Source organism: Cetorhinus maximus, chromosome 9, assembly GCF_964194155.1.
Source record: "Cetorhinus maximus chromosome 9, sCetMax3.hap1.1, whole genome shotgun sequence".
NCBI classification, from domain to species: domain Eukaryota; kingdom Metazoa; phylum Chordata; class Chondrichthyes; order Lamniformes; family Cetorhinidae; genus Cetorhinus; species Cetorhinus maximus.
In genome coordinates this window covers 35,644,856-36,221,571 of record NC_135887.1, presented here as the reverse complement: position 1 = coordinate 36,221,571, position 576,716 = coordinate 35,644,856, and the positions used below count along the sequence as shown (strand labels likewise).

General features: G+C 44.3%; 2 protein-coding genes and 1 long non-coding RNA gene across 32 annotated transcripts; 2 read left to right on the top strand and 1 right to left on the bottom strand.

Annotated features, from left to right (window-relative positions):
* Positions 1-126,421: 126,421 nt before the first annotated feature.
* Positions 126,422-128,033, bottom strand: LOC144684563 (uncharacterized). The gene is made up of 3 exons (XR_013577528.1): positions 127,923-128,033; positions 126,899-126,934; positions 126,422-126,489 (listed from the first exon to the last, which is right to left on the bottom strand). It is a non-coding gene; the product is annotated as an uncharacterized LOC144684563 (long non-coding RNA).
* LOC144684561 (uncharacterized) lies at positions 127,365-463,512 on the top strand. 26 transcript variants are annotated; one of them, XM_078548484.1, is made up of 44 exons: positions 127,367-127,612; positions 168,374-168,448; positions 199,477-199,554; positions 223,809-223,874; positions 226,802-226,843; positions 228,423-228,491; positions 233,369-233,398; positions 237,600-237,662; positions 238,435-238,461; positions 245,000-245,035; positions 262,870-262,917; positions 263,761-263,796; positions 273,136-273,219; positions 273,942-273,977; positions 275,503-275,586; positions 276,315-276,350; positions 277,878-277,961; positions 278,684-278,719; positions 297,888-297,947; positions 304,029-304,064; positions 307,633-307,704; positions 320,619-320,654; positions 324,344-324,376; positions 340,282-340,326; positions 343,251-343,286; positions 351,421-351,441; positions 366,212-366,247; positions 371,182-371,238; positions 372,032-372,067; positions 372,743-372,826; positions 380,027-380,062; positions 380,750-380,929; positions 383,385-383,420; positions 384,677-384,760; positions 393,420-393,455; positions 394,633-394,716; positions 410,264-410,299; positions 411,611-411,718; positions 418,600-418,635; positions 419,164-419,247; positions 437,447-437,488; positions 443,394-443,441; positions 445,298-445,354; positions 461,664-463,512. In XM_078548484.1, the coding sequence occupies exons 1-44, from the start codon at positions 127,549-127,551 to the stop codon at positions 461,708-461,710; spliced, it is 2,460 nt and encodes an 819-aa protein (XP_078404610.1). In that variant the 5' UTR covers positions 127,367-127,548; the 3' UTR covers positions 461,711-463,512. The 26 variants fall into 26 exon arrangements, with proteins under 26 accessions (XP_078404628.1, XP_078404616.1, XP_078404635.1 ...); XM_078548486.1 differs by having other exon boundaries at positions 127,369-127,612; positions 380,750-380,857; positions 384,677-384,784; XM_078548485.1 differs by having other exon boundaries at positions 127,369-127,612; positions 384,677-384,784; positions 394,633-394,668.
* Positions 463,513-506,409: 42,897 nt separating this feature from the next.
* Positions 506,410-574,900, top strand: LOC144684559 (LIM domain kinase 1-like). Of its 5 annotated transcripts, none has more exons than XM_078548478.1 (16): positions 506,410-506,557; positions 506,992-507,088; positions 530,171-530,309; positions 531,357-531,466; positions 532,355-532,561; positions 536,919-537,024; positions 539,027-539,205; positions 542,233-542,407; positions 555,888-555,974; positions 557,521-557,652; positions 558,654-558,713; positions 559,700-559,765; positions 560,086-560,257; positions 564,496-564,551; positions 567,253-567,410; positions 568,911-574,900. In XM_078548478.1, exons 1-16 carry the CDS (start codon positions 506,500-506,502, stop codon positions 569,059-569,061), a joined length of 1,953 nt encoding a protein of 650 aa, XP_078404604.1. In that variant the 5' UTR covers positions 506,410-506,499; the 3' UTR covers positions 569,062-574,900. The 5 variants fall into 5 exon arrangements, with proteins under 5 accessions (XP_078404604.1, XP_078404605.1, XP_078404606.1 ...); XM_078548482.1 differs by having other exon boundaries at positions 506,535-506,557; positions 506,992-507,039; XM_078548479.1 differs by lacking the exon at positions 506,992-507,088.
* Positions 574,901-576,716: the final 1,816 nt, after the last annotated feature.

Below are 576,716 nucleotides of genomic sequence, written 5' to 3'. Positions count from 1 at the left end.
ATTGGTCCTTTAATCCCATGGGCTTCAATTTTGCTAATAAGTATTTTATGTGCTACTGGGAACATAGGAATAAGAGTAGGCCATTTAGCTCCTTGAGCTTGTTTCGCCATTCAATAAGATTACGGCTGAGCTGTGAGCTAATACTAGCCTTAACCCATAATCCTGAATACCTGCGGTTATTAAAAATCTATCTATTTCAGCTATAAAATGAAAAATTAATCTAGCATCAATTTCATTTGTGAGAGTTCCAAACTTCTGCCACCACTTTTGTTTAGAAGTATTTCCTATTTTCATTCCTGAAAAGTTTGACTTCACAAGCAGTGGGAACAGTTTCTTTCTCTCTATTCTATCTGTTTCCCTTTAAATCTTAAAAACTTTGATTAAATCAACCCTTAAACTTCCAAATTCCAGGGAATATAACTCTAGTTTATGTAATCGCTCCTCGTAATTTAACTTTTTTTTTGCAAAAATATACTTTATTCATAAAATATCTTCAACCACATTCCAAACCATTTCAAAATCACCATTACAAAAGTACAATCAGGTTCAACTTTTACAACATGTATCACAAGGTGCATCAGTATAAACAATGAATATTACAATCATTTGCAGACATTCATTTTGAGCTGTACAGCCCGAGGGGCTCTACACCGTTCCCAGTCCCTCGGTGCACTGTGGCAGAAAGGTCTTAGGCAGCGATCCTTCCCCATTGCGCCTTTGCGGCAGCTGCCCCAAGCTTTAGTGCGTCCCTCAGCACGTAGTCCTGGACTTTGGAATGTGCCAGTCTGCAACACTCGGTCGGGGACAACTCTTTGCGCTGGAAGACCAATAAGTTTCGGGCAGACCAAAGAGCGACTTTCACCGAGTTGATGATCCTCCAGCTGCAGTTGATGTTTGTCTCAGTGTCTGTCCCTGGGAACAGCCCGTAGAGCACAGAGTCCTGTGTCACAGAACTGCTCGGGATGAACCTCGACAGAAACCGCTGCATCTCTCTCCAGACCTTCTTTGCAAAGGCACAATCTACAAAGAGGTGAACAACGGTAATGCATGAATTGACTGAAAGGGATTCACATACAGGCACGAGCACATTATAGTCACCAGACCAGCTGTTGGAGACTAAGATAGTGCAGGCCTCTGGCAATCGGAGGGGTGTTGGAGGTGACTTAGATGCTGAGCCCTGGGTTGATGACGAACCTCTGGAGCCATCAATCAGGCAGCAGGTGCTTGATGTACTGTGCGAGGTAGGTGGAGATGTGGCAGAGATTACAGAGGATTTGCATATGCTACGAGAGGGGAACGAGGCGCCAGGAGTTGTAGTCAGGTCCTGGTTCCTCTCAGGAAAGCAGAGAGGGCCAAATGGACCTCATGGTGGATGAGCAGGTGCTGTTGCCATTGGGGTGACATCTCTTAGGGGGCTTCTGCTGGGGACAGGCTCTCCTCTCCACCTCTGTCATTGACACAAATGTCTCAGAGTGCCGGAATAAATTATATATGGCATAGATCAATTAACTTTACAAAACTCAGCAGATAATAGGTACAGACAATATCTGTGGTAAGACATCACCCAAACAGGGCAGTGAGCAGAAAATAACCTCTATAACATTCATTCTGTCTTAATGCACAATTACCACATGCAAAAAACTGGAGCTAGGGCCATTTCTGGCTCAAGATTTGATTGTGCTATTTTCCAAGCATGCAATATCTCAGATAATAAAAACAGTAATTGCTGGAAATACCCAGCAAGTCTGGCAGTATCTGTGGAGGGAGAAAAACAGAATTAACATTTCAAGTTGAATATGGCTCTTCTTCAGGGCTGTTCTTAGGAAGAGTCATATTTGACTCAAAACGTTAACTCTGTTTCTCTCTCCACAAATGCAGCCAGGCCTGCTGATTATTTTCTGTGCTTCTGTATTTACTTCAGCTTTCCAGAATCCATAGTATTTTGGCTTTATTATGCATAATTAATTTAGGCCTGCAGAATGGGGGAATAAATTTGAGGAAACCTGATCTTGGGATTATTCCTGAAGTAAGCATTTTACAATTAATTACCTTACTGGTCCATATGTGGTATAGGAAGGAAGTAGCTGACAACAGGATAGACATTTAAACAGTTTTCAAAGAAGAAGAATTTTGCAGTTGCTTACTGCCTGGGTAATGCATAGAGAAGAATTTGCTTAATCTTGAGACTACAAAAGAAATGCATTGAAAAATGATTAAACATCCAGAAAAACAATTGCACAAATATCTGTTCACACTTCCAGACCTGACAGTATCATTACAGTCAGCAAGCTAATATAAACTATGTTTAATCAACAATGATAGACTGTGTAACATACTTACATTGGTATCGTACAAATGGAACTAAGTACAGCACTGCCCACACAGTCATGTGAGAAGGCACATGACCCAGACCTATGGTCAATGTGGTGTTGGCCAGAGGCATGTTAAAACTTAAACATGGAGATAGCTCCTTGCCTGTACACTTTACTGTATATATTTATATTACAAGTAGTTAATAAGACTTGCTGTTATCATACAGAAGACTATGAAGACTTCCTTAACAGACACGATCTGTAATCAATGCCATTACAACACAGTGTCAGCTAGGGATCAAAAAATCCTCAACTTCACAAGAATGTTGAAACTAAGAAGAAGAAAGTCTTCAACAGATTCTGACCAGAAAGAAGTTCCCACTGAAGCTAAAGACGCTGAGAAAATTTGCCAGAAAATGCTCCAAAGAAAAGAGCCTGGAAGCTAAAGACAGAAGTTTTACTGCAGCAGAAGACTCCACAGAACCTGTCTTGGAAGTCCAGCTTCAGCACACAGAATTCAGAGCCTGCATGGGTGAGCTAATTTTAACTTTCAGGCTGAAGCCAGTCCTGAGAAGCCCCTTTTACTAATTCTGTCAGAATCGCTGTTTGAACTAAACCTATCATTAATCCCAATCCCTGACTCTGAGACTCAGCATGTGGCCTTCAAGTTGAAAAGAAAAAGAAAATGAAGAAATGAATAATTAACTTACTCAACTCTTGGGAACCTCTTGACCATCCAAATCCTTAAACAGCAAGCCTGCAGTTAATTTAAACGCCTCACTACTCACAATAGTAAATCACTGAATGAAAAACTTCAACAGACTGCTGACCCACGCAGCTATTGTTAAAGAATTTCCAGCCAGAAGCGCGTCGCCGCCATTTTGCGGAGCCCGCCAAAACCGGCAAGCGCAGGAACTCCTCTTTGTCTCAAAAGCAACCAGTGATGCCATCTTAAAATCTGGAGAATTGAAACAAGCACAATAAAAAAAATGTTTTAAAAAAACAGAAGGCAGAGCAAAAATCACCTTGAAATCAATCTCCAAAGCTCAGAGAAGCAAATTGTTGGCAGACACTTTTAGTTTAACAGTTTTCTTTTGCAAAGTTAAACAGTTGATAAGTATTTTTTTTAAAAAAGGCCCATAATCACAGGAGGCACAGGCTGAACCCAACAAAGCGTGGGAAGATCGGAAGAAAAAAACGGCAGATGTGGAGCCATTTTGAAGAGAGAAAAAAGGTTCCTGCACAACCATTCTTAAATGGGCAAGCTGTAACTTCTGAAAAGCAAGGGGGGAAAAGGTTACTGTGGAGCCATTCTTAAAAGGGAAACAACATTTCAAACTGTGACTGCAGAAAAAAAAATCAAGATTACTATCAATCAAAAATGCAATTTACCAGATCAGATTAGACTCATCCCAGGGCTAAACCTAATAAAAAATTGGGTGTTCTGGAGAACGGAATTTTTAAACTACTGGAGACCAACAGGTCTCAGTAATAAATCAGAAGAAGTCCAAATTAATACCTTTTTATCCTCGTGTGGTGAACTTGCTGATGACATAATCCTAATGTAATGCGTTGATGAGTCCTCAACCAACTTTGATAAAATGTTAACAGCCTTTTACAAATGTTTTAATCATCATGTGGAGGAGCGTGCAGAGTTTAAAAATGACATCGAAAATGACAAAAAGGCAAAAGAAAACACCCAAACAAACCACACAAGGGCACTAGAGAGGCAGAGAACTTTCTGGAAGTCCCAATAATATATCTTTATGGGAAGCCTGAGACAGAAGACTCAAATGATTTCCTTTTTGAAGACATGAACACATTTCCAGAACTGTATCAGCAGCTGGTAGCGAACGACAAGGGAAAAGCCCTATGGCAGGTGGATCAAGAAAAAGCAGAAGTGCTTTTAGAGAATGTTTGTCTCCAAGCTGAGTTAGACAAACTCAACCTGACATACAGCCAGGCACACCAGCAGACAAAAAAGGCACTCAGAAAAGTTATTGCCTTAAGAGACTTTTTAAAGAACAAATACATGCCCCGAGGAAAACACATAGAGTTGGATAAGATATTGAATGCAACTTCAGGAAAAGCTGTGTCAAAGCTATCAGTAATGACAAAGTCATATACTGATATGCAGAGTGAGAAGAACAGAGCTGAACAAGTTAAAAAACAGTTGAAAGAACAGCTTATTGTCCTTCAGGAACAGATTCAGAAATAGTCCAATACATTTTGGTAACATGATGGAATAAAGAATAGCCTGAGCAGCAGAACAAACTCATTGAAACTGTGGTACATTACAAGAAGATACAGGACAAAGTACTTGAGCTTCACAATAAAAAGGAAAAAGAAGGACCTTCACATGCTGCAAGGATCCCTCAGGCACGAGTTTGTTCCTCAGGAACATTACGAAGTGAAATAAAATGAATTTAAAGCCACTCTGAAAGAACTGACGAACCAGTTTTTAGAGAACAATCAGGAATGTTCACTATTCCGGGAGGAAGCCAAGAGATACAAGGAAGAGACTGCAACACCGAAGCAAACAGTTGCACATTTTGAAGAAACCTTGGTAAAATGTTACATCCCCAAAAAGGTATACAAAGAGATGAAAAAAAAGAGCATTGGCCGAGCGGCAGCCCAACCAAAATTCCATTGACTTTCGGCGGACAGGATGATCCCAGTGGTGGGCGGGGCCAGAAAATCCCACCTATATAATGGCAAGCGAAGATAGAAGTTCTCACTAAAGAGCATGAAGTCTTTCAAAAACAATTGGAAGAAGTACAATAACAGAATGTAAGCTCAAAAGGTACCACAGACAAACTATACTCTTCCAAGGCAAAACCAATGAGTGGAGAGAATACAACATGGGGCAGAAAACAGATGTTTGTGCTGATATATGTCATCCATAACCAACCTTTCTCTCTCATGAGCAGGGAAGCTTGCGTCACCCTGGATCACCTCCAGATGGCGGAGGATGTCAAGACTGCCACTGTCGTTCATCAGCCAGAACGGCACGGTCCTGAGTATTCAAACATTAAAAGAGTATTCAGGCTCGGATTTAACTTTTTGATCTCTCTTCTCTCATTGTGGAGCAGGTTTGTCCATTATCGTTGCAGGTTCCGGAAAGCCGCCAATAGTTAGACCAACCTACCACCCACGAAATTACCATTGCACCTTCAGTGCAAGCAGTACAGAGATTGATCTATAGTCTGAGAAGACTCTACCTCCAACTATGACAATGGTACAGATGGTCAACACATCAACACACACTGCAACCTCCAGACAGCAGGCCAAAACCACAAGGGGTGCTGGAACCTGGTGCCAGCCTCTCACCATCAACACCAAAACGCAGAGGTAAGCATACCACTAAACCTTCTCGCCACAGGAATGCTCTTTCTCAGAAGGCTTTGAAATTGTCCATACAGAGAAAGAAGAAGAAAAAGCAGTGCCAGGGAGAGGAATACTGTGTTTGTCTATGCCACAAGAAATGATCGAGAGTAACTGCAACCATAGATCAACGCAACAGCCAAATCGACCAGGCATGGGTCAACATTAAGCAAAGTAAAAAAAAGAATGAAAACATTCCAAAATGTCAGTCAAACCTCCAAGCCAACGTCAAAAACCAGAATCAACAGAGCCTGCCACTCTTTTGACAGAATGGTGAAGGAGATGTGGAAGGGTTACAGGGCCTCTAGACCACCTGAACCTCTAACTTCAAGGACTTGAAGAAGGCAGATGGGGGAGTGAGAATGCTGTTAGTGCTAATGCTGTAATAGCAATAATGTTGGAATAGTATTAAGGTTGTAACAATAAGGTAAATGCATGAGACTTGTAGTAATGTATGACTTGAACTAAACTAATGTAGCTCTATATCCATTGGATAAAGGCTTGAGTGAGGTTCTGTATAAGGGTTGGTATATACAGAATTAATGTGGGACTGAGTACAGACCTGCACCACACAATGATGTAAGAAGGCACATGACCAAGACCTGGGGTCAGTGTAGTATTGACAGGAGACGTGTTAAGACATAAATATGGAGATAGCTCCTTGCCTGTATCCTTTACTGGATATATGCATATAGTTAAAAGTGGTTAATAAAGACTTGCTGTTAACATATGTTAGACTACAAAGAGTTCCTCAACAGAAATCTACTGCAACCAACACTATTACAACAGGATCAGTGGGATTGCCACCTCATTTGCATGGAGATTCTGGGTGTATCTTAGGCCCAATTAGTTCTTTAATTCCAGAATATCGGATGCAAGGTTGTCATCAGGTCATCATCTGCTCTTCCCCTGAAATAAATAATTTTTTTGCCTTCTTCACTTAGGCCTGAATTTTCCGGTTGGCGAGGGGGGCGGAGCAGGAACGGACGTGGACCCACACAAGTTCCACGGGCCAAACTTTCTATATCAGCTTGGTTTCACTTGCTTTGCTATCCTGACATCTGTTATATGCATCCTTTTTCTGCTTCATCTTACTCTCTATCTCTTTCATCATACAGGGAGCTCTGGATTTGTTTGATCCAAGGAAAGTTTATAGTGGTGTTTCCCAGGGATTGATGTTAAAGCCCCAGCTTTTGTTGATGTATTAATGACCTAGAATTGGATGTACAATTTCAAAATATGTGGATGACACAAAACTTTGAGGTATTGTGAAATGCGAGGAGATGGTGTTAAATTTCAAAAGGACATAGACAGGCTGGTGAAATGGGTGGACAACTGACAGATGAAATTTTCTGCAGAGAAATGTGAAGTGATTCATTTTGGTAGAAAGAATGAGGGGAGGCAATATAAAATAAAGGGTACAATTCAAAAGGGAATGCAAGAACAGAGGGGGCTGGAGGTAGATGTGCACTAATCATTGAAAGTGAGATAGGTCATGTTGAGAAAGCGGTTAATAAGGGATTCTTGGCTTTATAAGTACAGGTATAAAGTAAAAAGCAAGGAAAGGCAATATAAAACATTGGTTCGACTTCAACTTGGGTATTGTGTTCTGGGAACTATAATTTAGCAAGAATGTGAAGGTATTAAAGAGGGTGTAAAAAAAAATCATGCAAAAGGTTCCAGGGATGAGGAACTTTAGTTACATGGATAGATTGGAGAAGCTGGAGTTGTTCTCCTTGAAGAAGAGAAGATTAAGAGGAGATTTTATGGAGGTGTTCAAAACCATTAAGGGGCTAGACAGAGTAGATAGAGAGAAACTGTTTCTATTGGCATAAAGATCAAGAACTGGAGGACACCAATTTAAGGTGATTGGGAAAAGAAGCAATGGTGACATGAGGAAAAGCTTTTTTAAGCAGTGAGTGGTTGGGATCTGAAATGCACTGTCTGAGTATGTGGTGGAGATGGGTTCAACTGAAGCCTTCAAAAGAAAATTGGATTGTTATTTGCAGAAAAAGAATTTGCAAGGCTACAGGGAATGGGACTAGGTGAGTTGCTCTTGAAGAGAGTGGAAAATATCCCAGTGGCCTCACAAGAAGGAAGGAAGGAAGGAAAGGGAAGGGAAGGAAGGAAAGAAAGAAAGAACTTGCATTGATAAAGTGCTTTTCATGACCTCAGATAAGCCAGTGTGATCTTCAGCTAATGAGGCACCGTTTGAAGTATAGCCACCTTTCTAATATAGAAAGGTTGTCAAAGGCAAGGCCAGCTCTCTACAAGTAACAAACAAAAAGGAAAACTCCAAAATCTGTCTTGTAAGCATAGTGATTATACTTAAATATTCCAAGCTTTTGGCTCATTTTCCACCTGTAACAGTTAATGATGACAACAGGTGTGCTTCTTTTATTTTGGCCCAAGTTTTCATTGGTGCATTGGCAGCACATACTGCAGGACATCTGATACCTGATTGGCAACAACAGCAGCTTTATGGGGCAGAAACTTGGCATAATGGTTTCCACTGAATTTGCAGGCATCAAAATTCTAGCACTAATGATATGCAGAAAAAGACATTAAAAAAATATATTCATTTACGGGATGTGGGCATTGCTAGCATTTATTGCCCATCCCTAATTGCCCTTGAGAAGGTGGTGGTGAGTTCCTTCTTGAACCGCCGCAGTCCCTGGGTGTAGGTACACCCACAGTGCTGTTAGGGAGGGAGTTCCAGGAACTTCCAGGTGGTGGTATTCCCATGTATTTGCTGCCCTCATTCTTCTAGATGGTAGCAGTCGTGGGTTCGGAAGGTGCTGCCTAAGGAGCCTTGGTGAGTTTCTGCAGTGCTTCTTGTAGATGATACATACAGTTGTCATTGGTCATCGGTGGTGGAGGGAGTGAATGTTTGTGGAAGGGGTATCAACCAGTGGGTTGCTTTGTCCTGGATGGTGTCAAGCTTTTTGAGTGTTGTTGGAGCTACACTCATTCAGACATGTAAAATTGGAGCCATTGTTGAATATTAAATGATGAAAGTTGAAACAATTCTCTCCTTTTCACTTGCCTTGCAATCTGTCTCTTGCCATACAACTGATACGGCTTCCTGCTCTCCCCTGCATTCTGCTCTCTCTCCCTTTGTCACACATTCTGCCCCGTCTCCTTGTTATCTATTTTCCCTTGATCACTCCTACTTGTGTCCAATGGCTAATGAACTGAACATACTCTTCCCCTCTTTGCATGCTTCTTTCACTATTGGCCTGGATTTCTGGCTCTGTATACTAGATGCAATAACTCTCTGTACATGAGTTCCAAGCTCCAATATACAAAAGTGGCAGTCTGGACAAGGAATTTTGAAAGCACGCTACAGGAGAAAACAGGATGGGGCAAGGAGTTCACTTAATCGTGGATCTTAAGCGTGGATGAAATGAACACAAACCTCAAAAACCATATAAAATCTATATGAAAAGTGAACAGTTGTCATGTTTAGGACAGGGTGATGGGGTCTAGTTGAGAGTACTCTCTGGGAATTAGACCATAAGACCATAAGACATAGGAGCAGAAATTAGGCCATTCAGCCCATCGAGTCTGCTCCACCATTCAATCATGGCTGATAAGTTTCTCAACCCCATTCTCCCGCCTTCTCCCCGTAACCTTTGATCCCATTACCAATTGGCAATGATGCAATGAGCCATGTGGTTCCTGTGCTGTAGAATTCAGAATAGCACTTTCTAATGCAAGCAGTACAAATCATTTCAATTCCTACATCAGCCCCCATTATCACATTATCAACAACTTAGTTAGATTGTCAATTTATTGCTAATTGATGTGGTGTCTAATTAAGGGCAAATCTGTGGTACGGACAACATTGTTGTACAGGCTAAACTTTTTTAGTTGGATTCTTGCAACACATTTTTATTCCATAAAGTTAAGCTGGTCACAAGAATTAAAGGTGATTGTTCTATAGCAGCACTTCATGGTTTTCAAACAAATGTCCAATAAATCAAATCCATTTAACAGTGATCTGATCAATGTTGTGCGCTGCAAGCTCAAATTGGCACCTGTACAGATCCTTTCTAAGGTAACCTGGTGAAGGTTTCTCTAACATAAGAATAAGCATCAAATTCCCCTCATAATGCTCTAAATTGTCAGATCTTCTGAGGGTGTGGAAACCTTTCTGTGCCCAGTTTAACATGGTGAGGATGATTACAGTGGCAGAAACTTGAGCAAAACTCAGATTTCATAACAAAACAGATCAAAACCGGGTGGAAAATTTGTTGACATCTCCACCTTTTGCCAACACCATCATCTACAAACATGGATCAGCTTCTACATGTCACCAGTGACACCACATTCTACATTTCTTCCACCACTACCAACAACTTGCAATGATATCAAGCATTTAAAATAAGGTATGTCCCAAACAACTTCACAAAACTCTGAGAAAATTGGCACCGAAGCAAAAAGGGATGATTAGAAGTGATGCCCAAAGCCTTGGTAAAAGAGATGGAATTTGAAAATGTTTTAAATGAGCAAATGGAAATGAGAAAGTCAGAGAGGTTTAAAGAGGGAAATACAGAGGCTGCAATTTTCAACTCTGTGGTGCTACTGGAGTCGATGCTACAGAAACTGGAAGCACTCAAAATGGCAGATGCTATACTTCTGGCCACTTTTTCTGTAGCCTGCTCATCAGCGCCACACGTTGGTAAGGGCGCTATAGCCCAGGTGTGAATGAGTAGCCTGGAAGCTTTGACGGTGGGCAGGTTGTGATTTCAAACAGCCTCTCATACTGATTTGACACATGTTCTGCACACTTGTACCATGCAGGACCAGTGAACACTATGTCCTAATCAGGAGGAATTCTATTCTAGCACTATTTAACAGGCCAGCCATCCAAACTCCCAGGTGAGATGCTTTGCTCTTAAGAAGTTATGGGAGCACTGTGGTGCGTTCTTGGAGGAGTTTTAATAACTTGCTGGTTTTGGAAGGAAATGTTGCTACATATTAACAGAGAGGTCAGAGAAGCGTTGTAACACAGGAAGGCTGCTAGTAATGGGGGCTGTAGTTGCAGTCCCTCTTGGTCTGCAACATGACAGGGACATGGATTGGAAACTGCAGAGAAAGAAAGCTGAGCACAGAGGGAGGAGGACTTTCAAGGGTAATTAGGCCTTGCCAGCAACGCCCATATCCCATGAAAGATTTTTTTAAAAGGCCCTACCTAACAAGAGTCCTCAGGGAATACTTCTCCTTCCTACACCTCAGTGAGTTTGTCATCCATCTCTGATTTGAGAAGTGAGAGACCCTGTATATCAGACGAAGAGACTTCATCATTCTCTCTCTAACCAGAGAGAAACAGGAGGAACGTGGCTTGCCAGGGTGGCGGGATTCCCAATGGCATAGGGAGCCATCAACTGTAAGTATGTGGCTCTACGAAATGCAAATGTTGGGAGGTACAGCAACTGAAAAGGGTTCCACTGCATTAATGTGCAGTTGGTGTGCAACCATGCCCAGAACATCAACCCAGTGAATGCCTGCTATCCTGGCAGCGGCCGCAAAACCTTCATCATGAGGAAATCTGTTATCCCTGCCCTCTTTGGGCCATGATAAATAACCAGAGGTTTGATGCTTGGAGACAGGGAAAGACTCTACACATTGCTCTTGACTCCCCTTTGCAACCTGACCACAGGACAATGTGACGACAGTGGGAGCCATGCTGCCACCAGGAATGTTGTGGAGCATAACATTTGCGCCTTCAAGCAACAGTTCCACAGCATATTTAAAGAAAAACATCACTGCTTTCCTGAAGGTGTCAGCTTATCTGTTCAACGGAGCAAGTAATAGTAATAATCTCTTCTGTGAAACCTTATTGAATGTATTTTGGAAGCCGACATGGATAACATTTGTAGCCACTCATTTATTCACTTTTTAATGATTTCCTCAAGATACTCATCTAGATTAGTCAGACACAACTTGCTGTTAACAAAGCTAAGTTGAATCCCTTTGATTGGCTTATATTTGTTCAAGTGCTCAGACACTCTATCCTTAATGGCGGATTCTGGTAGCTTCCGCACAATTGACATTAAACTGTAAATTATCTGGCTTCTGTTTACCATCCTTCTTAAATAAGTGACATTAACAAATTCTTATTTAATAGTACATGACTTTATTCAATTGTGAAAATTAATTGAGCCAAAACATTGCGTAGGAACAGGTGAGTGTTCATTTGGTTCTGTTATTTTGATCAATAATTCCCAATACGTACTAGATATTATGGTAGCAGGGTCATTTGAAACATCAGGAGTGGTCGTCCCTGCACTTTTCCGAGTTTCCCCAGGCCCAGGTAACATTCTATTCTCAGGTTTATGATTTATGGCCAACAGCAGAGCCGGAGAATGTTTGGCAGTGATGACAGAAGAGCTAGAACCTCGAGGGATAATGCTTACAGACAGTGGCTCCTTTGGGAGGAGGACTTTTCTTTTAAGCACAGATGAAGAGGGCAATGGGAAACCACCTCATGTACTCTCATTGTTCATTGAAATCGAAAACGGGAGGTTCCTACCAGCAACTGGAGGAAAGTTCAAGCCTATGAAGCATGGAGAGTGAAGCATTGAGCAGAGGATCTGTCCTTAGGAAATCACTACTGCTAACAGACATTAAGCCTTGCACTCTCCTTTGATAGCATGCCAAACATTAGTTTGGATCGCAGCAGAAACAATGGGAAAATCTGACAGCAAAGCCCATTGCTCCCTCTCTACCCCAATCTTAATTTCTCTCCTGCCACAACCACCACTGGCTTCCCCTTCCTCATTTGTTGTATGCAAATGCTAGCCAGGAGACAGGCCCTGAATTCCTGATCTATTTCTTTCTTATCTATCCCTTGTAATGCATCTTCCAGCGACCATCTGGAGAAGCCTGCCAGTAAGCTTCAAGATCCCAAGTTGAAGAAAGAAGTCTCAGTAGTGGCGTCCCTTTTCCTGATACCTGCAGAAATTTTAGCTCAATTTGTTTTAGTGCTCTTCTGTCCCTTTAGATAGCCTTCTGCTTCTTTGAGTACTGTAGCACTGGTTTGTATTTCAGCACCATCAGGATTTTCTTCACTTGCAGAGGCAGTATCCTTCAGTGTGATGGGAATCTAGAAACTGGAGCCTGCCCTTTATGTTAAGGAACACCCAACCCAGATAAATAGCTCAGGGTTACAACAAGACGGCCACCCCAGCCTTGTGGGTATAATTAAGGGAATCCAATCTAAGTAATGTCAGCCATCCTAACCCAAGGATAGGCTGACATGAGGGCACTCCTAACAAAGTCCTCGGACTTTGCTTAAATGATTTGAAAAAAAAAAGCACCCTAGAATTTCTTTTCCTGGACAAGCTGCATGAAATTCTGCTTCAAAGCACTGGCTGTAAATTTGTTTGGTTTTGTTTCAAAAAAGATTCTAATTATTTTCTGATAAATTTCTGCCAAGTACATTTAATATTTTAATTGAGTTATTATGTGTGTGTGCTTGGAAAATCAGTAACAAAATTTTCACTTTTGAAATTGAAAACAGGAATTATGTAACTATCATCTGAAATATTCACAACTTGAGAAATGAAACGGAACCAGATACAAGTCCAGATCTAGTTGTTTAGATTAAATGTTAAAGCATTAAAATGTAAGAAAATGTCATGAATGTGAAAAGGGATTAAGCAGAGAGTGTGGATGATGCTGTTTACATCTGCATAGTTATGTGGAGCACGCAACCAACTGCCCAACCTCACACAGTGCAAGAAAGGGTGACTTTTCCGATTCTGGTAGGTCCACATTGATTATACATGCATATCCCAAGTTTAAATGGTGCAAGAATAGTCAGCAGTAACAGAATTCTACTGTTTTAAAGAAGAGGCAATATAGTAATTTTCTCCCTAACCTTCTCTTTTAGCCTCTCAAAACCAGCTTAGTTCCTGACATGCTTATGGCCTCAAGTATGAATATCCAGTGTTGTTTCTGGATTTAGTACTATAGCCTACCCTCATGCTACAATAGGGTACCAACAAATGCGTAATTCTGTAACTTTGACTAATGACTCTGATTCCTGGTTTTGAAAGGCTTTGTTTAGATGGTCTCAAGAACCACAGAGAATTCACAGACATTTCAACAGACCTAACTGTGATCCTTTTGGCATATGGGTTGCACTTTGGCTTCAAGATTTCTTTCAGCATTAGTTGTTTCTTTCATTGTCTTCAAAATTTAATAAGTGCTGTCATTGACAGAGTTTACGGGCTGTATAATACGGGATGGGGGCAGATGGCACCCTCCCTCCACCCCCGTATGGAAACCGCATCGGCATGAAGCCCCCACGCTCCACGCCAACTCACCCTGGAGACATAAAGTACTCCAGGGTGGACTAATTTGGGCAGAAGTCCCGCCCTCTGGAGCTGCCGACCAATTCTATTGGCCAGTAGCTCCATCAGCCCTGGCAGCGAGAGAGTGTGAGAGAAACAGTGGGTCCATTTACAATGAGAGAGTGTGAGAGGAACAGTGTGGTCATTTACAGCGAAAGAGTGTGAGAGAAACAGCGGAGCCATTTGCAGGGAGCGAGTGCAAACGAAACAGCGGGGCCATTTAAAGTTGAGAGTGTGATAGAAACAGAGGGCCAATTACAGCAAGAGAGTGTGAGAGAAACAGCGTGCTCATTTACAGTGAGAGAGTGTGAGAGAAACAGCGTGCTCATTTACAGTGAGAGAGTGTGAGAGAAACAGCGGGGCCATTTACAGCAAGAAAGTGTGAGAGTGAGAGAAACAGCATGATCATTTACAGGGAGCGAGTGCAAGAGGAGCAGGGCCTTTAACAGTGAGAGTGTGAAAGAAGAGTGTGAGGCCATTAAAGAGTGCAAGAGGGAAAAGAGCGCGGTGAGCAGCTGATTGGCGAGTAGGATTGATGAGTATTTCTAGTCTTTAAAATAAAGCAAGTTAGTTTGTTTTTAGACCTCTAGTCTTTTTTTTCTCTTTTTCATAAAGATAGCTTGTCAAGTATAAGATCGATACTGGTGTGTATAAAAATAATTATAATAAATCTAAGGAGTGGGGCTACTAGAGTAATTAATAAATTGAATAAAATATGATAGCGATGGCAGGACGGGTGATGTGTTGCTGCTGCAGCATGTGGGTACTACTGGACACCAAGTTGATTCAGGGCAAACACACCCGTACCAAGTGTTTGCAGCTCGAGGAACTTCGGATCCCAGCCAAGGAGCTAGAGTCCAAGCTGCAGACATTGTGCCACATCAGGGAGGGGAAAAGTTACCTGGACACTTTGCTCCATGAGGCGGTCACACCCCTCAGATTAAGTAATTCAAATTTGGCCTGTGATCAGGGACAAGAGGGTGTGACTGCAGATGAAGCAGTTTTGGGGACCCAGAGGGTAGCGTTCGAGGAGCCTCAGTCCCTGCAACTGTCCAACAGTTACAAGGTTCTTGCAAGCTGTGTGGATGAGAACAGGGGCTACAGGGAGGATGAGCAAACTGGTAGCTTCCTGATTCATGTGGAACGTCACAGCTCCATGACTTCAGATTCTTTTTCAGGAACCACATTCTCTGGAACTGCATGAACATCAGGAACCTCAGTGGGTACTTGCAGTTCAGTGTCTTCCACTCTGATAGAGACATCAGACATGTCAGTCCTTGGTTGAGCATCTTCAACAGGAAATGCCGATTCAGTAATGGTTACAGGTGGAAACATATCTTGTTGTATCTCTCTTTTTCTTAAAAGGTCCACATGCTTACAGGCGATCTGGCCTTCCACTTCCACATGGTATGATAATGGTCCAGTTACTTTACCCAGTAACTACTTCAGTCCACCACCAAAATTCTTTACATATACTGCTTCTCCAACAGTAAATTATCTCTCATGACTATGCAAGTCATACGCAGCTTGTTGGTTTCCTTGACTCTTCGCCACCTTCCCGTCAAAATTTGGAAATATTAGACTCAGTCTTGTCCTAAGATGGTGTCTCATCAACAATTCTGCAGGTGTTGCTCCTGTCATGTGGGAGGTCGTTCTGTAGTGAAAAAGAAAGTGTGTAAGCTTGGTCTCCAACAAATCCCAAGTTAACTTCTTCATGCCCGCCTTAAAAGTTTGAACTGCCCTTTCCGCCAGTCCATTTGATGACGGATGTAACGGTGCAGTCTTCACATGGGCAATACTGCTGAGGCTGACAAATTGTTGGAACTCAGCTTTCATGAATGCAGTGCCGTTATCGAATACAACTACTTCTGGTAGTCCGTGGATGGTGAATCTCTGGCATAGTTTCTCTATTGTAGTGCCCGACGTTGGTGACTTCACCTCATAAACATATAACCACTTGGAATGGGCATCTATAATCAATAGAAATATGGTTCCAAGGAAGGGTCCGGCGTAGTTGATGTGTAACGGCACCCAGGGTCTACCAGGCCACTCCCATGGGTGCAATGGAGCTGCCACTGGCAACTTTTGCAGCTGCTGACATTGCACACAGTGCTTTACCACATTTTCAATATCGCCATCCATCCCCAGCCACCATAAAGAGGTATCTGCGCACTATGTCTTCATTTGGGAAATCCCTGGATGGGCACTGTATATTTCGATTAAAAGTGGCTCCCTTCCCTTTGGAGGAACTATTATGTATGCACCCCACAATAGAATGCCATCTTGACTGTTCGTTTTATGTCTTCAGTTGAAGAACGGTTTCATTGCATCGGAGAGTGGCTTCTGAGACCAACCTTGCGACACTTGGTCTTGCACTCGAGATAGGACTGGGTCCCGACTTGTCCAGTCTCGAATCTGTCTGGCACATACTGGCAAGGAATCTAGAAAATTTAACACTAAAATGAGTTCCTGTGGAACTGGGACATGTTCGTCATTCTCCTGTAAGGGCAGGCAGCTCAGGGCATTTGCGATGTGAATGCCAGGCCTGTGTACAAAGGTGTATTCATAAGCCACCAAAATTGGGGCCCATCATTGTATTTTTACTGAGGCTATGGGTAGTATAGCCTTTTCCTCACTAAACAAACTGAATAGTGTTTTGCAGCCTGATACAATCGAGAAATGCCAGCCATGCACATATTGGTGAAAATTTTTTATGTGAAAAATGATCGAGAGACCTTCCTTTTCAATCTGAGAATATCCTTTTTCAGCTGTGGAAATGTCCCGGATACATAACTTATTGGCTGCTCTGTGCCGTCATCCATTCTATGAGATAGTACCGCTCCCACACATCAGCGAGACACATTGCATGCTAGCACCAAGTTCTTCGTCTGGTCATAATGCACTAATAGATTGAATGAGTGTAACAGCTGTTTCACTTTCATGAAAGCTTCTTTTTGGGGTGCCTCCCAAGACCAACATCTCCCGCTGAGGGAGGCTGGTCAAACTTTGGTGCACCTTTGCACAAAGCCACTGATTTTCCCTCTTCAGAACCTGCAGCAATACCTATATGCCTCCTAGATGGTGTGCACTGGTGACATATTTCTTTTGCCATATGCACAAACTCTATCGACAGGCCATGCAGATGGCAGAAGAAATATGTCACCAGTTTATAAACCGGGGGTGCCTCCGTGCCTTCTTGCAGGACCTGCCTGTCTTTTACCAAAGGCCAGTGGAATAAATATGCCAAATATATCAAAGGAAGGATTTTTAATTAAAAGGACTGAGAATGGCTCAAATGATCATGGATTCCTGGCGCTACAGCAATCATAGGAATGAAAAGGAGACCTGGAAATGTTGTGTCCCTGGATCTCTCATGCTTACCTGGAGGTCCTATTGTGGGATCTGAGGGACTGTAGTGTGTTGATGTTTCTTAATGATGGGAGAAAGAGTCTCTTAAACCATGCTGGAGTACATGGAAGAAGCCGAGGAATTCAGCAGCCTAAATGTGGTCCCTCCAACCTGGAGTCACATCCCCATCTAAAGAGCCAATGCTCACACTCATTCTCATTGTATTGCCCTCTCACCCATGCTTCACTGTCATCCTCTACAAATGTTGTTCTTCCCTCTTCTCTACACAAACCATTTCAAGCACTCATAACCCTGTTCTGCTTTCTCTCCTTGCAGGAGAAGACAACATGCAACTTCAGTGAGAGGAAGAGACCCAGGGTGTTGTACAGAGGGGATGTGAGTGGCCCTCCAGTGACAACCACCTTGATGCCCACTGGCAAACCTTGCCCACCTCATCTACTAAGAAGGAGGTTTGTTCCAGGAGGCTGTAGATCCAAGCACCAACTGCTGTAAAAACTTGAACACCCTGAAGAGCTGGTGCTTGGACATGTCAAGAGAGTTGATCTTCTGCTTGAAGACCTTATGTTGGGTTTCTTGTCCTTGGAACTGGATCCCAATACCCATCCCCTTTGTCCTATGGCATGATATGTGACTGAGAAGGCAACAGGAGCAGTTGGTGCTGGTGCTGTTCCTGCTGCTGCCACTGATGTTCATGTTGATGTTGCTGCTCCTCTTGTTCCTCATTGGAGGTAGACTGGTAGAGCAAAAGCTGTTCCCATGTCAGGGTGAAAGCTGACAGCAAGGCAGTGTAGCTCAAGCTGAGTGAAGTACAAGACAGGTGCCAATCACCTGTCAAGCACTGAAAGCTCAAAAGAAGAGCTCTGAGCACTAACTCCTCACCTGGTCATAGCTGGAGCTCTTCAGTTTCAATGTTCACAACATTCCTGGCTTGTGAGTTTCACTAAAGAAGCGCTCCCCACTTTGTGCTTGTTTGGTTGACCCTGGCAAGTTCTTGACAGCTGAGGAAATAGGTGTGCTGGTTATTTAAGCCAGATGGTTAGTTAAAACAGCAGTTAATGACCTATTTGCATATGACAATTCCTTACCCGACAGCTCCAAGGGAGTTCCCAGCTATCCTTCAAACCCAACATTGAAACCTGGAAGTGGTGAGATGATCCCAATGCGATGTCACTTTTAGGGGATTTAACTCCATACATGCACCTGTACCCCACTTCCCTCGCCCATTAAAATTTACTCCCTTGTCTTTATCACAGAGAAACTCGTATATCCCTACTGTTACAACCAGGGTGGGAGGAGTGCACAGTTGATCTTGCCACTACTCCACAGGTCACAACATTAGTTAAAATGTTCAATTCACTCACCAAAATGGCTATTTATTTACCTTCACTAATGTTACACTCACACACATGCACACACGCACGCACGCGCGCACACACACACACACGCACAATAAAAATAGAAATGGAGGAATTTGGCCAAAGGTTAAAAGCCAAGAGGTGGAATTTTCTGTGCCCACTGGCGTCGGGCATGTTCGGCGGTGTGAGCAGACAGTATGGCAAGAAAGTCAAAAATTGGCTTCACAACATCGTGAAACCAGTTTGCAATTGTCCGCTCTACCCTTCAATGGTGGGCCGCATTTCCCGCCGTCGGACATTGGGAATCTCATTGTAATACATCTGCATATCATTATAAGCCCAGCCCGCCCTATGCTGGATCATCCAAGCAAGTCGGCATGATTGGACGTCAATGTGTTTCACAACAGCATATATAAGGTGTCCACTTGGCAGGCTGCACTTCGCTCGGGACTTCAGGGTTTGTTTGCCTACCTTGCTTCGGACATCACTCACAGTCATCAGTGGCAGGCTTTGCAGACAGCACCACATCACTTTTAGAGGGCACACAGGCAGCTCTACCTACCAGGCCAGCCTTAAGCTGTAGGTAGCTTTTCAATGGCTGCAGGGCTAGGGCTTGCTTCAGGAAGGGGTAGAAGTGACCTCAGGCAAGGGAAGAGGCTGCAGGGCAAGGGCTGTACTGGGGAAGGAGAGGATCTCAGGATGTGTGTGGGAGCACATGTTGATCTGTGCAAGTGGCCTCAAGATGGTGGGGGCTGAGGAGGCAGTCACTAGAGGAGATGAGGTCAGATGGATATGTAAGAGAATGTGTGAGAGAATTGGTGGTGATGTCCCTTGAGCTGGCAGTGAGTGAGACACCAGTGAATGTGTGATGGGCTTGAGTGTGTGAGTTTAGAGTGATAAGATGGTTCCCTTAACCTGGCGGCATGGCTGAGATCATTCATCCTCTATCTGCATTGGCTGGCCAACCACTTATGTGTAGCATTGACACTGATCACCACTGCCATTGCCTGCCAAGCCAGAGTGGTAATGTTGCTGCCCCTCCTGCAGCCAAAGCGGGTGTAGAGGACATCACAGCAGGCCTCCACGGTATCCAAAAAGCACTCAAGGGAAGCGTCACTAAACCTGCTGTACTTTAAATGTGGCGCCCGGCATGAAGACGTGGTGAGGTGACGTTGTGGCAAGCGAATTGGTGCCCGCCTGCCATTGAAACGGTGTGTTTCCCAGGAAAGCACAATTGATGTGGCAGGATTGGGACGATATGGCACGAGAAGCCACCATTCCAGCCAGTGGGCAAAACATCGTTTTTCTCACCCATTTCTGCACTTCGTGCAAATCTGGGATGATTCTGTACAATAGTTTAAAGGCAAAGGGTAGATGGTCGAGTTCTTGAAAGGGCATCTGGGTTATATGCTTGGTCTCTCAGTACTGATCCAATAAACAAACAATGACTCTGGCACTGTCCTCCAGGCAGGCTCGAGGAACACGTGCAGGTACTCTATCCAAGCAAGTAGCAACTTAGGAGCAGCTTGCATTCACTTCTGGCTGTGGACTGGCTCTGGACAGCAAAAATGCTGCTGTCTTCCTTCTCAAGCAGTTGGTCCTTCTCTTCTCAAAGCAATACCAAAACCCACTTTTTTAAAACACAGTTCTAGGCATGTTTATTTTCAGAGCCAGTAATCCCCTTTGTACACAGTTCATCAGGATCAAGAGGTTTACAGTTTTTTTTTCAACTGCTTAAGTACCCATTCTTGTAAAAGGATGCTTTTTTCCAGGAATAGCAATCAGAATCCTGCATTAACCCTTTAAGGGACAGTGCCTTTTAAAACACAAATTCTTCCAGAAAGTCCTTAGTCCTTGAAGATGAACCATTTTCTTCAATTAAAGTGCTCATGACACTACTTTATTTTTACAGTCCACTTCCGCCGGTTTTGCGAGTGAACTATAAAATAACATTAAAAAGTATTATATCAAAATAAGGTCAAAATGTACAACTTTAAGATTGGGACTGAGTTATGCATATATGACCTGGCTAAAAAGCCTCTGCTCTAAAACCCCATATTATCTAATCCTACAGTTAGCCTTGAATTCCCATGTGCTGTTTCGTGAGAGATTGACTATTATTTATTAATGGTATCTCTTCAGAGGAGTAATATTTGCTGTCCCTATCTGCACTGTGGCATCACTATTCATTTAGCACTGTTCTATCTTTTCTAGATTCAGAAGAATTCTACAAAGCTTTATAATGTGTCAATGATGGATATGCTGTGTAAATGAAGATAGAGATGGATGGACTTGCGAGCACTCCTCTTGGTAGGTGTGTTTGCGCTGCCAGTCTGTTTGTTCTATATATTAATGATTTGGACTTATATGTGGGTGGCATGATTTGGAAATTTGCAGATGGCACAAAAATTGGCTGTGTAATTGATAGTGAAAAGGATAGCTGTTGTCTCCAGGATATTAATGGTTTGGTTGAGTGGGTGGAAAAGTGGCAGATGGAATTCAATTGAGAAAAGTGTGAGGTAATGCATTTTGGAAGGGCAAACAAAGCTCGGAATACACAATAAATGGGAGGGTATTGGGAGGGGTAGAGGAAGTGAGAGACCTTGGTGTGCCTGTCCACAGGTCCCTGAAGGTGGCAGAAGAGGTGGATAAGGTGGTAAAGAAAGCATATGGAATGCTTTCCTTTTTTGGATGAGGTATAGAATACAAAAGTAGGGATGTAATGATGGAACTGTACAAAACGCTGGTTAGTCCACAGCTGGAATTTTGTATACAGTTCTGGTCGCCACATTATAGGAAGGACATAATTGTTCTGGAGAGAGTACAGAGGAGATTTACATGAGTGTTGCCAGACTTTGAAAATTGCAGCTATGAAGAAAGATTGGATAGGCTAGGGTTATTTTCCTTGGAACTGAGGAGGCTGAGGGATGACCTGATTGAGGTGTACAAGGTTATGAGGGGCCTCGATAGAGGAGACAGGGATGCCCTGCTTCCCCTAGTAGAGAGGTCAATTACCAGGGGGCACAGATTTAAGGTGATTGGTAGAAGGATTAGAGGGGACATGAGGAAAAACTCCTTCACCCAGAGGATGGTGGGTGTTTGGAATTCACTGCCTGGTTTGGTGGTGGAGGCAGAAACTCTCAACTCATTTAAAAGGCACCTAGTTCTGCACCTAAAGTGCTGTAACCGGCAAGGCAATGGATCAGGTGCTGGAAGGTGGGATTAAAATGGGCAACTAGTTTTTTTTCTTTTATCTTTTTTGGCCGCGCGGACACGATAGGTTGAATGACCTCTTTCAGTGCTGTAGCTTTTCTATGATTCTATGCTCTTCCATGTCAAGCCCCAAGCTACACAGGAGCCTCACATATAGCATCCACGGAGCTGGTTCTTCTCACTTTCCATTTTAGGGCCAGTTGCTTCATTCCTGACTTTAAGCACATTTGTCCTGATCTGAGTAACTATTCAGCTTAAGGTTGATGTCTTGAGGAGAAACCATCATTAACATGGAGCCAAGCTGGACAATGCATCCATTTTTTTGCCAATAATAGCTCCACCTCTACTTCCCAATCCATAAAATGTGTTTTGATTGCCTTGTATTTCAGGAATCTTGGCATGATCTCTTTAGAGTTGGCATTAAACAGTCAATGCTGGGTATTCTGCTGAAGAATTGGGAAAATTATGCTATCATCCATATCTGTTTATGTAAGGCTTAAATCTGGATACAATCAAACTGCAGCTGAATGGTTTTATCAATTCTGAAAGATTAACATAACATTCTACATGAAAATGTAAAATGTCAGCCTGAGAGACAGAGGGCAGCTAATCCTCCACCTGGGGAAAAAACTTGGAGCCTTTGAAGTAAAGTCTGACAGTCAGTGATACAACCATCATGAATATGTAAACTCACAATGTTGCTTTATTTTCAGGGTATATCTACAAGTCACGAAAAACACAAAAGAATATAAAACAAAATTAATAAATTCTCAATGTAACTTCTGACACGGCCTTTAGTGGTATAATTTTCTCTGGAACTGCACAATTTAACATTCTATAAAATAGCTTTTGGATGTTATTTCATCATAGCTTAGCCTTTTACTTTAAATGGCTTTAATAAGTGCATTAAAATGTATATGATATAATTTTACAAAAATCAAACTAAACAATTGAGAATGGGAGTACTGGAGGAGATTGACTCATGAAAGACAGGCTTTTAAATATGCCTGATGTTCTCACTGTAAGATATTCATTGTGAGTTCCCCCTGTTTTTGAAGTTTTAATTGTTTCCAGGCTGGACTGTCAGAAGCACCAGAGATAGTGGTGACACTCCTCACTGAGAGATGGGATAAAGTTCCTGCAGAGCTGAGACATAAAGGTACTTCCACCGATTAGAAATTTAAGCCCCTAACATGTAAAATATACCAGACAATGCTAAATGGTTGAGCAACTGGAATTATATCTTTATGATGGATTTGGAGAAGCTGTCCTAAGCGCATACAAGGCTTAAAGGTTAAAGGTACCCAATCAGTGGGGATCTAAAACAAGTTTTAAGGCACGGAGGTGAACTGTGCCTGAAGAGAAATATTACAACTGAGCTGTTCTCTATGGCCCAAAAGGACTGGCAGGGGCAGTTAACTATTCCCATCACGTCAAGCAGTGTTTATACAACAAGCTTTCTGGGCACCCAAAGTGGGCATTGCTAGAGTCAGCTTTGTATCCCAAGAATTTTACATTTTTATTTCGGATCTCCAGCAGTTACAGTTTTTTATTTAGATATTGATATTCTTTCACACATGTATCCTCTGCAATTAGAAGTCAGTCCATGTTCACTAAATAAGTTATTATGACTGTCCATACCAGTCCTCATGAGAATTTGAGGGCATTGTCACACTGAAGTGATTTTCTAACTTAAACTCAAGCTATATTGAAACACAACTGTGTACTCCAAACTGGATTTGCAGATTTTAGGAGTTTTATGTCAGATAAGTTGCTTGAAAAGTGTTACAGGATTATGACTTTACATGGCATATAACTGGGTGCTGCTTGCTCATTGTTGTTAGCAGGATTTTTTATACCAAGAATCACTAAGCTGAATGAGTGGGCAAATGCATGGCAGATGCAGTGTAATGTGGATAAATGTGAGGTTATCCACTTTGGTAACTAAAACAGGAAGGCAGATTATTATCTGAATGGCTATAAGTTGAGAGAGGGGAATGTAAATGAGACCTGGACGTCCTCGTACACCAGTCGCTGAAGGTAAGCATGCAGGTGCAGCAGGTGGTAGAGAAGGCAAATGGTATGTTGGCCTTCATAGCGAGAGGATTCGAGTACAGGAGCAGGGATGTCTTGCTGCAATTATACAGGGCCTTGGTAAGACCACATCTGGAATATCGTGTGCAGTTTTGATCTCCTTATCTGAGGAAGGATGTTCTTGCTATAGAGGGAGTACAGCGAAGGTTTGCCCAATTGATTCCTGGGATGGCGGGACTGACATATGAGGAGAGATTGAGTCAGTTAGGATTATATTCGCTGGAGTTCAAAAGAATGAGGGGGGTCCCATAGACACCTATAAAATTCTAACAGGACTAGACAGGGTAGATGCAGGAAGGATGTTCCCGATGGTGGAGGAGTCCAGAACCAGGGGTCACAGTCTGAGGATACAGGGTAGACCATTTAGGACAGAGATGAGGAGAAATTTCTTCACCCAGAGAGTGGTGAGCCTGTGGAATTTGCTACCACAGAAAGTAGTTGAAACCAAAACATTGTATGTTTTCAAGAAGGAGTTAGATATAGCTCTCGGGGTGAAAGGGATCAAACGATATGGGGAGAAAGTGGGAGCAGGCTATTGAGTTAGATGATCAGCCATGATCATAATGAATGGTGGAGCAGGCTCGAAGGACCGAATGGCATACTCCTGCTCTTATTTTCTATGTTTCTAAGTGTCTAATAATTCTGTGTACTCACAGCCATAAATAGTTGATTGTTCAACAGGCCAGAATTGGAGAAGAGATATCCCTGGGAGTTTTGTGCTGGATGAGATTACAGAGCTGGGACATGATGAGGTCATGAAGGAATTTGAAAACAAGATGAGACATTTAAAATTGAAGTGTTGTTTAACTAGGAACAGGTGTAGGTCAGTAGGCACGGAGATGATGGATGAATTGGATTTAGTGTGAGTAAGGACAAGGGGCACCAGAGTTTTGGATGGCATCAAGTTTGCAGAGGGTAGAACATGGGAGGCTGGCTAGGAGTTTGTTGGAATTGTCAGGAGGTAGCAAAGGCACGGATGAGGGTTTCAGCAGCAGATAAGCTAAGGCAGGAGCAAAGTTGGGTGATGATACGGAGGTGGAAATATGCGGTCTTAGTTGTGGTGTGGATATGTGGTCAGAAGTTCCTCTTGGAAAGTTCCCTCTGTTTTTCAAGTTTTAATTGTTTCCAGGATGGACTTTCAGAAGCACCAGAGATAGTGGTTGATACTCCTCACTGAGAGATGGGATAAAGTTCCTGCAGAGCTGAGACATTAAGGTACTTCCACCGATTAGAAAGTTAAGTCCCTAACGTGTAAAATATACCAGACAACATTGAATGGTTGAGCAACTGGAATTATATCTTAATGGTGGATTTGGAGAAGCTGTCCTAAGCACATACAAGGCTTAAAGGTTAAAGGTACTCCAGTCAGTGGGGATCTATAACAAGTTTTAAGGCATGGAGGTGAAACTGGGCCTGAAGATAAATGTTACACCTGGGCTGTCCCATTTGGTCCAAAAGGACTGGCAGGGGCAGTCAACTATTCTCATCATGTCAAACAGTATTTATGCAACAAGCTTTCTGGGCACCCAAAGTGGGCACTGCTAGAGTCAGCTTTGTGTCCCAAGCATTTTACATTTTCACTTCAGATCTCGGAGGGATGGAATTAATGATTCAGTAGATTTTGTGGTGGTCATCAAAGACAGTGCTTTTGGTCTTCCCAATATTTAGTTGCAAGAAATCTTTCTTCATCCAGTACTAGATATCGGACAAGCAGTGTGACAATTTAGAGAGAGTGGAGAGGCCAAGGGAGATGGTGGTGAGGAGAGCTGGATGTCATCAGTGTATATGTAGAAACTGATACTGTGCTTTTAGATGATTTTGTCACAGGGGAGCAAACAGATGAGAACTAGGAGGGAACCAAGGTTATTGCAGGCAATTCTCAGGCTACTGTTGGATAGGTAAGAATGGAACCAGGTGAATGCAGCCCTACCCAGCTGGACGATGGTGACTAGGGTAGACAAGGCCTCTGTTTAATGCCTCATTTAAAAGATGGAACACAGAGTAAGGCAGCACTCTCTCAATACTGCATTAAAGTGCCAGCCTAGATTATGTGCTTAAATTCTGGAGTGGAGCTCAAACCACAACCTTCAAGTTCAGAGGCAAAAAGCACTAACACTAAGCCAAGGTTGAAACCTAACAATGAAGAGGCACAAACTATTGGGAGAATTCATTCAAAATAGATACTGGGGGTAAAATTGGATAGCCCACAGGAATCACAATTTGTGAGAAAGTCGTGCCTGTTCGTTCTAATGCAGGCAGAATGCGAACTTCATGCTACCTGCTCATTTATGCAATTGCAGCATGCAGCCATCACTACCAGAAAAGTTTGACATCATTTTGCGTTCAACAGCATTCAACATACATCATATGCACTCATTTGTGATCATCTGTGCTCAAAAGTGATTATTTAGCCATCATCTGACAAACAAGTAATCAAATAGTGATCAACTGACATCATTAGTCATCAATTAACATCAAATGAAATCACACAGCGCTCAAACATCATTTGCGATCATTTAGCATCATTTGGTTTGTTTCAACATGCTCAGAAGCATTCAACTGACATTAAAAGCAATCAGAGCTTGTTCATGAGGACACATTCCAAGTTTTAATGATCACACCAAAATTTGACTAAGTTTCAGATATCAATTAACATCAACAATATCCTGCCATGGATTTTTCTAAATCCCAGCTGATGCAGTATGTTATGCATACCTTGTGTAAGTTGTTTAACATAGGGTCAGTGCAAAAATCACCAGTGGAGGTGCAAACCCACCTCCCTTTTCCCCCCACACCTGTGACTTTAAGAAAATCCTTTGCTTTTCAATGATGAAAGTTTTGTTCCATCTCATCCATGCCAATCAGACCCATCCACACCTGCTAAGATGCCTTGACCAATCATGTCCCCAAAGCAGTAGCCCACAGGATCTTGGCAAAGCCATTTCACATCCCTCCTTTTCAGAATCCCATAGGTTCCATTTGATCTACACGCATGTAAACATAAACTTTATAGGCATAATTAATGGCCAGTAACTTACGCTCTTCCCGGCGTCGGATTTGGGGTGTACCCCAGAGATGCACTGGGGAATCCCTCTGGGAAGTTCCCAGGTAAGGGTTTGCATGGCAATTGCTTAGAAATGCACAATTCCCCTGGACAATTGCGCTGCACCAGGAACCATCTGAAAATGCGATTTAAATCACAAACTTTGGATGGTTCCGCCAGAGTTATATCAATAGTTACCCAGAATAGGTTAGAAGAATTAAAACCTCTTCTAACTTCTGACTAACTATTGCAAAGACTTAGACTGACCCTACCAGATGTCCCCCAACCCCAACCCCCACCATGGGACTCCCGCAACTGCCCCCCAACCCCCAAAACCCCCACCCCCCAACATCATCCACACAACCCTCCGCCGACCTCCGACACCCCCAACGCCCCCGACCTCCAACACCACCAGAACTCCAACTCCCACCCCACCCCCTCTGGACCTCAGCTGCCCCACGAACCCCAGACCTCGGACCTCTGCATAACCCCCAAACCACCCCCCACCAACCTTGGACTCTCCCCAAACCCACCCTGGACCTTGGACCCCCCTTGACCTCAGACAACCCCAACACCACCCCCGACTTCAGACATCCCCGGACCTTGGATCACCCCCCGCAAACTCGGAGCCCCTCAACTGCCCCCGACATCGGACCCACCCCCCAAACCTTCCCGACCTCCGATGCCCCAACTCTCTCTGACCACAGAACCCCCCTATACCCACCCCCCAACTTCGAACACCCCTGACCTTGGACCCCCCATTCCCCCTCCTCCTCCCCCAATCCCAACACCCACCCCCCGGACTTCCGACCCCCCACCACCTCCCTTCTGGTCCTCCAGCTGACACCAACCCCGTCCATTCCCCCCGGATATCCGCAACCCCCAAATCCTATGCACTTACCTTAGACACTTACCTTCTCCCTGGCCTCTCAATTTCACTGGCCCTTTAAACTTACCTGCTTTACGGCAGCAAGTGCCATAAAAAGGGGGCATGGCATCTTTGATCCACTGGAGCTGCACTTCGCTGGTATCTGTGAGGAGTCTTTCGCTGCTAGCCCCAAGCAGTTCCAGCGATTGGAATGGTCAGCGTAATTTTCAAAACCAGGTAAGTAGGTATTTATTCCTTGTAATTTCTGGGGGCCAGCACTTTCCGACATTAGTCGGAGGTTACAGCCCAACATGTTGTGGAGGGGACGCATATCAACATTGGTATTTTTTTCAAAATTATCATGATGGGGTGGATATCAAGCCAGTTAATACCTCCACTGTTAAGAAGTAAAAATATGGTATGTTGTGTAAAGTCGTTTTTCCAATTCCTGTGTGTGTGACCATACATGTACACGTAGTTTATAATACCTCATTCCAGTCCTCACAGAGAAAAATGCACTGGAAATAAAATAGTTATGCACTTGGAGTTAATTCATAAGTACATGTTCCATGTTTTTAGTCTTTTGTTACAAGCAGATTGGTTCAGCATTCAGAAAAGCCACCAAAGATTCCTGGAAAATTCAGCCAAGGAGAGAACAATCAACCCCCACCCCTCCAAGTGCAAGTGACAGACTTGTGAGGAACTGCTCCTCCAACCACAGACTGTTTCTCTCCCGTGCTTGCTGTTACTAGGCTCATGGTATCAAATGCAGAGAGAAGGGCAGCCTGTGATTGGAGGAGCAGTGGGTATGTGAGTGGTGGTGGTAAGCGAGGCCCAAGGACTGGAGCAGCGGTGGTGAGTGTGGCCTGAGGACTGGAGCAGTGGCGGTGAGCGAGGCCCGAGGACTGGAGCAGTGGCGGTGAGTAAGGCCTGAGGACTGGAGCAGTGGCAGTGAGCGAGGCCTAATAACTGGAATGGTGGCGGCGAGCGAGGTGCAAGGACCAGAGTCGCAGTGGCGAGCAAGCCCGAGAACCAGAGCGGCGATGATGAATGAGGCCCGAGGGTGACCAACTGTCCCGGATATCCCGGAATTTTCCCTGCTGTCCTGCGTCCTGTGCATGGATCTCCTGGGACTCCATTTGTCCTGCATTTTCCTGGGCAATGACTGGGGAGCACTGTACAGTGTCTCCGCTGGCTGCTACCCGAGCATCTTTGGTGTCTGCGCATGCGCAGGCCAGAGTAGTCAGCCACCATAGGGAGCAGCTAGGGCAGAAGAACAAAGCAGATAGATATGTGGAACGGGGTGGGTCTATGCTGCAGGCCCAAGTCTGTGACAGAGGGAAGGTCCAGCCAGGGTCCCTGGCTCAAATCGGTGGCCGGGGGAGTGGGGTAAGGTCTAGGCAGGGTCCTGATTCCGGCGGCAGTTGGTAGGCCCAAGTTGGCAGTGGTGTGGGGGTGGCAGGTTGGTGGGGAAGGTCCAGCCAGGGTCCCGGGTCCGGCAACAGGCATTAGGCCCAAGTCAGGACTGGGGGTGGCATGAGGGATGGGAGTTCTCCTACATTTGGACAAGGTCATGATATATAGGTAGCAGGATGGGTGGAGAAAGAGGAGGAGATGAGTGAGTGAGCTGAGATTAAGTGGTGATGGGAGGGCATCAGTGTGTAAGTAGGGAATGGGAGGGAGGGCATGAGTAGGTGGGGCTGAGTGGTGGGGTGGGGATGAATGTGCAAGTGTGGGTGTGAGGGCCTAAGTGAGTGAGTGGGAGGAAGGACATGAGTGATTGGGGACTGAGTAGGGATGGGAAGGAGAGCACGATGAATGTGGGGGGGGGGCCTAATTTTCACTTTTGAATCACATTTAATGCCTGATAATAATTTTGATGACTGATGATTGCTTCTGATGCCTGATGATTACTTCTGATGACTTTTGAGTGCTTTTGATGGCAACCGATGTCTGAATAATGTGGAAAGATGGTAACTGAGTTTTGATGTCTGATGAAAAACTTGTTCCAAATTACACTTTTAGATGTCAAATGATTACTGATCATTTTTGAATGCATTTGAACACAAATGATGTCAACATTTTCTGGTAGGACTAAACATGCTGTTGAGTGACTGCATTCCTGAGCATCACTACTTCCACTACTTAAAGCCAGCCAGAACCTCTTAAAGGGAAGGTACATTTTAACTGGACCAAGCACATGAAGTGATTCTAAGATGTGCTTAGCATCCATGAGCTGATATCGCTAACAGTGATTTTTAGGTTTAAATATTTTAAATGTTTCGTGATGCAATTTGAACAAAAATGTAAAAAGTGATTAGATGTGGAAGAATTTAAAATGAGGCCCAAAAGCAAAGATGTAGCTTGATCAAAATATGCAGATTGTAGGCTGCAAATGTGTGAAGCCATTAACCATTGATAGAAATACTTCTTTATGTTCCACTATTACTTACTGTAATAAAGACAGCAATTAGGTGTAACATGGAGAGAAATTATTTTTTTGTCATATCAGCAGGAAGGGAATCAGATAAAGAAAGTAAGTGGGTTGGGCTATTATTGTGTTTAATATACTTGGCAGCTGTACTGGATGCCTTGAGAAAGGAAGGGTGGAACATTAGCATCTTTAACCTCTTTATTTGGGTGGACACTTTTCCTTTGCAAAGCACATTCAAGCTGGAATAAAAGAACTGTCATTGAAAATCATTGTTTTCCGTCAGTCTTGGAGTGGATATTACCTCGGCAGTAAACTGGATAATTAAGATGGAATTGCACTTCCAGAGGAACAGAAACCAAAAGATTTGTAATAATTTTGTCTGTTAGAATATGGCAATATATGGAGATTCCAAATCCATTAAACAAACCACAAGTAGACACACCTCAGCCAGTAGTAATGAACGGGATTCTATTTGCTGTGATGTAACCTTTTCATCTAAGATAGAGCACCTGGTACATCTGTTGCCTGAACGTTTGAGGAACAGGATCCACCATATATAAAATGTATAATGTCTTGTTAAGTAGAACTGTGCTCTAGGGAAATGTATTCATTACTGGACCTACTCCAGCAAATCAGAGACCTGGGCCAGTAAAACCTTGGCTCAAGGACTACCATTGTTTCAAGAAGTAATTTTTTTATAATGCCATTTTCATTAATAATATATTTTGGCTTCAGATTCTTTAAATTATTAACTGCATGTTTAACTTAAAGCAGTATCACACAACAGCATTTCATTTTACTTATCTCCCTTTGTCTGGCAGAGAATGGATAAAATGTGCTCGACCCAAATGCATTAATCTGCCAATTCTTCTGGGTTCAGGTAAATTATATTTAGCGGCTGTGCACCAAACACATATATGACATGAGAACCATTGCATTCCGAATGGGAGAAATGCACTGCAAACTTACTGAAACCCTCATTAGTCCCTGGCATCCCAATTTTCTTCTTATTCCTCCTCCTCCGCCACATGTTTATTCTCTTCCTCCAACCAGAATGTGTGGAATGGGATTCTAACTGATGAAACATTGGCCAGAATATTGCCGTTGGCATGCGGGGGCAGGCCTGGCATGCCAACGCGCAAAATGACGCATGATGATGTCAGGCGTGTGTCCCGACATCATCAGGCGTCATTTAGATATTTCGTTCGGCGGGTGCGCACCGGAGGCAACTGCGCCCCTGCCGAAATGTCAAAAGCCTATTAAGGCCATAAGGAAAGTAATTTAGCTAATTAACAGCACTGCCCGTCCAACCTTAAGGTTGGCGGGTAGGCAAAGAGCCCAAGCAGCCTTTGCATTTTTCAAGAAACCTCATCCACGGGCGGGATGAGGTTTCCTGAAAGTTTAATAAAATAATTAAATAAAATTTGCTTAATTCACAAACATGTCCCAGCTCATGTGACACTGTCACATGAGGTGACATGTTTTAATAATTTTTAACTTTATTTATAACAAAATTGTTTTAGCAACTTAATCTCCCTGAGGCAGCTCCATGCCTCAGGGAGATTGCTGCGCTCTTATGCACGTATGCGCTAAAGAGCGCAGGGCCCAACTCTCCCTCCTCCCCCTGCTCACAGAGGTAGTGCTGAGCGCTACCGGCTGCACATTACGCTGGGCAGGTCTTAATTGGCCCACCCACATAAAATGGCAGCGTGCAGCCGATCGCGGATGGCGATTGGCTCCACGCCCGCGCCTGCCTGCTCCCGCCCAGCCTGCCTGAAATAGGTAAGATGCTGCCCATTGTGCTAAGGGAGATGTTGTGAGAACAGAATTCCCAGTTATCCTTTAAAGCTTCTGACCATAGTACAGTGCTATACTTTTTAATTTTTCTCAGCTCACTGCCAATAAGTTATTTGATACATAATACCCAAGATGGTACTTCCTTCATTAAAGTACTGAGAATTTAAACGTAATGTCGCAAATCAGAATGGCCAGTTTATAGGGGTGTCCCTACATGCCATTGTAATGTAAAGGTGCTCGGCAGGGCAAGGGTTAATGTGGGACTGGAGAATAGCACCCCCCACAGTATGATGTATGGAGTCACATGGTAGTAGACTGAGAGAACAGTCTAGAGAGAACACTCTGGAAGCAGCCTGCATGCACTATGCATGACAGTAACCTGAGATCTATAAATAAAAGTTAACAAACGGTTCATGTTTAAATATACAAATCTCAAGACCTCATTATTGAGGTATCTAAAAAACCCATATTACAACATGGTTTGCAGCAGTGGGATATCAGTGCTATCAGCATAGTACAACATGATTGACAGTGGTGGTTGCTGTGGTTGATATTACATCAGAGCTAGTACTATAATCTGACATGGTAACCCATGGTGATATGAAAGGTGGCAGCTAAATGCATGAACCCAGAACAGTATCCCAAGGTGTGAGAAACTAAAAACAGCTGAAGCCAAATTAGAGCGAAGTGCATCTAAGGAGAAAAATTGAAGAAACAATTGAAGAATCTTTGTTACAGACATCGAAATAAGGAATCTACCAGAGTGAGTGGAAGTCCTTTACATAAAACTGCAAGAACCTGAGTGACACAGTTCACAAGGAGGTGAGCAAAGATACAAGAAAAGCTGTACTTACCTTATAGAATAGGAGGTGGTCCTGGGGCTCAGCAGATTGCAGCAGTGGTGAACATGCAGCACTGAAGTTTAAAAAAAAAATCAGCTGGCAGAGTCAAGAAAGAAACCTGCAGGGCACAGAAAAAAAGAAAACCTGCAGAGTTTAAAAGAAGAAAACCTGCAGGAATTAAAAGAGGAAATCGCTGAAGAATTGACAGCTCACAACTTTTTTAAAAAGTGTGCTCTGCCCAAAACTCTTGGTGTGCAGGACACTTGAAGTGCAAAGGAAAAAGCCTGCAGAGTTTAAAAGGCAGGGAACCCTTTCAGTCGGGTCCCTGGCTTCAGTTTTAAAAGTTCCTGCAGAGCTTAAAAAAAGCAGAAGAGAAACTGCAGAGTGGAGACAAGTTTGCAGACTCCAAGGGCAGGTATCGTTGCAGTGGTTTTTTTAAAAAAAATGAAAGGGCAGAGTTCTGAAAGTTTAAAAGCTTTAAAGAAAACAAAATGGCTGATTGCCGGAGAACCCGGCAAAAGCACAAAAGTGCAGGAAACTCGCAACAAAGTAATAAAGTAAGCCGACAGCTGCCAACAACCCAAGTGTAAAAAAAAATGGTCACTGCACTCATAGTCTTAATGAAGTAATGCAATTTAAACCTGTAACTTCAAGAGACGAACACAACCATGGACAGAAAATTGGAAGATACCCCAGAGAGAGGGCAACACCACTGAGGACAACAAGAGACCGCAGAGAGAAGGCAACTCCCATAAGTACCAAGGGCAACAAAAGACCCCAAAGCGAGGGCAACAAAAGCCCTCAGAGAAAAGGCAACAAAAAGCCCCAGAGAGAGGGCAACAAAATACCTCAGAGAGAAGACAACAAAAGACCCCAGTGCAGGGGCAACAAAAGACTCCAGAGCGAGGGACACAGATGGCAGTGCAGAATGAGCAGATGGCTATGCATGAAGGAATGCTATCTGAGGTAACTCAAAAGAAGCAAAATATGCAAAAAGTCAATGAAACAGTTCTACAGGAAAATGTTCACATTGGAGCTAAATTGGAAGATTTGAAGTGCAAGATTCAAGATTCTGAAAATGGATGATAAAACGAAGTCTTCAATGAACCAAACTGTTCAAGATTTGAAGAAACAAATTTCAGAGTTGACACAAAATGCCAGGTGGAGATAATGACCTTCAATTCCACAGTTGGCAAATCAAAGTAGGAGTTAGAAAATCTTAACCAGATGTACAGCCAGAAAAACCAGCAGGCAGAAAAGGCACACAAAAAGTTGCAAGCCTGAAAGACTCCTTGAAGAATCAATATCTAGCCATGGAAAGACATGAGGAACTACAGAGGACATTGGATATTACTTCAGAAAAAATCCAGAGTGAGTTGACAAGAGATCAACAAGAAAATAAACAGTTGAAAGAACAACTGATTGCCATTCAAGATTAAATGCAAAAGAGTGTGTAACATTCAGCAACATGAAGAAATGAAAACTGTCCTAAACAGCAGGATGGGAACACGGCAGAAGAAACTTGAAGAGATTCTGTTGAATTACAGGAAAGCTCAAGATAAAACCAGTGACGTTTGCAAAGAAAAGGAAAACCTGTTGAAAGACCTTCTACCTGCTCAGTCAGCGTGGAGGTAGAGATAGAGTTGAAAGCACGTGTGTAGTTGCTGCTGGCTGTATTATAAATAAACCTAATGTTTCCACTTAGAAAGTTGTCTACAGATCAACTCTAATGCAAACAGGTGACTCAGCGACAAATAGGCGACACTACAAGAAATTGGCAATGAGGAGGAATCAGGATAAATCAAGATAAATCGGAATCGGTACTGTACCTCACCCAGCAATTGTGAGTATCAATGTTCATTTTAAATAACAGAAGATATACTGGCCCAAAATGCTACAATTTGGTAGAATTGATCCCTTTCAGCCAGCCACAGATGATTGGCCTCAGTATATAGAATGCCTCGCATTTTTCTTTCAAGCGAATGAAATCACGGGGGAAGGGAAGAGGCGAGTGATCCTCTTGAGTACTTGTGGGTGAAAAACCTACAATTTGATTCAAAGTTTGATGGCACCCAGTGCCCCAGATTTGAAGAAGTGCAGAGAATTGGTGAACCTCGTGAAGGGACATTTTCAACTCAAGCCGTCAGTCACAATGCAGAGGTTCCGATTCAAAAGGTGAATTTGAAGCAACGGAACATTGTGAGCTCGGTGAGACTCTGAATTACATGCTCAGAGGTCGTTTAGTGTGTGGTGTGAAAAAAGACACTATTCAGAGAAGATTGCTGGCTGAAGTGAATCTGACTGGCAATGGAAAGTGCTGTGAGAGATTCACAAGCAACACAAGGGGTGCAAAATGGCGCCGTACTGCAAATCAGGCGGGAACAATCAGCTGAAAGTGGCACAATAAAGCCAGACTCTGCTGCAAAGTGGGAAACAGCACTTGCTAACCAAAAAATAAGAAGAAATAATTTAGCAGCTAAATCGAAGAACAACTTTAATTGATGTGGAAACAATCAGTTTTTTAGCGATTGGCAGTTTATAGAAGTAGAATGTTACTTTTTTCACAGAAGTGGACATATAATGAGACAGTGCAAAGAGATTTAAACAGGCTTGCAAATAACAGAAGAAACCCAATGAAATCTACAGTGTAGAAGAACGGAACAACAAATTCTGACATTTATTTATTGGTCCAAAATCTTCCAGTTGAGAGCAAGTGGGCTACCAGGGCTGAAAAAGTGTGCCACTGTCTTCAAGGACAAACTGGGAAAAATCCAAGGCCTGCAGGCCAAGATTTATATGGATTCAGAAGCAACCCCTCACTTCATGAAAGCAAGAATGGTGTCAAAATCCCAGAGAGAGAAGGTTGATGCCGAGCTGAACCGGCTAGAGAAGGTTGGATGTCATAAAAGCGGTTAAATTCTCAGAATGGCAGCACCCATAGTTCCAGTCCTTAAACCAGACAAAGCATCCAAATTTGCGGGGACTATAAACTAATGGTCAACAGAGCAGCCAAACTGGACAGGTACCCCATTCCAGAAATTGAAGGCCTATATGCCAAGCTAGCAGGAGGGACAACTTATACAAAACTTGAATCATGGCATATCAGCAATTAAAGTTGGATGATGCCTCCCAGGAATTCATCACAATTAATACCCATAAAGGGTTGTACCAATATACATGTTTGCCTTTCGGTGTTTCCTCAGCCTGTGCCATTTTCAGAGAATAATGGAAAGCTTACTGCAGGGACTACCCCAGGTTGTTATTTACTTAGACAATGTGCTGATAACCAGATTCACTTAAAAGGAACATTTGGCTAACCTAGAGGAAGTCCTAAAATGCTTTTTACATCCAGGAGTGCGACTGAAAAAGGAAAAATGCACTTTTCAAGCAAAAGAAGTAATCTATTTGGGCCACCGGGTAGACTCTTAGGGGTTACTCCTTGTTGAAGAAAAGGTTAGATCAATAAGAGAGATGCCTGCACCTAAGAACGCCTCTGAACCTAAATCATTTTTAGGAATGATAAATTATTATGGGCGATTTTTACCTAATTTATCTACCGTTCTGGCCACTGGAAACTGCGGTATGAGTTTTTTTGGCAGAATTAGAAGTTGGGCGTGGAGTTCCCTACTCATCAGGAGTTCAGATGGAGACAGGCCACATTGCAATGGAGTAGACCTGCATGAGAGCAGTGCTGCAGGGAAGCCCTTGCTCTTTTTTAGGAGAGCTTTTATTGTAAGGACCCCTCTTTCAGCATCCCCATTTGACTGTGGATACCTGTGGGAGCTGGTGTGGTGGTGCAATCCAGACATGGTGGCGAAGTGTGCAAAGTACTCATTTGAAAATTATGGCCCGATATCAGACACAATCTTCTCCAGGATGCCGGAATATCTCTTCTAGTGCCTTGATTACTGCCTCTGTGGCAGTCGCATATAAACAACCCAGCTGGAGAAGTAGTCTGCATTATAAGGAGTGATTTGCTGTTGGAGACGAACAGGTCAACACTTAGTCTCTCCCATGTCCCTGGTAAGGAATTGAGTGGGATGAGGGGTTAGGGTTAGGGTTAGGCAATGCACACATCTGGCAATTTGCAATGGTTTCTTCAATTGCCTTGGAAAAGCCTGGCCACTAGACAGTGGATTGGGTCCATGCTCTGCACTTGGCGGTGCCCAGGTGGCCCTCGTGTAATTTTTGAAGGATCTGTGGCCGCAAAGAGACTGGGATGACCAGCCGCTCAGCGTAGATCAGAAGGTCATCTATAATCGCAATGTTTTTGCTGTTGAACCAAGTTTTCATGGTCCCTCCGTTTGGTCTCTGCTGAGGCCATCCTTGCTGGCAGTATCTGCGGATGTGGGCACACTCCTCATCGCGCATTTGTTCCTGGCGGATCTATTGGAGTTTACTTGTGCACATTGGCAGGTTTTTCCTTGTCAATTGGGAGGATGCTTCCAGTCATTCAATGAGATTGACATCCTGTTTTGACTGTGAGGCCCACTGTGGCCCTTAAAAGGTATCTGCTGTTGCCTGGTCTTTACTTTGTACATATACCGTCTCGTACACAAACCTCATGAGGCACAGACGAAACTCTTGGATTCTGGGAGGCATCTTTGCTAGTTTCTTCTCATCCAATAAAAAGATTATGGCTTGTGGTCCATTTCAATTGTAAGCGATGATATTGTCTGAAAACTTCTCGCGTGCCCACCTGACTGCGAGGACCTCCTTTTATATGATGGCATGCTTCATCTCCATGTCCAACAGCCCTCTGGACATGTAGTGCACAGAGCAGCAACTTCCACCCAGCTGTTCCTGGAGCTGGACTGCTCTCAGGCCCGCGGTCGAAGCATCCGCTATGTTGGTGGGCAGGGCTGGTTGTAGTGGACTAGAATGTCTGGAGAACAGCATTGCCTTGATCTGAGTGAAAGCTTGCTATTGATCTGAGTCCAAGCATGATGCCTGGTCTTTCTTAAGTAGATGCCTCAAGGGCTCTATGATCTGTGCCAAATTTGGTAAAACTTTTGCCAGCTGATTCATCATCCCCAAGAATTGCTGGAGGTCTGGAATTGAAGATGGGGTTGCTGATGATGTGGCCCAGTAATCAGTTGATGTTTTGGAAAACTCGCATTTGTCATTCAGTGGCAGTGCTGCCTCCTGCAGGTGCCCTAATACTGCTGTGAGCCTCTTGTCATGTTCATCCATCATTTCACCATGAACCAATACATTGTCCATGTGGCGAATAAATCCCTGAAGGCCCTGCAAAATGGCCGACATTGTTTGTTAGAATACTTCTGGCACAGACATGATTCAAAAGAGCAGGCAGTTAAAGCAGAATCTGCAGAATAAATATTGTCAGCAGCCCAGACTCTTCATCAAGATGCAGTTGCCAAAAGCCGCTGTTTGATCCAGTTTTGAAAATACCGTGCTCTTCGAGAGTTTAGTCAGGCCTTCATCCACGGAGGACATGGGATGTACTTCTCTGGCTATGGCTTTATTGAGCTGTGTCAGGTGGACGCAGGTATGAATGGGCATGTTTGGTTTTGGGACTGGGTCCATCCCAGAATGCCATGCAGTTGGTTGTGTGACTGGGGAGATGACTCCCATGTTTGTTATCTTGTCCAGCTGCAGCTGCACCTGCTTCATGGGTAGGTGGGGATATTACATGGTGTGAATAGGCACAGGGGTTTAGCATCCTCTCTCAGTGTGATCCTGTATGTGTTTTTCAGTCACCCCAGTCCTGTGAAGAATTTTGGGAATTCACATTTGTGCTTGGAGCAAAGCGTGTGCTCTCTGATCTCATCAATCTTCTGTAACAGGTAAGTTCAACACAGGTTTTGCAGCTTAGTAATGAACAGTTCCAATTGTAGATCAGAAATAGAGTCTCACTGAGTGTTTTATTCTTGTATCTCAGTGTCGCTTGCAGGGCGCCTTTCACCAAGAGCTTTCTCTCCTACCCCTTATAGGGCTGTCATGGGCAGTGGTAGTGGCTGGGTCACCTGCCATGATTCTTTGTCTGATAGGACTGTTATGCTGGCTCCTGTGTCTAACTTAAACTTTGTTAAATGGCCATTGATTGAAATGTCCGCATTCCAAAATGGGAAACCAAGGTCTTTGACCTCACCTAAGAAGCATGGCTGTGTGTCTTCCAGACTTGCAATCTCAAAATTGTGGATGATCTTTGGACCTTCTGTGCATTTCAAAGCTTCTGACCTGCACAGTTTTTCATCGTGTCCAATCCTGTTGTACTGAAAGCATTGGGCTGAAATTGCAGGACATTGATCTCGCCTGTGGTGGCACATTGCTCCATAGCATTGGCATGGTCGCTCTGCTGGCCTTTTCGGGTATTGATTTCCCTGGTCTGGAGTGTCCATGTGTCTTTGTTGCTTAACTAACTGAACTGTGGGTTGGCCTCTGCACCGTGATTTACTTTCTCCCCTTAAAATGGTTCTGTGGTGCTCTCAGAGTTCTGACTATCTAACTACTTGGATTGCCTTTTCCAGGGTTAGATCAGATGTCAGAGAATGTGGCGTCTGCTACTTCCACACTACTCTGTCTCTGATGAGTTCAGATTTTAGGTCTCCATATTGGCAACCTTCTCCCATCCTGAACAGATCACTGATGAATGAATCGACAGGTTCTCCTGGCTGCTGGACTTGCTTGTTAAATTTAGCTCTTTTGAGTATTTCATTGCATCTTAGATTGAAATAAATGTTGAATGATTTTAGTACTTCTTCAAATTTAGCAGATGGTTCATTGATTCCCTGCCTTGCAATAATGCCATCTACAATTGGGTCTACCGAATAAAACAGTGTATTAACCAGCTCTGCTCCTGACTTTTGTCCAAGTCTGAGGCAATGCTGTATCTTAGGAATCTTTTCTCCCAAAGTCCCCAATTATGCAATTGATCTGGGCCTTGGATTAGTCTAAATTGGTTTGGAAATGTTGAATTCTGATGCCTGGTGAAATTTTTAAAAGTGTAGGTTCTGCTTTAAGAGCTTTCCGAATTTCAAGATGGCGTTGCCGTTCACTTGTAGACAGAGAGATTTCCCGTGTTTCCCTGTTTTACAATAGCTATTGTGCTCAGCTTGAAAAAAAATTCCACAATGGCTGCCTGATTGCCTGCCTGCAGAGTTCGCTTGCTCTGCATTTTACTTTAAAGTCATGAATTAGTCTAATCCTGGCTTTTGCTTTCTCTAAACTGAGTTTAGAAGTTGCGATTCTCCTGGATTATTTAATTAATTATTTTCTTAATATCTGAGTGAGCTTGGACGCCATGTGTTCAGGTGCCAGCTCAGGGGTTGGGTTTTAACAACAGGTTTTTCAAACTGCGCTTCTGATGCTGAATCATTTAAAGATTTCTCAGGGCTGTCTGTCGCCTGGAGTTTTAAAAGATTTAGCTCACCCCTGCAAGCTCTCTGCCATTTGAAGCTGGACTTCCAAAGGAGATTCAATGGAGTATTTTGCTGCAGTAAAGAATTTTAAATTTCTACCTTCAGCTTCCAAGCTTCTCTTTGGAGCTTTTTCTAGGTGTTTTTTCCTCTGCACCTCTCCTTCTGGAGCTTCTTTTCAGGTCAGACTGCTTTGCTGTATTTTTTCTCAGTCTTCCATCATTTTAGAATTTCTCTGCAGTTTCTGCGAGGTCTTGGGTTTTTCCACAAGTTGCCACCATGTTGTAGGGTGTTGGTTACAGTTCAGTCAGTATGAAGAAGTCTTCGTAGTCATGCATAGGTTAACAGGGTTATCCCACTGCCACAAGGAGTCGCCCACCCCACGGGAGGGTGTGACAGATATATTTGTCCAACTGTGACTCCCGGGGTTTGGCCAGGCCCCCTGGCTGAGGTGGTGAGGAGTGGTTGTTTAGAATCCACCCATTTCAGCCTAGTCACTGGGAAGCTGAGATGGGCATGAGCTGACAATAGGTCTTCATTGACTCTCAGAACTATTTACAAATATACAGTAAAAGATACAAGCCAGGAGCTGTCTCCATGCTTGCTGGTACACATGGCTCTGTCCAACACTAGACTTACCCTGGGTGCGAGTCATGTGCCTCTTACATCACTGTGTAGGCGGTACTGTACTCAGTTCCACATTAACACTATATGTGCCAGACCTTATACTTCACTTGCTACACCAGGGAGCTCCAAAGCTCCATCCCTAGTACCAATGGGCCTGGTGCTATGTTAGGGATGGAGGAAAGTGTGCCTTCCCCTCCCCCACCAACACCCAGTGACTCAGCTTGCATGGCCATTATCAAGCAGGTTCTGAGGGGTATTAGCCGGTGGCCAGGTGAGTTCAACCTCATGAACATGCCCATCTCAGCTTCCCAGTGACTAGGCTGAACTGGGTGGATTCTAAACCACCACTCCTCACCACCTCAGCCAAGGGGCCTGGCCAAACCCCGGGAGTCACAATTGGACAAACATATCTGTCACACCCTCCCATGGGGTGGGCGACTCCTTGTGGCAGTGGGATGGGTTGCAGGATCCCCAAGGGGCATTGATTCCTCCACCAGCAGGAAGGTCCCACCCACTGTGAGCCTCCTCTCAAGGGCCAGGTGCACCATCTGCTCTGCCCTAAGGAAACATATAGCGTTCCCACGCATTTTCAAGGCAGCAACAATGGCTGATGGGCTGACAACCCCAGCCATAGCTTTAACGCACACCTCAATGCTCCTTGGAGATTAGAGTGAAAGGTAACAGGGTTGCAGGAGCAGGGGGAGAAGAAGAGGCAGCCTCTCCCACATAGGTCTTTGCAGACCCTGCCACTGGCGAAGATGGAGTTGCCATTAAAGCTTTGCGAGCTACATTCACCCCAAGTACCAGACGTGCTGACAGCATTTTCCACACAGAAAAGGAAACAGTACCTCTCCCTCAGATTGGGGTGGGAAAGTAGCCTCTTCCCTTCCATGCAGTTCTTAAGATACAATAATAATCTGTGAGGAGCCAAAGGATCTAAGGAGGTTGCCTATCAAAGGGAGTCAATATAAGGATGGAAAGAGGAAGGTTATAGGATGGGTGGGTACTACAGGGATGCACTTCCTGGTGGCTATCAATGTCTATGTTAGTGGCCTTCCTAATAGCAGGAGGAAATATTTTCACCTGGGACAGATGGAACTGCCCAGGCACAGTCTTCCACAGGTCTTATGATGAGATGGAACAAAAGAAAACTCAGACCATTCCAGCTGTCCCCAGCTAGGCAATGCAAGCTCAAAGAATAGTGCCTCATATTTTGATTAGGCAGTTTACAACTTTCTGGCCTCAGCATTGAATCCAGCAACCTTATATCATAACCATAGCTCTCATTTTCTTGAACAGTAGGCACTGCTAATGGTTCTGCCATTAACATTTACACCTCCTCTTCATCCATTTTTAAATTTATCCCATTATCATCCACTTTTGCCTTACACTATCATCCTTTTTTCCACAATCATTCTTATCCTCCACCATATCGCAAACCTTCACCTATATTATTTCCTGATCCTCCAACCACCCTAACCCCCTGTTGTAGAGTGTTGGATACCTTTTGGTAGGTCTTAATGAAGTCTTCGTAGCCTTAAGTAGGTTAACTGTATGTATTTATTAACTACAAGAACAATGTACATATACACAGTAAAGGGTTCAAGCTAGGAGCTATCTCCACACAGCTCTGTCCAACATTAGAGTGACCCCAAGGTATGGGTTATGTGTTCTCTCACATCACCGTGTGGACAGTACTACACTCAGTCCCTTGTTAATCCTATACGCGCCAGGCACTTATAGTACACCTCCCCCAAAAGTCTTTATCCAATGTCTTTCAAGTTATTCATCGTTATTACTACCCTGTCTTCCCCCTTCAAGTCTCTGAGTTCATAGGTTCAGGTCTGAGGCCCTTATAACCCTTCCCTATCTTGTTCGCACTACTGATGGAAGAGTGGTAGGCTCTGTTGTTGCAGATAAACTCTGTTGATTTAGGGGTTGTTCTGGCATCTGGGTATTGTTTTATTCTCTTTTTCCATTCCTTGGTATTGTGATGAAACTCAAATACTTACCTTAACCTGAAGTCAGAGGTTGGGAACTCCAGTTCCTAATGAGCCTCAGGCCTTTTGTGCATGCGCAGGCCAGGGATTGGCTGCACATGCATTGTTCATTTATTTTACCTTCTTCAGGCCAGAAACTGGTCCTGCATGCCTGCGCAGATGCAAGGAAGGGTAAAAGGTGCGAAAAGCAGGTCAGATAACCTGAACTGGAGCGCCATTACCAAGTAGGTGTTCCAGGGAGCGGGACATGGGAGGAGGGCAGGGAGATAGTCCCAAACCAGGGAGGGGCATAAAAAGAGGTCCCAGAAGGAAGTCCCTGGTAAGGGACAAAGACAGGGATCAGGAATAAGTCACATCTAGTTAAGCTAAAAGAAAGGGGCAGAAAAATAGGCTCCGAGCTAAAGAAAAAAGAGCTGCAGTTAGCAGCATTGAAGTGAAGCTTAAGTGAAGGGAAAGGAATTTCGGAAAGCAAGATTGGAATCCTGCGAGGTGTGCCATTGTTGAAACTGCCTGAGTGGGAATGACTTTTGGAAAGAATTCCAAGGCGAGATCTTCAAATGTGGAGATTAGAAACTCTCGTGAGAAAGACAGAGCTTCAGTAAGATTGGCTGGCTCACAATGTGACAAACGTCTGGGTGGGTTATTGAGAAATCCATGGAATCTGCTTTGGTTGCACCTGTCATTGAGTGTTCAGCGTTTGTCAGAGAGAGAAGACATGGATTTTAAGCTCTCTAAGGAAAGAAAAACTGCAAGGCTATTGAGGCAGTAGCTAACTGAATAGTTAGTTATAAGACTCAGTAATCAGTTTAACAGAGGTGCTACCAGAAGACTGAGTTTAAGGAACTCATTTATTTGCTCTGCAGTTGAAGAAACAGTGAGCTTAGAGTGCGGATTTTGGGTGTCTGGGGAAGAGATATGAGTTGCGTGAGAAGCATCAAGCGAATGTTCAAGAATTCACCGGAAGAAAACCATTTGCAAATGTGCCAGTCTCAAGTGAGAAGCCTTTATGTCAAGCTAGTGGTAACTCTTCACTGGTTTATGTGTATGTAAAGATATTGCTGAGGTAAAGGAACAGTGGGAATTTGAATTGCCGTCTTGTGTTTGTATAGAGATCTTTACAACCTTTTTCTCTGGTGCAATAAAGCTCACTTCTCTTGTTTTAATAAATATTTTGTTATTTGTATTAAATGTTGATCAGCAGACTCCTGTGAATTTATTCAATAACTTGCGACGATGGTTTCTAAAAAATAGTTAGGGTCTATCAAGCCAGGTTTCACTCTGGGATCTGACTTGTCCAGTGTTAACATCAGCTGGGATCTTAACAGTATTGAACCACTCTTTGTCGGTTCACCAGTGGTGGTGAAAGGTGGTTGTTCCATCTCATTTCTTGCCGTGTGGACGAACATTGTGCTTGTCTCCATGTTGCTTTTTTCCCTCTTTTCCCTTTGTCATGTAGATCATTGTGATGTCCTCTGTGTCGGAAGATGGCCTTTCCTGTTATGAGGATGTGTTTTTTCAGTAAGCTCACCTTTGCATTTGGTTGTGTGGTGTGCTGTTGGCAATGGGCGACTGTTACTTGGTTCCAGCATCATCTATAACACTGTCATGCTGCCCGGGAGTTGTAACATTTGCTCTGTGGTCAAAGTATTGACCTCATCAACAGTAATCGGAGCCAGATGTTAAGGCTCTTTTGGTTGTTAGTTACTCTTTTTTCTAACTTCCACTGGAAGTGTTGTGGTAACCATTTGAATGGTTGGCTGGTCTGACAAATGAGGGCTTTCCAGCACCTGAAACGAAAATGGACAAACCCGCTCAGCAAAGAGAGAAGACAGTTCAGAGCTGAAATCCCAGTCAAGATACTCTTTCTTGTTTGAATTCTCAGGAACTTACAATTCTGTATAATTTACAACAGTGGTTGTCTTGACATCTGCCCTTTTGAGGAGATTTAGGGCTACACACACATCTCTACTCAAGAGAGAAAAAGACAGGTTATGGATGATGTACATCAGCTTGAAGATTTATTTGCCACCATACCTTAATAGTTCCAGAATCATACCTATGACATAAGTCGGATTCCTCTGGGCCCGTAGAGTGGTATGTCTGTTGTCCTAAGCCAGAGGTCTCTCAGTCATGGTTCTTTGTCCGATAGGACCATAACACTGTCTCCTGTGTCCAACTTAAAGCTTGTAAGATGGCCTTTGACCGAAATGCCCACATTCCAATACAAAAATCCTGGATCTTTGACCTCACCCGAGAAGCATGGCAGCTTGTCCTCTTGGTGTGCAGTTTGAACTTCATGAATCATCTTTGGATCTTCTGTGCATTTAGATGTTTTGGCCTTGCACAGCACAGTTTGCGGATGTGTCCAATTTTCTTACATTGAAAGCATTGGGCAGAACTTGCAGGACATTGATCTCGCCTGTGGGGGTGCTTTGCTCCACAGTGCTGGCATGGTCGCTCTACTGGTCGGTTAGGGTATTGCTTCCCTTGGCCTGGAGTGTCCCTGTGTCTTTGCTGTTTAACTAACTCTGCTGCGGGGTTTTCTCTTTACCATGGTTTACTTTCTTCTCTTAAACTGGACCTGCGCTGCACACAGAGTTCAGACTGCCTAACAATCTGGGATGCTTTCTCGAGGGTTAGATCTCCCTTCCCTTGAAGCATATCTAAGAGCACGTCGTCCACTACTCCAACAAGTATTTTATCGCTGATAAGTTCAGATTTTAGGTCTCCATATTTGCAGCCTTCAGCCATCCTGTACAGGTCATTAATGAATGAGTCCACAGGTTCTCCTGGCTGCAGGACAATTTAGCACTTTTGAAGGTTTATTTGCTTCTTAGGTTAAAATAAACATCAAGTGATTTTAGTACGTCTTCAAATTTAGCAGGTGATTTGTTGATTCTTTGTCTAGCAATAATGTTGCCTGCTATCGGGTCTACTGAGTAAAGCAGGTTTTGAACTTGTTGAGTTTCTGTATTTTTATCCAGACCTTAAGCAATCATGTATCTCAGCAATATTTTACTCCAAAGTCTCCAATTATGTGAATGATCTGGGCCTTGGATGAGTCCAAATTGGTATGGAAGAGTGGATTTCTGATCCATGGTTAAAAAATGTTGAAGCGTAGGTTCAGCTTTAATAAGTTGCTGAAATTCAAGATGGCGCCGCCGTTTGTTTGAAGACGAAGGATTTACCAGTGTTTACTCATTTTGGCAGGCTCATGCTGCAATAGCGCTCGCACTCAGCTTTGAAAAATTTTAACAATGGCTGCTTGGATCCACAAGCTGCAGACTTCTCCACTTCAGTGCTATGCTTTAGGGTTGTGAAAGCGTTGAATCCTGGCCTTGGCTAGTCTTTAAAGCTGATCTTTAGTCTTTGTGATTCTTGCAAATTAATTAATTAACCTTTTTCTCTTCTTGGAGTGAGCTTGGTCACATGTTCAGGCACCAACTCAGGAATCTGGTTTTTCCGGTGGAGTTTTTAAATGGCGATTTCTGACCACTGAATTACTTAAAAGTTTCTCAGGACTTGCTGTATCCTGGAATTTAAAAGTTTTGACTCACCCCTGCTAGGTCTTCTGACTCTGTCTCCTGGACTTTCAAGAGGCCCTACGGAGTCTTCTGTTGCAGTGAAGCATGTTTAATTACTGCCTTCAGCTTCCAAGCCTTTCCCTGGTGATTTTCCTCTGCACATCTGCTTCTCAAGCTTTTCCTCAGGTCAGAATGCTTCTTCAAATTTTTCTTTAGTTTCTTTTAGTTTCTCCTCTGCATATTTTGTGAGGTTTTAACATTTTTTATTCATTTACAGGATGTGGGCATCGCTGGCTAAGCCAGCATTTATTGCCCATCCCTAATTGAAGGTGGTGGTGAGCTGCCCTCTTGAATTTGTTCCTAGGTCGATGCTGGGTGGTACGTTTGGTTTCATTTTTTTTTAGTGGTTTGATACAGCTGGGTGGCTTGCTAGGCCATTTAAAAGTTAACCACATTACCGCAGGTCTGGAGTCAGATGAGGACAGCAGATTTCCTTCCCCAAAGGACATTAGTGACCCAAATGGGTTTTTACAACAATGGTCAATAGTTTCATAATCATCATTTGAATTTTAATTCCAGAATTTCATTGAATTCAAATTCCACTATCTACCGTGGTGGGATTCTAACCAGGGTCCCCAGAGCATTACCCTGGGTCTCTGGATTACTAGTCCAATGACAATACCATTACACCACCACCTCCCCCATGTTGTTGGGTGTTGCATACAGCGTGGTAGGTCTTGATGAAGTCTTCGTAACCTTAAGGAGGATAACTATTTATTTATTAACTACAAGAACTGTGTACATATATACAGTAAAGGGTTCAAGCTTGGAGCTGTCTCCATGCTTGCTTGTGCACATGGCTCTGTCCAACTCTAGACTGACCCCTAGGTGCGGGTCATGTGTTCTCTTACATCACTGTGTGTGGCGGTATTGTACCCTGTCCCACATTAACCTTATATGTGCCAGGCCTTTATACTACACTGTCCATCCCCTCAAAGTTCTATCCTTCCTTATAGGCTTCTGGTTCTAATGAAAGATTATCAAGCTGAAATGTTAACTCTGTTCCTGTCTCCTCAGTTGCTGACTGATCTGCTGAATGATTCCAACATTTTCTGTTTTTATCTCTATCTCTACTGGTTGGCACCCTGGTGCTTTCCCATCCCCTTCTTATGAGTTGTTGTATGCTGTGCTCATTCTAGTAATTCTTCTTAGAGCAATTCGACTGGCCAGAGACTGGTAGGTGGTGATTAGATATTTGTCCAAGTGAAGCAGATGGATTGAAATGTTTCTTTTTTTTGAGCACAGTCCCCTAGTGAACTAGTCTCTGGCTATGGAAAGGATAGTCTATTCCCAAATGATGTTCAGTTTTCTGAAAAATTATTGTTGGTGAGGAGAACTGTGGAGCATTTGGAGAGTATTAGCAACATTCTTTGACAGCACCACTCAGCTCATGCTCCACGCATCTATCGAATCACTTGTAACACGTAAGGTGATTCAGCCACTCAGCCTGTGCTGGCTCTCTGCAAGAGACATTTAGCTGGTTCTATTCCTCTTTCCCCAGAGTCTGCATTTTTTTCTGTTCAGGTGCTTATCCAATTCCCTTTTCAAATCCACGATTGAATATGCCTCCACTGCACTCTCAGGCAGTGCATTGCAGATGATGATCACTTGCTGTGTAAAACTGCTTTTCTTCGTGTTGCCTTTGATTCTTTTCACAATCACTTTAAATCTGTGTCCTCTGGTTGCTGACCTTTCAGCCAATGAAAACAGTTTCCCTCTATCTGCTCTGTCTAGACCCTTCTTGATTCCAAACAGCTCTATCAAATCTCCTCTCAACCTTCTCTTCTCTAAGTAGAACAATTCCATCTTCTCCAACCTATGTATGTAGCTGAAGTCCCTCATCCCTGGAATCATTCTCGTAAATCTTTTCTGCACTCTCTAGAAAGCCTTCACATCCTAGATTAGGCACAATACTCCCATTGAGGTTGTACCAGTATTTTTAAAAATGCATTATAATCTCATTGAATTTGTATTCTATGCTCTATTTACGAAGTCCAAGATCCTGTTTTAATTTAATCCTGCCTTTTTAACTATTTTCAAATCAGCCCTGCCACCTTCAATGATTTGTGTTCGTTCTGATCATGCACTCCCTTTAGAAATGTATCCTTTAGTTCAAATTGTCCTTCTTCAATCTTCTTACCAAAATGTATCACTTTGCACTTCTCTATGTTAAATTTCATCTGCCATTTGACCAGCTTGTTTTTGTCCTCTTGAAGTGTATCATTGTCCTCCTTGCTGTTCACTATATTTCCAAGTTTTGTATCATCTGAAAGTTTTGAAATTGTACTTCCTCTTTAGATATAACTTGGCAGCATCTTCTTCCTTGGTAAGACAGATGCAAAGTACTTACTTGGTGCCTCAGGCAGGCCTTCTGCTTCCATTCGTTGCCTCCTTTTGGTTCATTATTGGCCCCACCCCTCCTCTCCTTACTATCCTTTTGCTATGTATATGTCTATGGAAGACTATAGGATTCCCCTTCATGTTAGCTGCCAGTCTCTTTTTATACTCTCTCTTTGCCCCTCTTATTTCCTTTTTTCACTTCCCCTCTGAATTTTCCATATTCAGCTTGGTTTTCACTTGTATTATTAAGCTGATATCTATCATATGTACCCTTTTTCTGTTTCAACTCATTCTCTACTTCTTTCGTCATCCCAGGAGCTCTGGCAATAGTTGCCATACCTCTTAGTCTCATGGGAATGTTGTCAGGAAGATATAATAGTTTTCATAATGTTATTGCAATTTATTGTAGAGTAATAGTGGGGTCTGTGTCTCTGTGTGTGAGTTGGGGGGGTACATAATTCAATTAAAGGCAGCTGACCTGAAAGCTTTGATGTATCAGAAGATAAACTAGGTTTGAAATGTCGTGGTTCAAGAAAGCAGCTCACTACCACCCTCTCTTGGGCAACTAGGGATGGGCAATAAATGTTGGCCCAGACTGCGAAGCCCATATCCCGTGAATTAATTTTTAAAATGCAGGTAAACATAGAGGAAGTTTGAGAATGTAAGGGGTAAAGGGGACATTTACATTTTTTAATAAACCAGGCCAGCTTGATTTCAAAAGGGGAGGTGAAATGTTACCCCCAACCTGGAGAAGTTAAGAAACAATGGGCAGAATATTGAGCTCATTGGGCAGGCATGCACCCAACCCGAAAAAACGTAAAATGAGGTGCAATGACATCAAGCGAGCATTCCAAAGACATCACACACTCGTGCAATATTTCAGTCAGCAGGCGCGCGCAGGAGTCCGCCGACAAATAACCAGCCTATTAAGGCTCTTAATGAGCTAATTGATCTAAATTTTTCGCTACCGTCCAACTGTTTGGTTGGCGGGCGGGTGAAAAGGCCAAGTGGCCTTTGCATTTTTGGCGAAACCTCATCCACAGGCGGGATGAGGTTTCGACCAGTGATTAAAAACAAAACTTTTTGCATTCATCTCTAACATGCCCCTGCTCATGTGACAGAATCAGATTTTTAAATTCTTTGTTTACTGCTTGCACCCATGCACATGCGTCAAGTTCCGCGCTTGCCCTCCTACCCCCACCACGCAGGCAGTGCTGAGCGCTGCAGTGCATGTTTCATTAATTGGTTAATTGACCAGCCAACATCAAATCGCAGTCCAGGCCCGACCCGGGGCAGTGGTGTGTTTCGTGGCCGCTCCCGCTCATCCCCACCAAGCCCACCCATCGACCAGAAAATCCTGCCCAGTGTGTTTATTTTTCCCAAAGGTTATTGATATAATTGCTACCAAGATAGATTTTTATTATTAGAGGTAAAATTCAAAGACATAGTGAAACAATGGAAATTTGCATTCAAAGGGGAAAATATGTATAAAGGAGCGAAGGTTGTGTGTAAGGGTAGGCATTCTAAAATCTAACACAAGTGTGAAAAGCTTCCAGCATCTAAGCCTCAAGCTCCTGACTACGAGGAACTGAAGCTGAGAAAAACTCCCTTCGAATTTGGCTGTTCAGGGTATTGTGTGTTACTTGCCTGGGTCTTTTAAAATCTATGTGTCTCACTGTTGCCTTAACAAAGGTATAACTGGGGTTTAGATTAATTAGGGGATTTAGAAGCTATCATAGTAGTAATTTGTAGGTCTATGTATGTGCTTAAAATCATTTCTTCTATTAATAAAGGTTTAATTTAGTTTTGTAAGAAACCTATAAGTCTTGATGGCCAACTTTTTACTGGATTCAAAGCCTGCATCTTGAAATAAGTACAAATTGAAAATAGTTGTGGCAGCTGCTTCAAGTTTCCCTCTGGGATTTGGGCAGCTTGGCATTTACAATCTGCCTGCCATAACAATGTACTGGAACCATCTCTTCTTTAACGTTATGATTACAGTTTTGCCTGCGAATAATCTTTGATTCCAATTACCCAGGACAGATCCATTCTCAACCTATTGAAATTGGCCCTCCTCCAATTAAGGACTTTTAATGCAGATTGCTCTTTGTCCTTTTCCATAGCTAATCTGAACCTTATGATACTATGATCACTGTTCCCTAAATGTTCCTATACTGATACTTGATCCACTTGGCCCACTTCATTCCCCAGAACCAGATCTAGCAATGCCTCCATCCAAATTGGGAAATGAACTGATGAAGAAAATTCTCCTGAACACACTTCAGAAATTCTTCCCCCTCTCTGCCCTTTGCGCCATTATTATTCTAATCTATATTAGTGTAATTGAAGTCCCCCATTATTATTACTCTATGGTTTTTATACCTCTCTGTAATTTCCCTACAAATTTGCTCCTCCATGTCTTTCCCACTAGTTGGTGGCCTACAGAATATACCCAGTAGTGTAAAGGCACCTCTATTGTTTCTTAACCCTAACAAAATCAATTCTGCCCTTGACCTCTCCAAGACACCTTTCCTCTCCAAAACTATAATATTCTCCTGAAGCAATCACTCATCCATTCATCCTCCGTTCTTTCTTTCCTTACCTTTCCTGAACATCTTATATCCAGGAATATTTACACCTGATCCTGTCCTTTTTTGAGCCAGGTCTCCCTTATAGCCAAAACATCATGGGCAGCAATTTCTGGTCAGCGAGCAGGGGCGGGGCCCACTCGCTGACGTGTAAAATGACGTGAGGTGACGTCGGGCGGGCATCCTGACGTCACCCCGCGTCATTTAGATTCTCAGTTCGGCGGGCACACAGCCAACTCGGCTGCGCACCTGCCGAATGGTCAGCGGCCACTTAAGGCCTTTAAAAAAGTAATTTACCTAATTAATGTATCTGCCCATCCAACCTTATGGTTGGCGGGCAGGCGAAGAGCCCAGGTGGCCTTCCGGAAAAGCATGAAACCTCATCCACGAACAGGACGAGGTTTCATGAGGGATTTAAAATGTTCGGAAAATTTTTAAATAAAAGTAATGGACATGTCCCAGCTCATGTGGCAGTGTCAAGAATATTTTTTTCTGCCTTTAATAACGTTTTCACACTTGAGCTGATCTCCCTGAGGCAGCATTTTGCCTCAGGGAGATCTGTGCGCTCTTTCGCAGGCATGCGCGAAAGAGCGCACTCCTGGTTCAGGGAATCCCCCCCACCGCCTGCACAGGGAGTGCACAGCATTTCTGGATGGATGTCACGCTGGGTGGGCCTTAATTGACCTGCCCACATAAAATGGCAGCATGCCCCCAACCGGGGGCGCCGATCGGGAACCCACCCGCCCGCACCCGCACAGCCTCCCGATGGGGGGAAAATGCTGCCCCATATTCCCATGTGGTTAATTGCACCTGAGTCTCATCAACCTTATTTACCATGCTTCAAGTGTTTATATAAATGCAATATAAACCTAATTTTGATCTTCTTATATTCCCTCTCGATCTGATTCCACAAATACATTCTCTTTCCTGTTCTAGTGCTATCTGGCCCTCCCAATCCTTCATGTACCTTGTTTCCTCTTTCTAATGCTAGATCCTGGTTCCCACCCTCTGCCAAATCAGTTTAAAATCTCTCTAACAGCATTAGCAAACCGCCCAGTGAGGACATTAGTCCTGGTTCTGTTGAGGTGCAACCCATCCAGTGGTGTACAGGTCCAGCTCCCTCAGAACTGGTTCCAATGTTCCAAGAAACTAAAGCCCTCCCTCCTGCACCATCTTTCAAGCCCACATTCATTTGCGCTATCCGCCTATTAATATACTCATGAATGAGTGGCATCAGGAACAAACCAGAGTTTACTACCTTTGAGACCTTGCTTACTAATCTCTTTCCTAGGTCCCTCAAATCTGCCTGTAAGACCTCATCCTTCTTTCTACCTATGTCATATGGACCACAGTAACTGATTGTTCCCCATTCCCCATCAGAATGTTCTGCAGCTGCTTTGAACCCTTCTGGATCCTCACACTGGGGATGCAACGTACTATCCTGGAATCAAGTCTGCGGCTGTAGAAAAGCTTGACTGTTCCTTAACTACAGAATCCACTTTCCCGATCTTTCTCTTCCTCTTCTGTACAGGTGAACCAATTGTGGTGCCAGGTACTTAGCACTAGCTGCCTGCCCCAAAGGCATTATCAGGACTGAATACCACTTAGAGAGTGAGATGCACTCAGGGACTCCTACATTACCTGTCTTGTCTTTGTTAATTACCTGCCAGCTACCCATTCACCCCTGCCTGCATACTTAAAAGCTGCGAGGTGACCACCTCCAGAAACATGCTATTCAAGTAGCTCTAAGACTCATGGATGCAACACAATGATGTCGCTATTGCTGAAGCTCCTTCGGCTGATGAGACTTCCTGCATATGTGGGTATTCTGGACACGAAAAGTATTCTGGACACGAAAAGTGTTCTGAAGTTCCCATATGGAACATAATGTGCATTCCATGGGACTGAGGTGCCCTGCCAAGCCTCTATTTGTTAGACCATTGACTAACTGAACAGAAATAAACTCAAGACATAAAAAGAAAAACGCTAGCCACTGAAAAAAATAGAATCAAAAACAGCACCTCCTTCCCCCTCTGCACTGAATTCCCACTGACACCAACTATCCAAATTTGGATCTATTAACAGTGCACTCAGTCCTATGATTGCTCTGTGCTCCCCAGTGTCATTGTTTCCAGTGCTCAGTAGCAATGCTGACCCTATTTTAGCATTTGGACAAGCTTGTGTGCTGCATTATCCGATGAAGAAGTCAGCTGACTATTGTGAGGAGCTCTGTCGCAGATGACTCTCGAGTTACCATACATTCCAAGGCTGACCATATATTTCCTATTCTATGCTTAAGCATCCTCTACATTGGTTGTGGGGTCCTCTACATTCGCCTGTGTTGAAAGCTCCTGGGAACTTCACCTTTGATCCAATAACATCTTACCCTTGGAAAGTATTCTCCTTAATGGAAATCTGGATCTCTGAGCTAAAGATACCTGCCCTCATCTGTTGTGGAGGAAGGCAATTTCAATCTCTTGCAAGGGCCCTTCTGCTCCCCTTCTGTTAACTCTGCCTGGTCTTTACTTGTTCTCTGCGCATTATGTGTATGCTGTCCTTGAGCATAGTTTGTACGATTCAATGCTGGGGCTTGCCTAGCATGATGTGGTGCTAGGTGAGATGCTGGGTGATCATTTCTGTTTGGTATATTTCAGCTTCTCATTCTATGCCTGTAAAGACAAACAGAGGAAACTGCAATGAGATTAGGTTAATAATAAGCTTTCTTGGAGGCAGTAGCATGATGTTTCCAACATATTTCAGTAGGTGTACCAGTGCTTGTGGGAGGATATAGAATGAAGAGTGAAGACAAATTCCTTGTTATACTGACCATATACAGGTTCCTCGCATCCTGCTTTACCATCTCCAACCGCCTCCTGCAACTCTGCCAAATTTGCAGGGACCTCTCCAAAAATTATGTAACATCTTATTTTGAGCTTTGGCCTCTTTCAGTTGCAAATAGCTTCTTTCTGCTGTGTAATGACTTCTCTTAAAAATTATGAATCAGGGGTAAAGAAATTTATAATGTATGCATGAAACCTGTTACGATCATCAGGGAAGGTAGACTCAATTAGGATAATAAAGACAGAGTTGTAAAGTATATGTGTTTGCTGAAACAGAGCACTGGACAATGGTAAGGGGTTAAGAAATGCACCATAAAAAATCTGGGCAACTATGGTAAGGGGGATTGTGAAAGCAAGCATGGGAAAGTGATCAAAGTTGAAGATACTTGATGGAGAACATGGAGAAGAGATACATATGTATTGGCCTGTCTTGCCCTTACTGGTGAGATAATTATTTTGCTTTAATTGTGCTGCAACCAAGCACTCTGCCCTGCTGCTAGCAATGATTCTCTCAGCAACCTCCTACTACATTGTTCAGGTCATGGCTTTGCCCATGTTGCGGAAATAGGACTGCTCTCCTTGGATTTCTTACAGCAATTTTATGTTAGTGTCTTCAAAGCAGTATGCCCTGCTTCTTCCTGAAGTGCTGCCGTAATAAGCATTAAAGATTTCTCCAACAAGAAGACAAGTTAACAGTACAAAAAACTAATCTCAATGCAACCACAAGTCAACACATGCAGCTAGAGCACACAGCAACATAAAACCCAATGCAGCAAGACACAAATGATGAAGGCATAGGTGAGACAAATGTTGAACCGATACCCACAATATTACTGCCCTTTAAAATTCTATAGATATTTAAAGCTTATAACAATTCTCGAATTCCATCCCATGGTGGTGCACGTCTGGTGAAGACCCATTCCATGAACAAGCCCTCTGACTAAAAGTGTAGGGAATGTCTGAATGGAGCATACTCCTGGTGTGCTCTGTTTTCTGTGTGCTTGGGCACCTGAGAGGAAAATTCACCCAACTATGTCTTACAGTCTGTGTGAAATGAACAGTAAAGAGCACTGTGTAAAATATGAGTTTAAAATTTTAGTCAGCTTACCATACACATTAAATATCCATGATGCATTCTCTTACCTATACAATTGTGGGCTTTGTTCTGTGAAAGAAGCCTAAGTAGAATATTTTATGAAAGGTTTATAGTAGACTGAAGCAACATATATCAAAAATGAGCCAAACTAAACAGTGAGTATACAAAATGGAAATTGTACAGCATTTGAGTGAGAGCAAAAAGATTGTAAAGCCATGAAATACCAAGGAAATAGAGTCATTGCTGGAAAGAACTTTATCTGATCATAAAAACATTTCAACAAAATCTTAGACAAGCCAAGCTGAACTACAAGCTAAGACATTCTATTCAGAACAAATTCTGTCAGCTTTAATCAAATCACATTAAGTACGAGGCTCAGATGTATCACAGCAACAGCCAGACATGGATACAAATGGCAAATTCAACTGTGTAATTGTTAGGATCATATCCAATATAATAACAACCAGGTATATTTGCTTGGAACTTCTGCTGCAGAGTGTTGTAACTGGATCTGTAACTATTCATGTAATTTTATTGCATCCATAAAGCTAGAGGTATTCAGTGCATCCATATATCCATATAATAGAGTATATGTTTGCTGATGTGCACTATCTGAAACCATATCCAGGTTTGTGTATTTAATAGACAAATCCTAACGTTCACTGGATTCATCACTACAGATGTCCATTTGTCAATGTTCACATACTAGATCCTGCTCTCCTGCTCGATAATCACAATTTCCTGACATTTCTTTACCCATTCTGATCAGAAAATGAGAGAATGCAGGAAGTGAAGCAACCCAGCATTCACATTAGAAATGATGGCATCTGCCTGTCCCTGGAGATTTTGGACTGCGCCCAGGGTGTATGTCACTTCTGGATTGAGCATCATCTGTTGTGGTTGTAGAGGCTGATTCATAAGTGGCAATCCCTTCCGCAGCTGGCACAGATGAATAGCTTTGGACTGAGATCGATTGATGATACTTCCTTCCTCCTTTCCACCAACTGGTCATTGCTTTTGTGCTCTGCTTTATCCTCGCCCTTCCTGACTGCTTGTCTCTAGACATTCAGGTCAGCACTCCAAATTCCCACCCGATCCCGGACACATTGAGGTCTCACTTGTATATCCTTGTATCACAGACATGGGCGGCATTTTTGGTCACATGCCAATAGCGAGCTCACCATACAGCATGTCTTTGGGGATGTAGCCCTCATCCATTCGGCTCATATGACCCAGCTAACAGAGTTGCTGCTGACTCAAGAGGGCAAACATGCTGGGGATCCCTGTATGCTGGTTTACATCCATAATTGGCACTTTCTCTTGCCAGCAATATTTGTCTGAGGCAGCAGACATTGAAGCTGTTCAGCTGCTCTTCTTAGCTTGCATAACTTGCCCATACTTCGCTACTGTAAATGAGGGTGGTGAGAACACAAGCCTGCTACACATGAAGCTATTTTCAGTTAGTTTTCTGTTGGTCCATACTCAACTTCTCAACTTTGGCATGATAGCTGTGGCCTTGGCAATCCTGGTGCTGATTTCAGCATCGAGGTTAATTGTTGATCCAAGGTATGTGAAGCTATCAATGACGTTCAGGGTGAGGTTGTCGATGTTGATGGAAAGTGGAGCCTCTACACCCCATCCCATAACTTTGGTCTTCTTGGCACTAATTGTCAGTACAAACACATTGGAGGCCCAGGAGGATCAATTTACAAAATGTTGTAAGTGAACTTCAGTATAGGATGACAGCATGGTGCTGCCAGCAAACAGCAACTCATGGACTAGGACATTTTACACTTTGGTCTTGGCGCAGTCTTGCCAAGTTGAAAAGCTTTCTGTTAGTTCTGGCATGCAGGTAGGCACCCTCATTTGAGTCCCCGAAAGCATACAATAGTAACATGGAGAAAAATATGCCAAGGAGAGCTGACGCAAGGAAGCAGACCTGCTTTACCACACCGCTGATCTTGCTGTATGATGTTGCTCCACTGTAACTGACAAAACTGTGTATGTTCTCATGGAAATAACAAAACGATGTCCAAGAGTCCAGCCTATTTTTTGCAGCAGTTTAAAGAGTCTGTCTCTGCTGACAAGATGGAAGGCCTTGATGAAGCTTATGAAGGCAATGTAGAGTGGTCTGCGCTGTTCACAGCACTTCCCCTGAAACTGCTGAAGTGAGAAAACCATGTCAACTCTTGATCTGCTGGCTCTGAATGTTCAGTAAGACCCAGGGTAGATAGGTGATGTCAGGGTCTGGAAAATGGTCAGAGCAACATAAGCAAAGTCCTTCTCCATGACACTTAGCAGGGAGATGCCTTGGTAATTGTTAAACTGCAGTGTCTTTTGTTTTTGTATAAGGTGCCAATTTTTGCATCGTGCATGTCTTGCGGCACAACTCTTTCTTTTCAGCAGAGGCACAAATGTTCATGTTGCAGTTGAGATGTCTCTGGTTGATACAATACATCAAATGTGTTAGTATAGGTGTGTATAGTACTTAGTATATTTGTCACCTCTTGCTTTCAGTTCTCATCGCTGGCAAGCAGTACAACCACTGCAGAAAGACAGCCGACTGTGTAAGCCTCTCCCGCCACTACATAGCCATTCATCAGCAAGTCCTATGTAGTGCCTCCCTGTAGCGACATACATAAATTGGGCACCTCGCGGACCAGGCTAAACTGTAGGGGACTTGGAGGAGACCTGGCCCCCAGATGTGTGGTGCACAGGCCCATCGGCATGTGGTCACACCCCGGTGTCCATGAACCAGAACCCCAGCTATGGGTAAATAGCCCCACTGCCTTGTGGGTGTCTCGTGAGAGAAGAAGGCTTGGGAGTAAACCCTGACAGAAATCCCAAAAGCCGTAATCTGTCATCTATCAGGCAATTTTCTGGCAATTCCTGCAGCAGAGCCGGTCCAAACAGTACTAGTTTCACCTTTTCCTTTGGACAATACTAGCAATGCTGAGAGGGATCCTGATCCTTGGGCAACTCGTTGTCTCCATATCATTTGCACAGGCCTGCGCCCTGGAGAGGTTACTCCAGCTTCATAGTTTATGTTGGCAAAACACAGGAAAAAACAGTTACTGGTTATAAGCTCTCACTTGATTGGCATAGAGCATGAGCACCAGGTGTTGCTTCCGATGATGAGAGAGATCATCGTGTCTAATTGGGTAGCTACTGCCTGCCTAAAACCGAGCAGGCCTCAGTCAGTTAGGTGCTGCCCTGCTATGGCCTGCTTTCTTCAATGGGCACTTAAAGCTTAGAGAGTCATCTCTCGATAGCTGGGTTGCTAATCTATGAAACAGGCAAGACAAGCTCAACAAAGAAAACACCAGTCTTTCGCATTGCAAGCTGAAACGTAAGGACCATGCATCTTGGCCTTACCAATGACCTTCTGCAGGTTGGTGACACATGCAAGGCAGCTGTGATCGACAAGGATCTTACAATGTTCAATGTGTACATTGCTACGCTGCAAGAAACTAGGCTCACTCAAATTCGATCCCTTTAAAGAGAAGCACTATATGATCTTCTGGCAGGAGAAAACCCAAGAGACAACATGTGAGCTTGGAGTGGGTTTTGCAATTAAAAAACGTTCTACTTGTGATGATTGAACTCTCCCACAGGAGGCTCAGAGAGCCTTCTTACTCTTCGCTTGTCAACAAGTGTGGGCCCAGTTAACTTCATGCGCATCTATGCCCCTACCCTCAGCTCCACCCCAGATGTCAAGGATCAATTCCATGAGGCACTTGACGCCACCAGCACCATCAGCAGAATTCCCAGCACTGAAGGACTGTACCTTCTAAGAAACTTCAATGCAGGGGTGGGTACCGATTACAGTTTGACAAACGTGCATAGGGCACTAGGAAATCGGCAAAATGAACAAAAATGGACAGAGGTTGCTGGAACTATGCTGTTACCATGGGATCTGTGTGATGAAAAGCTACTTCCAAACCAAACCATGCCACAAGGTGTCCTGGAGACTTCTGAGATTCAGCTACTGGAACCAGTTAGATCACATCATCACCAGACATGCCACCCTCAATAGTTTCCTTATCCCACATCGTTATCTCAGCGCTGACTATGACACTGACTACTTCCTGTTGTGTAGCAAGGTCAGGCTTCAGCCAAACTATACACTCCAAGAAGAAAGGTCAATCTTGGATTAACACTTATCGTACCACTGACCCAGAAAGGACCCAGGAGCTCCTCAACATCCTCGATCATGCTCTTTCGGACAACAACGTCCAAGGCCAGGTGTCATAAAGTGGGTCCATATATGCAACACCATTTAAAACTTTGCATTCACTGAGTACGGCGAAAGAGATCAGAGGATTGCTGACTGGCTTGAGGCTTATTGGACTGAAATGGAGCCAGTTACTGCAACTAAGAGGAGAACCCTCATGAACTACAAGCAAGTCACCAGCAAACAAAATCTAGATGCTCTCAGAGCTGCCAGAATCTAGCCTCGGCAGACTTGACTATTGCTGAAAAAAACAGATATTGTTGTTCCCTTTACTGTTGGTTTATCTTGTGAGCTGTCCTAATAAGTGCAAGATGAAAAGCTTCAATAGCATGTCTCTTTTTAAGTAATACTCAAGTTCTGTACTACCAAATAACTCACTCAGCAGACTGTTTGGCACTGCACCAACCAACACTGGTTTAAACCTTCCAACAGCGTACAATCTGCTGCTGAATCTGGGGATGCTAGAGGGATATATGAAAGAATCAAGAAAGCAGCAGGCCTAGCGGCAACTGAATCAGCCCCCTTGTGGCCAAAGACAGGGATGATCATCACTGAACCGAATAAGGAGATGGAAAAGTGGGTGAAGAATTACATCGAACTCTATGCATGGCGAACATTGTCATTAAGAAGCTCTCAGCACCGTTTCAGAATTTCCTGTCATGGAGGAACTGGACTGTGAGCCCACCATAGCTCAGACCGAGAAGACCATTGACCATCTTACCAGTGATAAAGCCAGGAAATGGTAGCGTTCCACATGAAATCATCAAAAGTGGAAAACCAGCACAGATGCAGCAGCTCCATGAGAAATGAAAAGCTGTTAAATTACAGGAACTGTAGTTTTAACCAAAGACATTTTCTCATACTGGGAATGCTGGTAAAACACTTCCTGGAAATTTCTTCAGGGGTTCTTCCGGTCAGCCACTTTGGCAGAGCATCATCAGGAACCCCTGGCTGACATGTGAATGAGATTTCCACTGACAGTAATAGCGACCGATTAGCAGGAGTCTCAAGGAAATCCCCAATGCCTGTCTTTATAGCTGTCTCTTGCTCTCCAGCAAACAAAAGCAAGAAAGAACACATGCAAATATTGAAGACAGATGGGTTGTGAGGTTTAAAAGAAATTTGGAGAGAGACAAAGAGATTAAGAAAGATGGGAACAGAATTGTTAGTACGGTCCCTTGGCCATCCTCTGTGATTCATTTAATCAGATGCAGTTTGGTATTTTTTGCCATGGTGATGCATTTTGTTAGTGCCTCAGGGATAATCTTTTGAGTGTATACTTCTGGTACAGAGCCCCAACTGCCAGGAACACATATTGGAAGTTTTGGCTTTATGGCTAGTTGGTCAGTGTCAGTGTGGGAGATGGATTGGGCACCCAGTAGCCCAGCTAGGTGCCCAGCCATCAATGGTGAGCAGGGAGGTCCAATGTGATCTCACCATGGCGCACAAGCTGCCTGTCGTCTCTGCGGACCCTTCTCGGGGCACTCCTGATGACTGCAGCAGCTCCTCCACCCTTCTGCCAATGAGCGTGGCATCTGATGAGGCTGCGGCGACTGGGGAGATGCTAACCATGGAACTGGCCACTCCATCCCAGGTGAGGCCTTCACAGGCTCCACGGGCCAGAGGACGACCACCAAGGTCATCAAGGCCAACAAGCCGGCAGAGTCAGCAGGCTGTCTCCAATGCCGGTGGCAGCGAGGTGGGAGCACCTAGACACAGCACCCGCAAACGTAAATGTAAAGCACCTTAAGCACAAAGCGGACTTATCGCAGGTGATATTTTGTTCCCCCATTTTGCTTTAAGTTTTTTCATGGTGTGATTAAAAACACCGGTTAATGTTCATTTCAGCTATGTTTCACATTCACAATTAACTGAGATGTTATTTTGTGCTATTGGCCTTTGTATACTTCATTTGTTCTGTTGTTGCAAAGAAGGCCGTTATGTAATGATGGACGTGTGTCTCCTGAAGCTTTATTGCAAAGGCACAGAGTGTATGTTGTTGGCCAAGGAAATGGTCCTGTCAGGGATCGAGTATGGAGCCTGCAGCCCTGGCATGTGGTGGTGGTTCTTATTTGGTAGGCTAGCTGAAGGAATGTTGGATCAAAGCATCCCGGGTGTCCCTGCCCCTCTGGAGGTTACCCAGGTCAGTGTCCATGTCCTCAGCGTTGTCCTCACCGTGCTCATCCTTGGACTCACTACTGGACTCATCATCTGTTGCATGTGCCGTTGTGTCAAGATCTTCTTCCTCACTGGGACCCCCTTGCCAGTGCCAGATTGTGCAGAGCGCAGCATGCAACCATTATCAGTGACACGCACTCTGGCAGGTATTGCAGTGCGCCCCCTGAATGGTCCAGGCTTGGAAGCACATCTTGAGAAGACCTAAGGATCTCTCTACCACTGCCCTTGTGGAGGAATGGCTGTGCCACTGCTTGGCCTCTGTTCTTGGGTGTCGGAGAGGCGTCATGAGCAACCTTTTGAAGGAATAGCCTTTGTCACTCAGCAGCCATCCATCCATTCGAGCAGGAGCACGGAAGAGCCTCGGCACCTGGGAGTATCTCAGGATGTAAGCGTCATGGGAGCTGCCAGGGTACCTTGCACACACTTGCAGAATCTGCATCTTGTGATCACTCACTATCTGCACGTTCATGGAGTGGAATCCCTCCCTGTTGGCAAAGGGGCCCGGCTCACCCACTGGCGCCTTGATGGCCACATGTGTGTAGTCGATTGCACCCTGGACGCGGCGGAACCCAGCAATCACTGCGAAGCCTCTGGCACTCTCTGTCTGGCTGGCCTCGTTTATACGGTAATGAATGAAAGTCAATGCATGTCTGAACAGAACTTCTGTCACCAACTTGACGAAACTGTGGAAACTGATTGTGAAACTCCACAAAAATCCACACTGAGCACTGGAAAGAGCTGGAGGCATAGAAGTTGAGGGCCACTGTGACCTTCAGCACCACTGGCATAGGGTGTCCACCCACACAGTCGGAACTGATCTCAGGCCCAACCCTCTGACAGATGGAGGTCACTGTCTCCCTTGAGAGGCAGATCCTCCTTCGGCATTGCACCTCGGACATATTGAGGTAGCTGCATCGCCACCTGTAAACTCTGGCAGCAGAATAGCGACACCTCCTGCGGCCCCTTCCGTCTTGGACTTCCTGTTGGCCATGCCTCCCCTTGTGCCAGCACCCCTCCTCCCACAGGCCGCTCCCCTGAAAGCTGCATTGGGGCATTTGGCCTCCTCTCCCTTCTGCTTCTCTCTTCCTCCTCCAGAGGAGGTGCCTCCAGCGGAGATCACAATCCCCATTCCCAGGCTTATGGAAGACTGTCTGATATCTGGAAGGGCCAACACGGCCTGAATCTTCCAGGAGCCTGAAAGACAACAATGAGTCCTGAAGTGAAGCCTAGAAATGCTCAGAATGCAGCTCTGAAGCGAGATGAAGCTGTCCTGTTCCCAGAAGCAAGCAGCAGCAAGTTTGATCAAAAACCCCTCAATACTCGCATTGACAATGCCACTGATCTTTCTTATCCCGTCCATAGATGAGCTTATGCTGATTGTGACCTGCCTGTTTTGCCTGTGCGACGGCCAAAAAATCGCACAGGCTACATAAAGTAGGTAACAATTGGTGTGTCAAGGGCCTTAACTGGCTTCTTAATTATGGCGGGCACGCCTCCATCTCCATTGCTTGCCCACCTAGCGAAATATTGCAAGATATTGCATATTGATTTTGGCACGCTTGGCCGACGTCATTGCACGTTATTTCACGCTTGAGCAAGTCGAGCGCGCGCACCTACTGAGCGAAAAGTTCTGCGCTATGGGTGTTTGTGCTCAAAGAGGAAGATATGTATAAAGAAGAGAAGACTGTTTGTATGGGAAGGCATTTTTAGGATCTTACAAGTGTGTGAAAAGCCTTCAGCATTTATGTCTCAAGCTGCTGTACTCAAAGGACTGAAGTTAAGGAAACTCACTTTGAATTCGGCTTGTTCAGGGTATCATCATTCTTTGCATGGGTCTTTTAAACTGTTTTTGTCTTACTGTTGTCTTAACGAAAGTGTAACTAGGAGTTAGATTAAGTGGGGGTTTTAGAAGTTATCATTGTAATAATTTGTAGATCTATGGACATATTTAAAATCATTTCGCTTATTAATAACTGTTTAATCTAGTTTTATAAAAATCTGGAAGATTTGGTGGCCTTATTACTACTGAATTCAAGGCACACATCTCGAGATGTATACAAATTGAAAATTAGTTGTGGCAGTTGTGTCATTTCCCTCTGGGATTTGAACAACTCAGCACTTACCATCGGCTGTGTCATAACGTAGGTGGGGGCTTGTCTGGGACATATTTGAAATTCCTTGGTTGGTTTGGAGTTGGTGAATCTTAATGTTATGAGTACGAGAAGCACTTTGAATTCAGGAGATGGTGTGACATTTTTATGAGGGGTGAGACTGCAATATGGCTTTGGCAGTTGCTCAGACTTGTCTGCGAGTTGAAGAAAACTGATATAATTGAAGGTATAGCACAGCATTTAAAGTTGGAAGTGATACCTGACACTACTGAGTCACAGCTGGAGGTAATGAGATTTCAATTAGAAATGAAGAGGCTTGAATTTGAACAAGCAAAGGAACTGAGAAAACTTGAATTGGAGGCAAGCAAAAAGGAAAAAGAACTGGAAATGAAAAAAACTAGAACTAGGGGCAGCAGAAAAAGAAAGGGAAAAAGAGAGATTATTTCAAAAAGAAATGGAAATGCAAAAACTTGATCTCCAGAGGGAAAAATTAGCAATGGAAGAGGGAATTAAAGAAAGAGACAGAGAATATCGGCTTTGGAAGCTGGAAGTTAAAAAAGAAATCTCAGATTCTGAGGAAAGTTCTGATGATGAAAAAACCTTTAACTTAAGACCCAGTAGGGAGATGTTTAAATTTGTATAAGCTCTTCCAAAGTTAAATGAAAGGGATGTTGAAGCATTCTTTATTTCATTTGAGAAGAAATCTCAACAGATGAAATGGTCACAGGAAAACTGGACATTGATGTTACAATCCAGGTTGGTGGGTAGAGCACATGAGGTTTGTGCTTCACTGTCAGAAGAAACGTTGGTGAATCATGATGTGGTAAAAAAGACTATTTTGAATGCATATGAGTTGGTTACTGAGGCATACAGGCAGAACTTTAGGAATATGAGAAAAGAGCCTTGGCAATCTTATATTGAGTTTGAAAGAGTGAAACAAGGTAATTTTGACCGATGGATACAGGCATTAAAATTAGAGACAACATATGCAGCTCTTAGAGAAGTAATTCTTTTGGAAGAATTTAAAGATTCAACTCCTTCGGTAGTGAGAACTCATGTGGAGGAACAGAGGGCTCAAAGGGTAAGGCAAGCAGCAGAGATAGCTGATGATTATGAGTTAGTTCATAGAGCCAAACCATTTTTCCGTCACCATTTCAAATCAGAAAAGGATAGAAAGTGGGAAGGTGAAAGGAAGGTGGGTGATCAGGGAAGCAAAGGAGAAGGTAGAAATTCCCAGGAAGTTTTTTTCTCAGAATAAAAAGGAAGGTGCTGAGGGTAGAAGTGACATTTGAAAATTGAGGTGTTTTCATTGTAATAAAGTTGGACACACAAAGTCAGTGTTCTGGAAATTGCAGGGAAAATTTGTTGGAATTATAGGGGTGCAGAAAAGTTCTGGAAGTAAGAGTACTGTGGGTTCTGAGGTTCAGGCACAGGAAAAACCAATGGTTTGTGTACAGGAAGAGTCGGTGAGGGTAAAGAAGTGGGAATGTGTTCACAAATTACCCAAGGGAATTCGGAGCAGCAGGTTGCAGAAATGTTTAGAGATTTTGCATCCGAAAGGAAAGGCTTTCCATGTACAGGGTGGAGCAGGTAAAGATGTTAAAATTTTGAGAGACACAGTTTTATCCCCAAACTGTTCATTACTTCTTTAAACAGCTCTGACATGAAATTTGAACACTGAACAAAAAATAAAAAATACCTGGAAAAACTCAGCAGGTCTGGCAGCATCGGCGGAGAAGAGTACAGTTGACGTTTCGAGTCCTCATGACCCTTGAACCTGTTCTGTTGAAGGGTCATGAGGACTCGAAACGTCAACTGTACTCTTCTCCGCCGTTGCTGCCAGACCTGCTGAGTTTTTCCAGGGATTTTTTATTTTTTGTTTTGGATTTCCAGCATCCGCAGTTTTTTGTTTTTAAATTTGAACCCTGATCTGATTGTATTTCCTTAGGTAAACCATATTTTGTAAAAAAAAAATAGTTAATTCTTCCACAATCTTCTTTGTTGTAATTTTTCTCAAAGGTCTTACTTTAGGAAATCTGGTAGATACATCCATCATTGTCAGTAAATATTGATTCCACTTTTAATCTTAGGGAGGGGTCCTACACAATCAATCAGGGACCTAGTAAAAGGTTCTTTAAATGCTGGATTTGAATTAAAGGTGCTGGCTTAATCACTGCTTGTGGTTTCCCTATTGCTTGACATATGTGACTTGTTCTGCAGAATTTGACTACATTTCTATGCAATCCAGGCCAATAAAAATGTTTTTGAATCTTCGCCTGTGTCTCTATTTCCTAAATGTCCCCCCATTGGAATTTCATGAGCTATCCTCAGAATCTTATTTCTATACCCAAATGGGATAACAATCTGATGTAACTCTTTCCAGCTTTCACCTGCTAAAACATGATAAGGCCTCCATTTTCTCATTAAAATACTACCCTTAAGGTAATAACATTTTGGAATACATTTTTCCCCTGTTTCTTCATAAGTTGTCTGATATAAATGTTGTATTTGCAAATCTTTTTTCTGTAACTCCATTAACTGTCTTGAGTTAAACACTTCAGCTGAATTGTCCTTAGTCTTTACTCCTGAACAATGTTATCAAACATAGTGTCAGCTAATAGGATTTCAATACTTTCTTCCTACCTTTGAACTGCCGGTCCTTCTTGTTTTCCTTGTTTCAACTTATGAGCCTGTGACCTCATTATCACACAATCTGGAAAACAATCCAGGATTGTCTCTCTGTAATAGTTCTGTTGAAGACACCTCTACAGGCTGCTCAACTACCATAGGCATCACCCACATTTGTGATCCAGCTATGTCATTAACCAGAATAAATTGAGCCCCTGCAATGGGCAATTTTTCCACCGCTCCAACAATCACATCACCTGTTTTCCACTTACTCTTTAAATTTACCTTTCACAACGGTCATGAGGTAAGGGGATCACTGAAATTGATTTATGAGAAATTGGTGGGTCAAAATTCAGAAACTACTCTCCTGGATTATGTATCAAACCTCAGAGGGAGATTAGACAGAGCATGTGAGTTGGCTAGGGAACATTTAAAGATATCACAGCAAGTAATGAAAGTGAAAGCAGACAGGATAGCCACAGCTCAGAATTTTGTTGCTGGAGAGAAAGTGCTGGTTCTGTTACTAGTACTGATTGACTCATTAAAGGCAAGGTTTAGTGGGCCTTACAGGATTGAAAAGAAACTGAGTAAAGTAAATTATTTAATAAATACTCCAGATAGAAGAAAGAAGCAGAGGGTGTGTCATGTAAATACATTTAAAAGTACTTTGACAGGGAAGAGGACCAAAAGGAGGTGTCAGTGGTAGCAGATAAAGAGAAAGAAGTAGAAATGCAGGATTCTGAAAATGATTTTCCTCTAATAAAATTGGATAATGAGGGGGTACTAGAAAATTAAGATTCAAGACAAGTGCCAAAGTGATTTGGAAAAGCTATTGCAGCCACACAAAACCAATTGTGGAAATAACTTGGGGAGGATAGATTTAGCTATATATGATGACCCTGTAGAAGTGGCATCTTTGGTAAGACAACATCCTTGTAGATTAAATCCGGCAAAGTTATCACAAGTACAGAAAGAAATTAAATTCATGCTTCAAAATGATATCCTTGTGTCTAGTTGCAGTAACTGGAGTTCGCCTATTGTACTGGTACCAAAACCAGATGGAACACAAAGACTGTGTGTGGACTATTGAAAGGTGAATTGTTGTGAGGGATTTATGTGTACAGCTTGGAGGTGTTGACGTAGAGCGGAATTTTCTGAGCCCGCTGGCAGTGGGCATGATAGGTGATGTGCACGGAACATATGGCGTGACCTGCTTCACGATAGTGTGAAGGCAGGTTGTAATTGTCCGATCAGCCTGCCAACGGCGAGCCGCATTTCGTGCCATCGGTCTGCGGTGAGCTAATTGTAATACATTAGCATATAATTAAAAGGCCACCCCACCAGGCTCTTGGAACCCCGCCATATCGCCCGTCCACGTCAGCGGGAAAACACGCCGATGTGTTTCACAACAGCACACCGGCGACGTGCACTGGGCGGCCTTCACTTTGGGGGGAACTGAGGTGAGTGAGCAGCAGCGTTCACCACAGCTCGCCTGTTGTTTACAGGCCTCAGGGGTGCCGGGGGTGGGGGGGGGCAACTGATGCCTGGCCCTGGAAGCGACTGCTGAGGGGTGGGATGGTGTCCGGGGGCAAGTGCTGGACAGCCTCGGAGGCGACTGCTGAGGGGGGGCCAGGGTTCACGTGCTGCCCTGGCACTGCAACCCACGCACAGGCAATCGAGATTAGGGGGCAGGGTAAGCGAGGGGAGTGGCCACACATTAGGGGACACCTGTATAAACTGACCATGTCCCTGCAACTAAGACAGATCAGGCACAGCCACAGTGATACGATTGGGGTCAGGCTCCTAGGCTGCCCACCCATGCAAGCAACACGGAGCCACCAAAGGGCCGACATGCACTCCATAGCGTACAACCCCCATCCCCCGTCACCACCACACACCGCCCCCCTCCCCGCCCCCAGCAGCCCCCCCTCCAACCCCTGCCACCCTCCCCCGGGCACAGACTTCAAGTCTGTCATCACTTTATTGGACCACGGAGCAGTTTGACAGCACATGTTGTACAATCTCCTGACCAATGCTGGCTATGTAGCATTCACTGCCGGAGGTGCTCACAGCCCCTTGAAATCTCAGCATCTTGGCTCGGACCAGTGTCCCCCATGTCACAGGTTGACAGGGCAGCCATGCAGTGCACTTATCTCTGGCCATCCGAGGGGTGACCAGCACTCTCTGGGAAGCATTAAAGGGCAGTCACACAGTGCCAGGAGAGGTGCTAAGTGCAGCCATGATAATCATGTCTCTCTCTCTCTTTCATGCTGCAAGAGGACCACGTCAGTATCATGGATCCTGGTGACCTAGCTATATGCCTGATGGCCTACAGAGGCCATAGAAGACGGAGGAGAGACTGACTGAGGCCCCTGGCCACGCAAAGGCAGGAGCAGCAGCCTCATGAAGAAGGGGCCGCAGGGGTTCCCACACACGCTGCCCAGGAGTGACAGCGAGCCCTGGCTGGTTGATGCCTAGCGACGCGTAGAGTCTATAGAGACTGCCTGCCATTCCTGCAGATGACTAAGAACCAGTGTTGCCGATGACTACCATTAGGGACCTGGTGGCTCACACCTGCCACTTACTGCGGGACTTAGAGCCAAGGGGACATGGAGGGCATCCACTGCCAGTGGCTGTGAAAGTGACCACAGCGCTCAATTTCTATGCCAGTGGCTTCTTTCAAGGCTCTAAAGGTGACCTCTGTGGGATTTCACGATCCAGCACCCACAAATGCATCCATGCAGTCATGGACGCCATCTTCTCCATGGCACACGACTTTGAGCATTTCACCCAGGGCCGGGACAGCCAGGATGCAAGGGACATTGGATTTGCCCTGATCTCGGGATTCCCACAGGTGCAGGGTGTGATTGACTGCGCTCATGTAGCGTTCATTGCTACACTCAGTGGACTTCATCAATCGCAAGGGCTTCCACTCACTGAATGTGCAGCTGGTGTGCAACCACCAGAAACGCATCCTGCAGATATGCGCACAGTTTCCTGGGAGTGTGCACGACGCCTACATCCTGAGTCGCTCGCAGGTCCCTGCAGTCTTCCAGGGACCACAGAGGTGGCAGGGCTGGTTCCTTAGGGACAAGGGCTACCTACAGAGGCCGTGGCTAATGAAACTCATGCGGTGGCCTCAGACTGCAGCAGAGCGACGCTATAATAAGGTTCATGCAGCAGCTCACAACTTGGTGGAGCAGACAATCTGGATGCTGAAGATGCGTCCGGTGCCTGGACCGGTCTGGTGGAGCCCTGCAAAACAGTCCGCATGGGGTGTCACGTATTGTCGTCATCTGCTGCGCCATTTACAACCTGGCTCTGCAACGGGGAGAGGAGCTGGCTGAGGAGGAGATGGAGGAGCTACGTGTCTCCTCCGATGTCGAGGACACTGATAGGGGTGATGGTGAGGGGGTCGGTGGAGATGACAACGGGGATGAGGCTTTCGCACTGGCTAAATGAGGCAGGCACACTCAGGAGGCTCTCATAGATGCCAGATTTGTGGAGGATGATGACGACATGCAGTGAGGTGTTCTCGTAGATCCTCACATTACAGTTGTGAAAATTTGATTGTAGTCTGGGTTATCGCGGCGCCAACACCCTCTGTGAGAATGCTCCTGTCATGGAGATGCATTGGAGGCCCTATTAGTTGCTATTAGGAGGATGATGACAACATGCAGTGAGGACACTCCATAGATCTTCACATAGCCCTGAGAATGTCTGACTCCTGGCCAAGGGCAGCTCACTTGCGCTCCATGATCACGGCCATCTCAGAGTTGCAGCCATGAAACTTTAGACGCATCTGATGCTGTGTCCGCCTTCAGTACCTTAGCCCTTCAGGAAGTGGTGCACAGCATCGATGGTCGCAAATGCTGGTGTGATGGGGGCCAGCCCCACCTAAAGGTGCTGAGAACACACAGAGAGTATGAGAGAACTCTGTGGCGCTTGCCCACTACATTTTGGCAGCAATGCTCAGCATCACTGAGGTGCAGGCATCAGTAATGTTTCCAGGGAGTGTGAGGTTGGACCAACACTGTGGTCTGAAAGCTGCACAGAGCATAGGGAAGAGGCCCTGGACTGATACACCTGCCTTTTATCTTGTGCAGAAAGGTTTTACATCTGACTGGCAAAAACACTGCTCATCAGAACAAGGAACCACAGGCAGGATGACATTCTTAGGAGTTTATTGACAATAGTGAACAGTATATACAAGTGATCAACACCCGTGGCCAGGCTGTGCAACTACTTTTACCTAACTTTCCTAATCTTGCCACTACATCCTGGTGCTCCCCAGACATCCACAGCAGAGGTGGAGGCATCCTTCTGACTGTGACGCCCTGTCTGTGATGACTTTGGCGGGCGTCCTCTGGAGACCCGAGACTTGGATGGCCCCGACCTGCTGTGTGGGATTTGCACCCTCCTTGGCCTGTGAAGCTGAATCTGCAGAGGTCACAGGAAGATAGGATTCGGATGGACTGGTCACTCCCAGTCACCTGGGTAGATGGCAGTGGACATCCCTCCCTGTTGTTCCCTAGTTTGCCTTTGCAGCTCCAGCAACTGTGGCATGACCAAGTCCAGAGGCTCGTCATCTGACTCGGACACAGCAACGCTCTGGCCTCCAGCAATCCTCTGAGTGCCAGGAGCTGGGAAGTCCATGCCTCTGCCTGCTGTGTATCAGAAAGTGCGATGTGCTCACCAGATTGTGATCCCGAGGCTACTCTAAAGTTAGGTCCCATCGAGTGTGTGCCTCTGCACTGGTGGAGGGTGTGGGTGAGCGCTGTGATGGGACTTCAGGGAGGGTGCCTTCAGATCCCTCTTCAGAGGTTTCTTCAGAGCTTCATTGGAGGCCCTGGGTCATGTTCTCTGTCGGCTGTTTGGCAGATGTGCCTGCGAAAGCAAGGGCAGATAATTAGTGCATGGCAGTGGCCTGTGAAAGAGGACACATCACTCACGGCATGATTGTCTGATGGACATTGCACTGCTGGATCCTCACTTGGTGGAGCAGCACCGACCTCACCTCACCGTCAGCACAGGACCGGTCCCAGTCATCGTCGGCCAGCTGGATGGTTCTGTTTTCAAATTCTGTCAGAACTTTGAATTCTTGCATCCCTCCACCTGTCTGCGACCTTTCCCTCCTGTTGTGAGCCAGTTTATCCTGCATGGATAGAGATGGGGAGAGTGTATCGGGATTTCTGCCAGGCCAGATGATAAGTATTCCTGGCCTGTGTAGGTGGTGAGTGGTCCCATGAATGGGATGAGGACAATGACGGTGTGTGTGAGAGAGTGAATGGTGATGTCCCTTGCACTGGCAGTGAGTGAGGGCCCTGTGGGTGTGTGATGGGTTTGTGAGTGTGTGAGTTGGGAGTGATGAAAAGAGTGACTTAGCCTGGCAGAATGGAGGAGATCATTCATCCTCTTGTGGCTGTCTTACTCTGCAGGACGTTCGCGCCGACCACCGCTGCCACTGCCTCCCAAGCCGGGTTGGTGACATTGCTACCCATCCTGCGGGCAGAGTGGGGGTAGAGCAAATCCTGTCGGACCTCCACGGCATCCAGCAGTCGCTCAAGGGACCCATCATTGAAGTGGGGGGCTGCAGTCTTTTTGCTTTTGCTGGCCATGTCTCCTGGACAGCGGTGGTGAGCTGGTGGCGATGAGTGTTTCGCTGGCGGCTACCTTTTAAAGATGGCGGCCGGCATGATGCAACTGCAGTGTGATGGCGAGCGGGCAAATGAGAGCCCACCTACAATGGAAATGATCTGTTTCGCGGGAATGGATAAATAATAAGGTGGGCTTGGGAAGATACGGCGTGAAAACCCGCCATTTTCGTCGGCGGCTAGGACTCCACTTTACTGGCCCACTACCGCACTTAGTGCAATTCTGGGAAAATTCCGCCCATTGAGAAGAATGGGATGACTGGCACATGGTTGCTGTGACTGGACTTCATTTGAAGAAGACATTCATCACCCACAGTAGCAAGAACATCCTGTAGAAGAAGCAGCAGGTGGACAACAGTGGGCAGAATCTTTCTCTTGCATCAAGTGTCCCGACAGTGGAACTGGAAGTGCACAGCAATTCTAGCCACGCACAATCACACGGCGCAGCCAATTAGCTATTCATATTCGAGGAGCCTGGCTCATTGTAAGGTGGGGATGGGCAGGAATTGCTGCTTTACCTCACAGGGTTGAAGGCCCTGGCCCCTTTTTTAAACAGCATCCAGATAGGTATCCGTTCCCTGCCATCCAGCAGCATCAGTCTGTCTGACCTTGAGGAGCTTTTCTAAGTGGAACCCCGCTCCTGAATTATCCTATTTGATCCCGAGAACTTCTGTTACGCCCCCCGCCCCACCCCCACCTGTTGATCCCAATCACCTGCTGTAACCCCACTAAATTTTTTGTACAATGTCCAAGCGCAAACAAAGTGTGGCCCCACAGTTCAGCGATGCCTATCTGCAGGTTCTCCTACCGGCTATTCTGGAAATGGTAGGAGGTGCTGTTTTCTCAGTGACGGCTGCAAGAGGCCCTCCTTAAGACCAATGCAGCCTGGACAGAGGTGGCATTTGAGGTGAGCAGCTGTGTGGTCCAAAAGAGTGACTGGGTGCAATGCAGGAAAAGGATGAACGACCTCCTATGCTCCATGTGACGCTGAAGCCTTGTGGAGCACAGAGAGAGAAAGCTGGACTATGCAGGGAAGACTAATGTCTACAGATGGTAAGTCAAGCATTATTATGGGGAGTTCATACAAGTAAGGTCAATGGTGAAGTCCTGAGAGTCAAGGGTACAGAGGGAAGGTCAAGGATAACAAAAGAGAGAGTCGAAGATGATGGATGGCAGGTCGAGAATGGGGTTGGAGGAGGTGCAGTTTTAGTGTGTCGAGGGGGGAGAGGGAGCTAACCAATGATAAGATCAAGGGTGATGGGGGCAGTGGTGGGCCGAGGGTCACCAAAAGGTAGGGCAAGGGCGATGGAGTGAAGGTTGAGGGTGATGGAGAGAAGATCAATAGTGATTAAGGGAGGGTGCAGGATGATGACTTCCAGTTCCAGGGTCACTGTGTGAGTGTTCACCGTCATGGCTGTGTCAACAAGAAGAGTTCTCTGTAGTAAAGCTCGAGAATGGAATTGTCCATAGTTGGGTGGCTGGAGATTGGAGTGTGGTTTATGCTGTATTGAGCTCCCCATCGGTCAAAAGCGCTCAGGACAGGAGGTGTCTTATAGACTGTGATGACCATATCTTTGCCTGCCTTTTGTCCACAGTTCACCTCAGGCAAACAAGATGGGTCAAGTCCATCCAATGCTTCTGCTAGCTCCAGCACAGCTGCACAGGGTCTGGCAGAGGGTGACCCCAAGGCCAGGCACAGCAATGACCAGAACAGCAACAAGAGGCACCAGCAGAGGATTAGGCAGTTCAGCATGCTAGTAACCAGGCATCAGTGCGATGTTGAGCATTAGCACTTAATAGAACAGACCACAGGTAGTATAGCTATCTGCAAATGTCAGAGATGGCTGAGGGTTTCATGGGCTTTTGTCATTCGCCTGTCATTCAACTTCTTCAGGAAGATGTACGTCCTTGTGGAATGAGAGGCAATCCCATGCTAGTAGCTTTAAAAGCCACCAAGACATTGAATTTCAATGCCTGCGGATCTTTCCAGGGCTCTACGGGGGACATGTATGACATCTTGCACTCAGCCACTCACAAATGCATCATGGAGGTTACCAATGCTCTGGCCTCCATTAGATGCTCCCCTGCCTGTCTCTGCATCTCTATCAGGTTTCATATGGCCAATTCCAGAAGCACATCATCAGCATGAGGCTCAGCATGAGCCTGGTCTCCAGCAGTCCTCTGACTGTCCAGGATCTCAGCTCTCACACCCTTTATCAGCTGCAGGGGCATGTCTGTGATTTGCTCACCAGACTATGACCCTGAACCTAATCGCGAATTGTACCCACTGAGGTGAATGTCTCTCTGCTGGTGCAGGGTGCGGGGGAATGATGTGCCGCTGAATTCTCTGAGTGTTCTGTCTCATCATCCTCAGAGGTGGAGGTGGAGGTGGAGCTTAATTATGGCTGCCGCTTTCTTTTCCCCTTGCTGCGAGGACTTGCGGTGGTAAACACAAAGATTATCTCACAGTTATGTACAACTTCTTTTCCTGTTAATGTATCAGGCATATCTCCTGTATGCCCAGTTGTCAACACCAGACTAGAGGCTCAGATGCGTTGAAATTCCAGCCTTTCTGACTCTGCAGGATCGTCCTCCTCCCTCCTCCGCCAGTTCTACAGGTATCAATATTCTGATATATGGGTCACTCCACCCATCTTGGACTGCTCCCTGATGTTATGAGCTCATTTGCCCTGCAGGCAGACAGAAGATTGTGTGTCATCACAATGGGTGCATAACCACTCTATAACCATGTATACGACAGCTCTTATGCCCTCCCAGTAACTACTCCACACATGCACTGTTCTATAAATGGTACAATTTTCAAAGAATGAACTGGCTCCCACACATTCAGTCCACGTTTCATCTGATGCTGAGGCCTGCAACCCAATTTTCTAACTCAAACAAAAAACAGAAAATGCTGGAAAAGCTCAGCAGGTCTAACAGCATCTATGGAGAGAAAGACAGAGTTAACCTTTTGAGTCTGTATGACTCTTCTTCAGAGCTAAAGAGAAGTAAAAATGCCTGGTATCTGTTTAAAGTCTATGGGTTATTGTTGTCTTGGTGAAGATTTTAGGAGTGGTTAATTTGGGGATTTGTTTAATAGTTATTATGGTAGTAATTTGTAGATGTGTATGTATTTAATACCTTGTAAAATTAATAGATGTTTAAGTTAATTTATATAAAAAAACCTCTGGAGGCTTGGTGGTTTCATTTCTGAATTCAGAGTTGCATTTTAAACATACCAATTGAAAATATAGGCTACGACAGTTGTTTAAAGTTTCCCTCTGGGATTTTAAATAACTCAGCCCTTACCAACTGCTGTGTCATAACAAATCTTTAAATGTTCCTTAGTTAACCCACATGCTTTGTTCAATCTTTCTCTGAAGTTTGTCATATAATCCAGGAGCGTAGTTTCTGAATTTTGACATATCAATTTCTCCTGAATCAGCTTCACTGGTCCCCTTACCTCATGACCGTAGACTAATTCAAAATGAGTAAATCCTGTTTATGCGTTAGGTGCATCCCTAATAACAAGAATGGAATTCCCCTATTCCAATCCTGTGGATAGTCCTGACTATAAGCCTTAATCATAGTTTTTAAAGTTTGATGCCTTTATGACACAACCAAGTTGTTCAAATCCCAGAAGGAAACCTGAAATGACTGTCATAACCCATTTTTGCAATTTGTATATTTCGAGATGCAGGCTTTGAATTCAGTAGTAATAAGATCGCCGAGTCTCAAGAGGTTTTTGATAAAATTAAATTAAACATTTATTAATACAATAAATATTGTAAACACATGCATATCTCTATAAAATTACTACTATAATAACTACAAAAATCCCCTAATTAATCTGACTCTCAGTTATACCTTCGCTAAGGAACAGTAAAACTTATAGATTTAACAGACCTCTGGCAAAGCATACCCTGGACAGTTGCATTCAAAATGAGTTTCTTTCAGCTCTGGGTCCATATAGACAGACTTGAGGCTTACAGGCTGGAGGCTTCTCACACTTGTTGGACCTGAAAATGCCTCTCCCTTACACACAATCTCTTTTCTCCATTATACATATCTTTCTCTTTGAATGTAAATTTTCCATTGTATCACTCGGCTTTTAACTTTATTTCTTCCAAAAAATAGCCTCCTTTCATTCCACCAATTTTATTAGTAAGATGACAAAAAACACATTGCTTGGCGTCTTCTAGCTAGGTGCAAGATTTCACTTGCAGTCTTGAATGGTTTATTTTAATAAATGCTAATTTACACTTTACCTTCTACCCTCCTTATGTTCACCTAATTAACATTTAAAAACTACTATAAATCAAAGCGCCCAGACTAGCTGGCTTTAATCCAAGTAAGACACACACAGACACACATATAGACACAGACCTCACTAGAACTCAATTTTAAAATAATTTCTAATAACATTATTATATATTCTTGCCAATACCATCTTTCCAAAGCACCTTGTGTTTCAGGGTGACAGGCTGTTGACTTAAATTGCTTTATCCCTAAACTGTTCATTACTTTCTTAAACAGCTGTGACATGAAATTTGAACCCTGATTCGATTGTATTTCTTTTGGTAAACCATATCTGTTAAAGATATTAGTCAACTCTTCCACAATTCTCTTTGCTGTAATATTTCACAAAGGTATTGCTTCCGGAAACTTATAGATACATCCATTATTGTCAGCAAGTACTGATTTCCACTTTTGGTCTTAGGGAGGGGCCCTACACAATCAATCAGGACCCTAGTAAAAGTCTCTTCAAATACTTGAATCAGAATTAGAGGTGCCAGTTTAATCACTGCTTGAGGCTTTCCTGTCATCTGACATATGTTGACATGTTCTACAAAATTTGACTACATCTCTATGCAATCCAGGCCAATAGAAATGTTTTTGTATTTTCACCTGAGCCTTCTTAATTCCTAAATATCCCCCTATTGTACTTTCATGAGCTATTCTCAATATCTCATTTCTGTACCCAGATGGTATAACTATCTGATGCACTACCATCCATTTTTTATATGCTAAAACATGAGACGGCCTTCACTTCCTCATTAACGCATTACTTTAAGGTAATGTATTCTGGAATGTATTCTGGAATACGCTCTGCCTCTGTTATTGAGTAAGCTGCCTGATGTAACTGCTTTATTCGTGGATCTTTTTGTTGTAACTCTACCAACTTAACTGAACTAAACACTTCAGCTTCATTCTCCTCCATTCTCTCTCCCTGGACAATCTTATCAAAGATAGTGGCCGGGATTTTCCGGCCCTGTCGTGGGTGGGACCCGCTGTGGCCAAGGTAGCGCCCCAACCAGAAATCTATTGACTTGCGGCAGGTCCCAGTGGAGGGCACCCAGCATCAGCTAATTGAATGTCAGCATCTTTTCCCTGCCTTTTAAATTCCTCCTCTTCCTGTTTTAATTTGTCAGTTTGTGATCTCATTGCTACACAATCTGGAAACAATCCATGATGTTCTTCCTGCAGCACCTCTGTTGAATGTACCTCCACAGGCTTCTTGACTATAGTAGGTGGCACCAACATCTGTGACCCAGTTACATCATTACCTAAAATAAATTGAAACCCTGAAATGGACAGTTTTTCCACTACTCCAATAATCACCTCACCTGTTTTCCACTTAACCTTTAAATTTACCTTCTACAATGGAATAGGTTTAGCATCTCCATGAAACCCACTTCTTCTCATTTTTTCCTGCAATACTCCCCCTGAACAAAAAAACCACTATCCCATAACATTAAGGATTGACTAGCCCCTATGTCTCTTAAAATTTTAATATGTTTGCCTACTCCACCCTGTATACATGGAAAGACTTCCCCCTCACATACAAAATCTTTAAACATTTTTGTAACCTACCCTTCAGCATCCCTTGGGTAAATTGTGAACACATTCCCACTTCTTTACCTATCATTTATTCTTCCTGTTTCATCTGTACACAAACCACTGGTTTTTCCTGGGCCTGGATCTCAGAACCCACAGTACTCTTACTTCTAGAACTTTTCTGCATTCCAGTCACCACAACAGATTTTCCCTGTAACCTCCAACACAATGACTTTGTGTGCCCAACCTTATTACAATGAAAACACTTCAATTTTCGAGTGTCGCTTCTGCCCTAAACACCTTCCTTTCTGGCCTGAGAAAAAACTTCCCGAGAATATCCAACTACTCCTCTTCCCTGACTAACTACAGTCCTTTCACCTTCCCACTTTCTATCCTTCTCAGATTTAAAAGGGTGATGAAGAAAAGGTTTAGACTTATGAACTAACTCATAATCATCAGCTGCCTCTGCTGCTTGCCTTGTTGTTTTAACCCATTGTTCCTTCAAATGTTCTCATGACCGAAGGAATTGAATCTTTAAATTCTTCCAAAATAATTACTTCTTTAAAAGCTACATATGTTGGGCTGAATTTTCCAAGAAGTGCACTAAGTGCGATAGTGGGCGGGTAAAATGGAATCCTACACGCCGATAAAAATGGCGGGTTTTCAAGCTGTATCTTCCTGAGCCCGTCTCATTATATATTCACTCCTGTGAAACATGCCGTTTCCATGGCAGGCGGGCTCTCATTCGCCTGCTCGCCATCACCCCACTGTTGCATCACACGGGCCGCCATTTTTAAAAGGTGACGGTGTGTTCCTGAATGGTACAGGTGCTGAAGGCTGACAAAGGATCAGGTGCATTTAAAGTTTCATGGCTGCGTCTACATGACCCTGATCACAGAGTGCAAGTGAACTGCCCTAAGCCAGACAGGAATCAGACATTCACAGAGGCAATGTGAAGATCTATGGCATGTCCTAACTGCAGGTCGTCAACATCCAACTGAAATCTAGCGACTATTAGGGCCTTCGCTGCTCCCCCATGACTTGAGCCTGAGCAATCCTCAGTGCCATCAGCCACACAGGAGCCAAATATTCACAGATGCAAGGTGAGGGTGTCAGGACTGTCCTCACTGCATTTCGTCATCATCCTTCATGAATCCTGTGGCTATGAGGGCCTCCCGAGTGTGCCTGCCTTGTCTGGCCAGTGCAATGGTCTCATCACCAGCATCCTCGCCTTCGAGGACCTCATCACCATAATCCCTTTCGACACCCTCCTCATAGGAGTCATGCAGCTCTTCCATCTTCACTTCAGCAGGTCCTCCTCAAGTTGCAGTGCCAGGTTGTGTAGCGCGCAGCAAGCTATGATGATGCGAGACATCCTCAGTAGTGCTCCACCAGTCGAGGCACCAGAACATCATTTTCAAGGTGCCTATTGTTTGCTCCACCAAAGTCCAGGTCGTGGCATGAGCCTCATTATACCGTTGCTCTACTGCTATCTGAGGCCACAGAACAGGCGTCATCAGCCATGTCCTCTGTAGGTAGCTCTTGTCTGCGGGGAGCCAACCCTCAGCCTCTGCAGACCCTAGAAGATGTCAGGGATCTGAGGCCTGCTATGGATGCAGGAGTCATGGATGCTCCTTGGGAATCATGCACAGGGCTGTAGGATGCATTTGTGGTGGTCACACACCAACTGAACATTCAGCAAGTGGAAGCCCTTGCAGCTAATGTAGTTGACTGCTTGTTGCCACAGAGATCTAAGCACCACATGAGTTCAGTCGATTTCACCCTGCACCTGTGGGAAACCTGAGATCTGCGCAAATCCCAACACTCTTGCTTCCTGGCTTTGCTGATCCTGGTCGAAAAACACAAGTTCTGTGCCATCGTGAAAATGGCGTTCGTGACCCCCGGATACACTTGTGCGTGAAGCTTGCGAGATCCCACTCAAGTCACCTGTGGAACCCTGGAAGGAGCCACTAGTGTAAAAATTGAGCACCGCAGTCACTTTCACAGGCACTGGCAGTGGATGCTTTCCATGTCCCTGCGGCGCCAAATCCTGCAGCAGGTTACAGATGTGACCGATGAGTTCCTGAGACATGCACAGTCTTCGGTGACACTGGTTCTCAGTCACCTAAAGGAATGTCAAGCACTGTCTATAGACCCTGGGTCTAGTGAAGCGGACACAAGCAACGGCTCTCTGTGGATCTACAGCTACATGTGCAGCAGACCCTGCTGCCCATTCATCTCGAGGGAGGTGCTCCTCCCTTTGCCGAGCCAGGTGCCCCCACAACACTCTCCTTCTTCTCTGCTCCCTGTAAGCCGAGACATACTGCTAAATCATCAGGCTCCATGATCCTGATGTTCGCCTCCTGTAGGATCAAAGAGAGAGATGCGTGGGTCAGCATATGTGTCTTAAGAACCTCTCTTGGTTAAGTCTGAAGGCCCCTTAATGCATGCAGGACAGTGCTGGCCACCACCTGGATGGCCAGTGTGTAGTGCGCTTCATAGCTGTCCGAAGCCCCATCCACCACTGCCCCACTCCGCTTGTCCGATTGGTGGTAGCTTCGGCCACTGGACTGCATGCTGTGCTCTCAGCTCAGGTGCAGGCATTCTCCTAACCCATAGTGCAAGGCTGCGCTGTTAGCTTGAACCATGAGGGATACTGGTCTAAACCTTAACAAAGACATTGCAAGGGGCTCTGAGCGCCTCCACCAGTGACTGCACCATGGCCACCTTTCGCAAGGGGATTCTACAACTTGCCCAGTCGGCCAATTGTTCTGCTGTCCCCTAAAATGCGCATTAATTTGCAGTCTGAGCCCGAGGAGTGAAAAGTTCTGGAGTATTTTGGGGGGGTGATTCTGGCGAGTAGGGCTTATAATGAGATGCTAAAGTATTGAAACTAGGTTCCCAACGTGTCTCGGTGGAAATGCAGCCCGCCATTAACAGGTGGAGCAGATGCTCACAAATGGCATAAAACCAATTTTTGGCCTTCTCGCCATATTGTCCACTCATGCCCACCATGACACCTGCTACCAACAGGACCAAATGATTCTGCACTTCATCAGGTCAGTCTTTGAAATAAGGAGCAGATGGCTGGACATCTTGTCAGACAACTACAACAACTCAATTGTGTTGAGCTCTGGAGGGTTTGTTTATTCAGTTGTGCAATGGGCTCCATTACGAATGCATGGCTGAGTTCCAAACCCCACTAATGGATTTAGCTCAGCAGCGGTTGTTGACGCAGTTGTGAAGGGGGGCTGTGTACTTTGTTTGATTGACATTTTTATGAGAAAATAATAGGATTAAACAGTTTAAAGAGGTTTTTGAATGGCTATTTGGTTATTTTGATAGATTAATGAGTACTTGAGAAGCAATAGTGTTTCATCAAGGGGAGTTTGAATGTCTGTGTGTTTGATTGACAGTTTTATGAACTTCTGAGAAAGACAATTTTTAAAAACTGGTGTTTGAATGTTTTTTTTATATTTCATGAGCATTTCAAAGACTTCCCAGTGTTAGTATATAGCTCAAGAGTTCCGTACATAGTGGATGCTGGGTATGGAGGAGGCACGAGAGGCATGCAAGATGCATGGGGGCATGGAGGAAGCATAGGATCTTGGAGGATGCATGGGGGCATGGAGGGCACATGGAGGAGGCATGAGGGCATGGGGATATGAGGAGATATTGTGGGGGCATTGGGGAAATGAGGGGGCATGGGATGTGGGTGGGGCTGAGGGCCAGGGGGTCTAACATCCATGTTTAGAATTGGGCTGATATCCCAGCAAACAGAGACATGCCTGCCTTGGCTTCCACCTTCCTCTGTTGTCGTCCTGGGCCTACTCCGGGAGGTGGCAGCTACGATTCCAGCCTGGCCCCAACCCTGGAAGATGAAAATTCCATGCAAATGAGCTGATCTTCAAAGGACAGGAATGCAACATTTGGAAATGGCCTGACTCACTCTTCCCAACTCGAAGATGGAAATCCGGCCACAGATCTTACACCAAATGTATTGTTTCATTTACTTCATTAAACAGAATGCTGAACTATGCAAAGAAAGTTCTCGCAATAGTGTAGTATTATTTCTATATTAATTGTGTTTAATTGTATGCAGTGGTAGGCATTAACTGGGAGTTCACATGAATACATATAAAAAGGCATTAACTGCCTGCCTCTCCTCCATGGCTACATTTGTGCCCAGGTGTTCCTGGAGAGGAAGCACGCGATGTCCACTGGTATGTTTGAGGCCTTTTTCAACTGCTGGACACTGCAATGGCTGGGATACAGCACCAGCTCCAGGAACACTATTTTAATTTGATATGTTTCCTTCATAGATTTTGTGTTAGTTGCAGTACCTCAACAAAGTGGTTGTTGATTAGTTAATTTGTTTTATGTTTGCTCAAAAGAGTATAAAGAGGCAATTATTGAAACTATGGTGTGGTGGAGTTAGGAGGTGTATGCTTGAAATGTTTAACTCTGTAAATAAATGTAAGACTAAGAAGGGCTCCAATACTATCCTTCACCAACTGGCTTTCTGGAGTATAACATGTAGTACTTTATCTTTAAGATGCCCAGAACACTTCACAACCTATTTGTTACTTTTAACATGCAATCACTGTTGTTATGTCGGCACTGAGACACTTTGAACAAGGGAGCCTTCCAACCCACCCTTGAAAGCCCACAAGCAAACACACTAGAGTTTGATTGTCATGCTCCCCGCATAGCGAACACTCTGCTTGCCGCAAGGTTAATATGGCATTAATCGACCACTTCAGGGCCTCAATTGGTGGCAGGTCAGCAAGACCATCCACCAGGGTGACCAATGGGAGAAAAAAGTAAGGGGCACTTCACCGGAGCTGGGGGCGGGGCTAGTGGGGGTGATGGTATGGTGCTACCAAGACCTTAGGAGTGATTGAGAGGAGCAGAGGGTGAGGGTGCGACGAAGCTTTAGGAATGAGGGAAGGGGCGGGGGATGGCTAGCAAGGCCTTAGGAGTGAAACAGCAAGCACAGCGAGGGGACCAGTCGGATCAGATTACCTCAACACTCTCCTACTCCCCAGGCATCCCCAGACTCTCCTTTTCCCTCCTAGGATCCCCCCTCAGGCTTCCCCAGATACCCTTTCTCCCCCCTAGGCTCCCCTTTCCCCATCCCACCCCCCTGTCAGGCCTCCCAGGAGCCCCCTTCCTCCCCCAGGGAACTCCCTCAGGCCTCCCTGGACCCTTCCCTTTTCCCTCAAAAACTTAACACCTCTGGCCTTCCCAGACCTCCCTCTTCCCTTCCCAAGACACCCTCCTCTCCCTTTCCCCTCCCAAACTTAACACCTGAGGCTTCCCCAGACCTCCCCCTTCCCCTCCCAAGACTCCCCCTCCCTTCCTTCCCTGGACCTCTCTTTCCCCTCAAGCCTGCCCAGACCCCTCTGAGGCCCACTGGACACCTCCCTGAGCCTGTGCTGGACCCAACCCACCTCCGGACTCAGGCCTGAGAGAAGAAACCTTGAGTAGTCTCCTCCTTGATGCCCAGAGAATTCCAGGGCAAATGGCATCGTGGGAAGCCCATGACTAGGACACGGGAAATCAAGCCAAATTCCGGGCCAAACACGTAAGATCGGAATGGTTGATCATGCACCGTGCCCTCCAAGGGCCTTCTTGCCACAGACGTAATTGAGGTTCCCACCTACCACTTTCCCACCCACCACTTTCCCACCCACCACTTTCCCACCCATTAAATGCCTTCTGCCACCTAACTTGTCACATGGGAGGGCAAAAGATTCCACCCACTAAAGCTGCCCTCCAAAGCATGTTGGATCTTTCCCCCAGTCCCTTGAAAGCAGCAGGAAGAGTTCTTCTTCCAAGATGCCCTTCTCTGCTATTTATAAAGTCAGCATTAACTGTTCCATGAAGGCACTCCCCACATTTTTTTTCAATGCATCCTATGATGTTAAGCTTAAAAAATGCTTTCTCTGCCTTCTGTGGAGGTTCCATTATCTTCCTCCCTCCCTCTGGTGTGTTGAAACATTTTATTTCAGTTCATAACTGTCCTTGATCTCCTGTATCTGCTTCCTGACTTGAGTTCAGGTTCTGAATTATATTTGAAGTTCAGTTTGCTAGGTTTCTTTCCCTAAATCCATTAATAATCATATGACTGAGTCATTGTTCATTTTTTTTAACTCCTTTTAAAGTATATCTTTAATTACTGCTTCCCTATGCTGATGGAAATTCCATTTATTTTGAAATCGCTAGGAAGCACATTTCATTTCTGACACCAAAATGTAACACCGATTTCTTATTGAGTTCTATTGAGACACCACCCATCTGAAATCAATTACATGATTGTGGAAGTTGTGCATCAGAAATTTAGTAACAATCCAGTATGGCTCATAATCCTTGTGAACCCTCACCCAGGTAAGGACACAATCCTTTCCAAGGTAAAAAAAAAGTGCTAGATAATCTTTTGTCAAGGACCAGAAGCTGACTGACTACAACTCCTGTAAGGAAAGGGTTGGGTGATGCAGCAGCTCATAACACAAAACTATCATCTTTGGAATCTGCTTTTGAATCCAACCAAGAACAATGGAATGAAAGCTTCCTCTCTGCAAACTAAGAATCCCAAGATAAATGAGTTTGGAACAGTTTCAATTCAGTCCCTAGTGCATGCAAGTGCATAACATGAAATTACCCATAATTTAACACTAAATTGGCAATCTTACGCAAAGAGCACAGGGAAGAACAGTTTGGGAAATGGGAGTGATGTACTGGTTTAATAGGGGGTGCTCTGAGATTGGCGTTCAGGTGCACTTTTGGCACAACATAGAAAACATTTAATTCAGCACTTAATACATAAAATAAATGATTTGGGAGTGGTTTGCTGCAGCACTGTGTAAGCAGCTTTGCTTTGATCTGCCTCAAGCTATACCTGACTTATTAATATTCAAAGCTGATAGTGGGTACAAGCCGAGAACAATATCATTCCTGGCACTCATATCCCTCACAGATAAACACACAAAAATCAATTATTTTCAGCTCTGTATAAATTTCAGCAGTAATAATCATTGTTTAGCTTCATCTAGTGGACGGAATATAGAACTGTAACTACAACCAACAAACAAAACCAGAGCTGATATTCTTAAAAGATTTTTCCCCCCTTGGAGCATTGTGTATGTTTTATGGAATGGAATAAGTCAGACTACATGTGAAAAATGTCAACAACTTTCAATTCAAGATCGCTGGGGTTCTACCACTAATAGGAATTGTTACAAATAAATATTTTGTGTGTTATATGCTTTTGGCCAGTTCATCAATTCACTTCAATTTCCAGATTTATGGAATTAAAACCATAAGTTTGCAAATAAGTTGCATTGTCTGATCACGTAAATTTTAAATAGAGCTGGGATTCTCAGTTTGGTTCACATCACTAAATAACCTTCTGGCACATATGTGGACCTTCCCAAATTCCATGCTGACCTTCTAGATTAGTCCATGCGCACCCAAGTCTTTTTAAACATCAAAATTTACAGGTTTCACACGATATAAAAATTATTATGCCTTCCTATCCTTACATATTCCCACATTATACTCCATCTGTCATCTTGTTGCCCACTCACTTACTATTGTCTATATCTCTTTGCAGCCTCTCTGTGTCGTCCTACAGCGTACCTTTACACCTAGCTTTGTATCATCAGCAAACTTAGATACATAACTGTCTGTCTCTTCATCTAAGTCATTAATATAATTTGCAAATAAATGAGACGCCAGCACTGACCCTTGTGGCACTTCACTAGCCACAGCCTACCAACTTGAAAATGCGCCATTTATGCCCACTCTCTGCTTCCTGTCTGTTAACCAATCCTTGATCAATGCTAATACATTATCCACAATACCACGAGCCCTTATCTTGTCTATTAACCTTTCGTGTGGCACCTTATTGAATGCCTTTTGGAAATCCAGATATAATACGGGTGGAATTTTCCATGCTTGTTGGCCTCGAGCCTCATGGCAAGTGTGAGCGGACAATATGGCGGGAAGGCCACAAATCGGTTTTATGTCAAACCAGTTTGCAATTGTCCGCTCCACCCATCAATGGCGAGCCGTGTTTCCCACCACTGCATGTTGGGAACTTGGTGTTAATACATCTGCATATCATAATAAGCCCTGCTCATTGGAATCATCCCCCCATGCCAGGTCATCCGGGAATGTCGGCATGATAGAACGTGGATGTGTTTCACAACAGCATTTATAAGGCGTGCACCCGGCCAGTTGCACCACGCGAGGAACTCGGAGTTGAGTGCACAGTAACATTGCCTGTTAGGCCTCATGGCTGAGATGCCCACGTTCAGGCAAGGGCACAGGCAAGTAACATTTTCCGAGCTGACTGACAGGACAGTGCTGGGTCAAGGGCTGCACTGTGGTTGAGGTGAGTTGAGGCGGGGTGGGGCGGGGGGCGGGTGGGGTGCAGGGGTTGCGCTGTGGTTGATAGTAGTGCACAAGCACACGCTGGGGGTGTGGAGAGAAGCGATCAAGTATTAGGGAAACCTTGTGTAAAGTGACCATTCCTCTGCAGCTGTGACAGTTCAGGTGCAGCCACATTGACATGCTTGGAGTCAGGCTCTGCCCACTCAAGCAACACAGAGGCATGAAAGTAGCACCAAATGCACCAGATCTCTTCACCCCTCGGGCACAGACTGCAAATTAATGAGCATTTTAGTGGACTGCAGAACAATTGGATGACTGGGCATGTGGTACAATGTCTTTGCGGAAGCTGGGCATGGAGCAGTCATCGGTGGAGGTGCTCACAGCCCCTTGCAATGTCATCATTCAGGTTTGGACCAGTCTCCCCCATTTTTCAAGCTAACAGCGCAGCCATGCAGTGCGGTTTAGCAGAATGCCTGCACCTGAGCTGAGAGCACAACACTGAGTCCAGTGGGCAAGGCTGCCACCATTCAGTCAGGTGGAGTGGGGCAGAGGTTGGTGGGGCTTCGGGCAGCCATGCAGCGCACTAAACTCTGGCCATCCAAGTGGTGGTCAGCACTCTCTGGGATGCGTTACGGGGCCTTCATACTTAACCAAGAGAGGTTCTTAGTGCACCCAAACTAACCCATGCATCTCTCTCTTTCATCCTGCATGAGGAGTACATCAGGAGCATGGAGCTTGGTGACCTAGCTGTATGCTTCATGGCTTACAGAGAGCAGAGATGAAGAAAAAGAAAGCAACATAGGTGCCTGGCTGGGCAGAGGGAGGAGCAACACCCTCAGGAAGAAGGGGCAGCTGGGGCTCCCACGCACACTGCTGAAGAGCCACAGTGAGACATCACTGGTCGCACCTAGCTAGACCCAGGGTCTATAGGCTGTGCTTGTCATTCCTACAGATGACTGAGAACCAGTGTTGCCGAAGGCTATGCATGTCTCTGGAACTGGTTGGTCACATCTGCCACCAGCTGCAGGGTTTGGCGCCACAGACTCATGGAAAGTATCCGCTGCTAGTGACTGTGAAAGTGACCACAGTGCTCAATTTTTACACCAGTGGCCCCATTGTGCATTTCACCTGGGATCAGGAAAGCCAGGGTGCAAGAGCGTTGGGATTTGTCCAGATCTCAGGTTTCTCACAGGTGTCGGGTGCCACTGACTGCACTTACATGGCATTCAGATCTCAATAATAAGCTCCATTGAGGTGCAGGCATGACTGATGTGACCAGTGACAGTGAAGGCATACCATCAGTGTGCTGGGAAGGTTCCACAAAGCACAGGGAAGAGGCCCTGGCCTGAGACACCTGCCTTTATCTTGTGCAGGGACAAAGATTTCACACCTGAGCAGCACGAACACTGCTCATCAGAGCCATAAGCAAGGAGACACTCTTGGGAGTTCATTAACAAAGTGAACGTTATGCACAAGTGATTAACACCCATGCCCTGGCTGTGCAACTACATCTTCTTTACCTTCCTAACCCTGCCACTGTGTCTTGGTGCTCCCCCAACATCCACAGAGGAGGTGGAGGCAGCCTGCTGACTGCTACACCCTGTCTATGATGACCTTGGTGGTCGTCCTTGGAGGGCCGAGATCTGGAGGGCCCTGGCCGCATTCGGAGTCCTGCTATGTGGCAGTGGCACCCTCCTTGGCCTGTAGAGCTGGATTTGCTGGGGTCACAGGAAGAGGGAATTTGGATGGGCCAGACACTCTTGGAGTCACCTCGGTGGGTGGCCCCGGGGTGTGCACCTGCTGATCCTTCTCCCTATAGGTGCCTGAGGGCCCCTGGCTGACTCCTTGAGGAGAAGGGGAAGCTGGAGTGATATTGAGATGCTTTGCGTCCCTCTTGCATTTACACTGGCCACCTATGGCGTCAGCGATGAAGATCTGCCCACACAGCAGAACAGGACCGATGTTCTGGGCCAAGATCCCCATGGTGGCTGCCATCTTACCAGTGTTGATCTTGGTGCATTAGCAATGACAGTGCTATCACCTCAGACTGAAGCCGGATGGACTCCTCCATCATGCCTTGCAATCTAAAGATTGCAGCGGACTTGAGTGCATCCTTCTTGATGTTCTCGAGCTTGCCTTTGCAGCTCCAGCAGCTGAGGTATGACCGAGTCCAGAGGCTCGTCATCTGACTCAGACTCAGCAGATTTCTGGTCTCCAGTAGTCCTTTGAGTCCCAGAAACCTGGGAAGTCCCTGCTACTGCCTGCTGTGGATCAGACAGTGCGGTGTGCTCACCAGATTGTGACCCTGTGGCTACTCTAAAGCTTGGTCCCACTGAGGTGCCTGTCTCTGTGCTGGTGGAGGATGTGGGTGAGTGCTGTGACAGGTCTTCAATGAGGGTTTCAGCAGATTCCTCTTCTGAGGTGTCTTCAGGGCCTGAGTCGAGGACCTGGTCATGGACTCCCTCGCCTGTTTCTCAGATATACCTGCGAAAGCAAGCAGAGGTAATTAGTGCATGGCAGTGGCCTGTGAAACAGGATGCATCACTCACAGCATGGTTGTCTGATAGATATTGCACTACTGGATCCTCACTTGGTTGAGCACCACCGACCTCACCTTCAGCACAGAAACGGTCCAGATCTTTGCCAGCCAGCTGGATGACTCTATTTTCAAAGTCTGTGAGGACCTTGATTTCAGGCATTCCTCCACAAGGCTGCAATCTCTCCCTTTTGTTATGTGCCAGCTCGTCCTGTATGTATACAGTTGGAGAGAGTAAGCAGGATGCCTGCCAGCTCAGATGATAAGTATGCCTGGCATGTGTGGGTGGCGAGTGGTGCCATGGATGGGATGAGGACAATGAACGTGTGTGTGAGAGAGTGAATGGTGATGTCCCTTGAAGTGGTAATGAGTGAGATCTCTGTGGACGTGTGATGGGTTTGTGAGTGTTTGAGTTGAAAGTGATAAGAAGAGTGACTTACCCTGGCGGAACAGAGGAGATCAATTCATTCTCTTGCGGCACTGGGTGGCTGTCCTCTTTTGCAGGGCGTTGGTGCTTACCACTGCTGCCATTGCCTCCCAAGCTGGATTGGTAATGTTACTGCCCATCCTGCGGCCAAAGTAGGAGCAGAGGACATCACAGTGGGCCTCCACAGCATCCAAAAGGCGTTCCAGGGACACTTCACTGAATCAGCGGGCTGCAGCCTTCTCGACTTTCAGGGCCATGTCTTCTGTGCTGCAGTCCTGGCCTGGAAGCACTGAGAGGTGTGCGTGCAGCTGCACTTTAAATATGGTACTCGACATGAGGAAGCAGCAAAGTGATGGCATGGCAGGCGAATTGGAGGCTGCCTGCCAGTGAAACGAAGTGTTTCCCAGGAATGAATGATTAACGAGGTGGGATTGGGACAATACGGCATGAAAAGCCACCATTGCGGCCGACGTGTAAAACAGTCTTTTTCCTACCTGCTATCACACTTAGGTGCAAATCTAGGCCAATTCCGCCCTACATCTACTTGTTCCCCTTTATCTAACCCACTAGTTACATTCTCAAAAACCTCTAATAAATTTGTCAAAGAGGATTTCTCTTTTGTTAAACCACTTTGACTTGTCCAAATCATTCTATATTTTTCTGAGTTAATTGTTAAAACTTTCTTAATAATAGATTCCAGCATTTTCCCAATTACAGATGCCAGGCTAACTGGACTGCAGTTCCTTGTTTTCTCTCTCCCTTCTTTCTCAAAACCGTTGTTACATTTGCCAAATTCCAATCTGATGGGACTATTCTCAAATCTAAGGAATTTAGCAAAATCATAGCTAGCACATCTAATATCTATAGCTAGCTCTTTTAGATCCCTATGGTGTAGGTTATCAGGTCCTGGAGATTTGTTGGAGCTTAACCACTTGTGTTTCTCCAATACTTTTTCTCTATTGATACTAATTTCATCAGTCTTTTTAGCCCTGAGGTTACCCTCTATATTTCTGGTATGCAACTTGTGACTTCTACAATGAAGACAGACAAAAAATAGTTGTTCAATTCCTCTACCTTTTCCTCATTTTCGTGATAATTTCTCCTGCCTCTGCTTCTAATGGACCAACATTTACTTCAGCTACTCCCTTTCAATTTACCTATTACAAAGCTCTTACAATATTTTACTATATTTTTTCTGGCAAGTTTACTCTCATATTCTATTTTTTCCCTTTTCATCAAATTTTTGGTGGCCCATTGCTAGTTTCTAAAACACTCCCAGTCCTCGGACTTGCTAGTGTTCTTTGTAACAATATAAGCATCTTCTTTTCATCTAATAGTATCCTTAACTCCCTGAGTGAGCCATGGAAATGTCTTCCTTGCTGAGTTTTTGCTTTTCAATGGAATGTATTTTTGGTGAACATTTTGAATTGTTTCTTTAAATGTTTCCCATTGTTCATTTACTGCCATACATTTTAGTCTATTGACCAAACCAACTTTAGCCAGTCCTCCCCTCATGCTTATGTAATTGGATAAAAGCAAAATACTGCGGATGCTGGAAATCTGAAATAAAAACAGGAAATTCTGGAAAAACTCAGCAGGTCTGGCAGCATCTGTAGAGAGAGAAAAAACAGAGTTAACGGGTGGGATTTTCCAGCCCCACGGCGGGCATGATGGCAGGCAGAAGCAGAAAATATCACAAGACCGGAAAAATCAGTTTACTGCCGTCGTGAAAGCAGTCTGGGATCGTCTGCTTCAGCCGTCGATGGCGGGCCAAGTTTCCTCCGTGGCACATCGGGAATGTCATTTTAATACATTTGCATCTCATTATAAGGGCTGCTCGCAGGATTGGTCCCCCCACATTGGATCAAGAGGGCACGTCAGTGTCCAAATAGACCAATGTGTTTCACAACAGTATATAAAGTAATGTGCACCTGACGACCTGCACTTCGTTCATGGCTTCAAGGTTTGTTTGCCTACCTTGCATCACGCAGTGCTTGTGGTAACTCAGACTCAGCGCCAGGTTTTGCAGTTAGTACCACATCGCTTTCAAGGGGGTGTCAGAGGCAAGTCTCTACCTACCAGACCTGTGGTAACATTTTAATGTGCTGCAGAGAAAGGGGTAGGGAAGGGGAGAAACTGGCCTGTGGCAAGGGAAGGGGCTGCAGGGCAAGGCCTCCACCGGGGAAGGGAAGAAACTGACCTGAGACAAGGGAAGGGGCTGCAGGGTAAGGCCAGGGGAAGTGGGTAACTGGTCTGAGGGATGGGAATGAGCTGCAGGGCAAGAGTTCCACTGCTGGGGTAAGAGTAGGAAAGGTTGCACTCAGACACATGATTAGGGGAGGGGGTGGTGGGGAAGCGTCCACAGAGCCAGGATGGGGAGAGAGTCAGTTGCAGAATGACATAAGCCACTTTGGGCCAGAATGGGACGATCACTGAGTGAAGAAGCGCTCCAATGGTGAGCTTGCAAAGACTGTCCTTGCCCCAGTCAGGCAGCGGGAGGGCATGTCAGTCCACTCTCAGCTGTGCCCAGGATGTTTAGTGCAGAGCATTGTTGTAACATCACATGAGTTGGTCTGGGGGGGTGGTTTCTGGCATCATACTGCAGATGGCATACTCAGTCAGGTGAGGAATCTGCAGCTTTTAGATGAGGATAGGGTATTGTGGGGCATTTGAGGGTCTCAGAAGTTGGGGGTGGTGTGGGGGTTGGTAGGGCTATATGTCAGGCTGTGCAAGTGTCCTCAAGGTGGGGAGGGTGAGGTCCACATGGGGCATAGGCACATCTACCTCACCATGTACAGGTGTTAACAATGGGATATCCACCACAATCATGATGGGATCAAGGAATACACAGGGCAGATTGAGAGGCCTTTGGAGGGAGGGAAAACAATTTTAAGCTCCTCCAGTACAATGGGAGGGATATCCACGCCCACACAGAGAGGGTCCAAGCTGGTCTGGTAGCGAGACCTCAGCACCACCATCTTCCAACCTGCAGAGATGGCGCAGTACAAAATTAAAATGTGAAGGTAGTCTGCTGGTGAGGGCTCTGAGGGCCAATTGGAGGACAGGTGCATGCACTGGGAGGGCCAATTAACGGGGCACCCAACTGAACTGTGCATTCCCAAATGAGGAGAGATGCACAGCTGAGACATGTTAGGAGCCTTTCAACAACAATGCAGGGAATCAGGAAAGTGAAGCAATGATGTGCATTCATGCGAGACCAGTCCCGCAAAGTGGATCTAATCGATTTCCTTGGATGAACTCCTTTTTTCACAGCATGGAGATTCCCCAGAGCAGTAACACACTCCAGAGCAATTGGGCAACTGGACAAGCATCAGAAGCCTGTTACAATCGTAGCGCTTGCAGCTTCACAGAAGAGAAGCTTCAGAGCCCCCTCAGGTAATCCCAATTCCTGACTAAACATTTTCCCTCATGTGTATTCAAACAGTGTGGTATTAGAGTGCAGTGAATGAGGATCCAAGCGCCTGGACTGAAAGCAGCACATCTAAGCGCCTGACCGAACCAATCTCATAGCAGTCGGTCATGTAAAGGGGCGGTGGGGAAGGCACACCTTGAAACAAACCCTATGATGGCCTGGATTTTTGGGGTGATTAGTTTCTGAAACTGGAACAAAGCCCTTGAAACCACATTCACTGATGAATCATTGACAAAATAGGATCTTTGCAGGCTGATGTTGACTCATGTCCGTTTCTCACCGAAGCTGCAGAGAGGAGACCATCAGGAAGATGGAGCCTGGATTTATTGCTGCCTGCAATAATCACATACAGGCAGGAGGGAAGAAGGAGGAGATTGTGATGGAAACTCCAGGCTCACCAAAGGGAGGAGCTAAACCCTCAAGACCTAAGGGCAGCAGGGCCCCCTCCAGACATAAAGGATAAGGCTCACAGAGCCATCATAGTTAGGCACCTCACAAACCGAGAGTGTACAGAAGTCGCATGTCTTATCTGCAGATGAGCAAGAGATAGTTTTGGCGACACCTCCACATTACCAGGGATCTGGTGACTCAAATTTGCCACATTCTCCAGGAATTAGTGCCACAGGGACTGGGAGGGCATCCATTGCCACTAGCTGTGAAAGTAGCTGACGCACCAAGCTTCTACACAAGTGGTTCCTTCCAGGGCTCTACTGGGGATCTGTGCAGGATCTCTCAAGCATCCATGCACAAATGCATACATGAGGTGACAGGCGCCCTTTTTTCCAAGGCCTACAATTACGTCAACTTTGACAGAGATCTAGTAAGACAGGACTCCAGAGCGCTGGGCATTGCAGTGATTTCCAGATTCCCATAGGCACAGAGTGCCATTGACTGCACTCATGTGGCTATAAAATCTCCTTGGCAACAAGCACTCCAATATGTAAACAGGAAAGGCCTCCGCTTGCTCAATGTACAGCTGGTCTACGATTAGAATAAACTTATCATGCAGGTTTGAGCCAGATACCCATGAAGTATCCAAGACTCATACATCTCGAGGAGATCGCAGATCCTGGACATCTTCGAGGGACCACACAGGATCCAGGGTTGGCTCCTTGGCGACAAGGGGTATGCACAATGGACATGGCTGATGATGCCCGTGTGGAGACCACAGGATCCTGTGGAGAGAAGGTATAGCGATGCTTATGCCACTACCCAAACATTGTTAGAGCAGACAATAGGAATCTTAAAGATGCAATTCCAATGCCTGGACTGATCTGATGGAGCACGCCAGTACAGTCCCCATGAGATAGCTTCGCGGATCATCGTGGCTTGCTGCACACTGCACACCCTGGCGCTGCAAAGGGGGGAGGACTTGCCAGATGCCAGCATGGAGGACCATCATATCTCCTCCAATGTGGGGGACATCGAAGGGGATGAGGATGTTGAATTCAAGGAAATCAAGGCTGCAGGGAAAGAGGCCATAGCACAGGCCAGATGAGGCAGGCATGCGTGTGAGTCCCTCATAGCCACTAGATTCCATGAAGAGGATGATGAGTTGCAGTGAGTACCTTCTTGGACAAGTGGCCACAATCATCATAGAATCACAGAATTGTTACGGTACAGAAGGAGGCTATTCGGCCGATCATGTCTGCACTGGCTCTCCGAATGAGCATTATGACTCAGTGCCATTCTCCTGCCTTTTCCCCATAACCCTGCACATTGTTTCTATTTAAATAATCATCTCATGCCCTCATGAATGTCTCACATCCTATTTGTTTCTTTTGCAAATCACTTTAAATGTGTGCCCTCTCATTTTCGATCCTTTTATGAGCAGGAACAGTTTCGCCCTATCTACTCTGTCCGGCCCCCTCATGATTTTGAACACCTCTATAAGATCTCTTCTTAGCCTACTCCTCTCCAAGGAGAACAGTCCCAACTTCTCCAATCTATTTTCATAATTGAACTTTCTCATCCCTGGAATCATTTTTGTAAACCTCTTCTGCACTCTCTCCAATGCATTCACATCCTTCCTACAGTTGGCGTCCAAAACTGTACACAATACTACAGCTGAGGTCTAACTAGTGTCTTATATAAGCTTAGCATAACCTCCCTGCTCTTGTACTCTGTGCCCCTATTAATAAAGCCCAGAATACTGTATGCTTCATCAACTGCTCTCTTCACCTGTTCTGCCACCTTCAATGATCTATATACATATACACCCAGGTCCCTCTGCTCCTGGACCCCTTTAACAATTGTACCCCTTATTTTATGTTGTCTCTCCATGTTCTTCCTACCAAAATGCACTCTGACACTTATCTGCATTGAACTTCATCTACCACCTATCTGCCCACTCCACCAAATAGTCGATATCCTTTTGAAGTTCTACACTGCCCTTCTCACAGTTTACAATGCTTCCAAGTTTTGTATCATTGCAAACTTTGAAATCGTCCCCTGCACATCAAGATTTAGATCATTAATATATATCAGGAAAAGCAAGGCTCCCAATGCCAACCCTTGGGGAACTCCACTATAAACCTTCCTCCAGCCTGAAAAATATCATCTATCATAACTCGCTGTTTCCTATAACTCAGCCAATTTTCTATCCACGTTGCTAATGTCCCCTTTATTCCATGAGCTATAACTTTTCTCACATGTCTGTTGAGTGGCACTGTATCTAATGCTTTTTGGAAGTCCATGTGCACCACATCAACAGCATTACTCTCATCAACCCTCTCTGTTACCTCTTCAAAATACTCTGGCAAGTTAGTTAAACATGATTTTCCCTTAAGAAATCCATGCTAGCTCTTCTTAATCAACCCACATTTTTCCACGTGACTATTAATTCTATCCCAAATAATTGTTTCTAGAAACTTCCCCACCACCGAAGTTAATCTCTAATTGCTGGGCTTATCCTTACAACCCTTTTTGAACAAGGTCAAAATGTTTGCAAATCTCCAGTCCTCTGGCGCCTCCCTTGACTGTAGGGAAGACTGAAATATTATGGCCTGTGCCCTTGCAATTTCCACTCTCACTTCCTTCAATGTCCTTGGATGCATCTCATCCAGTCCCAGTGCCTTGTCAACTTTAAATACTGACAGTTTATCCAATACATGCTCCTTATCAATTTTGATCCCTCCTCATGACAGATTCATCTTCTGTCACCATGGCCTGAGTACCATCTGCTTCCTTGGTAAAGACAGATGTAAAGTATTCATTTAACACCTCAGCCATACCCCCTGCCTCCATGTGTAAAACCCCTTTTGGTCCTTAATCAGCCCTACTCCTCCTAATGTTGGCTCCTAATGGGCCAGCATTACCACCAGCATTGCTATTCCTCTGATTTCAACCATGCACTTCAATATGAGAGCGAATAGTTACACATCAAGCTCACATTATCCTGAACCTTTGAAGGATGATGAAGCCTCGGGAGCATATGTCCTTGCCGAGATGAGGTGCTAACTGCGGGAGGGAGTTCCGGCACCAGACGTCAGAAGGTGCTGCCTGTTCAAGCGTCCCTCCAGCATCCCAGTCCCAAGGGCAGCCTACAAGACCCACCAGCTGTTCCACTATCCTCAGTGGGCTCATAGCCATATGCTTTCAATCTGACAAAGCCCCTCAAGGAGATCTATCTCCAGCAAAGGGACAATGCATTCTGTGTAACTTCAATGGTGAAACTGACAGGTGACACTTGGGCCAAAGCAGCCAAGAATGTTCCACAGGTGTGCATATAATCAGAGATGACTGAAATCCTCTGAGTCATCTACCTCTCTATCACATTAACATCCAGCACTCTCAGTTAGCAATGCTGGCCTGCTTTTATTCTCACCTTACTATGCATGTGGGCCACCTGAAGATGATGACATTCTTGCCACTTGCATGCCAGACATTAAAATGCCTCCTCTTTAAAACACATATTGAGCCCTCGTGGCCAGCCCTGGCCCTTGCGAACTCCAAAATTCTCAGACACCACAAGGCCCTCAAGGTGATGAGTTGTTGCTAATAAAAAGCGGCCTTCAGCTTCAGTACATCCTCGCTCCTATCCTTTTGCTCCCCTCAATATTGTCTAAAGCTACAATGTGTGCTTCCAGAGCATTCTCAAAGGCTCTATTGACCGCCAAAAATCACCATTTGCAATTAGCATCACATGACTCGGCAAGTGCTTAGGTGATGGGACACAGCGCTGCACCCCAACTTTGTAACGAGAGCCTTGTGGCCGCAATACAGACAATTACAGGTTGAGAAGCGATTGAAGTTGTAGGTTCAAGTGCCAGGACAATAATGTGGCTGAGGGAGGAAGAGTTTCAGCACCTTGAGGTGGCAAGGTGCTCCCATGCACTGGTGAACTCAGGAGGTGTACACTCGAAAAGTCAGAAACGTGGTTGGAAGACAAGAGTGTACACGAGCTCTGATTATGGGCTCATAGCATGAAAACCCTGCTGGATGACAGACAGCACATGGAGCTGCACGATATATGACCCTTCTTCATGCGCAAACACATCTTTCCTAGTACACTACACCTTCACCTTTCAAGAATGCAAACTAAGTAGGAGGACACCTCTGCCTCAATCTCACACAGCCAAGAATAAACATGGCATGACCCTGCAAAGCAACTGAATGAGGTTCCTTCCATAAGTACATTTAACATTAAGGTCAAGGCATCATTGATGTTAAGAATGATCTGAAAAAGGGGCACACGCTGTGATGATATGGTAGCACACTACATGGACCAGAAACCCATGATAGCGACATCTGTGCTAAGTGAGGAGAGGCACCATGGTGTTATGCCTGATTGACAGCAATACAGCTCATTATAAAAAGGAGGCAATAGGATTCTATTTACATTTATGAACATAATATACATGTTGTGAACACACATGCCATCTTTGTTCTCCTAATTTTTTCTAACTTTCCTAACCCTACTGCTATGTCTGGGTGCATCCACGACACCCACAGCGGAGGTGGAGATAGCTTGCTGACTGCTACGCCTTGTTGTCTGTGGCGACTTTGACATATGTCCTTTGGAAGGCCGAGACCTGGAGGGCTCCAGCCTGCTTTCGGGGTCCTGCTGTGAGGCAAGTGGACCCTTCTCAGCCTGTGGAGCTGGAGGTGATGGAGTCACACGGAAGAAGGGATTGGGACCAGTTGGACTCTCCTGGAGTCACCTGGGTGGATGGCCCCAGGGTTTCCATCTGCTGGTCCTTCTCCCTATGGGTTTCCGAGGGCCCCTGGCTGACTCCTTGAGGAGAAAGGACAGCGGAATGAGATCAAGGTGCCGTGGCCTCTTCTTGCATGGCCACTGATGGATGCCTAATGGCTACAGCGATGGAGTGCAACACCTGTACCAGTGCGGGTCCAATGTCCTGAACCAAGATCTCTATGGCAACTGTCAACCTGCCAGTGTTGACCTCGGTATATTGGCATGCCAGCGCTATCACCTCAGAATGAATGCGGACGGACTCCTCCATCGTCCGTTGCAATCCGAGGAATGCAGCTAACATCCCTTCCTGACATTCCTGTGGTTGTCGCTGCAGCTCCAGCAATTGATTTAGGACTGAGTCCGGTGGCTCATCATCTGACTGGGACTCAGCAGAATCCTGGCCTCCAGCAGCCCTCTGAGTGCTGGCAACCTCGGATGTCCCTGGCTCAGCCTGCTGTGGACCAGACTAGGTGCTGTGCTCACCAGATTGTGACCCTGAGCCTGCTCTAGAACTAGGTCCCACCAAGGTGTGTGTCTCTGTGCTGGTGGAAGGTATGGGTGAGCGAGTTGTTGTCGGGGCTCGAGCTAAGGGCTTGGCTGGTTGAGGATGTTGGGCGCTTAGCTGGGGTTCCTCTGAAAGAAAATAGAGATAATTAGAGCATGTAAAGTGACTCTAAAACAGGACAATGCACTCACAGTATGGTTGTCAGAGGGGTGAGCTGGAGCAGGGTCCTCACGTGGGTGTTTGCCACTGACCTCACCAACACCACAGGCACGGTCCACCGGCTCTCCAGTCAGCTCAATTATTTGGTTTTCGAACAGAGAGAGGACCTTGAGACCCGGCACTCCACCCCCAGTCTGGGACCTCTCCCTGTGATTATAGGCGATCTTGTCCTGGGTAAAGACAGATGCAGAGAGTGTGAACAAGACGCATGCCAGGACAGATGATAAGGATGCCTGGCATGTGTAGGTGGTAAGCGGGGCCATGGACGGGATGAGGACACAATCTCCAGAGGAGATGAGCCCAGGTGGAGATGGGAGTGTGTGTGTGAGAGTGAGTGGTGATGTACCTTGAGCTGGCAGTGACTGAGATGCCAATGAATGTGTGATGGGCTTGTGAGTCTGTGAGTTGAGAGTGATGAGATGGTTGACTTGCCCTGGCAGCACAGATGACATTGTTCATCCTCTTTCTGCACTTGGTGCCTGACCTGTTCTGTGCAGCACTGGCACTGACCACCACTGCCACCACCTTCCAAACCGGATTGTGAGATTGCTGGACCTCCTGCGGCCAGAGCAGGGGTAGAGGACATCGCGACGGGCCTTGACTGCTTCCAAAAGGCATTCCAGTAAGGTATCACTGAATTTGGGGGCTGGCACCTTCTTGGCTGTTGGGCTATGTCTTCAGTGGAGCAGCCCTGGACTGCTGTGCAGCTGAACTTTAACTATGGTACCCGAGTGAGGAAGCAGTGAGGTCACTGCAGGTGTGGGCAAATCAGAAGCCGTCCACTTGGAATCCGGTGTGTTTCCTGTGCATGCATGTTTAATGAGACAGGAAGCAGATGATATGGTGTGGAAACGCAGCATTACGGCCGGTGGGTAAAACATCAATTTTCACGCCCACCACCACACTTAGTTCATTGAGGGGGAATTCCCACCAGTTCAAGTCCATGTGACTCTTCTTCCGAGCTATATGATTGGCTTTGTTTACGTATAAGATTCTTGTTTGTGATTGGAGTATGTCACTTTCAAACTTAACATGAAAGTCAATGGCATTGTGATTGCTATTTCCCAATAGATCTTTTACTATGATATTACTAATTAACCATGTCTTATTACACAATACTGGATTTAAGATAGTTTTATCCATGGTTGGTTTCACAACGTATTGCTCTAGGAAACTAGAAATCATGAAATCATTCTACAAACCCGTCTTCTAGATTACTCTTGTCAATTTGATTGCCCCACTGTGTATGAAGATTAAAGTCCTCCACAATTATTACATTATCTTTGTTATAAGCTCCAATAATTTCTTATTTAATGCTCTGTCTGATGGTATAACAAGTTTGGGGAGCTATAAACTACTTCCACCTGCGTTTTGTTATTCCTAATTTCCACCTATACTGATTCTATTGCATTATTTTCTAAGGCCAGATCCTTTCTCACTAATGCCCTTACATCATCCTTTACTATCAGGGCTACCCCTCCTCCTTTGCCATTCTGCAAAATATTGTGCACCTTGGAATATTGATTTCCCAACTTTGATCATGTTGTAACCATGCCTGTGCAATGGCAATTACATCTAAATCCTTTACCTCTATTTGTGCCACTAGTTCATTTATCTTATTGCAGATGCTTCGTGTATTCCAATAAAGAACCTTTAATTTCATTCTTTTACTTCTATTCCCTGCAATGACGTTATTCACTGATGTACAATTTATGTTAAACTTTCTGTCCCTTCATGTCCCACTCTGCATATCTTCACCCACATCGCTATACTGCTCCATTACCTCAACCTTTTTCTTTGGATTTCTAAATCACCCTTCATCCAAACCCTTCTCCCCAACTACCCACCCCACCACCACCCACCCCAGTCCCCACCACCCCCTGTTAGCTTAAAGCCATGTTCCCAGCACTAGTTATATGATTGGCCAGGACACTAATTCTAACCCAGTTTAGGTGGAGCCCATACCGACAGAATAGCTCTGTCTTCCCTGAGTACTGATGCCAGTGTCCCGTGAATTAAAACACATTCTTCCAATCCTACTCTTTGAGCCACACATTTCAACTTCTAATCTGCTTGACCCAATGCCAATTGGTGTGTGGCTCAGATAACAATCCAAAGATGATTACCTTTGATGTTCTGCATTTTAATTTGGACCCTAACACCTCAAACTTCCTTAGTAGAACATCATTCCTGGTTCTACTTATGCTGTTGGTTCCCAGGACAACTGGATCCTCCCCCTCCAACTCCACTTACATCTCTAACCACGATGAGCTGTCCTTAACACTGGTGCCAGGTAGACAATACAACCTGCGGAACTTCCGGTCATGGCTGCACAGAACAGCATCTTTCATCCTGACTATACTGTCTCCTTATACTACCACATTCCTTTTTCCTATCCCCCACTTTTATGGCATCCTGCATCATGCTGCCATGGTCAGTCTGCTCATCTACCCTGCAATCCTTCTCCTCACCAATACAGATAGCTAGTACTTTGTACCTATTGGACAAAGTCAGGGGCTGAGGCTCCTCCATCAGATTTCCCATATTCTTGTTCTCCATGCCTGCCTGTCTCACAATCACACACTCCTGGCCCTGACCATTGGCTAACTCTAAAGTTCTGCCTAATGGAAGGGGTGTGACAGCCTCCTGGAACAAAGCAACTCTCTCCCTCTCTGATGCCTCGTAATACCTGCAACTCAGACTCCACCTCAGCAAGTCTGAGCCGAAACTGTGCAAGCTGCAGGTACTTACTGCAGTTATGGTTGTCCGGGATTGCAGTGCATTCAACTGACTCGCATATGCTGCAGTCAGGGCACACCACCATCCCTGCCATGTCTGTATAATATTATTTATTTAATCAGTCAATTAGTTATTGATTTACACAGCCAAAGTAATAGAAAGTGTTACACTCATCCTAGCTTGGAGACAAAGAGGACTTGCCAACCACTGGAGGCAGAAAAAAGGTACAAAAAGGACTAGTTGTGAAGAACCCTTGATTAATAATCAAGAAATGTGGGTTAAAAATTGGTGTGCCCCATTTTTTGGGCATGGGGGTTGGATTTGCAATCAGCTAGTGCCAGTTCCAGTGGCATTTGGGTGAGTGGCTCCAGGAAGCCAAGCAGTATTGTGCTGATATGATGTGGTGCAAGCAGTCTTCTATTCTTAAAGGCAGTCTGTTCCTCTTAAAGGCAAGCTAAACTGAATTACGTGAGGCTGCTGCTAAACACTATTGCTGCAATTCTAATCAAGGAAAATGGATCAAAGCAGAGTGGGCTCTAGGGTTACTGGTGCAACACTGGAGGTCTTAGTGGTGAAGGTAGACAGGAGGAGGGACACCATGGATTTAGCCCCAAGATGCTCAAGGACCACCCTCAGAAGGAATTGGGAACATTTGGCTATGTAAGTCAATTTCCTATGTCTGCCCTTGAAGCCTGGCAGTAGTGCTACTGGAAGTCTAATTACCTCACGTGAGTGGTCAAGGTTAGTGAATGCATCTTCAGATATCATCTCCTGCCTGCCACACCAACAACTCACGCCGCTCAGTACACCACATTCTCATCACTCACCAAGCACCAGTCACCAGCCTTTAGCACTCAGGCCTAACATTCAGGTACACTATCCTCACATACCTTCCAATGCTGCCAGCTTTACACTCTCCTTTCATTGCTTCCAAGTGCTTCCAGTCATTCAGCTATAGCTGGATATAATCCAAACACAGTACTACACGATCGCTGACATCCTCTCTCCTCTCTTGCAGGACAAAGTGGCACCCAATAGAAATGAAGTGGACAAGGATGCCTGCATCTCCTGAGCCCTATGGGAGAGATGGCTTTTTGCATCTTGGGGTCAGCTGTGGAAGACCCAAAGCATCTAGCCTCACTGAGAACATGAAAGATGATGGTATGTTGCAGCCTTTTTCACTCCCAGTATACTCTCATCCTGCTCTCTGTCATGATGAGCAAGTTGCACACGGTGTGACCATGGGCCTCTTGCTTTCCATCCCACTCCTTTACCTCATCCCAACCTGCCTCTTCCGTTTTTCTGTTTTCAGACAGAACTGCCATTCACCCACCCAAAGGATTCCTAGGGGAAACAAGAGCAACTGCACAGCATAGGTGAGGAGGCCAAGTCACCTGATCTGAGACTCAGAGCCACCAGCTCACATATTGGCACTACGCATACCTTGGAAGCAAATATCAAGTCAGGATCTGCACATGGTGAATCACCAGGAAGGAGTGGGCTGCAACCATGTCAGGGATAAAGAATGGTTTGTTTGCCAGTCAGTGGAGATCTACATTGCAGACAAAGTGTTGTTCCAGAGGACTCAGATGAGGCCCTTGATAGGCTGGCATATGGGAGGACACTGATAAGACATGCTTTGTGCACTGCCTGGCATGCCAGATAGCCTCCTGTCACTGCCAAGGAGCATGGTGGAGTCCAGGTTCAGGTTGTTTGAGGGTATTGTACAGAGCTTGCCCTCTCTGCAGCCTCTGCTCCATCTTCCTTTAGACTAACAGATCAAGGGGCACGGCAACTGTATCCCCCCATATTTGTTGCAGCCTATGTGTGGGTAGGTAGCCTAATCCTCTGCCATTCCTGTGAGGATGCAGCAACATTCCCTGCCAAATCCTGGAACTCACTACAACATTTCCAGAAATACTCCACAGTTCTTCTAGACACTTTTCAATTGCAGTTCTTCAAATTCACCTTACCTGTGAGTTGGGAATTGAGTTAGAGAAGAGAATCAGCACTGGCGCAGACACCAGGAACAGGTACTTCTGTACTGTAATTTCTATAATTTGGTCAAAGCTCCCCTGTTCTGACTCTGAGCCCAGAGAGTGGTTGAGAAATGTTAGTGCTGAGCTGAGTTTATGATGATGAGTCAAGCACATTGCTGAGGGGCTGGAGTTAGATTTGGGCCAGAACAGGTAAGGGCACCAGGGCCAGGATTTTTCCTATGGTCGGGGGACTGGGTGGGAGCGGGCAGGCGTGGAGCCGATTGCCGCCCGCAATCGGCTCCGCGCTGCCATTTTACGCGGGCAGGCCAATTAAGGCCCGCCCAGCATAAATCGCGGCTCCCAAGATCAGCAGGAAGGGGCGGTTGGCAGTGGGAGGCCAATGACTGCCGGGTCCAATGGCGAACCAGCGGTCTATTCAAAAGCGGCACAGGCAGCCATCCTAAGGCTGACACTGATGTCAGGCAGGAGCATGACGGATAGCGCCCTGGGAGAGCAAGCCAGGTGGGAGAGCAAGTCAGCGGGACAGTCGGCCCTGAGGTTTTCGGATGAGTGCCTCATTGCCCTCCTCAAGGAGGCGGCAGCACACCATGAGATCCTGGTGCCAAGCGAAGGGAGGAGGAGGCCACCCCACATAACAAAACGTGCCTGGGAGGAGGTGGCAGAACGGGTCAGCTCCCACCATGTGGTGAAACGCACCTGGATGCAGTGCCACAAGCGGTAAATGACCTCTTGCGATCGGGAAGGGTGAGTACTGTGTTGGCATGGGTCACTTAGCACAGCAGTTAGGTTGTTGTGCCCAACCCCCACCGACCCCCCCCACCCCCCCTCACCACCCCCGCACCAGCAGCCCCCCAACTCCAAATTTTGTTTTTGTATTCATTCATTTACGGATGTGGCCTTCGCTGGGTGGGCCAGCATTTATTGCCCATCCCTAGTCGCCCCTGAGAAGGTGGTTCTGAGCTGCCTTCTGTATCTGCTGCATGTGGTGCAGGGATATCCACATTGCTGTTTGGGGGCAAGTTCCAGGATTTTGACCTAGCGACAGTGTTGGAGCGGTGAAACATTTCCAAGTCAAGATGCTGAGTGACTTGGAAGGGAACTTCCAGGTGGTGGTGTTCCCATCTATCTGCTGCCCTTGTCCTTCTGGCTGGTAGTGTTCGTGGGTTTGGAAGGTCTTAGAGTGTGAGTGGTAAATGTGATGGAGACAGCATTTGGGCAAGGGGGTCGAACCTCGCTGCTTGGAATGAGTGTATGGCAGATCCAGGGTCACAAATCAGATGAGCCCTGCAAGGTTTTCTTCAGGTGGGGGTGGCAAAGCTGCAATGGCAATGCAGGTACAGGGTGGACTAATCAATGCACCTCTCTCCATTCAGGAGAAGACAGCACACAATAATGCAGAGCAGCTGCAGACTGGCAGAGGGCAGCCCCACCTTCTCATCATGACCAGGTATGAGCAGGAGGCACTGGAGCTGGAGAGGCGCCATATGCCCAGGTCAACTGGCAGCATTGAGGTTGGGGTGCCACTGGGAGGTAAGAGTGCCGTGCACTGAAGTCACAATATCTGTCATTGTAAACATTCCACTGTTGACTGTATATTGATTTCAGCCTCCAACATGGGTTGCCCATTGATAATGGAAGGAGGAGCGCATCCTGATCCGGGTGCCAGGCCTGCACCTTAACAGTGTCACGACTTCAACTGATCAAGTGTCCTTGCTCTTCCTTTCAGTCTTACCAGAGCACGCCTGGATTTAGGAGGCAGCGGGACCACTGCTGACCCCTGCAGGCACAGAATATATACACGCACCAGCGTCACACTCTCACAGGCAGGCAGGCACCAGCAGATACCAGCACCTCAGTGGGGATAAGATCGTCAGCTAGTATCTCGGTGCACAGCGGTGAGGGCGCTTCACACCTGCTTGAGCTGCAGGTGGAGACAGAGACTGCCCAGGGCACCGGCAGTCGGAGGAATGCTGGGGACAAGGAACATGCTCAGTCCGTGGCTGACGATGTACCTCTGGAGTCGTCCCTGAGGCAGCAGATGCTGGAAGTCCAGCAGGGTGTACAGGAGGATCTGGCGGAGGTACATGAGGGGATACGCGCCATGGTCTCTGTGATGGAGGTGTCCATGCGGTGTATGAGCAATGCAATGACCCTCATGGCTGAGCACAATGCCTCCTCCATGGAGAGAGTGGCGCCTCTCATGGAGAGACTCCTCCAGGAGAACAATCAGGGATTCCTGGGAATGTGCTCAAACCTGCAAGCCCTCACAGCAGCATTGACCTCAGGTATTCAGTGTCGGTGTGGGAGATGGATTGGGCACCCAGTATCCCAGCTAGGTGCCCATCCATCAATGGTGAACAGGGAGGTCCAAAGCGACCTCACGTTGGCGGACAAGCAGACTCTGCAGACTCCTCTCAGGGCGCTCCGGATGACGGCAGCAGCTCCTCCACCCTTCTGCCAGCGACTGTGGCATCTGATGATGCTGCGGCGACTGGGGAGATGTCAGCTGTGCCATTGGCTGCTCCCTCCCAGTCGGGGCCAGCACAGGCTCCTGGGGCCAGAGGACGCCTGCCAAGGTCATCAAGACCAACAGGACAGCAGAGTGAGCAGGCTGTCTCAAATGCCGGTGCCAGTGAGGGGGAGCACCAAGACGTAGCACCCGCAAGCATAAGCATAAACCACCTTAGGCACAACACGGATTTATCACTAGTGGTTTTCTTTTGCCCCACGTTTAAGTTTTTAAGTTGATGTGCTGTTCAATGCCTTTTAATGTACTTAGATTTCTATATGTAAGTTGCCAATCATTAAATGTTTTGGTTCTCAACAAGCCTCTGGGTGCTTCATTAGTTCTGCAGGTGAAGGGGAACCCATGATGTTGTGAGTGACTTGTTTGTCATTGAGCTTTATTGAAATGGCACATAGTTAATGTTGCTGACCAGACAAATGTTGCTCTCAGGTATCGAGTATTAAGCCTGCAGCCCTTGGCTTGTGTTGGTGGTTCATCTTTGGTAGCTTAGCTGAAGGAGCGTTGGGTCAAAGCCTCCCAGGTATCCCTACCTCCCTGGACGTTGCCCGGGTCGGCATCTATCCCCTCAGTGTTCTGCTGAGCGCGCTCATCCTCGGACTCACTGCTGGACTTATCGTCTGCAGCCAAAGCATCTGCGTCTACATCTTCTTCCTCCACAGCGTCCCCCATTTCCATCGCCAGATTGTGGAGAGTGCAGCATGCAACCACTATCAGTGACACATGATCTGGGGGGTATTGGAATGCGCCCCCTGAATGGTCCAGGCATCGGAAGTGCATCTTGAGAAGACTGATGGTTCTCTCTACCACGGCCCTGGTGGAGGCGTGGCCCCTATTGTACCACTGCTCAGCCTCTGTTCTTCAATGGCGGAGGAGCATCATGAGCTACCTTTTGAGGGGATAGCCCTTGTCACCCAGCAGCCATCCATGCAGCTGGGCTAGAGCACTGAAGAGCCTCAGCACCTGGGAGTGTCTCAGGATGTATGCATCATGGGAGCTACCTGGGTACCTTGCATAGACTTGCAGAATCTGTATACTATGGTCACACACTGCCTACACTTTCGTGGAGTGGAATCCCTTCCTGTTGATGAAGGCTCCCGGCTCACCCGCTGTCGCCTTGATGGCTAAATGTGTGCAGTCAATTGCACCCTGGACGCGGGGGAACCCAGCCATCGCGCCAAAGCCTCTGGCTCGCTCTGCCTGGCTGGTCTCATCCGAGCGGTAGTGAATGAAAGTCAATGCACGCCTGAACAGAGCGTCTGTCACCAGCTTGACACAACTGTGGACAGCTGATTGGGAGACTCCACAAAGATCACCCACCGACCCCGGAAAGAGCCGGAGGCACAGAAGTTGAGGACAACCGTGACCTTCAACGCCACTGGCATGGGGTGTCCACCCACACAGTGGAGCTGATCGCAGGGCCAATCATCTGACAGATGGAGGTCACTATCTCCCTTGAGAGACGGACCCTCCATCAGCACTGCACCTCAGACATATTGAGGTAGCTGCATCGCCGCCTGTAAACCCTGGCAGCAGGATAGTGGCGTATTTTGCGGCCCCTTCCGCCTTGGACTTCCTGTTGGCCCTGCGCCCCTTGTGCCTGTGCCTGATCTCCAACAGATTGTTCCCCTGGAGGCTGAATTTGGACTCCTGGCCTCCGCCCCCTTCTGGCCCTCTCTTTCTCCTCAGAGGAGGAGGTGCCTCCGGTGGAGACCACAATCCCCATTCCCAGGGTAAGGGAAGGCTGTCTGATACCTGGAAGGCCCCAAGTGTTATGATTCCTCTACAGTCCTGAACTGAAGCCTGTTTTTTCAGTCAAAGCAGCTCTGAAGGGAAATCAAGTTGTCCTGTTCACACAAGCAAGTAGCAGTAAGTAAAAAACTAAAGTTCCAACTACTCGCATGAGCACCACTCACCCCTCTTAACCCTCCCGAGGTTTTTAAAAATGTGGCCTTCCCGCCTGCCCGTTGCACCCACGCGACGCACTGAAAATCATACAGGCGACGAACAATCGTCTTCAACTGCTGCCTCAAGGGCCTTAACTGACCCGTTAATTAATGGTGGGAGCACCTCAGAACTCATAGCAGCCCACCTTCCAAAATATCACGATGGCGTGCGGTATGCACGCCCGACATCATCGCACGTCATTTTACGTGTCAGCATGTCGAGCCTGCTCCTGCACGCCAACTGGAAAATTCTGGCCCAGATTTTCCTCCCTGATAGAAAATGGTTTTTCCAACAATGCGGTAATTTCATGATCATCACTACTGGGACTGGCATTTTGTTCCAGATTTATTAATTAATTGAATGTAAATTTCCCCCGCTGCCATGTTGGGATCCGAATTCATGTTTCCAGAGCATTAGTCCAGGCCTCTAGCTTATTAGCCCAGTAACATTATCACTATGCTACCATTTCCAGTTATTGCAGCATTGTTGGTTACATGGAAAATCTGAGTGTTACCGGTATTATTATTATCAGTGCAATTTTATTCAGTTACTATTAGAGACTGGTGAAATCTAAGTTCCTCACATTTCTGGTTTTTCCCTTCCCTGTGAATTGCACCTCTCTTCTTCGCCTGTTTGCAGGTGGCTGTCTGGTTCTTGGAATTTCGTGTACATCAGTTGCTGGCACAATTCCACAAGTAAAGATATTCAACTAAAGGGGTTCCAACTAATATAAGATAAATGTAATAATAATGCAGATGTTCTGTGATCAAACCTCTAGGAATAACCCCAACCATAATTATGTGGAAAGATGTAATTTTTATTTTGGGGCAAGTGACCTAGCAATAGATGTCAAAAAGTTTTGCTTACTAGCTGTGGACCTGCAACATGTACATCAATTAAGAATCTGTTGCACCAGCCCAATCTAAACATTGCACATATGATGGTTAATCTAAGTTGTTAAAGAACATCTGAGCCCAAAAGCACTCATTATTGTGGAAAGGTTCAAGTTGAACCAGAGAAAGAAAAGAGGTGATGCAACTGTTTCTCAGTTTATAGCTGATCTGTGGAAATTATCCAAAACGTGTCACTTTGGTGGATTTCTTGATGATGCAATAAGAGATCACTTTGCAATTCAAAGGAAATGTTGATACAGAGGAAACTGTTCGCTGTTGACAAACTAATGCCTGCTAGGGCTCTTGAAACAGCACTTAGGTTGAGACATGGGATGCTAGACATGCCAAAGATTATAGTGTCACAGTGTCCAACAGCTCCAGAGTGAGTTGAATTGCTCAGCTATGTTGGACATGTGGTGAAAATAATTATCATCCATATCAATGTTTTTTTAAGAAGATTAAATGCCATAACTTCATAAAATTGTGTGACTTAGCTAAATGCTGCCAAAAGCTTGTAGGTGCTGCTAGATTGAAGGCAGGGAGAAGAAAAGAAGGTCCTAAGCCATATCTGTGAGGAATCAACAGTAGAACAGGCAAACATCCAATGTCCATTATGTCAATAACAATGATTCCAAAAGGAACCTGAAGAAGAAACCATGCCACAATGTAAGATTAGATGAAAAAAAGGTACATTATCCTGTAAATTCTATAACAAAAAAGGAACTATCCAGTGACTTTGCCGTTTTTTCTCTTCTGGAAGCATGCTGGTCTGAAGGCAGGTTCAATTTGTGCTGACATAAACACCTCACCTCCACAGTTAAATAACCCTGTGACATTTATTGTACAGTATTACAGCTGCCTGCCATGGAACCCTAGTACCTTCCACACAGGAAAGAGTAAGGGAACAAAAAAAACCACAGGAAGAAATGGGCAGCTTGTCTCCAAATCTAACAGGGTTATCATCACAGGAATCAATAATATTGAGTCTATATTTGTATATGCAGTAACCTACAAGAGTAACACAAGAACTAAAAAGCGGGATTAGGCTGGATAGCTCTTTTTCAGCTGTCACAGACATATAGGAACACAGGGCTTATGAGCAGGAGTAGGCCATAAAGCCCATCAAATCTGTTCTGCTATTCAATTACATCATGGCTGATTTGACTGTGGCCTCAACACCTTGCTGTGTTCCTCCCATAACCCTTGACTTTTATAATTGAATTTTATGATTATTTACTTATTGTTTATTTCTATGATTCTATTGAATACAATTGAGGCTACTGTCTGTATCAATGGCACTAATTGTGAATTTGAATCAAACACTGGGGTTGCAGTAATAAATATGCTATGGAAAGTATATGAGGAAAGGTTTTGGATAATTGTAAATATCTGAGAAGATGTTCTGGATACACATTGCTGACCCTTAGTAAAATAAAGAAAATACTAAGGTAAGACAAAACAACTGTTTGCAATTGTAATTTATGGAAAAGTTTCCATTTTGATACGCCAGGATTTGTTTCCTAGCCAAACATTATGCTGTGCTATCTCAAAGTTTTGCTATGTCCTTTAACTCAGAAAGATTTTCTGGGAGCAAATGTCAATGTTTCAAAGGTAAACAAGCTTTTCAATCTTGAAGGGTCCAGGCAGAGTAGATTGGGAGAAACTATTCCCATTGGCAGAAGAACTGAGAATCAGAGGATACAGATTTAGGTGATTGGCAAAAGAATTAAAGGCGATATAAGGAAAAAACTTTTTACGCAATGTTATGGCAGATGGATGGTAAATGCCAAGCTGCTCGAATCCCAAAGGGAAACTTGAAACAAACTGCCAAAACTGTTTTGCAATTTGTATATATTTCGAGATGCCTGCCTTGAATTCAGTGGTAATAAGACCACCAAGTCTTATAAGTTTCTTACAAAACTAAATTAAATCTTTATTAATAGAAGAAATGATTTTAAGCATATCATAGATCTATAAGTTACTGCTATGATAACTTCTAAATCCCCTAATTAATCTAAACCCCAGTTACACCTCTGTTATGGCAACAGTGAGACACATTGATTTTAAAAGACCCAGGCAAAGTAACACACAATTCCCTGAATAGTCGTATTCGAAGTGAGTTATCTTACCTTAACTATCTTAACTGTAGACAGCAGCTTGAGGCTTAGATGCTGGAGGCTTTTTCACACTTGTTTTAGATCTTAGAATTCCCACCCTTACACGCAACCTTCGCTCCTTTTTACATATTTTCCCCTTTGAATGCAAATTCCCATTGTTTCACTATGTCTTTGGACTTTACCTCTCTAATAATAAACTCTATCTTAGTACCAATTTTACCAATAATCTCTGGGAAAGATAAACACACTGTTTCTTAACTTCTCCTGGCTAGGTGTAATATTTCACTCCATCTTTTGAATTCAATCTAGTCTGGTTTATATGGAGTGCAATTGTTCTCTTTACACCTTACATCCTAAAACTTCCCCCTTGTTTACCTACTTAACATTTCAAACCTAGCTGATCTTCTGATACATCAAAGCCTTCAGATCAGCTGCCTTTAATTCAATTAAGTCCCACCTACACACACGCATAGACACAGATCCCACTGTTACTTTATTTTAAAACAAATTCCAATAATATTCTGAAAATTATTATATTTCCTGACATTTTCCTCCTTATTAAAACATTAACCATCATAATTTAAAAAGACAGTTTCATTTTCTGAACCCATATTAGATTACCTCCCATACTTATTACACCATTACATTACCAGATGCATTAATTAACATAATATTATATATACAAATCTTTGGTATCAACTGAAATTATTCCAGTCCAGAGTTCAGGTTCTAAATGTCCAATTTTCCCTTTAAGCTTCAAACTCTTGATAACGCATTTGCAATCAGATTTTCTTGTCACGTCACATGAATAATTTGTAGATTAAATGGTTGCAGTAGTAAACTCCATCTGAATAGCCTTGCACTTCTGTCTTGAAATTTGTCCAGAAACTTTAACGGATTGTGGTCTGCATAAACAGTTGTTTCTGATGAATTGTTTGCAACATAAATTTCAAAATGCTGCAATGTTAACACCAAACCCAAAGTCTCCTTTTCAATCGCTGAATATTTCTCTGTAGGAAATTCAACTTCGGTGAAAAATACCCTATCGGTGTTTCAATTCCAGTGTCATCTTCTTGTAACAGTATGGCCCCAATGCCTATATCACTTCCATCAATGGCCAACTTAAATTGCTTGGCATAATTGGGTGCTGCCAAAACTGGTGTTGTAGTTAATACAGTTTTCAAACTGTCAAATGCCATCTGACACTCCTGTGTCCAATGAATCCCCTAGCTCTGTTTTTAATAGTTCAGTCAATGAAGCAACCACACTGCTAAAATTTGGTACAAATTTCCAATAAAACCCACTCATACCCAGAAATCTCAAAACTTCTTGTTTTGTTGTAGGCACTGGGAAATCCACTATAGCCTTGACTTTCACATCTCTTGGAGCCACCTTACCATGTCCAATGGTATGGCCTAGATATGTAACTTGCGCTTTTACAAATTCACTTTTAGCCAAGGTCACCAACAAATTAGCTTCTTGTAATCGAGTAAATAATTCTTCCAGATGTTGCAAATGCTCCTCCCATGTCTAACTGAAAATTATCAAATCGTCAATATACACAGCACAATTGCTCAGACCTGCAATTACTTTGTCAGTCTTTAAAATGTTGCAGGTGCATTTTTCATACTAAACTGACTTTAAACTGATATAGTTCATCTGGCATCACAAAAGCCAGTATCTCCTTTGCTCTCTCCAATAACAGTGTTTGTTAATAATCTCTTAGCAAGTCAATCTTTGTGATAAATTTTGATTGTCCTACTTTCTCAATACAATCTTCTAACCATGGTATAGGATATGAATCCGCTTTTGTCACTGCGTTCACCTTTCAATAGTCCACACATAGTCTTTGTGTTCCATCCGGTTTCAATGCCAGCACAATAGGCAAACTCCAGTTACTGCAACTAGACTCAATTGTATCATTTTGAATCATGAATTCAATTTCTTTCTGTTCTTGTGATAACTTTGCTGGATTTAATCGAGAAGGATGTTGCCTTATCAACAATGAAACTTCTACACATACATCATGTATAGCTAAATTTGTCCTTTCCAGCTTATTCCTACAAATATCTTTGTGTGACCGCAATAGCTTCCTCAAATCACTTTGACACTTGTCTGGAAAGTAACTCGATATTACATTTAAATTTTCAAGTACCCCCTCATTATCCAATTTGTTTAGAGGAACATTAATTTCAGAATCCTGCATTTCTGCCTCTTTATAATTATCGACCACCACTAATGCCTCCTTTTGGTCCTTTTCCATGTCAAAGTACTTTTTAAGCATACTTACATGACACACCCTCTGATTCTTTCTTCTATCTGGAGTATTTACTAAATAATTTACATCAATCAGTTTCTTTTCAATCCACTAAACCTATCCTTTAACGAATCAACCAGTATAGGTAACAGAACTAGCACTTTCTCCCCAGCAACAAAACTACGAGCTATAGCTTTCCTATCTGCCTTCATTTTCATCACTTGCTGTGCTATCTTTAAATGTTCCCTAGCTAACTCACATGCTCTATCCAATCTCTCTCTGAAATTTGATACATTATCCAATAGAGTAGTTTCTGAATTTTGACCCACCAATTTGTCATGAATCAATTTCAGTGGTCCTCTCACCTCATGACCATAAACTAGTTCAAAGGGACTAAAACCAGTCATTGCATTAGGAGTACCCCTAATAGCAAATAACAAGAATGGAATTCTTCCATCCCAATCCTGTAGATAATTCTGCCTATACGCCCTCATCATAGTTTTTAAAGTTTGATGCTATCTTTCCAAAGCCCCATGGTAAGCTGTTGACTTAAACTGTTTTATCCCCAAACTGTTCATTACTTCCTTAAACATCTCTGACATGAAATTTGAACCCTGATCTGATTGTATTTCCTTAGGTAAACCATATCTTGAAATAATTTCATCAATTCTTCCACAATTTTCTTTGTTGTAATATTTCTCAAAGGTCTTACTTCAGGAAACCTGGTAGACACATCTATTATTGTCAGTAAGTACTGATTTCCACTTTTAATCTTAAGGAGGGGTCCTACACAATCAATCATGACCCTAGTAAAAGGGTCTTCAAATGTTGGAATGGGAATTCAAGGTATTGGCATAATCACTGCTTGTGGTTTCCTTGTCACCTGACATGTGTGACACATTCCACAGAATTTGACTATATCCCTATGCAATCCAAGCTAATAAAGATGTTTTCATATCTTCGTCTGTGTCTTTCTAATCCCTGAATGTCCCCCCCATTGGAATTTCATGAGCTATCCTCAGAATCTCATTTCTATATCCAAATTGCATTATAATCTAATGTACCTCCCACCAGCTTTAGTTGGCTGAAACATAAGACCTCCATTTTCTCATTAAAACATTACTCTTAAGATCTTAACATTATTGAATACATTTTGCCTCTGTTTCTAAATAAGCTGTCTGATATCACTGTGTTATTTGTGAATCCTTTTTCTATAACTCCACTAACTGCCATGAGTTAAACACTCCAGCTGCATTGTCTTCCAGTCTTTCTTCCTGAACAGCCTTACCAAACACAGTGTCAGCTAATTGGATTTCCAATTTTATCTCTACCTTTGAACTTCCTGTTCTTCTTGTTTCAACCTATGAGCCTGTTATCACACAATCTGGAAACAATCAAGGATTCTCTGTCTGCAACACTTCTCTTGAAAACACTTCTACATGCTGCTCAACTATCATAGGCATCACCCACATCTTTGATCCAGTTACATCATTACCCAAAATAAATGGAACCCTGTAATGGGGAATTTTTCCACTACTCCAACAATCACCTCACCTGTTTTCCACTTACTCTTTAAATTTGCCTCCCACAATGGAATAGGTTTAGCATCTCCATGAACCCCACTTATTATCACCTGCCCCTGCAATATTCCCTCTGGACAATAAATATCACTATTCCACAACATTAAGGATTGACTAGCACCTGTGTCTCTTAAAATTTTAACATCTTTGTCCACTCTGCCCTATACACATGGAAAAACTTTCCTTTCACACACAAAGTGTTTAAACATTTCTGCAATCTGCTCCTCAGAATTCTCTTGAGTAAACTGTGAACACATTCCCACTTCTTTACTGATCACCGAATCTCCCTGTTTCACCATACAAACCACTGGTTTCTCCTGTGCCTGAACCTCAGAACCCTCAGTACTTTTACTTTCAGAGCTTTTCTGCACCCCTACAATTCCAACAGATTTTCCCTGCAATTTCCAACATATTGACTTCGTGTGTCCAACTTTATTACAATGAAAACACCTCAATTTTCAAATGTCACTTCTACCCTCAGCACCTTCCTTTTTATTCTGAGAAAAAACTTCCTGGGAATTTCCACCTACTCCTTCTTTTCCCTCACCACTCACCTTCCTTTCATCTTCCCACTTTCTATCCTTCTCTGATTTAAAAGGGTGATGGAAAAAAGGTTTAGCCCTATGAGCTAATTCATAATGATCAGCTATCTCTACTGCTTGTCTTACCGTTTGAACCCTCTGTTCCTCCACACAAGTTCTCACTGCTAAAGGAATTGAATCTTTAAATTCTTCCAAAAGAATTACCTCTCTAAGAGCTGCATGTGTTGTCTCTATTTTTAACGCCCATATCCACTAGTCAAAATTACTTTGTTTTACTCTTTCAAACTCAATATAAGTTTGCCCAGGCTATTTTCAGATTTTCGTAAACTTCTGCCTTTATACCTTGCACTCAAAATAGCCTTTTTTACCACATCATAGTTCACCGACATTTCTTCTGACAGTGAAGCATAAACCTCATGTGCTCTACCCACCAACCTGGATTGTGACAACAACGTCCAGTTTTCCTGTGGCCATTTCACCTATTTAGTTATCTTCTCAAATGAAATAAAGAATGCTTCAACACCCCTTTCATTAAACTTTGGAAGAGCTTGTACAAATTTAAACATCTCCCCATTGGGTTTTAGGTTAAAGGTTTTTACATCATCAGAAGCTTCCTCAGAATCTGAGATTTTTTTTTTAATTTCCAGCCTTTTAAGCTGGCATTCCCTTTCTCGTTCCTTCTCTCTTTCCCTTGCCTCTCTTTCTTTATCCTTCTCTCTTGCCTTGTTTCCAGTTCTAGCTTCCTTTCTTTCCCTTGCCTTTCTGCTTGCTCTGTTTGAAACGCTCTTTCTTTTTCTTTTTCTGCCCTTTCTTTTTCTGCTTCTTTTCCTTTGCTTGTTCAAGCCCATTCTTCACATCTAACTGAAGGAGGGGCAGGAGCGCATCTGACCCACTCAAGTGTCAAATGACACGTGTTGACGTTGGCCAAGCATGCTGACATTAACGTACAGTCACGTGACAGTTGGGCTGGCATACACCCTCATATCTCCATCTGGACTCACATCCTCTAGCGATTGCCTTCTCAACCCTCACCATCTTGAGGCCACTTGCACAGATCAACATGTGTCTCCACACACACTCTGGGTCACCCCCTTTCCCCCAGTAATGCCCTAGCCCTGCAGCCTCTTCCCTTATCTGAGGCCACTTCTCCCACTTCCACAAGCAAGCCAGGGCTATGCAGCTGTTGAAAAGCCACCCCCGCCTTAAGGCTGGTCTCATAGGTAGAGACCTGCCCCTGAGCCCCCTCTAAATCTGATGTGGTACTGCCTCCAAAGCCTGGTGCTGCTGGCCGCAAGTGCTGCCTTAAGCAAGGTAGGCAAACAAGCATCAAAGTCTCGAGTGAACTGCAGCTTGCCAGGTGCACGTCGCTTATGTTCAATTGTGAAACACACCGATGTGCCTGGATGATCCAGCCCAGCGAGCAGGGCTTATAATGACATGCAGAAATATTAAAATAAAGTTCCCAATGTGCAGCGGCAGGAAACGTGGCCTGCCATTAATGGGCAGAGCAGACGATTGCAAACTGATTTCACGACAGCGCGAAACCGTATTTTGGCCTTCCCGCCATATTATCTGCTCACGCCTGGCACCAAAGGGCATGGAAAATTCTGCCTTAAAAGTCGACAAGTTCCTTGGACCAGATGGCCTACATCATAGGATTCCAAAGGAAGCGGCTGATTACTATGGGTGCACTGCATATGATCTTCCAAAATTTCCTAGGTTCTGGAATGGTCCCAGTGGAATCAAAGGTAGCAAATGCAACACCACTATGGTAACAGGGCACTTGGAAATCATAATATGATTATGCAGAGTCAACATGGTTTTATGAAAGGGAAATCGTGTTTGACAAATCTATTCAAGTATTTTTTAATGATTTTTGATGTAACTAGCAGGGTAAGTAAAGGGAAACAAGTGGATGTAGTGTATTTGAACTTTCAGAAGACATTCAATAAGGTGCCACATGGAAGGTTGTAGAACAAGAAAAAGGGCTCATGTGATTGGGATAATATGTTAACATGGACAGAGAACTAGTTAAAAAACAGAAAACAGACAGTAGGAATAAACAGGTTGTTTTCAGTTGGCAGGTTGTTAGTAGTAATAGGATGCCACAAGGAATACTGATAGGGCTTCAGCTATTTACCATCTACATTAATAATCTGTATGAAGGGACCAAGTGTAACATATCCAAGCTTCCTGATGATACAAAGTTAAGTGGGAAAGTAAGCTGTGAGGTGGATGCAGAGAGTCTGCAAAGGGATATGGATAGGTTAAGTGAGTGGGAAAGAAGGTGCTAGGTGGAATATAATGTCAGGAAATGTGAGGTAGGAAGAACAGAAAAACAGATTATTTTTAAATAGTGTAAAACTATTAAAAGTTAATGTTCAGAGGGATTAGGCTGTCCTCGTACACAAAAAAACAAAAAGCTAACACACAACTAGAGCAAACAGTTAGGAAGGCAAATGGTATGTTGCCCTTTACTGCAGGGGGATTGGAGTACAAAAGTAAGGAGGTGTTGCTTCTACTGCCACACTTAAACATAAGAAATAAGAGCAGAAGTAGGCAATTTGGCTCCTTCAGCCTGCTCTGCCATTCAATAACATCATGGCTGATCTGATTGTGGGCTTAACTCCACTTTCCTGCCTGTCCCACCCCTCCATAACCTTTGACCCCCTTGTAGATCAAAAATATGTCTAACTCAGCTTTGAATATATTCAATGACCCAACCTCCACTTTATTTTATTCATTCATGGGACGTAAGCACCATTGGCTAGCCTAGCATTTATTACCCATCCCTAAATATCCTTGAGAAGTGATGGTGAGCTGCCTTCTTGAACTGCTGCAGTCCATGTGGCGTATGTACACCCACAGTGCTGTTAGGAAGGGAGTTCCAGGACTTTGACCCAGCAACAGTGAAGGAACAGCGATATATTTCCAAGTCAGGATGGTGAGTGACTTGGAGGAAAACTTTCAGGTGGTGGTGTTCCCATGTGTCTGCTGCCCTTGTCCTTCTAGGTGGTAGCAGTCAAGAGTTTGGAGGGTGTTGTTTGAGCAGCCTTGGTGCGTCTTGTAGATAGTACACACTGCTGCTACTGTGCACTGGTGATGGAGTAAGTCAAATTTTATAGATGGGGTGCCAATCAAGCGAGCTGCTTTGTCCTGGATGGTGCCAAACTTCTTGAGTGTTGTGGGAACTGCATTCACCCAGCTGTTATGACGCGGCAGATGAAATGTGTCAGGCGGATCAAATCCACGAGGGAAACTCGGGGGATGAGTGCCCTGAATTCAGTAATAATTAGTCCATCAAGACTCTAGAGCTTTTTTACAAAACTAAATTAAACATTTATTAACAAAAGAAAAGATTTCAAGCACATACATAGGTCAACAAATTACTATTATAACTCCTATAATTTATAATTAATCTGGCTTCCAGTTACATTAAGGCAGCAGTAAAAAAAATAGATTTAAACAGATTCAGGCAAGGCAGCGCAATACCCTGGGCAGTAGGATTCAAAGTAGTTTTTCCCAGCTTCGATTTCTGTAGACAGCAGCTTATTGCACAACTACTGGAGGTTTTTCACACTTCTGGTAGATCTGACAATGCCTTCTTTCTCTGACACATAGCCTCTTCTCCTTTATACATGCTTTGCCCTCTTAATGTAAATCCTATTGTTCCCAAATGTCTTTGGAACTTTACCTTTCTCATAATATGAATCTTTTCATGGTGCTAATATTATCAATAACCTTTGGGAAAAATAAACACATTGCTTGGCCTAGCTTCTCTGGCTAGGTATAACATTCTACTATCTTTTTGAAATTCAAACTACCCTGATTTATTTCAAAATGCAAATTCTCCTCACCTCACATTCTAAAACTTCAGTCATGTTTACATACTTAGCATTTCAAACCTAGCTTCTTTTGACGAGCCAGAGCCTCCAGACCAGCTGTCTCCAATTCAATTAAATTCCATGCACACAAACTATCCGAATCCCACTATTAACCTACTTTTACAATAAATCACAATAATATTATGAGAATGATAATACTTTTGTGACACAGGCAAGTGGAAAGTATTCCATCATACCCCTGACTTGTGCCTTGTAGTTGGTGGACACGTTTTGGGGAGTCAGGAGGTGAGTTACTGACCGCAGGATTCCTAGCCTTTGACCTTCTCTTGTAGCCACAGTATTTATATGGTCCAGTTCAGTTTCTGATCAATGGTAACCCCCAGGACGTTGATGGTGGTGGATTCAGCGATGGTAATGCCATTGAATGTCAAGGGGCGATGGTTAGATATTCTCTTGTTAGAGATGGTCATTGCCTTGCACTTGCGTGGCACGAACATTACTTGCCGCTTGTCTGCCCAAGCCTGGATATTGTCCAGGTCTTGTTACATTTGGACATGGGCTGCTTCAGTATCTGAGGAGTTGCAAATCATGCTGCTGCTCTCTGGGGTAGAGAATTCCAAAGATTAACGATTCTCTGAGAGAAGAAATTTCTCCTTATCTCCTTCTAAACGCGAGACCATTATTTTGAAACTGTATCCCCTAGTTCTACATTCCCCCATTAGGGGAAACATCCTCTCAGCATCTACCCTGTCAAGCCCCTTCAGAGTCTTATATGGTCACCTCTCATTCTTTTAAACTCCAATGAATGTAGCCCCAACCTTCTCAATCTTTTTTCATAATACAACCAGCCCCTTTATCCCAGAAGTCAATCTAGTGAACCTTTTCTGAACTGCCTCCAATGCAAGTATGTTCCTTCTTAAATAAGGAGACCAAAACTATACACAGTATTCTAGGTGTGGTCTCATCAATGCGCTGTACATGACTTATGGCAAGACTTCCCTACTTGTATACTCCATGCCCCTTGCAATAAAGGTCAACATTCCATTCACATTCTTAATTACTTGTTGTGCCTGCATGCTAACTTTTTGTGATTCATATACAAGGAGACCCATATCCCTCTACACTGTAGCATTCTGCATTCTCTTTCTATTTAAGTAATATTTTCCATTTTATTCTTCTCGCCAAAGTTTACAACCTCACAGTTTCCCACATTTTACTACATCTTCCAAATTTTTGCCCACTCACTTAACCTATCTCTATCCTTTTGCAGACTCTTTGCACCCTCCTCACAACTTGCTTTCCTACCTAACTTTGTATCATCGGTAAATTTGGTTACAATACACTTTCAGTCTCTTCATCCAAGTCATTAATATGGATTTTAAATAGTTGAGGCACCAGCACTGATCCCTGTGGCATTCCATTCCACCAGTTAGAGTTTGCCAACCTGAAAATGACCCCATTTATCCCAACTGTTTCCCGTTAGCTATCCAACTGCTATCATTGCTATTATATTTCACCCCAACAGCATGAACTCCAATCTTGTGTAGTAACTTATTATGTGACAGGTTATCAAATGCCCTTTTGGAAAACCAAATACACTACATCTACTAGTTCCCCTTTATCCACCCTGCTTGTTACATCCTCAAAGGACTCTCATAAATTTGTCAAACACAATTTCCCTTTCACAAAACTCTGTTTGATTGTATTTTAATGATTTTCTACATGTCCTGCTACCATTTCCTTAATAATGGATTCTAGCTTTTTCCCAATAATAGATGTTAGGCTAACTGGTCTATTGTTTCTTGCTTTCTGTTTCCATCCTTTCTTAAATAGAGGTGTTACATTTGCAATTTTCCAATCTGCTGGGACCTTTCTAGAATCTGGGGAATTTTGGAAGATTGCAGCCAATGCATCCACTATCACTGCAGCCACTTATTTTAAGACCATTGGATGCAGGCCATCAAGTCCTGGGGACCTGTCTGCCTTCAGTCCCACTAGTTTTCCTAATACCTTTTCCATTGTGATATGATCATTTTATGATCCCTCCATTTTGCCCCTTGATTTTCCACTATTCTTGGGATGCTTTTAGTGTCTTCTACCAAGAATATTTGTTCAAACTCTCTGCCATTTATTGTTTCCCATTATTAATTCCTAGTCTCATCCTTTAAGGGACCAACATTTACTTTAGCTACTCTCATCCTATTTACATACCTGTAGAAGCTCTTACTATTTGCTTTTATGTTTCTTGCTTGTTTACTCTCATATTCTAATTTTTTCTCTCTGTTATTTTTTTAGTCATCCTTTGCTAGTTTCTAAAATTTTCCCAATCTTTTGGCATACCACTAATTTTCACATCATTGTATGCTTTTTATTTCAACTTGATGCCATCCTTAACTTCCTTAATTAGCCATGGATGGTGCATCCTTCTGGTAGAATCTTTCTTTCTCAATGGAATATATCTTTAAAGTGGGATTAATTATTTGGGGCATGTTTGAGAATAAAATAGAAGAAAATGGTTTGGAGAGGCTCACCACAATCTTCTTGATTCTATTTTCATGGAGCAGGTAACCACTTCAGGTGGGTGTTCAAGGGGACTAGTATTTTTTTGGGAGGAGAATGCAGATGCAATTTTTTTTCAAGTGCAACTGAAGCAATAAATTTTAAGAACTCATGCTGCTCTTCTCACTGCCCCAAAACAAGTGATAATGCAAAGAAGGACTATGTGTAGTTTTCTGAAGGCAGTTCCTTTTAAACAATCTAAAGCATTTATTTGCCTGAATGTGAACAGGGCAGACTGTGAGAAGCACTCTATTACTGTGGTTGCCTCTTGTACGAAAACCCTCTTCATTCTAATTTCTTCCTTCCTCGTTTGAAGGCACTGTTTCTTGCTCAGATAACATACCTCACGTGAGCTCGGACAGTGACTACAGCACGCTATTGGGTCATGGAGGACATAACAGCCAGGCCTGATCCTGTCCTCACTTGACGTGTGCATACCTGAATTATGCTAATAGCATTCTAGAACAGAAGCTCTTTGATTCTACCCCTCATTTTCCAAGAGGGTCCCAAGGCCAGCAGCAGTACCCCAAGTGTTGCCTAACTGAAATGAAACAACTCAGCACAGATGAGGAACCAAATCTGGGACCCAAACCTTTTTGTTAATTCAATAACACAAACTCGGTTTATGATAGAGGCTGTAAGGCTCAGTATGAAGAGGAAAGGTTTAGGGTTATTGTTCAATAGTGTAAATGTTCACCTCCACAGAAGAAATGAAGTGAGGAAGTTTGTTTGGCATATTGTACTGGTGAATTTAAAATAACATGATTTAGTTATAGTAGCGCCACCTTCATTATGTTCTTCATGGTGAGTTAGAGATTACATAGTTGCAAAGGTAGGAGGTATGCTGGGGTATTTTCACTATTTGGTAGCTTTAGGTACAGTGAATTCCAGGAACAGGTTTTGTTGTAGAAATCTAAAATACTTTCGTAACCACTTCCATTGTAATTTGGGCACAATTTTTAGACAACCACAAATAAGATGATGCAATTCAAATCATGCCACATGGAAAGAATGTAATGGGGTGTTATAAGTGTTTATCAGCTTATATAGTTAAAAACAAGCAAAGGAAAAACCTCCTTCTGACAGCTCCCATCAATCAGTACAATGTTAGAAACACTTTTGGTAGCACCTTTATCTGTTTCAGATGACACATGCATGACTGATAGTGAGAGGCCATTAAAACTAAGTATCTCTTATTGGTATTCATGTTAACTGTTACTTCCATCACTTATACATTTCAAGACCTAGAGAAAGATTTATGTCAGAGAGAATTGACATTTCATATTGTGTAGCTGAAAGATATACACACATGCGAGAAATAATAGGTAAAGAATGCATTTGTATACAAGAACACAAGAATTAGGAACAGGGGCAAACCTTCTCTGAACTGTTTCTATTGCAATTATATCCTTTCTTAAGTAAGGATACTAAAACTGTACACAATACGCCAGATGTGGTCTCATTAAGGTCCTGTACAGCTGTAGCAACATTTCCCTACTTTCAATCCCCTTTGCCCCTTTTGTTATGAATGTTGTGCGTATTCAGATACAGAGCCTTTAATTCTGTGTTTTTGCAAACTCTGGCCTTATCTGCTGGTGCACTCTTAAGTTTATATGCTCTGTCCCCTCCTGCCACACTCTCGTGATCAGTACCCTTAACACTACCCCGCTTTATTGCCTTTGTCTTTAATTTACCACAGCTCATCTCACATGATCCCTCCAACTCGCACCCCACCCCTCCCCACCCCGCTTCACTATTTAGTTGACAGGCCTCCCTACTGTTCTAGTTAATACAACTCACTAGTACACTGGTTCCAGCCCAACAGTACAGCTCCACTTTCCCCAGTACTAGTGCCAGTGCCCCATGAATCGAAACTCATTTCTAATTTCCCACTTTTTTGAATTTGTCTGCTTTCAACTCCTCTGGGTGGTAAATAGTGAATTCACTCTTTCAGCTATTTTCTGCATTGCAGCCTGGACATTTCTGAATTCAGGAGGGTCCTTTAGCATGCCAGAGAGGACAATTCCCATTTCTTGAAAGGATATCCAAATAAGGATAAAAAAGGAACATTTTTCTGATGTGCACAGCAGCAATTCATCCGATTAAATGTCAACTCAGTCTTAAATAGCTAGAACATTTTTCCTTTTTTCTAGAACATTTCATGACATTTGAGTGTCGCTGGTTGGGCCAGCACTTGTAGCCCATCCCAAATAGCCCTTGAGAAGGTGGTTGTGAGCTGTAGTGTTGTGAGCTTCTCGAACCACTGCAGTCCTTGTGGTGTAGCTATACTCACAGTGCTGTTAGGAAGGGAGCTCCAGGCTGTTGACCCAGCAATAGTTAAAGAATGACAATATAGTTCCAAGTCAGGATGATGCATGACTTGGAGAGGAACCTGTAGGTGGAGGTGTTCATTATATATCAGCAAGTTTTGCATAAGCTCAACATGTCAAAGCCACATAATATGTAATGACTATTCTCTGGGATACCAGCAGGCTAGATAGCCTACAGAAATGTATATTTCTCAGAAAATAATTCAGTTTTTTAACTCATATCTCTGATTACTAAAAATATAATTTCCAAGTGCAGCTAACAGTTTTTTTTCAAGTTTATTAAATATTCACATATCTAAAGTGTACTTGAAGAAGAAATAATTCAGAACACTTACTAACTGAAGTAAGCAAAGGTCTGCTCTGTCATACATAATATTAGGCAACAAACCAGCACACTGCATGACCTGAATGTAGATTATTTAGGGGCAAGTGATCAGAATGTTACGATATGTATAAACAAAACAAAGACACAATCATAAAAATATCTAGACTGCAAAAGATAACATTTCCGAGGGACAAAAATGATCCAGGTAGAATAGAAACATTGGGAGGTAAAACAGCAGTCTTGCAAGGGGAAATTATAAGACTAAAATATTCCAAACAGGACTAAAGGTATTGCTTCAAAGGTATGCGTTCCAAGGATAACTAAGAAGATTAAGTCATAAGTAAAGTCTATGAAAGAAGCATTAAGATAAAGATTGACAGGTTAGGGGAGTGGCTAGGTGTGTGGGAAATGTAGTTCAATATAGATAAATATGAAGTAATTGATTTGGGGGAAATCATGGAATCATAACTTGAACAATGAAATTATCATGAAATGCAGCAGAAAGATAAGCAGCTGATTGTAGGTGGAAGTGACCATGAAAGAGAAATTGCCTTTCTGGATTTTACATACAGGGATATTAGACATAAAAGCAAAGAGGTGATGATGAAGCTATGTAAAACATTAGTTGGTTTACAACTAGAGTACTATATGCAACCGAGAACATTAATGCCATGAAAAATGTAAAATATGATTTCACTAGAATGATATCAGGCACAAAGGATAAAGCTATGAGGAACTTTTAAAAATCAGAATGGTATTCACTCATGCAGAATAGGTCAAGAGAGGGCTCATGAAGTGTTCAAATATTTTTGAAGGGCAGCGAGGGTGTCAATGGTGAAAAGTTATTTCAACAGCTTAGTAAGAAGAGGCATAAATTCAGGAATATTACCAGAAGCATTAAGGGCTGGGTCAGAAGGACTTTTTACATGCAAGGGATTATTAAGGTATGAAATATTTTAGAAGTGGCTGCAGAAGTTAAATCATGAGGTATTTGCGTAAATATTTGCAAAATAAATGGAAAATAAGAAGGAAAATTGGATTAAATTTGATAGCTCCTAGTGAGGGATTAACACTGGCAAAGGCACAGCAGGCTGAATGGGCACCTTTTTTGCTGCAATTTCCACAATTTTATGGCACTATACATCTTCAACATAGACAACTGGGCTGTAACACTGCAGTAAATATATGTACTCAACTTTTCTCATCAAGATAATTGATGACAATACTGAAGAACGGGACTTTCTTTTTTAGGTATCAAGTCTTGGCAAGGCATGCTCCAAAGGCAAGTGCACATTAAAGTTCCCACTACCAACAAGATGTATTGACCTCAAATTGATAAGGGACCCCCAATGCACCAGTATGAGTTTTGCCATTTCCACATCAGATATCCTCATTGTTCTTTTGAGGGCTATCTTCTTGTATCAACGCACACGTCTAGCAATTTGCGGTGCAAAATATTTTGAGCCGAAAGGTGAAGATAAAGAAACTAACAAACAGCGATGCAGTGAGATGCCCCACTCCAGAAAATCCTGGAACAGTGGTCACTGGGACATTTTATGTCTGCAAAGTGAGATTTCTCTCACTGGTATTTAATGAGGAACCTTCCTATGATGTACGAAAAATGAAAATGCACGTGCCAGAAAACCTGCAATACTAGTAACATACAAAAGCGGATCCATACAGTCCGAACCCACATGCTCCGTCTGATTAAGAAAACACATTATTTTATTTAAAATAAATAATAAAATGTCTCACTTGCAGTGAGCTAGGCATATGGTACAGAATGAGCCAACAAAGTAACTAAAATGTTGTTAAATTGAGAAGGACATATCTGACATTAGCATCAGAACTAATCAAAAGTCTGCAAACCGTGCGGTCCTCGAGACGTTTGACTGACATCATGCAGGAACTGTCGGCTTGTACAGCTGCCATGCATACTTCACCTGAAAAATATTCATTTTTTTCTTTGGTTTATTTTAATTTCGTTACATTACCTTTGCCCTTGGTTCGTTGTACCTTTATTTCTGTCGACGTTTATCAACACAATTGTCTGTGTGTATATAATTATATATCTATGTCTGCAGACCAGCTTAAATGATGGTATATATCAAAGCGAGCGATGTGTATGTGCCACTACATCTAGTTATCTATTCAAAGCTGTCTGGATCGCGACGTCTGCATATATGTGATATATACCTCTCTCTCTATATATATCCCTATGTATACAACTGTCTAATGATTTCAACCCATAGATTATAACTTAAACCCGTGATCTTTTTCTGATGCGTGGAACCTGTTATGCATATCCATTTTATTTTTGCAGATTTCCAGAATTTGTCGTTTTCTTCATACCATATATAATCCATCTGTGTGTATCCCAGCGTATATCTGTGTATATAAAAATTGTCACTATAGAACTACCTATCTGCATTTGTGCTGAATGCATATTTATCGCTATAAGCAGTTATCAGTGTAAGCAGTGCCTACATAATTATCCATCCAAATAAATTGGTATTAAAAGTTTCTTTCCAAACAGACATTTTGTTACAGTGGTGACAGATCTCTTCAAAAACGGTACCTGAATTGGGCCTGTTTGTCGGGTATAGACAATGCAGACAGTTGAATTAATACTCAAGCTGCAAATTAGCTTATCTCTCTTCACATGTTGTGACCCATACTGCCTGCATTATGCGAACAGCCTTATCTGGCTGACTTGCTGTCCTTTTTTTTCTCTAATAAAAGTCTCAGAGCGCACGCAAACGACTTGGCAGAGAAAACAGACGCAATTGCCGAGGTTCTGGCAAGAGCTCTGCAATGTTGGCAGGACTGGCCAGAAAAAAAAAGCAACCGCGGAGAAAAGTCAACTGGCTACTAGGACGGAGTCGGGTCCCTCACTAATTACGTATTGTCCACATCCGTCTCTTACAAGTGGCAATTAGGGTCAAGTGAATAAAAGCGGCTGGACTTGGAGTGAGTTACTATTTTGTGGAGTGGCCGACAAGATGGCTATGTCGCTCTTACAGGGATATCTGCTCTTAATCCTCATCAAAACGTCTCTGCAAGGAGGTGAGTGCTCATAGCAATTGCACTATCACTTACTAACTACATAAAATGTTGCTGGTGGCGATTTGTCCTTCATTGACACTAAAATATTAAGGAATAATATTGCTTACTTTGAATGTAGCACAGGCTTCAGCTTCAGGAGATATTGGTTGGGTTTTGAACATGAGACTGATTTTTTTTAAATTTCGACATTTTTATTATTCGCTTCTCTGAGAAAACCGCTCAAATTCTCTCTAATCAAACACATCTTTTCACTGCAGATCAATCGTTTTTGTTCAAAACGGATTTGGCGATAGAAATCAGTATTACAAACTTTTCGTGCGGTTGCAACTCACAGACGTTGAATTAGCAAGTGTGTGTGACCTCCTGATTCCTTAGTTGCCCGTGACTCCTTCTCCGTGTAATTCTTTTTCGTGCCTGCCCTTCCCTTTCTCTTGTCAGGTTGTTCCTTTATGTTATATATTCTCTGTATGTAGTTTGGGTGGGTATGTCTTCCACCCCACCCCCCGGCTATATGGGTGTTTGCGCGCGCCTTCTTGCCAGATTTGTTCGGCATCACGGACTATTAGGAATGAGATTTATGACCCAAGAGTGAGTCGGACTGAAAATCTATATAACTAGCGAGTTGATTTTATAATTCAGTAATGTAAAGTAAAATATATCATTTTAAAAACAAAAAAGAACCTCACTCCAGATGAGCGTATTCTGAAAGCTGTTACGCTTACGCTCGCCTCCTTCCCCTCCCCTCCCATATATTTCTGTAGTAATACTTGTGAACAATAATTGAGTTGCGATTTGGAGCTGACTGTTCATATTTATAGTGGGGTTTCTGTAATCTGAGTGTACGACTGTATTCAGAGAGAGAAGGGCGGCATTTTCATTTCATAATTCATAAATTGGCAAAACAAGAAAATCTCACCAAAAATCTCCGAGCTTTGAAATCAGGGCTTGATGAAGTTCTGACTACTCCTCGCCCAAGCATTGCTGTGCTGTGCATAACCCAAAGTTTTCTGGCATTTAGTTTCTGTTTGAGTTCTCTACTGTATTGCAGTGTCCTGCCAATGAGAGCTTCAATTTAGTTCGCTCCTACACAGGAGCTGGAACCTGCCGGAGAAACGTATCAGTCACTTGAAAGCAGCCAACTAATGATTTATCCACCTGCTGACACTTTCTCAAACTTTTGAAAGAATTTATAAGTATTGGATAAACCATTTATTCCCAACATGACAATTATTATTAACCTTATTCTGAAAACATGTAACCCCGCGCCATACCTTTAGAAAGGGATTACTGGTCCATATAGTTTGAAGTCATATTAGGAAATGTTTGCAGCCCAGAAATTCCTATTGGTGATACCAGGCAACAAACCCTTGAGTTTCTGTTCCCACATTCCTTTGTGCCCTTTTTAGAATGGGCTCTAATCTATCTAAAATAAAAATGGATTTATTTTGGATACACTCGAAGAATTTCGGATACACGTTGAGTATTCTTCTGCTATTCTCACCAACAGTAATCTTCAGGCCTGGTTAGGCATTAAATAACTTATTTTAAAAGTATTATCCTGATTGATCCGACTAGTTGGGCGTAAACCGACATTAGTTCTCCCCGCTTCTTCAAAAAACTTGGACTGGGGTGGCATAGTCAGAACTTTCAGTTTTTTTTTCCTTTCTGGACTGGCCTGCTTAGCATTTCAAACATTTTCTAGGTTTATTCCAGATTTCCAGCTTTGACACCTAATATTTAATTTATCTCACCTGTATTCTTTGAGTGTTTAATCGCATTAAAACGGTAGCCAGTCCTTTGTCAAAATTCACATTTTGATGTTCAAGTAGAAATATTCACATCAGATTTTACCAGAAACTATATGAGTGTAAATGCCCCAAAACTGAAATAAAACAAATACGTAGCACCTAAATCAGCATTTGAAAAAGGCTAAAAATATGTAACAAAATGGTATATCCACTTTTCATTGGAACTAAAGAATACAATTCTTTCCAAAATGCCTGCTGTTTTCGTCTTCAGCATAGCATTTCTGATTTTATTTCTGGATTGGATCGGAATAGGTACAAAAGGCAGATTCCTACTATATGTTCAAAATTTTCTACGACTTGAAAAAATGCCGGAAACCCAGCAGGTCAGGCAGGAGAGAGATAGGTAGATACTTCTGTTCAGATCCTTCATTAGAGCGATTTGTTTGGTTCAGATTATCTTACAAAGCCATAAAAAAAGCGCCGGATCAATACGAGTCATTTTACTACTTCCACCAGACGATAAAGGCACAATTCTCGTTACAGAGCCAATCTTTCTAGTCCTCTACTTAATGATTTGGATTCGATCCATGTGACTATACAGTAATTCAAACAACAAATTCTTGTAAAACAGCAGAAAACTGGTATTGAAAACGGAATGTAAACAGTAAATGGGACATCCAGAAAAAAAAAACGAAGTGGTGGTTGTTTAATACTTTTGTTTAATACTGAGTCCTTTATCCCAAACGATACTGATAAAGCTCCACGATCATGGTTAACTTTTGTTGGAAATTTAATCTGTCACCTATACTTGCAAGCATCGATCTCTGCTCTGGCATTACTAAAGCCATTGCAACATCTCATCCCGGCTGAACTATCCCAACGACATACAGCGTTAAGCTTAAAATGAGACTTATAAACGCGTCCTGGAGCTGCAATGCAGGCAGGATTTAATCGCAACAAGCAATGCTAAGGATAGAGCAGGATACGGTGTTACATATACAATACACAGAACAGACTGAGTGGGCTAAACAAAGAGAAGCAATGAACGCAGTTTCGTTGACACACAAGGATCTTAACGTAGCAGAAAGCGAGAAATAGCACCGCTCTGTGGCTCTTTTGGAGAAATTTTGACGACCCTGTCCCAAAAGAGATGCTCAAGTAAGATTGCCTTTGAGCTAACACGGTTCAGCAAATGCTACATGTTATGGTCCAGACCTAAGATGTGTGGGGACCCCTCGGATATCCCGATCCGTTGAGTCCGTGGGAATTACTCGGGAAGTTTGAATTTCCAGTGGGCAATTCCCCTGCTCCCGGGACCTTCCGAAACAGTCTCCATCTCTGATCTAGAGTTAGAGACTGGATGGTTAGGACGTACTTGACTGGATAGTTACCCAATAGATGTTAGACAGAAAAATCCTAATCTAACTCCTGGGTTACTACACAACTGACCCCCTCAATCACTCACACTGACCCTCCCGATGCCCCCTCGAGCCCCGGACTACCCCCTGAATGCCCAACTACCTCCCAACCTGACCCAACTAACCTTGATCTTACCTACCTCCCACCCTATTCACCTGCCACCCTACCCACTTACCTCACCACCCACCCCATTCACTCATTTGGCCATCACCCATTCATTAACACTCACATTGGACATTAAAACTTACCTCAGAGCAGCTAATGCCACAAAAAGGGGATGTGGCCTCTATACTGATTCGCTTCACTGCTGTCTGTGTGGATTTCTGCACTGGGGGAATTCATTCTCCAGCGTGGATCGGAAGTCTGGCTTTTTAAAACGTATCCAGGTAAGTGGGTAGTTTTCGGTCTGATCAACGTCAGACAAAACAGTTCCAATACTGATCAGAAGATGTGGGCTTATGTCTCACACAGTCGAATTGCTAAATTTGTGCTTTGTGCAGATTTCTGTAAATTCGTCTAGTTTCAGAGCAAATCGTAATGAGATTAAGGCATGAATAGCATATCAGGGTATTATTTCCGACATTCCAATCACGAAGGACTTTCAATTTTTAAAAATATTTGTTCATGGGATGTGAGCATGGCTGGCCAAACCAGCATTTGTTGCCCATCCTTAATTGACCTTGAGAAGGTGGTGGTGAGCCAACTTCTTGAACCACTGTAGCCCACATGGTGTAGGTACACCCACAGTGCTGTTAAGGAAGGCATTTAAGGTTTTGATCCAGCCATAATGAACATTCCACACAATTCTGTAAATGTGTGACTTGCACCCAGCTCACTGTTTATTGGGCAAGATTGTAAAAATGGCTTTGCAGATGTTTGTTTTATTATGGCAGTATAAAAGGCAAAATCATTTTCAAAAGATTAATGTTGCTGAGGGCACTTTTTATATGTAGTGTATTCCAAGCTGGGTGGATTGATGGGGAGCCCCTGATATTGCCAGCTTGACCCAAACCATTTTTGGTTCATTGAAATGTGATTAGCAAACTGCCTGTGAATTTCCAGTGCCAACAGCTCACCAATCAGGATGGGCTGATTTGGGACAGGAAATCAGGCAGCCCATCTGTCAAGCTGAACCAGTGGTTCTGACTTAAAAGGAAGGGTCAGGCTCACAGGATAAGGGGGGAGCAAGGGCAGGGGTGGGTGGGTGAGGTGGGAATAAGTAAGTAACTTGCAGCTTGACCATTAATTCAATGCTCTGCATTGTCTCTACTGAATACCCAATAATCAGGCCCAAGTCAAGTGCCTTTTTTATTTAGGAGAGCTGTCACCAGTGTAGCAAAATGTGCATTTGGAAATAAACTTTTTATATAAATTTATTTGAACAGATAACTATTTAAAGACTGCTTACACCGGTAATTAATTATAAAAAAATAAATATGCATTTAGTGCAAAATACAGATAAGTAGTTCTATCATGACATTTTTATTTATCTTTTGATATTGCAGGAAAAGCTATTGGCTCAGGATTTGGGGTAGTAATGGTGCCAGAACTGTTAGCATTCAGTCATTACTGTGTAAAAATGATTTTGCTGTCTACCCAAGTGCAGTTAAACGCAGAAACCCAGAAGTTGCTGTCAGTGACACGCTACTCCTCCACAGGGGGTGTACTTTGCACCCTTCCTAGGTGGAATTGACAGAGATCACTGATTTGTTTGAATCTCAACTATTTACAAAATATTCTTGCTGCAAAGAACAATGAGCATGTCAAACCTTGTTGAGCAGGAGTAACTGAGTTTTTAACAGTGTACAGTACTAAGTTATAATTACCAATGAACAACCTCTCTGGCACTGAAGATACAGTTTATTAGCGTGGAATCTCATTTCCTCAGAAGAATATTCCCACTTTGCATATTTTTAGTCAAAAGATTATTTTTGTGAAATAAAATGTTTTGTTCCTAAATGTATGCTTCTCCTTTAACCCCATGTGTAGGTCACAATCTTTATTTCACTTTCAGTACAATGATTTAGATATGATTTATATATAAATGTGATTTATGTTCTTTGCTTTTTAATTCCTGCTTTGCTGTTAAGTCAGAATTCTTCAACCTGATTGGCTGCTTGATGTCACAAATCCCCTCTAGATGGCAACAAATTGAAACTGATGTTGTAATTGAGGAAATCTACATTCCTGAAATCATTCTGGGCGTCTTTTCACAAGATCAGCAATGAGCTTTTTGAGTTAGGCTGAGTGTAATGGACAATATTTTTCTCCAATTTCTTTTAAGGGACGCTGGTCATGTTCTGCATTGTTGTAGTATGCGGGAATTGCACTGTGCAGTTACTCAGGTGTTGATTTTTGACTTTCAAGTGACCAGCTGGCACAGTGCTTTGGTTGGTCACTGGTTCCAGCAGCGAAAGGAAGTCTGCCTGTTCAAAATGTGAAAGGACATAAAGGCAATGAGATGATGGCAGTTCCATTGCAATTTGGAGAGGACCAAGGGAAGATCATTGGAGAATTCTAAAGCTAAAAGCGTGGGAGTGGAAAGAGAAGCCATTGCACATGATTCTCTGGCTACAACTGGACAGATAGGAATGAAATCAGTCAAAAGCAGTCCCATCCAGCTGGGGCAACAATAGAGAGCTTTTGGATGCAAACACTGTGCCCCAATTAGATTTTGTGCATTGAAGCAACCCCCTTCCCTTGACTGTGGCCATTGGAAATATGACATTTTCTGTCTTCCTTATCATATCATTCTCTGGGTATTGTAGTTCCACATCAGTAGGATTAAACTTACAGGTCCGACAACATAATTTCCTCCCCATCACATACAGATGCTAGAGCTCGCCCTTTCGTTCCTCTTGGTTTTCATGTAAGCTGGTTTATTGTGGTGCAGTATGGATTTTGTAGTTCTAAAGGAGATATCTGAATAGAACATCTCCCATGGTGCATCTCCCTCTCACACAGTAGGGGTGATTCTATCTGCCTGCACTCAATGCAGGTAATAATCTCCAAAATACTCCCTGAGGCACCTGCTAGTAAGTATAGAAATAGAAGGATAGAACAGATGACTGTATGGCTGGAGCGCTGGTGCAGGAGGGAGGGCTTAATATTCATTGTACATTGAGACTGGGGGAGATGGGACCTGTACGGGATCAGGTGGGTTGCAGTTAAAGACAGCTTAGATGAATGTCATTACAGGGTTGATCATGAGTGCTGTTGGGGAGTTTTCAAATTAATATGGCAAGGGGATAGGGACCAGGAAATAACATTATAGAGAAAAAGCAAGGTTCACAAAAAAATTGGAGAGACAAACAACACTAGGGCCAGGACTTTTAGGATGGTGGGGTTTTCCTTCCCTCTCCATCCAAGGAGTCGACAGAGAACACCTCCCCACCGATGTCTCCTGCCCCGCAGCCATTAACACTCCAACAAGCGTTAATTGGCCAGAGACGGGACTTCCGCCCCTCACTTGGGTGGAAGTCCTGCCTCAGAGAGCTGCCAGTCAATCAGATTGCATAGCAGCACTCTACTCTCTGCAGTGCCACAAGCTGTAGTGGCCAGGAATTGGACTACAAGCAGTCCCCAGAGCTAAGTCCTGGGAGTCCAGGACCAGGTAAGTTTTGGGGATCTCAGGGCAGGCTGGGAAGGAGAGCCCCAGGAGGGTGGGCAGAGACCTGGGTGGGGGTGTTGGTGGAGGGGCCAGGGGCAGGAGAAAGGATCTGCAGGGACCGATCCTTTTGTTTGGGGGTGGGAGGGCCTGATGTTAAAAGGAGGCTTCTAATGGAGGTAGCTCCCCTCCACCTTTCCCACCTGAGGCCTGAACACGGTTACTTTTCAGGCTCTCCCCACTGCGCCTGATCTCCTCTTCCCAGCCTGAAAATTGGGGCAGGACAGGAAACGTCCATTAAGGTCATTGTAGGATGAGAAAGGAGGTTCTGCTGAAATAATTTGAACAGTTAGGAGCTAACTTAAAAAGAAGAACCTCCAAGGTAATAATCTTGGGATTACTACCTGAGCCACAGGCAAACTGGCATAGGGTAAATAAAGTCAAGGGGTAGAATCTTTGGCTCGGTGAGCGGGCCCTGCCCCCACTCACCGAGGCATAAAATGACATGCGGCAACATCGGGCGTGCATCCCAACATCACCGCGCGTCATTTAGATTTTCAGCTCGGTGGGTGCGCAGCCGACTGTCAAAGGCCTATTAAGGCCATTTAAAAAGCTAATAAAGCAATTAGCTGCGCTGCCCGTCCAACCTTAAGGTTGGCGGCAGGCAAAGAGCCCAGGCGGCCTTTGCATTTTTCATGGAACCTCATCCACAGGCGGGATGAGGTTTCACAAATGTTTTTAAAGTGTTGGAAAAATTTTTCATAAAATTTATGGAAATGTCCCAGTTCATGTGACAGTTTCACATGAGGGGACACGTCCTTAAATTTTTTTTTTTACCTTTATCCAATGTTTTATAAGTGAAAGGAATCTCCCTGAGGCACCTTTGTGCACACTTTGAGCGCACTCAGGCAAAACCCCCCAACCTGCACAGGGAGTGCTTGGCACATCCGGGCATGCATCATAGTCAGTGGGCCTTAATTGGCCCGCCCACGTAAAATGGCAGCGCCCAACCAATCGGGGGCACCGATCAACCCCCCCAATGGGAAGAAAATTTTCCCCAAGGAGTTAAATAGCTCAAAGATTGGTGTGGGAGGAATGGATTTCAGTTAATGGAGCACTGGCACCAGTACTGGGGTAGAAGGGAGCTGTTCCAGTGGGATGGGTTTCATTTGAACCGTGCTGGGACTAGTGTCCTGGCGAATTGAATGAGTGGAGCTGTAGAGAGGGCTTCAAACTAAATACAGTGAGGGGGAGGGTTCTGGAGAGGGGATACATAGGCTTACAAAGCAAAATGTTATGGCAGCATTGCGGGACAGCTATTTAGATAATGATACCTAGGGCGTGACAGGAAGGGCAGAGTGTACAAACATAAAAAAAAGCAGCAAATGGGGTCAACATGGGGAAAAATGGTAAAAAGGCAAAATTAATGGCTCTTTGCTTAAATGCGCATAGTATTCGGTACAAAATAAATGAATTAACGGCACAAATAGAGATGAATGGGTATGATCTTATAGCCATTACAGACACATGATTATGAGGAGATCAAAGCTGGGAACTAAATATTCAGGGGTATGTGACTTTTCAAAAGGACAAGCAGGAGGGAAAGGGTGGTGGGGTAGCTTTGTCAGTATGAGATGGAAAAAGTACGACAGCAAGAAATCATCTTGGATCTGAAAATGTAGAATCCATATGGGTGGAAGTAAGAAATAACAAGGTGAAGAAGGCACTGGTGGGAGTAGTCTACAGGCCCCCTAACAGTAGCTGTACTGTAAGACAGAGAATAAATCAGGAAATAATGAGGGTATGTAAAAAAGGCAGTACATTAATCATGGGTGACTTTAATCTTCAAATAGATTGCCAAAATCAAATCGGCAGGGGTAGTCATGAGCAAGAATGCATAGAGTGTATTTGGGATAGTTTCCTAGAACTATATGCTGTGGATCCAACCAGGGATCAGGCTATTTTGCGTCTGGTAATGTGTAGTGAGGCAGGTTTAATAAATGATCCTAGTGTAAAAGATCCCCTAGGAAACAGTGACCATAACATGGTAGAATTTAGCATTCAGTTTGAGAGTGAGAAATGTGGATCAGAAACAACTGTGCTAAACTTAAATAAGAGTAATTACGAAGGAATGAGGGCAGGGTTGGCTGGAGTGGACTGGGAAAGGAGTTTAGCAGAAAAGACAGTTGATGAACAATGGCAGATATTTAAGAAAATAGTTCATGACTCAACAAAGATATATCCCAGTACAGAAGAAGGATTCTAGGAAGGGGATGAACCAACCATGGTTAACCAAGGAAGTTAAGGATAGTATCAAATTGAAAGAAAAAACATACAGTGTGGCAAAGGTTAGTGGTAAGCCAGAGGATTGGGAAAGTTTTAAAAGCCAACAAAAGATGATTTTAAAAAAATAAAGAGGTAGAAAATAAACTTTGAAGATAAACTAGCAAGTAATATAAAAATGGGCAGTAAGAGCTTCTTTAAATACATAAAAAGGAAGAGCGAGGCCAAAGTGAACATAGGCCTCTTAGAGAATGAGGCTAGAGGAATAATAATAGGGAACGAGGAAATGGCAGAGGAGTTGAATAAATATCTCGCATCAGTCTTCACGGTAGAAGGCACTAACAGCATTCCAAAAATGATCAATAAATAATCAAGAGGCAAAATGGAGGTTGGGGGTGGGTGGGTGGGGTGGCGGGGGCATGGGAGGGGATGGTGGAAGAAATAAATGCAATAACATTAGAGAAAATGTACTAGGGAAACCAATGGAGCTAAAGGCCGATAAGTCCCCTGGACCTGATGGGATGCATCCTGGGATATTAAAAGAAGTAGCTACAGAGATAGTAGATGTACTAGTAGTAATCTTCCAAGAATCCTTAGATTCTGGAAAAGTCCCAGAGGATTGGAAAGCTGCCAATGTAACACCCTTATTCAAAAAGGGAGGGAGACAAAAAAACAGGTAACTATAGGTCAGTGAGCTTAACATCCGTCATTGAGAAAATGTTAGAGTCGATTATAAAGGGTGTAATAGCAGAGCATTTAGAAACGCATAATAAAATCAAGCAGTCAGCATGGCTTCATGATGGGGAAATCATGCCTGACAAATTTATTAGAATTCTTTGAGGAGGTAATAAGCAGGATAGATAAAGGGCAACCAGTAGACGTAATATATTTGGATTTCCAAAAGGCATTCAATAAGGTACCGCACATAAGGCTACTTAATAAGATAAGAGCCCATGGTGTTGGGGGTAGTATATTAGCATGGTAGAGGATTGGCTAACTACTAGAAGACAGAGATGGGATAAGGGGGGAATTTTCAGGATGGCCCTGTTGGCATCGAGAGACATGGCGAGCAGGGAGGGACAATATGACAAGACAGAGAAAAATCGGTCCTCAATTATTTACAATATATATTAATGACTTAGACGAGGGAAGTGAATGAACTATCGCCAAGCTTGCAGATGAGACAAAAATAGGTGGGAAGGCAAGTGGTGAGGATGACACAAGGAGTCTACAGAGGGATATAGACAGGTTAAGTGAGTGGGCAAAAACTTGGCAGACAGAATATAATGTGAGATGATGCACTTTGGCAGGAAGAATAGGGGAGCTGAATATTACTTAAATGGAGAAAGATTGCAGAAAGCTGCAGCACAGAGGGATTTGGGGGTCCTTGTGCATGAAATCATAAAAGGGTGGCATACAAGTTCAGCGGGCAATAGGGAAGGCAAACGGAATGGTGGCCTTTATTTCAAAGGAAATGGAGTATAAAAAAAGGGAAGTCTTGCTAAAACTAAACAAGGCACTAGTTAAACCATACCTAAAATACTGTAAACAATTTTGGTTCCCTTATCTAAGGAAAGATATACTGATATTGGAGGCAGTCCAGAGAAGGTTCACTAGGTTGATCCTGGGTATGGAGGATTTTCTTACGAGGAGAGGATGAGTAGGTTGGGCCTGTACTCATTGGAGTTTAGAAGAATGAGAGGCAACCTTATTGAAATATATAAGATTCTTAGGGGGCTTGACAGGGTAGATGCTGAGAGGTTGTTTCCCCTTGTGGGAGAGTTTAGGTCCAGAGGGCATAATCTCAGAGTAAGGAGTCACCCGTTTAAGACAGAGATGAGGAGGAATTTCTTCTCTCAAAGGGTGGTGAATATTTGGAATTCCTTACCACAGAGGGCTGTAGAGGCTGGGTCATTACGTATATTCAAGGATGAGATAGACATTTTTAATCAGTAAGGGAATCAAGGGTTATGGGGAAAAGGCAGGAAAGTAGCGTTGAGGATTATCAGATCAGCCATGATCTCATTGAATAGCGAAGCGGACTCGATGGGCCGAATGGTCTACTTCTGCTCCTTTGTGTTATGGTCTTATGGTCTTAGTGGTCAATAATCGGCCACTTAAGGGCCTCAACTGGGGCAAGGGTGGGCAGGCCGGTCTAGGCCTCAACATACATACATGCGAACATACGAATTAGGAGCAGGAGTAGGCCACTTGGCCCCTTGAGCCTGTTCCACAATTCAATAAGATCATGGCTGATCTTATTGGGTCCTCAACTCCACATTCCCATCTACCCCTGATAACCTTTCACCCCTTGCTTTATCAAGAATCTATCTAGCTCTGCCTTAAAAACATTCAAAGACTCTGCTTCCACCAGCTTTTCAGGAAGAGAGTTCCAAAGGCTCACAACCCTCAGAGAAAAAAAAATTCTCCTAATCTCTGTCTTAAATTGGCGACCCCTTATTTTTAAATAGTGACACCGAGTTCTAGATTCTTCCATAAAAGGAAACATCCTTTCCATATCCACACTGTCAAGACCCCTCAGGATCTTATATCTTTCAATCAAGTCACCTCTTATTCTTATAAACTCCAAAGGATACAACCCTAGCCTGTCCAACCTTTCCTCATAAGACAATGCTCCCATTCCAGGTTATTAGTCTAGTAAACCTCTCTGAACTGCTTCCAATGCATTTACATCCTTCCTTAAATAAGGAGACCAATACTGTACACAGTACTACAGATGTGGTCTCACCAATGCTCTGTAAAACTGGAGCAAAACCTCTCCACCTTTGTATTCAATTCCCTTCACAAAAGACAACAACATTCTATTAGCTTTCCTGATTACTTGCTGTACCTGCATATTAACCTTTTGTGGTTCATACACCAGGACACCTAGATCCCTCTGCATCTCAGAGTTCTGCAATCTCTCACTATTTAGATAATGTGCTTCATTTTTATTCTTCCTGCCAAAATGGATAATTTCACATTTTCCCGCATTATACTCCATTTGCCAGACTTTGCCCACTCACTCAACCTATCTATATCCCTTTGTAGCCTCCTTATGTCCTCTTCACAATTTACTTTTCTATCTATCCTTGTGTCATCAGCAAATTTAGCAGCCATACCTTTGGTCCCCTCATCCAAGCCATTTATAAAAATTGCAAAAAGATCCCTATGGCACACCACTTGTTACATCTTGCCAACCAGAAAATGACTCATTTGTGCCTACTCTCTGCTTCCTGTTAACTAGCCAATCTTCTATCCATGCCAATATGTTACCCGCTACACTATGAGCTTTTATTTTCCGCAATAGCCTTTGATGTGGTGCTTTATCAAATGCCTTCTGGAAATCTAAGTACAGTACATCCACCAGTTCCTCTTTATTCACAGCACATGTTACTTCTTCAAAGAACTCCAATAAATTGGTTAAACATGGTTTCTCTCTCTCAAAACCATCTTGAATCTCCCTGATTACCTTCAATTTACCTGGGTGCCCTGATATAATATCTCTAATAGTAGCTTCTAACATTTTCCCCACCTGATGTTAAGCTAACTGACCTTTAGTTTCCTGCTTTCTGTCTTCCTCCCTTTTTGAATAATGGAGTTACATTCACTATTTTCCAATCTAATGGAACCTTCCCCGAATCTAGCGAATTTTGGAAAACTAAAACCAACGCATCAACTATCTCACTAGCCACTTCTTTGAAGACACTAGGATGAAGTCCATCAGGGCCCGGGAACTTGTCAGCCCACAGCTCCAACAATTTGCTCAGTAGCACTTCCCTGTTGATTGTAATTTTCTTGAGTTCCTCCCTCCCTTCCATTTCCTGATTTGCAGTTATTTCTGGGAAGTTACTTGTATCATCTATAATGAAATCCAATGCAAAATACCTGTTCAATTAATCTGCCATCTCTTTATTTTCCATTATTAGTTCCCCAGACTCACTTTCTATAGGACCAATGCTCAATTTGTTAACTCTTATTTTTTTAAATATCTATAGACACTCTTACTATCTGTCTTTATATTTCTAGCTAGCTCCCTTTCATACTCTAATTTTTCCCTACTTATTAATCTTTTACTCATTCTTTGCTGTTTTTTATATTCTGTCCAATCTTCTGACCTGCCACCCATTCTTGCATAATTATATGCTTTTGCTTTAAGTTTGATACTATCTTTAACTTTTTTGGTTAATCACAGATGGTGGGTCCTCCCCATGGAATTTTTCATTTTCGTTGGAATGTATCTATTCTGTGCATTCTGAAATATCCCTTTAAATGTCTGCCACTGCATCTCCATTGGCCTATCCCTTAACCTAATTTGCCAGTTCACTTTAGCTAGCTCTACTTCCATGCCCTCATAATTGTCCTTATTTAAGTTTAAAATACCAGTCTTAGAACCACTCTTCTCTCCCTCAAACTGAATGTCAAATTCAATCATATTATGATCGCTGCTATCTAAAGGTTTCTTCATTATGAGGTCATTAACTAGTCCTATCTCATCGCATTATCATCTCTGTGTTCATAAAGCAGTGTCAGTCTAATCATTTTAAATAAAAACAGGAAGTGCTGGAAATACTCAGCAGGTCTGGCAGCATCTGTGGAGAAACAGAGTTAACATTTCAAGTCGAATATAACTCTTCTTCAGAATCCATATTCGACTTGTAATGTTAACTCTGTTTCTCTCTCCATAGATGTTGCCAGACCTGCTGAGTATTTCCAGCACTTCCTGTTTTTATTTTGGATTTCCATCATCTGCAATATTTTGGTTTCATTTTAATCATTTTAAATGTTAATTTCAGTACCTGCTGCATCCATAATTTGTTTCTTCAAACACAAATGCAAATTATATTTTCTTAATGTTGCTGGGTCAAAAGCCCAGAACTTCCTTCCTAACAGCACTGTGGGTGTACCTACACCACAGGGACTGCAGCAGTTCAATAAGGCAGCTCACCAGCACCTTCTCAAGGGCAATTAGGGATGAGCAATAAATGCTGGCCTAGCCAGCGACCCCCACATTCCATAAGTGAGGAGAGTGCAAGAGGAGGACCCTGGGACTGGCAGTCAGCAGCACCTAGAGAAGAGTGTGAGAAAAGGACCCCGGGACAGGCAGTCAGCAGCACCTAAAGGAGAGTGCGAGAGGAGGACCCTGAGCCAGGCAGTCAGCAGTACCTAGCACCTAACGTCATAGGAGAAACAGAAGTTCATTGGTTAGTAAAAAAAACTGCTGTTCGGGAGTGTCATCAAATAGCTGAGAATTAGAAAAACACATTCTTTTTAAAAGAAGGGGCTATTTACGTTTAAGTAAGAAACACCAGCAATAGGGAAAGAAAGTTAAGTTGAGCCCAGGTAAAATAAAGTTGCATAAGTAAACCAAAGTAAAATAAAGGTAACGCAAGGGAAGTGAATTGAAGCCATGGCAGGACAACTCTGTCATGTGGAATGCGTGTCTTGTAATATGTGGGAACTTGTGGACACTACCAGTGTCCTAGATGACCACATGTGTAGTAAGTGTCACCAGCTGCAGAACCTACAGCTCCGGGTTTCAGAGCTCGAGCAGCAGCTGGAGTCTCTATGGCGCATTTGCGAGGCTGAGAGCCATGTGGATAGCATGTTAAGAGAGGTGGTCACGCCACAACTAAGGAGCCTGGAGGCAGAAAGGGAATTGGTTATCTCAAGGCAGTCCAAGAAAATTAGGCAGGTAGTGCAGGAGTCCTCTGGGGATCCGCTCACTAATCAGTTTTCCGTTTTGGATACCAGTGAGGGTGTTGGTTCCTCATGGGAATGCAGTCAGAGACAAGTTTGTAGCACCACAGGCAGCTCTGCCGTACAGGATGGGAGAAAGAAGAGGGGAAGAGCAGTAGTAATAGGGGATTTATTAGTTTGGGGAACAGACAGCTATTTCTGTGGCCGTGGATGTGACTCCAGCATGATATGTTGTCCCCCTGGTGCCAGGGGTCAAGGATGTCACGGAGCGGCTGCAGGACATTCTTCTGGGGGAGGGTGATCAGTCGGAGGTTGTGGTCCACGTTGGTACCAATGACTTAGGTAGGAAAGGGGATGAGGTCCTGAAATCAGATTTTAGGGAGCTAGAAAGGAGATTGAAACGCAGGACCTCAAAAGCAGTAATCTCAGGATTACTCCCAGTTCCATGTGCAAATGAGTATGGAAATCGGAGAATTGGAAAGCTGGTGTAGGAGGGAGGGCATTGGATTTCTGAGGCATTGGGACCAGTTCTGGGAAAGCTGGGACCTGGACAAGCCAGATGTTCTACACCTGAACAGGACTGGGATGAATATCTTCACAGGGAGACTTGCTAGTGCTGTTAGGGTGGGTTTAAACGAGGTTGGCAGGGGGATGGGAACCTGAGGGCAAGTTCAGAGCATGGAACGAGAGATGGAGAATTAATGAATAGCTTTGAAAGACAGAAGCTGCACAGGTTAAAACATGTACAGCACAGGAATTTGGCAGTGCTAAAAGATATATATGTAAATGCAAGGAGCATAATAAATAAAGCAGATGAACTGAGTGCACAGATACACACAGGTCAGTGGCTAGGAATCCTGTGACAAGTAACTCACCTCCTAACTACCCAAAGCCTATCCACCATCTACAAGGCACAAGTCATGAGTGTGATGGAATACTTCCCACTTACCTGGATGAGAGAAGCTCCCACAACACTCAAGAAGCTTGACACCGTCCAAAACAAAGCAGCCCGCTTGATCGGCACCACACCCAGAAACATTCACTCGCTCCACCACTGATGCACAGTAGCAGCAATGTGTACCATCTACAAGATGCACTGTAGGTACTCACCAAGGCTCCTTCGACAGCACCTTCCAAACCCACGACCACTACCATCTATAAGGATAAGGGCAGGAAACACATGGGAACACCACTACCTGGAAATTCCCCTCCAAGTCACTCACCATCCTGACTTGGAAATATATCGCCATTCCTTCACTGTTGCTGGGTCAAAATCCTGGAATTTCTTTCCTAACAGCACTGAGGGTGTACCTACACCATGGACTGCAGCAGTCCAAGAAGGCAGCTCACCACCAACTTCTCAAGGGCAATGAGGGAAGGGCAATAAATGCTGGCCCAGCCAACAAAGCCTACATCCCGTGAATGACTAAAAAAAACATGGCAGCATGATATCATTGCTATAATGGAAACTTGGCCGAAGGAGGGGCAAAAATGGCAGCTCAACATCCTGGATATAAAGTTTTCAGGCATGACAGGGATGGGTTAAAAAAGGTGGGGGTGTAGCATTATTGGTTAAAGAATCAATTACAGCTGTGAGGAGGGATGATATACTAAATGAAGTATCAAATGAGGTTATATGGGTTGAGCTCCGAAATAAAAAAGGGGCAGCCACACTGCTAGGAGTGCATTATAGACCCCCAAATAGTAGAAGGGAGATAGAAGAGCAAATATGTAGACAGATTTCTGAATGCAAAAACAATAAGTTGGGGACTTCAACTACCCTAATAGCAATTGGGATATGAACAATGTGAAGGGCACAGAGGGTGCAAAATTCTTGAACTGCATTCAAGAGAATTTTTTAGCCAGCACGTAACAAGCCCAATGAGAGAGGGTGCAATTCTAGATTTAGTCTTAGGAAATGAAGCTGGGCAAGTGGATGAAGTAGCAGTGGAGGACCATTTTGGAGATAGTGATCAGAATATAGGTAGATTTAGCATCATTTTGGAAAAGGACAAAGATAGAACAGGGGTAAAAGTTCTAAATTGGGGGAAGACAAATTTTATAAAGCTGACAGGTGAGCTGGCGAGAGTGGACTGCAGTCAGCATCGCGGGAAGCAGTCTGGGAAGAATGTCCTGCAGTCAGTTCTTGTTGAAAATAACAAGAGTGACATCACGAGAGAGCGGCGGAGAGATCAGAACCAGCGCGTGTGCAGGGAAGCTTCAAAAAGTGATGTCACAACAAAGGTGAGAGCTGATTGGTGAGTAGTGGGTGTGTTTTTCCCCAGTTTGAAATAGATTAAACTAAGGAAAGGTAAGGGTTCTAGTTTTTACTTAAAGTACATAAATAATTTAACTTTTTTACTCTATTTAACTTAAAGTAAGGGTTTTCTTTTCAACTAGAGGCATGGCAGGGCAGCTCAGTCCCCTGTTATGTACCACCTGCAACATGTGGGAAGTCCTAGACGCTCTTTGCGCTCTGACTGACCAAGTGTGCAGGAAGTGCCACCAACTGCAGGTACTTCAGCTCCAAGTTTCGGAGGTGCATCTGCAAGGCTGAGAGTTTTGTAGATTGCACGTTTTTAGACGTGGTCACCCCACAGCTCACGGAAGTTTAGGCAGAGAGGGAATGGGTGACCATCAGTCAGAAGAAAGATGCCAGGCAGGTAGTCAGGAAATCCCCAGGGTGAATCTCACTTGAGAAACGTTTTTCTGTGTTGGAAAGTGGCGAGAGTGACGGTTTCTCTGGGGAGTGCAGCCACGCTCATGGCACTGTGAGTGGCTCAGCTGCACAGGGTGGGAGGAAAAAGAGGAGAAGAGCAATAGTGGTAGGAGACTCGATAGGAAGCGGAACAGACAGGCGTTTCTGTGGCCTTAGACGTGACTCCAGGATGATATGTTGCCTCCCTGGTGCCAGGGTCAAGGATGTCACTGAACGGCTGCAGGGCATTTGGGCATTCTAAAGGGGGCAGGGCAACAGACAGAGATCATGGTACATATTGGCACCAACAGCATAGGTAGAAAGAGGGATGAGGTCCTGCAAGTAGAACTTAGAGCTAGGAAACAGATTAAAAAACAGGACCTCAAAGGTAGTAATCTCTGGATTACGTCCGGTGTCACGCGCTAGTGAGTATAGAAATAGGAGGTCAGTCCAGATGAATGCATCTCTGGAGAGATGGTGCAGGAAGGAGGGCTTTAGATTTCTGGGACATTGTGGCCATTTCTGGGGGCGGTGGAACCTGTCCAAGGAGGATGGGTTGCACCTGAACCAGAATGGGACCAACATCCTTGCGGGGAGCTTTGCTAATGCTGTTGGGAAAGGTTTAAACTAACTTGGCAGGGGGATGGCATACTGAGAGGAGGTTCAGCAGGGGGAGATGCACAGCCAAAATTAGAGAGAGCAAGTGAGTCTGGAAGGCATAGAAATTACAGGTCAGTTAAGGCACAAGGGAGCTTGGTAAGATTGGATGTTATTTATTTTAATGCAAGGAGTCTGATGAATAAGGCAGATGAGTTGAGGGCACAAATTAATACATGGAAGTATGATGTAATTGATGTCACAGAGACATGGTTGAGAGAGGGGCAGGGTTGGCAGCTCAATATTCCAGGATATAGGGTCTTCAGGCGAGACAGGGAAGGAGGTAAAAGAGGAGGGGGTATCGCAATATTGATCAAGGAATCAATTACAGCAGTAAGAAGGGATGACATCTCAGAAGGTTCCTCAAATGAAGCCATACAGGTAGAACTTAAAAACAAAAAAGGAGCAATCACATTGCTGGGAGTGTACTATAGGCCCCCAAAGAGTCAGAGAGAAATAGAAGAGCAGATATGTAGGCAAATTTCAGAGAAGTGTAAAAATAATAGGGTAGTAATAGTGGGGGATTTCAACTTCCCCAACATTAACTGGGTTAGTCATAGTGTGATAGGTTGAGAGGGAGCGGAATTCTTAAAATACTTCCAGGAGAGCTTTTCAAGCCAATACGTAGAAGGTCCTACAAGAGCGGGGGTGGTCCTGGACTCAGTTTTAGGGAATGAAGCTGGGCAAATGGTAGAAGTATCAGTGGGGGAGCATTTTGCAGATAGTGATCATAACTCCATTAAATTCAAGGTTGTTATGGAAAAGGACAAAGATGGGCCAGAAATCAGAGTTCTAAATTGGGGAAGGCCGATTTTAATAAGATCAGATATGCTTTGGCCAGAATGGACTGGGAGCAGCTACTTATAGGTAAACCTGTGTCAGAGCAGCGGGACTCATTCAAGAAGGAAATAGGGAGAGTACAGGGCCAACATATTCTAGTAAAGATAAAGCATGGGACCAACAAATCCAGGGAACCCTGGATGTCGAGGGATATACAGGATTGGATAAAGAGAAAAGGGAATGCTTATGGCAGATACCGAGGGCTCAAAACAGCGGAAGCCCTAGGGGAGTATAGAATGTGTAGGGGGGGAACTTAAAAATTAAATTAGGAGAGCAAAAAGGGGGCATGAGAAAACATTGGCAGGTCAAATAAAGGAAAATCCAAAGTTATTTTACAAGTACATTAAGAGTAAGAGGATAACTAGGGAAAGAGTAGGGCCCATTAAGGACAATAGTGGTAATTTGTGTGTGCAGCCGGAAGATGTAGGTAGGGTTCTAAATGGATACTTTGAGTACTCAGTGAGAGGGACGATGTGGGTATGGAAATCAGGCAGGAGGACTGTGATATAATTAAAGAAATTAGCAAAGAAAGGGAGGAGGCTCTAAGTGATCTGGCAGGCTTAAAAGTAGATAAATCTCCAGGCCCGGATGAAATGTATCCCAGGCTGTTGAATGAGGCAAGGGAGGAGATAGCAGGTGCGCTAGAAATAATTTTCAATACCTCTCTGGCCACAGGAGAGGTGCCAGAGGACTGGAGGACAGCTAATGTGGTACCGTTATTCAAGAAGAGAGGAAGGGATAAACCAGGGAACTACAGGCCAGTCAGTCTAACCTCAGTGGTGGGGAAACTATTGGAAGCAATTCTGAGGGACGGAATTAATCCACACTTGGAAAGGCAGGGATTAATCAAGGACAGTCAGCATGGTTTTGTTAAGCGGAGGTCATGTCTGACCAATTTGATTAAATTTTTCGAAGAGGTGACCGGGTGTGTAGATGAGGGCAATGCATTTGACATCGTCTACTTGGACTTCAGCAAGGCTTTTGATAAGGTCCCGCATTGGAGACTGATAACAAAGGTAAGAGCCCATGGAATCCAAGGCAATTTGGCAAACTGGATCCAGAATTGGCTGAGTGGCAGGAAGCAGAGGGTATTGGTCGAGGGGTGTTTTTGTGACTGGAGCCAGTGTCCAGTGGGGTTCCATAGGGATCGGTGTTGGGTCCCTTGCTGTTTGTGGTATATATAAATGATGTAGACTTGAATGTAGGAGGGTTGATCAGTGAGTTCGCAGATGACACAAAAATTGGTGGGGTGGTAAGTAGTGAGGAGGATAGCCTTAGATTACAGGAGGATATAGATGGGCTGGTCAGATGGGCTGATCAGTGGCAAATGGAATTTAATCTGGATAAGTGTGAGGCGATGCACTTGGGCAGGACAAACAAGGCACGGGAATACACGATGAATGGTAGGGCCCTGGGAAGTACCGAGGATCAGAGGGACCTTGGTGTGCATGTCCACCGGTCCCTTAAGGCAGCGGGACAGGTAGATATGGTGGTTAAGAAGGCATATGGCATACTTGCCTTTATAAGCCGAGGCATAGAATATAAGAGCAGGGAGGTTATGCTAGACCTGTATAAAACGTTGGCTAGGCCACAGCTAGACTATTGCGTGTAGTTCTGGAATCCGCATTATAGGAAGGATGTGATTGCACTAGAGAGAGTACAGAGAAGATTTACCAGGATGTTGCCTGGGCTGGACAGTTTTAGTTATGAGGAGAGATTGGATAGACTGGGGTTATTTTCCCCGGAGCAGAGGAGATTGAGGGGGAACATGATTGAGCTGTATAAAATTATGAGGGGCATAGATAGGATAGACAGGAAGGAATGTTTCCCCTTGGCAGAGGGATCAATAACTAGGAGGCATAGATTTAAGGTAAGGGGCAGGGAGTTTAGAGGGGATGTGAGGAAGAATTTTTTCACCCAGAGGGTGGTGGGAATCTGGAATTCATTGCTTAAAATGGTGGTAGAGGCAGAATCCCTCATAACACTTAAGAAGTATTTGGATGTGCACTTGCGATGCCATAGCATGCAAGGCTATGGGCTTAGTGCTCGAAAATGGGATTAGTACTTGCTTGACCAGGGCAGACTCGATGGGACGAAGGGCCTTTTTCTGTGCTGTACACCTCTATGACTCTATGAGCCATTGGAAGGAAAAGCTGTGTCAAATCAGTGGGAGGCATTCAAAGGCGAGATTCTGCGGGCACAGTGTAGACATGTCCCCACAAAGAAAAAGGGTGGTACTGCCAAATCTAGAGCCCCCTGGTTATTTTTTTTTATTTGTTCATGAGATGTGGGCATCACTGGCTAGGCCAGCAGTAATTGCCCATCCCTAATTGTCCTTGTTCAGAGTGAATTTAAGAGTCAACCACATTGCTGTGGGTTTGGAGTCATATGTAGGCCTGGCCAGGTAAGGACAGCAGATTTCCTTCCCTGAAGGACACTAGTGAACCAGATGCATTTATGCAACAATGTTTCTGTGGTCATCATTAGACTTTTAATTCCAAATTTTTAATTGTATTCAAATTTCACCATCTGCTATGGTGGGATTCAAACCCAGGTCCCCAGAGCATTTCCCTGGGTCTCTGGAACACTCGTCCAGTGACAACATCACTATGCCACCACCTCCCCGCTTTATCCAAAAACATATAGGCCGAGATAAAGCAGAAAAAGAAAGCCTATGACAATCACAAAAGACTTAATACTATAGAAACCCTAGGGGAGTGTAGAAAGTACAAGGGTGAAGGGAAAATGGAAATTAGGAAAGCAAAGCTGAGTTGGTGCAAAGTAGGGCAATGTTACCAATGTGGAAATAAGCAGTGTTCGTTATGGTGCAGAGATGTGGTTGGAAGATCCATCTCGGGGTCATATATGACACCAATGTTGTGAACAATCTGGTTAAGCCTCAGACACTTGCTAAGGAGAAGGATGGAGTCATTGACTAGGTAATGGTGTTTGTGGTGAGCACTGACAATAGCATCAATCTTCCCAATACTTAATTAGGAGAAATTTCTGCTCATCCAGTGCTGGGTGATGAACAAATAGTGACAATTTAGTGATATCAAAGGGGTCAAGATAGGTGATGATGAGAGAAAGCTGTGCGTCATAGGGTGGGATCTTCCGGTCCAGCCCGCTTGCGGCACCAAGGTCAATGGACATTTGGCTGGCTGCCGCATTTCCTGGCCCTGACCCTACCATGGTGGCCATCATTGTATATTTGGAAACTGACAATGTGTTTTTGGATTATGTCACCCGAGGGTGCGGTGGGGGGGGAGGGGGCAGCAGCATGTAAATGAGAAACAGGAGAGAGCCTTGGAAAGGTCCTTGTGGCCCACCAGAATTATTGGTGTGGGAACAGGAAGAGAAGCCATTGCAGGTGATTCTCTCTATAATTGGATTGGTAAAAATGGAACCAAGTAAATGCAGTCCCATTCAGCTGGACAGGGAGGGAGGCAGTGAAGGAAGACAGAGTGGTCAAGTGCCTTCTTGCAGACTGCCTTGTAGAGAAATTGAGGAATGGCCTGCTTGGTTGTATCAATGTTCTCTCTGAGCTGCTTGGGTGTGCCTCCATGCACAAACAGGCCATATGCAAGCAGCATTCCCTTAAAGATGTGCCCATGTGCAGCTGCATGTTAATCTTAAAGGGACATGCTGTGCAACAAGCCAGTCCTGCAAAACAAACTAAAGTTAGAGAAAACTTGGTCTGTACACTCTGACATGGTTATCTCCAGCTAAGTCTTGACAGCAGCTCTAGCTATGGAATAGCCTACCATTTCTATTCTTCTTCTGATACTTGTCATCTCCCTGATAAAAAGGGAACTTCAACTGGAATTTCTTAGTTCCTTAAAGGGCTTTGTAATGTTTCAAGGTTTTTTAAAAATCTATTTTGCCTGGAAAGGGTTTTGGTTCATTTAATATTATGGTGTTGCTAGGAAAGTGGATTTGGGAATGAATTTTCATGCAGCTTCTCCTGATTAGCTTCGAAGAGCTTCGTGTGTCAATCCTCAGAGAGGGTCAGCAGTGAAGCTTTTGCATTTCTCTCAAAAAGACAGTCTGCAGAAGATGTGGATCTGAAATACTTATGCCTATAACAACAATAACTTATATTTTTAAAGGGCCTATACCATAATAAAGCACCCTAAGGTGCTTCACAAGAATATTATAAAACCAAATATGACACTGAGCCACATAAAAAGATATTAAGTCAGATGATCAAAAGTTTGTACAGAGAAGAAGGTTTAAAGAAGTGTCTTGAAAGAGGAAAGTGAATTAGAGGCAGTTGTAGGGTGGCCGAGTTGTGCTATTAAGGATAGAGTTGATCTACAGACACTTCTTCATTGGAAACATTAAGTTTATTTACAATATACTCTGCAGCAACTACACATGTGCTTTCAACTACAACTCTATCCTTACACTGACTGCTGAGATAGCCCATGCTACTCCTAATGGTTACTACAGGTCATGTGATTTTCCTTAACAGGTCTTATTCTTAAAGGTACATTACACACTAAATAAAACTGTAATTACTACATTCCTCCCCCGTTAACTCGGCTATACATATTATATTTAAAGTACATATTTTTCAAGACAACATAATATTTACACTAGGTAAGGAATTTACAAGTTCAGTCTTTCAGGTGGTTTCCTGGTACGTGTGCAACATCGCAGCTCCACAACTTCAGATTTTTTGGCAGGAACTACCTTTTCCGGGGTTGCCTGGACATCAGGTGCTTCAGTGGGCATTTGCAGTTCTGTATCCTCAACTCTTACAGGAACATCAGACATGTCAGTCCTGGGTTGAGTATCCTCGACAGGAAACACAGACCCAGTCATGATCACTGGTCTTGATGATTTGTCTCTCTCTTCCTTAAATGGTCCACATGTTCACAGATGATCCAGCTTTCCACTTCCACGTGGTAAGATAGAGATCCAGTCACCACACTTATTTCGCCTGGTAACGACTTTGGTCCTTCCCTGAAATATTTCACGTATACCGGCTCTCCCACTGTAAATTTCCTCTCACGACTATGCCAGTCGTGTCTAGTTTTCTGGCTTCCTTTCCACCTCCCCTTCTAAATTCAGCATTATCAAGCTCAATCTCATCCTGAGACAGTGTTTCAAAAATAACTCTGCAGGTGTGACACCTGTTGTTGTATGAGCGGTGGTCCTGTAATGGAAACAAAAGGCGTGCTAGCTTGGTTGCCAGGGAATCACCAGTTAGCTTTTTCATGCCTACCTTGAGCGTTTGAACCGCCCTTTTGGCTAGTCCATTTGAGGAAGGGCGGTATGGTGCAATTTTCACATGAGTGATACCGTTGAGGCTGATAAACCATTGAAATTCAGCACTTGTAAATGCTGTGCTGTTATCAGAAACTACTATTTCTGGTAATCCATGAATGGCAAAGCTCTGATGTAGTTTCTCAATTGTAGCAGCTGACGTTGGTGACTTCACCTCATACACATCCAACCATTTTGAATGGGCATCGACAATGAGCAGAAACATTGTTCTCAGGAAAGGTTTAACGTAGTCAATGTGTAACTGCACCCAGGGTCTACCTGGCCACTCCCATGGGTGTAATGGAGCTGTCGCTGGCAACTTTTGCAGATGCTGACACTGCACACAGTGCTTTACTAAACTCTCTATTTCGCCATCCATCCCAGGCCACCATAGATAGCTGTGTGTTATGGTCTTCATTTGGGAAATTCCTGGTTGGGCACTGTGTAGCTCAATTAAAAGTGGCTCCCTTCCCTTTGGAGGAACTATCACTCATGCCCCATGATAAGATGCCATTCTGGCTGGTTATTTCGTGTCTTCTGTTGAAGAACGGTTTCATTTCGTCAGATATGGGCTCCTGTGACCAATCATGTAGCACTTGTTCTTGTACCTGAGATAAGACTGGGTCCTGACTTGTCCAGTCTCTGATCTGTTGAGTGTATACTGTCAAGGAATCTAAGAAATTTAACAAGATCCTGTGGAACTGGGATGTGCACATCGTTTTCTTGCAAAGGCAAATGACTAAGGGCATCGACGTTTGCAATTTGATTGCCAGGCCTATGTTCAAAAGTGTATTCATATGCTGTCAGAATTAAAGCCCAACGTTGTATTCTTGCTGAGACTATAGGTGGTATAGCCTTGTCCTCACTAAACAATCCTAGCAATAGATTGTGGTCTGAAACAATTGTAAAATGGCAGCCATGTACGTACTGCCATCTTTTGCTTTCTGTGAGTATCCCTTTTCAGCTGTGGTGACCATTCTTGATACGTAACCCATTGGCCATTCCATGCCACCATCCATCCGATGAGAGAGCACTGTTCCTAATCTGTAGGGAGATACGTCATATGTCAGCACTAATTCTTTCGTCTGGTCACAATACATTAATAGATGGGATGAGTGCAACAATTGTTTCACCTTTTATGAAAGCTTCTTTCTGGGGCACCTCCCAAAACCAACTTTGGTTCTTTTTGAGTAGAGAATGCAGGGGGGCAAGCATTGTAGACAAATTGGGTAAAAACTGCCCGTAATAGTTGATCTTTCCTAGGAATGATTTAAGCTCTGAGGCGTTCTATGTATTGAGACCAATCATCTGCGGCAGGTTCAAAAGGATCAATTCTGCCAAATTGTGGCATTTTGAGAGAGGATAACTTCTTTGATTCTAACAGAGCTTGCTACTTACAATCGCTGGGGGAGGTACAGTGCCGATTTCTTTTTAACTTGATTTCTTCTATTCAATCCTGTTTTATCCTCATTGCCAGTTTGTTGTAGGGTGGCCAAGTTGTGCTATTAATGATAGAGTTGATCTACAGACACTTCTTGGGTGGAAACATTAAGTTTATTTACAATATACTCAGCAGCAACTTCACGTCTGCTTTCAACTCCAACTCTAGCTCTACACTGACTGCCGAGGTAGCCTGCGCTACCCTCCTATTGGTTACTACAGATCATGTGATCTTCTTTAACATGTATTATTCTTAAAGGTACATTGCACATAAATAAAACCATAATTACTACTAAGGGAGAAAATTCCAGTGCTTAGGGTCCAGGGATCACCAATGATGGAACAATTAAAATCAGGGATGCTTAACAGGTGAGATTTTGTTGATTACAGTTATAACTGAGGTTTGTGGGGATAAAGAAGATTAGAGATAGGGAGGGGCAAGACCACGGAGCGATTTTAAAACAAGTTTGAGTTTTAAAATCAAGATGTTGCTTAACCAGGAGCCAATGTAAGTCAGTTTGATGAGGTGAATGGGACTTGGTACAAGTTAAGACACAGGTAGCAGGGTTTTGGGTGACCTCAATTTTATGGAGGGTAGAATGTGAGAGAACAACCAGAATTGTGTTGGAATAGTCAAGTCTAGAGATACTAAAAGCATGAATGAATGTTTCAGCAGCAGATAAGATGAGGCAGGGCCAAAGTCAGGTGATGTTACAGGTGTGTAAATCAGCAGTCTTAGTGATGGCACAAATATGTGGTCAGGAGCTCATCTCAGCATCAAATATGACACTAAAATTGCGAACAGACAGGTTTATTCTCAGGCTGCTGCCAGGGAGAAATATGGAATCAGTAGCCAGCGGTAAGAATTTGGAGTGGAAACTGAAAACAATGGGTTGGATTTTACCGTCGGCGAGCGGGGGTGGCGCCCACTCGTCAATGCATAAAATGACGCGCGGTGACGTAGGGCGGAACTCCCGACATCACCACGCCCCATTTAAATTTTCAGGAAGGAGGGGGCGCAGCAAAATCAGCTGTGCGCCCGCTGACCTGTCACTGGCCAATTGAGGCCATTGACAGAGCAATTAAAGTAATTAGTGGACCTGCCCATCCAACCTTAAGGTTGGCGGGTAGGCCAGGAGCCTCGGCGGGAAGCAGAAAAAACATGAAACCTCATCCACAGGCAGCTTCATGTAGGGTTTTTTAAAATTTTAATAAAGTTTTTTTGGAAATTATGAACATGTCCCAACTCATGTGACATTGTCACATGAGTTGGGATATGTAAGGGAAATTTTTTTTTTCTATTTTTAATATTTTTGAAAGTAGAGACGCACTTAGCCACAGGGAGATGAGTGCGCTCTTTCTGGGTGTTGATGTTGGTAAGATGGATCGGTGGAGGTAGGATGGATTGGTGGGAGTTGGGTGATCGGTCAGGGGGTTGGGGGTGGGGTGTTGTCACGTGGTCAGTCACGGTCAGTTATCACCCTATCTCCAAACTCCCTTTCCTCTCCAAAGTCCTTGACAGTATCGCTGCCTTCCAAATCTGTGCCCATCTTTCCAGGAACTCCATGTTTGAATCCCTCTAATCAAGTTGGGGAGTTTGGGGTTGGAGGAACTAGTTGCTGAGGGGGGCGATTAGTTGGGGGGACGGAGAGTATAGTGTGGGGTCACAGGAAGAATCAGTAACATTGTCACCTGGAGTTAAGCGGTTTTAATCCTTTCAACTTTTCCTGGATAACTATTCTGCTAGGAGAGTCGAAACCATCCGAAGTCTCCGATTTAAAATCAGGTCAAAATCCTGGAACACCCTCCCTAACAGCACTGTGGGTGTACCTACACCACAGGGACTGCAACAGTTCAAGAAGGCAGCTCACCCCCACACTTTCTCAAGGGCAATTAGGGATGGGCAATAAATGCTGACCTAGCCAGTGACGCCCACATCCCGTAAATGAATTTTTAAAAAGTTGCAGCTGCCAGGAAATTGGCCATTGGAAGATTAAACTTCACAGACAACTCCCCTGCAGTCCTTGCATGTGACTTCCGGTGGGGGGGCCCCCAACGCACCTTCTGGGGTTAGACACCCGCCCCCAGAATTTGAAAGTTCTGGGCCATCGGAAGTGCAGTTGCAAGTGAATTGTAAGATAGTTTTTCCAGGACAAAAACAGAAGGAAGTAAGTGTTACAGACACAAGGGCGAGATGGATTGAATTATTATTACTGTTCCCCTCTTCCGTCTGTGACAGCAATAGTTTTAATTTCTAATTCAATTTGTTTCCCTTAGTATCCTTCCTTGTTGAAATGGGCCGTGCTGTTTCCCAAACCCCAATTTATGAGGTCCAGTGTTAAAAGTAACTCCACAGCAAATTCTTTAAGGTGAAACAAAGCTAGAACTTATTAATACATTCAAAAACTGAAGGATGGATCCAACATACATTCACACTCATGAGCGTACAAGGCAGAAAGGCAGAGAAAGAAAGGGAAAGAGGTTACAAACTGCAAGTTACTTTAAAAAAAATCAAAAAGGCATTGCATTAAGTGAGTAGAGTCCAGTAAGTCAATGTCCAGTGAAAGTTCTTTCAGACTTTGTCTGCAGAATTCCTGGTCTTTGTCCTAGGAACTCAGTTGAGGCTGTTGAAGATACAGCTAAGTATTCTTGTATTCTGGGAATTAATTCACCCTGTAGGCGAAATACAGGATTCTTTCTGGAGATGCAAACTTTGAGATGGAGGTCAGAGGCAGGTTTGCTAGCCTGGAGTCCGGTTTTCTCTTCTAAGGTTAAACTGCAACTGAAAACAGAGTCCAAAAACTATATAACTAAATGAATTCAAACAGTTCAAGTCTCAGTCATGTGACAGGGTGGTTTCGGGTTGAGCCATTCAACTAATGATGTACTTTAAAGACCCTCATTAAAACCCATTGTACTTTAAGCAGGTAACTGTGGAACTATTAGCACAGCATTGGAGATCAGGAGTCATAATAGCTCTACCTTTCTCCAGAGCTAGCTGGTGCAGATGTCTCATCTACTAGTCCTTTGTGTTGGCTTGGGTGAAATGTTCATATAATGCAAAGGGGGTGTCATATTCCATGAGGATGATAAGTTAGCCTTTGTCCATTGGAACGGTATAGAATTTTCCAGAACTACCAGCATTTGACCAGCTGCAGCCATTTTATCAGCCCAGCAATTGTCCATTAAAAAAAAAAGAACTTAAACAAGAGAATATGGAAGAGTGACAAATTTTCAAGATTATTTTTTATTCATGCCTTCTTGCCATGCCATAGGGTTGAGGTAGGAAGGGGAATGTGAGTGCAGAGTGATACAAGAAGTTGCCTTATCTGTGGTTGATGGACATAGCAAGACCACATAATATGTCAAGGTCAAGGGAGTGGCAGTGAATATAGGTTAGACAGTTTCCATCAAGGGAGAGATTTAGGGAGAAGAGGAAAGTGAACTCAGAACAACTGTTTTCTTACATTTCCTTGAAATATACACATCTCTTCCAGTTCCTAACACACTGTACTGAAATTGAAACTACCTTCATGGGAATGTTGTTTCCTGAAGATGAGAAATGGTAGATCTGAAGGAAATGCATTAAAGGAAGTAACCCTGTTCACTTGTCAGCATTTACATGCAATGGGGTGGGAAATGGGTGGGGAGCCGAGCTTTGGTGTGGACAGGCAGAGGAAAACCCTAGTAAATATTCTTCGGTATGTAATTTCAGTATTAGCCCTCTTTGTATCATTCTTCTTTCCTTCCACCATTAGACTAACCAAACATTTGTAGAAAATTCATTCCATCCCATTTTATTTCTGACAGCATGTAATTATAGCAGCGGCAGCGCAATGTCTGACAGAAAATTGTATCACTAAAGCAGCGGTTCAACCTGATACTTCAGCTATCTATGTCAGCATCCTCCACACCCAACACCCAGCAAATTGAGAACGGTGAAGCAAAAAATTACACTGTGATTAGACACAGGCAACAGAATTTTAACTGCGGCATGCCATTTCCAACAGCGGAACAAGAATTCGATGCCACTTCTGCTCTCTTGCTTTTTGCTGGTTCCCATGCAATTTCAATTAAAATATATGTGCCAGTGATGTGCATGTGAGACACATTGATCATGTAGTGGGGGAAGCTTTTCAATGGTAAAACCTGCCACCAGCTAACAATGCAGCAGGTACGAATGGGCTATAAAAGAGTCTCTTGGAGAAACAGGGAGGCTCTTAATCATGGCCACAACATTCCTGTCAAACTCCATTAACATAAGACTTTAGAGCACAAAAGGTGTTTTCCAAATTTAAATTTCACTCGTAAATAATTCACCTTGCATTGATTTCACTATTCATGGGTGTATCATGGTTATTTGTTGAGTCCAGCTTAGTCAGAGGGCTAAATGTACTGGCACGTCTCATATTTGGCATGCACTGATTGTTACAGGAGAGTTAAGGACATTTCTTTATTGTGGAAGAAATAATGTTGTATTTTCGCATTTACTCTTTATTGAATGTTCATGTCAGTGTCCGATGTTGTATTCGCCACTCTGTGGGCAATGGGCTGAGCTTGCGGGCTCAGCATTGTAGAGGATTTTTCCCAAGATCACTCTGAGCAGGGATAATTGAAATGTTGTAGGTGAATTCAAAGCCCTATAAGGACTCTACCAGCTAACAATCTGAGATGGACCCACATGGGGGCAATACTGACATCGTCCTTTAGGCCCCTCATTTTTCTTGGCTTCTTCCCACTTCACTCCTCCATGCCCCCGATCCCACCCTCTGTCCTCCCATGGATCCCTCTTCTGCTCCTCCATGTCCCCGACCCCACTCCAAACCACATCCACCCACCACTGACCTGCCCTTGTCGGTCCTGAGCCTCCATGCCAGCTGCCATTATCCTGCTCCCCTTCCTTGTACCACAGAGTTCAACAGGAAAAATGCTGACCTCAGATACAACTTCACAAAGCCGACTTTTGCCATTCCATCTTTAAATTAACGTGAACCAAGTGCTACAAGATTCTCGTGCATCACTGGCCTTATCATGAAGGTAGAATGTAATTTTAAAAGCTTTAATGTAATGAGTATTCATGGCATGAAAATGAAATTACAAGTAGGAATCTGCCACAGGACAGCGTGAGGCCTGACCTGCCACAAACATGTCACTGATTTAATCTCTATATATGGATTCGCCGTCAGGAAAGCAAAATTTCAGCTCCCTCCTGATTAAGTCACCCTGCCTACCATGTTTCCCGCTCTTGCAGGCTCCATAAAATCCTCCCCAGGAATTCTAATTACAGGGATAGTTCATTACTTCTTGTCCATAAAACCATTAACTATCATTGACTTTATCAGTGGTTGGAATAATTCTTGCAAATTTGTGTTCCCATGTTGTTGATGACACTAATTTCTCAGAAGCCATTAAATTACTTGAAAATCAACAGCTAAAAATACCCTATTTAAGGAACTTAAGAACAGGAGTAGACCAATTAGACCATAGTTCCCCCATTCAATGAGATCATAACTGACCTGTGACCTAACTTCATATTCACACCTTTCCTCCCTCATCCCTGAATACCTTTGGTCAACAAATACCTATCAATCTCAGATTTAAATTAACAATTGATCTACCATCAATTGCCTTTTTGTGGAAGAGAATTATAAACTTCTACTACCCTTTGCATGCAGAAATGTTTCCAAATTCTACTACTAAAAGGATTGGCTAATTTTCAGAAAGTGTCCCCTCATTCCAGACTCCTCAAACATCAGACACATCTGTCACTACCTACCTTATCTGTTCAGTTTAATATCTTAAAACTTGATCAAGTCACCATTTAACCTCCTAAGCAGCCAATTACCACCCTATCAATCTACTCTCAATCATCAGCAAAGTGATGGTAGGTGTCATTGACAGTGCTATCAAGCAGCACTTACATATCAATAACCTGCTCACTGATGCTCAGTTTAGCTTCCGCCGGGGCCGCTCAGTGCCTGACCTCATTACAGCCTTAGTCCAAACAATGGGTAAAAGAGCTGAGCTCAAGAGGTGAGGTGAAAATGACTGCCTGTGACATCAAGTAGATTTGACCGAGTGTGGCATCAAGGAGCCCTAGCACAATTGAAGTCAACAGAAAACTCTCCACTGGTTGGAGTCATACCTAACACAAAGGAAGACGGATGTGGTTGTTGGAGGCTAATCATCTCAGCCCAGGGACATCACTGCAGGAGTTCATCCAGTAAGTGAGCTAGGCCCAACCATCTTCAGCTGCTTCATTAATGACCTCCCCTCCATCATAAGGCCAGAAGTGGGGATGTTCGCTGATGATTGCCTAATGTTCAGCACCATCCGTGACTCCTCAGAGTGTGTCAATATGCAGGATGACCTGGGCAATATTCAGGCTTGGGCTGATAATTGGCAAGTAACATTCATGCCAGGCAATGGCCATCTCCAACAAGAGAGAATCTAACCATCTCCCTTGACATTCACCGTCGCTGAATCCCACTATCAACATCCTGGGAGTCACCATTGACCAGAAACTGAACTGGACCAGCTATATAAATACTGTGGCTACAAGGGCAGGTCAGAGGCTGGCAATTCTGCAGACAGTAACTCAGCTTCTGACTCCCAAAGCTTGTCCACTATCTACAAGGCACAAGTCAGGAGTGTGGCGGAATACTCTCCACTTTCCTAGATGAGTGTGGCTCCAATAACACTCAAGAAGCTTGACACCATCCAGGACAAAGCAGCCTGCTTGATTGGTACCCTATTCACCATCTTAAACATTCACTCCCTCTACCACCAACACACAGTGGCAGCAGTAGATTCTACAAGATGCACTGCAGCAACTCACCAAGGCTCTTTCAACAGCACCTTCCAAACCCATGACCTCTACCACCTAGAAGGATAAGGGCAGCAGATACATGGGAACGCTTCCACCTTCAGGATTCCCTCCAACCACACACCATCCTGACTTGGAACTATATTTCCATTCCTTCACTTACAGAACTCCCTTCCTAACATGTGGACATACCTACAGTTCAAGAAGGTGGCTCACCACCACCTTCTCAAGGACAATTAGAGATGGGCGATAAATGCTGGCCTAGCCAGTGACACCGACATCTCATGAAAGAACAAATTTTTTAAAAATTCCAGGAAATCCAACCCTATATTGTGTAATAGCTCATGACAATTTAGCCCTTGGAGCCCAAGGATCATTGTAGTAAATATATGCTGCACTCCCTCCGAGACCAATGCATCCTTCCTAATGTGTGGTGCACAGAACTGCTCACAGTGCTCTGGTTGTGGTATCAGCAGGGCTTTGGATAGCTGTACCATGACATCTACTCCTCCAGCACCCCCAACCCACCTTGAATTCTAGACCCCTAAGTAGGAAGGTCAGCATCCCATTAACGTTTTTGAGTATTTTCTGTACCTGTTCATAACAATTTAATGATCTATGACCTTGACCCCCAACCCCCCACCCCCAAGTCTCTTTGGACTTCCACTGTTTCTAGCTTCTCCCCATTTAGAAAGTACTCTGATCTATCTTTATGTTAAGCTATATTTGGTTTGTTTTACTTTTGGACTGTTAATGTTTTGATAGAAGTGGGCTGTTTTTTCTCTTTGGGTATGTTGCTAACAGTTTGTTATTTTATAAAGGCACTGGTAAGGTTAATTAGCTTACTGGGTGTACTGTTATTTTGTGCTGTGCAAGGTGAATGGAAGTTGTGTGACTTGTTCCTTAGTCTCTCAGTTATTTTAATTGTTCCCACTGGATGAGAAGCAAATCATAGTAGGTCGACCACCTGTTTTAAACCTGCAGGATTTTCCTTTCTGCTGGCCACTTCCTAACAATTCAGTGTGACATCTTTCCATTAGATATCTGAAGATGGCAGATGCAAGTCACACAAAACTGATTAGATAAAACTCGTTCTACTACTTTTATGTTAAAAACACCATTTGATTATATTTGATTCTGATTGCCTCCACAACCAAATTGAGAGCTTATTGGGCACCAGGCTAGCAATTCTTGGACCCATGAAACAGTGGCTTAACTGTGGTGGGGTGGAGCTTATGCTACCACAATTGGGGGCTGTTGCCATCAGAAATACTGGAGACAACTAATTTAAATGATTCTAGCAGGAGTCCAGAAACAGTGGGGGAAAAACAGATATTCAACAAGAGATTGGAATAAAGGCATAACTTGTGTATTTAAACAAGTGCTTACAGTTAAAGGACTGTGCAGCTTTTTGTAAGAGGGAATGATATGGCTTGCATAACAAAAACAAAATGGCAAACATCTAACCTCAGACTGCTGTCATCCTATGTTAGAGATAGGTGGAAAACAATAGTTGGAGTACTAGGGAAGAAGCCATCAGATGCAGCTGAATGGGCCACATGGAAGATGCTGATGACTGGGTCTCCATAATCAATGGCAAGTAACATTCGCACTACACAAGTGCCAGGAAATGACCACCTCCACTATCAACATCCTGGGAGTTACCATTGACTAGAAAATGAACTGGACTAGCTATATAAATACTGTAGCTACAAGAGCAGGTCAGGGGCAAGGAATCCTGCGGCAAGTAACTCACCTGCTGATTCCCCAATGCCTGTCCACCATCTACAAGGCACAAGTCAGGAGTGTGATGGAATTCTCCACTTACCAGGATGAGTTCAACAATACTCAAGAAGCCTGACATCATACAGGGCAATGCAGCCCGTTTGATTGGCACCCCATCCACAAACATTCACTCCCTCCACCATCGACGTACAGTGGCAGCAGTGTGTACCATCTACAAGATGCACTGCAGGAACCCATCAAGGCTCCATAGACAGCACCTCCTAAACCCACGACCACTATCATCTAGAAGGACAAGGGCAGCAGACACATGGGAACACCACCACCTGGAGCTTCCCCTCCAAGCCACTCACCATCCTGACTTGAAAATATATCACTGTTCCCTCATTGTCACTGGGTTAATATCCTGGAAGTCCCTCCCTAACAGCACTGTGGGTGTACCTACACCACATGGACTGCAGCAGTTCAAAAAGGCAGCTCACCACCACCTTCTCAAGGGCAATAAGGGATGAGCAATAAATGCTGGCCTAGCCAGCGACACCTACAACCCACAAACAAAAAAGAATCACAAGGAATCTTTGCAGTGTCAAAAGAAGTTTATTGAACTCAGTTGGCCAGCAAAGGAAAAATGCTTTTGATTGAAACGGATAACTGGATACATAAATGGAACAGATAATGGAATCAGAGAAGGAAACAGGAATTCCCTCGCATAATAATCAAAAACTGGCTTTTGAGGTATCGTATGACACCATGGTTCTTGCCCCACAAATATGTTACTTAACAGTACTCATATTAACTGTTTCACATCCTGTATTGTATGCTGGCATACTGAACTTTTACACTTGGGCCCTTAATGCTACTGCAATCCATTGCACAAATCGTGCCTGATTATGACTACAGGATCTGGAGACCAAAGCAGGTCACTAATAACAAGCATTCCATCTGGAGGAGAAGGCAGCATAAAATGCAGAGAACCCCCCTGGGCACTGTGGCATAACTTGCCAGTACAGCACATGAAGAACGAGCAATCGCAATTATTGGTTTCAACTCTGGCCTGATATTTGGGGGTGTAGATTTGGGCATCTCCGTGCCTCGTGTTTTTTTTGTTTCTACGTATTCTTTAATCTCTTCACCCATTATCACTTGAGATCCACAAAGTAGCTGATTAAAATAGAAAGTTGCTCAAGCAGATCAATTAGCAGCACTAGTTTTTCAGCTTACGGGCTGAAAAGATTTCTCAAGAGTAAGACAATACAGTTCTCTCTACCCCTTGGAAGATGAGTAACCATTCACCCACCCCATCTTTCAACCTTTCCTTGCACTCAGCAGCCTAGAGCTACCCACTCAAGTAGGTACAAGTGGTATAAATAAGAAATTGACACACAAGGCACAGAGCACAAGGCAGCTAGTGGATGTCAAATATGTGACATATTTATTACAAATGATTTTATTTCTTGTAAGATACCTGAAGCTACATAATACTGTATTGTCCTGCCAACATTCTTGAAATTAACTGTACCAGTGATTTTACAGTTGAATCAGCCAGCTCACATTTCAACAGGCTAGGTCCTGGCATTCCATACTTATACCATTGCATTGTGTTTCCAGGAATTTCGAGGCCCATGTTACGATCTATTCTGTGGTGACTGGAGTCATGATTAAAGCCAGTTTTTACCTTCCTAACTAATAGCAGTCTCTAAACCAAATAACTATCTATATGTCCTCTCTACCTATTCACTAAGAACTTAAGGGTCTCCTACATGGTTGAGGTGCTCAATAGATTATTTTAATTCAGGAAGACTAAGTTCTCCAACCTAAGCAGTGGCTGCCAGAAAGGCAACAGGCAGGATTTTACAGTCCCCTGCTGGTAAGTTTGCAGTGGGGTTGGGGGAGGGGGCATAAAATTCCCCTGGCGACCTTCTTGCCACCTACATGCCCTTCCCTGTCCAATCCATAATTTACAGGGCAGGGCAAGGCCTAGGGCATCCCGCCCGGCCACCTGCCTTAACTGAGGCCTTTGAAGACAGCTTCCCGCCCAGCTACAATTTTGAGGCTCAGGGATGGGGAGCTCAGGGATGGGAGGGAAGCTCAGCAGGTCACCCCGCTCAGGCCTTGGGCAGGAGAGGGAGGTGGAGGGCTGTTTCTGTCACTGGGCCCCTTTCCAGATTGTCCCCAGTACTCACTCGCTACCTGGCCTTGCTATCAGGACCTCCTGGGCCTCCCCTTCAGTCCCCGCCACAAGATCCCACGCCTACGTCGACTTGTGAGTTCCGGCACTCAGACTGGTGGGACCACAGAGTACCGGCCAATCAGAATGGCCAGCGACTTTGAGGGAGGAATTCCTCCCGATTGAGGAGCGGAAGTCCCACCTCCAAATTGCTGCAGGGCTGAAAAGCCCATCACCTGTAAAATTCTGCCCAACTTTTCTGATAGGTCGCCATCTCTTTGAGTCCTTCTCCATCACTATTCTAGAGAGTATCTGGTGCTTCCCCCTGTCACTTGACATCTGTGAATCTCAGGACACTAAATTGTGGGTTGGTACTGCTTTGATTGTAGTTTTGGATGTGACTATATTGTTCTAGTTCCCTCAACCAAAGAGCAGAAGTTGAATTATCATGCTCTGCCAATTCACTATTGACTTTTGAGAGTATGAGCTTGTTAATGTAACTAGCTCTGCAAATCAGCAGACTGTAACATATGGAAATTACTATATGCTGTACTTACTCTTTTCAGATGGTCTGCTTTGTTGTGAGGGGAGGCAATAAAGGGTGTAAGCATAAAACAAGTTGTGGGAGAGGGAAAGAGTGCCAGGCTGAATTTAGAATTGCATCAGAGTAAGCTGGGGAATTATATGTGAATGAGATTGCTATTAATGATATATATGCATCTGCTTCAGCTCTCCTGTAATGACATGGCTATGAGCACTGGTTAAAATACTGCACAATTAGAAAATTAAATTTGGGTGAATGATATAGTAAGCTTCCTCTCCCAAAACTGAAGCTGCAACATAAAAACAAGTTTTAACTAAAAAATCTTTGCTTCTCGCTGGATCAGCAATGGTAGTTGCTCTCTCATTCATTCCATGGGCATGTTGAAAGCAGAGGTTGTTTCTTTCATTAAAGAGTTGATTTCAGTGGCCCTCAATTTGAAGCAGCTGCAGGATCAATGAGAGATTGCCACATAGGTATCCATCAACCCATCAATAAGCATATTGGACACACAAGGAAAGAGTTTCCGCTAACTTGCACAATTTGCCAGAAATAGACCAAACCAATGCAAAAAGTTGCAGAATTTCACATGTAACCTAATATTCATCGCAAATCAAGTTTTCACAATCTTTTGTGCAGGTTTAAAAAATATTCACACTGGAAGCTGACCCTGTCCAAATAAGATGACCTCTGATTGATCAATGATCTGTCCTTTTGCAGCCCTTTAAGGAAGCTCTTAAAGTTCAACTGAGTTTTATAGGTGCAAGGGTATGAAAGACATTTTAGAAAAGCCTTTTAAATATCAAAAAATATTTAATTTTCTAAGAAACTGACTACTGTCTATGAAACTAGTAAAGGATTCTGTATAGCTTTTTAAACTTATTTTCAGTTTTTAAAATGGGGTTACTCACAAGTGGTGAGACACTCATATTAAAAAGTATTTATGTGATAAACTCATCTTCAGCTGTATTAATAAAAGTACCTTACCATTCTTAAATACAACAATGCAAAAGGAAAAAAAAACATTCTAAAACACTGTCCAATCATACCTGTTCATGGAAGGTTTTAAATCTGTGAATATGCATTTGAGTTTATGCGGAGTCTAGAACTTTGGAAAACTAACATAATCTTGAAAACACTTTGCACCCGGAATACCAACTGCACCCAAATGTATAGATCACCCCCTCAACCTTCTAACTTCAAGGCCAAATCTTCCAGTCTCCAGATTGTTGGATTCCGGACATATGACCGAAGCTGCACATCGGGACCCTGTGGAAGTCCTGGCATGCTGACCCATTTAACAATTGCCTAAGAAGTTTCAACTTCCGATGGGCAATTCCCCTGCTCCCCGGTACCCTCCGCAAATGTCTCTGACTCTGAGCTAGAGTCAGAGACTTCAGACAGTTCCGTGGTACTTACCTAAGTTTGGAATCATAACTCCCAAGACTGAAGTTTTCCTTTACAAAGTGGAAGGATTTGGCAGGATCTGGACATGTGGATGCTAACCTAGGATTTTTTTTTAAGGAAGGTCAAGTTCATCTTGGAACTGTAGACAAGCAGGCAACTTCCAAGAAATCACCTGACCAATATGGTACTGTAGAAGCAGTTGTTTGTTTGTTTGAACTGCAAAGCACTTAATGAAAAGCTGGGAGAAACAAAGGCAGTCACATGGGAGAGAGGGAAAAAACTTAAGTTGTGAACCTTAAGTTAGGAACAAGCTGAGGAAAGAAGGCTGCCTTGACTGGCTCCCTGCCTCTCTACCTTGCCTAAAATTGTGTGTGGCTATTAACCTGTAGCCAGAGAATCCTCATCTGAGTGTAACTTGTCTACATTCGGACCTGAAAATTGGTGAGAACTTCCAGGCTTCCACCAGGACCAGCAAGTGAACACAAGTGAACTCCCGGTTGACAGCGTCGAGACCCTCCAGACTTTACCCTTTATTTTATAATCCCATCTCTGCAGAGAGACTCTATCTGTTTGTCCTTTGTCTGCAGGCTGGGAAAATTCATTAGGAAGAGATAGATAGGGCAGGTTTTTCCAGTCAGCGAGCGGGGGCAGGGTCCACTCGCTGATGTATCGAATGATGCGGGGATATGTCGGGCGTGCATCCCGATGCCACCACATAATTTAGATTTTCAGTTCTGCGGGCGTGCAGCCGAATCGCTGTGCACCCGCCAAACTGTCAATGGCCTATTAAGGCCATTAAAAAACTAATTAACTTGATTGATGGACCTGCCCGTCCAGCCTTAGGGTTTGTGGTCAGGCCGGGAGCCCAGGCGGGCCTCGGAAAAAGCATCAAACCTCATCCACGGGTGGGACGAGGTTTCATGAGGACTTTTAAATGTTTATCAAATGTTTAAATAAAAGTTAAGGACATGTCCCAACTCATGTGATCATGTCACATGAGGGGACATGTCAGGGAAATTTTTTTATTACCTTTCTGTCAACTTTTTATTCGAAGCCGATCTCCCTGAGGCAGCACTTTACCTCAGGGAGATCTGTGCGCTCTTTCGCACGCATAGTGCTTCCTGGCGGATGTCACGCTGGGCGGGCCTTAATTGGCCCACCCATGTAAAATGGCGGCACCCCCCCTGCCCCCGACCAGGGCACCGATCGGAAGGCCGGCCACTGGCGCCTGCTCCTGCACTTGCCCCTCAACGGGGGGGGGGGAAGGTGTTCCCCATAGTTACACCTCCTGATTACAATTGTGTGTTAACCAGTACTTGCAACTTGTTAAAAGACATTTTGTTTTAAAATAAATTAATTATTCTGAGATTTTGAAAGAAACCTGATCAGAATTTCTTTTCTTCTGGGTACTAGCGGTACAGGTACAGGATTGGCCATTTTGGTGAGAAAATTAAAGAATTAAATTAATGGTCTGTGGAGTAGTGGGGCTTTATAATTCTGTCTATTTACTCACCCTGCAACTACCCACTCACCCACTTCATCCACCTACCCACCCCACCCACATATACAGCCTACCCATTTACTCACCCATTCATCCACTCACCCATTCACTCATCCAGTCGCTCACATTCAAACTGGATCTTTAAACTCACCAAATGGCTGCTCATGTCGTAAAAAGGGAGCATGTCCTGTCTTCCGCCAACCCTACTCTACTCCAGCAGAGTTCCCCGTGGGGTAGATGCTGCGCATTTCCATGGATGTCAGGCTAAGAAGACCCTGAAAGACATACGCAGCAACATCGAGGCAGGGGCATTTATGACTGAAGCGGCAATCTGACCATCATTGCAGCTGCTTGGAAGATCCAAGCCATTTTTTAAAAATTGCAATCTTGAAAGCTTTTCATATTCAGAACTGGCGTAAATGCAGGGAACTCACACTTAGGTCTTCTGCATGAGATGTCGCAGTTCAAGTAATGAAAAGCAGACAATTTCAGCAGAGGTATAACTAAATTGTCACAAAACACCATGGAAACTATGGTATCACATTAAAACCTGCTGAAGTTATTTGCAAGCAAATTTCCACAATATTTGTGCTGAAAATCAGCATTGTACTGTTGTTTTGCCACATGGTTCAAGGTCATTTCAGGCCATTATGTAGCTTTTGAATGGGTGCATACAGAGTGCATCAAACTAACTGCCGTTTTTGCACTTACTAATTAACTATTAAACATTTAAGCACACATTAGGTCAAAGAAACATTGGACTAAATTATTCATAAAATTTATACTGATTGGAATGAAGCATGAAGATTTTTTTTGAAACAGCACTGGACAAAAAGTGGTCCATGTATTTGAAAATGAACTATGTTTGAAGAATTGTGAACTATTTACAATTAATTCTCTTTTGGTTTGATAGGAGTTCCTGGAGCAGCAGGAGTTCAAGGAACACTAGGACGCCTCTTTCTTCCAAGTTCATACTTTCGCGGTGCTGGTAAGTGGTGCTTTCAGAATGGAGTATATAAATTGTAAATGTTAATTTAGGAGTGGTGATTTTTTTGTGCTTTTCAAAGTGGCTGAGAAATTTTCAGCCGTAATTGTTGAAATAAAGCTGTCAAACACAAGGCAAATGTTGAGAATGAAGGGTTTTTTATTAAATCATGAGGGGTGGCATCATTGGCAAGGTCAGCATTTATTGTCCATCCCTAATTGCCCTTGAGAAGGTGATGAGCCTTCTTGAACAGCTGCAGTCCATGTGATGTAGATGCATCCACAGTGTCAGATGGGAGTTCCAGGATTTTGACCCAGCAACAATGATGGAACAGCAATGTGTTTTCAAGTTAGGTTGTAGTGTTCCCATGTACCCATTAGCCTTGTAGGTCTATGTGGCAGAGGTTGCAAGTTTGGAAGGTGTCTGCAAGGATCAGTGACTGCAGTGCATCTTGCAGATGGTATACACTGCAGCCACTTTAGGCCTGTGGTGGAGGCAGTGAATGTTTAAGGTGGTGGATGGGGTGCCAATCAAGCAGGCTGCTTTGCCCTGGATTGCGTCAAGTTTCTTGAGTGTTGTTGGAGCTGCATTCATCCAGGCAAGTGGAGAGTATTACATCACATTCCTGACTGTGCCCTTGTGGATGGTGAACAGGCTTTGGGAAAGTCAGGAGATGAATTACTTGCCATTGAATTTCTAGCCCCTGAGCTGCTTTTAATTTATGTGGGTGTCCAAGTTAAGTTTCTGGTCAATGGTAAGTCCCAGAATGTTGTTGCTGTGGGATTCAGTGATGCCATTAATGTCATGGGGAGATGTTTAGATTCTTTCTTATTGGAGGTTGTCTAGCACTTGCGTGAACTGCAGCCCAAGCCTGAATGTTGTCCAGGCCTTGTTGAATGTGAGTAGGAACAATTTAATTATCTGAGGAGTCACGAATGAGAATGTGCACTATGAAATCATTGGCAAACATTTCCACTTTTGAAGTAATAATGGAGGGAAGGGAAGGTCATTGATAAAATAGCTGCAGATGGTTTGGTCTGGGACACTATCCTGAAGAACTCATGAGACAATGTCCTGGGGTTGTGATGATTGACTTTCAACAATGTAATCATCTTCCTTTTGTGCTAGGTATGACTCCAGACAGTGGGGAGTTTCCCTCATGGTTACCACTGACTTCAAGTTTACTAGGGCTCCTTGATGTCACAGTTGGTCAATTGCTGTCTTGATGTCAGGGGCAATTATGATCACTTCACTTCTACAATTTAGCTCTTTTATCCATTTTTGGACCAAAGCTGTGATGAGCCCTCGGGCTGTGTGGTCCTGGTGGAAACCAAGCTGAGCAGGTTATAGGTGTGTAAGTGCTGCTTGATAGCACTGTTGTCAACAACTTCCATAACTTTGCTGATGATTGAGTGTAAACTAAGGCAGTATTAACCAAATTGGATTTGGAGGTTGGGTAAAAGCAGAGGATTGTCAGTAAGCTGCGAGGTTTCTTGTAGTTGAATTGCCAGGAGGTCAGTTCTCGGGCGAACTTGTAGGTGAAACAGATTGTGGAGAGATTCCTTTTCCTCTTTCAAGGTACAGCCGTTTCACCTTGGCTGCATTGTCTTGCAGCTGGTTCGATGGCTTTTCAGTTGGTATCTTTCGTGGTGTTTCTCTGAACCTGGACAGCTTCTGCTATAACTTGTTAAAAGCGGTTACAAACATGGCAGCCTTAACCACTTGACCTTTTCTAGCCCAAAGACCTTTCCCAAATAAGGTAGTGCATTGGGCCAATTCACATCCTGTGCTGTGGCCTTTCACACTTTGAGTATTTTGCGATGAGGGATCATCACAATACAATGAACGGTTGATGAGACTTATTTCATATTCGTCAAACACTCATTGAGTTTCAATGTCTCTATTCTCCATGGTGAGGCAGGAAGATGTATCGGGTGATATCACAGAGTTCATTCTTAACAAAAGAATTTCACAAATTGCTAGGATCGTTCATATTTTAATAAGGTATTTGCTTCAATTTCAGATCTTGTCTGGATCTGACATTACCAAGGTCACCAGGTGTGTTGTCAACCACCTTAAAAACTGTTGTGTCCATTTTAAAAATAATATAGCTTTAAAATTTGTCATAACTTCATGCCTTTACTGAGCATGACATAAGGTAATGTAGGGAACCACACATCTGGGAGCCAGGCTTTCTCTGAGGCCTCTGTCATTTAGTCTGGGACTGCGAGGTATCCAGTTCACATTTGTCACCACTGCAGAGAGGCACTACATAGGGCTTGCAGATATAGAGACTATGTACTGGCAAAGCGAGGCTTAAGAACTAGGCCCACTTTTACGCAATAATAGCCAGCAGTGAGAACTCAGAGCGAGAAGTGACAAGCAGACTAACTAGTACGCAACACCCACTATGCTAACACACTTGATGCATTATATCAACCAGAGATACATGGTTAAGTGTGCCAAATGGATGACAGCCAAACTCCCAAAGACATGCTCTATGGCAAGCTTGCTGTCTTCACAAGACCAACAGGTGGCCCACATCTGCGCCACAAGGACATCTGCAAGAAAGACCTCAAGTTAATTGGAATTGGGTTTGATGCATGGGAAGTCCATGCCCACCGACTGGAATACCTGGAGATAAGCAGTCAGAATCAGGCATGGGAAAAGCAGAGGACAAAAGAAACAACCAGATGGCATAAAAGAGAGCCCGGCAGAAGGAAAAAATATTAGTCGACTTTGGACCAATGCTATTCATCTGGGCCAGCCGTGGAAGAGATTGCCACTCACTAGTCGGCCTCTACTGTCAAGTAGACAATGTTCAATCTAGAAGTGACATACACCCCAAGCTCAGTCCATTATCTGCAGGATGCTTATCCATCGAAGAGCAGGAAACCAGGAAATTGTAGACAGTTAACTCCAGTAATTTCCAGAAAATAGACGTTAGGCTAAGTATAGAGTGACTGAACACTTGAAAGTTTTTATCTGATCAGAGGGCGCAAGCATGGATTTGAAATAGGTCATGCCTGAAGAATATGATCATATTTCTTTTTTGAAGAAGTGGCTCAAGCAGTGGATAGGGGAATTCGTATTTATGTAATTGTATCACTAATTCAATAAAGTCCTTAATAAGAAACTGTTAGTTGAAGCTCAAGGAATTGCGGGCAAATTATTGCATTGGTCATGAGACTGGTTGAGTGGTGGGAGACAGAGTGCAGGCAATAATGGTTGGTACCCTAACCAATAGGCTGTGGCTAACGGCAGCTCACAGGTATTCAATTATTCACTGTATTTATTAATGGCCCTGAAGACAGGACGTAGAACCATATTTACAAGTTTTCTGATGACATGCAGTAATTATCGTTCTGATAAACGTAGGACTGTAGCTTTAAGAATAATCCCGTGTTGTAAGATCACATGATCTGTGTAAACCAATCAGTTTGCAGCATGGGGAACCTCGAGGCGAGAGTCCTTCTTTAGTTAGAGTTTGATGCACAGTAGTTGTGCTGCTGCCCTGTAAGTAAAGTTCAATGTTTCCACCAAGAAATACTGCCTGGAAAATCAACTCTATAACATGACACAAAGATTGGCAGCATTGTAAGCTGCATAGCTGGATGTATTAAACTATAAAGATGTATTAATAGAATTAAGCGAATAGGCAAAACTATGGCAAATACATTTCAATATAGGCACCTGTAAAGTTCATCCACTTTGGACCGAAAAAGGATATCAGAGTACTTTCCAAATGGTGAAAGATTAGAAGCAGTGGAGATCCAAAAGCACTTGGGAGACCATGCACATAGATCATTAAAATGTCATGGACAGTTACAAAAAAAAACAAAGATTGACAGAATCCTGGCCTTTATATCTAGCGGACCAGAGTACAATGGTTAGAAGTCATACTGTAGCTATATAAAGCCCTGGTTAGGTCACACGTACAGTGCTATATTCAGTTCATGGCACCACATCTTAGGAAGGAAATATCAACCATGGAGGAAATGCAACACAGATAGATACCTAGGGGAGAATTTTCTCTTTGTCAGATGGGCCGGTCAGGAGCGGGTGTGCTCCTGGGAGTCGGGAGCGCATGCGCGCGAAAGAGCGCAGAAATCTCCCTGAGGCACGGAGCTGCCTCAGGGAGATTAAGCTCATATTGAGAAATTTTAATAAAGAAAGTTAAAAATCAATTACACATGTCCCCTCATGTGACAGTGTCAAATGAGCTGGGACATGTTTATGAAATGAACAAAATTTATTTATTAATTTAATAAAACCTTCATGAAACCTCCTCCCGTCCGTGGATGAGGTTCCATGAAAAACGCGAAGGCCGCTCGGGCTCTTTGCCTGCCCACCAACCTTAAGGTTGGATGGGCAGTGTTGAGAATTAGTTTAATTGGTTTATTAATGGCCTTAACAGACCTTTGACAATTCACCGGACGCGCAGCCGCCTCTGGCTGCGCCCGCCGAGCGGAAGATCTGAATGATGCGTGGTGACGTCGGGACACATGCCCGACGCCACCACATGTCATTTTATGCGTCGGTGTGCGGGACCTGCCTCCACACACTGATGTGAAAATTCTCCCCCTAGACTCCAAGATTAAATTACAAAGAGAGATTAAATAAACGAAGGCTGTTCTCACTGATATTTAGAAGATTAAGGGGTGATTTGATTGCAGTTTTCAAGATATTAAGAACCCTTAGGGTAAATGGCTAAATGGCCACTCCTGTTTCAAAGTCCTGATCTCAAAAATTGAGGATTAAACTCCCGAACATTAATGCAAGCAATCAAGGGGAAAAGCCCGAAAAATCTAGAAAAAATTCTGTTTTTCATTTTCTTTGGATACTTAGGATATTTTTTTACCTTGGAAAAATACTTGTGTGGGTGGGGTATGTGGGAGGGCGGGGGGGTGGGAGGCGGTGGTGGAGGGTGGATATCAAGAATGATCATCAAATCTGGTGTGGGAAGGTGGTGTGCTGTGAGAATGTATCTTTCGGGCATCCAATGGTCAAAGTAAAGGGTGATGTGTTTGGAGCTGGGAAGTCATGAGTAGAAACCCCATTGAAAACGATTAACCAAAATTAGCAACATGAGGAAGAACACATTGAGTAGAATTGATACACAATGTTGCAGACAAGAAAAAGGTTAAGAATTGAAGAACTGTTGTTAAGGATTTTCAGAGCCTGTAAGGCAAGGGAGTAGTAAGTCATCTTATTGGCCTACAGCGCTACCTAACAGAAATATCTTTCCCACTTGTTTTATTTTCTGATTCAGAGCATTCAAGTTCTGTTGCTGTCACTGTCCACCCATACTGAATAAAATGATGTCCCTCTGCACAAAATAGTTTACACCACAGATAACAATTACTTTTCTCTCAGCCATTCTCAATCTATTCTCAATCTGAGTTTGGTTAAGCAGTCAGAGTTGCATGTTTTGTTAAGTGAGAGTCTGGTACAGCACTTGATCTGCTGAAACCAAGGGGAGGTGGTGGCCTAGTGATTTGTCACTGGACTAGTAATCCAGAGACCCAGGGTAATGCTCTGGGGAGCTGGTGGAATTTGAATTCACTTAATAAAAATATGGAATTAAAAGTTTAATGATGACCGTAAAACCATTGTCGATTGTTAAAAATACACATCTGGTTCGCTAATGTCCTTTAGTGAAGGAAATCTGCTGTCCTTACCTAGTCTGGCCTACATGTGACTCCAGAGCCACAGCAACGTGGTTGATTCTTAAATGCCCTCTGAAATGGCCTAGCAAGCCACTCAGTTGTATCAAACCACTACAAAGTGAATAAGGAATGAAACCAGACCGACAACCTGGTATCCACCTCGGCACCGGAAACAACAATGGCAAATATGACCCTATCGACCCTGCAAAGTCCTCCTTACTAACATCTGGGAGCTTGTGCCAAAATTTGGAGAGCTGTTCCACAGACTAGTCAAACACAGCCTGACATAGTCATACTCACAGAATCATACCTTACAGATAATGTCCCAGACACAGCCATCACCATCCCTGGATACATCCTGTACCACCATCAGGGTAGATCCAGCAGAGGTGGCGGCACAGAGGCATACAACTGGGAGGGAGTTGCCCTGGGAGTCCTCAACATTGACTCCGGACTTCATGAAGTCTCTTGGCATCAGATCAAACATGGGCAAGGAAACCTCCTGCTAATTATTATGTACCACCAACTCCACCCACCCCCACACTCAGCTGATGAATCAGTGCTCCTCCATGTTGAACACCACTTGAAGGAAGCACTGTGGGTAGCAAGTGTGCAGAATGTACTCTGGGTGGGGGATTTCAATGTCCATCACCAACCTGCCTGTCGCAGATGCATCTGTCAATGATAGTATCAGTAAGCGTGATGAAGCCCCGTCTTCACACTGAGGATACCCTCCATCATGTTGTGTGGCACTACCATAGTGCTAAATGGGATTGATTTCAAACAGATCCAGCAACTCAAGACTATGCAGCCATGAGGGGATGTGGGTTATCAGCAGAAGCAGCATTGTACTCAGCCACAATCTGTAATCTCATGGCCTGACATATCCCCCAATCCACCATTACTACCAGGCCAGGAGATCAGCCCTGGTTTAATGAAGAATGCTGAAAAGCATGCCAGGAGCAGCACCAGGCATACCTAAAAATGAGGTGTCAACCTGATAAACTACAACACAGGACTACTTGCATGCCAAACAGCATAAGCAGCAAGCGATGGACAGATTCTACAACCAACGGATCAGATTGAAGCTGTCCTGCCACATCCAGTCATGAATGGTGGTGGATAATTAAACAACACACTGGAGGAGGAGGCTCCACAAATATCCACATCCTCAACGATGGAGGAGCCCAGTATATCAGTGCAAAAGATAAGGCTGAAGCATTTGCAACAATCTTCAACCAGAAATGCCAAGTGGATGATCCATCTTGGCCTCCTCTGGAGGTCCACAGAACCTCAGATGCCAGTCCTCAGCCAATTCAACATGTGATATCAAGAAATGGCTGAAGGCACTGGATACTGCAAAGGCTATGGGTCCTGACAATATTCTGGCAATAGTACTGAAGACTTGTGCTCCAGAACTTGTGGCACCCCAGCCAAGCTCTTTTGGTACAGCTACAACACTGGCATCTACCCTGTAATGCGGAAAATTGCCCAGGTATGTCCTGTACACAAAGCAGGACAAATCCAACCCAGCCAATTATCGTCCCATCAATCTACTCTCGATCAAGTGAAGTGCTATCAAGCGGCACTTGCTTAGCAATAACCTGTTCACCGACACTCAGTTTGGGTTCAGCTCCTGACTTCATTACAGCCTTGCTTCAAAGATGGACAAAAGAGCTGAACTCCAGAGGTGAGGTGAGAGTGACTGCCCTTGACATCAAGGCAACATTTGACCGACTGTGGCATCAAGGAGCCCGAGCAAAACTGTCGTCAATGGAAATCGAGGGAAAACTCTCCACTGGTTGGAGTCATACCTAGCACAAAGGAAGATGGTTGTGGTTGTTGGAGGTCAATCATCTCAATTCCAGGACATCACTACAGGAGTTCCTCAGGGTAGTGTCCTAGGCACAACCATCTTCAGCTGCTTCATCAATGACCTTCCTTCCATCATAAGGTCAGAAGTGGGGATGCTTGGTGATGATTGCACAATGCTCAGCACCACCTGCGACTCCTCAGACATTGGAGCAACCCATGTCCAAATCCCAAGACCTGGACAATACCCAGACTTGAGTTGACAAGTGGCAAGTAACGTTAGTGCCACACAAGTGCCGGGCAATGATCATCTCCAACAAGAGAGAATCTAACCATTGCTCTCTGACAATCAATAGTATCACCACTGTTGAGTCCCTTACTATCAACATCCTGGGGGTTACCATTGACCAAAAAAGAAATGGACTAGCCATATAAATACTGTGGCTACAAGAGCAGATCAGAGGCAAGGAATTCTGAGGCAAGTAACTCACCTCCTGACTCCCCAAAGCCTGTCCAACATCTAAAAGGCACAAGTCAGGAATGTGATGGAATACTCTTCACTTGCCTCGATGAGTGCAGCTCCAACAACACTCAAGAAACTTGACCCCATCTACAAACATTCACCCCCTCCACCACCGACACACAGTGGCATTAGAGAATACCATCTACAAGATGTACTGCAGGAACTCGCCAAGGGTCCTTAGACATCACCTTCCAAACCCACGGCTGCTACCATCTAGTAGGACAACAGCAGCAGACTCATGGCAATACCACCACCTGGAAGTTCTACTCCAAGCCACTCACCATCCTGATTGGAAATATATCACTGTTCCTTCACTGTCATTGGGTCAAAATCCTGGAACCCCCTCCCTAACAGCACTGTGGGTGTATCTACACCACATGGACTGCAGTGATTTAAGAAAGCAGCTCACCACCTTCTTCTCAAAGGCAATTAGAGAAGGGCAGTAAATGCTGGCCTCACCAGTGACACCCACATCCTATGAATGAATTAAAGAAAAAATGAGTTACTGTAATTCTGTTTCATGGAGCTGTGCTTAGCACTTTGAATAGATTCATCAGATGCAGGCGATCTGAGAGGTCATAGAATCATAGCATGGATACAGCTCAGAAAGAGGCCAGTCAGCCTGTTAAATCCATGCTGGCTCTTTGCAAGAGCAACTTAGATAGTCCCACTCCCTCGTCCTTTCCCTTTAGCCCTGCAAATTCTCTCTTTTCAGGTGCTCATCCAATTCACTTTTCAAAGCCACAAATGAACCTCCTTCCAACACCCTCTCAGGCAGTGTATTCTGGATCCTAACCATTCAGTGCATTAAAAGTTTTCCCTCATGTCGCCTTTGGAAGTTTTGCCAATCACCTTAACTCCATGTCCTCTGGTTCTTGATTTTTCTGCCAATGGAAATAAGTTCTCCATCTTTACTCTGTCTAGACCACTCATGCCTTTGAATGCCTCCATCAAATCTGCTCTCAATCTTCTCTTAGAACAACCCCAGATTTTCAAATTTGCCTATGTAACTGAAGTGCCTTGTCCTTGGAACTGCTCTTATAAATCTTTTCTGCACCCACACTAAAGCCTTCGCATTGTTTCTTCAGTGTGGTGCCTGGAGTTGAACACAATATTCCAGTTGAGGTCAAATCAGTGTTTTATAAAGGTTCATCATAACTTCCTTGCTTTTGCACTGGTATTTAAAGCCCAGAATCCCGTATGCCTTTGTAACCACTTTCTCATCCTGCCCTGCCACTCAATAATTTGTGCACAGGTATGCCCAGGTCTCTCTGTCCTGTAGCCCCTTTAGAACTGTAACCTTCATTTTATATTACCCCTCTTCATTCTTCTACAAAAATGCATCACGTTATATCTCACTGGATTAAATTTCATCTGTCACATGTCCACTCATTCCACCAGCCTGAGTCCTCTTGAAGTCTATCACTAACCTCCTCACAGTTCACTATACTTGCAAATTTCATGTCATCTGCAAATTTTGACATTATGCCCTTTTGATCCAAGTCTATAAATATCAAAAAACAATGGTCCTAGTACCAACCCCGGGGAACCCTACTGTATACTTTCCTCTAGACCAAAAAACAAGCATTCACCAACACTCTCTGTTTCCTTTAATTCAGTCAATTTTATTTCCATGCTGAGACTTTCCCTTTGTAGTCCATTTGCAGCAAGACCTGCATAACATTTGTAGGCTTGGGCTGATAAGTGACAAGTAACATACACCCCACACAAGTGCCAGGCAATGACCATCTCCAACAAGAAAGAATCTAACCACCCCTCTTTGACATTTAACGGCATTACCATCGCTGAAACCCTCATCATCAACACCCTGGGGATTTCCATTGACCAGAAACTTAATTGGACGAGCCACATAAATACTGAGGCTACAAGAGCAGGTCAAAGGCTGGGAATTCTGCAGCAAGTAACTCACCTCCTGACTCCCCAGTCTGTCCACCGTCTACAATTCACAAGTCAGGAGTGTGATGGAATACTCTCCACTTGCCCTGGTGAATGTGGCTTCAATAACACTTAGGAAGCTCGACACAATCTAGGATAAAGCAGCCCACTTGATCGGTATCCTATCCACCACCTTAAACATTCACTCCCTCTACTACTGAAGCACAGTGGCAGCAGCGTGTACTGTATTCAAGGTGCAATGCAGAAACTCACAAGGCTCCTTTGACAACACCTCCCCAATCTGCGACCTCTACCATCAAGAAGGTCAAGGGCAGCAGACACATGTAAACACCACCATCTGCAAGTTCCCCTCCAAGCCAGGCACCATCCTGAGATGCTCAGCTACAGTTCAATCTACCATACAATGGTTTGCCAGGAGGTTCCAGCTTTCAGATTACTTATTTCCCACTTCTATCACCTTTTCAACCTCAATAAACTTTCTGTGCTTGTGCAATTATGTCCAGTTTCTTTTATCTGGAGATGAGCTGCCCTAATCAGAAGGCAACAGAGGAGTGGGGACTACTCATAGGAGTCTACATCCTGCATACAGGGTACACAGGCCAACTGGTCATTTTTGGACCTATCTGATGAACAGTGCCTCAGGAAACTATGGGCAAAATTTCCCCCCCAAAGGCGGGGAAGTGCAGGGGCGGACGACCCTCCGATGATCCATTTTTAGTGAGCGGGCCAATTAAGGCCCGCCTACCGTGACATCCGCAGGGAAGCCCTATGCGTTTTCTGTGCGGGTGGGGGGGATTCCTAAAATTGGAAGTGCGCTCCTGAAGCGCTCCGATCTCCCTGAGACTAATTGCTACCTCAGGGAGATCGGTTCCCAAAGTAAAAAAGTTAATGCAGTGAAAATTTCATTCACCATCCATGTCCCCTCATGTGACATGGACATAACGTTAATTAAAAGTGTCTCTTAATTTTTTGATTCAGCAGTGAAACCTTATCCCGCCCGTGGATGAGGTTTCATGCTTTTTCAGGTGGCCGCCAGCGCTCCCAACCTGCCCGCCAACCTTAAGGTTGGACGGGCAGGTCCACTAATGAGCTTAAATGTTTTTTGAATGGCCTAAATAGGCCGTTGACAGGTTGGCGGGCGCGCATCCGACTTGGAAGCGTGCCCACTGAACTGACAATCTAACTGACATCGGGTGACGTCAGGACGCACGACCGACATCACCCGCGTCATTTTACGCGTCGGCGAGTGGGCCCCACCCCTGCTCGCCAACCTGAAGATGCTGGCCTATGTGTTTCCAGGCAGGCTGTTTCAGATCTCTGCAACCTCCTGTAAAAGTACTCACTGCCTCCTAGAGCGGGGAAATGTGCATTGTCAATGGCAGTCTAAATTACCTCAGCTCTAAACTTCTTTTTCACTACCTCCTTTCAGTCCACTACAGGGACATCTCCAAGTCTGCAGGACACAACTGCATAAAGCAGGCCACTGATGCTCTGTTCATCAAGGCTCCACAATACATCACATTGTCCAATTACCTCAACAGGAGGAACCTCGCTGATTCGTAGCAGTGTCTATCTATAACTATCAAGCACTAATTCATAAGCACCAAGGATGGCCTTTTTGGCCATCTCATAATCTACAGAGGTCTCCTCAGAAAACACAGCATAAAACTCATGGGCTTTGCCTGTTAATCTGCTTTGCATTAGCAGCGTCTAGCTTTCTGCAGGCCCTTTCATTTGCCTTGCAATTTTCTCACATGAAATGAAAAATGTCTTTACATCCCTCAAGGTTTGGGATTGCCTGCGCAAATTTAAACAGCTCTGCAATTGGCCCTAAGTTCGGGCAAGTCTCTCCCTATTGGTACCTTCCCTGGGTCCAGGGAGAGTGTCCTCTCTTAGTTCAAACTGTTTTAATTGAAATTCTCTTTCTTCCCTTCATTTTTGCCCTCTTTTCCCTTTTCCTTTCTCTTCCTCTCCTTTTTCTGTTTGAAATGTCCTTTCTCTTATGTCTTTTCTCTCCTGCCTCTCCCTTTTTTTATCTTTGGAATTCTAGCTCCAGCATCTGTTGCAGGGTGCTGGATACCGTTCGGTAGGTCTTAATGAAGTCTTTGCAGTCTTAAGTATAGTAACAGTATGTATTTATGAACTGCAAGAACTATGTACATATATATACAGTCAAGGGTTCAAGCTAGGAGCTGCCTCCATGCTTGCTTGTGCACACAGCTCTGTCCAACACTAGAGTGACCCTTAGGTGCGGGTCTTGTGTTCTCTTACATCAGTGTTTGGGCGGCACTGTATTCAGTCCTACGTTAACCCTATATATGCCTGACACTTATACCACACTTCCCCCAGGTCTTTACCCAATGTATTTAAACTTATTCTAGTTTTCTCCATGTATTTACATTGTGATGATGGCCTCACTCTCCCTTCATGAGGGAGTTTATAAGTACAGGCGGCCTGGAGGCCTTAATCCTTCCATATCTCATTCGCGCTACTGTTGGAGAAGTGGTAGACTCTGTTGTTGCAGGTAAACACTGTTGATTTGGAGGTTATTCTGGCATCTGGATATCTTTTTATCCTCTTTTTCCATTCTTTGTTGATTCCGCAGCTGTGGTGATAGGTGGTAGCTGTTCCATCCCATTTCTTGCAGGGTGGACGAACGTTGTGCTTGTTTCCATGTTATCTTTTCCTCCTCTTCCTTTGTCGTGTGAGTCATTGTGATGTCCTTTGTGACAGAAGATGCCTTTCCTGTTATGAGGATGTGGTTTTTTTGTAAGTTCACCTTTGTGTTTGGCTCTGGTGTGTTGTCGGCCGTGGATGGCTACTACTTGTTTCCAGCATCATCTGCAGCACTATCATGCTAGCCGGCAGTTACAGGATTTGCTCCGTGGTCACAGTGTTGAACCTCATCAACAATCATCAGAACCTGAAGTTGAGGCTCTTCTGACTGTTGGTTGCTCTCTTGTCTATCTTCCACTGGAGGCGCGTGATAACCATCTGAGTAGTTGGCTGGTCTGACCAATGAGGGTTTTCAGGGACCTGTAACAAACATGGACAAACCTACTCTGCAAAGAGGAAAGAGCTGAAGTCCCAGTCAGGATACTCTTTCTTGTTGAGCTCTTAGGAACTTGCAGTTATATATAATTTACAACAGTGGTTGACATCTTCAGCCATTTTGAGGAGATTCAGGGCTTCACCAGGATCTCTGGTCCAGAAAGAGAAAGATTAGTTACAGATGACATACATCAGTTCAAAGATTTCTTTCCCAGCATACCTTACTGGCTCCAGAATCAAGCCTATGACCAGGAGTCAGATTCTTCCGGGCCCATACATGGTGTGTCTGTTGTTCGAAGCCAAGGTGTCTCAGCCACAATTCTTTGTCCAATAGGGCCATAACACTGGCTCACGTGTCTAATTTAAAGTTTGTCAGATGGCTGTTAACCGAAATGCCTGATTTCCAAAATGAAAATCCTGTATCTTTGAGCTCACCCAAGAAGCATGATAGTGTGTCGTCTTTATGCGCAGTCTCAACCTCATGAATCATCTTTGGGTCTTCTGTGCGTTTAGATGTTTTGGCCTTGCACAGTTTGTGGAAGTGTCTAATTCTGTTACATTAAAAGCATTGGGCAGAAATCGCAGGACATTGATCTTGCCTGTAGGGACGATTTGCTCTACAGCACTGACATGGTCACTCTATTGGTTGGTTAGGGCATTGCTTCCCTTGGCCTGGGGTGTCCCTGTTTCTTTGTTGTTTAACTAACTGTACTGTGGGGTCCCCTTTGTACTGTGGTTTACTTTCTCCTCTTAAAATGTATCTTTGCTACACATGGAGTTCATGCCTAAAAGACTGGATAGGTTTCTGAAGAGTTAGATCTTCCTCTGCTTGCAGCATGCCTGAGAGTGCGTCGTCTGCTACTCCAACAACTATTCTATCCCTGATAAGTTCAGATTTTAGATCTCTGCATTCGCTGCCTTCAGTCAACTTGTACAGGCCATTAATTAATGAGTCTACAAGTTCTAGTGGCTGGACACGCTTATTAAATTTAGCTCTTTCAAGAATTTTGTTACTTCTTAGGTTAAAATAAACATTGAATGATTTTCGTACTTCTTCAAATTTACCAGATAATTCCTTGATTCCTCGTCTAGCAATAATGTCATCCGCTATCAGGCTTAACAGGTAAAGCAGTGTGTTAACTTGTTCAGCTTCTGAGTTTGTATCCAGACCAGAAGCAATCATGTAAATAAGGAATCATTTTCTCCAACATCCTCAATTATTTGATTGTTCTGGGTCTTTGATAATCTAAATTGATCTGGAAGAGTGGATTTCTGATCCATGGTTAAAAAAAAATATTAAAGTTTAAGCTCAACTTTAAGAAATTGCTGAAATTCAAGATGGTGCCGCCATTCATTTAAAGACAAAGGGTTTACCTGCGCTTGCCAGTTTTGGCAGGGTCCATTGCAATGACGCTCACGCTAGCCTTGAAAAAAATTTAAACAATGCCTGCTTGGATCGACTCGCTGCAGAGTTCTCCCTTTCAGTGCTATGCTTTTGGGTCGCAATAGCATTGAATCCTGGCCTTTGCTGGTCTTTAAAGCTGATTCTTTAATCACGATTCTTCCAAATTAATTGACTCATTTTTCCCTTTTAGGAGCGAGCTTGGACGCCATGTGTTCATGCACCAACTAGGAAATCTGTTTTCTCCAATGGAGTTTTTAAACGACAATTTCTGACCACTGAACTATTTAACGGTTTCTCAGAACCTGCTGTATCCTGGAATTTTTAATTTTAGCTCATCCCTGCTAGGTCTGCTGACTCTGCACTCTGGGAATTGAAGCTGGGCTTCCAAGTCTTCTGCTGCAGTGAGGAATTTTAAATTTGTGCCTTCAGCTTCCATGACTTTCTTTGGAGCTTTTCTCTGGCAATTTTCCTCTGCACATCTGCTTCCCGAGCTTTTCAGAATGGTCAGAACACTTCTCCGAATTTTTCCTTAGTCTTGCAACATTTTATTCTTTCTCTGCGCTTTTTGCGAGGTTTTGAGTTTTTCCATTTGCTGGCACCATGTTGTAGGATGTTGGATACTGTTCGGTGAGTCTTAATGAAGTCTTTGCAGTCTTATGTAGGTTAACTGTATGCATTTATTAACTTCAAGAACCATGTGCATATTTACAATAAAAGGCTCAAGCTAGGAACTGTTTCCATGCTTGCTTGTGCACACAGCTCTGTCCAACACTAGACTGACCCCTAGGTGCAGGTCATGTGTTCTTTTACATCACTGTGTGGGCAATATTGTACTCAGTCCCACATTAATTCTATATGTCCCAAACCCTTATACTCCAACCTCTTCTGTGCCAACTGTAATTTTGCTAAAGCTATTTTATTTGTTTCCGGTTCTACACTTACCTCTGGCTCCCCCAACTTATTTCAAGATTTCTGGCCACTAGCTTTTGAATTTCTTGTTTCCTAGAATTTTGACCAGAAACTATCTCCAGCAGCCTAGCCACACTTTTCATTTTGTCAATAGACAATGCCTTTAAATATTCCAAGTTGTTTCGCTCTGCTCTAGAAACACAATCGCCTCTAAAGTGGACATTTTGGTTAGTATGGGATTCCTCTCGCTCACAAGAAAACTGTAGTGCCATTTAAATTATATCTAGGGATTAATTCGGTTCCCACTTCCAATTACACTCAATCGTCTGTGGGTTCAATGCTGGACGTAAGCGCCCAAACCACTGTTACGGCCAGGTTAGGAGGGGTGAGCTGACTCCTCTTTGTCCCACTCCTGGGCTGGTTATTAAGAGTTTGAATTTTTTTTAAAATGTAATATTGCCAGTTGAATAAGTACATAACTATGCACAGCTTGGCGTAAGAATTAAGGCAGTCAGATTCCTTGAGTTAACAAGTAAGGAATTATGTTTTATTAATTGTTCAGGTAAAAGATACAGAAATTAGCAAAAAGGTTTCACATGAACCATGTCCAGCTTCTCACTAATGCAAAAAAAAACACACACAACTTCCCCAGCCATGCACAAAAGAAATAAAACTTTATACAGTATCAGATGTTAAGAATTGGCCAAGTAAAAAATAGGTCAAGTCAGAAAAATTATTCATGGATTGCCCAAATGCTTGTTCACAGCTGGAGAGCAACTTTCCATGGTGGCTGCTGGTATATTGGTTTCGTACTGAAGCAGACGCTTTTCAGTCATGGGTCGTTGATTTCCTTTTCCCTTGAAGACAGTGGTGCTCCTTTAGGAACTCAAAGTTTGCAGCAGTGAGGTCTTCTGGCCAGTTTTCAAATCGCAAGTGGGTATCAGCTTGGTTGAGAGAGGTTTCAGGGAGAGAGGGGTAAGGCTATTGCCCCTACTGTCCGTGTGGAAGTCTCTGCCTGTTAGTTCAAATCCAATATATTTTACACCCAAGAGTTAGGTCATGTGATTTCTCTTTGGTTTAAATATGGGGCTTGTCTTAGCCATTGTCTCCGAGAGCCCCGCAGACTTAATGGGCTGCATTTTACAGTGGCAGGGGGAGTGGAGGCGGTTGGCTCGCCATCCTCCCCCCCACAAACCCCACCCCCTCAGAAGCAAAGTCAGTGTGGAGCCAACTCGCTGGACGCCAGCCCACCCCACAGCCAAAACGCGCTGCGAGCATACTAAATGGGCTGCCAGTGGGACATCTGCCCCTCATTGGGGAGGAAGTCCCACCATCGGGAGCTGCCAGCCAATCAGACTGGCCGACAGCTCCTGCAGCACCAAAAGCGCATTAGTGGACGTTTCTGGGACTGCAAGCAGGCTCAAGAAGAAGGCTGGCCCATGGATCCCAGAGCCAGGTAAATCTGGGGTCTTGGGCAGGAGGGCTGGGGCAGTTTAGGGAGGTGTGTGTTTTATAAAGCAGGTGGGCAGGAAGAAAGGGGGGTGTACTATCTTAGGAGGGCTGCCACCCACAATGCACAAAGAGCCCCTCCCCCCGAAGATTGTACCCCCTTCCATCTTGCCACTAGGGCGATCCCATGAATGAATTTTAAAAAAGGCATGCCTACTCCCGCCTGATGGCCCACGCCAACCATTTTGTGGCATGCTTAAGGTATTTTCAGGGTGAATTGCCTTGTTAACAAACAAGCTCAATTGACCCTTGATTATTTATTTAAATATGGCAGACAGGCTGCCAATTTTGGTGCCCACCCACCCCCAATATTATGGGGGTGAGCTCAGGGGTGGGTGGGAAGTTTGTGGGGTTGGCACCCACCTTATTTACATGCCCCCCACCGAAAACACGCCCAGCGAGGGCAAGTAAAAAAATCCAATAATCAATGTCTTCATAATGTGGCTTGCGGCCTTCATAAATGCAACTTAGTAGCTGTTGTAGATCAGTGTTCTTTGTTTAGCACAAAATGTTCTTTTCGAAGAGTTGCATCCAGTAGATGACATTAGAAATTACTATTCTACATAGCACATTTTCATAACGGTAGCATGAAATGTTGAGGAAGCTGTTGTGGTGTATGTGATCTTTGGCTTCATCAATAAAGGAATAGAGTACCAAAGCAATGAAGTTATTCTAAACCTTTGTAAAACCTCAGGTTGAATATTGTATTTAATTCTGGGCACCACGCTCTAGAAAGGATGTCAAGGCTTTGGAGAGGATGAAAAAGAGATTTATTAGAATGATATCAGGGATGAAGGATTTCAGCTGTGTGTAGATTGGAGATGCTGGGGGCTATTCTCTTTACAGCAGAAAATATTTGATAGTGATGTTCAAAATCATGAACAGTTTTGATTCAGTAAACAAGGAGAAACTGTTTCCAGTGCTGGTAACCAAGGATACAAATTTATGGTAGCTGGCAAAAGAACCAGAAGTGGCACAAGGAAACATTTCTGTTGTGATCTGAAATGCACTGCTGGAAAGTCTGGTGGAAGCAGATTCAATAGCAGCATTCAAAAGAGAATGGTTACATACCTGAAGGGGGAAAAAATTATAGAGTTATGGGAAAGAGCAAAGAAATGGGATTAATTGGACAGCTGTATCAAAGAGTCAACACAGGCACAATGGGTCTCGGTTGTATCATTCTAGGATTCTATGATTCTAACTGCATTGATGGTAGGAAGAAAGAAAACCCTATTTTTCTGTCCTCCTCACCAATCCTCCTGTTTCACCATGTCACAAGTTTTATTTGGTTATAAAAGTGCAAATGCTGTTCTCACATGAGGCAGCTTGCTTGCATTTTGCAATAAGATATTGAAGCTTGCACTGGTGTCAACGTTTAACTTCTTAGTATTACAACTGTATATCAATCGTTTGTCAACTGATATTAAAAACTGGAAGATTTGTTTTAAAATATTTTCATTGGCCATTATAACTGAAACTAAGCCAAGGCAAGCAAAGAAACAGGTTAATTGAAAATAGATGGCTTGCTTTTACTGGGCTAGAACCATATGTGGCAGAACTGTTACCTCGCAAGATTTCTATTAAAATCCTCAACATGGGCTCAAATGATATCTTCACTTTGCCAAGTCTTCTGTCACTCACCGTGGGATTATTCATCAAAACTGAAAACATTTTCTCATAAAAAAGGGAAGGTTGTAAGAATTGCACTAAGTGTGGTAGTGGGCAGGTAAAATGGAGCCCTACCCACCGTTGAAAATGGCGGGTTTTCACGCCGTATCTTCCTGAGCCCGCCTCATTATATGTTCACTCCCACGAAACATACCGTTTCCATGGCGGGCAGCCTCTCATTCGCCCGTTCCCAATACAGTAAGATCTGGGAAGCAGGAAATAATCTGTTAACCCTTCACTAATCTTGGAGTACGGACAGAAACGAAACATTTAGAAGCTGGAGACTTACCAGTTATTCCAGGTAGGCAAATTCATCAGTGGCTGATCGTCGCCTTGAAACTCAAAACATCAATCACGAGCCGTCCACGCGCCGCCCGCCACCCGCGAGCCGGCCACTCACCAACCGCCACCCGCGAGCCGACCACTCGCCATCCGCCACCCGGCCAATATCCAGTTGCCACTTTGGTGCTGGAGCACCAGCCCGCCTGATACAGTGGGCTGCTTACACCTTTTGAAGAAATTCCGGGCCCAGAAAAACCCACCTTTCTCTCGAATTTTGCGGCATGTAAACATAAAACATACAGCCCTGAGTTACTCGCAGAAATGTACCAGACGGTCACCTGTTGGGATGGCGGGGCGGGTGGAAGAGAGTCATACTGACAGAGCAGTGGGAATGAGTTATCCCGATTAATACACATGGACGAGAAGTTATACCTTGATTGAAAGAATCAGGAGTAGGAGCATATACTCGAATGGAAAAACCCTGTAGCAAGAAGGCACTTCCTCCAACCAATTCCACAATGACAATGAAATAGAAGAGATGGTACTTCTTTGTGCGGTAGAGCTACTGCATGGTCCACGTACAGTAAGGTGCAGTAATTTGTGTGCATTAAATTAATGGAAACATATTGGTCATTTTTGCCTAACTTGTTAAAAAATATTCCAAGAGTGAACTGGTTTAATGCACATTAACTCAAATGATTAATCATTAATAAAATGTTAACAAAAAGCAAAATTTTAAGCATCAATTCATATGATAAATGTGATTCTTTTAGGTTTGCCTACAGCTGTGTAACCTTGATGAAATAAATAAATCAGGAAATTAGCTCCTGGAACCTGATCTATATAATATCCTTAGTCTCGTGCTGACACATAATATTTACAGAATCTGCTGAGATGAGGAAAACATTAACTTCATTAAGAAACAACTTAACTTCATCTTGCCATGAGGCCTACAAGAGACAGCAGGATCGGGATATTGCATCGCTTTCTATGTTGATGAATACTGTCTTATTAGCATATCACACAGCTAGAATTAATCCTCTATACTACAAACAGCATCAATGCTGCACTGCTAATAGTGGTAAAAGTGGCATTCTACTTTAGTGACCATAGGGTCCTGCTGAGAATCCCAAGAAATTTCGCAAGAATCAGCTATTGGTGGTTCACCATGGCATTATCACTCCCATCAATTACAGTCGTGACAATTTAGATACCTGCAGAATATTTCATGACGTTCAGCTGCAGAAAGAATACCACTATCAAAGAACTCTGCATGCCAGTGCATGTTTTGAGAAGAATGGCCAAGATGCCCTTTATTTTAAATAAATCATGGGTAACAATGGGGAGGGTTGGATTTTCAATTGTTGGCCACCCTTTTCTCACCTGAAAAACAGGCAAGTGGGAGAGGAAAAGCTAATGGGGACCTCGTGAACCCATTTGCCCACCTGAATCAACTTTCAGGCAGGCCTTTAGCGGAGTACTCAACACTCCTGCCTAAAACAGGCAGGAGGTTGTTTGTATGAATAAATATCCTATGTCTGTTATAGGCTCCCAATTACAATTTTTGTGAAAAAAATGAGTGAAGCATGCACGGTGCACAGCAATCATAATTTCTCCAGGTTTTGAGAGGCCAAAAGCCTCCCCAAAAGTAATGTTTTAGAATGTTTTGTGCCAAATGGAAAATGTAGCAGGGCATGCCAGGAGCAGCACACATAAACAGCATACATAACAATAAAGTGTCAACTTGGTAAAGTTACAACACAAGACTACTTGCATGCCAAACAGCAGAAGCAGCATGGGATAGACGGTGCTAAGAGATCCCACAACCGATGGATCAGATCTAAGTTCTGCAGCCCTGCCTCTTCCAGTCGTGAATGCTGGTGGACAATTGAACAACTAATGGGAGGAGAAGTATCCCCAATACAATGATAAAAGCAAAAGCAATGTAGATGCATTGCATTGGTTTCCTCTACATTGGAGAGACCAAACTCAGACTGGGTGACCGCTTTGCGGAACACCTTCGGTCTGTCCGCAAGCATGACACAGACCTCCCTGTCGCTTGCCATTTCAACACAGCACCCTGCTCTCATGCCCACATGTCTGTCCTTGGCCTGCTGCATTGTTCCAGTGAAGCTCAATGCAAACTGGAGGAACAGCACCTCATCTTCCGATTAGGCACTTTACAGCCTTCCGGACTGAATATTGAGTTCAACAATTTTAGATCATTAACTCTCTCCTCCATCCCCACCCCCTTTCCGATCCCTCTTTTTTCCAATAATTTATATAGATTTTTCTTTTCCCACCTATTTCCATTATTTTTAAATGTATTTCCATCCATTGTTTTATCTCTGCCTTTTAGCCTATTTCAATCTCTTTCCCCCACCCCACCCCCACTAGGGCTTTCTGTACCTTTATTATCACATTCCTTAGATAATATCACCAGCTTCAACACCTCTTTGTCCTTTTGTCTATGACATCTTTTGGTTATCTCCACCTATCACTGGCCCTCTATCCAACTCTACCTGTCCCACCCCCCCCCCCCCCTTTAACCAGCTTATGTTTCACCTATTATCTATTTTTCCTTAGTTCTGTTGAAGAGTCATACGGACTTGAAACGTTAACTGTGCTCCTCTCCGCAGATGCTGTCAGACCTGCTGAGTTTTTTCAGGTATTTTTGTTTTTGTTTTTGTTTTGTCCCCAATACAATGATGGGGCAGCCCATCACAAATGACAAGGCTGAAGCAATTGCAAACAGCTTCAGTCGGAAGTGCTGAGTAGATGATCCATCTCGGCCACCTCCGCCAAAATATCTTCAGCTAATTCAATTCACTCCATATGATATCATGGAATGGCTAAAGGCAATGGATGAGGCAAAGGCTATGGGCCCTGGCAACATTCTGGCAATAGTACTGAAAACTCATGTTCCAGAGCTAGCTATGCTCCCTAGCCAAGCTGTTCCTGTACAGCTACAACACTGGCATTTACCCGGCTGTTACGATCACAGCTCATGTTAATACTGGCATGAAACCTGGCTTGATAGATCCTAACTTCTATTTATTTTTAGAAAGCATGGAGGTAAGTTACTGAACAAATTCACAGGAATCTGGTAATGAACTTTTAACACAAGGAATAAGGCATTTATTAAACAACAAAAATGATCAATATTACACCAGGCAAAATGTTTGGAAAGATCTCAATACAAACACAAGAAAATGATTCAAATATTCACTATTCCTTCACCCCAGCTCTCTCTTTACAAATGCATACAAATTCAGAAAGATAAAACAATTTCCATACCTATCTTATACTCTAATATTCAGGGTAGGTATGTAGTACATGTGAATCAACTGGCAAACTGTGGACAGACTCGCCAGACTCCAAAGTAAATGACAGATGCGTCCAAAGTAGATTCTATGGATTTCTCAACAACCCACCCACAAGCTTGTCACACCATGAACCAACGGTCTCAATGAAACTCTGTCTTTCTCACAAGGGTTTCCAATATCCGTGTTTACAGAACTCATCTTGGAATTCTCTCGCAAAAGTCGCTCCCACTCAGACAGCTTTAACAAGAATCCACCTCCAGAGTTTCAGTCTCACCTTCTGAGATTCCTTTCCCCTGGATCTCTGCGCACAATCAAGCTTCAGCTTCCAAGCACAATTTCAGACCTTCGGCCTTGCCAAGCAGAACACCACTGCTTCAAAGGGTACCTTTGCCCTTACAGCCTGCAGCACAGAGTCATCAACCTTTGGCTGCCCTTTTGGATCATCAGGCCTTCTCTCGAGCCAACTTTGCTTCAAGTCTGCTCCCCGCAGCTTTGTCTCTTTAATTCAGAGTCAATTACTCTGCTCCTTGCTCCTTTCTCTCAACTTTGTTTAACAGGATTATTTCTGATCTCCATCCTTGTCCTTTACCTAGGACTGTCTTCATGAAACTGTTTCTGTCCCACTCACGTGTTTGGGTCCTTTTTAGTTTAGGACCTCTCCCTGTCCACCCCCCCTACTATCCTGCTCCCTGGGGCACCTTCTCTGCAATGGGGCTCCTTTTTCAGGTCACCTGACCTGCTTTTACACTGTTTCACTTTATTTCTTCTGCGCATGTGCACAGAGCTGGTTCCCGGCTGAAATGTAAAAATGGGTGAACTGCGCATGTACAGCCAGCTCCAAACCAGTGCATGCGCAGGAGATACGAAAACAGAAAAAGACTTGAACAGCTCATAGATAAAAACAAAAAGCTAAAAGCTACTGCGGATGCTGGAAATCCAAAACAAAAACAGAATTACCTGGAAAAACTCAGCAGGTCTGGCAGCATCGGTGGAGAAGAAATCAGTTAATGTTCCGAGTCTTCATGACCCTTCGGCAGAAGGGTCATGAAGACTCGAAACGTTAACTGATTTCTTCTCCACCGATGCTGCCAGACCTGCTGAGTTTTTCCAGGTAATTCTGTTTTTGTTTTGAACAGCTCATATACGACCAGTTCCGAGCCAGCACATGCGCAGAAGTCCCAAGGCCTGCTGGGAACTGGAGTTCTCGAACTCTGACTCCGATTTAAACTCAAGGTAAGTTTTTTCCCTTTTTTTTCATCACATCCCCCTTGGAAGAAAGAAAGCTTCACTACAGTGAAAGTTCCTTTACAATGGCTTTACACTTTCTTTACAAGACCTTAACATCATAATCTTCTAACAAATAGCTATTACATTCTATACAAATAAACTTTTCCTTTTGTTCCACAACTATGTTGTATTATACAATTACAAAGGTTTAACCAAAACAAAAGTCAACACATACAACAAGTAGGATTAACAGAATTTAAACATCATAGAATGATCATAACTCAATGCTTGTGTTTCTTTTTGTTCTATTCGCAATCTTTAACTCAGCAAAGAATGTCTCATTTACATCCACAGCCCAGTCATCATCCTTTTCATTAGCTGTAGGCGTAATTCCATCATCAAGCATAATTTTCAAACTCAAACATGGTAAATTCTCATTTTGAGACAATGAGGTCAAAATGGCACCCTTGTGCGTTAACAACTCATTTCTCCTCCGATGAAAATCTCTTTCAGCCATTTTAAGGACGTTATTGGGGTGCTTTTTAATGTTGACACAAAAGGGTTTAATACTCTTGCTTGGTTTGATCTTCGAGTATTTTAAGATCTTGTAGTTTCTTCTGATCCCATTTCAAATGGGCATGATTTAATTCTCTTCGAGCAAGATCAATCATTTCCTCCCTCTGAAGTTTTATGGTTCATTCCTATACTTCAGCTCTTTTACATAATTCACGAAGCATGTCATTTCACTCCTCTGCAGGTTTTAAATAACCTTTTGCACACTGTTCACTTGCCTGGATTCCTGATGCTGTACCCTGTGTGTCAACACTGGCAAGCACTTGTAAATCGGTGTGTCTGGACATTGACCCTTCCATACCACACATTGCATTTTTCATGTTCTCCAGAATGCGTCAAAATTCAAGAATCTCATTGCTCTTTTCACAATGAAGTTATAATAGTTCAGTAGTCTTAGTTTCTAATTCTGCATTAAGATATGCTTGAAGAGATTAATACCTATATTGTTATTGGAAATTATTTTTTAAAATTGAGCTTAGTGGTGTCTGTCTGTGTGTCTATATGTGTGTGTGCCTTAATTGGATTAAAGCCGACTGGCCTAGAGGCTTTGATGTATAGAAAGAAGTAGGTTTGAAGTGGTAATTAGATAAACATGGGAAGCTTAGAAACATAGGTGTCAAGGAGGTATATTTGCATTTGTTGAATAAACCACTCAAGACTGTGGGTGAAATCTTGCACCTAGCTAGAAGACGCCAAGCAATGCATTTATTTTTTTTCAGCTTACTAATGAAATTGGTGGAATCAAAAGGTGTTATTGTTAGAAGAGGTAAAATTAAAAACCTAGTAATACAGTGGGAAATTTACATTCAAAGGATAAGTTTGGTATAAACAGAAAGGAGCTTGTGTGTGTAAGGCAGAAGCATTTAAGATCTAACCAGCCTGTACGCCTGCAACTGTGTCTGCAAGGAACCTCATTTTGAATTTGTAAGGTCAAATGTGCTTTGCTTAGGGTCTTTAAATCTGAATTTTACTGTTGCCTTAATGGGGGTGTAACTGAGAGTCTGATTAATTAGGGGATTTTTGTAGTGATTGTAGTTCTAATTTTGTAGACATATTTATGCGCTTATAATTTTTCTTATATTAATAAATGTTTAATTTAGTTTTATAAGAAACCTCTTGAGACTCGGTGGTCTTATTACTACTGAATTCAAAGCTTGCATCTCGAAACATACAAATTGCAAAAATGGATTATGACATTTGTTTCAAGTTTCCCTCAGGGATTTGAACAACTCAACCCTTACCATCAGCTGTGTCACAATACCTGTTCTGATTCACTAGCAATTCTTTTTCCTGTTCACGATACTTCATAGAGACTTCTGCAGCTTGAAGTTCATTAAGATCTACCTTTGTGACAATTGCTTCTACCAGTTTAGCATTTACACATTTCAAGTCTTCATTCAAGTATTCAACTTCCTGTGACTGATGCTCAATTGTTCTCATTAATCCTCACCTTGCATGTGTGAAAGTTGCTTCTCAACACTGATCAGGTTTTCCTTCAATTGCTTGCTATCAGCAATAAGCTTCTTGTGTTTGGCCGTGGTAATTTTTTGGAATTTAGCAAGACCGGCATGATTAAACGCCTGCTGCAATATAGTCATTACCATGTTATTCTCTCCGCTGACCAAATCATTACCCAGAAAAAAATCTATCCCCTCCATATGTGACCTAGGAATAATTCCCACCGTAACAATGCTGTTGCTAAGTCGCTTCGTAAATTGACTTCACACAAAGGAACAGGTTTATAAATTCCATAAATATCTCCTGTTAATACCTCTTCCTTCATCAAACGATCTGGAACACAAATTGTGTCATTAGCTATCATTAGACCATAAGACGTAGGAGCAGAAATTAGGCCATTCGGCCCATCGAGTCTGCTCCGCCATTCAATCGTGGCTGATAAGTTTCTCAATCCCATTCTCCCGCCTTCTCCCCGTAACCTTTGATCCCCTTACCAATCAAGAACCTTTCTATCTCGGTCTTAAATACACTCAATGACCTGGCCTCCACAGCCTTCTGTGGCAATGAATTCCATAGATTCATCACTCTCTGGCTAAAGAAGTTTCTCCTCATCTCTGTTCTAAAAGGTCTTCCCTTTACTCTGAGGCTGTGCCCTCGGGTCCTAGTCTCTCCTACTAATGGAAACATCTTCCCCACGTCCACTCTATCCAGGCCTTTCAGTATTCTGTAAGTTTCAATCAGATCCCCCTTCATCCTTCTAAACTCCATTGAGTATAGACCCAGAGTCCTCAAACGTTCCTCATATGTTAAGTCTTTCATTCCTGGGATCATTCTCGTGAACCTCCTCTGGACCCTCTCCAGGGCCAGCATATCCTTCCTGAGATACGGGGCCCAAAATTGCTCACAATATTCTAAATGTGGTCTGACCAGAACCTTATAAAGCCTCAGCAGCACATCCCTGTTTTTATATTCTAGTCCTCTCGAAATAAATGTCAACATTGCATTTGCCTTTCTAACTACCGACTCAACCTGCAAGTTAACCTTAAGAGAATCCTGGACTAGGACTCCCAAGTCCCTTTGCACTCCAGATTTCTGAATTCTCTCCCCATTTAGAAAATAGTCTATGCCTCTATTCTTCCTACCAAAGTGCATGACCTGACACTTCCCCACGTTGTATTCCATCTGCCACTTCTTTGCCCATTCTCCTAACCTGTCCAAATCCTTCTGCAGCCTCCCCGGCTCCTCAATACTACCTGTCCCTCCACCTGTCTTTGTATCATCTGCAAACTTAGCCAGGATGCCCTCAGTTCCTTCATCTAGATCATTAATGTATAAAGTGAAAAGTTGTGGTCCCAACACTGACCCCTGCGGAACTCCACTAGTCATGGCCGCCATCCTGAGAAGGATCCCCTTATCCCCTCTCTCTGCCTTCTGCCAGACAGCCAATCTTCTATCCATGCTAGTATATTGCCTCTAACACCATGGGCTCTTATCTTACTGAGCAGCCTCCTGTGCGGCACCTTGTCAAAGGCCTTCTGGAAGTCCAAGTAGATAACATCCATTGGCTCTCCTTTGTCTAACCTACTCGTTACCTCCTCAAAGAATTCTAACAGATTTGTCAGGCATGACCTCCTCTTGATGAAACCATGCTGACTTTGCCCGATTTTACCATGCACTTCCAAGTATTCTGAAATCTCATCCTTAACAATGGACTCTAAAATCTTACCAACGACCGAGGTCAGGCTAATCGGCCTGTAATTTCCCATCTTTTGCCTTACTCCCTTCTTAAACAAGGGGGTTACGTTAGTGATTTTCCAGTCCTCTGGAACACTCCCTGACTCCACTGATTCCTGAAAGATCACCACTAACGCCTCCACTATCTCTTCAGCTATCTCCTTCAGAACTCTGGGGTGTAATCCATCTGGTCCAGGTGATTTATCCACCTTCATACCTTTCAGTTTTCCTAGCACCTTCTCCTTGGTAATGGCCACCATACTTACCTCTGCCCCCCGACTCTCTTGAACTTTGGCGATGTCACTCGTGTCTTCCACTGTGAAGACTGACGCAAAGTACCTATTCAGTTCCTCCGCCATTTCTTTGTTCCCCACTACTACTTCTCCAGCGTCATTTTCCAGCGACCCAATGTCCACTTTTTCCTCTCTCTTACCCTTTATATATCTAAAAAAAACTCTTGCAATCTTCTTTTATATTACTGGCTAGTGTACCCTCATATTTAATCTTATCCCTCCTTATTTCTTTTTTAGTTGTCCTCTGTTGGTCTTTGTAGGCTTCCCAGTCCCCTGGGTTCCCACTGCTCTTCGCCCCATTGTGTGCTTTCTCTTTAGCTTTTATGCTGTCCCTGACTTCCCTTGTCAGCCATGGTTGCCTCGTCCTCCCTTTAGTATGCTTCTTCTTCCTGGGGATGAATTTTTGCTGTGTCTCCCAAATTACTCCCAGAAACTCCTGCCATTGGTGTTCCACTGTCTTTCCTGCTAGGCTCATCTCTCAGTCAATTCTGGCCAGCTCCTCCCTCATGCCTCTGTAGTTGCCTTTATTCAACTGTGATACCGTTACATCTGATTCCAGCTTTTTCCTCTCAAATTGCAGGGTAAATTCTATCATATTATGGTCACTTCCTCCTAAGGGTTCCTTCACATTAAGCTCCCTTATCAAATCTGCCTCATTACACATCACCAAATCTAGAATTGCATGTTCCCTAGTGGGCTCCACCGCAAGCTGCTCAAAAAAGCCATTTTGTAGACATTCCACAAATTCCTTTTCTTGGGATCCACTACCATCCTGATTTTCCCAGTCTACCTGCATATTGAAATCCCCCATGATCACTGTAACCTTGCCTTTCTTACACGCCTTTTCAATCTCCTGGTGTATCTTGTGCCCTACATCCTGACTATTGTTCGGACACCTGTACATAACTCCCATTATGGTTTTTTTACCTTTGCGGTTCCTCAACTCTACCCACACAGATTCTACATCATCTGACCCTACATCATTTCTTGCTATCGATTTAATTTAATTTCTTACTAATAAAGGAACCCCATCCCCTCTGCCAACCTGCCTATCTTTTCGACAGGATGTATATCCTTGGATATTTAGCTCCCAGTCCTGATCCCCTTGCAGCCATGTCTCCGTAATGCCCACCACATCATTCCTGCCAATTTCAATCTGCGCCACAAGCTCATTTACCTTATTTCGTATACTGTGTGCATTCAGATACAACACCTTCAGTCCTGTATTTCCCGTCCCCTTTCTCATTGTCATCCCTTTATCTGATGTGCTTGAAGTTAGATTCCTAGCCCTTTCCAAACACTGGCACCAATAGCCTTTTTCTTGCACCCTCCATCTCAAAAAACTTTGGTGCTGTCATTTTCTGGAAGTGCAAGTGGATAATGGTAAAGGTAATAAGGCCTCTGGTACCTTATTGAACAATAGGACCAACAATCTATCTCCTTAACCAATGAAATTTAAGGATTGAGAAAGAAACAGGAGGACAGCAAAGAAGGAGAGTGAATTAGAGTGGGTGAATTGAATGTCAAATCAGATACAGGAGGAATGGTGGATGTTGAGGAGATAAGGAAAGGAGAAATTAAGTCAGAAAAGTATTGGGAGATGCAATTGAAGACATGGTCTAAATTTTTAAAATTTATTTTTGAGATATGGACATTACTAGCAAGGCCAGCATGTTTTGTACTCCTCTAGTTGCCCTATAGAAGGTGGTGGTGGGTCTTCTTGAATGACTACAGGCCATGTGGTGAAGGTACTCTTAAGCTTAATTGTATACAGTAGGGAAATTCAGAATTTTGACCCAATGACAATGAAGGGACATGTTCAAGTCAGGTGTGTGAAGGGGCAGAACATATAGTGTTGATATTCCCAAGAACCTGCTTGGACAGAGTTTCGAAAAAAATGGCCATGAAGAGATCTCAAAAGGCAATTCCAGAATAAAGGAGCACACAAGGGTTGAAAAAACATTCACCAATGATGGACCTGATAAAAAGGTATAACCTTGTTCAGTGCAGTAGTGGGTGCATTTAGCTATGTAAAACTGGAAGAGATAACTCAGCAACGTCATAAGGGGGATTTGCAAACCAGGATGTGTGGAAGGCTGTTCACTGGTGCACATGGAAGCCTGTGGAGCCTTATGAAGATGGGCTGATAGAATTGCAGAACTCAAGGATAAGAGTTGTGGCAATTTGAATTAATTTTAATTTGTGAAATTTTGATGTGGAATATCATTTAGGGGTGCATTTATTATGATCTCAGTCGAGGCCTGTAACTTTTTTTAAAAAAGAAGGTATCAGAAATCCCAGTTATTTACTGAAAGAATGAAGCCAGAAAATTACATGGTTTAAAACAAAAAATTTTATGATACAAGAGTCAAAAAAAGCAAACACTAAATACTATCTTAGGTATCCATTTACACTCTAAAACCCAGAATCAACGTAAGTGAAACATGAATTAACAGGCAAATTGTAGTTGATTATAAGCTATAAATTACACATTAAGTGACAGATACAACTCAAACAGATCTTACGAATTGGCTCGGCAGTCCACTCTGCATATATGTCATCAATCTCAGTCACAAAGTCCTTCAAAACTCTATCATCCTCGTAAAGAATTTCTGCTCCTCTTCTAGGATTTAGCCTGATCCCCAGCTGACAGCAGCGCCCAACCAACCTGAGTTCCACGGGCACGGTCTTCATCAAAAATGACACACATCTACAGAATCTCCTAACTCTGCATACGATGGTCTGGATGGCATGGATACACCAATGTTCTCTTCACGTAACAGAAATAGCCACAGCAACAGAATATTTGCCTATTCTCGGCTTTCGGATCTAGCCTCCATCTCCTTCAGCCTGCTGGTACTGCACCACTGGGATCATCAAGTGAGCTCTGAACTCACAAAGTTCTTTGTGCGTTTATATGGTTTTAACTAGTTTCAGGCTCCACAGAAGTTTTGACTTACAATCTCATTTTCAGCCTGAGTTTTCTTCGAAACTGGTAGTTTCCTTTCTCAGTTTCACTTTTCAGTTTCACTTTTCAGCTTCCCTTTTCAATTCCAGTCTGTCTCAAAAATACAAGCTTTGAAACCACGGATTCAATCATACATTAGGATGTTCAATCTTTGAGGTTAAAACGGAATGGATTTGAGTTTTGGTGATGGTAGATGAGCTGTAAAGGTGGAGGCAACCAATATTTTGGAGATAGGAGGAAGTGGTCTTGGTAATGGAACATATGTGAGGAAGATACTCAGCTTGGGCATTTCAGCCATATACTGAGCACGTGCATCTGATTACAGTTTGAGGTATCAGGTAAGGAATTTGCTGCATTCAAGACAAAATGAACCAAAATGCTGGCTACCATCGGATAAAATCATTTCAGTTTTGCTGCAATAAGCTAGGGGAAATGTTTGCTCAACTTGAGATTAATATTGGACAAAATTTGGAAAGTGCAGGAACAGACTTTAGATCAGGTGAGGAGCCCGAGAGGCAAGGTTGGGTGTCATCATAATCTATGTGGACCCTGACCTTCTGATTCACAAAGCTGAAATACATAATATAAGCAGACAATAACTAAGATGTGATTATTGCTAGGTTGTCCCCAAAATTGCCTTCATAGATGTAAACCTAAGTTGTGACTCCTAAATAATGACTAACTTATACTCTGTCTTTTCATTGCAGGGGTGCAGGCTCCTGGAACTGGAATTTTACAGCATCAACTACCTGCTGCAGCTAAAGCAGCCAAACCTCCAGGAAAAGGTAACATATTCACAGGGTACATTTTATAGTGACTTAGTGGTAAGCTGATATTAATAATAAAAAAATAAGAAATATCACAGTGAGATGGGGATGAGTCAGGGAAAGAAGAATTTGAATTTATATAGCACTTTTCATGACATCCCAAAGTGCTTTACCAATAAAATTTCTTTTTGAGATGTAGTCATTGTTGAAAACATGGCAGCCAATTTGTGCACAGCAAGATTCCACAAATATCAATGAGGTAGTTGACCAGATAATCTATTTTAGTCATGTTAGTTGAGTGCCAGGACACCAAGGACAAATCCCCACACTTCTTCAAATAGTGAGTGTCATGGAATAGTTTGTCTACCTGAGAAGGCAGAATGGGCCTCAGTTTAATGTCTCATACAAAGGACAGCACTTCCAACCATACACTGCTCCGTCAGTACTACTCTGAAGCGTCAGCTGAGATTGTGTGCTCAGGTTTCTCGAGTGGGACTTGGACCCACAACCTTCTGACTCAGAGATGGAAGTACTACCATGGAATCAAGGCTGATAAGTGCTGAATTTATAAACATTTCTCCTTTGGGCCAAAGCCCTGATATCATCAACTGCTCCCCTTCCCCTGGCATTGCCTCTCTTCCCTTCAAAATCACTTTTCATTCTGACCCCTCTACTTTAAAAAAAAGCCTGATCTAGACCATCTCCTTCATGTCCAACATGTGCTTCATCCTTTCTGACTGCTCCCAGCATTCTTTCTTTTAATTGCTTTAGTCTGGCTCCATCCAGCCCACAGAATCAAGAATTTGCATTTACTAGCACGTTCAGCGTAGTAAAATGCCCTAAATATGCTTTGTAGTAGTGTTATCAAACAAAATTTGACACAGGTGACCGAAAGTTTAATAAGTGAGACAGGTCTTAAGGGTTGTCTTAAAAGAAGAGACAGAGGCGGTAAAGTTTAGGGGGTAATTTCAGAGCTTTTGACCTAGACAACTGAAAGTATGGCCGCCAATGGTGGAGTAATGAAATTTGGCAATGTATTAAAGGGCAGGAGGAGGTAGAAGGGACAGGAAGGGGCATGGCCGTGGAGGGATTTGAAAAGAAGGACGAAAATTTTAAAAACACACCGGTACATAGCTTCTTCAAAATTGTAATGGTTTGAGTCTTTCTCCTAAATTTTTGATTTGTACTCATAGGTTTATATATGCAGAGCCCTTTTCATTAATTTCAAAATCGCCGAGTGTTCACATTCATGGTAGTTTGGGAACATGTAATTTACGTTAGTCAAAGAATTTTAACATCATTGTAGTATCATGTACTATTCGGAATCATTTCAATCGTTAATATTTAGGTAGCCTGTGCATTCATTTGCCAAACAAATGCATGATCAGTGTGGTTGACTGTATGAATACTTATGGAATTTTGAAAGGTCTTCAAGCTTAACTATATCAGGAGGATAGACTGTGTGAGCAGAGCTGCTATATTATCTCTTTGAAGACCACAGTGTCATAGAGATAAAGCCAGTCATCCACAGACAGTCATTCAAGAGGTAAGTTGAATGCAATAGGTAGGAGTTCAATATGTTGACCCTATACAAGTAACCATTGGAAATAGGTAGACAGTATGGATTAACCAGCTTAGTTCAGGTCCACAGCGCCATTTTATCCTCCAACTTTGTGATCGGTTCATTGGGATGTTTGATGTAACTTAATACCAGCTGACCACCTCAGTCTGTGACAAGGCAGCCAGTCTCTGTGCCTTGCTTGCTTCGAAGGAGGGTGGGTGGAGTTAGGATAATTGGTGCAGTAGCTGAGAGTGAAGTGAGTTCTTTGGCAGGATGAAAATTTGCAGTAGCTACATTGGTATTGCACAAAGACATCAGATTGAAGTGGCATTGCAAAAATTCCAGTTAGTATTATCTGAGGGCAGATCTGACTCTGAGACAGTTTTGCTGACCATCAAAGCTTAACAGTCCATAGGACCCCAATAAAAATTAAATGCAAGTGGTAATGGTTGCAAGGGGACACAATTGTTGTTGAAACTTCCATGTGTCCCACGAAGTACTTTAGCTGCAAAGAGAATGTGGAACATTGTGGTCATGAAAGAGTGTTTCATTAAAAGACTGCTGAAGTCAGGGATTTGGCACAAGTGGGAATTCTTGGATAAGTATTTCTCAAACTAAAACTTAGCTTAATATTTAAAATTTGACCCAGAACTTTAAAAACTGCAAAGGAAACTGCAAGCTAGCCTTGAAAGAGTGCAGCATTAACAGAGTGCTAAAGTCGGGAATTTGGTGCAAGAGGGAATTTGGCTAGGAAACTGTAACTTGCTATTACTTTACCAAATTAGTAACTTAAACTAGATAAACAAATTAATCAATTAAACAATTGTTTAAATTAAAAATAACTAATTAACTAGTCAAATAAACAAATAAGATTACATTGACATGGTAGGTCAGGCGGTGTGCCCTAACTGCAGCATGTGGATGTTCATGTGATTCTGAACAACCATATCAACAATAAATGTCTACAGCTTGAGAAACTTCAGCTCAGACTCATTAAGCTGGAGTCTGGCTTGCAGACATTGTGGGAAATCAGGGAGATAGAGAGTTGACCTGGACACTCTCATCCCTTAGATTAAGTAGAGCTTTAGAGTTAGTAAGTGGTCAGGGACAGAAGGATGTAACTGCATATCAGGCAGGTTTGGGATCCAGGATGCAGTGATGGAGAAGTCTCAGCCCCTGATTTTGACAAACAGATACAAGGTACTTGCTACCTAAGTAGCTGAGTACAAGAACTTCAGGGTAGATGGGCAAACTGGCCATAGCATCATGGTGCAAGAGATCATTCAAGTGTGGGGGGTGGAAGGGGGTGGGGTGCAGGTGGTGAAAAGGAATATGCTAGTGGAAAGCATAGTCAGGAGTATAAACACTGTTCTCTGCAGCTATGACTCAGAGCTCCAAAGGTTGTTTTGTCTCTCCGGTGCCAGGGTTAAAGACATCTCCTTGCAGCTGGAAAATAAATTGGAATGGGGAGCCGCACAGGAGGATCCAGTTATTGTAGTCAATGAAAAAAAAACATAGGTAGAACTAGGAATGATGTTCTGCTGAGAGAGTTTGAGGAGTTAGGGTCCAAATTAAAAAGCAGAACCTCAAAGGTTAGAATCTCTGGATTATTACCTCAGCGATACACCAATTGGCATAGGGATAAACAAAGTTAAAGGTTAAGTAAATGGCTCAAAGAGTGATGCGGGAGGAAGGAACTTCACTTCATTTGCCATTTGCACCAGTACTCGGGTAAGAGGAAGCTGTTCCGTTGAGATGGACTCCATTTAAATGACGCTGGGATCAGCATCCTGGCGAATAAAAATAATTAGGGCAGTGGACAAGACTTTAAACAAATAAAGTGGATGTGTTGGGCAGCAGTGGGAGTTTCAGGAAAGGGTAAACTCAAAAGCAGCAAGGGAAATGTCAAGTATCTCGAGCAGAATATTTTGGGTGAAAATAGACAAAGTAGGCCAAGAAGGGCCAGTGAGATTAACAGGGCATTTGTGACTAAAGTGACGTCAGGGAAAAATGAGAAAACAGTCAAAGCTAAAGGCATCATTTCTCAATGCATGAAGCATTCACAATAAATTAGATAAGTTAATAGTACAGATAGTAATTAATAGGTTTGATCTAATAGCCATTAGGGAGAAGCAGTTACAAAGTAGCAAAGGCTGGGAACTAAATATTCCAGAATTTGTTTCTTTTAGAAGTAAACAAAAATGAAAAAAGAAGATGGGCAGCCCGGATAATAAAGAATAGAATAAAGGCAATAGAAATAAGGGATTTTAGCTCAGAGAATCATGAAATTAAATCAGTTTGGGTGAAGCTAAGAAACAACAAGGAGCAGAAAACATTGGTGGGAATTGTTTATAGCACCCTCACCCCCCACCACAAGAAGAGTTATAGTGTAGAGCAGAGTATAAATCAGGAAAACAGAAGCAAATGTAATAAGGATAATACTATAATCATGGGAGACTTTAATCTTTATATAAACAGGGCAAAGCAAATTTGCAGTAATAATGTGGAGGAAGAGTTCATGGAATGTTACCATGACCAGAATTTTACTTTGATCAGGCCAGCACACGCCCGACCCAAACGCACATCAAATTGTGCGAACTGACGTCGGGCATGCGTCCCGACATCATCGCGCACACGAGCAAAATTGAGGTTGGCAGGTGCGCATGGGAGTCGGAGCTGTGCCCACCAACAATTAAAAGGCCAATTAAGGCCACTAAAAACCCTATCGTCCAGGATTTTATGGGCAGAATTCTCCGGTTGGCGAGCGGGGGCGGGGCGTGATGCCTCCTTACTGAACGTTCCTGATGAGGCCATCTTGCCACCCCTATGTCAACCAACTACCTCTGAAATAAAGTTTGCAGCCCTTCCTGTCTGTTACAAGCCACTTCCATGCCCAACACCTATGAGAAACATAAAGCACATTCAGATGACGAAACATCTTTAAGTGGTGGTGGTCATGTTTACAAAAGTTGAACATAGAACACGTTTCAACTGAATTAATATTACCTGTGACAATCCCTCTTGTGTTTATGTTGCTGTAAACCTCCACTTGCAAGTGCTGCGTCTTGGTGGCCCCCCCCAACCTGATCCGCTCCTCATTGGCATCGGCATCAGAGGCAGCCTGCTGACTGTGATATCCTGTCAGCCCTGATAACCTTGGTGGGTGTAATTTGGCTGGTGGAGCCTGTGCAGGCACCACCTGGGAGGGAGTGTCCAGCACCATGGCTGGACACTCCTCAGCTGTCATGGGCACTGGCAGAGGGGCAGAGGAGCTGCTGTCTTCATCTGGAGTGCACTGAAAGGAGCCTGCAGATGTGACATGCAGCTGGTCTGCCAACATGAGGTTGGGTTGAACCTCCCTGCTTACCATTGATAGATGGGCACCTAGCAGAGTGTCTAGGTGCCTCATCCATCTCTCACACTGGCAGTGACCTGCTGAGGTCACTGCCAGTGTGTGGGCTTGCAGGTCCGAGCGCAGCCCCAGAAATCCCTGATTATGTCCCTTGAGCTACTTCTCCATGAGAGTCGACACTTTTTCAATGGAGGAGGCTGTGTGCTCGGAACTCCAGGTCAACGCAATGCTCACTCTCCATCACAGAGACCATGGCATGCAGACCCTCGGGGATCTCCGCCAGATCCTCTCGCGCATCCCACTAGACATCCAACATCTGATTTGCCGCCTGATAGACGGCTCCAGCGGCTCATCCTCTGCCTTGGACTCAGCAGGGTCCTGGTCTCCAGCGATCCTCTGACTGCTGGCGTCCTGGGCACTCTATGCCTGCACCAGCTCCTCAGGCAAATGTGATGTGCCCTCATCACTGTACACGACCACCTGATCCCACCAATGTGCCGGTGTCTGCGCTGGTGCTTATTTTGAAGAGATGATGTGACGGGGTGCATCTGTCCACGGCCCCTCCTCGGGTGTCAAAAGAGGGTCCTCAGGGTCTATCGGGCATCATGAGGATGGCACTTCTGAGGAAGGAACAGAATGTCAGGTGATTACATTGTAACAAAATGACTATGCATGAACTATGGTTGCTTGTCAGAATGGACAACTGCCTCACTGAGGCACTGTGATTGAACGAGCAATGGGAACAGTTGATTAGAACTTCTCATTGGAGATGCCACAACACCACAGCTTTCCCAGTCTCTTACCTGTTCACTGGACTCTTACCTTCATTTGAGACCCCTGCCTCTCTACGACCTGTGGACCTTGCTCCACACTTGCATTCCATGACCAGGGCTTCCATCCCAAACTGGAAAGTATCAGTATGTTGGGAACTCTACCACCTGTTCATGCACCCTCCAGCACATTAGGCTTCTCTTCTCCTGTTTGGGCAAAAGTGCATTCATTAGTGCACCCTCTACCTGCCACACCATCCCACCTTCACCATCTCCCCCCAACCCCACCCCAAGGAGACACAGGTTGAGGTGCCTGTCAGATTGGCACCTCACCCTTCTATACACACAAGGCAAGCGGTCTCATCTCCCAGCCTTGGCACGCACAGGGACATGTGCCCTTTGGCACTCTGCACCTCACACCCCTGAGCACCATGAAGAAACCTATACATGGTTCCATGCCAAGTTGGTACTCACTCTTCTGGAGTGCAGAAAGCCATTGAACCATTTCCAGCACATGTGCAGCGCACAACATCATGCCTGCTGAACATCAGCCACCTCTGTCCAGGCCTTCTTCATCTGGTGGGGTGGCCTCCTCTTGCCATCCCACAGCATGAGGCACTCACTGCCTCCACTAGAGTGCGCAGATACTCATCAGAGAACCTGGGGGGCAGAGTGCCCACTAGTATTGGTGTGCCCAGTGGGTGCTGAGGCCATCACTTCTGCCAAGCATATGATTTTATTCTCTTTTTGGACAACTCCCTGAGGCTCCTCACCAACTCGCAGAAGTCTTCAGGGTGCTCTTTTAAATGCCCCCTCCAGATCACCATTGGATACAGCACCCACCCCTGCCGGCAACGCTGAGCCAATGTCTGGGCGCGTTTCACGCTTGCCAGCCCTAGATTGGCCATCCAGCGTGAAATCATGTCCGGGTTACAATTGTGGGCGGGAATGGATAACGCATCCTCTTCCGGGCCTGCCGATCGCGCGTGCATGACGTGTGTAAAATTCAGGCCATAAGCATGTAGTAAAGTGGCCACAATGAAAAAATATGATGGAATTTTATATTGAGCATGAAAGTTATTTCGTTGTGTTCAATACTAGGGCCTTAAACCTAAACGAAGGAAACCATGAAGGAATGAGGGGCGAGTGGGCTATGATAAATTGGGAAATAACACTAAAGATACAATTGGTAGACAATGTCTAGCATTTAAAGAATTACTACATAATTTGCAACAAAGATACAAAACCCCGACAGGAAAAAGTAGTCCAATAATGGCTAATAAGAGGGGTTAAAGATCGCATTACATCAAAGGAAGAGACATATAATGTTGCCAAAAATGTACAGTAAGCCTGAGGATTTGGACCATTTTAGAATTCAGCAAAGAAGAAATTGGTAAAGAAAGTGAAAAGAGATGAGTAGAGCACCAAGAGACATAAAAATAAATTATAAACATTTCTATAGATGCGTGAATAGGAAGAAATTAATGAAAGCAAACATGGGTCCATTAGAGCTAGAGAGATTATAATCATAGAATCACAGAATTGTTACCGTGTAGAAGGAGGCCATTTGGCCCATCATGACTGCACCAGCTCTCTGAGCATTTTAACTTAGTGCCAGTCTCCTGCCTTTCCCCCATAACCCTGCACATTGTTTCTATTTAAATAATTATCCAATGGTCTCTTGAATGCCTCAATTGAACCTGCCTCCACCACGCTTCCAGGCAGTGCATTCCAAACCCTAACTACTTGCTGTGTGTAAAAGTATTTTCTCACCTCGCATTTGCTTCTTTTGCAAAACACTTTAAAGCTGTGCCCTCTGGTTCTTAATCTATTAATGAGTGGGAACAGTTTCTGCCCATCTACTCTGCCCAGCCCCCTCATGATTTTGAAAACTTCTATCAAGCCTCTTCTTAGCCTCCTCCTCTCCAAGGAAAATAATTCCAACTTCTCCAATCTTTTCTCATAACTGAAGAGTCTCATCCCTGGAACCACTCTCGTAAACTTCTTCTGCACTCCTAATGCGTTCACATCCTTCCTATAGTGTGGCGCCCAGAACTGTACACAATACTCCATTTGAAGCCTAACCAATGTCTTATATAAGTTCATCATAACCTCCCTGATTTTGAACTCTATGCCCCAGTTAATGAAGCCTAGAATACAGTATGCTTTAGAAACAGCTCTCTAAACCTGCCCTGCCACCTTTAATGACTTATGTATGTATACACCCAGGTCTCTCTGCTCCTGCACACCGTTTAGACTAGTACCCTTTATTTTATACTGTCCCTCCATGTCCTTTGTACCAAAGTGTACCACCTCACACTTTCTGCACTGCACTTCATCTGCCACATTTCTGCCCACTCCACCGCTGTGCTAATGTCCTTTTGAAGTTCTACACTGTCCTCCTCACAGTTTATAATTCTCCCAAGCTTTGTGTTGTCTGCAAACTTTGAAATTATCCCTTGCACACCAAGATCTAGATCATTTATATATATCAGGAAAAGCAAGGGTCCCAATTTTGACCCCTGAAGAACTCCACTACAAGCCTTCTTCCAGCTTGAAAAATACCATTAACCATTACTCTGTTTCATATTCCTCAGCCAATTTTGTATCCATGTTGCTACTGTCCTTTTTAATCTATGACCTATAACTTTCCTCACAAGTCCGTTGAGTGGCACTGTATCAAATGCCTTTTGGAAGTCCATATACACCACATCAACGGCCTTTCCCTCATCAGCCATCTCTGTTACCTCTTCAAAAAACTCCAGCAAATTAGCTAGACATGATTTTCCTTTAACAAAACCATGCTGACTCTTCCGAATCAATCCACATTTTTCCATGTGGCTATTAATTCTATCCCGAATAATTGTTTCTAGAAGTTTCCCCACCACCAAAGTTAAACTGACTTGTCTGTAATTGTAGAGCAGATCCTTACAACATTTTTTGAACAAGGACGTAATGTTTGCAATTTTCCCGTCCTTCGGCATCTCCCCCAAATCCAGGGAACATTGAAAGATTATTGCCAATGCCTCTGCAATTGCCACTCTCACTCCCTGCAATATTCTTGGATGCAATGCATCCTGTCCCGGTGTTCCATCAACTTGAAGTACCGACAGCTGATCCGATACCTCCTCCTTATCAGTTTTAAACCCTTCTAGTCACTGAGTTTCCTCCTCTGTCACTATGGCCTGGGCAGCATCTGCCTCATACATAATGACAGATGCAAAGTATTCATTTAACACCTCAGCCACACCTCTTGCCTCTATGTGTAAATCCCCTTTTTGGTTCCCAATTGGCCCTACTCCTCCTTTTACCACCCTTTTACTATTGATGTGTGTTGTAAGGTGGCCGAGTTGTACTATTAATGATTGCGTTGATCAGCAGAAGCTTCTTGGGTGGAAACTTAGTTTATTTACAATATACTCAGCAGCAACTACACGTGTGCTTTCAACTACAACTCTCTCTACACTGACTGCTGAGGTAGCCTATGCTACTCTCCTATTGGTTACTACAGATCATGTGATCTCCTTTAACAAGTATTATTCTTAAAGGTACATTACACACTAAATAAAACCATAATTACTACATTCCTCCCCCTTTAACGCGGCTATACGTATATTTACAAGTACATATTTTTCAAGACAACATCACATTTACACTGGGTAAAGAAATTACAAGTTCAGTCTTTTAGGTGGTTTCCTGGTATGTGTGGAACGTTGCAGCTCCATAACTTCAAATTCTTTATCAGGAATCTCCTTTTCCAGAGTTACCTGAACATCAGGTGCTTCGATGGGCACTTGCAGTTCTGTATCTTCAACTCTTACAGGAACATCAGTCCTGGGTTGAATATCCTCAACAGGAAACACAGACCCAGTCATGGTCAATGGTGGAACCATATCTTGGTGATTTGTCTCTCTCTTCCTTAAATGGTCCACATGTTTACAGATGATCCAGTCTTCCACCTCCTCATAGTAAGATAAAAGTCCAGTCATCGCACTTACTTCACCCGGTAACCACTTTGGTCCTTCCCCAAAGTTTTTCACGTATACTGGCTCTCCCACAGCAAATTTCCTCTCGCGCCTATGCCAGTCGTGTCTAGTTTTCTAGCTTCCCTGACTTGTTTCCACCTTCCCCACTAAATTTGGCATTATTAAACTCAATCTTGCCCTGAGACTGCGTTTCAACAATAACTCCGCAGATGTGACACCTGTTGTTGTATGAGCGGTAGTCCTGTAATGAAAAAGAAAACGTGCTAGCTTGGTTGCCAAGGAATCACCAATTAACTTTTTCATGCCTGCCTTGAACGTTTGAACCACTCTTTCAGCCAGTCCATTTGAGGAAGGGTGGAACGGTGCAGTTTTCACATGAGTGATACCGTTGAAGCTGATGAACCGTTGAAACTTAGCACTCGTAAATGCCATGCTGTTATCGGAACCTACCATTTCTGTAGCCCATGAACGGCAAAACTTTGACATAGTTTCTCAATTGTAGTGGCCAACGTTGGTGACTTCACCTCATATACGTCCAACCATTTTGAATGGGCATCGACAATGAGCAGAAATATTACCCCCAGGAAAGGTCCAACGTAGTCAATGTGTAACCGCACCCAGGGTCTACTGGTCACTCCCATGGGTGTAACGGAGCTGTCACTTGCAACTTTTGCAGTGCTTTACTAAACTCTAGGCCACTATAGATAGCAGCGTGCCATGGTCTTCCTTGGGGAAACTCCCGGATGAGCACTGTGTAATTCCATTAAAAGTGTCTCCCTTCCCTTTGGAGGAATTATTACTCTTGCTCCCCACAATAAGATGCCATCCTGGCTGGTTATTTCATGTCTCCTGTGGAAGTACGGTTTCATATCGTCTGATACAGGCTCCTGTGACCAACTATGTAGCACATATTCTCGCACTTGAGATAGGACTGGGTTCATACTTGTCCAGTCTCTGATCTGTCGAGCACATACCGGCGAGGAATCTAAGAAATTTAACAGTAAAACAAGTTCCTGTGGAACTGGGACGGGCTCATCTTTTTCTTGTAAAGGCAAATGACTAAGGGTATCGGCGTTTGTGATTTGATTGCCAGCTCTATGTACGAAAGTGTATTTGTATGCTGCCAGAGTTAAAGCCCATCATTGTGTTCTTGCTGAGGCTATGGGTAATATAGCCTTGTCCTCATAAACCAATCCTAGCAATGGTTTGTGGTGTAAACCGGTGGCCGGGTACGTACTGTTGAAATTTCTTGACACCAAAGATGATGGACAGGCCATCTTTTTCTATCTCCAGATATCCCTTTTCCACTGTGGTGAGCGTTCTTGATACATAACCTATTGGCTGTTCCATGCCATCGTCCATCTGATGCTCCCACTCTGTAGGGAGATGCAGCACGTGTCAGCACCAATTCTTATGTCTGGTCATAATGCACCAATAGATTGGACGAGTGCAACAATTGTTTCACCTTTATGAAAGCTTCTTTCTGGGGTGCCTCCCAAGATCAACATTGGTTCTTTTTGAGTAGAGAATGCAGGGGGGCCAGCACTGTAGACAAATTGGTAAGAAACGCCCATAATAGTTGATCAATCCTAGGAATGATTTGAGCTCTGAAGCATTCTTTGGCACAGGTGACTCTCTTATGGCTGCCACTTTCTCCTCAACTGTGTGAAGGCCCTGTGAATCTAACCAGTGACCCAAATAGATTACCTCCCTTGCTTGGAACATGCAGTTTTCTTTCGAGTGCAGACTTTAATCTCTGCCTTCTTTTCGACTTCACTGTTGGCCAGACCTCTGTCAGATGCAAGCTCAACTTGTCTGAGCATTTTTTTAATTCACTCACGGGATGTGGGCTTCACTGGCTGGGCCAGCATTTATTGCCCATCCCTAGTTGCCCTTGAGAAGGTGGTAGTGAGCTGCCTTCTTGAACAGCTGCAGTCCATGTGGTGTAGGTACACCCACAGTGCTGTTAGGAAGGGAATTCCAGGATTTTGACTCAGTGACAGTGAAGGAACGGCAATATATTTCCAAGTCAGGATGGTGAGTGACTTGGAGGGGAACTTCCAGGTGGTAGCGTTCCCATCTATCTGCTGCCCTTGTCCTTCTAGGTGATAGTGGTTGTGGGTTTGGAGGGTGTTATCTAAGGAGCCTTGATGAATTCCTGCAGTGCATCTTGTAGATGGTACACACTGCTGCTACTGTGCATCGGTGGTGGAGGGAGTTTGTGGATGTGGTGCCAATCAAGCAGACTGCTTTGTCTTGGACGGTGTCCAGCTTCTTCAGTGTTGTGGAAGCTGCACTCATCCAGGCAAGTGGGGAGTATTCCATCACACTCCTGACTTGTGCCTTGTAGATGGTGGACACGCTTTGGGGAGTCAGGAGGTGAGTTACTCGTTGCACGATTCCTAGCCTCTGACCTGCTGTTGCAGCCACAGTATTTATATGGCTAGTCCAGTTCAGTTTCTGGTCAATGGTAACCCCCAGGATGTTAATAATCGAGGATTCAGTGATGGGAATGCCACTGAACATCAAGGGGCGATGGTTGGATTCTCTCTTGTTGGAGATGGTCATTGCCTGGTACTTGTGTGGCGCGATTATTACTTGCCACTTGTCAGCCCAAGCCTGGATATTGTGAGCTGGGTCTCCCAAAATTTCAGTATCTGTCTGCTCCTTGGAAAATTCTGCGACTTTTGCTTCCAAAGCCTCTTTGGCTCCATTTAGCTGATTCTTCAGCTCTTCTGTCTCTTTTTTGCATTTGTTTGCTGTGTCCTGGAAAATTGAGCATTGTTGTGTTTTCTCTGCCAACTAATTCTTCAGTTTGTTCAGAGAAGTACTGAATTCTTTCTGTTTCTCTTCAGAATTTCCCAAAGGTACAAACTTTGTTCTGAGGGAACCTTGTAGCGTGTGAAGGTATTTCAACAGGTTTTCTTTTTCCCTGTGAAGGTTGTTCACCTCGTCTCGAACTCTGTGATCAAGGAGGGTCTCTTCGAATTTCTTCTGCTGTTCCTCCAGGTTTTGGCTTAAGACAGCGGGCATTTTTTCAGGTTGTTGAGTCCTTACACACTCCTTTTTCAAAACAGGAACACTTGCAGCTTCCTTTTGGAGTCTCAGTGGCCAAACAAGGCTGATTTCCCTTAGCCACCTTTGCCCTAGAGGGCTTGGTCATCTGCCTCTCAATACTAACACTGGTAGCTTTGCTGATTGGCTTCCATAATGGACAGTTACTCTGCTTATGCTTTTTACTTTAATGTCTTCACTCGTATATGTTTTTAGCTCCCCCACCTATGGCACCTCCCCATGCCCACGCAAAAGATGCAACACCTGCCCCTTCACTTCCTCTCTCCTCACCGTCCAAGGGCCCAAACACTCCTTTCAAGTGAAGCAGCATTTCACTTGCATTTCCCCTAACTTAGTCTACTGCATTCGTTGCTCCCAATGCGGTCTCCTCTACATTGGAGAGACCAAACGTAAACTGGGCGACCGCTTTGCAGAACACCTGCGGTCTTTCCACAAGAAAGACCCAAACCTCCCTGTCGCTTGCCATTTTAACACTCCACCCTGCTCTCTTGCCCACATGTCTGTCCTTGGCTTGCTGCATTGTTCCAGTGAAGCCCAACACAAACTGGAGGAACAGCACCTCATCTTCCCACTAGGCACTTTACAGCCTTCCGGGCTGAATATTGAATTCAGCAACTTTAGATCTTGAACTCCCTCCTCTATCCCCACCCCCTTTCCGTTTCTTCCCCCTTCTTTTTGTTTTTTCCAATAATTTATATAGATTTTTCTTTTCCCACCTATTTCCATTATTTTAAAATCTATACCTTTTATGCCCTGTTAGTCTTTTCACCCCACCCCCACTAGAGCTGTACCTTGAGTGTCCTGCCATCCATTCTTAATTAGCACATTCATTTAGATAATATCACCACCTTTTACACGTCTTTGTTCCTTTGTCTGTGACATCTTTTGATTATCTGCTCCTATCACTGCTTGCTTGTCCCTACAACCACACCCCCCCCCACCCCCCCACTTCTCTCCCCCCACCACCCCCCCCTACCCCCCCACCTTAAACCAGCTTATATTTCACCCCTCTCCCAATATTACTCAGTTCTGTTGAAGGGTCATGAGGACTCGAAACGTCAACTCTTTCTTCTCCGCCAATGCTGCCAGACCTGCTGAGTTTTTCCAGGTAATTCTGTTTTTGTTTTGGATTTCCAGTATCCGCAGTTTTTTGTTTTTATCTCTTCGTTTTTAGCTTGGCGGCTATTTCTCCTAAACTTAATTGATGTTCACCATTTTTCAAATACCTGAAGGTATATTCCCCAATTACTGCAGTGAAAACCTCCCTGTCCACTTCCATTCTAACAGGTTTGCCACTTACTTTCACTGTGACAAATATTGCCTCTGTCTTTCAAACTTTCAGGTTAAACAATGAGTAAATTTGTGTTCAGGCTCTTCTATATTGTAGATTTCATTGGTCTTCTTCTTTTGTTTACAAGCCTGCTTGAACCTTTCCTTGCATTGCCTCATCATATGTCCATTTCTGTGACAATAGTATCATACAATTTTTTTAAACTGCCAATCGCTAATAGACGGATTGTTTCCACCTCTATTAAAATTATTTTCCATTTTGTGGCTAAGTTATTTTTCTTTATTCTTCAAATGGCAGGGACTATTTCCTGCTTCTTGGTGGAGTCTGGAATTTTTGCACCTCTTTCGGCTGAGGTTTCCCCCCCAATGTGGAAGACGGTACCATTTTGCGCACCCTGTATTGCTTTTGAATCTCTTACAGCACTTTCCATGGCCAGTGCTATCTCTAGCGCCTACTTGAAATCCAGTTTCACTTCAGACAATAATCTTTTCTGAATAGAGTCCTCTTTCACACCACACATTGAACGGTCTCTGAACATGTCATTCAGAGTTGTACCAAACTCACAATGTTCTGTTAGCTACTTTAATTTTGCCACGTAGCATGCAATTGTCTCACCCAGGGTTCTATTTCGTGAATTAAACCTAGACCTCTGCATCATGACTGAGGGCTTTGGTTGAAAGTGACCCTTCATGTGGTCCACCAATTCATTGAAATTCTTCGAACCTGGGGCACTGGGTGCCCTCAGACTTCGAATCAGGCTGTAGGTTTTGTTCCCATAAGTACTCAAGAAGATCGCTTGTTTCTTCTCTTCTCCTGTAATCCTGTTCACTTGAAAAAAGATCGTGAGGCATCCTATGTGTTGAGACCAATCATCTGTGGCTGGTTCAAAAGTATCAATTCTACCAAATTGTGGCATTTTGAGAGAGGACAATTTCTTCAATTCTAACGGAGCTTGCTACTTACAATCACTGGGCGAGGTACAGTGCTGATTGCTTTCTAATTTGATTTCTTCTGTTCAATCCTGTTTTATCCTCATCACTAGTTTATTGTAGGGTGGCTGAGTTATACTATGAATGATAGAGTTGATCAGCAGACACTTCTTTTCTGGAACCTTAAAGTTTATTTACAATATATTCTAGCAACTACTCGTGTGCTTTCAACTCCAACTCTTTCTTATACCTCTGCTGAGGTAATCCGTGCTACTCTCCCATTGATTACTACAGATCATGTGATCTCCTTTAACAAGTATTATTCTTAAAGGTACATTGTACACTAAATAAAACCATAATTACTACAATGTGCTCATAGAATACTTTAGGATTTCCTTTTATGATAGCTGCTGTCTTTTTCCATAATCCCTCTTTGCTTCGTGTATTTGCTTTTTTACATCCTTTCTGAACCTTCTGTATTCAGCTTGGTTCTCAGTTGTACTTGTCACCTGATGCCTGTCGTTAGCACACTTTTTCTTCTTTAACTTAATTTCTATCTCCTTTGTCATCCAGGGAGCTCTGGATTTGTTTGTCCTACCCTTCCCTTTTGAGGGAACATACCTGGACTGTGCCTAAACCATCTCCTCTTTGAAGGTAGCCCATTGTCCAGCTACTGTTTTTCCCGCCAACCTTTGGTTCCAGTCTATCCAGCCCAGCTCTGTTCTTGCCCCATTGAAGTCCATTTTCTGCCTATTGATTATTCTTACTTTGGATTGACCAATGTCATTTTCCACCGTCATCCTAAACCTTATGATACAATGATCGCTGACCCCTAAATGTTCCCCACTGTCACTTGATCTACTTGGCCCCACCTCATTCCCAAGAACCAGGTCTAGCAGTGCCTCCTTTCTTGTTGGACTGGACATGTATTGCTGTAGGAAGTTCTCCTGAACACAATCTAGGAACGCTTGTCCCTCACTGCCCCTTACACTACCACTATCCCAGTCTATATATGGGTAATTAAAGTCCCCCATTATAACTACTCTATGATGTTTACACCTCTCTGTAATTTCCTTGCAGATTTGTTCCTCTATATCCTTCCCACTAGCTGGTGGTCTATATAATACACCAAGCAATGTAATTGCACCCTTCTTGTTCCTTAGCTCTAGTCAAATCGATTCTGTCCTTGAATCCTCTGACACATCCTCTTCCTCCAGTATTGCAATACTCTCCTTAACCAAAAACGCCAACCCTCCTCCTTTGTTCCCTTTCCTATCTTTTCTGAACACCTTGTAACAAGGAATAATGACAAATAAGGAAATGGTGCAGAGTCATAAAACAACAATTTGCATCTATTTTTATGGTAGAATATGCAAAGAAATTCCAGGAATAATGGAGAAACCAAGAGTCTAGTGAGAATGAGGAATTTTTAAAAATCAATATAAGTAAAAGAAACCATGCTGGAGAAGTTAATAGAAATAAATGGCAGCAAACCCATGGACCTGATGATCTGCGCTCTGCGGTTTTAAAGGGGTAGCTGCAGAGATAGTCAGTTCATTGGTTTTGATCTTCCAAAATTCTGTAGATCCCAGAATAGTTAGCAAATATTACACCATTTTTCAAGAAAGGAGAGAGAGAGACTACAGACTAGCTAACTACAGACCAGATAGCCTAACATCAGTTGTTGGGAAAATGTTAGAACCTAAGGAAGTTTTAACAATGCACTTAGAAAAATGGGCAGAATCGTCTGGCTCCATTGGCAACGGGTGTCATGGTGGACAATTTGGCATGCGGGGCCGCAATCGGTTTCATGCAAGCGTGAAAGCACAGTGGGATCATCCAATGGTGTCCGTCATGGTGGAATGCAAATCCTGCTGGAGGCCAGTGAGAACCTGATTTGCATCCCGGCAATGGGATGCAAAGTAAGGCTCAACTGGAATCGTCCCCCCATAACCGATTTACAGTTATACCAATGGGAAAACACACTGGCCCAGAATATGTCTAGACAAGCAAAGACGTGCAGAAGTTGGGACTCACCTTTAGGCCTTTAGGGCCTTGCTCAGATTGCGGACATCCGAGGAGAAGAAGATGCTGGAGTCCTACAGCTACCGGATCCTGGAGGAACATGTGCATTGCATGCTGGGTGGATTCTCATGGACTTGGCTCCACCACGAAGCAGCTCTGGGTGGGTCGGAGGGTTCCATTTTGGGTCTGCTTCAGAGCGTCATGGTCTTGGCCATGAGCAGCTACGGATGGTCGGCAAGGGGTGGGGCGAGGGAAGGCCTAGTTGTGACTGGAAGAGAAAAGTGTACCAGGTGGGGTGAGGGTGGGATGGGGGGGAAGAAGGTGTTGTGGGTTGAGGTTGGGAGGGGGGGATGAAGGTGTCAGGAGATGAGGTTGGGAGGGGAAGTAGGGAGTACGTGGGGAGGAGGATGTAACGGGGAGAATGCAGCAAGTGGAGAGGTAGGTCTAAGGGAGGAGGAAGGTGTAAGGGAGGGAGTTCGGTGGGGAGAAGGTGTCTGGGGGGAGGAGGGAGTGAAGGTGGAGGAGGGAGTAAGGGGGGGTGTCCTGGTGAATGTGCAAGGGAGGAGTCTGTGGAGTCAATGACTGCCTCCTCTGGAGGGAACTGAGGGTGGGCATGGCAGGAGGGAATGGTAAGTGTGAGAGGGGGCAGAAGGAGCCAGTAGCATGGGAGGGTGAAGGTGCATCAGTAGTGGTAGAAGGGACGGCAAGGGTGGTTGGTGGGGACTTGGGAGCAGACAAGGACCCTGGGGGTGGGAAGGTGGAGGTCAGAGAGGTCAATATACATGGGGGTGGGATTTTCAGGAAGGTAGTGAATGTGCATGTTCACCTGGACATCCTGAAAAGGCTTCAGGTTGCTAGATGTTGATGGGGAGATGGAAGGTGATGCCGGGGTGGACTGTGATGGGGGGGAAGGACCTGGGTGACTGTATTGTTGACCACAACAATGGCTGTCAAAATCAAAAGTGAGCAGAGCCTCGTGTTGAATGGGCACAGGTGCTGTGTGGGGGTGCAGTCAGGGGGTGGGTGGAGATGCAGGTCAGCTAAAGTGGACAACTGAAAGAGAACACCAGCAGGCAGTATTGAAAATGCTTGGGACAGTACAGTGAGTGTGATGGATGAAAGCTCCGTGTGTGTGGGAGAGTGCTTGCACGAGGCTCACACTCTCCCTCCAGAATCACTCGTGGTCCAGCTGTGTGCAGTTGAACTGCTGTTGGGGCGGGGTTGGGGATGCAGTGGGAGTGCTCACAAAGCCTGTCAATAAAGCTGAAAGACAACATTACACATTATTAAGTGAAAGTGAATATATTTTCAGATTATAAAGTGACAACATGTGTTCACCTGTGAAACCACTTGGGATCAGAATTTCTTAACTTTTCTAGGCCTACCACTTCTTCTAGGTGCTGCCCTGACACCTGCAGCAGGGAAGGAGATAGCCTATGCAATGGTTGGGCCTATTGCCTCTGATGACTTCGGTATGCATCCTCTGGAGAGCCGACGTCTTGAGGGCCCCAACTTGCTTTGGCTGTCATCCTGTGGGCCAGCTGCTCCCTCTGCAGTGACAGGGGACTGAGTTGAGGGACTCGCAGGCAAAGGGGGTTCAGAGGGAGCGATAGCTTCTGAGATTTCTGAGTGGATGTCCCAGGGGTGTCCAGCTGCTGCTCTTCCTCCCTTCGGGTGCCCGAAGGCCCGGCCTGACTCCTTGAGGGGAAGGAGCACTTGGAGGGATGTCAAGGTGCCCCATTTCCCTCTCACATTGTCACTGCAGGAACTCATCCATGGCTACCGTGATAGAGTGCAGGTTTGCGCGCATCTCCGCGTTCTGCTGGACTATGGTCTCCGTAGTGTCCACCATCCTCCCCATGGAGACCTCCATGCGTGCACATGTGGGCACCACTTCATCAGAGAGCAGGCTGACATGCTCCTCCGACTCACATGCTACTCTGTTGAGGGCTTCCAGCAGCTCTGTGTGATGTTTCCCTGCCTTCTGCTGACTCTCCAGGATGAGTTGGGAGGCCGAATCTATAGGCTTGTCATCTGATTTGGACACCACAGGTGCTTCTTCCACAGTAGTCCTCCAAGTGTCGGGGAACTCGGCTGAAGCTGCCTCCTCCTGCTTCAGACACTTCTTCATGCATTGACCACCAGGTTGTGAACCCGAACCTGCTCTAGATCTAGGTCCCACCAAGGTGTGTGTCTCTGCGCAGGTGGACAGTGTCGATAAGTGCTGTGACGGGTCTTCCATGCTGCTTATTTCCAGCTCTTCATTGGAGGAGGTGCCCTCTTCACTGGATGGACTTGAGGGACTGACTGGCCGAGGGTGTCGGTCATTTGGCAGAGGTCTCTGTGAACTAAAGTAGAGATAATTAGTGCATGACAGCAGAATGAAAAGCAGGAGAGAGAGCACTCATAATTACCTTGAGAGAAGGACGGTGTGGCACGGGATCCTCATGTGGGTGTTTGCCGCTGACTTCACTGTCACCACAGGCATGGTCCACATCCTCATCAGTCAGCACGATGGAATGCTCCTCAAAGTAAGTGAGGGGCCTAATGTGGGTCACTCAACCCCCAGTCTGGGACTGCTCCCTGCTCTTATGAGCCAGCTTCTCCTGCATGGAAATAGATGGAGAGAGTGTGAGCAGGATGCATGGCACAACATAGAATGTTTGTGTAGTGAGTGGAGCCATGGACAGAATGAGGATGCAAGCTCCAGATGATATGTGCCTGATGGAGATGTGAGGGTGTGTGTGAGAGTTAGTGGTGTTGTCCCTTGAGGTGTGAGATCCCTGTGGATATGTGGTGGATTTGTGAGTGTGTGAGTTGAGAGTAATGAGGTCATTGACTTACCCTGGCGGAACGGATGAGAGCATTCACCCACTTCCTGCACTGGATGGCTGACCTCTGTGCTCCAATGGTGCTGACTGCCGCTGCCACAGCCTCCCAGGCCGGAATGGTGACTCTGGTGGACCTCCGGTGGCCAAAGCAGGGGTAGAGGATATCATGACGGCCTTCCACTGCATCGAGCAGGTATCCCAGAGAGGCATCACTGAGTTTGGGGGCTGCCCTCTTCTTTGCTTTCAGTGTCATCTGTTGCCTGGAACAGTCCTGGCCTGTTGACATGAAGTAGGCTATGCTCTGGTGCACTTTAAATATGACGCCCAGAATGAGGAAGCGCTAAGGTCACGGCATAGCGAGTCTGCCCACCAGCGACCCGGAGTGTTTCCTTTGAGAGCATTATTAATGACGCAGGACATGCTGGGAAGAGGATGATACAGTGTGAAAAACTGTCATTGCGGCCTGTGGGTAAAACGGCTTTTTTTCACTCCTGCTACAGCACTTAATGCAAATCTGGGACAATTCCGCCCATAGTATGATTAGAACAAGTCAACATGGTTTTACTAAGGGGAAATCCTGTTTGACAAATTTATTGGAGTTTTTGAAGATGTAAATAATAGGGTAGGTAGAGGGGAACCAGTAGATGTAGTATACCTGGATTTCCTAAAGGCATTCAACAAGGTGCCACACAAAAGGTTAATAGGCAAGATAAGGACTCATGAAATTGGGTATAATATTTTAGCATGGGTAGAGGATTGGTTAACGAATGAAAGCAAAAAGTGGACATAAACAATACATTTTCAAGTTGGCAGGCACGTTGGCAGTGGAGTGCCGCAAGGCTGAGTGCTGGGATCTCAGCTATTTACAATCTATATTCATGACTTGGATGAAGAGACCGAGAATAATGCATCAAAGTTTGCTAGGTGAGAAGGTAACCTGTTGGGAGGACACAGAGAGGCTGCAAAGAGGTATAGACAGGTTAAGTGAATGAGCAACAAGATGGCAGATGGAGTATAATGTAGGGAAGTGTGAAGTTATTCACTTTGGTCATAAGAATAGAAAAGCAGAATATTTTTAAAAAGATATGAAACTTATAAATGTTGACGTTCAAAGAGACTTGGGTGTGCTCATACGAGGAACATAGAAAGTTAGCATGCAGGTGCAGGATGCAATTAGGAAGGCAAATGAAATGTTGGCTTTTATTGCAAGGGGATTGAACTACAAGAATAAAGAAGTCTTGCTACAATTGTACAGTGGTTTGGTGAGACACATCTAGAATACTGTGTGCAGTTTTGGTCTCCACATTTAAAAAAGGGTATACTTGCATTGGAATACTTGCACAGCGAATGTTCACTAAATTGGTCCCTGGGAGGATGAGGGGGTTGTAGTATAATGGGAGACTGAGTAAATTAGGCTTATATTCTCCGGAGTTTAGAAAAATGAGAGGCAATTTCTTTAAAACCTACAAAATTATGAAGGGGCTTGATAGGGTGGATGCTGATAGATTATTTCCGCTGGGTGGGGGGAAGTCTAAAACATGGGAACACAGTCTCAGGATAATGGGGCGATCATTTAGAACTGAGCTGAGGAGAAATTACTTCACTCAAAGGATTGTGAATCTTTGGAATTCTCCACCCCAGAGGGTTGTGTATGCCCCATCATTGAATACATTTAAGGCTGGGATAGACAGATTTTTGGTCTCTTAGGGGCTTAAGGGAGTGGGTAGGAAAATGGAGTTGAATCCCAAGGTCAGCCATGATTGTATTGATTGGCGGAGCAGGCTCGATGGGTCATATGGTCTATTCCTGCTCCTATTTCTTGTGTTTTTGTGTGAAGAAGTCATAGTACAATTATGCAGGGCATTGGTGGGGCCACATCTGGACTACTGTGTGCAGTTTTGACCTCCTTACCTAAGGAAGAGCATACCTGCCTGAGACGGGGTGCAATAAAGATTCACTACACTGGTTCCTATCTTTAGATTAGGCCTCTATTCCTTGGAGTTTAGAAGAGTAAGAGGTGATCTAATTGAAATATTTAAAATTCTCAAGGAGTTTGACATGGTAGATAGATGTTGAGAAAATGTTTCCCCTGGTAGGGTCACAGTCTCAAAAACAAGGGGTCGGTCATTTAGGACTGACATGAGGAGAAATTCCTTCATTCAAATGGTTGTGAATCTTTGCAGTTCTCTACCCAGAAGGGTTGTGGATGCTCAGTCTTTGAGTATATTCAAGATAGAAGTTGATAGATGTTTGGGTAGTAAGGGAATTATGGGAAAAGGGGATAATTGGGAAGGTGAAGTTGAGGTAGAAGATAAGTCATGATCTTTTTGAAACATGGAGCTGGCTCCTATTTCTTATGTTCATATGTAAATCCTTTTGACATAGTTCAGGTGAGATCACCTGAGCAGAATGATGGATAATTTCTTGCATCACATAACTGGCAATAACAAATAACCATATGAGGATAACCATAGGAAGAATTTAAAATTTTATTCACAGTTTTGAAGTAGCTGAAGGTAAAATTCAGGCTTTCTTTATTATAAAATTAATAAAGAATTGTTTGCTAGACTATGTCAGGTTAATTGACTCAAAAATTAGTCAGTTTATACAGTTTTGATATAGGTGCTAACTGACTTGTATATGGTCAAAAACACTTATTCATAAACCCCAGCTGTGATTCCTTGTGGATGAGTATGGCATGCAACTATTCCTATCACTGTGTTTTCAATCTTAGATCATTAATTGTTGTGAATTTTGGACTGATTAAGTAATAGGAAATTCCTTCAGGGTCTTTAGTTCTAGCAGTTTTATAAATTCCATGAATAAGTTGATATTTGCCTCATCCACATACAGCGTCACATCTTAAAGGTCTACCAAAAGATTAACCTGACTGTTGCATTGAAAGATCTTCTTGCTTATTGGATCCTAAGAAATATTTTGTAAAAAGGCTGTTTACACTGCACATAAATAATTTGGAAGTGGGAACAAAAACAATATGTTATAAAATTTCAGAAGAAATACAAGCAATTAGGGCTTATCAAGTTAAGTAGGCTTTAAATAGATTGGGAAACTGGCCGAGAAGTGGCAAATGCCATGAGATTGGGAAAGGGAAATAATCACTAGCAATACAAGCTAATTGGTCTTAGTCTACAGGATAAAATTCAAAGGAATTTGGGAATACTGATGGATAGATCATTGAAGCCACCACCATGGTGTATGTCAGTAGAAACACAATAAATGAAATCTTATGTAACCAGAGGAAAACAACCTTAATCTCAGGAATTGCACCGAATGTGCAGAATGCTGGTTTGGTCCCACCCAACGTACCATGCAGTTCCGGCTGTGGTATTAGGAAAAAGACATCCAGGCATTTGAGGGTTATGAGGCGTAGGTGAAAAAACTGCAAATGCTTATACAGGAGAAGAAAAGACTTGGGGCTGATATTATTGAGGTATTCTCCCTGGCTACTATGTGAGGCAGAACCAGACTGTTTGCAACCTTATTGTTGTATTTAATACTGAGGTGCGCTTTCAACCACATATCTGCTCTGTTTCCAAGACTGCCTACTTCACATACATAGCATCACCTGATTATGCTCCTGCTACAGCTTCTCTCCCTCTTCTTGTAGTGTCCTCAGTTTCCAAAGGTTACTAATCAAGGCTCAATGATACCATGATTTCACAATGAGGCAAGCGGAAGAAACAGGCCTCAAGAACTACCTTAGCAAGTATGGGGCTTGAACCTGCGCTGACAATGCCCCTTAACCGCCTAAGTTAACTGGCCCTTCTGCAACAGCTTAGCTGCTGCTAAAACCTTTATCCATGCCTTTGTTACCTCCTGACATGACTAGCCTAATGCTTTCCTGGCTGGCCTCCCATTTTCCACCCTACACAAACTTGTGCTCATTCAAAACTATGCTGCAAGCATCCTAAATCCCTATCATCCATTCTCCCTGTGCTTGCTAACTTACATTGGCTCCTGGCCACAACACCTCAGTTCTAAAATTTTCACCCTTCTTTTCAAATCCCTCCACAGCCTTGTCACTCCCTACTCCATTACCTCATCACTCCTATATTTCTTTGAGATTTCTGCATTCCCCCAATTCTGTGCATTCCCAGTTTTAATCGCTCAGGGGCTTCCGTCACTGGTGAATGTGGCTTCAACTGCTTAAGAGCTCCTTAGAACCTCTCTTTTTGCCCAAGCTTTTTGTTCTCTCTCCAAATATCTCTTCATGTGGCATGTGTAGCTCTGCCCAGATGATGAGAAAGAAAACTCTGGTCTATGCTAGATGTAAATTCTGCAACTTGAGAGAGATGAGCAGCTGTGTTCAATGAATGCACTTAATCTCAGGGTTTGCAATTCATGCCCTCATATTAACACACATGCAAGTTCTATTTTGGTCATGTTTATTTAAATAAACCAGATTAAACTTTATATCTTGTTTTATTCCAGGATTACCAGGCTACGTTCCAGGAGCAGCATACCCCTACCAGGCTGGACCAGGAGCTGGAATTTTAGGTAAGAGTCCTCTGCTTTTTGGGGAGGCTTATTTTTCTTCTCTCTTTATTGAGGTCTTAGCCTGTGCTCTTTTTCTCTTTGAACTCTATGCTTTTTTTTCTCCCATATTTTACTCAGGGTTGTAGTCTGTTCACCTATACATCCCATACTTTTAAAAGTTTGCACTGAGCGAACATATCTGTATTCTATTCATTTTAGTTGTGCAGACTTAGAGTAATTGCCGTTGATTAGATATTCCCAAATCAAGATATAGAAATAACCACCCAAAAAAACATCTGTTGAATTTATGCTGCGAAGGTGAAATTCTGATATACTCTACTGATACTAAAGTCTGATCTAGAAACTGATTACCCTATTGGCATTGCTAGATCATTCAGTGCCAATTATATTTCAGCAATATTGCTAGCAATGCTACGTAATCACACTATTTCCATGTATTCTACTATTCTTTGTCTGTCCTTATACAACTAATGAGGATGGAAATATGTGCCCAGCTTGAGATCTGTTATTTATCAATTGTCATATAAGTAAGGTTTGAAAATAAACATTGTAATGCAGAACTCTAGGAAGAAAATGCTGATATCCACTTTGGCTCTTGGTAACAGACAGGCTAGTTGTAAACAACAATAACTTGTACCTTTACAGCACCTTTAACATCATAAAATGCCCCATTGCACCTCACAGGAGCATTATAAAACACCACATAAGGGGTTATTAGGGAAGATGACCAAACATTTGGTTAAAAAGGTAGGTTTTAAGGACCTTCTTAAAGGAAGAAAGTGAGGAAGAGAGACTGAGAAGCTTAGGAGTGCAATCCCAGAATTTAGGGCCTTAGCAGCTGAAGGCACAGCCACAATAATGGAGCAATTAAAATTGGACATGCTCAAGAGTCCAGAATTGGAAGCGCACAGATATCTCTGAGGGTTGTAGGACTGGAGGAGATTACAGAGATAGGAAGGTGGCGAGGCCATGGAGGGATTTGAAAAGAAGAGTCACAAGTTTACATTCAAGGCATTGATTCATTGGAGGCCAATGAAGATCAGCGAACAGAGGGTTGGTGGGTGAACAGGACTTGGCTCAAGTTAGGACACAGACATCAGAGTTTTGGATGATCTCAAATCAATGTATGGTAGAATGTGGGAGGTCTGCTCGGAGTGTATTAAATAGACTAGAGGTAACAAAGGCATGAATGAGGGTTTCAGCAACAGATAAGCTGAGGCAGGGGAAGAATTGGGCAATGTTACAGAGGGGAAGTAGACAGTCTTAATAAGGACATAGATACATTTAAGGCTGGAATAGACAGATTTTTGTTCTCAGGGAATTAAGGGATATGGGGAGTGGGTGGGAAAATGGAGTTGAAGCCCAGGATCAGTCATGAATTGTCGAAAGGCGAAACAGGCTCAATGGGCCGTGTAGTCTACCCTGCTCCTATTTCTTATGTTCTTATACATAGTTGAAGCTCAGCGTGATCCAAACATGACACCAAAGTTGCAGACAGTCTGGTTCAACCTCAAACAGTTGCCAGAGGGAGGGATGGAAGTGGAGCTTGGGAATGGAGTTTGTGGCAAGAACTGAATACAATAGCTTCAGTCTTCCCAATATTTAGTTGGAGGAAATTTCTGCTCATCTAATATTGGATGCTGGACAAGCAGTGTGACAATTTTGAGATAGCGGAGAGGTTGACAGAGATGATGGTGAGGTAGTGCTGGGTGTTGTAACTGTGCTGTACTGTGCTGTGTTTTTGGATGATGTTGCCAAGGGGCAGCATGAGGATGAGAAATACCAGGGAACCAAGGATAGATCTTTGGGGGAAGCCAAAAGTTACTGTGCAGGGATCGAAAGAAAAGCAATTGTACGTGGTACAGAGGGAGCTGGCTGTCCTGGTACATGAGTCACAAAAAGGTAGTATGCAGGTACAGCTAGTGATTAGGAAGGCAAATAGAATGTTGGCATTTATTGCATGGAAAATAAAAGTAAGGAAGTTTTATTGCAACTGTACAGGGCCGTAGTGAGACCACACCTGGAGTACTGTGTATAGTTTTGGTCTCCTTATTTGAAAAGGAATATAATTGCGTTAGAGGCAGTTCAGAGATTTTTCTCTCAACTTATCCCTGGGATGAAGGGCTTATCTTATGAAGAAAGCTTTAATAGGTTGGGCCTATATACCCATTGGAATTTAGAAGAATGAGAGGTGATCTTATTGCAACATATAAGATCCCGAGGGAACTTGATAGGGTGGATACCAGAAGGTTGTTTCCTCTTGTGGGGGAAACTAGAACTAGGGGACACAGTTTAAGATTAAGAAGCCTCCCTTTTAAGACAGAAGTGAGAATTTTTTCTCTCGGAGGGCTGTTAGTCATGGAATTGTCTTCCCTAGAGAGCAGTGGAGGCTGGGTCATTGAATTTATTCAAGGCTGAGTTAGATAGATTTTTGATTGTCAAGGGAGTCAAGGGTTATTGGGGGCAGACAGGAGAGAGGAGTTGAAACCACAACCAGATCTTATGGAATGGCAGAGCAGGCTTGAAGGGCTGAATGGCTTACTCCTGCTTCTAAGTCCCATGTTCCTATGTTTCTATGTCATTCTCTGGCTACGATTGAACAGAATCAGGAGAATGTAATCTCCCTTAGCTGGTCAACGGTGGAGAGGCTTTGGAGTAGGGCAGCATGGTCAACCATGTCAATGGCTGCAGAAAGGTTGGGAAAGATAAAGAGGGATAATTTACCTTTGTCATAGCCACATAGTATGTCATTTGACTTTGATAAGAGCCATTTTGGTTTGTGGCAGGGGTGGAAATCAATTGGAGAGATTCAACATGGAGCTCCGGGGAAGGCGGGCATGGATTTGGGAAGTGACAACATGTTTGAGGATTTTTTAAAATGCAGAAACAACATGGTTTTTAAGCTTATGAATTTTATAATGTTCCAGGTGCCGGAGTTCCAGGTGCCAGTGTGCCAGGGGCATATCCAGGTATGTACAGATAATACTATGTGTGCGTACAATAATTGTAGCCCTCAGTACCATTCCTGTGGTTTATCGGTCACTGGTAATCCTACAGGTTGGGTGGTCTCAGGGATCTTCATTTTACCTTTCATTTTCATTGGCAACACTGAAATAATACTGAAAGTTCTGCGGTTCAACTGCTTCAAATGTTTCTTTTACAGGAGTAAAATTCATTTTCTTTGGAGCCAATTAGCAATGTTTGAAATAACAGTTTGCTCACTCTGAACTCTAACTGTACTTATGGTTCATTACACATTGACTTTTATGTGGAATGTAGGTACAGTGTCTCAAAATCAGCAACCTGGGGATTGAGGCCATGCTGGATTTCAAATCTTTCCAGATTTCAGGTTGGTCTGTTCAGCCATAGGTGGTTTGGGTCAAGTGGGGTCAGGTGAGGGCAAGGGTCGCTCGGAGAGTGGGAATAGACTGGTGCACAAGCAGCAAAGGGGATAACTAGTCAGGTGCCACATCGCGCCAATGCACCACCTAGTTGAATTGGCCAGGTAATTTTTTTTTAACTTTACTCGAGTAAAATTGATGCAAGGCCCTTTCTAAGAATGTCTAGTTTTCAGACGACTCTGGTTTTTGGACGGCCAGATTTGAGACACTGCGCTGTATTAGCAAAATCTTTAGAAAGCTGGCAAAACAAAGAAACTCTGAATATAGTTCTGTGGCATATAGCTAATCTGAAATTGAAGTGGGAGACAGTACTGCACAACCTAAGATACAGGTTGTATTTAACATTATGACACTTCTATACTGTAATTCTGACAAAAATGCAGGGCACTTCACACCTTTATTGGCATAACTTACAGGTTATTGAGATATGAATTCATAAGCTGATTTGCTAAGCTTGATTTGTTAAATCCTTCGTCAAGTTGTCAAACTGGCATAGAAACATTTTACTTTCTAAACGCCTCCTAAATTCATGCTGACACTATTGTTCATTTCTCATCCTTTACAGTTCACATTTGCGTTATTATTTTTTTGTTATTATTCCCCTCCCAGTTCATCTTTCTCTTCCCCTTACCCTAAATGGAAGCTCCAAAGAAAATGAATTTTACTCCTGTAAAAGAAACATTTGAAGCAGTTGAACCTCAGAATCTTCAGTATTATTTTTCTCTGCTTCCTTCCCCTTGGTTCCTTGAAGAAACATTGACTAGTCTGCTTACCCACTGGTACAAATGGACAGATCATGCTGGGTGCTGATTTGTACCTTGAAACTGCAATTGGTAGCCTATATACTTCTTAAGACAAGAATTTGCATAATTTAATGAGGCTCCCATCTGGGCTGCCTTTATAAATGTGCTACACAAAATGGCAACGTGTAGGATTAGAAAGGACTTTAACTGTGATTGTAGTACTTTGATTTTAGGGCCACTACCACCCCATTGATGCCCAATAGTCAGAGCTAAAATTGTGCTTAATGTAGTTTTAAGTACAAAATAGTTTACTTTTTAAAGCAAATTGCAATGTATTTCTGTTTTTGAAATTATAAAAAATGAAGCAGTACATTTCCGTGAAATACTTTGTGTTATATTTTGAGGTGCAAGACATCATGGGCTGGGTGTGCTTCCCGGTGTACCAACTGGAAATGGTTTGAAAGCTAAGCCAGGTAATAAAATTTTTATATAAAAGCAAAATACTGTGGAATCTGGAAATCTGAAACAAAAATAAAAATAGCTGGAAAAACTCAGCAGGTCTGACAGCATCTGCGGAGAGGAATACAGTTAACATTTCGAGTCCATATGACTCTTCATCAGAACTGAGGAAATATAGAAATGAGGTGAAATATAAGCTCTTATATCTGATATTCTTTCTAGTGTTAAGGTAATATTTTCGAGTATTATAAAATCAGATTGACGTATACCATTACAAGATATAGCAATCAACACAAAAAGGCGCAAACACACCTGGCACCATTTGCACTAGGTTATACTATCCAAGGGTGAAATTGGGCTATACCAATTATTAATATTAGTATGAATTGTCTTTTTTGTATCAGTTCTTTAGTTATGCTGTAAATGCATCTCGAATTGGGGCCTAATCTAACACTGGAGCAAAGCAGAGTGAACAGAGTGAGACTTCTGGAGAAGTTTCACTTTACAGTGATTCTTACTAGCTTTTAGCTTTAACAGCTTGAGTAGATGATAGAAGTGAATTGGAGTTGAAACAGCTTCATACAAATACTATTCTGTTAGCTTAGCACCACTTCTAGCAGCACCATGTAGACTTGTATAGATTCTACCGCGGCAGGCAGCGCTGAAGGTACCTGCGTGGTCTGCATAGAATTACCTGGAAAAACTCAGCAGGCCTGGCAGCATTGGCGGAGAAGAAAAGAGTTGATGTTTCGAGTCCTCATGACCCTTCAGCAGAACTGAGTATAGTTAGGAGAGGGGTGAAATATAAGCTGGTTTAAGGTGGGGGGGAAGAGAAGTTGAGGGGGTGGGGTGGTTGTAGGGACAAGCAAGCAGTGATAGGAGCAGATAATCAAAAGATGTCACAGACAAAGGGATCAAAGCGGTGTTGAAGGTGGTGATATTATCTAAGAAAATGTGCTAATTAAGAATGGATGGCAGGATACTCAAGGTACAGCTCTAGTGGGGGTGGGGTGGAAAGACTGACAAGGTATTAGTTGTAGATTTAAAAATAATGGAAATAGGTGGGAAAAGAAAAATCTATATAAATTATTGAAAAAAACAAAAGGGAGGGGTAAGAAACGGGGTGGGGATGGGGGGAGGGAGTTTAAGATCTAAAGTTGTTGAATTCAATATTCAGCCCAGAAGGCTGTAAAGTGCCTAGTCGGAAGATGAGGTGCTGTTCCTCCAGTTTGCGTTGGGCTTCACTGGATAATATCACCACCTTCAACACCTCTTTGATCCCTTCGTCTGTGACATCTTTTGATTATCTGCTCCTATCACTGCTTGCTTGTCCCTACAACCAACGCCCCCTCAACTTCTCTTCCCAGCTTATATTTCACCCCTCTCCTAACTATACTCAGTTCTGCTGAAGGGTCATGAGGACTCGAAACGTCAACTCTTTTCTTCTCTGCCGATGCTGCCAGACCTGCTGAGTTTTTCCAGGTAATTCTGTTTTTGTTTTGGATTTCCAGCATCCGCAGTAGTTTTTTGTTTTGGTCTGCATAGTGTTTGTTATTGCTATCATTGAAGAACAGCACACATGTCATGTGATGCTGCTTGTCCCCAGGGAATCAGTGTGGTCTGTGTAGCACCTTTGAAAACAAAGCTACATAAAAGAATTTCCCCCCACTGAAATTTTCACAGGGTTCCCAATCTTTGGTCGAAGATGGGTGAAACCCCCAGAGAAATTGTGTAAATGGGCTTTTACATAATTTCTTTAGGGTTTTCAGTGGGAGATCAGGAAAACTCCATAACAGTTTTTTTCATTCAATTTCCTTCCTTTTCTGGTTCATAACAATACATTTTGATTAGGCATGAGATACTTAATATTGGAGTATATGGAACAGAGTTTATTAAATAAAGGACAGTACTCATCCTAACTGTATACAAAGAAAGCCACCTTTTGGCTTCTGTTTCTTCTGAGATTTTTGGAAACCTATTGAAAACCATGCTCCTTTATACATGATATTTTGCGTGCCATAAAAGTGTGTGTCACAAATAATACCTTGTAACTTACCTGTTCCAAAATTCTTTGAAGATAGTCTTTTCATGTAAACTGTTATCATTGTTTACTCCAACACTAATTGCCTGAAACAAGGCTTCCGGAATCAAATGATTTTGATATTTTTGAAGGGCAAGCTTTCTTATTCCCACCATCTATGCTTATTATCCTAGCTACTAAAGTTACCCCTTAATCGATCATGGCTAACGTCATTGTTGTCACTTATTCCCTTGCACAAGCACGTTTCATCTACAACACATAGGGTGTGAATTTCATCTCTCCAGCATAAAGAAACTGATCCCCCTCTGGAGGGGGGTGTGGACTGTGCTGGCAGCCATTTTTGGCATGGTCCATGCAGCGTGCTATCTTGAGAAGGGTGTTCCCATGGGTTTCCCCTGCATGCATTAGAATTAAGCAGTGCTTTCCTGATGTCCCATAGCCCTACTGGCTGATGTGATGCTCATTGCTCAAATTTGGATCATGCATGTCCATTGTATGAATTTGTGCATCACTCACCAAGAATCAGGCATTCAGCTACAAGAAGGGTCCAACAGTGGTGTAATTTAAAGCATCAGGCACCCAGTTTACAGGTAAGGGGATTTTTAAGAGCTTTTGCTGTTGCAAAGTGTCCATGGAATGTTGCTGGAGCTTTTGTGGTGAGTTCCAGTATTTGGCATGGGGGTTTGCTGCATCCTCACAGGGAGGGCAGATAAATAGGTCACCTATACACCAAAAGGTTTCAGCAATAATGGGGGATGTGGTTGCAATGCCTCTGGGTCCACTGCATGACAGGGAGATGGAGCAGAGGCTACACAGAAGACTAACTCTGTGCAATGCCCTCTGCCAAGCTCCTTGACAGTGACAGGAGGCTGTCTGGCAGTCCAGCCAATGTACCCAGCATCTCGGTATGCATGCCCATCAATATTTTTCTCTATTCCACCAATTGAAGTCTTTCTCTGACTCCCCTGTGGCAGGACTGGTCTGTGTCCTCACCGTCCAGTGAGCAATAACAATAAAACAGAAAATGCTTGAAATATCAGCAGACCTTGGAAGCATCCTTGAAGAACTGATGAAAGGTCACAGGCCTGAAACATTATACATCTCCACAGATGCTGCCAGACATGCTGAGTATTTCCAGCATTTTCTGTTTTTATTTCAGACTTCCAGCACCTGCAGTATTTTGCTTTTGAGCCACACTTCACACCGGGCCTGATTGCAGCTCACTGAAGCCTGGTGACTCCCAAATGCAGATCCCTACAAGGTACATGCAGGGCCAGTACCTGAACTGGTGGCTGTGAGTGCCAGATCAGGTGAAAGGCCCTTCTTCATAAGTGGTGTGGTGTTGCTCTCTCCTCTCCACCTGGGGATGCTGCAACTGGGCAGGCAGCATTTTTTGGACATCTGAAAGCTTAAAACCAGAGCGAAAAGTTTGAGGTTAGGGAAGTGGAGTCAGGTGGGAAGCAAGAGGTTCATGATCACACCATTACAGATGCTCAATATGCCAGATAGCAAGATGAGGATGATCTGAGAGTTGAGCAGGGGCATAAGGCAAGGCAGGAACATACCATCATGCTGAATGCTCTCAGTGACATTGGATGTCACTAGCTCTTTTACAGACAGCCCCATGATGTGAAGAGCCATCTCCTCCGTAGGCCTCAGGAGATGCAGGTGTTCTTTTCCCAGGCTGGCTCTTTTCTGCTCCCTTCTATTGTGTGCCACTTTGTCCTGCAAGAGAGAGGGAAGAATGCCAGTGATTCTGTTGCTCTGTGTTTGGGTGATGTACCATAGCTGAATGGCTGGTGATATATAAGGGCAATGAAGCGGGTGTGAGGCTGGCATTATTTGTGTAAGTATTTGTTTAGCCTGAGTCCTGAGTGTTCAGGGTTGCTGATAGCTGAAGGTCTGGTGCATCGAGCAGCATGAGAGGCTGGTGGAGGGTTGGATAGGAGATGTCATTTGAAGATGTACTCAGTAACCATGACCACCACATGAGGTCATTAAGACTTCTTGTGGCTGTGGTGTCAGATCCTTGGGTCCAGATGCAAGGAATTGACATCCTTGGCTGCCTTCATGTTCACAACCTTAAGGATCTCCTGGGCCTCCGCAGAACCAAGCTATATCCCTTCCTGTACACCTCCACCACTGCATCCATGGTCCTGGAGCCCCCTTTCTGCACAGGTGTTCAATTTTCCTTGTTTAGAATTGCAGCAATAGCATTCAGAAACAACCTCCTGTCATTTAGTTCAGCTTCCATTTATGAGGGACAGACTGCCTTTAAATACAGAAGCCTGTCTGCACCATGTGCAAGAGCACAACACCATTTGGTTCCCTGCTGAGCACAGAGGCAGCTGACAATGTGGAGCTGTTTGGCCCCACACTACATTCATCAAAATTAATTGCGCAAAATTTGTGCGCTGCTGACCTCTACTGGAATCATGGGGCAGGATGCAAATCATGACCCTGATGCCCAATTATCGACACTATCCATTTTTTAGCCCACAGACCCTAAATGCAGAAGACAAGTTATGTTTCCTTCTCATGACATTTCAAGGCCATTCTATTTACCTTGGAAGACCTGTAGCTCAAAGATACTAAAAATTTGATATCAAACCTTAACTCCCCAAGATGTCCAATAAATAACTCTTGTGTCCATGTAGATGCAAAAAATTAATTATGTTTATCAGCTGAAATAATTGCCAGTCAACATCAGCTGCATTGTAGAACCTCGAAGATTGTGCGGATAACAGTAAACATATATTGTTTTCAAAACGTTTTTTGGATGTCCTTTCTTCACGAGACATTTAAGGTGTGGTATTGACTCCTAATTTGTCACTCTGGTTGTTATTGCAGGTGTTGGTGGTCAGTATGGATACCCAGCAGGTAAAGATATACTATCCTAACCTATATCTAATTTAATATTAACGCTTACAAATTGTAGTATATTTAAAATAAATGGCTAAAAACACATCCTATACATAAGGAAGTTGGAATATATCCCATTTCCCATCAATTGCATTACAAATGAATGTAGAATTATGTAGATAAAATGACTATAAACAGGAAATAATCGAGCCTTGGTCATGTTGTTAATTCATTCGCTCATTTCTAGCCTAGAATTATTAAACAACATCAGAGATCATTGGGTGATTACAATGAGCTGGTTAATGGAATACTGGACAAAATATTCCATGGGATTTAGCAGCCGAAATCTTGGAACATTGCTACCCCCTAGAGTTACTGACTATAGTCCCAAGTTCGTGACTAGGTTTCTGGAGTTAGTAAGTGGAATCCTGGATCATTGGACGAGGGTTAAGTAGTTTAATTAATTTGGTTTAAGCAAGTTTCTCAGTTGATAACATTGCTGGTCCTTTGTCAGAGGTTCTTGTTCAAGCCATACTCTGGGATTTGAACATCATAATACATGGAGACAATTCAGTCAAGTCCAGAATTGAAGGACTGCTACAGCATGGGAGGTATCAGCCTTTGGACGTGATGTTAAAATGAGGTCCTATATGCCTGTTCAGGCATATTTTAAAGAAAAGAGTGCAGCCAGTGTTCTGGCCAACATTCTGCCCATGAGTAGCACCACCAAAAACAGAATAATTGGTCACGTATCTAATTTGTTTCTGGAACATTACTGTATGCAAATTAGTTGCTGCATTTCTGGCAAAAAATAGTGATTACACTTCCCAGGTAATTCATTTACTCTGACATGCTTTGGGACATTCTGGGGACGAGAAACGCAACACATTCTTTCTAATTATTACATTTATGAATATTCATATTTGCATAATACACACAAATACGAACCAAGGTTTTCTTTTACTAAAATGTGATGCTCCTGTTTCTTGAAATGTGATGTGCCTTAAATAGGTATGGTAAGCTACTTTGATTCAGTTATTGTCAGCATGGAATAAGTCAGATAGATTCATGTCCTTATCTCCACCTCTCTACCTCCAGTGCTAATTTTAAGACCCACCTCTCTGATCAGGTTTTTGGTAACCCCTTTGAATATCTCGTCCTTTGGTTCAGCGCCTATTATTTTGAATTGGCGTGTTTCTCTATGTTGAAGGCACTGAATAAACTCAAACTATAGTTAACTAACAATAAAGACATTGACCCAAATCTTCTGGTCTCCAAATTGTTGGAGATCGTTTGCATGACTGAAGGTGCATGTTGGGACCCTTTGGAAGTCCTGACACATTGACCTACGTCGGAATTGCCTGGGACATTTCAATTTCTGATGGGCAATTTTCTTGCTCCCCAGGACACTCCACAAATGTCTCTGGCTCTGAACTAGAGTTGGAGACTTCTGACAGTTCAGCAGTACTTACCCAGATAGTTACCCAGGAAATGTTAGACATTAACTCCTGTGTAACTACAGAACACCCTCCCAATCACTCACATGAACCCGACCCAACATCCCCGACTCAATCCGACCAACCCCTGACCTCCTGACTACATTTGTGACCCAAAGCAACTACCTCCCCCACCAACTACCACCTCACCCACCTACCACCTCACACACCTAACACTTCACTTATCTGCCACCTCACCCAACTACAACCTTACCACCTGCCACCCTACCCACCTACAACCTCACCAACCTACCCCTACCCACTTAACCACCCTACCCACCTAGGCACTCCATCTCTACCCATTCACTTATTCACCCACTCACCTTTTCATCCATTTACTAACATTCAAACTGGACATTTAAACTTACCATATGGCAGCTAGTGCCATAAAAAGAGAATGTGTCCTGTCTTCCCCCCACCGGAAAGTCAGGCTTGGAAGGTCCCAGAGAAATGCGTAGCAGTGTTAAGTCAGGAGGGATGTTCGAGCAGAGCGGCAATCTGACTATGATTGCTGCTCCTCAAAAGATATGAGCCTCTAATCATTGGTAATTATCAGAAAGATTGAGCACCAGCCAACCAGTTTATATATGCCCTCCTAAAGCCTGTTTCTTAACTCCTCACTGTTTATTACATTTCCTAGTTTAGTGTCATCTGCAAACTTCAAAACGATGCCTTGTGTACGTGTTGTTTGATTATGATTTTATTTTAAATTTGCTCTTCCAATCTTTTTAGCATTATTACTGCTTTATATATAGTCCTGTAAAGATTTGGGAACTGCATTATAAACTTTTTCTTCAAAACATCAGCTGTTTTGTGTTCGGATATCCCAGAGAACATATCATGCAGTTTTCTGATTTGCTCTACGAATAAAATTAGTTTTAACACAGTAAAACAACATTGTGGTGTATACCGCAAATGTAACACTGCTCTTCAAGAAAGGAAGAAGAGAGAAAATGCAAGCCAGTAAGCCTGACATCAGTTGTTGGGAAAATGCAGGAATGTATTATTAGGGAATTTTTACTGATGCACTTAAATCATTGTATGATTAGCCAGAGTCAGCATGGTTTAGTTTAAGGGATATTGTGTTTGACAAACTTATTATAGCTTTTGAGGATTTAACTGGCAGGCAGATAAAGGGGATCTAGTTTTAGTATACTTAGATTTCCAAAAGGCATCGATAAGTGCCACACGATAGGTTAATATGTAAGATCATAGAATGGCTACAGCAGAGAAAGAGGCCATTTAGCCCATTGGGTGTGTGCCAACTCCCTATGGGAGCAACTCAGCTAGTCCTCACCCTGCCTTTTTCCTGGAGCCTTGTTAATGTTTTCTTTTCAGATAATTATCCAATTCCCATTTGAAAGCCATGATTGTATCGGCCTCCGTCACATTCTCAGGGATCCTAATCACTTATGTGTAAAAACATGCTTTTCCTCATATTGTCTCTGGATCTTTTGCAAATCACTTTAAATCGATGTCGTCTGGTTCTCGAATGTTTCACCAGCTGGAACCATTTCTCTCTATCTACTCTATCTAGACCCCTCATGAATTTGAACACTTCTATGAAATCTCCATTCAACCCTCTCTAAGAAGAACAACCTCAGCTTCTCCAACCTATCCATGTAACTGAAGCTCCTCATCCCTGGAATATTTCCTGCACCTCCCTAAAGCCTTCTATTCATTCCTAAAATGCAGTGCCCAGGATTGGACACAATACACCAGTTGAGTCCACACCAGAGTTTTATAAAACTTCATCATAACTTCCTTTTGTATGCTATGCCTCTATAAAGCTCAGGATCCGAGTTGTCTTTTAACCCACTTTCTCAACCAGCCCTTCCACTTTCAATGATTTGTGTACATGTACCCCTAGTCACTCTGTTCCTAAACACCCTTTAAAATTATTTTATATTTTCTTTCCATGGACATGATGGGCCGAAGGGCCTGTTTCTGTTCTGTATAACTCTGTGACTCTATGACTCTAAGAAAGTAAATGGTACGTTGGCCTTCATTGCAAAAGGACTTGAGTACAGGAGCAAGGATGTTTTACTGCAGCTGTACAGGGCCTTGGTGAGACTGCACCTGGAGTATTGTGTTCAGTTTTGGTCTCCTTACCCAAGAAAGGATATACTTGCCATTGAGGGAGTGCAGCGAAGGTTCACCAGACTGATTACTGGGATGGCAGGATTGTGGTATGAGGAGAGATTGAGCAACAAGGCTTGTATTCACTGGAGTTTAGAAGAATGACAGGAGATCTCATTGAAACATATAAAATTCTGCCAGGGATGGATGCTGGGATGATATTTCCTCTGTTAGGGGGATCCATATCAAGAAGTCACAGTCTCAGGATATGGGGTAGACCATTTAGAGCTGAGATGAGGAGAAACATTTTCACTCATAGGGTGGTGAACCTATGGAATTCTCTACCACAGAACTCCTTATTGGATTGATGAGTGGCTATCTTATATTTTTGTCCCCTAGTTTTGGACTCCTCCATAACATCTTCTCTACATCTGCCCTCTCAAACTCCTTCATAATTTTAAACTATATGTCACCACTTAGCTTTTGCTTTTCTAGAGAAAGGAACCCCAGTCTTCTTTTTAAAAAATGCTTATTTGTTCTTTTAGATTGGAAGACAGATACCATCACACGCTATGCTTGCCCACATTTAATCCCATGCATGGAAATTGATTTCATTATCTGAGTTTTCTTCTTGTTTCTGATAGGATATGGTGGCTTTGGAGTAGGAGTACCTGTTGGTTATCCAGTTCTCTCTCCTAAACTACCAGGTGCGTACAGTGCATTTTTTCTTCATATGTAATAGTGCAATTGACCATGTAGAGGAGAATGTGAGGGGTATAGATCTAGCAGAGTTGGAGAAGTTGAGGCTAGATTCCAGTAGAGTGGCAAATTATCTTGATTTGGAAATAAGAGATGAAATTGGACTTGTAAGCACCCTTTTTTTGTGCACTGTGAATGCCCCTAGTGCTCCAAAATGGCATCCATTGCACACATGCACACTTGTTGGGTGAGTCACACCACAAGCCATATTAGTGCAGGCATTAGAGTGTTCACAGTGGCCACTCACCATATGCCAAGATAATGATGTCAATCAGCATACAGCACTGATTTGGCACCTGCAATGCCATTTTGGAGCTTAACAGTCCAGCCAACTAATCTCACACACCTGTTCAGCAACTGAAAGGATCCTCTAATAGTTATATTTAAAGAGATCAACTTCTTATAGATTAGTAGCTGGTTAATTTATTCTTCTGTTGCTACGATTCTACGAGTGTTTAGTGCTTTCTATAGGGGTTGTTTCAAGTTGCAAAAGTCTACTGAGACTCAACCATGATGCAGCATCTGAGGGTTAATGGAATAGCAATAGGGCATTTTGCAAATTCCTCCTATCACACAATGCTGCATTATGACTATACCGTGGCTATGCTTTCAGTTTTGCTACATTTTACAGCTGATTTTCAGACTCTGTGCTGGGTGTAATCCAATCCAATTTGGATTTTATTGTTGAATTGTATTACTGACATTATTATTATATTGCAGGTGGCTATGGGATCCCATATAGTGCTGGTAGGTTTTTTCTTCTAATTGATTTTACTATGTTGTAACAGATTTTAATCGTGCAATTTCATTATTCTTGGTGCAAGAACACAATGCTGATATTACCACGTCTACAAAATTAAAAGATGATGGTGGAATGCTATTCATAGAAATTCTGTGCATATGTAGGGTTCCCAATGCTAAACTTTTTGAGGAGAATTCAACACCATTAAAGATTATGGAAGCAACTCCACTGCTGTCACTAGGCTTATTTAGCATATTAATACACACACACTAATGGAGAAGTCTAAGGAATAGTAAATCATATGTTAGCAACTTCCTAACGTGTGTGGCTGGCAGATAAGGCCTCATTCCAGTAGCATGAATTTGGAAAATTACTTCTGACACTTGTAATTGCATTTCTGGGTGTTCTTAGTTAAAATGGGCATAATGGCCCAAATACCCCTGTGCCCAGATCGTTGGAGACCAGATGTATGACGGAAGATGCGTGTTAGGACCCTGCGAAAGTCTTGACGCATGGACCCACATGAGAATTGCCCAGGGAGATTAAACTTCCATTGGGCAATCACTTTGCTGCCCAGAACTCTGAGCAAATGTTTCCAACTCTGAATCAGAGGGCAGAATTTTCAAGTCAGCGGGTGGGCACGCGCTCGGCCTGCTTGAGTGTAAAATAGCATGTGATGACGTCAGGCAAGCGTCCTGACATCATCCCGCACTCGCACGATATTTCGGTCGGCAGGCGCATGCAAAAGTCAGAAGCGTGCCCGCCGACAATTAAGGGGGCAATTAAGACCATTAAAGTTGTAATTGTCCCCGATTTTCCATGGCCCGTCCAACTTAACGTTTGGTGGATGGGCCAATTGGCCATTGCATTTTTCATGAAACCTCATCCAAGGGCGGGATGAGGTTTCCATTATTAAATTTTTAAAAAACTATGGACAGAATTTTTATATTGTATATGTTCAGGTGACTGTTCCTGATGCTTGGACATTTTTGTTCTGATTTTAAAATCTTTATTTAATACTTTTGAAGTCTTCAGCTCCCTGAGGCAGCTCTCTGCCTTCAAGGAGCTTTCATTCCGCGCTCGCTGGCGCTCACGTCAGCGCCTGCTCTCTTCCCGCCCCCACTCCGGCAGCGCTGAGCATTTCAGCGCGTGCTTCACACTGGCTGGCGTTAATTGGCCAGCCAGCATGAAATCACAGTCGGGAATAGATCGCGGTTAGCGGTCTGTTCCCCCTCTGCTCCTGGACCCACCGATCGCGCCCGCCGGCCAACCTGAAAGTTCTGCCCAGAGACTTGGGACTGATCCACAGTACTTAGATGGATAGTTACCCAGGAAATGTTAGACAGTTTAAAACCTTGTCTACCACCTGGATAACTCCACAACTGACCTCCCGCTCCACCCCACCACCACCAACACCAATCACTCATCCTGACCACCCGACTGCCCCCCCGCCAAGACCCGACTAATCCTCGAACATCCAAATACCCCCCCGACCTGACTACACACTCACCCACCTACCCGCTCACCCACTTACCCATTTAATCACCAACCCACCTCACCCACTCATTCGCCTACCCACCTCACGCACTTCCCTACTCACCCACCTCCCCACTTACCCACCTATTCACCCACTCACACACCTCACCCACCTATCCGCTCATCCATCTAAATCACCTCACCCACTCACCCCGTGCCCACCTCCCCACATACTCACCTCACGTTATCGCACCTACCAACTCACCCACCTCACCCGCCCATCCACCTCATCCGCCTACCAACTTACCCGCCAATCCACTCACTCACCTCACCCACCTAACCCACCTCACCAGCCAGCCCACCTCACCCGCCAATCCACTCACCCACGTACCCATTCACTCATCCATTCACTAACATTCATTAAAAGGCTTGGGGCAGAATTTTGCCCTTGGCGCGTAGATTTAGCGGGGGTGGGCGAGTGCGGTTGGGAAGCCAACCGCCGCCCGCAATCAGGGCCGGAAGGCAATTAAGGCCCGCCCAGCATGAGACAAGAGTGGCAGCTCTGAGTGTTGCCTGTGTGGGCTCTGGGGGGGCGATGCGAGCTGGGTGAGCACAAACTTCGTGCATGCACACAGGTGCGCACTTCATAATCTCCCTGAGGCATCTCGATGAACTGATTTTTTAAAAAATTAAAGATTTTTATAAATGTTATGAAACATGTCCCCTCTGTCACATGAGCAGGGACATGTTATTAATGAAAAAACAATGTTTACATTTGATATTTATTTGCTTTTAGAAACCTCATCCTGCCCGTGGATGAGGTTTCCAAAAAAGTGCAAAGGCCGCTTGGCTTTTTTGCCTGCCCACCAGCCTTAAGGTTGGATGTCAGAGAAAAGTTTATTGTAATTAACTTTTTAATGGCCTTAATGGGTCTTTTAATTGTTTACAGGCGCGCTGCCGACTCAGGCGTGTGTCCGCCGACCAAAATATCACGCGAGTGTGCGATGACATCGGGACGCACGCCTGATGTCATCACGCATCATTTTACATTTAGTCGGGTTGGGCATCTGCCCCCCCACCCGCCGAGCTAAAAATTTTACCCTTGACCTTTTAACACTTACCAGAATATGGTAGTTGGTGCAGTAAAAAGGAGGCTTGTCCTCTATTCCTTTGACTCTACTTTGCACCTGGGAGTGCTGCACATTTCTATGACAGCTGGAATCAGAGGATTCTGGAAGAAATGTATAGTAGCGTCGGGTCAGGGAAATCTTCGCACGCAGCAGCCATGTGCACAGCATTGCCACTGTTTGAAAGATTCAGTTCATTAACGAACATAATGACAAAGGGTCTGGCTCTAATTTTTAGATTATGCTGCCAATCCTAGAATCCTAGAGCTCGAGCAGCTCTGGATCTATCCTCGAAGGCCACCTGAAGTATTCCCCAGCTGAAAGCTAGCAGCCTTCCACCAACCATGCTGCAGCCACTGAAGCAGCATTTTTTAGAAGCACCTGGACAGATAAAGGTGTATAGAAGGCAGGCACCAACAGAATACATAACAATGATTGTTGAATTTTGTATGTAATTTGATGACTTGATTTATAAAATTTGTTTGGAATGTTTATTTGGTTGTGGATTGAGACTAAACAGATACTGTGATGCTCAGTGACAGTGGAAAAGTATAGTGTGGGACTGTTGAATAGAGAATTGGGTTTGCAGTTACTAGCATGGCACTCAAGTGAGTTCTTCATATACAGCCTGGCCGGAAAGAGGCTTATAAGGTTGCCTCCTCCCTTTTCCTCTTCCTCCTGCTCCCCTTTCTTGTCCTCATGCTGCTTCTCTTCCTCTTGATCCTCAGGTTCCTGCTGCTGAGCTGCTCACTCTATAACTGGTGGCAATGACCATTCCCTCAAAATTGAATGGTTTCGCTGCATGCAGCAGACCACAACTAATTAGTACTCACTCTGCCAAGCACTGCAGGGCTCTTCCAGTGTGTTCTGGGCAGTGGAAGCATTGTTTCAGCATGCTATTGGTCCACTCTAACAGATTTCATATGGCAACATTGCTTTTGTTGTATACATTCTGCACACATATGTGTGGATTGCTCACTGGTGTCATCAGCCATATGGTCAGCTGATAGCCCTTGTCACCCAGTAGCCATCTTTTGGTTTGTGTTGGTGGCTCAATTGCAGTTGATTCAGTGAATTGCCACAAAATAAAGGTATCATGACTACTGCCAAAATACTGGACATTGACCTGCATAGTTCACTGCCTATGGTAACACACTAGCTGGACATTGAGGGGGTAAAAACACCTTCGCTTTGAGTATAGGGAAGAGTTTACTAGCATTGTTCACAAAGCAATGGGCATGCAGTCATTGGCTTTGGCACTGGCTTCTGCCAGTGCAGACAAGATGGGCTGAAGGGCCTCCTTCTGCACCGTTACAACTCTGATTCTGCAACATGCGTAAGCCTGCAATCCTAGTGAAGCTGCATGTTTGCCGTATTTGCTGCTCTCTGGCAAGACAGACTGAAATGTAATTAGCTCTCAATGAATTGAGAGCACCGCGACATCCCTCATGCAACAGTGGGGGCAAACTGTGAGGTGTTGAAAAATACCTCCAGTTCCAGCCAGGAAAGAGCCAGATACGAAAAGGTTCATTGCCATGGTCACATTCACAGACACAAGCAATGCAGTCTTTGGTTCCTTTGCAAGATTAAAAGAGGGCATTAGCTTGAGCATTGAGCTCCACAAAATGGCACAAGTGTCAAGTCATCCTTGCATGCTGATTAATCTCAAGATCTGCCTGTTCTTCTTACTTCTGGCAGATGCTCCCTATGCGCACAGATGCCTGTACCAATATAGCTTCTATTGCGACTTGCCTTACAAGTGTGCACATATGCAATGGGTGGAATTTTGAATTCTAACTGTATTCGTGGCACACAGGCAATGGGTGCTATCAATCTAATATTGTGAAAAATATGTGCTATGGCAGTCAATGAGACAGTGATGGAATCAACACAAAATAAAAACAGAAAGCACTGGAAAAACTAAGCAGGTATGGTAGCATCTTCACAGAGAGAAACAGAGTTAACATTTTGAGTCCAATATGACTCTTCAGAACTTCAGTCTATATTCATTGCTGACAATGCGGTCTCCTTTACATTGAGGAGGCCAAATGCAGACTGGGCGGCCGCTTTGCGAAATACCTCTATTCAGTCACAAGCATGACCCAGATCTTCTGGTCACTTGCCATTTCAATTCACCACCTTCCTCTCATGCTCACATTTCTATCCTCTGCCTGCTACAATGTTCCAGTGAAGCCCAATGCAAGCTTGATCTCATCTTCCAATTAGGCACTCTACAGCCTTCTGGACTCAAAATTGAATTCAACAATGTCAGACAATAAACTCTGTCTTCCATTTTGTATATGTTTTCTCCCGAATTCCATGTTTCGCTTCAGACTGTTTCAGACCGTTCTGACCTTTATTCTGGTATTAACACCTACTCTGGACCAATGCTTTGATCCCTTACTACTACCATTGCCACTCAGTTCCAAAGAAGAGTCATATCAGACTCAAAATGTTAATCTTGTTTCTCTCTTCCTGACCTGCTGAGTTTTTCCAGCACTTACTCTTTTTATTTGAGATTTCCATCATCCACAGTATTTTACTTTTATGGAATCTGCATAATTGAATTTGCTAGAAAGGCAAGAGCTGTTGCAGCTACCTGTCAACGTTCTGATTCAACTCCAGAGGCAGAATATTAAGCTCGATGGGCGGGCCGAGCGTAAAATGCCACGCGATGACATCAGGCGAGTGTCCCAACGTCATTGAACAGTCCCACGATATTTTGTTTGGTGGGCATGCGCTGGAGTCGGCAGCGTGCCTACCAACAATTTAAAGGCCTGTTAAGACCACTAAAAAGGTAATTAAATTCAAATTTACACTGCCTGTCCAACCTGACGGCAAAAAGGCCAAGCAGCCTTTGCGTTTTTTTAGGAAACCTCATCCATGGGCGGGATGAGGTTTCTTAAAGCAAATAAAAATCAAATTAAAATTTTACACTTGAATTAAAAACATGTCCCTACTCATGTGACAGAGTCACATGAGGGGACATGTTTTATGACATTTTTAATTTCTTTTTTTTTAAAACAGCGCTTCATCTCCCTGAGGCAGCTCTGTGTCTCAGGGAGATTATGAAGCGCTCACTCGCATGCATGCACGAAGTTCACACTCGGCCCACTCGCACCCGCCTGCACAGGTAGCGCTGAGCACTGCCGCTCACGTTTCGCACTGGTGTGAAATCACAGTGTGGTGCTGATCGCGGTCAGCTTGCCAACCGCCCCCACCCGCTCCGCCCGGCCCCGCCGAGCCCACACACCAAGGGCAAAATTCTGCCCCAAGTTTCCACAAATATGAGCAATGAAGCTTCAAGCACTACATCCAAAGAACAACAGTCCATACATCCAAATGTTGAGATACGAAACTAATCATTACTTGCTGAACAAAAATTGCTGGAGTATCCACAGAGCCGGGGAATTCTTTGTTCAGTGAGCTTCTTGTGCTCTCAGTAGCCATCAGGATCTGTTTTCTGAGACTTTCACTCCTGCTACTTTTGTCCTTTTTAGATGCAACCAGTTGTAATGCCATCTAATATACAAATGAATAGGCAGAAATAGTTAAATGAATATTTCCTGTAAATCTATGATAAGTTGCATGTACTCTATGTAGGAGATGGAAATTAATGGGTAAATTCTTTTCTTATTCAACTTTTTCTTGTGATCTTAAAGATCACTGTATTTTGTTACATTTGTTAAAATACCGGAAATGGTCAACAGATTTGGCAGCATTCGTGGCAGAGAGAACTCTGTTTTTAGTACAGATTTCCAGCATTCATAGTATTTTGCTAGTTGGATTTGAGCAATTTGCATTATTATTGAATATTTCAGAAAGAGGGTTTATCTTGAATGAAGTGGTGCAGTTGGTCTTCGTAATATTCACCATTGTTCTACTCTGTATGTAGTTGGTCACTGCTCTGTCATAACTTGTCAATCCTCTATCATTGCAGGTGGATATGCAGCAGCCAAAGCTGCGAAATATGCAGGTAAATTTTCCTACTCTATAAAATGATAAAAGCATCAAAATATTATATAAAGCAGTGTAGAAATAAAGTAATGGTAAAGTAAAGTAATGGAAGATGTCATCAACAGTGCTATCATGCGGCACTTGCTTAGCAATAACCTGCTCACTAATGCCCAGTTTGGGTTCTGCCAGGACCACTCAGCTCCTGAACTCATTACAGTCTTGGTTCAAACATGGACAAAAGAGCTTAACTCAAGAGGTGAGGTGAAAGTGACTGCCCTTGACATCAAGACAGCATTTGACTGAGTGTGGCATCGAGGAGCCCTCACAAAACTGGAGTCAATAAGAATCAGCGGGGAAATTCTCTGCTGATTGGAGTCATATCTAGCACAAAGGGAGATGGTTGTGGTTGTTGGAGGTTAGTCATCTCAGCTCCAGGACATCAATGCAGGAGTTCCTCAGGGTAGTGTCCTCGACCCAACCATCTTCAGCTGCTTCATCAATGAGCTTCCTTCCATCGTAAGGTCAGAAGTGGGGATGGTCAGTGACAATTGTACAATGTTCAGCACCATTCGCGACTCCTCAGATACTGAAGCGCTCCACATCCAAATGCAACGAGACCTGGACAATATCCAGGCTTGGGCTGACAAGTGACAAGTAATATTTACGCCACACAAGTGTCAGGCGATGACCATCTCCAACAAGAGAGAATCCAACCATCGCCCCTTGATGTTCAATGGCATTACTATCACTGAAACCCCCATTATCAACATCCTGGGGATTACCATTGACCAGAAACTGAATTTATAGCCATATAAATACTGTGACTGCAAGAGCAGGTCAGAGGCTATGAACCGTACAACAAGTAACTCACCTCCTGACTCCCTAAAGCCTGTCCAGCATCTACAAGGCACAAGTCAGGAGTGTGATGGAATACTCCCCACTTGCCTGGATGAATGCAGATCCTACAACACTGAAGAATCTAGACACCGTCCAGGACAAAGCAGCCCGCTTGATCGGCATCACATCCACAAACATTCACTCCCTCCACCACCATGCACAGTAGCAGCAGTGTGTACTATCTATAAGATGCACTGCAAGAATTCACCAAGGCCCCTAGGCAGCACCTTCCAAATCCATGACCAGCCACCTAGAAGGACAAGGGCAGCAGATAGATGGGAACACCAGCACCTGGAGGTCCCCCTCCAAGTAACTCACCATCCTGATTTGGAAATATGTCGCTGTTCCTTCACTGTCGCTGGGTCAAAATCCTGGAAATCCCTTCCTAACAGTACTGTGGATCCCACACCACATGGACTACAGAGGTTCAAGAAGGCAGCTCACCACCACCCTCTCAAGGGCAACTAGGGATGGGCAATAAATGCTGGCCCAGCCAGCGAAGCCCACATCCCGTGAATGAATAAAAAAAATAATATTCTTTATAAGAATGTGACCAAAGCGAATGCTGGAACAGACTCAAGAGGCAGAGTGGTCTTCTCCTTTATCTATGTTTGGGCCCTTGCTGTTACTCACTGGTGCATTTAGTCATGAAAGCTTAGTGCCATGTAGCACTACTTGTTTTATTAACAGTGATGGAACATTTATAGACATGCTGGAAGATTTGCAATACTGTTGTCTCTGGTCTCAATACCACCCAATGGTTATACAAAGCTTTCAGATGACACAAAACTCAAAATGTAATAAACAATGAGGAGGATAGTAACAGATATCAGGGGGCACACTGATGAAATGGGCAGGCAGATGGCAGATGGAATTTAACCAAAGAACTGAGAACCTAGTGGCATACCCACAGAAATTTTGGAAGGCAGTAGGACAAGTTGAGAAAACTATTTTAAAAAAAAGATTTTGGAATCCTTGGTTGGAATTTCACCAGGCCACTTAGAACAGGCTGGGAGGTGATTGGTGAGGGGTGTGGGATGACAGGGGGTGTAATATCCAAATGGAACACTTTGGATTGGAAATCCAACATCCTTATTTCACTTCCAGATTTTGCCAACAGCAGCAAACATGGAGGCTTCACACACTGATGCAGTGAGATGGCAATTAAGGCATTTAAAAGGCCAAATAAGTGGAATTTAGATGTATTTCTGATTTTACTGATGACACACAAAAACCATGGGGTTTCAGACCTTTGCATAGTTAAAGGAGGTAGCAAGGAAGTGGGAGCTAGCGCCGGTTCTCTCAGCTGTCCATCAAGAGAGCCAGCATACTGTGCCAGGGATGGTGGTGCACAGTGGGCATAGCCACACTGCAGGGGCAGGATTTTACCATCGGCGAGTGAGGACGGGGCCCACTCGCTGACGCATAAAATGACGCACGGTGACGTCAGGCGGAACTCCCAATGTCACCGCGCCCCATTTAAGTTTTCAGGAAGGCAGGGGCGCAGCAAAATCAGCTGCCCGCCCGCCGACCTGTCAATGGCCAATTGAGGCCATTGACAGAGCAATTAAAGTCATTAGTGGACCTGCCCGTCCAACCTTAAGGTTGGCGGGGAGGCCAGGAGCCCCAGCGGGAAGTGGAAAAAACATGAAACCTCATCCACAGGAGGGATGAGGTTTCATGTAGGGTTTTAAAAGTTTTAATAAAGTTTTTTTGGAAATTATGAACATGTTTCAACTCATGTGACATTGTCACATGAGGGGGCATGTAAGGGAATTTTTTTTTCTATTTTTAATATTTTTGAAAGTAGAGGCAATCTTCCTGAGGCAGCACTTAGCCACAGGGAGACGAGTGCGCTCTTTTGTGCGCATGCGCGAAAGAGCATACTCTCGATTTTGGGATTAACCCCCCCCCCGCCCGCACAGTGAGCGCAACCTTCAGTCCCATTAAGCTCTCCAATGCAACCTTTTACTAATACTAATTTCCTTCAATTCCTCATTTTCCCTAGTCCCTGTGGAATCTCTAATTCTGGGAGATTTCTTGTATCTTCCTCAGTGAAGACACACACAAAATAATCATTTTGATTCTCTGCCATTTCTCTATTCCCCATTATAAATCCTCCTGATTCAGCCTGTGATGGACCCACATTTGTCTCAGCCAAGTATTTCCTTTTTAAGTACCTATAGAAATCCGTTTTTATGCTTTTTGCTACTTTACATTAATATTCTATTCTCCCTTTCTTTATCAATTTCTTGGTCCTTCTTTGCTATATTCTAAAATCCTCCCAATCCTCAGGTTTACTACTATTTCTGGCAACTTTATAAGCCTTTTTAAAAAACCTTATACAATCCTTAACTTCATTTATTAGCCATGTGACTGACTTTTCTTTTTGGGTTTGTGTGCCTTAAAGGAATGCATAGTTGCTGTAAATTGTGCACTAATTCTTTAAAGACTATCCATTGCCTGTGTACCAACATCCCTTTTAATGTATTTTCCCAATCCACAGCAGCCAATTTGCCCCTCATACCTTCATAATTTCCTTTGTTCAATTTAACCCCCTGGCTTCAGATTGAACAACCTCACTTTCAAACATAATGTAAAATTCTACCATATTAAGTTCACTCATATCTAAAGGTTCTTTTACAACAAGATTATTAATTAGCCCTTGCTCATTGCATATTACTAGATCTAAAATAGCCTGTCCTCAAGTTGGTTCCTCAACATACTGCTCTAGAAAACCTTCCCGAACACACTCCAGAAACTTGTCCTCCACAGCATTAGTGCTCATTAGGTTTACCCAGTCTATATGCAGATTGAAGTCACCCATGATTACTGCATTACCCATGCTACATGCTTCACTAATCTCCTGATTAATACCATGCCCCACACAATCACCACTGTTTGGTGGCCTATAAATGACTCCTGCCAATGTTTGTTGTCCCTTGCTGTTTCTTAGCTCCACCCAAACAGATTCCACATTTTTTTTCCCGATCTGAGATCCTCCCTTACCAATGTAGTGATCCCATCCCTTATTATCAGTGCAACACCACCCCCTTTTCCTTTTTGCCTGTCCTTCCTAAATATCGAATATCCCTGAATATTCAGTTCCCAGTCTTGGTCACCCTGTAGCCACATTTTCATAATGGCAATTAGATCATACCTATTTACCTCTATTTGTGCTTTTAAATCATCTACCTTGTTGCAAATGCTGCATACATTCAGGTAGAGTGCCCTTAACATTAATTTTTTGACATTATTCTGCATTCTAAGCCTAGTTGATGCTCGTCTTTGTTCCGCCTGCCTTCTAATTTTGCTTGCTAATTTTCTACTTCCTGTTACCAGTTTTATTTCCTTCCAATTTGAGCTACCCCTCAGGTTCCCACCCCCTGACAAGCTAGTTTAAACCCTCCCCAACCACACTAGCAAATTTCCCTGCGAGGATATTAATCCCAGTTCTGTTAAATTGTAACCGGCCCAACTAATACAGTTCCAACTACCCCAGAACCAGTCCCAATGCCTCAGGAACCCGTTGCCCTCCCTCCTACACCAATTCTCCAGCCACGTGTTCCATCAATCAAGTCTCCTATCTCTATGCTCACTAGCATGTGGCACTGGGAGAAATCCTGCGATCACTGCTCTTAAATCCCTGTTTTTTTAATTTCCTTCCTAACTCCCTAAAATCTGCTTTCAGGGCCTCATCCCTCTTCCTCCCTATGTCATTGGTGCCAATGTGGACCATGACCTCTGGCTGTTCGCCTTCCCCCAGAAGGATGTCCTGCAGCCGCTCTGTGACATCCTTGACCCTGACACCAGGGAGATAACACACCATCCTGGAGTCACATTTACTGCTGTAGAAACGCCTGTTTGATCCCCTGACTATTGACTTCCCTATCACTATTGCTCTTCCATTCTTCTTCCTCCCTCCTGTACAGCTGAGTCACCCATGGTGCCATGGACTTGGCTCTGGCTACAATCCCCTGAGGAATCAGTGCCCTCACCAGTGTCCAAAATGGAAAACCAATTAGCAACCAAGGTAGACTCAGGGGACTCCTGCCCTACCTGCCTGGTTCTATTAGACTGCCTAGCAGTCAGCCATTCCTTCTTTCCTTGTATACTGCTGACCTATGATGTGACCACCTCCCTAAATGTGCTATCCATGTTGTTCTCAGCCTCGCAGATGCACAACAGTGCCTCCAGCCACTGCTCGAGTTCCGAAACTCAAAGCTCAATCTTCTGCAGCCAGTGGGCATTCCTGGAGGTGTGTTCATCTAAGACACATGGTGCATCCATGACTTGCCACATACCACAGGATGTACATTCCACTCAGCTGAGCTGACCTGCCATACCTTAAATTTTACAAACCACTTATTAAAACTAGAATAAGTAGAATAGCCTTCCAGCCACTCACCAATTAGTTTTTTTCCTCTGTACCAAAGAAAGAGCCAGCTACTGGCTCTTCCAATGAGGACATTTTTGAAAAAAAGACACATGTCATCAAAGCTGTTTGCCTTGCACTCATCAGGACAATTCGCAAGAATACCAGATGTAAAGGGTACAACATTTTATACTTCATGAGAAGAGACTGTTGATTGGCTGGCAAGTGGACTCTGATTGGTAGAGGCATTGCCATGGTGAATACACCAGTTAACTGATGACTGACAGTTAATTGTCAAGCTTTGTTTAAATTCAAACTAGGTGGGTTTACTGTGATTGGTCAAGGCATTGCCCTGGGAAACAAATCAGATGTCTGCTGTCTATTTTGTTTAGTTGAAACAGGTGCAATGTGTGTCTGAGGTGTCAGCTGTGGCTCAGTTCATAGCACCCTCGCCTTTGAATCAGAGGGTTGTGGGTTCATGTCCCACTCCCGGAAACCAAGAACTGTGATTGTACTTGAAAGAGTTGCAATCTGTGACTGTTGATAACTCGAAAGAGTTTAATTAAATCTGAGGCGTCAGCTGTGGCTCAGTTCATAGCACCCTCGCCTTTGAATCAGAAGGTTGTGGGTTCATGTCCCACTCCTAGAAACCAAGAACTGTGTTTGTACTCAAAAAAGAGTTGCAATCTGTGACTGTTGATAACTGGAAAGAATTTTTTCACGGTACCCAGCACCGCACGCGAGGTGTGAGTAAGTTACGGGACTTGGTCAGGTCCTTCGACTTGGTGGACGTCTGGCGAAATCTCCATCCCGATTCCAGCGTTTTCACCTTTGTGTTACCTGGAGTCGGAGCGTCCAGACTCGACCATCTTTACGTTTCGAAGGCGTACGTGTCCTGCGTTCCGGCGGCTTCTGTGCAGCAGGTGCCGTGCACGGACCACCGTCTGGTGTGGGTGGAGCTCGCTCCGTTTTGCGCTCGGACAGGGTCCGCGCACTGGCACTTTAACAACCTGTTGCTGGAGGATGAGCGGTTCCTGGACTCGTTTCGTCGTTTCTGGGCCGGCTGGAGAAGGAAGCGGGGAGGCTTCCCCTCCTTGAGGCTATGGTGGGACGTGGGCAAGACTCACGTCCGAGTTTTCTGTCAAGAGTACGCGAAGGGGTCGACAAAGAGGCGGAAATCCAGGGTCGAGGAGTTGGAGAAGGAGGTGCTCGACCTGGAGGCACGTCTCCGTCGGCCCGACGCGGACCCGGCCCTGCGGTCGGTGTACGATGAGAAGAAGGGCGCGTTGCGGGACCTGCAACTCGCCGGGTCCCGGGGCGCATTCGTGAGGTCACGGATCCGGTTCCTCAAGGACCTGGACCGTGGCTCCCCCTTCTTCTACTCGCTGGAAAAAAGGCACGGGGTCCGTCAGCAGCTCTTTACGCTGCTGGCCGACGACGGATCCCTCGTCTCGGATCCGGAGTGCATCAGGGCCATGACCAGAAACTTTTATACTGCCCTGTTCTCTCCGGATCCGTCCAGCGAGGATGCTTGCAGAGTTTTGTGGGAGGACCTGCCGCAGGTCGGCCTGGAGGGCGCCGGAAAGCTTGACTCCCCTATAAGACTGGGGGAGCTGACCGGCGCCCTCGATGGTCTCTCAAGGGGCAAATCCCCGGGACTTGACGGGCTGACCGTGGAGTTCTTCAGGGCGTTCTGGGACGTCCTGGGGAGCGACTTCACAGGGGTCCTGGGGGAGAGCATTGCTACCGGGGAGATGCCCCTTTCGTGGCGCAGGGCCGTGATTACCCTGTTGCCGAAGAAGGGGGATCTCCGCCTCCTTAAAAACTGGCGCCCAGTCTCCCTCCTCAGCACGGACTATAAAATCTTCGCTAGAGCCATGTCTTCTCGGCTCGGCACCGTGCTGGACCACATGATACACCCTGACCAGTCCTACACCGTCCCGGACCGCACAATTTACGATAACATCCATCTGGTCCGGGACATTATCCACCATTCCCAGAGGGCTGGTCTGTCGAGCGCCTTCCTGTCCCTTGATCAGGAGAAGGCGTTCGACAGGGTGGATCACGAATATTTACTCGGGACTCTGCGAGCATTCGGTTTCGGGACGCATTTTGTCGCCCGGATCCGACTTCTGTACACCGCCGTGGAGTGTCTAGTGAAGGTTAACGGGTCCCTGACGGCGCCCCTTCGCTTTGGGAGAGGGGTACGTCAGGGCTGCCCCCTGTCTGGCCAGTTGTATTCTATTTGCGTGGAGCCTTTCCTGCGCCTCTTGCGGAGGAGGTTGTCGGGATTGGTTCTGCGCGGGCCGGGCATCGGGGTGGTCCTCTCGGCATACGCCGTTGACGGGCTCCTAATGTTTAGTGACCCGGCTGACCTGCGGAGGATGCGCGAGTGCCAGGAGGTCTACTCTGCGGCTTCTTCTGCCAGGATCAACTGGGAGAAATGTTCTGGACTCCTGGTCGGCCCGTGGCAGATGGATCCCCTACCCGAGGAGCTCAGGCCTTTCACCTGGAGCAGGACCAGCATCCTCTACCTGGGGGTCCATCTCTGCCCTGCCGAGGAATCCTGGCCGGCGAACTGGCAGGAACTGGAGACGAAAGTCACCGCTCGCCTGCGGCGCTGGACAGGACTGCTCCGAGTGCTGTCTTACCGGGGTCGAGTTCTCGTCATAAACCAGCTGATCGCCGCCATGTTGTGGTATCGGCTGGTCACTTTGACCCCTCCCCCGGACTTTGTCGTGAAAATCCAGAGAATGCTAGTCGACTTCTTCTGGGACAAAAGATTGCACTGGGTCGCTGCTGAGGTCCTGAGTCTCCCGCTTAGGGAGGGCGGTCAGGCTCTAGTGTGCCTACGCACGCAGGTGGCAACTTTCCGTCTTTAGACCCTGCAGCGATACCTTTACGTCGAGCCTCCTCCGAGATGGTGTGCCCTGGCGACGTATTTCTTCCGCCAGGTGCACGGCCTGAATTATGACGTGCAGCTCCTGTTTGTAGATCAGAGGGGCCTCGGCTCCTTCCAGGTGTTGCCCGTCTTTTACCAGGACCTGATCAAAGTCTGGAACGTGGTCGCCATGCGACGCAGCTCTCCCCCGTCAGGAGTAGCGGCTATCGTCAGAGAGCCGCTGCTCAGGAATCCGCCCCTCCGTCCCTTTCAGTGGCTGGCGGAGAGGAGGGCTGTGGCTGCCGGGGTGACCAGGATCGGGGACGTGCTGGGTGGTGGAGGACTGGGCTGGATACTCCCGCAGGAGTTGGCACGTCGCGCGTCAGTGAGTGTCCAGGTCGCAGCCGATGCCATCCAAGACCTAAAAACGGTCGTGCTCGGACCCGAAGTCCTTTTAGGTCTCGAGGTGGCCCAGGTGCGCGGTGATCTTCCGGCTGAACGTTCCCCTGTTCGGACGGAATTCCACATTGGCCCCAAGCCCCGAACCCTCCCTCGGGTGCCGGTACCCCGCAATAATATGAGCCGCCTCGGGGACATGCCCTCCGTGCCATTTGGCACGGTGCGGAGGGGTTTTCTGTACGGACTGCTGCTGCACACCTTCCATTTTCTCGCCCTGGTCCGCCGCCCGGACACGCCCTGGCGTGCCTTGTTGCCGTTCGGTGGCGGAGGCCCCCGATGGGAGGCCCTCTACGGAGGAGTTCTCCCCCTTTCTATCGGAGACCTGGGTTGGAGGGTGTTGAATGCAGCAGTCCCCTACAATAGGAGGATGTTTAGGTTCACGGACTCCCAGGACACATGCCCTTTTTGCGGTCTTGTGGAGTCCGTGGACCATGCGTATATAGGGTGTCTTAGGCTGCACTCCCTTTTTAGTTATTTAAAAAATCTTTTGTTACTATTTTGTTTGTACTTCAGTCCCACGCTCCTGATCTATGGACAACCGGTGCGGAAGGGGGTCGGGAAGGAGGAGGACCTCCTCGTGAACCTGCTCCTGGGTCTGGCCAAGTTGGCCATCAACAGGTCCAGGCAGCGGGCGATCGACGGGGGAGTCCCGCCCGATTGTTTATCCCTCTTCCGCGGCTACGTTCGCGGCCGGATGTCCCTGGAAAGGGAGCACGCGGTGTCTGCTGGCACCATCGAGGCCTTCCGTGCCCGGTGGGCACCGCGGGGTCTGGGGTGTTTTGTTGACCCCTTTAATCACATCTTAGTTTGATGTTTTTAAGGTTCCTTTAAAAGTTTCTCCTTGATTTTACAGCTGACCTGACTTAGGGGCTGTGCTTGATTTCTCCCTTGTTTTTGTTAATTTAGTTTATTGTTTTGACTCAAAAGAGTTACACCAGTTAACTGATGACTGACAGTTAATTGTCAAGCTTTGTTTAAATTCAAACTAGGTGGGTTTACTGTGATTGGTCAAGGCATTGCCCTGGGAAACAAATCAGATGTCTGCTGTCTATTTTGTTTAGTTGAAACAGGTGCAATGTGTGTCTGAGGTGTCAGCTGTGGCTCAGTTCATAGCACCCTCGCCTTTGAATCAGAGGGTTGTGGGTTCATGTCCCACTCCCGGAAACCAAGAACTGTGATTGTACTTGAAAGAGTTGCAATCTGTGACTGTTGATAACTCGAAAGAGTTTAATTAAATCTGAGGCGTCAGCTGTGGCTCAGTTCATAGCACCCTCGCCTTTGAATCAGAGGGTTGTGGGTTCATGTCCCACTCCCGGAAACCAAGAACTGTGATTGTACTCGAAAAAGTTGCAATCTGTGACTGTTGATAACTCCAAAGAATTTTTGCCGAGGAATCCTGGCCGGCGAACTGGCAGGAACTGGAGACGAAAGTCACCGCTCGCCTGCAGCGCTGGACAGGACTGCTCCGAGTGCTGTCTTACCGGGGTCGAGTTCTCGTCATAAACCAGCTGATCGCCGCCATGTTGTGGTATCGGCTGGTCACTTTGACCCCTCCCCCGGACTTTGTCGTAAAAATCCAGAGAATGCTAGTCGACTTCTTCTGGGACAAAAGATTGCACTGGGTCGCTGCTGAGGTTCTGAGTCTCCCGCTTAGGGAGGGCGGTCAGGCGCTAGTGTGCCTACGCACGCAGGTAGCGACTTTCCGTCTTCAGACCCTGCAGCGATACCTTTACGTCGAGCCTCCTCCGAGATGGTGTGCTCTGGCGACGTATTTCTTCCGCCAGGTGCACGGCCTGAATTATGATGTGCAGCTCCTGTTTATAGAGCAGAGGGGCCTCGGTGGCTCCTTCCAGGTGTTGCCCGTCTTTTACCAGGACCTGATCAATGTCTGGAACGTGGTCGCCTCGCGATGCAGCTCTCCCCCGTCAGGAGTAGCGGCTATTGTCAGAGAGCCGCTGGTCAGGAATCCGCCCCTCCGTCCCTTTCAGTGGCTGGCGGAGAGGAGGGCTGTGGCTGCCGGGGTGACCAGGATCGGGGACGTGCTGGGTGGCGGAGGACTGGGCTGGATGCTCCCGCAGGAGTTGGCGCGCCGCGCGCCAGTGAGTGTCCAGGTCGCAGCCGATGCCATCCAAGACCTAAAAACGGTCGTGCTCGGACCCGAAGTCATTTTAGGTCTCGAGGTGGCCCAGGTGCGCGGTGATCTTCCGGCTGAACGTTCCCCTGTTCGGACGGAATTCCACATTGGCCCCAAGCCCCGAACCCTCCCTCGGGTGCCGGTGCCCCGCAATAATATGAGCCGCCTCGGGGACATGCCCTCCGTGCCATTTGGCACAGTGCGGAGGGGTTTTCTGTACGGACTGCTGCTGCACACCTTTCATTTTCTCGCCCTGGTCCGCCGCCCGGACACGCCCTGGCGTGCCTTGTTGCCGTCCAGCGGCGGAGGCCCCCGATGGGAGGCCCTCTACGGAGGTGTTCTCCCTCTTTCTATCGGGGACCTGGGTTGGAGGGTGTTGCATGCAGCAGTCCCCTACAATAGGAGAATGTTTAGGTTCATGGACTCCCAGGACACTTGCCCTTTTTGCGGTCTTGTGGAGTCCGTGGACCATGCATATATAGGATGTCTTAGGCTGCACTCCCTTGTTAGTTATTTAAAAAATCTTTTGTTACTATTTTGTTTGCACTTCAGTCCCACGCTCCTGATCTACGGACACCCGGTGCGGAAGGGGGTCGGGAAGAAGGAGGACCTCCTCGTGAACCTGCTCCTGGGCCTGGCCAAGTTGGCCATCAACAGGTCCAGGCAGCGGGCGATCGACGGGGGATTCCCACCCGATTGTTTGTCCCTCTTCTGCGGCTACGTTCGCGGCCGGATGTCCCTGGAAAGGGAGCACGCGGTGTCTGCCGGCACCATCGAGGCCTTCCGTGCCCGGTGGGCACCGCGGGGACTGGGGTGTTTTGTTGACCCCTTTAATCACATCTTAGTTTGATGTTTGTAAGGTTCCTTTTAAGTTTTCTCCTTGATTTTACAGCTGACCTGACTTAGGGGCTGTGCTTGATTTCTCCCTTGTTTTTGTTAATTTAGTTTATTGTTTTGACTCAAAAGAGTTACACCAGTTAACTGATGACTGACAGTTAATTGTCAAGCTTTGTTTAAATTCAAACTAGGTGGGTTTACTGTGATTGGTCAAGGCATTGCCCTGGGAAACAAATCAGATGTCTGCTGTCTATTTTGTTTAGTTGAAACAGGTGCAATGTGTGTCTGAGGTGTCAGCTGTGGCTCATAGCACCCTCGCCTTTGAATCAGAGGGTTGTGGGTTCATGTCCCACTCCCGGAAACCAAGAACTGTGATTGTACTCGAAAGAGTTGCAATCTGTGACTGTTGATAACTCGAAAGAGTTTCTATCTGTCTGCAAAAATACAGGGCCTTGTATATTAATACATTTAGCTTCTATCACATGTAAGTGTGCCACTCTATGTGGCTGACTGATTGACCAATTAAGTTATCAGTCAGGCTTGCATTGTGGCCCTGATGGCCCCAGCATGCTGAGGGGCTCTTGTACAGGTCCAGGGTGCTGCACTGACATTGTGGCCACTCGGCACACTGGTGTCATTGGCAGAGGGGCTGGGGACCTGCTGTTCACATTAGAAAATTGGCAGATGGAATGTAATGTGGGAAAATGTGAGGTTCCCCACTTTGGGAATATTATTGAAATGGAATTGACTCAGGATCGTTACAGTACAGAGAGATCTTTTTCTTTTATTCATTTATGGGATGTGGGCGTCGCTGGCTAGGCCAGCATTTATTGCCCATCCCTAATTGCCCTTGATAAGATGGTGGTGAGCTGCCTTCTTGAGCCGCTGCAGTTCCTGTGGTGTAGGTACACCCATAGTGCTCTTGGGGAAGGAGTTCCAGGATTTTAACCCAGCAACAGTGAAAGAGTGGCAATATATTTCCAGTGGCTTGGAAGGGAACTTCCAGGTGGTGGTGTTCCCATGTATCTGCTGCCCTTGTCCTAGATGGTAACGGTCGTGAGTTTGGAAGGTGCTGCCTAAGGAGCCTTGGTGAGTTTCTGCAGTGCAACTTGTAGATGGTACACACTGCTGCCACTGTGCATCGGTGGTGGGGAGTGAATGTTTGTGGATGGGGTGCCAATCAAGTGGGCTGCTTTGTCCTGGATAGTGTCAAGCTTCTTGAGTGTTTTTGGAGCTGCACTCGTCCAGGCAAGTGGAGCGCATTCCAACACACTCCTGGCTTGTGCCTTGTAGATGGCGGACAGGCTTTGGGGAGTCAGGAGATTAGTTACTTGCCGTAGGATCCCTAGCTTCTGACCTGCTTTTGTAGTCACAGTATTTATATGCCTAGTCCAGATCAGTTTCTGATCAATGGTAACCCCCAGGATGTTGATAGTGGGAGATTCAGCAAATGTAATGCCATTGAATGTCAAGGGGCAGTGGTTAGATTCTCTTTTGTTGGAGAAGGTCATTGCCTGGCACTTGTGTGGCCACTTGTCAGCCCAAGCCTGGGTATTGTCCAGGTCTTGCTGCATTTGGACATGGACTGCTTCAGTATCTGAGGAGTTGTGAATAGTGCTGCACATTGTGAAATCATCAGCGAACATCTCCACTTCTGACCTTATGATGGAAGTAAGGTCATTGATGAAGCAACTGAGGATGGTTGGGCCTAGGACACTACGCTGAGGTGTCCTAGTCACAAAAGGTTTGTATACAGGTGCAGCAAGTAATTGGGAAGGCAAATGGAATGTTAGCATTTATTGTAAGGGGATGGAATATAAACATAGAAACATAGAAAATAGGAGCAGGAGTAGGCCATTCGGCCCTTCAAGCCTGCTCCGCTATCATTATGATCATGGCTGATCATCCAACTCAATAGCCTGTCCCCACTTTCTCCCCATATCCTTTGATCCCTTTCGTCCCAAGAGCTATATCTAACTCCTTCTTGAAAACATACAATGTTTTGGCCTCAACTACTTTCTGTGGTAGTGATTTCCACAGGCTCACCACTCTCTGGGTGAAGAAATTTCTCCTCATCTCAGTCCTAAATGGTCTACCCCGTATCCTCAGACTGTGACCCCTGGTTCTGGACTCCCCCACCATCAGGAACCTCCTTCCTGTATCTACCTTGTCTAGTCCTGTTAGAATTTTATCGGTTTCTATGAGATCCCCCCTCAGTATTCTGAATTCCAGCAAATATAATCCTAAACAACTCAATCTCTCCTCATATGTGAGTCCCGCCATCCCAGGAATCAGTCTGGTAAACCTTTGCTGCACTCCCTCTATAGCAAGAACATCCTTCCTCAGATAAGGAGACCAAAACTGCACACAATATTCCAAGTGTGGTCTCACCGAGGCCCTGTATAATTGCAACAAGACATCCCTGCTTGAATCCTCTCGCTATGAAGGCCAACATACCATTTGCCTTCTTGACCACCTGCTGCACCTGCATGCTTACTTTCAGCGACTGGTGTACAAGGACACCCAGGTCTCGTTGCACATTCCCCTCTCCCAATTTATAGCCATTCAGATAATAATCTGCCTTCCTGTTTTTGCTACCAAAGTGGATAACTTCACATTTATCCACATTATACTGCATCTGCCATGCATTTGTCCACTCATTCAGCTTGTCCAAATCACACTGAAGCATCTCTGCATCCTCCTCACAGCTCACCCTCCCACCCAGCTTTGTGTCATCTGCAACTTTGGAGATATTACATTTAGTTCCCTCATTTAAATCATTAATATATATTGTGAATAGCTGGGGTACCAGCACCGATCTCTGCGGTACCCCACTAGTCACTGCCTGCCATTGGGAAAAAGACCCGTTTATTCCTACTCTTTGTTTCCTGTCTGCCAACCGGTTTTCTATCCATCTCAATGCACTACCCCCAATCCCATGTGCTTTAATTTTACATGCTAATCTCTTATGTGGAACTTTGTCAAAAGCTTTCTGAAAGTCCAAATAAACCACTGGCTTCCCTTCATCAACTCTACTAGGTACATCCTCGAAAAATTCCAGTAGATTTGTCAAGCATGATCCATGCTGACTCTGTCCAATTCTGCCACTGTTTTCCACGTGCTCTGCTATTAAATCTTTTATAATGGACTCTAGAATTTTCCCCACGACCGACGTCATTCTAACGACTGGTCTATAATTCCCTGTTTCTCTCTACCTCCCTTTTTAAATAGTGGGGTATATTAGCTACCCTCCAATCTGTAGGAACTATTCCAGAGTCTATAGAATCTCGGAAGATGACCACCAATGCATCCACTATTTCTAGGGCCACTTCCTTAAGTACTCTGGGATGTAGATTATCAGGCCCTGGGGATTTATCAGCCTTCAATCCCATCTATTTCTCCAACACCATTTCTCTACTAATACTGATTTCTTTCAGTTCCTCCCTCTCACTAAACCCTGTGTTCCCCAACATTTCTGGTATGTTATTTGTGTCCTCCTTTGTGAAGACAGAACCAAAGTATGTATTTAGTTGGTCAGCCATTTCTTTGTTCACCATTATAAATTCCCCCTGATTCAGACTGTAAGGGACCTACATTTATCTTCACCAATCTTTTTCTCTTCACATACCTATAGAAACTTTTACAGTCAGTTTTTATGTTCCCTGCAAGCTTACTCTCATATTCTATTTTCCCCTTCTTAATCAATCCCTTGGTCCTTCTTTGCTGAATTCTAAAGTGCTCCCAATCCTCAGGTCTGTTATTTTTCTGGCCAATTTGTCTGCCTCTTCCTTGGATCTAATACTATCTCTAATTTGGCCATGGTTTGGCCACCATTCCTATTTTACTTTTGCGCCAGACAGGAATAAACAATTGTTGCAGTTCACCCATGCGCTCTTTGAATGTTTGCCATTGCCTGTCCACCGACATCCCTTTAAGTGACATTTCCCAATCCATCGTAGCCAACTCGTATCCCATACCATCGTAGTTTCCTTTATTAAGATTCAGGACCCTAGTCTCAGAATCAATTACGTCACTCTCCATCTTGATGAAGAATTCTATCATATTATGGTCGCTCATCCCCAAGGGGCCTCACACAACTAGATTGTCAATTATTCCTTTCTCATTACACAATACCCAGTCTAGGATGGCCTGCTCTCTAGTTGGTTCCTCAATGTATTGGTCTAGAAAACCATCCCGTATACACTCCAGGAATTTTTCCTCTACAGTATTGTTACTAATTTGATTTGCCCAATCTATATGCAGATTAAAGTCACCCGTAATTCAGATGTTCCGTTATTGCATGCAACTTTAATTTCCTGTTTAATGCCACTCCCAACATCATCACTAAAGCAGGGAACTCTTGCTACAAGTGTATAGAACATTGGTGAAACCACATCTAGAGTGCAGTTTTGTTATCCATATTTAAGGAGGGATGTATGGCATTGGAGGCAGTTCAGAGAAGGTTTATTAAGTTGATTCCTGGGATTAAGGCGTTGTTTTAAGAGGAAAGATTGAGCAGATTGGGCCTATATTTCTTAGATTTTAGAAGAATAAGAGGTGATCTTATTGAAACAAATAAGAATCTGAGAGGTCTTCACAGGGTGAGTGCTGAGAGGATGTTTCCCCTTGTCAGTGAATCTAGAACTAGTAGGCATTGTTTGAGTGTCTCCTATTTACAATGGAGATAAGCAGGAATTTCTTCTCTCAGAGGGAGATTAATCTTTGGAATTCTCTACCCCAGAGAGGAGTGTAGGATACATTATTGAATATATTCAAGACTGAATAAGACAGATTTTTGATCTACAAGGGAATCAAGGGTTTCCCACCCTGCCACCTGAAGAGTCAACAGGGAACACATTCCCTCTGACACAGGCTGCCCCACAGCCATTTTATTCTCAGTGGGACATTAATTGGCTAAGAGCGAAACTTCTGCCCTCATCTGGGTGGGAAGTCCCACCTTAGAATCTGCTCTGTGGTCCCAGCAGCATCAGGTGTGAACGGTGGCCACTGCTGGGACTACATGCGTTCCCCAAAGAAAGGGAGCTAATGGAGGTGGGACCTCAGGTAAGTCTGGGATATCGACGGGGCCGGGCTGGCAGACCCCAATGAGGGGAGTGAAGGGAGTGAGGGGGGGTGGTGAACTGGCTTTGAAAGTCCTGGGGTAAGGGTGTGACTTCGTGGTGGGGTGCGAATGCCTCAGATGGGCATAGGGGGCCCAAATAGGAGGGTCCCCCTCCCTATTACCTGACAGCAGCTTGCTGAGTAAAAGTTGCCAAGCTGCCCACCTGGCTGGGGCCTTCCCCTGACACTGGCAAAATAGCAGAGAGGGCGGGATGAGGCACTAAAGTAGTAATTAATTGGCCACTTAAGGACCTCCAATAGGTCCAAGGGTGAGCGAGCTGCCTCACATCTTCACTACCACCTCATAAAATGTGAGACATATTGGGGTGCCCTGGTAGGTGGTGGGTAGGCCAAGCGCTGCATTTTATAAGCACCCCCTCCCCCGCCTTCAAAATCACCGGCAGTGGACAGTGAAATTCCACCCCAGGTTATAAGGACAACAGGAAAGAAAGGGAAAATGATAGAGAAGGAGCAGCCTTAGTAACTAAGATCATTTCAATGATAAGGCAGGATATAATGAGAGGTAAGCAGACAGTGTATATGTTATGAGTCTATGAGACAGCAGTGGGAGTTGTGCATTAGCTGGTGTGACATGATAGATTGTATATCTCCTAATTTCAGAGGTGAGACAAGCACGTAGAAGAAGCAAATTTTAAAGGGGGATTATAACTTTCAAATAGATTAAAATAAGTAGACATGTAGGAAAAGTAGTAAATCTTTTGAGTGTGTCCAGGATAATTTTCTGCTACAATATGTCCTTGATTCAACAAGAGGGTGTCCCATTAGATTTAGCAATGAGTAATGAGCCAGATTTACTGAATAGCCTAACAATGTGTGAACATTTATCTAATAAGCGATCATAATATGAGTTTGCCCTAGGTCCAGATTTTCGTTCCTGGGTTGGGTGCACAGAGAGTGGAAAGTTCCTGGCTCTGCGAACCTGAGCTTTAAAAATGGCTGCCTGGACGTTGGATGACAGAAAATGGGCGGGTGATGAGAGGCAATAAATTTGATAGTGTAGACTTACACTTGAATGAGGTCAACTGATGATTCTACAAACAAGCTGCATATGTTGCATCAGTTCAAGCTTTGTGACAGGTAGTCTTAGTAACATCCAATGATTGTAACTCACCTGTTCTGGCATTTCAGGAGGTGTTCCAGGAGGTGTACCTAGAACTGTTCCAGGAGGCATTCAAGGTAATTTGATCACTCGTAAATAGCATTTTAGATTCATTGAGATGAGTTGAATGCAAAGTGTTATTTTAAGTGTCAATTTTTCAAAGCAATCGATTAGTATATTTTAACACTATAAACATAGGGTAAATCTTCGGCTCAGTGAGCAGGGGTGGGGCCCGCTCGCCAAGGCGTAAAATGACACACGGTGATGTTGGGTGTGCATCCCGACGTCACTACATGTCATTCAGATTTTCAGTTCGGCTTCGCGCCCGCTGAACTGTCAAAGGCCTATTAAGGCCATTTAACAATCAATTAAATCATTGACCTGAGTTGCCTGTCCAACCTTAAGGTTGGTGGGCAGGCGAAGAGCCCAGGCGGCCTTTGCATTTTTCGTGGAACCTCATCCATGGGTGGGATGAGGTTTCATGAAGATTTTTAAACTGTTGGAAACATTTTTATTAACATTAATGGGCATGTCCCAGCTCATGTGACAGTTTCACACGAGGGGACATGCCCTTAAATTTTTTTTCACCCTTTGTTCAATGCAGTCAGCTGTCGTGTCGTCAAATAGACAGTAGAATAGTCAGGTTTTTGTGTAAGTAAGTTAAATTGCACGTGCACTATATACAAGATAGGAATTAATGGGCAAGTAATCTCATTTCATTCCATGTTTTCTTGTGATCCTAAAGGTTTCTATACTTAGTCAGTCGGAATTGAATAATTTGAATTCATATTGAATCTTTCAGAAATGGGGTCTATCTGGAATGAGGGCTGCTGTTGGTTTGTGTAAAGTTACTAATTGGTGCACTTTGTATGTAGCCGGTCTTTGCTCTGTCATAACTTGTCAATCCTCTATCAATGCAGATGGGTACGCAGCAGCTAAAGCTGCTAAATATGGAGGTAAGTTTTTCTACTTCTGTTATTTGTAAAAGCATCACATTATTATTGTGTTAGTAAGCATAGAATATTAATGAGAAAAATACTGACAAGAATATATGTATATAACAATTAAATTTATAATTTAGTAATGGAGGAAGATTTGTCCAAATACTGCTCAGAACTCTCCTCACTTTACTATATGATTAGCAACATTGGGTCAAGTGAATCAAGGGCAGAATCTTCAGGTAGGCGAGTGAGGGCGGGGCCTGCTCACCGACATGTAAAATGACACGCGGTGACGTCGGGCGTGCGTCCCGATGTCACCACACATCATTCTGATCCTCAGTTCGGCAGGCACAGCGCAGTCGGCTGCATACCCACCGAACTTTCAAAGGCTTGTTAAGGCCATTTAAATTAATTGAGCTGCCCACCCAACCTTAAGGTTGGCGGGCAGGTGAAGAGCCCTGGCAACCTTCGCATTTATCATGAAACTTCATCCACAGGCGGTATGAGGTTTCGTGAAGGATTTATAAATTAGATACATTTTTTTTATTGAAGTTCATTGACATGTCCCAGCTCATGTGACACTGTCACATGAGGGGGCGTGTCTTAAAAACATTTTTTTTCTTTATTAAACTTTTAAAAAATCACACTGATCTCCCTGAGGCAGTTCTGTGCCTCAGGAAGATTTCTGCGCTCTTTGGCGGTGCGGAGCTGATTGCGGGCGGCGGTCAGCTCTGTGACCTCCCCCACCTGCTCCCACCGAGCCTGCCCAACACGGGAAAACTCAGGCCATAGACTTCCAAAAGGTATGTCAGCAAAGTTGGAGCCCAGAGAATCAAATGAACAGTAGCATCATGGATGCAGAACTGCTTGCATTCCAAGAAAATGAGAGTAGTGGTGAACGTTTGTTTTTCAGACTGGAGGAAGGTACTTCCCCAGTGGTCAGTATTATCCTGCTTTTCTTGATGTGGATTAATGATCTAGACTTGGGTGTACACAGCACAATTTCGAAATTTGTGGATGCCACAAAACTTGGAAGTATATGTGAATTGTGAGGAGGAACGTCGTAAACTTCAAGAAGACAAAGGCTTGGATTTTTCCTATGACGGGCAGGCTGGTCCACCCAGCGTAACGCGCGGCCAGTGGTGCTCAGCGTTACCTGTGCGGGCGGGGGGAGGGGGGGGGGCAGTCAGGGCCTGCGCTTTTTCACGTGCATGCGCGCAGCAATCTCCCTGAGGCACAGAGCTGCCTTGGGGAGATTGAATAGATAATAAAGGAGTTTAATAAATGATGTAAACATTTATTTAAACATGCCCCCTCATGTGACAGTGTCACATAAGCTGGGACATGTTTGTAAAGGTTGGAAAATTTATTTATTTATTTTATAAAAGCTTCGGGAAACCTCATCCCGCTCGTGGATGAGGTTTCCTAAAGAACGCGAAGGCCGCTTGGGCTTTTCGCCACCCCCCAACCTTAAGGTTAGAGGGTCAGCGTTCTTAAATGTTTTAATTAATCTCTTAATGGCCTTAATAGGCAGTTGACATTTTGGTGGACATGCAGCCCGCTGAACGAAATATCGCAATGGCGCACAATGACGTCGGGTTGCATGCCTGATGTCATCGCGCATCATTTTACGCATCGGTGTGTTGAGCCCACCCCCGCACGCTGACCGGAAGATCCTGCCCAAAGACAGGCTGATGGAATGGGTGGGCAAGTGGCAGATGAAATTTAATGCAGAGAAGTGTGAAGTGAATCATTCTGATAGGCAGAAAGAGGGGAGGTTATATAAAATAAAGGGTATAATTCTAAAGGGGATGCAGGAGCAGAGGGACTTGGGGATTCTTGTGCACAAATCATTGAAGGTAGCAAGGCAGGTTGAGAAATTGCTTAATAAAGCATATGGGACCCTAGGCTTTATATATAGAGGCATAAAGTACAAAAGCAAGGATGTTCTGATAAATCTGCATAAAACGCTGGTCCAACCTCAACTAGAGTACTGTGTTATTATTATTCTGGGCATCACACTTTAGGAAGGACATGAGGCATTAGAGAGAATGCAGAAAAGATTCATGACAAAGGTTCCAGGGATAGATTGGATAAGCTGGGACTGTTCTATTAGGAGAAGAGAAGATTAAGAGGAGATTTGATAGTGATGTTCAAGCCATGAAGGGTCTGAACAGAGTAGACAGGGAGAAACTTTCTGTTGGCAAAGGGATTGAGAACCTGAGGAAACTGTATTAAGGTGATTAGCAAAAGAAGTAAAGGCAACATAAGTAAAAATGTTTTTGCGTAGCAAGTGGTTTGGATCTAGAATGCACTGCCTGAGAGTGTAGTGGAGGCAGATTTAGTCAAAGCCTTCAAAAGAGAATTGGATAATTAGCTGAAAAGAAAAAAAAATTGCAGGGCTAAGGGGAAAACGAGATGAGTAGGGGTAGGTGAACTAGTCTTGCAGAGAGCTGACGAGAACATGAAAGGCTGAATATCCTCCTTCTGTGCTGTTACCATTCTATGATTCTAAATAACAAAAAATTATCCAGTAATGAAACAGCATGGATAAATAAAGAGATAAGGGCTGAAATTAATGAAAATGACACACACCAGGAACATAGACAATAAAGGAGAGGATGCTTAAAGAAACTTAAAGAGGTTTATAAATAAGTCATTAAAATCAATTAGGAAGACAAAGATGAGTTATGAAATTAATTTGTTAAGGAACATAAAAAGTAATGAATTTTCTACTGAGTGATGAATAGCAAAAGGAAAATTGGGATAGGGCTGCCAAGGGATGCAGGCAAAATGGTAGAAATATTGAAGAAGTACTTTTTATCAGTATGATAAAAGCAAAAAACTGCGGATGCTGGAAATCGAAAACAAAAACAAAAATACCTGGAAAAACTCAGCAGGTCTGGCAGCACTTAGTTCTGTTGAAGAGTCATGCGGACTCGAAACGTTAACTGTGCTCCCTTCCACAAATGCTGCCAGACCTGCTGAGTTTTTCCAGGTAGTTTTGTTTTTGTTTACTTTTTATCAGTATTTACCACGGAGTATAACAAGAGGGACATTAAATTACATAACATCATATAGGATATATGGCACAGAAACAGGCCATTTGGCCCAACCAATCTATTCTGATGTTTATGCTCCACTTGAGCCATCTCCCATCTTCCCTCATCTAAACCTATCATCATAACCCTCTGTTCCCTTCTCCCTCATCTGCTTGTTTAGCTTCCCCTTAAATGCATCGATACTATTTGCTTCAACCACTCCTTGTGTTAGTGAGTTCCACATTCTCGCCGCTCTTCGGATAAAGAAGTTTCTATTGAATTTCTATTAGATTTCTTGGTGGCAATCTTAAAATAACCTCTAGTTATGCTCCTCCCAAGAAGAGGAAACAATGTTTCCATATTCATTCTATCAAAAACTTTTTAAATTTTAAAGTCCTCTATAGGTCACTCCTCAGCCTCCGTTTTTCAAGAGAAAAGAGACCTGGCCTGTCAATAGTTTCCTGTCTGTATACTCACACATTTCTGGTATCATCCTTGCAAATCCTGTCTTCACCCTCTCCAGTGTTTCTATACCCTTTTGATAACATCACCCAGAACATCACGCAGTTCTCTGAAGAGTGATATAACCAAGGTTCAATAACAGGTTCAGCATAACTTCCCTACTTTTCAATTTGATCCCTCTTGATAAAACCTAATGCTTGTTTTTTTTTTATGGCCTCGCTAACCTGAGGCACAACTTGTAGTGATTGGTGTATTTGTACTCTGAGATCCCTTTGCTACTCTACTCCACCTAGACTTGCACCTTCCAAGTAATAATTGACTTCTCTATTCTTCCTACCAAAATATACTTCTTCATGTTTATCTGTGTTGAACTTCATTTGCCAATTACTTGCCCATTCTGCAAGTTTACTAATGACCTCCCTTAATTTTTTTAAGTCCTCCTCAGTATTGACCATACTCCCACAATTTGGTGTCATTACCAGATGAGATCAAAAATTATATCAGGAAATTTTAGATAGAAAGGGGAAGATAATTTATAACCTCATCAAACTTTGAAATGATAAAAGCCCTGGTTCAGATAGATTGCATCGACGCATACTAAAAGAAGGGAACAGATAGCAGAAACACTAATATAAATATGTAAGTATAGGGAATAGCATCAGAGGACTAGTGAACAGTTAATGTTATAACCATATTTAGAAAGGAGATAAAATAATTCCAAGGTATTATAAACCAGTTAGAAAAATAGTAGAAACTTTATTGAGAGATACAGTAGGAAAAACATGTAGAAACCTACAAAAGGAAGAAAGAATAATCAGCACAGATTTGAAAAGGGAAGGTCATGCTTGGCTAGCCTTTCTGGGTTCTTTGTAGAAGTAACAGAAAGAATAGAAAAGGTAATGCAGTATTTGTAGTGTATTTGAATTTTCACAAGACGTTCTATAAGATACTGCAGAGTAGACTCCTGACTATGGTCAGACCATGTAGAGCTGAATTTTTATGGGTTCTCATCCCACCAGTAGGAGCAAATGTGGAACAAAGACCCACACATGCCAGCGTCAGGACCCAGAGTGCAATTTTTGAGAAGGTGACCAATCACATGTCTGCTCCTGTAAATCGCCTCCAATTAAAAATGGAGAGCAGGCTCCCAAGGCTGGAGACTATTTGGAGACCACAACTAACACATTGGCAGTCCCACCATCAGAGGGGGAACTGCCTTTGTAGGCAGTTGAAAAAGAGGGCATTTGTAGACTTTCCAAAAACTCAAAATAAAAAGAGGCCACAGTTGCTAGGCAGTCATCGTAGCGGAGGAGCTCCTCCACAGAGTGACCCGTGGCTGCAGCTGTGGCATCTTTCAATCGCAGCCATGGGGGTTGGGTTAAAAAAGATGGACAGAACACTTACCCTTTCGTCTCCAGTTGGTGCCTGCACAACAACGTTAATAGGCCTTTTAAAGGGCTTAAGTGGCTACCTGCCACTTACTGGTGGGTAGCCATTCTATCCCCACCCATCCCAACCAGGTTTTTCGGAGATGGCTCAAACGTGGGGTCATGCTGGCAGCTGACATGCCAGACAATTGTGGGCCCATCTGCCTCCAGCCCTGCCTCTACAGATGTCTAAAAATTCAGCCTTTAGAGCCGGGATAAGTAACAGAATCGATAGCAAGCTGTTTATAAACACATGGCTGTAAACAAAGTACACCGTGAATGGGCAAATGAAAAACCAATAATCTGCCATCACATATATACACACCAGATTGCCTGCAGTGATTCAATAAGGTGGCTCATCACCACCTTCTCAAAGGCAATTAAGTACGAATAACAAATGCTGGCCTTGCCAGTGATGCTCACATCCCATGATAGAATTTAAAACAGACAGAAAATGGGCTAATGGTGAAGTGCAATAATTTTAATAGTGTACAATTACAATTGAAAAAGGCAGACTGATGATTCCGTATATAATGTTACATATTCTAAAAGACAAGACCTCCAATTCACATGATTGTGTCACATCTAAATAATAGAACAAACTGTTTCTTCTTCATCAAACAGCATTTCTGCTAATTCAGTTGCAGAACTAACCCATTTGAACTTATGCTCCCATTTCACCATCTGCTCTTGCAGAAAATGAAAGCAGCAATTCAATATTTGTGATAGTTAGGTCTGGATTTTCAGGGAGTCCTGGAGACTCTGCGGACTTTTAAAACTGGCAGGTGGGACCCGGATGTGAAAGTCCAGACCCCAATTTATGACATCCCATTTTCGCCGTTAGTGGAAAGGGGGCAGGGTGTGACTCAGACATGAGGGAAATCCAAACTCAGTAGGGCCATTTTAACTCAGTGCTAAGTTCAAACAAACCCGACTTTCTCTGTAGCAAGGACCTTGACCCGCAGTTTGGGAGTCATAAGTTTTTAGCATAGACATAAATGCTTTTGAAGGGCGGACATGTTCTGGAGAACTGTCATGATGTGAAGTTATTTAAATGTCTAGCCCTTTAAAAATGAAACAGGTTGTCTGTGTCAGCGAGAGTTGAAAAATCTCTGTTCTAGCAGTTACAATAGCTGTTTCTTGATATTTCCCCAAAGGCTATCATTAGGTCATTATGAACGCTTGGCTGCTTTCCACAAGCTATAATTATCTCAGAAGGGGGTCCTAAGTTCACAGTTTTACTACAAAAACAGAATTACCTGGAAAAACTCAGCAGGTCTGGCAGCATCGGTGGAGAAGAAATCAGTTAACGTTTCGAGTCTTCATGACCCTTCGGCAGAACTGAGTATATTTAGGAGAAAGGTGAAATATAAGCTGGTCTAAGGTGGGGGGGCAGGGGGAGAGGGAAGTTGAGGGTGGGATGATTGTGGAGATAAGCAAGCAGTGATAGGAGCAGGTAATCAAAAGATGTCACAGACAAAAGGATCAAAGAGGTGTTGAAGGTGGTGATATTATCTAAGAAAAGTGCTAATTAAGAATGGAAGGCAGGATACTCAAGGTACAGCTCTAGTGGGAGTACGACTGGAACAAGGAATGTTCCATCAAACCCGCTGACAAGGGAGGTACTGTTGTTGTCTGGCACATTGACCTCTATCTCGCGGAGGCTGAGCGTCAACTCGCAGACACTTGCTTCTACCTCTCCCTGGACCACGACCCCACCACAGAACATCAAGCCATTGTTTCCAGGACTGTCACTGACCTCATCTCCTCTGGAGATCTTCCTCCCACAGCTTCCAACTTGATAGTCGCCCAACCTCGGACGGCCCGCTTCTACCTCCTACCCAAAATCCACAAACAGAACTGTCCTGGCAGACCGATCGTGTCAGCCTGTTCCTGCCCCACGGAACTCATTTCTCGTTATCTTGACTCCCTTCTCTCTCCCCTTGTCCAGTCCCTTCCCACCTACATCCGTGATTCCTCTGACACCTTACGTCACATCAACAATTTCCAGTTCCCTGGCCCCAACCGCTTCCTCTTCACCATGGATGTCCAATCCCTCTACACCTCCATCCCCCACCAGGATGGTCTGAGGGCCCTTAGCTTCTTCCTTGAACAGAGGCCCCAACAATCCCCATCTACCACTACTCTCCTCCGTCTGGCTGAACTTGTTCTCACACTGAACAATTTCTCCTTTAACTGCTCTCACTTCCTCCAAATAAAAGGTGTGGCTATGGGTACCCGCATGGGCCCCAGCTATGCCTGTCTCTTTATGGGGTATGTGGAACATTCCTTGTTCCAGTCCTACTCCGGCCCCCTCCCACAACTCTTTCTCCGGTACATCGATGATTACTTCGGTGCTGCTTCATGCTCTCGTCGGGACCTGGAAAAATTTATTAATTTTGCTTCCAATCTCCACCCCTCCATCATTTTCACATGGTCCATCTCTGACACTTCTCTTCCCTTCCTTGACCTCTCTGTCTCAATTTCTGATGATAGACTGTCCACCAATATCCATTACAAGCCTATCGACTCCCACAGCTACCTCGACTACAGCTCCTCACACCCCGCTTCCTGTAAGGACTCCATCCCATTCTCTCAGTTCCTTCGCCTCCGTCGCATCTGTTCTGATGACGCTACCTTCAAAAACAGCTCCTCTGACATGTCCTCCTTCTTCCTTAACCGAGGTTTTCCATCCACGGTCGTTGACAGGGCCCTCAACCGTGTCCGGCCCATATCCCACGCATCCGCCCTCACGCCTTCTCCTCCTTCCCAGAAACATGATAGGGTCCCCCTTGTCCTCACTTATCACCCCACCAGCCTCCGCATTCAAAGGATCATCCTCCGCCATTTCCGCCAACTCCAGCATGATGCCACCACCAAACGCATCCTCCCTTCACCCCCCCTGGCGGCATTCCGTAGGGATCGTTCCCTCCGGGACACCCTGGTCCACTCCTCCATCACCCCCTACACCTCAACCCCCACCTATGGCACCTCCCCATGCCCACGCAGAAGATGCAACACCTGCCCCTTCATTTCCTCTCTCCTCACCGTCCAAGGGCCCAAACACTCCTTTCAAGTGAAGCAGCATTTCACTTGCATTTCCCCTAACTTAGTCTACTGCATTCGTTGCTCCCAATGCGGTCTCCTCTACATTGGAGAGACCAAACGCAAACTGGGCGACCGCTTTGCAGAACACTTGCGGTCTGTCCGCAAGAAAGACCCAAACCTCCCTGTCGCTTACCATTTTAACACTCCACCCTGTTCTCTTGCCCACATGTCTGTCCTTGGCTTGCTGCATTGTTCCAGTGAAGCCCAACGCAAACTGGAGGAACAGCACCTCATCTTCCGACTAAGCACTTTACAGCCTTCCGGGCTGAATATTGAATTCAACAACTTTAGATCTTAAACTCCCCCTCCCCCCATCCCCACCCCGTTTCTCCCCCCTCCCTTTTTTTTCAATAATTTATATAGATTCTTCTTTTCCCACCTATTTCCATTATTTTTAAATCTAAAACTAAAACTTTGTTAGTCTTTCCACCCCTTCCCCACTAGAGCTGTACCTTGAGTATCCTGCCTTCCATTCTTAATTAGCACTTTTCTTAGATAATATCACCACCTTCAACACCTCTTTGATCCTTTTGTCTGTGACATCTTTTGATTATCTGCTCCTATCACTGCTTGCTTATCTCCACAATCATCCCACCCTCAACTTCTCTCTCCCCCCACCCCCCCCACCTTAGACCAGCTTATATTTCACCCTTCTCCTAACTATACTCAGTTCTGCCGAAGGGTCATGGAGACGCGAAACGTTAACTGATTTCTTCTCCACCGATGCTGCCAGACCTGCTGAGTTTTTCCAGGTAATTCTGTTTTTGTTTTGGATTTCCAGCATACGCAGTAGCTTTTAGCTTTTTGTTTTTATTTCACAGTTTTACTGACAGCTGAAAGTGGTTATTAAAGAATTGGCTGTATTTCATGTGGGGTTATGAATAGATGTTTGCCTTTATAAGGGAGTAAGCACTTGGTAGTTAAAAGTTTTGAATGGACTTTCAAGAATGGGGATGTGGTTTTTAATATTGTGAAATCATAGACATTTAGATCCTTATTTTATTTCATCTCAACATGGTGCCTGAGGGCTGCCCATGGTGGATACTGGGTGAGTTGGCATGGAGGGTGTAAGGGTCAAGGTTGTTGGCATGAGTTGGCATTAAGTTGGAATGATGCTATAAGGGGTGATTGGTGTGGGTGTGGGTCATTTATTGGCATTAAGTTGGCATGGAGGCAGCATGGGGAGTGGGTGGGGAGTGATGGGGTGTGAGGGTGAGGCTTAGTAATACTGTGATGTGTTTAATGCCAAAAGTGTGATGTTCTTTTGGATTTATTCAACATCTAATGATTATAACTCATCTGTTTTGACATTCTAGGAGCTATACCGGGACAAGTTCCAGGGGGTGTACCTGGAGTTGTTCCAGGGGGTGTACCGGGAACTATACCAGGCGGAATTTCAGGTAATTTCATCTTTAATAACATTTTAGATTCATTGAGATAAGTTGAATGAAAAGTGTTATTACTGACAATTTTGCAATGCAGTCTGTTAGGTTACATTTATACCATAATTGTTGTTTTCACTTTTTATCAATGCTGCGATCATAGTGTAAGTCTAGTCTCCTAGTACTGCACCTCAACACTCTTACGGCTCAGTGTGTGAACAGAATTCTGGACAATTATGATTCCATGATGGCACTTGTCAACTTTTGCCCCAGAACCAAGATGCTACCAGTGTCACCTGAGGCTCAGTGGAAGCTGTCTTAAGATACCATACCATGTTGGCAGAACATTTAAGAAGCTGACCCTTTGATCCACATTGGAAAGAATTGGCTCAATTGTCTACGCATGCTTTATGATCAAGATAAAAATTAATGGACAAGTAAATCTTAATTTATTCCATGGCCGAGATTTTCCGGTCCCACCTGTGGCAGGTCCCATTTCAGGTGAGATGAAAAATCTGGTGAGAAAGCCCATTGACTTTTGGCGAGAATTTCTGGTCCCACCCAAAATCCGGACCCATGATTTCTTGCGATTAAAGATTCCTATACTTAGTTAGTTTGATTTGAATTATTTGAATTGATAATGAATATTTCAGAAATGGGTTTATTAAATCACACATTGTCCTAATCTTTAAGTAGCTGGTCATGCCCTGTCTCAACTTGCCAATTCACTGTCATTTTAGATGGATACGCGGCAGCTAAAGCTGCTAAATATGGAGGTAATAATTTATATTTCTGTCATTTGTAAAAGCATCAAATGTTATTGCATTATCAAACACAGAAAATTAATGGCAAATAATGTCTTGAGAAGTATCGATTGCACATAACAATTAAATTCATCATTTAGTAAAGAATAAAGATTTTCTTTCCCCAAATGCTGCGATCACATTTCCTCACTGATTGGCAACATAGGAATGATTTTAGAAATGTGATCCTGCAATTTGGCTGAATTGAGTTCAGCTTTGAGAAGCCTAATAACTGAGATTATAGTTCCATAAACTGAACAATGTCCATTCTCTGAGCTCCGTAGATAATGTTACATATTCTAAAAGACAAGACCTCCAATTCACATGATTGTGTCACATCTAATCAATAGAACAAACTGTTTCTTCTTCTTCAAACAGCATTTCTGCTAATTCAGTTGCAGAACTAACCCATTTGAACTTATGCTCCCATTCCACCATCTGCTCTTGCAGAAAATGAAAGCAGCAATTCAATATTTGTGATAGTTAGGTCTGGGTTTTCAGGGAGTCCTGGAGACTCTGCGGACCTTTAAAAATGGCAGGTGGGACCCGGATGCGAAAGTCCAGACCCCAATTTATGACATCCCATTTTCGCCGTTAGCGGAAGGGGGCAGGGCGTGACTCAGACATGAGGGAAATCCAAACTCAGTAGGGCCATTTTAACTCAGTACTAAGTTCAAACAGACCCCACTTTCTCTGTAGCAAGGGCCTTGACCCGCAGTTTGGGAGTCATAAGTTTTTAGCATAGACATAAATGCTCTTGAAGGGTGGACATGTTCTGTAGAACTGTCATGATTTGAAGTCATTTAAATGTCTAGCCCTTTAAAAATGAAGCAGGTTGTCTGTGTCAGCGAGAGTTGAAAAATCTCTGTTCTAGCAGTTACAATAGCTGTTTCTTGATATTTCCCCAAAGGCTATCATTAGGTCATTATGAACGCTTGGCTGCTTTCCACAAGCTATAATTATCTCAGAAGGGGGTCCTAAATTCACAGTTTCACTGACAGCTCAAAGTGGTTATTAAAGAATTGGCTGTATTTCATGTGGGGTTATGAATAGAAGTTTGACTTTATAAGGGAGTAAGCACTTGGTAGTTAAAAGTTTTGAATGGGCTTTTATGAATGGGGATGCGGTTTTTAATATTGTGAAATCATAGACATTTAGATCCTTATTTTATTTCATCTCAACATGGTGCCTGAGGGCTGCCCATGGTGGATACTGGGTGAGTTGGCATGGAGGGTGTAAGGGTCAAGGTGGTTGGCATGAGTTTGCATTAAGTTGGAATGACACTATAAGGGGTGATTGGTGTGGGTGTGGGTCATTTATTGGCATTAAGTTAGCATAGGGGCATGGAGGCAGAATGGAGAGTGGGTAAAAGTGATGGGGTGTGAGGGTGACGGGTGAGGCTTAGTAATACTGTGATGTGTTTAATGCCAACAGTGTGATGTTCTGTTGGATTTATTCAACATCTAATGATTATAACTCATCTGTTTTGACATTCTAGGAGCTATACCAGGACAGGTTCCAGGGGGTGTACCTGGAGTTGTTCCAGGGGGTGTACCTGGAACTATACCAGGAGGAATTTCAGGTAATTTCATCTTTAATAACATTTTAGATTCATTGAGATAAGTTGAATGAAAAGTATTATTACTGACAATTTTGCAATGCAGTCTGTTAGGTTACATTTATACCACAATTGTTGTTTTCACTTTTTATCAATGCTGCGATCATAGTGTAAATCTAGTCTCCTAGTACTGCACCTCAACACTCTTACGGCTCAGTGTGTGAACAGAATTCTGGACAATTATGATTCCATGATGGCACTTGTCAACTTTTGCCCCAGAACCAAGATGCTACCAGTGTCACCTGAGGCTCAGTGGAAGCTGTCTTAAGATACCATACCATGTGGGCAGCACTGTCATGTTTAAGAAGCTGACCCTTTGATCCACATTGGAAAGAATTGGCTCAATTGTCTACGCATGCTTTATGATCAAGATAAAAATTAATGGACAAGTAGATCTTAATTTATTCCATGGCCGGGATTTTCCGGTCCCACCTGTGGCAGGTCCCATTGCAGGTGAGGTGAAAAATCTGGTGAGAAAGCCCATTGACTTTTGGCGAGAATTTCTGGTCCCACCCAAAATCCGGACCCATGATTTCTTGCAATTAACGATTCCTATGCTTAGTTAGTTGGATTTGAATTATATGAATTAATAATGAATATTTCAGAAATGGGTTTATAAAATCACACATTGTCCTAATCTTTAAGTAGCTGGTCATGCCCTATCTTAACTTGTCAATCCTCTATGGTTTTAGATGGATACGCGGCAGCTAAAGCTGCGCAATATGGAGGTAATAATTTATATTTCTGTCATTTGTAGAAGCATCAAATGTTATTGCATTATCAAACATAGAAAATTAATGGCAAATAATGTCTTGAGAAGTATCGATTGCACATAACAGTTAAAATCATCATTTAGTAAAGAATAAAGATTTTCTTTCCCCAAATGCTGCGATCACATTTCCTCACTGATTAGCAACATAGAAATGATTTTAGAAATGTGATCCTGCAATTTGGCTGAATTGAGTTCAGCTTTGAGAAGCCTAATAACTGAGATTATAGTTCCATAAACTGAACAATGTCCATTCTCTGAGCTCCATAGATAATGTTACATATTCTAAAAGACAAAACCTCCAATTCACATGATTGTGTCACATCTAAACAATAGAACAAACTGTTTCTTCTTCATCAAACAGCATTTCTGCTAATTCAGTTGCAGAACTAACCCATTTGAACTTATGCTCCCATTCCACCATCTGCTCTTGCAGAAAATGAAAGCAGCAATTCAATATTTGTGATAGTTAGGTCTGGATTTTCAGGGAGTCCTGGAGACTCTGCGGACCTTTAAAACTGGCAGGTGGGACCCGGATGTGAAAGTCCAGACCCCAATTTATGACATCCCATTTTCGCCGTTAGCGGAAAGGGGGCAGGGTGTGACTCAGACATGAGGGAAATCCAAACTCAGTAGGGCCATTTTAACTCAGTACTAAGTTCAAACAGACCCCACTTTCTCTGTAGCAAGGGCCTTGACCCGCAGTGTGGGAGTCACAAGTTTTTAGCATAGACATAAATGCTCTTGAAGGGCGGACATGTTCTGGAGAACTGTCATGATGTGAAGTTATTTAAATGTCTAGCCCTTTAAAAATGAAGCAGGTTGTCTGTGTCAGCGAGAGTTGAAAAATCTCTGTTCTAGCAGTTACAATAGCTGTTTCTTGATATTTCCCCAAAGGCTATCATTAGGTCATTATGAAAGCTTGGCTGCTTTCCACAAGCTATAATTATCTCAGAAGGGGGTCCTAAGTTCACAGTTTTACTGACAGCTCAAAGTGGTTATTAAAGAATTGGCTGTATTTCATGTGGGGTTATGAATAGAATATTGCCTTTATAAGGGAGTAAGCACTTGGTAGTTAAAAGTTTTGAATGGACTTTCATGAATGGGGATGTGGTTTTTAATATTGTGAAATCATAGACATTTAGATCCTTATTTTATTTCATCTCAACATGGTGCCTGAGGGCTGCCCCATGGTGGATACTGGGTGAGTTGGCATGGAGGGTGTAAGGGTCAAGGTGGTTGGCATGAGTTTGCATTAAGTTGGAATGACGCTATAAGGGGTGATTGGTGTGGGTGTGGGTCATGAATTGGCATTAAGTTAGCATAGGGGCATGGAGGCAGCATGGAGAGTGGGTGGAAGTGATGGGGTGTGAGGGTGAGGGGTGAGGCTTAGTAATACTGTGATGTGTTTAATGCCAACAGTGTGATATTCTGTTGGATTTATTCAACATCTAATGATTATAACTCATCTGTTTTGACATTCTAGGAGCTATACCAGGACAAGTTCCAGGGGGTGTACCTGGAGTTGTTCCAGGGGGTGTACCTGGAACTATACCAGGAGGAATTTCAGGTAATTTCATCTTTAATAACATTTTAGATTCATTGAGATAAGTTGAATGAAAAGTGTTTTTACTGACAATTTTGCAATGCAGTCTGTTAGGTTACATTTATACCATAATTGTTGTTTTCACTTTTTATCAATGCTGCGATCATAGTGTAAATCTAGTCTCCTAGTACTGCACCTCAACACTCTTATGGCTCAGTGTGTGAACAGAATTCTGGACAATTATGATTCTATGATGGCACTTGTCAACTTTTGCCCCAGAACCAAGATGCTACCAGTGTCACCTGAGGCTCAGTGGAAGCTGTCTTAAGATGCCATACCATGTGGGCAGCACATTTAAGAAGCTGACCCTTTGATCCACATTGGAAAGAATTGGCTCAATTGTCTATGCATGCTTTATGATCAAGATAAAAATTAATGGACAAGTAGATCTTAATTTATTCCATGGCCGGGATTTTCCGGTCCCACCTGTGGCAGGTCCCATTTCAGGTGAGATGAAAAATCTGGTGGGAAAGCCCATTGACTTTTGGTGAGAATTTCTGGTCCTACCTAAAATCCGGACCCATGATTTCTTGCGATTAAATATTTCTATGCTTAGTTAGTTGGATTTGAATTATTTGAATTAGTAATGAATATTTCAGAAATGGGTTTATAAAATCACACATTGCCCTAATCTTTAAGTAGCTGGTCATGCCCTGTCTTAACTTGTCAATCCTCTGTCATTTTAGATGGATACGCAGCAGCTAAAGCTGCTAAATATGGAGGTAAGAATTTATATTTCTGTCATTTGTAAAAGCATCAAATGTTATTGCATTATCAAACACAGAAAATTAATGGCAAATAATGTCTTGAGAAGTATCGATTGCACATAACAATTAAATTCATCATTTAGTAAAGAATAAAGATTTTCTTTCCCTAAATACTGCGTTCACATTTCTTCACTGATTAGCAACATAGAAATGATTTTAGAAATATGATTCTGCAATTTGGCTGAATTGAGTTCAGCTTTGAGAAGCCTAATAACTGAGATTATAGTTCATTAAACTGAACAATGTCCATTCTCTGAGCTCGGAGCTTGGAGTTCCTTAATTCTGTCAGGTCTTTATTACAGGGACTTTAGTCCAGGAAAAAACAAGGAAATATCTTTCAACAGGAAAAACAAGCAGACACATCCCTTTCATGGTCATAGACAAATATAAAATGTTCCTGCAGCTGTAAAATGTTCTTGGTTTGAAACCTATACAAGAAAGGGATGTAATCAATTAAGTATACAAACAGGAATCAGAGTAAGGACAAATGGCAGCAGAGGCAGTAACAGAGTCACAAACTGTTCAATATTCTCTCTCATTAAAAAGCACTACCTATCAGACCATAAGATGTAGAAGCAGAAGTAGGCCATTCAGCCCATCGAGTCTGCTCCACCATTTGGTAAGGTCATGGCTGATCTGATAATCTTCCCCAACTCTACTTTCCTGCCTTTTCCCCATAGCACTTGATTCCCTTACCGATTAAAAATCTATCTATCTCAGCCTTGAATACACTTAACGACCCAGCCTCTACAGCCCTCTGCAGTAAAGAATTCCACAGATTCACTATCCCATGAGAGAAGAAATTCCTCCTCATCTCTGTTACTAGCATGAATTATTTCACTCATAATTTATTAACATCCATTTGACTATTTTCAAGTTGAACTTTAAGCTGGTGGTTTATTTTGATATTTTATCCGCTAGATTTTTGAGTTTAGCTCTTTTTCCTCTTGCAGAATTTCACTATTTCAACCGTTACCATCAGTACCAACTGGCATTGCTACCTAAAAGTTACTTGAATTGAGCATTACATCATATTCCTAGACATACGTAATTAGACCCCTGGATACCACTTCTGTCACAAATGGCATTTAAAATATTTAAACCAGATCCTTGTGCACAGCGGGCAGCACCAAATTATGAGTGTTTCGGTAATTTGTCAAGTGGTGTATGTGAAAGGGGGTGCAAATCTGGAACTCGCCCAAAAGGCTGTGGCTTCTGGGAGAGTTCAAATTTTCCTAAGGTTGAGATTAATAGAGTTCTGCAAGGTAAGGGTGTCAAACAATATGGATCAAAGTTAGTCAATAGAGTTGAGTTAAAAATTAATTGTGATCAATTTAAAAGGTAGGGCAAGCTTGAGGGGCCCTTCTTATGTTCCTATGTTTGATCACTGCTGTTACACAGCGGTGCCTTTTGCCATATCAAAACACCTCTTGTATTTCAGCAATGATGGAGGACTTATGGGCACAGTGGAATACTTGCAATATTATTGCCTACTGCCTCAATCCCTAAATCTCTCGCTCCATCTAAACTTCTCAAACCATATTCACGGCCACACCTTGGAATTCACCATTTCATGTGGCCTTGCGAGTTCCATTGTACCCATTACAGATAAGGCCATCTCTGATCACTTGCATGTCTCACTCACCACCCATATCACCTTTCCATGCCCGAACCCTACCTACTTCTGTATCCATCCCTGGAAAAAAAACTATCAATCAAGGCAATGTTAAGGGGATGGCTGTTAATATGGGTTGGAGAATTTACATGAAGGGAGAGGTTTAGGAAGGATAAGAAGGCAATGAACTCAGATGGTAGAGAACATGATGAGTTGAGATGGAGGTTGAAATTACCAAGGATGAGTGCTAATTCATTCTGAAGTCAATTGGTGAAGTAGGGAACCAGACGCCAATCTTTTACTTAATACTAGATTTATTTACAGAATGCAACATTAGAATTGACTGCCTCCTTCCTAACCAACACCCAGTGTCCCTGAGGCCTCTCTTTATATGTGTTCAAGGTATTTAATCATTCAATGCCCTCCATCTATATATCCTTAATGTGAATAATACAATTAACATACCATTAACAATGAGAAGTTGTTTGGTGCAGAGTCTAAAAGAGAAAAGCAGTGAAGGATATATCATATGTGGGAGGGCAGTGGATAATGGTGATTTTGAATAAGTGGTGAGAGTGGGGAAACAAGTTAAGATACCGAAAGTGCAGAGGAATAGGGAGTGAGGCCAAAGTGTGATTTGGTGATAAGCACCACACCACCACCATGACAGTCTTCACAGAGCAAGTGGTCAAAGGCATAGCCAGGCAAGACAGGAAAGCTTCATTAAGGGGAAAGGTGCCATCACTCCTCAGCCAGATTTCTGTTAAGGCCATGATGTCAATGCAGTCATTCACAGTGGGTGGGAAGGGCCTTGTTCACAAATGAATTGGCATTTTGAAGGGAGATGCATAGAGAGGTGATGAGAGCTGAGTCCACAGGATAAGCAGTGGGAGTCGTGGGACAAGAAGGAGTTTGACAAAATTGTGCGCACTGGGCAGGAAGTTCGATGACCACGTGAAATGGGGGAGTTGGGGCTGCTGCTCATAATGAGTCAATGCCAAGTGCCTCAATGAGCCTTCTGTTTCATAATACAACCATTTGAGCAGTGGTGGTCAGCTCTGCGTTAAGCATTGACTGGCATGACTCAGGGGCCTCAATCTGACATGGCAGTTTTGCCGCATTTGCTGCAGAGGAAGACAGTGGGCTGAGAAGGTGCACGATTTGCAGGCCTCTGTTTTCTCTGGTCCCTCTTCATGGCCAGCTTTTCATTTCTGTTTGCCTCTTCCAATGCTCTTCCAAAACAGTCAGCCTTTGAAGTCAAGGCCTTCAGCATCAGTCTCCCAGTTGTCAGCGTTAATGTGAGTTTATATCTCACTTGCAGATGCCCAGGTAGTCATGATCCAGTGGCCAGTTCACTGTACAGAAGGTCTTTGAGTATACTGCCATCATCCATCTGAAGAACATTGCCAAGCCAGCACAAACATAGTTTATTTAGCATTGAGTGTATGCTGATAAAATGAGCATGCTCCAGGACCTCTGAGTTGGTAACCCTGTCCCGCAAAGAGTTCCTGAGGATATGCCTGAGACAGCAAAGGTGGAAACTGTTCAACCTTTTCTCCTGCCTAGCATTGGTTTTCCAGGTATCACCACTGTAGACGACGGAGGCTTGGTAGAATCACAGTTTTGTGTTCTCAGTCAGGTTGCTGTTGTTCCACACTCTCCTCGGTTTGGATGCGTATATTGATTTTAGCATCTAGTGACAGATTGCTGATGATTGTGGAGCCAAGATATGTGAAACTATCAACTACCTCCAGCGTCACATTGTCAATGCTGATAGATGATGTATGGCAACATCCTGGACCTGATGCTGATGGGCAAACCACTCTTCACAGTCATGAGACAGCCTATCCGTCTGCCATTGAAGGTGTTCCTAGGTATGGAATTCTAGTGCGGCATCATCGGCATAGAGCAGCTCTCTGATGAGGAGTTGGCACATCTTTATCTTGGATCTCAGGCGAGCAAGGCTGAACCGCTTTCCTTCAGTTCTGTTGTGTAGGTAGACACCCTCTGTAGTTGACTGGAAGGCAAATGATAGCTGTCAGAGACAGTTTATGGGCAGAATTGTCCCAGATTTGCACTGTGGTATTAGGCAGGGAAAACAACATTTTACTCACCTGCTGCAATGGCGGCTTCTCACGTCGTATCATCCCAAACATTAAGCATTAATTATGCATTCCCAGGAAACACACCGTTTCGATGGTAGGTGGGCTCTCATTGGCCCACCATGCCATCATCTCGCTGCTTCTCAGTGCTTCCAGCCAGGACTGCTGCACAGAAGACAGGATTGCCCCGAAAGGCAAAAAGACTGCAGACCCCTGTTTTAATGACGTGTCCCTCAAGTGCCTATTGGACATCATGGATGCCCGCCGTGATGTCCTCCAACCCCGCTCAGGCCGCAGGAGGGGCAGCGGCATCACCAATCCATGGGAAGCGGTGGCAGCAATGGTCAGCATCAATGCCCTGCAAAAGAGGACAGTCACCCAGTGCTGCAACAGGAAGAATGGCCTCAACCGTTCTGCCAGGGTAACTCGCTCTTCTCATCACTCTCAAATCACACACTCACAAACCCATCACACATCCACAGAGATCTCACACCTCAAGGGATAGCACCACTAAATCTCACACACACCCTCACATCTCCATCAGGTTCATATCATCTTGAGCTCGCATCCTCATCCTGTCCATGGTTCCGCTCACCGCACAAACATGGCAGTGCCATGTGTCCTGCTCACACTCTCTCCATCTGTTTCCATACAGGAGGAGTCAGCTCACATCAGCAGGGAGAGGTCCCAGACCCGGGGTGGGGGGGTGGTGGAGTGACCCACATTAGGCCCCTTACTTTGAGGACCATGCCATCACTCTGGCTGGTGAGAACATGGACCATGTCTACAATGACGGTGAGGACTGTGGCAAACGCCCTCATGAGGATCCTGCACCACATGATCCCTCTCTCAACGTAAATGTGAGTGCTCTCTCTCCTGCTTTTGACTCCTGCCATGCTCTAATTATCTCCACTTTGGTTCAGAGGAAGCGCTGCCAAGCCACCGACACCCTCAGCCAGCCAGTCCCTCAACTCCATGCAGGTCCTCATCTCCAGCAAAGAGGACACCCCCTCCATTGGAGAGCTGGAAATAAGCAGCCTGGAAGACCTGTCACAGTGCTTACCCATACCCTCCAGAGACACTTATCTCAATGGGACCTAGATCTAGAGCAGGCTCATGTTCACAATCTGGTGGTCACCGCAAGGACACGTATCTGCAACAGGAGGAGGCAGGTTCAGCCGAGCTCTGCAGCACTCGGAAGACTGCTGGGAAACAGGCATCTGTGACGTATGAGCCAAATGATGGGCCTAACGATTTGGCCTTCCAACTCATCGTGGAGAGTCAGCAGAAGGTGGGGGAACATCATGCAGAGCTGCTGGAAGCCCTCAACAGAGTGGCTTGCGAGTTGGAGGAGTGTATCCACCTGTTCTCTGATGAACTAGTGCCCACATGTGCACTCATGGAGGTCTCCATGGGAAGGATGGCGGATGCCACGGAGACCCTGGTCTAGCAGAATGCGGAGATGTGCACAGACCTGCACTCCATCGCGGGAGCCATGGGTGACTTCTTGCGTTGGCAATGCGAGAGGGAAACGGGGCACCTCGATGTCCCTCCAGGTGCTCCTTCTCCTCAAGGAGTCAGGCCAAGGCCTCTGGGCATCTGAAAGGAGGAGCGGCAACTAGACACGGCTGGGTCATCTACCCAGTAATCTTAGAGACTGTCCTCTCCAAGTCTCCTTTGCCTGTGAGCCCCTCAACCTCGTCCTCTGTCATCACAGAGGGAGCAGCTGGCCAACGAATGATTCTGGAGGGAGAAGTGTGTGTGTGGCAGGGCCTTTTGGAGCCTCATGCAAGCACTCTCCCATGCACGCGGGTCCTTACCATATCACACTCACCTCACTGTCCGCGGCGTTTCCTAAGCTGCCTGCTGGGTTCACTTTCAGTTGTCCATCTGAGCTGACCTGCATCTCTGCTCACTGAGCACATTCCCATGCAGCACCTGATCTTGCCCACCACGACTCCCATTTCACTTTCGATTTAGACAGCATGGTGGTGATTCAGTTCTTCATTCACTCCCCCATCCTTTCCTCTCTCCCAGTCACCCATTTCCTTTCCCCCATCACTGTTGACCCCCTCCCGCCCCTTGGCATCACCTTCCACTTCCCCTCTGTGACCTACCAGCCACAACGCTTTTCCTATGGGGGATGTCCCAAGTAAATGTGCACGTTCCCTTCCTTCCCGAAGGTCCCACCCCATCCACACTAACCTCCCCAACCTCCTCCTTCCCACCCCCAGGATCCGTGTCTGTCTCTGAGTCCCCACCAGCCACTTCGCTGTCCCTTCTACTGTTAGCATCGAATCCTCACCCTCCCACCCTACCGCCTCACTCTGCCCACGGTCATTTTCACCATTCCTTCGTACCACGCCCACCCTCAGTTCATGCCCCAGGAGGCAGTCATGGACTCATCAGAGTCCTTCCTTCCACATTCACATGACCTCCCCCTCCCCTCTGGACCCTTCCTCCCTTGGAACCCCTCCCCACCACCCCCCCGCTTAGTGCTCTCCATCTCCCGGACTCCCCCCTCCCCACCCTCCCCCGCCCCCCCCAACCCCGCCCCCCCTCCCCACATCCCCATTTAGTTCTTCCCCCTCCCTGACTCCTTCTGACACCCTTACTTCTTCCGTCACCCTGAGTCCTTTCCCCTCCCCACTCTTCCCTCCAGCCTTATTCCTTCTCCCTTCCCAACTCCTTCCTCTCCCCTTCCTTCTTCCTCCACCCTTACTCCCTCCCCTCTCTGCACTCCTTCCTCCTCCCATACTTTCTCCCCTCTCTGCATTCCTTCCTCCCACTGGACACCCTCCTGTCTCCGTACTCCTTCCTCCTCCTGGACTCTCTCCCCTCTCCGCCTTCCTTCCCCTCTCCAAACACCTTCCCACCCCCTTATACCTACTTCCCCAGTTGCCATCTTCTCCTCTGTTACCCCCTCCTCCCCCCATACTCTCACCCCCCCCACCCCCAACCTACCCCCCTGACACCTTTGTTCCCCCCCCTCCCAACCTTACCCCTCCCCCGACACCTCTCCTAGTCGATCCTAGACATTCCTCTCCCACCCCACCCCGGTACACCTTCCTATCCCAAACATAGCTGGACCTTCATCTCCATCACCTCGACCCTCAACCGTCATTTTCCAACTTCTGTGGGCTGCTTCGCAACAGAGCCATGTCCATGAGAATCCACCCAGCATGTCATTGATGTTCCTCCAGTTCACCGTTGCTGTCGGGCTCCAGCATCTTCTGCTCCTTGGATGTCCACGATGTGAGCAAGGCCCTGGTGGTAAGTCCCGACTTCTGCACGTAACACTTGTCAAGACGTGTTTTACACCAGAATGTTCTCCTGCTGACATGTGTGGATGATCCAGCAGAGGCAGGTGGGGGTAATGATTCTGTCGGTTTGGCCTCATAATGATATGTGGATGTATTACAATGAGGTTCCTGATGTCCGATGGTGGAAAACATGGCCTGCCATTGACGGGCTGAGCAGACGATTGCAAACTGGTTTCACGACAATGTGAAACCAATTTTTGGCCTTCTCGCCATATTGTCCGCTCATGCCGCTGAACATGTCCGACATCAGTGGGCATGGAAAATTCCACAGTATGTGTTTTCTTATTGTCTATGATCAAAGTATATTTTTAAAGTGGGAGAAGGATTCTCCCTCAACCTGTTCCAACCTCAAGTTCACCTGAGAAACTGACCTCCTGACAATTGAACCAGAATAAGCCTCACAGCTTACTAAGGATTCTCTGTTTTACAAGACATCCAGTCCAGCTGAATTCACCTTAGAAACTAAAGGCCTGTTACAAAAGAGACTGAAATAATCCCAGATAATAATTGCATTGATTTTTCTCTTCATCTGTATGTAATTCTTTGTGTGTGTTGAGGTTCATGTGTTTTTTTTACCTTCAGAGTGCTTTGTCCCAATTTGAAGAATTTCCAGCAGCAACCTTTTAGTAAATTCAAAAATAAAGAAGATTATTTTTTAACACATATTTGCCCTGGACGTTAAAACACAATGTCTCACACATACTATCACACACACAAAGATTAGATACAGATGAAGAAAAAAATCAATGCAGTTATTATCTGGGATTATTTCATTTTCTTTTGTAGCAAGCCTTTAATTTCTTAAGTGAATTGATGCTTTAGCTGGACTGGAGGTCTTGTAAAGCAGAGAATTTTCCGTGAGCTGAGAGGCTTCTTCTGGTTAAATTGTCAGTAGGTTAGTTTCTCAGGTGAACTTGAGGTTGGAACAGGTTGAGGGAGAATCCTTCTCCCACTTTCAAGGTTTCGTTGTTTTACCTGCATGGTTGTCTTGCAGCTGATTTGATGGCTTTTCAGGTGGTGTTTTAGATGGTATCTGTCATGGTGTTTCTGACATTCCTGATCTGAACAGCTTCTGCTGTTATTTTTTTGAAGAACAGGTAACAAAAATGGTTGCCTTAATCATGCAACCAATTACAAGTTCAAAGTCCTTCTTCCAAAAAAGGTAGTGGTTTATTTTTTTCACATCCTGTGTTTTTGCCTTTCACATGAGAGCTTTTGAGGCTGCCATGGTTCTTGTAATTGAATGACTCCATTCAATTTAAATGATCCTTTTGAATACCTTTTAGAAAAGACATTGAGTTTTGATGATTTTTATGGCCCAGGATGAAGTAGAAAGGTGAGTCGGCTGATGTGTGATAGTCTTGATCTGTTGATTGTTATTATTATAAACAAATGGACATGTGAATTTCACAAATGAGTGTGATTGTACATATTGTAATGAGGTATTTAGTTGAGTTCCAGGTCTGTCTGGAGCTGATATTGCCAAAGTCACATGATGTATTGCCAACCATCTTAAAATCTGTTCTGTCCATTTGAAAAATATAGTTTTAAAATTTGTAATATCTTCATGCTTGTACTGGGCATGACACAGCAGCAAAGAGACGAGTATGTCAAAACATGTCAGTGCCAGAACACAACCCTGTTTGACACCTCTGCAGATCTCGAAGGGCTCCAATGTTGCACTGTTATTGCTGACGTTACCCATCACGTTGACATGAAAAGAGGAGATCACATTGAGTAGCTTTGGTGGACAGCTAATTTTCTCTAGCAGCTTAAAAGACTGTCAATGCTCACATGATCAAATGCCTTGATGAGGTCAATGAAAGCAATATATAATGGTCTCTTTTGTTAAGGGCACTTCTCTTGCAACAGCCAGACTGAGAAGATCATGTCAATTGTAGATCTACCAGTTCTGAAACCACACTGGGATTTAGATAGATGCATTCAGCCAGGATCTGCTGCCTGACAAGGGCAACATAGGTAAATACTTATCCCATGATGCTCAACAGGGAGATACCTTGATAACTGTTGCAATCACTGCGGTTGCCCTTGTTCTTGCACAGGGTCACAATCTTTGCATCTCACATATCCTGGGGCACTGCCCCTTCCCTCCAACAGAGACAGAGAAGTTTGTGCAGATGCTTCAAGAGTGCCAGTTTCCTATGCTTGGTGAGTTCAAGTGGTATAGCATCAGCATCTTGAGCTTTGCCCGGGGTAAGCAAGTCAATATTTTTGCTAAGCTCCTCCACTGTGGGTTCAATATCCAGACCTGCCATCAGAGGCAGGCTTTCTATGGTGTCTAGAGCTTCCTTGGTGACAGTGTTCTACCTAAAGTACAAGTGTTCCACACATCTCCCCATCTGTTTATTACAGTTGGCGATGACTTCCCCTGCCTTTGTTTTCAATGGAGCCGTTTTCTTTGCTGATGGACCTATGTTACCTTCCTGATCCCTTCATACATGCACACTAACATTCCCTGTGTTGAAGGACATTTGGATATTCTGGCAAAGTTATAACCAGTAGTCGCTGGTACACAGCCTAGCATTCTGTTGCACTTTACTTTGAGCGGCTCTTCGTACATTTGAAGTTTTCTTGTGTGGATCTCCCTTGTAACGAATGCAAAAATCAGCGAGAGCAGCAGCATTGAAGTCATTGAGAGACAGAGTGGGACTTCAGTGTGAGAAGCAGCAAAGGCTTAAATTAGTACAGAAAGTGGTGATGAGAAGAGGCATTAATTTGACTTAAGTAAGTCCTAATTAATTATTTTCTTAATTATTTTTAAGACACAATAAGGATGGCAAGGCAGGTGATATGTTGAGACTGCTGACTGAAAAGGTAAATGGTCAGAGACAGGAAGGTGTGACTGCAAGTGAGGCAGGTAAGGGGATCTAGAAGGTAGAAATGGAGGAGCCTCAGCCTTTGCAAATGTCCAACAGGCTGGGGGTGCCCGTAGCTTGTATATATGAAATGGGGGCTCCAGGGTGAATGAGCAAACTGACCATGACACCATGCTACAGGAAGCCATTCAAGCAGGGAAAGTTAATAGGAAAGTAGTGGTAGTAGGGGACAGTATAGTCAGTGGGATAGACACAGTTCTCTACAGCCAAGAGCAAGAGTCCAGAAGGCTGTGTTGCTTGCCCGGTGCCAGGGTTTCAGACATTTGCTCTGGGCTGTAGAGGAACTTGCAGTGGGAGGGGAAGTATCCAGTTGTCGTGGTCCACGTTGGTATCAATGACATAGGTAGAATTAAGAAAGAGGTTCTGCTTAGAGAGTATGAACAGGTAGGTGCTAAATTAAAAAGCAGAACCTCAAAGCTAATAATCTCTGGATTATTACCTGAGCCACGGGCAAATTGCTGTAGTGTAAATAAGATGAGAGAGTTAAATGCATGGCTCAAAGATTGGTGTGTTAGAAATGGGTTTCGATTTGGGCACTGGCACCATTACTGGGGAAAGGGGAGCTGTACCAGTGGGACGGTCTTCACCTGAACCATGCTGGGCACCAGTGTTCTGGCAGGTCATATATCAAGGGCAGTAGAGAGGGCTTTAAATTAAATAGTGGGGGTGAGGGATCAATTTTAGTAGGATATGATAAATTAAAGAGAGAGGAGAAGGCAAATGAGCAATGAAGCAATAAGGAAATGGTGGTCAGAGAGTGGCAGGAAGGGACAGAGCATACAAACGTAAGTGAGCACCAGCAGATAAGGCTAGAGGTTGCAAAAATGCTAAAATAAAAAAAAGACAGAGTTAAAAACACTGTATCTGATTGCACACAGCATTTGCAATAAGGCAGATGAATTGATGGCACAAATAGAAGCAAACAGATATGACCTAATTGCCATTACAGCAATGTGGCTACAAGGTGACCAAGGTTGGGAACTGATTGTTCAAGGATGTTCAGCATTTAGGAAAGATAGACAAAAAAGGAAGAGGAAGTGGAGTAGTGCTGGTAATAAAGGATGGGATTCATACATTAGTGAAAGAGGATCTTAGATCAGAAGACCAAGTTGTGGAATCAGTTTGGGTGGAGCTAAGAAGCAGCAAAGGGGCAGCAAACAGTAGTAGGAGTTGTTCATAGGCAACTAAATAGTAGTACTAGTAGTAATGTAGGGCACAGTCTAAATCAAGAAATTAGAAGCATATGTCACAAGGGTAGTATAGTAATAATGGTGGACTTCAATCTACATATAGACTGCTGTGGAGGACGAGTTCCTAGAATACATACAAGATGGTTTTCTAGAACAGTATGTTGAAGAACCAACTAGAAAACACACTATTTTAGATCTAGTATTGTGCAATGACAAAGGCCTAATGAATAATTTTGTTATAAAAGAGCCTTTCAAGAAGAGTGACCATAATATGATAGAATTTTACATTGTTAGTAAAGGATGGGATTCATACATTAGTGAGAGAGGATCTTAGATCAGAAGAAGATCAAGTTGTGGAATCAGTTTGGGTGGAGCTAAGAAACAGCAAAGCAGCAGCAAACATTAGTAGAAGTTGTTCATAGGCCACTAAATGTTAGTAGTAATGTAGGGCATGTGGAGTATAAATCATTGAAAGTGATGTCGCTCAATCCAAAATGAGGGTCTTAAGTCTAAACAAAGGAAACTATGAAAGTATGAGGAGCAAGTTGGCTATGGTAATTTGGGAAACAACATTAAAAAGGTACGATGGTAGACAAGCAATGCCTAGCATTTAAAGAATTAATACATGGTATATAACAAATTTACATTCTTTTGAAGCACAAAAATGCAACAGAAAAGGTGACCTAACCATGGCTAACAAAAGAAGTTAAGGATTATATTAGATTAAAGGAAGAGGCTTATAAAGTCAAAAATAATAAGCATGAGCATTGGGAGCATTTTAGCATTCAGCAAAGGAGAACCAAGAAACTGATAAAGAGAGAGAAAACAGAATATGAAAGTAAACTGACAAGAAACATAAACACAGACTGTATAAGCTTCTATAGGTATGTAAAAAGGAAAAGATTAACAAAAGGCAAATGTGGGCCAATTACAGGAAAAGACAGGGGAACCTATGATGGGGGACAAGGAAATGACAGAGAAAGTAAACAAATAATTTGTGTCTGTCTTCACCGAGGAGGGTACAAAAAACCTCCCTGAAATACTAGAGAACCAAGGGACTAGTGAGATTGAGGACCTGAAAGAAATTAGTATTAGTAAAAAAGTAGCACTGGAGAAATTAATGGGACTTAAAGTAGATAAATCCCCTGGACCTGATGATCTACACCCCAGGGTGTTGATAAAGGTGGGTTTAGAAACAGTGGATGCATGGATCTTTAAAAGTTCTATAGATTCTGGAACAGTTCCTGCAGATTGGAAGATTGCAAATGTAACCCCACTATTTAAGAAAGGAGGGAGAGAGAAAACAGGGAACTATAGACCTCATGACATCAGTAGTGGGGAAGATGCTATTAAGGATGTGATAACATGGGTGCTTAGCAAATGATGGTAGAAATGGGCAGTGTCAACATGGATTTATGAAAAGGAAATCACATTTGACAAACCTGTTGGAGTGATTTGAGGATGTAACTAGCAGAGTAGATAAAGGGGAACTAGAGGATGTGGTGTATTTGGATTTTCAGAAGGCTTTTGCTAAGACCATAAGATGTAGGAGCAGAAGTAGGCCATTCAGCCCATTGAGTTCCACACAAGAGGTTAGAAAGCAAAACTAGAGAACAAAGGATTAGGGGTATTAAACTGGCATGGATTGGTTAACAGACAAAACAGAGAGTAGGAATAAATGGGTCATTCTCAGGTTGGCAAGCTGTGACTAATGGGGTACTGCAAGTATTAGTGCTTGAGCCCCAGCTATTCACAATCCATATCAATGGATTGGATGTGGGGACTAAAAGTAACATTTTCAAGTTCGCTGATGACATAAAATTTGGTGGGAATGTGAGTTGTGAAGAGAATGCAAAGAGGCTCCAAGGAGATTTAGGCAGGCTGAGTAAGTAGACAAGAACATGGCAGATGGAATATAATGTGGAAAAATGTGAAGTTATCCACTGTGGTAGGAAAAACAGAAATGCAAAGTATTTCTTAAATGGCGAGAGATTGGGAAGTGTTGGCGTCCAAAGGGATCCAGGTGCCCTTGTTCATAAATCACTGAATGCAAACATGCAGGTTCAACAATTAATTAAGAAGGTAAATGGTATGTTAACCTTTATTGCAAGAGGATTAGTGTACAGGAGTAAGGAAGTCTTGCTGCAGTTGTTTAGAATCTTGGTGAGACCAAACCTGGAGTATTGTGTACAGTTTTGGTCTCCTTACCTAAGGAAGGATATACTTGCCATAGAGGGAGCACAACAAAAGGTTCAGCAGACTGGTTCCTGGTCTGGAAGAATTGTCCTATGGGGAAAAATTGAGGAGATTGGGCCTGTATTCTCCAGAGTTTTGAAGAATGAGAGGTGATCTCATTGAAGTGTCCAAAATTCTTAGAGGGCTCGACAGGATAGATGTAGGAGGGATGTTTCTCTTGGCTGGGGTGTCTAAAAACAGGGGGCACATTCTCAGAATGGAGGGAGGACATTTAGGACTGAGATGAGGAGGAATTTCTTTACCAAGAGGGTGGTGAATCTTTGGAATTCTTTACCGCAACGGACTTTGGAGCCTCAGTCATTGAGTATATTCAAGACAGAGATTGATAAATTTCTGGATATTAAAGATATCAAGGGTTATGTGGATAGTGCAGGAAAATGGCATTAAAGTAGATCAGCCATGATCTAACTGAATGGCGGAGTAGGCCCGAGGGGGTGAATGGCCTACCCCGCTTCTATGTTCCTATGTAATTAATGACAATGGACAGCTTGGCTTCAATGACAGATTCCATCACCGTGATGTTAGCCTCGAACCAGTCAGCATTTTGCCGTTCTTGCTTCCCATATCGAGAGTGTGACGTTGTAGATGGTCACTTAGAGTATATTCCATTTCACTTCTGCATTCTGTGGGAATGCTGGAGACCGCCTGTTCAATCAAGTTGAGGAACCAGTTGGTTTTTATCTGAGTAGATAGTGTGACTGATGTTGATATAATGATTGCATTTCTGCTTTGAACGAAAATACTTCAAGATTTGTATCCTATCTATGGTGCACACCAGGGAGTGATCTGTATCACAGTCAATGCTGTGATAGCTGTGTATTGAGAATGCTGTTAGGGGAGTCACGTCTGGTGATCAGATCCAGCTGGTACCGATGTCGTAATCTTGGATGTCTTTAGGACATCTTGTGGTAAGGGTTGTTCTAAAAGAAGTGTTAGTTACAGAAAATTCTGAAAACAACAAAGCTCAAGTAGTCTCTCGCCGTTGTCATTGATCTTTCCCAAGCCATGATGTCTGAGGCAGCAGGGCCATGTTTCATGGTCCATGCCCACTCTTGTGTTGAAGTTCCCTAGTAGTTAAAGCTACTACTTTAGATTTAGGGATTCTGCTGTTAGCAGCGTCAAACTCCTCCTAGAACTGGTCTTACACCTCAGTAGTGGAGCACAGCACTGGAGGATAAATAAACATGAGGTTAACCAGTCCTTTTTGAGTTGAGTAGCGAGTTTCTTACAGATTAGCCCACACTTTGCTCACTCATTTTCTCTGAATCTTCCCCTGCCAGATTAACTTATATTGTTTTTCTTCCTGTGATCTCCTCTTGGGGAGCCTAGTATCTAGTAGGGAAGCTATGTCAACCTTCAGCCTATTAAGTTCCATTTCAATTACAGCTGTCTTGCACACTTTAATGACCAACTGCAAGTCATCTAGTCCCATGCACACGGTCCTGATGTTCCAGCTTGTTAAACAAAGAGTTGGCATCTTCTTTCTTTTTATTTGTCTTGTTTGTTTGCCTGGTGTGATGCATTCCGTTGAGCAGAAACTCTAGGCTCCAAGCACCAATTGAAGCAGATGGATAAGTCATTCCAGTATTACCGAGACTAAGGCTCAAGTTTTTGTTCCCGTGCCGGATGCACAGAGATGGAAGTATTTCGGGCTCCACAAACTCTACATTTAAAAATGGCTGCCCAGACATCAGATTTTTTTGGACCCGTGGGATACGGGCTGGATTAGAAGTTGGGTCAGGAGATTTGCAATGAACTGAGGAAGATGCCGGGTGCAGAGGCAGTCTGGGGAGAAGGCCCGCCTCGGGGCTCTGGCACTGTGTCTGAAGTTTTAAAATATAGACTAAAAGATGAAATATCCCTCACTCCCTCTCACACTCTTCATGCCCCGTCCATGCCACCTCATGCCCCCCACCCACACCCATGGCCCTTTATAGCCCCAGTGCCAACTTAGTGTCAACTCATGCCAACCCATGCCCCCCATCCACCATCCTTTGCCCTTACACCCACCATGTCAACTCACCTAGTATCCACCATGGACAGACCTCAGGATTCACGCAGAGATGAGATAAAATAAAGTCCTAAGTGTCTGTTGCAGACTTCACTATATTGAAAAAACGCTCATTCATTAAAAAAATGCATTTATCAACTTTGCATTCCTTCAACTAAATAAAGCCCCTCCACCCAAAGGGGACCTTATCTCCCCCAAAGGTAGCCAGGCACTGGATCCAATGCAGTACCTTATCTCTCCATTCCTTATTGCAGTCCTACTCTGGGCCCCTCCCTCTTCTCTTTAGCAGGCATATTGATGACTATTAATGCTACTTCCTGCTCGCACCATAAACTGGAAAACGTCATTGACTTTGTTTCCAATTTCCACCGGTCTCTCACCTTCACCAGGTCCATCTCTGACTCTTCTCTTCCTGGACTTCTGTCTCTATTTCTGGGGATAGGCTATCAACTAATATGAACCATAAGCCCACGAACTCCCATAGCTACGTTGATTGCACTTCCTTAGACCCCACTTCCTGTATGGACTCTATTCCTTTCTCCTCGTTTCTCCCTCTCTGTCACATCTGTTCAGATGATGCAACCTTTCACTCTACTGCTTTTGATACGTCTTCCATTTTCCTCAGCTGAGGATTCCCAACTACTTTGATTGGCAAAGCACTCCACTGTGTCTGATCTACTTCACACACTTCTGCTCTCACCACTTCTCCTCCTTCCCAAACCATGATACAGTTCCCCTTATCCTCACCTTCCAACCCTCCAGCCTCCATATTCAACAGATCATCCTCTGCCATTTTTGTCAGTTCCAACATGATGCCACCACCAACACACATTTTCCCTGCCCTCTTCTTTCAGCATTGCAAAGGGACTATTCCCTCTGCATCACCCTGGTCCATTTATCAGTCATCGCCAATGCCCCCTCCCTTTCCTACAGCATTTTTCCATACAAGCGCAGGGAATGCAATAACTGTTCTTTCACCTTCTCACCATCCAAGGCCCTAAATAAGCTTTCCAGATGAAAATGATTGTATGTATTTTTCTTCAATTTAATATACTGTATTCGCTGCTAACAACGCGGTCTCCTCTACATTGGAGAAACCAAAAGCAGACTGGGTGATCACTTTGCAGAACACCTCCATTCAGTCCTCAAGCATGAGCTTGAGCTTGTCGTTTTAATTCTCCACCTTGCTCCCACTCTGACCTTTATGTCCCTGTCCTGTTACACAGTGTTCCAATGAAGCTCAGCACAGCTTGTGAAACAACATCTCATCTTTTGATTAAGCAATCAATGGCCTTCTGGACTCATTGAATTCAGCAATTTTAGATCATAGCCTCTGTCTCCATCTTGTTCTCTATTTTTTTTAGCTGGGTTGGTCATATTTCATGTCTTTCTTTATCCCTTCATGTTGCATTCAGATGGCTGCTATGTAGCCATTCATGCCTCATCTGGAGACACCTTTGTTCTTTTACAAACCCATTAACACTCTCTAGCTTTTGCACCATGAACTCTGTTATTTAATCTCACCTGCCCTCCATCCTATCACAGACCTTCCTTTTTGTTCTTCCTAACCTACCCCCACCACAACTTCCACTATCTCAAACCTTTCTTAAAATATTTCTATCCTCTATTCTGATTCTTCTTATCGTGTCCACGGACAGTCTATACATGACCCAGCCAGACTGGACACATTTTTGCGCCTTGTTGTTGAATTCGGCAAGATCTGCAACAGTGCAGGGTTCCTCTAGCGATAGGCATTGCAGGAGATGTTGCATAGTCTGTGGCTCAGTTCCACATTCACAAGTTGTAGGGCTGGTTGTATATCCCCATTTGCTTAGTGATACCTTTGAATGACCTACACCAGTCCTAAGTCTGTTAAGGCACTTCCAGGTTGCCCAGTTGCAATTAGCTCCTGGGAGAAGGCTTTCATCCGGTAGAATTTCCATCGCTGGGGGTTGTTCGAGACTGGCGAGCCGGTCTTTCCACAAGGCGATGTGGGCTTCAGATGGGGTTGATTGTAATGGAACAACACTGTTCATGAAGCTCTTCCTTGACTTTAGGCGGCTGGGTGTATGACCATGTAGAGGGTGTCTCTCATCTGATATTTGACGGAGCGCTCTTTCTTGCTGGCTACCATTCTTATATCAGGGGGAGCGATACCCGCCAGGATATAAAGGCTGTTGGTGTTTGTTGGTTTTAAACAACCTGTGATAAGTCGGCAGCTTGCATTCAGAACGGCATCCATCTTCTTAGCATGAGTAGATCTTTCCCATGCAGGGCAGGCGTATTCGGCAGTGGAATAGCAAAGAGCAAGTGCACTGGTTCGCAATGTTTTCGAACTTGCTCCCCATTTTGTGTTAGTGAGCTTATTCAGGATGTTGTTTCGTGCGTTCACTTTTGCCTTTGTCTTTTCGATGTGGTTGTTGAAGGTGAGACATCTGTCAAGGGTGACTCCTAAGTAGATAGGGTGCTCGCAATGCGTCAGTGTTGCTCCACACCAGGTTACTTTAAGCTGGCGTTTGGCTTCACGGTTTCTGAGGTGGAATGCACAAACTTGTGTCTTTGATGGGTTTGCGCGAAGGTGGTTTTCTTCATAGTAGGATGTTAGTCCCTCCAAGGCCTCAGAAAGCGTTTTCTCCACGGTGTTAAAATCAGTGTTTTGGGCAGTGACACATAAGTCATCAGCATATATAAAACAGCATGTGAGACCGTCTATAGGTTGGTCATTCGTGTAGATGTTGTACAGCAGCGGTGCAATTACGCTTCCCTGAGGAAGACCATTCTTCTGAATACGCCACCTGCTGTGCTTCCCACTTAGTTCAACATAGAAAGCATGCTTCAGAATCGCCGGTTCTAACAGCTCTGTTAAGTGAATATCTTTTGTCATCTCTAGGATCTTGCAGAGGAGACGTCTATGGTTCATTGTATCGTATGCTGCTAACAGGTCTACAAAAACAGCACCTGTTACCATCCCTTGCTCAAAACCATCTTCGATATGTTGTGTGAGGTTGAGCAGTTGGCTTGTTGTTGATTTGCCGGGGCGGAAACCTGCTTGCTCTGGAATGATCTTCTCATCTACAGTTGGTGCTATCCTATTGAGTATCATGCATTCAAACAGCTTATTAGTGTGGCAAAGCAGTGAAATTGGCCGAAAACTGTTAGGATCTGAGGGATCTTTTCCGGGCTTTAATAGTGCTATTAGATGTGCCTTCTGCCAAATAATAGGTAGCTTGTGTGTTGCCAGGCAGTGGTTGAACAATTGTAGGAGTCATTTCTTTGCTTGCTGTCCAAAATGCTTTATCTGCTCCATTGCTATGTTGTCAAGACCAATTGCTTTCCTGTGTTTTAGACTAGATATACCAGTTTCCAGCTCTTCCATGGTGAATGGTCCAGTGAAGCCAGGGTCATCGCTGTACTTCTTCCTATCTAGTTGTGATTAAATTATTAATCTATTCTGATTAAAAGTCATGTTGACCTGAAAAGTTAATTTGGTTTCTCTCCACAGATGCTTCCCAACTTGCTTAGAGTTTCTAGCACTTTTAGTTTTTATTTCAGATTTCTAGCATCCACAATATTTTGCTTTTGTAAACCGGAGACAGACTGCTGCTAAAGAGAATGTCTTTAGTACCAACAGTGTGGGAGCTATGGGAGATTCGACGGCCAAGCCAAAAGTCCATTTGTTGGGTTTATTTGGCATCTAATGATTGTAACTCCCCTGCTCTGTCATTCCAGGTGGTGTACCAGGACAATTTCCAGCAGGTGTACCTAGAACTATTCCAGGAGGTGCTGCAGGTAATTTGATCTGTCATGATTAATTGAGATAAGTCAACCAAGAAGTGTTAGAGATAGAAACAGGAGTAGACCATCTGGCCCCGCCATTCAATGTGAACATGGCTGATCTTTGGCTTCAACTCCACTTTCCCTTCTGCTCCCCACATTACTTAATTCCCTGAGAGACCAAAAATCTGTGTCACTGCCTTAAATATATTAAAAGATTGAATGCTCTATCGTATTAGATCAAATCTTGGGGATTTACCTGGATTAGCTCAGATGCAATGCAAAGAAGCATTGATTTTCTTGGACGATCAAGAGTGGAATTTTCCTTGCCCACTGGCGTCAGGCGTCATGGCGGGTGTGAGTGGACAATATGGCAGGAAGGCCAAAAATCGGTTTCATGAAGCCGTGAAACCAGTTTGCAATTGCCTGCTCCTACTGTCAATGGCAGGCCACGTTTCCCGCCAGCGCACGTCGGGGGGCTTCATTGTAATCAATCTGCATATCATTATAAGCCCAGCACGGTGGAATCATCTCCCCACACTGGATCATCTGAGCTCGTCGGTGAGATTGTATGCTGACGTGTTTCACAACAGCATTTATAAGGTATGCACCTGGCAAGCTGCACTTGAGGGAAACTCGGAGGTGAATGCACAGTAATGTTGCGCAGCGCTCGCGAGGTCGCCTGTTGGACTCAAGGTTGAGGTGCCACACATTCAGGTGAGGGCACAGGGAAGTCAATTTCCCAGCTGGCTGGCAGTGTGGTGCTGGGGCAAGGGCTGCATTGAGGTTGAGGCAAGTTGATGGGAGGGTTGAGGGGGGTAAGGGCTGAACTGCGGTTGATGGTAGTGCACGTGAGAAGGGGTGGGGGTGGGGGAAGAAAGCAGACACGCATTAGAGAAATCTTTTATAAAGTGACCATTCCTCCACAGCTGAGACAGTTCAGGTGCAGCCACATTGACATGCTTGGATTCGGGCCTCTAGCTTATCTGCCCATTCAAGCAAAGCAGAGGCCTGAAAGTGCTAACAAACGCTTCAGACATTTTCACCCCTCTGGCACAGACTGCAAACTAATGAGCAGTGGATTGCAGAACAATTGGGTGACTGGGCACGTTGTACAATCTCCTTGCAAAAGCTGGCCATGGAGCAGTCACTGGTGGAGGTGCTCACAGCCCCTTGCAATGTTATCATTCTGGTATGAACGAGTCTCTCCTATGGTTCATGCCAACTGTGCAGCCTTGCAGTGTGGCTTAGGAGAATGCCTGTGCATGAGCTGAGAGCACGGCATGCAATCCACTGGGCAAAGCTGCCGCCAATCGGTCAGATGGAGTGGGACGGAAGTGGGTTGGGTTTCGGGCAGCCATCCAAGTGTGGCCAGTACTCTGATATGGTTATGTCTGAAGACTCCTTAACGCAAGAGAGACTCTTAATAAACCCAAGCTAACCCAGGCGTCTCTCTCCTTCATCCTGCAGGAGGAGTACATCAGAAGCATGGAGCCTGCTGACCTAGCTGTATGCCTCATGGTTACAGAGAGTGGAGACAAAGAAGAGAGTGACGAAGGTGCCTGGTTGGACAAAGGGAGGAGCAGCACCCTCAGGAAGAAGGGGCGGTTGGGCTCCCGCACAAGCTGCTTAAGACACATGGCGGATCTAGCTGGCCGGCGTCTAGCTAGACCCAGGGTCTATAGATGGCACCTGTCATTCCTGCAGATGACCGAGAACCAGTGTCGGTGAAAACTGCACATGTCCAGGGAAATGTTCAGTCACATCTGCAACCTGCTGCAGGGTTTGGCGCCATGGAGATATGGAGGGCATCCACTGCCAGTGGCCATGAAAGTGACCATGGCACTCAATGTTTACGCCAGTGGCTCCTTCAGGGCTCCACAGGTGACCTCTGTGTGATATTGCAAGCCTCCATGCACAAATACATTGATGAGGTCATGTATGCCATCTTCGCGAAGGCACACAACTTTGTATTTTGCCCAGGATCAGGAAAGCCAGGATGCAAGAGCATTGGGGTTTACCCAGATCTCAGGTTTTCCACAGGTGCAGGGTGCCATCAACTGAACTCACATGGCACTCAGATCTCCATGGCAACAAGTGGTCAGCTATGTCAACTGCAAGGGCTTCCATTCACTGAATGTACAGCTGGTGTGCAACCACCACAAAAGCATCCTGTAAATCTGCACATGGTTTCCAGGGAGTGTCCATGACTACCACATTCTCAGCAGGTCGCAGATCCCTGACATTTTCCAGGGTCCACAGAGGCTGCAGGGTTGGTTCGTCATGGACAAGGGCTACCTGCAGAGGATGTGGCTGATGCCACCCATGCAACAGCCTCAGACTGCAACAGAGGGAAGGTACAACGAGGCTGATGCTGTAACTCACACTTTGGAGCAAACTATCGGACTGTTGAAAATGAGGTTCCAGTGCCTGGACCGGTCTGCTGGAGCCCTGCAATACAGTCCACAGAGGGTGTCACACATTGTCGTCGCCTGCTGCGCCCTTCACAACCTGGCACTGCAGTGGAGAGAGGAGCTGGCTGAGGAGTAGATGGAGGAGCTGCATGTCTCCTCTAATGAGGAGAATGTCAACGGGGATGAGGGTGAGGAGGTCCTCAAAGATGAGGATAATGGCAATGAGGCCACCACACTGGCCAGACAAGACAGGCATGCTCGGAGACCCTCATAGCTGCTAGATTTGTGGAGAATGATGACAACATGCAAAGAATAAAACACCATAGATCCTCACACTGCATCTGTGAACATTTGACTCCTGTCTGGCTGATGGCAGCGCACATACCCTCTGTGATAAGGCTCCTGTAATGGAGATGCAGCAAATGCCCATAGTCCTGACATTCCAGGATGACAACTTGCAGCGGGGACACTCCATAGACCCTCACACAGCTTATGTAAATGTCTGACTCCTGTCTGGCTGATGGCCCCCCTCTTGTGCTCTGTGAATAGGGTCATGTCATGGAGATGCAGCAGGGAAACTAACTTCTCCTGATTCTTTGGCATCCTTCGTGAGGTGAACCCTTCAGGACCACACTGTCACCGGACACGGATGCTGATGACATGTGGGGGCTAGCCACACCTCCAAGGTGCTGGGTGCACACAGGGAGAATGAGGGAACTCTGTGCCGCTGGCTCAGGACATTCTGGCAGCAATGACAAGCCCCATCGAGGTGCAGGCATGATTGATGTGACCAGTGACAGTGAAGGCACACCATCAGCGTGCTGGGAAGGTTGCACAAAGCACAGGGAAGAGGCCCTGGACTGAGACACCTGCCTTTATCCTGTGCAGGCACCAAGGTTTCACATCTGAGTGACATGAAAACTCATCATAACAAGGAGCCCATAAACAAGGAGACATCCTTGGAAGTTTACTTACAATAGTGAACATTATGTACAAGTGATTAACACCCATGCCCAGGCTGTGCAACTACATCTTCTTAACCTTCCTAACCCTGCTGCTACACCTTGGTGCTCCCTCAACACCCACAGGTGAGGTGGGGGCAGCTTTCTGATTGCTACGCCCTGTGATGACCTTGATGGGCATCCTCTGGAGGGCCCCTGCCTGCTTTCAGGATCCTGTTGTGTGGCAGTAATACCCTCCTCAGCCTGTGGAGCTGGAGCTGCGGGGGTCACAGGAAGAGGGGATTCGGATGGGCCGGTCACTCCCAGAGTCACCTGGGTAGATGGCCCTGGAGTGTGCACCTGCTGATCCTCCTCCCTATGGGTGCCTGAGGATCCTTGGCTGACTCCATGAGTGGAAGGGGTAGCTGGAGTGAGATAGAGCTACCCAGCACCCCTCTCGAGTACACACTGTTGGAGGCTAACTATGGCATCAGTGATGGAGTTAAGCCCACGCAGCAGTGCAGGAATGACGTCCTGGACCAAGGTCTCCATGGCAACCACCATCCTGCCAGTGTTGACCTCGTGCATTGCAATGCCGGCACTATCACCTCAGACTGAAGGCAGACAGATTTCTCCATCGTGCCTTGTAATCTGAGGAGTGCAGCAGACATCCCTTCCCGATGTTCCCGAGCTTGCCTTTGCAGCTTCAGCAACTGAAGTATGACCAAGTCCAGAGGCTTGTCATCTGATTCGGACTCAGCAGATTTCTGGTTTCCAGCAGTCCTTGGAGTGCTGGACACCTGGGAAGTCACTGCCTCTGCCTGTGGATCAAACAGTGCAATGTGCTCACCAGATTGTGACCCCAAGGTTACTCTAAAGCTTGGTCCAATCGAGGTGTGTTTCTGCGCTGGTGGAAGGTGCGGGTGAGCGCTTTGACAGGACTTCAATTAGGGTTCCAGCAGGTTTCTCTTCTGATGTATCTTCGGGGCTTGAGTCAAAGACGTGGGTCATGGACTCCCTGGGTTGTTTTCCAAATGTGCTGACGAAAGCAAGGAGAGATAACTCATGCATGGCAGTGGCCTGTGAAACAGGACACATCATTCACAGGATGGTTGTCTGATGGGTGTTGCACTACTGGATCTTCACTTGGCAGAGCACTGTCGACCTCAGCTTCAGCACAGGAAAGGTCCAGATTTCACCAGCTAGCTGGATGATTCTATTTTCAAAGTCCTTGAGGACCTTGATGTCAGGCATTCCTCCACCAGTCTGCGACCTCTCCTTTTGTTGTGTGCCAGCTTGTCCTGCATGACTGCAGATGGAGAGAGCGTAAGCAGGATGTCTGTCAGGCCAGATGATAAGTATGCCTGGCATGTGTGGGTGGTGAGTGGTGCCATGGATGGGATGAGGACAACGAAGCTGTGTGTGAGTGAATGAATGGCAATGTGCCTTGAACTAAGCAGTGAGATCCTTGTGGATGTGTGATGGGTTTGAGAGTGTGTGAGTTGAGCATGGTGAGAAGAGTGACTTACTCAGGCAGAGCGAAGGCAATCATTAATCCTGTTTCAGTACTGGGTGGCTGTCCTCTTTTGCAATGACCACCGCTGCCACCACCTCCTAAGCCGGACTGGTGATGTTACTGCCCCTCCTGCGGCCAGAGCAGGGGTAGAGGACATCACGGCAAGCCTCCAGGACATCCAGGGATGCATCACTGAATCAGGGGGCTGCAGTCTTCTCACCTTTTGGGACCATGTTTTCTGTGCAGCAGTCCTGGGCTGGAAGAGGTGTGTGCACGGCATGAAGAAGTGGCGAGGTGATGGCATGACGGGCGAATTGGAGGCCGCCTGCCAGCGAAATGGGATGTTTCCCATGAATGCATAATTAATGAGACATTATTGGGATGATACAGCGTGAAGAGCTGCCATTGCAGCTGGTGGATAAAATGTTCTTCCCACTCGCTACCATACTTAGTGCAAATCTGGGTCGATTCCACCCTAAGTATGAAATTCCATGGCAATGGTTTTCCGGCCCCATTGTGGCGGGACCGGCTGTGGGAGATTTGCTGGCCAAGCCAAAAGTCCATTTGAGTTTCGGCGGGACCAGAATATCCTGGCGATGGGCGGGGCCTGAAAATCCCACCCCACGTGTTCATCTCACCTGAATGAGATTGTAATTGGATTAACACCATTGGAGTTGTCAACCATCTGATAACATCCTCAGTTCCAGATGTTTCCACAGATATGAGTGATGGAGCTTCAAACACTACTCCCAAAGTCACTGTCTATGTATTCAATTTTTCAGATACAGGATTACTTAACACTTGTTGGGAAAGATTGCTGGAATATCCATTATGATGTGGAAATCTGTTGGTAGCTCAGCCCAACTCAAGCAACCTTTGTTCAGCAAGCTTTTCTGTGGTCCCAAAATCCACCAGGATCTATTTGAGAGACAATTGCCCTTCCTAGTTCAGTACTTTTTGAATGCAACCAGCTGTGATACTGCAAAAAGACCATAAAATAATCAGCTAAATTGCAGGTGCTCTATGGAAGAGATAGGAAGTCATAGGCAATGACTTATCCCAGGTTTTATTCTGATTTTAAAGATTAGTACACTTAGGTTAATATTGAATATTTCAGAAATGGGGTTAACCGGGATTGTTTTTCTTCTTAATGTGAATCATTGTTCCATTCTGTATGTTCCTGGACTTTGCTTTGGTATAACTTGCCAATCTTCTGTCATTGCAGATGGATACGCGGCAGCTAAAGCTGCTAAATTTGGAAGTAGGTTTTTCTGTCATTTGTAAAAGTATAAAATTATTAATATTCCATGCCTACTAATAAAATCAAAAAATCATCTTGACATTAATTGTTATTAATTGTACTTAACGTACGCAGGTGGTGGGCATTAACTAGGGATTCACTTATGCTATAAAAAGGAACAGCCTAAAGCTGTGTCGGTTGGGTGAAGAGATGCATGTTTCTAATGTATACCTCTGTAAATAAATACTTATAAAAGTGACAAAAACATCTGAAAATCTTTTTAGCTCTTTTGGACACATCCATGAAAGTATCCATGGAAATATCATCAAAGCCAAATTTACACAGAGCAATATGCTTCAGGGAAAAAAAAACGTTTTTGAAACTACCCAAAGAGGTAGAAGGAAAACTAGGGAAACTAAACAAATGCATCCATAGCCTGAATGTAGCCTGCAGGATATGGTATTTTTGGCTGAAAATAGGATGTGTTCTGCTAAAAGCAGATAATGCGTTTTTTAATGTTATCACAAAGGGAAACTTTCAGCCATCTTCATGGTGTATGTTGATGATTTGTTATTGGATGGTACTGTGGCATTTGAGAAATATATTATTAATAAGATTAGAGTACAATTTAAAATGGAGAGTCAGGCCTGTGGGGCTCTTACATATATTGGTTTAGATATTACGCAAAATAGATCTGGAATAACTTTAGATCAACAATCCTATTTGGCGAGTGTTATGCCATCCCGGTTAATCATACTAGGTCCTCATCTAAACCGGATTATAGTTTTGATGTGTTAATTGTTACAATTTTACATACTAATGTAAATAATATTTTCAGGGCAAATAAAATATTGTTAAACCTGGATAGATGTGTACTTAGGCTCCAGTCCTTAGGGGGACCAAAGAGCATGGAGCTAGTCAGTGTGAGAATGGGAATGTTGTCCTTTAGCTTAGGAAACCAAGAAAATAAAAAAAGTGGCTAATATACCTTAGCTGCCAAAACACTGGCAGTAAATATGGAATTCTATTTGTCAAGTATTTTAAGTGAGATCTTAATGATCAGGCATACTAAAGATACCAGTTGTATATTATGCAGATAGTTGTTCTTTGTGGGATAATGCATACCTGTATACTGAGAAGTGTGTGGTCAGCAAAGGTTACAGATTGACCTTGCTGACTTGAAACAAACACTGGAGAAAAAGGAAATCTCTGAAATTAAGTGGGTGAATGCAAGTCAGCAGTTGTTGGACAGTTTTACATAAAGAATTGCATGTACCAATAAATTGTTAGGGGACCTAGAAGAGGGGCGTCTCACAGTAAAATGCTTCGTACAGAATATGAAAGTCTTTGATTTAATTTGTTCTGAAATTTTGATTGTATATTATAAAAGAGATGGTCATAGGGAATGGAAAAGCCCTAGTATTATAATAGGTCATCATGGAAAGACAGTAATTATCAAATGTGGAAATCAAACTGTTATAGTTCATTTCTCATGATTCATCAGAATTAATTACAAAGTCTCCTACAGCCAATAGAACTAAACAAGGCACTTTGTCCCTCAAGTGCTCATGTGTTTTGCAATGAGGTCCTGAGGAATAAAATGCAGTAAGATCAAGTCCTAATTAGTGGTAATGGAGGAAGCGGTATTATTCGGGGAAGATAGTGGCATAGTGATGACATCACTGGACTAGTAATCCAGAGACCAAGGCTAATGCTCTTTGGACATAGGTTCAAATCCCACCATGGCAGCTGGTGGAATTTAAATTCAGTTAATAAATCTGGAAAGAAAGCCAGTATTAGTAATGGTAACCATGGAACTGTCATCGATTGACATAAAAACACATCTAGTTCACTAATGCCCTTTAGGGAAGGAAATCTGCCATCCTTACCTGGTCTAGCCTACATGTTACTCCAAACCCACAGCAATATGGTTGACTCTAAACTGCCCTCTGAAATGGCCTAGCAAGCCACTCAGTTTAAGGGAAATTAGGGTTGGCAACAAATGCTGACCTTGCCAGCAATGCCCACATCCCATGAAAGATTAAAGAAGTTAGTAGTCATGGAAGTGATCATGACACAAAGGAGAGAATTATCACATCCATAGAACAATTAGCCAGAGTGGATGCTCAGGTAACATATGTTTCAAAGGGGGTGACTGGATAGAAAAATACAACAACTGTGGAGCTTGCAGGAAAAGCTTCTTGTAAGTTTAAGTATTGGCTGAATGTTCAGGATAATGGCCAAGCAGCAAGGGCCATAGACTGGCAGAATAGGATGAAAGTGTGGAAAGAAAGAAAGTGCAGTAAAAGTAGTAATAGTGACTCCAGAAATAACTCCTGCTTCACAAAACACTTGTGGACTAGAGAGAACCTCTTATAATTCAAGAGGAAGGTCTTGCAGTAGTAGTTCTGACAGACGAAACTGGAAATAGAGGTCATAGCTTGAATAGATTGGACAATTAAATCAGGGCCATAGAACATTTGTATAAAAGAACTAAAAGCAGAAAACCTTATCGGAAGTATTGGTAACTGCCGATAAAATGGAGGATAAACTAATGAGAGTCAGAGCAAAGGGAGGTTGGAATTTATTCTGAGGTACTAGATAAGCTTTGATGCGTAGGTGGATCTGTACTGAAAAAGTCTTTGCAAATGTGACTAATAAGCTAAAGTGGGGTTAGTAGCTAGGTTTTGATGACTGACTGGATAATACTGATGTTAAAATAAGGTAGATGCTCCCACCGCTGGAAAAATAATCTTAAAAATTATAGGGGTTAATTGCATGACAGAAAATTGTCAAATGGTAAGGCACAATCATTGTAATTGACAAATGGGTGGACTGTTGATTGCAAGAATGCTGCACATCCTGGCCAATTCAGATGATTTTTTTTATTCATTCATGGGACATGGACATTGCTAGCAAAATATTTATAGCCCTTGAGAAGGTGGTGTCGAGTTGCTTTCTTGAACCATTGCGCCATGCGGTGTAGGTACATCTGCAGTGCTGTTAAGAAAGAAAGTGTAGTAGGATTATGTCACACGAGCAAATTATTTTTATATACCACCCTTAACATAATAAAACGTCCACAAGGCACTTCGCAGGAGTATTATAAAGCAAAATTTCACACTGAGCTACATAAGGTGATGTCAGGGCAGATGGCTAAAAGCTTGGTCAAGGAGGCAGGTTTCAAGGCACATCTTGAAGGAAGAAAGTGTTAGAGAGGTGGTGAGATTTAGGGAGGGAATTCCAGAGCTTAGCACACAGGCAGCTGAAGGCACAGCCACCAACGGTGGAGCAATTAAAATCAGGGATGTTCAAAAGACAAAGTCAGATAACCTCAGATATCTCAGAAAGGCAATCTAAATAATAGATTCAACTTTCTACCTTAAAGATCATTTCTTTCAATTCATTCAAGGAATTGAATCCATTTCAACTTTTGATTATGCTCCACTACCAGTCCTTGCAGCAAATAAAAGTAAAAATTCAAGCATTGTGACTGGATGTCTTTGCAATGCTGCAGTGTGTTAGGTATCAAGAGTATGTTCTTCTGTCACATATTGATGATTGCAGTTTCTATGTCCTGTCATTCTAGGAGCACTTCCATGGCGTGTACCTGGAGGCTTTGCAGGAGCTGTACCTGGAGGTGTTCCAGGAGGGATTGCAGGTAATATAATCTCTGATTAAGAACAACTTAAATTATTTGAGATGAATAAAATGAAAAGTGTAATTTTAATTTTGTTAGTTTTCCAATCTAGTTTGTTAGCATTCTTTTATAGCATACTTGTAGTCTTTCACTTTATATCAATGCAGCAATTTAGTGCAAATGCAGTCTGAATTTATAGGGTCTGGCCTGACATGGAAACAAAGTGGAGTCTATCCTTAGCCCCCTTCTATCTCTGACCTGTAGGCTGCCTCTGAAACATCTTCTGAAAATGGTGTCAAGTACCACATTTACACCCACAACATTTTAATATATTTGCTCATGAGATGTGGGTGGCCTGGTTAGCAACATCCACATTCCATAAATGAATAGAAAAAAAAAATCAACTCTACCACACCACCACCTGTTGACTTCCACTGCCTTTGATTTGTCATGCAGCTTGTCCAACATCCAGTATTGGATGAGCAAATATTTTCTCTAAGTATTAGAAAGACCAAAGCCACTGGCCTGGATATTAACAAGGACAGGTTATATAGGCTGGGGCTGGAGTCTTGGGTGGGAAATGTTCCTGAATATTTTATCATTGACAGGTCCTCTGTCTGGTAGTCAGCCTGATTGGCAGGCTTGCTTTCCAGTCGAGCAAGGAGGACTCTGGAGCAGGTTGCCCGTTGTTCCAATCAATGAGCCAGAGAGGGTCGCTGATCCTGTGGAGGGGAGGTGGGGATGTGGCCAACTCTTGACCCTGCAGAGGGGTAGGAAGAAGAGGGGAGGGGAGATGCTTGATAATGGGAGAGATCTCCATTTCTCCAGGCACATATTGAACTGTTCATTCTTCCTATTCTTATACTTACTAGCACTTGGCACTGGGAGTAATCCTGAGATCACTGCTCTTGATGTCCTGATTTTTAATTCTCTCCCTAACTCCCTAATATCTGCTTTCAGGACCTCATCCCTTTTCCTACCTCTGTCATTGGTCCCAGTGTGGACCACGACCTCTGGCTGTTCACCCTTCCCAAAAGATTGTCCTGTAGCCACTCTGGCATCCTTGACCCTGGCACCAGGGAGGCAACATACCATCCTGGAGTCACATCCAAAGACACAGAAATGCCTGCCTGCTCCCCTAACTATGGAATCCCCTACCACGAGCACTTACACTCTTTTTGCCTGCACGAATTCCCATATCCCGAAGGATGCACATTCCACATGGCCAAGCTGCAGTGACATACCTTAAACCTTAAATAAAGTATTTACTATAGTATGGTTATAATATAGCTCACCTGCCATTCACCAATTGTCTCCTCTGTACTGAGTCCGAAAAAGCCTATACTCACCAACCAACTTATGGATTTTACCTGTAAACTCCCGACTCTCTCTCTCTGCTGTTTTATGGGCTCTCTCTTTCCAAACTCCCACTACTTTATGGGCTCCCTTATGTTGTTTAGTTAGCTTAATTTAATTACTTTCTTATTTATCTTAGAATAATTCCTATGTATATCACACCTCCTTAGCCTATGTACCGAATTCCCACATGAACATAATTTGCTATTCACTTGGTCGGAATCTCACTCTGGACTAGTCACCTGCCTCCTCACACACCCTTTACTGATCATGCGGTTTGAAAAGTCTGTCTCTTTTATAGACCCTCCGATGAGTCACTAGCTAGTTTAGCTTTCTGCTATAGTAATTAACACCAATTGAACCAACTGCTTTTAGTTAATTGACAGTTAACTGCCAGCACCAAGCAGCTCCCTATTTAACAAGCTAGTCTAACATACTTGCAGGTATTAGTTCTGTCAGTGCTTGATTCTTAATCTATGTTCAAACCTGAAAAAGACTTACCAGAATTTACCACGTGAAGCTAATTCACTACTCACTCAGTCTCCATCTCACTCTGGCGTAGTCATCGGTCTCCTCACGCACCCTTTACTAATCCACTCTTTCACTCCATTCTGCCAGACCATGGACCTCACTTCTTGGCCATCATCCTGAACATTTAAAATTGCCGGTAGCTTTTACTGCATATCCCACAATTGTTGCATCCATCCATTCACTATACCCCTCTGGAATATACGTCATTGAAGTTTGAATATAATAGCTCTCATGTGTGTCATGATCACTCACATTACCCTTATCCAGCCCTTGATTCACCATATTCTGTTCCTCAGAACCTTCATCATAAAACATTGAAGCATTTGAAGTACAAGGTGCCTCATGGATTTTGTAATTCTGATTAATCATAAGAAATGAACCTCAACGGTTCGATAGCTATACTTGTTAAATGCTGTCTTATTATCACAGCCTTTTATTTTACCAGGCCTTTCCATTCTCTCTCTTTTACAATACATCAATCTCCTGAATTAGCTCGTCTCAGACGGTCTAAACATGAGGCGTCAGTTTTTTCCAACTTTTCTCCAGGATCTTGAGCTTTGATGAAAGCCATCTCCATGCATTTTTTAAAAATTCTTTCACAGGACCTGGGCATCACTGGCTAGCCAGCATTTTCATTGCCCATCGCTAAAGTAATGTAAAGCATTCAAATGTGCAGACAAAAAATGAATTAATTATAGTGCCTTGTAGACCTGGAGGATTGTTGCTCAGCTCAAAAGGCAATTCGAGATTTCAGCCTTGGACTAATTGATAGGGGTTAGACTCACCAAACATTTTGAAATCTGTTCTTTGTATCATCACAGAATGCCCCTTTTGTTCCATGAAGGCTGAAAGAGATTACTGTTTTCCCAGGAAAATTTTTAAGGCTGAAGGCATCTGATCCAACTGGGTCTCCCTCTCCAAGAACCAAATGCCATTTAGAACTTTAGAATAATCCAGTATTCTAAATGGATACAGGGACCCCTAAATTGAATTTTGTCTATCTTTTAAACAATCTGTTAAAGTCCATGGTGTATTCTTCCATGGAATGGCCATCTGTTTTCCAAAATCTAACAAAGCCTAACCATGCCTCATAGGCAGCTAACAGATAATCTTTCTTATAGATTTCATCCAAGAACTATAGAAGAAGTTCCAAATGATCACAATCAGCTGACAAACATCTATCTCAAAATACTTTACTCCTGATTTTACTTCCTGTAGGAATTGACAACGCCAAAGCCATACAGCTTTTCCTTTTTGGTAGGGATGTAACCTGCATCCTCATATCCATTTCATTTTCTAATGGTTATATGGTTCAGACTCTGAGAACATCAGAGGATAATCATACCTTGACAATTTACTCTTGCTTTCTGCCATTTTCCACATGGTCACTAGGATTGTAGTCTTCTGTTTGAATTTCTCTTTCTTAGTTTCCAACCTTCATCTTTAAGCAACCATCCTCTGCTACCATGTTATATTCCAAAAAGCCAGTTGGTGAAGGATCATACTGGGGCCAATCTTTACAAGCATTTAGTTGCAGAGTTACACATTACAGTCCCTCCTAACTCAACAACAACTGTTTTATTCTGTGCCTATTTATAGGGGCATAAGTGAATCCCTGGTTAATGCCCACCACCTGCATACAACTAAGCAAAATCAATTTACAATTAACAACTTGCACCAATGCAAGGGCAGACTCAGCCATCAGGAGATGAAGCAGTGGGTACTGGCTGAAGGGGGAAATGAACACATTGAGTGGAGATCCCACCTCCATGTTCTCTTTCACCATCATCCTTTTCCTCAGCCAGTGGCACATCGTTCCTCCCATTCTGCTGGGTAGCAGCTCAGTTGAGTAACACTTTGTAAGGTTAAAACATCTGAATTTGTTTAAGCTGGGAGACAAGCTGGCATCCAAAGTCTATGTGGCCATGATCATGGCCTGCATGGACTGGTTTATGAAAGACTATTGAAATTCCATGGTTGCGGTCACTCTCTACGTGGCAGATATACACAATGGCCTGCAACATCAATCTACACATGTTTGAGCTGAGCTCCTCCATCCTTTCTGCTATTGTGGAGACTGTGGCATGTCCACCAGTTTATTGCAAATCTGCTACTATGACTCACTGATTCTCCTCTTCGTTGATGGTCTCCAGCTGAACAAAGCTTGGAGATGAATGCACCTCCTGACATGGATTCTCTACAGCTGTCCTTGCCACCAGTTTCTGCCATGCATACTTTGTGAACTGAGTCGCCAGAAAATCTGAATATCTGTCTTAACAGGTCCCTGCACAAGTATGTCCTGTGATAGTACACTGTCAGAAGGAATCAGTTCCTCTGAGGAATCATAATCAGGAAAGTCAATGGAGTGCTGCTCCACATGTGAAGGCCCTGGAGGATAGAAAAAAAGGGATATGCATTAACATTGTCAATCTAACAATATTGCCACTCAGATTAATTACATATCATGTTTCACTCATTGCTGAAATCAAATCAACGTGACTGACTCTTGTATGAGATGTGGTTCAAGGGTACTTAATGCTATTGCCAGGCAGTTGTGAAATCCCAGGCCACAATTTTAGCTCTGCAATGCCCATATATTTGCTGCTATGCATATTGTTGTGGCTCCAAATGACATCGGTGTTGTGCATGCACAATGACAGTGTGGTTCACACTTTATTGAATTTTTGAGGAGGTAACAGAAAGTAGACAATTGTACTGCAGGAAATGCAATTTATCTAGATTTTTCAAAGGCCTTCGATAAGGTGCTCCAGAATAGACTAATGAATATGGTCAGAAAATGTGAAGTCAAAGGACAAGTGGCAGATCTGAACAGTAGCCAGTTCAATACAGAAAGGAGAGAGTGAGAGTAAATGGCAAGGTATCAAATTTGGGAAGATGTGGTAAATCAAAGAATAGAGATAAGGCAAGAGAGAAAGGTATGATTATGGTAAAGGATAAACAAACCATGACAGGAAGGCATGTAGCATTCAGAAAAAACAGACAAATTGATAGCGCAAATAGAAATAAATAAGTATGATCTGAAAGCCATTACAGAGACATGGCTGCAGGATGACATAGATTGGGACCTGAATATTGAAGGGTACATGACATTGAGGAAGGACAGGAAGCTAGGAAAGGATGGAGGATGGCACTGTTAATTAATGATAGTATTAGCACAATGGAGAGGGATGACCTAAGTTCAGGAAACCAGGATGTAGGAGCGGTTCAGGTAGAGATGAGAAATGATAAAGGCAAGAAGTCGCTTGTAGATGTGGTTTACAGGCTGCCTAACAGTAACCACATGGAAGGACACGGTATAAATGGAAAAGTAATGGAAGCTTGTCAGAAAGGCACGGCGATAATCGTGGGGGATTTTAATCTACATATAGACTGGAAAAATCAGATAGGCAAACATAGCCTAGATGAGGAATTCATAGAACGTTTTCAGGATAGTTTCTTAGAACAGCACATTCTGGCGCAAATCAGAGAACAGGCTATACTAGGCCTGGTATTGTGCAATGAGGTGGATTAATTAATGATCTCATAATGAAGGCGCCACTGGTAGTAGAGATCATAGTATGATTAAATTTTACTTTCAGTTTGATGGAGGGAAGAGTGAGTCTAAGGCTAGTATTTTAAACTTAAATAATGGCAATTATGAAGGCATGAAAGTAGAGCTAGCTAAAGTGAACTGGCAAATTAGGTTAAAAGATAGGTCAATAGAGGTGCAGTGGCAGACACTAAAAGGGATATTTCCAAATACACAAAATAGATACATTCAAATGAGAAAGAAAAATTCCAAGAAGAGGACCCACCATCCATGGTTAACTAAAAAAGTTAAAGGATATTATCAGGCATAAAGATAAAGCACATAGTTGCACAAAGATGGGTGGCAGGTCAGAAGATTGGACAGAATATTAAAAAAGCAGCAAAGAATGACAGAAATATTAATAAGGAGGGAAAAATTAGAGTATGAGAGAAAGCTAGCTAGAAATATAAAGACAGATAGTAAGAGTTTCTATAGATATTTAAAAAAAGAGCAAAGTGAGCATTGGTCCTACGGGATAGGGTCTAGGGAATTAATAACGGAAAATAAGGAGATGGCAGATGAATTGAACAGATATTTTGCATTGGTCTTCACTTTAGAGGATACAAGTAACATCCCAGAAATAGCTGTAAATCAGGAAATGGAAGGAAGGGAGAAACTCAAGAAAATTACAATCATCAGGGAAGTGGTACTGAGCAAATTATTGGAGCTGCTGGCAGATAAGTCCCCAGGGCCTGATGGACTTCATCCTAGGGCCTAAAAAGTGTCTAGTGAGAAAGTTGACGGGTTGGTTTTAATTTTCTGAAATTCACTAGATACAGGGAAGGTTTCATTCAATTTGAAAATAATGACTATAACTCCTTTATTCAGAAAGGGAGGGAGACAGAAAGCAGGAAACTATAGGCCAGTTAGCTTAACATCTGCCCTATGGAAAATGTTAGAAGCTATTATTAAAGGCGGTACAGCAGGGTACTTAGAAAAATTCAAAGTAATCAGGCAGAGTCAACATTGTTTTGTGAAAGGGCAATCATGTTTAACCAATTTCATAGAATTATAGAATGGTTACAGCACAGAAGGGGGCCATTCAACCCATTATATCTGTGCTGGCCCTTTGAAGGAGCAATTTACTCAATGCTCCCTTGCCTTTTTCCCATAGCCCTGCAAATTTTTACTTTTCAGATAATGATCCAATTCCTTTTTGGAAGCCTCAATTGATCCTGCCTTCATCACACCCTTAGTGCCACTCACTGTCTGAAAACATTTTTCCTCATGTCACCATTGCTTCTTTTGCCAATTACCTTAAATCTGGTCCTCTGGTTCTCAATCCTTCCACCAATAGGAACAGTTTCTCCCTATCTACTTTGTTCAGCCCCCTCATGATCTTGAATACCTCTATAAAATCCCTTCTCCACCTCAACAGTCCCAACTTCTTCAGTCTTTCAACATAACTGAAGTTCCTCATCCCTGGAACCATTCTCATGAATCTTTTCTTCACTTTCTCCAATGCCTTGACATATTTCCAAAAGTGTGATGCCAAGAATTGGACGCAGTACTCCAGTTGAGGCCAAACCAGTGTTTTATGCAGGTCTAACGTTACTTCCTTGCTTTTGTACTCCATGCTCCTATTGATAAAGCCCAGGATCCTGTATGCTTTATTAATCACACTCTCAGCCTGTTCTGCCACGTCGGTTGACTTGTATACATATACACCCAAGTCCCTCTGCTTCTGCACCTCCTTTATAATTGTACCCTTTATTTTATATTGTCTCTCCGTGTTCTTCCAACCAAAATGAATCACTTCATACTTCACCATATTGAACTTCATCTGCCACTTTGTCAATTTATTGGAGTTCTTTGAAGAAGTAACATGTGTTGTGGTTAAGGGCATTTGATAAAGTGCCACATCAAAGATTATTGTGGAAAATAAGAGCTCATGGTGGAGGGAGTAACATATTGACATGGATAGAAGATTGGCTAGCTAACAGGAAACAGGGAGTAGGCATAAATGGGTCATTTTCTGGTTGGCAGATTGTGATGTGTGGTGTGCCACAGGCAACAGTGCTGGGACTTCAACATTTTACAATTTATGTCAATGACATGGATGAAGGGGCCGAAGGTATGGTTTCTAAATTTGTTGATGACACAAAGGTAGGGAAGTAAGTCGTAAAGAGGACATAAGGAACATAGGAACAGGAGAAGGCCATTCAGCCTGTTGAGCCTGCTCCACTCAAGGAGGCTACAAAGAGACATAGATAGATTAAGTGAATGGGCAAAGATCTGGCAAATGGAGTATAATGTGGGAAAATGTGAAATTGTCCATTTTGGCAGGAAGGATAAAGAAGAAGCATATTATCCAAATGGCAAGAGATTGCAGAGCTCTAAGATGCAGAGGGATCTGGGCATCCTAGTGCATGAATTGCAAAAGGTTTGTATGCAGGGACAGCAAGTAATTAGGAAAGCTAATGGAATATTATCATTTATTGTGAGGGTATTTGAATACAAAAGTAGGGAGATTATGCTTCAGTTATACAGGGCATTGGTGAGGTCACATCTGGAGTACTGTGTACAGTATTGTTCTCCTTATTTAAGGAAGGATGTAAATGCTTTAGAAGAAGTTCAGAGAAGGTTTACCAGACTAATATATGAAATGGACAGGTTGTTTTATGAGGAAAGGTTGGACAGGCTAGGCTTGTGCCTGCTGCAGTTTAGAAGAATAAGTGACTTGATTGAGACATATAAGATCCTGAAGGGTCTTGACAGGGTGGATGTGGAAAGGATGTTTCCTTTTGTGGGAGAATCTAGAACCGGGGATCACAGTTTAAAAATAAGGGGTCAGCCATTTAGGACAGAGATGAGGAGAAATTTTATCTCCCAGAGGGCCGTGAGACTTTGGAACTCTCTTCCTCAAAAGGCGGTGGAAGCTTTAAATACTTTTAAGGTGGAGGTAGATAGATTCTTAATAAGCAAGGGAGTGAAAGGTTGTGGGGGGGTGGGTGGGAATGTGGAGCTGAAGTTACAATCAGATCAGCCATGATCTTATTGAATGGCGGAGCAGGCTGGAGTGGCCGAGTGACCTACTCCTGCTCCTAATTCATATGTTCGTATGTAGGTATTCAGGGTGACAGAAGGTGGAAGTAGTGCTCCACAAGGACCTGTGCTAGGACCCCTGCTGTTCACAATATACATTAATGATTTGGACTTTGGAATCAAAAGCACAATTTCTAAATTTTGGTGGGAAGAATAGGGAGTTCACTTATTATTTGAAAGGTGCAAGTCTAGGTGGGGTAGAGGGATAAAGGGACCATGGAGTACAAATACACCAATCAGTGCATCTATGCCAGAAGCAGCAAAGCCATTAAAAAGCAAACTAAACACTATGATTTATTTCTAGGAGGATATAATTGAAAAGTATGAAAGTTATGCTAAACCTGTATCGAATCTTGTTCAGACCACACTTGGGAGCACTGTGATTTTTTTTGCCGTATTATGAAAAGAATTTGGAAGCAAGCACTGGGGAGGGCGCAGGGAAGATCTACAAGCATGATACCAGAAATTCGTGGGTGTGCAAGTCAGGAAATTATGGTCCGGCTGGGTCTCTTCTGTTGAAAAATGAATGCTGAGGGGGTGACCTAATAGAGATCTTTAAAATTATGAATGGCTTGATAGAATGGATGCAAAGAGAATATTTCCTTTTGTGGGGAAGAGCATAACTAAAGGCCAGTAATATAAGATAGCAACTAAGAAATCCGATAGGGAATTCAGAAGAAACTTCTTTACCCAAAAAGTGGTGAGAATGTGGAACTTGCTACCGCAGGGGAATGGATGAAGAGAATTTTTTTTTAAATTATTCTTTCACGGGATGTGGGCATCGCTGGCTAGGCCAACATTTATTGCCCTTGAGAAGGTGATGGTGAGCCACCTTCTTGAACCATTGCGGTCCATGTGATGTAGATACACCCACTGTGCTATTAGGAAGGGATATAGTACAGAAATCAAGAATAGTACAGATGCATTTAAAGGGAAGCTGGACAAGCATTTGAGTGAGAAGGAAATAGAGGGTTGCAATGATAGATTTAGATGAGGAAAGATGAGAGGAGGCTTTAGTGGAGCATAAGCACCTGCACGGACATGTTGGGCTGAATGGCCTGTTTCCATGCTGCATATGCGATGTAATCCTATGTAATTTGTGGAGGACTACCTCCAATCCTTGGCCTCACCCTTCTATTTTGTGCTCTATCCTCCTGCAATATGGGCAATAACACACCTATGAGTGCTGTAAAGGCCTTTGTTTACCCAATGCATGCAGGGCATTTAGTGAGAATGACTACCAGGCAATGGATTAAAATGCATAAGGATTGGGGTGAGTGGCATCCCTGAATGAATAATTGCATGAAATTGCATGGAAAGTGAACGATGGATGTTTCTGAAACTTAAGGGGGCATAAAGAATGATGTTATGTGATATACCTGACAATTCAGAGTGGGTAGGGTGCGGTGGTGTACACTACAGAATGTTGGTGAACCTGTAACTGCACTCACTTATTCTGACTTGATTAAGTCAAAGTGCTGCCTACACTGGACACAAGAATGGACCATGATGTTTCTGCTGGTGATTTCCTGAGCTATCGCCAACCACATCTTCTGGAGAGATCAGTAGTTTTCTTCTTCCCATTTCAGGGAAATTTATCTCCTTTAAGCTGCTTGTTTCATTTTGGGTTCAGGGTCTTGATAGGATTTCTTTCGGGTTTGCCTGTACCCTAAGAATGTTACCGTAGACTGTTATTTGAAAAAAAACTTCTTATTTATTCACAGATCGATGTACATATCAGCAATCTACACGAAGTTGTACTTCTGCTTCCCACCAGATCTCAGTCTCTTGGTCATGTGTCATTGCATCATAGTAGTTATGTCAGTATCAGTTGCTCCTGGTGATAACCGTTTACTCTACATCTCTCCACAAGTCTTTATCCCAACTATATACGTACTCCTACATTTCCTCACAAAGCCTCAGACTTCACAGGGTTATTCCCTGTGGTGCCTTGACCAATCTCCCTGACCTGGTCCTGATTTTATTTTGAGGTTGAGGATGGACTGCACTCTCTCGTCATTCAATAGGAGTGTGTTCCACCTGGGTGGTTGTAGAGTTTCTACTTGTTTCTGGTTCCTTGTCTCCATATGGATCTAAATAGTATGTGCAAGGTTCCATTGGTTTTCTTCCCAATGATACCCAGGTTCTTTGGTTCCTTCTGCTATTTCCCTGGTCTGTCTCAATTCTGTAAGATCTTGGCTGTAGAGCTCTTTCTATTACCATGCCTTCTTTCTGTTGATTTCATATCCACACTCTCTCCCTGCACTGTAGCACTTTCGAATCTCATGCTCCAATAATTATTTTCCATTTTGTTAACTTCTTCTGAGAAAGTTGTTTGTTTTTTCGGTGGCTCTTCCATTTCTTGGATTTTATTTGGTTCCCTTGTTATTTCTTTCTTCCCAGGAGCTGTAGGAACTTTGGATCTGCAAACTATTTTAAAATGTCCTAACTTCCCATACTTGTGGCACTCATCTCCCACTGTTGGGAAATCTTCCCACTTGTGGAGGGTTTCCTGCCACACCAAGAGTATCTCAAGATGGCAGTTGGTGCGCTTTTTCCCAATTCCGTGGGCTTTTGCTTCACTGCGCTTTGTCTTTTTTGTCTAACATTTTGAATGGCTTCAGTCATTTTTCCCAAAGGACATCACTTTAGCCATGAACAACCATTGTTTTGCTTCTGAAGCTCAGTCTGTCGCCCTATTTGTACTGCCATGTGAGAGCTAAATCTTCCCTCCTCATTTGCCAAAGATCTGATAGGGTTTCATCTAAGACCCCAATCACTGTGTGATCACATATCAATTCCTCTCTGAGGATCCCATAGATGCAATTCTCCATGAGTTTGTACAAGTCATTTATAAATGAACCCATTATTTGCCCGGTTTTTGCCTCCTCTTATTAAATTTTGCTTGCCCAATTATCAAATTTTTCTGAACAGCGAAGTATGAACCGAATCCTGGAGAACTTCCTCATATGAGCTTAAAGCCTCATCGACAACCAATGTCTTTCAATATCACCATCTTATATGGCCCCTTTTGTGTAGAGTAAAGTATGACCTAATTGTTCTGGGCCTTCTTATGCAAACCTGAAGCTGTTCTGTATCTAGAGAATCTCTTCTTCCAGTTGCCCCAGTGTTGATCCTGTTGCAAGTCTTCAGCTTCTAGGAGTGGAAACTCAGACTCCTTGCTTGCCCTAAACTCTGTCGCTGCTTCAGTAGGTTGGCCTGTAGATTTTGTAGACCTGTACTCACTGCTGTCTGGTCTCTGGGTCTGTGTGTCTGCTTGCATTTTCAGTACCCATGAGGTCCTGTTCTCAGGTGAGTCTTCAATCCTTGTTGTTCTTGTCATTTTTCCAATGAATTGTAGGACTTTCAGGTCTGTCGTCTTCTCTTAGAGTTTTTCTGGGTCTTTACACTCTATTCGCTGCCACCATATTTTGGATGGTGCACAATCGACAGAAACTACCAGCTGCCACCTTGTTTCATCTTAGGTTTAGGGTCTTGATGGGATTTCTTTAGGGTTTGCCTGTTACCCTAAGAATAATACCATAGACTGTTATCCATAAAACCATTCATGCTTATTTGCAGACCTGCGTCCATCTCAGTATTTCACACAAGGTTGTATTACTGTTTCCCACCAAATCTCAGTCACTTCATTATGTGACATTGCATCATAGTTACATCAGTAGTTACATCAGTATCAAGCACTCCTGATGTTAACCCTTTACTCTACACTGCCCACTGTACCCAGTCAGAACCAACTTCTGTGTTATTATTGAGCCCTATGTGTGAAATGTGGTGTGGCAGTCACTCCACAAGATTGTCATGGGATCAGCGCCATTCAAGTCCTAGAAACAGAAGTCCTGCTGCAGCTGTCCATCAGCATTCTGTATCAGTTTCAAAGGTTGCATGGAATATGAGTGAGAAAGGTTCAAACATTATCCCCAAAGAACCCCAGTCCTTGAATGCAGATGATCTGATAGAGAAGTAATCATCACTCGTTGAACAAAGATTGCCAGAGTATCCATTGAGCTGGGAAATCTGTTGGTAGCCAGTCTGTTCAGCAAGCTCCTCTGTGCTCATAGTAGCCATCAGGGTCTATTTTGTAAGACATTTCCCTTGCTATTTTTTTGTATACAACTTGTTGTAATGCCATACAAAAGAATAGTCAATTGCACATGCTCTATCTATGAAATGAGAATTAATGGACAAGAAACCTATTCTGATTCCATGTTTTCACATGATCTTAAAGATTATTATATTTTTTAATGAGATTTGAATAATTTGCATTGAGATTGAATAATTTAGGAATTACTGAAATGAGGTTGTGCTGTTTAACTACATAATGTTACCCATTCTTCTACTTTGTATGTAGCTAGTCTCTGCCTTCTAATAACTTGTCAATTCTCTGTTATTGCAGGTGGATATGCGTCAGCTAAAGCTGCTAAATATGGAGGTAAATCTACCTACTTTCATAGTTTGTAATAACATTAAATTATTGCTGTTTTAGAAAACATAGAGCATTAATAAGAACAATCTTCTTGTCAAATATAGAAGTTATATAACTATTAAATCCATGACCAGGTAAAGAATAAACTTTAAACAGAGCTACAATAGTTTTCTCATGGCATTATTCAATATTTGCTATCAACTCTTCTCACTTTACTGTATAGTTAACAACATTTTGGCTTTATTGAGTTTGTATTTGAGAATCTGTGCCTGATACTGAGGTTGTAGTTTCATAAACTGAACAATATCAATTGCCTTAGTATGTAGGGAATTTGGAGTATGAGCCTGAAGTTTCACAATACTGCCTGGTCTTTATTAGAATGGTTTTGTCCAGGGAGAACCTAGGAAATATCTTGCCAAATGAGAAACAATCAGTTAAAGGCACAATCTTGGACCTTGGCCAATATGAAATGTTCAATCAGCAGCAACAAAATACGTAATGGGAAACCTATATATGGAAAGTATAGAACTAGTAATGTACACCAACAGGAATCAAATAGCTAAAGCCAACGGCTGCCTAGGCGGTAACAGGGTCATAAACTATTCAATATTCTTTCTTTCTACAGTTCTTCATTCATAGTTTTTTCATGTCCTTTTGACTATTTTCTAGCCGTGTTTGAATTTGGTGGCTTATTTTGATACCTTCAACTAGATTTTGAGTATTAATGTATTTCTCCTATTGTGATATTTGTTTGCCATTCCAACAGTGACTACCAGTAACAGGACAGATGAATTAATGACACAAATAAAAACAAATGGCCTTGATCTGTTAGCCATTACTGAGATGCGGCTGCAGGGTGACCAAGGTTGGGAACTAAAATTAACAGTGCACCTTGAAACTTACTATATGGCAGCTACTGCTGTAGAAAGGGGGTGTGTCTTGTCACACCAACACCTCCCCACCCCCCCACCCCCTCCCCCCCCACCCCCTCCCCCCCCACAAATGACTCTACAACACTATGACAGAGATGTCGGAGGGGTGCTGTGTTCCGCATTTCTGGTAAAGCAGGGCTTAGAAGACCCAGCAAGAAGAGCATAACAGCATTGAAGTTGGGGAAAGTTTGGGTGGAATGGCAATCCAACAATAATCCAGACCAATGCGAACAGCGAACTGCGAACAGTTCTGGTCACTGTATTACAGGAAGAATGTGATCATACTAGAGATAGAGTACTAGGGAGGTTTATAAGGATGTTGCCAGAAATGGAGAATTTCAACTATGAAGAAATATTGGATAGGTTTGGGTTGTTTCCTTTGGAACAGAGGAGGCTGAGGGAGATTTAGTTGAGGTGTATAAAATTTTGAGGGGCCTAGATAGAGTGGATAGGAAGGATCTGTTTTCCTTAGCAGAGAAGTCAATAACCAAGGGACAAAAATTTAAAGTAATTGGTAGAAGGATTAAAGGGAAATTGAGGAGAATGTTTTTCACCCAGTGGATGCAGTGGGCCTGGAACTCACTAAAAAGGTGGTAGAGGCAGAAACCCTCAAGCCTGGCCAGGTGATCCTGGAAGTAGTGAGGAGGATGCCTGGTGCAGAGGTGGGTTGGGTGGAAGGCCTGCCTCAGGGCTACAGCACTGTGTCTAATTGTTTTTTAAAGAAGAATGGAACATAAACTATAATGTTACAGACCAAGAGCTGAAAAGTAAGATTAGGATGGATAACTTTTTCAGCCAATTCAAAGTAGGTTCAATGGCCTCCTTCTGTGCCATAATTTTTTAATGTTTCTATGTTCCTGATGGAAAAGCAACCCTGAGAGGTATTATCATAATTCTAACCAAATGGTCCATAAATGTCTGAAGACCACAAAATTGTAAGCTCTGATTATATTCCAAGCAGAGGTTCTTGATGCTGAGTACCTGTGTTGAAATTTTCTCGGATATTGGCATAGAGCATGGAATTAGACCCCATCAAGGTCTCTGCAATCTGCTTCAGTCCTCTGCATCATCAGTGCTTTGAATTGAGTGTGATGCTCATTCAGCAGTTTATTGAATCTGAAATCATGTGTCTAGATTTTCATCAGCGAGTCGGGTAAACAGAGTCAGGAAAACCTAACTTTTAAAAATGGCTGTCTGGGCAACAGATTTTCAGTCTGGGTGGTAGTGGGCTATGTTAGAAGTTGGGCCGAGCGACCCTGGAAGAGGTGCGGAGGATGCCTGGTGCAGAGGTGGGTTGGGTGGAAGGCCTGCCTCAGAGCTATGGCACTGTGTCTAAGTTTTTTTTTAAAAGAATGGAACATAAAACATCCCACCAGCCCTCACCCCTCACACCCTCTGACCCACCCACACACACACTTCCTATGCTCCACCTGTACCAACCTATGTCACCTCATGCCCTGTCACCAGCCCCCATAACCTTCAAACAATCCATGCCAACCTATGCCCCTGTACCCATGGCCCCTTATACCCTACATGGATAGTGGATGCGATAGTTTTGACCTCCCAGAATTCCATGGCCTGAATTTTCAGCTTGGTGGGCAGGTACAATTGGCGGGCCCGGGAGTGGTCGGGAAACGGACTTCCAACTGCCATTGGCCCCCGACCGCGATTTCACGCTGGCTGGCCAATTAATGGCCAGCCAGCGTGAAACGTGCGCTGTAAAGCTCAGCGCAGCTGGGCGTCGACATTTCCGCGGGCACGGGCGAGCGCTGAAAGAAAGCTCCCCGAAGGCAGAGAACTGCCTCAGGGTGCTACAGACCCGAAAACCATGAAATAAAGTTTTGAAAATCAGGAAAAAAAATGTCCAAGTGTCACAATCAGCCACGAGAGCATATAGGTGATAAAAGTGCTGTCCATAGATTTTTATTTTTATTTTATTTAATAACGGAAACCTCATCCAGCCCTTGGGTGAGGTTCAGGCAAGTGTCCTTGCTGGCTGCTCAGATGACCAGGCTAAATAAAGAGAGTAGAGGCAGAATTTTTCCCTTGGCATGCGGGCTCGGCAGGGGCAAGCGGGGGCGGTTGGCAGGCCCAGAAAGCAATTTCACGCTGGGGGGCCAATTAAGGCCCATCTAGCATGAAACGAGAGTGGCATCCCGCCCGTGGATGAGGTTTCCAAAAAATGCAAAGGCCGCTTGGCCTTTTTGCTTGCCTGCCAGCTGTTAGGTTGGACGGGCAGCCAAAAATTTAAGTTAATTGATCACTTAATGGCTTTAACAGCCCTTTAAATTGTCGGCGGGTGCACTGCCGGCTCTGGTGCACGCCTGCCAACCAAACTATCGTGCAACTGCACGTTGACATCGGCACGCTCAGCCGACATCAACGCGCGTCATTTCATGCTTGAGCGGGTCGGTCGCGCGCCCGCCTGCTGAATGAAAATTTCTGCCCTAGGAGTGGAGCAGGATGTCAGTTGATAAGTCCCATGGTCAATTTAACAGCCTTCCCCCCAGTTTCCACCAGGCAGTTAGGATTAAAATCATGCCTGGAGTGTGGGCTCATTGTTAATGAGGCAGCTGTGTCCCAAAAAGCACAAGATGCTAGCATTACAATCACTTCATCCATGTAGCAAGAGGAACTGCAAAGAATATTATTTGATGACTGGCTAAAGAAACATTAGTCAGTGCACTGACATTCGTTCTTCATGTTAACTCACTGGACCAATTTTACATTATAATGTCTTAATTTCTTGTGCTGCTAATGCAGGTGTTCCAGGTGCTGTTCCAGGAGCTGTAGCAGGTACAGTCCTTTTGTACTTAGTTAAACATTGGAATACTCTGTCATTCTGACATTAGTTATTTATTACTATGTTGTTCCCATATGATTGGTGACAATGCCATAAAGACAACTGACAAAGGATTAGACTTAATTTTGCTACGTCAATTATCTGATGGGATTTCAGGTACTCTAAGTATATTACCGGCGGTCTGAGCTTTATTGCTCTTGTTAATTTTTCACTAAGATCTCAATTATAATTGATAGTTATTCAGTATCATCTAATTTTAGTAAGAAGAAATTCCACATTTAACAGACATCTTAACTGTAGTACTGCTGGTACATATAACTGCTGATACCAATCCAAAGTATCTCTAGCATCCTTATGCCATCAGTCTCCAAATAAAAATAAATAACTCATGTAAAGTAAATTATGACTGAGGGAGATATCCCATGAATGTTTATTTGTGCATGTAGTGTCTCATTTCAGGACTGAACTTCAGTGTTTTCCTTCTGTTGCCAGCATTAGTTCAGTTATGTTGCTGACAATTAATTTATTTCCCTTTTACAACATACCTTTGTTAAAGTTTGGGATATGTTTTTGTTTAACATTGCTTTGGCATTGAATTTATAGTTCAGTTTATTCTTTTTACAATGAGAGTCTTGGTCCAGACATATCTCACTTAATATATAAAGTTAATAAAATTTCCGTTTGCCTGTGCACATTCTTGTTCAACACAAGGTGCTGATTTATACTATGACATTGGTCTTTTCTCACAGTAGAGATATATAACAAGTCGATTTGCAACCTACTAACTTTGCATATGTTTTTAAAGTTATTCAGGTATTTCATCAGACCTTGCTGAGTTCTTGAAATACTTGATCTTTCAGTAAAGCATGTTTCTTTATCTGCTATGTACCACAAACCTCGCAGTCTGTTGAAACAATTGAAAAGTGATTTCCCTTTGCCTTGCTCCCAATAGCTCTTGAAGTACAAGTCCAGTGCAAAGAAAAAATGTTTACTAGTGTTTTTTCTTTGTTCTGTGTCTAAACTCAATGTTGTCCCAAAACTTACCTTAAGGCCAGCATGTTTCCCTCCTCGGGCAGACTCAGGGGGTGGGGGGGTGCGGAGGGAGCGGTCAGAAAGCCGACTGCCGCCCACGGTCGGGGCTGGACAGCGATTTCACGCTGGCGGGCCTGAAACGCACGCGGCAGCATTCAGCGATGCCTGTGTGGGGGGTGGGGGGCGCGAAGTTCGCGCATGCACGCAAGAAAAGCTCCCTGGCACACAGAGCTGCGTTGGGGCAATGAAGAGTTTTGAAAGTTAAAAATGAAGATTTTTTAAATGTTAAAAAACATGTCCCCTCATGTGACTCAGTCACATATGCAGGAACATGTTAGAAATTGGGATGAAATTTTTAAATTTGTTTTTAATGACAGATCGAAACCCATGGATGAGGTTTCGCAAAAAAATGCAAAGGCCTCTTGGCCTTTTTTCCTGTCCACCAACCATGGGGGTTGGGCGCGTGCCCACCCACTCAGCAAAAAACTCTGCCCTATGCTTTTTTCTAATATTCACATGTAAAGAAGAAACGGTAATTGAAATTCCTTGCAAATAGATGTCAAATCAGTCAGCACCCAGATTTTCTTTAATGTCAAAGGAACAGTCAAGTAGTGTGAAGAAAGAATTAGAGAGTAGGATGAAACAGAGAAAGAGGGTATATGAAAAATGTCAGTTCGTTAATACAAGGGAGAATCAAGCTGCGTATAAAAAGTACAGACAACAAATTAAAAAGGAAATAAGAGGGGCGATGAAACAATAAGGGAATAGTTTGGCGAAAAGGAAATCTAAAGGTCTTCCATGGACAAATTAACTTTAAAAGGGTTGTTAGAGAAGTGATGGGCCCAATTAGAAGCCAAAATGGAGATTTATTGGTGGAGACAGAAGGCATGATTGAGATATTAAATGAGTAGTTTGCATCCATGTTTACTATGGAAGAGGGCTTTGCTGAAGCTATGGTAAAGAAGGAATTTCCAGGATACTGGCTGAGATGAAAATAAAGGGATGGTACAGTAAGGTTGGCAGTACTTAATGTAGATAAGTCACCTTGTCCAAATGGGATTTCCTCCTAGGTTGCTGAGGGAAGTAAGGGTAGAAATTGTGGAGGTTCTGGCCATTGTTTTCCAATCTTCCTTACATACAGGGGTGATGCCAAAGGACTGGGTAAATGCAGATGTTACACCTTTATTCAAAAAAGGGAAGAAGAATAAACCTGTAAATTAATAAACTGAAAGGTTAGTCAGTTTAACGAAAGTGGTGGAGGAGCTTTTAGGCACAATAATTTGAGAGAAAATTAACAGCCATTTGGTAAGCATCCAATAAAAGGGAAGCAACACAGATTTGTTAAGGGCAAATCGTGATTGACTAACTTGATTAAGTTACTTGATGAATAGTGGAGGGGGCATGAAGGCAATGCAGTTGATATTGTGTATATGGATTTTCAAAAGATATTTGAGAAAATACCACACATTAGATTTGTTAGCAAAACTGAAGCCCATGCAATAAAGAGGTAGTAGCAGCATGGATACAGAATTGGCCAAGGGATAGAAAATAGAGGATGTGAACTTGCTTGCAATAGCACTGACAGAGATGGTGGCACAGAGGCCTAGTGCTCTTTTGCTGGGGCATGGTACACCAGCAGCTGCTTCCACTGCAGCTTGCATTCTGTGCAATTATAAGAAGGGCATCACGCAGGCAACCCCTGCATGTGCCAGAAGCAAGTGATCCAGAGTTATTCTGATGGCACACATCAGCTGATATGGCACCAATCTAGCAAACATGGACCATGTAAGTACATTGGATGAATGTGCATGGCACTCCACAAAGAACCAGCATTCAGCTGCTCCAGCACTATTTAAACAACCATACAACAACTTACAGTAAAGTGCTTTTGAAATCCTTCCTCCTCAAGTATCTCTGGGCCTTGAGGATCCAGTTATGGACTGCACCACCTTGACTTGTGCCACAGCAGTCTGGGCAAGCTAGCTGACAGGCACCAACAAGGGCACTGGTGGAGCAGCAGTGGCAGGAGGATGAATGCTGTCATCCTGAGAAAGGATCATCCTCCATTGTGCCACTGCCACTCTCATGGGCACCACCTCCGCAATCCTAGCAACTTGTTGGACTACTGTGAGAATCCCGCTTTTTGAGCATTGGCAGCAGCCTGAGTCTACATCACAGCAAGCTGGGCGCTGGGCTTGCATGCACCAAGCATTGATCTAATGGCCTCTGTCTGAGGTTCCACTGTAGCACTGAGCCATTTGGTAGCTTCTGCTGTAGTGGAGACTGACTTCTTGGAGACAGGGGCTACCCTGAAAGGACCTGGCTGATGACTCCTGTGAGGAGCTCTAGCACAGCAGAGATACAATGAGAGCCACATGGCCACAAGGATACTCATTGAACAAGCCAAGGGGTCGCAGCAGATGCAATTCAGGTGCCTGGAAAATCTGGTGGTGCCTCTCAGCATGCACCAACAAGGGTCTCCAGAATTGTTGTGGTCTGCTGTGCCTTGCACAACATCATGCTGCAGAGAGGATTGACATTGCAGGCGGAGAAAGGTGCTGACCTAGGAGGAAGAGGAGACAGATGTGGCCAGAATGCTTACAGCCATTCACCTGACTGCCTGAGAATCTTGTGACAGCCACATACAGGCACACTTCAATTGACCTGTGTGCGTGAGGTCAAATAACAGTGCAATCATCTGTGCCTGAAGCTGACTGTGATCATGATTGATGACAAGAAAGCACAGGTTTCAAAGAAGGGCACCAAGAAAGCGCAGAAAAAGTTGCCAGCAAAGGGCAGCAAGAAGAGGAAAAGATCCAGGAAAGAAAGTTACTCCATCTACATCTGCAAAGTGCATATCCTCCAAGGCTATGCGCATCATGAACTCATTTGTGAACAATATTTCCGAGCGCATCGCGGGAGAAGCTTCCCACCTGGCCCATTACAACAAGCGCAGCGCCATCAGCTCCCGGGAGATCCAAACTGCTGTGTGCCTGCTGCTGATCGGGGAACTAGCCATGCATGCAGTGTTGGAAGGGACAAAGGCAGTGACCAAGTACACCAGCTCCAAGTAAAACTCCACAATGTACTGAAAAACACATAGGGCAGAATTTTACTTTGCAGTCGTGTGCCTGACACGCCCAAGTGTAGTATGACGTGCAATGATATTGGGCGTGTGTCCCAACGTCATCGCGCACCCTCGGGATATTTTGCTAGGTGGGCATATGATGAAAATGGAGGCGCGCCCACCATTAATTAACAGCCAGTTAAGGTCTTTGAGACACCAATTGCCCGTGCGATTTTCAGGGTGTTGCACGGGTGCAACGGGTAGGCGGGCAGGCCACATTTTCGAAAACCTCATTCACGAGTGGGATAAGAGGGGTGAGTGGGCTTGGTAATGTGAGTTGTTTATACTTTAGCTTATAAGTTGCTGCTGCTTGCTTGTGTGAACAGGACATCTTCATTTGCTTCAGAGCTGCTTTGACAGAGATAAGAGGTTTCAGTTCAGGACTCTGGAGGAGTCATACCACTTGGTTCCTTCCAGGTATCAGACAGCCTTCCCTTACCCTGGGAACGGGGATTGTGGTCTCTGCTGGAGGCACCTCCTCTGAGGAGGAAGAGAGGGCCAGAAGCGGGAGGAGGCCAGGTGTCCCTATTTAGCCTCCAAGGGAATAACCTGTGGGAGGAGAGGTGCAGGCACACGGGGCACAGGGCCAACAGGAAGTCCAAGGCGGAAGGGGCCGCAGATGATGCTACTATCCTGCTGCCAGGGTATACAGGCGGCAATGTAGCCCCCTCAATATGTCTGAGGTGCAATGCTGATGGAGGCTCCGCCTTTCAAAGGAGAAATTGACCTCCATCTGTCAGAGGATCAGCTCCAACTGTGTGGGTGGACACCCCATGCCAGTGGCCTTGAAAGTCACAATGGCCCTCAACTTCTATGCCTCTGGCTCTTTCCAGGAGTGGCTGATCTCTGTGGAGTCTCCCAATCAGCTGTCCACAGTTGTGTCAAGCTGGTGATGGATGCTCTGTTCAGGCGTGCATTGACTTTCATTCACTACTGCACAGATGAAGCCAGCCAAGCAGAGTGAGCCAGAAGCTTTGCAGCAATTGCTGGGTTTCCCTGCATCCAGGGTGCAGTCGACTGCACACATGTGGCCATCGAGGCGCCAGCAGGTGAGCCGGGTGGCTTCGTCAACAGGAAGGGATTCCACTCTATGAACGTGCAGATAGTGTGTGACCACAGGATGCAGATTCTGCAAGTCTGTGCAAGGTACCCAGGCAGCTTTCATGACACTTACATCCTGAGACACTCCTGGGTGCCGAGGCTGTTCAGTGCTCTAGCCCAGCTGGATGGATGGCTGCTGGGTGATAAGGGCTATCCCCTCAAAAGGTGGTTCATGACGCCTCTCCGCCATCCAAGAACAGAGGCCGAGCAGCGGTACAATAGGAACCATGCCTCCACAAGGGTGATAGTAGCGAGACCATAGGTATTCTCAAGATGCGCTTCTGATGCCTGGACCATTCAGGGGCGCACTCCAATGCCCCCCAGATTGTGTGTCACTGATAGTAGTTGCATGCTGCACTCTACACAATCTGGCACTGGAAAGAAGGGATGCAGTGGAGGAAGATGTTGACGCAGCTGCTCTGGCAATAGACGATGAGTCCAGTAGTGAGTCCGAGGACAAGCACAGTCAGATGAATGCTAAGGGGATAGACACTGACCTGGGCAACCTTCAGGGAGGCAGGGACACCTGGGACGCTTTGATCCAACGATCCGTCAGCTAGCCTACCAGATAAGTACCACCACCACATGCCAGGGCTGCAGGCTCCATACTCAATACCTGACAGGAACATTTGCTTGGTGAACAACATGCACTATGTGCCATTTCAATAAAGTTTAATGACAAACAAGTCGCTCATAACAACATGACTTACCCAGCGCCTGCAGAACAAATGAAGCACCCAGAGGCTAGTTGTACAGAAACACATTTAATGATGTGGTGCCGGGCATACATAATACAAATAAAATTGAGAGGTGTAATCCATCACCCCAATGAACATTTAATGTAAAAAGGGGGGAAAAAATGTCACCACTGATAAGCCTGTAGTGTGCTTAAGGTGCTTTAAGATTTTGCTTGTGTCTAGGTGCTCTCTCCTCGCTGATACTGGTATTAGAGACAGTCTGCTCACTCTACTATCCTGTTGGCTTTGATGACCTTTGCGGGCATCCTCAGCCCCATGGAGCCTATGTTGACCCTGCCTGGGAGGGAGCGGTCAGTGCCAAAGCTGGCATCTCCCCAGCAGCCTCATCACATGCCACAGTCACTAGCTGAAGAGTGGAGGAGCTGCTGCCATTATCCGGAGCGCCCTGAGAGGAGCTGGCAGAGACGACAGGCAGTGTGAGGTTGCTTTGGACCTCCCTGCTCACCATTGATGGACGGAAGCCTAACTGGGAAACTGGGGGCCCAATTCATCTCCCACACTGACACTGACCACCTGTGGTCATTGCTGGTGTGAGGGCTTGCAGGTCCAATCACACCCCCAGGAAGCCCTGATTCAGCTCCTGGAGGAGCCTCTTCATGAGAGTGGCCACTATCTCCATGGAGGAGGTAGTGCGCTTGGCCATGACGGTCATTGCATTGCTCATGCTCCGCAAGGACTCCTTCACAATGGAGACCATGGCATTCCCTCATGCATCTCCATCAGATCCTCCCGCATGCCCATGGCGGGCGGGCTCTCATTCGCCTGCTCGCTATCACCCCGCTGTTGTATCACACCGGCCGCCATCTTAAAAAGGCAGCCGCCAGCAAAGCGCTCAACACCACCAGCTCACCACCGCTGCCTGAGAGACATGGCCATCAAAGGCAAAAGGACTGCAGCCCCCCGCTTCAATGACGGGTCCCTCGAGCGACTGCTGGATGCTGTGGAGGCCTGCTGGATGCTGTGGAGGCCTGCTGGGATGTGTTCTACCGCTTCTCTGGCCACAGGATGGGTAGCAATGTCACCAATCCAGCTTGGGAGGCAGTGGCAACAGTGGTCAGTGCGAACGCCCTGCAGAGTAAGACAGCCACCCAGTGCCGCAAAGGGATGAATGATCTCCTCCCTTCTGCCAGGGTAAGTCACTCTTTTCATCACTCCCGACTCACACGCTCACAAACCCATCACACATCCCCACGACCCTCGCTCACTGCCAGTGCAAAAGACATCACCATTCACTCTTTCACACACACTGTCATTGTCCTCAATCCATCCATGGGACCACTCACCACCCACACAGGCCAGGTATACTTATCATCTGGCCCGGCAGGTGTCCTGATACATTCTCCCCATCCCTATCCATGCAGGACAAACTGGCTCAAAACAGGAAAGAAAGGTTGCAGACAGGTGGGAAGATGCCGGAATTCAAAGTTCTGACAGGATTTGAAAACAGAGCCATCCAGCTGGCCGGCAATGACCAGGACCGGTCCTGTGCTGACGGTGAGGTCAGCACTGCTCTAACAATTGAGGATCCAGCAGTGCAACATCCATCAGACAACCATGCTGTGAGTGATGTGTTCTGTTTCACAGGCCACTGCCATGCACTAATTATCTCCCCTTGCTTTCACAGGCACATCTGGGAAACAACTGACAGAGTCCATGACCCAGAGCCTCCTAGCAAGCTCCGAAGAAACCTCTGAAAAGGAACCTGAAAGCACCCTCTTTGAAGTCCCATCACAGTGCTCACTCACAACCTCCACCAGTGACAGAGACACACACCTGGTAGGACCTAACTTTAAAGTAGCCTCGGGATCACAATCCGGTGAGCACATCGCACTTTCTGATCCACAGCAGGTGGAGGCAGGGGCTACCCAGGCCCCCGGCACTCGGAGAACTGCTGGAGGCCAGAACGTTGCTGAGTCCGAGTCAGATGACGAGCCTCTGGACTCGGTCATGTCACAGTTGTTGGAGTTGCAAAGGCAAACTAGGGAACAACAGGAGGGGATGTCCGCTGCACTCCTCAGATAGTAAGGCATGATGGAGGAGTACGTCCAGCTTCAGGCTGAGGTGATAGCGCCAGCATTGAAATGCACCCAGGCCAACACTGACAGGATGGCGGCCGCCATGGAGACCTTGGTCCAGGACGTCACTCCTGCACTGCTGCGCAGGCTTAACTCCATAGCTGATACCATAGTTGGCCTCCAACAGTGTGTGCGCGAGAGGGATGCTGGGCAGCTCGATCTCACTCCAGCTACCCCTTCCGCTCACGGAGTCAGCCAGGGGCGCTCAGGCACCCATAGGGAGGAGGATCAGCAGGTGCACGCTCCGGGGTCGTCCACCCAGGTGACCCTGGGAGTGACCGGCCCATCTGAATCTCTTCTTCCGGTGACCTCCACAGACCCAGCTTCAGAGGCCAAAGAGGGTGCCTATGCCACACAGCAGGACCCGAAAGCAGGCCGGGGCCCTCCAATTCTCGGCCCTCCAGAGGATTCCCGCCAAAGTCATCACAGACAGGGCGTCACAGTCAGCAGGCTGCCTCCACCTCTGCTGTGGATGTCCAGGGAGCACCAAGACATAGAGGCAGGGTTAGGACAGTTAATGAGAATTAGTTGCACAGCCTGGGCACAGGTGTTAATCACATGTACATAATGTTCACTATTGTCAATAAACTCCCAAGAATGTTCCCCTGCCTATGGCTCCCTGTTTTGATGAGCAGTGTTCATGTCACTCAGATCTGAAACCTTTCTGCACGAGATAAAAGGCAGGTGTCTCAGTCCAGGGCCTCTTCCCTGTGCTCTGTGTAGCCTTCAGACCACAGTGACGGTCCAGCCTCACACTCCCTGGAAACATTACTGATGCCTGCACCTTGGCAGTGCTGGTCATTGCTGCCAGAATGTAGTGGGCAGGTGCCACAGAGTTCTCTCATACTCCCTGTGTGCTCTCAGCACCTTTAAGGTGGGGCTGGCCCCCATCACACCAGCATCTGCGACCAGTGATGCTGTGCACCAGCTCCTGAAGGGCTGAGGTGTTGAAGGTGGACACAGCATCAGATGCGTCTAAAGTTTCATGGCTGTGTCTCTGAGGTGACCCTGATCATGGAGCGCAAGCAAGCTGCCCTCAGCCAGACAGGGGTCAGACATTCTCAGAGGTTATGTGAAGATCTACGGAGTGTCCTCACTGCATGTTGTCATTATCCTCCTGCGATCAAGTGACTATTAGGCCTCCACTGCATCTCCATGACAGGAGCATTCTCACAGAGGGTATTGGCGCTGAGATAAGCCAGACTGAAGTCAAACGTTCACAACTGCGATGTGAGGATCTATGGGGACACCTCACTGCATGTCGTCATCATCCTCCACAAATCTGGCAGCTATGAGGGCCTCCTGAGTGCGCCTGCCTCGACTAGCCAGTGCAAGAGTCTCATCCCCATCGTCGTCACAACCAAGGACCCGTCACCCTCATCCCCTTCAGCGTCCTCCTCATCAGAGGAGATGTGCAGCTCCTCCATCTCCTCCTCAGCCAGCTCCTTACCCCGTTGCAGCACCAGGCTGTAAAGGGCGCAGCAGACAATGACGATACGTGATACCCTCTGCAGACTATATTGCAGGGCTCCACCAGACCGGTCCAGGCACTGGCTCGCTGTCGCTCCTGGGCAGCGTGTGCGGGAGCCCCTGCTGCCCCTTCATGAGGTTGCTGCTCCTGCCTTTGAACGGCCAGGTGCCTCTCCTCCGTCTTCTATGGTCTCTATAGGCCATCAGGCCTACAGCTAAGTCACCAGATCCATAATCCTGACGTGGTCCTCCTGCAGCATGAGAGTGAGAGAGAGACGTGGTTATCGTGGCTGTACTTAGCACCTTCCTTGGCCCTATGTGAATGCCCCTTAATGCTTCCCGGAGAGTGCTGGTCACTCCTCAGATAGCCAGAGTGCACTGCATGGCTGCCCTGTCAAACTGCGACATGGGGGACACTGGTCTAAACCAGGATGCTGAGATTGCAAGGGGCTGTGAGCGCCTTCAGCAGTGACTGCTACATGGGCCAGTGTTGGCGAGGAGATTGTAGAGCATGTGCAGTCCAACTGCTCCACAGCCCAATAAAGTGGTGGCGGACTCGAAGTCTGTGCCAAGGGGGCAGAGGGCGGGTGGGGTAGGGTATGGAGTGCTTGGTGGCCCTTTGGCGCCTCTGCGTTGCTTGCATGCATGGGCAAGCTAGGAGCCTGACTCGTTATTTCATTGTGGCTGCGCCTGATCTGTCTCAGTTGCAGAGGCATGGTCAGTTTATACAGGTGTCCCCAATGCGTGGCCACTTCCCTCACTTACCCTGCCCCCCACCTGTGCGCAGGATGCAGCGCCAGGGCAGCACTTGACCCCACCCCCCTCAGCAGTTGCCTCCGAGGCTGACCAACACTTGCCCCCAGGCACCCCCTGCCCCTCAGCAGTCGCCTCCGAGGCTGGCTAGCACGTGCCCTGACACCCCCACCCCTCAGCAGTCGCCTGCAGGGCCAGGCGTCAGTTTACCCCGGCGCCCCTGAGGCCTGTAAATAATGGGCGAGCTGTGGAGAACGCTGCTGCTCACTCACTCACCTCAGTCCCCCCAAAGTGAAGGCCACAAAGTGCACGTTACCTGCGTGCTGTTGAGAAACACGTCGGCGTGCTTTCCCACCAATGAAGGTGGACAATACAGTGGGGTTCGAAGAGCCTGATGGGATACCCTTTTAATTATATGCTAATGTATTACAATTAACTCCCCACTGACCGATGGCTGGAAACGCAGCCCACTGTCGGTGGGCTGAGCGAAAGATCGCGACCTGCCTTCACGCCATCATGAAGTGGGTCCCGCCATATTTTCCGTGCACGCCACCTATCACGCCCGCTTCCCCACTTCCACGTGCTTTCTCCATCTTCCCTCACACGTCCGCCAGCATTTCTCTGCTAGCGGGAGAGTACTTGTCTGCATTTCTATGAGGCATTGAGCGACCAAGGTGAGGCTTTTGCCCATCTTATGTAAAATGGAAGACTGAGTGTGTAGGCTATTGCTGGGCGCCAATATACACTCGGCTGCCTGCCACACCTGATTCTTCATTCAGTGGCCTCTCTTTCCATGGAGGTGGACAACAGTACAAGTGCTTGCGACATCATGGCACTCATGCTAGAGATGGACTCCTCCACTGTCTCTCCAAGGGTGCGCACTGCCTCTGGAAATGATGACAGAAGCACAATCATGTCCTGTTGCTGCTCCAGAGGATCCCTTTTAGTGGATGACCCCCGAGGTTCAGTATGCATGTTCAGCTGTACATTGCTTGGATTGTCCTGTGTCCTCTTCAATGTTGCCTCTGCCTCCAACACCTGCTCCTGTTCACGTGATGTGCGCTGCACCATGTGACAACTGAGTTATCTCTACTTCAGTACCCACTGAGGATCTGGTCTGATGGAGAGTGCACATGAGTCATTATGATGTTGCATCCTCAGTGTGCTCATCCATCTCTGAGGACTCCTTGGCCTCATCCCACTGTTGCTCCACCAACATCGTTGAGCACCCTGAGAGAAATGAAAGACATGAATTATTTCTGACGTGGAGGAGCTCTCCAATGTGCATACCATGACATTTCAGCTATTGGTGACATTAATTCAGCATGTCTGGGTATTATGTGTGCCACGTGGTAGTACATTACCTAATGCTATCACCAGGTATGTGGGAGACCTCAATCTCTATACCACCTATGCTAATGGAATGTGCCACCCTGCTGATATCTAAAACATGCAGCGGTTAATGTGGCAATGACTGCATGTCCACTGCCGATTCTCTGCTTCTCCCTGTAGTTGTGTGGTCTCTTCTGCTATGAGAGAAAGTAGAGAGTAATGAATATGAGAAGTTGAATTTGTAGAGTAGATAGGAATGAGAACATTTGGAGGGATGGGTGTGAGATATCAATAATGAGGTTAAGTGTGACTGTTGGCTGTTCAGATGGGCATGTGAGGTGGTACCTGAAGAGAGAGAGGAATGAGTGAAGATGCACGGTGTATTGTTCTGAGGAGTATTGTGCAGCAGAATGCTGGGGAAGACAGTTTTTGAGAGTTGGCACCTAAAATTGTTATGCCATTCACCTTTCTTGCCCTAGGATCATTAAACCTCTTTTAGTACTGCATCCAATTGCGAGGAACCACACTTCGGCTGCTCAGCCACTGGTCTCTTCCTCTTGTCCATGGTAACATTTCCCTTCTGGCTATCCCCATCTCCAGTATCTCCTGCAGGGAAGGGTCAGAAAACTGGGATGGGGGTGGGGGGAGGGTCAATTTGAGGTAAATTAGAGCTTCAAGAGATGCAGACCCAGTACACCATCTGGATCTCACTGGTGGGCCAGGATTTAACGCAGAGGTGGTGGCCCTGCCCACCGGCTGGAAAATTGGTGGGCAAGCCCACCCCTGCTTGCCCTGGAAAACACAACCAAATTTTATGGTCATCAGGCAACAAGTTGCCTGTGGTTGTGGCGTCTGTCTCCGAGGCAGGATGTTGCACCTCCAAGAGCTGACAGCCAATCAGAGGGCTGGCAGCTCTTCAGTTTCAGCAGTGCCATCGGGTACAGTGGCCACTGCTGGGTCTGCAGCCAGACCCCAACCATGAGCAGTCCTAGAGGCCGGAGTCCACGGAAACTGGGGTGGCCTCGCCAGGGTCAGTCTGGCAAGCCCTGCCAAGCAGGGGTGGCAATCGGGAGGCCAGGAGTGATTAAGCAAGTGCAGGAAGGATCCCCCCTCCCACCCCATTCCGCCAGACCCTGGCAGCATCGCCACATTGCGTACCAGTGGCAGTGAGAGGAGGAGGGAATTAAGTGGCCAGTAATTAGTCACTTAAAGGCCTCAATTGGCCCAACAGCAGGCCCAACACCTCTCCCACCATTGGTAAAATTCCAGTGGAAGCAGATAGGTAACAGGCAGAACACCTTTAGTCATCCCACACGATTTTTCTTGCCTCCCTGCCTGCCCAGCCCAGCCATCCCACTCCCAGGGCAGGGGTGGTGTGGGGGCATAGTGGGCATAAAAGTCTGGCCGTTCTAGCAGTGAAAATCACCACATCCATGAATTATACCAGTTCAGACAGTCACAGGAGACATTCAATATCAGCCAGTTAGCCACACACGACTATCTAAACAGGATAGATGCTGACACCTTTGAAGGCTCTTGCTTGGAACAACAGCAGCAGTTACAAAACAGAATAAAGACTTGTATATCTATCGTACTTATCAGATTTCTCAAAAATGCCAGAAAGTAGTTTTTGCAGTGATTGGTGATATAGAAGTAAATCTAGTAGCTAATTTTCACCTGGTAAAGGCTGCACATACAGCAATGAAAGGCTTGACTTTTTAATCTATTTCACCTTAATTTACAGAAGAATTCACAATTCTCCTATGGTTTAATTATCATAGACTGTACACATATATTCCTCAAACATCTACATGGAATGGCTTGCCCACATGAACATTAATTATATATTAATGAGTGTACAAGTGGTGTACAAGCATCCCATGAAAATCACACATGTCACTGCTTCCTCAGGAGCACTCGTAAGCCCTGCAACTTGAGACATTGATGTGTGTATGTGCGTGTGTGTGTATTGGTCTAGTCATAGTACTCTTCCTCTAAGTTAACTGCTTCATGTTTTGTAGGCAATTGTGGAATTTTGCTGTGTAAAAATTGGCAGTTGAATTTGCCTACATAACAATGACTATATTTCAAAAATAACTCATTAGCCATGCAACACTTTGGAACACTTTTAAGAATAAAAAAGACATTATATAAACGCAAGTTCACTTTTTTTTTTATCTGCATCACTCCACCTATTCCCAGCAGAGGAAAATTACAGTGAGTAGCTGGATGTACCTGTGGGCCCATAGACCAGATAGTTTGCCTGCAAATACATTAAAGCACCTGTTAGCACATTGAAATTTGGACCTCAATGCCTCAACAGAGTCAGTGAGGAAATTTTTGAGAAATGCCATCCATATGTGGCCTACACATGATTCCAGACCCACAGCAATGTGATTGACTCTTAACTGCCCACTGAAATGGGGTAGCAAGCCACTCAGCTTAAGGGCAATTAGAGATGGATAACAAATGCTGGCCTTGCCGGCAACAGTCACATCCCATAAAAGAATTGAAAAAAATGCTCCAACTATTCTTGGCACCACTGAGATATGCATAATTGCCAAATAGTCCATGGCAGAGTGCTGGTCTGCTTTATTGAGGCACCAAATACGCTATTAGTGAATGATGAAATGGATTCTATGAAGTTAGTAGCATCATGTTGCAATGTATGGTAGAAGGGTTCTAGTGGCTTATGTATACTTTCATGCTCATGCAGCATCTTTCTACCTCCTACATTCACAGGAAGGACTTCATGTTTTCTTAAAGTCACTGCAAATATTACAATCCAGGCCAAGAAGTGTGGGTACAAACCTATGCCATGATTCATGTGCAGATTGACAATAGAGCCAAAATATTGATGGCAAAGATACAAATAACAAACCTTAAGAAATGATGGTTGGAGTGGCCCTAATAATTTTGATATGTATGGAAATTGAATAAAGAACCTACTTTATGTTGATATTAAGCCTTTATGTCAGTACTAAAATATTTAGAACTATCTATTCCATTACTTGTGAGCACGAGACCATTTTCTTCAAATTAGTAATTGGTTCAGTAGGGTTTGTTCGGCAATACTATGCCAAGAAAATGCCAGGCAGCATAATAACCATTATAGTGCTGTACGTTATGTAAATGGACCAGCTCAGTATATTGTGTATAGAAGTACGAAGTAATTCACTTTTGTAGGAAGAATGCAGAGAAGACAATATAAAATAAAGGATACAATTCTAAATCAAGTGCAGGAGCAGAGGGACCTGGGTGTATATGTCCATAAATCATTGAACATGGAAAGACAGGTTGAGAGAGCAGTTCATAAAGCATACAGCATCCTGGGTTTTATCAACAGGGACATAGAGTACAAAAGCAAGGAAGTTATGTTAAACCGGTTCAGCCTCAACTGGAGTACTGCATTCAGTTCTCGGCACCACACTTTAGGATGGATATGAAGGCATTCGAGAGAGTACAGATAAGATTCATAATAATGGTTCCAGGGATGTGGAACCTCAGTTAAATAGAAAGATTGAAGAAGTTGGGGCAGTTCTCTTTGGAAAAGAGATGGTTGAGAAGAGATTTGATAGAGGTATTCAAAATCATGGGCAGAGTAGATAGGAAGAAACTGTTCCCATTGGTGGAAGGATCGAGAACCAGAGGGCACAGATTTAAAGTAATTGGCAAAAGAAGCAATGATGACGTGAGGAAAATCTTTTTCATGCAGCGAGAGGTTAGGGTCTGGAATGCAAAGGCTGAGAGTATGGTAGAGGCATGTTCAACTGAGGCTTTTGAAAGGGAATTTGACCATTATCTAAAAAGGAAAGATTTGCAGGGCTGTAGGGAAAAGGCAGGTGAATTGCTCCTTCAGAGGGCCAGCACAGACACAAAGGGCTGAATGGCCTCCTTTTGTGCTGTAACCATTCAATGATTCTGTGACTGTTTCCATTTTTGTACTGCCAATGCAAGTACTGGAGGAGCTCCCCTAGGAGCTGTGATGAGTACAGTTGTTCATTCTATGTTTAATGCTAGGTAACCAGCCATTCTGACTTTGCTTTAGTATTCTCGCTTCATTACAACTTACCACTTCCATTGTTTACCTGACTCTGCTGGCAATGAAATGAAAGCCAGTGATGTAATTTATTAAGAACAGTCTGTTAGTGCGAATAATATACAACACACTGCTGGTCACTGTTCATTGGCATTTCTGCCATTTTACTGAAGATATTCATGATTGTAACTCTCCTATGCTGATGTTGCAGGTGGTCTAGGAGCTGTACCTGGAGCTCAGCCAGGAGTTGTACCCGGTAAGTTGTTTTCCAGACATAGATGGAAAATCTGAGGGTTTGACTATTGTCAGCTCTACAGTCTATTGTAAGAATGCGCCAACTGGATATTAACTTTTTAACATATCTTTGGAAACTTTGGACTGTAATGTAATGCCCAGAGTGCTTTGGAAGTCTACAAATATAAACATACTTCATTACAAAGGTCATTACTCTTTATTAAGCATCTTTCACAAACTACAGGGAAAGAACCTAACTCAATTATTTCCTCAGAAACCACATGCTTAGCACGCAAATAAAATGTCATGACATTATGAATAGGTTGTCAGATGTGATAATTGACTACGTGTCCGATAAACCTTAGCATCTGCACCACTGCAGCAGTTCATTATTTTCCACAGCTATAAAGAGTTTGCTTTCCACTCTGCATTGGATTGGGACTATGTTATATCCTCTCCAAGGATAGTGTCCTCAGCCCAACCATCTTCAGCTGCTTCATCAATGATCATCCAGGACAAAACAGCCTGCTTGATTGGCACCCCATCCACAAACCTTCACTCCCTCCACCACCAACGCACAGTGGCAGCAGTGTCTACCATCTACAAGATGCACTGCAGGAACTCACCAAGGCTTCGTAGACAACACTTTCCAAACCCATGAGCACTACCATCTAGGACAAGGGCAGCAGATACACGGGAACATCACCACCTGGAAGTTCCCCACCAAGCCACTCACCATCCTAACTTGGAAATATATCGCCGTTCCTTCACTGTCACTGAGTCAAAATCCTGGAAATCCCTCCCTAACAGCACTGTGGGTGAACCTACATTGCATAGACTGCAGTGGTTCAAGAAGGCAGCTCACCGCCACCTTCTCAAGGGCAATTAGGGATGGACTATAAATGCTGCCTAGCCAGCTATGTCCACATCCCGTGATTGAGTAAAAAAATTCAACCATGGTTCCAGTGGTAGGCCTTTTCTACAGCCCTTGTACCACCTCATAGTGCAAAAGACTCCCAGACTGTTTTATTTCTGATGCCTGAGAAATGCAGCGGACATTGAAAAATTGTGGATGATTGGGTTGTTAACAAGCTTAATAGCTTGTTAACTTATAATTTCAAAATGATTGGCTGGCTGCTAATTTTGGCACCCACGTACCTTCCTTATTATTGAAGACTGGCATGGTCAGGTTGCCATCCCAATATCATCACGCCGAATTCTTCATCAGTGAGGGAAGGCTGCATGCTTGATTTGGGAACGTAAAATCAAGCCCTCTTTCTTGAGCAGTGGTCAATGACAAGCTGCTACCTTTGTGCTTGCTTACTTTATGTGCCTAGCAAGACCACCTGTGTTTACACTAGTTGAAATTCTACAGAGCTCAGTCAGGCACTGCTATAGGGAAGGCAGACCTGAACTCATCAAAAAAAACTCAGCTCTCCATAGAAGAAGCTATTGGGCTTTAAGTTCTTCTCAGTTGGACAGCATTCAACAAAAAGTTAAAATCATCAAGGTTTTCTCAGTAACTCACAATGGTAGCCCAGCTTCAGCATAAATTTTTTTTAAAATAAAAATTGCATCCTTTCAGGAAAGAAGTGAGAAGGCTACTGGAGCCAAGCTTGCTAGTAAAAGCATTTATTAAGGACAACAACTTTTAGTGCCACAGCTTTTTGCCCTGAGGAGGTGGAAACCTAAGACAAGTTATATGGGAATGATTATATTGTTATTTGAGTAGCATTCCCACTCTGAGGCATCCATAGATTCCTTTGAGGAGGAAGTGCAAATTGTGCTTCCTTTCCAGGGTAAAATGACTTGCCTCCTTATCGGCACCATCACCTTGTCCCCTACAGCTCTTGTGTAACTGGTAGATTCCTCAATGCTAGACAATCACGGTTTTCACTCAATTCCACCCTAACAGTCCAAAGACTGAAGGTGCCCAGACCTAACAGAACCATGTCTTCCCAGGTATAGAGGTGTTCCTCTGGATTTCAGACAAATTGATCTGCTGAATCTTTGTAAGCATTTTCTTGTGTTTCTTTCTTCATATCACAACCAAGAACTGTGGATATCCCTAAGCAACTTTTGCTTTTGACCGGAATAAATTACAGATTAATTGGGACTTTGCTGCAATGATCAGCTGTCGATTCAGTGGAAGTATATAGTTGTAACCTTGCTTTGGCAAAGCTACAGCCAAGGAAATGAATCATCCCCCCATCCCATCTAATTGTGCATTCAAAGTATTGAGCTTATGAGACTAAGTGTGCCTTTTTAAAAGATCAGCCCTAATACAAGTTATTACAATTTTTCATTAACCTGTTCCTTTCATTCCTTTGAGGATCATCATTGTTTTTATTAATTAAATTCCTTTCGTTCTTGTTGGATCTGTTTATGGGATCCTGACCATGTTGTATGAAGCTTCTCTGATGGCTTACTGTGTAAATCTAATGCCTGCCTGGTCAGTACTAAGTTAGCCAGTCATCAACTGGAGTTTCAGTTGAGGTTCTACAGATGCTTGGTGCCTCAGATTGAGAAGCAAATTCAACAAAGGTTCCAGCTCCTGATTGTTGCCCCCAGCTGTAAAGTGCAGAAGCCAAGACATAGTGTAAAGACAGAAATAGTTTGGTAATAAATAATTAACCATCACACGGGTGACTTCAGAAATACCTCAGAGGAAGTGTGGCCTCACTTGTGAAATTGACCCAACTGTATGTGAAGCGTGCTGAAATCTGGAGAATGAGGCACACTGTACACAATATGTGTTGATTGATGAGTATTCACCCAATTAAACCATAAGGCCACAATTCTTTAATGTAGATTCGAATAATTTATACATTAGCATCGAAAATCTCAGAAATGGGGTTTCCCAGGAATGATACAATTAATCTTTTTTTTATATTGTATAGAGTCAATCTCTTCTTTTACAAACCTGTCAATCCTCTGACATTTCAGGTGCAGCTGCTGCAGCCAAAGCTGCAAAATATGGAGGTAAGTCTTAATACTTCTGATACCAAATTTAGTTGTTAGTTTATAAAATCATGAAATTATTATACTGCCTTTGAGATTAGAATAAAGTTATGTTCAATTTAAAAAGGGAGAAATATTCCTATTGTACATGATATATAATCAAAAAGTTTAACTTTTTGTAAAGATTAAAGTTATGGCTCAGTTTTTTTTCATTTATGATGTGTAATTAAGTAGTGCAATTCTCTAATTTTAGAATGAACATCTTTTCTTCTGTGTTGGGAGCATAGTACCGGGTTGTAAGGAGTACCCCTGTGCAGTTGTGGTTAGACAAGTGGAATGATATTTAATGTTCAGAAAGGGCTAGGAATATAATTTTCTGCTGGTGGATTACAGAAATGTGAAACCATCTTCCACTCTAGTCTACCTATCACATCTGAATTAAAAAGTATATATTTTTCTTGGTGAAGAGATATTGGAACCATTGGGAAAAGATTTGATAATTGTGAAATAGAAGAAGAAACAAATAGACGTGAAACAAAAATTGAAATGTGTGATAAAAAGGAAATGGATCAGAATGTCATCGGTGGACAGATTTAGACTGTAGAGGGATATCTTCCTTATATCCATATAAATAAAATAACATTGCAAAGATGCCTGTTTTGTATATGTAGAGAGACTAATACTGAGGTCAAGGGTAATACGGTGCATAATAGTGTGGAATAGAAATTAGACAGTGTATTACAGGCTGTGAGGTTGGGATTTAGAGGAGAGGGTGGAGTTTGGATGATCTCTTCTGTACTGGGACCTGTTTTATAATACAGCATAGACAGTTGGGATGGAAATCTCTATCAGCTCACTTGAAAGGACCAAACTGATGTAACATTGGATAGTCTCAATCCAGTTATTTGACACAACATCTTTTTGGCTTCACGGCAAAATCAGAGTCGACCTGCCTGGTTTGAATTTGAACATAGCTTGGCAGTTGACTGTTTCCTGCTGCATTTTTCATGGCAACATCTCTTCCACATTAACACAATAAATAGGAGCAGGAGCAGACCATATAGCCCTTGAGCCGGCTCCACCATTTAGGACGGTCATGGCTGTCCTTGGGCTTCAACTCCATTTTCCCACCTGCTCCCCGTATCCTTTAATTCCCTGCGAGTCTCTCTTTTTAGTCCCTAGGTTACCATCTATTTCTGGTATGAAACTTATGTCTTCTACTGTGAAGACAGCCACAAAATATTTGTTCAATGCCTCTGCTATTTCCTCATTCCCAAAGATGCTTTCCCCTGTCTCTGCTTCTAAGGGGCCAACATTTACGTTAGCTACGCTCTTCCTCTTCATATACTTATAAAAGGTCTTACAATCTGTTTTATATTCCTGGCTAGTTTATTCTCATATTCTATGCTTCTTTCATTTTATCAACGTTTTGGTGGTCCCCTGCAGGTTTCTAAAACATTCCCCATCCTCGGACTTGCCACTGTTTTTTGCAACATCGTAGGCCTCTTCTTTTAATCTAATACTATCCTTTAACTTCCTGAGTGAGACATGGTTGGGTCTTTCTTGTTGAATTTTTGTTTTTCAATGGAATGCATTTTTGTTGAAGACATTAAATTTTTAAAAATGTTTCCCTCTGTTCATTTACCTCTAAACCTTTTGGCTTATTTACCCAATTAACCTTAGCCAGTTCTCCCCTCATATGTGTGTAATTGGCTTTGGTTAAGTGTAAGATTCTTGTTTGTGATTGGAATATGTAACTTTCAAACTTAACATGGAAGTCAATGGTGTTATGACCACTATTTCCGAGAGGATTTTTTTACCACAGCATTACTAATTAACCCTGCTTCATTACACAATGCTATATCCAAGATAGCTTTATCCCCAGTCAGTTCCACAATGTATTGCTTCAAGAAACTATCATGAAAACATTCTAAAAACTCATCTCCTAGAGCACTCTTGCCAATTCGACTGTCCCAGGCTATAATGAAGATTAAAGTTCCCCACGATTATTGCATTGCCTTTGTTACATGCTCCAATAATTTCTTGTTTAATGCTCTGTCCAAAGGCATAACTACTGTTAGGGGTCTTGTAAACTACTCGCACCAGTATTTTATGACTCTTGCTATTCCTAATTTCCTAATTTCCACCTATATTGATTCTATTTCATGATCTTCTGAGGCTAGATCCTTTCTCACTAAAGCCCTTATATAATCTTTTACTTTCAGGACCACCCCTCCTCCTTTGCGATTCTGCTTGTCTTTTCTAAATATTGTGCACCCTGGAATATTCATTTCACAACCTTGATCACCTTGTAACCATGGCCAGGATTTTACGGCCCTGCCTCAGCATGTCTCCCACCGGCGGATGTGGCAAGTCATTTAAATCTCCATTCGGTCAACGGGACCGTAATATCCCACCAGGCGCAAGGGACCTTAAAATCCTGGCCCATGTCTGTTATGGCAATTCAATCTAAATCATTTATCTCTATTTGTGCCACTATCTATCTTATTGTGGTGCTTTGTGCATTCAAATAAAGAACCTTTAATTCCAATTTTTACTTCTGTTCTCTGAAATGTCCTTATTCGTTGATGTACAAATTTTGTTAAATTCTCTGTCCCTTCCTGACCCATTCTGCTTGTCCTTATCCACATTGCTATACTGTTCTGATGATGCGACTTCTCTCATTGAATTTCTAAATCTCCCTTCACCCAAGCAATCACCTGCCTCTGTTAGTTTAAAGCCCTGTCAACAGCTTTAGTTATATGATTGGCAAGGACGCTGGGTCCAGCCTGATTTAAGTGGACCCCATCTCAAAGGAATAGCTCACTCTTCCCTGAGTACTGATGTCAGTGCCCCATGAATCAAAACCCCTTCTTCCTACACCACACTTTCAGCCGCGCATTTAATCCTCTAATCTGTTTGACCCTATGCCAATTTGTGCGTGGCTCAGGTAACAACTTAGAGATGATTACCTTTGATATTCTACATTTCAATTTGGTCCCTAGCTCTTCAAATTCCCTTAGCAGAACATCATTCCTGGTTCTACCATGTCATTGGTTCCCTCATGGACCATAACCACTACATCTTTCCCTTCCCACTCCAAGTTCCTCCCTAGCCTTGGGGAGATGTCCTTAACCCTGGCACCAGGCATGAAACACAACCACAGGAGCTCCTGGTCACAGCTACAGAGAACAGTATCTATCCCCCTGATTATACTGTCTTATCACTACCACATTCCTCATCACTCCTCCCATTTGAATGGTATCCTTCACAACGGTGCCATTGGTCAGCTCAGTTCACTCATCTACCTTGCCTCTTCTCCAGCTTCTCCTTATCCACACAGGTCGTAAGCACCTCGTACCTGTTGGACAAAGTCAGGAGCTGAGGCTCCTCCATCACTACATGCTGATTCTCCTTACCAGCCTGACTCGCAGGAACACCCTCCTATCCCTGACCATTGACCAACCCCTAAAGTTCTGCCTAACCTAAGGGGTATGACTGCCTCCTGGAAAAAAATGGCCAGACAACTGTCTCTCTCCCTGACACACCACAATGTTTGCAACTCAGCCTCAAGCTCAGCAACTCTTAGCCGAAGTCATTTAAACTGCAGACACTTTCTGCAAATATAGTTGCCTGGGGTTGCAATGCATTTCACAGATTCCCACATGCTGCAGTCATGACACACCATGCCATCTCTGTCCAACCTTATTTATTTAATTTGCCAATCAGTTCATAATTTACATAGATAAAGAAATAGAAGGTTGCATTCACCTAACTTGGAGATAAGGAAGGAAACTCACCAGCCCCTGGAGGTCAAAAAAAAGTCGAAAATTGAGCACCTTTTTTCCCCTCTGCACCAAATTCCCACCTGAACCAAATTCTCAACTGCTCACTCCATCTGTGTCTCACCCTGGCCTAGTCTCATGTCCATGTGTCCCTCTCTCCATGTAGGTTCAAATCCTCCATGCTTTCTATAGTGCCTCTGATAACTCACTAGCTAGCTCAGCTTTCTGCTACAGTCATTATAACTTATTGGGGCAACCACTTTCAGCTGATTGACGGAAAACTGCCACTTCAGGCAGCTCCCTGTTTATATAGGCTGTTACACTAACAATGTTTCAAAGTAAGAACCTAACTCTTAATCTAAATTTAAACTTATGAAAAGCTTAGCAGAACTTACCACCTGAACCAATTCCCAACTACTCATTCAATCTATGTCTCATTCAGACTCGTGTCCACGCGCCCCTCTCGAGACGGCCCCTCAATCAGAGTCCACTTGCCAACCAATCAGCACTCTCTTCTCATTCAGTATTAATTGTTGTTCCCTTTACTGTAGGTAATTGTACGATCTGTCCTGAGAAGTGCAAAAGCTTAGACAGCATGTATCTTTTCTCAGCAATGCTCAAGTTCTGTATGACCAAACAACTATTGGTCTAGATGTCTTTCCCAGTAATTATCCCCCTTGCTCCATCAAAAAATACGAGTAAAAATGTGGAGATTAAAGTGAAGCTAAAAGGATTGATGGCGGTTGTCTTAAACTCTCATACTATTAATGATGATGTAGCTATATCCAAAAAGCATTAAATATTAAATAGATAAAATTATGTTATAAGATCATTGATTTAGTAATTAGCTGAGTAGAATATCTTGGCAATTACAACTGTGGCTAAGAGAGCTCAATTCAATAAATTAATCTTGTCATGTTAACCAAATAGACCAATGTAGCTTATCAATGTCTCAATTTCTTGTGCTACTAATGCAGGAGTTCAAAATGGAGCTTAGCAGTTTTCTTAACGTTGAATAGTACAGTGATTCTGTCATTGAATAGCTATTGTGTACCTAATGCATTGGTAATAGAATAAAGCCAATTGGCATCACCTGAAGGCAGTTTCATTTTAATAAACATCAGCATAACACCATTAACATGTGTATATAATACTGCGCAAGTATTAAGTCTTTCTCATCTGCTTCTTCTTACTCTGAAGTTCCTGTCTCCTTGCCTCCAGCATTTGCCCCTGCTCACATGTGATGTGTGCCTCACTGTGTAACAACCTAGCAATCTCTACTCCATTATGCACTGAAGTATGTGTATCTGTGCTGGTGGAGAATGAGTCATGTGATGGTGTATTTTTGGCGTGCTTGCCTTCCTCTGACGACTCACTGACCTGGTCTGTCATCAGCTCCTCTTATACACTTGAAGGACCTCTGGAAGATCACTGACATGAGTTAGTGCTGACATTGAGAAAGGGTACAAAATTCAGCATAGTGCATTCCGCGATAATTCAGTTTTGGTAACATCAATTTAACATTAGTGACTATTAATGCCGGGTGACAGTGTGATATCTAATGCTGTCACCAGGTCTCTGAGCTCCTCCATCGCCTCTCCATCACCTAGAACATGTTCCAACCTGCTGATCTCCAAGACATACTTCACCTATGCAGTCAACTTGGCTATCACTGCCTGCCCGCTCCCGATTCTTTGCCTCTCCCTGGAATTATGCACTTTCTTCTGCAGTGAGAGAAAGGAGACAGTTATGAATGTGAGGAGTGGAATGTGTGTTGAGGATGGAATGAGAACATTTGAGAAGAGTGACTTTGAGTGCGAGTGTTGGCTGCTCAGATGGAGATTTGAGAGGGTGCCTGGCAAGAAAGGAGTAGTGGAGCTACAAAATGCGTAGGTCAGAGGAATGTTGTGCTGGAGAATTCTAGGCATGTCAGAGAGCGATGGATGCCACCTGTAAGTGGTATGTCACTCACCTTTCCAGACTTAATGAGGTCATTAAATCTTTTTCAACACTATATTCAGGTCCTAAGCACTATACCACTGCCGCTCATGACCTTTACTACCTACAGCTATGCCTGCTTCATTTGGGTGACTGGCCTCTTTCCCCCCCATCCACGGGGAAGAGGACCTTCTTTCTGGCCCTCATTACCCCCAATAGAACCTCCAGGGAAGAGTCAGAGAACTGGGGGAGCTGCTTTCCCATATTTCCCTTTTATGTTCTTGCCTTCAGTATCCTTCAGAACCAAACTTTCCTGCAGTCATTCTGACCCCTGCCATGGTCCCTTTAAATAAAGAGCCTTTATGGGCACAGTGCAGGCTGTCATCACGACTACACTCCGTGATTGCCCGGGAAACCCAGAAGCAGTGTGCTAATGCCATGACTGAGTTAAAGAACCACAGCAAAGCCCACTTCAATTATCAATGGTTCCCAACTCTTCACTGCCCTCCATACTACTTGCAGATTGATTCAGTTAAGATTTTGCCCATAGTTGCCTCATGTCAAGCCCCTGAAATAGTAGTCTGGTCTTCTCCTTCTGAAATAAAGGAAAGAAAGAAAGACTTCCATTTATATAGAGCCTTTCATGACCACCAGACATCTTGAAGCACTGTATAGCCAATGAAGTACTTTTGAAATATTCACTGGTGTAATGTAGGAATGGTGATGACAGTAAAGGTGAAAGAAAAAATTTTTTAAGATACATCCATGTGTAATTGCTGAGAAATATAAAACATTTAAAGCAATGGTGCCCTCTGGCTTACCATATTAGTATTCACCCTATTCATTTGCATATTTACATTGAATTACATTCAAAAGGAAAATCACCATAATAATCCAGCAACACTAAACCAGCATCAGTAGTCCAAAAGTTTTTATGATACAGATTACAATTAACTGTAGTGTCTACAATGCCAGTAATGGTACACATTGCTGTTAATATTAAGCAATATAGAAACATAGAAAATAGGAGCAGAAGTAGACCATTCGGCCCCTCAAGCCTGCTCCACCATTCAGTATGATCATGGCTGATCCTCTATCTCAACGCCATACTCCCACGCTTTCCTCATACCCCTTAACGCCTTTAGTGTCCAGAAATCTATTTTCTTCTTAAATATATTTCATGACTTGGCCTGCAAAACCTTCTGTGGTAGAGCATTCCATGAGTTCATCACCCTCTGAGTGAAGAAATTTCTCGCATCTCAGTCCTAGATGGCCTACCCTATATCCTGAGACTGTGACCCCTTGTTCTAGACCCCCTAGCCAGAGGAAACATCATCCCTACATCCAGTCTGTCCAGCCCTGTTAGAATTGTATATGTTTCAATGAGATCCCCTCTTCTAAACTCCAGTGAATATAGGCGTAGTTGACCCAATCTCTCCTCATACGACAATCCTGTCATCCCAGGAATCATATCGTTGAACCTTCCTTGCACTCCCTCTATGGCAAGCATATCCTTTCTTAGACAAGGAGACCAAACTGCACACAATACTCCAGGTGTGGTCTCACCATGACCCTGTACAGCTGTAGTAAGACATCCTTGTTCCCGTACTCAAATCCTCAAATGTGGCTAATCGAGATGATGCAAAAGTTCAAAGGGAGTTACACCTCTCAGCAAAATAATTTTATATTTGGTTGACTTATTGGGTGCAGAGATGTCAATATTAGAACCACCTGTAAATTTTTGTCAACTCTGTGCCTCCCTCTCTAGAAACTCCTTGATATTAAGTCCTGGAGGAACTACAACTTCCTCCAACTTAACAATGAGGAGACCAAAGCCATCATCTTCAGTCTCCACCACAAGCTCCACTCCTTTACAACTGATTTCATCAGTCACTCTTTCAAAGTCAACACTTCAAAGCACAGACATTTCTCACACTAAACTTCAAGTTCACTTTCCTGATTTCACCCACAAACACCAACCCTGCAAAAAAATCTGGTGTATGGAAGAAGCGAGGTCAAAAACTAATGGTAATTGTGTGAAATTAGTTTGATTCAGCTTTGACCAGAGAAACTAAATTATCAAAAGGAACTTAATCGTTCTGTTATTGCAGGAAGAGAAACTATGAATAAAAGAATCTGTTCAACAAAATAGAATCAATGGTAACCGCTTTAGTTAAGGAAGCATTGGTTACTAAAATCATCCTTGGACTGTTAAATGTTAATTAAAACAATGTATGTACTTTTTACAAGTATATTGTTTATTTATATAAAATGGTGGAGTGCCCCCGAACACTAAGTACTTCTCCTAGACCATTTACTGCCCTGAAGGAACTATCAGTCATTGTGATGTTCCTCATACAGTTATATATCAATTTAATATTTAATGACCAGCTCGGTATATTAATATCTCCTTTCTTGTGCAATTAATGCAGGTGCTCCAGGAGGTGTAGCAGGTATGGTCATTTGTTCTTGATTTACTAGACCTACAAATTATGATATTAATCAACTGTCACCATTTCAACAAACATCATGTTCTTTTATTAGTGAAATTAATAATTGTAACAGTCCTGGAATATGTATGTGACCTTGAATTATACCACGGCCAGAATTTTCCCTTCGGTGTGTAAAATGACGCGCGGTGACATTGCGCGAGTGTCCTGATGTCACCGTGTGCCATTGCGATATTTCGTTGGGTGGGTGCGCGATGATATCCGATGCGCACCCACCATTAGTTAACGGGCCACTTAAGGCCGCTGAGGCACCAATCGACACCGATTTTTCAGCACCTGTGCAATCTTCGGGTCGGCGCATGGGCACAACGGGCAGGCGGGTAGGACACATTTGTATAAACCTCATTCACGGGTGGGATAAGAGGGCTCAGTGGGGTCATGAGTGTGATCTGTCAAATATTGTTTTTTCAAAATTACTGATACTTGTCTGTGACCTGCAATACTTCAAAACGCATACCAGCTGCTTGGTCTGGACTCAACCTTCAGGTCAGCACTCTGCAGGGAGGAATCTTTTTTGGGCCTGCAGGTTTTAGGAAGCCTTCCCTTAGCCTGGGAATGGGAGCTGAACTCCCCACTGGAGGCACTTCCTCTGAGGAGGAAGGGAGGGCTAGAAGGGGGAGGAGGCCAGGAGTGCACATTCAGCCTCCAGGGGAGCCACCTTTGGGAGGACAGGCGCAGGCCCAAGGGGGTGCAGGGCCAAGAGGTAGTCCAAGGCAGAAGGGGTCGCAGAAGATGCCACTATCCTGCTGCCAGGGTATACAGGCGGCGAAGCAGCTACCTCAATATGTCAGAGGTGCAGTGCTGAAGGAGGCTCCGTCTCTCAAGGGAGACAGTCAACTATATCTGTCAGATAATTGGGCCTGAGATCTCCATGAACTGTATGGATGGACACCCCATGGCAGTGGCTCTAAAGGCCACAGCTGCCCTCAACTCCTATGCCTCTGGCTCCTTCCAGGGTTCGGTGGGTGATTTTTGCGATTTCTCCCAATCAGTCGTCCACACTTGTGTCAAGTAGATTACAGATGCTCTGTTCAGGCGTGCATTGACCTTCATCCACTACCACTGGGACCAGGCTAGCCAGACACAGTGAGCCAGAGGCTTCACAGCCATTGCTGATTTCCCCCGCGTCCAGGGTACTATAGACTGCACCCATCTGGCCATCAAGGCGCCAGCAGGTGAACCCAGTACCTTCGTCAACAGGAAGGGCTTCCACTCCATGAACATGCAGATAGTGTGTGATCACAGGATGCTGATTTTACAAGTCTGTGCAAGGTACCCAGGCAGCTCCCACGATGCCTACATCCTCAGACACTCCCAGGTTCCAGGGTTCTTCAGTGCTCCAGCCCGGCTTGATGGATGGCTGCTGGGTGACAAGGGCCATCCCCTCAGAAGGTGGCTCATGACGCCTCTCCGCCATCCATGAACAGAAGCTGAGCAGCGGTACAATAGGAGCCAGGGCACCACAAGGGCAGTGGTGGAGAGAACCATTGTCTTCTCAAGATGCACTTCTGATGCCTGGACCACTCAGGGGGTGCACTCCAGTACCCCCCAGATCGTGTGTCGCTGACACTGCGCTCTCCACAATCTTACACTGGAAAGGGGAGATGCTGTGCACGATGAAGATGTCGACTCAGTGGCTGCACACAATGAATCCAGCAGTGAGTCCGAGGATGAGCATGCACAGGGAAATGCTGAGGGGGTAGGCGCTGACCCGGGCAAATTCCAGGGAGCAGGGACACCCAGGAGGCTTTAATCCAATGAACCTTCAGCTAGCATACCACATATGGACCTCCAGGACAAGCCTGGGCTGCAGGCTCCATACTTGATACCTAAGTGCAAAACCTGCCTGGATAGAAACATTAACTAAGGGCATTGTTAATAAAGCTGAATGTCCCACAAATCACTCATAACATTATTGGAAACCATCCAGCTGTAGAAGAAAAGGGGCACCCTCAGCCATGGTGACATGTCTGAATTTAATATCACAAGCAAAGGAACTTAAGAAAACAAAACGAGAAAGGTGGTAAAAATCATAACTCATAAAGACCTCATTGCAGGCCAACACAAAAGCACCAGTGATAAACTCGTGGTGTGCCTAAGGTGTCTTATGTTTACACTTTCGGGTGCTACGTCTTGGTGCTGCCCCCTGGCTGGGAGTGGCATCTGAGACAGCTGCTAACTCTGCTGTCCTGTTGGTCTTGATGACCTTGGTGGTCGTCCTCTGGCCCGTGGAGCATGTGCTGGCCCCACCTGAGAGGGAGCTGCCAGTTCCACAGCTGGCATGTCCCCAGTCACCGCAGCCTCACCGGATGCAACGGTCACTGGCAGAGGGACGGAGGAGCTGCTGCCCTCATCCGGAGCACCCTGAGAGGAGCCCGCAGAGACGACAGTCAGCTGCTGTGCCAAAGTGAGGTCACTTCGGACCTGCCTGCTCACCGTGGATGGATGGGCAACGAGCTGGGAAACGTGGTGCTCAGACCATCTCCCACACTGGCACTGACCAGCTGAGGTCAATGCCAATGTGAGGGCTTGCTGGTCCGAGCACATCCCCAGGAAGCCCTGATTGGTCTCCTGGGGTGCCTCTCCACAAGAGTCGCCACTCTCTCCATGGAGGACGCATGGCGCTCGGACATGAGGCTCATTGCTTCGGCGATAGTCCACGTAGACTCCTCCACCATGGAAACCAAGCCAAGCATAACCTCATGTATCTCCACCAGACGCTCCCGCACACCCTGCCGCATTTCCTGTGATTGCAGTGTCATGGACGACTCCAGAGGCACATCATTAGGCACCAACTGAGCATGTGCCTGGTCCCCTGCAGTCCTCTGACTGCTGATGCCATGGGTACTCTCTGTCTCTGCCAGCTCCTCCAGTGACTGTGAAGTGCCCTCACCGCTGTGCCCCAGGACACTAGCCGATGTTCTAATTCCCACCGAGGTGCTAGTAGCTGCGCTGGTGCCTGCCTGGCAGAAATGGTGTGACGCTGGTGAGACTTCAGGGCCCTCAGGTGTGAGAGGAGGCCTCTGCTGCTCCTCCTCCCGGCTCTGCTCCGCTGATGATGAAAGGAAGAACAAGAACATTGGATCAGTTAACGTGGAGACAATGTCAATGTGTATCCCTGTCTCCCGGATCATTATGCGCTCATCCTTCCATAAGTAATGGTCAAGCCATGTTGCAAACTTCAATCACTGAACATTCAGCACTGCCTTGGCTGTTGGGAGAACAATAGTGACCTCACTGCTGGGCAAACACACCTGCCTGTGGCACCCCAGCCTCACCAACTCCGGTGGACCTGGGTGCTCTCCAAATCTAGGGCCTCCTGCTCGAAGCGGCTAAGAATCGCTAACTGTGCTGGCCCGCCCCCAGTCCTCACCCGCTTGGCTGCATTATGTGCATTTTTCTCCTGAAAAGGAGAGAAGAGCATTGATTAATGCTACTTGTACCTGGATTCTCTTCGCGGACGGCCCACCCCAACCAGAGTGGGACATTGCAGGCTTCAGTGCCTCCTCACCCCGCTGCTGTTGAACATTCACACAAAGATGCTAGGTCTGTTCCCCCCACCACCCCCTTGGCCAAATGCTGCCTACATCACGTTAGGCAGTACACGGTCTAACCTTCCATAGCAATGAGGCACAAGCACGTGGAGTGCAGAGGACAGCAGATCGATTGGTGCCACACCACCTTGAAGCTCCCCTCCCAGCATGTCATCACCCTGACTTTGACATGTCCTGGAGTTCCAGCACTGCGCCGAGGTGCAGCTTCTCCAGGTTGCCCCCAAAACAGTAATGTGGGTCTCAGTGTACCACATGCTGTGGGGGCAGAACCCATCTCTTCACCACCCTATCAGGGTGACCTCGGCATGGGCAATATCTGCTGGCCCACCCAGCGAAGGATACAGGCCGTCAATGATTCAATGCGGTCCCTACACCCAGACTTGAGGGGCGGGGAGCTCCAAGGGAGAGAGCTGACCTGCTGGGTTAAGTGACAATGCCAACATGGTACTCACCCTTCCCAAGCGCAACAGGTTATTGAAGCGCTTGCAACACTGGATCCAGGCGCAACGCACCACATCGTGGGAACTCACTACATCCGCCACCTCCTCCCAGGCACATCTTGTCATGTGGGGTGGGCTCCTCCTCCTGTCCTGGGGGAACCAGGACCTCTCACCGTGCTGCCACCTCCTTCAGGAGGGCAGCAAGGCAATCATCAGAAAAACGAGGGGCACAGTACCCCCCGGCCTTACCCTTCAGCCTGGCCTGCTCACCAGCAGCGCTCTGGGGAGCCCTTCCACTGGCCGTGATTCACAGCCTTTGAAAGGCTGCAGCAGCTTTTTAAAACAGGCCGACGGGTCCCCATTGGACCCAGTGGGCATTGCAATCCCACTGCCACCCGCCCACTCCCGCTGTCCTCGGGAGCCACAATTCATGCTGGGCGGGCCTTAATTGGCACGGACCCGATCACAGGCAGCGATCGGGTTCGCGCCCCCTCCCACGCCGCCCGCCTGACAGGCAGAAAAATTCTGCCGCAGATTATTTGGTCTTTGAACAAAAGACTTATAGATTTGTTGAGGTTGCACAGCACGATGGGCCTATTTGCCTCCGTGTATGCTTTGATTTTATGGTCCTGAAATTCCTGGGCTCTGGAGAAGGCAAAAAGCCTAATAATTATTTGGGTGGGGAAGGGCGAGAAATTTGGTGTGGAACATGATTATGTCAGGAGTTTCATTGCTGACTGCAAATTTGAGGCCAAGAAATTTGGATAGCAACGGATTGATGTTTTAAGATAGAACCAGATCTAATCTTATGAAACATTATCCTTACATTTTCTTTTATATCTATTATACATGCTGGTTGTCTTACTAAGCATTTCCAGCATCTTCTGCTTTAATTCAAATTTCCCATAGTTGCAGCCTTTCCTTTTATAATTCAAAATAAATTTTAATTTCCTGAGTATTACTGTGCACTTAACAATGAAATTCAGTGTTTTCAGAAAGATAATCCTCTGGCATGTTGGCTGCACAGTGTGAAAAACTTGGCATCCGGACCGTGGTTCAATAAATGTAACTGTATCTAGTGATTGGGTACAGAAAGAAGGAATATTAATGAAAACATAAGCCCAGATTTTCGCTCCTGGGTGTGCAGAGTTGGAACACTTCCGGTTCCACAAACCCAGCCAGGGAAAAGAGGCCTGGAAGTTGGCATTTTTGTTCTGGGAGGGGCAGGCTGGATTAGAAGTTACACCCAGTGCCCTTGGAACGAGTGTGAATATAGGCTGGCCGGAAGGCCTGCCTCTGTTTACAGGCACCATGTGAAAGACTGAGAAAAAACAATAAAACAAAAAAAAACATCCCTCCAGCCCTCAACCCCTCCCACCCCACACACTCCACATACCCTGTCCATGCCAACCCATGCCATCTCATGCCCCCACTCACCTTCCATGAACCCCCATATCCTCCATGCCAAGCTATACCTGGGTATGCCCCCCCCATTGATCTCCATACCTTCCATCCCAATCTATGCCCTGTGCCCCCCCCATGGATTCCTATAGTCTCCATGCCAACCTATCCACCGTACCCACCCTTATGGCCCCTCATATACCCTATGCCACCTTATGCCCCTGTACCCGTCCCCACAGCCCCCTCATAACCCCTTTTCCAACCCATGCCCCCCATTAATGTTCATGGCCCTTTATAGCCCCTATCCCAACTTAGTGCCAACTCATGCCAACCAATGGCCCCGCCCACCATCCTTTGCTCTTACCCCCTCTGTGCCAACTCATCTAGTATCCGTGGGCAAACCTTAGGAGCCATGCTGACCCAAAATAAAGATATGTGCCTATTTATGAAATCACTATTAAAAAAACACTCATACAAAAAAGCATGCTATACATTGAAATTCCATCAGCTAATATTTTATGAAAACAAAAACTTCATTTAAGTACTTAATCCCTTCCCTATGAACACAAGCATTCCACTTAAGTACTTAATCTCCTATGAAATCAAACATCTCTATTCTATAACCCCTCGGAGTTGTCAATTAAACTGATCACTTAAGATGGAACCCCACTCTGATAATGTTAGGTTTCAAAGTCAGTTATGTGGTACAAATCCCATAACAATAGCACTCAAGCTTATGTCAGCAGATGGAGTGAAATACCCGGCACTGATTTTATTTTAAATGCCACACATTTTCTTTAAATTAAAGTCCAGCATAGTTAAATCCCTTGACAGCTTTGACAGTTCCAATGAACTTTGACAGTTGCAACGAGCTTTGACAGTTCCAATGAACTTTGACAGTTGCAACGAGCTTTGACAGTTCCAATGAACTTTGACAGTTACAGTGAGTTTTGACAGTTCTTTGACAGCTTGACCGTTCTAGCAAAATCCACAAAAGTGTGGTTCTGTTTTTTCGTTAATTTTCTAAACTTTTGTCTGTAAACCTCTGGCACTAACTCATGTGCATTGAGAACAGAAGTCTTCTCTGTATTATAATCACTAGACTATATATTCGAAAGTGATGTGTATAACTCTAACGTTTTCCAACTAACGCTTTCCAATTAAAGCCCTTGGCAATAAAACTGTACAACTTTCCTGTGGCCATTTTTAACTTTGTAGAAATTTTCTCAAACAACACAAAATGCTTTTCAGCTATTTCCTCATTAAATTTTCGCACTAGGCAAATATTCCTTCTCAAGAGTTAAATCTGAATCATCGTTTAGCTTTCCTGCTAGCCTCTCTTTGTGTAAGGGAAGCTTTTCTCTGTTCAGTTCAAATTTTGGGGCTTCTCTCTCTCTCTTTGAAACACTAATTCAATTTTTCGCATTTCTTTCATTTTCTCTTTCCTTTTCCTCTCCTTCCCTTTGGAACTTAAGTTTCCTCATTTTTTTTTTAATTCAAGATGTTTCACTTGCAAAAGAATCCTCTGCCATGGACAAATTGGCCAGAAATTTTTGCTCGGCATGCGGGCGTGTGCTCGGCATGCGGGCGTGTGCCCGACATGCTCAAGTGTAAAATGACTTGTGATGATGTCGGGTGAGCGTCCCGATGTCATTGCGCACTCGCGTGATATTTTGGTCTGCGGGTCTGCGCAGGAGCCTGCAGCGCTCCCGCCAACAATTAAGCGGCCTATTAAGGCCCTTAATTGATTGGAATTTTTCGCTGCCCATCCAACTGTTTGGTTGGCGGGTGGGCGAAAAGGCCAAGTGCCTTTGCATTTTTGGCGGAACCTCAGCCAAGGGCGGGATGAGTTTTCGATCAGTGGTTTAAAAAAAAAATTTTACACTCATATTTAACGTGTCCCTGCATGAGTCACATGAGGGGACATGTTTTCATTATTTTTAAAATCTTTATTTTTATTGATAAAAGCCTTCAGTGCACTGAGGGAGCTCTGTGCCTCAGGGAGCTTTTACTATGCGCACCTGCACGCATGTGCGAACTTCAGTGCTCACACTCCTCCCGTCCCCACCTCAGCAGCACTAAGCGCTTCAGCGTGCATTTCACGCTGGTTGGCCATTAATTGGCCAGCCAGCGTAAAATCGCGGTCAGGGCCCAATCGCAGGCAGCGGTGAGTTTCCCAGCTGCTACTGGGCTTGCCCACCACGCCCACCCGACAAGGGCAAAATTCTGCACAATGCATTTGCTCTCTTACTGCCCATAATCAATATGTTCTGTATGGAAGTTGGTGTAATTTTCTTACCCTTGGAGTGTGTATTCCAATTATATGGTTCAGCAGCAAGTTTCCATGAGTTTAAAATAGATAAGGTTATTTCTTCTCACATACACCAAATTAACATAACATCACATACTCGGCCTCACGCACACACATATAAATATTGGCTACAGATAAAGATAGTGCATTTTTACAGATTACAGTTAATTCAGTCCCTAATTTACGATTTCTGGTTTCTCATGTGGCAGGACTGTGGTTTCTTGAATGGATTCAGTGATTTAAAGTTGAAGTGGGGGTCTTGTAAAGCAAATCGGTTACAGCAGGGTTGCAAGATTCCTTGTAGTTGAATATCCAGGAGTTCGGTTCTCAGGTAAACTTTGAAACTGGAACAGTTTAAGCACTTTGGTTACTTGATGATTTGCAGCTAGTTCCTGAGTCAGGTTCTCAGAATGGCTGACCATTTGGCTCTGATGGATCTGCTGGATCCTGGGGTAATATGGTTGCAGCCACTAAACCCAGTTTCAATCACATGACTGCTGGGTTAACACTTTGGAGGCTCACTCAGTGTAGTTTGCATGGGGGTGGCCATTGTGACGCAATGAGAAGTTAACAGTGGTCATCAAGTGTCGATCTTCCCTTTTGCCTGGTATGAAACATGAAGACAGTCAGTCTGGAAACTCCGTGTTCTTTAGGTGTTGGCCCACCCTTAAACAATGAAATGTGTGAATTCCACAAATAGCTGTGACATATCTTCATTTATGTCCATATTTAATTAGGAGACTTGGTACGGTCTAAATGCCAAAAGTCACATGATTTTCAGCTACCATCCTAACAGCTTGTTTGTGTCCAACTTTTAAAAGTATTGACTGAAAATTCATAACAGGCCTGCCTCTACTGGGCATAACACCTTGGCTAACTCAACTTCCATTATATCGAAATTATTTTTCTCTTTCTCAAGGTTCAGGTGTTCAGCCAATACTTCAACAATCTCTGCCTTTTTAGTGCCTACTTTTAAATCTATTTCTAATTTATTTGCTACAACCTTCAAATTAACCTTTGTTAACTATTGCAAGGCATTCACAGACGTGTCCTCCCTTTCGAGAAATGCTTCAGCAATAGAAGTAGCCATGTTAACTTTTCACTGAATACAGCAAAAGTTACTGTGAAATTTTGTTAGTTTAAATTCTAGCAAATTCCAGTGTACTCATTCCCAGTCTCTGCATTATTATCCCCCAACAGCCCCCAATTTGATACGATCCCTGTACAGATCGATAACTTTTAATAAGATATTTGAATTCCCAGTGGCCAACTTAAAGGAATCACATGACAAGATTTCAAGTTTTAAGACTTTTACTGTAACCAACAAACTAAAATCAACATTTCTTAGTATGCAACTAATACTCTAAACTACAGAAAAGGTAACCATTATTAATGTCTTAATGCGACCGATATGCCTCATACATATACATTACAGCACGTTCTCCACAGAATTGCAATCTTTTCAGGAAACAGCCTAAAGTCACTCCCAGCTTCCAACGGGTTCACATCTCTCCAGTTTGCTGATTCATAATGCCCAGCGGCTGTCAAATGTCCTTTGCCTCAGTCTCCTGAGAATTCCCAAACTAACCTCCAGCCATAAGGCCCACTCTAGTGATTTCTTCTCTCATCCATGCCAGGGCAAATCTTCCAGTGTCCTTAAATTGCTGTGGGTTCCTTCTCTCTGACCAATGGACAAGCTGGCCTCAGCATTCTGCCTGGTAATTAACAGAGAAAATAACCTTTTCCCTCTACAGATTGCAGCAACTGTTGTTCTGTCTCACTGTCCCTTTTTCTCTCTGCTCCAGTTCAAAGTCTCTGAGACAAAAGGCTTGCAATAACAAGAACATCTGCTTCTGCCTTTGTTGTCAGGTGTTATAACTAGCATATGCATTTCAATAACATCTGATCGTGACCCCGGGTCCCCATGGTAACCAACCCCACAGGTCTGTAGTTGGGCAGAACTTGTAGCTGATCACATGACTCTCTTCATTACTTCATTTTACCTTAAATTAAAAAGAAGGATTAAAACATAACTACCTTATAAAATCTCACATTTGTAATACTATTATTGGATATGCTGTTGGACAAAGTGATAAAAGGTTTTTAGTTGGTGACTTTTAATTGCAGGAATTTAGCCAAGACGATTGAGCAGATGGATGAAAATGTGGTGGATTGTGGAGGAATGGTGTTGATGAGATAACATCCTAATAGACCTAGAGTTTCAGTTGGTACTCACAGACAGCCTATCCAGAGTGAAGGGTGTCAGCTGTGGCTCAGTTCATAGCACCCTCGCCTTTGAATCAGAGGGTTGTGGGTTCATGTCCCACTCCCGGAAACCAAGAACTGTGATTGTACTCGAAAAGAGTTGCAATCTGTGACTGTTAAAAAAAAAAAAAAAAAAAAAATCCAGAGTGAAGGGTTCCTGGATTCCATTTCTCTTCCTCCTCTTCCTCATTCTCCTCCTCCAGAGTGGCATATGTGTGCTTGATGGCAAGGGCTGTGCTATCTTAATAGCAAGGTTGTGGAGGATGCAGCAAACTGCCACAAATTTGGAGATGCATTCCGACAAGTATTGTAGGGCTCCCCACAAGCAATCCAAACTGTGGAACTGCTCCTGATGGAAGCATGAATGATTTTTTTGATGTGTTGTCCTCATGTAATCGGGCCTTGGAGGAGAGCTGTGAGCCAAATGTATGGGGGGTTATCCTTTGTTCCAAGCTGCTAGCCTGTGGTTCTTTGCAATGGCCTGAAAATATTGGGAATGGCACACTGTTTCAGGATGAAGGTGTCCTGGCTGCTACCAGGATGGCAGCATTCATCAACGTGATGGTCTGGGAATGATCGCACACCAACTGCACGTTACTGAAGTTGAACACTTTATGGCTATAGTAAATCTTTCTATTTACATATGGGACCCACAGTGCCTCATGCATGCAGCTGATGGCTTCTTGCACCATTAGGAAATCCCCTATCCTGGCAAAGCCATGTACCCGCTCCTCCTGCATCTCTTGGTTAGAAAGAAAATAATAATGTCTCCCCTCATGGCATATAGGGTGTCCAGCACCTGTTAATGCAGCGATGGACAACAATCTGGGAAATATTGGCATCCTGCCTGGATGGATCCAGATCTGTGACCACTTCCATGATGATTCTCAGGCACCTCAGGCATTGTTTCTGGCTGAAGTGGAGGTAGGAAAAGTGTTCCCTATGTGGGTAGGGTCTTCTGTGGATTGCCCTCCTCCTCCTCCTGCCTCTTCACACAGCTTCCCCTCTCTGCAGCCACAGTTCCATTTCCCTTCATGATGCAGACCAAGCAACTGCAGCCCCCATAACTGTAGCAGGCTTTCTGTGGCCAGGCCACAAAACTCAACTGACTTGTCAGGGTGCAGTAACACTCCTTTTCAAAACCAGAAAGTCACCAAAACTCCTCCAAGAACACACCACAGTACTTCCACAAACTTTGGACGAGCAACAATAATTCAAAAGCACCTCACCTACAAGTTGAATGGCCGAGCCATTAAATAAGGCTCATTGAGGTGCCTCATACAGTTGAATGCATATTCAGCTGTGAGTGATTTGTAGAGGGTGTTAACTGGACTTGGATGATTCAAGTTTGCAGAATGTGTGTCAAATCAGGCTGAGAGGCTCCCTACCATTTTGATGACTTCAGACTTCCATAGCGCCAGCTCCAGCTCCAGCAGTGCTACAGAGCTGAATTTTATGGCCAGACAATCACCCATCTCCACATGGCTAGTGATGCAGAGGGAGCCGACCTAGGATGGAACAGAGGGTGGAGTCTGCCAAAATCTGAGTTACCACATTCCAGAAAACAGTTGGAACTTCACAAGTGATCAGAGCATGCTCGCCAGATGAGGATTAGAGTGAGTTGAAATGAAATAAAAATAGAAAATATTTGTAATATCAGCAGGTCTGGCAGCATCTGTGGAAGGAAAAGTAGGTTGAAATTTAATGCCCCCCCTCACCAGGAAGGGGCTGGGAGGCAGGGGGCGTTTAATGGGGCGGGAATGCACAGCATGGAGAGCCCATTGTGTTCCCCACTCCCCCCCAATTAAGTTCAAGGCGGAGAAGTTGAGGCCGACTTTCCCACACCTTGAGGCCCTTAAGCAGCAAATTAATGGTGTGCGTGACTTCAGCCTAGGGTGGGGGCCCTCCGGCTTGGGCACCTACCTGACTGGCCCTAGTAAGCCCACCCCACCTACTTGGGTTCCAGGGCTCCAGCGATAATCCTTCGCCCAGGTTTCTTGCAGTACCAGCAATGGCCACCACTCCTGGTAGCACTGCTGGCACTGAAGAGTTACCAGCCTCTGATTGGCCAGCCGCTCTTGGAGGTGGGATTCACATGCTGAAACTCTTTCGAGTTATCAACAGTCACAGATTGCAACTCTTTCGAGTACAATCACAGTTCTTGGTTTCCGGGAGTGGGACATGAACCCACAACCCTCTGATTCAAAGGCGAGGGTGCTATGAACTGAGCCACAGCTGACACATGCTGAAGGCTCCAGGAATCCCAAAGGCAGCTAAGTGCCTGATTGGGATTTAATCCCATCAGGAGTCCTAGAAATGGTCACAGCAGTGTTACCACCAGTTTTCTAGCTTGTGGAGAGTCACACCATTGCAGCCATTGTACCCAGCCCACAGATTTTGCCAGATGAGATAATTTTGTCACAGAGGATCAAGTCCTACTGCTGAAATCGAAATTAGGAACTGACCCAGCACCAATGGGTAGTGGAATCCTGGGGCAGCATTTTCCTGGCAGTAGCCAATTAACAGGCTGCCACTGAGCCTGCCATCCAATTGAGGGCAGCAGACTTCCCAGAGCTGCCTGCCAAATCAGATGGGACACCAGCTCAGCAGCCTCAGTAGTGCCACTGCTAGCAGTGACCGCTGCTGAGGCTGCATCAATGCCGAGACACCCTTGAAGATTGGTCAGTTTTTTGGGGGAAAACGGCACCAGGAAGGCAGATCTCAGAGATTGGGGGCGGGGAGGTGAGGGGGTTGAGTAGTTGTTCAGGTCGTGGCTCCTTGGGTGTGGAGGAACCATTGCTGCTTGGTGGTCCCTTTATGGGCCATGGAGTGCTCATCAAGGAAGCCCCTCTCCCACCCTGGGAAGCCACCAGGGTTTACCTGGCAGTCTCCCCACTTGTTGGCAACCCATGCTGACACCAGTAACATGCTGCTGGGAGTGGGGGGTGGTCCTTAATTGGGAGTTCCCCTCCTGACACCTCCCCCGCCCTATTGCCAGACCTCCCACCTCCCAGCCTGTCCCAAAAAGGTCAATAATCTTTTATCAGAACTGGGAAAATTTAGAGATATAATAGATTTTAAGCAAGTGAAAGGAGGGAGGATAGGAAAAAGAATAAATGGGAAGGTCTGTGATAGGGCAGAGTGCAGGAGAGATTAAATTATGAAAAGGCTTGGTGGTGGGACAAAGAAAGAAGCAAAAGATGGGTCTAGAGGAGATGTGAATGACAGATTAATTACAAACCCAGCCACCAGCAATGATACTGGCATTTAGAGTCTAGAGTTGGGATCTGTACAGTAAGTTACCATGAGGAGGGATTAAGATTAGTCACTTACCACCATCCTGGATGGCCTCAGCAGTTCTTTTGATGCTGTCCCGTGATTCTAAGCATTATCTTCTCGAAGAGACTTGGGGGATGGAGCCATGCAGGTGCCCCGCTGGTTCTCTGGGGTCACCCTGGTGTTATAGGCCAACTTATTGTGCAGGAGAGAGGACACAATGTCAGTGTTGTACTCTGTCCAGGTGATGTTTAAGCCAAGCCAGGGGGAAAGGGTAGCTCGTGTGGCAGTTTCCCAGAGTGAGGTCACAGATGGGTCCTACTGCAGGGGTCTCAGATGAGGACTTTGATGAGGTGGCCTACAGGAGAAGGCTGTTGAGCATGCTCAACGAGATCCTTCATGAAAAAGCAAAATACCGCAGACGCTGGAAATCTGAAATAAAATAGAAAATGCTGGAAATACTCAGCAGGTCAAGCAGCATCTGTGGAGAGAAACAGGTTAACGTAAGTTTCAGGTCAATGACCCTTCATCAGAAGTCTGTTTTGCTCCTGATATGTTTGGTGAACTGGCAGGACTGTTGGATAGTCTTCTCTGACAGTCAAGGAGCACCGAGGAATCCAGTTCCTGGACTAGTAATCCGGAGACCCAGGGTAATGCTCTGGGACCCGAGTTCGAATCACGCCACGGCAGATGGTAGAATTTGAATTCAATAAAAATCTGGAATTAAAAGATTACCATATAACCCTTGTTGATTCGATTGTTGTAAAAACCCATCTGGTTCACTATTGCCCTTTAGGGAAGGAAGTCTGCTGTCCTTACCTGATTTGGCCTACATGTGACAGCAGACCCACAACAACATGATTGACTCTTGAACAAGGGCAATTAAGGATAGGCAATAAATGCTGGCTTGGCCAGCGACCCCCACATCTCATCAATGAACTAAAGAAAATGCTGTAATCTTTATGTAAACAGAAGGTATTAGGTTCATGAGAGTATTGAGGTATTTGAAGAATGTGGCTATCATGGTGGAATAGCTGGCAAGTGTGTGTAAGTGTGTGAGATATGAGTTGTAAGTAAGTGACTGGTTGTACTTGTCATTGTGTGGGCATGAGGAGAAGTACTTAGTGGAGGGTGGGCAGTATTTGGAGTGCTGTGAAAGTTGTCAATATTGAAGCTCAGTGTTGAGAAAGTATGTTAGCAGTCTTCTTACCTTGTTAAATCATTGATTTTATTTCTGCATTGCAGCCCTGTTCTTGGGGCAATGATACTGGCATTGACACACTCAACTATCTCCACCAAGTCTATTGTTTTCTTTTTTAAAATGAGGGAGCACTTTGGGCAACATGTAATCATTGTAAATCTTCCAACCCCTTTCAGTCAGTACAATTTGCCATCACAATAATAGGTGTTGTTTAAATGAGCCAGCTAAGTATATTAATATGCCCATTTTTGTGTTGTTAATATAGGTGCCCCAGGAGGTGTTCAGCCTGGAGTTCAAGCAGGTAAGGACATTTATCCACCAAGTTGCCAATCAAGTTTTATCAGGTCATTCACTCCAAATTAGATTTATTGCCGCTCTTATTTCTCCATCAATATTGCAATTGGATGGTCTCGAGACTGGTAATAATTTTTAAAAAGCACAGGCCTAAACCCCCTATTGGCATCATGTTACCAAATCACAGAATTACAGGGTTTTAATGGCACAGAAGGAGGCCATTCGGCCCATCGTGTCTGCACCGGCTCTCCAAATGAGCTTAATGACCTAGTGCCATTGTCCTGCATTTTCCTCGTACCCCTGCACATTGTTTCTATTCGAATAATCATCTAATGCCCTCTTGAATGTCTCGATTAAACCTGCCTCCACCACACTTCCAGGCAGTGCATTCCAGACCCAAACCACTTGTTGTGCGAAAATGTTTTTTTCTCACGTCACATTTGCTTCTTTTGCAAATCTCTTGAAATCTGTGCCCTCTTGTTCTTGATCCTTTTACGAGCAGAAACAGCTTCTTCCTATCTGCTCTGTCCGGTCCCCTCACGATTTTGAACGTCTCTATCAAATTTCCTTTTATCCTTCTTCTCTCCAAGGAAACAGTCCCAACCTCTCCAATCTATCTATCTTCATAACTGAAGATTCTCATCCCTGGAACCGTTCTTGTAAACCTCGTCTGCATTCTCTCCAATGTGTTCACATCCTTTCTGTTCTTGGGGCAATGCTACTGGCATTGACGCACTCAACCATCTCCACCCAAGTCTATTGTTTTCTTTTTTACAGTGCCCAAAGCTGTACACAATACTCCAGCTGAGATCTAATAACTGTCTTAAATAGATTCAGCATAACCTCCTTGCTCTTGTACTCTATGCCCTTATTAATAAAGCCCAAGAAACTATATGCTTTATTAACTGATCTCTTCACCTGTCTTCCACCTTCAATGATCTATGCACATGTACACCCAGGTCTTTCTGCTCCCGCAACCCCTTCAAAATTTCGCCCTTTACTTTATATTGCCCGTTCATGTTCTTCCTACCAAAATGCATCACCTCACAGTTCTCAGCATTGAACTTTATCTGCCACCTATCTGCCCACTCCGCCAATTTGACTATGTCCTTTTGAAGTTCTACAATGTCCTCCTCGCAGTTTACAACACTCCCAATCTTCGTATAATCTGCAAAGTTTGAAATTGTCCCCGCACACCAAGATCTAGATCATTAATATATATCAGGAAAAGCAAGGGTCCCAATACTGACGCCTGGGGACCTCCACTATAAACCTCCCTCCAGCCTGAAAAATACCCATTGACCATTTTTCTCTGCTTCCTATTTTTCAGCCAATTTTGTATCCACATTGCTACTGTCCCTTTTATTCCATGAGCAATAACTTTTCTCACATTTCTGTTGTGTGGCATTGTATGTGGCAATATTTGTGTGGCACCAATTTTCTCCACTTCATTGAAAACCTTGAATAAATTCAGTGAGGTGTGTTTCATACCAACCAATAGGATTCCTGTGCAACTGTTGCAGAGCGCGATACTTGCAGCAGCAGATAGCACATGGAGAGATTCCAGAAGTGTAATTGATACACTCTTGGTGGTTCTTCCCACCCACTATTGCAATGCTGAATACCAATAGCATATGGCCTACCCTGTGCTCTGTTTTTCTATGGTAGTAATGATAGAAAATGCACCAAATGGCATCATTCTATGATTAATATATTATTTGAATATACTGGCCCATATTTGGGAGGTTAAAAGTCGGTTACTCCATTTTGGTTTCCTCTTGATCTCACAGTCATGTCATTCAGTACTCAGTCAGCTTGGTCAGTTATGGTTATGGACCCTGAAGTCTCCTACTCAGAATATATTCTGTGCTTCCTCCAGCAACACATTAGTAATATCAATGAGAGGTTTTGTGGCATAGTGGTGGCCATGAAAGGTGTGTTTATAATGTGGCCAAACAGGTTGATTATCAGCCTGTAAATACTTCCGATATACCTGTTGGCAGGTGGTAAGAGCAGGAGAGTTTCCCGATCAGCCATATAGCAGAAGACAACGCAAATCACTGCAGTATTTTGCTAAACATGATCATGGATCAATCCAACGGAAGTCCATGGTCACCAACACCCTCTTAGGGCATGGTACCTGAAGGAGGAGGAAGAGGAATATCGAGGTGCTGAATGGCATACATCACAGTTGAAGACCAGTTAATTCATTTGAAGAAAGAGCAATTTGTATCTGAGGTAGTATTTATACCCATTTGATAAAGCAGATGTTCCAGAAGGTGTATCAAGTAACTTGATGTCTCACCAAAGAGATTTGATTATTGTCTCGCTTAAAAAGTCGGTAATAGTTAGATTTTAGGATTCAAAAACAGGTAGGCTGGGTCAAACCAGAGGTTAGAATTTTTAAAATCCCAATCAAATGTCAACATGCCACTTTTGGTTTAATGGAGGCTGGTCAAGAAGTGGATAGCCAACCTTCCCCCAGGGGACAAGTTGGCAATTTAATTATTTTAATGAGGCTGGGAACTGTTAATTTAATCCCTTTTACATATTCAGTTGTGGCCTGTCGGATTTCCGAGTCCGCAGGAAATCCGGCAGCTGAAGGAAAGTGAGGACAGCTTAGGGGAGAAGGTAAGCGCCTTTACTGCACTCCAATGGGCCAGGACAATCAGGAGTGCTTCCCCCAGTCCTCCAAGCTCTTGAAGCTCCCCACTGCCGCTCAATCAGAACTTACTGCCTTTTAGCATCACTGTGGTCTGATATCGAACACCACCCCTAGGATAGCAAACCCCGCTCCTGGAGATCAGTGATCAGGAGCAGACAAATCTCCACCAGGGGGCCTCCCTGGATCTGTAGCCTGCTCTGGAGTCCTCGCCATCTGACTGGAAACCAAGCCTCCCAATCAAGCTGACTTCTGGGTGAGGAAACCTGACAAGAACAAAAACTGAATGACACGGATGCATTCGGGGAAATCTGGGATTTCTCATCTGAAGCTCCACCCCACCCGTTTACATAACTCATCCCTGTTGATATCTAGACTGACCCCAAAAATGGAACAGCAATGCTATAAAATGTCAAATTAAATTTTAAAGTGACAGCCATGACTTGGTTGGTGGCACATTTGCCTCTGAGTCAGAAGGTTGAGTTCAAGTCCCAATCCCACAAACATCAGGGCTGACATTCCAGTACAGTACTGAGTGAGTGCTGCACTGTTGGAGATGCTGTCTTTTGGATGAAAAGTTAAGCAGGCCTTATCTGCCCTCTGAGGTGGTGCAAAAGATCCCATGGTACCATTTCGAAGGAGAGGAGTTATCCATGGTGTCCTGGCCAATATTTATTCCTCAATCAACATCACAAAACAAAGCAGTTTGCCTGGTTGTTACCACATTGCTGATGGTGGGAGCTTGCTGTGTGCAAAGTGGTTGCTGCATTTCCTACATTACAACAGCAACCACAAGTCACAAGTATTTCATTGGCTTAAGCACTTGAGTTATCCAATGGCCATGAAAAGCACCATATAAAATTAAACCTTTCCTTTTTAAATTTTTTTTTGTAGCCTAATGCAAAACCGCACCTGGAAATTTCAGAAGTTCACAAGTATTAATCAACTTTAGTAATTATTAAACAAACTTGCCAAAGGCAGCCAGAAACTGTGAATAAATTCTTAGTCAGAAATTTTCAGTTGCTGAGCATTCAGCCAATGGAATGCAGAGGCCAACATTGGCGCGATTTGAACAATTTGTATTAGTGAAAAAAAATTCAGAAAACTTATTTTTCAGGAATGAAGTGATGCTGTTAATCTTCAGGATGCTTCTTGTTATAGCCTTTACACAGCCAGTCTTGGCTGTATCATTTCCTGATGATTCTCTATCATCGCATCTGGAGCTTATGGGGGTAAATCTTTCTACTTCTGATATATTCACTGCTCTACTTAACTATCAAATTATTATTATGTCTCTGAAGATAGAATAAAGCCATCTTCATGTTAAAGAAAACTGTATTTTTGACCTATATTTTGCTAATTCTTGAAACATCACATCAGCTGCATGATCCGGAACAACTAGAAACATGAGGCAAAAACATCTTGATTATTCATTGAGATTTGAACCTTTATCATTTCTCTCACTTCTTTCCAAAATTGGGGTTAAGTAATTTCCAGTTTTCAAATTGGTGCTTTTGGGTACACATACCTACTCAAAAAATAAAATGGAAGAATAAAATAGATTGTAATTTGCCTCTTCTTATTAATGCTCCTTCCTTATCCTTCAATCGTTATTTGAGATGGATGCCCTATAGCAGTGATCTTCAGAATTTTTTTTAAAAATTATAGTGATACAGCACTATATAACAGTCTAAAGTGTTCTATAGCAATTAGTTACTTTTTGAAGTGGCATCACTCTTGTTAGGTGACTACAGCAACCAATTGACAATAGGAAGCATTCATACATACAGCAAATGCAGTAAATAGAAAGTAAGACCATTTTAGTGGTGTTATTTGAGAATGAATGTTGGCAACGACACCAGGAGAACTCCTCACTCTTCTTTGGATAGCATAATAAGATTGACATGTACAGGTAGGTTGGCCTTGAGCTAACACCTCATCCAACAGACAGCACCTTTGACAATGCAGCATTTCTTCCATCCTACATGGAAGAATAGTAGTTAGGAAGGATAACAGTTTGTTTTAAGTGTTGAAGTTTATTTATTTATTTATCCCCAAAGCCAAGCGATAGCTTGCTCATTTGTCCATCATTTAGTCTATAGAATGGATACTCTGATGAGTGTTGAAATGAATGTCTGGAATTTTAAAAAGAGCATGGTTCAGGGTTCATGTTATTTCACTGTCAGCCATTATTGGCCAAAAAATCCTAAATTTGCACTATTTTTGTAAAGAAGTCATTCATTATTTCTAATTATTAAATTCTTGTCATCCCAATGTAGGTATTGGTGTGGGTGTGCCACCAGGCACTGGAGCTGTACAACCTGGCATCGGAATGGGTAATTTACTGTCTTCTGAAAGACATTTTTCTCCTTTATACTCTTTGTAGCCTGTATAAGTCTGTCTCATCCCAATACTGTGTAAGTGATGGTATCACATTGCACAGTGAAATTAATATCAAAAGCTGAAGGAAAATTAACTGCAGATTGCTGCATTCAGTAAAGATGCAGCAAGGGAAGGTTGATCATTTTCAATTTAAATGTTTGCCAAAGAAACATCTATCCATTAGCTTCCTGGATGGCTGAAGTTTTCCATTGCTGGGCCACCAGCTTTTGATATTCCTTTCCATTAAGATAAACTGTGTGAAAATGTGTCCTTGCTAACATGTTGAGGGCACAAGCAAGAAATAAAAAATACAGGGAAATGTGGGAAAGTTGGCTTTACATCAGTCCTAGGAAGGATAATGAAATCTTTACTCAACAATGTCCTAGAAAAAACATCTAGGAGTGAATTTTATGGTCCCTGCCAGCATATTTGAAGGTGGGGGGACAGGTAAAATAAAGTGGGCTGCCAGCCCTTGCCTTTCCGCCCACCCCCAGCCTGTTGCCCATATTATAGTGGGAGGGTAAGGCCAGTCATAACCTCTTAAGAAATTCTGTCATAAACTTTCAGCAGTTAGGCCAATGGAATGCAGCAGCCAACATTGGCGTGATTTGAGCAATTTGTGTGAATGAGGGTAATTTCAGAAAATTTATTTCTCAGAAATGTTGTGTTGCTTGTAATGCTTCGTGTAATACCTGTATACAGACAGTCTTAGCTGTATCGTTACCTGTTGATTCTCTGTTGTTGCAGGTGGAGTTGCTGCATCTAAAGCTGCTAAATATGGAGGTAAATCTACCTACTGCTGACATATTCACTGGTCTACTTAAATATCAATTATCTTTGGGAATTGAAAAAAGCGAAATAATGTTAAAGAGAAAGTAATTTTCCTGCTATATGTAATGAGTACATGTGACATGTATGTCCACATTAGTGACCTATACTTTGCTAATTCTTGGGACATCATATCAGCCAGATGATCCAGCACAACCACTAACATGAGGCAGAAAACATCACGAGCATTCCTTGATGAGGTTTGAACCTTTATCATATGATCTCAATTTTTTCCAAATTAGCGTTAAGTCATGTCCAATTTATAAATCTACATTCAAACTATTTTAGAGATGTTAATGTTGGCATGGACAACAGAATGCCTCACTCTTCCTTGGATAGTGTTGTTGGACCTTTCATATCCTCATAAACAGGCAGATTTCCTCTATCATCTCATCCAAAATACAACACCTCCAATAATGCAGCACTTCCTCCATCCAATGTGGAAGAATAATAGTTAGGGAGGATAACAGTTTGGCTTAAGTGTTGAAATTAATGTCTGGAATTTAAAAGGCAGCATGATCCCTGGGTTTACATTATTTCACTTTTGATGATAATTGGCCAAAAAATCCTAATTTTGTAAAGAAGTGGTTCATTATTTCTAATTATTAAATTTTTGTTATCACAATATAGGTCTTGGAGTAGGTGTGCAGCCTGGCGCTGGATTAGGAGTCCGCCCTGGCACCGGAATAGGTGTCCAGCCTGGTATCGGATTGGGTAATATACTGTCTTTTGAAAGACATTTTCCTCCATTAAACTATTTCTAAAGTGTATAACTGTCTCACCCTAATTCTGTGAAAATGGAAGTATCCAAAACAGAGTGAAATTTATATCAAAAGCAAAAGAAAAGTACTGCCAATAGCTACATTCATCAAGGATGCAGTAAAAGCAGGTTGATAGGTTGCAGTTTATAAGTGTTAAAAAAACATGTTTGTGTTCTGAATGAATGGGGTTTCCACTCCTGTGTTACCAGCCTGGCAGATTTCTTTCTATTGGAATAAATCGAGTGAACTTCATAGATAGGTGAAGGCAAAAGCAAAAAACCGGGAATAACGTGTATAGTGATACTCAGGGAATAGTCACACCTTAAATTAACACTGCATGAGTGCATTAAAAAATAAATGATTCAAGTTTTCTACAGTCCAGTGGAACAGGCACTTTGTTAATCTATGAGGCTCCCTTCAGTGAAGAATATTTGCATCGTTGATTCGACTCACTGTAATCAAAACATCCTACTTTGCAGCTGTTTGTAGCTGGGTCATGCTCAATTCATTGACTAAGATTTTGAATTTTGTCCTGAGCCCAAGATTTACCAAAGGGCCCCAAAATGTGGAAATGGAGAACTTCCCATAACGAATTTACTGGAGTCTTGATATAAATAATATATTCACCCTCAAGAATATCCCAAGATACTTTAGAGTTTTCAGGTTCCTTATTAACAAAAAACTGATAGTTTCTACAGCGTTTTTCTCTTTGTGTTGCTGCAATCATCTGTTTAGATCTACGAAGTTCAAAGGCATTGCTAATGTAAGATTTCAGTGTTTTTTCAGCATTAGTTTAAACTTACTACAATGCAATGTAAGCAAAACAGTTCCATCCCATTTGACTGTCACACATACCTACATATCACTGGTTCTAACTTATTATTTCCCTGGCAGCTGAGGGTGGATGGTGAGCAGTGTTGGGAGAGGGGCAAGCAGTATTGGGAGGCTGGTGAACTGTATCACGAGTAAGAGGTACTATGTCAGGAGGTGAGCTGTGTGGCAACAGGGTGAGCTGTGCCAGGGGGTGCAGGGGTGGCATTGGAGGGGGCATGGTGAGCTATGTCAGAGTTGCTGTTGTGCTGCAGTGCTTTGACATTTCACCTGATTTACTTCATGCTGCGCTCCTGAACAGTATTTACCTGCTAGATAAACTAGGGTAAAAATAAGGCTAAGTATAGGGCAAACTGCCCAAGTTTGTGTGTTTATAGGTTCAGGGGGAACCATCAGCGAAGGCTTTGATTATTTGAAAAAGCAAATAGTTTGGTCAAAGGAAGAGAAAGATGAAGAAAACTTTAAAATTTACATCACAATAAAGATCGAAGTATTTAGACGATCAGAAGGAAATCTTCTTCACAGCTTTATGCCATACTCACACTGGGGAGTCACTGTTCATTCACCACATTAGGGCTATGGTTCCAGCATTAATTGGCTCCCTGGAACTTCCAATGTCATTGCGACCTTCAGTCACAGCGAATATCTCAGCACTCACTGCTATTGGGATTGGAATCTCTACTTTTTGGGAAGTTTAAAGTTAGAGATCATAAATATGAAACAGTCACTAATAAATCCAATAGGAACTTCACGATAAACTAACCAGAGTGCTTTGATTGTGGAACTGGCTACTACATTGAATAGTTAAGGCAACTAGCATGCATGCATTTGAGGAAAAAAATAAACACATGGGAGAAGATCAAGGAGACCTGGGGCTATTGTAGTCAAGTGCAAGCTTTATTCAACATACAGCAAGTTTTCGACATACAGCATGTTTATCAGTCCTTATCACTTGTATCAAGTGTATTCTTGTGAATCAGACTTGCTCACAATGGACAATGGCTGATATGACATCTGACAGACTTTAAGGCAGGTGAGCACACAAAATAATACCAGTATCACCACTTTTAGTGAAACACTTAGGCAAGTTCTATGAGTTGGTAAAGAGAATATGTAGTAACTGTAGCTTTAAGGAATGTAGTGACTGTAGCTTTAAGACTTATTATACTATGTAATATCACATGACAGTGTTGATGAATCAGCCCTAAGCACGGGGAACCTTAGGGGTGGAGTTTGTGTCTAGTTGCGGATCTTGATAGAAGCATGTAACTGCTGCTGAACCCCTGTAAATAAAGTTTACATTAGTATTAGTATAAAGTATTATTCAGCTGGTTCAATTTTCGGAACGGGCAGCACCCATAGTCCCTGTCTTGAAACCGGATCAGACCATCTGTATCTGTGGGGATTATAAGTTTACAGTAAATGAGGCTGCCGAGTTGGACAAGTACCCTATCCCCAGGATTGAGGATCTATATGCAAAATTAGCAGGAGGGAGAAGTTAGAACAAATTAGAAATGAGTCATGCATATCAGTAGCTGGAACCAGATGATACATCCAGAGGGTTTGTAACCATAAACACACACAATGGGTTGTATAAATATATGCGCCTGCCTTTCAGTGTTTCTTCAGCCTGTGCGATTTTCCAGAGGACAATGGAGAGCTTGCTGCAAAGACTACCTCAAGTCGTGGTCTACCTGGATGACATCCTAATAATTGGGTTAACAGAAGCGAAACACTTGACTAACTTGGAAGAAGTCTTAAAACGATTCTTGGAAGCAGGGGTGCACTTGAAAAAGGAAAAATGTACCTTTCGGGCAAGTGAAGTTGTTTACTTGGGCCATCGGGTGGATGCCCAAGGGTTAAACTCAGTAGAAGAAAAAGTTAAAGCTACTAAGGAGGCACCCTCACCTACAAATGTCTCAGAGCTAAAGTTATTCTTGGGTATGGTAAATTACTATGGTCGATTCCAACCAAACTCATCAGCAGTCCGAGCCCCTCTACACTCATTATTAAAGGAAGATCGACATTGGTTTTGGAAGCCACCCCAAGAAGAAGTATTCCTAAAAGTTCAAAGGCTCTTGCACTCTTCGAACTTGTTAGTACACAATGACCCGACAAAAGAATTGGTGCTAACTTGCGATGCATCCCCCCTATACCTCACAAGATGGACGACGGTTCAGAAAGGCCAATAGGCTATGTATCCAGAACCCTCCCTACGGCCAAGAAGCGATATTCACAAATCGAGAAAGAAGGATTATCGATTATTTTTGGAGTTGAAAAATTCCACCAGTATGTACATGGCCAACCCTTTATCTGATCACAAACTGCTCTTGGGGATAAAGCTATCCCTCCCATAGCTTCCGCAAGAATTCAAAGATGGTCTTTGATTTCATCAGCATATGAATATTTTGTTTTTTATTCATTCATGGGCATTGCTGGCTAGGCCAGTTGCTGTTGTTCAGAGGGCATTTTTTTAAGAGTCAACCACATTGCTGTGGGTCTGGAGTCACATATAGGTCAGACCAGGTAAGGACAACAGATTTCCTTCCTAAAGAACGTTAGTAAACCAGATGGGTTTTTACAACAATCAACAATGGTTTAATGGTCATCATCAGACTTTTATTTCCAGATTTTGATTGAATTCAAATTCCACCATCCGCCATGGCGGGATTTGAACCCAGATCCCCAGAGCATTACCCTGGATCTCACGGATTATTAGTCTAGCGACAATACCACTACGCCACTTTTATGCACAGACCAGAGATTATATAGCCAATGCAGATGCCCTAAGTCACCTTCCTTTGCAGGAGAGCATTGAAAATGCTCCAACTCCCCAAGAGATCATATTAGCGATTAATTCCTTGGATTCTTCACCAGTCTGCACTAGACAAATAAGAAGCTGGATAAACCATGATCCAGTCTTGTCTAGAGTACAAAGCCAAGTGCTGAAAGGATAGTCCCAGGAACCATTCCCCAAATAATTGAAGACATTCTTCACTTGAAGGAATGAATTGAGTAGTCAGGATGGTATCCTATTATGGGGTGCATAGGTCGTTGTTCCTTCACAAGGAAGTAAACTGCTCTTAACTGAGTTGCATAGCGCGCACCCTGGAATTTCCAAAATAAAATTGCTTGCAAGGAGCTATATCTGGTGGCCAGGTATAGACTATGATATCGGAAAAAATGGTTAAACACTGTCTCTAATGCCAGCATCTACCGAATTTGCCCGTTGCAGCCCCACTGCAACTGTGGGAATGGTCTGGTCAGTCCCGGTGAGACTGCATATAGATTATGTAGGTCCATTCCTGGGAACCATGTTTCTACTAATAATTGATGCACATTCCAAATGTTTAGATGTGTACGAAGTTAGATCACCAATGTTAGGTACGACTATAGGAAGTTCACGCCAAAGTTTTTCTATACATGGATTGTCAGAAGTCATTGTCTCAGACAATGGTACTGCATTTACTAGTGCGGAATTTCAAAGGCTCGTGAGCCTAAATGGTATCAAACACATAGGTCTAAATCTTCTATTTGGTGTGCGGGGGCGGGCCCCACTCGCTGATGCGTAAAATGATGCGTGGTGACATCGGGCATGCATCCCAACGTCACCGTGCGTCATGCTGATCTTCAGGTTGGCGGGCATGCACCAGAGTCAGCTGCGCACCTGCCGAACTGTCAAAGGTCTATTAAGGCCATTTAACAACCAATTGAGAGAATTATCAGAGCTGCCTGTCCAACCTTAAGGTTGGCGGCAGGTGAAGCACCCAGGCAGCCTTCGCATTTATTATGAAACCTCATCCTGGGCGGGTGAGATTTCATGAAGGCTTTATAAATCAAATAAAATTTTTAAACAAAATTCATTGACATGTCCCAGCTCATGTGACACTGTCACATGAGGGGACATGTCTGAATAATTTTTTCTATTCTTTTCTTGATGTTTTCATAATGAAAATAACTTCCCTGAGGCAGCTCCGTGTCTCAGGAAGATTGCTGCACTCTCTCGTGCGCATGCGTGAAAGAGCGCAGGCCCGCAGGCCCTGACTCTCCCTCCTCCCCCCGCCCGCACAGGGAGCGCTCAGCGCTTCCGGGTGCGCGTCATGCTAGATGGGCCTTAATTGGCCCGCCCACGTAAAATGGTAGCATGCAGTCGACTGCGGGCAGCGATCGGCTGCGCGCCCGCCCACGCCCGCTCCCACCCAGCCCGCACAACGGGGAGAAAATTCTCCCCATAAAGTCAGCACCATATCATCCATCGTCTAACAGATTGGTCGAGGGAGCAGGACAAACTTTTTAAAGTTAGGATTGAAAAATTATTGGCCGGATCACTGGAGACGAAACTTTCACATTTCCTGTTTCACTATAGAATGACCCCCCCCCACACTACTACAGGTTCAACACCTTCAGAATTACTTATGGAGCTCTGCTTTCAAACGAGATTAAGCCTGGTATTTCCCAATTTGAAGGGGAAGATAGGGAACAGTCAAGGGAATCAAGAAGTAACTCATGGGCTGCATCTTGCCTATTTCAGGCAGGCTGGGTGGGCGGGGGCTGGCACGGAGCCGATCGACATCTGCAATTGGCCATTTTACATGGGTGGGCCAATTAAGGCCTGCCCAGCGTGATGCACAGCCGGTATTGCTCAGCACTACTTGTGCGGGCAGGTGGAGGAGGGAGAGTCGGGGCCTGCGCTCTTTCTCGCATGCGCACAAAAGAGCACAGCAATCTCCCTGATGCACGGAGCTGCCTCAGGGAGATTAAGTAGGTAATGAAAATCTTGAATAAAGGATCTAAAAAAATTTATTTAAACATGTCCCCTCATGTGACAATGTCACGTGACTGGGACATGTTTGTGCATTTCACAAAATTTATTTAATTATTTTTTTAAACCTGCAGGAAACCTCCTCCCGCCCATGAATGAGGTTCCCTGAAAAACGCAAAGGCCGCTTGGGCTCTTCGCCTGCCCGCCAACCTTAAGGTTGGACGGGCAGCGTTGTTAACAAGTTTACTTGATTTGTTAGTGGCCTTAACAGGCCTTTGACAGTTCGGCGGGCATGTAGACACCGAACGAAATATCTAAATGATGCACGTTGACTTCGGGACGCACTCCCAAAGTTGTCGCGCGTCATTTTGCGCGTCGGCATGTCGGGCCCACCCCCGCATGCCGACGGCAATATTCTGGCCCATGATTTGCATAGTTGAAGTGAGAATTTACAGTCGATGAAACAGTATTTGTACGAAACTTCATTTGTGGATCAAGTTGATGACCTTGCACAATAGTTTCTGTGACCGGACCATTGTCGCACCACATAGAAGTGGAGGACCGGATCAGCCAAAAACACATGGATCATTTGAGAAGAAGTGTGATACACCAACAAAAAGATGTTCCACCTGTAACCATTGTAGAACCTGTTGCAATCGATCAACCAAGGATAGACATACCAGATGCCTCTGTCAGAGCGTATAACACTGAACTACCTGTGCCTAAGGAGATAACTGACGTTGCTATGGTTCCAGAAAATGAGGATTATGTAAGAGATTCTAACGCCGTGGAGCTATGATGTTCTACCCAGATCAGGAAACCTCCTGAAAGACTGAACCTATAATTACATAATCCGTGTTTATATTTGAAATATCATGAATGAAGCTTTTCGTGTAAATACAAATTGTAAAAAAAAATAAAGGGGGAAGATTGTAGTAACTGTAGCTTTAAGACTTATTGTACTTTGTAGAATCACATGACAGTGTGAATGAATCAGTGCTAAACACAGGGAACCTTAGGGGCAGAGTTTGTGTCTCATTGTGGATCTTGATGGAAGCATGTAACTGCTGATGAAGCTCTGTAAATAAAGTTCACTGTTTCTTGTGAGAAACCTGTCTGGAAAGTCAAATCTATAACAGAATATCAAGAAGAGTGTAAGGAACCTTGACTTGAAAGCTGCTGTTAAGTGCTTGTAAAACATTAAAAAAGCAGTTCTTATATTTTTTTAAAAACAGGTCTGTTTGGGATTGAAAATAAACCAAGCTCACCACACTTCTTGGGATACTTTGAGAGTTCACAAGTGTTAATCTAGTTCAGAAAATATTGAACAAACTTGCTAAAGACAGTCAGAACCTCTTAAGAAGTGCTTAGTCACAAATTTTCAGTAGTTGGGCATTTACCCAATGGAATTCACAGATCAACATAAGCTCAATCTTTGAATTTTGTGTAAATGAAGAAAATATCTGAAAACTTATTTCTCAGGAATGCTGTGTTGCTGTAATCTTCAGAATGCTTCCTGTCATACCTGGATCATTATCTGTCAATTCTCTATCATTTCAGGTGGAGCTGCTGCATCTAAAGCTGCTAAATATGGAGGTAAATCTACCTACTACTCACATAATCTCTGCTCTACATAACTGCTAAATTATTATCTTTGAGGGTCGAAAAAAGCCAACTTTAGGTTAAAGAGAAAGGAATTTTCCTGCAATATGTAATCACTGCCATGAGAAGCACTTCTACATTAGTGACCTATACTTTGCTAATTCTTGGAACATCAGATCAGCCAAATGATCCGGCAGAACCAGTAACATGAGGCAGTAAACACCACGAGTATTCATTGATGGGGTTTGAATCTTTAATGTATGATCTCAATTTTCTTCAAAATTAATGTTGAGTAGTGTCCAGTTTATGTATATATACACTCAAACTATTTTAGTGATGTTACTGTTGGCAAGTACAGCAGAATGCCTCATTCTTCTTTGAATAATGTCGTCCGATCTTTTATATGGACACAAACAGGCAGAGTTGTCTCTATCATCTTATCCAAAAGATGGTGCCTCTAACAATGCAGCACTTCCACCATCTTTCATAGAAGAAAAATAGTTCTGGAGAATAGCAGTTTGGCTTAAATGTTGAAATGAATATCTGGATTTAAAAAGGCAGTATGATTCCTAGCTTCGCATTATTTCACTGTTGGCCACAGTTTGCCAAAAAAATCCTAAATTTGCACTAATTTTACAAAGAAGCAATTCACCATTTCTAATTATAAAATTTTTGTTATAGGTCTCGGTGTGGGTATGCAACCTGGCGTTGGATTAGGTGTGCAGCCAGGCATCGGATTAGGTGTCCAGCCTGGCATCGGATTAGGTGTCCAGCCTGGCATCGGATTAGGTGTCCAGCCTGGCATCGGATTAGGTGTCCAGCCTGGCATCGGATTAGGTGTCCAGCCTGGCATCGGAGTGGGTAATTTACTGTCTTTTGAAAGACACTTTCCTCCATTGAACTCTTTCTAAATTGTATAAATCTGTCTCATCCCAATTCAGTGCAAATGGAAGTATCCAATGCAGAGTGAAATTCATATCAAAAGCAAAAGGAAAATAACTGCATTTGTCAAGGATGCAGTACAGAAAGCTTGATGGAGTGCAGTTTATAAATCTGTTAAGAGAACATGTTTGTGCTCTAAATGAATGGGGTTTTTCTACTCCTGTGTTACCAACCTGGCATATTCCTTTCTATTAAAATGAATCGAGTGAAATTCATAGATAGTTGAAGGCAAAAGCAAAGAAACTGGAATAACAAGGCTGCTAATGTCAGGCATAGTGGTACTCAGGGAATAGTCACACCTTAAAATAACCTGGATGAGTGCATTAAAAAATAAATGATTCAAGTTTTCTACAGTCCAGTGGAACAGGCACTTTGTCAATCTATGAGGCTCCCTTCAGTGAAGAATATTTGCATCGTTTATTTGACTCACTGTAATCAAAACATCCTACTTTGCAGCTGTTTGTAGCTGGGTCACGCTCAATTAATTGACTAAGATTTTGAATTTTGTCCTGAGCCTAAGATTTACCAAAGGGCCCCAAAATGTAGAAATGGAGAACTTCCCATAACGAATTTACTGGAGTCTTGATATAAATAATGTATTCACCCTCAAGAAGATCCCAAAATACTTTAGAATTTTCAGATTCCTTATTCACATAAGATTGATAGTTTTTAAAGCGTTTTTCTTTTTTGTGTTTCTGCAATCATCTGTTTAAATCTACAAAGCTCGAAGGCATTACTAATGTAAGATTTCAGTGTTTTTTCATCATTAGTTCAAACCTACTACAACGTAGCATAAGCAAAACAGTGCCATCCCATTTGACTGTCACACATACCTACATGTCATTAGTTCTAACTCATTCATTCCCTGGCAATTGGGGGATAGTGAGCTGTGTTGGGAGAGATGTGAGCAATATCGGGAGGGTGGTGAACTATGTCGGGAATAGGGGGTGCTATGTCGGCGGGTCAGCTGTGTGGCAATAAGGTTGAGCAGCACTGGGAGGTATGAGCTGTGTGGGAGTGGATGAGCTTTGTCGGGACTGGGTGAGCTGTGTTGGGGGTTGGTGTGAGGGGTACGTTGAGGGGTGTGGTGAGCTATGTCAGGGTTGCAGTTATGCTGGAGTATTTTGATATTCCACCTGAGCAGGATTTATGCCTGCTAGGGACAGCTCTAAGTGAATAGGGGAAGAACAAGGCTTAGCATAGGGCAAACCGCCCAAGGTTGCATCTTTACAGGTTCAGGGGGAATCATCGGCGAGGACTTCGGTTATGTGAGAAAGCAAATTGTTGGGTCCAAGGAAGAGAAAGATGAAGAAAAATAAAAAACTTACAGCACAATAAAATTCCAAGCATTTATATGATCAGATCTTGTTCACAGCTTTACGCTACCATCACACTGGGGAGTCACTGTTCATTCACCACATTTAGGGCTATGGTTTCAGCATAAATCAGTTCCCCTGAACTTCCAATGTCATTGCAACCCTCAGTAGCAGTGAATGTCTCAGCACTCACTGCTATTGGGACCAGAAGATCTGGACCAATGTTTCTACTTGTTGGGGAGTCCAAAGTTAGAGATCATAAATATGAAACAGTCACCAATAAATCCAATAGGGGCTTCACGATAAACTACCCAGAGTGATTTGAATGTGGAACTCACTACCACAATAAACATTTGAGGCAATTAACACGCATTCACTTAAGGAAAAAAATAAACTCAAGGGAGAAGAAGATCAAGTAGACCTGGGCATACTGTGATTAAGCACAAGCTTTATTCGACATACAGCATGTTCATCAGTCCCTACTGCTTATACCAGGCATACTCTTGTGAACCAGATTTTCTCACAATGGGCAATGCCTGATATGACATCTAACAGATTTTGGGACAAGTGAGCACCCAAAATAATATCAATGTGTTAGTGAAACAGTTAAGCAAGTTCTATGGGTTAGCAGAGAATATCAAGAATAGTGTAAGGAACCTTAACTTGAAAGCTGCTGTTAAATGCTTGTAAAACATAAAAAAGCAGTTCTTATATTGTTTTTTTAAAACTATTTGATCTTGAAACTAAATCACGCCATTGGGATATTTTGAGAGTTTGCAAGTGTTTCTAGTTCAGAAAATATTAAATAAACTTGCTAAAGACAGCCAGGTCCTCTTAAGAAATTCTTAATCACAAATTTTCAGTAGTTGGGCATTTACCCATTGGAAATCACAGATCAACAAAGACGCAATCTTTAAAATTTGTGTAAATGAGGAAAATATTGGAAAACCTATTTCTCAGGAATGCTGTGTTGTTATAATCTTCAAAATGCGTCTTGTCACACCTGTATACGGACAGTCTTGGCTGTATCATTACCTGTCAATTCTCTATCATTTCAGGTGGACTTGCTGCATCTAAAGCTGCTAAATATGGAGGTAAATCTACCGACTACTGACATATTCACTGCTCTACATAACTGCTAAATTATTATCTTTGAGGGTCGAAAGAAAGCCAACATTAGGTTAAAGAGAAAGCAATTTTCCTGCTATATGTAATGACTATGTGGGAAGCACTTTCATGTTAATGACCTGTAGTTTGCTAATTCTTGGAACATCAAATCAGCCAAATAATACGGTAGAACTAGTAACATGAGGCAGTAAACATCATGGCAGGATTTTCTGCCTGTCGGGCAGGCGGAGCCGGAGTGGGCGCCCGATTGGGGCCACGCTGCCATTTTACGTGGGCGGACCAATTAAAGCCCGCCCAGCATGATGCGCATCCGGAAGCACTGTGCAGAAGTTTCCCCGAGGCACCTCTATTAGTTTTAAGTCCAAAAAGTTTAAATAAGTGGCAAGAAAATTTTTATGACATGTCCCCTCATGTGAAACTGTCACATGAGCTCGGACATGTGCATTAATTTCAATAAAAACTTCTGTCAAAAACTTAAACTCATCCATGAAACCTCATCCCGTCCGTGGATAAGGTTCCATGAAAAATGCAAAGGCCGCCTGGGCTCTTTGCCTGCCCGCCAACCTTAAGGTTGGACAGACAGCTCCGTTAGTTAGTTTAATTGAGAGTTAAATGGCCTTAATAGGCCTTTGACAGTTCAGCGGGTGCGCAGCTGACTCGGGTGCGCATCTGCCGAACTGGAAGTCCGAATGAGGCGCCATGACGTCACCACGCATCATTTTATGCCTCGGCAAGTGAGCCCCACCCCCGCTCACCAAGCCAAAGATTCAGCCCCATGAGTATTCATTGATGGGGTTTGAACCTTTACTATATGATCTCAATTTTCTTCAAAATTAATGTTGATTAGTGTCCAGTTTATAAATATACAGTCAAACTATTTTAGTGATGTTAATGTTGGCAAGGACAGCAGAATGTGTCATTCTTCTTTGAATAATGATGTGCACGTAAACAGGCAGATTGGTCTCTATAATCTCATCCAAAAGGTGGCATCTCCAACAATACAGCACTTCCACCATCTTTCACAGAAGAAAAATAGTTCTGGAGAATAGCAGTTTGGCTTAAATGTTGAAATGAATGCCTGGAATTAAAAAGGCAGCATGATTCCTGGGTTCACATTATTTCACCGTTGGCCACAATTTGCCAAAAAATCCTAAATTACACTAATTTTACAAAGAAATGATTCTCTATTTCTAATTATTAAAATCTTGTTATCTCAATCTAGGTCTTGGTGCGGGTGTGCAGCCTGGCATTGGAGTAGGTGTGCAGCCGGGCGCTGGATTAGGAGTCCAGCCTGGCGCCGGACTAGGTGTCCAGCCTGGCATCGGAGTGGGTAATTTACTCTCTTTTGAAAGACATTTTCCTCCATTATACTCTTTCTACAGTGTATCAATCTGTCTGATCCCAATTCTGTGCAAATGGAAATATCCAACAGAGTGAAATTAATATCAAAAGCAAAAGAAAAATAACTGCAGATAGCTGCATTCAAGGATGAGGTCTGGCAAGGTTGATGGATTGCAGTTTATAAATCTGTTAAAAGGACATGTTAATGTTCTGAATGAATGGGGTTTTTCACTCCTGTTACCAGCTTGGCATATACCTTTCCATTAAAATGAATCGAGCGAACATCATTGATAGTTGAGGGCAAAAGCAAAAAACCTGGAATTGCAAGGCTGGGTATATCAGGTGTAGTGGTACTCAGGGAATTACTACACCTTAAATAACACTGCATAGGCATATCAAAAACTAAATTATTCAAGTTTTCTACAGTTCAGTGACACAGGCAATTTGTCAATCCCTGAGGCTCTGTTCAGTGAAGGATATTTGCAGCTGTTGATTAAACTCACTACAATCAAAACATCCCAATTTGGAGTTATTTGTAGCCTGATTACTCTCACTTAATTGACCATGGATTTGGATTTTGTCCTCAGCCTAAGAGTTAACAAAATGTCCCAAAATGTGGAAATGGGGGACTTGCCATGGGCCAGGATTTTACGGCCCCGCCATGGTGTGTCTGCCCCCGGCAGATGCAGCGAGTCATTTAAATCTATATTCAGTTCAGCAGGACCATAATATCCTGACGGGCAGGAGGGGCCGTAAAATCCTGGCCATAATGGTTTACTGAAATCTTGATAAACATGATATATTCAAGTCTAAGAGGTGGATTTTAAGTGTGGAACTTGGGACTGTTGCCAACTGTCCTGCACATGTGTAAAATCCAACGTGATGACTTCAGGTCCCAAACCCAACCTCAACATGCCAGTTTTCCACAGTACAGAAGTCGAGTAGGTGCCAAAATCAGCAACTGCCCGCCATTTTTATGAAAACCATTAAAGGGCAATTGAACTTGTTAACGAGCCAATTGACCTGAATAACACATTGCCGATGCCATAATCCGATGGGTGCATGGGAAACACTTTCAGTGGGAGTTAAGGCTTTTTCCAAGGTAAGTGCTGCAAATGCAGGTATGAAGGCTGCAAGTGGGACTGTGGCTGACTTCACCAAAACAGGTCAGAGAGACTTTGATACTGCATTTATTTTTCTTTCAATTATAACTCCATTATTGCCTGAGGGCAGGGGAACAGCTTGAAGGTGTTGCAGACAAAGGTGTGGACTGCAGCATTTGTGGCTGGTACCTATTGGGAATAGTCCATTCTGTGGCAGCCTCTTCCTCTAGAGTGGAGGCGAAGGAGAAGGAGGAGAGCGGCTGGCCAAGGGCAGGTGTGCCCTGTAGTCCAGCAAGCTGCCTTACCTGATGGTGAACAAGGGCCTGCAGAGGGGATGTAACAGCAGCTGCCAGGCAGAAAGAGGAGAAGGCACTGTCAAGCCAATAGAGTCTATTGGCCAAGGCTCACATACTTGAGTGCCTGTGCCTCCAAAGACTCTGACTGTCCAGGGAGACAGTCAAACCAATCTGTGATATGCTGGCTGCTGACATCGCATCTAATTGTGCAGGTGGGCACCCGATGCCTGTGACCTTGAAGGTCACAGTGGCCCTGAGATTTTTCACCACAGGTCCTTCCATGCATCATCTGGAGACTTGTGTGGGATGTCACAGCTGCCTGCGCATCACTGCATCAAGATGGTGACAGATGCCCTGTTTGGGCGTGCCCATGCATTTATTTCATTCACTGATGACAACGCCAGTCAGCTTGATAGAGCCAGAGTCTTCAGCAGTATTTCTGGTTTTCCAAAGGTGCAGGGCATAGTAGACTGCAAGCATGTTGCCATTAACCTCATTCTGGGCAGCCAGTGGCATTCGTAAACAGGAAGGGATATCATTCCCTTAATGTGCAGCTGGTATGCAAGCACAGGCAATGCATCATGCTGATCTGCACACGCTATGCGGGCAGAGGCATGATGCCTACATACTGAGGCACTCTGATCAGGCCGCAAGCTTTGGATGGCTGACTACTGGGGGGGGCAAAGGATACCCTCTTATGATATGACTTATGGCACTGGTACGGAACCCATGGATGGAGCCTGAAAGGAGATACAGCGAAAGCCGTACATCCACCAGGGCCCTCATTGAGTAGACCATTGGTCAAATGCAATTCCAATGTCTTGACCAAATGTAATATTTCCACGTTTGCTGACAACACAAAACTAGATGGGAATGTGAGCGGTGAGGAGGATGTAAAGAGGCTTCAAGGTGATTTAGACAAGTTGAGAGTGGCAAATACATAGCAGATGCAATATAACGTGGATAAGTGTGAAGTTATCCACTTCGGTAGGAAAAACAGAATTGCAGAATATTATTTAAATGGTGATACAGTGGGAAATGTTGTTGTACATCAGTCACTGAAAGCAAGCATGCAGGTGCAGCAATCAGTTAGGAAGGCAAATGGTATGTGTGCCTTCATTGCGAGAGGACTTGAGTACAGGAACGAGGATGTCTTACTGCAGCTATACAGGGCCTTGGTGAGACCACACCTGGAGTACTGAGCGCAGTTTTGGTCTCCTTACCTAAGAAAGGATATACTTGCCCTAGAAGGAGTGCAGCGAATGTTCACCAGACTGATTCCTGGAATGGCAGGATTGTCATACGAGGAGAGATTGGGTCGACTAGGCCTGTATTCACTGGAGTTTAGAAGAATGAGAGGGATCTCATTGAAATGAATAAAATTCTGACACGGCTGGATGATGTTTCTTTTGGCTGGGGGTCTAGAACAATGGGTCACAGTCTCGGGATACAGGGTAGGCCATTTAGGACTGAGATAAGGAGAAATGTTTTCACTCAGAGGGTAGTGAACCTGTGAAATTCTCTACCACAGAGGGCTGTGAAGCCAAGTCATTGAATATATTTAAGAAGGAAATAGATAGATTTCTATACTCTAAAGGCATCAGGGGGCATGGGGAGAGCACGGAAATATGGTATTGACATAGAGGATAGCCATGATCATATTGAATTGTGGGGCAGGCTCAAAGGGCTGAATGACCTAATCCTATTTTTATAATCCTATAATTTTCTATGTTTCAATGTTTGACAGATCAGGTGGCACGCTGCAATATGCAACTGTGAGAGTGTCACTTATAGTCATGATATGCTGTGTGCTTTACAAACTGGCCCTGCAGAGAGGGGAAGTCCTGGCAGAGAACAATTTGAAGGAGACAGCCCCATCCCCTGCTGACGATTCCGATGAAGACGAGTGAGCCACACCAGCCAGGTGTGCAGGCCAGCCTGTGGGAAAGTCTGGATGCAAGGGAGACAAGAGACACTTATAATGAAAAGATTCCATGAGCAATGTGTCTGCAACACAACAACAACAACTTGGCCTTTGCCACCTTCTCATGTATTCTCCCTCTCATGTATACCAGGGCTGCACCTGCTAACAACGAATAATGTCTTGCTGTGGGACTCACACCAATACAAGCTCTGTTAACACCATCTAGTCCATTCAAATTAAAACCATCACATCACACACAGAGAATGCATCAATGCAGCCAGAACATCATGTTCAAAGAGCACTCATTTAATAACATAGCTAAATAGCATTATTCAAAACTCACATATGAAAATCACCAATGTGAACCCATGTGAGTCTAATGTGATTTCCGGATTACTTTCAGGGTTATATGCCACGGTGTTTCCCTCTTGCTTCCTGCCATGCTGGAGCCAGGCTTCTGACTCTTATGCACCTTTGCCTGCGATGATTTTGGCTGGAGTCTTCTGGTTGCCTAAGGCTGTGAGAGCCCTGGCATGATGGGCGCCTCCTGCACAGTGGCAGGAGGCTCATCTGTCACCGCAGCAGTCAGATGCATTTGTGCAAATGGCAGAGGGGGGAGCAGGGGCTGCCTCCATCAAAAGCACCCTGAGAGTTGCCCCCCAATGGCTGCAGTAACTGCTCATCCACTGCCGTGAGGTTCATTTGGCCCACCCTGCTTTCCTGACAGTAAGCAGGACCTGGATGTGACTCCAGGCTCCTCATCCTCTTCTCACCCTGGTTCTGGGCACTGGAGACCATAGGACTTCTGAAGATGCGCTTCAGATGTTTGGACCGTTCAGGTGGCTCACTACAGTACACTCTCGACAAGGTTTCCTGCATTATCACAGCATGTTGCACCTGTTAAATCTGACAATGCAAAGAGGTGAACCCCTGCCAGAGGATGAACTGGAGGAGGATGAAAGCTCATCGGAGGATGAAGATCCGGAGGCCCAGGAACCTCGGGATGCTGCTGAGGGTCAGTATGAGCGTGATCACACTATGGAGGAAGGAAGATGCGGGAGACGTTAATTGCTGATAGGTTCCAGCAAGAGTAAAGTCAAGTGAAGGAATATGGCCACAACTCTCCTAGCCCTCAATGCCATTTTCTGTCATCTCAGGGCATGTCTACCCACTTGCAGTGAGTCCTGCATTCACAACCTGTGCGTTCTGGCCTCATGAAGCGCCAGGGCATGATTTTGCTTTGGCCTGTGGGGCCCTGTAAGTGAGCTCACTTTGGGAACTGAGAGCCCAGTGAGGAAAAAGAGCAATGAGAGAAGACTTGAAGTCTTCGCCGCCATCTAATGATGCACGCATTGCTGCGACTGAGATGTGGACATGCCTAGGGATCTCCTCCTCCTGTGCATGTCTTTTCATCTGCTACTACCACTGAGGAGACACAAATGCTGCTAGATTATCAATGCTGATGAGCTGCCCTCACTCAATGGTGTTCCTTAAGGTTGAAGGGTTAGAAACGCTTACATCATACACTTGCAATAAAGATTTAAACACATCTCCCTGATATCACATAAGGGTGCAGAGACTAGTTCAACTGAGGCTGACATCACAGAAATGTGAATCTCACAGTGGAACACTATCACTAAGTGGGAGGATGGTTATGCCTCGAAATAAGAGGATTCTGAAATTCAAAATCACAATGCCTTCAGTTGCCAAGGACATTCACATAACCATCACGTGTTTGCAAAACTGCCATTTCTTTGCATGTGTAGCACACCTGTGACCCAAAATGACATCAATTTTTTCTTAACTTTCCTAACTCTACCACTATGCCTGGGTGCAGCCCCAACATCTGCAGCAGCGGTGCAGACAGCCTGCTGACTGCTACGTCCTGATGTCTGTGATGACCTTGGCAGACGTCCTCTGGTGGCCCGTGGCCTGGAGGGCCCCGACCGGTAAGGGTCACCTGCTCAGGGGCAGAAGCGTCCTCAGCGGCCTGAGAAGCTGGAGTGGATGGGGTCACAGGCAGAGGGGACTGTGAGCGGCTGCACACCCTTGGAAGGTACTGAGATGAGGCCCCCCAGGGCGTCCGGCTGACGCTCACCCTCCCTGTGGGTGCCCGAGGGCCCTACCCTGGCTCCTGCAAGAGCTGGTGCACCTGGAGTGGGGGGTCAAGGTGCCTCATCCCCATGTCACCTACATCTTGATGGTGCCCACCAGGATGTGTGGCCATAGAGGGTAGGGGTGAACTCAAATACAGCAGTACCTGCTGGACCAAGGTCTCCATGGTGGTTGCCAGCCTTCCCATGCTGACCTCGAGGAGCTTGCATGTCAGAGCCATGACATCAGACACAATGCGGACAGACATCTCCATCGTTCGCTCTAGTCTGCTGAGTGGCTTTCGAATCTCTGCCTGATGTTCCAAAGCCTGTCGTTGCATCTCCAGCATTGAGTTGCCGGCCACTTCCAGAGGCTCACCACCTGACACAGACTGAGCGGATGGCTGGTGTCCAGCAGTCCTCCGATTGCCGGAGACCTGGGCTGTCCCTGCCTCCGACTGCTGTGGGGATTGTGTCAGTCAGGTGTCCACAGAAAGTGAGCCCAAGCCTAATCTACAGCTGTGCCCCACCAACATGTGTGTTTCTGAACTGGTGGAGGGTGTGTGTGAGCGCCATGACGGTTCTCCCAGAGCTTCCTCTTCAGATGTAGTCTGGGGGCTCACAATGGTGTTGGACTGGCTTGGGGGACTCGATTTGCTGGTGCCAAGAGAATAGAAAATAGAGTTTCATGGCGGAATATTCCTTGCCCCCGGCATCGGGCGTGTTCGGTGGCATGAGCGGACAATACGGCAAGGTGGTCAGAGATAGGTTCCGTGACATCATGAAACCAGTTTGCGACCATCCGCTCAGCTCTTTGATGGTGGCATGAGGAGGGGGATTTGGTTGGGGGGGAGGGAGGGGGCCAGTGGGGCAGTCTGGTGCCAGGGGAGCAGAGAGGAAGGACTAAAGTGGGGAAGTCCTGCATTGAAAATGCTCAGGACATTGAGGTGAGCGTGATACGTGAAGGATCCTCATGCATGGGAGAGTGCTTGCACGAGGCTCCGAAAGGCCCTGCCACACACACACTTCTCCCTCCAGAATCACTCATTGGCCAATTGCTCCCTCTGCGATGACAGAGGTCGAGGTTGAAGGACTCATTGGTAAAGGGGACTTGGAGGGAGAGGACAGCCTCTGTGATTACTGTGTGGATGACCCAGCAGTGTCCAGCTGCCACTCCTTCTCCCTTTAGGTGCCCAGGGGCCCCATCCTGACTCCTCGAGGGGCAGGAGCACTAGGAGGGATGTCGAGGTGCTCCGTTTCCCTCTTGTGTTGCCACTGCAGGAACTCATCCATGTAGTGCAGGTCTGCACACATCTCCGTGATCTGCTGGAGCAGGGTCTTCATGGCAGCCATCATCCTTCCCGTGAAGACCTCCAGACGTACACATGTGAGCACCACTCCAACTCGCAAGCCACTCTATTGAGGTCTTCCAACAGCTCTGTGTGATGTTCCCACACCTTCTGTTGACTCTGCAGGATGGGTTGGAAGGCCAAACCCAGAGGTTAGTCATCTGACTGGGACCTCACAGATGCCTCTTCCCCAGCTGTACTCCGAATGCCAGTGAGCTCGGCTGAACCTGCCTCCTCCTGCTGCGGATACGTGACCGTGCGGTGAACACCAGATTGTGAACCCAAACTTGCTCTAGATCTACGTCCCACCAAGGCGTGTGTCCCTGCGCTGGTGGAGGGTTTGGGTAAGCGCTGTGACGGATCTTCCAGGCTGCTTATTTCCAGCTCTTCAATGGAGGTGGTGTCCTCTTGGCTCGGGGTGAGGACCTGGATGGAGCTAAGGGTGTCGGTCACTTGGCAGAGCTTCCTGTGAACCAAAGTAGAGATAATTCGTGCATGGCAACAGAGTCAAAAGTAGGAGAGAGAGCAAAATCCTCATGACACTGTTCACTGCCCACCTCACCATCACTGCAGGCATGGTCCATGTCCTCACTAGTCAGCATGATGGCACACCTCAAAGTAAATGAGGGGCCTAATGTGGGCCACTCCATCCCCAGTCTGGGACCTCTCCCTGCTGTTGTGAGCAGGCTTCTCCTGAATGGGAACAGATGGAGAGAGTGTGAGCAGGACACATGGTGCTGCATGGAATGTTTGTGTGGTGAGCGAAGCCACGGACAGGAATGAGGACGCGAGCTCAAGACGATAGGAGCCTGGTGGAGATGTGAGTGTGTGTGTGAGAGTTAGTAGTGCTGTTGCTTGATGTGTGAGATCCCTGTGGATGTGTGATGGATTTGTGGTGTGTGAGTTGAGAGTGATGAGAAAAGTGACTTATCCTGGTGGAACAGATGAGACCACTTATCCTGTTGCAGCACTGGGTGGCTGTCCTCTTCTGCAGGGCGTTGGCGCTGACCACCCCTGTCACCGCCTGCCATGCTGGATTGGTGATGCTGCTGTTCATCCTGCGGCCCGATTCTACATTCCATATTTTTCACATTTGTGTTGTTGCAATCACCTGTTTGATTCTAACTTTGAAGGCATTACAAATGTAAGAATTCAATGTTTTTTCATCATCAGTTCAAACTTCCTACAAGGCAGTATAAGCAACACAGTGTCATCCTATTTGACTGTCACCTACATATCACTGGTTTTGGCTCATTGATTTCCCTGCTATTTGTGTTGGAGGGATGGCCAGGTGTGTGGCAGCAGTGAGCTGCATCGGAGTGGTGTTGAGCTGTGTCAGGAGGGGTTGGGCAGTATCAGCAGGGGAGGTAGAGATGAGCTGTATTGGGAGCAGGTGAGCAGTGTCCAAGCCACTCACCATCCTGACTTGGAAATATATTGTCGTTCCTTCACTGTTGCTGGGTCAAAATCCTGGAACTCCCTCCCTAACAGCACTGTGGGTGTACCTAACCACAAGGACTGCAGCAGTTCAAGAAGTCAGCTCACCACCACCTTCTCAAGGGCAATTAGGGATGGGCAATAAATGCTGGCCCAGCCAGCGAAGCCTACATCCCATGAATGAATAAAAAAACCCTCTTGAAAAATTCTTAGTCACACATTTTCAGTAGTTGGGCATTCACCTAATTAATGGAATTCAGAAGTCAACATTGGCTCAATTTGAACAATTTGTTAATGAGAAAAATAGCTGAAAACGTATTTCTCAGGAATACTGTGTTGTTGTAATCTTCTGAATTCTTCTTGTCATACCTGTACACAAAATCTTATCTGAATTATTATCTGTCAATTCTCTATCATTGCAGGTGGAGCTGCTGCATCTAAAGCTGCTAAATATGGAGGTAAATCTACCTACTACTGGTCTACATAACCGTCAAATTATTATCTTTGAGGATAGAAAAAAGCCAACTTAATGTTAAAGAGACAGGAATTTCCCTGCTTCATGTAATGATGACATGTGAGAAGCATTTGCACATTAGTGACCTGTACTTTGCTAATTCTTGGATCATCACATCAGCTGAATGATCTGGCATAACCAATAACATGAGGCAGAAAACATCACGCAAATTCTTTGAACCTTCATTATATGATCTCAATTTTTTTCCAAAATTAGCATTGAGTAGTGTCCAGTTTATAAATATGCAGTCAAACAGTTTTAGTAATGTTAATTTTGGCAAGAACAGCAGAATACCTCATTCATCTCTGGATAGCGCAGTCGGACCTTTTATATCCATATAAAAGGCAGAATGGCCTCTGTCATCCAATCCAAAATATGGCAAGCCCAACAATGCAGCACTTCCTCCATCTTACATGGAAAAATAATAGTTAGGGAGAATAGAAGTTTGGCTTAAGTGTGAAAATGAATGTCTGGAATTAAAAGGGCAGCAGGATTCCTGGGGAAGAATTTTCCCATCGGCGAGCGGGGGTGGGGCTTGCTCGCCGATGCGTAAAATGACTCACGGTGACATCGGGTGGGTATCCCGACGTCACCGCGCATCACTTAGATTGTCAGTTCTGCGGGCACACAGCCAAGCCGTCTGCACGCCTGCCGAATTGTCAAAGGCCTATTAAGGCCATTAACAAAGTAATTAAAGTTGTTAAGAATGCTGCTCGTCCAACCTTAAGGTTGGCGGGCAGGCGAAGAGCCCAGGCGGCCTTCACATTTTTCATGAAACCTCATCCACGGGCAGGATGAGGTTTCATGAAGGATTTATTAATTAAGTAAAAATTTTTGAAAAAAATTAATGGACATGTCCCAGGTCATGTGACAGAATCCCTCCGCCTGCGCAGGGCAAATGCAGCGCTTCCAGTCGCACGTCACGCTGGGCGGGCCAAGCAAAATGGCGGCATGCACCCGATCGCCCCCGCACAACCCCCCACAATGGGGAGAAAATTCAGCCCCTGGATTCACTTACTCCACTTCTGACCACAATTAGCCAAAAAATCCTCAATTTGCACTATTTTATAAAGGAATAATTCATTGTTTCTAATTATAAAATTTTTGTTACCCCAATGTAGGTCTTGGACTAGGTGTGCAGCCTGGCATTGGATTAGGTGTGCAGCCGGGCGCTGGATTAGGAGTCCAGCCTGGCATCGGAATAGGTAATTTACTGTCTTTTAAAAGACATTTTGCTCCATTATACTCGTATATCACACTGCCCTTTTAGCCATTGTTCCCATGCCTTTTCCATTTCTCTTCTTATCTCGTTATTCAAGTGATTTTATTTCAGCATGCCTTCTTCAGTATTGATATTTTTCCATTTTCTTCTTTCTTCCATCTTTGTAAAGTGTATAAGTCTGTCTCATCCCAATTCTGAGCAATTGGAGGCATCCAGCACAGAGTGAAATTAATATCAAAAGGAAAAGAAAAATAACTGCAGATAGCTGAGTTTATCAAGGATGCAGTATGGGAAGGTTGATGGATTGTAGATGAAAGTCTGTTAAAAGGACATGTTTGTGTCCTGAAAGACTGGGGATTTTCACTCGTGTGTTACCAGCTTAGCTTATTCCTTTCAGTTAAAATGAATTGGACGAACATCATAAATGGATGAGGGCACATGCAAAAGAAACCCAAATAACAGGACTGGTAATATCAGGTATAGTGGTATTCAGGAAATTATCACATCTTAAATAACTCTACATGAGTGCATTAAAAAATAAATGATTCAAGCTTTCTATAGTTCAGCAAGACAGGAAATTTGTCAATGTCTGAGGCTCCCTTCAGTGAAGAACATTTGCATATGTTGACTCAACTTACTGCAATCAAAACATCCCAATTTGCAGTTGTTTGTGGCCTGATCACTCTCAATTAATTGACTAAGATTTTTGATTTTGTCCTGAGCTTAAGAGTTACCAAGAGGTCCCAAAATGAAGAAATGGAGTACTTCCCATAATGATTTAAAGGAAGTAGCTGCAGAGATAGTGGAGGCATTGGTCGAAATATTCCCAAACTCACTGGATTCCAGGAGCGTCCCACTGAATTGGAAAACCGCTAATGTGACAGCCCTGTTCAAGAAGGGAGAGACACAAAAAAGCAGGAAACTATAGGCCAGTCAGCCTAACATCTGTTGTTGGAAAAATGCTAGAGTCCATTATTAAGGAAAAAAGCAGGACATTTAGAAAAGCTTAATGCAATCAGAGTCAACATGGTTTTGTGAAAGGGAAATCACGTTTGACAAATTTACTAGAGTTCTTTGAGGATATAACAAGCAGAGTTGATAAAGGGGAAACAGTAGATGCAGTGTATTTGGATTTCCAGAAGGCATTCAATAAGGTGCCACATAAAAGGTTATTGCACAAGACAGGAGCTCACAGTATTGGGAGTAATGTATTAGCATGGATTGAAGATTGGTTAGCACACAGAAGGCAGATAGTCGGGATTAATGGGTCCTTTTCAAGTTGTAAAGATGTAATTAGTGGAGTGCCACAAGGATAGTCTGAGAGCCTCAATTATTTACTATCTACATTAATGACTTCGAGGAGGGGGCAAAGTGTAATTTATCCAACACAAAAACAGAAAATGCTGGAAAAACTCAGCAGGTCTAGCAGCATCTGTGGCGAGAGAAACACTTTTGTTTTTCTCTCCACAGATGCTACTAGACCTGCTGAGTTTTTCCAGCATTTTCTGTTTTTGTTTCAGATTTCCAGCATCCGCAGTATTTTGCTTTTATTTTTGTAATTTATCCAAATTTGCTGATGATACAAAAATAGTTGGGAGGGCATGCTGTGCTGAGGACATAAGGAATCTGTAAGGAGATATAGATAGGTTGAGTGAGTGGGCAAAAACTTGGCAGATGGAGTTTAATGTAGGAAAGTGTGAGGTCACGCACTTTGGTAGGAAGAATCAAAAGGCAGACTATTATTTAAATGGAGACAGACTCCAAAAAAGTGCGGCATGGAGGGTGTTCTTTTGCATGAAACTGGGTGTTCTTGCACATGAAACACAAAATGTTAGCATGCAGGTGCAGCAAGTAATTAAGAAGGCAAATGGAATTTTGGCCTGTATTGCTAGGGAGTTGGAGTTTAAAAATATGGAAGTCTAGTTACAACTGTACAGGGTGTTGGTAAGGCCGCAGCTGGAGTATTGTGTACAGTTTTTGTCCACAAATTTAAGAAAGAATATACTAGCATTAGAGGTAATTCAAAAGAAATTCACGAGGCTGGTTCCTGGGATGAAGGGGTTGACCTATCAAGAACGGCTAAACAGGTTAGGCCTTTATTCATTAGAGTTTAGAAGAATGAGGGTGATCTTATTGAAATGTATAATATTCTGAGGGGGCTTGACAGGGTAGATGTTGAGAAGATGTTTCCACTATTGGGGGAATCTCGAACTAGGGGATATAGTTACAGAATAAGGGGACACTCATTTAAAACTGAGATGAGAAGGAATTACTTCTTTCAGAGGGTAGTAAATGTCTGGAATTCTCTACCCCGGAGAGTTGTGGAGGCTAAATCACTGAAAGTATTTAAAGAGGAGGTAGATAGATTTCTAAAATATCGAGGAATTGAGTGCTATGAGGAGCTGGCACGAAAGAGGAGTTGAGGCGTGGGGCAGATCAGTCATGATCTTATTGAATGGCGGGACAGGTTTGAGGGGCTGAATGGACTACTCCTGCTCCTATTTCTTATGTTCTTATGATTTACTGGTGTCTTGATTTTTTTGATATATTCAAATTCAAGAAGACCAAGAGACTTTAGAATTTTCATATTCCTTGTTCACATAAGACTGATAGCTTCTACATTCAGTGTTTTTCCTCTTTGTGTTGTTGCAATTATCTGTTTGAATATACCACACTTGAAGGCATTACAAATGTAAGATTTTAAAGTTTTTTCATTAATCAAACTTCCTGCAACGGAGTGTAAGCAAAACAGTGCCACCCTATTTGACTGTCACACATGCTTACATATCACTGGTTCTGACTCCTTATTTCCCTGACAGTTGGGGGGTTGGTGAGCTGTGTCAGGAGGGGGTTGAGCAGTATTAAGAGGGGGGCGCGCTGTGCCAGGAGGAGGGGAATGAGTTCTTTTGGGAGGTGGGGTGAGCTTTGTAGTGGCGTGGGGGGTGGAGTTGAGCTGGACCCGGAGGGGTTTGAGCTTAGTCGGGAGCAGGTGAGCTGTCCTGTTTGAGGTGAGCTGTGATGGGCATGCAGTGATATGCACGGAGTGGGGGGGTGAGGTGGTGTGTTGAGCTTTACCAGGGTTGCTGTTGTGCTAGAGTGCTTTGACATTCCACTTGATTTACTTAGGGCTGCATTCCTGAGCAGGTTTAACGCCTACTAGGAAGAGTTCTGAAGTAAATCAGAGTAAAAAGCAGGGTATGGATAGGACAAACTGCCCAGGTTTATGTGCTTACATGTCCAGGGGGAACATCAGCAAGAGCTCCCAAGGATCCATTTCTCGGGTATCGGAAGTTCCTGATGTCAGTGTTATACCTGCTCCCCGGAGCTTCCGATGCCATTGTGACCCTGGCGTTCACTGCTGTTGGGATCGGAAAATCTGGACTTATGTTTCTACTTGTTGCGAAGTCCAAAGTTAGAAACCATAAGTATAAAACAGTCGCCATTAAATCCAATAGGGAATTCACGATAAACATTTTTACCCAGAGAGTGGTTAGAACGTGGAACTCGCTACTACAGTGAGTAATTGTGGCAATTAGCTTGCATGCATTTAAGGAAAAATAGATAAACACAAAGAAGAAGATCAAGGAGACCTGGGCATATTGTATTTATGCGTAACCTTTACTTGACGCACAGCAAGTATTCTTGTGAATGGGACTTGCCCGCTATGCCCAATGGATTCATTTGGCTGATGTGATATTTCAAGAATTAGCAAAAATTATGTCACTAAGAAAATGTAATCATTATGTCGAGCAGGAAAATATCTTTCCCTTTAACATGAAGATGGCTTTATTCTATCTCGAGATTCAACTCATTGCAATCAAAATATCCCCATTTGGAGTTGTTTGTAGCCTGACTAAGAATTTGGATTTTCTCCTGAGCCAAAATGTGGAAATATAGGACTTCCCATAATTTACTGGGTCTTGATATATACGATATATGAAGTCTAAGAAAATCTCCAAGAGACTTTAGTGTTTTCAGATTCATGGTTAACTTAAAACTAATAGTTACAACATCCAGTGTTAGTCCTCTTTGTATTGCTGCACTCATCTGTTTGAATCTAAGTCCAAATGCATAGCAAATGTAAGATTTCAATGATTGCTCATCATCAGTAGATCAAACTTTCTATAGCTCAGTGCAAACAAAATAGAGCTATCTTATTTGACTGCCACATGTAACTACATATTGCTGGTTCTGACTCATTGATTTCCTTTGTTGCCTATGAAGGTTTACCCTGTCTCTGCACAGCCTTGCAATTCTATTCAACCCTAAACCAACACAGTGTTTTGACATCTCCAGAACATTTGCCTGATAGTTAACTTCACCTTGTCTGAAACCATTACAGATGCCTTAACAGCCTTGAGGGTAATTTCCCACCATTCACAAACCTTAGCTAATTTATATACCACTCCCTCACTAAACACAAATGATAACAAACATAAGTTGCATTTATATCGTTTCTTTCCATTGATCCTGTTTGGACCCAACTGCATTGAGTGCTTGTGCCCCAGCAAATCAATTTCAAAGTCTTCAGCCTTGTTTTTAAATGCCCCTACAGCCGTGCTTTTTCCTATATATGAAACTCCCCCTGCCATATACATGAGTTAGTTTGAAAATTGAATTCTGTTTTAAAAATATGAATTTGTCTCAAAAACACAACTGGTTTACCACTATCCTTTAGAGAAGGAAACTTGCCGTACTGCCTGATTTAGCTAATATGTGAATCCAGTCCCCCACCAACTTCCTTCAGAAATGGTCTAGAAAGCCACTCAGCCTTGCTATCTTTCTCCCTGACTTTAAAAGCTATTTCCTCACTTCTTCCTACCTGGTATTCATTTCACCTTCCACTTATTCATAGGGAGAATTTTCTCCCCGTCGGGTGGGCTAGTCGGGAGCAGGCGTGGGCAGGCTGTGATCGGCTACGTGCCGCCATTTTACATGGGCTGGCCAATTAAGGTCCGCCCAGCATGACGCACACCCGAAAGCGCTCAGCACTACCTGTGCAAGCGGGGGAGAGGAGGGAGAGTCGGGGCCTGCGCTCTTACGCACATGTGCGCGAAAAACTGTAGAAACCTCCCTGAAGCACAGAGTTGCCTCAGGGAGATTAACTTAAGTTTTAAACCTGGAAAAAATAAAAAAAAATAAAATTATTCAGACATGTCCCCTCATGTGACAGTATCACATGAGCTGGGACATGTTTATGAATTTTCATAAAAGTTTTTATTTAATTATGAAATCTTCATGAAACCTCATCCACGTTTCATGAAAAATACAAAGGCCGCCTGGGCTCTTTGCCTGCCCGAGAACCTTAAGGTTGGAGGGGCAGCTTTCTCAATAGGCTTAATTAATTTATTAATGGCCTTAACAGGCCTTTGACAGTTCGGCGGGTGCGCAGCTGACTCCGAACGGAAGATGAGAATGATGCGTGGTGACGTCGGGACGCACGCCCGACATCACCATGCGTCATTTTACATGTTGGCGTGCGGGGCCCGCCCCCACACGCCAAACAGAAGATCTTGGCCCATGTTCTAGCTCTTGTGTGCTAGAATAGAAGTTCTTTAATGAATACGAGTAAAGTCAAAAGATTAATGTATACTAAAGTCAAATTCTCCAAAGATGCATATTAGATTCCTGAACCCAGCTAAAACTTTAACGTATTTCATTTAACAAAGCCTTGATACATCAGACAATGTTTTGACTAAAAATTCAAACAAAAGCAGTTAAAGCTGGTCTGTTCTGTAAATCAATACCAGAACTGCTATTACGGGACCTGTCATTCTGTGACTCAAACAAAATTCACGGGGTGGAATTTTCCTTGCCCGTTGACGGCAGGCGTGTTTAGCAGTGTGAGTAGACAACATGGCGAGAAGGCCAAAAATCGGTTTCATGACGTCGTGAAACCAGTTTGCGATCATCTGCTCTGCCAGTCAATGGCAGGCCGCGTTTCCCACCGTCGGACGTTGGGAACTTCATTGTAATACATTTGCAGCTAACTGGAGTCATCCCCCCCAACGCTGGATCATCCAACCCGATGTGTTTCACAATAGCATATATAAGGCGTGCACTGACAAGCTGAACTTCGAGGAGAACTTGGAGGTGAGTGCACAGTAATATTGCGCAGAGCTCACCAAGGTCGCCTGTTGGACTTTAAGGTTGAGGCACCATGCATTCAAGAGAGGGCACAGGCAAGCCACTTTTTCCCAGCTGGCTGACTGTGCGGTGCCGTGGTAAGGGCTGCCCTGTGGCTGAGGCGAGTTTGGAGGGGGTGGAGAGGCAAGTTGTGGGGTGAGGAGAGGGGGTCAACAAGAGTTGCACTGCGGTTGAGCCAACTTGGAGGGGGCAAGGGCTGCACTGCAGTTGAGGAGTCTTGCGGGGGAGGGGGCAAGGGCTGTCATGCAATTGATGGTAATGCTCAAGCACATGCAGGGTGGGGGGAAGGAAAGCGGCCAAGCATTAGGGAAACCTTGTATAAAGTGACTATTCCTCCACCGATGAGACAGTTCAGACACAGCCACATTGACATGCTTGGAGTTGGGCCTCCAGCTTTTCTGCCCAATCAAGCAACGCAGAAGGATGAAAGTACCACCAAGTGTTCCAGAGCTTTTCATCCCTCGGGCATGACTGCAAACTAATAGGCACTTTACTGGATTGCAGAATAATTGGACGACTGGGCAAGTTGTACAACTTCCTTGCTAAAGCTGGCCACAGAGCAATCCCTGTGGAGGTGCTCACAGCCCCATGCAATATCATCATTCAGGTTTGGACCAGTCTCCCCCATGGTTCAAGCTAACAGTGCAGTCTTGCACCACCGGTTAGGAGAATGCCTGTGCCTGAGCTGAGAGCGCAGAATGCAGTCCAATGGGCAAAGCTGCTGTCAATTGATCAGATATAGCGGGGCGGAGGAGGGTGGGGTTTCAGGTAGCCATGCAGCGCACTAAACTCTGGTCATCCAAGTGGTGGCCAGCACACTCCAGAATGCATTAAGGGGCCTTCACACTTAACCAGGAGAGGTTCTTTGGACACCCAAGCTAACCCACATGTCTCTCTTTCATCCTGCTGGAGGAGTACATCAGGAGCATGGAGCCTGGTAGCCTAGCTGTATGCCTCACGGTGTACAGAGAGCGGAGAGTGTAAAGAAGGAGAAGAGAGTGACAATGGTGCCTGGCTGGGCAGAGGGAAGAGCAGCACCCTCAGGAAGAAGGGGCAACTGGGGCTCCCACACATGACACTGAAGAGTCACTTTGAGCCATCACTCGTCGGCGCCTAGCCAGACACAAGGTCTATAGATGCTACCTTTCATTCCTGCAGATGACTGAGAACCATTGTCACTTAAGATTGCGCATGTCTAGGGAACTGTTCGGTCACATCTGCTACCTGCTGCAGGGTTTGGCGCCATGGGGACATGGAGGGCATCCACTGCCCGTAACCATGAAAGTGACTGCGGCGCTCAATTTTTACACTTGTGGCTCCTTTCAGTGCTCCACAGGTGACTTCTGTGGGATATCACAAGCCTCTAATCCCAAGTGCATCCATGAGGTCATGGATGCCATCTTCGCAAAGGCACATAACTCTGTGCATTTCGCCGGGGACCAGAAAAACCAGGATGTAAGACCACTGGGGTTTGCCCAGATCTCAGGTTTCCCACAGGTGCAGGGTGCCATAGACTGCACTCACATGGCGCTCAGATTTCTGTAGCAACAAGCATTCAATTTTGTCAATTGCAAGGGCTTCTACTTGCTGCATGTTCAGCTGGTGTGCAACCACAACAAACACATCCTGCAGGTCTGCGTTCCATTCCCAGGAAGTGTCCACAACTCCTACATTCTCAGTCGATCTCAGATCCCTGACCTTTGCCAGAGTCCACAGAGTGTGCAGGGATGGCTCCTCGGGTACAAGGGCTACCCACAGAGCACGTAGCTGATGACACCCGTGCGGCAGCCTCAGACTGCAGCAGAGTAAATTGCACACATGTGACAATCAAGACACCCCAGATCACCCAAGAGTCAAGACCAGCACAAGGATATTTGTCACTCTAGGTGAATGTTCAGCCTACCGCCCCCTCAGAACCACCTCCCCTCCCCTGACACACACACACACAAACACACAGTCTCACTCTCTCTCTCTCAATTAACTTTTAAAAATGAATCACTCACGGGTACCCACTGTTCTGCAGTACCAATGTTCCCTCAGCACTACTCACAAGATTTGCGTGCTCCTGCACCTCTCGTCAGACCTCAACACCTACATCACCATGAAATCACCAGGAACTTCCTGATTGGTTGAAAGCATGGAACCGGCATTTTTGATTAACCGGCATCACCCATTACCTACGCATGCCAAATAGACAAGCGACTTAAACAGTAACAAAATGTTTAAATTAACATTTTTGCATTCACATTACATGTAGCGAGGAATCATCCCAGATTTGCACAAAGTGCGGTAGATGACGAGAAAAAAGTTGTTTGGCCCGTTGGCTGCAATGGCGGTTTTTCACACCGTATCGTCCCATTCCTGCCTCATTAATTATACAATGATAGTAAACACTCCATCTCACTGGCGAGCAGCCTCTGATTTGCCCGCCACGCCATTACCTCACCACTTCCTCATTCCGGGTACCATATTTAAACTGCAGCCGCGTGCACACTTCTCAATGCTTCAGCCCAGGAGGGCACCAGTGAAGATGTGGCCCCAAAGCCAAGAAGAGTGCAGCCTCACTATACAGCGACACATCCCTAGGACACCTTCTGGACACCATGGAGGCCCGCCACGATGTCCTCTACACCTACTCTGGCCTCAGGAGGCCCATCAGTCTCACCACTCCAGCATGGGAAGCGGTGGCAGAGGTGCTCAGTGCCAATGCAGCACACAAGAGGTCGGCCATCCAGTGCAGAAAACGGACGAATGATCTCATCTGTGCCACCAGGGTAAGACAGCCATCTTATTACCTAAACACACACACTCACAAGGCCATCACACATTCACTGGCATCTCACTCACTGCCAGCTCAAGAGACATCACTATTCACTCTTTCACACAGACCCTCACATCACCATCTGGCCTCATCACCTCTGGTGACTGCCTCCTCAGCCCTCACCATCTTGAGGTCACTTACACAGATCAACATGTGCGCCACTCACACCCTGGAATCCCCCCTTCCCCAGTACAGCCCTTGCCCTGCAGCCTCTTCCCTTGCCTGAGGCCACTTCTCTCCCTTCCCCAAAGCAAGCCCTACCCCTGCAGCTGTTGAAAAGCCACCCCTGCCTTACAGATGGTCTGGTAGGTAGACACTTGCCCCTGAGCCCCACTAAAAGTGATGTGGTGCTGCCTGTGAAGCCTGGCGCTAATGGCTGCGAGTGCTGCCCGAAGTAAGGTAGGCAAACAAACCTCGAAGTTCCGAGCGAAGTGCAGCTTGCCAGGTGCACGTCGTTTATGTACAGTTGACGTGCCGGGATGATCCAGCGTGGGGGATGATTCCGGCGAAAAGGGTTTATATTGAGAAGCTAAAGTATTGAAATTAGGTTCCCGACGTGTGGCAGCAGGAAACACGGCCTGCCGTTGATGGGTGGAGTGGACGATCGCAAACTAGTTTCACAATGGCATGAAAACGATTTTTGGCCTTCTTGCCATATTGTTTCTCCCTCCCTGCCCACCATGACGCCCAGCGCCAAAGGGCCAGAAAATTCTGGCCATAGACTTATTTAGACTTTGGGAGAAAATCTTTATAATTCATATGCGACAGGCGGTCAAACATACAATTGGTGGGGAGGTGGAGGTGTTGTGGTATTGTCACTGGATTAATAATCCAGCAGCCCAGGATAATGTACTGGGGGCCTGGGTTCCAATCCCACCATGGCAGATGGTGGAATTTGAATTCAGTAAAATTTTGGAATTAAAAAGTCCAATGATGCCCATGAAATGATTGCCATAAAAAAAACAGGTTCTCTAATGTCCTTTCAGGAAGGAAATCTGTTGTTCTTACCCTCTACATGTGACTCCAGCAAATAATGACTAATAAGGAAGGAAAAATTAGATTTTGAGAGAAATCTAGCCAGAAATATAAAAACAGATAGTAGGAGTTTTTATAAATATTTTAAAAAGAGAAGAGTTAATAAAGTGAGCATTGGTCCTATAGAAAGTGAGTCTGGAGAATGGAAAGGAGATGAATTGAACAGGTATTTTGCATCAGTTTTCATGATAGAGGATACAAGTAATATCCCAGAAGCAGCAATAAACCAGGAAATGGAAGTGGGGAAGGAAGTCAGGAAAATTACAGTCATCAGAGAAGTGGTACTGCGTAAATTGTTAGAGCTACGGACTGACAAGAGCCCGTGTCCTGATGGACTTTATCCTAGGGTCTTAAAACAAGTGTCTAGTAAAATAGTTGATGCATTGGTTTTAATTTTCCAAAACTCCTTAAATTCGGGGAAGGTCCCATTAGATTGGAAGATAGCAAATGTAACTCCATTATTCAAAAAGGGAGGGAGACAAAAAGCGGGGAACTACAGGCCAGTTAGCTTAACGTCTGTCGTAGGAAAAATGTTAGAAGCTATTATTAAAGTTGTTATAGCAGGGCATTTGGACAAGCTCAAGATCATCAGGCAGAGTCAACATGGTTTTATGAAAGGGAAATCATGTTTAACCAACTTATTGGAGTTCTTTGAATAAAGGATAAAGGGGAACCGGTGGATGTACTGTACTTAGATTTCCAGGAGGCATTTGATAAAGTGCCATATCAAAGGTTATTGTGGAAAATAAAAGCTCATGGTATAGTGGGTAACGTATTAGCATGGCTAGAAGATTGACTGGTTAACAGGAAGCAGAGAGTAGGCATAAATGAATCTTTTTCAGGTTGGCAAGATGTAATAAGAGGCTTGCCACAGGGATTGTGCTGGGACCCCAACTGTTTACTTGGATGAAGGGACGGATGGGATGGTTGCCAAATTTGAGTTGTGAAGAGGACATAAGGAGGCTACAGACAGATATACATAGGTTAAGTGACTGGGAAAAATTTGGCAGATGGAGTTTAATATGGGAAAAAGTGAAATTGTGCATTTTGGCAGGAAGAATAAAAGAAGTATATTATCTAAATGGTGAGAAATTAGTAAAGAACTTAAGCAAAGCAACCTTATGAACTTAAATAATATTATTGACATTATCCATCAAGCATCCCAGTCCCTGCAGTACCCGCCAGTCGAACCTCAACCATCCTCAAGCAACCCAGCAGACATCACGTGCTCCTTCTCCAAAGATTCTGCTTATAAAATTTGCCCATCTCTATGATACAGAAAATATACTGAAACAAGTAGTGATCTATGATGTTTAACTCACCAACAAGGCAGCCAATCAATACCCTCCTGCTCCAAAAGGCAACACGCTCCATGATCATAACCAAGACCAACATTAAACACATGACATACAACTTATATTTATATTGCACCATTGGCATAATAAAACATCCCAGGGCATTTCACAGCAACATTATTTTAAAAATGACAGTGAGCCACTTAAGGAGATTTTGGGTCAGATGACCAACAGCTCGGTAAAAGGAGGTTAGCAGAGCTCTGAGGTGCAGAGGGATCTGGGTGTCCTAGTGCATGAATCACAAAAGGCTAGTATGCAAGCACAGCAAGTAATTAGGGAAGCTAATAGAATGTTATAATTTATTGCGAGGGGAATTGAATAGAAAAGTAGGGAGGTTATGCTTCAGTTGTACGGGCTTTGGTGAGGCCACATCTGGAGTACTGTGTACAGTATTGGTCACCTTATTTAAGGAAGGATGTAAATGTGTTGGAAGCAGTTCAGAGAATGTTTACTAGATTAATACCTGGAATAGGCAAGTTGTCTTATGAGGAACGGCTGGACAGGCTAGCCTTCTATCCACTGGAGTTTAGAAGAGTAAGAGGTGATCTGATTGAAACATATAAGATCCTGAGAGGACTTGGCAGGGCGCATGTGGAAAGGATGAATCCTCTTGTGAGAGAATCTAGAACTAGGGTCACAGTTTAAAAATAAGGGGTCGCATATTTAAGACAGAGATAAGGAAAATCTTTTTCTCTCAGAGGGTTGAGAGTCTTTGGAATTCTCTTCCTCAAAAAGTGGTGCAGGCAAAGTCTATGAATATTTTTACAGGAGAGGTAGATAGATTCTTGATTAACAAGGGGGTGAAAGGTTATCGGGGGTAGACAGGAATGTGGAGTTGAGGTTACAATCAGATCAAGCATGATCTTATTGAATGGTGGAGCGGGCTCAAAGGGCCTAGTGGCCTACCCTTGCTCTTAATTTGTACGTTTGTATCCTGACCTCCTCAGCCACTTCTAGCCAAGCTGAGTATGTCTTCTTTCTCCTGTCCATAGGGAACGGGATCTCCCTGAGGGTCCTTGTACCATTCAGTCCAGGGATGCATCAGAGAAGCGAGGTGCATATCTTGCCACATTGAGACTATGGGCGGGATTTTCCAACCCTGCCCACCACCAAAGGTCAATGGACTTTTGGCTGGTCTGTTGCATTCCCTGCGACGGGTCCTGCCACAGTGGGGCTGGAAAATCTATACCTACATCTGTGCAGCTCTTGGCTCTGTCTTAACTCTTCAATTCTGACCTTGCAGGGTCCCTTCAAGACTTGGAGCTAAAACAAATTGATGTGCACTGTTAACATGGCTGCCTACTCTAAGTGGTCAAGAGACCCATAAGCCAGATGCAAACATGGTGGCTCGGTTAAACAGCCACTGTTAAAGTGATGCTGATCCTTCTAGAAGACAGGCGCAATGCTTGCCTCCGCTGCTGCAAGTTTATCTGAAAGTTCAAATTCAGCCCCATATATTTCTTTAAGTATGAAAATTTAATTTTCAGTTCATTTAATCAGCATTAATGCAAAACAGGGACTGCATGTTCAACACCTTCAATTGAGGATGCTCTTCAATTTTTAATTTACCTTATATTTATGCCAGCAATTGCATTAATAGAGTTAGAAAATACAGAACAGACTTCAGAGGATAATTGTTTAAAAAACACTCAAATAATTGCAATAAAACACCAGAAGAATTCTATTTCTTCCTTTCGTGCCTTCAAATTTGGTTGCCAAGTGAAGAGTCCATTTGAACAGACAGAGACAGAGGATACTCACATTTGAAAGTTGTGGGTATTGCCAATTTTGTGGGCAGAGTTTCGTTCAGGCAGAAGTTTTGATGGAAGGTAGAAAAAGACATGGAGACTTGGGCATATTGTAGTTACGCACAAGCTTCATTAGATGTATAGTATGTTCTCCAGTCATTTGTATATGTAACTATATTCCTCACCGCTTATGGTTCATGCTACCCGCTTTCTGCAGTGGCTTCTATAACGTGTGACAGACTTTATGGCAGGTGAGTCCCCAAAATAATGCCCAAGTTAGGCATTCCTGCAATTCTATATGAGCTGCATCTTCCGGTCAGTGAGCAGGGGCCGGGACCTGCTCGCCGACACGTAAAATGACATGGGTTGACCCGCGTCATTTAGATTTTCAGTTCGGCGGGCATGCAGCCGAGTTGGCTGCGTGCCTGCCGAATTGTCAACGGCCACTTAAGGCCTTTAAAAAAGTAATTAGGCTAATTAAAGGACCTGCCCATCCAACCTTAAGGTTGGCGGGCAGGCGAGGAGGCCAGGTGGCCTTTAGAAAAAATATGAAACCGCATTCACGGGCAGGATGAGGTTTCATGAGGGCTTTAAAATGTTTATGAAATGTTGAAATAAAAGAAATTGACATGTCCCAGCTCATGTGACAGTGTCACATGAAGGGACATATCAGGAATTTTTTTTCCACACTTCCACAGATTTTTAAAACTTCCAGTGATCTCCCTGATGCGGCACTTTGTCTCAGGGAGATCTGTGCACTCTTTCGTGCGGATGCGTGAAAGAGCGCACTCCCGGCTCAGGGAATTAACCCCCCCCCCCCGGGCTCACACAGGGAATGCACAGTGCTTCCAAGTAGATGTCATGCTGGGTGGGCCTTAATTGGCCCGCCCATGTAAAATAGCAGTGCGCCCCCTACTGGGGGCGCCGATTGGTAAACCGCTCGCCCGCCCGCGCCCACTCCCGCATATCCCCCTGATGGGGGGGGAAATGTTACCCTATGGGTCTGTAGAGAGAGTCATGAAGTGGACAAGTAACTTCAAAGCTGCTGTTAGGTGCTTGTGAAACATAAAAAATACATTTAGGCTAGAAAAGAGCCCTCGGCTGTTTTTATCATTTCAAAAAAACAATCATGTTTGGGATTAAAAATGAACTAAAATACCCAAGCTCCCCATCCTCAAACATCACAACCCATCCCACAGAAACACCTCCAAAGTTAGAAATTAGATCCTAACCGCAGAATGGTTCCAGCCTCACCTGTAAGTCAGCCTCACCCCACTCCTCAGGGTGAGCAATGAGATGCGTCGAAATCAGACAAAACCTGTCAGAGACCCACCTGGTCCTGCAACCTGCTCTTCACTGCTCAATTGGAACCAAGTCTATCAATAAGGCTTAGTTACAGGTGGGGGACCTGTCAAAGACAAAAGACACGTGTGGATGCATTCAGGTTTTCCATTCAAAGATCCGCCCCACCCAATTACATAACTCACCCCCGTTAATGGCCAAGTAAAAGAGTACAACAATGGAATAACTCCTTAAAACATGTTTTGTAGCCTGAGGCAGAGAACCGCCTCTTAGGAAATTTTGAGCGGTCACAATATTAATTTGGTTCAAACTTGCCTAAGACAGTCAGAACACCTTATGTGTGTCAAGGATGGCTCAGTTGGTTGCACTTTCTGTGATAAGATAACGTGTTTTTGTGATGTTGAATGGGTGGTAAATATTGGTCAGGACATATGGGATAATTCCCCTGGTCTTCTTTGAAATAGCACCATGGAACCTTTGTGCCCGCAAGGTTCTGAGTTCAAGTTCCAATCCAGGAGATAAGCACTAACATCAGGGCTGATGCTCCAGTATAGTACTGAGAGAGTGCTACACTGTCGCAGGAGCTTACTTTTGGATGAGACAATGAATTGAGGCTCAGTTTGCCTCTCAGCTGGGTGCAAAAGTTCCGTGGTGCTATTTCAAAGAAGACCAGAGGAATTATACCATATGTCCTGGCCAATATTTACCACTCATTCAACATCACAAAAATATATTATCTTATCACATTCATGTTTGTGGGAGCTTGCAGTTGCACAAATTGACTGCCTTGTTTCCTACTTTACAACAGTGATTACTCTTCAAAAATATTTCATTGGCTGTAAAGTGCACTGAGATGGTGGTTGTGAAAGAAGCTATATAAATGCAAGTCTTTGTTTCTAAGAATTTCTCAGTCACAAATTATCAGTAGCTGGGTGTTCACCCAATGGATTCCAGAGGCCAACATTTGCTCAATTTGAGTAATTTTTGTTAATGATGAGGGTTTCAGAAAAAACTGTTTCTTGGAAATGTTGTGTTGCTGCTAATCTTCAGAATGCTTTTTGTTATCCCTGTATACAGACAGTCTTGACTGTATCATTACCTGTTGATTCTCTATCATTACAGGTGGAGCTGCTGCATCTAAAGCTGCTAAATATGGAGGTAAATATTACTACTTATGACATATTCACTAGTCTGTACAACCATCAAATTATTGTTTGCCTTTTGAGGATAGGATAAAGCCATGTTTGTGTTCAGGAAATACTTGCCATAGAGGAGTGCAACAAAGGTTCACCAGACTGATCCATGGGATTGAGGGATTGACCTATGAGGAAAGATAGAGGAGACTGGGCCTATATTCTCTAGAGTTTAGAAGAATCAGAGGTGGTCTCATTGAAGCGTTCAAAATTCTTTCCGGGCTCAACAGGGTAGACGCAGGCAAGATGTTTCCCTTGGCTGGGAGGGTCTAGAATCAGGGTACATGGTCTCAGAATAGGACTGAGATGAGGAGGAATTTATTCTCTCAGAGAGTGATGAATCTTTGGAATTCTCTACCCCAGAGGGCCGTGGAGGCTCAGTCATTGAGCACATTCAAGACAAAGATCTTTAGATTTCTAGATATTAAAGGTATCAAGGGATGTGCGGATAACACAGGAAAATGGTACTGAGGTAGATGATCAGCCATGACCTGGTTAAATGGCAGAGCAGGCACAAGGGGCTGAATGGCCTACTCCTCCAATTTCCTAAATTTCTATGTTAAAGAAAAGGAATTATCCTGCTACATGTAATGACTACATGTGAGAAGCATTTCCACCTTAGTGATACATGCTTTGCTAATTCTTGAAACATCTCATCAGCTGGATGATCCAACACAACCAGTAACATGAGGCAAAAAAGAAATTGAGCATTCATTAATTAGGTTTGAACCTTTATCATATCTTCACAATTTTTTTCCAAAATTATTCTTGAGAAACCTGACCTACTAAAATCAAAATAGAAAAATTAAACAGCTTGTAATATGCTCTTTCATCATCCTTAAATCAGTATTTGAGATGGCACTCAGTGCCTGACCAAGGAGTCCAGCATTGAGAAGGTGGGGGTTGGAGGATGTTGCCTCTCAGAGCCACCCCCATGCCCTTGCTCTTGACCCCATTCTGCCTATGACCCCACCCTGCAACCTCCTCTCCCACCATCGCTCTCTTGTGTTCTGGGATCCAGTGATGATACTAACCCTCAGTGGATGTTGTACCAAAGATAGCTTTCAGCAGGCAGGACTTCAACCCCTGGGGTCCTTGAATCCGGAGAAGGACCACGACTGTCCAGTTAAGTCCCTGAGTGGCATCACATGCAGATGTGCTTCCCTAAAGAGGCAAGGTGGGGGGTTTCGCCAGCTCTCCAGCCAGCAGGCAAGACCCCGTCACCTTTATTAAATACCACCCAATATTTCTAATTATTTTTGTGATTTCAATATAGGTCTTGGAGTAGGTGCACAGACTGGCTTTGGAGCGGGAATCCGGCCTGGCATTGGAGTAGGTGTCCAGCCTGGCACTGGATTAGGTGTTCAGCCTGGCATCGGAGTGGGTAATATACTGTTTTCTGAAAGATATTTTCCTTCATATACTCTTTGTGAAGTATACAAGTCTATCTTATCCTTTTTCTGTGCAAATGATGGTGTCATTACACAGAGTGAAATTATTACTAAAAGAAGGAAAATTAACTGCAGATTGCTGCCTTTGTGAAGGATGCAGTTAGGAAAGGCTGTTGGATTGCAGTTTATAAGTCTGTTAAATGAACAGCTATTCATTAATGTGCTGAATGGCTGGGGTTTTCCACTTCTGTGACACGAGCCTAGGATATTCCAGTCTATTAAAATGAACCAGGTAAAACTCTCAGGATTTAGAGGGCTCAAGCAAAATAACTGAGAAAACAAGACTGGTAATATCAGGTATAGTGGAACTCAGTGAATTATCACAGCTTAAATAACACTGCAAGGGTTCATTAAAAAGCAATTGATTCAGGTTTTCTGCAGTCAGCGAGACAAACACTTTATAAATCTATCAGGGCCCAAGGAAAGCGTCAAACCCACACCATGCAGGAGTTTTCACTTGTCAAGGTTGGTGGGTTTCTATGCAGGCATGGGTTAAATCAGCTTTAATTGCCGTCATGTTGCAAAGCCGGCAAGAACCCATGGACTTTGGCCTTTGAGCTGGGTACATTCTTTGATTTATGGGAAACCCCTTGAGACTGGCAGGTCTTCTTTTTAAATATGTTAAATGATCATTAATTCCAGTTTTAACCCAGGATTCTGACTTTAACTCTGTGCATATCTATTTCATGTACTTCCTGGAACTTACCAGGTCTCACAAGGCAGGAGGACAGTGGGATTTGATTGGGAAATTGAGAGGCTGAAATCTAACAGTTGCTTCTTTGCCTAAGTGAAAGATATTTTCTCATAGGACTTGTTCTGAGAGTATGCTTTCACTGCTTTCAAGGTGATTTTCAAGACTTTAGAGGTCATTTCTGTTATCTTAGAGTTTTATTGCCTTTGATCTTCCCTTCCAAATTACCAGCCTTCACAGCAGTATGGCAGCCACTTATATAGCTCTACCTAGGGCTTCAAATGAGGAACAAAGGGAACAGCAACACCAGCAGGGCAAAACAAGCAAGAGCAGCAGCAACCTTTACCTCAGCTTCCTGCCGCTGCACAGGACAGAGGGGATAAACATAGGGCTCCAGCTCACAGGACGTGATGCCCCCAACACAAGAAATACAGGCAGAGCATAGACTTCCTGGACATGATGGAGCACCAATGCCTCAGGAGGCTTAGGATTTTCCATCAGGTTATTACTATTATTTAGTGAAAGCAAATCCCCAGAGTCAAGCGATAGCTTCCTCATTTGCTGAGTTTAAGGTAACTAGTCCACCACTTAGTCTGTAGATGGAACACTCCTCGTGAATGTGCAGCATCGTTCATGTCTTTCAACAAGTGCATAATGGGTTTGTACTGAGGCCCCAATGGTGGAGGTTGGCTGCACAGAGGCCCTGGCCTGTCCTGAACCTATTAAGGATCAATGTCACCATGGCAGTTCAAAGCCTGCTATTCAACAGGTGGGGTTTGTCATAAGGAACTTGTTAATGACTTCCTGTGTCTCCCATTCCTTGATCCAAACAATGTCTGCTGGCAGATCTTGCTCAGGAGAGGTGCTCCATATGGGGCGCCAAAATGGAAGGTGGGCAGTAGATGGGTTGAACAGATCACCATGGAATGGTAAGTGAGGTGCAGCACAGATGATTTCAACCAGCTTGTGAGTTTTCATCAGTCACCGGATATGTGGTAGAGTGATGTTTGGGAGGACAGAAAGCCAGGGAAGGAGTGTTGAGCGGAAAGTTCCAGTTATGATGTGCATTATTGCATTCAATTGAGCGTTAGCAAGATGTCTGTGTGATTACCTTTGCCAGTCAGATGCACACTATACTGCTGTAGAGTATGATAAGGCAAGTGCCAAGGTCCAGATTGTTGTGGCAGCAGCACCCCACATAGATCCAGCAAGTTTAGTTCGTAGGTTGTTTCTGGTTTTGACCTTTGCTGCTGCTTTCTTCAAATATTACTGGAAGGACAGAGTTCTTTCTTGGTTCCCTCCCAAAGATGTTGGGTTTGAATCATGCTTTAGTCTCTGGCCATCCATCTGGATATGCAATTCTTTTTCAGCACTGGCATTGTGGAGGTGGAATACGCTGGATATAGCTTTAGAGGGATTTAACGTGAGACGCCATGTGCTGCAGTAGTCCATCAACTTTGTAAAGCCTTTATTAAGGCTCTGGTCCAGAATGCAGAAGGATGGAGCCTGAGTGACACAACAGATGTCATCAGCATAGATGAACTTGCAGGGCATTGTTGTTGGCAGGTAATTGCTAACTATTGATATGGTTGACATAATGACACTCGATGATGTTAGTATGATTCTTAATTAATACATTGCATCACAAGAGAGAGTAACGATACACACATTGCAATTAAGGAGAGGAGTGTGAAATATTAGATTAAATTAACATAGTGAGAGAGGAAGTATTAAGGCGTTTAGCATCTTTGAAAGTGGATGAATTCCCAGGCCTGGATGGAATATATCTTTAAGCTATTAAGGAAAGCAAAAGAAGAAATAGCAAAATGGCCATCATTTCCCAATCCTATCAGGCTACAGGCGTGGTGTGTGCCAGAGGACTAGAGGACAGCTAACATTGTACCATTGCTTAAAAAGGAGAAAGGAATAGACCAAGTAATTGCAGGCCAGTCAGCCTAATCTCAGTGGTATTATTATTAATTATTGGAAAAAGTTCTGAGGGACAGGATAAATCTTCAAGACATTGATTAATCATAGAATCATAGAATGGTTACAGCACAGAAGGAGGCTCATCGTGTCTGTGCTGATCCTCTGGAGTAACAATTCATCTAGTGCCACTCCCCCACCTTTTCCCCATAGCCCTGCACATTTTTCTTTTTCAGATAATGATTCAATTCCTTTTAGAATGCCTCGATTGAACCGGCCTCCACCACACTCTCAGGTAATTCATTCCAGGTCCCAACCCTCACTTCATAAACAAGTTTTTTCCTCATGTCACCATTGCTTTTCTTCGCCAATTAGCTTAAATCTGTCTATTCTGGTTCTCGATCCTTCCATTAATGTGAACAGTTTCTCCCTTTCTACTCTGTCCACATCCCTTGTGATTTTGAATACCTCTATCAAATCTCCTCTGAACTTTCTCTTCAACTGAAGTTCCTCATCCCTGGAGCAAAGACAGTTGAAGAACGTAAGCATGGATTTGTTAAGGAAATTTCATGTCTCACTAATATTGAGTTTCTTGAAGAGATAGCAAGGAAGGTTAATGAGGGCAGTGCATTTGATGTAGTTTATGGATTTTAGCAAGCCTTTTAATAAGGTCCCACATGGAAGACTGGTCATGAAAATAAAAGCCTATGGGATCTGAGGCAAGCGGCAAGTTGAATCCTAAATTGACTCAGAGGCAGGAATAGAGGACAATGGGTGTTTTAGTGACTGTTTCCATTCAGGTTTTTCAGGGCTGAGTAATAATTCCCTTGCTTTTGTGATATATGTCAATGATGTCGACTTGAATGTCAAGGGTATGATTAAGAAGTTTGCAGACAGTACAAAAATTAGTTGTGTAGTTGATAATGAAGAAGAAAGCCGGAGACTTCAGGAAAATAACAATGGACTAGTCAGGTGGGTAGAACATTGGCAAATGGAGCCCAATCCATAAAAGTGTGAGGTAATATAATTGGGGAAGGCTAACAAGGCAAAGGAATACATACTAAATGGTTGGATACTGAGAAGTGTAGAGGAACAGAGAGACTTTGAAGTCCATGTCCACAAATCCCTGAAGGTGGCTGGATAGTGGTCAAGAAAGCATACAGCATACTTGCCTTTATTGGCCAAGGCATAGAACATAAGAGCAGGGAGATTATGCTGGAACTATATAAAACACTAGTTAGGCAAATCATGGAACTTGTCAAGCACAGAAGCTGCAAACTGTGGATACATCTGGGAAATCCTAACTTCCAGGTTTCCCATTCAAAACTCCAGCCCAACCACCTACATAACCCACTGCTGTTAATAGCCAAGCCTAAGATTCCAACAATGGGAAGGTAACTCTTTAAACAAGTGAAGAGGACACTCAGTAGAGCACATATCCCCGCACACTCTGTTAACTCAATGTTATTACAATTACACAGCTCTTCCTTGAGGCTGTTCCCTGCCTGGTTGATGCTCTTTAACTGTTGTAATATGCCTTTAAGGCATAGCAGCATGCCATTACCAGAAGGGAAGTGTGTCATGTGATCCAGTCTCAGTTTCACTTTGGCCTGTGGGCAGAATACAGCACACACAGCCCAGCTGCTGATGTCTTCATGCTTTCTGTCCATGTTCTTATATGCCTAGCCTAAATAAATGAACCCACAATGTGTTTATCCAATCCCTTATGAGTGATTGGTGTCTTTATATCATTATTAAAACACAACATTTAACTACAAAGCTTGTTGTAAGGATGACCAAGTTACTACTATTGTTGATAGAGTTGATCAACAGACGTTTCTTGGGTGGAAACATTAAGTTTATTTACAACATACTCAGCAGCAACTACACGTGTGCTTTCAACTCCGACTCTATAGCCAGGATTTCCCAGTCGGCCTTTGCTCGCTGACGCGTAAAATGACGCGGGATGACATCTGGCAGAACTCCCAATGTCACCCTGCCTCATTTCAATTTTCAGGTCGGCAGGGGCTCAGCCGAATCAGCTGTGCGCCCACCGACCTGTCAATGGCCTATTGAGGCCATTGACAAACTCATTAATGTAATTAGTGCACCTGCTCGTCCAACCTTAGGGTTGGCGGGCAGGCCGGGAGCCCTGGCGGGCATTGGAAAAAGCATGAAACCTCATCCATGGGCGGGATGAGGTTTCAAGTAGGTTTTTGAAAATTTAATAAAAGTGTAACTAAAAGTGATGGACATGTCCCAACTCATGTGACAGTATCAGATGAGGGGACATGTCAGGGAATTTTTTTTTCTGTTTTTAATATTCTTTATTGTGGAGCCGACCTCCCTGAGGCAGCACTTAGCCTCAGGCAGATGAGTGCGCTCTTTTGCGCGCATGTGCGCAAAAGAGCGCACTCTTGGTTTGGAGAATTCCCCTCACCCGCACAGGGAGTGCCTAGCGCTTCCATGCGGACATCATGCTGGGCGGGCCTTAATTGGCCCGCCTGCATAAAATGGTGGCGCGCCACCAACTGAGGGCGGCGCACCATCGATTGGGGGCGGCGCGCCCCCAATTTGGAGTGCCGGTCGGACGCACGCTTCCACGCGCCTGCTCTTGAACTTCCCCCCCAACGGGGCTAAAATTCTACCCTATGTCTGCATTGACTGCTGAGGTAGCTCACGCTACTCTCCCATTGGTTACTACAGATTGTGTGATCGTCCCTAACATTTATTATTCTTAAAAGGTACATTACACACTAAATAAAACCATAATTACTACAAAGCTCAAAAATTAAATCTTTTTAAGTGCTTCCATCTCACCAAGGAGGCTTCAGGCCAATCCAAATCCAACAAACTGCCATGAAAACTCTGTTCACATTTTGACAGCTGTGACAATTTTCAGCACAGCAGCTGCAACAATCCACAACATTCTAATACAATCAACAAAATTCTAAAAAAAACTCAATTCACCCTATTTCCCAATATTAATGGATCCTTTAAAGAATTCTAGGATCTAGATTTGCATCTTCACCAAATGCTAATTAGTTCTTCCTTGGGCCATAACCTAATTGTTTCATTGAATTCACCCCTTGTTTTTGAGTTATGGGCACAAATCTTCCAATGTCCAGGGCAGCGAAATCTAGACTTAAGTCTATGTTGTACATCGGGACTTTGCAGTAGTCCTCGCGGGTACACATGTGTTGTAACTGCCCTTTTGATGGGCTATTTTGTGCTGCTCTATACACTATGTGAGTGTCTCTGACTCTGAGCTCAGGGTCAGAGACTTGAGCTAGATATGAGGGATTTACGTGGTTACTCACCCTGGAAATAGTGTAACTCAGAGATTAACAGCACCACAACTGAACCCCCATCATCTCCCTGTCCTGGCTACCCGCTCCAACCCTACCTGACCCGACTACTCCCCCACATAACCCAACTACTCCCCCGACCTGACTACCCACTCACCCACCCACCTATTTTCCCACTCATTCACCCACTCACCCACTGACTCACTCACCCACAAACCCACTCACTCATTGATAGAACTTTAAAAACTTACCTGAATACGACAGCTACTGTCGTTAAAAAGTGGGCATGTCCTATTTTCGTCTATCTTCTGTACAGGCCGGACTTGCCCTGAAGTGGCTGTACTGGCCCTTTTCTGCTGCTGCCGGAATCAGACACCTTGGCTGAAAATGCACCATAAAGCTGGTGCAGAGAACTTTGGAGGCAGCGGCAGCATGTCCGGCAGCGCCGCTGACCGAAAGATCTGGGCCATATTGTTTGCAAGCCGACTAACAAATGAGCGAGAACATTACCTCCACCAGCCTTCAGTGACAGAGGTAAATACCTCTGTACCCTGAGGCAAAACCACACACTTCGGGCTATTTTGAAAGTTCACAAGCATTAACCTAGTTCAGCAAATGTTAAACAAACTTGCTGAAGATGCTCAAAACCTCTGAAGAAATTCTTAAATTAAATTAATTCTTTAAATTAAATTTAAAGTCACAAATTTACTGTAGCTGGGTCTTCATCCAGTGGAATTGGCTGGATTTGAGTAATTTGTGGTAATGATGAAAACTTCGGAAAACCCATATCTCAGAAATGCTGCATTGTTGTTACTCTTCAAAATACTTCTTGTCATACCTGTATACAGTCTTATCTGTTTCATTACCTGTTGATTCTCTATCATTGCAGGTGCAGCTGCTGCATCTAAAGCTGCTAAATATGGAGGTAAATATTCCTAATTCTGATTTATTAATTAATCTGTATAACCATTAATTTATTATGTCTTTGAGGATAGAATAAAACCATCATCTTGTTGAAGGGAAATGTATTTTTCTGTTATATATAATGACTACATATGAGAAGCATTTCCACCTTGGTAACATATGTTTTGCTAATTCTTGAAATATCACATCAGCTGGATGATCCAACACAACCAGCAACATAAGGCAGAAAACATTTTGAGCATTTATTAATGAGGTTTGAACCTTTAACATATCTTCTTATTTATTTCCCAAATTGCCTTGTCCAATAGTGTCCAGTTTATAAATTATCTTTCATGAAAGTTTTTATTTACTACATGGAAATATAATAGTTAGGGAGGATAACAGTTTGATTTAAGTGCTGCAATTTATGTCTGGACTTAGGAAAACAGCATGGTTCTGGTTCATATTATTTCACTGTCAGCCATCATTGGCCAAAATATCCTAAATTTGAACAACTTTTAACGATTAAATTTTTGTAATCACAATGTAGGTGTTGGCAGGGGTCTGCAGCCTGGCTTTGGCATGGGTGTGCAGCCTGGCATGGGAGTAGGTGTCCAGCCTGGCATCGGAGTGGGTAATTTACTGTCTTCTGAAAGACATTTTCCTCTATTATATTTTTTGTACCTTTATAAGTCTGCCTCATTCCAATTCTGTGTAAAGGATGGTATCACAGTACACAGTAGAAATTAATACCATAAGCAGAAGGAAAATAACTGCAGATAATTGCATTCATGAAGGATGCAGGAAGAGAAGAATGGATTGTAGTTCATGTCTGCTAAAAGAATATCAATCCTTTATTTTCTTGCATGGCTGGTGTTTTTCACTTCTGTGTCACTTGCTTCCTGTCAATTTAAATGAATCACGGGAAAATCATAGGTTGCCAAGGGCACTAGCAAAAAAAACAGGAAAACAAGACTGGTAATATCAGGTATAGTGGGACTCGAAATTATCACAGCTTAAATATCTCTGCAGGAGTGCGTTAAAAAACAAACGGGCTTAAGTTTTCTACAGTCCTGTGAGACAATCACCTTAAATCCTTAAGTGAAGAAAATTTGCATCTGTTGATTTGACTCACTGCAATCAATCACCATTTGCTGTTGTTTGTATCCTGATTACTGTCAATGAATTGATTAAGATTGTGGACTTTCCTGAGCTGGAAATCAATCGAACTTGTAACTGGCTCATTTATGCTTTCTAAAGGCAACAATTGTTTCATGGTTATCATTAGACTTTTAATTCCAGATTTTTACTGCATTCAAATTCCACCATCTGCTGTGGCAGGATTTGAACCTGGTTCCCAGAGCATTACCCTGGGTCTCTGGATTACTAATCCAGCAACAATACCACTACACCATCACCTCCCCTCTAATGACAAAATTACTATTTCAGAAAAAAAACCCTTCATTGATAAAAGCCCATTCACTACATTTAACTTCCTGTACTCCCAATGAAAACAAGGATTTATATTCATAGTCCCACCTCAAGGGATTTAGAACCATTTGGAACTGTCAATCAAATTGTGAACTGACAGGCACCCCACTGTGATAATGATAGGTTGTAATATCAGTCATGCAGCATTAATCCTGCAATGACAATCCTCAGGCTTATGTCAACGGACAGAGTGGAATAGCAAGCACTTTTTTTCAAACGCTGGAGACAGTTTTTTTAATATTTAAAGGGCAGGAAATTTAAATGTCTTTTCAGCTTAACGGTTCTTTTGGCAGTTTTTGATAGTTCTCTTGACAGTTCCAATGAGCTTGACAGTTCAAATGAGTTATTGTACTTTTTACGCACCTTACCTCTCCCAAAGAGCACCTTACCTCTCCCAAAGGGCACCTGACCTCTCCCAAAGCTGTTCCGGGGCCATATTCAAGAGTACCTTGCCTCTCCAAAATGGTACCCTACCTTTCCAAATAACTATGGCAGCTTTAGACCTTCTCCTGCCAGGTTTAAAGTGCACAAGTCATGTTTTAGACATGCCTCTAGCCAAAATCAGATAATACTGAGGCAACTGTACTTTAATATGTGCAGTTGCTTCCGTGAACCATGGGCATGCACATTAGAGCAAGCCCCCATTCCCCCCCGTGAAAATGGTAGAAGCTGGGTTCAGGGGTGGGATTCCTGGATCTGGGCCTCCGCCACTATTTTCACTAAGATGGAGAATCTCTCTGTTTGCATGAAAGTTCTGGCCTTTTTATCTCTCATCGCAGCATAAGACATAAAAAACATTCCGGAAATAATGAGGAAACAAGGGTCTAGCGAGAATGAGGGACATTAAAAAATAAGTAAAAGTGAAGATATAATACTGAAGAAATTAATGGGACTTCATGACGACAAAGTCCATGGACCTGATGATCTGCATTCTAGAGGTTTAAGAGGTATCTGCAGAGATAGTGGAGGCATTGATTTTGATCTTCCAGAATTCCTGAGATTCTAGACAGTTCCCAATGTTTGGAAAATAGCAAACAAAACCTATTTAAAAAAGGAGGGAGAGACAAATTGGGAAACTATAGGCCAGTTCAAACCACTGCAGTACCTTGCCAAGCATAACCATGGATCCCCATGGTCACAAATGCCCTCTTAGGGCATGGTACCTGAAGAGAGTGAGAAAGAAAGGCTAGTTAGCCTAAAAGCAGTAGTATGCAAAATGTTAGAATCTATTATTAGGGACGTGGTAACAGGAGAAATCGTGTTTGACAATTCTGTTATAACTTTTTGATGTTGTAATTGGTAAAATTGACAAGGGGAATCCAGTGAATGTAATGTATTTGGATGTTAAAAATCATTCAATAAGGTGCAACACAAGAGATCATTAAAGAAAGTTAGGACTCGGGATCGGAGAAAATATATTAGCATGGATTGTGGACTGGTGAAGGGACTGAAGTCAGAAGGAATAAACAGACATTTTTGAGTTGGCAGGCTGCAACTCGCAGTGTACTTGGACCTCAGCTATTTCCAATCTAGATTAATGACTTAGATGAGGGACTGTGTGTAACATACCCAAGCTTTCTGATGATTCAAAGTTACATAGTAAGCAGTGAGGAGGATGCAAAGAGGCTGCCAGGAAGGTAGAGAAAGGTTGGGCGAGTGGTAAGAATATGGAAGATGGAATACAATGTGGCAAATTATGAACTTATCCATTTTGAGGAGTGATTGAGTAGACAAGGCCAGTATTACCTGGAATTCAGAAGAATGAAAAGTGATCTAATTAAAACAGATAAAATCCTTAAGGATCTTGGCAGGGTAGATGTTGAGAAACTCTTTCCGCTGGCTGGTGAATTTACAACAAGGGGTCACAGTCTCAGAATAAAAGGTCAGCCACTTAGTACTGAAATGAGGAGAAATTTCTTCATTTGAAGGGTTGTGAATGTTTGAAATTTTCCAACCCAAAGCGCTGTGGATGCCCAGTTGTTGTATTTATTCAAGACAGAGATCAATAAGTTTTGAGTGCGAAAGGAATTATGAGATATGGGAATTATGCAGAAAGTTTGAGTTGAGGTAGAAGATCTTGCTGAATGATGGAGCAAGTTCGAAAGACCAAACTCCAGCTCCTATTTCATATCTTCTCATATTCTTATGAGGCAATGCAGCCATTCAGCACTCCAATTTTTGACACACTATGCCAAGCCCCTAGAAGAAATCAGTCCCACAAGAAACCGTTTATGCCTCTCAGAGACAGTAACTGCTCATCTTTGACTCTCTTCATACCATTCTTTAGAAGGCAAAATGCCACTTGGCAGGCACTAGCCAAAAATAGGGAGCACATGTCGACGGAGCTTTGAAGTACATTTTATGGCTGATAAACATGAAGCAAAAATTTAACATAGCATTAAGCACACAAACGAATATCCTTGTGTAACTACAACTCCTTTCTCTTCCTGAAACGAAAACAAAAAATGCTGGAAAAACTCAGCAGGTCTGACAGCATCTGTGGAGAGAGAGAGACAGAGATAACATTTTGAGTCCATATGACTCTTCTACAGATCTGTTTTCATTTCAGATTTCCAGCATCCGCAGTATTTTGCCTTTATTCCTTTCTCTTTCTGTTTCTACTATTGCTATGTGGTGCACCCTGTGCTTTTAACAGAGCTGAAGGCAGGCCACTTATATCACTTCTCTGTCTGTTCAAATGCTCTTGGCCAATGGCTTCTGGGTTTTGGAGCCTGTGAGGGCTCTGCTAAATACTGCCCCACTTGCACCTATGCCGGAGAAGACTCTGCCATCAGAACAGGAGGTTGCATGTGGGACTCTGATTGAAGTGGTGGGTGCAAAGGGACAGGATTGGAATTGCTTCAAACAGAGGAACAGAATCCCCACCTCCATGTCCTCCATCTCCTTCGTCTCTCTCATGGCCTGCCCGCACTTTTTGCTACCCAAATTTGGGGAGGATTTTGTTGCACTTTAGTGAAGCGCTGAATAGCTCAGATAAGATTTTCCTCAATCTTCACTAAGGTGGCACTCTGAGGCTGCAGGCCATTGGTGGGGTCCAGCATGTACTCTGGTTGCCACATCTGATGCTCATGAATGTGGCCACTTTTTCCATAGATTTAGACATCAGCATGAAGGCTTGGTTCATGCTAGCAAGGGACGCTTCCAATTTGTCTCCAAAATTGTGCACTATGCGGCTGGAAAGGCTGATGGGACCTCACTGTTGCTGCTCCAGAATGCCCCTATTCGTTGATGACCAAGAGGCTCAACATCTTCTTCCAGCTGAGCAGAGCTTGAAGAATCCTGCGCCCACCAACAAGGCTCTCCATTGCTTTACCTGTTTGCAACACCTGCTCCAGTTTACTTGTGATGTGTGCTTCACTTTATGCCAGGCCAACTACCTGTCTTGGCAGCCCCACCATAGTGTGCGTACCTGAATTGGAAGGTAATGCATGAGTCCTGTGACAGTGCATCCTCAGAGTAAGTGACATCCTCTGAGGAGTCTTCATCCTTCTCCAGTACCACTACCTGAGCAACACATTGAAGAACCTGTGGGAGTTGAAAGACATGAATTAAAAGTGTCAAGATGAGAGGCTTCTAGGATATCATTGTAAAGGTCACCGTATTTCAGTAGCTGTTGACACCAAATCAACATGAGCAAGTGTTGTATGCCAATGTGGCTGTGTTATATTTAATCCTGTCACCAGATAACTAGAAGATCACGATCTCTCCACCTCCAATTGCCAGGCATGCAGAGGCATAGCTCTGCCCCAACACCTCCACCTTTACAACAGTTAAGGTGGCTATGACTGGGGGCGGAATCGTCCCAGATTTGCACTAAGTGCGATGGTGGGTGGGTAAAACCCTGTATCATCCCAAACCCGGCGCATTAATTATGCATTCCCGGGAAACACGCCGTTTCCATGGTAGGTGGGCTCTCATTCGCCCACCACATCATTGCCACGCCGCTTTATCATGCTGGGCGCTATATTTAAAGTCCAGCTATGTGCATACCTCTCAGTGCTTCCAGCCCATGACTGCTGCAAAAAAAGACATGGCCCTAAAAGGTAAAAAGACTGCAGCCCCCAGGTTCAATGACGCATCGCTCGAGTGCCTTTTGGATGGAGTGGAGGCTCGCCGTGATGTCAGAATCAGATGACGAGACTCTAGTCTCGGTCATGTCACAGTTGCTGGAGCTGCAAAGGCAAGCTCACAGAGTCATCCAATCATAGTGTTTTACCACATGGAAAGAGGCTCTTTGGCCCATCATGTCCACTCCGGTCATCAAGCCCCTATCTAGTCTAATCCCATTTTCCAGCACTTGGCCCATAGCCTTGTATGCTATGGCGTTTCAAGTGTTAACCTGAATACCTCTTAAATGTTGTGAGGGTTCCCGCCTCTACTACCCTTTCAGGCACTGAATTCCAGGTAGCCCCCGCCCTCTGGGTGAAAAATCTTTCCTCAAATTCCCTCTAAATCTCCTGCCCCTTACCTTAAAGCTATGTCCCCTGGTTATTGGCACCTCCACTAAATGGAAAAGTTTCTTCCTATCTACCCTATCTTTGCCCCTCATAATTTTATACACCTCAATCAGGTTCCCCTTCAGCCTTCTCTGCTCTAAGAAAAACCACCCCAGCCTATGTAGTCACGGCAACATCAGGAAGGGATGTCCACTGCACTCCTCAGATTGCAAGGCACAATGGAGAGCCCGTCCGCCTTCAGGCTGAGGTGATAGCGCCAGCTTGCCAATGTACTGAGGTCAACACTGGTAGGATGGCAGCCACCATGGGGACCTTGGTCCAGGACATCACTCCTGCGCTGCTGCACGGGTTGAACTCCATCGCTGACACCATAGTTGGCATCCAACAGTGTGTACGCAAGAGGGGTGCAAAGCAACTCGATCTCAATCCAGCTATCCTCAAGGAGTCAGCCTAGGTTCTCGGACACCCACAGGGAGGAGGATCAGCAGGTGCACACCCCGGGGCCATCCCACCCAGGTGACTCCGGGGTGTCCAGCCCATTGAATCGCCTCTTCCTGTGACCCCAGCAGCTGCACTCCACAGGCCAAGGAGGGTGCCATTGCCACACAGCAGGTCCCAGGAAGCAGGCTGGGGCCCTCCAGGTCTCAGCCCTCCAGGGGACACCTGTCAAGGTCATCACAGACAGGGCATTGCAGTCAGCAGGCTGCCTCTATCTTCACTGTGGATGTCCAGGGAGTATCAAGACATAACGGCAGGGTTAGGAAGGTTAAGAAGATGTAGTTGCACAGCCTGGCCATGGGTGTTAATCACATGTACATAATGTTCACTATTGTCAATAAACTCCCAAGAATGTCTCCCTTCCCATGGCTCCTTGTTCTGATGAGCAGTGTTTGTGTCACTCAGATGTGAATCCTTTCTGCACAAGGTAAAGGCAGGCGACTCAGTCCAGGGCCTCTTCCCTGTGCTTTGTGCAGCCTTCAGACCAAAGTGATGGTCCAGCCTCACACTCCCTGGACACATTACTGATGTCTGCATCTCGACGGTGCTTGTCACTGCTGCCAGAATGTTGTGGGCAGGCACCACAGAGTTCCATCATTCTCTTTGTTTCCTCTAAGCACCTTTAAGGTGGGGCTTGTCCTCACCTCTTCAGCATCTGTGACCAGTGATGCTGTGCCCCTGAAGACGGACAAAGGATCAGATGTTTTTAAAGTTTCATGGTTGTGTCTCCATGATATGACCCTGATCACAGAGCGCAAGTGAGCTGCCCTCGGCCAGTCAGGAATTAGACATTCTCAGAGGCTATATGAAGATCCATGAAGTGTCCTCACTGCATATCGTCATTATCCTCCCACAATTGTGACTATTAGGGCCTCCACTGCATCTTCATGACAGGAGCATTATCATAGAGGTTATGTGTACTGCCACAAGCCAGACTGCGGTCAAATGTTCATAGATGCAATGTGAGGATCTTATGGTATCTCCTCACTGCATGTCATCATCATCCTCCACAAGTCTAGCAGCTATGAGGGCCTCTCGAGCATGCCTGCCTCGACTGGCCAGTGCGATGGCCTCATTGCCGTCATCATCACCTTCAAAGACCTCCTCAGCCTCATCACCATTGATGTCCTCCTCATCGGAGGAGACCTCCAGCTCCTGTATCTCCTCCTCAGCCAGCTCCTCCCCCCATTGCAGCACCAGGTTGTAAAGGGCACAGCAGGCGACGATGATGCGTGACACATTCTGTCGACTATATTGCTGAGCTCCACCAGATTGGCCCAGGCACCAGAATCTCATTTTTGGCATCCCAATGGTTTGCTCCACCAAGTTGCGACTTGCAGAATGAGCCTTGTTACACCTTCGCTCTGCTGCAGTCTGAGGCTGCCGCACGGGTGTCATCAGCCACGTCCTCGGCAGGTAGACCTTGCCCCTGAGAAGCCATACCTGCAGCGTCTGTGGACCCTGGAAGATGTCACGGATCTGTGACTAACTGAGAATGTAGGAGTCGTGCACACTCCTTGGAAACCATGTGCAGACCTGCAGAGTGCGTTTGTGAAGTCGCACATTCAGCGAATTGAATCCCTTGCAGTTGACATAGTTGACCACGTGTGCGATGGAGACCTAAGCACCACGTGAGTGCAGTTGATGGCACCCTGCACCTGTGGGAAGCCTATGATCTGGGCAAATCCAATCACTCTTGCATCCTGGCTCTCCTGGTCCCGGGCAAAATCCACAAAGTTGTGTGCCCTCGCGAAGATGGCATCTGTAGCCTCATGGATGCACTTGTGGGTGGAGGCTTGTGATATCCCACAGAGGTCACCTGTGGAACCCTGAAATGAGCCACTGGCATGGAAATTGAACGCCGCTGTCACTTTCATGGCCACTGGCAGTGAATGCCCTCCATGTCCATGTGACGCCAAATCGTGCAGCAGATGGAAGATGTGACCAAACAGTTCCCTAAACATGCACGGTCTTCAGCGACACTAGTTCTCAGTCATCTGCAGGAATGAAAAGTGACATCTATAGACCCTGGGTCTTGCTAGGCACCGACCAGTGATGGCTTGCTGTGACTTTATAGCAGCGTTTGCAGAAGCCCCAGCTGCCCCTTCTTCCAGAGGGTGCTGCTTGTCCCTCTGTGCAGCCAAGCACCTCCGTTGTTCTCTCCTCTGTCATCTTTGCTCTCTGTAAGCCACAAGGCATACAGTTGGTTCACTAGGCTCTATGGTCCTGATGTACTCCTCCTGCAGGATGAAAGAGAGGGACGCGTGGGTTAGCATGAGTGTACTAAGAACCTCTTTTGTTTAAGTCTGAAGGTCCCTTAATGCATCCCAGAGAGTGCTGGCCACCACTTGGATGGCCAGTGTTTAGTGCGCTGCATGGCTGCCTGAAACTCCACCTTCCTCTGTCCCATTCCACCTGACCGATTGGCGGCAGCTTTTCCCACTGGTTTGCAAGCTGTGCTCTCAGCCAGGCACAGGCATTCTCCTAAACCGCACTGCAAAGCTGCGCTGTTAGCTTGAACCATGGGAGAGACTGGTCCAAACCGGGATGATGACATTGCAAGGGGCTGTGAGCGCCTCCAGCAGTGATTGCTCCATGGCCAGCTTTAGCAAGGAGATTGTACAACATGCCCAGTCGTCCAACTGTCCAACTGTTCTGCAGTCCACTAATACACTCATTAGTTTGCAGTCTGTGCCTGAGGGGTGAAAAGCTCTGGAGCACTTGGTGGCACTTTAATACCTCTGCGTTGCTTGAGTGGTCAGATAAACTAGAGGCCTGACTCCAATCATACAATGTGGCTGCGCCTAAACTGTCTCAACTGCAGAGGAATGGTCACTTTACAGAAGGTTTCATTAATGCGTGGCTGCTTCCCTTGCCCACCCACTCCTGACATGCTTGTTCACTACCATCAACTGCAAGACAGCCCTTGCCCCCCCCACCCCCCTCCCTCCCCTCACCTCACCCCCGCCAAAGTCGCCTCAACCACAGGGCAGCCTTTGTTCCCCCCACCCCCAAACCCGCCTCAACCTTGAAGTCTAACAGTAGTACTCCGCAACGTTACTGTGCACTCACCTCCGAGTTTCCCTCAAAGTGCAGCCCGCCAAGTGCACACCTTTTATATGCTGTTGTGAACCACATCGGTGTGCAATCATACCGACGTGGGTGGACGATCCATTTTGGAGGGAAGGGGATGAATCCGGCAAGCTAGCCTTATAATAATATGCAGATGTATCACAATAAGATTCCCAATATTCGATGGCTAGAAATGCAGCTCGCCATCAATGCGCTGAACAGACCAAACCGATTTATGGCCTTCTTGCCACATTGTCCGCTTACGCCACCGAACACACCCTTCGCCAGCAAACACTGATGATTCTGCCCAGGGTGGGGGCATTTCTGGTTCTCTGTCTCTGGTGTTCTGTGCTCTCCTGCAAAGAGAGAAAGAAGAGATCTATGAATGTGAGAAGTGGAATGTTTTGAGAGGATGGAACGACTGCATTTGTGGACCGTTGCTGTGAAGGATGGGTGTAACATTGCAATGAGATCAGTGTGTCAATAGTGCCTGGTCAAATGGGGATGTGAGGAGATACCTCAATAGAAAGGTGTAGGTGCATCTGAAAAGTATGGTAGAATGAGGAGTGATGTGCAGGAAAGGCTGGAGAAAACAGATTCAGGGTGTTTGTGCTTGAATGTGCCATGCCGCTCAATTTTCCTGCCCAAATTAACCTCTTGCCACATTGTAGCCAAGAGCAAGGCACGACATTACGACTGCAGCCACTTCCAGCCATGCTTAATTGTCTTCTGAGTCTGTCTTCATTTACCCATCTATGGGGAATCGAATCTCCCTGTGAGCCCTTATAGCTCACAGCATCACATCCAGGGACATATTGGAGAAGAATGGTGCTGCCTTGCTATGTTGAGGCTACATCTGTGCAGTCCTTGGCTTTCTCATAACACTTCAATTCAGACCCACACAGGGTCTCTTCAAATATTGGAGATGAGTCTGATGTGTATTATCAACATGCCCATCTGCTTTAATTGATTGGAAAACCTAGCAGCGATATGCAAATACAGTAGCTGGGTTAAAAGGCCATTGACAAACATCCTGTTTCCCTGTGCTTGTGGCCTCCCTTGCTGCATGTATAAAAGTTAAAATTTCTTCACTAACAATAAAAATGTAAGTTTCAGCTCATTTAATCAGCATTGATACAAATCAGGGGCAGCATGTTCAGGAAACTGCAGTTGGAGATGCTTTACAATCTTGAATCTATACTTATGCCAGAAAATGTATTAAAAGAGATAGAAAATACAGAGCAGATCTCAAAGGATAAATGTTTAAAAACACTCAAAAAAATTCTAATAGAACAGAAGACGAATTTATTTCCTTCCTGCTGCTCCTGGAAACCTGGTTGCCATATGACGAGACCCTCTGAACAAACACAATTGGAGAAAATTTGCTTTGGAAAGTTGAGGGCATGGCCAGTTTTGTAGGCAGAGATTTGTTCAGGTAGACTGGTTGATAGATGGTAGAAAAAGATCAAGGAGACTTGGGAACATTGTAGTTATGCACAAACTTTGTTAGACATACAACTTGCTCATCAGAAATCTGTACGTGTAACTACATACACCACCAATTCTAGCGGGTGTATATGCGCAATGGTTGATATAACATCTGACAAACTTCATGGCAGGTGAACAGTCAAAGTATTGCCAGTGTCACCATTTTTGATGTAGTAATCCGTGGGTCAACAAAGAATATCATTTCGTATGCAAGCATTTGAAAGCTGCTGTTAAGTGTTTGTAAAACATATTTTAAAAAGTAGGCTAGAAAAGAGTCAGGGCGGTTTTTATTTTATTACATCTGTCTGACATTAAAACTGGTTTTGTTTTCATAAACCCAGCCTTTGCGATCATGAATGACGTTTAGAAATTAACATTTAATGAGTTGGGTAATTCAAATATATTACAACTGTTCTGCAGGGGATATGGCTACATTTTATCCATTTCCTCACTGCAATAATCATCAAGCGTTTCTTATGTTAACTGTTAGACTAGCAAAGGCTATCCAGAAACCGCTCTAGACAATTTCATAGTCTCCGAACTGCTGCCACACATTTGTAATTGTGTTTCAGAAATTGGGTGATTCAAACACTGTAAGTAAAAAGAATGCTACAAGGCGACTGGATGCAGATGGAAACAGCTGTTTGAAGCGCTTGAAATAGCTGGTCCACTTAATGAAGTTTAAGTGATGCCTTTATAATTGACAGATATGGTAAGGCAAAATGGTTAATGCCAGATGTTAAATATAGGAGGTATCTGGGATGCATAGGGACGGTGTAATAGTTGGGTACTATATTCATTATTTTCATTGTAACAGGTTTTTTTGTCCAATGTACAAGAGATTTAATTTTTCAAGCTGTTGCACAAAAGCTTTTCAATGAAAACAATGTTAAATTTGTAAATTCCACTCTTCACATTTGCAAATTCCATCACAAAATGCTACACTTGTATCTTCAAAAAACATTGGGATTATTTTTCTGGTTTTGTTTTCTTAGGATTTTATTACTTAACAACAGTTATTAACACTAACAGATTAAATACTTAAAGAAAATAATACTCAATAACATTAGGACCAGGTTAGATTAGATAGGGTTACATCAGGTGAAGAAAAATATAGTTAAACTTAATTTTGTTTATTTAGATTATATTTGATCTGTTATAATAAGATTAGGTGGAATTATGTGAGATTACTTTATTTTGACACAGGTGCATTTAGGTAGGGGTGGCATGGTAGTGCAGTGGTTAGTGCTGCTGCCTTACAGCTCCAGAGACCCCGGTTCAATCCGTGTCTGTGTGGGGTTCCTCCAGGTGCTCCTGTTTCCTCCCACTGTGCAAAGACATGCTGGTTAGGTGGATTGACTACAGTAAATTGCCCATCAGTCTGTGTGTGTGCCCTGTGATGGACTGGTGTCCTGCCCTGGGTGTGCCCTGCCTAGTCTGTCTGTCAGGATATGTTCCGACTCCCCATGACCCTAAATTGGATAAAGCATTTCTGAAAAAGTGAGTGAATTTAGGTAAAGGAGTCAGTAATGTAATAGGGGTCTTGGACACTGGGCCTACTATTGAGTGTCAGGGCCCAAATGCCACAACTCTCTTAATAGGCTCAATGATACCAGCCAAAAGGTAGAGCACTGGACAGTATGATATCAGTACAAGAATTTTTAAATTAGATAGTCATCCTAAAATGCGACTGGAGTATCTGAGTAGTGTTCAATTTGATGCACACCTATACCCAATAGGCATTGAAGCGCAGTTCCAGTAAATACAAACAGATTTTTTTTTTTGTCTGGGTATTTCATACCATTCCCTAGATTAAGCCAGTCTGCCTCCTGTAATGCACTTGGATCTTTTCCACTACTGCTGTCACCTTCTGCATCCAAACTAAAATGCTCTTCACTGGTTGAAGGTTCCTGAAATTTTTGACCGCCATGAACAGGTACCTCCAGTGGAAGAATTTTTTTTAAAGAACAGACCTCAGTTTTGAGCAAGATTGTCTAATGCATTCCCGAGTGTATGGAGCACCTGAACAACATCAGTCTTGGCAGCACTGTAAGTGGCCTACATTACTAACCCTGAAGTTATGCTGGATCTAATAGGGTTATAACCAATATAGTTTGAATCAGTTTAGTACTAACTGAAGAGGATGAATTGCATTTAACATTAAATGAGTGGTAAATTTAAATGTTGTTCTGAACTTTCTGAGTTCTAGAGAGTAAAAATAAATTCAAAGCGTTAACGGTGTATGCATGGTCATTGCAGGTGTTAATGGAGTTCGACCCAGCAGTGCTCCACTGACTCCCCAACCAGGTACCATTACTACTGCTAAATAACTGGCATAATGGTTGACTATGCTGGATATATATACAGATGTAGGTATTATTTAGATAAGTGAAAATTTTAAATAACTTTCAGACAGGACAGTTTTTAGTTCCATGTAATAAATCTGCACAGAAAAGAGCCAAATGACCCAGAATTGCCAGAGGCAAAAAAATTACAGATCATCAATTAAACATGGAGATTTTTGTGGATGTTAGATGATACAACTGTGACAGCAAACTTTGGTTCTGTAGTGCTGGCAGTTTCAGTGCTACAGGTGCTGGTTTAGTACAGCTTCCAATCACTTCTGGTATGGATCGCACCAGACTGCACCATGGTGAAGGCATTAACACGGCTGTCATTGCCACTGTAGTTAACACCCTCCCCTAAACATGCACAGCTGAACAAGTGTTCAGCAGCACGAAGGACAACCCGAACAGCTGTATTTGAAGAGGTTATCAACTTTTTGCAGATTAGTTGCGGATTACTTTCTACTGGTTCTGTTTGAGTTTGTGGAAGTATTGAGTGATTTGCAGAGTTTGTTACCATTGGTAAAATCTTCAGGGAGTGCTGCAGGACATGGGGTAGGTGTTGCTTGTGACTACAAGGTCTCTGAGCACAGCACTTGATCCCACTCATGGGTGCCATAATAGCAGATTCCCTTAGACTGCAGAATGAGATGGACATGGTGCAAAGCCGGAAAATAAGAAGCCAGGTTGCTCACAGAGAGAGGGGCAGTGGAGGGGGAGAAGGACATTCAACAGGGGGGCCTATGATCTTCCAGAAACAGTTTTCTTACCTCCAAATCAGCCAGGAGCTGTGAAAGCTTCTTCTGAGAAGCACAAGGTGCTCACAGAACTCTGCCACCTCTTGGAATCAGGCCTTCTGCCTCAGAGCAGGGAGAAAACAGCACTGCCAGTGGTTGCGAAGGTGACCTGTGCCCTTAATTTCTTCCCATTGTGAATCTTATATCTAAAATCTCCCATTTGCCACCCATTGCTGCAGAGTTGACAGAGGCTCTTTATGTCTGAAGAGGGAGTTCATTGTCTTCTCTAGGGAGAAGCAGGCTAAACTCACACGTGGTGTTGGCAGGATAGTAGGCGTACCCATGGTACAGGGTGCCATTGACTGCACACACATGGTTTTGAGAGTGTTGCATCTCAATTTTGTGATGTACAGCAACCGCCAATGTTATCACTCAGTGAAACTGTTATTGGTGTGCAACCACAATTAGTACAGCATGCTTGTTAATGTCCACTATCTGACAGCAGTCATGATGCATTCATTCTCTGTCAGTACACTGTTCCATCACTTCTTCAGCCACCATGTCAAACCAGAGGGTGCTAAGCACTAGACATGGCTCATGATTTCCTCCACAACCCAATCATATGTGTCCAGCATATGTAAAGTGAAAGCCAAGCCATGCTACCTCAAGGAACATCAAAGATCAGACAGTTGGAGCACTGAAGCAATAATTCTGCTGCCTCAACCATTTTGGAGGAGCCCTCCAGTACTTGCTGGAGTGAATATCATGAGTGATGGTGGTTTGCTGTATCCTCCACAATATGGCCATCATGAAGGCACAGCCTTGACAACAGGGATTTGGTCACCACCTTAGGAAGAGGAGAAGAAAGAGGAGGAAAAGAGGAGGCAGCTAGCAGATCCATGTACTAGTCAGGCTGTCCATGAGTGTCTTAGTCAACCTGTGAATACAACCCCAGATACCAGTTGTATAACAGTTCCACAAATTACCATCCCTCAGTTATGGACCATCCTAGCACACTCTTGGCCAAAATCCTGAATTAAAAGCAATCCAACAAAATATGCAGTATTGCACGCAAACTCAACTGTTCACCCTTGTGCAGTCCCTTAATGCCTATTGTACCTTTGCCTAGCCTACCGTTGTTACGTGGTGCTACCCCAATATCTGCAGCATTGCTGGTAGAAGACTGCTGACTTCCAGTGAGGGAGGTAGCAGGTGGCCTTGCGGGATGCCCTTGAGCAGCTCTGAACTTAGAAGGCCCAGCTTCAAACTGGAACACCTTGGCATAGGCAGCAGCAGTCTGGGTTGGCTGGATGACAGGCAACAACATTAATGGCCACTCAAGGGCCACTTCCCACCTCCCTTGCTATTTCACAGGCAGAGGGCTGAAGCCAGCAACAGATCAGAAACTTGGCAGGTAATATTGCTTGAGTTTCGGGCAAGAAAGAGGGGGGTGTCTTCTTTACAGGCCCCTGTTTCATTTGGAGGCTCCCCAAGCTCCAGAAACCCCTACATTTACCGTCCTCCCCACCCTGTTCACCTCAGCCCCCAATCCTCTTCACCCACCTCATCTAGACATGCCAGCATGCCCCCCAGCGATTACCTCCACCTCCTCACTTACCCTGCATCCAGCTCCAGCAATGAATGTTGTTGGGGAGTGAATGGAGTCCCAGTAGTGGCTACCACTCCTGGTGGTGCTGCTGAGACCAGAGAGCTGCTGACTATTCGATTGGCCAACAGCTTTTGGAGGTGGGACTTCCTCCTCTGTTGCGAGAGGAAGTCATGCCTCAAGGTTCACCACATGGACTGCAGTGGTTCAAACTCTTTCGAGTTATCAACAGTCACAGATTGCAACTCTTTTGAGTACAATCACAGTTCTTGGTTTCCGGGAGTGGGACATGAACCCACAACCCTCTGGTTCAAAGGCGAGGGTGCTATGAACTGAGCCACAGCTGACACCCTCCTACAGTGGTTCAAGAAGGCAGCTCACCCCACATTCTCAAGGGCAAATAGGGATGGGCAATAAATGCTGGCCTAGCCAGCGAAGCCCACATCCCGTGAATGAATGAAAGAAAGGTAATTAATCCCAGTGGATTCTAAATCACTGTGAGGCCAGGGGACTTAGTGGAAGAGGAACATATGCCGTTTCCGCAACTGCGCATACTGGACATAAAATCCAGCGCTGTATTGTGGTTTGCTCTGCAAATGTTCTCATGGAGTTGGCCATCACTTCCTCACTGGAATGGATGGGCACCCTGTGCCAAGTTGGAGCCATACTCCTCTATGTTCCTTAGCAATGAAACAGGCTTTCTGACAGGCTAACCAATGTGCCAAGCATTTCTGTGCGCATGTTCATCAGACATTTTCTATACGCCTCCCCCTCTAAGTTCTCATCTGAGTTCTCCACAACAGGTCTCATTTGCAACCTCGTTCTCCCGGGAGCTGGCACACATACAGTCCTTTCCCTTGGCTGACTGTGGCCCACTCATGCCAAATGACTCACCACATGCAAATCCTGTGCCTGTGCTACCCTCTAAAGTATGTGCAGTGCCAGGATCTGAACTGGTTGCTGCAAGTTTCAGATTAGGTGATGGTGTTTTGTCTTCAGTCTCATTCCTGTGGAAGTTCGGCCTCCTGCACCACTGCCTGGCCAGGTGGCAATTCCCAGGTATGGGAAAGCATAAGGACAGGATTGCAGTGAGGGAATTGAGAGGGAAAGCAAGAGCTACATGGTTACACCAACTGCCAATTGTAAATATTAACAGGCTGTGGGATGAGAGTGGCACATGAGAAGGCCAATTAGATGGGAACATACTGTTATCTGGGTTTCAGTCCTGTCACTAACCACGCCCTCAGTAATGGCCGTGCTAATGATTTCCTGCAGAGTATCCTCCATGGGATGAGAATATTCAACCAAGCCTGCCCTTCTCATCCCCAACCCGCATACCGCTCTCCCTCCCTACCCTGCAGTTAGGCACTGCTGCCTCCCTTTATGGACCACCTTGCCCTGCAAGAGAGAATGAAGAGTGTCAGTGAGTGTTGTGCATGTGTGTTTGGGTGATGTGCCTACTACAGCTGGCAGTGTGTGCAAACAGTGAGACGTGAATATGTATACAGTTTTCAGCGGTGCTAAAGTGTGTGAGGGTGAGGTGAGATTTTGAATGTGAGGTATGAATTGTGGTTGATAGAGGTTGTTGGGAGACGAATGAAGGGAATGTGTTGAATGAAACAATGTATGAGGTCAGTGATGCAGTTGGTAGGATAGGAACATTCATAGCCCTTGACCACTCGTGTAAGGTCATTAAACTTTTTGGGCCACTGTATCCAGATCCCCAGGGCTAGGCTCTGCCATTGACTGCAAAGACTACCTACTCCTACCTTCCTACACCAAGAGCACAGCACTGCATTGGAGAATCTTGGAGCATACATTATGGCCTGTTGCACTATTTTCAAGGCTCCTCCTGCTTTTTAACCCTTTCATAATGTCCAGACCCTGCTGCTACCAAAATGTACCTCATCTTTAAGAGATGCCGATTTGCTTTAAGTAGTGCAGATTGGCTTTAGATGGTACTAACCTTGCACAAACTTAGGCCTCCTACTAAGGTAGCTCACCACCACCTTCTCAATGGCAATTAGGGATGGACAATAAATGCTGGTCTAGCCAGTGACACCCACATCCCATAAATGAATTTTAAAAATGCAACCATTCAGCAACACCTTCAGCATTGGGCTGCATGCCACAATCATTGTAATTAGAAGGCAGTATGAAGTTTGCATGCTGCCTGCATTAATTTGAATGCCCATGAGTTAATCATGCACCAAAATCCCAACACCCGATTTTGGGTGTTATCCAATGTTGACCCCCGCTCACCTGAACTATATTAAACACTAAAGTAAAATTTATAAATGGCACAATAATATGAGAAGACTAGCCCCATTAAAAATGAAACCACCAGGGTTTAATCATCCTTAATTCCTTAAATGCAGGCAATGAAAGAAGTGAATGCAGTCAGATAAAAAAAATGGTACATGGATTCTTAGTTGCTTTGGCTGTTTTTTGATTCAAATGAGGAAATAGATTAACACTGCAGTGTCAGAGGCTTAGGTCTCCAATTTTTAATTGGAAAGATGTAGTCTTTGGTGATTGCAACGGTCATGAATTAAGGGTGGATTTTACTCCAAAGCGACATCCTGACTCCTGCCAGTTAGTTCAACCGAGGCTTCATTTCCATCAGGCCAGCAAGCTGTGTCTCAAAACTGAGCACTCTGGGGTAGTCTGTCGGCTCAGGTCACCGCAATATCAGTTAGCCCAACCAAACTCCAGGCCAGAGGAAGGGCCCAACATGTAGAGTGAAGGAGCCAGAGCAACAGTGGCACATGCAGGTGGCCCAACAAAAGTAAAGAGGAACTCGCCTTTTGGGTCCCCTTTAGTTGAATATCCACCTGGGTGATTGGACCATGCACAATGTCAGTTAGTTCAAAAATGGTAACGGGGTCCTATTGGCATCATAGGTACTAATTTCTATTTTAAATGGACCTATCATCTGACCAGGACAGCTGTTCCTTCCAGCCAACGATAGGTGAATATTTCTATTTTTTTGCCATTATGGCAATGAATGGGTCATTGATCTCTATTTTTAGGTTGCTACTGCCCTATTTCTTCAAAGAAATTCAACTCTTAGTCCTCAAAATGACTTACTTCTAAACTCTCTGTCTTTTTTGAACAGGTGGAGTGCAGCCGGGCTTTGGAGCTAAAGCAGCCAAGCTAGGTAAATGAAAACACTTCCTGTTGACTTGAGGTGTTTAAAGATTATCTGGTAAAGCAAATATAGTGATTGCAATATGTCCATCGAGGCATTTGTTTGACTCATCACGATAAGTACATGGTTTGAGGAGGCCAGGCTGGACTGTGGGTCTTGTTAGTTCTTAGAAAAGTATAGGAGCAGCAGTTAACTTACCTAACACCTCAAGCAGCTTCCTGTCAAGAGAATGTAACTTGAGGGAGGCTAAGTATATCCGACTTTTTAGTATGGCTTGCGTGCATCATGAATAGAGTTGATTGCCTCCTGAGGAGATGGTGGGCATTCTCACAGTCTGCAGGAAATTCCTTTCCTCCAAATTAAAATTAAACACAACTTGAAAGAGAAGAAGATGCCGAAAATAAACCCTATAATCAGCCTATAAGGTACATATGAAAATTCTGTTTTGGCAGCAAGGTGATTCTAAAAGGAATGTTATGGAAAGAGCTTTGAACGTTCAAGTTTAAGCATTATGTATAAATAATATTTGGGGGGGTAATTTTAATCTAATCTGCCAAATGGAATGGGATCAAACATCTGTTTTACCATGCTCACTTATTACCTTCTATCGACTTCAATGGAAAGAAAAATTGGGTGGGGTATAAAATAGGTAGCTGACCTGATCCCCAGTTTCCTCCAGGCAAGTTAGGTTAAAATTTCCCCCTTTATATATGTTTTGCTGTATTTATGTAAGTAGTTGGTAAGTAAACATATCGCAGACTTATTGTTTAGAGTCAGGAGTTAACACAGCTTGCTGAAGCAAGAAGTAGAAAAGTCACATGCGCCAGTCTATACAGAGATTGCTGATCTCAGCCAGGGTGGAGTAAATGGTGCTTTACTTGGCCTGTGCACCTTGAGTTTACTGGGGAGGGGGAATCAATTTGAGTTCCTATTCCTGATCACTATGCAGAACCATTGAACCATAGATTCTTTCATTCTTTCACAGGGTGTGGGCATTGCTGGCTAAGATGCCATTTTTTGCCCGTCCCTAATTGCCCTCGAGAAGGTGGTGGTAAGCCACCTTCTTGAACTGCTGCAGTCCACGTGGTGTAGGTACACCCACAGTGCTGTTAGGAAGGGAGTTCCAGGATTTTGACCCAGCGACAGTGAAGGATTGGCAATATAGTTCCAAGTCAGGATGGTGTGTGACTTGGAGGGGATATTGCAAGTGGTGGTGTTCCCATGCATCTGCTTCCCTTGTCCTTCTAGGTGATATAGATGCCGGGTTTGGAAGATACTGTTGAAAGAGCCTTGGTGAGTTGCTGCAGTGCATCTTGTAAGTGATACACACTGCTGACACTGTGCATCGATGGTGGTGGGAGTGAATGCTTAAGGTGGTGGATGGGGTGCCAATAAAGCAGGCTGCTTTGTCCTGGATGGCATCAAGTTTCTTAAGTGTTGTGGGAGCTGCACTCATCCAGGCAAGTGGGGACTATTCCATCATACTCCTGACTTGTGTCATGTAAATGGTGGACAGGATTTGGGGAGTCAGGAAGTGAGATACTCACCACAGAATTCCCAGCCTCTGACCTGTGCTTGTAGCTACAGTATTTATATGGCTGGCACAGTTCAGTTTCTGGCCAATGCTAACCCCCAGGATGTTGATAGTGGGGGATTCAGCATTGATAATGCCATTGAATGTCAAAGAGGGATGGTTGGATTCTCTCTTGTTGGAGTTGATCATTGCTTGGCATTTTTGTGGCGCAAATGTTACTTGTCACTTGTCAGCCCAAGCACGAATGTTGTCCAGGTCTTGCTGCATTTGGACACAGACTGCTTCAGTATCTGAGGAGTCGCGAATGGTGCTGAACACTGTGCAATTATCAGCGAACATCCCCACTTCTGACCTTACGATGGAAGGAAGGTCATTGATGAAGCAGCTGGAGATGGTTGGGCCTAGGGCACCTCAGTTCAGAAAGAAGCCATTCCATATAATTTATCCAGATCTTTGTTAGAATAGTCCAAAATTAATCCTACTGCCCTACTGTCTCTCCATAGCTCTGTATCTTCCTCTGCTTCACATTTAGCTAGGCCAGAATTTTCCGGTAGTCGGGTGGGCTTGGCGGGTGGGCCCAGGAGCAGTCAGGAAGCCAACCGCCATCTGCGATCGGGCCCCGCCCACAATTCCACGCTGGCTGGCCAAATAACAACTAGCCAGCGTGAACCATGCGCTGCAGCGCTCAGCGCTGCTGGGGTGGGGGAGGGGTTGGTGGAGGGTGAGGATGGAAGCTCTCACATGCATGCGAGTGCGCGCAGTAAAAGCTCCCTGAGGCACAGAGCTGTCTCAGGGAGCTGAAGGTTTTATCAACAAAAAAAATATTAAAAATAATAAAAACATGGCCCCTCATGTGACTCCATCACATGAGCAGGGACATGTTAAATAGGAGTGTTAAAAGGTTTTTATTTAAATCACTGGTTGAAGTTTCATCCCGCCCACGGATGAGGTTTCGCCAAAATGCAAAGGTTGCTTGGCCCTTTCGCCTGCCTGCCAACCGAACAGTTGGACAGGCAGCAAAAAATTCTAGCCAATTCATTGATTAAGGGCCTTAATAGGCCGTTTAATTGTTGGCGGGTGCTCGCCGACCGAAATATTGCGCAAGTGCGCGATGACATTGGGACACTCGCCCGACATCATCACACGTCATTTTATGCTTGCTCATGTCAGGCGCGCGTAAAAATCCTGCCCGTAGTTTTCCCTCAGCTACTCCCTGTGGCAATCGCTTTAATGCTGCAGCAAGCATTACATAGAAACACTTCTCTTAAGCTCTCTCCCTTCTGTTTTTAAACTATTAATCACTTATCACTGACTCCCCAATCAGAGGAAATTGTCTTTCCCTACACACTCTTTCAAAAGCATTCATAATTTTGAAAACCTCTTTTAAAATCTCCTTTTTTGCCTTTTGTGCTACAGTGGACAAGGTCTCAGTATCTCAAGACTCTCCTTGTAACCAGAGATTCTCATGCTTCTTATCAACCTTGTTAATTTATGCTGTACTCTTTCCATAATGAAGAATACAAAACTGTATTTCGTACTCTAACTGTGGTCTAACAAACGTTTTACACCAATTTATCATTTCCTTTTAAGTTGGCATTAATTGCTGCCCACAAAACCTCCCACCCCAGACTTAATCGAGGCGGAGGCAGAAAGGTGGCAGGGTCCCCACCCTGCACACCGTGGCCCAATTAAATGCCACCTCCTTCCTCCACACTCTCCTCAGGAGAGAACATTAAATTCCACTCTATGGGCGGAATCGGCCCAGACTGCACTGTAGCGGGCCGATAAAAAGTAATTTTACCCGCTGGCCGCAATGATGGATTTTGGCACCGTATCATTCCACTCCCACCTCATTAATTATGCAGCTACTGAAACACGCCACATTGTGGGTGGGCGGCCTCCGATTTGCCCGCCATCCTGCTTCCTCACGCAGGACACCACGTTTAAACTGCAGCGACGCGCACACTTCTAAATGCTTGCATCCCAGGACTGCTCTGGTGAAGATATGACCCCAAAAACCAAGAAAAGTGCAGACCCCCCCGTCCCCCGGCCCCGATTCAGTGACGCATCCCTGTGACACCGTGGAGGCCCAAGGATATCCTCTATCCCCGCTCTGGCTGCAGGAGGCCCATCAATCTCACCACACCGGCTTGGGAGGTGTTGGCAGACGTGGCCAGTGCCATAAGAGGCTGGTCATCCACTACAGAAAACAGATGAATGATCTCATCCGTGCCACCAGGGTAATGCAACCATCTCATTACTGTAAACACACACATTCATAATCCCATAACACATTCACTGTATCTCACTCACTGCCAGCTCAAGGGACATCACCACTCATTCTCTCTCACACACCCTCACATCTCCATCTGGCCTCATCTCCTCTGGAGACTGCCTCCTGAGCCCTCATCATCTTGAGATCACTTGCACAAATCAACAAGTGCCCCCACACACACCCTGGGATACCCTCCTTCCCCAGTACTGCCCTCGCCCTGCAAGCTCTTCCCTAGCCCTGCAACCGTTGGAAAGCCACCCCTGCCTGACGGATAGTCTGGTAGGTAGAGACATGCCTGTTAGCCCCCTTAAAAATGACATGGCGCTGTCTGCAAAGCCTGGCTCTGATGACTGTGAGTGCTGCCTGAAGCAAGGTAGACAAACAAACGTCGAAGTCCCAAGTGAAGTGCAGCTTGCCAGGTACACATCGCTTACGTACAGTTGTGAAACACGTCAGCGTGCAATCATGCCGGTGCGCCTGGATGATCCATCATGGGGGGATGATTCTGATGAGCAGGGCTTATAATGAGGTGCTAAAGTATTGAAATTAGGTTCCCGACATGCAGCGACAGGAAACACGGCCCTCCATTGACAGGTGAATCGGACGATCATGAACCAGTTTCATGATGGCATGAAACTGATTTTCTATTTTCCCTCGTCACCCGCCATGACAACGGGACCGGAAAATTCTGACCTCTGTCTCTGTTGGCTCTTTTGTGACTTTATTTACTCTTCAGAGAATTATGTATTTGAAACTGTTCGGTTTCACTGGTCATCCACACTGTTTAGTGTCTCTCCATTAACTGTGGGTCCAGCCTTTAAAAATGGCCGCCCACTGTTCTGATTTTCATTCTAGGGGGTGTAGGGGGGAGTGGGCTGTATTAGAAGTCAGCCTGTCACCCCTCTGCTAGGTGTGGAGGCGGGCTGTGCGCAAAGACTGCCTCTATGTTCTGACATTTTGTTGAATTAAATAAAGATTAAAGCAAAAAACAGCCCTCCAGCCTTCACCCCCGTCACCCTCCATACACTCCCTATTCCCCATCCATGCCAACATATGCTGCCTCATGCCCCCCATTTTGGACACTGTGTTTTGAGTTTTGCAAGCACAGGTTGGTTGGTCTGTGCCTCGCCTGTTGCGAACCATGGCTGGGACATGCTGTTTGATACGATCAGCCAGTCTTTGGGACGTACAGCTTTTGATGCACCCTATTTCAGCATCAACCTCGTATGGTGAGAAAATGGCTCAGGCCCTATATACAAGGTTCACGATAAGACCAATTTTATAGCATGTGGAACTGTATGAATCCCAATGAGTATATTGACCAGTGAAGGTAGGCTTGCAGTAGGTCGTAGTAGATAACCCTCTGGCAGATTTCTCGACTAGTACATCAAGGAAGGTGAGTTCATTTGACTGCTCCATTTCAAAGGTGAATTTGAGTGCAGGATGAAGCTCAATAAGACATGTAGGGAAATTATTACATGCTGGAGACCAAAACTGCACACAAAACTCCAGATGTGGTCTCACCATGGCCTTGTACAGTTGCAGTAAAACTTTCCTACCTTTATATTCCATTCTTGCAATAAACACCAATGTTCCATTTGCCTTCCTAATCACTTGCTGTACCGGCAGACTAACTTTAAGTAATTTATTTACCAAGACACTTAGATCTTCTGTACCACCAAGTTCTGCAATCTTTCTCCATTTAAATAGTGTACTGCTTTTCTATTCTTCCTACCAAGTTCACATTTACCCAAATTATACTCCATCTGTCTAAATTTTGCCCACTCACTCAATCTGTCTATATCCCTTTGCTGACTCTCTACAACTTACTTTCCTACCTATCTTGGTGTCATCGGCAAATTTAGCTACCATACATTCAGTCTCTTCATCCAAGTCATTGATATAGATTGTAAATAGTTGAGGATCCAGCACTGATCCCTGTGGCACTCCACTAGTTGCAAATTGCCAATCTGAAAAATACCCATTTATCCCTACTATCTGCTTCTGATCCTTTCTGCTTAATGATGAATCAATTTACAAAGTAAGCTTCTAATCAGAGGCAAATTAATCACTACTGTATTTCTCACACTCTGGTTCTTCTTCAGGTCTTGGGCAAGGAGGCTACGGTGGATATCTACCCTATTATCAACCTGGTAAGGACCTGATACATTTTATAGTCTTCATATATCTCATACATGAAGAGAGCCCAAACTTGTGTGAATTTCCAAAGATAATGCTGATGCTGGTTTAAGTTCATATGGAGTAGTACATCTGTAGAAGGGTCTTATTCTATAGGAAAGTTTTGACATTGAAACCAAAATAAGAAGTACAACTAAGGTAAAAGCAAAATACTGCAGATGCTGGAAATCTGAAACAAAAACAGAAAATGCTGGAAAAACTCAGCAGGCCTAACAACATCTGTAGAAACAGCTTCTGTTCTTCTCTCCACAGCTGCTGTTTTTCCAGCATTTTCTGTTTTGGTTTAAGAAGTACAACTTCCTTGTTCACCTAAAGGAAAAGAATGTTGCAAAATCTTGCACAACAGGAGGTGTAACACCATGAAGTAATCTTTAAGTAGTTTTAGAATAAGCTATTGTGGGTATTATATAAGCTTAGACTTCACAAAAATGCCCAGTTAAGTGACCGTGATTGTTATCTGGTCAAGTTTTAGTGTAGTTTACTGACCCATTGTTAATACAGATTGAATTACAATGATGTACTAACACACATCTATCTCTTAACATAACTGAAGCATAGTGACGGTGAAAATCTCTTTGGAGGTATTGGAAAGTCAGTATATAGTAAATTAACTGGTCAGTGTGTTATATACATCTGAATTTAAATGTATTATATTACACAAATTAATAAGGCTCTCCTTATATTCAAGGCTATTGCAGCTGATATAGCACTGCAACAACCTACATGGTTTTATTTATAATCAAATGACCATTTATAGAGATACTGAATAGTGGATCCTGTTGCTACATTCTAGCATAGATCAGGCACTTTCAAAAGCATGCAGCACAGGGATAAACCAGTGCTATGAGAAAGGAGATAGGGGTAATAGAAGTGGAATAATTACTGGTGTGATATATCAGCAGTTCCTTCTCTAATAAAGACAACACTAACAGGGCGGTGATTTCCGGTACAAAGATTGAGTAAAGGATGGATAAACGTGTACAAGGAGTAGAAAGTGAGCCAGTGGTGGTTATGCAAGTGGGAATGTATTTCTGAGATAGTCAGAGATCTCAAGGAGGTTTAGGTATTTTGTTTGGAAAATGAGGTTGAGGGAACTTTTTTGTTAATCTTTGGAGAGTATAATGAGTTTCCAACTAAATTCTGGAGACAAACGAGTCATTTAACAAAGTACTTTTTACAAGATAACTGGATTTGTTTGTGTTTAGATGTGTAGTGTGAGAGTAACACACTTGCACTCCTGGTGTCAAATTGGAAGAAGCTCTGAGGAAATTCTGAGCCATGGTTAAAGTAAGACATCTGTTCAAAGGTTAAAGGTGCTTTAAAACTAACACTTGTTTAGTTCAGTTGTAGGGCATTGACATCTGTGAGCCAGCTCCCCATCCTTTCATTATTAAACCTGGCTCTCTTTTTAGACATCGAGAATTATAGACCTATAGAAACATTTCTGTGTTAACAGATCCCGATTCAGCAGTACAAAAACAGAGAGTGTGCTCACAACACTAGTCTCATAATACTAACTAAACAAGTGTCAATGCAAAAGCACTTTAAAATAGCAAATGTATCTCTCCCTTCTATGAGCTCTATAACAGAGCAGGTAAAGAGGTTGCAATATGTAAGAGAAAACATTACCTCCAAGAAAGAAATAACAAAACCGTCTTGGCACACACAAGAACAATGACCAATCGATGGAGATAGCAGAAAGCTACCAGTGACTGTTGATGGCAGCACCTTTTGGAGAGATGTGAGGGGAAAAATTTGAGTGTGGGAGGTAATCTTTGTTTCTAATTTTGTCTAATAAATTACTTACCAGGGGTCGGAATTGGATACGGAGCTAGAACTGGACGACTGGGAGGTCTACAGGCTGCAGGTACCAAATATTCAGCTTGGTAATAAGGAATTTCAAAGTTGAACAAAGTTGGCAGTCAGAATATAACATTAATTAAATTCCTAAATGAAAAGAGCGGTCTCAGCCCGCACATTATACCCACACCCTTCATGAAGTTTTACTGGCCAACATGAAGGGGCAGATCTACCCAAATTGAGCTATTGGTCAGAATTTCAGGCCCTTTATATTTTTATGTCTTTAATATTCAGTTGCACCTAGACCCAGCTCTCTTTTAAACAATGGAACTTACATTATTATAACTGATTTTGCTAAGAGCATGTTCATATATCTGCTATTTTTACTTATGTACTTGGTCCCTCTAGTTAAACCTTTCTTTCTTTCATATTACCTCTGGCTCTCAGAATTTTAAATATCTCTCATGATTTAGATCTAATTCTCAGAATCACCTTGTTCTTTGCTGATTTTCTCCAACATGCAATTATCCTTGTGAAGATGAGGAGCCAAAAGCCACACAAAATCTTCCAAATATGGCCTCATCATTGATCCATTTAACGTTTGGTCATGAAAAATGTTCGATATGCATCAAATTACTTAAATAGTCACTTAATATCATCTACAGCTTAAGAACTTTCAATGACTGGTGGGAAATCATTAACCAAGAGCACAACTTTTATTTATATGTATTTCATGTTTCTAGTTCCAATTTGTGCCATCCTATATCTTCTTTTTCAGTTCTCTGCCTGAAGGTGATTATGGCAAAGTGCCATGATCTTTTTACTACGGGTTAGAGTGTGAAGGCAGACCCAAAGTTTTCCTCAGCTGGAACTGGGATTGAACCTGCTGTTGGCATGAATCTGATCCACACACTAGCCATCTAACCCTCCCATCCTGCATGTACCAACTTTAAATACATCTGCAATCCCTTAATCAACCTAATTAATTGATCCAGATCTCTGAATACTATGGGGCCAAAATTGAGCTCGTTTTTTGGTCCATGTGAATGCCCTTACACTTCAAATATGGCATCCACAGTATACATGCATGCTTTTGGTATGGATCATAACAGAGGCCTTCTTGGTGCGGGTGTTAGCATGCACGCAGTGAACTAACGCCAGAAGTAACTAATGCATGGATGCAGAAGTTGTGGGCAGGTTCTTAATGAGTACTTGTCTCTGTCTTCACAAAAGAGAGGAATGATGCAGACATTCTAGTTAAAAAGGAGTACTGTGGAATATTAGCTACAAAGCCATAATGAGAGAGTAAGTACTGGAGGGACTGTCATCTTTGTAGGTGGATAAATCACCAGGGCTGGATGGATTGTATCCCAGGCTGTTAAAGGAAGTCAGGGAGGAAATAGCAGATGCTCTGAGGATAATTTTCCAATCCTCACTAGATGCAGGTGAGGTATCAGAGGATTGGAGGTCTGCGAACTTTGTACCATTGTTTAAAATGGGTGTGAGGGATAGGCCAAATAATTATGGTCTGACTTCAGTGGTGGGAAAATTATTAGAATCAATTCTGAGACAGGATAAACTGTCACTTATAAAGGAACAGATTAATCAGGGATAGTCAGCGTGGTTTTGTTAGGGGAAGGTTGTGTCTTACTAATTTAATCAAATTTTTTGAGGAAGTAACAAGGGGGATTGATGAAGGTAGTGCAGTGGATGTCGTCTACTTGGATTTTAGTAAAGCATTTGACAAGGTCCCACATGGCAGACTGGTCAGAAAAGTAAAAGCCCATGGGATACAGAGGAATGTGGCGAGTTGGGTCCAAAGTTGGCTCAGCAACAGGAAACAAAGGGTAATGGTCGATGGATGGTTTTGTGAATGGAAAACAGTTTCCAATGGTGTTCTACAGAGCTCACTGTTGGATCCCTTGCTGTTTGTGGTATATATTCATGATTTGGACTTAAATGTGGGAGGCATGATTGGGAAATTTACAGGTGATGCAAAAGTTAGCCATGTAGTTGATTGTGAAGGGGATATTTGTTGATTCCAGAATGACATCAATGGTTTGGTTGAGTGGGTGGAAAAGTGGCTAACGGAGTTCAAACCAGAGAAGTGCGAGGTAATGCATTTGGGGAGGGCAAACAAAGGAAGGGAATACAGAATATATGGGAGGATATTGAGTGGAGTAGAGGAAGTGAGAGTGCATGTCTTCAGGTCCCTGAAGGTGACAGGACTGGTGTTAAGGTGGTAAAGAAAGCATATGGAATGCTTTCCTTTATTGGACGAGGTATAGAATACAAAAGCAGAGATGTAATGCTCAAACAGTATAAATTGCTGGTTAGGCCACAGCTGGAATTTTGTGTACAGTTCTGGTCGTCACATTACAGGAAGGACATAATTTTGCTGGAGAGAGTACAGAGGAGATTTACAAGAATGTTGCCAGGGTTTGAAAGTTGCAGCTATGAGGCAAGATTGGATAGACTAGGGTTGTTTTCCTTGGAACAGAGGAGGCTGAGAGGTGACTTAATTGAGGTGTAAAAGATTATGAGGGGCCTCGATAGAGTAGACAGGAAAGACCTGTTTCCCCTAGCAGAGAGGTCAGCTACCAGGGGGCACAGATTTAAGGTGATTGGTAAAAAGATTAGAGGGGACATGAGGAAAAACTTCCTCACCCAGAGGGCGGTCGGTTTCTGGAATTCGCTGCCAGGTTTGGTGGTGGAAGCAGAAATGCTCAACTCATTTAAAAGGTACCTGGATCAGCACCTGAAGTGCCATAAGGCTACAGGCAGGTGCTGGAAGGTGGGATTAGAATGGGTGGCTAGATTTTTTTTTTTCTTTCCCAGCTGGTGTAGACACGATGGGTTGAATGGCCTCTTTCTGTGCCATAACTTTTCTATGGCCCCTTATCCTGCGACTATTCCCCCATGTTTAGATTCCCTGACCAGCAGAAACAATCTCTCAGTGTATACCGTATCAAGCCCCTTCAGAATCTTGTACGTTTCAATGAGATTGCTTCTCATTCTTCTAAACTCCAGAGAAAATAGACCTTATTTGAAAAGCCTTTCATCATAGGACAACCCCCTCATCTCTGTGACCAATTTAGTGAATCTTCGCTGTACAGCCTCCAATGCAAGTATATTTTTTCTTAAATGTGAAGACCAAAACTGCACACAGTATTCCAGATGTGGTCTCACCAAAACCCTGTACAACTCTAGCAAGGCATCTTTATTCCTGTACTCCAATCCCCTTGTAATAAAGGCCAACATGCCATTTTCCTTCCTAATTGCTTGCTGTTCCTGGATGTTAACTTTTTGTGTTCCTTATATAAGCAGACCCATGTCTCTTTGAACATCCACACTTACAAGTTTTTCACCTTTTAAAAAATATTCAGCTCTTCTATTCCTTCGACCAAAGTGAATAACTTCACACTTCCCTATGTTACAATCCATCTGCTGTCTTGTTGCTGTCTTTATCTCCTTGCAGCCTCTCTGTGTCCTCCCCACAGGTTACCTTTCCAGCTAGCTAATATATTACCTCCAACTCCATGCACACTTATCTTGCCTGTTAACCATTTGTGTAGCATCTTTTAGAAAGCCTGCTGGAAATCCAGGTATACTACATCTACTGGTTCCCCTTTTATCTACATTACTAGTTACATCCTCAAAAAACTTCAATAAATTTGTTAAACAGGATTTTCCTTTAGTAGAACCAAGTGGACTTCTTCTAATCATACTATGCTTTTCTTAGTGCATTGTTAACACTTCTTTAATAACAGATTCCTGAATTTTATATCACAGAAATTTTGTCTTCAATATCACTTACGAAAAATGTGGAGAGCAGACACCCATAATATATTCATCCCTCAATTAATAAATCCAAATTAAGGGCCCCAGCTGGAGTTTTGTTTCTTTTTGCCAATACATTTTGCTTTCTCAAGCCAATAAGTTACAATCCAGGCAGCCAATCTTCCATGTATTCCATGGGCTGCATGTGCCACCAGTGGACGTGTTTCCCATGAGGTGGGGGCACATAAAATGGGGTGGGCGCCCATCCCACCACCTACCCATCCACCCCTGAGCTCATCCTCATAATACAGAGGGCAGGCGGGCACCAACATCGGCAGCCCGCTCGCCATATTTAGCAATTAAGGGTCAACTAGGCTTGTTATCAAGCTATTGACCTTGAAAAGACCATGCCCATGCTGACTTGTAAACTGCAATTTTAAAGGTCGGGGCCTGCCCTTTGCCGATTGTGGGATGGCCCCCCCTTACACTGAATCCACCTTTCCTACCTGTTCTCTGCCTTAAACTCACCCCCTCCCCTGCCCCCACTGCCCCTCCCCCTAACCTTTCCAAACCCTCCTGCCCAAGACTCTGGACTTACCTGCTCTGAGGATCCAAGGCTTTGGGCTCCTCTCTTCACCAGCCTTCCCGGTGTTGCCGAGGCTGATGGAGCTGCCGGCCAATTGGATTCACCAGCAGCTCCAGAAGGTGGGACTTCTGCCCCAACGAGGGGTGGAAGTCCAACTTGGCCCTTGTTAATGATCCTCACAGCAATTTATGGCTGCAGGGCAGGTCAACGTGGAGCCTGTTCGTGGTTTCTGGGGGAACATGCCGCCTGCGCCTCCCCCGGTATTATTCCACCACATGTGTCTTAAGTATCACATTCTCAAATGTCTATTGGAGATCCAAATAAATTATATCTACAATATTGCCCTCTACTGCTGAATTACCATTTCAAATAATTCCAGTGGATTTATAAGCATGATGACTTTTATTCTCATAATCGTTCTCATGAGTGCAATAGAGTTTTTTATTTTGCATCAGTATTTTCACCACCTTTCTCATAAATGAGCAGGCCATCCCAGCCCATTATGGAAAGAGAATATACATGTCCGTCTGATAAAGCAATACTTAATGGGCCAGATTTTGTCTATGTTGCAGGTAAACCTCCTAAGCCAGGGATGGGAACCCTGAGCCAAGGGCCAGCTCCATCCTGTTGCACTTTTTCACCTGGCCCACGGGGGGATTTCAAAAGCTGACCCTACGACCCCCACGTGCTGCACTTTGGACAGCCACCGCCATGTCCTGATGCCTGAGCCTTGGCCGCAGTGACCAGAGGCCCAGGCTGTGGTGAGAGATTGAGGCCCAAGACCCAGGAGCAGGAGCACAGGGCAGGGACAGGAAGTTACTGGCTGCTGATTGGGTGGTGAAGTATGAATAACCCGAGGCGGGGGGAGAAAGGGATGAGACACCCGACTCCATTGGTGGCTCACCACCCTCTCTCCCTCCCAGGTCCATTGGTGTCCCAGGACAGAGGCTCAGCGCCTGCAGACTGAGGAAGCAGCCCAGGCTCCAGGCCCAGGTGCAGCCTCAGACTGCGAGTTGGCCAGAGAATTGAGTTGTACTGCCCTGGGCTGGTTTAATGCTAAGACGAGAGAGAGAGAGACAGAGTAGGAAAGGAGAGAGGGAGACAGAGAGAGAAAATGGGAAAGGAAAGCGAGCAAAATGTTGAGCTGAATTTCTGGAGTTTCTCTATTCTCGCTTAAAAAATATTAACTTGGCTTTTATGTGTATATGGCCCACAACTAATTTTGTCTATGTGTGAGTGGCCCCTGATAAGAAAAAGATTCCCCACCCCTGTCTTAAGCAATGTGGGGCATTGAACCAGTTTGGGTATCCCTATGGGAGAGGTATGAGCAATTAATACCACATTCATTTGCACTGAATGCACACATTATTTAATATAGGTACTAACTAAAAGATAATCAGTTAAACTGATCCTTACATATATTAATAAGCTGATAATACGCATATTGCAAATTATAAGTATTTATGACGACTGAGATCAACCAGAATCAATTGTATGCATGTCATTCTGTGTCCAAATACTGTATATGTTGAAACCAACAACAACAGCTTGTATTTATATAACACCTTTAATTTTGTAAGGCACTTCGCAGAAGCACTACAAAGTAAAATTTGATAGCACACTACATAAGGAAATATTGGGGCAGATGGTCAAAGAGGTAGGTCATAATGAGCATCTTAAAGGAAGGGAGGAGAGAGATGGTGAGGCGTAAGGGAATTCCAGAGCAAATGGCCTTAGCAGCTGAAGGCACAGCCACCAATGGTGGAGCAATTAAAATCAAGGATGCTGAAAAGGCCAGAATTAGAGGAATGCGGGTATCTTAGAGGGTTCTAGGGTTGAGGGGCATTATAGAGATAGGGAGCAGCGAGGCTATGGAGTGATTTGAAAATAAGCATGAGAATTTTACTTAACTGGGAACCAACATAGGTCAACAAGGGTTGATGAGCGTAAGACCCAGCAAACCACAGACACCTCAAGCTCCTCCATTAGAAGTTGTGTAGTCTTCTGCATCTCAAGCTGAAGCAAACTGGGGAGCACCTTATAGAAGCAATTGAGTAGATAGAAGGACACTTAGAACAGATGCCAGAGGTTGCTCCAGGGTGAACAATATTTAATGACAAGAACAAAAATCACTGTACATTAGAGTAATTTTTGAAATGCTTGTTATTTGATAACCACATAATGTGTTTTACCTGAAAGCCCCTTGCTTGTGTTTGGGTTAAGTGGACTCCTAAGGATGGTGGAAGGACTGGGATGGATCTTAGAGGAACTGATTGTTCAGAGGAATAGTGGATTTAGAGCTGAACTGTATCTGCACAAGCTGCTACCAAATAAGCCTTGCAGCTGGCAGGAAAGGTGGACCTTGTTCATCCTCATCATTCTCAACATCTTCCTGTCACACATGCTCTTCCAACCTCTATGTCTTCCTGTAAAGCTGGCTCAATGGGTTTTCCCCACTGGATGCCAAAGTTCTATAAAATGCTGCAGTCAACCACGATTCTGGATACTCCATGGGAGCTATCCTGCAGAACACATCCGGGCCTGTCTAGAAAGCCCATGATCTGTTCTATCAGGCCTTGAGTAGAGACATGTTACAAATTATATCTCCTTTTTGCTCGGGTTTCTGGGGTGTCATTATCTAAGTTTTGGAGAGAATAGTCTTAATCCCTCAGCAGTTAACCTCTGACCCAATTCTTGAACCGAAAATGAGCAGGATTGAGTATTGTGCAGCATGATGGCATCATGGCAACCGCCAGGAAACCTGCATGATACTCTACTTGTTGTCTGTATACTAGATAGATATTCAGTGAATGAAATCCCTTCCTTTTTTCATAGACTACAGACTTTTCTATTGCAGCCTATGTATGCCAGATTCCCCTGGAGAAATTCCTCTGTTAACTCACCAAATTACTTTCACAAATAATTACTCTCAATTCCAACAGCCAACACTCCAAAAAATCCCAATGCCAGTACACTACCTGTCCAAATAAATTAACTTGATTTATCTGAGAACAACAGCAAATGATGTTTAAAAGGGGATTGAGGGCTACACCGAGTAAAAGCTCATCAGGTAGTGGGCAAATTATAGGAAAAAATTCTAAGGGACAATATAACTCATCACTTATAAAGGCATGAATTTATCAAGGACAGCCAGCAATAATTTGTTGACAGGAAAGCCCCATCTGGCTAAAGGCAATGCCTGACTAACTTAGTTGAATTTTTAAATGAAGTAACAAGGAGAGTCAATGAGGGTAATCCATTCGATGTAGCCTACAAGGGTTAGCAAGGTTCCATGTGGCAGATTAATCAGAAAAGTAAGAACCAATGTGATCCAAGGGCAAATGACAGGTTGGGTCCAAAAATTGAGTCAGTGACAGAAAGCAAAAGCTAATACTAGACAGGTGTTTTTGTGACTGGAAAGCAGTTTCTTGTGGGGTTCCTCAGGGCTGAGATTCTTTGCTTTTTGTGGTAAATAGCAATGATTTAGATTTAAATCTAGAGGGCATAATTAAGAAATTGGCTGATACAAAAATTGGCTGTCTGGTTTATAGTGAAAAAGAAAGCTGTAGACTACAGGAAGATATCAAGGGCAGGTCAGGTGAGCAGAAAAGTGGAAAATTGAATTCAATCCAAAGAAGAGCGAAGTAATGCTTTTGAGGAGGGGAAACAAGGCAAGGGAAAACACATTAAACGGGAGTATACCATGAAGTGTAGAGGAGCACAGGGACATTGAAGTGCATACCGACAGATCCCTGAAGGTAGCAGGACATGTAGATAAGGTGGTTAAGAAGGCATAAGGGGTACTTTCCTTTACTAGCTGAGACATAGAATAGAAGAGCAGGAAGGTTATGCTAGAACTGTATAAACACTAGTTAGGCCACAGCTGGAGTACTGCATACAGTTCTGGTCACCGCATCACAGGAAGGACGTGATTGCACTAGAGAAGGTATAGAGGAGATTTTAAAAGAAAGGCATACATTTATATTGCACTTTTCACAACCACCAGATGTCTTAAAGCACATTACAGCCAATGAAGTGCTTTTTTAAAAAGATGTGGTCACTGTAATTTAGAAAACATGGCAGTCAATTTTGCGCACAGCAAACTCCCTCAAATAGCAATGTTATAATGAGGATGTTGCCAGGAATGGATAATTTTAGCTATGAGAAAAAAATGGATCGGCTGCAGTTGGTTTCTTTGGAACAGAGGAGGCTGAATTGAGATTTAATTGAGGTGTACAAAATTATAAGGGGCCTAGATAGACTGAATAAGAAGGAACTATTTTCTTTAGCAGAGAGATTAATAGTCAGGGGAGATAGATTTAAAGTAATTGGCAGAAGGATAAGAGGGGGAAAGGTTGCGGGGGGGTTTGATAATAAATTTTTCACCCAGAGTCCACCTGGATGTCTGGAATTCCCTGCCTGAAAGGGTGGTAGAGTCAGAAACCCTCATCACATTTAAACAATATTTGGGTATGCACTTGAGTGCCATAACCTACAGGGCTACAGATCAAGAGCTGGAGGGTGGGATTAAGTTGGATCACTCTTTTTCAGCTGGCACAGACATGATGAGCTGAATGGCCTCCTTCTGTGCTGTAATTTTTCTATATTTCTAAGCTTTAATGATCCCTTTCGATATTGCTAGAAGTGGCGGCCTCCAGTTTGTTCACCCATAATTTCTGTCACTGATTTAGAATTTAAAATAAAATATCAAATGTGTTGGAAAGGATGTTTGGGTCCCAAAACAAGTACAGCACCCTAAATAACATGCTTGCATTGGAGTCTGCTGATTTCAAACAATGCGCAAGATCACAGACTTTCAGTGCTTTAGTGCCTAAATATTGGAGTTAAAAACAGACATTCTTAAACTGAAAGTCCTCCCATCCCTTTTTATATATAAGTTTAACTTTTGAGATGCATCGATCCACCATTGGTGTGACACTAATGGACATGCAAATTCTGGAAAAGCGCACAAAAGAGAACGGAAGCCAGTCATTTCCAAAGAGCAATGAAGTTCCATAAACCGAAAATACCATTGAATTGACTGCAAGAATTACACTTTTTAAAAAAGGTATCAATAAAAAAGCCTTCAATGAATCTGGAGGAAATGCATAAATAAAGTTCACTTTTAAATAGGATCACAGGATCTGGCCCCTCAAGCTTATTCCACTATTCAATTAAACCATGACCTGTACTTCTGCCCCTTTTACCCACCTTATTCCTCATGAATTAGGAAAGTATAGAAATGACACATCGTATCCTTAGAAGTACATATAGCTGCACTTTTGAAGTGTAAAAGAACTTATCCTGTGAACAATACCATTGTAAGTCCCCAAAAAGTCTGCATCTGTTTCATGTCTGGCCCCGCACGCCGATGCGTAAAATGACATCAATTTTAAAAGATATAGGGGACACCTTTGATATTTGATGCACGTCACCGCACATCATTCCAGTCTTCTGTTCGGCAGGCGCACAGCTGAATCCAGTGCGCGCCTGCAGAACTGTCAAAGGCCCGTTAAGGCCATTAATAAGCTAATTAACCTCATTGTCAGGGCTGCCCGTCCAACCTTAAGGTTGTGGGCAGGTGAAAAGCCCAGGCGGTCTTCACTATTTTCATGAAACCTCATCCACAGACGGGATAAGGTTTCATGAAGGTTTAATGAACTGAATAAAAATTTTCATGAAAATTCATAAACATGTCCCAGCTCATGTGACACTGTCACATGAGAGGTCATGTCTGAATAATTTTTTTTTTCAAAGTTTCATTGTGATCTTAATCTCCCTGAGGTAGCTCTGTGCCTCAGGAAGATTTCAGCGCTCTTTCGCACGCATGCCCAAAAGAGTGCAGGCCTTGACTTTCCCTCCTCCCCCAGCCTGCACAGGTAGCACTGAGCGCTACTGGGTGTGCATCACGCTGGGCGGGCCTTAATTGGCCCATCCACGTAAGCAGCAGCTGATCGCGGGCTCGGCGCCCGCTCCAGACCAGCCAGCCCGATGGGGAGAGAATTCTCCCCTATATCTTTTAAAATTGATTTTCTGTAATTTAAAATTGGATTAGTCACAGGTGGTGGAATGACACAGATTTAACGTGTTAAATTTTTGTGATAAACCTATTTTCAGCTGTATTAATCAAACATCACCAAGTTCACACCCTTAACTATATCAAGGTATGCTTTTAAAGCAAAATTTATTTATTTTTTAAGTTATTTTAACACATTGCCTGATTGTGCTGGTTCATGGCAGCTTTTGTATTTAGTGATATGCAAAAACATTTGATGGAAACTTGGGGACAAAAAACATTCTTCAAAGTGGACGCAATTTTCTGTGCAATTTGCAGAGGTCACTAATTTTACCTGAAGCAGAAATGCTACTGTAGTAATTATGGTTTTATTTAGTGTGTAATGCATCTTTTAAGAATAATACATGTTAAGGAAGATCACATGATCTGTAATAACCAATAGAAGAGTAGCGCAGGTTACCTCAGCAGTCAGTGTAGAGTTGGAGTTGAAAGCACACATGTAGTTGCTGGCAAAGAGGATAAAAGAGGATTGAACGGAAGAATTCAAGTTAAAAAGAAATTGGCACTGTACCTTGCCCAGTGATTGTAAGTAGCAAGCTCCGTTAGAATTGAAGAAGTTATCCTCTCTCAAAATGCCACAACTTGGGAGAATTGATCCTTTTGAACCAGCCACAGACGTTTGGTCTCAATACGTAGAATGCCTCACGTTCTTTTTTCAAGCAAATGAGATTATGAGGGAAGAGAAGAGGCAAGTGATCCTCTTAAGTACTTGTGGGAGCAAAATCTATGGTTTGATTCAAAGTTTGATGGCACTCAGTGCCCCAGATTCGAAAAATTTCTATGAATCGGTGGACCTTGTGAAGGGTCATTTTCAACCCAAGCCCTCAGTCACGATGCAGAGATTCAGGTTTAATTTGTGAAATAGAGCCCCAGGTGAGACAATTGCATGTTACGTGGCAAATTTGAAGCAGCTAACGGAACATTGTGAGTTCGGTACGACTCTGAACGACATGCTCAAAGATCGTTTAGTGTATGGTGTGAACGAGGACATTATTCAGAAAAGATTATTGTCTGAAGTGAATCTGAAGTTCAAGAAAGCGCTAGAGATGGCACTGGCCATGGAAAGCACAGTAGGAGATTCAAATACAATACAGAGTGCGCAAAATGGCGCCATCCTCCAAATCGGGCGGGAAACCTCAGCCGAAAATGGCGTGGAAAAGCAAGACTCTGCTGAGAAGTGGGAAACAGCCCCCGCTAGCTGAAGAATAAAGAAAAATAACTTAGCAGCGAAATCGAAGAATAATTTTAATAGAGGCGGAAACAAGCAATCTTTTAGTGATTGGCAGTTTAGAAAAATCAAATGGTGCTATTGTCACAGAAATGGACATACGATGCAGCAACGCAAGGAAAGATTCAAGCAGGCTTGTAAACAAAAGAAGAAGCCCAATGAAATCTACAATGTAGAAGAGACTGAAACAACAAATTCAGACATTCACTCATTGTTTAATCTGAAAGTTGAAAAGACAGAACCAATATTTGTCACAGTGAAAGTTAATGGCAAACCTGTTAAAATGGAAGTAGACATGGGAGCTGCCACTACAGTAATTAGGGAACATATCTTCAGATATTTGAAATATGGTGAACATCAATTAAGCTTGGAACGAACAGTGGCCAAGTTAAAAACTTACACAGGTGAAGACATTCAAGTAAAAGGCATAAGCAGAGTAACTGTCCATTATGGAAGCCAATTAGCAAAGCTACCAGTGTTAGTGTTAAGAGGCAGAGAACCAAGCCTTCTAGGGAAAAATTGGCTAAGGGAAATCAACCTTGATTGGCCACTAAGATTCCAAAAGGAAGCTGGAAGCATTCCTGTTCTGAAAAAGGAGTGTGTAAGGACTCAACAACCTGAAGAAATGCAGGCTGTCTTAAGCTAAAACCTGGACAAACAGCAGAAAGAACTCGAAGAGACCCTATTTGCCGACAGAGTTCGAGATGAGATGAGCAACATTCGCAGGGAAAAAGAAAAACTGCTGAAAAACCTTCGCACACTACAAGATTTCCTCAGGTCAAAGTTTGTACCTCTGGAAAAGTATGAAGAGAAACAGAAAGAATTCAGCACTTCTCAGTTGGCAGAGAAGACACAACAATGCCCAGTTTTCTTGGAGGCAGCAAATACAAAAAAAGAAATGGAACAGCTGAACAATCAGCTAAACGAAGCCAAAGAGATGTTGGAAGCAAAAGTCGCAGAATTTTCCAAGAAGCAGACAGATAATGACATTTTGGAAGACTCAACCACTGAGCTTAGGCAAGTTGAGCTTGCATCGGAGAGAAGCCTGGCCAATAGTGAAGTCAAAAAAAAGGCTGAAATTAAAGTCTGTTTTAGAAAGAAGAAGACAAGTAGAAAGAAGATCCAGAAATACTAAATGGGCCTTAATTCTGGCAGCATACAAATACACTTTCGTACATAGGCCTGGCAATCAAATCGCAAACACCGTCGCCCTTAGTCATTTGCCTTTACAAGAAATGATGAGCATATCCCAGTTCCACAGGAACTTGTCTTACTGTTAAATTTCTTAGATTCCTTGCCAGTATGTGCTCGACAGATGAGAAACTGAACAAGTCAAGACCCACTCCTACCTCAAGTACAAGAACAAGTGCCACATGGTTGATCACAGGAGCCCGTATCTGATGAAATGAAACCGTACTTTAACAAAAGACATGAAATAACCAGCAAGAATGGCATTCTATTGTTGGGTGCACGAGGTGATAGTTCCTCCAAAGGGAAGGGAGTCACTTTTAATTGAACTACACAGTGCCCATTCAGGGATTTCCCGAATGAAGACTATAGCACGCAGCTATCTATGGTGGCCAGGGATGGATGGTGAAATAGAGAGTTTAGTAAAGCACTGTGTGCAATGTCAGCAACCGCAAAAGTTGACAGTGACAGCTCCACTACACCCATGGGAGTGGCCAGGTAGACCCTGGGTGCGGTTAGACATTGACTACATTGGACTTTTCCTGGAAACAATGTTTTTGCTCATTGCCGATGCCTATTTATAATGATTGGATGTATAAGGGGTGAAGTCACCAACATCGGGCGCTACAATTGAGAAACTATGTCTGAGTTTTGCCATTCATGGACTGCCAGAAATAGTCATTTCTGATGGCACAGCATTTACGAGTGCTGAGTTTCAATGGTTTATCAGCCTCAATGGTATCACTAATGTGAAAACTGCACCGTACCACCCTTCCTCAAACGGACTGGCTGCAAGGGCGGTTCAAACATTCAAGGCAGGTATGAAAAAGCTAACTGGTGATTCCTTGGCAACCAAGCTAGCGTGCTTTCTTATTCATTACAGGACTACCCCTCACACAACAACAGGTGTCACACCTGCGGAGTTATTGTTGAAACACCATCTCAGGACAGGATTGAGCTTAATAATGCCAAATTTAGAGGGGATGGTGGAAAGGAGTCAGGGAAGCCAGAAAACTAGACACAACTGGCATAGCCGTAAGAGGAAATTTACCATGGGAGAGCCAGTATACGTGAAATACTTCGGGGAAGGACCAAAGTGGTTACCGGATTAAATAAGTGAGGTGATTGGACCTCTATCTTACCACGTGGAGGTGGAAGGCCAGATCATCCGCAAACATGTGGACCATTTAAGGAAGAGAGATAAATCATCAAGATCTGATTCCACCAGTGATCATGACTGGATGCTCAACCCAGGACTGACATGTCTGATGTTCCTGTAAGAGTTGAGGATGCAGAACTGCAAGTTCCCACTGAAGCACCTGATGTTCAGGCAACTCTGGAAAAGGAGATTCCTGACAAAGACTCTGAACTTGTGGAGCTGCAACATTCCACACGTACCAGGAACCCACCTGAAAGACTGAACTTGTAGATTCCTTACTGAGTGTGAACATTATGTAGTCTTAAAAAATGTACTTGTAAATATAATATGTGTAGCCAAGTTAAAGGGGGAGGAATGTAATTATTATGGTTTTATTTAGTGTGTAATGTACCTTTAAGAATGATGCTTGTTAAGGAAGATCACATGATCTGTAGTAGCCAATAGGAGAGTAGCATGGGCTACCTTTGCAGTCAGTGTCGAGATAGAGTTGTAGTGGAAAGCACGTGTGTAGTTGCTGCTGAGTATATTGTAAGTAAACTTAATGTTTCCACCCAAGAAGTGTCTGCAGATCAACTCTATCACTAATAGCACAACCTGGTCATCCTACAACAGTTACCTAACGATGCTACACTTCATTATAGATGTAAAGTATCTTAAAGAGAAAAGAAAGTCCAAAGCTTGAAATTCATAAACCCTCTGGTTGGCTTTAGCAATTTGTACGTAGCTGTAATTATCTGGATTTGCTTATTTGAATCATTGAACGTAAGGGGCCAGTCCAGAAAGTGGCCTAGAAATCAAAGCCTAGAAGTTGGATTTCACCTAAATCAGAGCGTAAGCACGATGAAGGGTAAGCACCTAATCGAGACCAATAACTGAACCACAGGAAATTGGTCCATTGGCCTCATTTGTTTCTTACCAGTGATCTGTAGGGACTAGTTGAAACCCAGGGGCAGTCCTGGGAAGCATAAAGATTAGCTGGCTCAGAGGGTGTAAGCAGAGTCCCTGGGTGAAGGGAAGGCTATGGGTGGGGCTGAGCAAGGCTGGCAGCAGCTCACAATTTAATGTGGATTGGGAGCAGCTCTCCTAAAGTACGTTTTTAAAAAAGCAACAAATTACCTCTCAGAAGGCAGCCAAAGGTACCCATAGTTTGGCTGTCAAGTGCCTGTGAATGCTGACTGTAATATGCATGACATATGCTGCAGTTAGTCACTAATGAATTTTGTAAATGGGGCCTGAAACACACTTTAGCGGTGGAACTTAATGTCCTCCCCCAAGGCAAGTTTGGTGGCAGGTGGGGATCTCGCTACCCTCCCACCTCCACCCTCATTAAGTCCGTGGCGGGAAAGCCTGTGGATAACCTTCCTGCCCCACCAACCACTGCCGGTATTTACCCAGTGATAGCTGGAGGGCTCATCATGTAGGGAGCCTGATAAGCAAACTCGTGCAGTGTTGCTTGCCGGTTCCCGGCTGGTTGGGGCGGGGTCCCTCTCTCAAAGGCACTCAATGCCTGATTGAGGAACCCAGTATCAGGAAGGAGCTCCCTCTGAGAACCACACCCCTGCCCTGCTGCTGACACCCCTAACTACTCTTTCTCCATGACCTCCACCTGAGAACCTACTCCTGCCATTACTCACCTATGCCTGAGTCAATCTGTGATCCTGGGCCTTGTGTGTAGTACTGGAAGCAGCCACTACCTCCCCAGTGGCACTGCCGTTCAATAGATCTGCCAGCCTCTGATTGGCTGGCAGCTCTCAGCAGTCAGGACTTCTGGGTCCTTGATCACAGGAGAGGCTTGCTGCTGGCCTATCAAGTGCTTGAGTGGCACTTAATACAGAAAACCTTTGCCATTGGAACACATCACTGAAATGAAACAGAAGATTAACCTTTTGAAGTACATCTTTTGAAACTTGCACATTTGTTAACTGCTAGCTGGCATGCAAGGCCCCCGTCACCTCCATTAAATACTGTCCTAGGTCTCCTGTTTGCATGTGCAGTGTATTTAATGTCTGTTTCAGGCATAGGCCCTGGACACCTTTGGAGGAACGTTTTTTCCAAAAGTGGGTGGGGGGTGCATTTCTGGTACATGTACCCGTGACCACCCACAATATTAGGCACTTAGTTGCCTGTTTTATGGCTATAAATTAGATATGGTGCCAACAAATGCCTCTATTTCTACTTGAAACTACTTGTGAAAAATGCCACAGGAGCTCTATATAATTTACAAAATTCAGGAAGTATTCTCACATTTGGCATAATCCTTTTAAATTTGGTTCCATCAATTATTTAACTTTGACCTGCTCCTGAATAGTCATTGGTTAAGATGGAAATAATTGAACAGTTTTTTTCTGTGTTTCTGAAGGATCCCCTTGTGCAATGGGAAAGTATTGTGGACGAAGGAGAAAGTAAAGAAATAATTGGAAAAGAAGTGACCTCAAGAATTCTGGTGCTACTGCATGATTTGGAATGTAAAGGATGGTGTGGAATGGAATTCTCCCTCACCCCCCCTTTCTTCATTTCATCTATGAGACAATTTGGCTGCATTCATTATCAATATCTAATGGACTTTGTTATCAAGGAAGCTCTGTTATATGTTTTGTGCTTCAAGCATTTAGGGAACAGCTTACAACTGAGTCCTTTGCTGTTAATCTCATTCATAGTTAACACCATCCTTGACTTGATTTGTTTTGTTTTGTGACTCTGATTCCAGTATTTTTAAGTTATAAAATTGTGTTATTAATTTTTAGTTGCTTGTGCTTTGCTTTATAAACTGTACTGTGAGTGATACCTGGATCATACAGCTGGGCCGTAGCTCCAACCCTTACCATAATTTTGGTGCTGATGAAAATCTATTTTTGAGAGTGGCAGCTGTATTCATACAAATGATGGCTCAACCTGATGAGTGGGGCCTGAAGTGACCAATGCAACTTTTGCATATTGTTTTTCTACATGTTTGTCCACATGGTCAACAAGACTTTGCACTTGGAGGCCAAACTAGCTTCCCGGCTATTATATTCCTGGAGAGGTCTGGCTACTTTGACTGGGTAGGCTTTGAAGTTTATACAAGCTGAGCGACATTGAGGCAGATTTTTCCCTTCCTACACTTGAAGCTAATGAATTTCTTACACATAACAAAGTCAGGAATATTGGGCCAGCTATCTTGTATACTTCTCCTCACCTGATTTCCCATTGCATCTGGATGGCTCAATAGCCTCAGGTTTGAGAACAGGAACATCTACCCCATAGCATAATAACATTGATTCTCTCATCATTGGCAGTGGTGTGGCCAGGGTTTTACTACCTCCAGGGTCAGGGTTATTAAATAAACTCTGCACATTTTAACAATCTGATTACCTCCACAGCTGTAATGATTTCTATTCTATTCAAATGTCCTCTTAGAATTCTTCCAACTGAATTAGTTCGGTAATAGATTTATCCAACAAAAACATTTTGTTCCTAACATGACCAGTCCCAGCTCATTGACTTCCCCAATTTAGAATTGCAAACAAGTTGATAGTCCTGCTGTTAGCAGATGAACCTCTGTCCATATTACATGCTGTTATAATTCCTTGCAGCTTAACAATGCAGTCTCAGGCATCATCTTCTGAAATTAATTATACCATAATAAGAGGTTATATAGACGTAATTACATACAATTATTAGATTGTACCTGAATTGGGGCTAACTGAATTGTGAAGATGCAGAAGCCCACCACAGCCACTCTTGCTAAACCTGTCCTTTCTCTTCAGCTTTCTGCCTCTTCTCTCTGTGTCCACTCTCTCTGGCCCTATTTTATTTTTCTCTCACTGTCTTGTCTGTAAGGTAGAAATTATGATCAGTGCTATTCTTGAAACAGGTTTAATTATTAGACTTTTAAACAGTTCAATGCCTGTGTCAAAATAGCAGAGAGTGGTTTGATATGAGCACCTTAAGTGTTCATAGATGCTGATCACAGCTTCTACACTTAACACTACTCAAGTCACTCCGTCATGCACTTCTTTGATAAGTGATATGTCATAGTATGTAATACTTTACATCAGTTCTGTAATAATAAGTACTGTAGCAGAACTTGAGCCCTAAAATTAATGAATTGCTTCAGATTTGGTGTAATGCCCATTCGCTGTATCTTCATAAACTGTGTGACTGAGAAAATACTGGATGGACTACAATTCAGTAACAGCTTTTAAAATAAACAAAATTGTTTAAATAAATATTTTCAGTAAGCAAATCATTGAATACTAAATATAGTTTGACGTCTGCGTGAATGAAAAAATATCGAAATGAAGTTCCAACGTTTTCTGCACAATTCTCACAGTTCACTGTGCAATAGACCAAGACCAGGGCAATCCATTAAATAATAGATTTTTTTTTATTTTTCCAAAAATATACTTTATCCATAAAATACCCAGAAGTACATTCCAAAACACTTCAAATTGGATGTTACAGAAAGTGCATTAATATTCAGCTTTTCTCCATAAAGCATTTTGTACTCTTAGGTGCCTCAACACAATTGCAATACATATGATATTTATTATATACATTCAATAACAAGCATACAGCCCGAGGGATTCTGTAAATTACCAGCCCCTCAGTGCACTATGGCTGAAAGACCTAAGACACAGGCCTTTCCTCACTGTGCCTTTGTGGCAGTTGCCCCAAGCTTTAGTGTATTCTTCAGCATATGGTCCTGGTCTTTGGAATGTGCCAGTCTGCAACACTTGGTTATGGATAACGCTTTGCACTGAAAGACCAACATGTTTCAGGCAGACAAAGGAGCATCTTTTGCTGAGCTGATGATGCTCCAGCAACAGTTGATACTTGTCTCGGTGTGTGTTCCTGGGAACAGCCCATAGGGCATAGAGTCCTGCGTCATGGAATTGTTTGGGATGAACCTCGACAAAAACCACTGCATCTCTTTCCAGACCTTCTTTACAAAGACACTTTCCGGAAGGAGGTAGACAACAATTTCTTCCCCACCACAGCCACCTCGAGGACAATTTGTGGAGGGGATGAGACCTGGGCATGCAGGGATCTGACAGAAGCGCCTTTCTCACTACCGGCCAAGCTACATATTGATGATTGTTTGAAAGTTCTGGCAATGAGGCAGTTTGACAGTCTGCTGAGGGAACCACCCAACAGGATCCACCATCTCCAATTCCCGCAAGGCCTCTTAGACATTATGTGTAGACCACTGCCTGATGAACTTGATGTCAAAGATGATTTCCTGCATAAACTTTACCACGAGGGATAGGTGGTACATCACAGTCCAATTGCTTGTAGCATTCTGCGGCAACATGGCCAAAACTATCCTTCACAACACTGGTAGAACCTCAGTACGTAGTGACACTTGGTGTTTGTGTACCAAGGGTCTACGCACAGCTTGATACAGCTGCACACAAAGGTGGCCAGCAGGATGAGAGTGAACAAAAACGAAAATACCTGGAAAAACTCAGCAGGTCTGACAGCATCTGTGGAGAGGGATACAGTTGACGTTTCGAGTCCATATGACCCTTCATCAGAACTAAGACTTATAGAAATGAGATGAAATATAAGCTGGTAGAAGGGGGTGGTGAGAGTGATGTTGAGTACATTTTTTCCCCCTTTAGAGGTTTTTGCATTGTGTCCCTACAAACATAATCCATTTTCAACTTCAAGTTAAAACGGAAGGTGGCTTGGGTGATCGCTACGGCGCAGAAGTGAGGAATGGGACAGACCTGCAGCAAGTACTGCAACACCGAGAGTGCCTCACACCTGATGCCCAGGTTCTTACCTGCAATGGAGAGAAAGCATTGTTCCCACATGTCCAGTTTCTGCCTCACTTGGCTCCTCGAAGATTTTGGCCCATGACCTGTCCCTCTGAACCATATCCCCCAGCACCTTCAGATAGTCTGATCTGACAGCGATGAGGACAAAGGATCAGTCAGCCCAATACCCAAAGAACGTGTCCTAGATCTTGCCATGTTTTATGATGGCTCCAGAGGCCAGTTCAAACTGGTCACAGATGTTCATCGTTCTGCACACCGACAGCGGATCCAAGCAGAAGACGACTACGTCGCCCATGTACGCCTCTGCTGCCTGAGTTCTTCACCCCTCTAACGCTCGCATCCTCCCTGATGGTTTCGGCAAAAGGTTCTAAGCAATACATGAACGGGACAGAAAAGAGAGGGCAGTCCTGTCTGACTCCAGATTTGATCAGAAAGCTTTCCGATTCCCACCCATTGATCGAAACTCCACTATTGCTGTTTGTGTAGAGCAATTTTTTTTATTATTCGTTCACAGTATGTGGGCTTCGCTGGCTGGGCCAGCATTTATTGCCCATCCCTAGTTGCCCTTGAGAAGGCGGTGGTGAGCTGCCTCCTTGAACCGCTGCAGTCCATGGGGTGTAGGTACACCTACAGTGCTGTTAGGGAGGGAGTTCCAGGATTTTGCCTACGACAGTGAAGAACAGTGATATATTTCCAAGTCAGGATGGTGAGTGACTTGGAGGGGAACTTCCAGGTGGTGGTGTTCCCATCTATCTGCTGCCCTTGTCCTTCTGGATGGTAATGGTCGTGGGTTCGGAAGGTGCTGTCGAAGGAGCCTTGGTGAATTCCTGCAGTGCATCTTGTAGATGGTACACACTGCTGCTACTGTGCAACGGTGGTAGAGGGAGTGAATGCTTGTGGGTGTGGTGCCAATCAAGCGGGCTACTTTGTCCTGGATGGTGTCAAGCTTCTTGAGTGTTTTGGGAGCTGCACTCATCCATGCACATGGAGAGTATTCCAACACACTCCTGACTTGTGCCTTGTAGATGGTGGACAGGCTTTGGGGAGTCAGGGGGTGAGTTACTCACCTCAGGACTCCTAGCCTCTGACCTGCTCTTGTAGCCACAGTATTTATATGGCTAGTCCAGTTCAGTTTCAGAATGTTGATAGTGGAGGATTCAGTGATGGTAATGCCATTGAACATCAGGCAGCAATGGCTGGATTCTCTTTTTTTGGAGATGGTCATTGCCTGACACTGGTGTGGGGCGAATGTTACTTGCTGCTTGTCAGCCCAAGTTGTCCAGGATTTTGTCCAGGTCTTGCTGCATTTGGACATGGACTGCTTCAGTATCTGAGGAGTCGCGAATGGTGCTGAACATTGTGTAATCATCAGCGAACATCCCCACTTCTGACCTTATGATGGAAGGAAAGTCATTGATGAAGCAGCTGAAGATGGTTGGATCGAGGACACTACCCTGAGGAATTCCTGCAGTGATGTCCAGGAGCTGAGATGACTGTGGATTCCCTCCCCAAACACCATTTTGGAGAGAACACCCATCATGCAGGTGTGTGATATTCTGTCAAAGGCTTTCTCCTGGTCCAGGCTGATGAGGCAGGTGTGCACCCCGCACCCACCCTCCCACATCCCTCCGTCCCCCCACATCCCTCCGTCCCCCACATCGCCTCACACTACTCAGGAATACGGTTGTCTATTAGAGATCTTGCTGGGCACAGCGCAGGCCTTATTTTATCTTTATTTTTATTTTATCTTATTTTATTTTATTGCCATTCTCAAGGGCAATTAGAGATGGCAATAAATGCTAACCTAGCCAGCAACACCCATTTTTAAAATTCAAAATTAAGCTGAGTAACTTCTCAGCCAATGTTCCCTATAACCTCGAATTCTATTCTTAACCTAAAAAATTATCTAAACTAGTTAACAAACACAGCATTTACTGTTTTTTTGTGGGAATTTATTCCATATGCTTCGAGGGAAACTCTTTCAACTCTAGCCTTCCCTCCAACCTTGTTAAGTTTTGATATCCTTCGTTCTACATTCTGTTTAGAGAACTTTTTGAATTGACAGCACCATTCCTTTCAGCTCTTGATGATATCATCTTAGAATCTGTTTTTCCCAGTGGAAACAATTTTTTTCCTAATGAGCCTCTCTTCCTAATATGTGGTCCTATATTTAGATTGACAGGTTAATCAGTTCTCACACATCGGTACTCACAGCTGGTGCTCTCAATTAATCACTTCATTAAAGAATAGGGAAGTTCTACTGTGTCCTGGCCAACAATTCTCAAACAACACCGTCAATACAGATTCACAGGTCATTTACCTCACTGCTCTTTGTAGGACATTGCTGTGCACGTTTTTACAGCTGCATTTTTCCTATAGAACAATTACATTTCAAAATTATTAGCTGTGAAGTGCGTTGAGACATTCTGAGAATGTGAAGAACATAAGAACTTGGAGCAGGAGTAGGCAATTCAGCCCCTCGAGCCTGTCCCGCCATTCAATACGATCATGGCTGATCTCTTCTCAGCCTCAACTCCAATTTCCCACCCTCTCCCCATAACCTTTCAAACTGCTACTAATTAGAAACCTGTCTATCTCCTCCTTAAATTTATTCAGTGTCCCCGCATCCACTGCACTCTGAGGTAGTGAATTCCACAGATTCACGACCCTTTGAGAAAAGTAATTCCTCCTCATCTCTGATTTAAATCTACCACCCCTTAGCCTAAAACTATGTCTTCTCGTTCTAGAATGCCCCACAAAGAGAAACATCTGCTCTACGCCTACTTTGTCTATCCCCTTTAGCATCTTATATACCTCAATTAGATCTCCTCTCATCCTTCTAAACTCTTGTAAGTATAGGCTAAACTGCTCAATCTCTCCTCATAAGACAAGCCCCGCATCTCTGGTATCAATCGAGTGAACCTCCTCTGAACCGCCTCCAATGCAACTACATCCTTCCTCAAGTAAGGGGACCAAAACTGTGCACAGTACTCCAGGTGTGGTCTCGCCAATGCCTTGTACAGTTGCAACAACACTTCCCTATTTTTATACTCTATTCCTTTAGCAATAAATGCCAAAATTCCATTTGCCTTCCTTATTACCTGCTGTACCTGCATACTAGCTTTCAGCGATTTATGCACGAGGACACCCAGATCCCTCTGCACTGAAACATTCTGAAGTTTCTCCCTATTTAGATAATAAGTTGCCTTTTTATTCTTCCGACCAAAATGGATAACTTCACACTTATCCACATTAAACTCCATCTGTCAAATTTTGGCCCATTCACCTAACCTGTCCATATCCATTTGTAAATTTCTTATTTCTTCATTGCAACTTACTTTCCCACCTATTTTGGTGTCATCTGCAAATTTAGCTATAATACCTTCTATCCCTGAATCCAAGTCATTAATATAGATTGTAAATAGTTGGGGCCCCAAGGACCGAACCCTGTGGCACCCCACTAGTTACTGCTTACCATCCAGAAAAAGGCCTATTTATCCCGACTCTCTGCTTTCTGTTGGTTAGCCAATCCTCTATCCAAGCTAATATATTACCCCTAACTCCATGTGATCTTATCTTGTGTATTAATCTTTTGTGCAGCACCTTATCAAAGGCCTTCTGGAAGTCCAGATATACTACATCTACAGGATCCCCATTATCCACTTTGCTTGTCACATCTTCAAAGAACTCTAGCAAATTAGTAAAACATGATTTACTTTTCATAAAACCATGCTGACTCTGATGGATTGCATTTTGACTTTCCAAATGCCCCATTACTATTTCCTTGATAATGGAATCCAACAATTTCCCAATGACAGACGTTAAACTAACTGGTCTATAGTTTCCAACCTTCTGTCTGCCCCCTTTTTTGAATAAGAGCATTATATTAGCGTTTTTCTAATCCACTGGAACCTTTCCAGAATCCAGGGAATTTTGAAATATTATAGCCAATGCATCCACTATTTCTGCTGCCACTTCCTTTAAGACCCTGGGATGTAGGCCATCAGGTCCTGGAGACTTGTTACCCTTTAATCCTAATAGTTTGCTCGCTACTTTTTCTCCAGTGATGATGATTGTTCCAAGTTCCTCCTTCTCTATACCCTCTGCACTACCTGTTACTATTGGGATGGTACTAGTGTCTCCCACCATGAAAACTGAGGCAAAATATTGATTATGCATCTCTGCCATTTCTATGTTCCCTGCTATTAACTCCCCAGCCTCATCCTCCAAGGGACCCACATTCACTTTCGCCATTCTCTTTCCTTTTATATACTTGTAGAAGCTTTTGCAATCAGTTTTTACATTTTGCACTATTTTTCTTTCATAATTTACCTTTGCTCTTTTTATTATTTTTTTAGTAACCCTTTGTTGATTTTTAAAAGTTTCCCAATCTTTCAGCCTGCCACTGACCTTTGCAATTTGGTATACCTTAGTTTTTGGCTTTAGGTTATCTTTAACTTCCTTGCTTAGCCATGCATGCTTTTTCCCCCCTCTTACCATCTTTCTTCCTCTTTGGAATATATTTTACTTGGGGGGAATTGAATATCTCCTTAAATATCTGCCACTGTTCATCAACTGTCCTACATTGTAGTCTTCCTGCCCAGTCCACTAGGGCCAAATCTGCCCTCATGCCTATGTAGTTACCTTTGTTTAACTCCAGAACACTAGTGTGGGACACAGGTTTCTCGCTTTCAAACTGAACTTGAAATTCTAGCATGCTATGATCACTCTTCCCCAGAGGATCCTTTACTATGAGATCATTAATTAACCCCATCTCGTTACACAAAACCAAATCCAGAATTGCCTGCTCCCTGGTTGGTTCCACAACATATTGCTCCAAGAAACAATTTCTAATACACTCTATGAACTCTCCCTCAAGGCTACCCTTGCCAATTTGATTAGTCCAGTCTATATGCATATTAAAATCACCCATGATTAGTGCCATGCGTTTCTTAAGTGCTCCCAGTATTTTCTGGTTTATACTGTGACCGACTGCTGAGCTACTGCTTGGGAACCTATAGATTACTCCCACCAGGGACTTCTTCACAGAATCATAGTGCAGAAGAGGCCATTCGGCCCATCGAGTCTGTACCAAAATGTGAGAAACACCTGACCTACCTACTTAATCCCATTTACCAGCACTTGGCCCATAGCCTTGAATGTTATGATGTGCTAAGTGCTAATCCAGGTACTTTTTAAAGGATATGAGGCAACTCACCTCCACCACCCTCCCAGGCAGCGCATTCCAGGCCATCACCACTCTCTGGGTAAAAAAGTTTTTCCTCAGATCCCCCCTAAACCTCCTGCCCCTTCCCTTGAACTTGTGACCCCTTGTGTCTGACCCTTCAACTAAGGGAAATAGCTGCTCTCTATCCACCCTGTCCATGCCCCTCATAACCTTGTACACCTCGATCAGGTCGCCCCTCAGTCTTCTCTGCTCCAACAAAAACAACCCAAATCTATCCAACCTCCCTTCATAACTTAAATGTTTCATCCCAGGCAACATCCTGGTGAATCTCCTCTGCACCCCCTCCAGTGCAATCACATCCTTCCTATAATGTGGCAACCAGAACTGCACACAGTTCTCCAGCTGTGGCCTCACCAAGGTTCTATACAACTCCAACATGACCTCCCTACTCTTGTAATCTATGCCTCGATTAATAAAGGCAAGTGTCCCAAATGCCTTTTTCACTACCCCACTAACATGCCCCTCCGCCTTCAGAGATCTACGGACACACATGCCAAGGTCCCTTTGGTCCTCAGAACTTCCTAGTGTCATGCCGTTCATTGAATACTTCCTTGTCAAATTATTCCTTCCAAAGTGTATCACCTCACACTTTTCAGGGTTAAATTCTTTCTGCCACTTATCTGCCTATTTGACCATCCCGTCTATATCTTCCTGTAGCCCAAGAAACTCAATCTCACTGTTAACCACCTGGCCAATCTTTGTGTCATCCGCAAACTTACTAATCCTACCCCCCACATAGTCATCTATGTCGTTTATATAAATGACAAATAATGGGGGACCCAGCACAGATCCCTGTGGTATACCACTGGACACGGCCTTCCAGTCACTAAAGCAGCCTTCTGTCATCACCCTCTGTCTCCTACAACTAAGCCAATTTTGATTCCACCTTATCAAATTACCCTGTATCCCATGTGCATTTGCCTTCTTTATAAGTCTCCCATGTGGGACCTTGTCAAAGGCTTTGCTGAAATCCATATAAACTACATCAACTACACTACCCTCGTCTGCACACCTGGTTACCTCCTCAAAAAAGTCAGTCAAATTTGCTAGGCATGACCTCCCTCTGACAAAGCCATGCTGACTATCCATGATCAAACCTTGCCTCTCCAAGTGGAGATAGATTCTCTCCTTCAGAATTTTCTCCAATAGTTTCCCTATCACTGACTTGAGACTCACTGCTCTGTAGTTCCCTGGCTTATCTCTACAACCCTTCTTAAATAGTGGAACCACACTAGCTGTTCTCCAGTTCTCTGGCACCTCCCCTGTAGCCAGAGAGGAATTAAAAATTTGGGTCAGAGCCCCTGCGATCTCCTCCTTTGCCTCTCAGCAGTCTGGGACACAAATCATCCGGACTTGGAGATTTGTCCACTTTTAAGCCTGCCAACACCTCCAATACCTTGTCACTCCCTATATCAATATGCTCAAGACCCTCGCAGTCTCTCTCCCCAAGTTCCATACCTTCATCCTCATTCTCTTGGGTGAAGACGGATGTGAAGTATTCGTCCAACACTCTACCGATGTCCTCTGGCTCCAACCATAGATTTCCCCCTTGGTCCCTAATGGGCCCTACTCTTTCCCTGGTTATCCTCTTCCCATTGATATACTTATAGAATATCTTGGGATTTTCCCTACTTTAACCAGCCAGAGCTTTCTCATATTCCCTCTTTGCTCTCCAAATTGCTTTCTTAAGCTCCACCCTGCACTTTATGTACTCCACTAATGCTTCTGCTGATTTGCTTCCCTTGTACCTGCTAAAAGCCTCCCTTTTCCTTTTCATCGTAACATGGATATTTCTGGTCATCCATGGTTCTCTGGGCTTGTTACTCCTTCCTATCACCCTAGAGGGAACAGGTTGAGCCTGTACCCTCCCCATTTCCTTTTTGAATGCCCCCCACCGCTCTTCTGTAGATTTCCCCACAAGTAACTGTTCCTAATCTACCTTGGCCAGATCCTGCGTTATTTTACTAAAATCCGCTCTCCCTAACCCCAAACATTTTTTTGCAACTTGTCTACTTCTTTGTCCATAACAAGCTTAAATTGTACCATGTTGTGGTTGCTATCACCAAAATGCTCCCCCACCACCACCTCAGCCACCTCTGGCTTCATTCCCCAGAATTAGGTCCAGCACTGCGCCATCCCTTGTTGGACCCTCTACATATTGACTGAAAAAGTTCTCCTGCATACATTTCAAGAAAACCACTCTCCAAGCCCCTAACACTATGTCTATCCCAATTAATGTTGGAAAAGTTGAAATCACCTAATATAATTACCCTATTGTTATTGTTTTTACACACCTCAGTGAATTGTGCACATATTTGCTTCTCAATTTCCCACTGACTACCTGGGGGTCTATAATAAACACCTAACAATGTGGCGGCCCCTTTTTTATTCCTAAGATCTACCCATAAAGCTTCATTCGATGCCCCCTCTAAGATATCATCTCTCCTTACTGCAGTAATTGACTCCTTAACTAATAATGCAATACCACCTCCTCTTTTACCCCTTCCCCTGTCTCGCCTGAAGATTCTATATCCTGGAATGTTGAGCTGCCAATCCTGCTCCTCCCTCAACCACGTCTCTGTGATGGCTACTACATCACAATTCCATGTGTCAATCCTTACCCTTAACTCATCGGTTTTACCTGTAATACTCCTGGCATTAAAGTAGAAGCCATCCAGCCTTGCCTTACTCCCTTGAAACTTAATGCAGCTGTACTCCCTCTGACTTGATTGTTTTACTGTATTATGATGTGTCCCTGTTCTGCTAACATTCTGTGTCCCCTCCCCTGCCGAATTAGTTTAAACTCCTCCCAACAGCACTCACAAACCCGCCCGCAAGGATGTTAGTCCTGCTCTGATTAAGATGTAGACCGTCCCGTTTCTACAGGTCCCACCTTGCCCAGAAACAGTCCCAGCGATACAGGAATCTAAAACCCTCCTTCCTGCACCAACTCTTAAGCCATGTATTCATCTGCACTATTCTCCTATTTCTGTGCTCGCTAGCATGTGGCACTGGGAGTAATCCAGAGATTACAACCCGAGAGGTCCTGCTTTTTAGTCTACTGCCTAACTCCCTGAATTCTTGATGCAAGACCTCATCCCTCTTTCTACCTATGTCATTGGTACCAACATGTACCATGACCTCTGCCTTATCACCCTCCCCCTTCAGGATGCCCTGCAAGGGACTTCTTTCCCTTGCTACTTCTTATTTCTACCCAACTGACTATAACATTATAAAAATGCATCTTCTTTTTCATCTTCTTCTGTATTCATTGCAAAGTCTCAAATACCACTGGCTGAATTTTAACCTAAAACAATGGCGGGGTTTAGATCAGGTAATGGCTTAAAATCTCAAACATCTGTCCCCTGTTCGAAATCTGCCACCAGCCCACCCATTTCTAGTTTTAACTGGGGCTTGAAGTTGGGTAGGTGACCAATCAGATTCAAGAAGGTGGGTTGGAACTTTAAAAAATGTCAATAATGCTGCTAATTCCAGAATTTCTGATAAAAAAGTAATTGACCTGAAACTTTTGGCGGAATTTTCCCAGGCAAGGGGAGGTGGATTTGGCTACACTGGCTGAGTTAAATATTCTAAAAGGGGCAGCAAGTTGGGATCCCAGCATTATCCTGCACTCTTCTAGGTTTCACCAGGGTGATATTAAAGGCAAGTGAGAAACCTCCATTCAGTCATTTAAACATTCTATTTAGTCAATAATTACTGCTTTAACACAGGATTCTGGATTTAACCTCTAGGGCACCTATTTCCCTACCATTCAGCAGGTCACCAAAATCACTGAGGTTGACTGTTTAGAAGAACTGCCTTGGTCCTCTGGGACTTTGTCCCAATTATTTTAGAAAATTTTAGGCTCACTGGCCCTGACATCAAACACCCCTCACCACCACCCCTCCCTTCGTGGCCCTTCATACTTCCCATTCTACCTCAATCTAATTCAATACCAACTCATGCCTCCCCAGCCACTCCCCATGGCCCTTCATACTAGGAACATAGGAAATGCAGTAGGCCATTCAGCCTATCGGACCTGCTCCACCATTCGATTGGATCATGCCTGGTCATCTATCTCAACACCACTTTACCATTCTATCCCTATATCCATTGATGTCATTCGTGTCCAGAAATCTATCAATTTCTGTCTTGAACATGATCAATGATTGAGCTTCCATAGCCCTCTAGGGTAGAGAATTCCAAAGATTCACCACCCTCTGAGTGAAGAAATTCCTCCTCATCTCAGTCCTAAATGGCCTGCCCCTTATTGTGAGACTGTACCCAATGGTTCTAGACTCACCAACCAGGGGAAACATCGTATCCACATCTACCCTGTCACACCCTGTAAAAAATTTGTAAGTTTCAGGGAGGTCACCCCTCATTCTTTGAAACTCTAGAGAATACAGGCACAGTTTCCCCAATCTCCCTTCATAAGAAAATCCTGACATCCCAGGAATTAATCCAGTGAACCTCCATTGCACTCCTTCTATGGCAAGTATATCCTTCCTTAGATAAGGAGGCCAAAACTGTGCACCACACTCCAGGTGCTGTCTCACCAAGACTCTATACAATTGCAGCAAGACACCTTTACTCCTGTATTCAAAACCCTTGCAATGAAGGCCAACATACCATTTGCATTCCTAATTGCTTGCTGCATCTGCATGCTAACTTTTACTGACTTATGAACAAGGACACCCAGGTCCCTTTGGACACCAACACTTCTCAACCTCTTAACATTTAAGAAATACTCTGCATTTCTGTTTTTCTACCAAAGTGGATAGCTTCACACTTAGTCACATTATATTCCATCTGCCATGTTCTTGCCCATTCACTTAGCCTGTCCAAGTCCCCTTGAAGCCTCCTTGCATCTTCCTCACAACTTACATTCCCACCTAATTTTGTGTCATCAGCAGATTTGGAAACATGACATTTGATCCCCACATCCAAATAATTTATATACACCGGAATTTTCCAGTCCCACCCACCACGGGACCAGAAATTCCAGCCCAAAGTCAACGGACCTTTAGCTGGTCCGTCAAATTTTCCATCCCACTCACGATGATTCCCAGCCACAAGCAGGATTTGAAATTCCCGACCATCGATTGTGAACAGCTCTGGCCCCAGCACAGATCCTTGCAGTACCCCACTAGTAACAGCCCACCATCCTGTGAATGACCCCTTTATTCTTACTCTTTGTTTTCTCTCTGTTAATCAATTCACAATCCATGCCAGTTTATTAACCCTAATCCCATGTGCTCTAATCTTGTTTACTAACCTCCCGTCTGAGACCTTATCGAAAGCCTTCTGAAAACCCAAATACACCACATACACTGGTTCTCCTTTATCTATGGAAGAGTTTTAATTCTATTTTCAAGTATTTTACTCAAGCTTTAGAGGCACAGAGCACTGAAGCAAAATCTAAGTCAACGGTGACAACAAGAAGGTCATATCGAAAGAAAAGTGAAGATTTATGAAGCAAAATGCCTTATCAATGGATGCTACAAGCAACATCCTCAAAAACCTTCAACAGGTTTGTCAAACGTGATTTCCCTCTGTTGACTCTGCCCAACCATATCATTATTTTCTAAGGGCGGAATCATCTCAGGTTTGCACTAAGTGCAGTAGTGGGCGGGTAAAACAACTTTCACCGGTGGGTTTTCACACTGTATCATCCCAAACCTGCCACATTAATTATCCATTCCCAGGAAACACGCCATTTCCATGACAGGCGGGCTCTAATTCGCCCACCATGCCATCACCTCACCATTTCAGCACGCCGGGTGCCATATTTAAAGTCCGGCCGCGTGCACACCTCTCAGTGCCTCCAGCCACAATTACTGCAGGGAAGATGCCCACGAAAGGCAAAAAGACTGCAGCTCCCAGGTTTAATGACACGTGACTGGAATGCCATTTGGACACCGTGGAGGCCTGCCGTGATGTCCTCTACCTCCACTCTGGCCACAGGACAGGCAGCAGCATCACCAATCGAGCATGGCAGGCTGTGGCAGCGGTGGTCAGTGCCGGTGCTGCACATAAGAGGTTGGCCATCCAATGCAGGCAGAGAATGAATGATCTCATCTATGCAGCCAGGGTATGGTGACCATCTCATCACTCTAAACTCACACACTATAGCCCATTACACATTCACTGGCATCTCACTCACTGCCAGCTCAAGGGACATGACCACTCGTTCTCACACACATACCCTCACATGTCCATCTGGCCTCATTTCTGGAGTCTGCCACCTCAGCCCTCACCATCTTGAGAAGGATGTCACTGAATGGCTGCAGGGCAAAGGATGTCACTGAACAACTGCAGAGCATTCTAAAGGGGGAGGGAAAACAAACAGAGATCGTGGTACATATTGGTACCAATGACATAGGTAGAAAGAGGGATGAGGTCCTGCAAGCAGAACTTAGGGAACTAGGAAGGTTAAAAAACAGAACCTCAAAAGATAGTAATCTCTGGATTACTTCCGGTGCCACGCGCCAGTGAGTATAGGAGTAGGAGGTTAGTCCAGGTGAATACGTGGCTGGAGAGATGGTGCAGGAGGGAGGGCTTTAGATTTCTGGGACATTGGGACCGTTTCTGGGGCTGGTGGGACCTGTACAAGGCAGACGGGTTGCACCTGAACCAGAATGGGACCAACATCCTTGAGAGGAGGTTTGCTAGTGCTGTTGGGGAGGGTTTAAACTAACTTGGCAAGGGGATGGGATCCTGAGAGGAGGTTCAGCAGGGAGAGATGCACAGCCAAAATTAGAAGAGAGAGCAGGTGAGTCTGGAAGGCATAGAAATTATAGGCCAGTTAAGGCACAAGGGAGTTTGGCAAGGTTGGATGGTATTTATTTTAATGCAAGGAGTCTAACGAATAAGGCAGATAAACTGAGGGCACAAATTAACACATGGAAGTATGATGTCGTTGCTGTCACAGAGACATGGTTGAGAGAGGGGCAGGATTGGCAGCTCAATATTCCAGGATATAGGGTCTTCAGGCAAGACAGGGAAGGGGGTAAAAGAGGAGTGGGTTTCGCAATATTGATCAAGGAATCAATTACAGCAGTAAGGAGGGATGACATCTTAGAAGGCTCCTCAAATGAAGACATATGGTTAGAACTGAAAAACAAAAAAGAAGCAATCACATTGCTGGGAGTGAGCTATAGGCCCCCAAACAGTCAGAGAGAAATAAGAGAGCAGATATGTACGCAAATTTCAGAGAAGTGTAAAAATAATAGGGTAGTAATAGTGGGGGATTTCAACTTCCCCAACATTAACTGGGTTAGTCATAGTGTGATAGGTTGAGAGGGAGCGGAATTCTTAAAATGCACCCAGGAGAGCTTTTTAAGCCAGTACGTAGAAGGTCCTATAGGGCGGTCCTGGACTTAATTTTAGGGAAAGAAGCCGGGCAACTGGTAGAGGTATCAGTGGGGGTTCATTTTGCAGATAGTGATCATAGCTCTATTACATTCAAGGTTGTTATGGAAAAGGACAAGGATGGGCCAGAAATCAGAGTTCTAAATTGGGGGAAGGTCGATTTTAATAAGATCAGATATGATTTGGCCAAAGTGGACTGGGAGCAGCTACTTTTAGGTAAATCTGCGTCAGAGCAGTGGGACTCATTCAAGAAGGGAATAGGGAGAGTACAGGACCAACATATTCCAGTAAAGACAAAGGGTGGGACCAACAAATCCAGGGAACTCTGGATGTCGAGGGATATATAGGATTGGATAAAGAGAAAAAGGGAGGCTTATGGCAGATACCGAGGACTCAAAACAGTGGAAGCCCTCGAGGGGTATAGAATGTGTAGGGGGGAACTTAAAAAGGAAATTAGGAGAGCAAAAAAGGGGCATGAAAAAACATTGGCAGGTAAAATAAAGGAAAATCCAAAGTTATTTTACAAGTACATTAAGAATAAGAGGATAACTAGGGAAAGAGTAGGGCCCATTAAGGACCATAGTGGTAATTTGTGTGAGGAGCCGGAAGATGTAGGTAGGGTTCTTAATGAACACTTTGTATCGGTATTCACAAGTCAGAGGGACGATGTGGGTATGGAAATCAGGCAGAAGGACTGTGATATAATTAAAGGAATTATCATAGAAAGGGAGGAGGTTCTAAGTGGTCTGGCAGGCTTAAAAGTAGATAAATCTCCAGGCCCGGATGAAATGTATCCCAGCCTGTTGAGTGAGACAAGGGAGGAGATAGCAGGGGCGCTGGCAATCATTTTCAATGCCTCTCTGGCCACAGGACAGGTGCCAGAGGACTGGAGGACAGCCAATGTGGTACCATTATTCAGGAAGGGAGGAAGGGATAAACCAGGGAACTACAGGCCAGTCAGTCTAACCTCAGTGGTGGGGAAACTATTGAAAGCAATTCTGAGGGACAGAATTAATCTACACCTGGAGAGTCAGGGATTAATCAAGGACAGTCAGCATGGTTTTGTTAAGGGGAGGTCATGTCTGACCAATTTGATTGAATTTTTCGAAGAGGTGACCAGGTGTGTAAATGAGGGCAATGCATTTAATGTAGTCTACTTGGACTTCAGCAAGACTTTTGATAAGGTCCTGCATTGGAGACTGATAACAAAGGTAAGAGACCATGGGATCCAAGGCAATTTGGCAAACTGGATCCAGAATTGGCTGAGTGGCAGGAAGCAGAGGGTGATGGTCGAGGGGTGTTTTTGTGACTGGATGCCTGTGTCCAGTGGGGTTCCACAGAGATCGGTATTGGGTCCCTTGCTGTTTGTGGTATATATAAATTATTTAGACTTGAATGTAGGAGGGTTGATCAGTAAGTTTGTGGATGACACGAAAATTGGTGGAGTGGTAAATAGTGAGGAGGACAGCCTTGGATTACAGGAGGATATAGACGGGCTGGTCAGATGGGCTGATCAGTGGCAAATGGAATTTAATCCGGATAAGTGAGAGGTGATGCACTTGGGCAGGACAAACAAGGCACGGGAATATATGATGAATGGTAGGACCCTGGGAAGTACCGAGGGTCAGAGGGACTTTGGTGTGCATGTCCACCAGTCCCTTAAGGCAGCGGGACAGGTAGATAAGGTGGTTAAGAAGGCATATGGGATATTTACCTTTATTAGCCGAGGCATAGAATATAAGAGCGGGGAGGTTATGCTGGAACTGTATAAAATGTTGGTTAGGCCACAGTTAGACTATTGCATGCAGTTCTGGAATCCGCATTATAGGAAGGATGCGATTGCACTTGAAAAAGTGCAGAGGAGATTTACCAGGATGTTGCCTGGGCTGGAGAGTTTTAGCTATGAGGAGACATTGGATAGACTGGGGTTATTTTTCCTGGAGCAGAGGAGATGGAGGGGGGACATGATTGAGGTATATAAAATTATGAGGGGCATAGATAGGGTTGACAGGAAGGAGCTTTTCCCCTTGGTAGAGGATTCAATAACCAGGGGACATAGATTTAAGGAAAGGGGCAGGAGGTTTAGAAGGGATGTGTGGAAGAATTTTTTCACTCAGAGGGTGGTGGGGATCTGGAACTAGGTAGGCAAACAAACCTTGATGACAAACCCCGAGCTTACATGCTGCTGTGAAACATGTCCAGCGCCTCAGGCGAGTGGTGACTTTGGCCTCCAGCTCCTGCCAGTTCGCCGGCCAGGATTCCTCAGCAGGGCAGAGGTGGAACCCCAGGTAGAGGAGGCTGGTCCTGCTCCAGGTGAATGACCTGAGCTCCTCGGGTAGGAGATCCATCTGCCACTGATTGACCAGGAGTCCAGAACACTTGCCCCAGTTGATCCTGGCAGAGGATGTAGCAGAGTAGACCTCCTGGCACTCGTACATCCTCCACAGGTCAGCCAGGTTGGTGAACATGAGGAATACATCATCGGCATGAGCTGAGAGGACCACCCCGATGCCCGGCCCGCGCAGAACCAATCCCAACAACCTCCCTCCACAAGAGGTGCAGGAAAGGCTCCACGCAGATAGAATACAATTGGCCAGACAGGGGGCAGCCCTGACGTACCCCTCTCCCAAAGCGAAGGGGCACCGTCAGGGACCCGTTAACCTTAACTATACATTCTGCGACAGTGTACAGAAGGCGGATCCGGGCGACAAAATATGTCCCGAGCCCGATTGCTTGCAGAGTCCCGAATAAATATTCATGATCCGCCCTGTCGAACGCCTTCTACTGGTCAAGAGACAGGAAGGTGCTCGACAGACCAATCCTCTGGGAAAAGTGGATCATGTCCCGGATCAGATGAATGTTATCAAAGATGGTGCAGCCTGGGACTGTGTAGGGCTGGTCAGGGTGGATCATGTGGTCCGGCACGGAGCCCAGGCAAGAAGACATGGCCCTGGCAAAGATCTTGTAATCTGTGCTGAGGAAGGAGACCAGGTGGAGTGGCAGAGATCCCCCTTCTTAGGCAGCAGGGCAATGGCCGCCCTGTGCCACAAGAGGGGCATCTCCCCAGTAGCGATACTCTCCCCCAGGACCCACGCGAAGTGGCTCCCCGGGACATCCCAGAACGCCCTGAAGAGCTCCACGGTCAGCACGTCCAGCCCCGGGGACTTGCCCCTGGAGAGACTGCCGAGGGTGCCGGTCAGCTCCCCCAGACTTATAGGGAAGTCAAGCTTTCCGGCACCCTCCGGTCCGACCTGCGGCAGGTCCTCCCACAAAACTCTGTGAGGATCCTCACTGGACAGATCCGGAGAGAACAGGGCAGTGTAACAGTCTCAGGCAATGGCCCTGATGCTCTCCGGATCCGAGACAAGGGATCCGTCGTCGGCCAGCAGCGTAAGGAGCTGCTGACGGACCCCGTGCCTTTTTTCCAGTGAGTAGAAGAAGGGGGAGCCACGGTCCAGGTCCCGGAGGAACCGGATCCGTGACCTCACGTACGCGCCCCGGGACCCGACGAGTTGCAGGTCCCGCAGCGCGCCCTTCTTCTCATCGTACACCAACCGCAGGGCCAGGTCCGCGTCGGGCTGATGGAGACCTGCCTCCAGCTCGAGCACCTCCTCCTCCAACTCCTCAACCCTGGATTTCCATCTCTTTGTCGACCCCCTCGCGTACTCCTGACAGAAGATGCGGATGTGAGTCTTGCCCACGTCCCACCATAGCCTCGGGGAGGGGAAGCCTCCCCTCTTCCTTCTCCAGCCGGCCCAGAAACAACGGAACGAGTCCAGGAACCGCTCGTTCTCCAGCAGCAGGTTGTTAAAGTGCCAGTACGCGGACCCCGTCCGAGCGCAGAACGGAACGAGCTCCGCCCACACCAGACGGTGGTCCGTGCACAGCACCTGCTGCACAGAAGCCGACGGAACGCAGGACACGTACACCTTAGAAAGGTAAAGGCGGTCGAGTCTGGACACTCCGACTCCAGGTGACACAAAGTGAAAACGCTGCAGTCAGGATGGAGATGTCGCCAAACGTCTACCAAGTCAAAGGACCCTGACCAAATCGCTCAACTTACTCACACTTAGCGTGCGTTGCTGGGCACCGTGACGGTCCCGGGCCTCGAGGGTACAGTTTAAATCCCCCCTGAGGACGATGCGCTCACTCGTGTCGATGGAGCCCAGATGAGTGGACACTTCCTCAAAGAAGCTCGCTTGCTGCTGCACGCCCAGGGGAGCGTACACATTCACAAAGTGAAGCGCCGCACCCCCCAGGCGCACAGTAAGGTGCAGCAACCGGCCTGACACCAGCTCCTTGACCCCCAAGATCTCCAGCTGAAAATATGGGGCCAACAAGATAGCCACCCCGCCAGAATTGGAGGCTAGGTGACTCATGTAGACCCCCCCTCGCCACTCCAGGAGCCACATAGCTTTGTCTCCCGGAACGGTATGGGTTTCCTGCAGGAAGCACACCGCATACTTCCCGTCCCTGAGGACTGAGAAGTTCTGGAACCTGCGCTGTGCGTCCCTGCTGTTGTTGATGTTGAGGCTGGCTATGGTAGTCTTCATTGACAGAAGTATGTGCTACCATCACCATGCCCAGTGTAAGGAGGAGAAGATTATTTTAATCCTTCCTCTCCTTCAGGAGCCCAGCGAGAAACGTGTGGACCCTCCCCTTATTGTTCCGGTCCAGCCCAGGGGCCTTGAGGGCCTCACGGGCGGAACAGAACACAAGAAGAAAAGAATGCCACCAGTCCAGGAACCCACGCAGGCACGACGCCGAGCCCAGTACTTGGCACTGAGGTGCCAATGCCCCGGGAGCACGCACGGACAGGATGCCGGGGCCGGGTGGTGTTTTTTCCCCGAGCTGGTGTCTTCAAGGGTCTTGGGGTCAGGGAGTTTTTGGGACGCTCGGTGGGTTTCGAGGGCTGCCTCCGGGTGGCAGGTCTTTTTCCGTGCCTTCTTACGGTGTGGATTCTCTGTCCCCACCTCGCCAGCAGCCAAGGTGATGTCAGCCTGGATGGTATCGGTGGCCTTGGAGGCAGGCAGTTCTTCCTAATGTGCCCCACCACCTTGCAGGCATGGCACCGCATGCCATCCGCCATCCAAAATACCTGGTAGGCGGCCCCCTCAAAAATGACATCGAACTGCCCCTCCGTGCACTCCTCCCGGACCAGGCGAAAGACGACCTGGTGCCGGGAGGAGCACACGTGGCACAGACCAGGCTCCATGAGGCCGAGCGGGGTCAGCATCAGTTGGTGAAGGCTGGGGAGGAGGAGCTCAGTAGGAACAAAGGGCAGGACATTGGATAACACGAGCTTCTCCACGGTGGCCTCTAAAGGGTCCACCGCCAGCTAGGTCCCGCCCACAGTAAGCCCCCTTGCCAGGGCCAAGTGCACCGCCTGCTCAGCGCTCAGGAGGAACACCGCCTTCCCAAACAAGCGTGAGGCCGCGACGATGGCCAAGGGGCCAACAATCCAGGCCAAAGCCTTCACGCACGCTTTTATGCTCATCTCGGGGTGAGCGTAGCTCTTTATCCCCAGGGTCTTTGTTAGGAGGCAGAACGGTGACGGGGCCGTGGGAGCAGCGGAGGCCACGGAAGCACCCACTCCCGCATAGGCATTCTCAGGGGGGCCCCGCCACCGGTGATAGTGCGACCTCGGAGGGCCTGGCTACCGGTGACCCTATTGCAGCCACAGAGGCTGAGCCACATCCACCCCAAGCTCTTTCTGGCAAATCCAGACACCAGGGGTACAGTTGGTGTACCTCTCCCTCTTGATGGCAAGTAGAGGTAGAGAGGGAAGGAAAGAGAGAGGGAAAAGGACAGGGAGACACAGGAGGGAAAGGGTAAAGGGTGCAGGGTAGGTGGGTGTCACTCGGTGGAGTGGAGCTTGGGTGGGGGCCTCGATGTTATTCCCATAGGGGGAGGGCGATGTCTTCACCAGGCAGCTGGTACTGCCTGGCACACAGGAGTCAGCCCTGTCCCTCTTCACCAGGCAGCACCAGCTCCCTGGACTCAGACACGGGTGGATTGAGGAGGGTAGGTGGCAAGATCTTAGGCAACACACACACCCCTTTCGCCCCAAGTCTCAGCAATGGTCTTCACTCCTCCCCCTACAAAACACATTGTCGTCCTGAGCCCCCACCAAACAAAAGTTCCGACACCCAACTCTGATGTTATTCCAAAGAAATCCTTGCCTCCTGGCCTCCCCCTCCCCTGCAGCAGCTCCTCTCTCTCTCTCTCTCTCTCTCCTCCAAGGCTTCAGACCTCAGGCCCTGCAGGCTCCAGGCCCCTGCAGCCCCAGCAAAAACACCAGGAGTAAGGTCTTGGATGCTTGTAGTGTCCCCTGGGCAGCAGCAAAACAGGCAAATAAAGAAGTCCTGAGGCAAAAGGCAGTAAGCAAGCAGCAAAATCTCAGCAACAACTCCTAGTTCCTTCCAGCTCCAGCATCACCCAGCTCACAACTGCAGCAGCACCGAGCTGCACCTGTGTCCAGTCAGGAAGATGGAGTTGCAAAGCCAAGGCATGGGTGTTAATCGCTTGTACATAATGTTCACTATTGTCAATAAACTCCCAAGAATGTCTCCCTGCCTATGGCTCCTTGTTCTGATGTTCGTGTGAAACCTTTCTGCACAAGATAAAGGCAGGTGTCTCAGTCCAGGGTCTCTTCCCTGTGCATTGTGCAGCCTTCAGACCGAAGTGATAGTTCGGCCTCACACTCCCTGGACATATTAGTGATGTCTGCACCTCGACGGTGCTGTTCATTGCTGCCAGAATATAGAGGGCAGGCGCCACAGAGTTCTCTCATTCTCTCTGTGTGATCTCTGCACCTTTAAGGTGGGGCTGGCCCCCATTCCTTCAAGTCTCTGACCAGTGATGCTGTGCTCCTGAAAGGGACAGGTGCTTCTAAATTTCATGGCTGGGTCTTTGAGATGACCCTGATCACAGAGAGCAAGTGAGCTGCCCTTGGCCAGACAGGAATCAGACATTCTCAGAGGCCATGTGAAGATCTATACAGTGTCCTCACTGCATATCATCATCATCCTCCTGCAATCAAGCAACTATTAGGGCCTCCACTCTGCTGCAGTCAGAGGCCGCTGCACAAATATCATGAACCGCGTCCTCTGCGGGTAGTCCTTGTCCCTGAGGAGCCAACCCTGCAGCCTCTGTTGACACTGGAATACATCAGGGACCAACTGAGAATGTAGGAGTCATGGACACTCCCTGGGAACTGTGTGCAGACCTGCAGGATACATTTCTGGTGGCCACACACCAGCTGCACATTCAGCAAATGGAACCCCTTGCGGTTGATGTAGTTTACCCTGTGTTGTGACGGAGACCCAAGTGCCACATGAATGCAGTCAACGGCATCCTGCACCTATGGGAAACCCAAGATCTGGGCAAATCCAATCGCTCTTGCATCCTGGCTGTCCATGCCCCGGGCGAAATGCTCAAAGTTGTGTGCCCTCGCGAAGATGGCATCCGTGACCTCATGGATACATTTGTGGGTGGGGGCTTGTGATATCCCACAGAGGTCACCTGTGGAGCTCTGAAAAGTGTCACTGGTGTAGAAATTGAGTGCTATGGTCACTTACATGGCCACTGGCAGTGGATGCACTCCATGTTCCCCTGGCGCCAAATCCTGTAGCAGCTGGTGGATGTGACCAATCAGTTCCCTAGACATGCGCAGTCTTCAGCGACACTAGTTCTCGGTTGTCTGCAGGAATGAAAGGCAGTGTCTATAGGCCTTGGGTGTCGCTGAGCACTAACCAGCAACAGCTTGCTGTAGCTCTTTGATTGTCCTACTTGTCTCAATACAATCTTCCAACCGTGGTATAGGATATGAATCCACTATTGTCACTGGATTCACCTTTGAATAGTTCACACGCAGTCTTTGTGTTCCATCTGGTTTTGGTACCATCACAATAGGTGAACAACATTTACTGCAACAATGATGTCATTTTGAAGCATGAATTCAATTTGTTTCTGTACTTGTGATAACTTTGCTGGATTTAATCTATAAGGATGTTATCAAAGATGAAACTTCTACACTAACATCATGTGAAGCTAAATTTGTCCTCCCCAGCTTATTCCCACAAATAGCTCCGTGTGGCTACAATAGCTTCTCCAAATCACTTTGACACTTGTCTGTAACTCAACATTATATTTAAAACTTCAAGTGCCCCCTCATTATCAAATTTGATTCGAGGAAAATCAATTTCAGAATCCTTCATTTCTCCTTATCTTACCTCCTTTTGGTCCTCTTCCCTGTCAAAGTACTTTTTAAGCATATTTACATGACACGCCCTCTGCTCTTTCTTCTATCTGGAGTATTTATTAAATAATTTACTTCACTCAGTTTCTTTTTAATCCTGTAAGGTCCACTAAGCCTTGCCTTTACCCAGTACTGTTAACAAAACTAACACTTTTTGCCCAGCAACAAAATCATGAGCTGTAGCTTTCCTATCTGCCTTCACTTTCATCGCTTTCTATGATATCTTTAAATGTTCCCTAGCTAACTGACATGCTCTGTCCAATCTTTCTCTGACATTTGACACATTATCTAGGAGAGTAATTTCTGAATTTTGACTCACCAATTTCTCATGAACCAATTTCAGTGGTCCCCTTACCTCATGACCATTGACTAATTCAAAAGGGCTAAATCCAGTTGATGCATCAGGTGCATCCATAATAGCAAATAACAAGAATGGAATTCCCCTATTCCAACCCTGTGGATAGTCCCGACTATACGCCTTCATCATAGTTTTTAAAGTTTGATGTCATCTGTCCAACGCCCATTGTGATTCAGGATGGTAAGCTGTTGACTTAAACTGCTTTATCCCCAAACTGTTCATTACTTCCTTAAACAGCTGTGACATGAAATTTAACCCTGATCTGACTGTATTTCCTTAGATAAACCATATCTTGTAAAAAAATTAGTCAACTCTTCCACATTTCTCTTTGCTGTAATATTTCTCGAAAGTATCACTTCAGGAAACCTTGTATGGCACATCCATTGTTGTCAGTAAGTACTGATATCCACTTTTAGTCTTGGGGAGGGGTCCTACACAATTCATCATAACCCTAGTAAAAGGTTCTTCAAATGCTTGAATTGGAATTAAAGGTGCCAGCTTAATCACTGCTTGTGGTTTTCCTATCAGCTGACATGTGTGATATGTTCTACAGAATTTGACTACATCCCTAAGCAATCCAGGCCAATAAAAATGCTTTTGTATTTTCACCTGTGTCCTTCTAATTCCTAAATGTCCCTCCATTGGAATTTCTTGAGCTATTCTCAGTATCTCATTTCTATATCCAAATGGTATTACAGTCTGATGCACTTACCTCTAGTTTTCATCTGCTGAAACCTGAGACAGCCACAACTTTCTCATCAACACATTACCATTAAGATAATAATATTTTGGAATACATTCTGCCTATTTCTGAGTAAGCTATCTGATATAACTGTTATGTTTGTGAGTCCTTTTTCTGTAACTCTACCAACTCCCTTGAGCTAACTACCTCAGTCGCATTCTCTTCCATTCTTTCTTCCTGAGCAATCTTATCAAAGGCAGTGTCAACTAATTGAATGTCAACACCTTTCCCCTGCCTTTTAACTTCCCCTTCTCCCTGTTTCAACATTTGAGCTTGTGATCTTGTTACCACACAATCTGGAACCAATCCAGGATGCTCTTTCTGCAACACTTCTGCTGAAAACATCTCTACAGGTTGCTCAACTACCATAGGCATCACCCACATCTGTGACCCAGCTATATCATTACCTAAAATAAATTGAACCCCTGCAATGGGCAATTTTTCCACTACTCCGACAACCACCTCACCTGTTTTCCACTTATTCGTTAAATTTACCTTCCACAGTGGAATAGGTTTAGCATCTCCATGAACCCCACTTATTATCATCTGCAATACTCCCTCTGAACAACAAATATCACCATCCCACAACATTAAGGATTGACTAGCCCTGGGACTCTTAAAATTTTTATATCTTTACCTACTCCACCCTGTACACATGGAAAGACTCCCCTTTCACACACAAAATCTTTAAACATTTCTGCAGCCTGCTCCTCAGAATTCCCGTCGGTAAGTTGTGAACACATTCCACTTCTTTACTTATCACTGATTCTTCCTGCTTTACCTGGACACAAACCATTGTTTTTTTCCTGTGCCTGAACCTCAGAACCCACAGTACTTTTACTTCCAGAACTTTTCTGCATCCCAATGATTCCAACAGATTTTCCCTGTAATTTTCAACACACTGACTTTGTGTGCCCAACTTTATTACAATGAAAACACCTCAATTTTCAAGTGTCACTTCTACCCTCAGCACCTCCCCTTTTAGTCTAAGAAAAAACTTCCTGGGAATTTTCACCTACTCCTTCTCTTCCCTGACTATCTACCTTCCTTTCACCTTCCCGCTTTCTATCCTTCTCTGATTTAAAAGGGTGACAAAAAAAAGGTTTAGATCTATGAACTAACTCATAATCATCAGTTATCTCTGCTGATCGTCTTACCATTTTAACCCTCTGTTCTTCCACATGACTTCTCACCAACGAAGGAATTGAATCTTTAAATTCTTCTGAAAGAATTACTTCTGTAAGAGCTGCATATGTTGTCTCTATCTTTAATACCCGTATCCACCAGTAAAAATTAGTTTGTTTTACTGTCTCATATTCAATCTAAGTTTGCCCAGGCTGTTTCCTTATATTCCTAAATTTCTGCCTCTATGCCTCAGGAACCAATTCATATGTATTCAAAATAGCCTTTTTACCACATTATAATCCACTGACACTTCTTCTAACAGTGAAGCATAAAACTCATGTGCTCCACCCACTAACCTAGATTGTAACAGTAATGTCCAGTTTTCTGATTAGCTAACTTCTCAAATGAAATAAAGAATGCCTCCAATTCTCTTTCTTCAAACTTCAGAAGAGCTTGCACAAATTTCATCATCTCCCCACTGGGTTTTACGTTAAAGGTTTTTTCATCATCAGAACTGTCCTTAGCATCTGATGTCTCTTTTTTAAAGTCCAGCTTTTTAAGTTGGTACTCTCTCTTTCCTTCTCCTTCTCCTCCATTGCTAACTTTTTCCTCTGGAGATCAAGTTTTCACATTTCCATTTCTTTTTGAAATAACCTCTCTTTTTCCCTTTCTGCCCTTTCTTTTTCTTTTCCTTTTCTATTCCAATTCAAGTTTGTTTCAGTTCCTTTGCTTGTTCAAATTCGAGCTTCTTCATTTCTAACTGAATTTCTCACTTCCTCCAGCTGTGACCCACTAGTGTCAGGCATGGCTTCCAACTTCAAATGCTATCACCTCAACTACGTTTGCTTTCTTAGCCCCTACAGGTAACCTCAACTGCAACTTATCCACCAACTCTGTTAATTTACCTATAGATACTTCTTGTAACCCCATCAGAGCTATACCTTCTACTTCCCAAAAAATTTTAGTCATGCTATTTTTGCACTCTTACCACGTTAAAAATCCCTCACACTAACTCCTGAATTCAAAGTGCTTCTCATACTTGTAATCTTAAGATTCACCAACTCCAAACCAATCAAGGAATTTCAAATAACCCGCAAAGAGCCTCCAATTTGTTATGATGTGGCAGATGATGTGTGCCAGGTGGTCAAATCCAAGAGAGAAATGTGATCATGCTATCACAACGGTTTTGCAATTTGTATTTATTTCAAGATGTATGCCCTGAATTCAAAAGTAATAAGTCCACCAAGGCTTCAGAGATTTTTTTTAAAACTAAGTTAAACATTTATTAACAAAGGAAATGATTTCAAGCGCAAACATAGGTCTACAAATGACTACTATAATAACTCCTAAAACCCCTAATTCATCTGACTTCCAGTTACACCCCCATTAAGGCAACAGTAAAACGGAAATAGATTTTAAACAGATCCAGCAAGTTACACAACACCCTGGACAATGGAATTCAAAGTGGCTTTTTCCAGCTTTGGTTTCTGTAGACAGCAGGTTTAGTGCACAAATATTGGAGGCTTCTCAAACTCTGGTAGATCTTACAATGCCTTCTCTGACACATAACCTCATTCTGCTTTATAGATGTTTCTCCCCTTTTAGTGTAATTTCCATTGTTTCCACATGTCTTTGGAATTTTACCTTTCTCATAATATACATCTTTCATGTCGTCACTACATATTTCTAGTAACCCTTGAGAGAAATAAACGCATTCCTTATATTGCTCGCTGGCTATTTGTAAACAGACTGAGACGCCTTTGAAAACCAATTCCCCTTCATATATCTACAAATGCAAATTCCCTTTACATCTTACATGCTATGACCCCAACCACGTTTACTCATTAACCTATTAAAGACACTTCTACACCTTACTTCTTTTGATAACTTCAGCTTGCAGTCTACTTGGCTAAAAGATGTAATTAAATCACACACACAGAAACTATCCAAATCCCACTATTAACCTACTTTTACAATAAATCACAATAATATTATGAGAATTATTATACATTTGTGGCAGAGAGAGAGAATGTGTGTGTATGAGAGAGAGTGTATGAGCCACTCACCATCCTGAATTGGAAATGTATTGCCATTCCTTCACTGTCGCTGAGTCAAAATCCTGGAACTCCCTCCCTAACAGCATCATGGGTGTACCTACACTACATGGACTACAGCGGTTCAAGAAGACAGCTCACCACCACCTTCTCACAAGACAATTGGGGATGGGCAATAAATGCTGGCCTAGTCAGTGACGCCCACATCCCAGAAATGAATTTAAAAATTAGAGCTTGTAGTTAGTCTTCCTTCTTCATCATCAGGATCTGAGTAGTAAGCCCAAATTTCTATTGGCTTCCTCTCCAAGGATATCAAGATGCTGCAGTTTCTCCTTATGATACCCTGGTCTGTCTCAATTCTGTATGATCTTGGTTGTGAAGGTTTTCAATGATTGTGCCTTTCTTCTCTTGGTCTCGGACCCATACTCTCTCCCCAGGCTTCAGCACTGGTAACTCATGTGCTCTGTCCCTGTGATTAAAGTTTCGAGCCTGGTTGCTTCTCTGTTCCTCCTCACACTGTTTCTCCTTCTCATGGTCATTCATGGTAAAATTGGGTTTGAGTTTTTGTTCTAGAAATGGAAGCTGTGTTCTGAATCTCCTGCCCATTAGTAACTCTGATGGTGAGAAACCATTTAGTAGTGGTGAGGCTCAATAACTCAGAATAACCAGATCAAGGTCTTTGTTTTCTTCAATAATACTTCAATGGTTCGTACCCCTCTCTCAGCTTCTCCATTCACTTGAGGATACTGAAGTGAACTGGTTACATGAATGAAACCATATTCATTTGCAAAATTGTGGAATAGCTCATTAGCAAACGATGGCCCATTGCTGGACACTATGATGTCCGGGATGCGATGTATTGTGTATATTCTCTTGAAGGATTGGATGACTGCTTCTGCTGTGGTACTATGCAATCTGTTTACTTCAATCCACCGTGAGTAGTAATCAGTGACAATAAGGAAGGCTTTTCCCCTAAATTCAAGTCCATTCCCAGGCACTCCCATGACCTTGATGGAAAAGTAGAAGTTAATAGGGGTTCTTTTTGTTCTTGGCTGATTATGGCACAGGTAAAACAGTGAGAAATAATTTCTTCTATATAGCGAGTAATGCCTGACCACCAGACTGATTGTTGGGCTCTCGCATGACATTTTGTGCCCTTGGTGAAGTCTTTGAAGAATATGAAGCCAAAGTGTTCTCAGTATGATTATTCTCTCATTGAGAAAAAGTAAGTCATCAATGTGAGTGAGGTGCTTAAGTTGTTCAAAGTACTGTGATAGTATTGGGTTAGTGGGGATATAAAACAAAAACAGAATTACCTGGAAAAACTCAGCAGGTCTGGCAGCATCGGCGGAGAAGAAATCAGTTAACGTTTCGAGCCTTCATGGCCCTTCGGCAGAACTGAAGCATAGTTAGAAGAAGGGAGAAATATGAATTGGTTTAAGGTGGGTGGTGGTGGGGGGGGGGAGAGACACATTGAGGGTGTGGTGATTGTGGAGATGAGCAGATAATCAAAAGATGTCACAGACAAAAGGGTCAAAGAGGTGTCGAAGGTGGTGACATTTGTCTGAGAAAAGTGCTAATTAAGAATGGAAGACAGGATATTCAAAGTACAGCTCTAGTGGGGGTGGGGTGGAAAGACTAACAAGGTTTTAGTTTAGATTTAAAAATAATGGAAATAGGTGGGGAAAGAAGAATCTATATAAATTATTGAAAAAAAAGGGGGAGGAAGAAACGGGGTGGGGATGGGGGGAGGGGGAGTTTAAGATCTAAAGTTGTTGAATTCAATATTCAGCCCAGAAGGCTGTAAAGTGCCTAGTCGGAAGATGAGGTGCTGTTCCTCCAGCTTGCGTTGGGCTTCACTGGAACAATGCAGCAAGCCAAGGACAGACATGTGGGCAAGAGAACAGGGTGGAGTGTTAAAATGGTAAGCGACAGGGAGGTTTGGGTCTTTCTTGCGGACAGACCGCAGGTGTTCCGCAAAACGGTCGCCCAGTTTGCGTTTGGTCTCTCCAATGTAGAGGAGACCGCATTGGGAGCAACGAATGCAGTAGACTAAGTTAGGGGAAATGCAAGTGAAATGCTGCTTCACTTGAAAGGAGTGTTTGGGCCCTTGGACGGTGAGGAGAGAGGAAGTGAAGGGGCAGGTGTTGCATCTTCTGCGTGGGCATGGGGAGGTACCATAAGTGGGGGTTGAGGAGTAGGGGGTGATGGAGGAGTGGACCAGGGTGTCCCGGAGGGAACGATCCCTACGGAATGCCGTCAGGGGGGGTGAAGGGAAGATGTGTTTGGTGGTGGCATCATGCTGGAGTTGGCGGAAATGGCGGAGGATGATCCTTTGAATGCGGAGGCTGGTGGGGTGATAAGTGAGGACAAGGGGGACCCTATCATGTTTCTGGGAAGGAGGAGAAGGCGTGAGGGAGGATGCGCGGGATATGGGCCGGACACGGTTGAGGGCCCTGTCAACGACCGTGGATGGAAAACCTCGGTTAAGGAAGAAGGAGGACATGTCAGAGGAGCTGTTTTTGAAGGTAGCGTCATCAGAACAGATGCGACGGAGGCAAAGGAACTGAGAGAATGGGATGGAATCTTTACAAGAAGCGGGGTGTGAGGAGCCGTAGTCGAGGTAGCTGTGGGAGTCGGTAGGTTTGTAATGGATATTGGTGGACAGTCTATCATCAGAAATTGAGACAGAGAGGTCAAGGAAGGGAAGAGAAGTGTCAGAGATGGACCACGTGAAGATGATGGAGGGGTGGAGATTGGAAGCAAAATTAATAAATTTTTCCAGGTCCCGACGGGAGCATGAAGCAGCACCGAAGTAATCATCGATGTACCGGAGAAAGAGTTGTGGGAGGGGGCCGGAGTAGGACTGGAACAAGGAATGTTCCACATACCCCATAAAGAGACAGGCATAGCTGGGACCCATGCGGGTACCCATAGCCACACCTTTTATTTGGAGGAAGTGAGAGGAGTTAAAGGAGAAATTGTTCAGTGTGAGAACAAGTTCAGCCAGACGGAGGAGAGTAGTGGTGGATGGGGATTGTTGGGGCCTCTGTTCAAGGAAGAAGCTAAGGGCCCTCAGACCATCCTGGTGGGGGATGGAGGTGTAGAGGGATTGGACATCCATGGTGAAGAGGAAGCGGTTGGGGCCAGGGAACTGGAAATTGTTGATGTGACGTAAGGTGTCAGAGGAATCACGGATGTAGGTGGGAAGGGACTGGACAAGGGGAGAGAGAAGGGAGTCAAGATAACGAGAAATGAGTTCCATGGGGCAGGAACAGGCTGACATGATCGGTCTGCCAGGACAGTTCTGTTTGTGGATTTTGGGTAGGAGGTAGAAGCGGGCCGTCCGAGGTTGGGCGACTATCAAGTTGGAAGCTGTGGGAGGAAGATCTCCAGAGGAGATGAGGTCAGTGACAGTCCTGGAAACAATGGCTTGATGTTCTGTGGTGGGGTCATGGTCCAGGGAGAGGTAGGAGGAAATGTCTGCGAGTTGACGCTCAGCCTCCGCGAGGTAGAGGTCAATGCGCCAGACAACAACAGTACCACCCTTGTCAGCGGGTTTGATGACAATGTTGGGGTTGGACCTGAGAGAACGGAGTGCAGTGAGTTCAGAGAGAGACAGATTAGAATGGGTGAGAGGAGCAGAGAAATTGAGACGGCTAATGTCACGCCGACAGTTCTCAATGAAAAGATCAAGAGAAGGTAAGAATCCAGAGGGAGGGGTCCAAGTGGAGGGAGAATATTGGAGGTGGGTGAAAGGATCCGTTGAGCGGGGAGAGGACTCCTGCCCAAAGAAGTGAGCACGGAGACGAAGACGGCAGAAGAAGAGTTCAGCATCATGCCGAGCCCGAAATTCATTGAGATGAGGGCGTAAGGGTATGAAACTAAGTCCTTTGCTGAGCACTGAACGTTCAGCATTGGAGAGGGAAAGGTCAGGGGGTATAGTGAATACGCGGCTGGGGCTGGGATTGGAAGATGGGGTGAGGACGGAGGGACAAGCAGGGGTGGAGGGTCCCAGATGGGTGTTGGAGTCGATGAGTTGTTGGAGCTTGCGTTCCTTAGCACTTGAGAGAAAGAGAAAAAGTTTCTTGTTGAGGCGACGGATGAGGCGAAGAATAAAATGAAACTGGGGGCACGCGCAGCTTTGAAAAAGGGTGCGGCGGTGCTGCTGGAGGGATATAGTCTGGCCATCCTTCCAGACAAGATTCTTGGATTTGGAAACATTCTTCATCTCGTTTCTGGTCTTGTATTATTTCCTCCAACTTTTTTGCAGTAGCTGGATAAGTGCTGAGTGATTCAGGATAAATATGTTTCAAAACAAAAACAAAAATACCTGGAAAAACTCAGCAGGTCTGACAGGTCTGCGGAGAGGAATACTGTTAACATTTCGAGTCCGAATGACTCTTCATCAGAACTAAGGAAAAATAGAAAAGAGGTGAAATATAAGCTGGTTTAAGGGGGGTGGGACAAGTAGAGCTGGATATGGGGCCAGTGATAGGTGGAGATTGCCAAAAGATGTCACAGACAAAAGGACAAAGAGGTGTTGACGGTGGTGATATTAGCTAAGATATGTGCTAACGGTGACATTAAGGGTGGAAAGCAGGATGAGCAAGGTACAGAAAGCCCTAGTGGGGGTGAGGTGCGGGGAAGAGATCAAAATAGGCTAAAAGGCAGAGATAAAACAATGGATGGAAATACATTTAAAAATAATGGAAATAGCTGGGAAAAGAAAAAATATATATAAATTATTGGAAAAAGGGGGATCGGAAAAGGGGTGGGGATGGGGGAGATTGTTCATGATCTAAAGTTGTTGAACTCAATATTCAGTCTGGAAGGCTGTAAAGTGCCTAGTCAGAAGATGAGGTGCTGTTCCTCCAGTTTGCGTTGAGCTTCACCGGAACATTGCAGCATGCCAAGGACGGACATGTGGGCATGAGAGCAGGGTGGTGTGTTGAAATGGCAAGCGACAGGGAGGACTGGGTCATGCTTGCAGACAGACCGAAGGTGTTCCGCAAAGCGGTCACCCAGTCTGCGTTTGGTCTCTCCAATGTAGATGAAATCGCATTGGGAGCAGCGAATGCAGTAGACTAAATTGAGTGAAATGTTGCTTCACTTGAAAGGAGTATTTAGGCCCTTAAAATATGTTGAAAATAGGTTTCAACCTCAGTGAAGTCTAAATTCTCTTGTTCAGTTCCATCTGATAGTATCCATGACAGTGTGTCTGCCGTTGACTGATACTTCTCTGCACATACTCTGTGATGGAGTCATATCTCAGCAAACTTTGTCTGAACCACTGGATTCTGGGTGGCATCTTCATGCTCAGAAGGGTGACTAGTGGTTCATGGTCTGTTTCAATTTTGAAATGCAAACCCATTACATAGTCTGAAAATTTTCCACGTGCCCACATTGCTGACAATGCTTCTTTTTCTATTGTATTTCACTGTTGTTCTGTTTCTGTCAGTGACCTAGAGGCATAGTAGACTAGTCTATACTTGCCATCTCTTTACACTTGAAATAGTATTATTCCCAGACCTGCGGGTGATGCTTCCACTGCTACTACGGTCAATAATTCTGGGTTGTAATCTGCCAAGATTACAGAAGAGATTAAAAGTCGTTTCAACCTTTTGAAAGCATTTTTCTGGTCCACATTCTACTGCCACAGCTGACCCTGTCTCAACAGCTGTCTCAAGGGCTCGCTGACCTCTGCTAAATTTGGAAGGACCTTGCCAACTTGGTTGACCATCCTGAGGAAGCTTTGAAGCTCAGTTATGTTCTTGGGTTGTGGGACTTCTCTGATCATTTTGTCTTTGTGAATCAATTGTGATTCCAGTGGCTTGTACTATGTGTCCTAGAAACTTGATCATAGGGTTTAACAAACTCATATTTTTCATTCAATGTTAGGCCTGCATCCTGCAGGACACTCAGGACTGCACTAACTCTATGGTCATGCTCTTTGCTCGTGGAGCCATGAATAAGTATGTCGTCCATATGGCATATTGCTCTTTCCAAACCTTCTAGAGCGTGAGACGTTGTCCTCTGGAAAATTTGCAGAGAAGACGCTATTCCAGAGGGCAATCTATTGAAACAATAATGAGTGAATGCTGTTATAAATGTAATCAGCAATCTGGATTCTTTGTTCAACAGCAACTTCTAAAATACACTGTTTGCATCCAATTTGGTAAATAAAATACTGTTGGCTAGTTTGGCAAGGCCCTCATTCACTGAGGACATTAAGTGGATCTCAGATTCCACTGATTTGTTTAGCGGAGTTAAACCCATGCAGATTCTTATGGAACTGTTTGGCTTTGGGACAGGAATGATTCCAGAATACCATTTTGTTGGCATGGTGACCAGTGAGATAACCTCTTGCTTCTGCATCTTTTCAATTTCACCCTTGACTTTATGCAAGAGTGGGTGAGGGACTTTCCTCAGTATAAAGAGGCAAATCGGGTTAGCGCCAGCTAGTAGGGTGATATGGTACTTGGTCTTTAGCTTCACTAGGCCTGTAAACAATTTTGGAAATTCAAAACAAAATGTACTGCTGTAGTTCTCATCAGCAACTTCATCCACTTTATAGATTAATTTCAGTTTTAGGCATGCCTTTCTGCTTGGTAGAGTGCACTCTTGATTTTGAATGGTATGGACAGAATTTTAGAGCTCCATTGTGGTGGGGGTGGGGTCATAAAATGCGGCAAGCCATTCAAAAGTCCATTGACTTTGGCGGGTTGAGAAAATCCCCCCGGTACGAGGGGCCGTAAAATTCCGCCCATGGTCAGGTTCGAGAATTTCTCAGTCTTTATATTTCAGCTTTGCCAGAGTTGACCTTTGACTTTTAAAGTTGTCCCACCAGGCTCTTGTAATTTAATAGACAAGGCTTCCAACGTAATCTATTTGAGCCATTTGACTTCCTGAGAAAAAAGTTTTTTAGCTTGTTTAGCTACCCTGTTTAGCTTAAACTCTGTGAAGTGTCCATCCATTTCCAATTTAATACTCGGATATTTCTTTTCAGTATTGTTTATCTCCATCAGGAAGATTCATTCCTTTGATTGTGGTTCTTCCACTTCTTTATGTGGCTCTGTTTTAAAATGTTCTCCCTCTTTTTACAGGTTGTCAGCGTTTTTGAACAACAAACAGTTTTGAAACGGCCTACTTTTCCACAGTTGTGGCACTCTGCAGCCCCTCCCCCCCTCCGCTGCTCCTGTTCCCCCCAACTCCCCACCCTGTTGGACATTCTTCCATTCTTCTTACTTCTGTGGTTTGTTCCAGCCACACAGAAGACATTTCAAAATGGCAGTTAGCGCGCTTTTCCCCGTTTTGACAGGCTTAGGCTTTGGTGTGCTTTATTTTTATGGTCTATAAACTGAATGATCTCACTCAATCTTCTCCACGGGGCCTCTCCTTCCCCAGGAACAAACACCTGATTCTGCTTCCGGAGTTCTGTTTGCTTCACAATCTACGCTGCTTTCACTAATGTTAAATCCTCTCTTGTCTGTAAGAGATCTGACAATGCTTTATCTAGGACCCTGACTATGATCCTGTCATGAATCAGCTCGTCCTTTAAGATTCCATAATCACAGTTCCCTGCTAGCCTATAGATTGTTGATAAACAAATCCATGTTTTCATCTGGTCTTTGCTTTCCTTTACTAAATTTAGCCGTCTCTATTATTAAATTCCGATGGATGCTGGAATATGAGTCGAAAGTTTGGAAGACTTCTTCACAAGGAGTTGAAATCTTATTAAGCCCCTGCCTTGCTGTCACGTCATCAGCAATAGATCATACTGCATAGTGCACTGACATGGTCTTTTTTGTATAATCCTGAAGCAGTTCTGAACGTTGTGAACTTTTTTCTCCCATTGCCCAGTTCTGAGCGTGTTGCAAGGCTTCTGCATTCTGAAATGGTTTTGGGAGTGATAGTGTGGATTCCATGCTTCTGCTGAGCCCTGGAATTGTTCCTGCTTCTCTGCTGCTGTTTTCTGTTTTGGGTCTATGCTCACTGTTGTCAGGTCTCCAGGTCTGTATGTCAGCTTACGTTTGTTGCTTCCATGATGAGTCTTGGTGAGTCTTTTTTTCTTTGTCCTTCTTGCAAGCATCTCTTTTCTTGCTAGCTCTGTATCTTCATTTTAAGGCTCACTGGGCCTTTTATTTGCTGCCACCATGCTTTGTTGTGTGGTTGGTGTCTACATGGGGGTTTTGGGATTGTCTATTCTCCCAAAGTATGCTGCTTGAGTCTGTAGTTTCTCAAAACCCTTACTCTTTATTTACAGCAAGCATTTACACATTTGGATCTCTAGATGAGGTTGGAGCTTCTCCTTCTTCCAGTTCTTTCTTATTCTCAGTCATGTGGTATGACATCATTATTATATCAGTGTCATGTATGCTTCTGATGTTAACCCTTTACTCTACAATTCACCCAGCATGCACATAACCAATGACCCATATAATAACAATGGCAAGAGTTGAACAGCTAAGAGAAAACAAAACTACCATTCACACATATTCTTTTGAAAAAAAAATCTGCTGGCTGTTCCTATAACTCTATAAAAGTGCCAATTAGACAGACCAGTAAAGTATCAATAATGGAAGCTTCAAACACTTCATTCCCCTTAATCTTGTCCTAATAAACATTGAGGCATTGACAGAATAAATCACAGGCAGAACAACTTATTATAGCCACTTAAATATGTCAATCAAGCAAAGTCAACATTTCACTTCTGTTGTCAAAACAGAACCCCCTGCTGAGCTAATACTTTTACTCATCTGGGCTCAGAGCCAAGCATGCAGTGAGGGGAGGCGGGATGCATGAATTAGCACTGAGCTGGAATGGAGGGGGCATGGGAGCATGTAAGACCTTTTGGACTTACGTTGCAAAAGGTTCTTGAATCCAGGCATGGTTCGCGAGGCCTCTGAGGGACCATGAATCATGAGTCATGGTGAAGATGGCACGACTCCACAAAAATTTCTCCATTCCTACTCCGCAATGGAGCCGGCCAAGTTGGAAGTGCAGGTGTACGCTTGCTACCCGTAACTTTTTACCGGGAATTCCAGAATTGAGTCCCATTCACCATTTTTAAATGGCTCTGGAATTGTTCTGACTTCCTCAAAATCTGGAGCCAAATATCCTATGCATCAGCAAAACCACTCTCTTCCACCTTCGCTAGATCATCCGTCTCTTCTGAAAGACTAATCTATACTTTTGTTAACTCCAAACTTTAAAAAAAATTGTTAAAGATTCTATGGTACAAATTGAAAGAAGAACTGGGGAGTTATTCCCAGTGTCCTGTCGAATATTTACCCCTCAAAGAACATCACAAAAAAACGATTACCTGGTCATCACTCTGCTGTTTGTAGGAGCTTGCTGTGTGGAAATTGGCGGTTATGTTTCCTACATTACTAAAGTGACTACACTTTATTAGCTGTAAAGCGCTTTGAGATGCCCAGTGGAGTTGAAGTTCCAATCAGATTAGCCATGGTCTTGTTGAATGGTGGAGCAGGCTCAAGGAGTCGAGTGGCCTACTCCTGCTCTGAATTTGTATGTTCATATGTTCATGAAAGATGCTATATAAATGAAAATCTTTCTTTCTTTCCAAACTTAACTTTTCAAACTCTGTTCTCACTGACCTCCAGAACTTCAATCCACCCAAACTTTCACCAGCTACTTCCTATCCCACTCACCCATCACCTTTGTCCTTGACCTGTACAAGCATGCTGTCACTATCATTAAGTTAAAAATCCTTATCCTTGTATACAGATGATTCCACAGCCTCAGCCCAACCTACTCGACTAACTTCCTGAACCCCTGCATTCCTGCCCATATCCTTCAGCTTCCAACGCTGAGCTCCCATGCATTCCTCCTTCTTCAGGTCTCGAAGCTGGAGGCAAAAGGTTTCAGGTGCATTGGCAATACTCCCTGGAATTTTCTCCCTAAACTACATCGCCTATTACCTGAATTCCTACCTTTAAATGTTCCTATTCTTAAATGCCTTCTCAAAATCTCTTTGCCTGAATGTTTAATCACCTCTTTTAATTATTCTGTTACTGCCAATATCCTTGGACTGTTGACGATGATAAAGTTATATTGGAGAGGCAATGGTGTAGTAAGTAGTATTGTCACTGGACTAGTAATCCAGAGAAGCAGGGTCATGCTCTGGGGACCCGGGTTCAAATCCCACTATCAGATGGTGGAATTTGAACTCAATCAATAAAAATCAAAATTAAAAGTCTAATGGTGGCCATGAAACCATTGTCGTAAAAACCCATTTGGTTCACTTTAAGGAAGGAAATCTGCCATCCTTATCCGGCCTGGTCCTGCCTACATGTGACTCCAGATCCACAGCAATGTGGTTGTGGTTTCTCTGAAATGGCCCAGCAAGACACCCAGTTATATCAAACCACCACAAAGTCAAGAAGAAATTATACCAGACAGACCACCCAACATCGACCTAGTCAATTGAAATGACAAACGCAGTCCTGTCGACCCTGCAAAGTCCCCCTCACTAACATCTGGGGGCTTGTGCCAAAATTGGAAGAGCTGAACCACAAAATCATACCTTACAGATATTGTCCCAGACACCACCATCACCATCCCTGGGTATGTCCCGTCCCACCAGCAGTGGCACAGTGGTACATAGTCCGGAGGGAGTTGCCTTAGGAGTCCTCAACATCGACTCCGGGCCCCATGAAGTCTCATGGCATCAGGTCGAACATTGCTAAGAGAATCTCCTGCTGATTACCATGTACTGTGCCCCCCCACCACCCCCATCCCAAACCACAGCTGATGAATCAATACTCCTCCATTTTGAACACCACTTGGAGGAAGCACTGAGAGTGGGAAGGGCGCAGGATGTACTCTGGGTGGGGGACTTAAGTATCTATCACCAAGAGTGGCTCAGTAGCATCAGTACAGACTGTGATGGCCGAGTCCTAAAGGACATAGCTGCTAGACTGGGTCTGCGGCCAGTGGTGAGAGAACCGCACAGTCCTTCTGGAGACGAAGTCCTATCTTCACATTGAAGATACCCTGCATCATGTTGTGTGGCACTACCATATAGATTTCAAACAGATCTAGCAACTCAAGACTGGGCAACCATGAAGCGCTCTGGGCCATCAGCAGCAGCAGAATTGTGCTCAACTGCAATCTGTAATCTCATGGCCCGGCATATCCCCCATTCTACCATTACCACCAAACCAGGGGATCAAGACTGGTTCAATGAAGAGTGCTGGAGGGCATACCATGAGTAGCACCAGGCATACCTAAAAATGAGGTGTCAACCTGGTGAAGATACAACACATGATTGCTTGCGTGCCAAACAGCATAAGCAGCAAGCAATAGGCAAAACTAAGCAATTCCAGAACCAACAGATCAGATCTAAGCTCTGCAGTCCTGCCACACCCAGTCATGAATAGTGGTGGACAATTAAACAACTCATGGGAGGAGGAGGATCCACAAATAACCCGATCCTCAATGATGGAGCAGCCCAGCACATCAATGCTAAAGATGAGGCTGAAGAATTTCCAACGATCTTCAGACAAAAGTGTCGAGTGGATAATCCATCTTGCCCTACTCCAGAGGTCCTCAGCATCACAGATACCAGTCTTCAGCTAATGTGATTCATTCCACGTGAAACCAAGAAACAGCTGAAGCACTGGATCCTGCAAAGGCTATGGGTCCTGACAATATTCCAGCAATAGCACTGAAGACTTGCGCTTCAGAACTTGCCGTGCCCCTAGCCAAGCTGATGCTCAGTTTGGGTTCCACCAGGGCCACTCAGCTTCTGACCTCATTACAGCCTTGGTTCAAACATGGACAAAAGAGTTGAGCTCCAGAGGTGAGGTGAGAGTCACTGCCCTTGACATCAAAGCAGCAATTGACCAAGTGTGGCACCAAGGAATTGATGGGAATCAAAGGGAAAAGCCTTTGTTGGTTGGAGTCATACTTAGCACAAAGGAAGATGGTTGTGGCTGTTGGAGGTCAATCATCTCAGTTGCAGTACATCACTGCAGGAGATCCTCAGTGTAGTGTCCTAGGCCCAACCATCTTCAGCTGCTTCATCAATGACTTTCCTCCATCATAAGTTCAGAAGTGGGAATGTTTGCTGATGATTGCACAATGTTCAGCACCATTCGCAACTCCTCAGATACTGAAGCAGTCCATGTCCAAATGCAGCAAGACCTGGACAATATCCAGGCTTGGGCTGACAAGTGACATGTAACATTCGCGTCACACAAGTGCCAGGCAATAACCATCTCCAACAAGAAAGAATCTAACCATCATCCCTTAACATTCAATGGCATTAGCATCTCTGAATCCCCCATTATCAACATCCTGGGGGTTACCATTGACCAGAAACTGAACTGGACTAGCCATATAAATACTGTGGCTACTAGAGCAGCCTAGGGGCTAGGAATCCTGTGGGAAGTAACTCGCGTCCTGACTCCCCAAAGCCTGTCCACCATCTACAAGGCACAAGTCAGGAGTGTGATGGAATACTCTCCACTTCTCTGGATGAGTGCAGCTCCAATAACACTGAAGAAGCTGGACACCACCCAGGACAAAGCAGCCCCCTTGATTGGCACCTCATCCACAAACAATCATTCCTTCCACCACTGATACACAGTGGCAGCAGTGTCTACCATCTAAAAGATGCGCTACAGGAACTCACCAAGGCTCCTTAGACAGCACCTTCCAAACCCATGACCACTACCATCTAGAAGGACAAGGGCAGCAGACACATGGGAACACCACCACCTGGAAGTTCCCTTCCAAGTCACTCACCATCCTGACTTGGAAATATTTCACTGTTCCTTCACTGTCGCTGGGTTAAAATCCTGGAACTCCCTTCCTAACAGCACTGTGGGTGTATCTACACCACAGGGACTGCAGCGATTCAAGAAGGCAGCTCACCACTACCTTCAAAAGGGCAATTAGAGATGGGCAGTAAATGCTGGCCTTGCCAGTGATGCCCACATCCCATGAATGAATTTTAAAAAGTCATATTTGTTACACTAAAAATTGACAGTATACCAAAAAACGTTCTTTCAATTTCTGAACAATTGATTTCTAATGCAATGATCCATATTCTTATTTGGAATATCAGGATAATATAGTATTAATTATCTTCCAGTCCTTACTTTCATCCCTTGCACTCATGGAGGATCTGGAAAACATTGGCCAGAATTTTTAGCTCGTCCAACGGGCACGCGCCCGACCCAAGCATAAAATGCTGTGCGATGACGCGGGCGAGCTTCCCGACATCATCACGCGATAGTTCGGTCGGCGGGCACATGCGGGAGTTGGCAGCACGCCCACTGACAATTAACAGGGCCGATCAAGGCCATTAACGACCCATTTGAATTAAATTTTTCACTGCCCGTCCATCCTTACGGTTGGCGGGCAGGCGAAAAGGCCAAGCGGCCTTTGGATTTTTTAGGGAACCTCATCCACGGGCGGGATGAGGTTTCCAACAGCTATTAAAAATTAAATAAAAATTTAAACATTTCATTAATAACATGTCCCTACTCATGTGAAGTCACATGAGGGGACATGTTTTTCAACATTTCATAATTCTTTATTTTTAATTTTTAAAATCTTCATCTCCCTGAGGCAGCTATGAACCCCTCCGCCCCCCGCCCCCCACCACCCCCCCAACCTACACACAGGCAGCGCTGAGCGCTGCATCATGCGTTTCACGCCGGGTGGGCTTTAATTGGCCTGCCAGAGTGGAATCGCGGTCGGACCCCAATCGCGGGCGGCGGTCAGCTTCCTGAACGTTCCTGTCCACCCCCACCGAGCCCGCCCGACGAGGGCAAAATCCTGGCCATTGTTTACAGCTCTGTTTATGGGCTTATAGACTTTTATCACAACATTGGCATTGAATCTGACCCTGCGACTGTTGAATTAGATGCTTAATCTGTGCAGCAGGAGTGGCACGCTTTGCCGTCTCTCAGGATGTCAGCACATTGGCCTTCTTGCCACCCCCTCAACCAGTCATGTCAGAAAGCCAGTTGCGCTAAATTGCCTTAGCAGTCAAGGTGCTACAGTCTTCAACCAGGCCATCACAGGTTCCAGCTTCCCGCCACCCACAAGCATTTCAAGTGTTCCCACATGTGCAACAACAGTCATCCATTGCCTCTGAGGAAACTACTGGGAGGGCATCTTGCAGGAGATAGGACCATAGCAGCATAGGAGCAGGAGTAAGCTGTTCGGTCCCTTGAGTCTGCTCTGCCATTTAACTAGACTATGGCGGGTCTTCTGTCTCAGCGCCACCTTCCTACTCCATGTGTCCCTTAAAGTCATTGGTATCTAGAAATCTTTCAACCTCTGCTTTGAACATACTCAATCACTGAGCCACCACAGCCCCCAAGTTCCAAAGATTCACCACCCTCTGAGTGAAGAAATTCCTCCTAAATGGCCTACCTCTTAACTGTGTCTCCTGCTTCTAGACCCCCCTAACCACGGGAAACATCCTTCCTGCGTCCACCCTTTCGAGCCCTGACAGAATTCTTTACACTTCAATGAGATCACCTCTCATTCTTTTAAACTCTAGAGAATACATCCCCAGCCTCCTCGATCTTTCTTCATAGGACAATCCCACCATCCCAGGGATTAGTCTGGTGAACCTTTGTTGCGCTCCCTATATAGCCAGTATATCCTTCCTTAGGTAAGGTGACCAAAACTGTACACAATATTCCAGCTGTGGTCTCACCAAGGCTCTGTATAACTGCAGCAAGGTTTCCTTACTCATATGCTCAAATCCCCTTGCAATAAAGGCTACTGGTTCTCACTTTGTAGAGATGGTCATTGCCTGGCACATGTAACGGAATTGTCACTTGCCACTTATCAACCCAAGCCTGAATGCTGTCCAGGTCTTGCTGCACATGGCCACGGACTGCTTCATTGGCTGGAATTTTATGCAGGAGGCAGAGGTCCCACTGCTGGAGCCAAAGGCCAATTAAGTGGCCTCTGCTGGGCCTGCTGTCTTATTGAGGACAGCGGCCTGCATCCCAAAAGCTGCTGGCCCAACCAGAGGACAGCCATTACAACCAGGAGGCCCCTCCATGGCCCCACTGGGGGGCTGCAAGGTTTCTTAGCAGCCTCCCCACATGACAGCAGATTCCCTCACCCTGCATGATGCAGGTAAAATGTCCACGGAGGTGGGAAGAGGCCCTTAATTGGCCACTTAAGAGGCTCAATTTGTCTACCGGAAAGCGGCTGACCCACTGCCTTTCCCGCTGCTGACAATGACAAAATGGCATTGCGAAGAGAAGGCATCGGGCATGCCCTCCCCACCTTCCCAAACTATTGTGTCAACCCGTCCCCAAACAGCTGGTAAAAACTATATGTGAGGTTGTGAATAGAAATCTTGAAGCTTATAAAGGACTTACCGAGTTTGTTATTTTGCAGATCAGGATGAAGTTTTGTATCGACAATGCTATTTAATTTAATCTATTCTAACAAACGGGTGGTAACGAGACCTTGCAAACAATCAATTAAACACAGCTTCAATCTTTATAGAAAGCAGAAGCAACTGAACAAATTCAGGGGCCATGAGCTGTATCAAATTTCCCCATCCATTCAGCTAAGCCAATCGGACTAAAAGAGTAGCAATACTATTCACAAGGCTTGTAATTTTCAACTCCTTGAGAGAAACACTGGTAGTTTCAGAGGTGTTTTAAGGGAAAGTTAAGCTGAACAGAGGGAAGTTAGAAATGTAATAGGTTGAAAACAAATGAAAGTGGGGTGGGGGGAAGAAAAGGAAAGGTCTCTGATAGGTGGAGTGGAATTATCGCATGTATAATAAGATTAATAGTTCACTTGTGCTTTATTATAGATGTTATTGGCGCCCATAATCCAAAAAAGCCTATTGGCTTTTTGCGTGAGTTCTAATAGCTTTAAATCAAAAATAAATCCATTTGGCCATGACTGATATGAAATTCCAATAACCAACTTTAAAGGTAGATGCAGGGGCTGCAAAGGGTATATATTCCCAATGAAGCAGGGCTTGCATTGCTCTGACCCAGTTGTGTGGCTGTATTGCTGTGAACCTCCTGCTGGAGGAGTTGCACTGCTGCGTGTCCTGAGTGCTGCAGGAGTTGCATTTTTGTGCAGTTTGCAGCGATCCTTTTTTTTCCCCCTAGTCCCAGGATCAGTTGCCAGTTGGCCAGCCTCTGTGTGTGTGTTTGTGAGAGTGCAGAGAGAGCTGCAGTGGCCGGATGCTCAGTTCGAGCTTGCTCGGCGCACTCGGGTTTAAGGGTGTCAGATTGTCGGCTCTGGATGTGGTTGATGCTGCTCTGCTGTACCTGGAGGGACGATCGGATGGGAGAGGAGGAGGGTGGGTTGTTTAGAGTGCAGTCAGTAACACCAGTGTACTGCAACACTTAAGGACTTCACTGTCCCAAGCTCGATTTAATAACATTTTATTCTGTAGTTGCTTACGAGCCTTGTTGGAAGCTGCATTTTATTACATTCCGCCTAGTTGTGTTAATGTTTATGTATCCCTTTCTGGTTGCATGTTCTGTGAGGCTCAATTCTGTTGCATTGAGTTGCTGTGCAGTATGTTAATGTCTGGCTGCAGCAGGACGCATGGCCTTGCTGGGTTCGATTCGGTTGCATCGTGCTTTGTCTCTCTCACTGCGTGTCCTAGATTGTACTGCACAGTGTGGGCCATGGGCCTTGGTTACAGGAAGGGTGTATGGCTCAGCTGGGATCTATTCTGTTGCACTAAGTTGTTGGGGGTGTGTGTTAACATTCTGTCTTGGGTTGCAGGGGGATGTTTGCCATGCTGTGCAGGATGTGGTCGCTCTATCTATGATGGTCAGTATCTTCAGGCTCTTAATACAGACTGGCACAATGCTTGCTTCAGGTAGGAACCCAAGCTCCTGGCTGTGTGTGCACTGTACACCCAGACTGCACTTCAATTGGCATTAACCCTGGTCCACCACTCTGGTCATTAAAATCAATACAGAATTGCTGATCTGAGAGTCAGCTCATGTTTATTCTGTAAATTACATTATATAATATACATTGCAGAGTACACAGTACAGCATTGTTGATGGGATTTCAGCACGTTGTAATGGTGATTTTGTGAAATTTTCCAATTATGTGTCAGAACAGTGAAAAATACTGTAGTTGAATTCTTGATTTGTCCTTCAACATTTAGGTTGTGTCTGAAGAGAATTTTTGAGCTGCATAACACTGGGGGTAGTATCTGTGATGGCACAGGGGTGGAAGCGATTTGAATTAAGAATATCACATGTATTCACATAATTAAAACTTTACCCACAGGCAGTTATACCAATAATTATTGTGATAATACCACATGTAGCAAACAATGCGCAGCAGACATATGTGTACTGCGTGCAGTTTACAGTGAAATAAGTACTATGCATCATGCTGTTAATAACCCCCTCCACTCTGTTTATAAATAAAAACAGGAAATGGGGGAAATACTTAAATCTGGCAGCATCTGTGGAAAGAGGAAGTTAATGTGAAAGAGAAAGTTAAGCTGAACAGAGGAAAGTTAGAAATGTAATAGATTGAAAACAAATGAAAGTGGGGTAGGGGGAAGAAAAGGAACAAAAGGGAAGGTCTCTGATAGGTGTAGAGTAGGAGAGATTAAATGACAGAAAGCTTCATTGTACATAAGCCATAGGGAGAAGCCATAGGGAGTGGTAATGGAACAAGTCAAGAAACAAAAGATGGGTCCAGGTGAGATGTGAATAGCTGGATAGCAGTGGTCCAAATGCAAAGTAAAGGAGTAAAGAAAGCAATGAGCAAAAACTGAACCAGCAAAACAAAAATAGAGGCAGAGATCCAAAATTATTTAATTCAGTGTTGAGTCCAGAAGAGTGCCGAATGGATAGATGATGAACTGCTGTTCCTTGAGCTTCATTGGAATACTGTAGCAGATCAAGGACAGAAAGGTCAGAGTGGAAGCAAAGTGGAGGAGAATTGAAATGACAAGCAACAGGAAGCTCAGGGTCATGTGCATGAACTGAATGGAGGTGTTCCACAAAGCGATCACCCAGACTGCGTTTGGTTTCTTCGACGTAGAGCAGACTACATCATGAGCAGCGAATATAGTGTACTAAGTTGAAAGAAGTATAGGTAAATCGCTATTTCACTTGGAAGGATCATTTGTGGCCTTGGATGCTGTGACAGGATGCTGTTCTATTATAGTGATATTGTCTGAACGTTTGACACTGGAGCGTTTAGTGCATCAATATTGTACCACCCCAGATTGCATCACTGTAAAGATCTATTTGCTGCCTATTATCTAGTAGGCCCAGGCATTTTTGCTGATATTTAACGATGAATCAACGTCTAAGCTATTGTAAGGTTCATCAATCGCGTTATTCTGGTATCAGTAGAGTGTCAGTGATATGTATGGTATTGTAAGATTGACATGTTGCACAGTAATTGGTGTGTACATTGCAAGGTTAGTTTTTCACATTGGAATGTGTATGTACTATTGTAGAGTTGGACACTTGCAGTTTGAACCCCAATCAAGAGCTTTGGGTGCTGCCAGACTGTATTAATAGCAATGATGCTTTGCAAGGTAGTCCCCATTTCTATAATAATGGTGGAATTTTATACTGTAGTGCAGTGTTTCCCAAAGTATTTTCCAATTATCCCAATTTAACATGTGAAAATTTCTGTTGACCCCAGACACCGGCCAAAACAAAACCAGCAATAAAACAGCACAATAACATTCAGTAAATAATTAAAGTTCATGTATTATATGTTTATCTAATATCTCTTACAAATAGTCATTTGGTAGTACAGAATTTGAGTATTGCTGGAAAAAGAGACATGTTGAAGCATCAGGGCACTTCAAGAATAACAATTTAAGGGGAAAACATTTTATGCTATATGAGAAGAGAGTGCTGATTGGTTGGCAAGTGGACTCTGGTAGAGGCATTGCCATGGAGAATGCACCAGCAATGGTGACTGGCAGCTAAATGCCGAGCATTGTTTGAAATTTAAACCAGGCAACTTGACCCTGATTGGTCAAGGCATTGCTGTGAGGAATGAGTCAGCAAATGGCTGTCACTTGTTTTGTTTAGCTGAAACAGGTGCAATGTGTGTACATGTTCTTTGTCTGCAAAGAACAGGACCTTGTGTATTAATATATGTAGTTTCCAGTACATGCAAACGTGCCACACTACGAACCGACTGACAATCTTAACCTGGTTGTCAGTGTAATTCTTAGCATGCTGAGGATTATTTAGCAAATGTTGTTCAATCGCGGAATCACATCTAATGTTGGATAAACTAATTGTTGGACATGTAAATTGTTGTTTTTCCCCTTATATTGGTATTCCTACGAAGTGTTATGATGAGCGCAAGGCGAAAAGCTTTGACATGTCTCTTCTCAGCAATGCATTATATAAATATGAAATCTGAGTTTTTAAAGAACTTTGTTAAAAATATTATTTTATGTATTCATGCATCAACATCCTGGAGGCTGATCATTGACCAGAAACTGAACGGGACTAGGTATATAAATACTGTGGCTGCAAGAGCAGGTCAGAGGTTGGTGACTAGTAACTCCCCTCCTGACTCCTCAAAGCCTGTCCACCATCTCCAGGCACAAGTCAGCAGTGCGATGGAATACTCTCCACTTGCCTGGATGAGTGTAGCTTCAACAACACTCAAGAAGCTTGACACCATCCAGGGCAAAGCAGCCGCTTGATTGGCACCCCATCCACTATTTTAAACATTCACTTCCTCCACCACTGACGCACATTGGCAGCAGTATACGCTATCTACAAGATGCACCGCAGCAACTCATCAAGGCTTTGTCGACAGAACCTTCCAAGCCCATGATCTCTAACACATAGGACAAGGGCAGCAGAAATATGGGAACACCATCAACTGCATTTCCCCTCCAAGCCACACACCATCCTGACTTGGAAATATATCATCGTTCCTTCACTGTCGCCGGGTCAAAATCCTACAACTCTGTCCCTAACAGCATTGTGGGTGTACCTACACCACATGAACTGCAGCGGTTCAAGAAGGCAGCTCACCGCCACCTTCTCAAGGGATGGGCAATAAATACTGGCCCAGCCAGTGACACCCTCATCCTGTGAACAAATTGAAAAATTGTAGATTTCAGTCAAACTCTCCATATTCAGAAAGAGAGAAGACTCAGTGAAGCCCCTCTTTTCCCCACTGTGTGCATGCATCCATGTGAACAGACATGCACTTGTGCAGACATGTACGTGTGCATGCCCTTCTACCCACTTCCCGCATGCACCCCCCACCCCAAAAATACACTGCGATAGGTGAATTTGGCCTGGAAACCTCACAAATAGCCCCCAAAGGCTCAATGACAGGGCAAAAAATTCAAGAAAGGTTGCCCCCATGTATTTCAATTTGAGGAGCAGTCATCGCTAGTGAAAGAATCTGAGAGGTGTTGCACCTCCAATCACAAATTCTGTGTCTCACATGTTGTTGCTCCAGTCCCTCCAATCTTCGGTCCCATCCCCCCTGCTTTTTTTTTGATCTTGTCCTTTACCTTTTGGAATGTCCAGTTTTCTTGGGCAGCAGCAACACCTGGATGTTGGGTACGATGCTGCACTGGGCTATGGTGAATCCTCCCAGTGGATGGTGAGCTGCAGGTGGCTGGGGACGATGTGGGTCATCGTGTTGTCCTGGGCTTCATTGCTGGGCAGCTCCAGGATATCAGCAGTGGCCAGGCAGGTAGGGGCTTCGGCCTTGACATGCTCTGCATTGTGATCCTTTCACATTGCGCAGTAGCTAGTAGATGCGCCCAATGGGGAGCTGGAGACTGAGTTCGGAGAGGCACTTGGCTTTGTTGTGAGTAGGTATCGGTTGCCAGGGCCACTGTCTTCAGGGACGATTCACCATGGCCCCGGGCTCTCTCTGTTCCACACTTGTTCCCCTGCTGGCAGAAGCTTGATAGGCCCCAGCTTGGGGCCCTGATTATCTGCCTATAACCATGTCCAGGCCTGACTTCAACTGAGATGGGTTTGCACCTTGGGAACAGCTGCCCGGTGTGCGTGCATGCGTGTCCTGTCACTGCTGTGAGGAGAGGGGCCCACGACCCCAAATGTGACTTCTGAAACCCATAGTTTGGGAACCCCTGCTATAGTGCTATTGATGAGTATCAACTTGGTATACATAATTGGTCACTGGCATGTATTAACAGTCTATGCTATACTGCTGAACTATAGAGGACTGTCAGCAGTGGATCTTACTAGGTTGTGAGTAGTGTCACGTACTCTCCTAAGCTTTAAAGGAAGAAGAGACTTACAATTACACAGTGCCTGAAAAGGTGTCTCAAAGTATTGTCATGCTCTGTTTTATTGCCAATCTGTAGAATACTGTTGTCAGTACTCATTGAATACTGATCGTAACGTAGAAAGATAGTGGCTAGTAAGATAGTTGATGCATTGGTTTTAACTTTCCGAAACTCCCTCAATTTGGGAAAGGTTCCGTTAGATTGGTAAATGGCAAATGTAACTCCATTATTCAAAAAGGGAGGGAGACAAAGTGGGAAAATGGAGGCCAATTAGCTTCATATCTGTCATAGGGAAAATGTCAGAAGCTATAGCAGGGCACTTTGATAAGCTCAAGGTAATCAGGCAGAGTCAACATGGTTTGGTGAAAGGGAAATCATGTTTAACCAAATTATTGGACTTCTTTGAGGAAGTAACGTGCTGTGGACAAAGGAGAACTGTTGGATATACTGTACTTAGATTTTCAGAAGGCATTTGATGAATTGCCAAATCAAAGGTTATTGTGGAAAATAAAAGCTCATGACATAGGGGGTACCATATTGGCGTGGATAGAAGATTGGCTGGCTAACAGGAAGCAGAGAGTAGACATCAATGGGTCTTTTCAGATTGGCAAGATGTAACAAGTGATGTGCCACAGGGATCAGTGCTGGGATCTCAACTGTTTACAATTTGTATAGATGACTTGGATGAAGGGATGGTTGCCAAATTTGCTGATGACACAAAGATAGGTAGGAAAGTAATTTGCGAAGAAGATATAAGGAGGCTACAAAGGGACATAGGTTTATTGAGTGGGCAAAGATCTGACATGGAATATAATGTGGGAAAATGTGTAATTGTCTATTTTGGCAGGAAGAATGAAAGAAAGGCATATCGTCTAAATGGTGAGACATTACAGAGCTCTTGTGGTGTAGACGTATCTGGCTATCTTAGTGTATGAATCGCAAAAGGCTAGCATGCAAGTACAGCAGGTAATTAGGAAAACTAATAGAATGTTATCACTTATTGCGATGGGAATTGAATACAAAAGCAGGGAGGCTATGCTTCAGTCAAACAGGGCACTAGTGAGATTACATCTGGAATACTGTGTACAGTATTGGTCACTTTATTCAAGGAAGGATGTAAATGCATTGGAAGCAGTTCAGAGAAGGTTTACCAGACTAATACCTGGAATGGGTGGGTTGTCTTATGGGAAAAGGTTGGACAGGCCAGGCTTGTATCCACTGGAGTTAAGAAGATTAAGAGGCGACCTGATTGAAACATATAAGATCCTGAGGGGACTTGACAGGTTGGATGTGGAGAGGATGTTTCCTCTTGTGGGAGAATCTAGAACTAGGGATCACTGTTTAAAAATAAAGGGTCGCCTATTTAAAACGGAGATGAGGCGAAATTTTTTGTCTGAGGATTGCGAGTCTTTGGAAAGGCGGCGGAAGCAGAGTCTTTGAATATTTTTAAAGCAGAGGTGGGTAGATTCTTGGTAAGCAGTGGGGGGGTGATAGGTCATCGTGGGTAGACAGGCTATAGATTTGAGGTTATAATTGGATCAGCTATGATCTTATTGAATGGCGGAGCAGGCTCGAGGGATCGAATGGCCTACTTCTTGTCCGTATAATCTAGATGTTTGTACAATACCTTTGACAGCCTCAGGATGGCTCAAAGTGCTTCACGACTGTTGAAGTACAGCAAAGAGATAAAGGCCTGTTTATCTGTTTGTTGTGATGCTAGATGAGAGAGAAATGTTAGGTCACTGTTATCCACCCAAATGGTCAGGCCTTGATTTAACATCACACCTGAAGGACAGAGCCACTGATGGTGCAGTACTGCTGGAGATTATGTGCTTGTGTCTCTGGAGTGGGGATTGAACCCTCAACCTTCTGACTTGAGGCAAAAGCGCTCCAACTGAGTCAAGACTGTCAAGAGACTCTCCCCTAGCCATAGATCCCATAGTGCAGAAGTGTGTACTTATCAGTTTACTGCTTGTTATTGGCTGAGCCCATTAGTGGATGCTCTGTTTAACATCATTCCCTGACCTTTGGACCTGCCTATAATGCCTCACCACTGCTTTTGGATGTCTTTCAAATGCTCTTTTGACTAGACTTTGACTAAATTCCACCCCCAACTTCAGGGAAATTCTTTCGTTGCGAGAGTTTGATGGGGCAGTGGAGAGGAGCCTTTACTCGGCTTCTAACCCATGTTGTACCTCCCCTGGGAGTTTCTGATAGGAGAGTGCATAATTGTGGCCTAGTGCTTGTGGTTTAAAAATTATCCAAGGCTCTTGTTCCTGATTGATGTCCTGTGACTCCTGCTATGAAATGCGTATGTTGAAGTTTAAGGACATGATTATGTTGGATTGTTCACCCTCTCTGGGTCAATGACCTGCCCTGTGTGCTCACAGATGCAGAACAGCTGCTTGTTTGAAACACCCGAGGGCTCTGTGGTACTGTTAGTGCTGCCTGGTGCAGCAGGGGAGACAGTCGAGCAGAGCACTTCCTATGTAGGTAACATTGCAGGAAGTAGCACCCCTTGCGTATAATACTGTCCTCTCCAGGCATCTCTTAATATTTGCACAGTTTTTTTTGGCTGATATTTTCAAATACAGAAACGTATGCCTCCAATCTTCAGCTACTGAGTCTCAAGGGAATCCCACTTATTTTCTTGAGTGCAGCAATGTTTGCACCATGGCTATCATTAATCATTAATAATGTTATCATTTCTTGTGAAGGGAATTGAATACAAAAGTAGGGAGGAAAATAAATGGGATTCCCTTGAGACTCAAAGAAAATGGTGGGGGGCAAGCGCTTTTTTTGTTAATGCTCTGATTTTCATCCCCCCATCCCTTGCACCGATTGCTGTCAGAAGTGACCAAAATATTAGTCTTCAATTCCTGGAAGATTGGTAACCCCAGGTTAGCTAGAAAATACAAGGACAAATAGAACTGAGTTTCCTAAACTTTGAGCACCAAGGCTTAAGGGGCTACACATGGCCACAGTTTGCACACACCTGTATGCATTGAATGAGTGGCTTCCAACCATGTCAGTTGCATGAATAAGCTGCACTAAAATTAGGAGAGGGGGACTGTGTAAATGAGTTGTATGTGGCTCATGAAACAGATCCTGAGGGGTCTTGACAGTGTTGATGTGGAGCAGATGTTTCCTCTTGTGAGAATCTAGAACGAGGGGCCACTGTTTGAAAATAAGGGGTCGCCCATTTAAGACACAGATGAGAATTTTTTTCTTTTGCAGGTGTCTTTGGAACTCTCTACCTTAAGGCAGTGGAAGCAGAGTCTTTGAATGTTTTTAAGGCAGTGGGCAAGAGATTCTTGATGGGCAAGAGATTCTTGATGGGCAAGAGATTCTTGATGGGCAAGAGATTCTTGATGGGCAAGAGATTCTTGATGGGCAAGAGATTCTTGATGGGCAAGAGATTCTTGATGGGCAAGAGATTCTTGATGGGCAAGAGATTCTTGATGGGCAAGAGATTCTTGATGGGCAAGAGATTCTTGATGGGCAAGAGATTCTTGATGGGCAAGAGATTCTTGATGGGCAAGAGATTCTTGATGGGCAAGAGATTCTTGATGGGCAAGAGAGTGAAAGGTTATCGGGGGTGGGGGGGGGGGCAGGTGGAATGTGGAGTTGAGGTTACATTCAGATCAGCCATGATCTGATTGAATGATGGGGCAGACTCGAGGGGCCGAATGGCCTACTGCTCCTAGTTTGTGCTCACATGCCCCAAAGGAAGGGGATGGGGTGAGATGGTAAAAGATCTTGATTTCAGAACCTTGGGAAATTACATTATTGTGAATTAAATCCACTTCCAGATTAACTTCTCCAAACCAGTTCCTCCTTGATGTCATAAAGAAATTGCAAATGATGTTTCTGAAAACTGTTTGGAGTTTTGTTGGAGTTATGAGTGGAGTTCAGTAATCACTTCCCCCACCTTTCAATCATGCTCTATCTGATGCTCTTTGATGTGGGTTGCAATAGGAAGTGCGTTTGCTTGCAACTGTGGCAACAATGGCTAATTTTGGACATAGTATCCAGGCAGGTACTACTGCAGAGTTTTGTCTCCGTGAAGCTTCAGTGCAGAGCATTAGAAATTATTCCGTGGTGGGAAACAAGATCTTGGAGCGCTGTCACCCAGAGGGACGGATAATGCTGACACGCTGCTACAGAGTACGTCCTTCAAACCATGGAGTCAGGTGAGTAGCTGACTCATCCTTGTTCGCTCAGAACATCACCAGACAAGCACCAGTTCCTGGAGAAAACTCCAGGTTAAAACCCAGTTGGCTCAACCTTGTTTTGGTCAGAGGATCGGATTTTGTATTTTGAGTCCAGTTTGTTCAGGGTATTGAGAGATGGTGGAGAGTTTGAGGGTTCTGTATCAGTCAGTGTGTAGTTGTCTCAGCAATGGGCAGCAATGCATTGTGTGGATTTTCTTTGCTAAAGGATAGGCAGTAACAGTGGAAGTGTGATTTATGGTTCAGATGTATGTCAATGTGTAACTCTGCCCTGGAACCATTACATCAGCTGGAAGGAATAATCTTCCTGTAAAGCATCCAAGAGTGTTCAACCAAAGCCTTCGTCCTTGGCTGCTCAAAAAAAAATTCAGACTTTTTTGCTATCAACTCCAACGCCCACCCTGGTCACTGTCTTGGATGGAATTAAGCTGTTTGTAACCTCAGCATCCTGTTCTACTCCAAATTTAACTTCAGGTCCTATGTCTTCTCTATCTCAAAGGTCACCTAATGGCACCACCACAACAATTCCCACATTTGCACCATCTTAGCATCTGCCATTGCAACCCATAGTCCTGCCTTTTGTCAACTTCCGTGTTTTCCTGCACAGTCTCCCATCTTCCCTAAACTACACCCCGTAAACCTCTGCAACCCATAACCCATTTCTTGTTGGATCCTGCTTGTCTCTGACCTTGTTAACCTATGTTTTACCCCAGGCCCAAGTGTTCAGATTTAAAATTCCACCCTTGCATTTAAATATGTCTCTGTAACTTCATCCAGCCTTGCAAATTATCTTTTCTGAACTCTTCCCTCTTCTGACTTTGGTCTCTTATGTATACACATATACTTTGTCCAACTGTGGCTGTGCTTTTGGCTGCCAAAATCCCATTTCTTCCCTAGACTATTCTGCCACCACCACCTGCATTAAGGTCTTCTTTGACCAAAGTTTCCCTTTATTTCTTCTTTTGGCTCAGTGTCTATTTCCCCATTCATTCAGTGAAGCGCTTTTGGGATTTTTTTTTACACTTAACAACTTGCATTCGATGAAGCGTTTTTGTTGTTGTGCAGTCACTCTTGCTTTCAAAGTGGTGGTGGCCTCATAGTGTATGTACATCTCTGGTTTTAAAAAGATGGCATCGTGGAGTTGAGTGAACTGATTTGAAATGGCCCACAGCCTGGCCCCTTTGGAGCAGATCCCTTGTACACTGCCCAGACTCTTCAGAGAGGCCCCACACTACCTATTTCCTTTAAGAAGGGCTACAATAGCCCAATTTCCAGTCTGTGCTTCCCTGCCGGCATAACGGTAAATTGGGCCTAGAGGGACGATTCTGGTCAGGCCTTGCTTTGCACCTCATTTACGGGATGCAAAGCAGGTTCATGCCAACCTCCAGAGGGATTTGCGATACGCCCGGACACCGTTTGATGATCCCACTGTGATTTCACACCAGCGTGAAACCGATTTCTGCCCCTCCCTCTCTCCGAACATTCTCCTGTTCTGAGGGCCTTCCCTCTGTATCAACAGTGCTCAGACCTATTTGCAGTGTTTGTTTGAGTTGAACATACTGGCTGTGAAGCAGTTTATGTCATTGCTACACGAAGTTACCGCACGCTTTTTCACAGAAGTTTCTTTCTTAAATCTCAAAAGAATGTGTGTAGGAAGTGCAGGCCACTGTCCCCATAGTCAGGTCTTGTCTTCCATGGTATGATCGTGACTCAGGTTTGGATGATTGCCAATAAGTTTGAAGAATGAAGAGTAAAAAATTTTGGACTTCTATGTTTAGAAAAAGTTTGCTGTATGTGTATTTGATTTGAGGCCCCTTTCCTACATTGGCATGCATGTTTTTTAAACAGTCCCATCCCAGCTGGGTATGGGCTGCAACAAGGCTGCAGCATTAGGCCGGAATTTTCCGCTCCCATCGGCAGCGGTAGAATTTGGCAGGAGGGGCAGAAATCGGTTTCACGCTGGTGTGAAATCACAGCGGACCATCCAATGGTGTGCGGGCGGATCGCAAATCCCTCTGGAGGCTGGTGTGAACCCACTTTGCATCCTGCAAATGAGATGCAAAGTAAGGCCTGACCAGAATCGTCCCTCTACGCCTGATTTACCGTTACGCCGGTGGGAAAGCACACTGGCCCAGAACAGGTCTGGACAAGCGTGATGTGTAGAAGTCAGGACTTCACTTTAGGGCCGTACTGAGATTGTGGACATCAGAGGGATGATACTGGAGTCTGACAGCTACTGGACCTTGGAGGAACACATGCATTGCATGCTGGGTGGACCCTCATGCACATGGCTCGGCTGCAAAGCAGCTCTCGGAAGGTGGGAGGTCTCCATGCAGCAGCTTGCACTTCGCTGAGGATTTTGCCACGGGCTGGTTTAGGATGATTGGCGAAGGGTCGGGGTGGTGGGGGGAGTGAAAGAGAAAGGGTTAGGTGGGCGGAGGGAGTATGGGGTGGGGGGGGTGGCGGGGGGGGGGAGCATGGTGTGGGAGTATGGATGGGGGTGGAATGTGCAAGGGAGGGATCTGTGGAATCTGAGCTTCCTGGAAGTGAACTCAGGGTGGGTGTGGTAGGATGGTGAGTGAGGGGAGCAGAGGGAGCCGATAGAGTGGGAGGGTGAGGGTACGTCGGTACTGGTAGAATCACAGTGCAGAAGAGGCCCTTCGGCCCAACGAGTCTGCACCAAAACATGAGAAACACCTGACCTACCTAATCCCACTTACCAATGCTTGGTACGTCATAACATTCAAGACTGTGGGCCAAGTGCTCATCCTGGTACTTTTTAAAGGATGTGAGGCAACCCTCCTCCACCACCCTCCCAGGCAGTGCATTCCAGACCGTCACCACCCTCTGGGTAAAAATTTTTCCTCACATTCCCCCCCTAAACTTCCTGCCCCACACCTTGAACTTATGTCCCCTCGTGACTGACCCTTCAACTAAGGGGAACAGCTGCTCCCTATCCACCCTGTCCATTCCTCTCATAACCTTGTACACCTCGATCACGTTGCCCCTTAGTCTTCTCTGCTCCAGCGAAAACAACCCAAGTCTATCCAACCTCTCCTCATAACTTAAATGTATCATCCCAGGCAACATCCTGGTGAATCTCCTCTGCACCGTCACCAGTGCAGAAGGGGCAGAGGGTGTAGTTGGTGGGGACATAGGGGCAAAAACGAACCCTGGGGGTGGGAAGGAGGAGGTCGGGGTTGGGGGGGGTAGTGGGGGTCAATGTGGATGCAGGTGGGATTTTCAGGAAGGTAGGGAGCATGCATGTCCACCTGGACGTCCTGGAAAGACAAGGGCTCAGGTAGGTAGGTGACGGTGAGGAGGTGGAAGGTGATGTCAGCGGGGTGGACTGGGGGAGGGGAAAGGACAGGGGAGCTAATCGACAATTTAATGACTACTATGCTGTGCAAATCAAAAGTGAGCAGAGCCTCTTGTTGGATGAGCCCAGGTGCTGCATGGGAGTGGGTGGGTGGAGACGCAGGTCAGCTCAGATGGACAACTGAAAGAGAACCTCAGTAGAAAGCATTGAAAATGCTCGGGACAGTGAGATGAGGGTGATGGATGTAGGCTCTGCATGCGGGAATCACTCGTGGTCTGGCTGCATGCAGCTGAACTGCAGTGGGGAGGGTTAATGCAGGGGGAGAACTCTTGAAGTCTGTAAATTAAGCTGAAAGACAACATTACACGTTATTCAGTGAAAGTGAATATGTTTTTAGGTTATGAAGTGACAAAATGTGTTCAACCGTGCAACCAGCTATGATCAGAATTTCTTAACTTTTCTAGGCCTACCACCTGTTCTAGGTGCTCACAGCAGCAGTGAAGACAGCCTGTGCAATTGTTAGCCTTGCTGCCTCTGATGACAGTTTGCTTTGGCTGTCCTCCTGTGGGCCAGCTGCTCCTTCTACAATGACAGAGAGTGAGGTTGAGGGGCTCACAGGCAAAGGGGACTCAGAGGGAGTGGACAGCCTCTGAGATTCCTGAGTGGGTGACCCAGGGGTGTCCAGCTGCTGCTGTTCCTCCCTTTGGTTGCCCGAGGGCCCCAGCCTGACTACTTGAGGGGAAGGGGCACCCAGAGGGATGTTGAGGTGCCCTGTTCCCCCTCACGTTGCCACTGCAGGAATTCACCCATGGCTACAACAATGGAGTGCAGGTTTGCGCGCATCTCCGCGTTCTGCTGGACCAGGGTCTCCATGGCATCCGCTATCCTTCCCGTGGAGATCCCGCCATGCGTGAGAAGTGATGCCCACGTGCATTAGAGAGCAGGCAGATGCACTCCTCTGCCTCATGTGCCACTCTGTCGAGGGCTTCCAACAGCTCTGCATGATGTTCCCCACCTTCTGCTGACTCTCCACAATGAGTTGGAAGGCCGACTCCAGAGGCTTGTCATCTGACTCTGATTTCACAGATGCCTCTTTCCCAGCAGTCCTCAGTGCTGGGGAGCTCAGCTGAACCTGCCTCCTCCTGCTGCGGACACGTGCCCGTGCGGTGAGCACCAGATTATGAACCTGAGCCTGCTCTAGATCTAGGTCCCACTGAGGTGTGTGTCTCTGCGCTGGTGAAGGGTGGGGTAAGCGCTGTGATGGGTCTTCCAGGCTGCTTATTTCCAGCTCTTCAATGGAGGAGGTGAGGATGTGGATGGGGTTGAGGGACTGGCTGGCTGAAGGTGTAGGTCACTTGGCAGAGCTCCCTGTGAACCACAGTAGAGATAACTGGTGTATGGCAGCAGAGTCAAAAGCAGGAGAGAGACCACTCTCAGTTGCAGTGATAGGTGGATGATCTGGTTCAGGATCCTCAAGTGGGTGTTGGTTGCTGACCTCACCGTCACTGCAGGTATGGTCCATGCCCTCACCAGTCAGCACTATGGCACGCTCCTCAGTGAGTGAGAGGCCTAATGTGGGCCACTCCACACTCACCCCCTTGGTCTGGGACCTCTCCCTGCTGCTGTGAGCCAGCTTCTCCTGCATGAAAACTGATGGAGAGAGTGTGAGTAGGACACATGGCACTGTGTGGAATGTTTGGTGAGTGGAGCTATGAAAATGATGAGGATGCGAGCTCCAGAGGTTATGAGCCTGATGGAGATGTGAGGGTGTGTGTGAGTTATTGGTGTTATCCCTTGAGGTGTGAGATCCCTGTGGGTTTGTGATGGGTTCGTGAATGTGTGTTCAGTGTGATGAGGTGGTTGACTTACCCTGGCAGAACGGATGAGATCATTCATCCTCTTCCTGCACTGGATGCCTGACCTTCCCTGTACTCTGTTGCCACTGTCCACCACTACTGCCACTGACCACCACTGCCACCGCCTCCCACGTCGGATTGGTGACTCTGCTGGGACTCCTGTGGCCAGAGCAGGGTAGAGAACATTGTGGCGTCTTCCACGGCGTCCAACAGGTGCCCCAAAGAGGTGTCACTAAATTTGGGGGCTGCCGTCACCTTTGCTTTCGGGGTCATCTATCGCCTGGAGCAGTCCTGGTCTGTCGACATGAAGTGGGCTGCGCTCTGGTGCATTTTAAGTATGGCGCCCAGAGTGAGGAAGCGCTGAATTTGTGGTGTGGTGGGCAAATCCAAGCCTACCCACCAGCAATCCAGTGTTTCCTGCGAATACGTTATGAATGAGGCAGGACGTGCCGGGTAGGGGACGATACGGTGTGAAAATCCCCCATTCCGTTTTTCATGCCCGCTACTCCAATTAGTGCAAATCTGGGACAATTCCCCCTTTAGTCTTTAGTGAATGGGACTGTTCAGCTTGTAGCCTGGTGATTTATATGTCTGCTGTATTTTTTTTTTGTTTCTGTTTTAATTCCGATTCAGCTACTGTCTATTGACTTGGTTCCCTTTCACTGAATATACTTTTAAAAAAATTATTTGTTCATGGAATGTGAACATCACAGGAAGGCCAGCATTTATTGCCCATTCCTAATTGCCCTTGAGAAGGTGGTGGTGAGCTGTAGGCACACCCACAGTGCTGTAAGGGAGGGAGTTCCAGGATTTTGACTGAAGAACAGTGATGCATTTCCAAGTCAGGGTGGTGTGTGGCTTGGAGGGCAGCTTGCAAGTGATGCTGTTCCTATGCCTCTTGCGGGCTTGAGCGGCTTGAAAGGATATTGGAGAGGGAGGGGGAGGATCCAGTTGTTGTGGTCCACGTCGGGACAAATAACATAGGTAAGACTAGGAAAGAGGACCTGTTTGGGGATTATCAGGAACTAGGATCTAAGTTAAGGAACAGGTCCTCAAGGGTTATAATCTCCGGATTACGACCCGAGCCACATGCAAATTGGCATAGGGACACAAGAATAAGGGAAGCAAACACGTGGCTAAAGGAGTGGTGCGGGAAAGAGAGGTTACATTTCGTGGGGCACTGGCATCAGTATTGGAACAGGAGGGATCTGTACTGTTGGGATGGTCTCCACCTGAACCGATCTGAGACCAATGTTCTAGCGAAAAGGGTAAAAAGGGTGGTCAACAGGACTTTAAACTAGAAAGAAGGGGGGGAAGGAAGGGTAAAACTTCAAGAAGTATGACTAATGGAAAACAAAGAAGCAGGTTAGCGTGTGGGGGGTCGATTCTGAAAAATTATGAAAAAGCTGAAAAGAAAGGAGAGCCCAGGAGAGGCTATTAAAGTATCCAGAACACAAAATAGGACAGAGTGTTTGGAAAGGGCTAGGAATCTAACTTCAAGCACATCAGATAAAGGGATGACAATGAGAAAGGGGACGGGAAATACAGGACTGAAGGTGTTGTATCTGAATGCACGCAGTATACGAAATAAGGTAAATGAGCTTGTGGCGCAGATTGAAATTGGCAGGTATGATGTGGTGGGCATTACGGAGACATGGCTGCAAGGGGATCAGGACTGGGAGCTAAATATCCAAGGATATACATCCTATCGAAAAGATAGGCAGGTTGGCAGAGGGGGTGGGGTTGCTTTGTTAGTAAGAAATGGAATTAAATCGATAGCAAGAAATGATGTAGGGTCAGATGATGTAGAATCTGTGTGGGTAGAGTTAAGGAACCGCAAAGGTAAAAAAACCATAATGGGAATTATGTACAGGCCTCCAAACAGTAGGCAGGATGTGGGGGCACAAGATACACCAGGAGATTGAAAAGGCGTGTAAGAAAGGCAAGGTTACAGTGATCATGGTGCATTTCAATATGCAGGTAGACTGGGAATATCAGGTTGGTAGTGGATCCCAAGAAAAGGAATTTGTGGAATGTCTACGAGATGGCTTTTTGGAGCAGCTTGTGGTGGAGCCCACTAGGAAACAGGCAATTCTAGATTTAGTGATGTGTAATGAAGCAGATTTGATAAGGGAGCTTAAGGTGAAGGAACCCTTAGGAGGAAGTGACCATAATATGATAGAATTTACCCTGCAATTTGAGAGGAAAAAGCTGGAATCAGATGTAACGGTATTACAGTTGAATAAAGACAACTACAGAGGCATGAGGGAGGAGCTGGCCAGAATTGACTGGGAGATGAGCCTAGCAGGAAAGACAGTGGAACACCAATGGCAGGAGTTTCTGGGAGTAATTTGGGAGACACAGCAAAAATTCATCCCTAGGAAGAAGAAGCATACTAAAGGGAGGACGAGGCAACCGTGGCTGACAAGGGAAGTCAGGGACAGCATAAAAGCTAAAGAGAAAGCACACAATGCGGCGAAGAGCAGTGGGAAACCAGGAGATTGGGAAGCCTACAAAGACCAACAGAGGACAACTAAAAAAGAAATAAGGAGGGAGAAGATTAAATATGAGGGTACACTAGCCAGTAATATAAAAGAAGATTGCAAGAGTTTTTTTAGATATATAAAGGGTAAGAGAGAGGCAAAAGTGGACATTGGGCCGCTGGAAAATGACGCTGGAGAAGTAGTAGTGGGGAAGAAAGAAATGGCGGAGGAACTGAATAGGTATTTTGCGTCAGTCTTCACAGTGGAAGAGACAAGTGACATCCCCAAAGTTCAAGAGAGTTGGGGGGGGCAGAGGTGAGTATGGTGGCCATTACCAAGGAGAAGGTGCTAGGAAAACTGAAAGGTCTGAAGGTGGATAAATCACCTGGACCAGATGGATTACACCCCAGAGTTCTGAAGGAGATAGCTGAAGAGATAGTGGAGGCGTTAGTGGTGATCTTTCAGGAATCACTGGAGTCAGGGAGGGTCCCAGAGGACTGGAAAATGGCTAATGTAACCCCCCTGTTTAAGAAGGGAGTGAGGCAAAAGACGGGAAATTACAGGCCGATTAGCCTGACCTCGGTCGTTGGTAAGATTTTAGAGTCCATTATTAAGGATGAGATTTCAGAATACTTGGAAGTGCATGGTAAAATCGGGCAAAGTCAGCATGGTTTCATCAAGGGGAGGTCATGCCTGACAAATCTGTTAGAATTCTTTGAGGAGGTAACGAGTAGGTTAGACAAAGGAGAGCCAATGGATGTTATCTACTTGAACTTCCAGAAGGCTTTTGACAAGGTGCCGTACAGGAGGCTGCTCAGTAAGATAAGAGCCCATGGTGTTAGAGGCAAGGTACTAGCATGGATAGAAGATTGGCTGTCTGGCAGGAGGCAGAGAGTGGGGATAAGGGGGTCCTTGTCAGGATGGCGGCCGGTGACTAGTGGAGTTCCGCAGGGGTCAGTGTTGGGACCACAACTTTTCACTTTATACATTAATGATCTAGATGAAGGAAGTGAGGGCATCCTGGCTAAGTTTGCAGATGATACAAAGATAAGTGGAGGGGCAGGTAGTATTGAGGAGGCACGGAGGCTGCAGAAGGATTTGGACAGGTTAGGAGAATGGGCAAAGAAGTGGCAGATGGAATACAACGTGGGCAAGCGTGAGGTCATGCACTTTGGTAGGAAGAATAGAGGCATGGACTATTTTCTAAATGGGGAGAGAATTCAGAAATCTGGAGTGCAAAGGGACTTGGGAGTCCTAGTCCAGGATTCTCTTAAGGTTAACTTGCAGGTTGAGTTGGTAGTTAGGAAGGCAAATGCAATGTTGGCATTTATTTCGAGAGGACTAGAATATAAAAGCAGGGATGTGCTGCTGAGGCTTTATAAGGCTCTGGTCAGACCACATTTAGAATATTGTGAGCAATTTTGGGCCCCATATCTCAGGAAGAATGTGCTGGCCCTGGAGAGGGTCCAGAGGAGGTTCACGAGAATGATCCCAGGAATGAAAGGCTTAACATATGAGGAACATTTGAGGACTCTGGGTCTATACTCGATGGAGTTTAGAAGGATGAGGGGGGATCTGATTGAAACTTACAGAATACTGAAAGGCCTGGATGGAGTGGACGTGGGGAAGATGTTTCCATTAGTAGGAGAGATCAAGACCCGAGGGCACAGCCTCAGAGTAAAGGGAAGACCTTTTTAGGACAGAGATGAGGAGAAACTTCTTTAGCCAGAGAGTGGTGAATCTACGGAATTCATTGCCACAGAAGGCTGCGGAGGCCAGGTCATTGAATGTATTTAAGACGGAGATAGATAGGTTCTTGATTGGTAAGGGGATCAAAGGTTACTGGGGGAAGGTGGGAGAATGGGGTTGAGAAACTTATCAGCCATGATTGAATGGCAGAGCAGACTCGATGGGCCGAATGGCCTAATTTCTGCTCCTATGTCTTATGGTCTTATGGCCATTGTTCTTTTAGGTGTAAAGGTTTCAGGTTTGACAGGTGCTGTTAAAGGAGTCTTAGCGAGTAGCTGCAGTGCACCTTGTATATGGTACACACTACCTCTGTGTGCCATTTGGAGCAGTGTGTGAATGTTTCAGGTGGTGGATGGGGTGCTGATCAAGTGGGGTGCTTTGTCTTCAATGATGTTGAGTTTCTTGAGCGGAGAGTATTTTGTCACACTCCCGACTTGTGCCTTGTCGATGGTGGACAAGCTTCGAGGAGTCAGGAGATGAGTCACTCTCCGCAAAATTCCCAGCCTCTGACCTGCTCTTGTAGCCACGATGTTTGTTTATGGCTGGTCCAGTTCAGTATCTGGTTAATGGTACCCTCCCCAGGATGTTGATAGTGGGGAATTCAGTGATAGTAATGCCATTGAATTTTAAGGATGGTTAGATACCCTCTTGTTGAAGATGGCAGTTGCCTGGCACTTGTGTGGCTTGAATGTTACTTGCCCCATCAACCCAAGCCTGAACATTATCCATGCCTTGCTGCACATGGGCATGGACTACTTTAGTATCTGAGGAGTTGCGTATCAAACTGAACACTGCTATTAGCGAATTTCTGATCTTACGGTAGAGGAACAGTCATTGAATCTGCTGAAGACGGTTGGACTTGCGGCACTAGCCTGAGGACCTCCTGCAGTGATGTCCTGGGACTGAAATGACTGAATGACTGACCTCCAACAACCACAACCATCTTCATTGGTTGCAGTCATACCTAGCACAAAGGGAGTGTTTTCTTCCTGATTCCCATTGACTCCAATTTTGCTAGGACTCTTTGATGCCATACTCTGTCAAATGCTGCCTTGATGTCAAGGGCAGTCACTCTCACCTCACCTCGGGAATTGAGCTCTTTTGTCCATGTTTGAACCAAGGCTGTAATGAGGTCAGGAGCTGAGTGGCCCTGGCGGAACCCAAACTGAGTGTCAGTGAGCAGGCTTTTGGTGAATAAGTACCACTACTTAACAGCTCAAATAGTTTTGCAGATGGTTAAGAGTAGACTGATGGGGTGGTAATTGGCCAGGTTGGATTTGTTCTGCTTTGTGTACAGGACATACCTGGGCAACTCCACATTGTCGGGTAGATGCCAGTGCTTGACTGTACTAGAACAGCTTGGCTAGGGGTGTGGCAGCTTCTGGAGCACAAGTCTTCGGCACTATTGCCAGAATATTGTCGGGGCCCATAGCCGTTGCTATATCCAGAGCCTTCAGCCATTTCTTAGATTCCCTCCACGTGATATCAATGGCATGAAGACTGGCATCTGTGATGCTGGGAACTTCTGGTGGAGGCTGAGATGGATCAACCACTTGGAGCCCATGTTGAGCACTCCCAAGGCAACTCCCTCCCAACTCTCTACCACTGTGCTACCACCTCTAGTGGGTCTTGCCAGTGGGACAGGACATAACCAGAGATGGTGATGGTGGTGTCTGGGACGTTGGCTGTAAGGTATGATTCGTTAACATGGAAGGGTGATTGCATGACTAGTCTGGGCCAGCTCTTACAATTTTTGGCACAAATTCTCAGATGTTAATTAGGGGATCTTTTGCCTTTGTCAATGTTTCTTGCTTTTTAATTCTATTCCTTCATTTCTGTTTTAAGTGTGTGTTTCCACAGCTGGCTGGGTGGCACGTGTGAAGTTCCAGGCCACGTAGACTATTGAGTCAGGTTGGTAGTGTGATTGCCAGCAATTGGTCATTGGAAAGCTGGGCAGCTGGGAAAGCTGAAATTGTAGGTAGGATTTAGATTTGAGTCTGCATAACCAGCCCCATTTCTACTTGTATGTGTCTTGGCTATTTGGGGTCCATGGTCAGACCTGTATTTGGAAGTACTCCATCCTGTCTGTATTTTGGATCAGACAGTGATAACATGGGATTGCAGTTAATTAGACAAAAACACTTGCCATTCAAAAACTTTAAAGTTAAGTGTACAGATATATCTCTAGCTGCAGTACAAAAGTTGCATTTGACCAGCCCTTAATCCTCCCTGACTATTCAGGAAGTTTTGGTGGGATTATGAGGCAGGAGATTGGGTCATTTTTTTTGGGGGGGGGGCGGAATCACACGTTATAAACCAGGCTGATGTAATGACGAAGTGATTTTTCTAAGATAATTATCACAACCATTCCAGTCTCTTTATATTGTCTCTTGTGTGAAGCAAGCTGTGGGTGATATTCAGCTGTAGCATCTGTTTTCAGGGACTTTGTCAAATAGCTGCAAAATTGGTAACAGCTCATGGTAGTATAGATTGCTTACAGTCAGGGGATTGGCAGGACCCCTACACCATGTCCTCTATGATTGGATGGCGTCAGGACCATCGACTTGTGGTTTCATAGAAATAAATCAAGGGAAAGAGCATTTCTATTTTCAAAACTGGAAGTTCTGGTGGCTGATTAATATATTTTTAGTATTTCCACTGAAGACCTAACCTGTCTAGTGAGCATGAGAGGCATTGGCAGCCTGAAAACTGCCCTGTGCGCAGGTGGCTGTGTGACATTGCTGTCTCCCTTTAGGTGGCTCCAATTCCATCTTGATGTGGTACGACACTTAATCATCTTTCATTTATTGTCAAACTAGTGACCAGAGGCCAAGTTGCAGTTTGTAAGTGGAACAACTGAAACCAAGCAAATATGCAGCACAGAAGGAAGCCATTTGGCCCATCGTGTCAGTGACAGCTGGAAGCACTACCCAGCCTAATCCCACCATACACTTCGCACAATCCTACCATTCATTGTGTATTTCCCTCCTCTTGTTTGCCCTCCCCAAATTCATTACCTCACATTTCTCCAGATTGATTCCAGTTGCTGCTTTTCAGCCCATCTGATCAGTCCACTGATATCTTCCTGCAGTCTACAGCTTTCTTCTTCTTCTTTAGCAACTGCACTATCAATTTTTATATTGCATGCAAACTTTTCATTGACAAAAACAATGGACCCAGTTTTGATACAATTAGGGCAGCATTTATTGCCCATCCCTAATTGCCCTTGAGAAGGTGGTGGTTAGCAGCCTTCTTGAATTGCTGCATTCCATGTGGTTTAGGTACACCCACAGTGCTATTGGGGAGGGAGTTGCAGGATTTTGACCCAGTGACAGTGAGGGAACAGCGATATATTTCCAAGTCAAGATGGTGTGTGACTTGGAGGGGAATTTCCAGGTGGTGATTGGGGTCATGTTAAATGTCTTGTTTTATAAACAATGTCGGCTACATTAAATGCGTTACCCTTGACCCTCCTTGTTAACCTCAAAATTCAATGAAGTTAGCCAGACACAACCTTAAATCCATGTTGACTGTGCTTGTTTAATCTATGCCTTTTTAAATGATTTACACTGCCTCTCCAGAAATTTTTCCTGCAATTTGTCCACCACTGAGGTTAGGCTAACTGACCTGTAATTGCTTTGGTTATCCCTTTCTCTGTCAAGTTAGAAAATTAACAGTCTTTACCACTGTGCCTGCAACTAGAAAAGGATTGACTGCTTGTGTCAGTTCCTATTGAGAACTATTCTCACTAACTCAGGGTGCTTATATGGTTGGCCAGCAAATGCTGCCGACTGCAGACAGGGAGGGAAGGGGTAATCACTGCATTGACCTCAAAGACGCCAGTTGGTCCAGAGGTCATGGGTCAGAGCTGTGCTTTATTCCCACCTTTGAGAGATCCAATTTCTGAAGCTTCTATGAAATTAACCCTGCATAAGGTCGCTTCCTTAGCCGGGCGGTTGGGATGTTGCTCTCTGTCGTATAAGAGGTGGGAGAAATGGATGTACAAGTGCCTGACAATCCTTGTTTGTCTGCAGAGGAGCACATCAAAGCCCTGCAGTGTTCATTGTCTGACTGCCGAATCTTTCTGCTAATCCCAGACCCTCTGATGCTCCCTGCGTGGGATGTTTAACTATACAAAATGCAGCTGTAGTGATTGATGCTGGCAAAGGGAGGGGCAAGATTAGAAGTAGTGGGGGAAGTCACAGCCTGTGCACTGATGATGAAAATTAATCAAACTTTAATCGGCACCATAATTACTGTGTCCATATGATAGGGCTCAAAGTAAAAGTGGAAAAGAGTTCATTTTTAAAAGTCAGGAGCTTGGTATCTGATTTGCACCGTAGAAAATTCTGGATAATTCATTTAAAGACCTGAGTGTCCAGTTCAAACGGACTGTTAGGAATGAGGTGTGAATAATTTTCATCATTCTTTACAGCCTTTGCAGCTCTCCAGATCGTTCTGTTATCAACTGTTTCCAGTTTAATTAGCTGTTAACTGCATTGGGGTCTTCTCCACCCTCGCCCCCCCCCATGATGTAGCAATGTCTGCAAGTGCATTCCTTTGATGTCAGTAAGCTTTCATGACAATGTCATCCTGACTTGGATTGCAGTGTATTCCAGAATGGCTTGCAGATTTGTAGCGTTGGTCAGATGCACAGAGACTAGGACTGATGACAGTTTTTTACTTCAGTACTTGCTTGGTGCCAGAGATCACCCGGCCTGTTCACAAGAGTCCTGATCTTTGCACTTGTCCTTCTTGTGACGTGGGCATCGCTGGCAAGGCTGGTGTTTATTGCCCTTGAAGGTGAGCTGCTGCCACCTTGAACCATATGGTGTTAATGCATTCAAATTCTATTTCACTGGGCTGCTGTTCAATGTGTTCTTTGTGTTATGTTTTATTCGTGTATTTGGGTTTGTAGCTCAGCAGATTCTAGAGCATGAGAGTGGGTGGTATTAAGCTCATTACCTAGAGGGAGGGAAGTACTGGTAACCTGGGCTGTCCTTTGTTGCTAATATCCCCCGTTTCTGTCTGTATAGGTGCTGTGAGTGTAACATTTCACTCTCTCACTGGTATTATGAGAAGGAGGGTCGGCTCTACTGTAAAAAGGATTACTGGGCCCGGTTTGGGGAGCTGTGTCATGGCTGCTGCGAGCGTATCACCAAAGGGCTGATCATGGTAAGTGGCCTGTACTGTGGGTGGGGCAGCAATAGGTTGCACGTGTTTTCTGAAATGCAAGGATCCACATATTAACACTGCTCTGAACCCCTCTGCAGCCCTTTCACTGATCAGTCTCCAGACCTTCTAAAATAAGGATGAATTGGAGGGATGATCGTCAGATATAACCAAACTCATGGAATCATCATGTGTAACTGCTCACAAGAACACAAGTGAGTGCAGTTCTGAGGTTGTGAAGCTGGAGTGAAATGAGTTGAATTCCATTCCTTCCTTGTCGGCACAGAAACACATGGAATTCCTACAACCCCCCCACAAGCCCTGCTAATTTCCAAGACCTATAACAACCTTAGTTTGCAGTAAAGAATGGCTTACTGGGTCCTGGAATGTACACTTGGGGGCAGAATGTAAATCTCAGAAAGTGATACAGATTAAAGACACTGGCCTTGTGAACTGTGCCCCATTCATATCACCAATATGGCATTGGAGATGGTGCTGAAATGGACAATTATGAACTTTGCTTAAAGTATCTGAACTTTGCAAAGTTGAAAACTGGGAGTTGCTTACCTGAGGTGAGTGAGCTCGGAGAAGAGATTATGCAAGGTCCTTAAAATAATATATAAATTGAGCTCCAATAATAAAGGAATAAGGAACCAATCCTAGAAGAGGGGAGGTGCGCAGGCAGTTTAGGTTTGAGTAGCTGATATATGTGTGGAATTCTGCCCAAGGAAGGAGACGGTGTGGAAAATCTAAAAGGATAATTAAAAATAGTTGAGGTAGTAGGTGACCTGAGGGAGTTTAGTCTTTGGGATTGGCGGTATGGACTCCCGAAACTCCAGCAACCCCAATCGTTCTGTCAACATCAGGTGTTCCAAGAAGGTAAGCACCTCAACCCCACCCCCTCCCCATCAACATGATCAATGCCACCAATAGTCAACATGATCAATGCCACCAATAGCCTGAGCACTTCCAGTCGTCCTTGGCAGTGCCATGTTACCAGCTGGCTGTATCAATCTGCATTGTGTGAATCTTTGCTGGTTAATCTTTCAGGTGGCTGGAGAACACAAGTACCACCCAGAATGCTTTGTGTGCCTGAAGTGCGGTGCATTTATTGGAGATGGAGACACATATGCATTGGTCGAACGCTCCAAACTCTACTGGTAAGAACGGAGTGTGGGGATCAGATACTTCAGACCCTAAGCAATGTCTGTTATACCTGGTATCACACAATAAGCTGATGACAGGAGATAATTCTTCGAGTTTTGTGATTTAAGGTAGTTTGATTTATTTGTTCTGCTGTAATAGTTGGATTGGTATTTTGTCTGATAGCCAAGGAACAGCGAGCGCCAGTCCTGGTTTTCAGTATTGGAGGGATGGCCAGTTGCATTTTACCAGCACTTAGCTGTCAGTGTTAAATAATTGAAGTATTGAGCACTTCCCTGACGTGTCAGATTTCAGCGCTATGTGGTTCCTGTATGGATTGGATTGTACTGACGATACCTGCATGCATGCATGCAATTTGTTCCAGGTCTTCTATCCATAAACTTAAAGATGTTTACATTATTCTGTGGTTTTTGACTATTCTTCTAAATATAGGAAGACCCATTCTCTCTTAGTAGGACTGATTACATCGAGAGGATCAGCGTGGAAGCAGCTTGGATATAGTATGTAGTGTTTGAGGCATCGTTAGCAAGCTACATTTTAGACAAATAGTTTGAGACAGTTTTCCTCGTTGCCAGTTTTCTCCCTCCCCACCTCTTGCTAATCAACCACAAAAGGCATCACATCTAGCCTGATCCACTCCTTACCTAATACTGACTCTGCAAGGGGCAGCAACAGGAGTTGCTGTTTTTCCCTCCCTCCCTCTTCCTCAAGTTGAGATTAGCTTTCTTGACACAGATCAGGTACTGAACATGAGCTGGTCTAGTATGAAGCCACATTGGCTCGTATCTCAAAGACACTATTTTTAATCTTTCACACAGTTTGGTAACCATCTAGATTGCTGTTTTATATTCATGTATTTCACTTGTTACTTGTCTCCCCTGCAGTGGTTGCTGCTATTACCAGACAATAGTCACTCCTGTGATTGAACAGATCCTCCCGGACTCTCCCTGTCCGCCGATCCCACACACTGTGACGTTGGTTTCAATCCCAGCCTCCACGGAGGGAAAGCGAGGCTTCTCTGTGTCTATCGATCAGCCCTGCAGTCCCAGGAGTTCCTCTTCAGAACATTTGCACACCATACGGGTCAAGGAGTAAGTGAGAATGATCGCTATAATGGAGAAGGGATTGTTACTACCCCTCATGCTGGGTGAGGTGTTTATGAATACCTACACTTCGACAGTTTGCAGCCATTCTGCAACCAGTGATTTCACCTCCGTTGGTGGGGGTAGAGTGATGGGCCGGGTCAGTAGCCTGAGCTTTGTTTTCTTCTCTCGAGGTGCTGGTTTATAGCTGTATGTGGTACCTACAGGACTTCATCCTGAGTGGATACTGACTGAATGTGGACCCGGTGAATGTTTGGGGGGATATTTGGTCATGGAGGGCTTCACTGTCGAGGTCGACCCTGTCCTCTCCCATGACCACACCCATCCATTTCTCAGTTGGGTAGCAGACACTGGACCCTAACTGATCCTTGCCCTCCTGAGCAAGAGATGCTGAATCCGGTTGTAGTGCACCCATCAACACTGCCAGGTAAAATCAGTTAACTTGAAGTAGGGAGCCCCTATGCCTCGGCTCCAGATTTTTTTTTTATGGCCTGATTAATCGGGAGGTCAGCCTTGAAATCTGACAGCAGCTTGAATGTGTAGCTCAAAATGGCCTCACCTACCAGGATCACTGGTTGCTGTGGAAACCTGTAGCCCCAGCATAAGCAGAAATTTGGTTCTGGGGTATAGTAACCCTCAGAATCTGCCACACATTGTGAGGTGAACCTTAGTACTGCCAGATCTGAGTGGCATCAAATACGCAGCAAAAGATGGAGCCAACAATTACAGTACAGAATTAACATCAGCTTAATTTCAGATTTTATCAAGTTTTTCGGGAAAAGAAACCATTAATTTTTATCAGTAAATTGGGAACATATTCAACATGTTTGATTTGGGTAATGTCAAACATCTGGACACCGGAGAGGTTTTGGTGACACAGCTGGTTCTGGGAGAAAGTGTAGTGGCAGTCGCTTTGCTGTGCTACCGTAGGGATTTTTACAGTAATGAGATTTCACACACATTCTAGTTGGTGTTTTGCACTGGTAAAGGTCAGGAGCAGCAGTCTGAATGTCTCAGGGTGGTGACAGGAGTATTACGCACTCACTTTTGTGTTTATTTTTTCTGATATGCAAAAGGACTGCTTCAGAAGGGATGGAAATCTAGTTTTAACGTTAGATTCACACAACCTAATATTTGTGTATCTGCTTTTGTTTTCTTATTGGTTACTGAACTTCCTGATTTCCCATACTGATACTCATGGGACATTGGAGGACTGAATCACAGCTGGAAATCATTTAGATGCTAACCCAGCCTTTCTGTTAAAGTGCATTGTTTAGTACTCCTTGTGAGAAAGTGGTCCAACTACATCTTGAGACCATTTATGCAGTTAATTGTTGGAATTTTCTCTAAATTAGCTGCTGCTTGACTTCATCCCTTGTTATCTTGACAATCTCTCTATCACAATGTTGGGAGAAGAAATCAGGAGAAGATAAATAGCCTTTTCTTCACCTATTCTTTGTAAGAATGAGTTTTCTTGAATGTGAGTATTGCTAGCAAGGCTGGCATTTATTGCCCATCCCTACCTGGCCTTGAGGTAGGGGTGATGGGCCCTCTTGTGAACTGCTGCAGTTCATTTTGTGAAGGTACTCGCACAATGCTGTTAGATTTCCAGGATTTTGACCCAATGATCGTGAAGTCATGGAAGTATGTATCCAAATCAGGTTGGTGTGTTGCTTGCAGGGAAACTTGCAGGGATAGGTATTCCCATGCACCTGCCCTTGTCCTTCTAGGTGGTGAGGATCATTGGTTTGAAAGGTGCTGCTGAAGAAGCCTTAGTGAGTCACTGCAATATATTCTGTATAGCACACACTGCAGCCATGTTTTACTGAGGGTAGAGGGAAGTCTATATTTAAGCCAATGGATGGGGTGCCAATCAAGTGGCTGCATTTTTATCCTGGATAGTGTCAAGCTTCGAGTGTTGTTGAAGCTCAAGGCACGTGGAGAGAATTCCATCATTCCTGACTTTTCCCTCTTGTTTAGGCTTTGGGAACTCAAGAGCTGCAGAACAGCCAGCCTCTAACCTAGTAGCCAAGGCATTAGTGTGGCTTGTGTGTACAGTGGTGATTTGTTTGCTTTCATTCAAAGCGTTGCCTGGAGTGTAGTGTAACAATGTTGTCAGAACACTTATTTGAATAAGTAGATTATTGAAGGCAGGAAATGGCCAGTTGTTTATAAATGAGTAGTCAATAGACTTAGCAATACATCGATGTATTGTAACACATTAAACTCCTTTGCTTACCTTCTCCCCATATCTCTTGATCTCTTCAGAAACCGAGATGGGAGGTGGCAATCATATATAGCATAAAGAATAGCAAATCACAACCATAAATGCTGAAGCAGAATAGTACATTCCAACTATATATTGAGGAAAGTTAGTGGGAAGGGCCAATGTATATGAAGTGGGGTAACTCTCACTACATCGTTGGAGGGTGGAAAGTGCCACTGTTTTAAAGTAGGAGGGGTGCGAGAATAGTTCCAGGGATGAGGAACTTCAGTTATGTAGGAAGATTGGAGAAGTTGGAACTGCTTTCCTTGAAGAGGTTGAGAGGAGGTTTAATAGAAGTATTCAAAATCATGAGGGGTCTGGACAGAGTAGATAGGGGAAAAACTGTTCCCACTGGTGGAAGGATCAAGAACAGAGGGAACAGATTTTAGGTAATTGGCAAAAGAAGCATTGGAGACATGAGAAACTCTTTCCCGCAGTGAGTGGTTAAGATCTGGAATGCACTGCCTGAGTGTGGTGCAGGCAGGTTCAGTCAAGGCATTTGAGGGGGAATCGGATTATTATTTGAAAAGGAAGGATGTGCAGGGTTATGAGGAGAAGGGTGGGGGGAATAGCACGAAGTGAATTGCTCGTTTTGGAGCGGGTGTAGACACGACAAGCTGAATGACCGCCTCCTATGCTGTAACAATTCTTGAGATTCTGAACAATGTTTCTTTTAAAATCTCACTGTACACGGACAGGTTTTTCAATGCACGGTGCCTTTAAATTTTTTGCACAGTTGTGTGCACACAGTAGTTAAATAGAGGCCTTTGTAGTTATTTCAGGTTGCTGTGCACATGCAGCTTAACAGGAACATTGGTTAGTAACTATATTTAGTGGTTAGGAACACTGATGTGGTGCAATGAATTAACTTGTTATTAATATCTATCACCACAGTAAATTTATTTGGTTCCCTTGGTTCCATTCCCCTTCAAGGGGATTATATTTCCCAGTATTATGCAGCATTTGTTTATCTCTTAGCATAGGTTTAGTTTACTCTTTATAATGCATGTGGTTGACCTAATGTATACTGAAGGTTATCTTTTATAGTCATTACAGTTAACGTTAATTGAAATATGTTTTCAAAGATTTGGGTGCCCATTGCAGAGAAGATTTTACTATTTCTGTCCACAAAATTGGGTGTCATGAAGATATTAATGTATATAATGTTATTGGAAATGATTTAAAATTGGACTTGTAGGGTCTGTGTCTGTGGGTGTGAGTGTGTGTCTTAAATGGATTAATGCCAGCTAGTCTGGGTGCTTTGATGTATAGCAGTTTTGAGATGTTAAACAGTAAGTTAGAGGGTAAATTTGCATTTTGTTTAAACCATTCAAAGACTGAGGGTGAAATCTTGCACCTAGCAAGGAGACACCAAGCAATATGTTTATATTACTAATAAAACTGGTACTATGAAAGAGGTTTTATTGTTAGAAGAGGTGGAGTTAAAAGCGCCTAGTGATACAATGAGAATTTGCATTCAAAGGGAAGGCTAGGTATATACAGAAAAGAGTTTTTTGTGTGGGTAAATCAGAGGCATGCCGCCTGTAAGCCTACCACTGTGCAAAGGAATCAAATTGCATGGGACCTCATTTTGAATTCGTAAGATAAAATGTGTTTTGCCTGGTGCCTTTTTAAAGTCTATGGGTTATTGTTGCCTTGAAGATTTACCTAGGAGTGATTAATTTGGGGATTTGTTTAAAAGTTTTATGGTAGTAATTCGTAGACACATGTATGTTTAATTTTTTTGTTAAATCAATAAATGTTTTCAATTTAATTTGGTTTTTTTTTTAAAAAAACTCTCGGCTTGGTGATTTCATTTCTGAATTCAGGGCTGCATCTCAAACATACCAGTTGAAAATATAGGCTATGACAGTTGTTTAAAGTTTCCCTCTGGGATTTTAAATAACTCCGCCTTTACCAACTGCTGTGTCATAACGTGGGCTGACTTCATGGGCCTTCAGTGGGCATAATTAACTACTGGGAAGCTTGAGCAAAACCTTGCAGGTACCAGTGATCTAGCCGAGTGTTGTAGTTCCCTCCTGTCAGACACTCATTTCTATGATGCCCTTTTTGTTGTAGAGTTGACGCGGACTGCATCAGTCCAGATGTGAAAAACTCCATTCACGTTGGTGATAGGATCCTGGAAATCAATGGAACACCAATCAGGAATGTGCCTCTGGATGAGGTAAGCTGAGAAGAGAAAGCAGAAAATCAGCAAGTTACAGTATCTTTCTCCATCTGTAATATCCTAATAAGTACTTAATCAGACTTCATGCAGTTAAAATGAATGTAAACCTATTGAATGAAACTACCCATAATTAAATGAGTCTCTTGGGGAAGAAAGGAAAATGCCAACTACAAAGTGGGGTAGGGAGACTAGGAGGAGCCAGCTTCAGATAGTCGGGGAGAGACATAGGCCTGGACTTTTCCCGCAAGTTGGGTGTGCAGAGTTGGGAGAATTCCCAGCTCCAGGAACCCAACCTTTAAAAATGGGTGCCCAGATGTCGGATTTTTGGTCCGGGATTGTGGGGCTGGATTAGAAGATGGGGTGGGTGACTCTGGAAGAACTGAGGGCAGCTATCGGGTGCAGAGGTGGGCTGGGTGGACCTCGGGACCTAGGCAGAGATTAGATAAAATAAAGTTCCAAGTGTCTGCTGCAGATTTCAATATATTGAGAAAAATACACTCATTCGTAAAAACCCACTTATTTTATTTGCATTCCTACAGCTAATTAAAGCCTTTATAACAACAAACGTTTCATTAGAGTACAAACAATCCCTTAACAGCAGGAATTGGAATTCATAATCCCACTTTAACATCTGTAACCACTTGAAGCTGTCAATCAAATTATGAAATGGCAGGCACCCCACTGGTGATAATGGATAGCTGTGAAATCAGTCATGCAGCATCAATCCAGTAATGGAAGCCTGGAGGCTTATGTCAACAGATAGTGAAATAGCAAGCAATTTTTTTAAACACTCTAGACCTTTTTTTCAAAGATTTAAAGGGCAGGACTTTTAAATGGCTTGATAACTCCCTTTGGCAGGTGTTCTTGACAGGTGCAATGAGCTCGACAGTAATGAGTTATGCACTTTTTACACTTGCCTACTTTTAACAATCCCAAAGGGCACCTGATTCCCCCAAAGATGTCCCAGGTCCAGATCCAAAGGGGTATCCTATCTCTCCAAAGGGGTACCCTGACTATCTAAATGAATCCACAAAATCCTGTTCTTACCAGGTCCAAACTGCACACTTTGGGATTCACACTCCAAGGCTACCAAAATCCCACTTCAGTTGATGATTTAAATGGCCAACTGCCTCTGTAAACGGCACTTGCACAAGACTCACCCTGCCCCATTCCCACCCTATGAAAATGGGAATGCTGTGTTTGTGGGTGTGTGTTGGGGATGGGGCCTTATGATTTTCAGCCACTTCCAAAAGAACATTTCCACTGTGGCGCAAAATCTGGGCCATAGACTTTAGATATGGGAGTGTCAGATCCATATTTTGGAGAGGTAGAAACGGTCAATGTCAGTCCTACAAAGTGGGGTAGGGAAGAGTGAGTGAGCAGCTGCATTTGGTACGAAAATATTGGTGATTCCAACTACATATAGTGAGACGATGGAAGTGAAATATGCCAACTTGATGTAGTGATGAATATATATACCAGCCTTATAATGGGATGGGAACTGAGTTGGATTGGTATCTGCATGAAGGGGAAGGGAATGATGGAAACTGTATAAAGTAGTCAATGAGAAATGCCACGTGTATAGTGGAGAGAAAGGGAGATGTGAGCTTTGTGTGTGTATATAATCTGTCCATCTATCATGCATAGTGTGGAGGAGTAACATGAAGCAGCTGCAAGTGGTGGGATAGAATGGGAGCCACCGGTCCTATATTGAGAAAGAGAGAGAGAATTGGGAGGGATCACCTAATGGGTGAAATGGGATAAGCTAGTCCTACATAGCTGGGGGAAGAGGGTGTAGACAATAGAAAATGTCACCTATACAGTCAACAACCTGTACTGAGGGGAGTAATACTGACAAATACAGCTGGAGGGTGATGTGATCTACTGTAAAGTGATCCTGACATTCGCCCTTGACCATGCCTTATCCTGTGAGAAGTTTTTCTGTTTCTGGATTCTGAAGCTGGTACTGTTTTCATCGTGTGATGTTTGACCACCTCAGATTGACCTCCTGATCCAAGAAACTAGTCGTTTACTCCAATTAACCATTGAGCATGATCCACATGACGTGTTGCTGGGGGACCAAGTGGAGACCATCAGCCCCATGTCAGACATTTACAGCCCACAGAGATCAAGTGCCCCGAATGGAGAAGGTAGCACGGTTAAAAAACGTCCCATCAAGTAAGGTCATATTATTATCGTTTGTACTAAATGTCCGCTTGATTTGCTGTTTCTTAGCTTACACCATCTTATAATCTGGCTTTTAAAGTCGCACAAAATCATCGCAAAGAAGGAGATAATTCAGACCCTCATGCTGGCTATTTGAAAGATGCAAACTTTTATTCAAGATTTCATTCTTGCTGTTGCAACGCCATTCAATCCTTCATTCCATTAAGTTCTCAATCTTGGCTGTGGGGAAGCATCAAGTGAAAGATAGCCACCTCTGCACAATTTGGAGGGATAAAATTAGTGTTAATCATCCTTGATCTATCCTTTGCCTCTTTTGTGATTGGTTTGGAGTGACACCGACAAAGATCTGACAGAATTTGAAGCATTTGAATTACCCTTACCATTAAGGGAACTGAAAGAAGCTGTGCATAAGCCAAGAACGTGAACCTGTAAATTTCATGTTGTTTTCTCTGTTCTGCCCAGTATTGTTTGCATGAAATCAAAACACTTCACAAAAAAAAAGCCCATTTTAAATAAAACCTCCTAGCATGATCCTGGGAGTTATCAATCTTTCTATAATGACCTTAATAATGGAGAAAATGGCAGACTTAATTACAAAGGAAGGAATTCAGAAATATTTATTTTTGAATGCGATTGTAGAAGGCATCTCCAACTCTAGTAGTTAGAATAGATATTAAAGATCCGATGGCAATGTTTGCAAAGGAACTGCAAATTACATAGAAGATCAGATACATTTACAGCACAGAAGGAGACCATCCATATTTGCCAACCGAAGAAAGTCATCCAACTCGTGGTCTATGGCGTTGTACATTATGGCACTTCAAGTGCATATCCATTTAATTTTTTTAATGCAGTGTGGGTTTCTGCCTCAACCATCTTTCAGGCAGAGTGTTCCAGACCTCTCCACCTCAAGTGAAAAACATCATTCCTCAATTCCCTTCTAATTCTTCTACCAGTTACTTTAAACCCACGCCCCCTTGTTATTGACCTCTGCTCAGGAAATATGGTTATTCTCATCTATTATCTACACCCCCTCATAATTTTTTTGTCTCAACCAAATGCCTTCTCTGTTCCAAAAAAAACATTTCCAGCCTGCCTAATCTTCTCTCAGCTAAAACTCTACATTCCTTGTGAATCCCCTTTGTACCCTTTCTTCTGTGATCACTTCCTTCCTTCCTTCCTGTGGTTTGGTGACCAGAACCGTATGCAGTACTCTAGCCATGGTCTAAATGGAGTTTTGTACAATTCCAACATAACCTTCCTGCTCTTTTATTCTATTCCTCAGCTAGTAAGGGCAGGTATGCCGTATTCCTTCTTGACTGCCTTATATAACTGTCCAGCTGCCTTCAAAAATCTGTGGACATGCACTCCAAGTCACTCTGTATCTACACATCTCTGTATCTTACCGTTTATTGTGTGCTCCCTTGCCAAGTTTGCCTTTCCTAAATGTATTACCCTGTACTTCCCTGGATTGAATTCCATTTGTGCCTTCCTAAATGACAATTTTTATATTCTCCATCAGAGACTTTCCAATAATTTGCCCACCACTGTGGTTAGGCTGACTGGTCTGTAATTACTCAGTCTACCCCTTTCTCCCTTTTCAAACAGCGACACAATATTAGCTGTCCTCTGGAACCATGTCTGTTGCTAGAGAGGTAAGAAAATGAGGGTCAGGTCAAACACTACTTCGTCCCTTGCTCCCCTTGGCACTCTGGGGTACGTTTCATCTGAGCCTGGCCATTTATCCACTTTCAAGGATGCTAAATCTTTTTAAATTAAATCTTTTATTATTTCCTGTCTCACTATGTTTATCCGAACCAGTATTTTGTGCTCCTTAACCACAAATGTGGGTGACAGTGCAGTTATTGTAAAGACTGTTGCAAAGTATTCCTTGATAACCATGTGCCATCTTCTGCCACCATACATAGGTTAGCTTTTTGGTCTTTAGTGGGCCCTACTCTTTTTCCCTAGTTAGCCTCTTGCTCTTTATGTAATTCTAAAACATCTTTGAGTTTTTCTTGATTTTACTTGCCAGTGTTTTTTTTCATGTCCTCTCTTTGCTTACCAAATTTCCTTTTTAATTTTACCCCTGCACTTATATTCCTGTAGGCTTCCCTCATTACTGACTGCTAGGTATCTGACTTAAACTTCCCCTTTTTTGCCTTTATCCTACACTATGTGCTCTTTGACATCCAGGGGGTGGTCTAGATTTGGCAATACTGCCCTTTTTTCTGTGAGAATATATTTGTTCTGAGCCCTCTCTATCTCTTCCTTGAAAGCCTTCCACATCTCTTGACGTTGGAAACAGCTATCTGAAATGAAATTAGGCCAATTTTGCCAAATCGTGCCAGTAAAATTGGTGTTTCCTCAGTTTCCTGGTTTACCTTGGTCCTTTTCCATAACTACATTAAACCTAACCAAATTATGATCACTACAACCAAAGTGTTCTGCTACTGATGTCCCTTCCACCTACCCAGCTTAGTTTCCTAAACGAAGTCCAGAACTACCTGCTACATATCGTCTTAAAATGTATTCAGGCAATATTTTTCTTTTAAAGAATTCTGCAGCCGCCACACCTTTTATCTCAGTCAGTGGGGGATTTCAATTTTACTGCCCAATTCTTTCTGTACTTCTCAGCAATTTGCTGACATACTTGCTTTTCTATCCTCCTCTGACTGGGGCTCTATAGTACACTGAAAACAATGTGCTTGGGGTCCTTTATTTTGGGTGATTCTTTAAACCCATATTGATCCAGAAATTTTTTTAATCAGGGCAATATTTTTGACCTAACCTGCAATGACTCTAGGTGTTTTTCTCATTTCAGCTCTTTGTCTTCGCTTCAACCAAGTATCTGTAACTTCTATGTGTTTCTGTATGTTACTTACTATGCCACTCCTGGCTGTTCAATAATTGATATTTTAATGTAACAAAGCACAGACTTGGAACTCATTGAGTTTGATTTTATTGAGCCATTGTCTATATCAGTTGTTATGACAGTTGCACTCTGTCCACCTCCAGGAGAAGCTGCAGTATTGACAAATCACCAAGCACTGGATCACCTGCCTCTCAAAAGAAAGATTTGGGCCGCTCTGAATCCCTGCGAATTGCCTCCAAAATGCATCGTATTTTCCGCCCTTCTGACCTGATTCATGGGGAAGTGCTGGGAAAGGGCTATTTTGGACAAGCCATCAAGGTATGTTTTTCAGAAATCCTGATCCCTGTTCCTCTCTTTGGGATGAGTTTTATTGGAGACAACTTTCTAATTCCTCCTACTGTCAGTATTGCTAGAAAGTTCAGTCCTAGAGAGTACTATCCATCAAGGAGCTATGTTGCAAAGGGTTTGTGACAGCATAAGCCTCTGATTTGCACAGTCACAATGTGGTTTGTTTTTCATTATCCACCTGATTACTGACCCAAGACTGAAGAGTGTTATAACCAGTCTCTGTTCCTTTAATTTGTCCCTGTTTTGGCCTCCTTACTGAAGAAGGTATATACTTGCATTGGAAGCAGTTGAGGGAAGGTTCATTCAATTGAATCCTGCGATGAAGGAGTTGATTATGAGGAAAGGTTGGGCCTTTGGAGTTTAGAGGAGTGAGTGATCTTGGGGGGGGGGGGGTCTTAATAGGGTAGGTGCTGAGATATTTCCCCTTGTGGGGGAATCTAGAACTAGCAAGCACAGTTACAGGATAAGGGGTCTCCCATTTAAGACAGACGGGAGAAGTTTCTTCAGAGGGTGGTTAGTCTTTAGAATTCACTTCCTCAAAGAACAGTGGAGGCTGGATCATTGAATATAGTCAATCTGAATTAGACAGATTTTTGATCTACAAGGGAGTAGATGATTATGGGGACAGGCAAGAAAGTGAAGTTAAGGCCACAATCTGATCAGCCATGGTCTTATTGAATGATGGAGCAAGCTGGAGGGGCCACATTGTTCACTGTTTCTGGTTCTTCTGTTGAGCTAATAGCACGGTACATTCTCTGGGATGGAGAAGGCTAGAAAATGCTGGTAAATCAGCCAAGGACCTGGACAAGAACAATATTCCGGCCTGTTTGGCTCAGTGGCAGCACTCTCTGGCTTCTGAGTCAGAAAGTTATGGGTTGAAGACCCGTTACAGAGACTTGAGGACATGGTCCAAGTTGAAGCCTCAATGCATACTGGAGAAGTAATAATGTTTTAAGTTGTAGGGGATTCAATAATAAAGGGGACAGGGAGCATCCTTTGTAAGCAGGATCAAGGGTCCCACGTGGTTTGTTGTCTACCTGGTGCCAAGGTCAGGGACATGCCAAACTGGCTTGAAAGGCTATTGAACAGGGAGGGGAAGGATCCATGTTGGGACCAATAATATAGGGAAGAAATTCTGTTTGGAGAATAGCTGGGTCTAGGAGCTAAATTTGAGAAAAGAACATTGAGTTATAATCTCTGGATTATTACTTGAGCCATGTGAAAATTGGTGTAAGAATAAACAGATTAGGCTGGCGAACTTGTGGGTGAAGGAGTGGTGTGAGAAAGGGGGTTCCATCTCATATGAAATATAAGCATAAAATGCTGGAAAAACTCAGCAGATGTGGCAGCATCTGTGTAGAGAGAAACAGAGTTAACGTTTTGAGTCTGTATGACTTCAGAGCTAGTAGAAGTAGAAATGTGATGGATTTTATACTGTTTGAGGGGGTGTAGCAGCTGAAGCAAGATGGGAAGTCCGGAATAGGTGGGAGCTAAGGAGAGATTGACAAATATGTCATGGAACCAAGATGAAACTGAAGATTAAAGAAGGCGCTGATAGTGGCAGAATGTGTTAATAGCAAAACAAGGGTGAGTGCTCTGTGAAAGCACAACATAGAAACAAGTGACAGATGGCCCTGTGGGGGTGGGGAGGGTTGGTGAAAAAAGATGAATGAATAAATGAAAATAAATAAAACATAAAAATGAGAATTAAAATTGAAATAATTTTTTAAAAAATTGTATTTAATAAAAGGAGTGGAGATGGAGGAGAGAGTTCATAGTCTGAAGTTGTTGAACTCAATGTTAAGTCCAGAAGGCTGTAAAGTGCCTAATCGGAAGGTGCGATGCTGTTGCTCCAGCTTGCGTTGGGCTTCACTGCAATGTTGCAGCAGGCCAGGGACAGACATGTGGGCATGAGAGCAGAATAGTGTGTTGAAGTGGCAAGCGACAGGAAGGTCTGGGTCATGCTTGCGGACTGAACGAAGGTGTTCCGCAAAGCAGTCACCCAGTCTGCATTTAGTCTCCCCAATGTAGACATGACTGCATTGGGAGCAGCCAATAGAGTAGACCAGATTGAAGGAGGCCGCAAGCGAAGCGCTGCTTCACCTGAAAGGAGTGTTTGGGGCCTTGGTCAGGGAGGAAGTAATGGAGCAGGTGTTTCACCCTCTGCGATTGCATGGGAAGGGGATGAGGAGTTACCGGTGATGGAGGAGTGGACCAGGGTGTCGCAGAGGGAACGGTCCCTATGGAATGCTGACATGGGGTTGAAGGGAAGATGTGTTTGGTGGTGGCATCATGCTGGAGTTGGCAGAGGATGAACCTTTGAGTGTGGAGGCTGGTAGAGTGAAAAGTGAGGACAAGGGGGGCCCTAACATCCTTCTGAGAGGGAAGGGAATAGATGAGGGTGGAGGTGCAAGAAATGGGGTGGAGGTGCAAGAAATGGGGCAGACACAATTGAGGACCCTGACAACCACAGTGGGGTGATCCCTCAGTTAAGGAAAAAGGAAGACGTGCTAGAAGTGCTGTTTTGGAAGGTGGCATCATCAGAACAGATGCAACGGCAAAGAAGCAGAGAATGGATGGAGTCTTTACAGGAAGCAGGGTGTGAGGGGCTGTAGTTGAGGTAGCTGTGAGAGTTGATGACGTAGTGGTGTTGTCGAAACCCACCACGGCAGATGGTGGAATTTGAATTAAAAGTCTGATGACCACAAAACCATTGTCGCTTGTTGTAAAAACCCATCTGGTTCACTAATGTCTTTTTTAGGGAAGGAAATCTGTCATCCTTAACTGGTCTGGCCTACCCACAGCAATGTGGTTGACTCTTAAATGCCCTCTGAAATCAAACAGTTTTATCAAACCGCACCAAAGTCACAAAAAGGAATGAAACTGGATGGACCATCCGGCATCGGCCTAGGCACCGGAAGTAACGACGGCAATCTGTGCTCAGTCAACCCTGCAAAGTCCTCCTTAATAACATCTGGGGGGGGCTAGTGTCAAAATTGGGAGAGCTGTCTCAGAGACTAGTCATCCTCACAGAATCATATGTTAAACACAATGTCCCAGATGATACCATCACTGGCAGTGCAGTCCAGGCACAGTGGTATACAGTCGGGAGGGAGTTGCCCTTGGAGTGCTCAGCATCGACTCCGGGCATCAGGTCAAACATGGGCAAGGAAACGTCCTGCTGCTTACGACATACCACCCTCCCTCAGCTGATGAATCAGTGCTCCTCCATGTTGAACACCACTTGGAGGAAGTGCTGAATGTGACAAGCATGCAGAATGTACTCTTGGTGATGGACATTGAAGTCCCCCACCCAGAGTGGCTTGGTAGCACCATTACTGACCAGAGTTGGCCAAGTCCTAAAGGACATAGCTGCTAGACTGGGTCTGCAGAAGGTGGTGAGGGAACCAACAAGAGGGAAAAACGTACTTGACCTGATCCTCACCAGCCTGCCTGCTGCAGATGTATCTGTCCATGAGAGTATCGGGAGGAGTGACTGCTGCACAGTCCTTTGTGGAGACGAAGTCCCGCCTTCACATTGAGGATACTCTCCATCGTGTTGTGTGGCACTACCACCGTGCTAAATGGGATAGATTTCAAACAGATCCAGCAACTCAAGACTGGGCACCCATGAGGTGCTGTGGGCCATCAGCAGCAGCAGAATTGTACTCAGGCACAATCTGTAACCTCATAGCCTGGCATATCCCCCCAATCTACCATTACCATCAAGCCAGGGAATCAGCCCTAGTTCAATGAAAAGTGCAGGAGGGCATGCCAGGAGCAGCACCAGGAATACCTAAAAATGAGGTGTCAACCTGGTGAAGCTATAACACAGGACTACTCATCTACCAAAAAGCATAAGTAGAAAGTGATAGACAGAGCTAAGCAATCCCACAATCAATGGATCAGATCTAAGCTCTGTAGTCCTGCCACATCCAGTCGTGAATGGTGGTGGACAATTAAACAACTCACTGGAGGGGGTTCCACAAATATCCCCATCCTCAATGAAGGGGGAGCCCAGCACATCAGTGCAAAAGATGAAACTGAAGCATTTGCTACAATCTTCAGCCAGAAGTGCCGAGCGGATGATCCATCTCGGCCTCCTCCGGAGGTCCTCAGCATCATAGATGCCAGTCTTCAGCCAATTCAATTCGCTCTACGTAATATCAAGAAACAGCTGAAGGCACTGGATACTGCAAAGGCTATGGGCCCTGACAATATTCCGGCAATAGTACTGAAGACTTGTGCTCCAGAACTTGCTGGGCCCCTAGCCAAGCTGTTCCAGTACAGCTAAAACACTGGTATCTACCCAGCTCTGTTGAAAATTGCCCAGGTATGTCCTGTACACACACAGCAGGACAAATCCAACCCAGCCAATTACTGCTCAATCAGTCTATTCTCGATCATCAGTAAAGCGATGGAAGGGGTCATCAACAGTGCTATCAAGCGACACTTGCTTAACAATAACCTGCTCACTGACGCCCAGTTTGGGTTCTGCCAGGGACACTCGGCTCCTGACCTCATTACAACCTTGGTTCAAACATGGACAGAATAGCCTCCCAAGTTGAGGTGAAAGTGATTGCCCTTGACATCAAGACCACTTTTGACCAAGTGTGGCATCAAGGAGCCCTAGCAAAACTGGAGTCATTGGGAATCGGGGGGGAAAACTGTCTGCTGGTTAGAGTCATACCTAGCACAAAGGAAGATGGTTGTAGTTGTTGATGTCAGTCATCTCAGCTCCAAGACATCACTGTGGGAGTTCCTCAGGGTAGTGCCCTTGGCCCAACCATCTTGAGCTGTTTCATCAATTACCTTCCTTCCATCATAAGGTCAGAAGTGGGGATGTTCGCTGATGATTGCACAATGTTCAGCACCATTCTCAACGACTCAGATACTGAAACAGTCCATGTCCAAATGCAGCAAGACCTGCACAATATCCAGGCTTGGGCTGACAAGTGGCAAGTAACATTCGGGCAGCACAAGTGTCAGGCAATGACCATCTCCAACAAGAGGGAATCTAACCATTGCCCCTTGATGTTCAATGGCATTACCATTACTGAATCCCCCACTATCAATATCCTGGGGGTTACCATTGACCAGAAATTGAACGGGACTAGCCATATAAATACCATCACTACAAGAGCAGGTCAGAGGCTAGGAATCCTTTGACAAGTAACTCACCTCCTGATTCACCAAAGCCTGTCCACCATCTACAAGGCACAAATCAGGAGTGTGATGGAATACTCCCCACTTGCTTGGATAAGTGCAGCTCCCACAACACTCAAGAAGCTTGACACCATCCAGGACAAAGCAGCCCGCTTGATTGGCACCACATCCACAAAGATACACTCCCTCCATCACCGACGCATAGCAGCAGCCGCAGCAGCAGTGCTACATCTACAAAATGCACTGCCGGAATTCACCAAGGTTCCTTCGGCAGTTTCCAAACCCATGACCACAACCATGTGGAGGGACAAGGGCAGCAGGTAGATGGGAACACCACCACCTGGAAGTTTTCTCTCCAAGTCACTCACCATCCTGACTTGGAAATATATCGCTCTTCCTTCACTGTCGCTGGGTCAAAATCCTGGAATTCACTTCCTAACAGCACTGTGGGTGTACCTACACCACATGGACTGCAGCGGTTCAAGAAGGCAGCTCACCACCACCACCACCACCTCAAGGGCAACTAGGGATGAGCAATGTATGCTGGCCCAAGCCAGCGAAGCCCACATTCCGTGAATGAATTTATTAAAAAAAAAGTTGGTGGGCTTATAATGAATATTGGTAGATGTCCATCACTAGAATTGCAGAGAGAGAGAGAGGTGAAGGAAGTGTCAGAGATGGACCACCTGAAGTTAAGAGAGGCGTGGAAATTGGATAAATTTTTCCAGGCCAGACGAGAGCATGAAGTGGCACCAATACAGTCATCGATGTACTGAAAGAATAGTGGTGAGAGGCGGCCTGAGTAAGACTGGAACAAGGAATGTTCCATACATCCTACAATAAGACAGGCATAACTGGGGCTCATGCAGGTACCCATAGCCACACCTTTAATTTGGAGGAAGTGAGACAAGTTTAAGGAGAAATTGTTCAGTGAGAGGCGAGTGGTGGCAGATGGGGATTGTTCAGGTCTCTGTTCAAGGAAGAAGCGGAGAGCCCTCAGACCATCCTGGTGGGGGTTGGAGGTGTAGAGGTATTGGATGTCCATGGTGAAGAGGTGGTGGTTAGAGCCAGGGAGCTGCTTCTTCTTATCGTGTCCACAGACAGTCTATACATGGCCCATCCAGAACTGGATGCATTTTTGTGCTTTGTTGTTGAATTCAGCAAGATCTGCAACAGTGCAGGGTTCCTCTAGCGATAGGCATTGCAGGAGATGTTGCATGGTCTGTGGCTCAGTTCCACATTCACAAGTTGTCGGTCTGGTTGTATATCCCCATTTGCTTAGTGATACCTTTGAATGACCTACACCAGTCCTAAGTCTGTTAAGGCACTTCCAGGTTGCCCAGTTGCAATTAGCTCCTGGGGGAAGGCTTTCATCCGGTAGAATTTCCATCACTGGGGGTTGTTCGAGACTGGCGAGCCGGTCTTTCCACAAGGCGATGCGGGCTTCAGATAGGGTTGATTGTAATGGAACAACACTGCTCATGAAGCTCTTCCTTGACTTTAGACGGCTGGGTGTAGGTGTATGACCATGTAGAGGGTGTCTCTCATCTGATGTTTGACGGAGTCGCTCTTTCTTGCTGGCTACCGTTCTTCTTGTATCAGGGGGAGCGATACCCGCCAGGATATATAAGCTGTTGGTGTTTGTTGGTTTTCAACAACCTGTGATAAATCGGCAGCTTGCATTCAGAACAGCATCCATCTTCTTAGCATGAGTAGATCTTTCCCATGCAGGGCAGACGTATTCAGCAGTGGAATGGCAAAGAGCAAGTGCACTGGTTCGCAATGTTTTCGAGCTTGCTCCCCATTTTGTGTTAGTGAGCTTATTCAGGATGTTGTTTCGTGCGCTCACTTTTGCCTTTGTCTTTTCGATGTGGTTCTTGAAGGTGAGGCATCTGTCAAGGGTGACTCCTAAGTAGATAGGGTGCTCGCAATGCGTCAGTGTTGCTCCACACCAGGTTACTTTAAGCTGGCGTTTGGCTTCACGGTTTCTGAGGTGGAATGCACAAACTTGTGTCTTTGATGGGTTTGCGCGAAGGTGGTTTTCTTCATAGTAGGATGTTAGTTCCTCCAAGGCCTCAGAAAGCGTTTTCTCCACGGTGTTAAAATCAGTGCTTTGGGCAGTGACACATAAGTCATCAGCATATATAAAACGGCGTGTGAGACCGTCTATAGGTTGGTCATTCGTGTAGATGTTGTACAGCAGCGGTGCAAGCACGCTTCCCTGAGGAAGACCATTCTTCTGAATACGCCACCTGCTGTGCTTCCCACCTAGTTCAACATAGAACCGGCGATTCTGAAGCATGCTTTCTAACAGCTCTGTTAAGTGAATATCTTTTGTCATCTCTAGGATCTTGCAGAGGAGACGTCTATGGTCCATTGTAGCTTATGCTGCTGACAGGTCTACAAAAACAGCACCTGTTACCATCCCTTGCTCAAAACTATCTTCGATATGTTGTGTGAGGTTGAGCAGTTGGCTTGTTGTTGATTTGCCGGGGCGGAAACCTGCTTGCTCTGGAATGATCTCATCTACAGTTGGTGCTATCCTATTGAGTATCAGGCGTTCAAACAGCTTATTGGTGTGGCAAAGCAGTGAAATTGGCCGAAAACTCTTAGGATCTGAGGGATCTTTTCCGGGCTTTAATAGTGCTATTACATGTGCCTTCTGCCAAATATTAGGTAGCTTGTGTGTTGCCAGGCAGTGGTTGAACAATTATAGGAGCCATTTCTTTGCTTGCTGTCCAAAAATGCTTTATCTGCTCCGTTGCTATGTTGTCAAGACCAATTGCTTTCCCGTGTTTTAGACTAGATATTCCAGTTTCCTGCTCTTCCATGGTGAATGGTGCAGTGAAGCCAGGGTCATCGCTGTACTTCTTCCTCTCTAGTTGTGCTGTTGGTTGTTTCTTGTTGATTTTTCCATTTAGGAGCAACTGGTGTGCAACTTGGTTAGCAGACACATTTGGATGTTGGGCAGCTTTCTAGGGATCGCCTCCAAGTTTGCATATGAGAGACCATGCCTTCTTGCTGTTTTTTGTAAAATCTGTTGTCTCTATCAAGGTGTCCCAGGTGTTTTGACGCTCTTGAGAGATACTTAACATCACCCTCTCACCGGTAGATATTGTTTCCTCTGAGAAGGGGTCAGATTCAAACATTGAGACAAACTCCCAGTAGAGTTCAGCATTTTCCTTGGTGAGACCAGGTTGCTCTACAACTTCGGAGGACCTTCCTTCTGGCTGTTTGCTGGACAGCTTTTGCAAACAGGTTGTAGTGCTCAGGTAGTGGTTTAATGTGTTTAACCTTACGGTCAAGTGCTCGTATGAACCCGTTCCAATCGGCCTTCTTGAAGTTGAAGCACCTTTTGAATGGTATGACGGTTGGTAACACTGCTGCATTTATCTGGATACCAATAGGACGGTGTTGTCTGTGGTATTGGGTCTGTGACAAGCTTCTTGCAGAGGCCAGTGATGTCGTTGCTGACAATGGCAAGATCTGGGTTATAACTACACTTCCAGCGGGCACTGTGGAAGGAGGCTGGCACTTTAGGATCGTGGATGAGACTAAGCTGGTTAGGGTCCATCCATTCTTCGACTGCTTCTCCATCGTTGTTAGACTTCTTGAAACCCCATTGGATACTGTGGCTATTAAAGTCTCCAATGATGATCTGTGGTTTACTGTGCAGGTTGGGTACAGGGTTAGAGAAGCTGAAATCTGTGCCATATGGCTTGTGCACTGAGGTCACTGCTACTTTGCTCAGCTCTACAGTTAGAATTTCGATGTTGTCCTCTGTTTTAGAAGTGGCTTCTACAACTGAACCAGCTCTAACAAATACAGCACTGCCATATTGTCAATGAGGTCTTTTCAATAACCAGGAACAGTCCTGGTATTTTTGGGCGGTTGTTCTCACTTCCTCTATGTGTCTCCTGCAGGCAGAGGACATCACACTGCAACTCATTGCATAATGTAGCGAGGATGTTTTGTTTAGCTACAGAGAACCCTTCAACGTTAGCAGATATAACAGTCAATGCCGGTCTTGAAAAAGACCCGTGTTTCTGATATCGACGACTTCCGTCTTCAGGCATGATGTTGGTACTTGATCAAATCAGTGGTACGAAAATGTTGTATACACTACTTGCTGTGTGTGGTGGTGGTAGAATTGGTTGAAACAGGGCCGCGACGTAAACGCTTCTACCTTGGCAAGGGGGCTGGAAGTTATTGATGTGATGTAGGGCATCAGCAGAATTGCGAATGTAGGTGGGAAGAGACTGGACAAAGGGAGAGAGAATGGAGTCAAGATAGGAAGAAATGAGTTCCGTGGGGCAGGAACAGGCTGATATGGTCTACCAGAACAGTCCTGTTTGTGGATTTTGGGAAGGAGGCAGTAGCGGGCTGTGTGGGGTTGGAAGCTGTGGAGGTAAGATCTCCAGAGAGATGAGGTTAATGACGTGCCTGGAAACAATGGCTTGATGTTCGGTGGTGGGATCATGGTCCAGGGAGAGTTAGGAGGAAGTGTCTGAGAGTTGGCGCTCAGTCTCTGCAAGGTAGAGGTCAGTGCGCCAGACAACAGCACCACCCTTGTTGGCAGGTTTGATAACAAAGTCCGGGTTGGACCTGAGAGAACGGAATGCAGCAAGTTCAGAAGGAGACAGGTTAGAGTGGGTGAGAGGAGCAGAGAATTTGAGACGGCCGATGTCATGCCAACAGTTCTCAATGAAAAGATCAAGAAGCAGGTAAGAGGCCAGAGCGAGGGGTCCAGGTGGAGGGAGAATACTGGAGGTGGGTGAAAGGATCTGTTGAACTCCTGCACAAAGAAGTGAGCACGGAGATGAAGGCAATAGAAGAAGTGTTCAGTATCGTGCCGAGCCCGAAATTCACTGAGGTGAGGGTGTAAGGGGATGAAACGGAGTCCTTTGAGTACAGAATGTTCATCACCGAGAGGGGATGGTCAGAGGGTATGGTGAATACATGGCAAGGGCTGGCATTAGAAGAAGGGCTGGCATTAGAAGAAGGGATGGGGTCATATGTCAGTGGCACCGATTCTGTAACAGGAAGGAACTATACAGTTGGGACAGACGTCGCCCAGATAGGGCTGGGATAAGGGTCCCAGTGGAAAGAATGAATAGGGCGGTCAAGAGGGCTTTGAACTACTAAATGGAGGAAATGCTCTAGCGGAAGTGCTAGTATATTGTTGAATCATAAAATGGTTACAGCACAGAAGGAGGCGATACTGCCCATGTCTGTGCTGGCCCTCTGAAGAACCAATTCACCTAATGCTGCTCACCCGCCTTTTCCTGTAGCCCTGCGATTCTTTTCCTTTTCAGTTAATGTTGTAATTCCCTTTTGAAAGCCTTGATTTGACCCTGCTTCCACGACACCTGTGGGAAGTACATTCCAGATCCTAACCACTTGCTGTGTAGAAAAAATTCTCCTTATGTCGCTATTGCTTCTTTTGCCAATTATCTTGAATCCCTGTCCTTTGTTTCTTGATCCTCTCACCAATAGGAACAGTTTTTCCCTATCTACTGTATCTAGACCCCTCATGATTTTAAATACGTCAATCAAATCTCCTCTCAATCTTCTCCAATCTTAACCAAAGTTCCCCATCCCTGGAACTGTTCTCGCGAATCTTTTCTGCATCCTCTCTAATGCTTTCACAGCTTTCCTAAAGCGTGGTGCTCAGAAATGGGGACACCACTCCAGTTGGGGCCGAACCAGTGTTTTATAAAGGTTTAACATAGCTTTCTTCCTTTTGTACGCCATGCCTCTATTGATAAAGCCCTGGATGCTGTATGCTTTGTTCACTTGGTGGGGGGGATTCATGTGGTGGGATTGTGGAGTTTAGATTTCCTAGAATAACAACTTAACACTTGGAGTCCAGGTATGAGGAGACACTTCATGAACTAGGGTTGTATTTCCTGGAACAAAAACAGAAAATGCTGGAAAAACTCAGCAGGTCTAGCAGCATCTGTGTGGAGAGAAACAGAGTTAATGTTTAGAGTCCATATGATTCTACTTCAGAGCTGAAGAGAAGTGGAAATGTGATGACATTTATACTGTTTAAGGCGGGTGGGGCAGGCGGAGCTAGATAGAAGGCCAGCAATAGGTGGGAACAAAGGTGAGATTGACAAAGGTGTCATGAACTAAAGGACAAAGGGAGTGTTAATAGTAGTGGTAAGGGCTAAAAAAAAAAGTGCTAATAGTGGCATAAAGGTAAGAAAGCAGAATGTGATAATAGCAGAACAAGGGTAGCATTGTGTGAAAGAACAACATGGAACAAGTAACAGATGGCCCTGTAGGGGATGGAGTGTAGGGAGGGGGCAGTGGTGGGGAAAAAAGGATAGAAAATGGGATAGAATGGGGGGATAAAAAAGGGGATAAAGCTATGGATAAATGACTTTTTTTTAAAAAACTGGATAAAAAATGAATGTAGAAAAATGGATTTAAAAAGGGGTGAAGATAGAGGAGAGAATGTTAAGTCCAGATGCTGAAAAGTACCTAATCGGAAGATGGTGCTGTTCCTCCAGTTTGTGTCGAGCTTCACATGAACATTGCAGCAGGCCAAGGATGGCCATGTGGGCATGAGAGCAGGGTAGTGTGTTGAAATGGCAAGTGACTGGAAAGTTTGGATCATGCTTGTGGACAGATCAGAGGTGTTCCGCAAAGCGGTCACCCAGTCTGCGTTTGGTCTCTCCAATGTAGAGGAGACCACATTGGGAGCAGCGAATGCAATAGACCAAATTGAAGGAGGTGCAAGTGAAATGCTGCTTCACCTGAAAGGAGTGTTTAGGCTTTTGGACAGCGAGGAGGGAGGAGCTAAAGGGGCAGGTGTTGCACCTTCTGCAATTGCATGGGAAGGGAATGAGGTGTTGGGGTGATGGAGGAGTGAACCAGGGTGTCCCGGAGGGAACGGTCCCTACAGAATGCTGACAGTGGGGGTGAGAGGAAGATGTCTGGTGGTGGCATTATGCTGGAGTTAGCGAAAATGGCGGAGGATGATCCTTTGAATGCGGAGGCTGGTGGGGTGAAAAGTGAGGACAAGGGGGACCTTATGGTTCTGGGAGGGTGGGAAGGTGTGAGGGCAGAGGCGTGGGAGATTGGCCCTGTCAACCGCAGTGGGGGGAAACCTCGGTTAAGGAAGACATGTCAGAAGCGCTGTTTTGGAAAGTGACATCATTGGAACAGCGACGGAGGCGAAGGAAGCAGGGTGTGAAAAGCTGCAGTTGAGGTAGCTGTGGGGCTTGTAATGAATATTGGTGGACAGTCTATCACCAGAAATTGACCAGAGGGGTCAAGGAAGGGGAAAGAAGTGTCAGAGATGCACCATGTGAAGGTGATAGAGGGGTGGAAATTGGAAGCAAATTTAATACTTTTTTCCAGGTCCGGACAAGAGCATGAAGCGGCACCAAAACCGTCATTGATGTACCGAAGAAAGGAGTTATAGGAGGGGGCCTGAATTGTATTTCCTGGAAATTAGTTGGTTAAAGGGTGACTTGATTGAGGTTTTCAAGATATTAAGGGGTAGATGGGAACTATTTCCACTGGTTGGGGATACAATCTAAAAAATTATAGTCAGACATTTTTGAAGTGAAGTTAGGAAACACTTCTATACAGAATTAAGTTTGGGACTCTTTTCCACAAACAGTAATTGATACTAGACCAGTTGCTTTTAAGCCTCATTGATAGATTTTTATTTATGGGACAAAGGCAGGTATGTGGACTTAGGCCACAGGTCAGCCATTGAATGTCAGAACAGCCTCGTGGGCCCAAATGGCCTACTCTTATGTTCTATTACATTGTTGTTTCTGCTACCTTGCTGTGCAAACATTGACTGACAGCTATGTTTCCTACTTCAAAACAGTGACTTGGCTTCAAAAGTACTTCATTGACTTGCAGTACTTTGGGTGTCCTCAAGTGTTGCAGGGCACTATATAAATGTAAATTCTAGCTAACACCATCCCTACCAGAAAAATGTACATGACCATCTTCTTGGCAGCTTGGCATGTGCAATAAATATAGTCTTGCAGTGTTATCCACGTCTCTTGGACAAGTTTATATAGGTGTGTAACCTTGCCTCTAGCCTGCTACAATGTGTTTTGCCACAGCCCAGTACTTAGCCATACCTGCAACCTAAAGTAAACCTTACTTCAGTTCGAAATTCAGTTTATGAACTTCAGTCCCTTTTATACGTGTGCATTTTGATCACTGAATCTACGATTGGGATTGTGATGTAGTTGTGGAGTCGTTATCCATCTTCCTCTTTGTATATCCTTTTTTTTTCCTTTTTGATCAGGTGACACACAGAGAGACAGGAGAGGTCATGGCAATGAAGGAACTGATCCGCTTTGATGATGAAACCCAAAGAACCTTTCTGAAAGAGGTTGGTAAATAAGAGTTTCATTTCTGTGTTTGTGTTCCAGTGTAACGCCATCCATTTAACCAAACTGGTTAAATATTTTAATATTGCTACCCGTGCTACTGAGATGATCCTATAGTACTAATGTTAATATATTGTTGGCCTGATTGGAGAAGTTACTAATATAGAGTTAAGATGTGTGATAGAGGTAACATTTCTCCTGTTAAATCTGTTAAATGTGAGTTCACACCACCCATGTACCTAATTTTTTTTTTGTGGGACCAGCACATGAGTTAAAATCACTTTCTACTGAACAGGGATGTGTTGTGAAACAGGCCTAAGGCAACAATGAGGAACTGAATGTGTGAGGTGATTCATCCATGTCTTACGGTCAATGTGTTTATGTTAAAGTGATTGGAAGAGTTTAAATGGACGATATAATCATGGTAACAATGATTGGGAGTGTTTGAAATGGGCTAAATGCATTTTCCTGTCATCTTGTTATTCTTGATGTTACCTTTGTGTCTTTTGACGTATACAACCATTAATCCACATTACATGAAATATAGAGATCAAAGATGGAATTGGAATAAGAGTTTTGAGTGAACCACTTTATGTTGTAGCCATACTGGATTGTGTGATATGATGTACCTGTGTTCTCAAAGTGAATTGTGAGCTCAGTAAAGACCCTTATTGTCATACTGGAATCATGTAGTATAATTGGATCGTGGAAGATGACTCATTCAAGACCTGATATCTGTTTACATTGATGTTTAAAGCAACAAAACAAATTAGAACAAGAAAGCAGTTCCAACATTAAATACCATTGGCCTTTTGGTAAGGTCACTGATGTCCCATTGGTCTTGTTAGAATTTTAGATTCGAAACAGCAAGAAGATGGTGGTCATGAGTCTGCAGGACTTTGAGGGGGAATCCACCAGAACAGCTGTAAGCTAGGCTGGGACCCAATGATCCTCTGTACCCTTGTGTGGATGGAGTCACTGTCCAGTCACAATCATGGCCATTGCTGTAAAGAAGGGGAAGCTCTGCAAGGACTTGAAGTCTTTAGATGGACCCAATGTGTGATCAGAAAAAGGGGCACGTCACAACTATTCTAATCTGGACATTTAAATTCTAGAAGAAGCTATTGGATTGAGCTCAGATACATGGCACCTGTTTGCACTTTCCTCTCTTCCCGGGCCAGGGGCAACAACATTAGTTTTTGCACCACACCAACATCAGCCACGTCAGCATCTGCTGGACTCTTCCTAGGCTGACTGGCTAAGTTGCACACTAAATGTTTCAGTCAGTAATTGCATTATCAGGGAGAGCTCTTTGTGACGTTTTGAGAGCATGTTACAAATTGAATGTACTGTTCAGTGTTTAACCCACAGCTTTGAGAACTAATTAGGAGAGTTTGTAAAATGGCTAGGAGTATCACCCCGCATTATAGGGCATGAGGTGAGTGAGTCAAGTGTGAAATTGAGAATGGAGAGCGTGCTAATTTTATATTTGGCTCTCTGTGGCGTGTGGCTCATTAACAAAGCTTGTCTTTCCCTCCTAATAATCAGGTCAAGGTGATGCGCTGCCTCGACCACCCGAATGTTCTCAGGTTCATCGGTGTTCTTTATAAAGATAAAAGGCTGAACTTCATTACAGAGTACATCAAAGGAGGGACACTGAGAAGCATCATCAAAGACTTAGTAAGTGATGACAGAATGAACACAGTCTGATTGTTGAGAAGTTGTGCAGGATTGTTCCAGTTTAGAACCACAGTACTATGAGGAATTGTGTCTCGGTGAAGGCTTTATTGAACCATTGACCAAGTGGTTTATGTGATGGTGGTCGTGGTGGGAAGATCCTATACTGTAGAAAGGCTGTCGAAATGGCAAGACAGTATTGCCTATAAAATAAGATGGTCCATATAGAAGGAGCAGTGCCATCTACAATATAGGAAGACAATTATTCCATTTTGTCCTAAGCATGCAGGGCTGAAACTAGAATATTGATTAACCTAAAGACTATGTCAGATGTGACTGGCAGGGACAGATTTCTAAAAGGAGTCCTCCACAGGTATTTGTCCCTCATTTCCATATTCAGGGGGCCTATTGCATGTTTTCGATGTAGACCCAGGTCTACAAATTTTAGCAGTGGGACCAGTGTCTGTGCAGATTTGGTAGAGGCTTTCCCACTGCTAAAGTGGTATGCTTTAATACGGTTTACAACTGAAAAATGGATGCATCGCGTATCAGTTTCTCTTTTATTTTCTGACACAACAGCATACAAGATGAATTAATAGGAACAGGAAAAGACTATTTAGCCCAACACGCCTGTCACTTTTCCATATATTAGCCCTACTTAGTGTTTCTTTCACCATGTCCTTGACCCCTTTATTGCTCCATAAACACTGATGCCTCTTGACTGCATTTCACATTACTTCCTGTCCTTCTGTGTCAACTTACTCCACAAATTTATTACACTCTACACATTCCTTCTGTCTTCCCTTCATATGGCTAACTTTAGCACTTACTTCCGACTCTGGTGCTCTTTGCTGTAGGCTGGCTGATTGAAGTAACTACAGTTGAACAAAGCAAAATTGTAATCGGTTAAGAGGTTGCTTCACAGGAACTACTTTCTTTTCATGCAAAATTGAAAGATACAAAACCAGTGTAACCGGGGCCTCCTTGATTTTTGCCTCCAACAGGACCGTATATTGCCATGGGACCATCGTGTGAACTTTGCCAGGGACATTGCTGAGGGAATGGTAAGCATCTGGCTCTTGTGGAGGATTGAGTAGAACTGCAGGCAGAACAATGATCTCTGGGGACTGAATTCCAATCAGTAGCAGTAAAAAGGTGTCTCATTTAAAGGGGATGTGATAACTCAAACATGTTAAAGCTGTCATCTGACTCAGGCCCCGACCTCCGATTCATCACACAATATTGCAATGAAATTGAACTTTGCGACTGTATGAATTCTAGTTCCAACATATGTCTCAAACTCTGGGAATAGAACATAGGTGTGAACTGCTGCTGTTGAAATCTTGCTGCCAGATTGAGTCTTTACTCTGTGTACACAACTTTTAGAATGATCCAAAGAATGTTAATATACACGAGGACCCACTTCAAACTGTACCAGTTTGGTTTAGTAGACTTAAATTTCTTGTCCCTTGTCTTTTGCTTCATTTTTAAAATTCCACCAATTTCGCCAGTGGCGGTGAACTGCAACCAAAAGCACAATAGTTGTGTGATTTGGTGACTGTAGCTTTGTGGAAGGTTGGGGCCTTGCCATCAGTTTTCCAGAGGTGCTGGGGCACTGTGACCATGTTGGCCTGTGTAGTAGAATGATCTGTACCTAAAGAGTTAACATGGGACCGAATACAGTACTACCTAATCGGTGTTATAAAAAGGCACGTGACCCAGAACTAAGGGCAGTCTAGAGATAGATAGCAACATGTAAGGACCAAGCATGGGGTCCTCTCCATACCTTTACCCGCTACTGGACTTTGTACATATTTACCATAATGTTAATAAAGACTTCTTTGTAACTTCAACAAGACTACTCACAGTGTCCAAGCAGTACACATCACAGCTAGTGACAACAGAACAGATCAGCCTCCACCCTGATCCTCTCGAGAGGTCTCTGTCTGCCTTCTCTCTGGGCTGCAAAACCTTGTTCAATAAACTAAAGCAGGAGTGGTAACTATTTTAAAACTCTTCACTTTGTCCCCTACTTGCTTTCTGATTTCAGTCCTATCTGCATTCTATGAACATCATCCATCGAGATTTGAACTCGCATAACTGCCTAGTGCGTGAGGTAAGCATCAATGAGACTGGGTCAGTGGGGGAGGTTTGCTTTGGGTGATGCTGAATTGCTGTCTGTGTTGGCATGGAGCACCCCCAGACGGAGCCGGGTTCCTGGTAGCGGGGGAGTGGGGCATGGGGCAGTCCCAGGTACTGCTGGGTTCCTGTTGGGGGGTGTGGGGGTTTCCCAGGCAGGGCCGGGTTCCTGTCGGGGGTGGGGGGCGGACTCCCAGGCAGTACTGGGTTCCTGTCGCGGGGTGGCGTGTCCTGGGCAATGCTAGTTTCCTCATGGGTCTCTGTGGAGGTAGGATCAATTTCTGATTTGTATTTCAGAATAATACTGTCGTGGTTGCTGATTTTGGACTGTCCCGACTAATGGTTGATGATAAAAAGCAGACAGACAATCTGTCACCAGGAAACCTGTCCACCATGAGGAAGCCAGACAGGAAGAAGCGTTACACTGTGGTGGGGAACCCTTACTGGATGGCTCCAGAGATGATTAACGGTGAGCGTTTAAAAGAGGGAAATATCTTTTCCTCAGGTAGTCATTCCTGTCTTCTCTTCAGAGTGAGAAGTGTTGCTGTCATTACACTTGGAAGCCTCATTGCCCTGCCCAGTGATTCATATGTGAGCAAGGCAGTGAACGTCAGCAAGCCAGTCAATTGCACAGGGCAGCATCTTGTCTTCATATAACCTGCACAAGTGAACACTTTTTTTCCTGGTCATCATCCAGGCTTGCGCTGGAATGAGGACCTCTCAGCTGATTGATTTATTCTTTTCCCTTTACTAGCATAGTGCTGCTGCTGCCATTCAACATGGACAGGAATCATTCCTGGAGTTCTCTGGTCTGTTGGTACAGCAATACATTTGACCGTATCTGTACCCAATTGCAACCGAATGGAAGCTTTCACAAAAAATAACCTCTTTCAAAATGATTTCAGGAGCAAGTGTTGCCACTGCAGTTGTGGAGGTTATGTATGGACAGGGCCATGACTTATCCAGCTGGAAGGCTCAATTAATTTTTTATGAAAAGGAGATTCTCATCCCTTCTCTTGGGCCAAGTTACAGACCATAAATGTGATGTCCCTTACAGTGAGCTGTGATGGAAACTTGCTGTTGGTTTTTGGTTATGCAAGTTCTATTTAAATACCATTGTAAATATGTGTTATCCCGATTCCTCGAAGAGCCTCTTCCACCAACATCTCTGAACCAAGTACAGATGGTTCAGCCTTGAACTAACTCTCTCTGACTGCAGACAGAGCATTGGAGGAGCACCAACATTCGAATATGCTAATTGAGATAGATGGTGATTTTTAAAAATATTCTTTCACGAGGTATGGGTGTTGCTGACTAGGCCAGCATATATTACCCTTGAAAAGGTGGTGGTGAGCCGCTGCCTTGAACTGCTGCGGTCTGTGGTGTAGGTACGTCTACTGTGCTGTTAGGAAGGGAGTTCCAGGATTTTGACCCAGCGACGGTGAAGGAAGGAACAATGATATGTTTCCAAGTCAGGATTGTGAGTGACTTGGAGGGAACTTGCAGGTGGAGGTGCTTCCATACATCTGCCCTTGTCCTTCAAGATGGTAGAGGTCAAGTTTGGAAAGTGCTATCAATGGAGCCTTGATAAGTTGCTGCAGTGCATCTTGGAGATGGTACACACTGCTGCCACTATGCATCAGTGGTGGAGGGAGTGAATGCTGAAGGTGGTGCTTGGGGTGCCAGTCAAGCGGGCTACTTTGTTCTGGATAGTGTTGAGCTGCTTTAGTGTTGTTGGAACTGCACTCATTCAGGCAATTGGAGAGTATTCCATTACATTGGTGACTTGTCTCTTGTAGATGATAGACAGGATTTAGGGAATCAAGAAGTGAGTTACTTGCCGCAGAATTCCCAGCCTCTGACCTGCTCTTGTAGCCACAGTATTTATATGGCTAGTCCATTCCGTTTCTAGTCAATGGTAACCCCCAAGATTTTGATAGTGGGGGATTCAGCAATGGTACTGCCATTGAATGTCAAGGGAGATGGTTGCATGCTCTCTTGTTGGAGGTGGTCATTGCCCGGCACTTGTGTGGCGCTAATGTTACTTGCCACTTACAGTCCAAGCCTGAATGTTGTCCAGGTCCTGCTGCATATATGCACGGATTGCTTCAGTAACTTCGGAGTCACGAGCGGTGCTGAACATTGTGCAATCATCAGAGAACACCCCCACTTCTGACGCTATGATGGATGGAAGGTCATTGAAGCAGCTGAAGATGGTTGGGCCCAGGACACTACCCTGAGGAATCCTGCAGTGATGTCTCAGGATGGAGATGGTTGACTTCCAACAACCACAACCATCTTCCTTTGTGCTAGCAGAGTTTTCCCCCTTATTGTCATTGATTTCAGTTTTGCTAGGACTGCCTGATGCCACACTTTGCCCTCAATATCAAGGCAGAATTTGACTGTGACTCTCGCCTCACCTCTGGAGTTCAGCTCTTTTGTCCATATTTAAACAAACTTTTTAATGAGGTCAGGGGCTGAGTGGCCCTGGCGGAACCCAAACTGAGCATCAGTGTGCAGGCTATTGCTGAGTAAGCACTGTTTTTAGCACTGTCAACAACACCTTCCATCACTTTACTGATAATCAAGAGTAGACTGATGGACCAGTATTTGGCCGGGTTGGATTTGTCCTGCTTTTTGTGGACACGACATACTGGGGCAATTTTCCACATTGCCGGGTAGATGCCAGTGTTGTTGTACTGGAACAGCTTGGTGAAGGACATGGCAAGCTCTGGAGCACAAGTCTTCAGTCCTATTGCCAGTTGTCTGGGCTCATAATCTTTGCAGTATGCAGTGCCTTCAGCCATTTCTTGATAACTTGATATCATGTGGAATGAATCGAATTGGCTGAAGACTGGCATCTGTGGTGCTGGGGACCTCTGGAGGAGGCTGAGATGGATCATCCACTTGGCACTTCTGGCTGAAGATTGTTGCAAATGCTTCAGCTTTGTCTTTTGCACTGATGTGCTGGGCTCCACCATTGTTGAGAATGGGGGTATTTGTGGAGCCTCCTGCACCTGTTAGTTGTTTAATTCTGCACTGCCATTCACGACTGGATATGGCAGGACTGCAGAGCTTAGATCTGATCCATTGGTTGTGGAATCACTTAGCTCTGTTTATCACTTGCTGCTTATGCTGTTTAGTAGATGAGTAGTCCTGTCTTGTAGCTTCACCAGGTTGACACCTCATGTTTAGGTATGCCTGGTGCTGCTCCTGACGTGCCCTCCTGCACTCTTCATTGAACCAGGGTTTCATCCTCTGGCTCGACGGTAATGGTAGAGTGGGGGATATGCTGGGCCATGAGGTTACAGATTGTGGTTTTATATAATTCTGCTGATGGCCCACAGTGCCTCATGAATGCCCAATTTGAAATTGCTAGATCTATTTGAAATCTATCCCATTTAGCATGATGGTAGTGCCACACAACATGATGGACGGTATCCTCAATGTGAAGACAGGCCTTCATCTCCACATGGACTGTGTGATGGTCACTTCTACCGATACTGTCATGGACAGATGCGTCTGTGACAGGTAGATTAGTGAGGACGAGGTCAGGTAGGTTCTTTTCCCTCGTTGGTTCCCTCACCACCTGCCGAGAACCAGTTTAGCAGCTATGTCCTTTAGGACTCGGCCGTCATGGTCTGTGGTGGTGCTACTCGGTCACTCTTGGTGATGGACATTTGAAGTGCCCCCCCCACCCAGAGTACATTCTGTGCCCTTGCCCCCTCAGTGCTTCTTCCAAGTGATGTTCAACATGAGGGCATTGATTCATCAGCTGAGGATGGATGGCAGGTGGTCACCAGCACCATAGGTCAATGTTGAGGACTCCCAGGGCAACTCCCTACTCCCTCCTGACTGTATACTACTGTGTTGCAAAGTGACACCAGGGATGGTGATGGTGTCTGGAACATTTTCTGTAACGTATAATTCTGAGAGTTTGACTTTTTCTGTGAGATGGCTCTCCCAATTTTGGCACTAGCCCCTGGTTGTTAGGAGGACTTTGCAAGGTCGACAGGGCTGGGTGAGCTGTTGTCATTTCCAGTGCCTAGGTCTATGCTGGGATGTCCATCTGGTTCCATTCCTTTTAGACTTCATAGCAGTTTGAAACAACTGACTGGCTTGCTAGGCCATTTCAGAAAGCATTTGAGAGTCAACCACATTCCTGTGGGTCTGGAGTCACTTGTAGGCCAGACCAGGTAAGGTATGGCAGATTTCCTTCCCTAAAGGACATTCATGAACCAGATGGGTTTTTAATGACAATCAAGCATGGTTTCATGGTCACTTACCCAGACTAGTTTTTTATTCAAGATAGTTAAATTTAAATTCCACAAGCTATCATGGTGGGATTTGAAGCTGTGTCTCCAGGACATTAACTTAAGCCTCTGGATTGCTAGTTCAGTGACATTACCAATATGCCACCGCCTCCCCTTTCCTTCAGCATTCTATTATAGTATATTGCCGTTTCTGTGTACTTGCTTTTGCCTGTGAAGGCTGTCCAGCATTCAGCAGTACTCTCTCCAGTCCTCCATGTCATTGTACTGTTGTTTGCACAGTGGTACTCTGATCCTCAATGATACTTGTTGGATCTCTACTCAGTATTGCTCTTTCATTTTCCACACTACTTGCTTGTATTTGGTGGCATTCTGGTTGTGTTCACTGGTATTCTCTAGTAGTGATTTTCACTGATATATATTTTTATGTTCTCAGGAAAAAGCTATGACGAGAAAGTTGACATCTTTTCATTTGGGATTATGCTGTGTGAGGTAAGACATTAAACTGAGCTGCTGCTCTGCTCTTGACTGCTTGTAAAAAGTAAAAACTAGCAAAGCATCTTTTGTAGCAGTTTTCCAATCCATTAGTTCTGTAAATTCAGAATATTGCATTGTTTCATCTCCTTTGTGATTGTCACTCACTTCATCCTGTGTCATCAGAGATTAGTTTGTGTTGGCTTTGTAGCAAGGTGAATTTTTATTCATTCATAGGATGTGAGCATCACTAGCTGGGCCAGCATTTAATGTCCATCCCGAATTTCCCTTGAGAAGTTGGTGGTGGTGGTGATGGTGAGCTGCCTTTTTAAACCACTGCAGTCCATGTGCTGTTAGGGAGAGGATTCCAGGATTTTGACCCAGTGACAGTGAAGGAATGGTGATATATTTCCAAGTCAGGATGGTGAGCTGCTTGGAGGGGAACTTCCAGGTGGTGGCGTTCCCATGTATCTGCTGCCCTTGTCCTTCCAGATGGTAGTGGTTGTGGGTTTGGAAGGTGCTGTCTAAGGAGACTTGGCGAGTTTGTTCAGTGTATCATGTAGATGCTGCCACTGTGTTTTGGTGATGGAGGGAGTGAACGTTTGTGGATGGGGCGCTAATCAAGTGGGCTGTTTTGTCCTGGACGGTGTCCAAGCTTCTTGAGTGTTGTTGGAGCTACACTCATCCAGGCAAGTGGAGAGTATTCCATCACACTCCTGACTTGTTCCTTGTAGATGGTGGACAGGCTCTGGGGACTAGGCAGGTGAGTTACTTCCTGCAGGATTCCTAGCCTCCAATCTGCTCTTGTAGTCACTGTATTTATATGGCTAGATCAGTTCCATTTCTGGTCAGCGGTAACCCCCAGGATGTTGATATTGGGGGATTCAGTGATGGTAATACTATGGAATGTCGAGGGGTGGTGGTTAGATTCTCTCTTGTTGGAGATGGTCATTGCCCAGCACTTGTGTGGCGCAAATATTACTTGCCACTTGTCGGCCCAAGCCTGAAATTATCCAGGTCTTGCTGCATTTGGACGTGGGCTGCTTCAGTATCTGAGGAGTCATGAATACTGCTGAACATTGTGCAACCATCAGCGAACATCCCCACTTCTGACCTGACAATGGAAGTAAGGTCATTGGTGAAGCAGCTCAAGATGGTTGGGCCTAGGGCACTACCCTGTGGAACTCCTGCAGTGATGTCCTGGAACTGAGATGAATGACCTCCAACAACCACAACCATTTTCCTTTGTACTAGGTATGAATCCAGTCAGCAGAGTTTTCACCCTGATTCCCATTGACTCCAGTTTTGCTATGGCCCCTTGATGCCATACTCAAACGCTCTGTCAAATGCTGCCTTGATGTCAAGGGCAGTGGCTCTCACCTCACCCCTGGAGTTCAGCTCTTTTGGCACTATTTGAACTAAGGCTGTAATGAGGTCGGGCTGAGTAACCCTGGCAAAACCCAAACCGTGTGTTAGTGAGCAGGTCATTGCTAAGCAAGTGCTGCTTGATAGAGATCAACAGTGTTCCTTCCATGACTTTACTAATGATCAAGAGTAGGCTGATGGGGTAATTGGCCGGGTTGGATTTGTTCTGCTTTTTGTGCGCAAGACTACCTGGGCAATTTTCCACTTAGCCAGGTAGATACCAGTGTTGTAACTGTACTGGAACAGCTTGGCTAGGGGCGTGGCAGGTTGTTGAGCACAAGTCTTCAGTACTATTGCTGGAATATTGTCAGGGCCCATAGCCTTTGCACTATCCAGTGCCTTCAGCCATTTCTTGATATCACATGGAGTGAATTGAATTGGCTGAAGGCTGGCACCTGTGATGATGGTTGGTATGTCAGCCACAGGCCGATTGAGTGCCCTAAACCCAGAGGAAGGGTATAGACCTTTAAGAAGACCCTTTTGAAAGAATAATTGCGCTTGAAGTGGGAGAAGACTTTGCTCAGGCAACTGAAGTGACTAGAGTGAGTAAAAAGAGCTGAAAGATGTATGGTGTGTGGTCTTGCTTCGTTTAATACACATTAGAAAACAATGTTTGGAACTTGGATTGTTCACTGCCTTCTGTTTGTAGGGGAAAGAAGGTTTTTGAGGTAGTAGGACCTTGTAACAATACCAATATAATTTGAGGAAAAAACTCCCTTGTGTGAGGTATGCGCTGTTTTTTAATGGTTAGCATTATCCTTAAACCATTGCTCAATGTGTTCCCACCAAAGTCAGATCTGTATCTACCACTAGTTCACACTAGTATGATACAGCTCAAAATGGTCTTAACCCAGGTTTGGAACAGTTTCATCTATGCTTGCGCCAACAGGATTTTCCTACAGTTCAAATGACTGCAATACATCAGAGACACCCACTGTCACACATGAGTAAAAACCCTAGTGACTGAATTGGTTACAAAGAGGTAAATTGTTCCTGAAATTTGTGCAACCCATATCTGGAACTTTCTCTTTAATGTGCAAGATTTCAACTCTGTCAAAACTTTCATTGGCGCAGGGTTAAAATCAGGTCCAAAGGCTCAATCACAGCTGTACAAAGAGCTCCATTAGTCTTGGTTTTAGAGTTAAGTGTGTAAACATAGACCAGCCTGTGCTGAAACCAGTGAGCTAAAGATGTAATGTACCCAATTTTTGAACTGATTCTCGTATATGGCAGGGATGTGGGTTTACTGAGACCGTCAACTTTCTTTCTAATTTGCTGATCCTTTTACTTTCAGCTGATTGGTAGAGTAAATGCAGACCCAGATTATCTGCCCAGGACAACAGACTTTGGACTGAATGTCCCTGTTTTCTTGGATCGATACTGTCCAGAAGAATGTCCATCTGCTTTCTTTCCAATTGCAGTCATGTGCTGTGACTTGGATCCTGAAAAGAGGTGAGTCTGTCACAATGATTTGAGAGCAAGGTTTGCGGTGGAAGGACTAACACGAAAGCAAAATATTGAAATACTGGAAATCTGAAGTACAAACAGGAAATGGTGACATCATTGAATTCAAAACATTAACTCTGTTTCTCTCCACAGATGTCACCTGACCTGAGTATTTCCGGGATTTTCTGTTTTTATTTGCGACGTAAGGGTTTGGGTAATGCTGAGGGTTGAGATGCAAGTGTGCTGCAGAGGGCTAGGTGGAAGGAATGGATAGATTGTGCTGAGGTTAAAGATAAATATTTGAATGTATTGAGGTTGGGCTGGGAGGGTTTGAATGGGTTAAAGCTGGGGGGTGAAGAAAATTGAGTAGTGCTGCTGTTAGCTGAAAGATGGCTGAGGAGTAAGGTGGCAGGACTTGAATAAAGCCAACTAGGGGGAAGATTTGGATGACACTGGTTCGTTTCATAAGAATTTGAACGACCCCGCTATTGGAGTGTAAGGACTTGGATGACGTTGCTGTTGGAGTGCCTGGGTTGGATTTGGCACTGAAGTTGGTTAAGGGGTTATGAGTGGTGGTGGGGGTGAAAGGGCTTGTTGCAGCACCAAAATTAAATATGGAAGAGTTTGGGTGGCACAGCAGTTAGGAACATAGAAATTGCTACACGAAAGAGACCAAGATTCGTCTAGTCCACCTTCTGCCATCTTGGTAGTCATGTGACTTAATGCTACTGCAGTTATTGACGAATTATAGCGATCAATCTCTGTCAATTATTCTACAATACGACCAGACCTGACTGTTGGGGTAAAAGGAATAGTGTGGACCTGTTGAGTGATGCTGAGTGTTTTGGCAATATAGTTAGGTTTTGTTATTTCTGGTTGCTTGCCCACCTCCGCGCCTTTGACCATCAAAATTTGCAAATTTTCTTTAGTTTAATGACTGATATGGATAAGTCTAGCCAAATGGCATGTTTCTGTCCTATAACATTACATTATTGTCCAATTTTGCTGCTATAATATTTCAGTGAAATTTTTACAATTGAATATCTTTGGCTAGTTTGCATTTGCATTATGTGCACAATCTTGCAATGAACTCTTGAATTTTCACTGAGGTTAATTCCATTATTAGTTTCCCCATTTTTCTGTGTCTCACTGGATCATTTCATCCCTCAATCCTCCAGGAAATGGTTTGAACCTCTAATTCTTCAACCATTTATGGGGGTGACCACTTCCATTTTAGAGGGAGGCAGGGCAACTACCAGAACTTGCATAATAAGGACAGCAGATTTGACAGTTTTGCTAATGAATGCAAATGAGGGAGGATTGTGACAATCACCCAAGCCTGATGCTCCCCCCTTCAGTGAAGGGATAGGTTTGAATTCTGGTAAATTAATTTCAAACCATATTTGAATTGTAGCATTTGAACTGTATTTTCATGGCATCTTCCAAAGCCCGCTGTGGTAAACCAGCATGTTATGCTAGTCCTAATGCTTGTTTCTTTTTCCACAGGCCATCCTTTATGAAGCTGGAACAGTGGCTATTAGCCCTGAAACTGCACCTGGAGATGCACCTTCCTCTCACCTCCGAACTGGAACAGATCAATCATTCCTTCTTCCAGAATCATTCAAGAAGCAAAGAGAAGCTTCTAGAAACCATGTGAGCTGACCCACCTGAACAGGAAGCTGAACCATTACAGTGTAGTCTTCAAGCATGCTGAAGTTCAGCTGACCACCTTCACGTAACGACACATTTCATCAGCGTACTGGGCACAATCAAACCCGCAAGTACACAACTGTGCTGCTTATAATCCTGCAGGAAGACCCTTCAGCTTTAACATTTCACTAGACAACAAGACTACTCAACTAATGTAAATAGCTGGCCACCTGCAGTTGGACACAGGACGTGGGCAGTTTATAGGATATTGGTGTAAGTGGCTATTTCCACAGTGATCCTCTTGGAACCCAGGGCACCTGACACATGGTCTGTAGATAAATGAATCCCTGCAGTTAGTGGCGGGACAGAGTTGCTGCTCAAACTCTGAATACAAAGAAACAGGGTAATGTGAGAAAGGCATTTGGGCAACGCCATCCAGCTCCTAGTAGGCATGGACTCACGGTAGAAAAATGCCGCTAACTTGCCAATCTCTCTAATAAAGAGGCAGCAGGATGGCTAGTATGAGAATTGGAAAGTTGTCACGTTGTGCAGTAAGAGCTGCTGTTTAGGTTGAGGCAGAGTGGTGGGATCTTACCCTGCATCTGATAAATGCTGTGCCTGAGCTGGTTCTGAATGATACTGACAGCACGGACCTGAAATTAAACTTTTCTTTCCAAGCACTAACATCCCTTATCTCAATGAGCACAAAATTAGAAACTGGTGTTATGTATCCAGCAGGGAAAGACAAACTGTTATAGTTCATCCTAATTTGGAAACATTGGTGATAAGAGGGAACAAAAACTACAGCTGAAATTTCAAACAGCAGTTACATCCCATCACTTGAATAAATCCTTTAATCCAAGGGGAGGGATTAGGGATAGGGTCTAGAGTTGGCTTGTCAGGGTCTGAAGTCGTGCGACATGTAGTAAGGAGCTGCTTAATTGAGATTAAACCCCTTCAATGGATTGAAAAATCAGTTATATGCTGAAAGTAGCTACTTATTAAATGAAAGAGTTTCAAAATGGTGACTCCACTATAACTTTAGGTATTGCAAGTTTGGATTAGTGTATCCGAGTCACTGCATTGTACCTCCTCATTCTTGTGTTCACTGAGATTGAGTCCTTCCTGACCTGACCCACTGAGTTTCTTCAACCTCTCTAGCTTCACCCAGTCTTTCCATTTACACATTGGCTGTTCATCCTCTCTGGCCTTAACCACCATCCTCATTGACAGCAACTCATCATTTTTTTTTTTAAACAGAGCTGCAAAGCACCATCATCTGTCAGTCCAGCTTATGCATTAGAACTGTATTTATTTAGTGTCTTTTCCATTATTTATTTTCAGGAGAGCTCTCTGATCTTTTTATTTTCTTCAGTCTCTGTCACACGCACTTGCCCGTTTTTTGGTGTTGTCTATTAATCTTGCTCCTTCAATGTTGCTTTCTGCTCCAGGAATTTCAATTTCAGGCCCTCTTCCATCCTTAGCACTGCAATCATTTTTATTCGTCTGGAGCCACCTGATTTCCAAGATGTCCATTTGGAGTTGGTGGCAAGTTAAAATTGTACGATCATACTAATCTCCCGGCATCTTCTGACACTCTTCCCTTGCTTCTCTTTCTTCCTACCCCTCACATAAGATGATTGCCCCATTTCTCCCCTTCCTCTTCTCTGAAAAATCTTGTGACACCTCAAGTTATGGCACCCCTTGGAAATTTTGAAGTGAAGTTGTTCTTTGATCTAAGTATTGTGTATCCATATAAATCAATGTCACTTTAATCATTGCACCATCCAACATACAGCCAATGCTTTTCCTTAAGGCTTGGGTTGTGCGCCTCCAAGAGCAGGGACATAAAAACTCAATTTCTGGTCCATTGAGTTTCCTGGTAAACACTCATCTCCTCCTCACTCGGTGTCTTACTCTGTGAGCTCTAAATCGGATATGGACCTGAATTCCTGCAAAGCCAACAGCACCTTCCTCAAGTACCCAGGACTAGGAACCAGCCAGACCTGAACATACTGGCCTCCGGGCCAAGCCATCCTTTTATTTCCAACTATCCAAGCCTGGTTGGGACAAACCACCATCTGCTCCAAACATGGTTCATGATATCATTGGGATTGGGAAGAGGGAATTTCCACATTGGGCATTTTGTTGGTTGTAGCCTAATGGCCAAACACCGGGACACTGGGATGAACTCAGCAGTGGTGTAAATGGTGTCCACCTTGAGTTCTAGCCTGGTTTTAGACAAAGGCCCTGCAGAACAACACAGGATGGTCGTTAAAATATTTTTACAGATGATGATTCTGAATATAGCACTAGTGGCTGCCTAGCATCACTTCATACATGCACACCATTTCCAAAGGACAGAATTCCTGTTGTTTTCTGTTCTTCATTCCCTTTGATTATTTCTGGTCTGTAATTTGCATAATTTCTGATTTTCATAGACTATTTAGGATTATATTTTCACTTCCTCTCTACATTAGATTCACGTCTACATTTTGTAGATTGCATTTTTTTTAATTTCCAGGCTAGTTGTTTTCTGCTTTCTTTGTTCTTTCTATCTATCCTGATTGTATCAAAGTTATCTGCTTTGCATTGGTGGACAAAGGAGAGTCACTATAACTGGGTGCCAAGCATTTTCACTAGTCATAGTGGGCACAAGACTGGAAGTTACATTTCAAGAACTAGGTGATGTAATGTTAGATGCTCTTAGACTTTTGGGACCTGGATGCTAACCTACCCCAGATTCGGGGGTTGAAAATCTCTGCTCAAATGCATTTTTATTGCGACTGCAATCTGAATCTGACAGCACAAAACTGACCCTAATGATTTCACCCAGTTGGCTAGTATAGGAATTGGAAAAATGGCACAATGGTCTATGTAGTGATGGTGTTCTGCTCTGCGATTCGGCTGAGGCACAAGGGGAAATATGTACAGGGAGCTTTACGCTGCATTTAACCCATGATATACCTAATAAGGTATGTCATGAAGCAGTGTTGAAGGGGCTTTACTCTACATCATACCCATCCTGTACATGACCTCTTGTAGCCAGAGTGTTCCATTCCCAGTACTAATATCCTCTTACCATTCCAAGATACAATTCCACTGAAGATTCTGGCATATTTAATTCTTCAGTTGATGAAATGGTTACAGCACCAACTTTTCCTTCAACTTTGTTTACCATTAGTTGAGAACTTAAGCTTTAGACAACCCTGGACCCTGACTTTTGTATCCGGCAGGATCTGCCGAATATTAGATTTCATAATATGAAGATTAATGAGCATATTAATTGTAGTTTTGTCTTCCTTTTCTTCGCAGCTCGACAGAGCAGCAAACTTTGAATATGATCATTGCAATCACGTCACACATAAGGATATTTACTAAACATAAGACAGACTTCCAGACACCCCTGGGCTTAGTGCCAGTCTATTGAGATGTGTTAACTTTGAATTGTCAACTATCTGTTGACTTTAGAAAGATTTACAGCTGGTGTAAATTTAAAAAGGCTGCTTCAGGAATGATTTTTCATCATGAGTTAGGGCTTAAGCCACAACCTTAATTTACTAAGCAGAGTGTACTGGAGAGTTGCCATTTTAGCTTTACAAGACAAGAAAAGATTGACACATCCTCCTGCCCTTTCCTACCCTGGCCTGTGGTCTGTCAGCTGGTGTTTAGAAAATTAGAATTGGATATGCCAAGTATTGTCTTAATCAAGAGATCTTGTACGTCAATAATGTATTTGAGTTAAATGTCCAAGTATCTCAGGATCCACATCATTAAATATTTCACAACTCTGTATTACTATGTCTGTACTAACGTGGGTGTACTGTGAGAAAACTCTGGAATCTTTCAGCATCAACTGCCTGACAGATGTGGGGCTCCTGTGAGGTGAACATTTGTAACTGTTCTCTAATGCTTGGCCTTAAATGCTTTGCTGCACTTGGTGTCGACAACCTGATTACAAGTAGCTGTTGCTATGTAACATTGTACCCATGCAACTGTCTTCAGTAAGTTTGAAGACTAGCATTGCATTATATACTGTGTAGATGGTAATATCCAAATCAACCTGCTCTAAAAATATCCACCAGTTCACAAATGGCAAGATAAAATGCTTAAAGCTGAAATTGTTGCTTTTGCAGGTTACGAGCAGTAAGGGGAATTGGGTTCTTGTTTTGGCACCCTGATTTTAAAAGTTTTAGTTTTGATAGAGGTGGAGTTGCAATTACTGAGGGATAAATGGGGGCTGTGTTGTGGATAATGAGCCAATGGGACCAATTTAATTTGCCATGTCTGTGCCTCATTAGTTGAATTCTATCACAGTGGTTAATAAATCCGTTTAGGATCTTTCTCTTGAATGCCATTAACGGATGCTGGAAAACTCCCATATTGGCCATCAATTGAAGACTGAGTTTAGCTGTGACCATTAAGTAATCTGGCAACAATTTATACCTGGATTGGCAGCTGCTTGATTAAATTAAAGAAGGTTTGCCTGCACCTTCGAATCTATGGCCCAAAATGTCTTCATGAGGTGGGGAAATTTTGGGGGGGGGCGGGGTGGGATTGGTGACTGTAAATTTACAAGTTGCTAACCTCCCACAATGCAGTGCTCTGTGGTTTCCGTATCCATCAGATTGCATAGAGGGAGATGGGCACTAAATTTGCTTTCTTTGTGCAGTTGGATACTATAAACTCCGTAACACAAACTTGGAGCTTCCTGAGTTTTACAAACAGCTCCCATGGTTAGAAAATAGTTTTGCTTTTGAATGCAAAGTTACAGACTAAATTAAATGGCTAAAGTGAGTCAAAAGAAAAGTGACAGGAGGGGGAGAGAAGATTGTATATCTCTACCTTCAGTTACTTCAAACCAGCATGTTTGAATATCGTACTTATTCAAACTAGCAAAAAAATCTAAAATGGGACAGCTGTCTGGTTTAGTGTGCCATGTGGACGAGCAGTTCAATCCCTGATCTGTGCTGAATTAGCAGTAGGATGTTACAATTGGCCTCGATGCTCTTGGCTTAGGAATGGTGAAGAATTCGAGCAGGGTTCCTGCTCCTGATTTCCATCCAGTATTCCCTGCTTTAAGGGGACTATGGTTGGAACAAGTTTGAGCTCAGTTTCAATGGGTGGAATTTTATGGCCCCAATGTGGTTGTGGTGGGGCCGGAAAATGTGGTGAGCCATTCAAAAGTCCATTGACTTTGGCAGGGCCAGAAGATCCTGTTGGAAGAGGCCGTAAAATTCCACCTAATGTCTTCCATGGATAAATAGCCTGGTGTCACTTATTGTCTACGTTCCTTTGTGAAGAATGGCAGCTTGGGCTGTTGGCAGATGTGGTGCCTTCAATAGTCAGGGTAGAAACTTCAGTAAGAATGGAAGAATATGATAGCATCTATTTTGTCTGTAAACTTCATGCAATCATTGTACTGTGCCACACCAACACAAAAGGCACAAGTTAATATTGGATAATTATGTGCAAAATATAGCCATTGTAAACCCAAGTGACGTCAAAACCTCTGCCGTCAGTGTATGGGACCAGATGTGGTCACTGAAAAACCTGCAGTGCAAACCTGAGAAACTCATCGTACTAAGTTAATCTGTGCCTAGTTTAGCCAGAGCTGTCAAGGACCAGTGGTTGGTTTGTGTTATTTATGAACTCAACTTTCATTTTCTAACATGGTTAATTTATTGTTTCTGTGGATTCAGTCATATCATTCCAGTGTTTCATTCCTCATGTTTTATGTTTTGAAACTGTGAACATAGTGCACTTTACACACAGGAGGGTGACTATGACAGCAATTCTGTAAAGTATTGTAACACGAAAATGGAATAAAACTAGCTTCATCTCAACCAGCAAATCTCATCACCTTGTACATCCTGTTTAAAGAAAAAAAAAATCTCAAAGACTGAGGGTACTAATCAGCCAGACTCCCTGCTCACTGCAATTAATCTGGTTGGAAATCGTGTGAGTATTTGAATGAGGTTGTGAACATTAAATTTGTTGCCAACAATCCTTAACTAAAGGTTTCTTCATGTATAATCAAATGATCAGCAAGCATGGGAACTGTAGCTCATAAGGAGAGAACATTAATAGGAAAAGAATTAGAAAATCCTTATTTTATGATTGAGATCTTCTGAGATTTGGGATGAGGCTTCACTGCATCTAACGATGCTGAGTGGGATGCTTAACACTGACATGGGATATCCAAAATGGAAAGTATTCCATTCCTTGGCTTTACACTACATTTGGCTGTACCATACTTGACCTGAATACACATCCTGTGAGCTTTGCATGGAAAGATCCAGAGCAAAAATGGTCACAGTATAAACAAGGCAGATATATGGAGTTCCTCTATTAAGATTCAGCACCAATGATTAAACAGCATCCTCTGCTGGTGAAAGACAAAATCTCAACTGGAAAGATGGAGGGGAATTGTTTCAAAGTGGGATTGTAGTTTCGTCTCTCCCCATTGAACAATTAGAAAATTCATGGGTTAACATTTATAAAGAAATTAGACTCAGTCAAGAGGTATTCATTATTTATATAACCACTAGATTACCTATACTAATTGAAAATCTGATCTATTGCAGTTATAAAGTGAACATAACCATGATGCTCTGTTGGTGATGGGAATGAAATGAAGGACTTTCATTTAAAGCATTTTTAAATGCAGGTCTTTCATTTAAAGCATTTTTACAATCTCTGCTTTACAGCCAATAAAGCATTTTTAAAATGTAGTCACTGCTGTATTGTTGGAAACATGACAGCCAATTTGGCAAATCAAGCAATCTGATAAGTTGTGCTTTTTTGAGTGATATTGGTTGAAGATTGAATATTGGCCTGAGTACCAGGGAGAAGTCATTTCTTCATTATTTTCAAAGATTTAAAGCTACCCATGAGGGCAAATAGGGATCTCAGTTTTAAAAACAAAAAACTACTGCGGATGCTGGAAATCCAAAACAAAAACAGAATTACCTGGAAAAACTCAGCAGGTCTGGCAGCATCGGCGGAGAAGAAAAGAGTTGACATTTCGAGTCCTCATGACCCTTCAGCAGAACTGAGTAAAGTTAGGAGAGGGGTGAAATATAAGCTGGTTTAAGGTGGGGGGAGAGAAGTTGGGGGGGGTGGTGGTTGTAGGGACAAGCAAGCAGTGATAGGAGCAGATAATCAAAAGATGTCACAGACAAAAGGAACAAAGACATGTTGAAGGTGGTGATCTTATCTAAGAAAATGTGCTAATTAAGAATGGATGGCAGGACACTCAAGGTACAGCTCCAGTGGGGTGGGGTGGAAAGACTGACAGGGTATTACAGTTAGAGATTTAAAAATAATGGGAATAGGTGGGAAAAGAAAAATCTATATAAATTATTGGAAAAAACAAAAGGGAGGGGGAAGAAACGGAAAGGGGATGGGGATGGGGGAGGGAGTTTAAGATCTAAAGTTGTTGAATTCAATATTCAGTCCGGAAGGCTGTAAAGTGCCTAGTCGGAAGATGAGGTGCTGTTCCTCCAGTTTGAGTTGGGCTTCACTGGAACAATGCAGCAAGCCAAGGACAGACATGTGGGCAAGAGAGCAGGGTGGAGTGTTAAAATGGCAAGCGACAGGGAGGTTTGGGTCTTTCTTGTGGACAGACTGCAGGTGTTCTGCAAAGCAGTCGCCCAGTTT

What these genes read in the sequence shown, in the direction of transcription:
- LOC144684561 (XM_078548483.1), top strand. Translation starts at nt 127,549, where the DNA reads ATGGCTATGTCGCTCTTACAGGGATATCTGCTCTTAATCCTCATCAAA. An exon ending in TGGGATCCCATATAGTGCTG is followed by an intron (nt 238,462 to 244,999) that starts GTAGGTTTTTTC and finishes CTATCATTGCAG; the next exon opens with GTGGATATGCAGCAGCCAAA. An exon ending in CCAGCCTGGCATCGGAGTGG is followed by an intron (nt 380,930 to 383,384) that starts GTAATTTACTGT and finishes CTATCATTTCAG; the next exon opens with GTGGACTTGCTGCATCTAAA.
- LOC144684559 (XM_078548478.1), top strand. Translation starts at nt 506,500, where the DNA reads ATGTGGTTGATGCTGCTCTGCTGTACCTGGAGGGACGATCGGATGGGA. An exon ending in ATTTTGGACAAGCCATCAAG is followed by an intron (nt 542,408 to 555,887) that starts GTATGTTTTTCA and finishes CTTTTTGATCAG; the next exon opens with GTGACACACAGAGAGACAGG. An exon ending in GGCTCCAGAGATGATTAACG is followed by an intron (nt 560,258 to 564,495) that starts GTGAGCGTTTAA and finishes TTATGTTCTCAG; the next exon opens with GAAAAAGCTATGACGAGAAA.